The 574,649-nt window shown below is 41.0% G+C and overlaps 3 protein-coding genes across 41 annotated transcripts; 2 read left to right on the top strand and 1 right to left on the bottom strand.

The window, feature by feature from the left end:
- Window positions 1-102,396: 102,396 nt before the first annotated feature.
- On the bottom strand, window positions 102,397-452,426 carry LOC138624711 (receptor-type tyrosine-protein phosphatase delta-like). Of its 39 annotated transcripts, none has more exons than XM_069705103.1 (47): window positions 452,278-452,426; window positions 451,940-452,052; window positions 451,760-451,795; window positions 357,792-357,815; window positions 321,056-321,128; window positions 317,604-317,706; window positions 305,967-306,010; window positions 285,795-285,842; window positions 251,161-251,198; window positions 235,479-235,505; window positions 195,847-196,032; window positions 172,149-172,294; window positions 170,021-170,162; window positions 151,462-151,650; window positions 150,277-150,285; window positions 149,513-149,530; window positions 147,420-147,530; window positions 146,202-146,213; window positions 142,877-143,146; window positions 141,200-141,781; window positions 140,550-140,695; window positions 139,695-139,839; window positions 137,715-138,020; window positions 136,668-136,861; window positions 136,242-136,268; window positions 135,630-135,747; window positions 134,627-135,214; window positions 134,107-134,207; window positions 133,699-133,955; window positions 132,437-132,530; window positions 130,250-130,459; window positions 128,908-129,068; window positions 126,868-126,879; window positions 125,938-126,050; window positions 123,928-123,969; window positions 123,265-123,362; window positions 120,166-120,289; window positions 117,119-117,294; window positions 115,506-115,625; window positions 115,252-115,406; window positions 109,628-109,913; window positions 108,516-108,694; window positions 108,153-108,279; window positions 107,830-107,955; window positions 106,592-106,746; window positions 106,251-106,386; window positions 102,397-105,763 (listed from the first exon to the last, which is right to left on the bottom strand). In XM_069705103.1, the coding sequence occupies exons 10-47, from the start codon at window positions 235,486-235,488 to the stop codon at window positions 105,695-105,697; spliced, it is 5,940 nt and encodes a 1,979-aa protein (XP_069561204.1). In that variant the 5' UTR covers window positions 235,489-235,505; window positions 251,161-251,198; window positions 285,795-285,842; window positions 305,967-306,010; window positions 317,604-317,706; window positions 321,056-321,128; window positions 357,792-357,815; window positions 451,760-451,795; window positions 451,940-452,052; window positions 452,278-452,426; the 3' UTR covers window positions 102,397-105,694. The 39 variants fall into 39 exon arrangements, with proteins under 39 accessions (XP_069561204.1, XP_069561205.1, XP_069561221.1 ...); XM_069705104.1 differs by having other exon boundaries at window positions 134,107-134,204; XM_069705120.1 differs by lacking the exon at window positions 235,479-235,505 and adding an exon at window positions 196,176-196,268.
- Window positions 452,427-549,233: 96,807 nt separating this feature from the next.
- On the top strand, window positions 549,234-553,963 carry LOC138624748 (5,6-dihydroxyindole-2-carboxylic acid oxidase-like). The gene is made up of 7 exons (XM_069705225.1): window positions 549,234-549,825; window positions 550,491-550,813; window positions 552,328-552,532; window positions 552,650-552,817; window positions 552,904-553,083; window positions 553,253-553,399; window positions 553,513-553,963. Exons 1-7 carry the CDS (start codon window positions 549,471-549,473, stop codon window positions 553,698-553,700), a joined length of 1,566 nt encoding a protein of 521 aa, XP_069561326.1. The 5' UTR covers window positions 549,234-549,470; the 3' UTR covers window positions 553,701-553,963.
- A 1,399-nt stretch (window positions 553,964-555,362) lies between these two features.
- Window positions 555,363-559,356, top strand: LOC138624747 (leucine rich adaptor protein 1-like). The gene is made up of 2 exons (XM_069705224.1): window positions 555,363-555,621; window positions 558,246-559,356. The coding sequence occupies exons 1-2, from the start codon at window positions 555,400-555,402 to the stop codon at window positions 558,627-558,629; spliced, it is 606 nt and encodes a 201-aa protein (XP_069561325.1). The 5' UTR covers window positions 555,363-555,399; the 3' UTR covers window positions 558,630-559,356.
- The last annotated feature ends 15,293 nt before the right edge of the window (window positions 559,357-574,649 follow it).

Below are 574,649 nucleotides of genomic sequence, written 5' to 3'. Positions count from 1 at the left end.
AGAGAGAGACAGAGAGACGGAGCTCGAGAACATTCCAAGTGACGCTTCCTGCAAGAACGTTCCAATTCACCAGGCGTACACAAGAGTGCGTTTCACACACCTCTATCAGAGACCTTTATTGGACACGAACCACAGGCTGTACTGTAATTATTTACGGTTCCATTTCATGCGTGTTTAAAACTTGCTGAGACACTAACAATTACCGAAACTATTTTGTCGAAAAATTGCCTGCATTGCCTGCACCCCGACTAAGGAGTAGAATTGGCTGCGATAAGAATTACCAAAGGAAAGTGTTTGACATAATCTAGTGTTGTGTTTGTTTTGCTGTGTGCTCTGGTAAATACATCTCTTAATGTGGCATGGCAGCAAGTAAGTGTCTAAAAGTCCATTTTTACTCGAGTACCTTGTGCCAAGTTGTAAGGTCCAATTTATAAAGAGCAGCTCTGACGCCCACACTCCCCCTGGGCACTGTGTTAGCACTGAAGACAGATCAGTTTAACACAAGAGTCAACAGCAATCTTCCCCACAGTGTCTTTATATGTGATTAAGTTCAAATAAATGTTATTAACTTCGACGTCAAATATTTAAGGTGATTCGTGCAATGAGTTTTCAATTGAATTGGAATTATGGATGACAGAATTAGTTTTTTCAAACATGAGATTATTGTCTTTTATCTTGCAGCTGATTGCTCATGACTACATATACGGTCCATATATTCGGAGGTTAGGGTTTTACTTGAATTTAATCGGAATCATAAGGCTGTAAGTGTAAAAATGTATATCGGATTTCATTTTTTTGTCGTAGCTGGTGGCACGCAACATGCTCACCATAATCCATAAAAAAATTTAAAAAAAAAAAAGTTTGTTTACTGACCAGTCCAAAGTGAATTTGTGATTTTTACAAACTGAGATGTGACGCATTTTGTACTGACACACTGAACTGAACAAATTAGGTATTTCATTTTTCCCCATGTGTGGACACCATTTCAAATAACAAACACTGGCCTTAGTAATAAGTGGCTTTTCATATAGAAATCATATTTGCAACTAGCTTAGCTGACCAGAGACTATCACACAAAACAGACATAAATACCTCATTTCTAGCCCGCAAGTTAATATCTATTCATTAAACTGTTATCTCGACAATGCAGATCTCACAATGTCTAAGATTGACCCGCTATTGAGAACCCAATTGCCTACATTTATGTGAAAATTTGACGTGCTCGGTGGTACCATTGGTTTTGGTCATACACAGCCGGTGGAGAGCCATCTATCCTTCTATCCGTCCTTCGTATCTCTCCATCTTTCTCTGCCCCGTTTTCCCTCCTGGCTCGTAACAGAAATGGATTTTCATGCATCATCTGAGCCGGTGTATTGGAGTTGATGGAGTGAGGAGGATGCCACGGATTTCAGCCACACAGCTCCTGTCCTGTACATTTCTGCCAAATTTCCTCTTCTCCCGTCAGCTCATATTCCTTTTTCTGATGCTTTCTCTGACCTCCTTCTTGTTTGGACAGTTCCCCTCTTATACGAACTGAACTCTGTGTTGTCGCGAGGCGTGCGTTTGCGCAGGCCTGGTACTAAATAGGGCTCTATACTCACAAGGAGCACGTGTGCTTTCAACTTAAAAAGTGAAAAGCTTATGAACAATCAATTTGTTTTACACATATTTATACTGCATGAGTGGTTATGCTTCTTGTGTGCAATTATGATATGAAAACTATAGAAACTATATAAACTGAGATTTTAGTATCTACTAACACTAGCCATGGGTCTTAAAATACCGACAAAGCTTCTTTTTTTTTTTTTTTTAAACAATAAAGCACATTTTTAGAAAATTACAGTTTTAGTTCATTTTATTTTTCCTTATGTCTGCGTGTGTGCGGGCGTTCATGCGTGTGCATATCCTAATGGACACGCATCTGTGTATTTCCGTATATTTCTTTTCAGACTTGCACTTTTTTAGATCGTCCTGTTTGTGCACAGACCAGAGTTATCTGCGCAGCTCCGAGGACGAATCGTTTGAATGACAATGAGGTTGCAGCTCGTTGTCTAAACTCCTGCAGTAGGAACGAAATGTTGTTCAACAACATTTAATTAATCATTGATGCGGGGAAGTTCAAGACTGACATTATTTCTTTCATAAAAAGAGCAACTTTGCTGCAATAGTTGACTTCTACTCGGCGCTAGTTGTTACAGTTGTTGCGCTCTCATTATGAATGCAAAGTTTCTCATTTATGCTTATGAAAAAATACCCAGCAACGTAAGGATTCAGCGCATCACTGGATTCTGCAAGCGAGCCGGTGGTCAGTGTATCTTAATGCAGCTACCGCTGCAAGCTTGAACATTATCCCTTCATTCACGTTTAATATAAACAGTTCCCTGGTACTCAGCCGCCCATATATTACATGCATACAGATTATGGCAGGTTGTCACACTGTGCGACTAAATATCTTTTCCAACTCGCATATATCTATTTTTAGTCGCCTGTGCGAGTGAATTTACTCTCATTGTATAGCCCTGCTACCCTGTAGCGATATAATCTGTTGTGTGGCATATGTATTTGGCAAAGTATACCAAATGTAGAAGAATTTTGTATTACATGCAAAATTCACACATGTATGAAACAACAGACACATTTAGGCATGTCCTTCAAAAGCACATGAAATCCACATTGTTAAAATATTGAACAGCACCAAAACAATGTTATACCTGAACCGCTGACACCTCCACTGCATGTCCACTTGTCAGAAAGGGTCTCTTTATCTTAATGCTATTGATTTTAATTAATTTCTGGTTGGAAGTTTGGTGATATTTTGAAAAGACTTTCTTTTAGTCCGTGTTACTCCATCTGTGAAACACCCCCACTCCCTCTGCGCCATCAGAAAGAATGAGAACTGATATTGTTCCCCTTACCGCAAGTCAGCTTCCCATTTGATTGCTTATCTCTTTTATTAGCTTGATGCTATTACTGGCATGGCTTCTTGGCTTTCATTATCCATTTTTATGCTGCAATATTCTCTTGGAATTGTTATCGGAGGCGAGTTCATCTTGTCGCGTTGTTTATGCGTGATTGATTTGTGGGTTGCTGATCTCGCCCTCCACCCCCAGCTCAGTGCCGGCTTGGCGGGTCGACAAGGTTACTTATTCACAGATGATAGACATCTTTATTAGGAGAAGAGAATGCTTTAAAACCTTAAGCACAGGCATTTATCTGGAGCACGGCATCTTATGGCCCAACACCCGACGTGCCCAAACCTATCCATCACGGGTCGGCCGACGGCCCAAGTTCAGCCTGTTTGCCCTCTCCATCAGCCTGAAGGACAGAGCGAGCCGAAGACGGCACCGAGAGTCTGAGAAGAGCAGCGAGTGTTTGGAATGAGAGGATCTGGCCTGGGGTGGGTCACTACCCACTTTGTGTTGACCACCACCATTACCATTTTTCTGTCCATCAGCATGATCCCTCAGTTTCAGCTTGAGGTCAAAGTTTGCTGGATTCTTGATGGAGAATACGTTTTTTTTTTTTTTTTTTTTTTTTGGGGGGGGGGGGGGGGGGGGCTAAGACATCTTGGAATCATAAAAACATAAATAAAGCCGTTTTCCTCTGGTTTTTTTTTTCTTTTCTTTTCTTCTTGTTTTAATGTATCTCGCAAAAGTAGATGACTTTGAAAATCCTCATTATGGATGCTACTGGAGAAAAAGCCTCGTTTACCCAGCGGCCCAATTTTGAGTCTTTATGAATTTATGCCTATGTAATGAAGTTTTTGCCCAGTAGTGATGGCAAATGTCATTAATGTTTGCAAAAATGATGACTTGGAGTGCTCACATTAAGCCAAAAGTGCAGATGCTACTTGTTTTCTTTAAGACCTATCATTCTCTCCTCCTGCTGTGTGTAATGGCACTTGGCATCAACCCTTGATGACGAAGCGATTTAATTTATCTCTTACTATTTAGTCTTTTCAGATGTTTGGCTCCTCTCTGCAAAGGCTATAGTTATCACAATGGTACTTCTCCAGTCAGACTGAAGTGTACATTCTTACATGCTTTGATCTGTAGTTCATGAAATGGCTTGCTCGGCAAAGACATTGCCTTTCAGGCTCTGTCTCATCCTGGAGCTCGGTAAGCCTGTTGGTATTACAGAAGCCCTATAAAACTCAAACAAACCATAACAAGTTCATGAGTAAGATTCATATTTTTATTGAGGGCAGGTGGCTTACAATTGGGAGTACAATGTTGTGTATGCAGTATTTACTCTGGGCGGGTCTCCTCTTCAATTACTTAGTGGAACTGATGGCTTTTAACCTTATTGAACAAAAAGTGAATCAGTGTAATTTCATTTTCAACAAATGAGGGCTATTCAAGGCCTATTCAAAATTTCAGCATGTAACATGGCAGTTCTCTTAGTCTTTATTGGCCAGCTAAATGGTCTTTTCCCAGAGCGTTAATTATTCATTGATATTAAAGTTTAAATCCACTGGCTCTTGGGTATTGAGTCATATGGCTTTGAAATAAAGGCCATTAACTTTAGATGATATTAGCTTAACTGTTCAGAGATACTGTGTGTCTATGTCTATGTGGTTCTTAAAATGTACAGGGTTTTTTCACACAACGAAAATCAATTTAGAGTGGTTGAAATTATAACATCACAAGACTGGGCTTGGTAACAAACTCGTATCTGATTAAAGAAGTCATTTATTGATCTGGATGTTTGAAAATGCCACAAATATGGAAAATACATCAATCAAATGCTGAAAAAAGAAAAACAAATCCATAATGATGTAATATAAAACACAATTACAAGAGAACATGCATTTAAATTTATTTTTTTATTTTTTTATTTTTTTTAATAATGGCCATCTCTTAAAAAAAAACAAAAAAACAAAACCTACATCTTGGAATATGCTCGTAATATATGGGCTCGAACAATACTAACTTAGATTTGTAACTTCCTGAAGAGAAGACCGTTTGCTGAGCTCGAGATAAACTGCAGTTCTCAAGCATGCTGCTGTTGAAATTCTGTTGTCCCTCTTCAAGCTCCACAAAATGAGAGGAAGTCACTGTTTGGCGAGTTCATGTCTGAAGCGTGTCAGTAAGATGCCAGATTTGGGATTTTTTTTTTTTTTTTTGGCAATTGATTATTCATGCTTGACTGCCAGTTCATATTAGGGCCCCCGATGCCCCTAAGATGATTGCTTACAAGTGCTCAATTGATCTGTGTTTTGAAGTTTAATTACCATTCGTGTCTTTGACATCATAACAGAATGTGAGCTGGTCAAAAACACTCGGCCCGAGTTTATATATGTGAAGATGAGGAAGTGGTCAGTGCACTGGCCACTGCATAACAGCAAGTTATCATCAATCCCACAACCCTCACTCTCCCAGTCCACCTATCAGCCCCTAAAATACAAAGGTAACTTGTCTGTAATGGAAAGGCCTATTAACCCTCGCAGTGAATGTAAAAACCCTTCTGGAACACGCAAATGGAAAAAAAAAAAAAAAAAGCAGCATTTTATACAAATAATCAAACTGATTTGATAGGTTGTGAGGAAGACCTCTCGGTGTTAGTGTCAGGATCCCTCTTTTATAGGCCCTTGAAGATTACCTGTACACAAACAAATTCACAATGATGCCATATTTGACTATTTTTGAGGATTCAACTTAATTTTACTCTGAGAGCTTTTGATGGCCGTAGGAATTTTCATATCCTCCCCCGTAAGAGCTTTTCACTAATCCTGCTGCACCACTGGTTTGGATTGTTCCTTTCAATGTGTAGTTTTCGTTAGCAAATTGACAAACCACCAGCGAATAAAGATGCATGATCACTTCACGGATGATTTTCACCTTATTTTGACAAGTATAAAAACAACCAGCTCCCCTTTCTACCAACCATTGTCTTGGGGTTAAAAGTGTATGTATTGTCAGTCAGTTATTGCAGATGTCCCAACAGTATTAGCATTTGGAAAGTTAGAGATTACGTTAATAAGCTTAAAATGGATACTACTCCAAACAAGGTCACCCAGCTTGAAAAGCCACCTGACCGCTGGGTTCCGCTGTTCTCTCACTACAGTGAGAAATCGTCAATACTGTCAGATCCCTGGAGGACATTCACTTTATTAGATACAGTACGTGGTTCACACGGTGCCCCATGTGAGCACAGTCCAAAGATGGCTCATAAATCTTTGTGGGCTTTGATTAGTGAAAACCATGATTGACTTTTTGGGCTGTGATCGATGAGAGCCCTCACTGCTGATGGTTCAAAATGCCATGCCTTCAGTATTGATAAGCACTCATTGGGTGGAAAAAAAGTCTACTTGTTTGATTGCATGCAGCATCTGCGACTCTCAGGTAATGGAACTGTCATTCTTCCTCCCTGATAAAAATCGTCTTCCCTTTTTCCTCTTACCTTCCTGCCATCTTCTGCCATATTAAAAGGGTTATAAATTCAGCAAGGTGGCAACACCATTACTGAAATAACTTGACTGTTTCTGTTTTTATTACGCCTGCAGACTAAAACAGACAACTGCCTGAATAACCCCAAAAATGATTTATTTATAAGACGGTGGCAAAATCAAGCTACTCATTGGAGTAATCAGACAGGGTTTTTTTTTTGTTTTGTTTTGCTTCCTGGCGTCTTTTTCCAAATTCTCAGTGTTTATATTCGTACGTGGAAGCGAGATTGACGTTCACTTCATCAATTTTGTGTCAGTACGCCGTAATTGCCTGAACAACTGACTTATGGAAGCTAACAGTGTTTCACATATAATGTACTTCATCCTTGCTACAATGAAAGTTATTATGGGGGTGATGTTATCCTGTTGTCTTGATCACTGTACTGCTAATTGTATTGAGGAGTGAGTGGCGTAGGTGGATGACTGCCCTGATTCATTTTTGCTGTTTTTGGAAGGGGTCAGCATGACATGTGACATGACTCATACTGTATTTATGGGTTCCTTCCTACAGTTATTCTATTTCAAGAGCAGCTGGGATGTGTGGGATTTTTTTCAGCAGTTCACTGACAGTGTGCGCGCGTGTCAGAGAGATGGTAAGAAAAAGAAAGGGAATTAGTGAGAGGAGTCTCCAGAGATTCTATTAAGGCTGCTGTGTACTCTGGGATGACTGCCAGGTTTACAGTTGATAAAGAGGAAGACACAGGGAATGATGGAGGGAAAGCGAATGAATATTACAAGCAATAGGGAATAGCATATGGTCATGGAGTCTAACATAAAATCCTCAGTGTCCCAGTGAACTGACAGTGTGAGCTTTTGCTCTCAGATTATCAAGTTTTGTGACAGTATGTCATGCAAGACTCATTTAATCATTTCAACATTCTGCTCTACTTTTACAGTATTTTATATCTCATAATTTTGGAGCATTTAATAACTTGTAAAGGCTGCAAGCTTCTAATTAGTTTTTCACGACTAAATGAGAAAACGCGATTTTTTTATTGAATGCACAGTTTACAAGATTTTTGCAAAATGTTTTGGGTCAAGTAACCAGATTGCTGCTGCCGGTGTTCTCCATGTTCAGGTGGGTGTTAGAGCAGCTTTCATCAATCAGGTTGTTATCTGATTTGGCACCTGGCTTGATCAGTTGGTACAACACGCTGCCGACAACCCTGATAAATAAACCTGGAAGAACTACCCATCCCATCTGCCTCTACATATGTCATCTGATGTAACTCACTGGGATGGGAGCTTACACCTTACTGAGTCAGAATCAGCACATGCTTGGCTGCCAGGTGGCTGTAATACATTCATTCAGAGGCTAATATATGAATGCTTTTATTATTATATGACAATTTAAGATGTTAAACAACTAATGGCCAATGTTGTGTTCAATAAAAGTACTGCACCGGTTGACACGGTTAAAATTCACCTCGTGCAGATGGAAAATATTTATTATTGTTTACTTTAATGTTTTACTATACTTGAAAATATAATGTGGCTGGAAGAGAAGCCTTTCTCCTCAGCCACACAGCTAATGTAGTAATTTTTTTTTATTGAATTGCGCTTTCTGTATTTTAGTATTATATTGGAATTTATATTGTTCTTAATACATTTCTTATTTGAAATGCGTAACATAAAATGTATTTAAGCTCACAATATATTACTGTTGTGTTGTGTTTTCTTCTAAAGCAACAGAAAACATGGAGTCTGTGCCTCCACATAAAGGACACAAGGCCAAAAAGACTTAATTACACTTACAAACACTCCTCACCAGGATTGTAAAGAGCACATGTCCTTTTAACAAGTTGACAACCACAGCACATTGTAAAGACGGTATGAAAGGTAATGTTTAGTCAGGTTAGTTAAAAAAAATTCCCCTCGGGGATTAATAAAGTAAATACCTACCTACCTACCTAGTTTACAGATCTCCTTCTAACGTGGACATGACGTTCTTTATAGGTAGATGCAGATGCTCCTTTTATAATATGTATTGTATATTTTTGTATCTTTATGCACTGCTTTTCAATTATGTCCCTATTTTCCACTTCACCTCAGGGGATGGGGAGGACTCCATTATGTGTCCGCTCACACAAAGAAACTTCCATTTTCCTCCAGACTTCATGCACGTCTTAAGCTATGATGGCCTTCACATCCTTATTTCCTTTCTGTATGGAAAATGGGGATGATAAAAGTGTGGAGGAAATCCTTTCCTTTTTCATTATTTATTTTCACCGTATGTGCTCATTACTTATTATCTACAGTACTGCCGGTTATTATTATATATATTTTTGAATAAACAAGAGATAACTGAAATCCCCCATCTCTTTCTGCAACCTTGGCCCAGACCTGGAGCTTTAGATAATGAATGCAATTAAGGGCTTGCTGCATTAAACCTGCTGGTAAACAGTGGGTTTAGAGCTGCACAATATTAGACTTAGTGTCTGTTTTTAGGGCAAAAAAAAAAAAAAAAGGGGAGATGGAGGATTGTATCCATTAGGGAGAAGACACTTTGACAGAGGAAAGGAAACTGTTTCCACATACAGCAGTAAAGGCAACTTTTAGAATAAGCAACAGTCACTAAGAGCAAGTACTGTATTGGTAATGTAGAGGTATTGGGGACAAAGAATCAATTATGTCTCATTGATTAGAATTGCATGGGAGTGAACTCAGCAGTGATAGCTGATCATTTTGCAGATGCCTATGCAGTACAGTTAATCTACAGTACAATGCTGTGACTAATGTTTTGATCAAATGACTAATTTGTCTCTACGCAACCAAATATTTACTTATTACTAAAACTTTGGCTGCTGTTACCCAAAGAAATGAAGACCCAAGTTACTTCCATCCGAATGTTCAGCAACCATTGGTGTTGCACTTTTTCCTATGATAGGTGCATCCAGAAATCTGACACTTGACAACGCACGTTTTTAATTATATAATAGGGAAGAGCTGTTTTGGAAATGCACAGAACACACACTAACGACCTTTATGCAGGTGAGGACTGGTAAAGCTCATTACTGTAGTTTATGCCCATCTTGGAAAATGTATCATATTAAATGGTGATGTGGACAGTACCCAGATTCAGGCTGAACTGTCAGCGAAAGCCCCTGAAGGTATCTATTCTATCTCCAAAACTCTGCAGCCACCGAATATTCTCCACAAATCTTGTGTTTGACATGCCTCCTGCCTTCTTGACAGCAAATAACTTAACTTGTATGTGAACATTTTCCGAAAAGACAAATAACACAGCAGTTTAAGCCTGAGGCGAGAAAGACCAAGCTAAACCATCACAGTTGGAGTGCAGCAAGAAAGCCAAGTTTGTGTTTTTGAGATTGCAGTGCAGCTTTAGGAAAGTGCGTGATGTCGATATGGCTGACATGTGACTGTAGTGGCACACTGCAAGGCCATTTTTTTTTTTTTTTTTTTTTATCTACCATGGATAGAAAAAGTCCTGTGACATTTTTCTAAGCTGTTTTCATTTTCTAATTTCCTGAGTGTACCAACAAGGTCTCCCGAGAGTGAGTACTTGTCAATCACAGTGTGAAAATATTGTGCTTCTCCAGAGTCCAGCAGTGATGCCATAATGTACTGCCACGCACAACAGATACAGAGTCGTACTTGTTAGTCGGATCAATAGTGGTAATAATTTCTGGGTGTTTTTTTTTTTTTTTTTTTCCCCTTTCTGAAGTCACATTGCTTTTTTTCGCTTTTCTTTTTGACAGCTACTCCAAAAATATTTACACAAAAACATACCCTAGAGTGATATGATTAACAATTTGTGTTTTTATTGGGCTAAACAGACTTGTGTTGCCAAATTCTACTGATAAAGTTCAAGTGTGTTTCTTGCTACTCCACACATACCACCAATGGACTATTCAAACCGAATCTAACAGTTTCAAACTCGAGTTAAAAAAGAGCCGTCCCTGTCTCAAAATGTGCTGATATGTTGTCTCAGTCACAGACATTTGATTTGAAATGCAAGTTAAAAGAACTGCCCCGTATGACACATCGGGAATTAATAATGGGTCAGCACTAGATTACGGCAGTACTCTGAAATCTTTCCCCTCACAAAAATTATAGTGCGGGCTGGTAGCAGTCGGGCCTTATTAAAATAAGAGGTTGTAGCTATGAATTCTGTGTGTCAGAAGGGTGCTGAGAATTGTAACAGCCAAGCTATCCTAAATCATGGCACAGTTGGCTAACTTACTACCTGCTGCTAGCTGTCCTGTGGACACTGATGCAGAGAGAGGATAGATGGGGAAGATTTTACAGGAACTATAATAGTTGTTCAGAATCGTTGGAGGCATAAACTCATCAGTTTATGTCATCAGCAGAAGAGGGAACAATTTCCTTGGAATTTGAAAATATAGAATACCGAAACGGATTTGGTGCACCAAATTTATACATGCCAGAGAGTGCACTTGGCAAATCGTGTCGGACTCGATGGAGAGCAAATTAAAAAAAAAAAAAAAAAAGTATCAGGATTACTGCAGCAGAACCAGAGATGTGTTTTTATTTCACACATTATTCTTCCTCGCCAAATCCTGGCTCCTGCCTTACCCACAATGCAACCGGATGGCTGACAATTTTGAAGTTTGAGGTTTGTTATGGTAGTTGCAGGTAGTGCAGCCTGAGCCACTCGCCTGAAGCGGAGATAAGGACTGCGCTACCGAGGATTCTTTGTAACTCCACACCCACCGATTTTTTTCATTTTCAAATTTCTACTCCAGTCGACGGTGACATCACTCGAGGACATTTATTAGACGGTGTGAAGATCCCTTTGGAACCGCAAAAGGCTTAAAATTGCACACAAATTTAGCTGTAGTCCTCGAGACCTGAAAACCGAGGCGTTTCCCTTTGGTATTTTCTCAATGACCATGTACATAAATTCTGGCATCAGTACGACATATTTTAAAGGGTTTCTACAGATTCCGGCAGTGGATTCTAGTGATCATTTGTTTGTAATATAAAAGAGCTTCTGCGCTCAAAATCACATTTTTTTTAATTCTTTGTCTAGAGAATAATGCTGAGCATTACATTTTAGAAAATCTTGAATATAAATATGGTGCACTAAGATATTGCTAAATTATAAATAAAAGGATCTGAATGCAGATCCACATAAGCCTATTTGCCAAAGGACAGTCTGAGGAAGATCTGCAGGTGGTCTAAATAAAAGCCATATTATTGGCAACCAAAAAAACAATCAAATTAAAGCAAATGACACCTTTTCAGAAAGCCAGCGAGGGGTCTGTCAGCCTGATGGAATCCTCATTTCTATGGACCATTTGGCAGAGAGTTGCACCCCTCTTTTCCTCGTTCTGCCTTAATGGCCACGCTGACAGTGACATGATATTCCACATAATAGGAGCCAAGAGGAGCGAGACGGGGTGCAAAACTTCCATTAACGTGATCAGAACTTGTGTTGCTTCAAGGCCTTGACAGGGTTGCCCATTATCGCCTTGTCTGTTTTCCCCAGTTTAAATGGTGCTAATGCTGTAACTGAGATCCTGTGTTTAAGTGCACAGTGCATTTCGCTGTGAGGTCTGCCTGATCTCGTGCATTAAAAAAGTTTGCGTTCAAACTATGTTAGGATGCAGTCACTAAACTGGTTATAAGACTTGATGAGCACGGTATTACTCTTGAGACCCGATCCCCCATTCGTTGTTTGCGTTTACATTAACATCTCGTGTTTGCTTTAATGCTATTTTTTTATTCATTTAAAGTAGGAAAAGAGTGAGAGGGTTAAGAAGACCCCCAAATCGCGTGTGGGCTTACAGATGATGTTACTTGTATTTCATTTTTAAAATGCACACCGAGACTGCCTATTTCATGCCCATACGTTGTGACACTTGTTTGCATAAAAACATGCACGTTTGTGTGTATCCAAGAGTACTAGATGCTCTGTAAACACCCCGGCTCCTCCCCTCGGCCTCGTTCCGTCGGCGCAACTTCAGCGGGCTAATTATAGCCGTCAATCACTGCTGTCTCCCCACAGTTTTTTTTTTTTACCCAGCAGCCCCTTTGTGCCCTTGCCCGCTGCCGCCCACGCTGCTTAGAGCCAGATTAGCTACAGCCAGGCGCAACGAGTAGAGCTGCATATGAGAGACAGAGTGAAAGGAAGAGAGGGGATTCAAGAGCTGTTGATGCGCTCACTGCCTCCTTCGGAGATGGTTGTCTTACTCCCATTTGGAGCACTGATGATATTCTGTTAAGTTCGACTGCATCACTGTAAGGTACAGAGTGCCTTAACTGTAAAGATACAGACCGAGAAAAAGTTCCGTCAGTGAAAGAATACTTACTTCAACCTGTTTTTGGGCAGCATCTTTCATCAGGCTCGACTTCCCCCCCCCCCCCCCCCCATCGGTTTCACTTACACACGTATTAAGATAAACTTGTTTGTGAAGTTATTACTAAACTAACGTAGGTTATAAAATCACTGTTTATTAATATTGTTTCTCTCTGTCAATGCTGCTAAAATGAATAAATGATTTGCTGTTATTCAAACATTAGATCAAGTATGGTGAAGACCGTAATAGCATAAATCAACATCTATTAAATACCAGGTGATATTAATGAAACGACGTAGCTCATTATAGCTTTCTGTAGGTATGGACTGTACTTGCCAGCTCAAATCCTCTCCCTCTCTCCCCCCCCACTCTGGTTCTTGGCTGGTTATTACATTTTCTACACCTGGGGGGCAGTGTTGTCTTTTCTTGTCTCAAGTCACAACTGCTATTGCAGTGACATACAAGGATGTGGCTGGATTTCATTTCCCTGTCACCACTGACCCTCATTGTTGGGGTGAGGGAAATAGTGACCTCCTCCGCATAAAAAAGAAAAAGAAAAAAAACCTTTTTAGAAACATGTGGGAATGGTATATTAATAGTATTGGTACCTATTAGTTACTCCTGCCACATAGCATGGGTATGATATACTTCCTGAAAGTCGTGCTTATTTTTAAATATTCGTTTTTTGTGTGTTTTTTCATCATTTTCACTCAAAAATTATCCACCCAAACAAAAAAACATAACGAAAACAGATGCTCCAAGACTTGAGAAAACCAGGAGGTTGTGGAAGGAGGACTTTCTGAAAAGTTTGAAGATACAATTACGTTTGTTTGTGTATTCATGTCATTTGAGCAATGGGTCGCTTCAGTCATAACTTGCCCCAGAGAGAGCAAGATGAAGGTCCAAGAACTGTCTCTCCATCTTTAATCATAGCAGCAACCATTATGACTGCTGGAACAGAACTGATCTGAAAACAGCAGCTTGCTATCTGCACCCTGCAGTGGCTCCACTGTGGATACCATTACATGATAAACACCTTTCGCTATCAGAACCCAGCACAGTGCAGTACTGAGTCCAATAAAGTTGGACTCAGAAATAGCAACAGTAAACTTGTTGGGCTGATTCTGTAGCTAACTCAAATGTGGACTGTCAATTTTTTTTTTTTTTTTTTTTTTTTTTGATGAAACACAGATCTAAGCCCAAACTCACATTTCACTCCCTGACTGTAAATACATCAAGTGCATATCATACTCTGTTCCTACTACTTACAATTTGTAAACTTACTCTTGCAACCCAAATAATGGGTGTGCATTTTACTGATAGGAGGACCTTAATGATCAAATGATACACATTTAATGTGGCAACATCGAAAGGTGCCGAGATGTTTGGCTTGAAATGTACCAGGCAATTTCCAAACGTGGTCTCAACCATGACCATGCATATTTCATTATTCCCTGAGAGAAGCTGGCTCTTAAATGGGATTGGCTCTTCAACTTTGCCTACCATTGAGACCATTTTACTATTCCGACTGGTCCAAATCACAGCAGGCAGAAGACCTTGTGCAAATGAATAGAGGCAAATGTCAGTGATGTGTTGCTTACCTGCTGGGCAAACAACCTCCAACATCAGCAATTCTACATGGCTCTACTTGTACCTACTGTGAAATTAACTATGCCTTCACTTTCTATCAGACAAGAAGATGATCCCTGCAGTTCATGTGTTTTCAGCGCAGAAAAGTTGCCAAGGTGTGCAGACAAGCAAACTATTAAATGGGAAACAAGGTTTCTGTCAAACATAATATTCATTCTCTGCTTGATGAACACAACACATCAAAGTCGACTGTCGGGTATTATCAAATCCTTGTATGAATATTGATCCACAGGCACCCTTTAGTCTGTCCTGCCTGCAGCCACATGCATTTTTATTTGCACTCTTTCTGGCCTCCAAATCCTTTTTACGTATTGATGATGTCACCACTTTGCCGATATTTCACGCAGTGACTTCGCAGATTGGCGCGCACTTGTCTAAGGGACATCATCAGGACCGTACCACGAAGGGAGGCTTTTCTTAAAGTGATACTTCCCTCAAAATCTTGCACATGAAATGGTCACTCCTCGTAGAGCTGACCAGGAGACAGAGACCTCAATATCCAAGTCTGAGCTGCAAATAACAGATTTAGTTAATGCGATCTTACCTACAACATATATAAATGATTAATGTAATGCAATTTAATTGTTTTTAAATTACATTAGCTGTTAATATTAATTGTGAATATTTATTCCAACCAATGCTGTTTTTTTTGGGTTTTTTTCCACAAAATTTGAAAGACAGTTGGGACTGCGTGCATAAAATAAACAGCAATTTTAAACATTACATGACGCATGATTTAGTTGCAGTTGATCAAATTTAAGTATTACTACACTGTTCTTTGTTCGTTTCATGTACAAATTACAGCCCAGTATCGGAAAATTGAGGTCTGCCTCAAAAAACAATGAGAAGTGATGATCATTTCTGAAGTGTGACTTTGTAAATTATAGGTGTGCAGTAATGTTTCTGTGTCTTAACTTTTAACAAGATTTATTGTCCTTTTGGATTTTGTTACAGTTGAGTGCGAGTAAAGTCTGTAAATGCTTCATGATGTCTCAAAGTAATGCCCCTGTTAGATTTGATCTCTCCCGGGCAGGCAGGTAGGCAGAAAAGCTGACAGTCAAAAGAGATACCACAGTGCTGTCTCGTTGCCCGGCTTGTGTGGCACATTTACGGGATCTGCTGGCTATTGAAGGAGCCAGGGTTGGGCCCCTGAAGGTGGTTTTACCCATGTGAACAGAAAGATGTTAGGCCTCAGGCCTCAGGCCGTGGACTGTTGCAAAAAAGTGACATTTTTCCGTTTGTTTTTTTCCGTTTTTTTAAATTTTAAATTTTAAATTTTTTTATACATCTCTCTCTTTTCTCTTTGTCTCTGTTTTATTTTTGTTATTTTTTTTTTGTTATTTTTTTTTTGTCTTTGTGTCCCTCTTGCAGGCTCTAGTGAACACAAACAGCTTTTGCCAAGGGATTTGTGGATGTGTATGAATCGAGACTGAGACTTGGGAGCATTGGGCGTGCCTTTTGTTAATAGAATACGCATGGTTGGGTCTCCCTGGGGCTGCTAGTGATGAGAGGAGAATGAAAATGTTAATGTTTGTGGAGCTGTCGTGTGTTCTCAAAGAGCTCTTCAATTTACTTACGTCCGTATCTTACAACAGTCCAGGAGGAAGAATGAATTGCTTCAGAGGTAGAATAGCCACATTTCATCCCACATTTAATTGGTTTAGTGGCAAAAGTCAAGTAATCACTGCAAGTTGTGTTGTGAACTTTCAGGTTTGGCCTAAACTTTTAAAGTCTGGTTATCATTAAGATAACCCTGTAATGGAATCGTAACTATGTACACATATGTATCTGTTCCTCTGTGGAGATGTAAGATGGCAACTTTATTTACTCCAGAGATTGTTGGGCGAGTGTAGGTAGTGCTTTTCTGCAATGCCATTTCACAGTCAGTTACCCACAACTTGAACCTGAGTGGCTTCACTGGAGCAGTTGAGGAATGAGTGCATTTGGAAGGGGCATTTCCACAGTAGTTTCTGAGCAAAGGCAGCATATTTCCAGGTCACCCTATTTCGCCAAGTTATCCATGATGATCAAATTTCCTATCTTTTCTTCACCTCACAAACACGCCTGCATGTGCACACAATGGACTCCCAGGAGTTTGAGGTTAACTTTTTATTTATGAGGTCATAAACTCGATCAAAAGTGGCTCTGGTCGATATGCAAGCAGTGTTGTGTTCCTCAATATTTAGCACTTGTTGTAAATAAACATGTCACATCAGGTAGACATTATTACTCTTGTCCACCATGGTTGGGTCGTGTGGTAAACAGGGTGACCACTGTTCAATGACCATGTCAGGCTGACCAAAACAACAAATCAGCAAGCCGAGTGAGTGACAAGAGGAGACACTTTGATGGCGTTTAATTTGAAGAACGTTTAGATCCATACGATTAACTAGTCCAGAGGCAGAAGCTAACCCCTAAATATCTCTGTATTTTGTAGAGTGGAAGAAATAGACAGATAAACAAAGTACAAACAAAGCGGCAGACTTGTTTAAGAATGTTTTACTCTGAGGTTAGCCGCGTATATCCTTTCCAGTGGGCAAGCTGCTGTCACTGGATCCTCCCTGTGAATAATCCAGGCCCAAATTAGTCAAAATGTCAGGGATTCAACCACAATGCCGATAGTTCAAACCATCATATGAATCATTTTTCCCAATACAAAAATCACAGAAGCAACAAAACGCGTATTTGGAAAAGCACATATCCATCCAACTGATATACTTCTTATACTCCTGTTTTCCAGTTAAGCTTACTTTCCAAAGCTTTAATTTATCCACAGTAGAAAAGAGGTGTTGTGTGGTTTCTCTGACTCTCCTTTCCCTCCAGCAAGTGTCAGAGGGAGTTCATATTGGTGTGGCAGAAATGGGATAAAGTATTTCAGCAAATATCCATCTTGACGGTCCATAGATCAGAGAGGGAGGGAGCCCTTCAATGCGTGTTCACCAGAGTGAGCGGCAGTGTCACAAAGGACGTTTTCCATGCTCCCTCCTCTTTTCACCTCAATTTATTATTGTTGGACAGGTTTTTGTATCAGCAAGTGTCCTGAAATGTAACAGTGTAGGTTTTATAAGCATACTTTGAAGTTGCATTTAGCTTTTTCCCCATAAGCCTTTATTTTGTGTTGAGGATGTTCATTTTGTACTCATTGTTTTACTTGTGAAACAAAAACAAACATTACTGTCCACTACACCAGCCTTGTAGTTGCATTTAAGAATATAGCCATTATTTATGCAACATGGTTGAATGATGTTCACAAAATCTCTAGACAGATTTGCTGCTTTTTAGCAGAGCACCGTGGCAATCTCATTTCTCACTACCAATAGAGACCTCAATCGGTATTAACCTATTTTGATTCCCAAAGCAATTGCCAATAATGTTTTTATTACTGATGTATTTACACTAACTCTACTTTAATGTATAACCCAAAGAAATCTGATCAGTCTTTAACCAGTACAGCACAAGGACCAGTTCACAATCCTTGATCCGTCTACAGTGAACACACCACTTCCTCCTAATTTTTCCAATTCTGTAGGACTTAAGGTTAGCCTCCGAGAATAGGATCTTTTCCGATTTGTTTTTTTTTTATCAGTCATCACCACCAGCAACAGCAGAACCATGGAAGGGGCATAAATACTCTATTTCCAGTCTCTGCCTTGAGTAATTTCAAGAAAAATATTTATTTTTAATGGTCATTTAGTCAGCGTGTGTCTGTGTGCGTGCGGTTTTGTTTTGCAGGAATTTATTCGGTTTATTTTGGCTGTCTACGTGTAACAGATGTTTTCCGTCATGTTAAATGTAAATTAGCATGTGAAGACGTTACCTGAGCTCTAATAACCTTTTAAACATCCAGTAGCAGATTCCCTTGGAAGACCACCGCAGAGATTAGCAGCTGTGGTCTGCTCAATATCATGAGATGTCAAATTTTGATCCAGCAATAACTTTCCTTACATTCGTAGTAAACGCGTTGGTTTTGTTGAAAGAACCCACTCTGAGTCTACAGGCAGTGAAACAGTCCGACCACTGTATGAACTGCCAGATATAGCTGACCTGCTGACTACATACACCACTGCAACTTCCAAACCTCTCGGCTTACTTGCCAAGCAAACCACAAGAACAACTTGACTGCTCTGTAATGACCAGACAGGCTTGTTATTTATCATACATGCAAGCAGTTCCCACGATCAACATCAAACATTCTTAGTTACATGAGTATGTGTGTGGTACATGCTGTAAAGAGTTGGATTTCATTTCTTTCTTGTGTGCGCTTTTGTTCTTTCTGTATTTTGTCAAGTGGTAAAATGTGTCCGTCATTATAGTCTGAGCATTGTTATGACACGAAAGTCCGATACCCATGATGTGTGCTCTTGGTGCTGGTTTTTTTTTTTTTTTTTCTGTTGATCTGGAGATGTTGAATGTTTCCATAGTTGATGACTGAGACAAGGTGGTATCATATAGCCTGGACACTCCAAGTGATCAATATGGGATGGTGCTGTGTGATAACAAATGACTGTCATGGGACATTCATTCAAGAAAATGAAAACCCCTTCTCTAACTCCAAAACAACAGAATTCAATCATTTCTCAGCCCTGGGGGAAAAAAATCCGCAATGTTTAAATGTTAAAGAATGGTAACATTAGAAGGAATTACACAAAGAACCAAACAAAAAGCCTCTCAATGGTCCTTCCAGGAAGTACAATTAACTTTGTTAACTTTGGTTGAAAGCAAACCATGGTGCCCCATATAAAGCAACATTTTTTCCCTACACTGGTCACAGTAAAAATCGCAGTCGGGAGCTTCTTGATTTTCCAGTTGGGTGACAGAGTATTTAGATTATGACTGAAACATACTGAGTTTAGTGCTTTTTATGGATGTTTTGGTCCCTTTTTCTGTCATGAAAATTTGTAGCCAGCCTACAGAGGGCTTCATCACTTTTAGGTGATGAAGTAAATCATCATGCTCCCTCTTCCTTTAGCTTACTCACCAAAGTAAATGTTTTCCTTGTGTAGTTGCACAAACAATAAATCAGCGGTGGTGGGCTGATGTTATTTGCCCTCTCTTTTCTCTCACTCACGCTCTCATATATTCACACAAACACACGCACTTAACAGACACAGACAGAGACAGTAATCATCTTAAACTAATTTTTATGCAACCATTTGTCATCCTGCTGTTGCATCTTGGGAAAATATCAGCCTTACTGGAGGAGGAGGTTACGCAGAATGACTGACCGACAGCTAACAGAGTCACGTAGCAACCTTTTGTAAATGGCCACTTTTCAGAGTCATTAAAGAGGATCCAATAGTCCAGGACTAATAATGGCAGCAAACGTCTCCCCCACGCATCTTTCCGCCTAATCGTCACTGTTTTGCACGGTTTGTTATTGATATCTCAAAGGCTAAGGTATACCTGGCCCAGAATGTTGTTTTCAATAATTATGAAAATTAAAGGTCATCAGCACAGGATCCCCAATACAGATGAGTGTAAATTAAAACTTTAACCTGAATCTTTCTTTTCTTCAGTGAGTAAAGGGCAAACTGTATCTTCGATTTCTGCAGCCGGTTGTGAGTGGAGAATTTCTGACGTATTCTAGGATTGTCCAGTTTTACTCTGCAAACACGTTGAAACTCAGTATATATGTAGCAGCATGCTGTAGGTGTGGTAATGTTGGATAGCCTGTTGGTCAGGTCATCTGTGTCCAGGCCACTGGGTGGATTGTCATAAAGTTTGGTGCAGAGAGGTGTCCGAAAGATGAATCCCAACGACTTTGGTGATCTCCTAACTTTACCACCTGTCATGAGGTGGTGTTTACCAGGACCCAAATGAAGGCTCACAGACTTAGGTATCCGTTCCAAATATACAGTCTTTTATTTCCATAAATAAAAACAAACAAACCAAAAGGTGGCACCTATCGTGTCCACTTGCTTCCAGTCGGGAGGGCAACTCGACCGACAGGGCAGTCGGCAGACCAGCGGACAGGACCGCTGGAAGGAACGGAGTCAATAATCCTCCGAGTTGGGAGGGCAACTCCACCGACTGGTGACTCCGACAGGGAGCGCCGCAGGAGGAACAGGAATGGGACAGACGGGGAACGGGACAGACGGTGAACGGGACAGAGGACGGACGGGTGACTAACAAGATGAACCGACAACCGGAGGAGTGCAGGGGCAAGGTACATATAGTCCGGGGAGGTGATCAGGGAGATGCAGTACACCTGCAGGTGGTGATCAGGGGTGAGTGGCTGCATCTGCTGGGACTGGTGAGGGGTGTGGCCACGGGAGGTGAGAAGAGGAGGACACAGAACAAGCAGACAGGGGACTGAGGGGACACAGGAGGAGAGGGGGTCGGGGGCAAAACAGGAAAACCGGACTCCTGACACCACCATGAGGTGATGATTTTACATGTTGGTGAGCTAACATGGCCATAGACTCGTCATTGTAATTTGATGTTGGCAGACTCTTGGAGCTTTCATGGCCTGGTGGGTGTGTGATGATGCGTTATTGCGTTTTGCCATTTTCATTGTGTTACATTTTTTAAAGATAATTAACAAAGTGAACATACAGTATATGTTTTGCCAGCCCCGCTGAAAACATTTGTCATTGTTTGCTATACGTTTTTAGTGATGGTTTTACCCAGAGTAGTAGATGGAAGACACTCGGGTACTGTAAATGGAAAAATCACGAGTCGACAAACACTTCCATTAACACTGACAAAACATCATCCAACGTAACCGCTTCACTTAAATGGCAGATTTGGTTAGTGCTGCTGTCAGTGCTCTCCAGACAAAGAATAGCTCCTTTGTCCCTGTTCTTAATGCAGTGTCAACATGGTTCTTATTTTTAAATCACCAACTTCTTTACTGATAAGACTGAATAATCTTAAGCAACAGTGAGTGAGTTGAGACTTAACTCGATTTAAATGCAAATGTAATGTTTCCTGTGCAATGAGCTTATTGTATTATGTCAGCATATACTGCCATTGTTTTGTTATTCAGAATAGCAACTGCAATCAATATCAGTACCTTGTGTTCATTTTTATGTCTCTGTGACAGCCGTGGCCGGAGGCATTATGTTTTTCGGTTGTCCGTACAGGCGTCTCATTCTTGTGGAAGCGATATCTCAGTTACACCTGGAGGGAACTTCTTCAAGCTCGATACAAACATTAACTTGGTCCCAAGAATGAACTGATTCGAATTTGGGGGTCAAATGTCAAGGTCACTGTGACCTCACCTCTGTCCCATCTCGCCGTCCCATTCTTATGAACACGATATCTCAGGAGCGCTTTCAGGACATTTCTTAAGATTTATTACAAACATTCACATGGACTCAAGGATGAACTGATTAATTTTTGTTGGTCAAAGGAGTTTCAGTATTTTAATAGTGTGAACAGTAGATTTACATTGGTAATTATATCATAGGTTAATGCATTTTTATTCAGAACCATCCAAGTATTATTGTATTGTCCATTCCTTCAATCCAATATTTAATAATTTACATGTTTTCAGGAAGTACATCTTGGGTAATGATTTTGGTCTGTTAACTTGCCCGATCTTGGTATGTTGTCTTTTATAAGAGACGGTTTACGCGGGCGCTGTTGTAAATGTTTTTAATCCAGCAGCCTGGCAACACAGCCTCATGTTAGCTCTGAAGCAAAGCAATTAAGCTCATTACTGTGTCTGCATTCTGCTTGCCAACATGGAAGCACAGAAAATGCCACAGAGCTGTGTCATTTTATATGGTAATTTTCTCACTTTGTACCAAAGTTAAAATGGAGACTGACAGTATCAGCAAAATGTATCTGCACATTGACCACTTCATGTCTTTTCTGGTAACAGCAATACTTGGCAAAGTTCTGTTACCATAAAGAAACTTCTTTCTCTAGTGGCAGCAAAGACCTTCATTTGTGTGTTTCACGTTGGACATAGAATGTCTATCAGGAAAAAAAATCCAGACAGTATAGCTTTGTGTTACATTAGCACTACAGGCTAACCAGAAACGGAAGGCTAAAGCACCGTAAATGATTTGCCGTTTTTAATCGTGGGATGTTTATCATGCTTGAAGTAAGGATATTAAAGGCAGAAACTGTAAGTTTATGTTATTGTGAAAAAGATCTTCTTTGTGTCCAAATCAACAATAATCTTTGCTCTTTGGAAAAGGAATAACCATATCATGTCTTAAGTTTGTCAGTATATGTCTGGTTGCATCGAAGGTCTATACTTCGTTGAATACTTTATGTAGTTATAGATTTTCAAGGAGGGTGACCACTGAATGTGAAATGTAGTTGATACCCAGGTGACACCACTGGCAACAATAGAGATGTGTATGCATCCAGTTGGGAACTTTACAAATGTTGATCTTTAATCCTGCCACCGTGGCCAGTCCTTCTTGTGACATATTACAAGAATAAAAAGTAATTGGCCATCCACTTTGTGAGAGGTTTTTGAAAGCATCGGGGAGATCGTGCGAGTAAACCAAAGCGTTATTTCACAGCAGAGCTCCATTTCCCCCCAAAACCACTTTGTGAACCCAACCTCCAGAAGCTGTGATTCACTCCTTCCTTGTGCTGTTCCTTTTGGACCTCCAGTCACGGAACAATAAAAATCTCAAACAAAAGCCGGCATGTTTGGTTACAAAATGAAAACAAGAACAGTTTACAGAGATGAATGGTGTTGTTTTCAACAGCAGTGACACATTAGAGGTCTGATTCTCCTTCTGCTAACCAATACTGTAAACAATTGGTACTGATTTGAGAGCTACATTTTGAGATTTATCTTGAGTGTAATATTTTGGGAAACATAGTTGTGAGAGGAAGGGGTAGGCAGAAAGAGGCTAAAATAGTACCGGAGGGTGAGAATGAGGCGCCGAGAGGTGGATGCGCAGACCTGGTCAACAAACCCTTAGTTGCCTCTTCACCTGGCGCAGTGTCAAGATACAGACAGCATGGAGGAGGCAGAGGATGGAGGGGTGGAGGGATAGCAGTCAGAGGAAAGCAAAGGAAGCCCAGGCCAGGCCCTGATAACGGAGAGCTGTCGGGGCTCAGGAGAGGAGTGGGAGACATTAGCCAAATCCGGACGGATCACAAGCCTCTGGATGCAATCCAGTTTTGCGAGGCTGCGATAAGGAGGCTGATTATGTGTCACCCATCAATTCGCCCGCCTCCCGCCGCTGTCTCCCCAGCCATAAATCCACTCATGACAAGCTCTGCTCTTCAGCAATCACCCCTCGCTACTTCCTCCCTCTGCTCACTACTGTCTGCACTATCCTCGCAGTGGTTTGCTGCGGAGAGAAAGTGAAGAAGGGGATTAAGCAACTCTGGAAGTGACTGCAAAGATTGCATTCGAAGTAATGAAGATTTAATTGATAGGTCCTTTCTGAAAGAGTCAATCTTTTTGATAGGCTGGAGTGGAGTTTGTGGATGTCCCAATAACGATGTACTTAAAAGTTGAGCATTTGATAAAATGTCTGAATCTGGAAAATTACTAATCTAATCTATTTTAGATTATGAGGTCAAAAATGAAATCTAACTAGTGTAATCATGGGCAAATCATCTGCAACAAATATCCAGCATATTGGAAAGTATCTTATAGATATATCTTGTGTTTTCCCCCTGAGAACAATAATGGATTGCAAATGCTTTATCAGATGAAATATTATTCCCCCACACTGATTAGACAAATGTCGACAGATCTTGATATAGCTAGTTTTTTTTTGTTTTCAATTTTCACTGGATGTTTTCAATCATATGGATAATGATGTGGGTTCTGCTCGCATTGCCTGCAATTGCATACAACTTCTTGCACAGATATCCGTGCCAACCTAATATTTTTCTTTCACGCGCGCACAAAGTTTTCCTTAAATAGTCACTTCAAAGTGGCATCCGCAAATTACGGCTGGTTAAATGCTTTTAGCACTTATTAATTACATTAGGAAACCAAATTGGGCAGCCGAGGTTTGATTTATTACTCGGCTAACTAGTTTTGTCACTCTGGGAATATGCAGATGGGGGTTGCTGTTAGGATGTTCACCATGAGAAAGATGGAGAGAGACAGCTTGGCCAAACTTGGCCTGACCCCTACACACATCCCCATACTGACCTGCATCTAAAGTAACCGAGTCCTCTCGACCCCTTCAGGGTGACGCGGAACACCTTCTCGAGCTGCATAAGAGCAGAGTGATGAATAACGTATAATTTGGCTCTCATGGGTCAGTTGCTTTAATCCCTCTTCTCTCACAGTTTAACAGGTTTTTCAGTGTCCCTGACCGTGGCATAAAATGCCTGTAATTATTTGCAGAAAATGAGCACAAGAGTTTTATGATTTCAGTTTGTTGTACCATAGATTTGCAGCAAACTCATTGTAATCAAAAGCTAATTAATGTCAAGGACATTTTCAAGCCAACAATGCAGTGAAGACTTTTAATAATAGTATCATGGCTAGTTGTAAAAGCCTATTTCCTCTCATTTAAATGCACAGCACCTGGTTGACAAATTCCTTGAATCACCTAATATTATCTAGGAACTCTGAACATTAAGTGGTGAAGTGTGTTTTAAAATGGTCTCACTTACCTCAAGTACATTCATTAAGCTGCAGAAGCTGAGGTAACTACAACTAAAGATCTTACACATTACAATAAGGGACTAAATGACTGCTAAAAAAATAACGTGTTTTTTGCAGTTTTGGATAAAATATCAGGTTTTCTGACTCAAGGTCTTCCTTTCAGTCAGTAGCTGATTTGATGATTTGGTCCCGTCATCAATCATTTTGTTTGTTCTTGTGGTAGAAGAGCAATTCTGCCCGGAGTTTTTGTTCAACCTGTTGATTGAGATGTTTCACAAAGGGGAGAATGAGTTCTGATCATTTAATCTCTTTACGATAGATTACATTATTTGACAAGCTTGAAAGCATTTGGTTGCAAATTGCAGAAAATACATTGTAAGTAAAGATTTTGTCTCCTTTGTTGCCAAATATTCACTTCCCTGAAAAGAGAAGTGTTATGTTTTGTACTGGCTTCATTGTACAATCTGTGTACGTGCAAGGTAACCAAATAAGAATATTTAACAACAGAGTCTAAGTAGCACAAGCAAAAAAGGCAACCTTGGGGATAGTTATTCTTCTGTGGCAGGCAGGGAACCTAACATGTTTGCAGTACGATATGCAGCCTCCCTCAGTGTATTGAGGGACTACCTCCGGTCTGAAATAAACCATTAGCAGACCCACAACACTATTGTTGGTACCTCACTGTGGTTTAAACCTTCCCAGTCATTGGCTGTTTATTTCTTAGTCTAGTTTGAGCATGAACTTAGGATAAAGGAGTACTACCGAGCAAAGGCCAGCGGATGTCCTCGAGCAGTCACGTTGTTCTTAAAGACCAGAAAAAGCATTATGCAAGTTTTTTTACCATGATCGACCACAATCGAAAGTGAAAAGTCAATAATTTCATGCAAACGCATGTGCAGTTTGCAGAATGATTTATTTGAGCAGTATGCAAAATCATGACCAAATACTTTTTGTGCCTGCGACAAAGTTACATTACTTTATTGGGCCGTATGATGTTTTTAAAGTAGCGCAACCAACATGTTAGGGCACCCTCACAATCTTAATACGTGAACATGCTTCACATATGGAAGTCAGTTTGTCAAGTTATCACTGGTTTTTCCATGCCAGTGGTGCTTGAAAGGTCATTGCACATTTCATGTTATTGAAACCCAAGAAAATCCCCAAAAATCAAACTGATGTGATTTTCCTGTCTGCTGTGTTCATTCAATGACTGTCCCGCTGCTGACCCCTTTTATCCCGGGTTGTGGTTGGTGGTTTAGTTGATATCCAGCCTCAGACAGAACTGCATCAAACATCTGGAATCAGATTATAATTTTCAGCCAAATAGTTTTCTGAAACAGCTTTTTTTGCTTTATTTTGTGCTTAAATTACACTTTGAATTGACAGAGAAATCTCTTGATGGATGTGTGTGCCAGTAGCACTGAAGTCATTGGTGTCCATGTACAATCAAATTAGGTCTGCCGCAATAGATATTTTTGAGTATCAATTAATCTCAATTATTTTCCAATCAGTAAGTTAATTGTTGAGGTTTTAAAATGTTACCAATGAAAAATGAAAATCACAACTTTCCAAAGCCATGGTGCTGTCTTAAAAATAGCTTGTTTTATCCAACCAACAGTCCAAAACCCCAAAGATATCCAAATTTCTATTGCATGCACTTTTCCCCCCCCTCTAGGCTGAAAGCCTTTTATTGGCCTTGTTTTCTGTCACAGAGTGTAGTCATCAACTGGAGTGATGGTAAGTTCACCTGTTTCCGTCCGCTGTCCTGTCCTGCGTCTGTGTGAGCGAGGTACAGCCCCGCCCTTCAGGAAACACCGACAGTACACAGCATAGAAACACGACAGAAATGATCCCAACCTTCATTGATGGAAAAGTGCATGAACGACTGGCACACTGAGCTGAAATGAATCAGGTGCCCTGCAACTAAGTAAATAACAGTAGTTACTGGATGTAATGCCAGTTCTATGAGAACGTGCGTATTCTGTTTCTTTCAGGGTGTGTGTGTGTGTGGGGGGGGGGGGGTCCGTTGATTTCATTTGATAAGCCAGAGTATGGACCATTTCCCATTTGTGTGATTAAAGAAATAATGGATTATTATTATAAGATGTTTAGGTGCATGTTTATCACTGAAAGACAAATACTCATTTTTTTTTTTTCAGCATTACAGTAAACCTTAATGTTTTCAATACACTTTGGATTGGCTTCAATTGAATCTCGTATTTTCTCTCTGAATGGATTCATGCACCCTTTTTCAGATTTGCTCTGATAAATGTCTGTCAAGCTCTGCCAACACTTGTTTCTCTCCTCAAATGCTGCCTTATGCACAGCCCCCAGTCATGGCTGCCCTGTCTAATAACTCTTCCCATGTTTAAGCAAAGCGTGTGCCTAATAGACTGCTCTCAAATCACACATTGGGGGACGCTGGAGTGAGCTGAATGTCACAGAGCATTTATCTCCTCCTTGCCCCCCGACCAACCCATCGAAGCTGGGACCATTATTTAACCTAAGAGAGGTCAAATCCTCCCTGTAAGGCTTGAACAGAGCATGAATTACGCTAAATAGTGTATCCATCCATTACAGTAGTCATTGGCTGCTTTAAAAGCTCTTTGAACACTACCATGCTGCATTGCTTTATGGGTGTCACAGACCAAATGAGATGACGGCGGCTATGCCTGACGGTATGTGACTCCCTCACCTGCCTTGGGAGGGGGTTGAAGGGCAAGAGTAGGGTAGGGGGCTGGGATGCTGCTCGGTCAGCACTCTATGAGGAGAGTAATGAGCCTTAGAGTGAGATCCTCCCCACCCTCCCTCTGCAGTCTGTGCCTCATTTTACATTTGGGAGAGTTTCTTCTGTTCTGCTAATCTCTTCATCTCCACCTCTTTTTTTATTTTTTTTATTTTGACAAGAAGCTTGAAACTGAAAAGATTGCATAACATACACTGTTAAACTTTAGTACGTGGCTTCATCGTGTATGAAACGCATGAGGGTTTTTTATTTTGAAACCAGGGGTTTTAATTTGGAATAGATTTAGGAAGTTGGGGCATTTGACTGACTATTTTTATAACTTGATCACCGTCAGTGACAGACAATTGTATCTACAGGGCTGACCCCGCTGTTGTGGTCCAGCCAAAAAAGATACGTTTTTTTTTTGGGTATTATGAGTGGAGTATAGAGTTCAGTCTAGGAGTTGACGTCACATGGAGCAATGAAGCAGCCCGGAACACTGAAAGGTGTCTCATTGTTCTTTTATCAGCATTAAACTGGATTTCACTGTTAAAAATTCAACAGGCATCTAGCATAATCTATGTTGAACATTCCTTTGCATTTTGGCTCCTCAGTGAAAGAATTATGCTGCAGGCTAGCTTTTGGCAGCCAACTGGACAGCTAAATTTGGATTTACCCAACAATGAGACCAAGATCCACAGCTGTGTGACCATATTGCATAGAAGACATGGCTTATTTTGTATTCCCCCAACCGTCTGCAATGTATAAATAAAGCTCCGGTTTTGTGACATTCAAACAACCGAGAACTTTGTAAAGACAAATGATTTGAATAATAGAGAAACAAACACATTGTTCTTTTTTACATATTGATGTGCAAGGGTGATGATAAGTAATACGTTGAAATTGATGTTCTGCTTTCTGTATTCATTTTCTATTAGCTTAATCTTCCTGAGAGTTGAGGTAATGTGTCAAACTGTTTAGTCAAGACTTTATCTGGGTTGGTTTGATAAAACTTAGCATATTTGCACCTCTAAAGATGATTGGTTATTTTTATGTCTCTCTCTGTGATGTGTCCAATTCAGTTTGGGTTGTTATTATAAGTCATGAGACTATATATATTTTTTTAAATGTTTTTTAGTTGCCACAGTAGCTATTGTAGTTTAAGCTTTGTAAACACAATTGCTACGCCCTTTAGAAAAATCTCTTCTTTATTGGATAAGAAACACTAACTGACCCCTGTGCTGACTTTGTGCCTTTAAGGCGAAGGCGTCTAACCTGTCTGGGTAGGCTGTCACAATGGATTTTGGCTGTGTCCTCTGAAAGCCCAGCTAATGTTTGAAAATGAAACATAGTGCCAAATAACACAGCTGCCACATAATGATCAAACCAGACTATGCCTCTCCAATGCACTCCAATTTGAAACCAGGTCTTTAGAAAATGCTCTTGATCCAGCTTGGCGAAATAGATGTTTTCAAACCTTACATAGAGGCTGATAATTCTGTTTCAAGGAGATGTTTTTGGTTCTTTTCGTGTGATGAATTTTTATGAGTCCTTTGAAAGGATATTATTTCATATATCTTTGTCAGTGACCTATGAAGGTCCAGCTTGACTTAACAATAATCTACGCATGATTTGATTCAATGCAATTAGGAAAAGGTGTGGGTATAGAGGTGTACATGAATCAATAATCTCACTGGGGAAATCAATCATAAATGGTGGCTGAACAGAGGGGAATGTATAGATTTATTGACTGCTTTGCGACAGCACAACTATTCTTTGAATGTGCAGTTAAAGAACCTGGTTGCATGCATTGTATCAACACTAAAAGCTAAATGGAAAAAAAAAGGAATACAAAGCAGACTAAATACTATATTGGCATATGTATGTCAGCTTCCCCAAATGCATTTTTGGTTTTGCATCTGCTAGACAACAACAAGATCTGGCAACCTTCCATCCTGCAAATGGCCCTATTATTTTTGCTTTGCACCCTCCGGTTATTCTGAATAAGCAGAATTTATCTATGTCAAACAGCCTTGTCTGTGCTGTTCCCTATTTTACCCCTTCGCTTGTTGTAGCTCCACCACCACCGCTGCCCACATAAACAGACATCCCAGCCCCACCCGACCCCCAGCGCTTTAAAAACTTTCCTCTGTCTTCCTTGACTTTGCAGTTTTAATTTGTGTTGTATTTGACCTTTACCTCAAGTTTTCTGTTGGTTTTTCTATGTGCATATTTGATAGTATCTGGTTTAAAACAGTTTTGTTGTTCCATAGCAAAAAGCAAGCTTGAAATTTTAAAGCATCTTCAGGAACTATGAGGATATTTACCTCCATCTGGGGCTGTGGATTGTACCTGTACTATCGCTGAGATGTACAGTAATTTAGCTAATAGGGCTATTTGACTTGGCTTACATTTAGAAGCTTTGTGTATTTCTTTGGCTCCTAAAATAACTTTGGATGGTACTCCCTGAATGAGCACAGACTTTGAATTTCAGAGTGGCACTACATTAAACCTTGTATTACTGTGCGTAGTTACCTGCAATAAGTTTATGAAGCATATTTTACTCTCAAAACTCAATACACATTATCTGTTCAAAAATCCATCCATTTTCTAAACCCAATTTCCCCTGAGAATGGTCACGGGGGGGCTGGAACCCATTCAAGCTGGCTTTGAAATTAGGGCAGGGAAGGGTAAATCCTGGACAGGTTGCCAGTCCATCACAGGGCCAACACAGACAGATTACCATTCACACTCACATTCACACCTACGGCCAATTCAGAATCACCAATTAACCTAACAAGCATAAGAAAACCCACGCATGCACCGGGGGAACCGTGCCGCCCCATTGGATGATTCATTTAAACGAATTAAACGCAGCAGATTAGTTATCCGCTAAAAATTGCACAGTGTGCAAATATCTGCATTGTGTGATAGACAGGGTGACTTCCTCTTCATATTGAAATATAGGTGTTTATTAAATATATTTGGAAATGTTCTGCTTTATGTGAGAAGCAAATGAGATTAATAGAATTGTCCTGTTAACTCATCCAATGTTTTGTTGAAGGTTGCTCTGGAAATTTGAAATACTGCAGGTCTGTGGTGGTTCAAAGTGATGTGGTGATGTATGTATTTTGCAGGGATTAGTGTTGCTCAGTCTTTGGAGACAAGACACACGGGTCCTGATCTCTGCTCAGTGATTATGAAAAAGATACCTCAAGTGAAATTTGACACAACATATCACCATCTTTTAAAAACTTTGCAGCAATGTATAAGCACACATTATTTTATAGTGACTATTTTTTAAATCCACCACGACAATGGCTTTATTTTCAATGTACGGCTTAATAGTTCTATCCACAAACAGATCAATGTGTGATTACTAAGTAATCGCAAGGCTTTTATATAATTATACTTTGCCAGTGTGTGCACACCTTTAGTGGAGAACCTCCTTTTCATTTGTTTACCAATGCAGTGCTTGTGACAGTATAAGCAGATCGAAGCTGATGTCTATTCCATAAACTCTATCTGTGTGATGTTCGACTTGAGGTTCTTGTATTTTCAGACAAAAGTATTTTCCTATGTTAGGTTGATGTATAACTGTTATGAAGAAAGGAAAAACCACCCGGTGTGGCCAACCACCAATCAAAACTAATCATGCATGTATGAGTCACTTATTCTTCCTCCCACACAGTTCAGCTGAGGTGAAGACTAGTAAGGTCAGATGACAGTCAAGTCTGTCACTCTCAGACAAAACCACACAAATAAACACAGGATCACTCTCTTTGTTATCCCCTCTTTTTTTTTTTTTTTTAATTTATTTCCCTTTCAGCCCTGTCCAAATGTGCACACAAACACGCAACGAGGAGTTTTTTTTAGGACTGCATCTGACTCGTATCATTGAAAATGTGCACACAGTTTAAACCACACACCCTCCATAGTTTAAAAGGACATTTATTGTTTATTCCTCACTACTGAGGATAAATGTTACATCTTCATAATGTATCCATTAATGTATATTTTAGTGTAAGACGGTGTGGTCTCGCAAAACTTGATAAGCACTTAGTTTATATTACAACAGGGTTGAAACTTAATACCTTAATTTACCTTGGTATTTATGTTTTCAGTAGGTTTGCACAGCCAAATAAAACAAGTGCAGGTTGTATTGCTGCTCAACTTGTAAGTTTAGTTTTGCTGAGCGTAAATATAGAAAACCTCCACTGGAACCCTTTCATACGACATCATCAATAGGTGCTCCAGGTTTTACCTGTGAACATATCTATAATCGATTGACCTATTTTCCTATTTTGTTCCAAAAACAGATTTTGCCAGATAGTTTCTGATAAATCTGCCAATATGTGTAGAACGTGCTATCGTTTAAAAATGACGTGCTCGATTAGTTAATGTTGAATGAGTAAAAGCGAGGACTGCATAGCAGCCATTATGCAGCCTATTTTTGATAACATCTGTTCAGGGACCCTTTGTAGAATTCAGAGAGCACAAAAATCTCAAACCAAACACATACTGCATTGTGATTGTACCTTGGACCCTCTCTTTTAGTCAAAGGGCTATGTGCTGAAGGATTTCGCCTGTCAAAGTCCTACAAGTACCAGGACTAATAATTGATTCAAGGAACTTCTTGCTGAGTCAACACTTGTCTCAGGAACAAACACTTAATTCTCTGCATAGCCTCAATCTAACTCGTACTGAGATGCACAGCGCACTGTTTAGAAATGTTATCAGGCTTTTATTTTAAACATGTGTTTAAGTTTTATATCTTGGGAGGTGTTCAGTCAATAAACATACACAGATACCCATCATGATTTAATCCTTTCTGTAAAGAAATGAACAGGAACAAGGAGTACAATAGACTCTTCACCTCAGATTTGCGTTCATCTTTGGTCAATAATACAGAAAAAAATGTGCTGATAAGATGACTATCATTAAAAAAAAAAAAAAAAAAACTAGAACAAAATTGCCATAACTATTCAGAAATGTCCAGAGCATCTGCACCCAAGGTTTTCATTGTGTTTCCAGATACTTTCAACCAAAGCAAAAACTGCACCCAAACTAAACTTCTGTATCCACAACTGTGAACATCATCCTGTAAAATTGTTAATCATAACTGCATGTCACAGCTGAAGTGGAGTCTGACTCATTTGGTGGAGAGGCCATGATTGTTCCTGTTGTTGGTGAACTCAGTGGTACCACTTGAGGTTCGTGGCATGGGCTACAGATGTAATGAAGACAAAGTACAGTCAATAAAGCCTGCCAGTTAATCAAAATTATTCAGTGGAAGGTATGACTAATTTGCTTATAATCTTTCAGTGTACCGCTTATGTACTTCAGTCTTTGATGAACAAAATGCCCCTCCATCCTCTAAAAAAATTGACAATCATGTTTTTCTAATAAGTTTATTCATAGTTGACTTTTATACACTCCCACAGTGTGACTGTAGGTTCTGGTAATTATTTAAACATCTTGTATATTCTATATTATAGGTTGGCATGCTGGCCAAAGCTTATCCACATAAACCTTACATCTCACCATCTCTTGTTTGCAGTACAAGTACATGTCAAGAGTATTTGTGCATGTTTGTTAAAGTGTGGGTGCTCGGATTGAGCTTTATGACATTGTGAATTTTATTGTTTGCGTGAATGTGAGATTCCCTTGCCATGCATTTACAAGTAAATGGTATATGGGCAACATGTTATTAAAAGTGTGTAGTGTCATTGTCATGTGGCCCCTGCGTTTAAAAGATATGGATATTAAAAACAAAAAAAAGCAGTTAAACCCAGTTTTTGTGGGTGTCACCATGGAACTGCTTAGTATGGTTGTAGGTGCCCGTCTTTTGACAGTGTTACTTTATCAGCATTCTTCTCCATGTATGTTGATATAGACTTAAAATATACTTAATCCATCGCTTTGGCTCCTGTAGCAGAAAATACATTGCACAGTAACCCTTTTTTCTTTTGGAGTCTGAATCAACATACATACCAATTTCAATTACAAATTGCTTTTCAGCCATTACCCTGTTCTGTTTTATGAAAGTGAAAGTAGTTTCACTTACTGTGAAGGTTAATATTTATTTTATGAAATTTAAAGAGGATTTAATATGTTAAAGGATGAAGCCAAATGAACACGTAATATTTCAAACTACAAAGTGATTCGCTTAAGTTAGATAGCTTCATATTTGACTGATAAATGCTTGTTTACCATTAGTTGATGAGTCTTTGGACAAAGGATGTCTCTGAACAGTGCATCTTTTAAATTACACTCCTGTGAGTTCACATTTGGCACTGTAGGCTCACCAAACCCAATACACCGGTCCTCTCAGTTCTGAAGGAATCGTTTAAGGTTGTTTCAGCATAAGTATTCATCTGAGGATTATAGGTGGCCATTAGTTTGTGTATGTGTTTCATGATTGAACACATTACCCTGCAGATGTGTAATATAGATTTAATATACTTTTATCAGTTGTCAGTGATAAATCAGTTATTCATAGTGAGACTCATTATATTTATTCCAATGTTCATTATGGTGTGTGTCACGTCACGAGCACCACTTGAGAGCAAAAAAGAACACTAGCTGTATCCCAAAATTTTAGGTCAAGACTTAGTTTTGATCATAGTAGTATAAACACATACACAAATGACTGTTAAACATACATACTGAAAAGTATGGAATTTACTGTGTGAAAACCCACTTCGTTGCCAGAATATTTAGGCCTGTCTGTCTTCCAAACCACCTTTCCCTGGGTCGACTCCTCCTTCACATTACTTATAGTTCTACTGTAGAATTGATAGCCAATACCACACAGTCTGACCACTTTCCCAGGACTCCACTTCGACTCTGCATGGACGCCAGGCTTTTTAGTGAGCGGGTTAGGGAGACATTTCAATGCCTTTCGGAAAACTGACAATTTGTGACCCTTGGAGTGAACCATGAATGATGTGAGCGTTCCTCACTTTCTCCCTTTTCTCCAACTTTAGCCTCAAATGGTATTACTTGAACTTAGTGGCCACAGATTGGGAGTTCCATATGGCTGCATTTGCCATAATGAATAGGTCTTGTTTACATAGGATTTTTTTTTTTAAATTCTTGAAACAGTTTTTCATTGGTTTCTGGTTGAACCCGGTTGCTCCAGCCTTTGGGCTGTGGTCTTACACTAAATCTGCAAATAGTTCTTAAACATATTTGTCTCTGGCTTTTTGGTTTGGAAGAAGTAGAGTATTCAGAAATATGATTCACCAGGAGATATTACACATACCTCAATAAAACGGTGTAATAAAGGGGTGATGGATTCCTGTCCTTTGGTAGAGCTCAGGACCGTGATTCTTTCACATTATAGCAGTTAGCACAAAAGTACAACATTTATGCAATAAAAATGCATCGTGAAATTTCTCGACAGTCACGCTTGTAACACCACATGTATCAAAAGAACGTACAATTTCAAGGACCCTGGCTGCAGCAGTTTAGAATATAAAAAAAAATATCCTTCTACTAACAAATTGAACTTAAAAAATAAACAGACAACAGCACCAATATATTCCTTTTTTTTCAGCTCGTATGAATGTGCTGAATAGTTGATGTTACTGCAATTGAACATGACAACAATCTGTAGTGACTTTGATAAAAGGTATGTTGTAATATATATATCTATCTAGAAGAAATACGAAACAATCTGTGTGCCTGATTGCAGTTAAACACAATTTTGGCTGAATTCATATGTCTATCCATATCTTCTCAGATTTTTGAGGCTATTCTATTAAAATTGCAAATATTGTGGACTTGTAGACAGTGTGGTAAACACTGTGTGGATTATTAGCTTGAGGAGCCTGTAGCGGCGGCCACCTACATAGGGTGGATTTGAGGCCTATCTTTGGAAGCCACCCTGGAGAATACATTGTTTCTATTTCCCTGAGAGTTAATGATATGCTTATTATATGCAAATTTCCCTCACTGTCTTTAATTGTAGTGTTTGCAAGAGCCCACCTAATGTTCCTCCCCCACTTAACTATAAAAAGCTCCAAATTCAATACACTAAGGATGTCTACCTCCATATGAGTAAACTATTACTTAAAAACTTCAGCGGATGTGGTACTTTGAAAGCCTTTTTCTTCTGGACTGTGTGTTCACTTAATTTTGTGCCTTTGTAATTGCATTCACCTAAGTTGTGTGTCTGTTGGCTCTGCTACTTCTTTTGCTGTACATGTAATTGCATGCTGATCTTTTGTATGTCTTCTGACACATCTGAAATCTATCATCTTCTAAAAGCTGCAAAATGTATTTATCCTGCTGCTCCACAATAAAAGAGTTACATTTAACATCCAGTAGTCCTCAGTGTTAAATCATAACACACTTTGAAGGCATGGTAGCTCAGTGGTCAGGCTAGGAACAAAATTAAAGCAGTCCAGAAGACCTGCTGCTGGTGACTAAATTAGCTGTTGTCTTGAGGGAGTTCATGAATTTCAGATGTGGCAATTTAGTCAATGATTGATAAGCTGACATCTGACAAAATTATTGAGAATTTCGCATTTTTCGCATCTCTATTCTTGAAATATGTGGCAAATGACTCATTCCCTGACCTGTGCTGTACTGCCCGCCCATAGTCTGTCAAAGTACAACTATTTCTGTTGCTAATCACCAGTCTGAAACGGACCTGTTTATCCATTGTTGTTGCCCTTGTTGCTTCCATTCAAAGTCCTGTCAACTGAATCGGTTAAAATAAAGGTGGCTTTTCACTGAAAGCCCACCGACTGGCTGTCATTACACAGCCAAGAAATCATGCATCAGCTCTGCTTGTGAATTTTAAATTAAATTTGATTTACGGAAGGAGTGTAACTGGCAAGAAATTACTTGCAGTAGCTAGCAGTTTTAGTTCAGGTTCATTGCAGGTGCTCGGCGCTTCAAAGGTTTTGCTTTTGTGGTTCAAAACTGTATTTGAAAGTTAGTATATTCTTCAGGCTGAGTTTGGACAGAGTGTGTAAAAACCTGTTCAGAACTTATTTTCCACACCAACATTGCCCTCTCCACTTATGCACTACAATAACACACTATTCACACGATAATAAGACACCATTAATGTAAAGTCCAATCAGCTTTCACTATTGTCACTATAGCTTAATATCTTTACTAATTGAGACAAATATTACGAGATCTAAAGCAATTTACATTATATTGCCACTGAGGATTTGGGGATTTTTCAACCGTCACAGTTAGAAAACGACTCCAACTTTCTGTCATAAACGGCTTGTTTTCATTCAGCATTGTTATGGATGCCAGTGATTTTTTTTGTATCCTATAATTACTGTTTCTATGGAGAAAAAGTTAGAACTTTATTGTTTATGCAGGCCTAGGTAATTGAGATGGATGGTTCGTAGCATGCTATTGTGGTGCATCATTTTTACCACAGTAACCACTATTACCTATAATATACTGCTCGGCTTGGTACATGGAGAAGTTTATATGAACATCATAACAATCATAACAATTCTCTAACCAATGGTCATCATATTGAAATGAGTCATTGGTGACATGTCTGTGAGAAACATGGTGTGTTGCTGTACAGTTACAATCGCATACAAAAGCAACCAGCTGACGGCCGTACAGCTTACACAAATTTAGGTTTTCTGGATGCAAAAGTGATCCCTCATTGGTTGATTACACACCATTTGTAACAGCATGCTGCTTTGAGATGACCTTCTCCTCAGTCCTCTGAACTGATGTTTTAATGATGCATGAAATGTGCAGATTAGCAGTGTTAGTTTTATTTCAGTGCCCTGTGCCAGCCTCAAAATTGGTCATAGGTGCTTCTATGTCATATTTATGAGACTCAAACTGTCTATTCAAAGAGGACCTTTTATACTCTTCACATGGGAACAGGTCAGCAAATGTCAATTCCAGTGATTCATATTTCATGTCAGAATTGAAATGTCTCACCCATCCATCATACCAGACCCCAATAAAGTGTCATGGAAAAAATGTATTTTAGATATCATATCTGTAGGACAATTTTTTTTTTAATTTAGTTGTATCAGTTCTGTGGCATCAATTGTCTGAGGAATTATGTCTCCACACCTGACTTCTAAGTGGTGGTGACAAAAGTGAAAATAATTTTCGCTCATTTACGTAAATTAGAAATTCAACAAAGGAGGTACCTTCAGGCAATATCAACAATTAAAAAGAAAAAAATTAGTTCTCAGTTAAGTCATAAATTACGTTTTCCTTAGAATTCAAATGAGGTGAGCAGTTACTTGGAAGTCGTGTGTGATCATATCTTTAATATTTTGATGGGGCCAAGAGGGTTTATATTGTTATGGTCTCTTGCTCATCAAGAAAAAAAATATTAGCACATTAACATTACTTGTTATGCTATTGCTGTGTTTTGATTAGACTTTTTAATGAGCTTTAACGAGAGCCCTGAGCAAAAGATTTGAAAGGGGGTTTTGAAGTCTGTGATCTTTCTTGCATCCTCCCTAGAAAAGACACTGTTCGGCAATCCTGAAAGGCTTCTATGGGCATTTTGACAAGAAACAGATAACATGTGGCCTGGTTTGATCAGTGTCTAATGTGGGAGGGAAACGCTGTGAGGCCTGTGAGTGGTGTGGGGATGTGCTGTTGTCAGTTTAATTTCACAAAATTGAGGGATGAATGGATGGATGGGTAGATAAAACCAAACCAGACAACTTCTTTTTCATGTTTAATCATTTCAACAACTGTTATCAGTATTAATTGTTATGAATGAGTGAATTCAACAACTCAAATGACTGTAAGGTGTCATGATTGGCAGCTAGATGCAAACGTGACCCTGTGGAAGTGAGAGATGCCTCTGCTGCTGGTGCAGTATTGGCACCTGCTTAATGGATGTGTGGTAAATGACCCTCATTCTACAGTGTTTGTCAGCATTAACGGCGTTCCTCTCTGCTGAGAGTAATGCCACAAAACTGCCTGGGTGACAGCCTGCAGTGATTTGTCGCATTCCAAACACACAGCATCATGACACTCCAATAATGGACCTGTGTGTTTTACTCAACAAATGGCACAATGACTGCCATGATGGAAGAAACTGGCTTCATTTTTATTCAGGCAGGGCTGTCCGGGGCAGTGCAACAGGGCAAGGAAGGTTCATGTCTGCCACCATCAACAAAAGATGGATCCATATTGATGATGAATTAATGGAGAGGAATGGGACACTATTGGAGTGTATGCTGCTGAAGGGCCTTACTCCTCTGAAAAGCTGCCAATACCTGCTCAATAAGACAGAGAGAGGATGCGTGACTGGAAGTTGAGTTATCCGTTAGAGTTTTAGAAGTTCTGTTATAGCCGTAGATGTCCTTGCCATTTAAAAGCTATTTTAAGGACGACCACTGTGGCACAGAATGATAAAGCAATTTTACAGTTATTGCCACACTGATACAGTAAGTGTTGTGAGACACAATAACAGCGAAATGCACACAGGAATAGATAGGCATGGGTTCTGATAGCCGTTTCCATTTTGGATCTTCTCCAGCAAGATAGCTCTGATTTGTTAAGCTCCATCTGTGACCCGTCATATTGTGACCTGTAGCAGTGAAGCAACTAGGCAGATTTAAGTGAATGCAAAGCATCAGCAATTTAATAATCAATAAATGATAAGCCTCGATTAATATTATTTTCACAGCCCCCCAGTGAGGAGTAAACGGAGTTTCACCTCAGCAAAACAAGAAAATGAGTCAGGACAGGGTCGATTTATGTCAGAGTTGTGATAAAATATGTTGTTACAGCTCTACAGCCCCTCAACACAGTCACATGTCTGTAGTTTGTACTTGATTTTTAATTACAGTAGTTTGTATTGGTGCCTTTGTCTCAATTGTCTGGTAAGTGATCCTGTAATCATGATCAAAATGAGAAGTTGTGAAATTAATGTGATTAGTAAAAGTCTTAAGTCTAAACTCTTGAATATCGGAAAAGTTTGTTGCGACTGTATTTTAATTCTGCAACAATTTCCATAAACGGATTCAATAAGGGGTTTGGTAACATTAGGTTTCTGAGAATGGACTTGGAGCAGGATTCAGATTCAACGAAATGCTATCAAACCCCATTCCAGAGTTAAACTGTATCGCCTATATTGCTATACAATAACAATGCACATGCGTTGATGCATGCTCTTTTAGCCCTAGGTTGGTAAGGTTGTTTCAGCAAAACGTTTTGGATGACTTCCCAAGGAAACACATCAGCACTGGCAGTCAGACCAGCAGTCTGGGCACAAACAATTATTAACAAGCTAATCATCGTTTAGTTTGATGACAACTGCTCGACCAAACCAAGTGTGAGCTCTGAAAATGATGTCCCCGCGTCTATAAACCCACTAATCGTCTTGCAGATGGACTCGTAATATATGGCAGGCTGGTGTTTTGTCCTCATGGTGAGCTTAATCAATGAAACGGAGTGGAAACTTTGTCGACATCAGCGGATCTCTGTCAAGTGAGTCCAACTGCGGGCTAGTCAGAAGGACACACAAGCCACCCCTAGTGCCACTCCTGCAGACGTTTCTCCTGTCGTTATGGCAGACATCCTCCTTCGCACATACACCGTTGCTCATGGCAACAGCACAGTCTTTGTAGACTTGGGGCCACAGAAAAAGCAAAGTTATTTAATTAAATAATCACAGTAATGATTAACAGCCTGTGAAATGAACAAGAAAGAGGGTTGAATAGCAAAAGGGAAAGGTGCCTTTCACATGTCTCTCTGCCGTTTGGCCAATTTAGATGATGTCTGAGCGGTTTGAACAGACAAAATACTAAGGCTGAGTTTTTGTGGCTTCAATGAGCGCTTGAACTTAAACATTTCAGAAGGTTGCCGTGGCGAACAAATCCTGTGTCATAGTTGATAAGTGCAGACTTTAAGATGAGGTGACTTGAAGCAATTAAGCTTATTAGCAATCAAATATTTAGATAATACATTTAGCACGGATAAAGAGATCCTGTGTTTTTCAGTCTTGGTTTAAACAACTGTAGACTGTAGGAGCTGCGCTCGGTAAAAGCCTTACGCAAGAGGAGATACCGCTCAAATGATCCATGATGTTATTCAACAGATGTTCAAAGCGTCGTTCATTGCGACAAACTGTTCCGTCGTACGATTTAAATTAAGTGAAAATCTAAGGCTGAAATGACAAAGACTTGGAGGAAGACGTGCAGTGTTTCAGCTTCGTGTTTCCCCTCGCATGGATTTGTTGCGGTAGCGGTGAAACACGCTTGCATGCAACAGTGTCTATTTTCACACTCGCGCAAAAAGTTTTTTTTTTGCTTAACTGACTTTTTCATCCACTTGCTGTTACCTAGCAGCTAGCTGGCTTTCATTCCTTCTCAGTTCTTCAGTCATCCCTTTTCCTTTTTCCAGTATTAACTTGCATTGCTTCACACATCAATGGTCTCCTCGGTTACACTACAATTATTCATATTTGTTTGGATAAATATCCAATGTTATTTGTTCAGCTTTGAAGATGGCTCGTTTTGGTGAAAATTAGGATTGTAGCTCTTTGTCTAGGAAGTTTGAATTTATCAATATCTTTAAATCTTTATTAAAGTTATTTGTGCTTTTCTATCAAATGAGCACATTTTCTGTACTGCTGCTGTGCAACGCTCAAGTGAAGTTGTGGGACTATTGCTCATTCGGTGGATGATGATCCCGAATACACGATCACCGCTGCTTGCATAATTGTTGACTTCTGGTGCTTTTTGTTACAATCATTGCAATACCAGCACAACGTTTCTTATTTATACGGTCCCCATATCTCAATCTCACGCCTGTTGGGGTCAGTAGGTGCCCATAGAAAATGTTTGCCCATGGGCACCTTAAGAGGTTAATCAGGCCATGCTATGAGGTTGCGTTCAAGAGGGAGATTTTGTGATTATTCTTCTTTGACCTGTCCGTTTGTATGATTATTATATCCCTTTGCCTAAAACACCTACAAAAGTCTCCTCAGAGGTTTGTAATGCTTATCTTATCCTGCAAAAACAGACAAAGGTAACATAACATATATGTTATTTGCTGTTTTTCTTGAAGGCAGGCAGGGGATCTCACAGATGGGCTGCAGCAGAATGGCTCTTGGGTATTTGTCAGTTGTTGGAATTAGATGGGACCTATTGCTTTTGGGTGATTTTGACACTACTGATGCTGATTAATGGTGCTTTCCTAAAAGACAGTGGGGGGAAAAAAAGGGGAATTTTCTGCAGGGAAAGCCTGAGTCAACATCTCCTGTGCTCTACTGCCTCATGGCGTGTTGAAACAAATGGTTTAATGCACTATTTCCTTCTCCTTAAAATTCCCAGCAAGGTCACTTTGCCAACTCAAACTACTAAACAGGTTGTATTCTCTTTTCCTACTATTTCTTAAAAACAAAACAAATCCAAAGAAATGAGGTTTGGAGAACTGCAGTAGAGCTCACACTCCCACTGGCCAGTCATTTGTATTTGACAACTCAAGCAAGCAATGTACTCGGAGTACAGACTTTGTAGGAGCAAACATAGTGGTCGCTTGGATGTATAGAAACCAAATGCTTTGCAAGCACCCAGAACATTATGCTTGTGTGCCCTCTGTGCAAGTGAGATAGCACAAGTTTGAAGAAAAAGGGACACCATGAAAGGGTAAGACAGAAGGAAAAGAGTGAATTAAATGAGGTCGTGGAGCAACATATGAACTGCAGCTGAGGAATAAAAGACGAATCAGTCCAGAGAACAAAAGTCAAGTTAACAAGGTGGGAGTAGAGAAAAATGATAAAAACCTAGGACCAATAGAACACATTATCGGCTATTAGAAATATATGTAGTGCTCATTATTACTGGAAGACAGAAGTTTTCTACCACAAGTTAACATTCAGATGTACTCTATGATCAAAATTCAACTTCTAAAATTGTTTATTATACATCTAAGTATTTTCCAATTTTTTTTCTATATCTACTCCCTGTGATGATACAGATGTTAAAGTGGAGAGGTTGTGGTTGCCGGAGAGTGTCCCATTCTTTTGAATAGAGTGATGAGATGTGACATGTTTGCCATGTCATCAAAATGTCAGTAACGGAAACCTATACATTTAGATGAGGCTTTATCTCCTGCCTAAAGACATAAAACTGCATTGGAGTTGTCAGATCTCACAGGCTAAGGGCAGTTAGAGGAAAACAGTGTCGTGCTTGTTTCTACAATGTAAGCCCTTTTATTGATATTTAGCTCTCCTATAGATAAAGATGCAATACTCTCTAATGTAACAATGTTTAATTTACAGGTTAAAAGTTCCCTGTAGTGTTTTGGACTTGTATTAGCGCTATAGAGCTTTTTCTATGCTTCTTCTTGTTTTATTTATCTTGTGCGTGCACACGGGGATACACATGCCTGCACACAGGTGATGCGATACAGTCAGGAATGTCGTGTGCCAAGATGTGCAGCAGCGCACCAACAAAGAGAGGGAAGGGAAAGACTGGCAACAAGTAAACAGTGATAGCAAGTAAACAAAAGGGCATTTAACATGTATTTTATTTCTTTTTTTTTAAAATTGGCTTGGCAAATATTTTATGAGAAAGGAAATACAATCAACCAACCCATTCTCATTTCCGGGGCATCAAATACTGCTGTTATGTCAAAGCCTGCTGGCGTCTCGGAGATACCCACAAGGTGCCCTTTGGCATCTGCGCCGTCGCCACCTGGTTCGAAGAAGGAACAGTGACGGAGTATAAAGAGTGAAAGCCAGGATGCGGATGAGGGTGGGGTGGTTGCATGAATAAAATACGGGACTTTGACCCAGACGACCGTTGTCTGTATTTGACAGAAAGTAAAAATAAACTTTAATTTATGTTGAGTAACTAGTAAACTCACAATGTATTGAACTTGAAGTACATGAAGTATGTAATGTCATGTTTTAACCCGGACTATTATTCCTTAACCTAACCAAACTGTGACTGTTTCACAATTAACCAAAACCATAATCTTTTCCTAAATTCAACCACCTTGTGTGTATCTCTGAGAGACAAGCCGGCTTTGACAAAACGGCATCGTTTGACACGTGGGAATGACAATGGGTTGATTCAACTCGTGTTTTTCAAGGTCAAGGATTCACAAAATGCAATTTGGTTACTCAATAATCCTTCAATAACAAAAAAACTCTACAGGAGACTATTAACATTAGAAAACCTTTGGTTCCAAACTTGAATATGTACCATCGCATTGTTGGACTCGTAAAGACGAAAGAACTTTAAAGATTTTTGAGCTCCTGACAAGACTAATCTTTATCGCAGCCTCACGAGCTCCAATTATAATAGTTTTACCAGTTTACTGGGATGTACTTCCTGTTTATCAGTTCAGTAATGAAAAAGTCCTGTGAACATAAATCTAAACTATAAATAAATGACTTGGTGTGCAGGCACTTAGATTTGTTTCTCCTTACTGGCCCAAAGATATTAATTTCACATTTCAGAGGGCATCGACAATGTCTGCAAGCAAGTCAATCCACTTTAACAAGCTTTGATATCAGTAGACAGAGCTGCATCTGATGTTCTTTAGTGGCTGAAATTAGATTTCTTTGTATGAAGCTATATTAATAAATTGTGCTCTTCTTTCTTTTCCTTTCGTCATTCTTAATTCTTCAAAGTAAATGTTTTGAATTTAAGTTCAGTGGTGTTGAGGTACTGTAGGACGACCACGTAGAGTTGTCAGTGCTCCTTTTTCCTCTTTTGTCCATTCTAGTAATTTGCATTACAAATGCAACACAGTATATCATTTGGGTTCATAGCTCGATGTGCGTGCTACATCATAAATATAGCAATGGACTTAATGATATACAATCTAAATTCCTATCTGTGAATTCTATTCATTCAGACCCTTTGGGTCCCACTCTTAGTCCAACACAAGCCATTCTTTATCCGTGCAGTCAAATTCCCACTAAAATCCCAATAATTCACTGACTGATTAGTCTTCATTATGTCTGTACCATCATCTTCCTTTGTCTTTAATGGCAATTCATATGATTAATTGAATCTATTTTTGTTTTACATCGCAGGTGACATAGTATGACCGCTTATCAGTTTCCCGTCATTAGGTGGCAGGGCTTGACAATGGGGCCGACATGACTTATCGGGATAATATATGGCCTCCGGGTTTTAGGTTCAGAATCCTTCCCCACAGGTAATAAGTCTTCATTTTTACTGCCATGGTCGGTCCGTCAGTCTGGCAGGTCTCCACTCTTAACTGTAACGCAGTCCCGTCGGGCCGCAAGGCTGCTGAAAACCTTACCAATAAGATATCACTGAAAAGTTTCTCCAAAAATGTTAATGTTGAAAAACTTAAATTACAAAATGGCAGCATTGACTAAAGCTGACTACTGATCACGACTACTTATAAGATCTTCTTGACAGTATTTTTTTTTTTTTAATAGACCTTATAAAATATGTAAAAATCCAGTTTTTTTTTTTATTCTCGTGGTTTGGTGACTGCATTTGAAAAATTGCATGCGGCTAAAAAATATGTTTTAAAATAAAAAATGTTAAGGTACATTTCTAATTTAATGTTCTTTTCTCTTTCAAAGAGCAAATCGTTTTCATTGTTGTGAAAACATCTTACGCTATGCAGCCTGTCTTGAAATGGAAATGCTTTTCACTCGTTTAATGCATAGACATGACAGCAGGATCAGACTCGACATCCCCTTTGTACTCCCTCTAACGGTGTAGAAGTTGTCCCCGCAGCTCAAAGACCTCATGACAAGCCTCGTCCAAGCCAAAGTACAAGCTGACTGTGAGATTAGCCAGACATGACATGCCAGGGAAGGTGGGGAAGCTGGTGATAATGCCATCGGCAGCCGTCTGGGTCAGCTTAGTGCCAGAATAGGGGTTGGCAGGGTTGGCGTCCCTTACATTCTGCACAGAGATGCCAGGTACCTGTGGGACAAGTGATGTGTGATCAATGTCACGTCTTCAGTGTTAACATTTGCATTTTAGCAAGGCCTGTCTATTGTCATCCAATATCACAGGGTAATGCATGGCAAAAGGCATCCTCACATTGGCATGGGTCATTGCTTTGCTGTGACAGGTGAAATATGTAAGACGTTTAAATCGTTCAAATTCCCTAAAATGATCTACATAATGTGACGAAATAACAGTTTTCAAGTGAAGGCAGAGACATGTATGTGTTTTGTTACACAGATGTTTACGGAGGTTAGCATGTTAGCCAGCTGGCTCTGGCCCGTCTCGCCCTCGTCCCCCGTGCCTCAACAGGTGATCACAAGTCACTGCAGCATCCAGTGTGCCCTCAGTCCTCCGTGACGTCTTACGATGAATGGAACGGTAAAGACATTGATGGCTCAAAGTCTTTGCAAAATAGAGCAACAAATCGAGTATAAAATTGCCGTTGCTTTCCATCGCTGGAGACCGCTCTTGGCGATTTAAGGGAATGACATTTCCCACCACTTTGTGTGTTGTGTATTTATGCAAGACGTATTATGTCAAAAAAGTCTGTCCTTTTTCCAATAATTCCTCCATGCAAAACCTGCATATGTGACAGTTTGAAGCATCTTGTTGTGTCACAGGTGAAAAATGGAGTGCCGTCTGCACCTCACTCTTGGCAGCTCACATAATGCACTGATGTTTTTCAATTCTTTCATTTGAACATTATATGCCACACAAGATGTGTTTACTGGACTGCAGATAATTCAAATGGATGGTACACGGCATGCCAAAGCTCAAGTGAGCAGGACTTCATTTTGTAAGCCAATTCACCATATCATTCGCCACTATTCTTGCTTTCACGTGTTTTAATATGATGGGTACCTTTCACATGTCTCGGGGACGTAAATAAGGGTATTAGTGGGCCATTTTTTTGTCTCTCTCCTCTTGCTGCAGAGACAATTTCCTTGTCCCTGGATTTTTTTTTTTTTTTAGCCCTTACATCCTTCTTTAGTTATGTAAACTAAGTTATGTCTTTTTTCCTGTAGAAGTTTGAAGAGTGCCTTTTCTAATGCCAAAGGGCACAAGTAACATTACACTGCAGTGTTTCCATGATTCTCTGAGCTATACAAAATCAGATAAATGTGGGAAGTTGTGTTGATACAGGATATTACGAGGGGAGTGAGACATTATTTAGAAAAATCTAATAACCCAAAAAATAAGGGAACATTTGGATTTACGGAAAACATTGTGCAGAGTAAATATTCAGCGTTTAAAATAAATGATTTTTCAGCTGCCTCTATTTTTCTCATCACTGTCACAAGTAGAGCTTGCCCACTTCAAGCTGCTTCCTGGTCAACAGATGCTTCTTGTATCTGTGAAACATGTCTCTTTGAAGGGTGGAGATATGCAGTCCATGAATTACTTTGTACTTATGCGCTCCCTTCACAAAAGTGTATTTCCCCCCTGAGCCTTACCTAAAGATCATAAACGCTGGCCATAACATTATATATTTTTTATACAGACACATACCACATACTTTATGGTTCCCCATGCTAGTCAGTAACCTGTGACAGTAGACTGTGTACATTTTAAGACTCCTAAGTCTTATCTTTCCCTTTTTTTCCCCCCATTCCACCATTGCTTCAAACAGTTTAAGTTTATCTGCTTCAGAGTTAAAGGGTCGTGATACATAATGTTGTGTGCTTCCCAGCTACGGGACTCCAGTCCTCTCTTCCATGTTAAGGCTTAGCCACAAACAGGATACAAGCTCCAGGGTCAGTATTTCAAGAAGCGAGAGCAGAAAACCACACAGGCCATACATTATGCATGAAGATCTCACAGGCTTTCCTGGTGTGAAACAACCAAAAACTGAGCAGAAATTCATTCACAGCTGCAGCAACCTGATCTGCTTTCCTCGAGGTGTGGAGCGAGTTCGGTGGTTGGTTGGGTAATGAGACAGATGGACAACACAGATTGCTGACATTAGCCTGCTCTTGATCTAGATCATGATTCCTCATCAAGCTAATCATTTATCAGAAGAGTCCATCTTGTTTTTTGGAGGGGGTGGAGGACAAGCTGTGCAGCCCTGGCTGCTGCAGCACTTGACCGCATGGAAAAATGGCCTCGTGGAGTGTGTTGAAATGACGAAACATTAGGGGTCTGTCGCAAATGCTGCGTTGACTGAACACATCCCAACATAGTTTGGAGCTCAAAAATGTGGCTTCTCATGAAATGTTTTCCAAATTTTTTGTCGAGACCTTTTCCATGACAGAGAAATGCACTGATGCACTTCCCATGCGATGTGATTCCCAATACACTTTAGAGTCCCAAACCAACATCTGCATTATTCATTTGTTTTTATTGTGGCTTAACAACACCATCTTGTTGAGCAGCCCCTCACAGTTTAGTCCAGGATTACCACACCAAAAGTACCATTTGAAAAGACATTAACCCTAACATAATATGGGCAACACTTCATTCTCCCAATCTTTTAACTGAGGAGAACAAAACTATTCTTTAAAGAGTGAAACCAGTGACTTCTGAATTGGCATGCCTTCACAAACAGTCAGGGACCCAGTATGTCTTTCCTGTACATTCAGTACAGATCTAGTGTATGTAACCATCAGCTTCTCAGAGACTGGTGTTCATTGCCATTTATAAACTTTTCCACCCCAACACACACAAGGTGTAGCTCCACCCTGGCTTGCAGTGTGCAGTGAGGATGTTCACACTGACCTGCTGTAACTAGTTACAGTTGCTAAGCTACAGTACAGTCGTTTGGTTAGATAATTGCTGATTGAGAGAGGAGTCTAAAAAGGTGGCAATTAAGTTTGTTTGCTTTTTTTGGTTTACTAAACTTAATGAATATTTTAAGAGATGAGCTCTCCTGTGAAAACTGTTAGTATGTTTTTTTTATGGTCAGAGACCCACGTATTCCAAAGAGGATGTCATTGAAACAGCTCTTTCTATAACATCCTGAGGAACGATTGTTCCAATCAAGTATTTATCAGTCTTCCTAGAGTTAGAATGGGTTATTTATTGCTATCACCCACAAAAGTGCTTTCAAACTTGGGATGAGCGGTGTCGGAGCATATTTTTTCATACATGACAGAACGATGTTGACAAAGCTTTCTTGAGAAGCTACTGCTGCAAATTTTAGACTTCACATAGCACGGGCATGTATACGGTTTAAGACATCAGTATTCTACAGTGTGCATTTATAGTAAACACTGTGTTATCAAAGTGATTTCAACGGGGCCACATTCTCTGGATACTCACTGCGTCTTTACGGTGTTCATTGAATCTGAACTGAGTACACCAAAGGGGAAAATCTTCATATTTCTTGAAATACACCATCAGGCCTGACATATTGGCCTGCACTGTGCCACCCATCTGTTCACAGCTGGTCTTAGTGGCAGCAGGCACTGCAGACTATAGTCGGTGCCACAGGGGTAGGAGCTGGAGAGGGAGGGAGGGGGAGGGGGTGCTCTAATGAGAGGCATCCACACAACCTCGCCATCTACGGAAATATAACAGAACGGATACCAGTGTTTTCCCTCTGAGTTTCCCTTCTCTTTTCATGACCTAGTGGGAGATGAATGGCTTCATTTTCTTTTGCCCTCGGTTAAAGTGGCATCTTGTCCACTCATTGCCTCTCTCACCAACTGATGTTGGGAGAATAAGGAAAAACGTGCTGCTCACATGCCAGGGATTGCTTTTTATATGTCAACAGAAAGACACATGAGCAAAGCAGGCAACATAAACGCTTGCAGGCAAATTGGATTTGAGTAATGACTCGCCCTGTCAGAGCAGACAGACGTGAAACGAGCACCAGCGACTTCACCAGGCTGCAGCAAACTAAAGGAGAACACAGTAGTCAAAACAAAGCTGGGTTATTTAGCGCGGTATTTGTCTCGAGTTTCTGGCGCCTTGGGGGTAAAATGCCTTTGCAGTCCAGTATGTCGCATGCTGCAATAATATATTACTCACTCGAATGCTGCAATGGCTCTCTGACAACATGAACGTTTACAGCAAATATATTGAGAGGTATTAAGGGAAAAATTAATAACAGTGCCCCAAAACCTCAATATGTACTTCTTCATCAGGTTAAAACATTGTGAACTAAGAATAGTTTTTACTGTTTCTTTTTTGTTTTGTTTTTGTTCAAAGCAATTAATACCTTTTAAAATACATCACTAACAAGTGACACCACCGCAGCCCAGGGGAGAAAGCTGCAGATCCTGCCAGCGGTTGACAAGTGGACAAACAGAATTTAGGATTAAAGAGGCTCTGCAGTCCAATGTCATGCTAAATAGACCGACTTTTATATCATAGGAGAGGGTAAACGAAAAAAAAAAAAGCTATAGCATTAGTTTCAAAGCTTAGTCTTGCTTATGTTACTGTCCTGTTTATGACTACATGGGTGTTTAGGCCAAATGGTACATGTCCCAGACCACTGCGCCTTCACTTAAAATAGCTATTTGTAACAGTATCGGTGTGTAACCATATCAATTTTGTCTGGAGGCTGGTCAAAGTGAATCAGGGAAATATAGGAAATCACCATCTCTAACAGAGGAATATATAGTTCCTGCAGGAATGTGGGTACACAAGAGTTTAAATTACATCACTTAAACACAGCATAAATTAAAAAAAAAAAAAATCAGTGAATGTCACTGACCGATCGTTAGGAATGTAAATGTAACACCGGGGCAATGTAATGATAAAACAATTCTTCTAGGGATCATTAGGAACAATGAGGATGTCATTTTTCCTCGCTGAATATGTATTACTGAAAACAATAGAAACAGTAGATATTACGATATCACTGTTGCAGCGGGAGAGTACAGCAGATATTGTACTCTTTAAATAGGTCTAAGGGCCGCACTCATCTCGTGTGCATGATCTCCTCGTCTTCACTCAAGTCAAGGATCCAGACCTAACCCCCACCTCAACCTCTTCCAGTCAAGTAGGGCTGGTTGAGAGCTGATGAACTGTAGGCCATTTTCATGTAACATACACAAAATAGGGAACCTACTCAGATGCTATCCAGGACTGGGTTATTAAGTGCACTGGCACTCCAGAGAAAGGGATGAAGATGAATTTACACATCAAGGGTGGTGCCATTATATAAGTAATTGTAATTCCAACATGCCGTGGTATGTTTTTGTGGAAATTTTAAATAAGAGCCACCATTTCTCTAACTTAAATTCATATCAGTAATTATTAGAATTTGAGCATGTTATGCTTTATAAACATATTTTACATACTTGAGTACTTCACTCAAAAGGGATCTGGAAATATATTTAATGAGTAAAGGGTGACGACAGAGTCACATTGTACTGAGACACTTTAGACTCAGAATAGACACAGAATTGCAACTACTTGGGAAAGGGCTTCATTTCCATTGGCAGCTCCCTGGAACTTGCCAACACTGATTAGTCATAATCACCTCCAACCACACAAAAGTGAATAAATGGCAAAAGCTCCTTACTTCGTCGCTCCTATTCTGTCTGTAGCAACCAGCCTTCTAATCCAATTACGGTCACACGGTGCTCAAGGAATCTCGCCTGAAATCAGCTTTTGTTGTTTCATCCTTGTGAGAGCTGCATTCACTCAATCAATATTGGTACTAAATATCCAGTGTCCTACAGACTTTGTTGGATGAATCATTTTGTATGATTGTACTCCAATATGGTTACCAGTAATAGACTATATTGTCTTCCTACATTTTAATATCATGTAGGTTTGACATTTGTCATCTAGTGGTGGCACCAACAGTAGAACAGTGAAGCTCTGGTGTTGTGTTTGTGGGTTCTCCTTAAGTTTCTGGAGGGCTCAGCTGTTGCGGTTGAGCGGTGGGGTGAGTGTTTGGGCAGCTATCTGAATGAAAACTGCATGTTCACAAAATTGTGTGCTATTATCATGACAATATCTATTAAAAACTAGGCTTCTCGTGAATGACTGTGGGAGGGTGAGACATTCGCAGTTCAAATCCCATCTGTATCCATGAGCCAGGTACAGAGATGGTAATGGATAAATTTCCCATTTTATATTACCCATACTCTAATCTCTCTCTGTCTTTATCAATATACTTATCCGTTCGTTTTTATAACAAAAAATGGTGGTTATTTGAAATAATCATTTTGAACTAAATTTATATTTTAAATATTTTGAATATGACAAATCTGCAGAATCTGTCATGTTTACAAAGCAAAGTCACTATAAACTAATATCTCACTGGAAAGAAATCTAAAAATGTTAATAAAATAAATAATAGTTTTGAGAGAACAAAACTTAATCTCCCCAAGGGATGAGAGTTGTTTTGAGATGCTGAATGGCAGGTTGATGCTTCATTTGGAATTTGTTTTCACTTTTTGGATGGGTGGATTTGTATGGATAGATCCAGAAACGTTGCCTCTATTTCTATTTCCAACATTTTCACTGGCAGTTAGTGTTTATTAAAGACTCACAAAAGCTGAGATATGAATTTACTCTGGACAAAAGGCTTGAATTATGTAGTCAGCTTGTTTGAAGTATCAAAGTAGTTTAATACATTTGTCGCGACAAATGGAAAGGAGAAGTAACTTTTCTCACTTCGGAATCACCCTTGTCGAAACCATATAAAGTGAGCAAATTGTACATATGGTACAACAGCTTTGCCTCTAGACAAGCTTGGGGATGGGATAAGCTTTTGTTTGGTTTTGATTTAGGCTGACAGGATAAGTTGTATTTCAACATAAGAATCCTCCGTAATATATATTTAGAACCCTACTTATCTTCGAATGTTTTATATCCACCAGGGATGGTGTGCTCTGAATCCGTGGCTTTGTGGTTTGAACAGCCATCTTCTGCAGCATGATGATCATGTGAGACCACAAAAAAGAAAGACTTGAGATGCACTAATCTTAAACTTGAGAAATGCAGTGTGTGAAAAATTACAATAAGATGTCCAGTAGGGACGAGCGAGTACAGCATTATTTGTATCTGTATCCATACTCGGATGGGGCGGGGCTTAATCCAGAAGTGGGCAGGAACTAACCTGAAGTTGTTGTTTAAAGCCTGAAATTGATTGAGGTCGATCAGAAATTGCCTTTAGTTTTTTATTAGAAAACTATTAACAGAACATCCCCAGAATTGAGCTTCAGAGAAAAGTTTTTATCACAAGAGTTAGAGAACTATTTACACAAGTGTTTTTAAAAAAAAAATATATATATATGTATACAAGTTGCTATATTTATTATTATTGTTGACCTGTAGTGAGAAAAATGGCAGGCTAGTCATAATTTTTTTTTTAATAAATATTTTGTCTTAAAAATAGTGTGTGTGTGTGTGTGTGTGTGTGCGTGTGTGTGTGTGTGTCTGTAGATTGTTAGTCTGCTTTTATTACTTTATTAAATAAACAGATGCTGGAAAGCTGGGTGATTTATGCCGACAATCCACATCAAAATATGCATTCAGACTTGTACTATATTCTCACTGAAAGCAGTCAGCTGAGTGAAGATATCTTAACAAGGTAGGAGCGAGCCGAGGGGGGGAAAAAAAAGAACAAAAAATAACCAGCAGGGTGCAGAGCTGTAACTTGTGACTCGTCCGGTAAGAGCAAAGTTCTCCAATTCGGCTGAAGATATTTGATACAAACCCGATCGAAACGAGCCGATGCCAGAAATCTGCCAGAAGAGTTGCGAGTTGTTATTTCCTCTCATGACTGAACAGGCTGACCGAGACGGTCTCAGCAGAGTTGCAGCAGCAGTAGGAGGAGGCGGGCCTCGGTGTGTATCTGGCATCGGTGTGTGTGCATGCAGGTAGTGTTTGTTAGAAAATTGACACAATTACTCGGGCTATACTCGTATTCGTCAAAAGTACATGATCCGTAGCGGATACTCGTTTTACCTACCTTTGTCTCATCCCTAATGTCCAGTACTTTAAACATCATGAAGATAAAAAAAAAAGTTGCCTAAATCAAACAAAGCGAATTTTCCAATTTCACTCTTTCAGTTATTATTAATTTTTTTTTTTTTAGAAAGGTCACCATATACCCTCCTAACCACTCTTGATATTTATCTGTCCCAAAAAAAATAAAAAATAAAATAAAATATATATATATATATATACAACAATTCAACAATATAATCAGTAATCCAGTGGCAGCTTTTTTTTTTTTTAAACTATGATGAAGTAATTTATGGTACATTGTTTTTGAGTATTTTTTTTTGCTGAGTACTGTGACTTGGTAATTAGGTTATTTAATTAATTAATAATTCATCTCATGCACCACTCAAATTTAAAGATAATTGACAAGGTACAGGTTGAAATATCACAGGAAAGATAAGACAGTCCTATACATAGAAATCCCAGCGGAGGCTCCATCCATTTTTAGATCACTCAAGACTGACTTCAGTTGAACGTCAAGGTGCAAGTGCAGATGTTCAGTAATTCCATATCTCGGATTGATTGCCTGCACATGCTGAGGGGAAATAATGTGATTTTCACAAACACGTACACAAATAAACAAAAACATTTAATGGAAGAATAAACTGTAAGTAAAGCCTCTGCTCCTCCTATCTTTCTCCAATGTATTTTTTTTGTTTTTTTTCCGCTAGAGAAAAAAATTCTGTCTGCTCAAACCTGAATGTTAGCTAATTATTTTTGTTATCTTTCACTATGGCTAGAGGCTCTATCAGACTTATATGCATGCAGTACTGATAAGGGCTTATTGGCAGAGAGAAGCGGAGGATTTTTAATCATAAATACGGGCCGCTCTGCTCATCAAAGTACCACTGTCTGTAGTTTGTCTAATCTGGTCTTTGCAAACTCACCCCCACTCCCTATGTCTTACCAACATGACTTTATTTCTTCCCTGCTACCCTCCCTCTGTCACTCTTTTATATTGTGTGTTACTACCTGATGCTTGTAAAATGATTCCCCTGCCTGATTGTAAAGGTAGCTTCCCAAAAATGACAGATGTAATCTGGAATCAGTATGAGTTTATTTCTGTATATTTACGTTTGTGTAGCTGCCATTTAATCACAGCATGCATAGGGAACTCTTTGCTTCATGCCTCACGGACAATTACAACAACATAGTGTTTCATATTTTCTCAAGGGCTTTCGAGATAAACTCTAAAAGTGCTCTCCAGGCTATCTTGTTGTGGTGGGGGTCAGATCAGGCTGGTGTAGTACCACAGCCGTTTGTCAAAACGTGTCTAGGAGCGATTGCTTAAGGTAAACTACAGCTTTACAAAGCAGAACCAAACAGCTGTTCAGCTTTCATTGAACTTGATAGATAATAATACATTTGTACTAATAATCTCAAGTGATGAAGTCAATAAATTAAGTAAATAATCGAACTAACAGGAAGTAGTTGCAGTGTTTGCTGTGGTTTACTGCCCTTTTTAAAGTAATGTTCAAAGGTAATGTTGCAAAAATGTCAATATCCGTAACTGACTTTAATGTTCCTGAACTATATTCCAATTTTATGAAATCCATTTTGAGAAAAAAAAAATATTTTGTTACAGATGACAGTACAAATCTTTAGTTTTCATGTAGTTCAGATAGGAAGAGTGTAACCTAATTGCAAGTTATTGGTAGATGGTTCAATTTACCACGGCTCCCTAAAAACCTCACTCAGAAGATGCCAGTTGGCCGGCTGCTCACGGAGATGCCTCCAGGTCCACTTACTGCAGCGCACGTACAGTTAGTTATATGTGGTCAGAAATTAGTTTAAAAAGAGTGAAATAAAACATCCCTAATGTAAGAAATATCACAAATAATGTACCAAATGACAAGCTAATTGTTTTAATACTTGATTGTATCAAAGCAAAGATGAGACCCAGCCCAACTTCTACAGTCTGCCACCACTGCTTCTGTGCACAAATCCAAAGATCCTTTCTATCGACACTTGTTGGATGATCTGCCATTTCTGCAAAAGGTCTTCCAAAGTTGTCGGTCAGTTTCTGGTAAAAAAAAAAAAGAAAAAAAAAAAGTCATGACCCTGGTTTTGGGTTCGTCCCACAATGTAGGCATCGTGTGTCGCACAACAAAAATAAAGTGCGGCCTTTTTACATTATCATTCAATTAAGGGCGTTTTAAAGACAAACTTGTTGCCACTGTTTTACATAATGTAGCTTAAAAATGCACCTGACAAGCTTTTGTAAGTCATAATTCCTCACAGCAATTTGTGAAAATACAAGCAAAAATATGAAAATGATAATTCCCAAAACTTTTTTTTTAACAGTACGTGTCGAAGATCCGATCCACATATGCGTCAACCGTGATGAGACAAATGACTGACTGATGGGATTTGCAATCATTTCTCCCTCACCTTAATGTAATCAGCTGGAGGTAAGGCTTCCTCTTCTTTTTTTGTTTTTTATTAGAAATGTAGACATTTCCCCTAAGTTTTACAATCTTTACTGGATATTGACTCTAGGTGGAAGAAATTATTTCTCAGTCAAGTCATTAAAAAAAGGACTACAGTATTTCACTTCATTGCTCTTCTTTCCTTTCGTACCATTATAGCTGCTTCCTCTTGTCCCTGGAGGGCAGAGGCATCAAACTTAATCAGCAGTTATATTGAAATATTAGCATAACGTTGCAGGCTACACACAAATGCAGTGTTCAAAGTGTACTCCGTTGGGTTACTTACATACGGTAATTGCGATGGTGTTTTTGTGTTTTATGCAACACATGTATATACATGTACATTTTAGTTAACTGCTTCTTTAGTAAAATAATGCAAAATACAGGATTAATGATGCGGAGACAGAAGAAAGCATCTTTTATGGCCTTCTATCAGTCATTGCTACCCTAATAATTTCTTTGAATTAAAAAAAAAAAGTATTTGGGAATTAGTTTTTAATGGATTTTGCATCACAGGCTAAAAATCAGGGTTGGAAATCAGTTTGAGACGAGCAGCAGAAAAATTGCACATGAACGCAATTGCACATTGGCAAATAGAATTGTGTGAACATGTCAATCTCTACTATTAAATGCTGCAGAATTGGAGACAAATAAGTATGTGACTTTGATTGTTACAGTAATTATTATTATGTACAATTACAATTATAATTACTGTAACAATCAAAGCCACATACTTATTTAATAGATTTGTGAACATGTAGATGTGTGAACATGTCAATCTCTACTATTAAATGCTGCAGAATTAGAGACAAATAAGTATGTGACTTTGATTGTTACAGGAATTATTATTATGTACAATTATAATTACTGTAACAATCAAAGTGACATACTTATTTGGTTCGAGGGGTGCCATGATTTCACCGACTGGTGATCTGCCTTTCGTGGAGACATTTGTGATACAAACTTTGCACACTGTTGTCAGTCTGGTGTAGTATACAGGATAGATGGGGTACTGGTAGCTGATACATCCTGGTGTGAAAGTCTTTCAGTGTGGTTTTGCCTTTTTTCTTTTCTCTCTCTACTGATGCTGACATTAGGCTGAACAGTGCTGAGGATGCAGACACTCTGTCTTGGCTTGTGCATGTGTACAATGTCATTGTTGTCTTGCCAGCTGTCATCACTGTTGTTGACTACAGTTTTTACAGCATGTTGGCTTTTACTGAGAGCGACAGTTCCCGTCTTATTTTACTTGTGGTCTTGACCAGACTTGTCTTGTTGGCAATTGGTATGTTGGTGAGTGAGTGATGTAAAGAAAGTGTCCATGATGACATTCCTCCCTTTTGCCTGTGAAACACAATCTATGAGATGCATTAGCACACAGTCTTTCACCAGTTGATGAATGAGTTGAGGAAATGTATTCGGTGTGTATTTGGTGTCCCAAATTTGATGCCAAATTGGTCTGGCATAACTGTTCATCATCTGTTATGTTACCTCCGAACTTGAGTCATTGTGCGGCTGCACAATTTGTTCCAAGTGATTGTCCTGTCATTTCTCTCTTGTCAAAATGCACAAACGGATTTAAATGTAACTAGTTTGTGTTATTGTCCTTTTGACAGAGAACAGATCAAAGTCTTTGGCCAGTGTCGTCTTATTTCTACCTCCACCACAGTTAGGAAGGCAGCCTCTGCACACACTGTGCACCCAGCAAATGGGGGTACAATTCAGGCCGGTCCTATTTAACTGAACTTGAGTGGGGCTCAGCATGCCAGGCTCTTTCAGATGCACAACTCGGATACACAACCCACACACACATTGTTTTATTTCTTTGCAAGACCTCTGATACCATTCTGTATCACCAAATAAAATCAGTGTTTCATCGTTCAGGTTTCTCAACTGTGACTGGCTACACTAAAACATGACAAATCTCTTTATAAGCTTCCGCTCGGTTTGTGTAATAAAGGCCCCAATAAAAGGGCCTTTATGTTGTCTAGTTTTCCTTAGTATCGTGGTTTTGTATGAACCCTGTACGGTTGAGTGAGGTTTTTACATCCTTCTCTTAATTAGCCGGTTTCAAGTTGTCTCCAGAACTTTGACGTTTTTCAGGGTATAAAAGAGATGAGATTTTAGACAATTTTGATAGGTAACCCCATTCATGTATCCCCCCCCCCCCCCATAACGCAAGCTTTGTTTTTGTTTTGGGTTTTTTCTGCTGCCCCTAACTGCTGTGACTTTCCACGTGTTTTTTATGAAGTACATTGGTTTTGATGCCTCTCGAGGAAAAGCCGTGACACTGACTCGGTCTGCTCTAGTTGACTGGCGGGTGTATTTATATTCTTTGATGTGATACTGGGTTGTGATATTGATATTGTAATATGAGAAATATCGCCATATGGCATAAGACATGTTGTCTTCTGACAGTTCTAGCTGTTCCTTTATTTCCCTGTACACATTTAGTCCTTATATCCATATTACTGATAATATTTATCATAAATGTGATTGTCTAAAGCTTTTGTAAAAATGCCAATAGTCATCCCAACAATATTGTTGCAAAAAAATATGACATTTGAAATGTGATATTTGATTTAGTACATATTGCCCATCCCTAGTGCCTTGGAGTTGGTATAAAATATCCCACGGCAAATATTCCGATATCGAGTAGCTGATATTTCAATAGTAATATTATTCTTCAAAATTAAAGTACTTGAATCATCAAAAAACACATTTTGAGCATGCCAAACAAAGTATTGTCAGAAATTGTTGGGTTTGGGAACCTCCAGTGTTTCTGCATCTCGATGCAAGCATATTAACAACTAGGACATTCGTGATAGTGCATGAACTCCTGCTCACCTTCCTGGTTGTCGCTGAAAACCTATTCATTGGCACTGGGTGCAGATAGAACGGACACACACTCTCACTCACACACACACACTCACACTCACACTCACACACACACACACACACACTCTCTCTCTCTCTCTCTCTCTCTCATGTATGGCTCCCTGGATCCGCTGGAATTGGTAATGACACGATCCATCTCTAACCCATTTCCAATTCAGCTCTGGGAAATGAGATAGGATGGTAATGCAATCTCATTGATCTGAGTTTGCTCTCATGTTTATGGTCCATAAGTGCGGAAGTCATTTCTAATGTTCTTGCCCACATTGGATCTTTTTGCGGGAGGTTTGTTTCAGCTTTAGATTTACACGCAAGCTGAGTACGTGTAGTGTTTTACTCTTTAGATACTAGCTTAACTTGTGGCTAATTAAAAAGACTATATATATATATATATATATACATATGAAACGAGTATGTGAAAATACAAATTGCGTAGTTTTGTCAAGCATAAAAGTTGCTTAGTCACCCATACAATTTCAGTCATGCACTGGTGTTGAGAGACAAAATATGTTGATACACAACAAGAGTTAAACATTTGGTTGCAGTTTCAAGTAAATCTCAAATGACATATTTAGCGGCCCATAGTGGAAGCAGAGCGCTGTGGTGTTGATTTGTCAAAGTCTCTGTTTCTCTTCAAGATGATGCATTTAGAAACAAAACATTTGTCTCCCTTTAATCACTGCAGTGGTTTTTCTGTTCATCTTTGGCCACAATCAACAAGTTCCACGACTGTTTGCTGTGCCAACAAGCAGCAACTCTGTCTGAGAGTGTGCAGACAGACTGATGTCCAAACTTCATTGTCTTCTTCCTCTGTATGTTTGCAGTTGAGAGTTGTTTTTACGTAAGTTGAGACATCATGATCTAAAGCAGAAGTGGCTTTGGCTCAGTTAGCCTTTCCTACGGTATGCTTAATCTGACACAAAATCAGCAACTGCAACTTTTACAAAACCGAGTGCTGCGACAGTGTATCAATTTAGTAGTTTTTAATGAAGTGGAAAGTCAATTAACAGAGACAGCTTTTGGCCTGATTCCCAAACAAAGTGTTCGACGTTTCATTCTTTCCCTCCAGGATTCTAAATGTCATGCATAAATGTATATGTATAGGTAATACGAGTATGGAGTAGAGCAGAAAAAAAAAAAGGTAGACTCCCCATGACCTCCTTCAAAGTCAGCGCCATCGAAAGCTGAGCTGGCCTTTCAGTCATAAAATCATGCGACTGAATGATAAGGAAAGCCCCATTACTTCGGACCACTGTCTTCAAAGAAGCTCGTCTACACACACACACACACGCACACAATGCCCTTACCTTATCTACCTTACCCTCTACCTGCTGCAGTCCAAAACTATTATCCTACAGTTCATTCACTAATCCCAGCAACTCTTTTACATACTGATCCACTTCATATTCTCGGTGAATATGATTGGGCTGACTGCGCAAGACCGCAGCAATATGGCTTCCCATTGCATCACAAAGTATGAAGTGAAGTGTGAAATTAACTGATGAGATGACATGTCAAGATTGTTCCCCGTACACGAGGAGTGACGAGAAGGGTCTGCATCACTCCGTGAGCAGTGTAGACGGTACAGTCGGGAAAAAAAACATGCGTGAAAACAATGTTGATGTAGCTGTATTCCAGCAGTCTCATGGGTTACTGTGGAAATGTATGAATACTGTCTGGTAACCTTTGTCTCATTTGTTGTTGTTTTTTTATGCAATTAATGAAAAATGCCAGTTTGAAGTCAGCTTTATTTTCTATGGTGACGCGGGGAGTTGGAGTAGGTGTGTTTGTATGCAGATTACATTGTTTACCCCACTGTGGCCACCTTTTGGCTGTTAGTTTGGTGATGTTTGGCCGACTATATTATATATGCCTTCCAACCCTGCATTGCAATAACAGCGCAGCACTTTGCAAAGCGACATGGAAACAGCATTACTCCGGAGAGCTGTATTAAACATAACAAAACCTAACATGTTGACAGTTGTTTTGTTATGACAAATCAGTTTCACATTCTGCAGTGTAATTTAAAACAGACAAAATCTGCTGCCAGTGTGTGGCTGCCACTCAAATACACACACGCACACACACACACACACACACACACACACACACACACACACACACACACACGCACGCGCGCGCAGACACAGCACCCGCTGATAAGTACATTCTGTTGGCCTTTTGTGGTTCAAACACATTTGTATACAAAGAGATAAGTATGTTCAAATGGTCTTCTATTGGCAGATTTGTTGGGGGGGAGGGGGGATGTTGGAACATACCCCAGAGATTCAAGGACTGATGAATATGTCTCAAACCCTGCAGGAATGTTCATTTATCAAGAGTGTAGGGAGGAAGTAAATTTGTTGCAGAATACTGTCGTCATCCCACTGGTCACCTAAAGCATTGTTCTGTTATCAGGAGACCGAGCTCTCGGGTCAAACTCCTTTTGGTGTCTTTGACCAAAACATTATGACCGCTGCTGCTTCAGTTCCTCCTCACTGCACACTTTCCGTTCTGTTCCTATGTTTCTCTCTGTGTTCTCTTGCAGTATTTCCTCTCTGAAGGAAATGCTTATGGTCTGTGTATTTTCAAGGCTTTTTTTTTTTTGTAAGCTGCATGCATATGATCTGTGCAAGGGCCATCCCTTGGTTATTTAGTGATGCACATCATTGCATAATCAATGATTTAAATCTAAGCAGCAGTCAAAAATAACCCTTTAAAATCACGATGCCTGCACGACCTCCCATCATTTATTTAGACCTATTTTAATGAAACGGTTAGACATCCAGATCGTTCACATCTCAACAACATTGCCACAGTCTTGTGGAGTGAGTTAACTGTGTGAGCTTATCGATCCTGTTATGTTGAAGAGCTAAAGGTTAATGTGTTGTCTATTGATCTGAAAAAAACCTTTTACTTAACTCCGCAGACACTGCATTCAATAAAGCCCTGCAGGTGCTGTTTGCACCTTTGGCTCATTTTAGCTTTAACTACCTTTTTTTTTTTGGATCCAGCACACGGCTCTGGGTGATGCTCCTTCTGACTTCATACATTACGTCACATTCTTAGATTACATGAAGTGCTGTACGAAGTGCAGAACTGGTGCTACCGTTTTGCTTTTTGTCGCATAAGGCTTTTATATGTGATCATCGATTTTTATTTAATACGAATTTGTGCTTCAAAAAAGTGAATAAAAGACGGCAACCATGAAGCCACAATCTTTAATTAGGTGTCTTCCTTTCCTCCTTTAGTTAATTCCAGTGATGAAGACCTTAACATTAACTACAGTAATTGAATAGTGAGGGTGGAACCTTGCAATGACAAAAGTTGCTTAAAAGATGTTATTTAAGTTCGGATACGTTGGTATTAATGTGGATAGCTCTTATTCCTGTGTGAAACATTAACACCTATGTTTCTTGATGTCATGGGAAGAGCACGAGGCTTCTGTCTTCAGTGAACACTATTCATACTATAAATACACAGCGATGCACTCCTGCGTGTATGGATGAGACCGCTATTGCACTGACCTATGATGCCAAATGTGATCCTTGACTCTCCAAGGCTGCATTTTACATGATTATTTCTTTCAGTGATCCACTGGAGGGTACACAATGTCAATATTTGAATACATTTCTTTGCTGAAATATGACATTGACCAAACCAAAATATCAAGCTGCAGGCTAATCTATAAAATCAGTAAATCCTCTGAATAGATGATGGTGCAAGATGTTAAAACTGTTATCACAGAAAAGTAACTGTCAAGTGTACAACATTCAGATTGAGTTCTCTGTGGACTCCTTTTCCCTATTACAGAAACGAATGGTTTCAATATCTGTGCAATGGTGTGTTAAGAACGAACGGAATATCATTAACAGGAAAAGAGGCTATTAAAACATTTTATTTCTCTGAAGGCTTGGAAGTGAATCCTGCCACTGAGCAGAACTACTTTTGTTTACAGAAGTCGTGCCACATTCACACCCCAACAATTGATCATAATTGAGATTATCATATTAAGTACTTGCAGATATGATTTCATTAAGAAGTGTCTTGGATGAAAGAACAATCTAAATTCTGTTGAATAAGGTTGCTGGGATGCAGGTTTGAGACCAGTCCTCCAACCCAAGTAGTTGTACGCAGTACAGATGCATCGGAACCGATAATTTGTGAACAGTCGCACTGCAAAGCTGTAAGCGGTGGGACAAAGTTTTGTTCATGAAAGCCTTCTGGTTTGCGTTGGTAGGGTGTTTGGTAGTCAGAGTAATATTGACCAATCACATTCAAGCGGGCTTTAGTTGCATGAAGGTAAAACGTATGTGAGAAGGGCAAGAAAAAGGTGTAACGCATTGACTGGAATTGCATTATGCAGAAGCCAACAGATATCGTCTGACAAAGATTTAGCTTTATTTTTCCTTTTTTTTCAGATTTTCCTGCAATCGTATTCAGACATGTATTTGTGAAGATTGGTCGTCCAACTCCATTCTTGCATCTCAATTGTAATGAGCGCTATTATTTTGGGTTGTGGGTAAAATAAACAGGATTGCTACTGTAAAAAAGCCCCACTGAAAAGACTGATATTAATGTTGGCAAAAATGGGAACTGTTTGTTTTGGCAAAAATTCCGAAGGCCAAATGTAAAAACTCTAGTGTAGTGTTTTTATTGGGATACCTCCTCAAGACAAATTATACCTTACCAATTTGATGCCAATTTTATTTGGCAATATAGGCCTATCGAATATATGAGTATCGACATATAAATTGGCTGATATGCGGCGTTATAACAAATTATTTGAATATTATAATACTGTAAAAAGATGCTCATTTGTAGGCCTTAAGTTAATTGGGTGACACCCAGGGTAACCGTGGTAACGGCAAACAGACTGTTGGTACTAGGGACAGAAGATACTAGAAGAGCAACAGGTCTGTTTACAGTGCATCCAAACACTTATGTCATTTTCATAAAGAAGTCAGCCTGTAATTGGCCTCTGCCTGAAAAAAAAAAATGCTCAAATGTTTGATGTGCGATCGCACAAACCGTTATGACAGTTTCCATTCCTTGTAGCTTCTTCACAATTGAAGCCCATGTTTCACCAACCGAGCACCTTTAATGTATTGGCATTACAGCTTTAACGTGACGTGAAGAGAGTGAGCAGTAAACAGCCAGGCTGTTGTCACTGAGATAAAATAATGCTGGATTACATGCATGCCTTGTTTCTTGTTGATCCCTTGTGCATGTGAAGGCAAGAAAATGACAGATCCCATCACCAACACTAACAGCTATACAGAGAAGTAATTATTGATTGTAAATACTTGGCTATTGCTGGAAAAATGTAGACCATCACAGTAATACAATATAAAAAAAAAAAGGGTCTACCAATGGCTAATACGTTTGAAGTTATCATCAAGAGAAGGTTCCGGGGTTTTATTTTGAATTCGGCTGGTAAACACTTTATTTTGACATGAGAAAGAGTATTATTTCTTATAATGAACCTCCATGAAGCATAATTGGTAAAATAATTTTCCTTTTTTTTTTTTTTTTTTTTTTTTTTTTTTTTTTTTTGCTGCATGTGGGAGGGGAATGGTAAACCAGGAGAATCAGTAAACCAGAATACATTATCATCCTGAGTAGGTGGTGAAAACCCCTGTCTCTCATGTTATTATGAGACAGAGAAAAAACACCTGTTGCTGAAATCAGCGAGGCTTGCAATTTAATTTTATCAGCCCACAAACAATCACTCATTAGGTAGCTGGAATGATGATAGAACCCAGTCAGCTGTGAAGCGCTTGTATTCTAGGGCACAACACATAACAAGAGACCTCTTTTTACATGGGGGAGGAACCTGCTCAGCTGAATCCTCTTTGGCAGGGGGACCCTTGTGGCAGCAACACTGGTTATTCACAGCTAATCTCATGGTCTTTAATCTTTTTGATACCTACAGAAAAAAGGAAGGACATATATACTCAACATCAGAATTTCCAAAACGATAAAGTCAGCACTTACTATTTAATCAAACAAACACGCATTTGAAATTAGCTCAGCAGGCCAACTGTTTTGCAGACAGATAATGTATGAGTGTTTGGCGCTCTATTATAATGCAACTCCCACTCCCAGATGGGGATTTGCCTTTGGCTGATTGGCAGATGTTTGACAACTGGGGACCCAAGTTCAAATCTAATATAGTAGAGCTCAACACTGTGAATAACAAAGAGGAGGATTATGTTTTGCAGTGTGGCCCAGTGTGAACGCTTGTTTGCCTACTTTATATATACACTTATATCTAAAAACACAGTTTACACGTGGTTACTCTGCAGCTGATGAGGGTGCAGGGTTTGGTTCCCTTCATCTTATGCCCCCCCCCCACCCACCCACCCACCCACACTTGATTTAATGCTGTTGATGAGTTTACACATGCGACGTGAAGTTACCTCTTCAACTGTCAAAAGAGCTGCTGCTCGGCATGCTGAGCTGATGAATCTTCATTGCTAGCAAAACCACCAACAAACTTTAAAACACAAGGTGTCCGTTGAGGCGGGACTAGGTTATAGAAGGACTGATGACATGAAAAGAAGTAATTTGTTGTTAACTCTTTGAGGGAAGGAGAACTGGTGTTATATTTCAGATGTCATTGAAATTATTGATCAGTACATTCAATATTAAATTAATCCGACCTCCCCCATAGAAATAAATCCCTTCCCAAAGGGACTCGTTCTCTGTTTCAAAGTGTGGCCTGCCTCAGTGTAATATCTTTCGCCACTACTCTCACTCGACATTCACAGAGACAGCTGCACATCCTTTGAATCCACTGAAAACACAAGTGCGCACATACCAGAACGGGGACTGTCAGTTCGCCTTTAGTTACTTGTGACAGCAAAATAAATAAATTAGCTCTCTGTAATCTGAGCAGGGTGACTTACCTGATTCCTCCCTCACACACGCAAACACGCACAGCTTGCCCTGAAAGGAGTCAGCATTAGCTTTTCAATAAAAAAAATGATGTCAGACTGAGCAAACGGTCTGAAAGATTATGAAGTGATTATTTTCCCCAAATATTCTTTGAAGTCGATTTGATCGGATTGTGGCATTCAGCTCAAAAGCTAAACATCGGTTCACAAAATATTTAGATGGAGATGCCGCTTTTCTTTGTTTAATTAAGTGCTAATATCGGTTAATGGTTAACACGAGAATAAAGATGCCCTTACCACAATCATTTTATAGAGTTGGAAATTTTTTTAGACATTTTTAGACATCTTTTTCACCTCCTTTGCAGCTGCAATACAAACACAGTGGAGACCTACAAACATTGCTCCATAGCGCTATTAGGTTACCTTTGAGTGTGTGAATGAATGACTAAATGTATAAATACTTGACAAGGCAAAAGCTGCTGACTACAATTAAAGACCAGGCCTAAAAATATTTTTCCATTTAACACCCGATTTATTTTTTTCCCCAAATAATTTTAACTTTAATCTAAAGAAGATTCAGACTGGCTCTCCACCTTTAAAAGCTTGACCACATCACGTAACAACAGAGTCAGATTTTCTTCTGCTTACCATTACTATTTCATTCCAGTATTTTGCAGTCAACATCAGCATTTTTCGCATGACTACATACATATTTACTGTTCACCTGCACCCCCTCCCCCCCAATAAAGCAAGACAATATTTTATTAGAAGAAAATAAATGTAAGTTGTCTTATTGCCACATTTTCAACACATGAACCTTTAAAGGCAAGAACCTTAATCAAATTCAGTCTATGATGCCAATCACAACGGTCACTGTCTGTCCCCCAAAAATTATTGTATTTTCAATTGTTCCCGCCGATCATCACAAGAGGCAGGCTACAGTGCGGCTGTGTGGCAGTAAATTGAAAGTGTAATTTCTAACAATATGGGGGCCCAGCGGTAGAGATGCGATTGCCTCGTCTATATTTCTGAGAGAATGTGAAATAAAAATGGATGTTCTATTCCAAATAACTAAAATGGGAATAACAATGGGAAAATAACTTTCGCCTGCGGTTCGGAAGGCCTCATTGGGCACACCATTTGGAGAAGAGACACTTAAACCATTTGCTTTCTATTGCCTCACCGTACTTTTGACAGCACATGCTGTCTCATCCTAAAATTAAGTGAATCAGCAAAGGTAGTTTTTATTTGAAAGCATAGGATATACGATATTATGCATTTAATTATGTTTAAAGGAATAGTAGTTATGCTAGAAACTGTTATGTAAACAGTGAGTGGTGCTTCTGTGGTGTAACTACTTCTTTACTGTAACAGATATCTACAAAGCTTTTACTCCTGTGACTCAAAGTTAAATTGCGTCACTTATTTCACCCTGTTGAAAACTACTAACTGCTTTGTAAGCTGGAGCCATTTGTAAGATTTTGCACAAATCTCTGAAAAATAACTCAAATAGTTCTATGTTTACTCAGCATTAATATTATGTAGACCTTCCTCAGATAGATTTTAGTGAATTTTTCAGCACTTTAACATTGCATTCATATGTGAGTGTGGTACTACAAAATGTGAATGCCATTTGCCCAGATTTCCTACCAAAGAATAGGATTTATATAGTTTTTTTTGCAAGATTAATCTGAACATTCTAAAGTCGCTTACAATCCCGAGTGCCTTCTGCAGCCCCTGAATGTGTTTTTTGCTGATTTGTGCACAAATGGCTATTGTCATAATAATGGCTTTCAGATTAATACTTTTCATTTGTTTCCAAGAGTGAGGCTGTGGCTGAGTTAATAAATAGCAGTTTTATTCTCATTTAGATGCCACAAATATTATTGAGAATATTTTTTCCACCTTTTTAAATGCTGCTTTAAAAGTATGCTGTATGGTACCCTTATTTATCCATAGTATGAATAGCTTTTATGTAAGAGTTTTCAAACTGGATTATTTAATACTTCTCATGAGAAGCAGTGGAAGGTGATTGAGTTTGAGCAACTCTTTAAGATACAAAATAATTTCCTGAAACACGCCATTGGCACTTTTTAGTGTAACAGAAGTAACATCCATCTTTACAATTCTCCTTTAACTCTGTGAGATATTTACTTTTGTAACAGCCGATAAAATCTCTTCTGAACACTGACGTGCTTTCTGCAAATGGATATAAAGTACAACTGTTCAAGAATATTGCTTCACAGTACGAAAAATGAAAGGGTCATCGAGTTTAAATGATACATTAGCTGACGTAAGTTGGAGGTGGACAAATCCAATGCAATATGATTCAGTGGTCAGAAAGTGACTAAAACGTTTATTATGAATATTTAAAAGGAACTGTACCACCCAAAGGAAATAATTTACTGTAATATAGAAGTGATGGCTATTGTTAGCTGGCATCCATTGTACCTGATAAGGTTTAGCATACAGTACCATGTTTGAAATCTATGACTGGCAGTATTTCCATACAACAGCGACAGGCCATACATTATAGCATGAAACGAGATAACTGACCCCTGCTGCTGTTGACCACTTCCACGAAGCACCAGCTGATCTTTGACCGCTTTCCATTCAGACAGGAATTCTCCATCCTTTCTCTGTGAGCGTTTCAAAGGTCACACATCACCTCCACATAAGACCACATGTCGACTATGTTCACCCAGAGGTCATACGTTTGTGCTGCTGCCTTTTGCGTTTGAGCGTGGGCAACGTTTGCTGCCAACCACTTTTGTGAAGTATGTATTTTTTTTACTGCCAACCTGTTAAACGCATGCTTTAGTTTTTAGATGCCATTGTCTACTTTAATTTTTGTCCAAATTCAGTATAATTTTTTCATAATGGAGTTCAGAGGGCAGACTGCTTTAATAGTTTTCAGTTATTTAGGTAAACGGAATACAGAATAACTGTTTACACTCTCGTGTTTTAGAAAATGGTTGTTAATAATGGACAGAATACGTGAAAAATTAAAACATTGATAAAAACAAAATTACCCATAGCAGATAGCCCACTCAAAAGACTTGTCAGTGTTGGCACTGAGGTTGCTCCTTCAGTCGGTCAGAATCGATACCTTTCATGACATTAAAGCCCATATTTGCAGGGAAACACCATCAATGGGTACAAAATGTACCGCAGTTGCTGTGTTTCACCCAGGAATATTTTTTGCATCAACAAAAGTATGAAATTATCGTTCTTTCCGCAGCCTCGTATGTTTCTTTAACCGGCATTTCTGTAAGTACCGGTGAGGGACCGAGGAAGCATCTCCAGAATGCATTTGTCAACTTGCCCCTGCATACACTTTTACTGAATCAGCAGGCATGCCGGATCCTGTCTACTTGTATAATGTCTTTTAGCAAATAATAAAAAAAAAAATGACAAAAATCTAAATTTAATTGGTAACAATACAATAGTACTTTCCCATAGACTCTTGCTTCTTTTTTTATGCTACATTATTTCACTACACTGCACAGTCCAAACAGCTCTTTCTTCTGGTGCAATTTGCAACTTTCCTATTATTCTTATTCGAGTTTTGAGGAAGACGGTGTGTGAGAGAGTAGTTGATGAAATTTGTACCTTTGTCACAAGCCACTCTCGACAGTTTTGTTACATTACTGTAGGTATGCGAACATGGGAAATCTAGGAAATCATAGATTAGTGTTGAGAGCAATGATGCATAGATGAGTGGAGAAGCATGATAAATTATGTTTCAGGAAATCGAGCAGGTGTACAATCATTTTCAAGAATCATCCAACAGGAATCATTTCACCATGGCAAAAACCGTAATGTGTTATTTTGAGGTGCTGTTTTTTTTATAGGCAACCAGTTGGGTACATTTTAAAAAATCTTTAAGTGATTTCGTTCAACTGCCAAAACCCAGTCAGTAGATTGAAAAACATTTTGAAGAGTTATAAAGTGCAGTTATTTCCCAGTGCAGTGACCTCTCTCAAAAACACACATCTCAGGGTGTCATTCTCAATTAACATTTGTCCTCCTGAGGCCAAGTTGTCACTCAAGGGAGAAAAAGTTGGTCAAGGAAGAAAATGGCTCTGTCCTTACTTGCCCTCGAGGATAAAAAATGCTGCAGACTGTTTTTTTTTTTCCCTTTTCATAGCAAACATATGCAGTGTTTCCCGCTCCCTGTCCTCTGCCAGATAGCCCTGAGGCTGCCAGAAGCGAAGCCATTGATTATTTAGCTCACAAGATGGACTTTGTGATGTTCTGAGTGAACACATAGCACGGGAAAAGACTATCTGATGGGAAAGATACATGTTTACCTCTTGGGTGCGATCCATTAAATATGGTGCTTTGATGATGTCACCTCAACAGCCTCCACTCTACTCCTCAAGTCAATCACAGTCGTACCGACACGACGGCAAGATACTTTAATTCATGTGCTGGACAGCTACAGTTGAGATAAATTATTGTTTGGTCGAATGAGAAAGCTTTACAATAATGTTTATTAACATTTTGTCATGGGTAAGCACATAGTTGTTATTATATTTGTGCACAATACTGTGAACGCTTGTATTATGAGCCTCTGACAAGCACATAGAGCTTCAATGCATTGCTGCCCGAACACTAGAAACTAGTTATTATTTTGGTGAAAGTATATATTTTTTAGCTTTTTCTGCTTTCAGCCATTACACAAGGAAGACTAATTGATCCCTACAGATGGCAGACAAGGCAATAGGTCATAATGCCCAGACACTTTGCTTTCTCACAACTTGCTATCACTTTCCTCCCAAAGTGCCATCAGCAACAGCTAGGGAAAAACTCGGGACATAATTTGAGGCAATACATCTTGGCAGACGGCTACTTTTGTCATCTTAAGTGGACAAAAGAAGAAAACACCGTGGGCCAGTGGTGAGATGCTGACTGAGAGTAGCACTCTTCGAGCCAATGTGAAAATGTGCACTGAGGAATAAGAGGCTACACATGAAAGCAGTTCACCACTATAGATCGATGATATTCCCTTTTTTGGAGTTGAAATGATGGATGATCTTCTAAATTACACACAGAGCATTGTTTAGGTTCGTTTTTAACATTCCTCCTTAAACCTTTTTGTAACAAATCCGGTGTACATGCGAGACAAACCAAATGCATTTGGTGTGTGAAGTCAGATGAGCAAAAGAAAAAGAACTAAAAGTACAAATTTGTTTAATTGGTACTTTCCTCACTCCAGCTGATAAAATCAGTTGCGTGTTGGCAGTCAGCTGACGTATTATCAACATTTTTTGAGAACTTAATTTCATAGCTTTTCACTGGCTGATAAGGGTTTGAGTTTCAAAGATGACTCTGATGGGATGGGATGATGAGAGAAGAGAGCCAAGGGAACGAGATGCAGAGTCCTCGTTATCACGCAGAAAAATGTAATCGACATGAGTGCAGATGTCAAGTTCCCAACACGTCATTTTGTCTCATCATCTGCATGTGGGGGCATGTCAATCTTGACACAAAAACTGCACAAGAAAGTGAGGGGACGCTTGAGAAGTGTGTCACGTGATACCTGGTTTGTGCTTTCTACATGCTTTGAGCTGTTATTGTTAATAGAGGAGAAATAAATATGTATTTTGCATAAATTGTGCGGCACTGGAGAATTCAAAGGAGCTAATTGATTTGGTTTCTAATGAGCGTTTTGACAAATATGTGTTCTCTTGCACTTTCTACCAAACCTTGCAATGCAATTATAGCTCCCATTACTGTATATAAACGCATTTCCATAGAAACTAAAATCTTTCCATGAAGACATTTGGGACAATACGACTTAAGGCCAACTATAATTGTAGGTTGTGGTTGCTAACTGCTCTGGCACTGCGTGTGATATTTTTATTTGAAATTGCACCTCGGTGTGATGTCTGAGGTAAGAGCTTGGCTTTTTAACTGTCGGAAAAAGAAGCGACATGTTCTTTGAATCCGTTTGCCGATATATAAAAACACAGCAGTAGGAAACATATACTGTATACTTTCACAGACTGTAGAGTTTAAACTGAGACAGTTTTCTTCATTTGAACATCTTAAGGTTGCTTTGTCTCTGTTCGAAGAGAGAAAAGTCAGCTGTTTGCTAACATATTTGTTCCATCAATTCTATAAAGCGGTACAGCCTATGCTCATACTGAAAATGGCATCACCGGTCTGTTGTTGACAGCTGTTAAAATTAACTATTTCTACAATTATTGTGACCTTTAGTGGCTGTATAATTGTGACGGGAGCAATGGTGGAAGTCACGTGAAGAAAAATAGAGTGACGAGGTCACTGTAGGGGGAGGTTCAGGAGTAGTTGGATGGTCCAAACAAAGGACTTTCTCCCTGAAGACTGCTCTTTGTATCCACATTAGCAGCATGACATACCTTATATACATCACGTAAGTTACGTCTTGTACATAAGTTCCACAAATAAGTTACTTTGATTCAAACCATGAACCATTTTTTTAATCCTAACAAAGTGGATACGGTGTATAAACCTAGTGTAACCAAACTGTGACCGTTTCACAATGTTAACCATGTGTTTGTTTGTTACCATGCCTACGAAGGTCTGATGCATCTGTCACTCGTACTCTCCAATGGTAACATTCCCCGTTGTTTCGGTCTGAGAACATGTTGGTCCTAAAGGACGTTCTGAAAACACATTTATTTGGGAGTCAGTGGTAATCAACATATTGGCTGTGTTCCAAATGGCGTCCTTCCCCTCGGACACTTCCAGAAAGTATGCATACCTGTTAAGACTCTTACTCGTATGGTACTTGAAATTCAACAGGGTAGTGTTGTCTCAAATCGAACACTGCCTTTCTGCACTTATTGGAAATAACCATAACATTTGAATGCATTACCTGCCAACATATCTGCCAGCTTTAATTATTTTACCCAGAACTGAACGTGTTTTCGTGCCCCGTTTAATGCACTCAATAAACACATTGATGGCTTCTGTTCAACAGCAGTATGGTGGTAGTTTGTCTAAAATAAATACTTTTGTGCGGTGTTCGGCATAAGCTGCAACTTCCTTAGACGCCTCAATGTGAAAATACTTTAGGTCGGTAGTCCCGCCTCTTTCTCTACGTAGCCAAGATATCGAACGTTGAGTGTGAAAAGTTTCCAGCGTTTCACACTTTCACACCGTTTGAGTGCAGCATCTGGGTACTTGGAGAACACTACATGTTCTTGTTAGTGTGAATGCACTGATGCAATAAAAAAACACTGAGTGTCGATACGTGAGTATGCCATTTGGAACACAGCTATCGTGTTCTTTCTGTATGAATGTGTTGAAATTATAAGTCAATGTTGGGTTTACAGATTGTTATGTGGCCAAACAAATCAATCAATGCAGGTTCACAATGTCAGCATGTTCTTAAATATATTTTGGGTTGCTCTGCATGCATTATACTTCGTAGAGAATATTACAGCAAGTTAGTGCACTGCTAGACAGATGAACTGGCCTAGTGTTTCACGACAACAATATTCCCTTGAACAAAGAAGCCAGTTTAACTTGGACTGTCTGAGAAAGGATGAAGTATGGAATTTGCGTGTTTTTTTTTTTTTTAATACTTTCAAAGAATATTATCAGGACTGCTCTGAAAAGACGCTCAGCTGTTGAAACGTCGACTACAATTCAGAGCAGCAGAGTCCTGTGCTGTTGAACTCAGATAATTCAGTCATAGCTTTCTTCCTCTGTCTCATCCTTTCCCTCCACCATGCACTATTTCTTTCTCCACCCATCTCTCTCCTTCTCACCCTTGCCGTCTCCCCCCTTTCTTTCAGCAAGGCCTTGGAGGGTTCTGCAATTACGTTTGGGGTGCTCAGAAAAGGGGATCGCTCCAGCGAAATAAATCGCTCCATAACAGCTGCGGTGAAATGGCGCTAATTGCTGATTGATTTGAAGCAGAGGCAGCAGATATCTGCAATGCAGAGCCACATCTGCCACACTCTCCTCATCATTCCCCTCTCTGATTATCTATTGTTCAGGCTGTTTACTTTGTAGTGATGAGTGGTAAATGGCAGGTTAAGGAAGCTAAGGGGGCCAGACACCAAATTGGGTCCCTCTCAAAAAGACGGAGTGTAAAATTAGACATAATTAACACACCCCTCAGGCAGATTCTCCAAACCTCATGGAGATAGCAGAGATGCAAATTAGCTGTAAAGATACACACTTTATATACAAAAACAGTGATTAAGCTGCCTTTGGTTTACAGAGGCTACAGCCTGTCTTGATTGAGAGCAAATCAACAGCTGAACAACTAATTTTAGTTTTCAGAACTCTGGATGTTTTGTTGCATTAAGCACCATGCCGACAGAGAAGAAAGAAAACACCACTAAGTTGAAAGTTTTGCCTTTGTAATCACTGAGTGAAAAGCATTACTCCCTTTTCGTTTTCTAGTTGTTGCTTTATTTTAGAGAATGAATTATTTTCTCTGCAAAAAGGTAATGCAGTCCAGTTAGGTGTTGAATGAGCTTTTGACAGCCAGGCTGCATACTAAAGAACTGATTTCACTTGATATTACGTGTGACAAAGTCCCCCAGTTCTGTGCCTGAAACGAAGTGTTTGACATTTATAAGAGCCAGTCGAATTAATGGTGTGCTAGTCACTTCAAACTTCAGGCTCTCTGGGTGTCACTCTGTAGCTTAACAGTTGTTTGTTTACTCCTTTGCTCAAGAAGAACTGTCTTCAAATAATCTATTTAAGTGCTTTCTCATCAAATATATTTGACAACATGGATATGCGTTCTCTCTTCAGACAGAAATTGATACCTTGTACTTGGTCATACAGTGCACAGTATGCACCAATTGTACCTGAATTTGAAGCACATAAAAATAATGTTTTGGTGTGGGGCTCATAATTGTTTGCTTCTTTAGCCTTTTGAGAACTACTATATTTCTAGACCCAATGTATCAAGGCGTATCAGTGTTGCTTTATGTTTGGCCAAATGGAAATGCAAATAATCATACCATGTTATTCGATTTTATTTATATAGCACTAAATCACAGCACAGATTATTTCATGGTACTTAACACATTAAAGTCGTTACAACAGAACTTTACAGCATTATGCAGAGAAACCAAACAATTCCCACATAAACCAGGAGGGAAAAACTCCTCTTTAAGGAAGAAAAACCTCCAACAGAGGGAAGTAGAAACTCCCTCTTAACAGGAAGAAACCTCAGACAGAACCAGGTTCAGAGGAGGGTGGCCATCTGCCTCGACCGGTTGGGGTGAAGGGAGAGCAGAGAGAGAAAAGGACAGCATAGAGATCCAAAACATGATCTGTTGGTGGGGCCGATAATCACAGAGCAGAGACATGCAGCTCCATGTCCGGGACATCTGCAAAAGAAAGAACAGCGAGCGAGGGAACGGTATGGAGAGGCAACAGACAATAAGCAAAAACTGTGGGAGAGAAGAAGAGTGCAATTAATGAGATGCAATGGTGATATATGAGGTTATAGAGAGTGAAATAGTGAGAGGAAACAAGCTCAGTGCATCACATGAAGTCCCCCCAGCAACCTTGGCCTATAACAGCATAACTAAGGGATGGTTCAGGACCACCTGAGCCAGCCTTAACAATAAGCTTTATCAAAAAGGAAAGTTTTAAATCTAACCTTAAAGCTGGAGAGGGTTTCTGCCCCTCCAACCCAAACTGGGAGCTGGTTTCAAAAGAGAGGAGCCTGAAAACTGAAGGCTCGGCCTCCCATTCTACTTTTGGAAACTCTGGGAATCACAAGCAGGCTGAGAGAGAAGATCTCTGTCAAGATGATATGGTTCTATAAGATCTCTGAGATAAGATGGAGCCTGGTCATGAAGAGCTTTGTAAATCAACATGGGAATTTTAAGTTCTATTCTTGATTTAACAGGAAGCTAATGAAGAGAAGCTAAAACAGGAGAAATATTATCTCTTTTGCTAAATCTCGTCAGTACTGTTGCTGCAGGATTTTGGATCAACTGCAGGGTTTTTGGTGAGTAATTTGGACATCCTAACAACAAGGAATTACAATAATCCAGCCTGGAAGTAACACATGCATGAATTAGCTTTTCTGCATCACGCTGAGGAAGGATTTTCCTGATTTTATTAATATTACGGAGATGAAAGAAGGCAGTCCTGGAGACTCGCTTTATATGGTGGCTAAAGGACAAATCCTCATCAAAGATGACTCTAAGGTTCCTCGCAGTGAAGTGATTAGAGAAAGAGGTGATTAGGATCAAGTACAATAACTTCCGTTTTGTCTGAATTTAGAAGCAGGGAAATTGTTGGTCATCCAGGCCTTTATGTCTTTCAGACATTCTTCAAGATTAACTAACAGCAGCAAACAGAAAAGTATTCAATCTTGATTTGAAGCAGCTGAGAGGCTCAGCAGACCTGCAGGTTTCTGGGAGTTTGTTCCAGATATGTAGAGCAGAAAAACTGAACTCTGCTTCACCATGTTTAGTTCTGACTCTGGGGACAGAGAGGAGACCTGTCCCAGACGACCTGAGGGGTCGGGATGGTTCATAATGTAGCATCAGATCACAAATGTATTTTGGCCCTAAACCATTCACTGCTTTGTAAACCAGCAGCAGGATTTTAAAGTCAATTCTTTGTTGGACAGGAAGCCAGTGTAAAGACTTCAGAACTGGATGGATGTGATCCACTTTCTTGGTCTTAGTGAGAACTCGAGATGCAGCGTTCTGAATCAGCTGCAGCTGTCTGATTGACTTTTTAGAGACCTGTGAACACACCGTTACAATAGTCGAGTCTACTGAAGATAAATGCATGGACAAGTGTTTCCAAATCCTGTTGAGACATAAGTCCTCTCATCCTTGATATATTAGTCAGGTGATAGTAGGCTGATTTTGTAATTGTCTTGATATGGCTGTTCAAATTGAGGTCTAAATCCATAACTACACCTAGATTTCTGGCTTGGTTTGTGGTTTTTAACATCAGTGATTGAAGCTGAGCGCTGACTTTCAATCGTTCTTCCTTGGCCCCAAAAACAATTACTTCTGTTTTATCTTTGTTTAATTGAAGAAAATGTTGGCACATCCAGTTGTTGATTTGTTCAATGCATTTACCCAACCCTTGTATGGGATTATAGTCCCCTGGCTATATAGTTATGTAGATGTGTGTGTCGTCTGCATAATTATGATAACACACTTTGTTTCTTTCCACAATCTGAGCTAGTGGAAGCATGTCGATGTTGAACGGAAGAGGCCCCAGAATTGAACCTAGGGGAACACCACATGTCATTTTAGTCCGCTCTGATGTGTAATTAGCTTCAGACACAAAGTATTCTCGGCCCTTCAAGTAGGTTTCAAACCAGTTTAGTGCTGTGCCAGAGAGTCCCACCCAGATTTTTAGTCTGTCTAGTAGTATGCCATGGTCGACCGTGTTGAAAGCAGCACTGAGATCCAGTAATACTAAGACTGAAAAGCAGCACTGAGGTCCAGAAGAACAAGTACAGAGACAAGTCCATAGTCTGAGGCTATTAGAAAATAGTTTGTAACTTTCACCAGCGCTGATGTACTCTAAAGTCTGACTGAAAATCTTCAAACAGACCATCCCTGATGATCACAAAGTTGATTTGCAATAACCTTTTAAAGGATTTTAGAAATATAAACGCCAGGTTGTAAATTGAGTAGGCTTTTTAAGTAAAGGTTTAATTACAGCCACTTAAAAAGCCTGTGGTACATAGCCGGTTGAAAGAGATGGATGGATCTGATCTAATATGGAAGTATTAATTAAAGGGAAGACATCCTTGAGGGGTCTTGTTGGGATGGGATCTAAGAGACGGGTAGATGATTCAGATGAAGGAATAATTGCAATTAAACAGATAATTGTAGTTTTTGTGGGGAAAAAAATGCATTTATTTGTTGTGTTAATAGTGCTGCAAAATATCTATATATCTCAAAGACATGAAAAAAACTTGGCGCAAATAGACCTCAAGATGTCACTCGGAAATAAACTGATACAAGTAGGTGGATACAGCTCTGAATTGTGGTGTTAGTGTCCAATGAATATGCATCATTATTCAGTTCATGTGAATCATAGACATAAAGATGTGGAAATATTGATTTCAAAAAGGGTAACGGGGAAATTAAATCATACTTCACGAGGCATGTACTGTATTTATGATGTGTGCAAAGTTTCACGTCTATACAATTTACTGTCTCGTGTGAAATTAACTGTTGAGAAAAAAATAAACCACACACAAAAGACAGGAACATAGAAATACTGTTTCTGGATCACTGATAGAATAGACATTCTCAAATTGATTTGTCATGTTAAACTTATGAACCACAGAAAGGCAAAGGTGCACCACCAGTAACTACTAATGCTAAACACAGTATTTTCCTCCCTGGCATTAAATAGATGAAAACTTGTGCTTAATAGGTGAGAAAATATTTTTAACTAGATTCAGTTCATCTGAAGTTGATTGGCAAATGCTTTCAGTCTCAAAGTGTTGATTATACATTACCATTTTTATATTGAAATTCCATCATAAAAATGTGTTTTATTAAGTGAGCTCATAATAGAGTGCATTGTGGATCATGGCCCCCCACTGATCAGATTGTCTTTCCACAGCAGGTGGGCTGTCATTTGCTACAAACTCTTGGAATTTACATCATTACACCTCAATTTTGTGATTCATGTTTGTTCGTAGGCAGTGAAATATTTTTGATCCAGAGAATTGGATACTCCTTCCCAAAAAGGTTTTTTTCTTTATTTTATATATTTTTTTAAATGATTGCCATTGTCATCAGCATTTACATTCGCCTCTGCTACGTCTTAGGAAAAGAGGGATTTCTGAGTGCTGTTTTTCTGGTTTGAGTAAATAAGTTTATCTGAGAAGAAAAAAGCAGAGCAACAAAGCAGTTGTGCAAAAAAATGTGTGTTGGCGCTTGTCACTTTGACAGACTGTAGGTATACATCCCACACCAGCTTCAAAAATAACATAATTCCTGCAATCCAGGTAGACAATTAGGTGAAATTATGACAATTATAATAAGTGAAGGGTTTATGTATTGTGGGCATGTTTGTACTTTCAGAAAAAACAACAACTTTTAAGCCAAAATTGCTGTCTCACTCTCCCCACTGGCCTGTCCACTGAGATTATACATACTGTACATAATGTGGGCAACTGGGAAAAATAAGATAATGATGACATTTTATTATGCATATCTTACTGCATTGTTTTCACTCTTACTTTTAAAATGGAAAATAATGGAAAATAATGTAACAATATGTTGGCCCTTGCATGTGGATATTTTTACAACTGGGCAGAGCCAGGCAAGCTATTTCCCCCAATCTTATATTTATTGACCAAAATGCTTTTTATTCCTTCAATTTCAAATCGCATGATTCACCTGCAAGGTTATTTGAATGGGTTTAGGAATCCTTTTTCTTTTTTGGACGGAAATGGTAACTTCCTCAAGTGTCTGCTGGTTGCCTAGCAACATCACGGTAAAAAACACATTACAGCACATATAACCACAAATAGCCTTTTTCTTTTTTTTTTTACACTTAAGTTTTTGTATGGATGAAACAAATAACATACAACCTGTTAATTAGTGAGCTTCAGTGCCATTAGGCAGCTTTTCTGAACTTTTGACAGTCAGGATAACTTTTACCACCTGCTTTCAATGTTTGTGCTAAGCTATGCAAAAAGTCTCCTGGCTGCAGCATAATATTTAATGAAGAGACACATAAATGGTATTGATCCGCTCATCTGGCTCTCAGCTAGCACACAAATGCATACAGTGCCCAGAGTATAGAACTATTCTTTTAAAGTGAGGGAAAATTTTAAAAAATGACAAAAAAAACACCACACGCCAGGTGTTAGATGATCACAAGTCCCTATTAACATAGCCAGTCAGTTATTTTCAATCAACCTTCTTCACAATATCTGAAGTACTTAAGACACAGGTAACGTTGACTAGCAGAGACTTTGTTTCATTGTGCCACCCTGGCACAGACTGATTCATTTTTTCCTTGTTGTCAGAGCAGCCCTGGATCCAAGTTTGATCCCACACAGCTTCTCCCATTACGTAAGTGTGTCCCCACCACTGGCCAAGTCCGAGGACATTGTGGTCAGGCAATAATAGTCCCTCATATAACCAAAGTGCTATGATGTCAACATAATCACATTGTTTGTACAGTAACCACCATTTGGAGAGCTGCACTGTTAGGTTAGTCCTTCCATGTTTATAGGGCTGGCTATGTGAGGAAAATGAAGGATGGCATGCTATATCCTTTATGGTGCCAAAAGTGTCCCGCTGCTCCACATTGAATAGTTTCGCACACGCACACTCAACCTATCATCACTAATGACCTCATGGTGAATTTTCTATGTGTTCCATCTCTCACAAATGGGCTAATTTTAGACCACCCACAAAGTGTACACTCAGGCACCCACAAAACCAAAATGTTCACCAGACATGATGCAATGCAACTGCAGAAGTGAGCGCGAGAAATGTGGGAATTCATTCGCACAATATGCCCAAGGCCCAAGTTTCACCCTTTACAATCTTGAGTCTGACACTCTTATGGCTCACGAGAGGCAGAGGCACTGAGTTGGCTCACCGCTTATGAGAAAAAGACAAACGTCCTGCGGAGAGCATTGAGATTGGAGCTCCTGTGTTCATTACTTTGGTTTATCGGCTCAATAGTCACCCCCTTTCTCCCAGTGCTAAATGTCCCCTTGATTTGCTCTTCTCGTGCCTGCACCTGAAACAATTCATTAAAAATGAATGAGAAGAAAGCAAAATACTGAGGCCCAGATGATGAGAGGAAGCGGTAGGCAGAAAGAGAAGAGAGAAAATGGGTGTAACGCCTGCAGTTTGAATACAAGTAAAGATTATATGCCTTTGAGCTATTGAAATAAGCTTTTCAGATCAAAGATTGGAAAGTGTTCTGTAATGTTGGAGCATTTCTAGACTGTTCAGTGTATCATTGTACATCCATTTGTGTTTTTAATATTTAAAATCATACTTCTATATTATTACCTCAGCCAAGGAAGGTTATGATTTTGATGCGGTTTACTTGTTTGTTTATCAGCAGGATTACAGAAAAACTATCAGCCCTGTATTGCAGCATGGGCCAAGACGGAACCCATTTAGTTTTGGAGTGGATCCAAATCACAGAGTGGATCCATTCATTATTTTTTCATTATCTACGAGACAGGGGATTTGGCCTACTAAATGCAGTAAATGTTAATATCTAGTACATACCACTAAAGTTAAATAGAGACAAAACAAAGGCCATTCTCGAAATACAATGACTCCATATACCAATTCAGATTCGTGGGAACCAGTAATCCTCTGGGATACACATGTACTTGCTCTAACTTCATGCAGTACGCATTAACAGACAGAGGAGAATTCGAACCGGTAAAATTGTAACATCGCCACAATTGTATTAATTAATAAATGAATTATAATAAATGCAATTTATTTTTTAAATGTAGGTATAGATATGGAAACCTAAATACATAAAACCTGCAACTAACAATACTCTTTAATCAAAATGTTAATTGTCTGTAAAAAAACAACAACTTTGCCATCATTGTTATAGTTTTGTAAATATATCCAGAAATTATGAAGCTGCCCCTGTTTGCATTTGAGAGGGGCAGAATGTCATTGTCCAAGACAAAAAAAGGCACATCAGGTCAGATGCACACCCAGGTGGGTTTTCTTTAAGATTTTTTGGGTTGTACACGGTGAATTTGTCCCTCCGGATCAGACTGTCAATGCAATGCAAACCTGACTGAGTTTATCTTTTCCACAGCTGTTTCTATCATTGAATGCCTGCTTTTTTTTTCTGAAAAGAGAACAAATCTCAAGTACATTTTCAGAGATGGGCAATTACAGTTTTCAAGTGACATAATTTCTCCAGTTAGTTCATAACTTCCTTTTCTGTGAAAAGAACCGATACTTAATAGTTCCACAATGAATTTTTGATGCTGACGTACCATTAAGAAATCACTGTGGGTGTTTTGAGAACTTATGGTTACATGCAAGTACTATTCAGCTCTGCTGGGGCATTAAGGTTTACAAGCAGTGTTCCAGAAAGATGACTCATGGAAAAGTTCAAGAAAGAAATGGAACTTTCTCACTTTGAAGTCACCTTGCCATGTTGTTGAGCTTCTGAACTTGATGTAGCAGAAAGTGTTTACTTTTGAAACGGCCAGTTGTTGATTTTTGTGAAATGCTTTCCTTCTAAACGTGCTTTGTCTTGGTTCCCACCGAGAAACCTTGAAAGAAACCACCAAAGTAGTTATTTTAGTGTCATGAGAGCTCCCAATGAAACATTTTCCTTGCTGTTGAACTTTGATCAAACATATGTAAATAGTTAAAGAAAACACATATGGACAGTGGTTATTTCAGTAACACTAAGTCAGCCATAGCCAAACAAAATCCTTTGTCTTTACATGAATAAGCCTGCAATTCCATGTGAGCACAATGCATTTCCAGCTCTATCAGATCTGTTTTTGTTTTGTTTATCTTCCCCCATTTGCATCATTATGAGGGAGAAAAAAAATCTATAGCAGAGTTTGAATAGCTCCGTAATGAGGAGGAGGAATCAATCATCCTTTCAAAGTAGGCCCGCTGCAGCAATGAGAATATAAATTCACACTCATAAATCCCACACTTTTAGGTCCCCACATCCTTCTTAATGTCTCTAGAGTTTACAGCGGCCTTGTGTGGGATCCTCCACCGTAGATGGCCTGGTTGATTTACGGGTAGCTTTTCCCTTCCTATTGGGAGGTAATGCTAGAGATGTCCAGGTTAGCCTTCCCTGTGTGAGCTATAAAAGTGCTGTAATTGCTGTGTTAATTCTGGGCCAAGCACAAAAGGATGTTCTGCCGATCCATCCAACTATCAATCTACCTATCATCTGAACATTTGGTGTTTGGCGTGTCTGGACCGTTATTACATATGCTACATAATTGGGCATAATTAAAAGGAGGCTCAAGTACTGTAATTAATGTCAGTTGTCAAGTGCCAAAAAGAAGGCAGAAGATAATGTCTCCCTGTGGCTTGAACATGAAGACATCTGAAATCAGGAGGCTTCCGACAATCACCTGATCTTTGTCTATGCATAAATGATGCAAATATGAATTGGAATCACTTACAGATCAACACTCAATCTGTTTTTTTTGCCTGTTTCTTTCATATGTATGCATGGCTATTTGTTAAAGGTAGGTAAAAGGGATAATGTATTTATTTGATTCAACATGTTTTTTTTTTTTTATATCAGCTGACCAGTTTTCCAATCATTGCTTAGCAACTGTAAAAGAACATATCAGGCCTCTCTCGCTCTGGTTTTCTCCATGTGCTCCAGCAGTGTGCATGGTGGCTGTAGTAAGAGCAATATTCAGTCTGTACAATAAGTACAGACACTTATTGAGACTCTTGTTGATAGAACTTGTACAAAAAGATCAAATAAATACATAACGACGTTAATGATTCTGCCTATTGGTTAAATACTTTAATGACACTCTCATTTGGTTGTTTTTTGTTTTTTTTAAGAGAAAAAACACCACGACATGTACTGTATATAAATTAACACTCTTGAGTAGCAAACTGCAGCAGCATTATTTTATTTTTTTGACAGTATCTTTATTGTGCAGTAGTTCTCGTGCAGCCGCCTCGTCACTGAATGATTGATCAGCCGCTGCTCGAAGTGAAATGAAACTGTGAAACTGAGTTTCTGAACGACAGTTCAGATTTCAGATGACGCCCTGACAATTTCAGGCTGAATTAATGAGCGTCTGCATAACTATCAGCTGGTTAATGGTTAGTTTTAATTGTTAACCCATGTTGGTATACTTTAGTCAACCCTTTTTGTAGCTGCTCGCTGCTTTCATACTGCAGCACTGACGCATGGACTTCGAGCTGGTCGGAAACTTTCTTCTCTCCGCCTGTATGTGACGGACTTTCTGGCTGTCTCGGCAGATTGTTTACCTTACAGCCCTTACATCCAAATGATTGTTAACTTCGACTGTAGTGAAGAGTAACGGCCCTTTTGTACGTTTACTCTCTCCGCCGCTGCCTGTAGAGGATTCGGCTCTCTGTTTCTGAGTGTCCGCTGCAGCTGCGGACGGAAAGCTGTCCCTCTCCGCTCGCTCCCGACACAGCGTTGTCTTCTCGGACAGATTAATAAATATAAAAAGGCGAAAATGGGTCCCCAACTATACCTGGGTGGCCGTAAATTGACCTGGGCGGGCCGCCCAATCAAAGTATATGTATGGAACACACCGTAGTGGTCATGTAGCATTAGTCAAGACCAAAGAGGTCTTACTTTATAACTAGAGAAATGCATCTTTTTTGGGGGTTACAGTTTATATTCGACATTCAAGACTGGCAAGTCCACTGTGTGGAAGCAAGACAATGATACTGTATCTCATCCTCAAGGCACCACAGGGTGCTGCAAACACCCCGTGGTGCCTTGAGGATGGGCCAAGGGTGCCACAAGATTTATTTCTATTGTGTGCTCTATATTTGTAATAACATTTCATCACATTGAGAAAAAAGGCAACATTTACATTCACCACATTTCATTTCATATTTTCCCTCGTAAATAGCAGACCACATGCTGTTTCTAAATCACGATAGTTAAATATACAGTTAAGCTCCAGCTACAATTGTGCTAGAATGAAAAGCTGTACAGGAATAGCTGTTTTAACTGAAAGGACGGGGTACTTAAGAGAAAGCGAGGTAGTTTGACGTGTCCTCTTTGATTAGGGTTACCCAGAGCTTTGGCATAACAGCATTATCTGTAGCAGACACAACCTTATCTTCAACGGAGTAGCTCTCATGAGTGTTAAAGCCACTGACGTCTACTTTTGCACCGTTTTTAGGAAGGTTTACAGATGGCATGAAATGAAGCTTGCTGCTCAATGATGATCGACCAACACTGGCTTGGTTAAGTAGCATAAATGGTGAAAGCTCGAAAAAACACATATGGTGCCTGTTATTTGTATTCATGGACCTGACCTGCAGGAGGCCAAAGCAAATAGAAAGGCTCAAAACGTGCAGTGCCAGGAATAAGTAGGGAACAAGCAGCAGGAAATCTGTTTAATGTGGAACATGCTTTCAGCACCGTTTCTATTTTTTTTTTTTTTTAACTGTGTTCGATGGGAAACTGCATCAATAATGCAGGGCCAACTGGGATCAAAAGTTTTAAGATTTGCTTTACTTACAATGAAGAATGAAATGATATTATTGATGGACATTTTCCAACAAAGGTCTGCTTCTAATGTAATGTAGGCAATAATATTTTCATATTCCAGGTCAGGCAAGACGAGACCACAAAAAGGAAATCCATATTGAATAACATGTTTAGATTTTTGTTGGAATAACCTTATGGTTCATCTGACCTTTGGTGGGTGGCATTTTAATGTTTTCAGGTGCAGAGAATTAAACAAGAACAAAACAGTCCAGTCAGACGTTACCTCCTTTTAAAACCGATTTTATTGTTCAGTGTATGAAACGTATTGCTTTTCACGGCACAATCACTTCTCTCTGAGGAACAACAGCTATACGCAGGAATATTTGGAGCACACAATAGAGTGATGCTGTGAGTGACCGCTCTCCCACAATAATTTTATTTCCCAGAGCCACCTGCCTTATTCAGTGTGGGAATACAATCCTGGATAGTGCGGTCTACTGTACTCTGAAGCCGCCACAGTAGTAAATCAGGTGACGACCTAATGCAGGATGAGAAGCGGCAACATCATTTTTTTTTTCCCACCATACCACATGGGATCTATTTCCTCTCAACATTAATAATACTCTGGAGCATTAAGGCATGCAGCAAAAGCAGATGTATTCTTCCCCAGGCTGATTCAACTTGTAAGCATTTCCTCTTCCAGACCCCCCTCCCCAGTCCTGAGGCAAAGCATGATTACCCGTTTTTAATGAGATTTTTAATGTGATTTTTTTTTTCTTCTATTCCTGCAAGACAATCCAGCTCTCTGTTATGTACATACAGTGGTTAATGTTTGCAGTCTGATGGGATGCAAAGAGAACTCATGTTGAAGTTGACTTTCTTGCCGTGTGTCTTTCTTCTTGATGATGTAGGCTAGGGTTCGGCTTCCTACCTTTTGTTTTTGCATGTTGTTGATAATCCTCTGGGATAAAGAAAAGGAAGTGCGCAGCCATTTCTTTTGCAGTCCATAACTGCATCAGGACACCTGAGTTTTTTTGTTTGTTTTTCTATTGCTACGTGTTACTCCATACAAATACAATGCCATGATAATTAATTCATGAATATCCAGTCTAAGGGCAAGTGGCATACAATAGTTGTTAACCTGGTGATACTTGAGAAATCTCTGGTCATTTCATTGTGCTCTTTATTATTTTTCTCCTGGCCTCAAGTAAGTTTCCGTGTGGTACTTGCTTCTAAATGAAAAGTACCTATTTTATTATGTATTTATTTTATTAACCAAATTAATTCTGCCAGAATAACTAACAGGCATTTTTACTTGTCATTCAAGATTTATTGTAAACTTACTCATTGGATGTGACCAATGACAAAGATGTATAGGACATGCAAAGATGAAACGTACAGAGTTGATATTCTGAAATATAACTGCATCTTAAAACCTGAGGAGCATGTTTGTGTCATGTGAATCCCTTTGCAGCAGTGTCGGTTGTACTCGGAGGTTCAACTTTCGCAGCTGCGCTTGACCCCACTTTCGCTCCCCTCTTTCTTCCCCAGCCTCCATTCCTCGACAGTGGGGTCATGGTGTATTGTGAAAGCACGTGTCATCCCAAATAATGGTGAGAGACGACAGACCCTTGGCTTCCTGCTCACAGGCTTGCCTTTTATTTGGACAAGACGATGACATCATAGGGCAAAATTCCCAGTTTCCATACTGAATTTATCCTCCCTTTTCAGTTTACCTTTATTTCCCACTGCATAGACAGCAGCTGTTCTCAGTCCATTTTTGAATGAAACCCAGGATTTCCTGTATTTCTTTTTAGACTGATGGTGACCATGTGTTTGGACAATAACCAGAGCCATAAAAGTCAAAGCATTTGGATTTATTTTCTTGAGATTCTTCATCAATCAGCTCTAAACTGGTGAGATAGAGCAGGTGCTAAAAGTACACCACAATAGAATACATCATGCTGTAAGCCTGAATAAACAAAAGTCGGTGTTATGAACACAGACTTCAGTATCACCTCATTCATAAGTTATTTAATATTAATCTAGAAAGAGGAAACTCGGGGTATAATACTGGTGGGTTATACTCACATTCCTTTTTTAATTAGGTATTTTATTAAAACCACTCTGTCACAGCATTTATACTGTTGTTTTCTGGTCTAATTTACACTTATCGAAATTGGCAGGTTTGCCTTTTAAAAATCAGGACAGAACACTTGAGGGAAAAAAAAGGCAAGTAATATGGCATGCGTGTCTCTGAAATATAGATGTAACAATAAGCTATTCTAAAAACATATGGCATTTAAACTGTATAGGCATTTCGCAAGATGCAGGGACATGGTCCTGATGTCTGTGTTCTATGTGATTCCTTCACAAATGATGTATTTCATACAAATTTAACTTAAGATCACATAATATGCAGTCATCTCCAAGAAATGATGAGCCCTTAAATGTCCCCATATTCATTATCCCACAAACAAATTGCTGCCACGACAGAAGACATGAGAGAATACAGTTAGGAAAAAGAGGCAGTAGAGGGGAGGGATGGTGGGGGAAAGATATGAGTAGCAGAAGGAGTGACAAGGCTGCCGAGCTTCACTGGTGCATTGAAGGGGTCACGGAGTGTGTGTCAGTGTTTGTATCATGATACTCAAAGTAAACCTTGGTTACATTTGTCTGTGACTTTGCACAACCCTCTGCTGATGCTGAAGTTACAAGAGAGTGTCTGGACACAGTTTAATTAGTAAATATGTTTTATAGATGGCAGTATTAGAGGAATGTGACTGCATGAGAATGGAAGTACCCTCAGCAAAAAGGACAACCTGGTTTAAGTTCTTGAGGTATTTCCAAAGTTGTTGAAAGTCCGAAGGGAGGAAGGGGTATGACAATGACTGCGATGTATCCTGAGCACAGGTTTGACATGTTGCATAGAGGATGGGTTTCCTTCTACGGAGCTGAGAGACACTGTAGCAAATGAACGGAGAAGCCTCCATTTATTGTCTGTCTAAATTCCACTTGCTGTTTCGACTCCACTATCCTCTATTTCTTACTCGTATTAGAGGCCTACATATGTACATACTATGTTACTAGCTCTAATATTTACAGTGTACAGTAAGCATTGGGGTAGGCACATTATTCTAAAATCTTGCTCAGGAATTTGCAGACGAAAAAAATTGGTTTAGGTGCACAATACTTTTTCAGCCCTGTCCCACTGAACTGGGTTTTTTTTTTCTTCCCGCCACAGAGGATTTCCGGGAGCTGTCACTGTCGCTCTGAGACAGCTCTGAATTTATCTGCAGGCTGTCAGTGGAATTAATACAGATAAGGTAAAAATATGACAAAAGTCTGTAGTCAAAAGGAAGCCCTCTCACTGCCGTGTTATACTAAAGAGTGAGGCGAATAGTGTGGGTGGGGTATATCTCTAATATGTTGCATTTGGAGGCCAGTTATATCTGTGCTGCGTCCAAACTTAATCGGCACCCCGAGCTCTTTGGGCTTTTCCATTTCATATTATAACACGCGCATTGTTCATTTTCCTGCTGTTTTTGTGTTGAAAGTGGACCACCACATGTTTGACTTTTTTTCTGTCTGTTGTTTCCCTGATGTTAACGACTTGAGGCTCTTCAGGGTTTAATGGCTGTAATAAAATGAGTGTCAAGTTAAGCGGCGAAAGCTCTCCACTTCAAATAGCAAAGCCAATGTCTCGTTCCCTGAAATGATTACCCAGGTGTAATTTGTTGGCTAAAATAACAATATAAATAACATAACAACTATCTGAGGCATTTCTTTTTAACAGCTGAGAAAAATGTCTTGAAATATTTACATTTAATTTGAAGTGGGAGTCTTCCTACTGTGATCATCCACTCAAATAATTAGTGGAATATTTGAACATGTATAGCTCACAGCAAAGAGAGCAGACTGTCAACATATCTCCTGAGGGGAGTTTTTGGTGTTTTCTTTTTTTTTTTTTTTTTTTTTTTTTTTTTGCTAAGCACATAATCCAAACATCCCTGCTATGTTGCCTGGTTGTTCCAGATAAACAACATTGTTGTTGTTTATAACCTCAAGCTTTTTGCTCTTGGTATGTACATTACAGTTTATGAATTGACAATATCACTTCCTCTGAAACGATTTGTGTGATCTTTAGAGACCACATAGCTAATTTAATTAATATTTAATTTCAATTAACTCTTTGTTGAAAGAGCTTCTCCCATAAATATAGAGCTACTGTGTCCTGAGCAGTACTGCAGATCTCCAGAGGAGCAGTTTATTTTTTTAAATATGAAATAGTTTCCCTAACTCTAAATGTGACAGATGCCATTGGGTATTCAGTGAAGCTTTTTACAGCACAGCTTTACAAAGTCTGACTCTTCCTGCAAGTACTGTGGGTCCTTCTTTGGATACTTGTGGAAACACTTAACAGACTCATCTGTTCTGGGAGTAACATAATCCAATATCTGGGTGGAACTGCTACTGTAATCTTCACAGTGTTGCACTAAGACATGACATCACTTTCAAGTTCTCTTTGTCAGCAATAATTCACTTTCTAAAAGATTTTCTGATAGTCCTTATTTATCTAGGGGTCCATATTAACATGAGGACTTTCTTTTTTGGCCCAAAATTATATATATATATATATATATACACTTGTAACTTTAATATGTGGCAGGATAGTATCTTTCTGAAGCAAAGCAATGGACACATTTTTCTCAAAGAAGGCATTTCTTAATCCACATTATGTATCTCTCAGCCCTCAGATGGTGTGTTTGGAGGAGGAGGAATTGCCAAAAAAATCTATAAAATCAAATCCTATTAAAGCGCAATAAACAAGAAGACAGTAATCCATCCCACGCGTGCCTCTGCCAACTCTGAGCCCAGCTCTCTCCGTAAGACACAGGCTACAGTTGTACTGAGTATTTACCAGTTGCTCGCCCACTCTTTCTCATCAGTGTAAATTAACAGTAATTTTGGTGTTAACCTACTGCAAAGTGGGCTTGATGCTCTCGGATAGGACTGCTAGACGTGCTGGAGTTTCCGTATGTCGTCGTTGGAGTCTTGTCGGCGTTGCCGTGAGGAAGACCACACAAGCATCTGCTTGTTTTGGTATGCAAGCAGACAAAGAGCAGCAGCATCTGCACTGTATGTTTTATGTTCTGTGCACTGTTGTAACACTGAAGTGATGTGAAGTTTTGAAAGAAAAACAACAGAGTACAAGTTACGGTAGTAAAAGGATCATCTGTCCAATAACTAACAGCCATTTAGTGTCGGGAGCTTTTGTCTCTATCATACTGTAACATTGGGGTTTTTTTTTTTATCCATTGGGCTCAGCTTCTTTGACACTAGTGAGCTGACATGTGGTGCAGAAGGACTCACAGAGGTCTTTACCTTGACGGCAGCACCTTTCAGTCAAATCACTATAGGTGCCAGATCCCTACGGTAGCATTTAAGGCTGACCTCGTCTTCAGGATCAAATGACTCAGCAATATTAAAGTGCAAAGTGGCCCTCCAGTGGGGTAACCCCACAGTGGACACGAGCGGAGCTAGCAATTCCATCTCATGCACATTAAGCTAATTGACTATATCAAGAAAGCCCCATCCTAAATTGATTTACATCATACCTGTCCTGAAGTTATGGTTCATACAAGCTGCGAAGAATTCTTTTGAATGACTGTTTGCTGTGTAGTAATCAAGCATGTGCTGCAAAATGACCGTGACATAATGTCAATACAGTGAAAGCTGCTGTATGTCTTAAAATCGCATGCTTTGGCCAACTCCACACTTTGTGCTGGATCGCTTTGCGGTTTGCCAGAATACCTTTTTCTCCTTATTTTGGTATCGTCTGGCTACACATCTATACAAGCACCGTACTGTGTATTACAGGGCTGGTCTTGAGGTGTCAGATAATTTCATCTGTCATTGTCTCCTAAATGGCTTCTCACAATATCTTGTCTCGACACTTAAATTGTTGTTGCTGACGATGGCGTTCACTCACTTTACGGAATCTGTAGAGCTGCCACGTGAACTCCATTACAGAAGCGTACAGAAATGTACATTTTCTTTCAACACAACTATTCTGCAGGACTGGTACCTTGCTTACTTACACCGAGCAAGAACATGACCAGAAGTGATTGGTAAGATTATTCAACCAAAATTAATCTAATTCAACTTGTCTGGTGTTTCTAATTCAAATAAACCATCTTTGACCAAGCAGAAATAATCACACTCATGTACCAGAGAGCACACAAAATAGACAACAGCCAAATTTGTCAACTGAAAGGCATTAATCACGGAGGCTGAAATTTGCCACCGGCAGATATATGAGCCCATGATGTCCCCCTTCGCCAGGTGATCACTTTCACCGTGTAAAACGTGACAGGCGATAGCTAATTAAAACGAGCTCCTGCTGTTTGAAATTTCAAAATGAGCCATTACTTTGCATGACATAGCAAATACAGTAGCTATGATGGGTGTCAAGTGTTTTTTTTTTTTTTTTCAGAAGTGAAGTAAATATTTACAATATCAGCTGAAAGTAGCTCTGTTTTAAGCTCGTAATAGGATTGCAGCCCCTTTGATGGACGGGCAGTAACAAAGAAGAAAAGGTAATCAGTTTCACACTAAAGATAGATACCACTTGTGGGTTTTTGACTGAATTTAGTTCATCGAGGAAATTGAAAACTAAGTGTAGTGTGAAATTAGGTATTAGTATTTGTTTAAAAAAGAGGGAAACTGCTGTCATGCTGTTCAGCATGCAACTACCTGTTTCTTATTTCTTAAAGTCTTGTTGAGAGCATTAAAGCCTTCGACATAATCTCTGCTGGGTACGCTGTCAATGTGCTGGGTTAGACCTGTCTAAGGAAGTCATTTTGGTTCCCTGCTTTGGTGTGTGTGTTTTTTTATATATATATATATAAAGTGGGTACGGAAAGTATTCAGACCCCTTTAAATTTTTCACTCTTTGTTTCATTGCAGCCATTTGCTAAAATCAAAAAAGTTCATTTTATTTCTCATTAATGTACACTCAGCACCCTATCTTGACAGAAAAAAACAGAAATGTAGAAATTTGTGCAAATTTATTTAAAAAGTAAAACTGAAATATCACATGGTCATAAGTATTCAGACCCTTTGCTCAGTATTGAGTAGAAGCACCCTTTTGAGCTAGTACAGCCATGAGTCTTCTTGGGAATGATGCAACAAGCTTTTCACACCTGGATTTGGGGATCCTCTGCCATTCTTCCTTGCAGATCCTCTCCAGTTCCGTCAGGTTGGATGGTGAACGTTGGTGGACAGCCATTTTCAGGTCTCTCCAGAGATGCTCAATTGGGTTTAGGTCAGGGCTCTGGCTGGGCCAGTCAAGAATGGTCACAGAGTTGTTCCGAAGCCACTCCTTTGTTATTTTAGCTGTGTGCTTCGGGTCATTGTCTTGTTGGAAGGTGAACCTTCGGCCCAGTCTGAGGTCCAGAGCACTCTGGAAGAGGTTTTCTTCCAGGATATCTCTGTACTTGGCCGCATTCATCTTTCCTTCAATTGCAACCGGTCGTCCTGTCCCTGCAGCTGAAAAACACCCCCATAGCATGATGCTGCCACCACCATGTTTCACTGTTGGGATTGTATTGGGCAGGTGATGAGCAGTGCCTGGTTTTCTCCACACATACCGCTTAGAATTAACGCCTAAAAGTTCAATCTTGGTCTCATCAGACCAGAGAATCTTATTTCTCATAGTCTGGGAGTCCTTCATGTGTTTTTTGGCAAACTCTATGCGGGCTTTCATACATCTTGCACTGAGGAGAGGCTTCCGTTGGGCCACTCTGCCATAAAGCCCCGACTGGTGGAGGGCTGCAGTGATAGTTGACTTTGTGGAACTTTCTCCCATCTCCCTACTGCATCTCTGGAGCTCAGCCACAGTGATCTTTGGGTTCTTCTTTACCTCTCTCACCAAGGCTCTTCTCCCACGATTGCTCAGTTTGGCTGGACGGCCAGGTCTAGGAAGAGTTCTGGTCGTCCCAAACTTCTTCCATTTAAGGATTATGGAGGCCACTGTGCTCTTAGGAACCTTGAATGCTGCAGAAATTATTTTGTAACCTTGGCCAGATCTGTGCCTTGCCACAATTCTGTCTCTGAGCTCCTTGGACAGTTCCTTCGACCTCATGATTCTCATTTGCTCTGACATGCACTGTGAGCTGTAAGGTCTTATATAGATAGGTGTGTGCCTTTCCTAATCAAGTCCAATCAGTTTAATTAAACACAGTTGGACTCCAATGAAGGAGTAGAACCATCTCAAGGAGGATCAGAAGAAATGGACAGCATGTGAGTTAAATATGAGCAAAGGGTCTGAATACTTATGACCATGTGATATTTCAGTTTTTCTTTTTTAATAAATTTGCACAAATTTCTACATTTCTGTTTTTTTCTGTCAACACGGGGTGCTGAGTGTACATTAATGAGAAATAAAATGAACTTTTTTGATTTTAGCAAATGGCTGCAATGAAACAAAGAGTGAAAAATTTAAAGGGGTCTGAAGACTTTCCGTACCCACTGTATATATATATATATATACATACAATGAGCAAAGCGTGTTGCTCAGCCAGTGTGGCTTCAGTGTGACGTGTATCCTTTTAGTTTCCCCCTCCTAGGTTCAGCGTTAATTCAAACTTATCACTGTCACACTGACACATTTCAATTACGGTGACAATTACACCAATGGAAACGGGAGAAAAATATGGGAGCTGTACAATTTAACTCACACCACCTTTAATAGAGCGTGTTTATCAGTTTGTTCACAAGTTTGCACATAAATTTAATTAATCAAGAGGTGGCTGTTTTTATTTGTGAATTCTTAATGTAATAGCCCAATGGTGGAAAGTAATTACATCGTCAACAGCTTCCACCTTGCTGTCTCAGCATCACAAATGCGCAAGATAGGAGGTTTTTACAATTAGCATCACCATAGGTTGGTGTCCACACTCACACACATGCATACACAATGCAATGAGGCCTGTAACGATAGCCAAATTCCTCATCATCACTGAGATGAGTGAAGCTTCTGCTATACCCAGACATTAACCCGCATGCATCCACAATTTTCTCAGGCTGACACTTCAATTAGGCTAATCCTGCCTGCATACAAAATGCTGCACTCCTCCTCTGTGAACCAGCGTTGCTGGAGACGTGCCATATTCTTGTGCTTTGCATCACAAGTAGAGGAGCTTTTTCAGTGTTGGAGGGGAGAATCCGGAGTGATCGGTTCCACTTCCAGGCAGAAACACAGAGGAAAGGTGCAGGGAAGCAGAGAGAGAACGGGAAAGTGCCAGGCGGTCGAGGGGGGCCAAAAAAAAAAAAAGACAAACTATCCCCGCTGCGAGTTCCCTGCAATCAAAGATTCCACTGGCACATCACAGATATGGGGGAAGCCAACAGTGCAAGCTGTTGATACAATAAACATCTCAGTAGTCTTCCTCGAGGCATCCACCGTCCTGGTTGGGGGTCGTAAATGTTTCAGTTGCTGTAAGGCACTCTAAAGGACTGTGAGAATAATATAGCCCCAATTACCAAATGAAACCGGACACAACCGGAAAAACTTGAACATTTGATCAACGACCCTGCCACAGAATGATGATGTCATACATCATTGATATTTGTTTCTGCGAGTAAATTGCAGTTGCACTTGATTGCAATTGAAATTCAGCCTTTGAAAATGCGTTGCGTTGAGAGAGACAATACATGTGTTGATCTTGTGGCATTACTGATGATGGCGTGTAATACTACTTTGAAGTTATCGTGGGGATTTTTGTCATTTGACTGGACGACTGCCAGGCACTGCGACACTAATATTAGACCAAACCTTTTGTGACCGATTTGAGTGCTTTATAACATACATGCCGGTAGGTATGGCTGTGATGTTATGAATGCTAACAAGCGATGGCCTGAGAAAATGTCACGGATGGATCAGGAGCAATTGGAGGAAGTCTCACAAATGTGTCCGATTGCGTTAGAGCGACTGCTGCCATCTCTGGGCACGGTCAAGACAGACAGTGGGGAAAGTGAGGGACAGTTTTCAGGAGGAACTAAATTGACTTGTGAACGCAGCTGCTATGCCATCATTCTGAAAGGTTCTACTAAAGATGAAAAAAATAAAATAAAAAGTTGACTCAAGTTGAGGAGTTCTGGTAAAGGAACTTTATTCCACCATCTTCTTGTTTGTACTATGGTGAATGCATGGGATTCAGAAACCCAACAATTACCCACCTGGATTGATTGAGTCATAATGAGGTTTCAGCGTCATGTGATTCTCGGCATGACACAATAATCGCAACCTTATGGTGGGAATCAAAGGCTGAAAACAATCAAGGCAGGGAGGCTGTTTGTGTTTTGTATCACCTGTCACTATACTCACAAGTGACTAAAGCTGTCGGCGCTACATGGACACTCCACCGCCACCTCCCTCTCCTTGTCGTCTCTCCACTGCTGCCTTTCTGCTATCTCTCCTCCCTGAGGCAGTAGACGAGGACATCTAGGCCACCAGTGGGAATACAGTAGTTAATCTCTGCTAGTTAAATGCTCTTGTATGGCCCTGAGCAGTAGCAGTCAAACATCTCCTCGTTTCTACTTTACTTGTTCTTTGGGGAATTTGTTCAGCCCGTTTTTAATGTATTACATGAGGAAATAGAGCGGCTCTTTTTTAAATTAACCGCTTTTAAGCCTGTTTATTATTTCTGCATCAAATATCTTGATTGAAAGTGTTTGTGAGTCTGTTGGTTGTTGTGTTGTGGTTTCAAAAATAACTCGGTGCTTTTCTGTTTAAGGCCTCAGTGGTATCAATGAGAACACTTCTATCATTTTTTCCTTTTTCCTTTGTGTAATCCCATTTTCCATCTGCTACATTGTCACATTTGAACAAACTGGACACACATTTTCATGGCTCTTCGTGTGCCGACCACAAAATCCAGCAGGATTCCTCAACGCTCATTAGCAAGCACTTACTGAGCCACCGCTTTTGATATCACAATGCATTGATCACCCCACACACAAACCGGAGGCTCGAAGATGAAGGCGAAACGAAATGTTTTTTAAACGACAACAATTCCTGTGCTTCAGTAGCTGCAGGTGGAATCCGCCCCTTGCGCATAGAAAATGGATTGTGCCACTGACTGTGCTGAAGGCCGCCGACTCTTGGCCTCAGCCTTCAATACTGAATGTGCTTTCACAACCTCCCTGGTGTTGGGCACAAGAACTCTTCCAAATGTGATAGCAGTTGCAACAAATGAAAGGTTGACTCGTGACAACAGGTGGATTTCGTCTTCTTTTCGTGGTGCTCGGCACTGACAACGAAATGATTGTATTGTGCTTTCATTATGAGGTGAAGCATGCATCTGAAATTTGTTTTGAATCCAAGTTCCAGTATAAAATTCTTTCTTAATTGAATTCTTAATTAGTTTTCATGACATGGGTTTCTACGTCCTCGACTCCATAACAAGTGCCTTTACTGAGCTTCAGTGGTTGAGCATATCACTGTCTGACTCTGTAAACTTCTGTAGGACAGCATGACAGCTTCATGTTATCCCTGATGTAGTTTTATCTCATGTCAAAAGCAAAACTATTGGGAACAAGACATTGGGAAGAAGATGGACAACATGAAAGCCTTGTTGTGTACAAGGAGCCCCCTAAAAGCAGCCTCGCTGTGAGAAAAAAAAAAAGTGCCCTGGAGCAGAACTGTCTTCACTATCAGCTGAAATTATACACACCCTGACAGTGAAATGACTACCAGCTGAGAAAAACATTATTTAATTTCATGACAGCTGATTTTAATGACATTCCCCCACCACAACCTCCAACCCCTCACCCCTCCATGAATTGCTTAAGACCACGTTAAGCTACAGTATTGCATTAAAGTTTGAACTTACACTTCTTCCACATTTTCCCATTATATGCAGGAAGCTAAATTTTCCCATTACTTTGAGTTAGTCACAGCCTCTTTCAGTTAACGGAGCTGCCATACACGGACAAGTTTTATCATCAGGACGTATTATGTAAGATTGACTGCAGGGTGGCATGTGAGGGAAAAAAAAAAAAAAAGGAGCTCCTGCTATCAGCGCCCGTGTCTAAAATGGAAGAATCCTGCACAGGGGTGCCCGCAGGGCTCGAACCATTCAAATGGGCCAAGAGTGCTGATGTGTCCTATTTACCTTGTGGTAATGGATTTGTTTGTGGCTCGAACCCCCGTCCTGTCTCGAAGGAATATTGGGGGCTTAGCTCGATTCACTTTCTGCTGCCCTGGCCATTTATTTTGATTAGGGAATGAAGTCCTCCACAGGGCCATACCCAGAATAATTGACACCGTGTCCTCTGAGGTCACAAAAAAAATACACCCTGAGTACTTATCCCCATGGTGAAGCGGCAGTGTATGAAAAGACTGCAGCTGAGCACCGAACTGAAGGTGTATTATTGCTTTAGGTTGCAACAAAAACCTGTCGGGGAGCTCGTAAATTATATTTTCCCCGTTTTTGTTTTGTTTTGTTTTTCAGGCTCGACAGGATAATTGATGTGTGCTGTGAACTTCCAATTGAGTTCAACTACCCTATATATTCTATATTTTTCCTTTGTTGTCAGTCAGATCTAAAATGGCAGTGTGGATTGAATTTGGATGCATTATATACATTTTGTCATTTACTTCTGGCCCTTTTAAGCTTTAAAAAAAAAAATATATATATATATATATATATATATATATATTGTTTATTCACTTTTTGTTTTGTTTTGTATACACACACACACACACACACACACACACACACACACACACACACACACACACACACACACACACACACACACACACACACACACACACACACACACACACACAAAATGTCAACAGCAAATTCTGAATATCTCCCTCTCAAAAAAACAAGAGTTTTTTGGTCCACATTTGAATGCCTAAACCTTTTCCCCCTCCCTCCCTCCCCGCTCGCTTCCAGAGACATTAGATCCTAAAAGTGCCCTGATGCATGTCCACTCCCACATGAAGCCAACTAGGAATCAGTAGTGCAGGCAGAGAGAGACGGGGAAGCAGATGGCTGGCCTACAGAGGTTCTGATCGTGGGGATATTGGCAAGATGCTGAGCTGGAGAAATTAACCTTCAGAGGTTTATACACTGCGGCAACTGTTGGCTCATGCTGGAATGCTCTCTCACCCCCCCTCACCCTCTCGCACTATCTCTGTCGTTTCTCCAGTCAACCTTTTCGCTGAAGTTGTCTCTATCTCATCCTTCTCCATTTTCCTCATTTATCTCCCTATTTTCTCTGGTCTGATTCGGTTTGTGGGTTAATTTGCACTTCAAAAACAAACAAATGTCTAATCACACTAATGGCGGCATGCTTTTAACAGCCCTTTGTGGCCGTCTTTTTTTTTTTTTTTTTTTTTCTTCTTCCAGTTGCAGTAGTAAGTAAAGGTCAAACCTTCCTTTTGCCTCTGAAGTAGCTCTAATGCGATGTGCACACAAAGTCAATGTAGCGTTGGCAGCAGTGTCGGCTCTTATCTGGGTTCGTCATCGTTGAACTGGGAGGCCGCTCGATTGAGGATCCACATATGGATCATCATCATCCATCTGCTGCAGGGCATGGTGCCTGTCTAGCTGCTGCACAGCAACAGTCTTCCCCATTCTGCCGGCAAAAGGCCCCTGGGTTGTGCTGCTCGCAGACCCGTGGCTGTCTTATTTCATTTGTAGCACACAGTTGCTCCACTTGCTCTGCATTGTGCCTTTAGTCCAGTCAAGCCAAGAATCCAGGAGGTGCAGTGTCTGTTTATTCAGCTGCTTAGCTCTCAAGTTTAATATTAGCTTTGCTAGCAGCCAGCTGTGACAGTGAATTCTGCCCCGAACAAGTACAAACAATCACGGCTTAGGTTTTGCACTTCATATTGTAAACTGATGAAATCGTGATTAAACTGGCTTCAGTTTAACCAGGCTCTTTTCTTCACTGTACCTGGAATTGTGAGGCAAGTGTTTGAAATAGAGTCCCATTTACAGACCACAGTGGAAAGTTGTGTTCTGTTATATTCACTCGGATCATTCTCTTTAGTTATTTTTAGGGTGTGGAAGAAACTATTTTAAAATGACACAACAGTGGAAACCATGCCCTCTCAGGGGTTCTCATGAGTTCTAAAGATGAGACATTAAGGCATTTTACAACATTTGTTGAAAGTACAAATGTGTTTGATGCCAAATCTTCTGAAACGTTGTGAATGGGATAAGACAACAATACAGGAATACCGAAGAGTGGACTCGCACTAGAGCTACCTTCGACTTCATCTTTTAAGGTGAACATTTGGATGTGTTTTGAATTGAATGACTTAATAATTAGCTTTCTAAGATGAAAGTAAAATATTTTGTAAATACATAATTATTTTTGAGGAGAAGAGACAAATCAATACCGCCTAAATATTGTAATACAGGCAGGGTAATTTATTTCCAAGTTGTTGCTCTTCATGAAAAAAGTACAGCAAATAAGTTCTTACCTCACATCGTTTTTCTTCCTCTTCTGTAACTGTCATCAAGACCAGCTTTACATTTACCATCCTTAATGTTTCAAATTGCAATTCAGTGGGCTAAAGATACAGATGGAGAGTTTTACAGTACACAGGAGAACAAATAAACGGAATATGGTGCCAGGTTTATGTTTCTGCACCAAACATGCACCTGCAGCGTTTTATATATACAGTACAATTTGAATATTTGGCCGTTCACAGCAATGTTAATTTAACAAATGGATGCATGTGGAACTTAACTGCAAAGTGCCTTATTGAAAATTTAAGAAGAAATTAGTTACAAAATACTTGAGTTGATGAAGTACTAACAGGTGATTATTTACCAACACAGGAATGGAGCATCAAGAACACAGTGGGTGGTGAATGCAGCGAGTGTCTGACTTCTTGATCAAAGTAAAGTGCTAATGTAATTGAATTGTTTGAACACACAGTTATGTAATTTTTTTCCCCGCTGCAGTATAATTGGGTACAGAAGGTTTACTTCTTATAAAATGGAGAGAATAAAAAGAAATGTCTCATTCTTAAATCCCACTCAGTACAGTTGACAACAAAGCCGAACGGCTCCCGAGTCTTCATTTGGACATGTTTCATCAAATTTAGGATGTTGGAAATGAAGCACTGGGGGACTGAGGCAAGCTGTCGTTGTTAAAAGGGGAGTGGGGGTTGGGGAGGGAATAAATGAGAAATGACTGGTGCACAGTGTTGTGACTGGCTGGTTGGTTTCATAATTCTGCAAAAACTGCTGAGAGACGAAGACGGAACATCTGCTCGACACATCTGAAGCGCAGTCTTCGGTGAAAAATAAAATGTGATGACAGTGGAGCTTCTTTATTTTCTTGTATTCTTGTAAATTGTGAAGCCGACATCTGCACTGACATGATTGCTCGAGAAAATTCCAGAATTCATTTTAGCCAATTTCCATCAAATTGTCAGAAACAAGGTGAAACAATAACTGCTCTTGTCATGCACTGATCTGTGAACATTTTCCTTCATGTCATACGCAATTCTGTATGCATGGTAATATGATACTCCAGCGTTGAGAGCAGCCTGTCTGTTCAAGCTTCCATTTCGGTGTCTGAAGTCTTCGCGGTATCTTGATCTGGGGAATAATGTCCTGAACGTGGGGGTGGAGGAGCTGAAATGGATGGGAATCGTTGCAATTTTGATGTTTCATAACATAGCAAGGCACACCAAACATCACTATGCAACTTATAGCACATACATTATGAAAGCTTTATATTCTATACTTTTATAGAATTGCATGTTCAGTTTGAAGTGGGATTTCCAAAAGCAAAGAGCATCGAACAAATAACACGTCACGCCTGCAGAAATCCATGCTGAACATCATCTCTGCAGTTCCTGCAGCGTATCATTGTTTTTGACACGTAATATCTCCAACAGCATTTTCTGTCTGAGACGAGCACTTGTTGTTTATTACATTCTAGCACCGCTATGATCAGATTATGTGGACTAAGGTTTTACAAAACTTCTTGTTCTTCAGAACTTTCCACGGTAAACTCGAGCTCGCTGCCATACCTGTCGGCATCTGTCATTTGTTATCGTGTGGAAGGAGGTTTTGGAATTGAGTGCATGGGCAGCTTTCTGAATCCCGAGTAACCTCTCCAGGCGAGCAGTTATTGACTTTGTACTTCTGCCGTCAAGTAGTTTAATACTGTTTTAAAACATCATTTTATGTTTGTGCACTTTTCTTGCTTCAGGTCATTGGCACTTAATTGTACATTTGTAGTTTTGATTCATGGGGAAATTAATCCTGTGATGTTACTAAAAACTAATAACAGCAGGACAAGTAGCCTGATTGTGAATATATTCTGTCAGACATAATTAGTCAATTAGCAGTATAAGTACTTAATTGCTTTGACTTGTGTGTAGGTTTTGAAAAGAACAATATACGTCAAGAAGGAAAAAAAAAAAGGTGCAGGTACGTCTTTTTTCTGTAATGGATAAACATGTATATGTAATGTAAGTTACATTTTTGCAAAGATTGTTTTATGGTAAATATTGGCCTGGCTGTAATTTAAACTTTGTGTCCACGAAAGAGGCACAGTTGTAACCACTAAGAACAACTAAATCCTTCTTATTTATTTAGAGCAGCAGTTCCTTTTGTTCCTTTTGTGTTGTAAAGCCTAAAGCTTCTTTATTTTACAAGAGTTTAAACCTTTCATCTGTACATACACATGATTCATGAAGGCACAGTATTACCTGTATTTTGTTGCAGTGCTCAGAATCCAATACACAATCCATTGAATTACACATGTAAATTTGAAGTGTAAATATATGCTTGTATTTGGGCATATCTGTGTTTTAAGAACAAGCTGTAGTTAGGTGTATTGCTTAAAATAAAAGGGCCTCTGTTCTGCCAGATACATGTTAAATGGATGGCCAAAATCATGGCCTCTGTGTATATACATTTGTGGTGTTGATATGGAATCATAATGTTAACCACATCATTTCTCGAATTTTGTTGATTATGATTTATGGATGTTGATGTTTTGGTGGAGGGTTTACTCGTCTTGTTCTTTTGGTATTAGATTAAAGGATACCTAAACAATATATATAATCCAGGAACATACATCAAAAATATTTACAGTGCTGCAACATACAACTGTATTTAAGAGAAATGAAGTGAGGTTTTAATTCTGAGTGATAGTACCGCACCCCACTGTGTCACGAGAGTGAACAAAATCGGAGTAAGAAAAAAACCCACAAAAACAAAGCAGCTTTGAAAACGTTGCACTTCATCTGTCAAAGGTTCCCCTGATGATTCATTGTGGCTGACATCAGTGACAGAAAAAACAGAGCGATGGAAATCTATTCAAATGTGGTGAGGCTCAATTTCCCCTTTCATGAGAGAGCTGTGGATAATATGTTGGACCCAGACCAGTAGGGGGTAAAATAGCTTCATCAGTCTTTTCAAGTCAAAGTGAGGTGGAGGGAAACAAGTGAAACGCCGATGCATAACACTGACATTTTTTAATAGAATTCATTTATAACAAATGGAACTTGTGTCAGCAAAGAACTGATTTTCATACAGACTTCTTTCGCCACCAATGTAACCTAAGTAAGAAAATAAAAAGCACTCCTTTCATTCAGAGAAAGAAACAGTTTACGCTTACAACTAATCAGAGGTAATTGTATGATCTTTTTAACAAGCCATTTTTTTTTACAATTTCATTATTTAATTTTCAGTCTATGCATCCAGACGAGAGATAGATAGAGAGAGCAGAGAACACAACGTTTATTTCTGTTAATGACACTCCAAGCTTGAATGGCAAAGCCACAAGAACAGATGGTTGGGGGACAGATTTTTCTGAAGTCATCTGCTGGAGTAACCATGGCATCGGAATGGATGCTCTTTTTCGCCACAAACTTTTTTTTTTTTTTGTCTTTTTCAAGAGTTGATACCTTTTTTTGTGTTATTTACATACACACAAAGTGAACGCTGAAGGAGATTTTTTTTTTTTATAGATGGGTTCAAGTAATATATTATTGGGTTTAGAATCAATAGGGCAGTGCATAGTACAAAGATAGAGAAAGTGCAAGTCTTCCTACCAGGCCAGCTTTGGCCATTCTGCAATGTTTCACCATGCATATGAAAAATCTATTAAAAAAAAAAAAAAAAAAAAAAAAAAAAAAAGGGGCAAAATAAGATGAGAAAATAAACATGTTCTGAGACGTGAACATAATGTAACATTAGCCACCATGAGGTTAAATAATAGCACTTTTATATCTCAAAATTATGACAAAAGTAATCATTTAAGCAGTTGACAAAAATAAAACACATAGCTGCTTGAGTTAACAAGGGAAAGAAAGCACCTGGAATGCACATCCACAAAGCCATCAGAGAGGGTACGGAGAAGTTAAAGATGCTGCTCAACATAAAGACTGAAACATAACCGAACGAAACCCCGTCTCTTACTGTACTGTCACAAAAAAAGGACATGACACACCGCGTAGCATTGTCAGGATAACAGAACTAATATTTTGTCTGTAGTTAATATTTCTTTACATCTGCTGTCTGTAGAGACGCATATGAAGTCAAAATCTAAGGCATGAAGAAGAAACCCTTCGGTGACGACCTGTGCATTCGGCATCCTTATTGATCAAATTTGTTTTGAAATCTGAGTATGCCGTGTTGAACCATTGTCAAATGTGACCGTAGTTACAATTGGTGAGCTCATTAACTTCATGTCGGGCCTTAAGACTTGTACTGATAGGCTGTTATTTTATCCTGTTTAGTTCTGAGACCAGTATTCTGCAGTCTCTTCCCTGACGGTCTAAAAAAAATGTTAAATATATTTCTTGAAGCTATTTGTCATCTTGACGTTTTTCTGTAGAGGCCAGTGATATATAAACTGTTTTATTCTAATTCACTCAGCCACAATAAGGCCACTGAAAATGAAAAATATGACCTTTGAAATGTTCTTATTTGCATATATAATCTCATCATGTGACAAATGGATACTGAAGGTAAATAAACTATACATTTACATTTACACTAGATGCCTAGATTACTCAAAGGATACATTAATATGTTAAATGAAACATTATAAAAACAGGCATAAATATAAGGCACTCTAAATGCAAAATGAACAAAAAAAAGATGTCATTACCACCTAATGCTTTAAAGAACCACAAGTAAGTGACGTCTTTGTACCTTGCCCTATTGTGTGGAACGGTGAGTGTGACTGTATGACCCCACTGGATTTAATTACAAACCGTATGAGAGCTTGAAAAATGCACCAGTGATGCTTTGACTGGCACCTGACATTCCCACTCCCACACCTCACCCGCGGGGGGAAACGACAATGTCATGAGTGAATAACATATCCACATAAAACCCTATCTAAAAACACACATATTTATTGCACGAGAAAAGATGCACTGAATCAGAATACAGTTTTGTCCTACTGATGTGCATTCCAGTGAAAAATCTATTCATTTCCCCCATAGAACACAACTCTTGATTTGAAGCTTTCATAGACAGTCCATATTTCATATACTTTGTACTCATAAATTATGTATTTTTTTATCAATATATTTAGAATGTTGTATTTATACTTTAATATATATATTTCACATATTTGACAATCTGCACCATATATTTATATATTCATATCTGTATCCAAATCATCAGGTTCTCTCTTATCCTCATTATAACATGGAAGAACTAAGATAATCGGTAGCAGCAACTTCATACTTTGCTCATCCCTGTTGATTCCACAAAGCCCCAGTTTATATGGGAGTAATTAAGTTACCATGTATGTGATCATGGACAAACAAAACTAAAACAAAACAAGAAAAAAGAAAAACAGAAAAATCAAGACCAAAAAATAACCCTTGAACAAAGTTAAGTTTTGGTAGTGTGAATTCTGTTCTGTGCACCAAGTGCAACAAAATGAGGGAAAACCAAAATAAAAAGCAAAGAGATTCTCTGCAAAATAGCACATACGTTAGAACAGTTCTACAGCTTAAAAAAAAAAGAACATTTACGTGAATACGTTTTATCACTTTTTCCTCGTGATAAATTTGTGTAAAAAAAGGAAATTCACACAGTTCAAAAAAAGCACATCAGCTGTATAATAAAGTCCTAAAAAACTAAATCAATAATTTGTATTTCTTTTATAGAGCATTTGAACTCCACCCTCTCCCCAAAATTTAGATGATGAACATTGTGACAGGAAAAGGGGTATTTATTCATTATTACTTTAAGTCTGTCCTGCTCTTGTGGACCAAGCATTATCTTCTTTTGCGATGGTTCTGTGGACTTGATTGTGAAACAGATTTTTTTTTTTTTTTTTTTTTTTTTTTTTTACAATGTGCATTGAGTTCTTTTTCCCCGCAATTCTGTGTGCCTCCAATGCCTCTCGTAATGGTTCATAATCACTGATGCATTTCTGACGATGTCATTACTGTTCATTTACTTTTTTGTTGTGTTGGTTTCATTCAGTTTTATGTGCCCCAAAATGAATCCTTGAAGCAAAAGAAAAGGTAATTCCGTATGATGCTTCAACAGTCAGGATTCCCTCACTTTGTGTCAAGGCAAGGTTCTATTGGGGTTGGGAAATACTTGGTCCTCCGGGAATCATCTTTTTCATTTTTTGACAAGTCATGTCGCACATCCAACACTTAATGAGTTGTTAGCAAGGAGTTAAGGAGTACTTTCTCAAGCAGGAATTTATGGCTCAGAACAGAGGCTCACTGGGATTTCTTTTTCCAAAGGGCCCTCTGCTTTTATCTTCCGATACTGGGTCTTTTACGTTGCATAGTGATCAAAGCTTCCCAAGTACTCCAAGCCAGCTCTGTAGCAGAACTGGTATTGATCCTGCAAACAAAGGAGAGAAGAGTTTAGTCCCCTTTGCCTCTTAATGATGATTTGACCAAATCTTCTGTATCATTTTTTTTGTCCAATGTAGTTTCAATACATAAGCCACCTTAAAGCTGCCTTTTCCATTAAACCAAAACCTTTTTTGTATTTCAAAGACACCAAGTGAAATATTTGTTTTATGCTTGTTACACAAATCCATTTTCAAAACTTTAAAATAATACAAGGTTTTTATGATAGAAAACACTAGTCAGCTGTTCTGAAACACGACCATTCCAGATTGGTTCAGCCACGAAATTAATCATAGTGTTTAACGGCGGCTTGCCCAAGAGGATACTTGAAATCCGACCAGACCTTTAAGGCTATTGGAGTAAACTTTTAAATTAGTAACATGGCAGCTGGTTCAATGCATCGTCTACAGTATGACAAACAGCTATAGAGCAGTATCTCAGTTATGGCTTCTTTGGTGTAGAAGTGACCACCTCACCTCCGTCTGCACCATAGCTGGTCTTTGTGTCCGCAACATTTTCACTGTCTGAAAAATGTCTACTACGCCCTCGTATCTCATTCGTTCCAAGACGATGCTGAGGGTGATGAATACTCCAGTTCTACCAACACCCGCGCTGTGAAACAGAGATCAACAGGGCGAAGAGGTTAAAGTTGGCGCTAGAGAAGCTAGATCATCTTAAAAGCTAAAAACTGTATATCAGTTCAGGTGTATCATTTTCCAATAATAGTGCAACTCAAGACATATTGGCAATTTGTTGTTTCACTTCATACAAGATGCAGTTTACTTGGTTTTGTGGGTTGTGTTGGTTGGTCACTTACCTACAGTGGACCGAGATGGGACCATCTTGGCCAAACTGCTCTTTTGTTTTATGTACTTGGCCAATGAAATCGATGAAACCCTCTCCTGATTTTGGCACTCCTTGTTCAGGCCAGTCTGTGAACTGAAACTGCCTTACTGTCCGTGACTGTCCATCCTGAGAACACAAGACGGGAAGGGAGAACGAATGTACAAACAAAGCATTACTCAGACATCTGGAAAATGGACATTAAGGACTGAAATTAAACTTGGGAACCAGTCTGAGGTAGTTTTCTGACAGTCACACCCTGCCGGTTCACTCCATGACCATCTCCATCACATTAATCCACGTCTTGTTTAGTTTTACATCGCAAGAGTTCATTCTTGAAAACATCCAGCTCAGGCGACAAGTTTGAAGCATACGTGACTTTTTTCTGTTATTAAAGTTGCCTTTCATTTTACCTGAATGTATTTAACGTGAACAGTAAAGATGCTAATTCCTTTGATGTGCTACCCTTGACAGAATGCTTGGAGAATTGACTTTGAGGGTGTGCATTACTTAAGTGATGTTGTATCCCCTCGATAAGGAAAGAAATCCCATTGACGCGACAGTGTAACATGCTCTACAAAGGAGGGAGCCTGCGCCATTTATCTGTGTAAGCCTTTGATGGAATTAAAAACTCTGGCAGCTCAGTGCTGCCGGCACCACATTTGTTTTTTACACATTGACATGTGTCATAATTTCCACAAATTTATACTTATGCTTATGTTACACTTAAGGCCATAGTTTGATATAAACAAACATTTGATACAATGCCAAAATCTGTGAGCTAATGACTACTGCAACAAAAAAAATCTGGTTCATTACAGTCAGTGTTCACCATCCAGCGTGTTCAACCCTGTTCTTCAAATCTCCTTTTTTGTCGGATAAAATCATATGGTTAGGAAATTGCATTATGGGATGCATTAAAACATTAGAATAACCAGTTGTATGGTCAATACCTCACTCCTTTATATTCTAACTGTTTTTGCTCCAGTGGCAAAACGTTAAAGTGCAGTGTGACTTCAGTGTTATGTTTTTATTGGTGACCCCTTGCTGATCCAGTCAGTGTCCTCAGTGACCCATTTGGAGATCACAACCCAGACTTGGAAAAACAACACCACAAGACGAAACTGCGAACAACAATGATTTTAGAGTTGCATTCCCACAATGCCAAGTTTTGATCTTCAAACTTTGTTCTATGAAACGATGTCTGCTTACCCTGGCGTCCGTCACTTTGAACTCTCTCAGGATATACTGGGGCATGTTATACTCGGCCATGGGGTCCACCACAAAGTACTGGTATCTGGCTGACCTCTCTGCTGGCCAGTACTGGTGGCATTTTTCCTGCAGGGAGTGAAAAATAGAATACCACAATGAGCCACAACATTTTCTTCATAGACTAGCTTCATTGTGCTCATTCCCAGAAATGTTGTCTCTCAGTTCATGCTTTATCTGCTGCTAGAAATCTTGTATTCTCAGTTCCTGAACCTATGTATGGTATTACATCTAAGGCTGCCAGAACAAGATAAGTGCACGCATACCCTGCCCATTTCTCTTAGCTTGGTGAGCATAACAACAATAGTAGAGTTGTGCTCCCAGAGCATCCTCCAGAAGTCCTCTGTGGTCTCTGCCAGTGGTCCCTGTGTTGCAATGTAGGCTTTCTGTTGCCTGTGGGGGAAAAAAAAAAATCACAAGATACAAGATGTGATACAAGTAGCATTTGAACTCTACTGTAACTTTAAATATCCAACCATGTATGCAGTGACAAACCAACATATGGCAATGGATCTTGTTTTGTTTAAATTAATTAATCGCCCAGTTGCTGTTCAATTAGTATTTTGAGAGTACTATACTTTTCTAATTTGCTGCAATCCGATTGGTTATGTGAGTATTTTAGCACTCACCTGTACCCATCAATGAAACTGGCATTGATGTAGTCAGAGCCCTCAACTCCTCGAATGGGCTGAAGACACACTCGTGTGGACTCGTATGGCATTATGTTAACAAGGCGGTTCTTGAACTTGTTGCAGGGGAGATTGGCACTGATGAATCGTGATGTATGGGCTTTAGTGTTGGCTAAACGCTGCATGGGAAAAAAGAAAAAAAAGATCTCTGTGAGTGTGCTGCTGCCGGGTAGGAGCACTGACATCCGGGTGTTTCTTTATTTCCTTGGTGACTGACTGTGTTTGACAATAACAGCATGTTGTAGATCTAAGCATTATGAACAATTTCATGTCTTGTGAGGAAGAATCCGAAGCTGCAAATGATAAGCTGCAAAAACATGGTTCATGTAACCATAAAGTTTTGAAATGGCATCAAAGTTAGTATCACAGATTGCCCCTTTTCTTCTTCTAAAAAAATAGCATGATAAGATGAAAAGACAGGGAAATGGATACACAAGCTAGCCTTAAGTGGACATAAGTGGAGTGCAATCTAACCTGTTTATCATCTCTTGGTGGAATCAGCGTCTTTCACACAGCAAGAAAGTAGGTGCGTGACAAGCAAGGCAATACCATGCACACAGAAACACCACAGAGGCTGGGATGGATGAGGCTGGTTTCATTGGAAATGCACAGTATATTGCACAAGTCCTTCTGGCAACTGTTCTGTGGTAGGAGAAACCTGTGTTTGGCGTTTTCATGTAAACCAAGACCCCTGCTACTCAAGGAAGGGGAGCTATGGAAGGGGAAACCAGAAAGGGGGATTTTATCATATGTTGGGTTACATAAGCGAGTGAACTAACTGGGATAGAGAGGAAACCACAGGCCCCTTGCTGTCTAGGAGGACTAATGGGAACTGGAAAAGAGTTTTACTGAGAACGGCTAATCAGTGACATCGTGGCCAAGATGTGACTTGGGACACGGCATGCCAATCGGGTGCTCAATTCTCCATATGGAAAGTTGCTGGTGTAAAGCTTTTTCAGGTGTGGATTGCAATATTTAGAATATTCTGTGGGAACACTGTTTTTTCATATATATATATATATATTTTATTAAGCAAGCTATACATTTTGTACCTTGAACTCAAGTTCCATGCCAGTGACATTCTCGCCACCCTCTATCTGGGTCAGTTTCTGGATGTAGGCGTATAGGTTTCTGGCGGGCACTTCGGTGGTGCCGCAGTTGACGGCCTCCTGGAGCGCGTCATGTATGAAGACATACTGGTCCTCTGTCTGCACCATGTAGTTGCGCTGGGCACGCATTAGTGTTACATGCCCGTAGATATCCACAGTCTTCTCGTGTTTGATACGTTCCAGCATGGCATCAATCACGATGAAGCAACCTGTGCGTCCCACCCCAGCACTGTGGTTACAAACAAGACAAAGCAGAAATAAGGTTATGACGTTATTTTATGGAGAAACTATATAATCTGACATATGCATGAGCTTCATACTATGTTTGGCAAACACACACAATTGATTTGACTGTCTGATCCTCAGAAATGAGGGGCAGTGCAGTGGAAGACGAAGTGGCTTTTCTAAACAAGTGCAGGCGCTTGAAGAAGTTTCTCCTTGCAATGAGGCCAAAAGGTAAACTGTCTGTGCCAAGTTTGTCACTGCAGGATGGACCATTTGGCTCGAAGTGTAATTAAATCTGAAGTGGCACTGTGTGGAGAAGAGGGCTTGGCACTCACAGCCTTGAACGGGCTCAACACTGGCTTTGCAATCTAGTCCTTCCCCTCTGGACCCCACCTGTGCTCTCAAACCGATCAGGGCTAATCACTTACGCAACAGCAACATTTAACCTTTATCTCAGAGTTCTGGAAAGTGCCACTACAGCAAATGTGAACACAATGTGGATACGCAGTTGCAGATTTGAGAGGAACATTTTTTGACAGGTCGGTTAATGTGCCGGTCAACTTCTGAGAAGTGCAGCTGACAACAATTAATACCGCCAGATTAACACAGTGCACCTAAATAGCATGAGAGCTTTAGAAGAGGCACTGAAAGGCAGGTCCTCTTCAATAAGATTCACTCTGGCACATTTTTGCATTAGTGTGTAAAATACACGTATGAGAAAAGCACTCTGGAGAAGAGGGAAAATGTTTTACCGTTTCACTTTGACCTGTCCTTGCAGGCCAGTTTGAGACACACAGTATAAATGTAGCCCCTTTTTGCAGACTGCTGACGATTTAGAAATGCTCCACCCTGCGCATGACACATTTTAATAGCGCATGGCTCAGCACAGAAGATGTTTTCTGATGACAATTTATTTACCGCAGGGCGACAGGGTAGTGTTAAATCTTGTTCGTTAACTCTCCTCCCACCTCCCGCAAAGCTCTGCACTGACAAGACAAGTCCTTGCACTTGGCACTCCAAAGTAAATAGGTTATTCAATTCATTAAGCTGACATGCCTACGAGGTGTGAGCCGTGCTCTCGTGCCTCCTCCTTCTGATGAAGCATTTGTTTTTCATTTGCTCTGAGGAACAGGGAAAGGGTTGAGAAGGAAAACTCAAGAGGGAGTAAAGTTAGTCCCCGAGGGCCAAGTCTGCTTAATGTGCCATGCTGCACTGGAACTGTGCTGCAAATGGAATAAAGACACGTAAGGGAGTCATTGGCTTTAACAAATGATCTGATGATCACTTTCAAAATGGCTGACATTGGCTGAATGAGACTGAACTTTTTCTTCTCTGTTTTGACAAAACTCGTCCCGGCTGTAGGGCAAATCAAAAGTCCATGTGAGTGAAAAGAGAGAATTGGGCTGTGAAAAGAAATACGAAAGTGTCTCAGGGATATTTGGAGAATGAATCACTTCCAGGACTGAGAACACCTCAGCCCTTGGGCGAGGGATACAGCAACTAGAGGAGATTCCTGCCTTTACCCCAGCTGTTTCCAATCTGAAAACATTTTACAGTGCAGACCTGACTATGGGAGAGTGATGACCTGCAAGAGAGCAAGTGACAGAGTGACAGCACAGAGCCAGAGAGACGGAGACAGGGAAAGATGAGGAATGGGGGAGAGACGTGAGGAGAAGGAAGGCAGAATTGTGTTATGCAGCTTGAGATGCTGCCTGCCACGTATTGTGAATGTGTTGTTCTCAAGTTAGTTTTTCTAAAAGACAGAGCTGCAGGAATTTATATTAAACACTTTTCCCCCCCCTAAAAATAAGGAAAGGAAATACTCGGGAACATATTTCTTTATTAACGTGTGTGTGTGTGTGTGTGTGTGTGTGTGTGTGTGTGTGTGTGTGTGTGTGTGTGTGTGTGTGTGTGTGTGTGTGTGTGTGTGTGTGTGTGTGTGTGTGTGTGTGTGTGATGGTGCAGAAAGCTGTCGGTACATTTGGCAGTTGAAGGGGAGCTGGCGGACTGAGTGCACTAATGACCTGACACTGCCTTTTCAGCCAGTCAAAACCAGCTGCTTTGGACGTCGACACACATTAAGTGTCAGACTAATATGCTTTCCAGGAGTTTAGGGAATAAGGGATGGGAGAGAAAGTGCAGTGTAAAATACAGCTGCAATGAGTCCTGTGAAGATAAAGCATGAGCAGCAGTGAAAGCAATTACATATGTATTGTTACAAAATCTACAGCTGTCGGCTAACCTGTCACCATTTCGCTACTCTGCCTATTAAAAACACACACACAAAATGAAACCCGCCAGGATCATGCATTGCTGTTAATGGGGTCGATAATCATTTTAGTCCTTTGCGTGCATGAATACGTTTCAAAATGTGGAAAGTAAATCAGAAATTCATTACCAACTTGGAGATATAGAATCCTGTTCTTTCAGACAGGCTTCAGCTTCAAACTGGGCTTTGTAAGTTTTAGCCACAACTCAGTGGAGAAAGTTGACTGCTGAATCTTTCCCATTGTGACAGGCCAGCAGCAGACTATTTCTCCTTCATGCAACCGTGCCTTGGTGACAGGGAGGCAGAGCTTAGGGCCAGTGCTCCGGAGCGATCCATTTACCTAGCTGTATTGGAATTGTTGCTGTTGTTTGACCCTCTGGAAGATGGTGGTTACTCGGTACAGCTTGAATGAAATGAACGGACCACGTTTGCGTTTTTCCACCAGCGACTCGTTCCCCCGTGTGACCAAACCTCTCGTGGTGTATTAGGTTTTTGATTGTGTGGAAGCCAGTGTTAGAGAGTTATTCCAATCGGGTCGTGTGTGGAGTCAATGCATTGCTACACTAACCCCTGTGAATTCAAAGTTAGAGCTCCATTGAATGTCCGAAGACACCCACGAACAAAGCTGGTTGCAATCAGGTATGGTCTGTTTTACTTTCACCACACCCAGCGGTGCAGTGCAACACCTCATCATGGCTGTACAGACTGCGCAACAGACATGCAGTCACCACTAGTTGGCCAGGCGAGCAAAGTTATTTGCCTGGGTGCAGTTATTCCTTTAGTCAGAACAGTTATATTTGATTCCCATGGCAACTGTTTTTCACAATAAAAAAAAAAGTCCATCGCAGCTTCTCCAACCAAACCTATAGCATTAATCCAGTCCTACATTCACTTGCTTGAAAAAAGGTCAATACACAACTTGTTATTTGTAACCAACGTAAGTGGAGGCAGTTGACTAAATTCCACATTATTTGCTGGCTCCAGTCATAGGGAGAGAAAAAAAAGTGGAAACTGGCCAGGTTGTCAATTGAGACCTCTGAAAGTGTAGGTTGTTCTATCAAAAAGTTTCCTTTCTGAGTCACAGGGAGAAGCCAGTGATCTCCATGACATTTAATCTTGTCCTTTTGACCCCCTCTGCAACCTCACAATGCCTGGATGGACCTTTTTAGATACACGAGAAAAACAGTCCCTGACCTGTGGGTTAGTGAAAACAGCAGGAACAAGGAAAGCAGAAAACATGCAATAATGTCCCTGAAAAATTTCACAACGCGTTACCTTGTGTCAAGCATTTACGTCAGCTGTAGAAAGTACTTTAATGGTTTTTTTTTGATTGAGATTCTTAAATATTCTTGTGGAGGTTGTATTAGCCACCCACTAAACCCATATTAATGATGTTGCATAAGCACGTACTACACAAAATGAGTTCTACTTGTGCAAACATTTCTTACAGCAGAGGTGTACAGCAGAGGTATAATTTATGGACATTTCATGTTTGTTTGTTTTATTTTAAAGTGTGAAAATCTCTGTCTTATGGTGTCTATATGTATTAATATAGATGAAACTACTGGATGGGTAAATCTGAGGATATGGATAATCCATGTTAGATAGGAGACACTGGCAGTGAAGATAAATAAACATGTTACTAATTCATGATTTATGCAGAAGGAAACCATGTATACTTGATTTTATAAAGGTCTACATATTCCCTCCGAAGCTATCATTCATTCTCATACACAAACATATCAGAAGCCCTTGATTGCTTATTTTGATGTCTTTATAGTCTTTGCATGAGGCGTCTTAGCACGTACGTTAATGGTAAGCAGCAGTTTTTGGTGCACCAACTAATCAGGCAACTGCTGCATGCTGTCAATTATGAGCAGTAAAAGTCTTCTTTTTTTTTCTTCCCTTAAGCTTTTATTTAGGTCTCTTGCATGTCCATAAACAGCTTCAGAAAAGTAAAAATCTACACTGATTTCTACAGTGAAACACATTTTTATCTGAACTGTAACTGCTTAACCACAAAACACTCCCAGAATTATTTAAATAAAAAAAAAAAAGTGGCTGTATTTAAAATTGTGGTAAAACGTGATGTTAGGAAATGTCTGATAAAGGATTTGGAGCCTGGACACAGCTGTATCTGATAGGGAGCCAGAGGAATTAAAAACTCCCATCTGCAGAGTGACATTAATTCCTGTATTCTGCTTCATTGCAACAAGTCAGGGTTTTCAATTTGAAGCGATTCGCCAACTAGTGCTAATTAACTTCAGCATGTGGTAGTTCTAATTCTTCAGTAATTCCTCTTCCCTTTTTGTCACTTTCTGACAAAAGTTTATATCTGTTACACTCACTATCGCCGCTTCTTAATTTTTTTTTACTTCCTTTTATTTTTTTTCCTCCTTCTGTCACATTTTCTGTGCAGAGCCTCTGATGACTTCCTGAGTTAAGACAAGCCAGAAGTCTGTGTTACATCTTTGTGCTCTCTGTTGGGAGTCTGGCCGCTGATCTAGCTGAGGGAAGTGAAGTTGGCATGAAAGTTATTTGTTTCAGATGCAATAACCCAAGGGATAAGCCAAGGACTTTGTGGGCTGCTGATGTGCGACATGTTAGTGGTGTAGCAAGGAAGAGGACAGGTCTGCGTGTATCCGTGTGTCACTGTGTGGGAGGAGATGTTTAAGTTTGCTGAGGGCAATGACACTTGTCCTCTTTGTGCCGTGATGTTGAAAACACCTTCTGATTTAAAGTGCTTTCTGTGAAAGCTAGTGGGCTGATTTGTTTGGGCTGTAGTGGACTATAGTTTACTTCTTACCAAATATTCTTCCTTTCACCAATATATGTTCTCCTGGTTCATGTCTAATCTTTTTTTTTTTATACATACACATATATATATATATATATATATATGTATATATATATATATATGATCAGCACACAAATGACTCTGCCACAAATCTCTAAATAACCGTGGATACGTTGTGTTTTGTCATATGTATTCATATATTCATTACAGCAAATGGAGAGAAAAAAATCAATTTCATGCTTCAGGATGTTTTTGTGAAACCATGTTGTTTCTTACCTGCAGTGTACCACCATGGGCCCTGCATCTGGAGGATTGCACGCTTTCACCCGTCTCAGGAAGGCCAGAAACGGAGTGGGGTGCTCCGGCACCCCGTGGTCTGGCCAGGCCGTGAACTGGAACTGCCTCACCTCTCTCTTCTCACTGGAGCCATTCTGATTATGGAGATGGAGAGAGGTTAGTGACCAACAGTTATAGTCTGACTACAGTCATTGTGGGGTTTAAGTAGCTCTTGTATATAACAAAATTCTTACTTTAAAAAGTGCAAATGTCCTGACACAGTATGTGGCCAGCTCTACTGTGTCGAGCAGTGTCACTTGGATTAGACCGTATGTCTCTGTCCCTCTTGTAGGCCAGTATTGGTCACATTTTACCTGCAATAGAGAGAAATATCACATTAGACAAAGTCTCAAGAGCCTTTTTTGAACACGTTCTGCCCTTCTCTGCTTCTCAGTTAATTCTGCAAGTCCACAAAGTCAAATAATGACAAAAGAAATGTTCAAATTCCCCTTATTCCTGCTGACTAGGCTTGATTTTCTAATCAATGAAGTGGTCTGATATATTCGTATAGAGTTGACAGTGCTATTATAAATGTCCTGATATGCTCTGTAATTACAAAGGTAAGCACAGTGTCCAGTCATATTATCGTCTCAACTTTATTGTTATTTGAGTGTACAGCTTTGTTTCCCAGTAAGTGGCCAATAAACCACTGTTCCATTATAGCACTACTGCTCTGCTGACAAAGAGAAATACTTTTTGTGTTTGGGAGGAAATAACTGGGTTCCAATTTAATTGTTTTTCTTTATATTGTTCATTGGCATTGATGTAGTTTCAGGACAATTGGAATACTCTAGTTTCTTAGGCGTCTACCATCCACTAATTCCATTTCCTTAGCAGCTGTTATAACATTGACACAAAGAGCAACGGAGTGTTTGTGACACCAGGAGTAATGAAGTGACTCATTACGGTGTTTACTTGCAAATAGTCGAGCTTTAGCAATGCGAAACATACAAAAACAGCTTGAGTGCTTCCCAGTGAATGATATGACTGATTAATATGAAAGACACGAGCTGTTAGCTGTAACAAAAGCACATTATGCGCTACAAATGTCAAACAATATAATGGCAGATACAGATCAGGGTGGGGCTTGTCTCCTAGGAAACAGCCAAGAGGCATGCTTTTATCACAAAACATCTCGAGTAAAACAGACACCTGGCATCAGGGATCAAATTTAACTAACAAATCATGACAAGAGTTTATTTGCTTTGCAGATTTCATGGCGAAACCTGCGGTTTAGATTGAGTCGGCACCCCTGTTAACACTAGGTAAAGCTTTTAAAGGCATGCAGGTGTGAAGGTCAGCAGCTTACGGAGTACGTGTAAAGTTTTCATGTGCTCGGTCAAATACTGCAAGATGTTTGGGAGAGAGAAATAGTGGCTGTTGAGCACGTCACACTTAAAGGACTAGCAAGTGCATTGTGCAGAGCAATGTGGCTTCAACAGTCTGTCCTTTTATCGCTGATTGTAATCCGGTGCCTTCAGCAGTATGAAGCCAATAAAGTAAGTCCGGCCACTAATCACTGCAACACGACAACAGTGTGTGAGGATGGAGGATATCAGTGGGTAACAGGATGCAGCCTGGCTTCATGTGGAGAATAATGTCGGCACCTCGGGAGGGCCAGAATATAGTATACTGTACAAATTAAACAGGATCACAAAAAAAATAGATAAGGACAAGGAACTTAAAGTGATTGTGTCACTGAGGAGTCTATATTCAAGTTTTTATGTTAAACAAGTATGGGAAAATTGTGTCGTAGGCTTTATAACTAGTTTTAGTTGGTGTCTTTTTGTGTATTTCCATCACTTACCCTTGACCTCTCCTCCAGTTTGGTCATCATGACGACGATAGCACTCCTCTGCTCCCAGATCATCCTCCAGAATTCACCAAATGTCTCTGGGAGAGATCCTTGGGTGGCGATATAGGCATTCTGCTTCCTGTAACCGTCTATGTAGTTGGCATTGATATAGTCGCTTCCAGGGATACCTAAAAAGAGATGAGTTGGAAGATCAATCAAAAATGGTATCTCAAATGAAATGGTTGATTTTGTTTGTCTAACACAACGTGGAAAAGACAGTGAATGTCATACAATAGTGGTATTTAGGGCGTCTGGAGTTGGTTTAAATCTTTATTTTCCCCGCAGTTTGTTAGCGGTAACGACAGATTCCTTCCCACATAGTGTTCAGGTAACACAGTGTGAGCCTATCCTTTGTGTTTCCTAAATTATGTCGGAAAAGCCAATGTTTTCTGTAAGAAATGTAGTATAAAACAGTCCGTTTTGGAAGTGTTACAGTCCAAAAGGATTTGTATTTGTTATCCTCAACACATTTAAATCAACAGGTTTTTTTTTTTTTTTTCCCTCTTCCGTATCTGCAACCGACTTACAGATAAAGCTTGGTCTATCACCTCACATGGAGAAAAACAAACCAACAAAAAAACTAGAAAACACTCCTCCTTTCCTTTGCTTATATTAAATGAAAGGCACAACAGCCTTTTCGAATCCAGGGGAAAGAGACAGAGCTGACAGCTAGTCAATGCTTCAGGACTGGCAGTTTAGGGGCTCCGTGCACACATGGTCGACCAAGATAAGTCTCATCTGCATGGGCGCCACGTCTCAGAGAATCCCCTCACTCCAACTGCTTCCTCTCCCCCTTCTCCCCCAGACTCCCTTTTACTCCCAGGTAACTTATTCAACAGAAAAAAAGGAAAGAAAATGGAATATGAACACATTGAAAAACCCACACATCATTTTTTTTCAACTGTCCCCCCCACCCTCTCATATTGCTGTTGAAGTTGTCCACACAGCCAAGCGGCTGTGCATTTCTGTGATGGACAAGGGGATAAGTACAATTAAGCCCAGTGTGTTTTCAATTTGAAAAGAAGAAGCAAAAAGACACATTACTGTGGTTTAATGAGAATGAGGCAAGTTGTTTAATGCACATTTGCAAATGGGTTTTTGCCTTTATGCTTTCTGTCACTCAGGATTTGTATAAATTCCACCATTTTCTCTGTCAATATAGTTATTAAGAAATAAACATTGCCACAGTGTTGTTCAGCACTCAGTCCTTATCAGAGGAAGGCAAACGAATCGCAAAAGAAATGTAGAAAGCTTTTAGGGTACAATATTGGACTGATTATAATGATGATCACTGTCAGTAGTAGCAGAAGTTACTGGTACTAGCTCGAGTCGTGTCTTCCTTTTGAGATACTGTACATTTCGAGCAGATGACAACAATCCCTCTTTTTCTGATTCCTGCACGGTGCTATTACAGAACAAATTTCAAAAGTTTTCACAGTAGATTTTTTGATAATCTGACAAGATGACCTCATTGTCAGTTTGGAGGCCAGTGACTCAAAATTCAGCAATTTTCTTTTTGTATTGTTGATGAAAGCTCCGACACTAAATATAGATCAGTGGAAAAATGAGAGAGCTCTTGCAAAATGTTCCAAAAATAACCTCGAGTTGATCAAATTTGAAGGAAACTGGATTTTCAGGGATCATGTGAACATAATTTAATAGATTCTAATTGGAATTATAAACTGTACAGTTTTGCCAAATCAAGATTAGACAAAATCTGAGGGATTAACTTTACATACCAGGTTAATCCCGCCAAGTACTTGCTTTCTATGGTCAGGCAACTTGTCAAGAAGTGCTTTGCCAAGTCGTCAGAAGTACAGCAAATTCAATGACAATTAAAGTCCACAAATGTAGTCAACCATCAGGCTGCCTGTTTGCCAGAGATTCTGTTGATCCATGCCCACATCAATAAATTCTGTCTTCAAACTCTGATGTCAAATCCCAAATCCCTTTTTATTCAAAGAACTCAATCAAAGTAAACAATGGACACATTGCTTGCCAAAAGGCTTTGTTTAAGCTGTGGAAGGAAAGGAGGAAGTCCCTCATGTCCCTCTGGCTGAGAACTACTCACTTCTTACAGCACAACGGCTCCAATGTGGTTGTACAGATGCATTTATACGGCCGGCTAATGGAGTTCCATCAACGCTCAAGCTGTCGGCTGCTTCTGGGAGACTGCAAAAAGGGCTTTCTAAGTCTTTATCTATCTGTTTTTGTCACATCATCCATTTACTGCTTTATTTTCCTTTGCCCTCCATGGGAGCAGTTCAATGGAGATGGTTAATTAATAGCTGTGAGTGTATGTGCAGTTGTGTTTCATCCAATAAACTGGTGATGGAGTCAGCCCTTAACTAGCCATTTCAAAATGCCCTTACATTCATTAAAGCTGTAGTGTACAACACATCTTTAATGTACCAAAGAATCTCCCTGGACTGGTTCAAGTACCCTCTGTGCTCTCTTCCAGTGACATTGAAAAAGCACAAATTATGATGCTCAGAGCACTGAAACATCTTGATTTAAGTCCTTTACATATAATCCTGTTAGCCACACAGTATCGCTTTTGTGTGTTGCTGAGTTTTGTCCAGTTAAACCAGGTAGCAAATGGGCAAAAGAGTGTTTGTCTGATATTTGAACAAAAGGTACCCACAAAAAATGGAGTGTAATGTGTATTGCAAACTACATAGTCCTTTCCAATGTACTTGTCAAAGTCAGAGCAATAGATGCTGGTAGAACTCACTTGTGCCTCCTAGTGTTGCTGATTGTTTAGTTAGATTTGAATGCTTAGCTGAGCATGTTACCGGGAGAAGTGTCTTCTATTTTTAAGGCTATTTCTTTCTTCACCTGAGGTATCAAAGGAAATAAGAAGGCTGGCATGCTGTTGGGGGAAAATAATTTAAAAGGATAGTATGTTTGAGCTCCTGAGGCCTCACGGACTCTGTCATACTGGCGATCTGTATAATTGATACAGCCGTTAGGAGGGAAGATGTTGGTGGGCGGCATACCGTCAATAGCAGAGAGTAAGACTCTGGAATGATCGTAGGCAATCACGTTGGCATATCTGTTCTTTGGTTTGTTGACCTCCAGGTTGGAGTGCTCCCAAGTGAACTGCTGGCCAGGGTCAATGGACTGTAAGAGAGAAGTACATTTCTGTTATTACAATGAAATATTTTCCTCCATAGGAACATACAACAACATCATATTTCAATGTATAGTAATTGCCCATAAGGTGTTTGTGCATCTGTATAGAAAGCTTATTGAAATATGCGTTTTACCACAGAGCAACTGAACATGGAAATTTGACCTATTGTATTATACTGGTGTTTAAATGCATCTCTTTAGGAATGTCCTTGAAACTTTAGGTCATACTTGGTTGTGTGCCTTCAAACTGAACCAGGGCTTTGTTTGCCAAGGTTATGAGGAAGGTGGTTTAAAAAAAGTAAAAACTCTGATACATATTGCAGTCTTTTGCGCCTAATGGGTAATTTTTGTCCCAACAGTCTAAACAGTGTTGCAGAAAGCTTATCAAATATTGATAAAATATTACTTAACCTCCAGCCGTTGAGCATCGAAGCATTCTTGCATTAATATAGTTTCCTGACAAGGTCAAATAATCTCAAATATGTTTAAGACTTTCATCAAAAAGCCATCACATGAACTTAAAATCGAACAGAGCTTTGTCATTTAAAACAATGCTTTTCTCAGTGTATGACTGGCTGCTGTATGATGGTACCACGTTTGTATTAATGTAATCCTGCTTTGTTGCTCCCATTACAAACTTAAGAAGTTGCTTTGACACAACACACAGTATTTGCCGGCATAATATAACAACCACTTCAACCACACAAAATGTAGAAACTACGAAAGTAAGTTATGATGATGATGAAGTATTTCATGCTTTTTCCATAAATATACCTGAGCTTATTGAGTGCAAAGTAAGTTATTGTTGTCTGGCTGGATGCTGATTTAGTTATTTGATCATCTAACTAAGATATTTAAGACATGCTGAGCATTGATTTAAGAAGAACCTATTCTGGCTTCTCTGTAGCTTTGAAAAAAAACAGGTGTCAACAGACATTGCAATCTAATTTGATTTTTTTGTTCGCAGATTTGACAACAAAAGTGGGAGAGAACATTTTGCAGGCTCAAATATTGCACTTTTTTGAACTACTGTATGTATGTGGTGTCTTTGGACTAAAGTCCATCATGTTGATGATTCGATTTACAAAAGTATGTACTCAGAATTGGTCACATGGGAGGTGCTTGTGTTCACCAGCTTTGCTCATTTGATTAACATGACCTTATGACACATATAAGAATACCACACTTGAGACTAGTCGAGTTTGCCTCTTAAGCCCACTTTCAGCTTTGTAAAGCAGGGCTTGATAAAAGTCCCTCATCACTCATGAATGAACTATGAAATAAAATATCACAAAGGGAAAATTAAAAGACAAGCAACATATTATTCCACTTGATATGAAGTGAAAAATATTGTACTTGCTTTATTAATTAGTTAATTTCCACTGAAGGCCGTAGAAACCCAAGTGCAACAGAAGACACTGAAAGTTATACCTTTATTTCCCTTTGCTATAATGTAGAAAAATCTGAATATGATCATATTTTTATGAGTTTGTTTTGAGTTTTTTTAATATGAACAATGAATGCATGTCAATTAGTTTTATTATTCACTTTCAGGGCATTTTAATGATGACAAACTTCACATTGCTACCATGAATATGGAAGGACATGTCAAGAGTAATATACGAGTATAAAAGCTCAGAGTGAACACTTTCAGCATTGAGTGCTTTATCTGCAGAAATCACCTAAGCAGCAATATGTGGGAGACGAATCATCGGCTAAACCTAATATTTTATAAAAAAAAATATGTTGAAACAGTGGGCTGCAACATTGCTCATAATAAAAATCTTTATTTCATTGTGCTCGCAAAATTGCTTTCCACTGCTCTCGAGTAAGCACTATGAAATTGGAATTCAATGTACTTAAGCTGCAATAATGATTGGGCAGCTTGGCAGGCACCCATACGGTGACCTCATAGATTTTGGAGTTGTTGCAGGCCCAGCAGAGAGAAATGAGCATAGAAAGGGTGAAGGCTCATATCTCAGACAGAAAGGACCTCTTGCTTGCATGCGTTTTCAGGCTCAACGAGTGCTCTGCAAGTTCATCTACATAGCGATGCTGCTATTCAGGAAACATTTACATTGACCGACTACAACCAACAGGGTTGTTAGACTTTTACATTTAAAGGCTGAATCATAGGATACATAAATCTAACTTTCATCTTTGTTGTGTGATGCATTTTTATTGTGATAGTGGCCATATGTACATTCAAGAGTGAGATTTGCATGCACGGTAACGTTTCAGTGTATCGTAGCCTCTGAAATCTCCTTGTTATCTTGTCGTGCATTCTGTTAACTAAGCAGGAAAGCATTAAGGTTCTAAAGGATAAGCAACGCTAATTATCGTCCTATATAGTGTATAGTTAACTGTATTTGTGTTGTTTGCTGCCTCTTGGGACTGATAGGAGCAGTTTTTTTTGTTGTTGTTTTTTTTCTACTCCTCCTCGCCATACAGATATCAATTGTCAGTCGACATCTTAATTGTCAAACGCAGATTTCATATTTATATCATATCTGTATTCATTTGACAATGCAGGAACAGCGCGGGTGTTGCTAATAACATTAATAATGACCTCTTGGTAGTAGAACTGGAATGTGGCTCATTATTAATGTTATAAATTTCACCTGTGCGTTCAAATTGCTCTTGTGTAGGTATTCTTCACGAATGTAGGTCTCAACCAAGCAAACCAAGTTCACAATGAAATGCTTGAACAGCTGTGTGGTTGGCATGAGTTTGTAAAGCTAGTTTTATGCTTTCAGGCAATTGTAATTTATTGCAACAGTGCAGGATTTGGCCAACGCAACATACTGAAAGTCATCTGATGTTTTGTTTAAAATGTATCTAATTTGATAGTTTATTTGAGTACACGGTGAATGCACTTTTCCTCTCATGCCAAGCATCATGTTGCATTGTTCAGACAACGCTCTCGCTTCATAACCGCTTCCTCAAGATTATCTGACACTCACCTCATATTCCTGTGAGAACTTGAGGTTGTCATTGGCCTTCAGGCGCTCCAGATGATCTGCCAAGTCCATGACAGGGATCGGAGGGTGGCTAGCCATACCTGTCAATCAGACGGTACTGAAGGTCAGTCACCAGACTTGTAAGAGGACGTCACCCAAGCACAAACACCCAGTGAATCATTAGATAAGCAGCATGTGGTTAGAACAGGGGAAATGGAAGAGTGGATCTTGTTAGGCTAGTTTGTTCACTCAAAGCAGTGACCATGCTCATAAAGAGAATATGGACACAGAAGCCAATGAGAGGCCATCGAGCACACTTGCCCCACTGGGACTCTCCCTACCGAGAGAGAAGAACGTTATTCACACGGAATGCTGCAGTGGATAGTTAGCGTGACAGAAATGCGCAGACACGAACAAACATCCCAGAAAACAAACAAACGAAAATACATTCAATGTTAGGCCAGATGTTGACATCTGCTTTGAGTGATGACATGTTTTCAGGCTGTCATTTCAAACTCCGCCTCCTGTGATGACATAGCATTAACAGCAGATGGATTAGATGATGATGGGAATACAAGACTTGGCAGGAAAAAAACAAAAAATGGAAAAGGAGAAAGCTGAAAAATAAACCAAATCATGTCAAATGCATAATCGAGACCAACTAACTTGACAAATGGAGGTTACTGGGGTGACTGGGCGCACCTGAACCTGTGGAGGAAACGGCGGTGGAATTAAATACATAGCAGACGTCTTAGCAATGTGATGACTATTTTCTTCACAAAACAGAAGGCAGAAATTGAAATGTGACAAGAAGTAGCTGAATGATTATGTGTATTCTAAATGGGACATTCATTAGTAACATACAAGTCATCATGCTAGAAGCTTTGCTAAGCCACCATGCTTATTTCATGGAAATAAGAAAGCACACAGGGAAGATAAATCCCACCATCACAAACTTGTTGGGAAATTGTGGTATATCATTTTGCATTGACTCTAACCTCAGAATGCTGACATGGTTATGCAACACTCGCATAGCCTACAGCATAAAGTTTCAGCCCTCAATTCAGTTTGCTTTACTTTGACAATGGAGAATTAACATGTTTGAATATTGATGGTCGTTGAGACTTTCCCAAGACAACTTTTTTGCACATGCTGTCACAATCCAGTCTGTGGCCAAAGACCTGCACCTTAAGAATTCATGTGACGTTTTGACACACCACTTGGGTGACAGTTTTTCTCTACAAGGTTGAGGTGATGTTTCATTTTCGTTTCTGGCACAAGTGGGCATTAGCTAATGGAAGCGGCGCTGTTTTCCCACCCACTCTCACGGCTCTCTGAAAGATGGCAAAGGCTGTTTCTATCGCAGCCCACTCCTCAAAACCCATTTCCACCACAGGGGGACAATGAAAGTACCCTTTGCAACACGCCGTCGCTCAAACATCAAGCATCCTTAAGATGAAAATGTCCATTGAGGGGGTAAAGAGGTGAAAGGAAGGATAGAGAGTAGGGGAGATAGGTGGTCTAATGTAGAATCGCTTCAGGACTTGAGAGAAAGTGGTTGGGTGGCAGGGAAAAAATGTTTGGTCCTTTTTGAGCAGCGAGAGAGCCAAGATACCAGCTCTCAGAAAGGCTGTTAGGGGGGGGTGAAAATGATGGCTTGAGAGGCGAGCGAAATAGTGGAGGGATGGTTGAGATCACTCTGAAGCAAAAGGAAAAATACCCCTTTGCTTGGATGAAACTGTCTGTAATGGTCCTAAAATCATTGAAGAGCTTTCATAAATACGCATAATCTTTTGCAAAAATCAGCCTGCAGGGATAATTCATCCTTCTTGGATATTGGCTGACCTGAAAAATATGGCTTTGATATACAACATTATTGGCAGTCTCTGAACACCTGTCGCAAAGCAGCCGTTGCCAGAGGAACTCAAACAGCAGTTAAGTGTGTCACTCAATCAGGACTGGGGCAAAGATGCACACTGCCTTTCCAGGTGATAAATGGACTGCGAGTCCTGTCTTCCCCCGAGGCGAGAAACAGCCACATGACGGAGCCAAGGCATGACCACTGACCACTCACCTCAGCACTAAAGGTCAGAGTGCATAAACACTAGTGTTTACAGCTTGTCGCTACTTTCTCATTGCTTTCAGCTGGCTTGCATACAGACTGAGACATATAGCCATGATGGTTTTTGTCTCCTTTACCCTTCTGCAGTGCAGCTCCCTGTGACTTCCAGCAGCCACAGTATCAACCATGCAGGACTGTACTGTTCTGATTAAGCATGACACGTATTGATGACCTGGGTAACCCAGGTGCAGAGGAAGATGACAGATGCCGCCAAACTGACAGGATTGCATTTCTGCCTCTTCATTTTCCACTGAGAAGTGTCTCTAGGGAGGCCAGTGTCAGTTCTGACCCTCTGTGCCTTCTCACAGCACCTGTCCACTGTTCACCTGCAAACTGCTTGCTTTTTTCTCAGCAAAGATGACTTTTTAAAGCATGGGGCTATTAGGCAGAGGTTTAAAACGAAGAAGCGATGGGTGATATTAGGCTAATTGTGAGTATGAGCCTTTTTAAAAGCAAGCAATCAGAAGCATTGGCATTCTTTTCCACAATGCACACTCAGTCTTACATTCACAGTGAATAGCACAAACACATTGAGGTTCATTTTGCATACTTACCGGGTGTTTGGAAGTTGAGACGTCGGAGCTCAACAGGATCAGTGGGATGATGAAGTGGCATTTCTTTGCTGTTGGGGAGACTACCTTTTCTAGCTTCAGATTCTGCTCTTTTTCTGTTGAACAAATGGCAGATTTTAATAAATTCTGATCAATATGTATCCGTTTTGTTCTCAAAACTCTTCATTCTTATTGTATAACCTTCAAGTTTGCCTTGTGGTGTCATGAATAATGAAGGGAGGTATGCAATTAAGGAGGTGACAGGACTACAATCTTTTAGAACATAAAGGCTACAGGGGGTCGACTAAATAACGTCTTCACTTCATAGTATAATACCATCCAGTACAATAGCCCGTAGCTATTAAATACTACTTTTCGTGAAACCTAATATTTCCATTTCAGAGATGGTGTCAGATCGGATGTTGATGCAGCTTCATAGTAATTTGGAAGCTGTAGTTTAGGGTGTTGTTTACAGGTCATTGTGACTTTGTATTTACTACAGGGAAATTGTACTGCATTGTATTATGTTGTTGTGGTTTTATTTGTTCCACTACTTTTTTTTAAATTTTAGGATAATGTTTTAAGATTTATATGTGTAGAGTCTGTGGTGTTTTATTATTGTCTTTACATATTTTTCCGAACATACTGAATGAATCACTTCCTAGTTTCATAGATGGAAATGCAATATCAAATAATTTGGTGGTTATGTGGCTTTATGATTTCAAAGTTTATTAGTAGGTCAAAATATCTGTGAATTCTCAACAATTGCCTGCTTTCAGAAACAACATTGCATTGCTCATAGTACCTATCATGTGTTTTAACAGTTCAAATACCATGATTTAACAAATTACATCCACTCTGATCAGTTTCTGTATGTTTACATGTAGAGGGATTTAAAAGGAACGTTTTTTTCTACTTCTTTCTGACTCTTACCTGTCTGGTTTGCTGCTCCATTGGTCAGCAAGAAAAGAAATATCGAGACAACATTAGGGGGTCAGATCGTTGGCTTTATATAATGGAGAATTCCAGAAATGTTTCTTTGGAATAAGTGAATAGCTGCATAACAGACAAACGATACCAATCATATCTCAGTTTTGCTTTGCGTGCGAGATTAGTGATGCTTCACTTCAGAGATCATGCTCAATTATGCAGCCTTGGGGCTCTTTGTTTCAAATACTACAGTTTCCCAGGTGCATCCAAGATTTGTACATTGTATCTCTGCTATTTCAAGCCGTTTCAGCTGATTGCTTCTTGTTCAAGCATAAAAGTCATCTCTTGACTCCTAATTGCTGTGTCTGTCTTTTCCTGCCTACCACTGTTGCATTTATTAGAATCGCAAATTATGCATGTTCAAGATTCATGTATGTGATATTGTAAATGCAAATACCCTGTGGTATCGCAAATTTGAATGGTTGTGTGTAAATTAAGCACATAAAACATTCAAATTTAGGTTTGATACAAAGAAAAGAGACCTGGAACCATTGGTCTGGTAGTAGACATGATCTGTACAATCTGCTCTGATTTATGTTTCTCTACAATTAAGCTGCAAATGCTCAGCCCCATGTCCTTTACTAGAGCTCAACAGAACATGTTTTCTTCTTCTTTTTTTTTTTTGTGAGCATTGTGTCACATAAAAATTGATCTCGACAAGAGAAATGTCTCCTGGCTGTGCACTGAATGTTCCCAAATGTGGCAGTAACACTAGCTTGGTAATCGATGTGTAAATCTGCATGCCACAAATGGAAACCCTGAAGCCCACCGCACATGTAGTCTACGTTCACTTTCAATTCACCTTTGTATTTTTCAAACCAGAATTTGATATAAATGGGTCCCAATGACAATACGTTTTTAGCATGAGCCAGAGTAAAGCCGTACGTATCATCTCCTACATTATACGGATACTATTGATGCATTTCTTTGTCTTCAGTGTTGCTACTGTTACTGATTTTAGCTTGTGCTGACTCTTCACTTACTAATCTCACCTTTCCAAAATTACACCTTAAGGCCGACTGACAAATTCTACTCAGGCCTGGACATTTGATTGAATGAACGTTGCAGAAAATCTAAACGTTGAGACGAGACAAGAAAGCAAAGGATGGAAAAAAAATGTACAGATGTGTGTATGTAAGAAATGCATGAATGTGTCCTGGCAAAACAGAAGGGCAGCATAAGGTCAAAGTCTGGATCGAGAGCCGAGTTCCTCCATGGATTGGGCAGTGGTAAAAGTGGGAGGGGTTGGGGTGGCTGAGAAGCTAGCCCAGGTCCCAAGGCTTTTCTAAAGCTGCACACACATGCAGTGACATGCAGCAGATAGTCAAAGCTCTCCCCTTCTACGCTTGACTGATGAGCGGTGACAGCACGAAGTCCGACTACCACTAAGGGGTTTCAGGCAAAACAGGCCGTTTTGATTCGGTGTGAAAGTGCACTGCAGCAAGTGTTTTCTACTGTGTCAACGTTGTTTTTTTTTTATGGTGTTAGTGCGTGCGGGAGGTATAGGGATGTGTCTGATTAACTTTCAGTCAACGCACGTGTCTGTGCGAAGGATTGTGGGTGCCTGCACTCGATGTCTTGACAGTTTGGGTAGCTGCAAGCTTGGATTTACTCAAACGAGATTTAAAGCGTGTGCGTTTGCCGAGAGAGAGGGTCATGGATAGTCTGAGGATCAATGCGCCCCAGGCTTCAAGTTCAAATCGTACGCTGAGTGTCTGCATTCAAATGTGCTAATTGAATTTGAATTTGAAATTGAAGATTTGTGTGTGGTAGTGTGTTGGTTTCATTACAGCTAAATATGTAATGGCCACACATAAATGTTGAGACGCATTACATGGCAGGAATTTTAAATAAGTAATAATGTGTATGTCGTGCACGTGTTTGCACTCTCCTTTGTGTGGTTAAATGTGAAGTTAGTTCCCTCTGAGGTGCATTCATGTGCATCTGTTCTTTTATGTGTTGACTATAATTGCATGTCCTCACCTCTTGTAAAGGAGGATGGCAATGACGATGCATATGATGAAGACCACAGCTAGCACGGGGCCCACCACCCAAATAAGGCCTTCTTCCTCGTCGATGATTGGCTGGGGATCAAGGTCGGCTGACACAACTGGGTCGGAGTACGGGCTGGTCGCATACATGATCTGAGGCAGGGAGAAGCAAGTCACTGATCAGTTCCCCATCATACATAGGGATGGGCATTTCAGGCAAAAATACTAGTTGATAATTGCTCACAACTATTTGATTTTAAAAAAAATATATATTTCAATGACTCATAACCCTCCGTAGTTATAAAATAGGCACCACTTATTTTTTCCATCATCATTTCTTATTGATGCATTTTGGAGCTCTTTTTTTTTTTCTCCCTTTTTTCATTAATTGATCTCATTTGGGGAAATTATTTTTTCCGATGCATCATATTGTTCTTTTAACATCAACTTATCAAAAACGTTCTTTAAATTGCGTTATATCAACATAGATAACTCTAAAGGATGCTATAGATCCAAAACTCTTTGGGAAATGCAAACATATTTAATGCGTTGCTTGAAGACTTACAGAACAAATGTTAGCGGGGACTTCTGACAATGACAGCGAGGCCAACAATACAAATTAGAAGCCAATTCAAAGTTTTTCCGTGTAATTTCTGCTAAGCTGCAGTTTGACCAGTCCGAATTATCTACAGTATCTCTCCTATGCAGAAGCCTTGATTGAACCATTTCATATTCTAAGTGAAGATAAAAAAATTAAAAAAAATAGTCTTGTGGGAAGAAAATATATGCTTCAGTGGGCAAATTAGAGATTTCCCTCCGTCCGTCATTATCGTTTTTGCTCTACCTGAACTCGAGGTTAGTGGAGAGTGTGAGGCAGCACTATAGACCCTGTAGCTCATCAAATCCATCATCTCGCCCGCAGCTGCCTAATCATGCGGCTTTCTGCTCTCCCGTCCAGACAGACACATGCACACATACACACTGGCTGCAGCGGCGGCGATAAGGTGGACCGCACGTAGGACGCAATTAAAGAGCAGCTCTGTTATCGAGGTTTTCTCGCGATCAGCTAAGGTCTTAAGGGGCTTCGCTCCCTAAAGCAGCAAGGGTCAGCTTCTCGGTCCAGCTGCAGCTTTAAGTATTCACGTCAAAGCCTCACGAGGGCTCAGAGTAACACATCTGACCAGACGCAAACTCCGACCCGCCATCAATATGTCGTGGATTTAACCCTCTCTATCTGTTAACATTTTCAGTTTTTACAACAGGGAACAGGATATCACCAGCAGTGGATATCCCAGAAGCAAGCAAGCTCGAATCTGAAAAAAGAGCTGACTTACATTTTCAGACATCTCCAGAACAGCAAGCACAAAAAAGATGTATTCCTGGCCATTCTGGAGTTGCTTGTTTTCAAAGTCTCCATAGATCTTGCCATCTCCCAGGATGAACTGTTCTGGCAGGTCTTTGAAGGAAGCAGCAATATAAGCTTTGGGTTCTGCCTGCCTCTGGAACCGAAGGCCTCTGCTCGTTCGGTTTATCTCCTTCAGCAGCTACAGTAAGGAGTAAGAAGCAGACAGTTGATAACACACAGGGACACGTTCCAGTCCACACTTAAAAACAAATCCACACAAACCAAATCTGTCCTATCTCGAGTTTTTTTTTTTTTTTTTTCCCCTCTGATTGCCGAGCTGAAACCGCTGATTGCAAAAGGAGGAACATTACAGAAAAGATCAATGACTTATTTCATCTGTTTTTGGACTGCAAAAAATGGTGAGATTAAAAGATTGTGTGGATTTCCAGCATATAAAACAGTTGAGGATTATCCAGCAACTTCAAACAGTAACAAAGAGACTGAATTTATTCAAAAATTACATAGCTCAATTATTTTTTTTTGGTTGATACAATCAGACACATATTTGCTTAAACATGTAGTCACATTTTTTTTGTTCCTAAGTATGAGTGAAAGATGTGCAGAGTGAATTATAAACAATATTAAAAAATGGCTTCAAACCATGTTTTGGCAAGTATTAAAACATATATTCTCAAAATTAAATGTCAAAAATTACCACCCAAAAAAATTCCATTTAAATACTTTTTTCTAATGTCACAGCTATTTTTTTTTTAAAGGAATCTTTACATGATAATAATAAAGTTGTATTATAGTCTCATCGGGAAATTATTGTTAGAGCCAATAGTCACACCTTTTTCTCTCCAAACCATCAATAATAGAATTGATAATAGTTCTAAGAGGCTGAAAGAAACACCCCGCCCCTCATATGGGCTTATGTCAAAGGACTTTAAATTTCTAGTACAGCACTGATGATAACGATGCTAATCAAACGTGACTACTTTCAGTGTCTCAATGCACAAATAATTGTGTGCGCATGCATGTGCGCGCCGCGTGCGGCTGTCATTCACATTAGAGTGTGTGCGTTCTCGTGTGTGCTCTGTTTTGGCTGCGGGGCTGTTGGTGCTGCCCGATAATGTCTTCAATCATCTCTCCTGTCAACACGGCTAAATCTAGCTGCCCTTGGGAAAAGTTGTGAAAAGGTGAGTGCCAATATTGACAAACAAATAAATTCTGACAGAGGGGTGACTTTTGGGCAATCGGTCAAGGCTACAGACACGGGCCTGTAGGCAGGAGCTGTAAAGCCAATGCCAGATGAGACATGGTGTGTTTTCTTTCAGCCTCCGAGACATGTGATATACTGTGATGGTTGTACAATGGAAATATATTAAATCCCACCATTTTAAAATAAACTATAATTCACCAGAGGGTGTTCAAAGTAAGAATCCTTGGAAGAATTTCAAATTGTTGTAACCAGAAAGTAAAAAAAAAAAAAAAATGGTTTAGAAGTTTCCATTTTTCTGTTTTTCTCTGAGAGAAACGACATGAGCTACATTGAATTTGTAAGAGTATTTGCTTCCAGTGAGGGACACTCCATCTGAAGGAATACCCGGAATGTAATCACAGCTTTTAAGTACATAGTGATAAAAGCTCTCATTTGCTTGCACATTTAGTCATGCATGCAATGCACAGAAGCTCCTGAATTATCTCAACTGGCTAAATATAAAAGTTGTCAAGTGTTTTGTGCATCCGCAGTAGCCTAGATTTGCCTAAAATGAGAAGAGACATGCAGGCCTGATGCAGCTCTTCAGGTAATTACCACAGACACAAAGAGGAGGAGGAGGAGGTGGGGATGGGGTTTGAGTTTGCAGTGCACTTGATGGCTACTTCATCTTCTCATTTCCATATGAACAGTGCTCCCTGCAACTATTTGCGTCAATCAGTGAGACTCATCTCCTGTTCCTCTTGCCCGCTCAACTGCCTCAACTTATTTGTTCCTATTTTGAGAACATAAATGTGGTATACTCACAGTTATGTAGGCTCTCTTAAGAAGCTTAGTGCCATCAGCAAATCGTAGAAAAAAATACTTTTTCCCACGAACAATACATTTGAATGTTACATGTTGACTTTCTGGTCCTGTAACCGGAGTCATTATTATCAGATCATCTTCTGAACGTACCTCCTCCAAATTCATCTCATCCGGATTGTCCCAGAGTTTGAAAAACTTGCCAGTGCGCTGCTTCTTCAGAGGTACAACCACCACATAATACCCCCTGGGAAAAAAAAAAGAAAAAAAAGTAAAATACAGCATATTATCACCACCAGTAGACATTGTTTCCCTTCACAAACAAAATCCAATATAACGGCAAGGACAAACACAGCACTGCCTAGTCTCTTTCATGTCTGATTGTATTAGAGATGGTTGTCTGTTGACCAGAATCTTATGAAAGAGACACGGGTATTTAGCAAGTGATCTGAATCTTCATCACTCGATTAGAGCCATTTTCTTCCGTTTTCTGTTTAATTTAAGTGTTTTCAGAGAAGTCTAGCAATGTGGTTGCACCTCACTGAGGCCCCCCAATCGGCTAATTAGGAAACGCCTGTGAACACAAAAAAGAAACAGAATTAGAGGGATTTTCATCCCTTCATCGGGGTGGCAAGAGAGATAACAGACTCCTGCCCCAGTGGGGCTTCCCGGTTGGGCACTGCACTAGCCAGCATTAGCCAGGATGGCAGTGTGGCAAGCTAATGGGAAACTAATTAGCTTAAGCTCTGGCATGGGAGACGGTGGGCCAAGCCCATCCAGCAAGATCAAAAAACCCAAGTTGGGTTTGAAGCTGCGGTCTGCAATCGGATGTGCTCCTTGGCCTTCTGACAACCCTGGGCTTTGTTGAAAGGCTATAAGAGACTTTATAGGGCTTAGAGGAGTGTGCTTAAATGAGTTGGGCTGCTCCAGTGTGTAATGACTGAGGTGAAGTAGATATTACACTGAAATGCAGGGATGAATATAAATGATTGTTTTGGAAGAATTACCCCTGACAAGGTCATCTATCAAGTCAACTTGTTTATTTCCATTCACAAAGCAACAGTGAGACATGATCATCAGAGTGATGTCTGTACCAGTCAAATATCCAACAGGAGATATTTTTTTTATAAAGTCAGATTATATTGTGTTTGATGCAGTTTTCAGTTGCATGAAAGGCAGGACCAGGATTTCAGGGTTTTCAGAGCTGAGTCAGAGATGCCCTTTCCCAGATGGCGTATGGACTTGTGGGTAATTTTGAGACGAGATTAAAGTGAAATACAGACTAATAATTGAACTGGCACAATTGAAGTTGACCCGGGGGCTTCTCAACTCGTGATTCAAATCATCACTGTTCAGGGTGCGGCTGAAATAACAAACTACAAGAAATCACCTCTACTTTTATCATTTCTGCTCACCTCACTCTCTCAGATGTCTGCACTGATGGCAGCGTTACAGTCACCATGCCGTCCGAGTTTGTCTTGCCAATCAGGTAGGGTTTGGTGCGGAGGATGTCTGGGGCTGTCATGGTGGACACGCGATGCTGCAGACCCCCGGCGCTGTTGCCGCGATTGGTCAAGAGGAAGGAATACTGGGTTTCAGGCTGGAGACCTGTGATTAGCTTCTGGGTTAGCTTCCCATCCACCTCAACGCTCTGCCCATTGTCGTAGAGGATCTGCAAGCAAAATTAGTCGACGTTTCACATACGAGTGACGGACTGTATGCGTTCTGATGTATCATAGTTTCCAACAGTGTAAGTTAACTGAATCAGATTTAATTTCAGTATTGTAATCCATATGGACGTGTTTTAGCTTGGCCATTCTCACAGTGAAAGGTTGAGCGGGGTTGTAGGTGTCTGGAATTTCCCAGGTCAGCAACACTGATGTCTTCATGGCAGCTCTCACGTGGAAATTTTTTGCAAACACTGCTAAAAGAAAGGGGGAGCAGGTGATTTAGACACAAAATATCTCTATTTTTATCTACCGCCAATGGTCCCACACCAGCGCTTACCTGATAAAGTCTCCTTCAAAACCAGGCTCAAAGCAGCAATACACTGAACTCAACACTGTCCTCTTACCTTCTTACAAACACCAACTCTTAAAATTAATGACTGACCTTTACTTAACTGACAAGACACAAAGAGACATACATACTTACACCATACGAGTTTCTTAAATCATTCTTAGATTAAAGAGCCTAGGGATAGGGCAATACGTTAATACCAAAGTCTTCTAGTTGAGTCCATACTTTGTCAACAGAGGAAGTTGCTGTGGTTGGAAAGGGCTGAGCTGGGAAAGGTTGGTTTTAAAAGGGAAAAGGCAAAGAGAGTTCAGGGACTGGTCCTACCTTGATCCACAGGCTGTGTCCTGAATTGGACACTTGGGCTATATGGACCAGAGCCCTTGCTGGTGAAGGCACACATTTTAATATCATAAGTGGTATCTGCTCTAAGCCCGTCCAGGATGACTGTTGATTCCGGGGCGGTGATGAAGAGTTCGGAGGGACTGCGTGGGCTGTTGATGTCCTTATACTGCAGAGCGTATTTCACTATTTGGCCGTTTCGCTCTGCCAGCAAAACAGGTTGCCAGCTAACCTGAATGGTGGCGGTGGTGGCACCCTCTGCTGTAATGCTCTGAGGGTAGCCGCTTGGAACATCCTCATTTGTGGTGACTTCTTTGACCGTCTCTTCACCAAAGCCCACCTTGTTGCGCGCTGAAAGGCGGAAAGTGTATGAGGCTCCCTTATGGATCTCTTTGGTTGTGTAGTGGTTCTCTCGCTCGGGAAACTCAATGACAGTCAGCGGATCCACATCTTTGCGGCCAAAGCGAAGGCGATAGCCTTGCAGGGCCCCGTGGGTTACTGCTGGGGGATGCCACTGGAGGAGAGCTGTGCCCATGTTGGTTGTACTGACCATAAGCCGAGGTTTATCAGGAACTAATAGTAGCAATGGAGAAAGGGACAACTTGTTACAAATATGGAGAACCATGTTTCTCAGGCATTCAGTATCAGTTAATCTCCTATCTGTGTGTCTTTTCCTGTGACATAACACTGTCAAAAGAGATGAGAACAAAAGGTGAGCTTGAGTGTCCTTATTTTAGTTTTTTGTCAATCTGTCAGTACATTTTTCATAATTTGTATGTGTTGCGTGTCATGCCCCGTGGTAAGGGAGAATTCACACTTTACACATTCATTGACAGGAGTGAATAGTGCTTGGCATAGTGCATACTGCTTTTTTTCCTTATTAAGTGCAGTTTCCTTGCTTTGCTTGGTGGAAATGCAGTTTCATATAAACAAATATTACATTAGGAGAGAAATAGTGGGGGTTTGTCAGCTGTGATGGTTACGTTACCTGCGCCAGTGGTAGTGATCAGCTTGGGTTTGCTGCGTGCACCATCGCCCTTTGTTGTGTAGGCTGCCACGGTAACTGAATACGTGGTGTCAGCATGCAGCTCTGTGATGATCATTTCCTGTAAAGATGCACGACTTTAGTTTTCAGGACAGTCATTTGCTGATTTTTCAGGAACAGCACAAGCAAGCAGACGGGTAGAAGTGGAATATGATACGAGCATTATCATCACAAACAGACACATTCTCTCAGCATTTACTCTAAAGTGATGCATACACTGGACGAGGATAGTGTGGATAAGATTTAAGTCATAAATAACGTGTATTTTCCTTTTGTATGCGACAACATAACTTGGAAATACTAGCATTTGCAGTTTGGTCAGTTTAATTTGAATTTCCTTTGAGCGAAATGTTAGTAAAAAGTTCCATTTGCAGTTTATAAAGGTAAACTTTGGTACATTGAGAAATAATGCTCAAACAATTAGTGGAAATAAGGCCATGAACTCCTATTGCACCAGGATGTTGAGATGTGCACACCATGCCATTCATGCAGAAGATGAGAGCAGGGGGAAGCAATATTGGGATTTTTTTTTTTTTTTTTAGCTTAGCTACTTACATGTTCAGTTGAATCATCATATTCCCACTGATTATGACATCATAATAGGGAGAGAAAAGATACGAGAAATAAGGCCAGGTACAGACTTAAATCACTGGTGAGAAAAATATATACAAACACAGCTTATCTGCAGCCACCAAATGAATTAGTTTGTTGATGAAAATATTTTATCGTAAAAGTAATAGTAATCATATATATATATGTGTATATAGATAAATATACACCAAGCTTGCATATCCAGTTGAATTGTAATTAATGACACAACGATTACATAGTCACTAAGTTCCATAGGTGATGTTACATTATTAAAGATTCATTATTTTTCAATTCCAGATAAAAGACTTTGCCATAGCCCATGTATAGATGAGGGAGAAAGCGATACTGTGTGTCTGAGGGATGAGGTGGCTGGCTGAGGGGGTGTCGTACCTGGGCATCATCAATCAGGATGTCCTTGATGACTGGCTGTCCTGTGGGCTCCCCATTAACCATCCTGACATAGTGCACCTGGTACCCTCGGATCTGACCGTGCTGCTTGGTGGGCATCGGTGAACGCCAGATCACTTTAATTGATGAGGAGTTGACAGCCTCCACCTCGACTTTACGAGGTGGCCCGCTAGGAACTGGAGGAACACCATGGGATAGAAGAAAAAAGGTCAAAATTATAGAGAACCTCTTCACCCTCTTTTTAAATCTTGCCCAAAGCCGGAGCGCAAAATGCTGCAGTGACCAAAAAAAAATCACAAAAGTGTAGCAAACTGCAACAAGCACTGCATGACATCAATATTCCAACAATGGTAAGGGGAAAAAACAACAGCAAAAACAGGTCTGACAACTGACCTAATCTTGGAACATTAAAAATGGGTAGAGTGGATTTTAAAAACATGGAAAAATGTGTTTTGCCAAAATAGAAAAAATGGAGCCAAAGGGGGCTTCAAGAGTTTCAAATGCTTGAAGCACTACAAGAAGTTTGGCTATGGAGCAAGGAAAAAAAAATGAATAAAAAAATGATTTTATCACATGAGGGAAAAAAAAATGGCCTTCAAAAAATTCTTCCACCTTTTGTTATTCCCACTGTCCAGAACTAAAAAAAGTGAATTACAGAAAAAAATGCTGCCATTCAAAAAGAAAAACTGCAGACAATATGTCAAAGTTGAAAATGACAAAAAAGTGACAGTTGGGACTGGAAGTTGGAGGCCTGCAGCTGAAAATGCCATACCATGTGTTGAAATTGAGCAGCGTAGGGGAAAAAAAAAAATGCCCCAAAAAAGTCACATATGAGTCACAGTTTGTTTGGGGGGAAAAAAGTGTCCAAAATGGGGCATAAAGTATCGAGTTTTAACAGTCCTATTAGAAGCGGGCAGAGGGAGTAGAAAGAAGAGGGATTTGTAGATATAGGCAAAGTTGTTAGTATTTGATGGGGTAGGTTAAGAAGGGTAGATTTGCAGCTGGAGCTTTGTTTTAGTGAACACATACCATCCTCCTCTGTGCGGATGAGCTGTGGCAGGCTCTCCGGTCCTGCTCCGACATCTGTATGAGCAGTGACAGTCACACGATACTCTGTCCATTTTTCCAAATTTTCCAAAAGGTACTTGGAGCTTTCAGGAGGGATGCTGGAGATTTGCCGAGTAGTCGTATCTTCGCCTTCAGTTGCAGCGTAGTGGATGGTGTATTGCGTTATGAATCCATTTTGTAATTCCAGTGGGGGTGGCCGCCAACTTACCCGGATGTTGGTGGAGCTGGGGCTATAGCACTTGACTTCCTGAGGTGGGCCCGAGGGTTCTGGTTGGTGGGTTGGATTTGGAGCAGGTGCAGGTTTTTTGTTGTTGTTGTTGTTGTTGTTTTGTTTGGTGAGGCCATTCATTGAGTTGATTTGATTTTTTCAAAAGGAGTTTCAGTTTTTGTTTTGATCGGGGTGATGATGGTAGAATTGACCAAACAAAGGAAAAAGAAGAGGAAAATAAAATGACACAAAATGAGGAAAAAGCACAAGGACTTATGTGGATAAATAAAAATGTAAATAAGCAAAACATCACAAATAAAGACAAAATGAAAGACAAACATAAATGTGTACACGCTCATGATGAATGGAAGGTGTTGATTGGAAAAAGGACAGCTTCACCATATGTAACCTACCTTTGTCATGAAAAAAATCAATAAAAACAACAAAGAGAAACAAAAATCACATATCCTAAAAGACTATTTCTTAGATCCCTGAATTCTTAAATGAAAACCTAAACCTATTTCTTCTGAAGTCTTTTAAGATAAACCATTTCAAAATAAGTACGTGAGAAATTTGGCAAGCAGTTACCATCAATCCAAAAACATAAAGGTTGATGCTGTAACTAGTTCAAAATAGAAAAATGTTGTATTTGTCACCAACCTTTCCGAAGCCTGTTGGTTTGTGGTAAAAGCCTGATTGTACAACAGAGAACTTCCCAAGGAGACATGACTGATTTATTAGATTCTGATCACATTGGCATGCACTTTTGTCTTGTTATTAACTTCATCATTTACCTCAGAACAAACATCTGGACAGAGTTTGAACTTCTGAGCTTTTATACCCACCTGATCTCTGCCCCTTGTCTTTCAGAGCCCTCAGATTTATGTTAATGTTCAAAGTCTTCTTTTTTTGTTTGTTTTTCTTTTATGAATTGATAGGAAATCTGTGACTGGTAATCAAAATGAGATTGCAATGAATTTAGATTAATCTGATAAAACACAACATAATCCAATTTTTCATGACCTGTTCCATAAATCTGAGGTCTGATGTCCCTAACTACAAGGACAGTACTGGCTTTGAGCTTTCTATGATATTAGAACTCCAAAACTTTCTCGAGTCTAATTTAAATTGAGTATTAATATGACAATTGAATGAAATGGGAAAGTCCCTTTGACATCCAGAGAATTGGTTATTGCAGCTGCAGCGACATAGAAAGCTCAGTCTCAAAACTTTTCTATTCTATTATATTTGGCTGACATGTAATGTCAAGAGACAAGGCTTCCTAAAGGCCAGCCATGCCCTTTCATTTACAAAAAAACACATAGATGTGAGCATCCATATAAATGATTCAAGACTTTATCATTCATTTAAGTCAGGGCTGTTTTTGCACAACAAAGGTGGAGAGTGGTAGTTTCTATAACCTTGTCTCCTGACTTCACAGGAAAGCCCGGATACACTGTCCATGCAACCTTTTCAAAGTGAATACTGCATGGTCAGGTAGACTTCATAACACTTATTTACTATCTTTAATGTTTACATCTTTGCTATTTTCAAATGCATCAAATATTGAAAGAAAAATCTTCTTTGCTTTATCTGTGCTCAGTAGGACCTTCCTGACATTTTTTTGTTTGTTTGTCCCCTTTTGGATTTTGCAGCACATGTGAAATTTGGAATGCATTTGAAAATATGTTCCTTTCCAAATAGTTTAAACCCAGATAAGGAAGAAGACCTACGTGTCTGTGGCGTTTCTGCAGAGATCTCACTGGTGTAAGCTCCAACTCCGTGTTTACTACGGGCCGCCAGCCGAAAAGTATAAGTAGTGAAGGGCTTCAACTCCTTCAGTAGGTACGTTGTTGTTGGCTCAAAGCTGATTCGTTTCTGTGGAGAAAGTTTGTTGTAGTTACCTTTTATATAAAAAGATTGAGTTTGAAAAGTGCAAAGGAATACAGTTTATGAATAAAAACATAGTGTCCTTTCAGGTGTAGAAAAAAGAAGTTGAAGAGAATCAAATTCAATTGTCAGAATTGAAGTGATATTTGTGTTTAATACTTTATTTATAAGGCTTTACATTAATAGACAAGTTATATGTAAAAGTAATACTTCAAAGTTAGCGCCTGACCAAATGTTAAGAATAAAAGCTATTAACCTTCACCATAAAGTATGAACTACTCCTGACTGTTGAAACACCAAAAATAGATTGGTAGAAAAATTGCTGCATTATTCAGTTTTGTTTATAGTTGTTATTTACCATACCTAATATGCTTTTTATATCTTATGAGACACTTATAATGACATAATTGCTATGTATTCAACCCTTAATTAGTAAATCAGCATCAGGTTAATGCATATAAATGACAAACTTGTCGAGAGTAGACCAACATGTCTTCTATCATCCTATTATTTATTTATAGTATTTGCGTGAATATCATAGTTAGACGAAAGCCCTATTATACAACTATATTCAAAGTAATAGCAGTCCTATTACTGCACAATCATATTTTCTTATTGAGGAATTTAGAGCATTTCATTGGTTATTACAGACTTGACACCTGAAGGGTTCACAACCCCAAATATTGTATAATAATTACCTCCTCTTTGTCGTCTCTCTTTCTGTACATAAGTTCATATCCTGTGACTTGGTTTTCTTGTCCAGTCTGTGCCGGGGCAATCCATGACAGTAAAATACTTGTTTCTGATTTGGCCTCTCCTTTGAATTCAGTTGGTTGGGCGGGAACTGCAATCGGAATGGAAAGATGAATTAATTACTCTCCACATTCTGCATGATTCATTCTCATTACAGTCACACTTGCACAGACGCAACTTAGTGGTTGAGTTATTGCAACAGCAGCCGCATTGAATTTCAGACAATGCAGCTGTTTCACCCAAATTAGTAACCCACTAAATAGTAATGCTTACTTAATGCTGAAAAAAAAAAATGGACTTTTCCTAAGTAAACAACCAGGCATTTGGATTTTTTTTGTTCCTAGTTAACTTTATCATATGAAATATTTTTTCCTACTCGAGAGAGCTCATTGAAGAGTTTCTTGACAGCCTAAGGATGTTTGTTTGTTTACTGCTCTGTAACCCACTAATGAGCATCAGTGGCTCAAAAATATGGTTGCAAAAATGCTTGTGACTCTCAAAGTTTAATTGTGGAGGAAAAACATTTCTTGAACTTGTTCAGTTGGTAGTATGATGAACTGTCAGTTTGGTTCTCGTGCAATGTAAGCAAACCCACCTCCCGTCTTTGCGATGATTTGAAGGTCAGGAGAAAGAGGTCCATCGCCTACTGAGGTGTAGGCCAGAACCTTGATGTAGTAGGTCTTATTTGGGATAAGGCCCTGGATGGTGACAAAGTTAGCCCCCCGAACAATCTGCTTCTCCCAGAGGTTGACGTGCTGGGTGGAATCCATGGTGTAGTAGACTCGGTATCCCATGATCTGCCCGTTGGCCTCCTCCGGTTCATCCCACTGGATGACAGCTGTGGTGGCGCTCATCATGTGACCCCGGACTTGCCTCGGTGCTGTGCTGGGTGCCTGCTCAGCTGTCTTGGCCTCAATGCTCTCACTGGGGGGCCCTCGGCCGATGTTGTTTACCGCCACCACACGGAACTCATAATCAGAGTAGGGACTGAGGCCCCCCACACTGTACCTAGTGGTGGCGACGCCATCGATCTCCTTGTACAAGTCCTCTGAGTACTTGGACTTGTGTTGGATAATATAGTAGGAGACTGGTTCGGGATTGCCAGAGTCCCAAGTCAATGTTATGCTGGTGGCTGTGCGCTCTGTCACTACAGGGATGCCAGGAGACTTGGGCAATGCTGTGATGATAGTGATTACATAAATATTAATAGAAATGCAAAATATAGGGTAAACATTACAAAGTTTTACCTCTGCAGAGTAGTTTATTTGTTATTATAAGCCGTAGAGACTTTATTTTGTTGATGGCTGTCTTATATGGATTTCATTCATTTACCAGACCGTTGCACATGATACTGATGATACACAGGATATCTGGAGTCATAGGAGACTCATGTGTTGTGTGAATTATATTAGATGGTGGTGGTGGTGGGCGGTAATCTTAATATTATTTCCCTTTTTGAGTTTACATTTTTGTAAAAATGGTGCTTAAAGGCATCTGTACTCCCATGTTCAGTCTTTAGGAGTGCTGTCGTCATTAATCTTATATTTCCCAGTGTTTATCACTTTAATAATTACACAGGTAAATTTATTGCTTTAATTCCGACACACCATGGCACAAAGCAAAAAAAATATCAAGGCAATAGATTGTCTTTATATGCCATCTGAAGTGTGCTTCTGGGGGAGCCCCGGCCAGACTGTTATATTGTGACTAATATCTCTGTTGTGTCTTAGGAAAACAAAGCTGTGTGTGTGTGTTTGTGAGTCTGTCCCTGGTGTGCACGTGAATATGGCGACACCAATCTGGGATATCTTTCCGGTCCGCTGCAGTGTAGATATGATTACACTCAGATAAGTACCATGTCTACGGAGGACACCAAACAATACTCCCTAGGTTTCACCCTCCTCCTTACATCTTGCGAGCAGAAATGGTGAGCTTGTGGCTCTGTAGCTCCCCAGCTGAGTGTTAAGCACTTCACTATATTCTCAATCTGGCATGTAATGCACTGAGGCTGGTGCCAAGGCTTGTCACAAGCTTTAAGGAATCCTGTACAGATGACTTATCGTGGCAGTGAGAGGTAAATATGTGTCTTCAAAGCACTGCCAGTAGTGTCTGCTCGGATAGTTTACTAATGACAAATACTATCAGCAAACTGAAGCACATGTCTTAACTGCACACAGAATTTGAAACACTTTGAGAAAAGCACTTTCACTGAACTATTCGGAGCTCTAGCCGTGCAGTCTATACGAGTAAGAAGAACCAGAAGCTCCTTTACCTTTCACTGTTATCTGTGCCACAGCCTCTATCACCCCAAGGGTTGACATGGCCACACAGGTGTAGTTGGCCGACTGCCGGACGTCGGTAAGCTCTAAGACGTTCCGTCCAATGGGCATGTCGTCCTCCGGCGTGAGGTCCTCCGCGCCCAGCATCCACTTAACATATGGCATGGGAGAGCCCACTGCCACACATGTGATATTGACACTGCCGCCTGGCATGATCTCATTGTCTGTAGGTGGAATGGAGAATCGCGGTGGCACCCGGCGCACTGAAAAAAGACAGAACATAGTGTGAAAACCAAGTAGACAATGATCTGTGTTCTCCTCAAATGTTGCCCGAAAGAAAAACAATATTTTACGAGAATGTTAATAAAATGTTAAAGATTTAACTGCAGAATTAATCAAAAATGAAATCTGTTTCTCGGTAAATTATTTATGATGGCTTGATAAAGGTTAAGAAAACACATTTTAATCACATTCCATCCAAGACTTGGATGTGGTGAATGGGTTAACACCAACACAAGCACCATGCACAAAATACTGCATCACCATCAGTACAGATATACAGAAGTGCTAGAGAGTCAAAAGCACCCCACAGTTGTATGCAAACAAACAAGTCGTGGGCTGCGCACTTCCAGCTGATGTGAGATAATGTGCCGCATCACATTCTCACATCACACAGAAATAAAGATAATACACTTGAGAAGTCGCACACGCGACACAAAGGACTGGTGTTTTTCTGCGCTTTTTAGGCTCAGTTGCGATACAAACCATAGCTGTCAAATGTATATGCATCTACACTCTGGATCAACTTTGGAGTGAGAACACTCATTTGAAGTAAATACATAAAACTATTGGCATAGTCTCACAAGGCTAAGTGACATTCCTGTATTTCTACTTATGTACAAGTTACAGAAGAAAACAAGATGATTGATAATAAAATATTAACTTTAAAAGTGGCTGTCAACTTTAGAAATGTGCCAAACAGTGCAGAAGATACAAGTGTCTCATACATGCTTTATTTATGCTCCAATGTCAAATATGAAGCCCTTGGCTTATTACATGAAAAACAGGCATGCTGGTGCTTAACATGTTAACGTGGTTCACCACACCACATTATATGAACATTAACTGGTGCTCATTCAAACTATTTTTAATAGGACTGCATGCCTCTAAGTGCAGCTTAAAAGAAAGGGCCGTGAGAGGTCATTCACATTGATAGTTCTAAATTTGTTATAAAATTGTGTCACATGTCAAGGATTTCCAGGAACGCTAACCATCTTATTATATCAAAGAAGACATAATAAACTCCAAGACCAATGCATCTGCAGGGAACAACATTTTTCAACGACTCGGCTTACTTTCATTACTTATTTTACAGTACATGCAATTCCAATTCCAAAAACAACTCTGCACTATATCAAAATGTGCAATTATAGCAATGTTTTTAATCATGTAATTTCAAAATATAATCAAGTGTGATTTTATTTCAAATAATTATGATTAACTACAGCAATGTTGACATGAATCTGTTTTTTGTTTTTTTAAATGCGCATCATTTGACAGCTTCAGTAGTTACACATTCCAAAAAAAATGCTCTCGGGAACAAAAATAAAAGGCTACAATTTCAAAGAAGAAGTTACACTCGTAAGTAAACTTAAATATATAACATCCATAATAGACATGGACGACTTCAAGGCCCTTGGGAGGGGAGCAGTGGTCCATCATGCATACAAGAACAATACATGACTTTGGGAGGCAACCGTATGAGGGAGTCAGGGGGAATATAGGAAGTAACAGGGTCAGAGAGGAGACATGGTATAAATGGAAGGGTTAGTCTGACACTGTTACTCTGCTGTAAATGTGACTCGCATAAGCTAAAGGTCATGGGGGAGTGGGGAAGAGAGGGGGGGCAGAGTGAGGCAGAGAAGAAGACAACAAAAGCTTTGGACAAAGGGTGAATCTATATTAATTCTCCTCAGTTTTTATTGGTGAGGATTTGTTGACAAAAAATATTGAATTAAAGATGATGTGGGTATCTAATGGACGTAGGCGTAAAGGTAACAGACGAACTGTTCGGTACTGTTATGCAACTTGTACGGGAGATTCAAATTAAAAGTAAAGTCAGCGTTACTGCTCATGACATTCAAAATAGATTGCATTTAGCTCTGGTTACATTACTCATTAAATTATTTCGTGAACCTTGAAGAAATCTGTTAAGGAATATGTCACTTTTAAACATCTGAATACTTGCATGTATTACCTGTCAATTGCTCCTCTTTGTACACAGTGTCTGTAATAGTTCCTGTGGGCCTGAACTAGATATTTGTGTAGATATTTGCTATATTTCACTGCAGCATATGCAGGCCCTTCCTGCTGCCTGCGACTAATTCACAAAGCCAATTCTGTTGAGCAGACTGCAGCCCTCCAGAGAGGAAATCTAGGGGAACTGCTTGCATTATTAAATACAACGTTTCTTTCACTCAATATTTAATTAATATCCAATTGGATCACGCTCCCCGCAGACATAATATTATCCTGCTCATTTGAATATCATTACATTTGTCAAGTCTTGTGGATAACGCTCTAAATACATGATTCTTTCATGACTTCCTGTTCAGAATCCTCCTCATCTGAGGAAGTGTATAATCTCTGAGGTCTAGGTTGTTTTTACAGCTTGATGCTTGACTTTACTGCCAGTTACAACAAGAGATGGATTTAGCTTTAACATACATTTATGTATACGGGAAACTTTAGCTGGGAAGAGCATCACAAATGAAGCAGCACTGCATGTAGAGCAGCAGCTATTAATTGCAGGTGTCCACATAAATTAAGGACAATGTTTTTGCTGACATTTTTGTATTGAGAAATGTATTACTGACATTATCTGTCTTTCTTTAAATGTTTTCACCCTATTGACCTGCTTCGCTGTTAGTTATCAGAGGAACTAAGCAGGAACACTGGCAGGGTAAGGGCTGGGAAGAAAGGATGGTTCAAACACTAACAGGTGACCATGCAAATAGACCCATAGACAGATGCAAATATCGTCCCTACCACCCCGCCTCGAAGATGCAAACATGCACCACAGTCAAGCATTCTGGCATGGACCAGGGGCATTCTCAACAATGGGAACATTGAATGTGCGCAAGAGAGAGAAAGGGTAATGACAGATGCAAAAGAAATAAATAAACGGAAAAAAAAAAGAATCATAGGCTATAGTAACCCGTCTCTGTCTTGACTTGAATGTCTGCAAAAAGCGATTCTTTCTGTGGCAAAAATGAACTTCTGTGTTGTGTTGTATTCGAAAAGTAAAAACACACCAACCTTCTCGCAGCTCTGAGGGATGTAGGGAATTTGATGCAGAACAAAATGAAATAAGGAAAGGAGAAAAACAGGGGAAACACAGAGAGTAAAAAGGCCATGTTTTAGGTTTTCAAATGCTACTTAAACAATTCGAAGGACCTTCTGTCTCTGAGGTGCAGGGAGCCCCTTGAATCTCTCCGGCACCCAGGTTACAAAACAAAAGCCTCACGTGGTCTAAACCATGTGTTTAGTTTATAACAATAATCAAAAATTTATCTTTTTTGCTTTACTATGCATGGTTTATCATGTTAGTCTCAAACTTGGTGGTCTTTGATGATTACGTAATCTAACCACAGGAATGTAGAGCGTTGTAAATTTTATATGAAAAATACATAAAAAATGTATTCACATAAAATACCAGCTAGGTATGTAAATATAGTGAATTTAAGACAATATTTGATCCTTAAGGAATAGTGAGGAAGAAAAGTGACATTCAATAAGAACAGTTATAGCACTACGCAAAATATTTTGACTTTAAAAAAGAATGAAAGAAAAGCAGGCTGTGGAAAAAAAGATTTCTGTAAACAAGCTCCTGCTGCTACTCTGCCTGAACTGCATTGTATTTTTGAAGATATATTTAAAAGTTGGCGCAGCAACCCAAAGCTGTGGCTGTTTTATTGTACAGGCTAATTTTACTAATAGACTAGGATAACAAACTACACTATATATTAAAATTATTATATAACAATTTTAACTCTAGATTTTTTTTCTTCCAATTTCATCTTCAGTAACTAAAAGAAATGAAATAAAATGTGACTTTCTAATGTGGTTCAATGGGAGGAAATAGGATCTGTTCACTGCTGGGGAAAGAGTCGGGATTTAAGGAGGTGGGCCTGTCCACCCTCCATCACCTCCAGCAGTCAGGTTTTAAAAGCAATTAGTAGATAAACACAGCAAGCAGTCTAGTCACTAGTATTAGGTTCAGGATAATCAACAAAAACACATACAGTAACAGAGCAGATACTGTAGGTTCATATCAGTGCAGGTAAGTCAAGTGCAAGAAGACAGAAAAAAAAAGGCAAAAAATACAAACTGAATTGAAGCATACTTACAATGGCCTCACGATATGGCCGCTGTAGACTTTATTGGCTAATTTAAAGATTCCTCATGATTTTTAAGAAGTAAGTTAATATAATGTTTGACAAAAGCATGCTGCTGTTGTTCACCCGTGTTTCCTACCTCTGACATATAGATTTGCTGGGGCAGAGTAGCGGGTTCCATCGTTGTTGGTCGCCACACATTCATACTTCCCCTGGTCAGACTCTTCGCTCTGCTCTATCTGGAGGGCTCCTGGTTGGGAATAGCAAACGGGGCAGCAGAGTATGTTTGGTTAAAGTTAGGTTGGCATCAAGCTCGCAAACAAAAAAAACAATGATCTTGTTTGGCCTCATGGAGGCCAACAGCAGCCCCCTCCATTTCTAGTTTAGCTTTGTCCCTTTCAAGCCTCAGTAGTTTGGACAGTCTGAGGAAAGTTGTACGTAACCAATATCGAATTAAATGCTTGATTAAAATACTGCAGTCTTCTATTGGTCACTATGAATGCTAAATTTGATAGTTTATCCCCCAATTATAATCACAGCCTGATCCACTGGCTGAGGTGAAATGGAGACTGTGCAATCCTACTATAGGTGAGAGATAGCTGCAACTGATAATCATGTAAGACATTGAAATATATTGTTTCCCTTAACAGGCCTTAAGTAGCGACAAGGGAAAAGAAAATAACACACTGTCAACCAAATTCAAAAGAAAATTAAAAAACAAAATCGAAAAAGCTAAGTCATCTTCTGTCTCTAATATATTTACCTTGTTGATGACTCTTTAGAGAAAAAGCCTGATTACTTATAGTGTCTAAAAAGACACTCATCCTAGCGCCAATGAAAAAACCCCTGCATAATTTCACTTTGAAGAGTAGGGACAAGCCCGTCAATATACAACATATCACTGGACTGGTCAATATGGGGATGAGTGATACTGCTTCAGGGAAACATGGATCAAACAAAAGAGGTTTACAGTATAAGAAAGCAGCATAACAGGGGAAGACAATTGAAAGAAAGAAATTTCGGTATGAATTTTAGCATATTCAATCACAGATCAGGTGTAATCTTCAGCCTACAGAATAATTTGGGACTTCATCTAGGTGAAGTAACTGTCCAAAAAAATGCAGCTCATACAAAAAATTGAAAAATGCTGCTCATGTATCTGGAAAAAATTTAATTGAAGTATTATAACAGCATATAACCCTCTGTAACAAAAGTTTTGACATGCAAATCTTGGCAAGAAATGTATGTCGACACAACTTACAACCTTCTGACAACCCTTAGCTGAAAAATAAAATGCAATTGTATTAGAAGACAAAATTCAAAATATCGGCCTGAGCCGACAAGAAGATAACCAACCACTGCTTTAGCTTGTGAAAGCTACAAAAGACACCCATAAAAATCCACCAATGGGATCAGCAGTGTGGTGTCACATGACCCAGGGAAAAATGGCTTCATGCATCAACAACTCTCCAGCTCCATGTCACACGGCAAAAATGAGCCAATCAGGTCCTCGCCAGACTCTACAGTTTGCCTTTCCCAAACCCTGAAGAAAAAAAGTCAAAAAGTAAAATAGTCTCCAAACCCAAGAAAAGTAAGAAAAATAGGTGAAAGAGAAAAAAAGCACCGTAGAAACTTTATCAAAAAAGTGGTTGTTTGGGCTTTTTTGTAGAGGTACAGGAGAGGAAAGCAAATAGAAGAAATGGAAAAAAAATAGTTTGCAAAGATAGAAAGAATTCTTTGGGAGGAAAAAAGCAGAGGAGAGGCAATGTTGTCTTCAGCATGCCTGCGTGATTCCACAGCATCTGTGCATTGTTTTAGTGCTGAACAAGAACAGCTAAGGGGGAAAAATGCTTGGTTGTTTTAGTTGGACAAAAAGAGGGACACATGATTCGCTATGGCCAAAAAGAAAACAAAAATGAACGTAAAAATATAGTTTGAAAAATAATTGTCATTGGATATGCTTATTTGAGCCGGGGCAAGCATATCACAACTGAGCTAAACGGGCTCTCGAAACAAGAATAGAAAGGAGTAAATAAAGCATAGACAAAAAGATGAAATACAAATTTAGTCAACGAAACAGGACAAATAAAAAGGAAGGTCCATATGAACGAAATGGGATTTGGTCTTGGTAAACAGGACAAAAATGGAGGTGATTCAAGTGAATGGATGGGTTGACAGCAAGAATGAATTTGTATTACTTTCATTCTGTGAACGTCAGTTCAGCACTCTTACCTCTTATTGGTGTACCACCTGGGTGGATAATATGAATGCAAATAAGATTAGAAAGAAGAAGCATTAGTACGAGTAGATAGAGGCTGGGGGCTTTGGAAGAAGAATCAAATTAGATTTAACAGGGTACGTAAATATAGGTACTACAGGAAAGAGAAAGGAGAGAGAAAGAGAATAAGAACTTTTCTGTACTCTACTGGCAAAGAAAGACAGGATTCATCATAGAAAAATCATAGGTCAGAGAGAAGAACTTGTACATTGATGTACCACGGGGAGGTGCCATTTTGGAAGTGGCAATGGCTTCTGAAGACCATCTACTGAAGGGAAAGACTTTCAGGACTTTGTGTGTGTGAGGTTGAGAGCAAATATATTTAAAAAAGAAAGATAAATAAAAAACAACAACTTGTGATCCCTTCTCTTGACCAGCTCTGGTCATCTCGCTAAAAGTTCTTGAATATTTCCATTCCTAAGGTGCTGGTGTTAAAGGATTAGATAAGTAGGTGGTGGGTCAGTGAGTGAGTAACAAACATGTGAGGATAGGTCATTACCCAGGTCAGTATATGACAACACTAAATTCAATTTATGTGATTATAATCTCCAGCTAAGGTGACACTGTTGGACACCGTGGGGTGAGGGAAGAGTGTGTGCCTCTAGTAGTAGCCCTCAAACTAAACTATCTGTTAGTAAAATGCATGCCATGCATTTTAATAGTTGTTGGAACATGGAAATTAGTGGGGGTGATGTGTGCTTTAGAGCTAAGCACTTACCAAAGGATTCTGTAGATTTAAAAATATAGAGAGAAGAAAAACAGCATAAGAATATGATTATATATTCTTTAAGTAAGTTTAGTTAACAAGGTTTCGTTAATGCTTTATCAACTCTATGTGAATCAAAGTCGCATGTTAGAAATAAGGGTTAATTCTACACAGTTCTGTTGAAAACAAGTCAGCAAGGAAGTAAGGTTAACACGATGATTTAACAATGGACAGCTGTGAAATCTGTGAAGACAGGTGGTCAAACATACAAGACTTAAAATTTAAGTAAGTAGTTATTGTAATGTGTTGTTGTTAGCTGGCACATAAAGCTGCAAGCTAGGGTAACATTTTTAGAAAATAGGATCATTTCTCTTTCGAGATATTGAAATCAAACTTAAGTTACTGAGGCGAATGGGTATATTAGGGTGTGTCACAGGCAAATAAAAACAAAGCTGGCATCTAGACATTAAAGCAGGGACTGTAAAGTCAAAGAATCAAGGGGGGAGAGCTTTATGAAGTTTTACGCACTACTGTGGCTGATTAGCGTTCAGAATTAAATGTTTTTTTGTGAACCTAAAAAAGGTGCTTAAACAAAGAAAATATCTATTCAAAGGAGGTGACTGGTACAGTCTTTAGGAAGGAAAATTTCAACAAATGCACGATAACGCTGATTCATTTGTCTTCCTATTTTAAAATCATGTGCACTCCTTTGCAGATTCTGAATGAAGCCGAATGTTGGAATATTAATTGTTGAAAAAAAGACATAAGAAGTGAAGAAAATGGTTCTTTAAAAAAAAAAAAAAAAAAAAATACTGCACCAATGCAGTGGAAAGGAAATCAACAGAAAACATCAAAAATAATTCTTTGTAAAAAGACACAGCAGTGAGCAATGAGGGCAGAAGTTAGGGCAGAAGCCAGCAAACACAGAGGGGGAACAATCCCAACAGCCCATGACAACACTGGAAGACAAAGGGAGACAAACAGACGACACACACCGGGGTGAACAGAGTAGAGGACAGGAAATAGTAGAAACAATGCCATTTCCTACAAAATTAAAAGCCAAATGAGAAGTTAAATGATGGGAGAAAGAAGAGGATGAAAGAACAGAGGATACAATAGGGGGAGCAGATCAGATAGAAGAAAACAGGAAAGAAGACTCCCTGCTCGGTAATTACGTTTTCAGCAGAGGAAACCTACCTGATCTGAGCTGTTTAATGCGTCCATTGTTGTTGGTGGTGTTGACAGGGAGGAAGTCTTTGAACCAGGAGATGTCTGGGTCGGGGTTGCCGCTGGCAGCACAGAGCATCGTGGCAGTGCGTGTTCGCTCCACCACTTTCAACTGTGGGCCCATGTCTATGGTGGGGAAACCAGGGGGCAGCTGGTCCTCTGGAAACAGGTTAGAGACATTGTGGCAGATGTCAGACTGAGCACATCGGTGGTCTTCATCAAACCCTGTGCTAGTGAGGGGTGTGGGGACCAGTAGAGAGTCAGTCGGAGGAGTGCAGAGCGACAGAATGAGTAAAGACGGAGAGAAAGAATAAGAAAATATAGACAATGTAGAGCTGAGGGTTTCTACTAACTCAACGGAGAAATAATCAATTCTAAAACTGAGACATTAAAACAGACATTTGTACATTTGGTATTGACAAGGACATAAAACGAACGAAAATGTGACAATGGAAAAACACGACAAGTGACGGTATTATTCATTCCTAAATAGTTCATTATTTCGAGAAGCTACAGCCAGCAGCTGGCTATCTTAGCTTAGCATTAACACTGAGAAACAGCTCAATAGTTTGGATTAAACAAACCTGATATCACTTGCTTTGTTGGCCGAGACTTTTGACGACAGCTATATGAGATACAACTCCCCGTTTTGACTCTTTATGCAAAGCTACGCTAAAACTCTCCAGTGATAACTTTATTTATAACAAACAGATCTGACAGCGGTGTTAATCGTATCATCTAATTCTCTACAAGATAGCAAAAACAAAACAAAAAAAAATTGTCAAATTCTGTCTTTAGTGATGGAAAGGAGGGGACAGAGTTGCACCGGCTCAGGAGAGGTGGAGCTGTGATGTTCTTTGATGATGGCAGATGGCTTTGCTGGCTCGTTTGAGCTGTCCCTGCCGGTGTCTCAGCTTTCTGACTGAAGAAGAGCGGGCTACATCTTGCCGCCGTTTGGGATGTGAGAGCAGATAACTCGCGTTGCACTTTGCTCCAAACATGTTCTTTTCGCAAAACAAAGAAAATCAAAGCAGCTCTGTCTGAAGCTCACAGCTTTGAACAGGAAGTATTTTTGGCTTGCAGCAAGGGATGATCTCTGAGAGGCTGCGGATTGGAATATTCCATCCACTATAAGATCCTCCCTCCCACCCCATACGCTAAACGTCTGCCTCTGCGATGTTCGCTAAGTGTTAACCTGCAAAACAAGACCTGCTTGTTCTGAATGCCGACGAGGTTTGTGTGCACCTCGAGTTTTCCTTTCCCTGCTGTGATACGGCTAATTAGTGTCTTCTGTGGCTTTCGTAAACGGCACCTTTTTGGAAACTATTTCTTCATTAAATTTTCATGAGGCGACATCAGTCTGGAAACAGCTTTGAGATGCCGTAGCCTGCACACAGCCAAACGACAATCGTGGCTGCCTTCCAACAATGCTTTTGGGTATCTGGCATGAGAAACCACCTCCATGGATAAATCCTCTCAGAAATAGACTGTATTACAAATGAGTGACTTCAGACTTAACCGCAAAACTTTCCAATGCAACTCTGTGTCCCTGCCTGAACCGATGAGCGATGGGACGGGTTGTTGCATGTTTGAAAATGGACAGCCAAACAACAACGTTATCTTAAAGCTTTTTGAATTGGTTTTATGACTTCTAATCCTATATAATGCATGCGCTACCTTCACAACTGGACATTTTCTTGGCAAGTGCGCGCTGTTAGATATACAAGTTATCTTGGCCCGTGCATCCTTATGGTTAATCGCCGTAATTCCTTCACATGATGTACAATATATGTGTTCTCGTTACCCATTTCAGTGTCCATTAAGGTAATGAGAAAGGCTCTGGCTTTACTCTTGTTAAAAGTTTGTAGGTGTCTGCCATTGTGTTTGCTTGTTGTTGGCACAAAATTGCTGCTCATTAAAATAACAACCACTTAGTGAATTCCCCTCAGTCACAGAGTGCCCATATTGAATTCACATCATAATTAAAGTGGGAAAGTAAAGCTGAAGGATGTGAATAATTTTAGGATAAAACTTTTAGAAATGATTGTGAATTGTGAATGTTGTTTGGCCTGACTGTACTCATATGGGTACATATATAGTGCATCCTCTTGTCTTTGGACGTTCATTTGACTGTCTTCAGGTAGTATTAGCTTCCTGACATTGGTTTTGTAAAAGAGGTAAAAACATTTTTTTTTTTAAATAGGAATACAAATGCAATATTCAATCTGTCCATGTTGGTGAACATAATCAACACAAATGTGAAAAGAATGCCCAGGTAGCAACAGCTATTTATTTTGCACAAGGTACAGTACATAATAGGCCGTCCTCCTCCAAAACAAATACGACCCCATAGGTCTTTGGTGCAAGCAGTTTATTATGACCCACAGCTATGTTTTAAAGTGAAATGTCTTCTAGTGGTCTTATAAATTAATAACCATGCGGTGTCCCGGAGAAGTGAGGCTGTTCAGATGTAATGCACGTTTTTTTCTTGTTAGGAGGATGTGGGTTTGGTGGACGGTGCATGTTTTAATACAGCGACAGACTTGCGTGCAGGAGACTGCTGTTCGCTTCCCGCTTTTAAAAAACCGTGACCACGAAGGTTGCATAACGTTAAGAAAGTAATAAACAACGCTATTAAAGTCATCATTTTAACTCAAGCCATTATCTTATTATCTCACCCCAACTAAGTGGTTTAACCTAACCAGAGGCGTTCATTTAGGAAACAGTCCTGTGGGTTGTAAAATAAGGTAGAAAAAAATGACCTGTATGGTCGTATGGGTTGGTGTACTTGTTAGTACCATAAGCCCGTGCATGCATTCCTGCAGTAGTAACAGAAAAAAAGGCTGGTCGTAACCACTTATCTTATCTAAAAACACTATGTTAACAACTATCAAGGAATGAAAGAAGAGTTGAATTTGAGAAACTGCACTGCTCATTCAAATGGCAAAAGACAGGGAGGAGGAGAAAATGAATTAATTGTACAAGGTAGCTCCTGTCCAAGCTCCCTGCAGCCTGTTCAAGGTCGAACAGACAATTAGTTGATTCTACAGTGAGTCAAAAGTATACCTGATCAAACACAATAGCCAGAAGCAAGCCTCAGAGCATGGATGCGTGTTGAATATAGTAATTGGATGTGACAATCCATGCGAACTAAAAAGCAACTCCTGTGAAATTGCAGTATATTCTTAAACAATGTGCTCAAGAGATCATAATTTAGCTGTCCCTTTTAAGATGTCAGAATTGTTCTTATGCTGCAGGATGTAATGTCCCTGGTTAACCAACTCTAAGTAGAAAAGAAGAGGGTGTGGGGCCACATTTATTTTAAATTGCAAAAAAAAGGTTAGCCTAGATCAGGATCCTGTCACAGTATTTATGCCCAATTCACACAACTGATTGATTAACGTGTCACCATTTTTTTTTTAAACGAGACGGGTCAAGCGAACAAAGGGCACTTTCGCCAAACCCATCTTCCCCCTCCTGTACAATGACAGTGACATGATGCTAGCCCATAATTCCAGTGCAGGCAGCTGATATGACTCCAGGCACGGCGTTTAAAATTAATGATCTGTTACAAAGGTTTTTGGCCTTTTGAATGCATTCTTACTCAGCCCAGAAATGTAATTTACAGCCTCTCTGTGGACTCGTGCTCATCTTAAATGGCCACAACGTCATGACATAAACAGTGAGGTCTCTAAAAAAAAACGTTCCTCACATGGAACTTCAGATTTAGACATAAAAAATAATAAACACAAGTATTTTGATTTTCTCAAGCTGTTTGCAAGTCTCAGCTGTAGACTCATTTATTTCCCTGGGAAGTGAATTACCATTGTGATAGTAAATAAAGGGAGGGGAATTGAACACATTTGGAAGCTTGTGCTGTGATTAACAACGCACGTCAACAGAGCTGCTGCAGCATTTTCCATACGAGGCCAAGAGACCAAAATGAAATCAGATTAATCACTGTTTAATCACACATGCTGTACATTTTGGAGAAGTTGGGTTATTGACAAGGCGTTAAAAGTAAAGATTGAAATAATTAATCAACCAAGAGCCAAGGAGCTAGCAGTTTTTCCCACGTGCTATATTTGCAGTTTCGCTAACAATCATGAGGTGGGTTTTCGAGTTACATAAATTGTCAGCAAGGAGCTGCTTCGTTGCGGCTTTAGGAAGTCTGAGCTGCAGCCTGATAAGAGCGGAGATTGGAAATGTTTGCTGTACTTGTAGTCTGTTGGTTGTTGTATATGTAGGTAGGGGTTCATATGTTATGTGCTGTCTGACCTGAACATACGGCGTGAAGCTACACTGCCCAATATATGAAAGTTAAACCTGAAAGGTGAAATTAAAAGGAAAAAAAAAGGAAAGTTTAAAAAAAAAAAAAAAAATTTTAAATGTTGCTTTGCTTCCTTATTCTACCTCGCTGAGGACTGCAATCTCAAGGACAGTCTAAGACAAGGGCAGTTTCTGCTTTACAGACCCATACTGTATATTCAACAATGGATCTACACACTAAATGAGATGGAAGGGAGAGAAATGCTGAAGTCACCTTCTAAAGAAGTGCTGAGCACTGGTACTTGATATAAAAAGACTCCCAATGACAATTTGCACACATTAGCCACTGCCAGACTATCAGGCTATATGAGTGTGTGGTGCCAAGTATAGGAGGTAAGGACATTGGCTCAAAAAGTACCTCAGTGAGCAGATTTTTGCAGAAGACTTAAGGCCATTGGACATAAACCCACCCCATTAGCAGATTATATCTATTGATCACTCACACAAAATAAGAGCATAAGTGAAATCACATTTTCCTTGTATGACAACAGTGGCCATTCCAGTTTCTAAAATGTCACTTGAGTGCAGCAATAAATTCTGCGCAATTTGTTGTCATACCGCAGCTGCTACCCACATAAACAGACTCTCTGTTCAAAGTAAACCATACACTTGCTGTGGTGTAGCGAGTTGAGTGACAATAGGTGAGGTTAGGTAGTTACTTTATTAATCCCCGAGGGGAAATGCTTATCCTATGTCCTATATCCTCTGTTTTAGGTTTAATTAAATCTGTGTAATGGAGTCTCTGCAGATAAAGGTGTGATTAGTTACTGTTCACAAGTTTGCTTAGTTAGTGCTACACCTTTCATTAGAAAGACAGGGGAGCCAGATAGTAGAACTATCCAGGATAGCCAGGATGTCTGCTTGAGTTGAACTTATGGTCATATGTTGACAGCTGTGCGCCGCTGGGTCCACACATCAAAATGAAAAGCCTGTTTGTTTGTCCTCCTTAGCTCCTACACAGGGTCAGCAGAATCATTAGCCTGCCTTTGCTATTGCTCTTTTTTTTATTTATTTTTTATTAGATGAATGTCAAACTGTACAGAGAACACAGGTTTGAAACAAAGCAATTTCACTGTGAGTTGGTGTTGCTAGATATTGACACTGCGCTAATATTATATGTACTTAAGCTAAAAGCTTTGCAGCTTTAAGTAGAGTAGGTTTGCAGATTATCTACTAAAATTCTTGATTTACGCAGTGGGCTGTGGAGATGTCAAAATGCTATGCAATGTTCTGAAAATAATGACCTTCATCAGGAAGTAACACAAAAACAACATAATGGTCAGGAAATTAAGTGAAATGTGAAGTCCCATTGATTATGTGAGTTATGGGTCCTCTTTTATGACACTGAAATCACATTTGGCTCCAAAAATACCCAATAAAGGAATCCGAAAAGAATGTAAGCCTTTGTTGCACCGGACTTTCCAAGCAAAGCCATAAAAACATAAACCTTTCTGGTCACATTCTGGCTTTAGTTCTGTGGTTGCTGCACAAGGATTGGATTTGGTCCGACCCCTTTCCCCCCCAAGCGGAACAAGACTTTTCACCCCGCGCTTGAGGTTATTCTTCAGGGAAAATCCCTGCAGGCCATAATAAGATATATTTGTTGGACGTATTTGAGTGGATACAATCTCCTCAAAGAGGCTGTCACAGGTCACTTGCTGTGGCAGCATGGTGGAGAAAAGTATGTGTCAAGATGTATTGTTGTTCAGGAATCCCGCTTTAGCTAAAGATGCTGGATTATGGAAGTGTGAGAATTTGGGGCAGATGTCTTCAAGTATGACACTCTTACATTTTACACTCCGTTTTTCTTTGTCCTAGAGATTATTTTTGCCCAGTTTAGGAATCAATCTGATTCTCACTGCCCCTCCCAAGATAAGACTTTAGCCAGCTAAGAAAGCCACAAAACATTACCCGTGTAGTGTGACAGCACTGCTTATTTTTCTCAGCAGCCTGAGCCAAAACCATTTTTTTCCCCTACCACACCGTAGCATATAATTTGAAGTTGAGGGATTCTGATTAAAGCTCTTTCCACGCTGAAAAATAAAAAAAATAAAAAAATAGAAGGAAGATCAGGGAATTTAGCAGCGTTAGGGCCTGATTCACTAAGATCTCAAATAAAGGGTACTAAATTGCGTGTTCCTTCCAAAAGTTGGCAAAGGTTTTTTTTGCACCCGTTTTGCAAGTGATTTACTGAGAGTAATTGCGTCATTGAAATCAGGTGCAAATCGCTGTGTTTAAATGAGGGCTTTGCTTGTGTTAAAGTGATTCCAGCAATGGAAAACCCACGACCGCAAAAGGAAAAGGAAATATGATCCCATTGAAATTAAGAAATATAAATATAACAATAACAAAACGCTATGTAGGAGATTATCAGCAAGAAAGTCAATACTGTAGGAAAAACAAAAAGGTGATAAAAAAAAGCCTTAATAATACAACGTCTACAATAAAAGATCCTCTAAATTCTCCTTTCAGGATTAGTAAATATTATTACAGGTGCTAAATTGTTCTATTTGCATTTCCCCTCCCAGTATTTTGCACCTTCAAACCGAAACCATTAGCTTGCCTAGACTAAAGTAGGACAGTGTTTTATAAACTAGTTAGATGTTATCGATAAGGAATACCAATCCATGCACACAATTTGAATGTATTTACATAATGAGAATTTGAGACTATATTTCAGTCGGAGTCCATCTTTGTGTAAGGATAGCGTCGAGTTTCCTCACGAACATTTGGCGCCTATGGCAAAAAAAATTAGGTTGTTGATTTAGAGCACATTAACACGGAAACAACATCCAGTATAATTTGTTTACAGTTCTCTAAAAATTTGTGGCAAGCCTAGTTAATAGATCCGTTCAGAGACGACCTGAATGCTCTTCAACAAAATGTTCTGTTCGGCTCCTGTTCCACTGACATATTCAATTATTTTTTTTTTTCCTTTGGCATGGGAGAGAGAACTGTTAATTATGCTTTTGTTTTCACACAAACAAAATTACTCAACCAAACCTAAGAGCTCTTGATTAACAAAGGAAGGCAGCAATTCCATTTTGTGCCAATTCTATGACGGCATCTGTTCTATTTTCCTCTTTCCCCTCGCTAATGCTTCACCACTTTCACCCACACCAACGCTGATTTCTTTGCTCTATTTTCAAGGCACACTTTATGCTGTGGTTAAAAGGTGTACTTTTACGATCTGGCACCCAATGACTGACAGCTTCTAAATTTCAGCCCACCTTTATCAGCTACCTGCAGCTTGTTTAAACAATCGCAAACTTGGAGTTTCCTTACTGAACACTCCATCTATCATTCTGCCCAACGATTTTTGCAGGAAACACTTCCCCACATAAATCTTTGATCGTGGGACCATGAGGACATTTTAATATTTCGTGTTGCTTGTGTCCAACTTTTATGGAAAAACTGACATTTGATGTTTACTTTATTTGGTCTTGAAGGCCTTTTAAATATAGTTTCTTATCTTAGTTTATTTCAACTTTATTCTAGTACTCCAAACAGGAAATATGTACACCTGGATCTGGAATAGATGCAACAGTTTTTGTATAATTCTCCCCCACACATGCCCGGGCAATGTCGTCATCTTACAGATGTCCTTGCGCTGCGTGCTTGGAATAGTTGAGTTGCAAGTAAAAGTGATAACCCTTGACGTAAGGCATACAGTAGCATTCATGAGTGGCACGTTTAGCCATTAATTTAGAGGGCAACAAGTCAGACAAACATCCAGCGTAGAAACACTCGTGTATCACTGCTGAGCAAAAATAAAGAAATGATGAATTGAGATGTCTAAATTTTCCCTAAATGCCCTCAGAGAATCTAAAGCCTGTATTTATTTCGTTGATACAGCCCAGTGCTGTTTGGCACATATGTTGTCCGGTCTAAATAAGATTAGGTTTTCCCTGAGAGCTTCCTTTGAGCCAGATCTCCCAAATAAGCCTCCAGGCACCTGCATTGGGCAGATATTGCTTAAGTAATCCAATAATGGAAAACAAAATGCTCAGCACTTCCATCAAGTAAAGCAGACGCTGGTGTGTGGTGGTGGATAATTTTTTTTAATTCACCTTTCTGTGATGCTCTTTTAATGGATCCAAGCTATTGAACTCTGAGTCAACCTCAAAATTGTTTTAAAACATGGCGTGTATCTGGACTGATGTGGTCTTTATGGTTGCACTGACTGGAAAAGACTCCTGCCGAACTCAAATGTGAGAGCACATCCCGATTATATGTCTGGTGCCACGGTCTCTTTATGTTCCAGAGCCTTAAATGAACTGATTTCAGAAAATGTTAAGTGGCAAGGCATGACTGCTCTCCAGTTTAGGTTTACAAATGCATCTGTGCAGGACTCGCAGGTCAGAACTAATCCTCTTGTACCTCGCACAGTGCTGGAAAGTTCATGTTTGCTATTAAATCCCATGATCCATCCATGGAGTGGGTAGTTTTGTATGTAAAAGGTGTACTTTTACGATCTAGCACCTAATGACTGACCGTTTACCGTGTATGTGTCTGTAGGAGCACTGTAGCTGTCGCAGTTGGACATTTACACACTGTCTGGTAAATGTGAGGTTTTAGGTGAAAAAAAACAAAAAAACCTCGCATCCTCACAAGGGCTTTCAGAAAAGCTGTACATCAGAACATACTTTTGCAAATGTGCCCTTCTGTACAGTATTTTGTGCAGTGAAAAAAATAGATCTTTCAGTGCAACAGAAATTTGCAGTAAAAGTTTAGCTAGGCTGAGAAAAATAAACTTCACTTTAGCCTATTAGTTGATTCTACAGGTACAGAGCACACTAATGAATATTACTGTGAATGTGCCACAGTTGGCTCAAACAGCTAATTTCAATTTAGTGTAATAGCATTTTAAGAGGAACATTCCCACTCTGGCACAAAGTGGCATTAACTCTCACAAGCTCTGTACTTCTAAAAGGTAGTTCAGTAATTTGCTGAACAAATACAGTCTCTTTGAGGAAACTGCTAAGGCCCTAGGGCAGACAACGAGGGACCATCGACTATCCACTAAAATTTTATTTTACCGATGTTGCCCAAAGGATTGAAGAAGGAATGGCTTGTGAAATACTCTCCAGTGTCTTCTTTAAAACTCCCGTGATGATGAATGTTTGAACGAAATATCGAAGGGGGAAGGTGAAGGCGCAGAAAGCCCTCCTAACCCGAGGTTCATGGCAGTCTGTCTCGGTGAAAAATAGCATCCTCTCCCCCTTTGCCCTGCACTGATTGTTTCTTCCATAAATCCACTTTGAGATTGTATAATTAATTGAATGCTGCTTATTTGTCATTAAAAATCCTAACCTAATGCCTGAGATTATGAGGAAACCATTGTAAATTCCATCTATTAATCATCGGGCCCCTTTTTTTTTTCCTCAGAAAAACCTTCACAGATGAACAATCTGAGCCGTTCCTCCCTCTGAATGACTTTGGAGAACTAGTTGTAAAACTCTGAATTCAACATCCTCTCGCCAAAGTAAAACACGCAAGAAAACGCCAGGATTTTCTTAATAAACACTTCAAATCCGTTCTCGCGTACAGTTAAGCAAGTACATTTATTTTGTGGAAAACACAATACTTTTTATTCTATAGGGGGGAAAAAAAATAACTTTTCACCATTGATGTCCCACCATACCAGAGAATTATGATGTGTAGTTTTCATGTACCATTACAAAGAGTGTTGACATTGTTGGGATGGTTTAGAATTTGGTTCCCACTACTCCCTTAAAGACAACATTGGAAAGTCTTAAACTGACGTGAGCTCTCGTGAGCCGTTTTGGGATTTTATTTGGAATTTGATAGAAAGTCACGGGGAAATAGATTGGATCAGCCAAGCAGAGGGCATGCAACAGAGATGTACGCCACTTCTGGCAAGGCGCCCCAACCATTCGTAGGCCCCCACGTCATTCATAAACATGACGGATTAGCTGTGATATTCCTCCATTTACAACATAAGCGAAGGGAATGGAAGGAAGAGAATGAAAGCAGAGAGGGAGTGTTAGTGTCGGATGCCCCTCAGGGGTGGTGCTAAAATGGATGGGTAAAGAGGGAGATGAAAAGGAGAGATGAAGCAGGAAGGGCGGAGAGGGGGCCTTTCTCTGTAGGCCTGGCTGGGCAAGCAGCAAGGCAGGCAGGAAGCCAGGCACAAAGCTCCATTTACGCTCAAATGCCCCCCCTCCTCACACACACACACACACACACACACACACACACACACACACACACACACACACACACACACACACTTCTTGCTTTACAGACTTCACGCCGACTCCGCCAGATGTACTGTTCTGAGTAAAGATCACCTGGGGGGGGGACGGTAGAGAGGGAGACTTCAAGACCTGCTCTACCTGCAATCACATCTTTCTTCCACTCCGCCGTTGTCTTTTGTGTTCGCCTTACTTTTACTGACTTCATCCGACTCGTTTCACTTCAGCTGAGACTTTAAAGTTGCTTTATGTTAACGACTCCCTCGATCCGTCTTTGTCTGTCTCCTGCCTTCTCTCCCTTCTGTCCTTCTCCCGCCCTCCTCAGGATTTCACTTTGCATATTCCATTTGCTGGTTGTTACCTTGAGCAATGATTCCATTTACTTCAGAAAACAGTACCCCATTTATTCAGTCGGGGGAAGAAAAAAAAACAAAAAAACTTTTGCTCTTGTCATCTTATCTGCCATCAGCATTTTTTTTTTTCGGTTGTTATTAGTAATATTCATCAGAGAAAGGAGAAAACTATTTGACAATGCTTTCAGCTATTTGCCAAACACAAAGCTGAAATTTATGTCACACGAAGCACCTTAAGAAGCCTCTCTTTTTTCTTTTTTAGCTTTTTTTCCTAACAGTCCATCAACCCTCATTTGATCCTCTTGAGTGCATTAAGCATTCACAAATAAAGAGGACGAGGAAAGGAATGTATTAACGAGCGCACACAACCTTCCCTTTAGGGAGGCCTCCGTTCTCGCCAACGCTCCCGTTACTTTGAAGCATATACCGCCAGACATCTGTTCTGTTTTTATGTTTCAGCCTTGTTCATTGTATATTTACCCTCTTATGGCCCACTCGGGATGACTTTATGTTTGGTATTTCAAAGTTTAATAAAGTATGTGTACGTGTCGACATTTACCATGAAGTCAAATTAAACTGTTTAGGTTGATTCATTTTGTTTTGTCTGTGTAGGGGCGGCTAATAAAGGCCAAGGCCAGAAGCTGGACCCGGCGGGAGGTCAAGAGAGAATCAGCGACTGGGTGAGTCGTCCGACCGGGCAGGAAAACAGACAGAAGGCAGAACTGTGAGACGCTGAGTTGCTTCATTTACCTTCATGTACCTTCATGTACTGTACATTCAGAAGCAGGCGGGTTAGTTTGATCCAACAGGCGTTTCTAATATCTTGGCATGGATTGTCACGAGGCATATCATCTGCGTGGTTACAGAAGTCTGTGTATTCTTTCAGACCTTTTTAAAGGGTACAAACTCGTGCGTGGCGGTGTTCATGCGTTTCTGTTGAGGTGTGTATTGCTTCACCGGCGAAGTGGTATCCCGTCAGCTGTCAGAATGCCGCCACGAAATCCTCTGAACTTTAATCACTTTTAGCAATTTTGTGCATGACAGTGCCAGATATGTTTATGGGTCATGGCTTGGGATTCTTTCGTTTGAACATGGTATCATCAGACTCTGCCGGATACTCGGGGAGACGTGCGGTATGAATGTCTGAGGGAACTGACTTCATACAAGTTCACTTCCTCCTGAGAAAGGAAAAAAAAACCTTGTACCAGCCATTTCAATAATTTATATAGCTAAAAGCTTGCTACAGGAGAGGGGAGTATTGAGATTATCCATGCTTGCTAACATCCTGCAGAGGGGACCTCTTGGCTCTCAGAGCCCTAATGGAAAACGGGGTTATATCAGGCTTTTCAAATTTAGCAGTAAGGCATTCTCTCCCCTAAATGTGACTGTGGGAGACGTTGGGTGTCACAGCAGACGGCTATAGAAATTGCTATATTGCCACGTTTTGAGATTTGACTTAAAAAGCTGATGAAACGTGCAGTTCAGGTTTTGTCCCCCTTTGCTCTGACTTAGTCACTGCACTTATCTTTGTTGTACTGAATTTTGTAATTACGTAAAGACAACTAATAACACCCAAAAATCACTTTTTTCCACGTCCGAAGTTGTTTCGTTGTAATTGGCAAGCGGCCGTTCTCTCTTGAGAGGATTCTCAAGATCATTAGATCCATGAAGAACGACCCTGCAACATCTGCCTCAGCTCGTAGAAAATCACTTTTGATTGCGGCTGAGATCAAAGCTGCTAACATTAGCACCCCTTGGCTACCTGGCTCAGACACTCCTCATTGTATGACCCTGTATTTCCTCTAGTCGATGGAATATCCCTTCGTGAAAATGCGCTGTGTTCTGTCATGCAGTGCGTTGCTACCAGCCGAGCCCTCCCCTGTAGGAAGGTGGCCATTGGGTGACTTGTGTGTTGGATGTAGTCCAGTGCACTCTGTTTGGGGAAGTGATTTTTCTTTCCGATGTGTGCCTGGTAGTACCAGAAGCAGTCGCAGCCACTGTGAAGTGCATGCGGAGGAGTCATTCCTATGTTCCCCAGATGTGTATGGCATTTAACGGAAACATGGCAAAGGGTCCTTATGTTCAGCAGCTCGACCGAGCACATTATGGAAACCAGAAAAAGATGTTCCCAGCTCTATATTCGCTTAATAGGACATAGGTGAGGGGGGAAAAAGTAATAAATCGCAATATTTGCAATATGTTGCCGCAATGCTCAGCATATCCCAAAATGTGTTAAATCACAATGATATCATATCGTGACTCAAGTGTTGGGATAGTGTTGTATCTCGGGGCCTCTAGTAATTTCTACCACCAGATAACAGTATCCTGTTACATCCACAAAGGCAGATAGTAAATTATCTAGCTAAAATTAAATAGATGTCGCTAAAAAAAGAAATCCTGATTGAATATTTGTTCATGATATAACTTTCAGAGGACGTAGCATATGTTATCACGCTGACATGCAGAAATAGGATGGTGTACCTGGTAAACATGATACCTGCATGGTGTGGAGAGGCTTGGCGTTGTCATTGTGATAATGTCAACATGCTGACATCAGCAGTATACCAAATGTGGAAAGCACAGACTGCTTGTGTAGAGTCTTTGTCTTCTTTACTTTTACATAACACATCATGTATCTTATAAGAATTTACTAAATTATATTGACTATATTTACACCTGGAAGTCTTGTATGTGCTCAGATCAAAGATCTCAGAAAGAAACATTTTCAAGTGTTAACCTCATTCTGTCATCACACCTTAGATGTACTTTGATAAGAAACATATACATAAACGTACTGCCTTGTTATACTGCCGGTACTGTGAGGTCACTGCGGAGGACAGTGGCTTCTATAGCAAGCAACTAGAAAAAGAAAATACAGCACATTCCTAATTTGTCTGAATCAATAATTATTAATTTAGTAGGCTGTGTTTACTTTTATTAAAACAAATGCTGGGCCTCAACATGTGCAGAGTTATCTATCATGGTCAGAGTGCAGTCCAAGTCTTTTTGAGGCCCCAGCAGATGTTTTCTCACACACTATGCAGAGCGTAAAGTCTCACATCCATCTTGTCAGCAGCAGCTTTGTTTTAAATCATCCTGCATACTATAGATACTGATTGGCTCTCATGATTAACCACACAGTACATTATATATATATATATATATATATATAGAGCACATATATATATAAAATTATATACTATATATATATAGATATATAATTTTATAATATATAATTTTTTTTCTGAGAAAAGATCAATTTCTGTGAGGACAGTCAACTCCATCTTTTTAATTACGATAATGAATAACTTGTCATTATGTGCTCCATTTTTGTGACGTACGAGCGAGTAAAGTTGGGAATCGAGAGCAGATTAGCATCAAGGCAGTGCTGGCCAAATCCCAAGCAATAACTCTGCCTGCAGATATTTTATGAAACATCGAATGGACATGATGATAACTGATTCTCTGTGAAGGTGGCTGCACTCAGTCACTGCTTGTCCCGGCATGCTGAGGTAAGAGAGAGAAAGGCGGTTTGAGAGAAGAAAGTATGCTGCACATACTTAAATGACGACTTAAAACACCGGTGTCCTCCGAAACAGCAGTGCAAAATAACAGGAAATTTGTATTAATTGTGTAAAAACTTGTATCCCAAGAAGTTAGTTTTATATTTAAAACCCCTCTTGGTGAGTCAGCATGTTTCCCCAGCAGCGTTCTTTGGAGGAAAAATGCAGCTTATTTTTTTTTCTAACAAAATTGAGTGTTCCATGTGGCGGCTCAGGCCTCGCCATCTATACAGCTCCCGCCAGTAAACCAGAGAATTGTACGGAAGCTCCTGGCCCCATCCTCTCCTTTTTTGCAAACCACTGATCACAAACACAGTAATTTTACAATGGTCACTCGCTTCCCCTCCGACTGCAACACTTGGTCAGACAGGCCAGGACAGCTGACACAGCATTTATCTTCCAAAGCAATTTGAAAATGCGGACCGTTTTTTGTTCATCTTGCACTCTGCACTTGTTAGAAGTGGTGCAAGAGCACACAGATGAAAGATGATGAGAATTGAATTAAGGGACATTTTAATCATTGTTATTAGTTAACCCTCAATGTTTTTGTGTTTGTTCTTTTTGCCCCAGTCGGCAGGTCCACGCAGTTAATGTTGACCCGCATCTTAATGTATATCATTTAACTCGATTTGGATTATAAATTAAGCAGCTGGTGCCTTTTATTAGACGTGGAAACCATTTTTCGCGCAACGATGACAAAGAGCCTGAGTGTATACATCGTCTATGAATAATCACTGATCGTGTTGCAGTCCTTTTATTGTATGTGGAAAGATGTGTCTCAGCAACACAGCTTTGACCGTGACGTTGCACCATTCCATACAAATGGAAATGATGCATTCTGTTTTTCCGTCACACGAGAGCGGCTTCCCATTTTCCGCTCCCACTGTCAAGTTGTGCACAGCTGCATAAGTTTACTCGCTTGTGTGTGGGGCACAGGAAATGGCTGTTGACAGAATAATGGGAGTATCAGGATGCAATATAAATCCTTAATCATGCCTGAATCATGAACTGCAGCACTTAAATGCACACGTCATTCTGCCGGAAGGCAGTCGAGACCCCAAAAGGTGTTCTGGCCACATTTTAAGGTTCCTTTGTTCACTCATGGTTAAGAGGTTATCTAACCGTGCGAACATTGATTGTGAGAAGCTCACCATGAGGACACATGTGTATGCAAATATCTTGCAGAGCCGTAGTCATAAATTAGATCAAATACCACTTTACTGAAATCATATTCCGTCCGTGACACCCAAAGTGTGCTTTTTCTTCATTTTTCAAGGCCTTCTTGTCATTCTCAATTCTCAAGCAAATCAAGACGTCTTTAATTCAAAGACACGAATCACGTACAAGTCAGATCATCGCTCACTGATAATCAAAACGGAGGGTGCAAAAAGTGCAACAACAAAGCCCGTAACTCATGGCGTAGCCTGGCAGATTTGACTCGGAACATCATTACATTTCTGGGTTCGCCTTTCATGCAAATCGCTTCTCCAAGCCTGGAAGTTCATTACTAATGCCGATTCCCATCAAGTTGGAGGCCCATCCGAATACTAATACCCCGTGGTACTTTGGATTTGTCACCTCAAGGCCCCTCTCCTCATAACATGGCAATTACAACAATGTGCTTTTCCTTCATGGAATTAGGCATCACCCCCTGTGGCGAGCTTCCCACAACAGATGCTTTGCAGTCGTTTCCACAGACCATTGGAGCCCAAATGAACTAAGCGAACAGTCACTTTCTATGCATTAGGCCTGGTGTAATAGCACTTATCTTTATTTGCTTATTTATTTATCGCTCCAATCCTGCATTTTTGTGCAAGTTTAGTATTTCTCCACTGAAATGGCCAAAGGAGGGGAGGAACACTTTTTGTTTTTTTGTCACAGTGACAGACCAGATTTAAAAATGTGTGGTTGTATTTTTCAAACTGCCATTTATGTCATGTGGAATGATGAGGTACAAACCAGCAGTGTCCTATTTCTTTTTACAGTACAAAGTATTTTTGGGACGAGGAGGCTTTTTGCTCTCTTAAATAATATATAATGCATCAATGACGTAACCTTGTGTTGTCTCTTGTTGGTCGTACAGTTCTGTGCCCTTACAAGGCTGTGTGTCAGCTTCCCGTCAGCTTCCTGAGAGTCGCAGTCATCCTTGTGTTGGAATTGTGTTTTAATATTGTCTACAGCTTGAATTATAAGAGAAAGGAGACTTACGGTTTGTTATCATAATAATCCTCATTGTTCTGACTTCATTTTCATTGCGCTTCCTTTCCTTCGTGAAGCTGCGACCTCTGTTATGACTTCTTATAAGGATTATGCAGTTATATTATATATTGCTAGATTTTTAAAGGGACTACTACCAGTGTGCGTAACGGTATGTAAAACCAGACCTTGCAAATGTAAATGCTCAAACCAGGTGTAGATTGAATACCTGTTGTTTCACAACTCAAATTTGATAGATTAACAAATTGACAAATTAATTGACAAATTTACATTACGAATACTTTGTATCCACAGGTGGCAATGTGGGGGAGCACAACTTTATATTTGTGCCAAAGCAGAGGGAGAAGGAGCTTGCTCCTGTTTTTCCTTTTTTTTTTTTTTGAACGTGATAGGCCTCTACTCACCTTCAATACATTGATGGAAAAGGAGAGTGAGCAGAAGAGCAAAATGGAAATAGTAATAAACATGCTAATGCTAGGCTGGCAAGCCGGGAAGAGCAGCTTCTACCCGTCCCTGAGCCTATCTGTTGGTGTGTGTGTGTGTGTGTGTGTGTGTGTGTGTGTGTGTGTGTGTGTGTGTGTGTGTGTGTGTGTGTGTGTGTGTGTGTGTGTGTGTGTGAGAGAGAGACAGAGACAGAGCGAGAGTGAAAGGGGAGAGGAAACGTGCACAATATTGCATGTGAGTGAGAGCGCGCACACACATACGTACATACACATACTGCACTCCAGAGTAAACAAGAGAGAGCTGCATGTGAACGTGCCACCTTTCTCTTTCAATCGGCCTCTGGAGACAGTGCGAAGGGCCTTTTGTTGGCTCACTGGTGAGATAAGAAGTGGGGGGGGTGGTGGGAGTGGGGGAGAGGGAGCTTCAGAGACTCGCAGAGCCAGCTTTTTTTTTTCTATAGGATGGAAGCACCCCTCTCAATAGGAACTCATTTGCCATGTTGTGTAATTGTGGCACATAATGGAGCACACCTCATTCAAGCCGCCCAAGGCTTTTTTTTTTTTTTTTTTTTTTCTAAAGCCATTTGCTCCATTCACCGCCAAACAAGTCGTGTTTTAGAGAGATATTACGCAGCCTTTTGAGCTCAGGGCCACCACACATTTGCCTTTGAATGGAATGTTATGTGTAAGATAAAAAGATAAAAAAAAAGTTTGCTCAGTGCTTATTATAAAAGAGCCTCTGTCATCCAGCATGATATTTGCCATCTGACTTTTATTCTCACTGCTCTCTGGAAGTAAACAAAGTGGCTGACCTTTCCCACCTGGGTTGTTACACATGTTACAGCAGTGCTGCGTATTAACAACCGCTGGTCACCGGAAGACGCTGACTTTGAGTCAACCTGCCACGAGAATAATTCCATAAACAATATATGCTTGTTAATCCAATGAGAATACGCTGCTTTATTTTCTGCACGGTCAAATGAATATCAAAGCTGAAGTGCAGAGATGAAAAATTAGTGATTTGACAATTATTGCTGAGCTTTTCCATTAAACCACCGCAGGCTAGGAATAGATGGCTATTTGCATAATTTAACTGGCATCTTAATTATTGTGTCAGAAAATCTGTATGCAAATGACTTAAGTCAGTTAGAGACGGAAACTTACTTGGCTAAATGGCTAATGGACTAAATCTTATCAAGTTAGAATACAAAACGTGAGTGCAACCAGAGTCTCATATTGCATTTGACTGTGTAGAACGAGGGTGAGAAACAAAGAAAAGAGGACACGACAGACAGAAAACAGTAAAATGCAAGCTTACCTGTGTTAGTTGGTAGAAAAGGGCGAGTTAGTGGTGCGGGTGTGTGCATATATTTTTTTTCTTTTGGGGATTGTTAAGAAGGACCTACCACGTAAAACAGTGAGTCTGGTGGTAGCGCTCGTCTCTCCAACACTGTTGGAGGCGACGCATTCATATATGGCTTCATCTCTGGGCGTGCGCAATGGCTGAATTCTTAGCACTGAACCAGAGCCGTCATCGAACTCAATCACCTGCAGGTGCGAGAGACAGGATATGTTAAAGGAGATTTTTTGGTTCACAATGGGTGCGGGACCTTTTGCTGAAACCAAACAAACAAACAAACAAACAAAAAAAACCAAGACTGTCGAGGACATTTGTCTAAACAACATTGATGAGGACTGACACAATGTGCTTTCGATGACAGAAACTAAAGCTGCTGCCTCCCTTACATTGAACTCTATTGACTTTGTGTTCATTTGTGAATATTGTTGTTACTGTGCATACTGTTCATGTACAAACACTAACTTCAGGATCTGTATTGGATGGCTTATAGACAATATGTAGGTACTGACAGTATTTGATTTCCAGAAACATAGCTGATTGGTTGTTGTTATGTCGTGTCTTATGTTCAGACGTGCTGTCTTCTGGTAAATGAACTATACCTAAAGTATAATCTAACTCGATGCATTGGCTTGTAAAATATTTGATGTGGCTGACTAACTTTAAGAATGGGGAGGTTATTTTGGTCTGACAATTTTTCGCTTGGATATCGGGGTTGTGGAGTAAATTTTCTGAATGTGTCCCACTCTTAAAGTTAACACTCTATTATCACACGGAGTTGTGTCAATGGGACAGAAACAAGCACGAACAGTTAAAGGTGGCTTGATAAACGGTTACAAACAGTTGTACCATGAGGTGAGATAGTGGTACAAAAGACAGGACCGACTGTTTTGGACGAACGACACATAAAAATGCTCACAAACGGGTGTTTATTGTAGCTTATTCAGCTATTTTTTTTGCATGCTACGTGTTGTATACTCACTGATTTTAGAAAGCCCTGTGTCATAACTCAATGTCTTTTAAGCATAGAGGTAGATTTGAATAAAGATAGGCCTGAGACCCCTTCTCCATACATACTCGCGCACACACACACACACACACACACGCGTACGCAAACACTCGCACACACAAACACACCGAGGCCTACCAACAGTTTCAAAGTTCACAATATATCCGAGCATGTGTTGGTTAAAAATACACTTTAACATTTCATCGGCCAAGCTGCAGCGGTGTCGGCATTCAAGCTGTCAGCGGGTGATGGTAAAAACAGCTTCCTTTCTTAGTCAAACCCGAAGAGCAAATTAGAAAGGAAGTTGTAAGACGTCTAAGAGGAAATGGGTTTTTGTTAGAAGATGAGGCGGCAGTGCGTGATTGAATGAGTGCCGAATGGCGGCAGCCACCAAGCCCTGTGAGGCAATGAAGGGATGGAAGCGGGTGTGTTAGCATTCAGCACAACGTGCGATGCAAACGCGATGAACTCTGATAAGATTAGATTTCTGTGGGCGTGAGACGCAGAGACGAGGTGGGAAGAGGGTTCGGAGCTCCGTTAAGCCGTCGCTGCTGTGTAGTAGCAAGCAAATATGACATCTCGAGCAGCGAGGTGAAGAAAAAAAAAGCGACATCATGATAGTCCCTTGGACTGACACAAAATTTAATAGAAATCTTATCAGCGTTCTACGATGATGTGTTATTTCTCATGGGTTTTGAGCCCAAGTGCAGATTAAAGCTGACCAGGAATCAAAGCTTCAGCCAAAATAAGGAGAGTTGGACATGCATTGGCTAAAGATGCCACAAAGCAAAAGGATATAGGGAAGTGAAAGCGCTACTTTCCCTTTCACTTTGCATGAAGCTGGCAAATGTGGCGTAATGCTAATGTAGGTATCTGGGTCACACCACAAGTTGTTGTTTTTTCATCCATCCAATTGCTCTTTCCTTGTCTTTTATTTGATTCCAAATTTGTCCCCAGATATTTTGTGTACTTGCTCATTAGAACTCATGCATGTTTAAAAGCCTGGCCAGCATGATTATTAGGATCTGCTAATGCGTGGTGGCAAGTCAGGGCGAAAAGCAAGCAAGCGGGGCTTGGCGCGATGGATTATGTGCGAGCAGAGCCAAAAGCAGTGCTGAAGCATTCCAGTTTTGTCGAGCATTTTACATCAGAACAATAGACCTAATACCTCAAATCTCTGGTTGCTGACTTTCTTCCCCTTCTTGTTCCACACAATCTTCGGCCGTGGATCTCCTGTGGCTTGGCAGATGAAGGATGCCACACCTCCCTGCACGCCTGTTTGGTCATTGGGGGTTCTTAAAAACTTTGGTGGTGCTGGAGAGAGACAGGAATAGAATAACAGATAACCAAAAAAAATAGTTAGTGTGCGTGTTAAGCATTGCAGACGGAGCAATTCATCTGTTTTATCAAGCCACACACACTTGAAAGTAACAAAGTTACACATTTAAGCATGTGGCCTGTAAGAGGATTTTCCTTGGAGATCAAGACAAGAGATTATATTGACTTTACTGTGCAAGTGGAAACAGATGATCAGCTGCTGAGATCAGAAGTAAAAGGACAGAGGTGTTGGGAGCAGAATGTACAAAACATATTATCTTGACCCTGGAAGTATTTTCTAAGTAGCTTTACTGAAGGATGACTGGCTGAGATTTAATGGGAAAGTATTTGTTGTAGGAAAGAAAGAAGGGATATAAAGACATTATACTTTGTTTGTCATGTTCTAAAAATGGAAATTTTGGTTTGGGTGTGAGGTATTTATACTGAAAAAGAGCTTGACTTGTGTCAAGACCACCAACTAAGAAAGACAGCGTCTTACTTCTGTGGCCGTAAACATTGTTGTCGTGATAACTGTGATTTTTGTTCTCAATGCAGGTCACAAACAAGATTACAAACCAATTCACTCTTTTTTTTAAAGCCTTTGCCTTGTAACTATGTAGTTGTAGTAACTTGTGATTGAATAACACATTTCCCATGCTGCTAAATGAGGGAAAAAGTTCTGGAAAGGAAGAAAAGAGCTTATCTCGGATCATCATTTGTTTTTCATAAAAAAGTGAAACGTTAATTGTGTCTGCATTGGTTCTTCGTATTTTTTTTCTCACAACGTATGCTGACATTTCCCAAAGTTATTTTTTAGAGAAACATAAGCTTGTCTATCAGTTCACTTGCACACGTCACTAATCTCTACAACAGCACCAACTGGAACGGTGGTGGCGCCCCACGCAAATGAGACATGCACCTGATAAGTGCCTCAAAATGCTCTGATTGTCAGTGTGAGCATTCTGTTGCTCCTAATTGGCCCTTTAATTCAGCACAACAAGTCAAGTGTAAAGAAAATGAGGATAAAAAATGTTAAAAATGTGGGGGAGCTGAGGTGAGAGAATAGCCGAGGGGGGAACAGTGTTTGCTTTGTGTGGACATCTCATGGACGTTTCCATCTCCTCCGGTGGCTTTTCCAGCCCTGTACGCGACTATTTGGCTCTGATTTTCACAACAGTGAGAAGGCTCGCCACTCCGTTCCTACAGTTTGATTTTTAGAATTACGGTGAAACTCTTCCCCAATACAACTCGGGCTTTGTCAGACGTTGTGACAATTCTCTATTTTCTTTCATTTCCAAAAATGTTGTTCTGTTTTTTTTTCCTCCCCCCCAGGACAATCTGCTCCTGTTCACGAGCTGACGTCTCTATTACAATCGCAGAAAAATCAAAACACATGAAAGCGATTAGTAATCAAAGGAACTCGTCTCTCCCTGATGAGATTTTGATTGTGAGATTTACATCCCAGCTTTATCATGATGATCAAGGCTCTTATAATTTCAATAGCAATAATGTCAAAGTGCTAAGTCAGACCCCCGCTCCCAGTATTTGCCTGTGAAGCTTAAGTGCCAGCTTCAGTGGGAGGTGCAGCTCCATCTGTCCCCCCACAGAGCAACTGTTTGCCTTTTATCAATCACTTCAGCGGGCCATTAGGGGCCACACAGCTGCAGTAATGCCAACCATCTGAACCACCTCATCTGTGTGTGTGAGAATGTGTCATTGTGCTTGTTCGCGTGGCTGCCTGTGCGCCGACTGATTTCCCCTCCCAGATTGTACTGCCCGGCGGCGGCGGCGGCGGCGCTCCGGGCGAGGGGACAAATTAACCTGCAGGATTCGCGGGGAGGTGACATAAGATGTGTGGCCAGCAATCAAAAGGGCGAACAGATAAACAGGCAAGCAGCTGGGTTTCCACTGGGCAAATGAGTCTGGGAAATCACCTGATTTCCTCATGACAGGCACAAAGCCTCCACTGCACACAGACATTAACAACCCCCCTCCCCCCGCCTCCCCCCACACACACACACAGAGTTCTCCGAGTCTTTCTCTCATTCACCAGCTGACAGATCCGACAGGTGGGCAGCAGAGTTGAGTGTTGACTGTGTAATTTGTACGTGGCAAAAAGCACTATTATATCTGCATTTGCACCTAATCTCATTCACTTGGCTGGGGTGTGGTGCACGTTGGCATCCAGCCAAGAGGGTGCTGATGGGTAATTGATATGCTATTGGGGCTGTTTTTGCTCCGGGACAATCCATTATGGCTCGATGCGTCTCCCAATGCTGGCTGTAATAGACTTCTACGACATGTACGGGAGATCAGCTCCGGAGGTGAGGGGAGGCGGGCGGTGGTGTGGGGCGGGAGGGGAGTCATCGCACAATGGGGAGTGATTGAGGCGTGACATGGAGGTAATGGTGTTTTCACAGACATGGCCGCTGATATCACCATCATGCCCCCATTTTAGGTCTGCCGCTGACAAACATCCATTTTGGTAGACTCCTCGTATGGCTTCAGGTAGACAGAGGCTGATTGAAACCTCAGTTTTATCCGAACAATGCCACGACTAGAACCTTGACAGCGAATAAAAAGATACGGTCTGTGAACAAACATTGTGCAAACTCATGCACCATAAAGAAGCCTCACCGCGGAGCCCAGATTTTTCAGTGATCGTAACAGAAAATTACAACATCCACTACAGTGAAAAGCCTCCACTAAGAAAGTAGCAAGATTTATTTGCCATTTGTTTGTCTGTAATCATGTTAATTTGAATAAAGATTAATTTAATTAACATGGAATGGCATTGGGAATAGCGTGTGGGCATTGTTTTGAAAATGAGTCTAAATTGAAAGAGGATCCTTTTACCTCAGCTGCTTGTGTGCATCTCATTTGAGACGTCACCATAATCTACATGAATTAATACTGTTTCTCGGCACCTGTTGATTCAGTACGAAGATGTCACCAGCAAACAAATGATAAGTGTAAAATCTGTCACAAGCTGAAAGTTTAGTGACATGGGCCTGTGACTGCCCTCTCCTGTGGTCTTTATGTAGCCTTGCTCATTCGTTGCTACAAGAAAAGAGGAAGCTCTTCAGAGCATCCCACTGCTCCATTTCTCATGGATCAATGCCACGTTAATAATTCGGTGTCTAAGTTAACGGCTTTACTGTTCTTCAGAACATCCATGTCCACAGGGCTGAGGGGGCAGACTCTTTCATGACTTTAAATATCGTTTTTTTCATAAAAATAAATGAAAATTGGAAGCCTTTCACAATGTGGGCTGAAGATGAAAAGTATTAGTTGCTGCTACTGTACACGATCATACGTATACTTTTCTTATGTTTAATTTGTAAAATGCTTACACCATTTAAATAAATTGGTCTGCTCCATCCATCAGGTTGCTTTAGGTAATTATCCTAAAATGTCTTCACTACACTATGGCAGGCACATTGACCTTTTCTCCTCCAGGCTCTGGCTAAACGTTTTTCTCTTCACTCCCATGCAAATGTCAGCATTCATAATATACAACAATTATTCAAATTTTTGACTTACGGAATAGATGTACTATCAGTTAAAAAAAACCATACTAAATATATTATTTTTAATACATTACCAGAGAGATAAAAAGAACATGTTTAAAGTCTGGTAACTGTGTTCGTGGATCTAATTTGAAAAAGAAAACCCAATAATTATTCAAGCATATTTTTGACAAAGGCAGATATGTCTAAAATAAATACCAGTCCAAAACAGCAAGATTAGGGGGAAAGCAGTTGGAAAGAAAAACTCATACCAATGACTTTATTTGGTCAAACTTGGATGTTGAAAAAACGGAAGGCAGCAGTGGAGGCTTTGAACTGAAATAAAAATGGACCAGTTTTTTTTTATTTGTTTTTCCTTCCAGATTAACACTAGAACTAAAAGCCAAATCAGAATATGTTTATTAAGTGAATACTAATTTTTATTTTGGAAAAGCAAATTCAAATCTAAATAGAAACCATCAGTAAAATGTGGGCAGAACAGATCATTAAACCAAATCCTGTACTTTGCACATAGCTGTGCAAATTTGGAATGGCAGTAAATAAAAAGCCTCCACATTAAGCACCTGTTGGAGGGTCAGACTATAAATTGAGTGGAAGGTATAACTGTGAAGACTGGGACCAATGATTTCATATGTTTCTGTCGTCATAGTTTGGTTCAGAGCATCTTGCGGATCTGCATTCATTACGAGCTTGTTTGATATTGGCTTAACTCGTCGCCAAACATTGCATTTAAACGCTTTTCTCAAAGAGACTCGAGTCTGGGTTTCATTCACAATGGCCAGAACTTTTCAAGTCATCGGGATCCCTCCATGGACTTAAGTTTGATCTGCCAAGCCATTAAAGAGCATGAATCAAAGAGTGGAGAGAAGAACATTATTAAAATGACTTTTAGTTGGAACTTCTATTCGGCACAGACACCAGTCCAAGACGACTCGGTTTTCACAATTATACTGACTGACATATTCAATTTAATTTGCATGAAAGGGGCCATTTCCTCTCTGAATCTTTAACTTGCAGGGTGAGGTGGGGTTGTGGAGGGCGATAATTAATCCTAACACATTGGGTGGCAGTCTGCAAATACCGTGCTCCATTTTGGACATACGGGTGGAAGAAAGGAGCATTTAAAGATGCCATTAACCTCATTCGACATCTTTAAGCCGCAGCATATCAGTTCTGTGATATTGATGAATTGTCACAATGGCAGCAAGCGATGCAAATTGGACTGGAAGGGGCTGCTAATGTTGGGCCAGGGTAAAAGTGACGCATGCAGGATATACTGTACACTTTGGACATTTGACATCATATAATCCTTTTAAGTGTTCTGTGAGTCAAACAGCAGCAGTATCTTTATCGTTGTAGTTAAGTCCAGAAAGGTAGAGACAGGTGGGTTTGTTGGTGATTTTAAATGCAGCTGCGTATGTTCACAGCCACTCTATGGATTAATTAACTGCCTATACAGAGTTCAGAAAATCTGACCTCGCATACCAAAAAGAAAACCGGCACGCTAAGAGAGAGATAAACAATGAAAAAGCATTGAACAAAATTAGAGCGAAGATAAACCACACATGCTAATCATTTGAACAAACACAAGCAGAAATTATTTTCTTGGGGCATTACACAGCTCTCTATCTGCAGCATAATGATAAAAAAAAAATGTCTTTTGTAATGCAGAGGAAACAAACTCCACATTGTATGAGCTCACAAAGGGTCTAGGCAGAAAGAAAGAAAAAGAATCGGAGCTTAATTAGAACTGTTGGCTGATTTGCATTGCATGCTCATCGGTAATCTTGCCTTAAATGGAATCTGAAATTCTTATTGCAATTAGTGATTACTTGAAAAGGGATATGGCCCCCGAATGATTGTTAATTACTGGATCAGGAATAGTACATTAATTCACTGCAGAGGTTTTAATGCAGTGAAATGATGGGGACCCACTCTTCCATCAATATTGTGCTGCTTGTCACACATAATGAAGTTCATAATACAAGCCTTCTCCCACACTGCTCCCCCTTCCTAACCGCTTAAATGTGCTCTCTGAGCAAAATTCCAAACAGTCATTATGTAAAACTAATTTAATAGAATATACAAGAATGCAGCTTAATGACACGTTAATATTGAGACTGCTTACAGATAGTAGGGGCTGCAGGTCTATTTTGAGATATGGTCAGGCTCTCTTATTTGGCTCCTAAGCTGCACAGAGTCTACTGTGAATAAATAAATGCATATGATCACTTACAACATGGCTTCAAAGGCAGGAAAACTACAGCAGGCATTATAATACACAAGCTCTCTCGTGGATTCTCTTTGCCAAATATTCAGCCCAGTGACTAAGGTTGCAAAAATCATATTCCAATGGGACTTTCTTAACCCCAGTCAGTGTGTATTACTCATGCTCAGTGGCGCTTTTATGGAAGGCCTGAGCTTCTGGGTATAACTCTGTAGGAGCAAGGGCACTTTTGCACAGACAACAGCAACAGCTTCAAAAAGAATGGCTAATGCTCCTGTCCCACATTCAATGCACTGACAGATTCTCTGACAAGACAGGGGAGGAATAAGGCTCCAGAGGTGCACAGGCGCAACCTATCATGCACATGTGCACACATACACAGACACACACCCTCAAGGGTGTTAGAATATTCTCGCTGAATGGAGGGAGAATTGCAAATGGGAGAAGGACATGAATAAATCGAGGGACGTGGGACAACAGAAAATTGCGGAAGGTTCCATTAAATAAGTATAAATGGTTATTTATGGAACAGTGCTGGGCTTCCTAGCTCGCGTTTCATGTGATGAGATGGAAGTTGAAAGGCTCCCTATTCAATTATCATTGTAGATTCATAAAGGCAAAGACCTTTCAGTTGTGGAATGACAGCTGCATTGGCCATGTCGTCTCTTCTGTGGTCTATTATGATATTTGCAGATGAAAACTTGCGCCCTCTCTACTTCTCTCTCTTACCGTGTTTGTCTCTCTGCCAGACACACACACGAACACTAGCTCCCGCCATCTCCCACGGGACACATTAGCGAGGTAGAGGGATCCAGTTTGTCACTTAATAAAACGGCCCACTCAAACAGATGGCTTTGTTCAAACGGCCCCCAACACTTTAAAAGCTGGAACTGAGTCGCTGCTGTGGCAAATCAGACACATGAAAGCACACCTCCCTTTGCGGTGGAAACCAAACAGAAGGAAACGTATAAATATTGTATTGCACCACTGTCGGTGTGAGAGCGTCCGCCTGTGAAATAAATAAATAAAAAATACATAGGAAAAAGAGTGAAGAAGAGGAGGAGGGAAGTGGAAAACGCCAGACCCTCCTGTTAGAAATTCTGAACATCTGGGCATCGTCTTGTCAAACGGCAATGCAAAATAATACAGTGGCCAAGACTTCATTTCATCTCCGCTCATTCATTATTTGTTCATTTGTGTATGAATACACAAATCCGGGGCCGATTCGTGTGTGGCCATTTGAGGAAAAAAAAAACAGTCAAGCAAGAAGTATGAAATTTGGATTTGTTTGTCTTGTTTGTTTTTCCTCTAACGTCTGGGAAAAAGAAAGAACATAGATAAGTTATTCTAATTGTGCAGGCTTACTCTGTTTGGTAGTCAGCGCACTCTATTTGCAAAAAGTTAATTATCTGATAGGATAGGCAGTGGCAGCGACTAACACAGAAAGCCATTTGTTCATTCTGTTATCCACTAGGCAATGGAACGATTCATTAAATGGCAGTGCTGCAGCAAAATGGCCAATAGTTATCATGTTGAGGCTGCACGGACTTGAAAAGATGGTAAAAATGGCAAAAGTGATAAACAGGCTTTGGCCATGTCAGATTAGTGCCAATGTGTAGATAGTGAGGGAACATGGTTGTGTGCGATTCTGATGCTTCTACTACACACATGATGTAGATTTTACGTGAGATTGACAAGAAAATATCACCATGACTGCATTTGCAGATGACTATCTCCAAAGCTGCCAGCTTTCCACGACATGTAGCACAAATCAAAAGATATAGATGGGAACAGTGGACTGGAAAATCAAATAAGCAACATATTCGACTAGCTGTAACCAAGAGAGAATTAAACTATGCTTGGGCCTGTCCTATTTCTTTATAGCATAAACTTCACATAATTGTCTTTGCCCTCAACCACGGAGCGGAAAAGCTTGCCTCATATTTGTCTCCGCAGGAGCAGAGATGGATTATGTAGCAAATCATTCCGTGGATTCGACATTGTATATTTAAACAGACTCTAATTTTATGGATAAGTAGTGCCAAGCCATTTCCGATGGATGCCAGTTGTCAGGCCATAAGAAGTGACACATTCCCTGCACTGTGTTTTCTCAAGCGCTTACAGACAAACTAGCCCCATGCTCCAGCAATCCTCCAAGATGACAACTGGCTTCCTTTCAGCAGCTTTCAGCCACCCTGTAAATGTTCCGGAGTTCAGCAAACCAGGTTACGCCAAAACCAAGCTTTTTGGTACGAATAAATAGGGCTCTAATACTAATTTCTTCACATCTAACCATCACGTTTTACCCATTTTTGTTTTGTTTTATATTCTAAGGTTAAGGGGGTAAACGTAATAAACAATCTAAAACTATGAAACTACAATTAAAACAATATATATATATTTTTTTTAAACAACCAAAAGGTGCAATGTGCATCACTGCACACTGTTCTCTATAAAGAGCTGACGTCATGGCTATCCTCAGACCAATTTTTTTTTTTTTTTTTTTTACTGGGACAAAGAATATGTAGGGGAGGTACCACAAACAGTCACTGAAGGACCAAAGTGACCTTTCACAGGCCACTAATTTTATGCAGCAGTGAAGGAATAGCATTGCATATAAAAGAGAGGGAGAAAAATGACTATGAGTAATTGAAACGTTTCTGAGGTAAAGATCACCTTTTCCTATCTGAAGCCAACACTTGAGTGTGATCTGTCAGAGTGCAGTGGCATGAAAGCATTCAGGAAATTGTCAGTAACCTTCTGGGGCAAGACACGTTCATTTATGTAGCACATTTCATACACAGGGATATTTAAAGATCTTTACACAGTGAACAGAAGCATACGACCAAAAAAGTAAAAGGAGGAGAAAAATACAATACTTAAAATTGTATAAAAATGTAAATAATTAATGTGTAAATGATGTAAAGTGCAGCTTTGATGTGTGACTAAAAGCAATTGCAAACAGATGCATCGTCAAGCTAGATTTAAAAGTATTGCGTTTATTCTTTGTGTCAGTTGTGAGCAGCGTAGAAGCTAAAAGCATCTAAACCGTGTTCACTGCTAACTATAGGAAGCTTCCGTAGACCAGAACCAGCTGATCTGAGAGGTCTGGAGGGTCATACTGTGTGAGAAGATCTCAGATCCATCATGGACCTGGAATTTGTCCAAATGAACTGAATTTGAATTATTAATCTTAATGTTTCTCTAAATTGAACTTAGTGACATGCACTACTGCAGGATAACAAGTGACTTGTGTATTCGTGGGTTGTTTTTGTCAGCTACACATTATTAATATGTCTCCGACTAGACCACATGCAGTAAATCTAAGTTGAGGTCTTTGAATTCTTAATTGCAAGCCCCTGAAGAAAACCGTTGTGTTTGTTCTTGTGTGTGTGCGCGTGCGTGTGTGCGTGTGTGTGTGTGTGTGTGTGTGTGTGTGTGTGTGTGTGTGTGTGTGTGTGTGTGTGTGTGTGTGTGTGTGTGTGTGTGTGTGTGTGTGTGTGTGTCTCTCTTTGAAGAGCTACAGATGGGAAACAAATGAGGGCGGGTGGTATCAGGGTCAGGATGGTGGATGTTTTTTTTTTTTTTTACTTTGAGGCAAACAGTGCAATGTCACCCCAGGAGCAAAAAAACAAGAAGCCTCAGGGGACATAATTAAAATAATCCAGTGAAATTAAGTGCTTCACAGCATTTTTAAAAGGCTCTTCCTTGATGTGTGAAGATGTGGGGACGTTGAAGCGGAAGATGGGTGGAAGGGTAAAGCGTATGACTGTGTTTCTGTCTGTTTACAGTGGGTGGGTTTTAATAGACACTCTGCTCTTGAGCCCCATTTTTTTTTTTTTTTAGCTGTATTCACATTTGTCATAATCACCAACCTGTTCCATACACATCTGTGCAGTGTACCATAAAATCACACATCTGGTTCCACAATGTTTCACTTTTTTTGAAAATGGCCTAAATTTTTCATTGAAGTCCTGCTTGCATATTGTAATTAATGAAATATAATTGCTTTAACCTTGGAAATATTTGCATCACTGTAGAGATAGTTAAAGTGAAAACAATCAGAGGGGTGAATTACACCACCGGTTGCAATTTGAAAAACAAAGAAAAAAGAGAAACCAAACAAAAGGACGCTAAACACTATTAATGACCTCACGAGGATATTAATTGTAATGAAATGTGATGTGATGAAATACCAAAAAAAAAAAAAAACGCTTTTCATAGGTCATGTGTACTACATCTTTCCACATCTGTTCAATTTAAATCCATTTTCTTGGAGGCTGGGGGAAAAAAAAACAGGTAGATTTCTAAAGCTGAGGACTCTCCTCAGGCTAAAAGGCCGTTGGGGCCCGGAGATGTGGCCTTTGGACTGATGAAGTTGGTTACGCTTCTCTTCTAAGTCCTTTTCACCCTTCGCCAAACTGACCCTCAGTTGACAGAGAGAGAGAGAGAGGGTACACAAAGGCGCCGGCCTCAAGTGCAAATGTTTGCCAGCAGTAATGGGCTTTAGTCCACTGGGCAAGCAAATGTGTGGCCTTTATGTGTGTATTAAGTATATGTACATAAGTATGCGAAGAGAAGTGCTCTACAGACTGTACATTTATTTGTGGGTCGAAACAATGAGCTTGTGAACATACATCAATAAGTTGGAGAAGAGAAATTTCCCTATAAAAGATCTATCTATCTACAATATTTTTTTTTCACACTTATCTGGATTATTCTAAAAGCTCAACTCTGATTGATGGCTGCGGTTATTGGCTTTTAATGTGGCAGTGAAACTGCAAGAGAGAGAGAGAGAGAGAGAGAGAGAGAGAGACTAAAAAGCCAGTGACATTGTCTCAAAATGCCCCCAGGTACTATGATCCTAAGTTATGACTCCATTTGTTTTCTCACATAGATTAAAGGATAACTAGTAAACCTGCACATCGAATGAGTGTGATTGTTAACTTCATGAATATTCGAGGAAATCTAGTGCACTTAAGTACTTCGAGTGAACGCAGTGATGGATTTTCAACCTGAAGAGGTGGTTAGTCACACAGCTGAGCCTATTGCATCAAATAAGTGTCCTTTAAAGGGGCATGATATATCCATCTGAATCATTACATGCGTACAATTCAGATGTAAGATCACATAGGCGATGTAAAGTATCATTTCCATCTATAATTAATAGTTGGTTAAAAACTATATCCATAAATTGCCCAGTCTTCTGCATATGAATTGAACCTGGATATGGCTTGTAAATTAGTTTCCCTGAACACTTGAACATCTAAAAAGTACTGACATCGCTTCAAAATGCATCTCATTGAATCAGATATTGCCACTAATGCAGTTTTATCCACCCATTCATCCACTTATGAGAGGCTTTTTCTTCCCATTCCTCTTTCATGCTCTCTTTTGTCTGTCCATTTTCTATAGTAATCACATTACACTCTGTGTAATGTGGTACATTTCACCATTGAGAAGCCAACTGGGTAGTTAATCCAGCCCAGAGAATGCAGCATTGTATACTTTAGAGAAAGTCCACAATGATCATTGTTTACCCTTAAAGGAGTTCTAAAACCTACATTTGTGTAATGTAGCGTTAAATGGCAGAAGAATTATGTTTATAACCGATTTCTCCTTGGTGTGTTTTTGCAGCAGATATTTTCACTCTGCGGCGTACAAGGCGAGTTGGCTGTCATTAATCATTCCACAGGTGCAGGAGCATTGTCACAACCCATACGTCCCTTTGCCTTTTCAACCAGGGTGGAAAGCAGGAGTAGGGAGGGTGGAGGCTGGTTGGTGGGGAGGGCGGGGGGGGCCGATTCCTAAAAACAATTTCCCTTCCTCTTCTCCTGCGCTGAATTTGTCAGGAGGGGGAACCAAGTCCAGATTAATTAGATTCCATTTTTTGGTCATCTTCGTTTTTTCTCCTTCCATGACTCTCTTCTTTTTCTTTGTTGTGCCTACAGTCCTTACAGCCATCCCAGCGCCATTTATCACGTTGCCATCTCGACAGTGCCTTCCCCCTTCCTTGCTGGGAAGCCATTAGAACATCTCTGCATCGTGGCGGCCAGATTGCATTCCGGTCCCCGCTCGCAACATTTATCATCTTTTGTCCTAACTTTTTATCTGCCCCTGCCCTGTGTGAAGCCCTATCTGCAATGACCACTATAATGAAACACTGGGAGGTGAGACTCAAGTAAATAACCTAATTAAACCTAGCAAACAGGGACAAAGGGAAAAATTGCACAAAAGGCCTTTGTGAGAATGCCAGAGGAGGAACACTCACAGATGGCAGTGAGGAAGTCGAAGCAGCGATGTGGCCCGATGCCCATGCCACCTTCTCATCTCAGTATTTATAGTACTCCTAGTGGTGCTGTTGTTTGTCCAAAGATGTCCTCTTAACGGGATTTACATCCACCCAGTATGACAGTTTATGCTTAATCTGACAAAGCGCTGATTACACACAGAAACAAATAAGGTTTGTAAGACAAGAAATGTTCCCGTAAAACAAGGAAATACTGCATATCCGTGATAAGTCCCAAAGTACTGAGTAATGAGGGCTAAGAGAAAATCTATCCCTCCCTCTCTCTCTCCCTTTTCACTCCTTTCTAATTCTTAGGCAAAAGTCTAGCCAACTCAGATTGGTCTCATTAGGGACAAAATGAAGAATACCGACCGTCATAATTATCAGTGCGCCCCTGCAAACAGTATTGAGTCGATGCAAAAAAAAATGTCAGGGGGGCATTAGTGGGCAATTATTAATCCATATCAAGCTGGGGTGGACAATTTAATTATCACCTAATCAATATTTTCAGATCTTGTACAGATGTAGAGCAGTGACCGAGTGGATAGATCTGCCTTCTGAGAAGAATCTGTGCTGGAGGAGAAAAAAAAAAAAAAAAAAAAGCAATGGATGTGATAGCCGGGAACAGTGGCAAGGCTGCAGTGAACAGGAGCGTACTATAGTCTGCATGCATGACCGAGGCCACTGATGGACACCAGCCCCACTCTACCTGAATACTTTGGAGTTGGCTACAAAAAACAAAAAGAGCAAGATACGTCTCCCCTTGAGAACTGCTCTTTGCTGCCCTTTTCTGGGGACACACGAGCGCCTTGGATGGTCGCCACGCTGACTTTAATATTTGCTCATTAACGGACTCAAACCCATGTTTTTCTCTCGTTCTGATGCTGTTACCACGAGCGACCTTGACCAAAGACAGGGCTGTGTTTGTGTTTATCACAGCCCCGTGCCACTCTAACTCATTTACCAGCAAAAGCTCCAAACACCAATGCATCATCCAGGAGGGATGTACTCATGACATGTGCCTGTGATCATACAAAAAAAAAAAAAAAAAAAAAAGCCATTATTTGTGTATTTTTATTAGTAATTTGCTGTAATATCGTATCATTGCCAGTAATCTTGCTTACTTTCTGTCGGTACTCTCTGTTTTCTCAGTGCAGCACTGAATAATTACTCTCATTGTACCTGAAACAAACTATCTCAAATAATATCAGTCAGGGCTTTGTGCGAGTGATGAAACAAAATGAATGCTGTGTAACAGGCCCTTGTGGATTTCAAAGATGCCACACAATGAGGCATTGCAAAACAAAAGGGGCTGTCTTCTATGCGAGATAGCAGTCGTCTGAGACAAGAATACCCTCTCATGCGTCTGTTTTGCTGTTCTGTTTTGTTTGCTGTTATTGTGACTCTCGTCTCCATCCCTGGATCACTTTAGTCACTACGCAACCAATTGATTACTAAGTAACCTGGACCTTGATTATTTTCTCTGCTTATTGCCTTACTGTTTGCAACAATGGATTATGATTTTAACACAACATTGCATTTTCGGCTCACCTTTTCATTCCCAGCACACATTATAAAGCTCTAGTGTTTTTTTTTTTTTTTCCATTTAATGCTTCAGTTTCCATTTGCTCTAATAATAATACCACAAGTACGACAATAAGCCAGTAGCACCGCAAGTCAAAGTCCTTCTCTTTTTTTCAGCTTTGTTAGAAGTTGGCTAAAGTTATGTTTAAAGGCTAATACCTTCTAAAGATAAAAAGTTGACTCTTTTTTTATTGTGTTTGACAAGAAATTTTTAAATAAGATCAAAATGTGACATTCAATCCAAACTGCAATATCTTTAATCTGTTTACCTTTGACTTTCATTACCAAATTTCAGATCCTTATAAAAAGGGTTGAGATCATTTCATAAGATGCCAGGAACCTAATCATATCAGTAGGATTAAAGTTGTAGGCTCCAAGATTACTTTTTGGAAATTATCTTTGAGCTTTGTAAGAAAAAGACTCGGCAGTGAAGAAACATAAAATAAATCCCTGTAACTCGTATTAGCCTTCTCTTCATTCCTATCACCTCATCTGGTTCGGAGGCCTTTGAAAGTCAATCCACCCATTCTTTCACTTAATCTCCATCGACGCTCTTCCTCCGCCACATTTGGATTTTTCTTTTCAATCTACCTCCTCTTAACCGCTCAGCATCCCACAGTAGTTTGCTATTTCACTTCCGTGGCAGTTAACACTCTGATTGTTGGCAAATCTGACCTCGTCCTCTGATCGATATGTTTCTGCATTTATTTCTGGTGCTTCACTGTGTCTGTTGCTGCTTCATTTGTGTACTCTACAATACAGCATATTGCTGTGGCTGGGACAGGTCAAAGAGGATTTTTCACACCATCTGATCGGTGATGCTCTTTGGCAGAAACAGAGAATGAAAGCATCTTGTTACAGATCTGCCATATTGTCCATCTCTTGCCTCCATTAGGTGTCCAGTATGCGTGTGCTATTTTTACCCAGGCTATGAATCTGTGTACAGCCATGCATAACTGCTACTTCTAGCTAACACACACATACTGTCTGTAGCATGCCTGAATAAAGTACACATAAGAAACTGTATGTGTAGGAGTGTGTGCAGTGAAATGGATGTATTTGGATACGCATGGATTTTAACGCTAAAAGGGGGCTTCACAACGAACTTGGAATAAAACCTGCGTTTAATGCAGACTGAAAGCACTTACAACATGCATTTCATTGCATCATTTACCCAGGACTTACAGTGGTATTTTGCTACCTGTTAGCTGAGTAATGTCTCCTGGGCGTTCCAATTCTCCTCCCACAGGATTTAACATAATTTGGCCAGAGACACAAATAAGGATGTCTCTGCGGGATTTTATAACAAAACTCCAGCCTCTCCTTTTCTGTGGACATCTCTCCTTGAATAACAGCAGTGGAGGGAAAAAGCCCAGCCAATTAGATTGTGCCGTGTAATGACAGGCAACAGATCATGCGGTGTGAAATTTCTGTCTTACCCAGGCAGTGGCAGGAAGGCGAGCGAGGGAATGAAAGGGGATCTCTGCGAGACTCTCTGATCATGTGTTATGTTTCCTCTCTCCGATGGACACAAGGAGGAGAGTGGGAAAAAATGATTTGGAAAGTGTACTTAAAGAAATCCATGTAGGCACAAATCCTGACATCATAGAGTGTGCTCTATGCTCTCTTGTAATAACTCAAGACTGAAGGAGATAAAAGTAAAGCGGGGGTGGGGGGGGGGGAATAAAGGAAAAGTGTGTGAGGACTGAATGAGATTGAATTTAACCAAAGTAAAAGTTTGCGATGAAATGTGTTGGACTGCATGTTTGCCTCCATGTGGCCCTGAAAGATTTGGAGCGAGAAAATAAATAACAGATAAGGTCTTGCCTTTTGAGGCTCACGATTCCACTCTCATCTTGCCTCTTTGTTGTACATTAATTATCCACTCTCAACTTGAAATATCCTTCATCATTACTCAAGTGATGGAGGCGATTGTGGTAATTAATTAGTTGATGAGAGAATGATGAATGACATGAGAGATGGCACCAAGGGAGTATTAACACTAAAGGGAACCAGAGTCTTTATGGATGTTATGATGGATGCTGGCTAAACACCTCATAAATGTCCAGGGACCTTTTACTAATGGTATGAGTATGTATGTATGCATGTATGTATGCATGTATGTATGTGTGTGTGTGTGTGTGTGAGAGTGAGCGAGAATGCATATTCCATATTCCGCTCTGTGACGGGATGGGCACTTAGTGCTGTGCCATTAGAAACAAGGGCTTGGCTCAGTTTCACCCTGAAAAGCCTATGAGTCTGGCTGTGGCGTGAGAGCATTTTCACCTCTCAATGGAGGCTCTCACTCTCATTTGCCATAACTAATATACCACACTAAAGCTGTGTGTCACAATAAATCTCAGCCCCTCAAATGGCATGACTCATTTTGGCGGTGCAGAGAAGAGGGACAGTGTGTAAGTCAGAGTGTGCGTGAATACGTGTGCCAGAGAGTGAGTTAATGAATGAATGAGTGAGCATACAAACAAGAGGGGGAGAGAGGATGGGTGTGGGGGGGGGGTGATAGGAAAGGGTGACAGATGTAGTGTGTGAGACCGTATTGGGTGAGAAAGATGGCTCTCCAAAGACGGACTTTGAGCGCTCACTCCATCACTCTGCAGAATGTAAATCAGCTGTGACAGGAGGAGCTCGGGGCGTAAAGATTCCCAATCCGCGTCAAGTATTGGAGAGTGCTGTAGGTAAGAAGGTGGGGATGTAAGCTTTCTGGCTTGGACTGAGAGATTGCCCCGAGGCGCTCCATGGAGATGAATGGTTTAGACCATTAACCCCACTGCAGAATCCCAACATACCCCACAGGCACACAAATGTGCTGCGCTGAGATCAGTGCAATGTGTCACACTCTTAGGACCCCTGGAGTGAGACCAAAGCTCCGGCCTAGGGCCAGGTGTGAGCCGTGTGAACACGCATGCATGGCCACACACACACACACACACACACACACACACACACACACACACACACACACACACACACACACACACACACACACACACACACACACACACACACACACACACACACACATACAGATGCATTCATCCTGAAGCAGAGAACTTTAAAAGGCTTTTCTAATCGAACAGTTGTGTACTATAAAGGGGAATAAAAACACATTTCTGTTCTCCAAACACACAAATGAGGGCTGTGAGGTTTTGCTTCTCCAACCAAATTGATGCATTCAGCAAAGTCCAGGTGGCTCTTTTATTTAGAACAAAACTACAAATAAATCCTGTCACACTGTACATCTACCTCCTGGATGTTTCAATTTACTTGTTCTGCTCATGATATACAAAACACAGACGAATTGTTTGACTTACCGTATATCATAGTTAAAGCTGTATGCTTAAAGTATATGTCTTAAACCACATAGTGGTAATAACTGCTGAAATTGTAATCATGGGCCTGCTTTGCTGGCGTAAAATCAATTAATGAGCCATGAAAGGTAAAGCAGGCGGAGCAGAGCTTTTGCCAAACGTAGTGCTTTAAATGACCATTTATTTTTGTGATATCTGCATGTAGAAAGTGCTTAATGAGTCAATGAATCCACATATGGGAACAAATCCGTCACTATTACGAGACTGACGTGATGCAAAAAGTCCATGAGACAAACCCCACTAGTGACAGTATATGTGATTGGGAACATAATGTCTAGGATCCATAGACATGGTGCAGTTTTGACTTGCATTTTGTATTTAAAAGAATTGAATGTGAATTGTGTTGGAACTGCAGAGTACAAAAACATCTTAAACCCCGTTTGAGCTGCTATGCTTCTCCTGTCTGTGTAGATTATATGTTCTCCTGCTCTTCATTGTTCACGCTGCAGTGAAACATCATCCGTGCAGTGAGCGCTCGTGTATTTCAGACTTGACTGGCCGAGTAATCCCACGGCTGCAGCTACAGCATCAATCTATTAATTGCACTGTCACTGGGGCAATGTCATGAAACACCTGCATTTTGATGCAGTTCACTGGCGCAGTGTGTGAAGGGTGATCAGATTCAGTGGATACGCCAGCACGGCCAGAATCACGACAAGTGTGAGCCCGGCAGATGCAAAACGGCTGGCAATGGGATCAGCTCACTGGCTGATCCCAGCTTCAGAGACATGCCACAAGGTTGCCTTTGTGTGAGAAAGTGTGTGTACGAGAGCGAGAACGCGTCAACGTTATTTTTTTTTCGGGCACCTTAAATGCTCAAATGACGAAGAAAATCCATAACATTTTACAGTATGACAGACCAAGTCGTTTCATGCAGAGGTATTCAAATATATGGATTCAGAGAGTGGTATTTTGAGAGTTTATTGATTGCCACTAAAATGGATTTACAATTTGGATTACGGCGCTTTTGTTCTGTCAATATTCCCACTCTGAGACATGAATGGTACGGCATGGTTAAATTGCTCCAACATTTTCAAGTCAGGTTTGTCTTGGAGACATAAGTGCACTTAGATATAGCATTAGTGGTTGAGAGCTGGCCTTTAATTACCTTGATCTTGGCCTGTACAACATCTCCATATTGTGTGTGATTATCTGCTTTTCTTGAGTAGGAGGGTCAGGAGTGTGAATTGCTCGGCTTTTGTGTGATTCTGTGTTCTAAGTGCGAGGCAAAATGACTGCGATCCATAGATGAAGCTAATGGCATTCATGGAGTTAATAATGGGCCTGATACAACCTTTAAACATAATTGCACAGCGCATTGTTGACAAGGAGCTGGCAGAGGCATGTGCAGCCAAAGAAAACGATCATGACTTCTTACCCATTTAGTTCAACCTGCGAGCAAGAGGCATCTTGCATGGCACTGATAACATTGTTTTATCTCAGATTCTCAGCCTTGTCACAAGGTCTTCATCCAAACAACGAGATGGTAATTAAGTGTTGGCACTCTTCGCCGAAGGTGTTTTCACCACATCTATTTGAAGTGTGAACACGACGCTTGCTCTCCCCTCGTACATATTGATGCTAGTTTTTTAAGGATGTACTGTACTAAGACACGTTTTGAAATGAACGAGTGGAGCCAACAATGAGATTTCCACTTGAGCAGTGTCCGGCAGAATGATGAACGAGGTGGTATACTCGGGGAATTACAGTGATTTAAAGTTGGATCAAACCCTCCGCGAGTTCCCTTCTCCTCTCGCTTTAACGTCCTTTTATGCAAACATGTAAGGTCTGTGTGTTTATTTGTGGCTAATTCACTTTGTACCAGGCAGAATGTGTGTGTGTGGGGAGGGATGGACGGGGGGGGGGGGGCAGGCTGCAGCTCATACTGTCTGTTTATACGCGTGTGTGTGTGTGTGTGTGTGTGTGTGTGTGTGTGTGTGTGTGTGTGTGTGTGTGTGTGTGTGTGTGTGTGTGTGTGTGCGCCCAGTTTGAATGTTAGCGCTGTGTGGGTATGAGTGTAAAAGGGAATGGAATAGACTCGATTTAAATCAAATTAGCATGCTGGCAAATTAAGCAGAGGGATTTAATTTGAGCTGTTGTAAAAATGCTAATTTCAGTACAGCCCGGAAGCTTATATGCAAATACAACGCTATTTTACAATAATTCATATTAGGCCAGGCATGCATAAAACACACATATTACTGCCTGATCATCTGGGGAATCGAGTATCATTAGCTTTTGGACTTGTAACAAGGTGAACCTGTTTAGTGGGTGTATGTGCACAGGACTTTTCTGTTTGTATGTGTCTCTTTATTGGATTGGATAACATTTTCAAGCTCACGTGACTTTCAGTGTGGCTTTTGGTGTTTGTGCGTGCTTTGGTGTACTCGTCCGTCCCAACAGGCCTGTCCTTGATTCTTTTGTCGTTTTTTTTTTTTTTTTTTTCTTTAAAGTATGTTCTCTGTGATATATAAAACACCATTACATATTGTAGTTATGATCACAGTCCACCCAGATAATACTATAAGTAAAACACTTTAGTATGTAAATAACCCTCCCCCATCTTGCTTCCTTCGCACAGCAATGGCTCAAAAGAAGTGCCACATCAATAGGCGATCCGTTGTTGCTGTCCCATGCGATTCACCTTTGATCGCCGGCTCAAACGGATTGCACATACATTAGATGCCCAGAGTGTTTGGGTGTGCACGGCGCGCCTCCGCATGTACGCCACCCTGTAAATAAGCGCAAGTGAGAGAGATGAAGTTTGGCTGTTAACAGCTTAATGTTTAGAGAGGCTAGAGGAGCCTGTCGATACTCATTTGACGTGTTAAAGGGAATCATGCTGGCTCGCTGGGATTCCCCACGTTATCCACCATCAATGGGAGAAATCAATTAAAACACTATTAGGCTCAGGGTTTGACATGGTCCAACACAGCATGAGCCAAAGTGGGCTAGAAGGAGTGTGTGTGTGTGTGTGTGTGTGTGTGTGTGTGTGTGTGTGTGTGTGTGTGTGTGTGTGTGTGTGTGTGTGTGTGTGTGTGTGTGTGTGTGTGTGTGTGTGTGTGTGTGTGTGTGTGTGTGGAGAATGAGGGGGGGGTGCTGGGGTGTTGGTTTGAATTCACTGAAGATGTAGCTCAGTAACATTTCCCAGACTCCAATCCTCTTAATGCATTAATGAACCTCCAAGTTATTTAATTCTGATGCTCACACCAGAGCTTTTAGCCTGCTTCATCCTTGCCCAGGTGGAGATGTTTAATGCCTCCAGCTCTCCTCTCATCTGCGATGCTTCCTTTTTGCATTACTGTTCAGCAAAAGACAGAGAAATTGTTTGTTGCCTCCCTCGCGCTCTGTCCCCTTGGCTCACCAGGGACAATTATGCCCCCCTTTCAAGCGATTGCCAAGCCCAATTTGCCACACAAATTAAACGGGCTGCATTTGAAGAGCAAAGGGGACAGGGTGAAGGAGAAAACGAGGGAGTGCAACAGAGAGAGAAGGCCAAAGACAAAACAATGACAGAGTGAAAACAAACCAACAGACCAAACAGAGGAAAGATAGCAAGACAATCCTCTAAGATCAATTTTAAATCCACCATGCTCCTCCGGCTAGAACAGGTCTGACTTGGAAACGTTTGCAGAAGGAGCAAATATGGTAGCACTCCCATTAACACATTAACAGAAATTAAAGTTTATTAGGGGTCCTGATTGGCGGTTTTCTTAAAAGGGGGCTGCTGTGTCCGCTGTGCGGGGTGGAGAGTAGGACTGGCTCTGAGGATCGTGCCATCTGTTGAGCAGGCAGACTCAGCCATTTTCTGCTCTTGCGTGTCTCATATCCTCCACCATGTCCACAGCCGGAGGCGAGCTCACACCCAAATGGATCCAGAGCGGTGACAGAGGGCAGTTTTCCCTTTGGAAATGCAGTCGGATTTTGGCTCTGAGGGGTAAACCACATATGAGAGTGCCCGAGAGGCTGGATGTGCATATGCAGAGGCACGGTAGAGGAAATTAAGGAGCTTCTAAATCGCTGGAAGGGGCTATTGCACTTCTTCCAAACAACGAGGGGAGAAGACAAAGACAGGCAGGAAAACAGTCGAAAGAAAAAAAAAAAAAAAAAAAAAAAAAAAAGCCCAAATCAGAAATGAGGAGAAAATTGGCAAGAGAGCGATTAGGAAGAAAAACAATAGAGGGAAGCCGAGAAAGGGAGGAACAAACACGTGCACGAGGGAGATGAGGCAGTGCAGGAACAGAGAAGAGCAAATATAAATCCCGGAGCTAATATGTACCGCCTAAAGTGGTTCTGGCTGTGAGGAGGCACTTTCTCTCACACCTTGGCTGCAGACAGGACACGCACCTCATCCCCGTAACCTCCCGACTCCCACACGCCCCCGTAGTCATTAACAGACAGCCACTGTGGCTGTCTCATGATAAGTTTGTTTTGGCTTTGAAATGATGACCCAGCACAGCTGTTTAAGTAGGGTAAGGGGTAGCAGCAGCTGCTAACAGCCAGACTGCTAAAGGAAGGCAATTAATGGGGGGTCGAAGGGGGATGGTGAGCACCAAGGCTTGGGGGTGTAGGGGGGGGGGCTGCTGACTGCAGTTGTGCAGGTTTCTGTTACATTTGTGCTCAAATGCAACTGTGGAATGTCTGGAAGTTTTACCAAGACAGCTGTCTGAGGGAAGGCTTTGGCAATAGTGTGCATGTGTGTGTGTGTGTTTTTTTCTCTCATCAACTATTGTTATGTAAATTCTCTCTAGACTGTGGAAGATGGGAGTTTGTGAAAAGATAGCTCCTAAAGAGAACGTTTATCGACCGTTAATGCCGTTTTGGGTAGGTCCCATAATTAAATTGTGTCAATAAATCCTGGAGCTGCACATAAAACGGGAGATAAACGGAGAATACATTTCTCCATTTGCCTCTCCCCTGCTGTGAGACATATGTGACGGAAGGCAAAGAAGAAAAAATAAAACACATTTGAACAGATTGCAGGCAACATTTCTCAAGCATAAAGTTGAAAATCTCGCCCATCAATTTCACTCCGCGTGGCTCTGTTGTATATGACCTTGGGTGAATGAGCCCTTCATTCAGAGATATTCAGCTGAACTGAGGGGATTTCAGTCATTTCAAAGGGAGCAATAAAACTTTTATTCATCCCACTGTGAATCCAGAAGCTAATGATTCATGGATCTTAGTGCAAAAAAAAAAAAAAAAAAAAAGAGAAGGTGGGAGAGGGGGGGATCTTTGGTGTAGGACCAGAGCTAAATGAGGTTTGAAAACTGTTGTCACACATCAATGGGCAGGTGTCTGATGTCAAGTAACTCAATTCCAAAGATTTCTCATTGTGAGATTCTTGGCTGAGGATTTCTGGTTTTTACTGCAGAGAAAAAGTAGTTGAATAATAAAGATATGAACACATTTTCATAGTTCGGTGAGGTGAGGTGAAGAGATCTATTGTAGTGAAATATAGTTGTGTGTGTGTGTGTGTGTGTGTGTGTGTGTGTGTGTGTGTGTGTGTGTGTGTGTGTGTGTGTGTGTGTGTGTGTGTGTGTGTGTGTGTGAGAGGGGGTGGGCGGGGACACTATATGAAAATAACATTACTCCTTACCAAAGTGGACTGATACATGATTTTGGAGGGGTTTTTTTTTCTTCTAACTTTACTCGTCATTTTTAAAGATCACTTTTAAACACGTTTTAAGACATGTAAGTAAAACAAAATATATATCATGATCTTTTAAAAAATAAATATATTCTCTCATTGTAAAAATCCAGAAACTGTCTTAGTTTTAAGAATGTAACTGTTAGACACGGTGTCGAATACTTCAACTAGCCCACTGTCAGTGTTTGGGCTGTTAGTGTCTGAAGCCTTCAAGATTTCTAATCACCCTTGTGTAACTTGTTCATCCTCCACATACAAGTGTTCAAATCAAATTTAGGTTGAGCACAGAGGAACATTCCCGCTTTAGGAGATACATTTAAAAGCAGCCTTCAAGTGTAAAACTCTGCAAATACACCATTCTGCACAGTGCAGGTCAAACACCCAAGTAAAGTAACAATGAGCTATATAACACATTGTGTGTGTGTGTGTGTGTGTGTGTGTGTGTGTGTGTGTGTGTGTGTGTGTGTGTGTGTGTGTGTGTGTGTGTGTGTGTGTGTGTGTGTGTGTGTGTGATGGTATTTCTCCCCCATTATTTAATAACCTTATAGAACCTATATAATTCAGTGTTGCATGAGCGTTTCTTATATTCATGACAAACATTTGACAGTGGTCATAGAGACAGTGTTACGCAAGTATGAACTGTGTATCAGACTCGTCATCGTAGGAACCAGCCTGCGTGTTTCATGAAGAAGTTTTATATATTTGATCAAATATTTATTGAAGTTTTGAGTATGTTACGTTCAGTATTTACGTGTCTGATGTTCAGCAAAGATAAGAACAAAAGAAAAGAAACAAAAGCAGTTCCACCCGTACCACCCCTTCCCCAACTCAGCAGGACACAAACACTTGAGGCCCACACGAAAGCCGCCGGTGTACTTACTTTGAGCGTCGGCGAGGTGCAGGAGCAGACCCAGGACAAGCAGCAGCGGCAGCAGCAGCGTGGGTCTGGCTCTGTGCATGGTGGGACAGCTTGGCACCAGCATGCTTTGGCAGCCTCGGTGGCACTGGCTCACAGAGCCCTGTGAGTCAGTCTGGTCTGATTTCTCAGATGCAGGGTATTCACAGCCTATGCAAGGCAAGGAGGGATAGGAAGAGGGAGAAGGAAGGAGGAGGGAGGGAAAAAAGAGAGAGAGAGAGAGAGAGGGACTGAATGAAACAAAGCTGTTTGGCTCCATGGGTTTTATCTATCCCTGCACATTTCTGACATACCCCCACACAGCCTCGGCTGGAGCTGACAGAGGATAGGAAGGGCCTGATGTGCTCACGGGGTATGTTCTGACAGTTCTCTAAATGGAATAGTCACTTCACACAATATGTGTGCACGTGTGCATGAGAGGGAGAGAGAGAGTGAGAGAGAGAGTGAGAGAGAGAGAGAGAGAGAGGGAGAAACCACACAGATGAAAGGGGGAGTTAATATGATTTTGTCTTCACAGCTTTGGTCGCGAGCGCCAATTAAATATGCTGCATAATAAGAGTATGTTTTAAGTCCCCACTCAGATCAGTGTTGATATAAGTTTCACAGAAATGCTTCACTTGCATGGAAGAATAGTCAGGAAATGCACGAAACGTTCATGTAAATGGCGAAAGCTATTTTATATTTCTTCAACCGGGAGGTAAAAAAAAAACCAAAACACGTGGTAACTCTTTTAATTACGTTGGGCTATTCCGTACATATTCAATAAAACAATTCATCTGAAGCACATAATGAAGCTTCTTGCGCCACATTTCCATCCACTGTGGATGCTTTAATAGCTCAAAGTGCCTCGACAAAATGATGGAGTGGCATGGCTTCGGCGCACACACACACACACACACACACACACACACACACACACACACACACACACACACACACACACACACACACACACACACACGTTTTGTCTTTTTTCAAAGTGCTGCACAAACAAGAAGACAGAGTGGCCAGCTGATGCCATTCATGTTTCAGCCTTTTGTCGAAGGGCCACGACCGGCTGTAAAAAAAAAAAAAAAAAAAATCAATGTGATCCAGTGAGCTAGTATTAGTTGCAGACCAGCTCCATCCCTTGTCATCCATTTGCTTAAGCCTGAGGTTGATCCTAAGTGATGGGTGCTTTGCGGTCGTCTCCGGCTCATAACACGGCTCCCAGCTAATCCGAGTGTGCGAGCTTCGGCGACAATACTGCGCTGCTGGTCAGCACGCTGGCTCGCCTGCCCGCGTCGTTCCGGCAGGAAGCCGTCGTCCCCGGCTGCGGCGACCGGGCGGAGCGCACTTTTGTGCACCGCGAGATCACGTACCGCACGCCGCGGCAGATCTCGCGAAGTTTTTGCAATCGTGCGGGGTTTCGCCAAGTGTTTATTCAGGAGGCAGCAACTCCGCATATAAATGCTCTCGCTAGAAATAATATCATATTAGACTGTTTATCTGCAGATTTGACCGCCACCCACGAAAAGAAAAAGAAAAAAAAAAAAAGGAAAAACAAGCACCCCTAAGCCCAATCACGAGGCCCGATGATGACAAAGTACCTCATTTCCCTGTTACCAATCATCCTCTTTCTCGCTCCCGGCTTTCCCTCTTTCATTTCTGTGGGCTGTAAATGGCAGAAAAGACGGGAAGATAGCGCACCTGTCACACTCGATTTGTGTTGGGGGGAGATAGACACGACTACCTGTCTCCGAGCGCCGCGGGGCTCGTAGCGAGCGCAAGAGCGGGGGACGTGTGGCGAAGGGAATCAATTTGAGACAATCTCATCCCCCGCTCACGCCACCACCAACACACACACACACACACACACACACACACACACACACACACACAAATGCGTATGCATATACATACCATCTGAGAACACTAGGCAGAGTTTTCACACGAGTAGTGTTCGTAGCGACGGCGAATTTGATTAGAATCAATTGGACTGAGAAACCCTGAACGGGGATAAAGCAGCGATGTGATCCATACGTGGTGCAGGTACAGCTGTCTGTCTCCTCCGGTTATTGTTTCACGGATCTGCCCCTCCAAATCTAAGTGATAGCCTTTGAGTTAATTAATGAAGTGTGAATTTCCATAATGACATGACATTAGGCGGCACACGAGAAACAGTACTCAGCAGCCCTCCCTTTCTCTATTCACACACGCACACACGCGCACACGCACATGCTGATACAGGCAAACAAAACCATCTGTATGTTGTGTAACCACCAGTGAGACAACCGAGAGGCTGTGCCATGTGAGTAAATACAAGGAGCAGCTAACGTAAGCGCCGCTAAAACGCACCCCTCTAAAGCATAATTCCAAGCAAAAATTAAAGCAATTAGAACTGGTGTTGATTTGCAAGGGTTTTTACATGTAAATTGTGCTGCGGATTCCTTCCCAGCGTTTTAAGGGGGTGATGAGCGAGCCACCTGCCAGACCTGGCAGAAAGGCATTGTTATCCGACGACGGATTCGGCCTAAACGCTGCAGCGATTTTTTGTTGTTGTTGTTGTATGAAAGCTGGTGTCCACATGTATGGGCATGCACGTGAGTTTAAAAGATCCTTTCCGCTTCCGTTAGTCCGCACAAAAAAAAAGATTCCCTCCAAGGCAGCTCCACCTTTGCCCATTTTATCCTCAACATGGCCGTTTAGCATTGCACTCCGCACCTTGACTTTCATACATTTGGTGGCACTGATGCTTCCCATTGAACATTTATTACAATAGAAAGGAAAAAAAAAACAGTCTTGTCTTTCTTCCTGAGCCCCCCGGTGGTATTATTGTGTTCCCATTCAGTAGTGCTTCATTCAAAGGATTTTGCTGCTGATAGCAATCATGCATTATTAAACAAAGCCTGACAACATGCACAATGTTAATTAGAAAAAGGGGGGGGGAGTGTGTGGCAAGAAAAAGAAGGGGGCTGTGAGCTGTCTACTCTCTCTCCTTCCCCTTGATCCTTATCAGAAATGTGAAAGAGAAGGAGGGTGGGATGTTTATATTCTCTATAATGGCTGGTCTCTCTTCTCATTTGAGCGTGCTCGTTTGTTTTTTTTGGTCTATTTAGACAAGCAATATTATTAAGGGTAAAAAAAAAAAAAACTCCACAAAGAATCAGTCATATTCATCTCATATTCCAGCCATACAGCAATAAACTTGTTATGGGAACGAGTGCACTGAGAATAGCTATGAGCTCCCCAAAGCAGCAGGTTCATAACATCAGCTTCGCACCAATTGTGTCTTTCCCTTTCTCCCACATGCTGTAATATTTTTGCCACATCGAATACAAACCAGTGGGAAGTCGATGGTGACTTGAGAATGCTTCTGATTTTTTTCATTCTTAACACGGATTTGAGCGTGGCAGTTCTACCACATTATGCTCATCCTGTACAAGTTGACTAATTTCACTTTGGCCAGCTCCAGGGAATTTTAAAATGGGGTGTTTTTAATTTCAGGCTCATGCACAAACCGAATTGAACTTCAAGGAACTAGAGGAGCGATGGTATGTTATCCTAACAGACCAAAGCAGCCACAAAAATGCCACCAAATCTATTAAGGCCAACCCGTCTGTAATTAGCCTAACACATTCAAGGACAAAGCACGGCAAACTACAGAGGATGTGAACCATGCTGCACCGTGTTAGAAAAAGTAGTATCATGGCCAGCCAGGCACAGCAAATAAGAATTTGCTTCCTTTCATGAGACAGGACTTTCTATTTCCCTCCAGACGAGCAAAGTTAAAGAATGCAATAATTACTCTCCACACCCACACTTTCCAACTCCAGCGATACGCAGGGCTGTGGTAGTGAGTACACGGGGTGGACCGCTGTGTTCGAACTGCAGTGCTCCCTCTGATTCCTGTCGTTGACTTTGACCTGATGCTGAGCGAAAGAGACCCTGCGTCAGAAACTGCTTCTTAACATGAGCTCTTGTTGTGAAGTTCGGGTCAGCGAAGAGGACACAAGGTGGAGAGGAGACGGAGCTGCTGCCGATACAGATTACACCGCCTTATATTTACTTTTGACATAGTACATAATACAGTATTTTCAGACTTAACACCATGATGAAGGCACTGTAGTCCAAATCCTGGGAGTAAAAAAAAATACAAAATCACGAGTTGCGGTTTCAATTGGGAGCATCAAAGTACATGTGGTCATAATTATCTGATATTTTCTAATGTTAAACACTAATGGTCACTTGAACATGTTCTACAGCAAGTTCATAAATGCTGTCCTCTACCCTTCCCTTTTTGAGGGAAATTATAACAATTATTGTAAAAAAAAAAAAAAAAAAGATTACGTAAAGAATTGTATGTAAAACATATTTTTCTCTCTGAAGATGTGGAGAATTCCCTGTTTTTAGATGCCGTAGTTGATGTCAGGGATAGGGGTAGGATTCAGATGCTCACGGGGTCAGCATCATTTATTTAAGTTAGAAGCACTGCGGAGTGGCAGAGCACACGCTCCGATGATATCAGCCCAAAGGTCAAAGGTCATCTAGAACATCACGAGAGCCTCTGCCTGCGCTCGCCCTTCCTCTTCTTTTACAGATGCGTAGGGTAAAACGTGACTGCTTGTGACACTCACGGGGGCCCCTTGGGAGTTTTATTTAAAAGATAGAATTTAGTTCATAAAAGCACATGTGTATACTTCGTATATCTGCAGGCATCCATTTCCTGTTAAAATCCTTGTTTCCTCATCATGGGTTAAGTCGCAATATGTTTTACAGGCCAGCTACAGGACAATCTCTGTCCCAAGTTCTTTCTTTATTGCCACTGTGTAAAGTTTCAGTCGCTCTCTTCACTGGATAAAGACCCTCTGTCATGTGTAGTTCTCTCTTTCCGTTACTTCTCCGCCATGGTTTTTCGCTTCTTCCTATTTCTCCTCTTTTTTCTTTTCTTTTTTTTTTTTCCTCTCCCGCTACTTCGATAGTGTGATTTAAGAGCGAGTGACAAGGCCGTTTCTCACACATCGCTCCAGATCAGCCGGCATGTGTAATAACATCCCTCAAGCTAAGCTAAGCTATGCCCTCAAGTGCAGCCTCCACATGAAAGACCCTGACAACCACACATCTGAGTATAGTTTATTTGCTATACTTACCCCCCCCCCCCCCCCCACACACACACACACACACACACCCCATCCCTCCTTGCCTCCCTCAAACAGGCCTCTCACGGTCATAAAATACCCTTTGGGTGGTGCCGGCGGACTTTCCGTTTGACAAAATCAGGGCTTACAGTTCTGCCTGCACGCCTGACTAATTTTTGACAAGCCGAAGCTACCAGTGCTGCAGCTGACGTCTTTGGTTATATCTTGTTTTCTTACGAATGGTTCACCCAACATGAAACGCACAGCAGGAAACTAATTGGATCTGATGACATTTGTCTGTCTGCATAACTGCTTTAAAAGCACCTGCTGCGGCCGTAGGACAAGGAAGCTATCGCAGTCCCATCTCAATTGTGTGTCCGTGGCAAATTACTAGCAGGAGATTTCAAAGCACTTCCACCTTTTCTGTGGGCAAAACGACGTGGACTTCGAAAATGTCTCGCACAGAAACCTCAACAAAATCAACTTTGTAGATACAGGAAAAAAAAAAAAAAAAACAGTTCAAGAACAAGGTGTTGCAATGGGAAAACTGTTACCTTGTTTGGGTGAAAGTGCAAGGTTGTGTCATTGTGAGAATTGAGCCCACCCAGACTGCCCTTGAGCATACGCTTTAGTGAAACTAAAATGACCACGAACCATCATCTCACAAATACTTCTCCTCCTCCTCCTCATCCTCCTCCTCCCCACTTGTTCTCTGTGCACTCTTTGTGTTTGCAACAGCCTATCCTTGACTTTTCTCTCCACCTGATCTTACCTCGCCACTTTTTCTCTTTCTGTTTCTCTCTCTTCACCCATCTTTCTCTCTCATCTCATTCCTCCCGCCACGTTTCCCAGCAGCTGTTGGGTTCAGATGGATGGTACCCACAGTGCAAGACCCTGACCTGCAGTCTAGTGACTGATTATCCCAGTGCCCTGTTGTGCTGCTCCTTGAACGCATACCGACACACAGTGCACACGCAGGCATAACAAGCACACACGTACAAGGTTATGGAGCTATCGGGTAAGCTTTAGGGACACCGGGGAATTTAGAGGGGGGGGCAAAAAGCCAAAGCAACCTATTTCATCTTTGTCGGCATGTTTGGATCACCTCCTTTGACCTTGTTGACACTGGTAAACACACTTCCTATTGAACGCTAATGGACGCCACTAATGCCTTTTCAATGGGCAGCAGATAAAACCGCTGCAGAATACAATCAGCCTTTTGGTGAGCGACTGAGCTGCGTAAACTATTCAAATGATTGCCAGCTTGTCGGGAGGCCTTCTCTTGTGTTATGTTTGCTTGTCACCGCATGGGCGGTTTCTATAGTACAAGCATGTGCCACTTGGGTCGTGCTTGACCTTGCGCATCAGCATTTAGTATAGGGAAATAACTTCTTATCATGCAAACAGGCTGAATCTTGAGGAGTCTATTGTGTCGGGAGCAGAGAGTGTGGCAGGATGGGGGGGAAAATGAGAAAAATGGTAGACGCAGCAGTAGCAGCCAACCTGGAATGGCTGGGATTAAATTTACGCCGCATGAACAGGGGAGGGCTAAATCATGTTACATATTATGAACCAGAAAAAAAGAACGGGGAGTGAGAGGAGGGCGGAGCAGAGGGCTGGAAATATAATGGATAAGGGGTGCAACGAGCCAGAGGAGGGAGAGCGAGGTGGCGAGAGAAGGGAGAGGAGGACTGGGGAAAGTAATGTGGAAGGGAAGGAGGCAAGTGGGAAGGGAGGGAAAGGAGAGCATGCTGTAAGGTATAGAGCAGGAGAGAGGTGGAGACCGATGGAGGGAAGCAAGGGAATGTGCCTCACTGCCAGCTTTTTTCACACTCCGTCTGTGCCTGCACGTCTGACAGAGGCTGCGCGAGAGAGATGGAAGAAAGGAATGAAGGATAGAGGGAGAAAAAGCAGTCAGTGCTGAAGAGGAGATGATAGCTGCAAGGCCACTCTGGCAGTCTTAAGGTATTGTTTCCTGAAGGGACGGAACTGGAAAGATGACAGTAGGTGAAAAAAAGAAAAGAAAAAAAAAAAAGCCCACAAAAAAAAAAGAAGCAAATAAGACACATGGCACACGTAAACTCTCCTCACCCTCGAACACACATACTCGGGTTCAGGACCGAATCCAAACAAATAGATGCAGCTTAAAATGCACGACTCCTACACTAACATGCTCACAAATGTAGACTCAGGCATTCGTGTGCACAAATAGACACGTACAAGCCGAGCGCAGGCACGCATACCCTTTGCACCACATGCTCCTGGCACTTTGACATCTACCCCCAACACAGCAACGGTCTGTGGGAGGATGAATAATCTCACTTCCGTGAGGCAGAGAAATGAGAGAGAGGAAGGAGGGTGAGAGGGAGGTTGTTCCCAGCCTGAGCTCATGTCGTTTTATGGAAAGTACAGAGCCCTCGAACAGACAAAACAGCATTCCTCTGCCACTCGCCGCCGACATGGCACAAAACATCAGAACAGAGCTCTATTGAAAATAACTGAATAATGCAGCACCGGGAATTGTGTTGCCCCCTAATACATATGGCTCAAGTCAGGAGCAATATGCCTCCTTATCTTTTCAAAACAATTCAACACCAAGGTATATTGTGCGCCAGTGACATTTTATTGGCTTTTGTGCACATGCCAAACCGTTTGGTATGTAAATACGCTACTTAGGCGTACATGAAGGATGTAAGAAGGCGCTTGGGGCATACATGCTACACTCAAAGGGCAGCAACATAATTAAAATGCCAAATGTCTCCCATTATCTAAATGCTATTTTGACTCAATATACCCTGAGCTAAAATGTAACGCCACATTATGGTTGCTATAGTGCACTCAGGCAACGGTGGGTGAATTTCCCTTCAATTAGCCTAGGACGCTGTATGCCATCTTTTACCTAAGGTGGGATGTGTTCATAAGTGAACTTATTACAAGGCCTTAGCATAAATCCATGTTAATTTCTCGGTTCTTGCCCCTCTCTTTCATGGGCATTTCCATGGATATACAAGTGACATTAAAATGCTGAATATTTGACTGTTATTATTATTAATTCTTATTATGTCATTTTATTAATATACATGCTTCGAACAATGCCCATATGCTGTCCTGTCTAAGTGTAGTCTGGGGATTTGCTGAGAAAAAGTTGGTCACATCAGTATCCACAAGGACTGTGGCAGCCATTATTGTTGCCCTGGTCTTTTTGCCGTGACTCAGATTTGATAAGAAACCCGAGTCAACAACTGAAAGAACAGCCGGGCGGCATTAGAACCAGCAGCTTATCAAAGCTTTTTGCATGAAAATTCATCAGTGCCAACACGGAGGGCAACAGGACGAAAAATATTATCACAGATACGAGATGTTTTTGCTGAATACACAGATTGACGTGAAATTGTGTTGTTGCTGCCTTCCCATCTACATCCAGATAAGGCCGGCAGAGGACACACTAGGTGGGGATGAACATCATTTCAGAAAGCTGTTTCAATATCTCAGTGGTCCAAGTATCCTCACAATACTTTCAAGTTTACTAAGCACTTTGATGTGGCTGCTGCTGATTATTAGATTTGAAAAAGCTAAACTTTTATTAGCTCTTGGACGCCCTTGAAAGGTGTTTTAGCCCGGCTAAGCTATTGTTCTCATGAAAAGCTGTGCAGGCTGCTTGTGCAACTCAGTCGAGGGAAAGTAACGGTTCACCCCAAGGCAAAAGCAACAATTCCCTCTTTGTCGTTTCACCGAGACAAATGTTTGCCATTGCAACGTTAGCAACCGAGCAAGTGTAGTTCCCTGTCAGTGATGGTATATTGTAGCACTCGAACAAGACATTTAGAATATCTTTATAGTCATTGCACAAGTACAACGAGATTAGGTTTGCAGCTTCCTTACTAGACATTTTATTATGCTGCCGAAAAATAAATGAATAATTCTTTTCTCCAGCCACAGTTTGAAGATTGTAATTCAAATCAAATGCCACCTTCAAACAAATGTCAGTATACAAAATCAAAAGCGCTCTGTCGGTGCCTGGCATCAAACAAAATGCACAGTTTGACATTTGGGAGTGATTTTCTCTCCCTCTGTCTTTGTTTCACATGAAATTAACTTGGTAATTGTCCGAATAAATGCATTTGAACCCACACCACACAAATAGTCTTTGCAGCTCTCACTCCACATCTAACACCCTCTTAGAAACCTTTGTACAAGCTCCCCCAACCCAATACAATCCACCCCCGAACACTCCCAAACATGATTAAGACACTGTCAAGCCTGACATTGCCATCTCCCAAGCTGTCAGTGGCCCTCATTGGGAGTTGCTGTTGACTGACTGCTTGGATGTGCCTTATCATTAGCAGGGCCGTCTGTGCCACCACGGAGGAGCTTTGATGACAGAAACTAAGGCCCCAGTGCCTGCCCCTCCCATTTTTCCTGCCCAAGTGTCATCTAAATGAGATAGGGCCCAGGAGCTAGGGGATTAGGCACTGCATAATTACCTATTTAAAGACCCTAATTGAGCATTTCATTAAGAGACTGGCACTGAGATTTTGCCAAGGAGGGCACTACAGGGAGAGAGACGTATTTGTCTGAGCATGCATGTGTACGTGTGCGATTGCATGTGTGGGTAGGTGATGATATGAGTATGTGCGCGTGCATATGCCTGTGTTTGCATTTTGGAACTGCAGCAGACTGTAACCTTGAATTTAAGGGTTACCTTGCCAGCAACAAGGTCTCTTGCTCATTTTTTTGTTTACATTGCACTTTGACTGTTTGGCACATGATTGTGCAAGTAAATCCAACAGACATTCACCTTCAGTACAACATAGTTGATTGACAGACATGAGTAAACATAGGAATATCTCATTTCAGAGTCCTGCCCAACCTTTGATAATATATATAATAATGTCAAGTTCGCCTGACCCCCCTCAATGAACTGAAAATATGTGACAACTGCTTGAATCTGATAACATTTTTTTTACAATTAAATCAAAACCAAATATACCAGTTATTCTGTAACTTGCAAATTATTAACTTTCTCGAACCAAAGTGAGTTAGCCGAGACACATTCCTGCTGTCCAACAGGGAGCAATTCCAAATGTACAAGTTTGTCATTCTGCAGTGCTCACATGATATTTAATACAGGTGCTATCACCCTATGTCATTTTCTTGATAAAAAAAAAAAAAAATTGTTACAAGTGATATTTTTATGATTCAAAAAAAAATATTGTTACAAGAGAGAGATGAAGATATTCACCACTTGCTTGAGCCAAACAAGACCTGTTTGGGAGATGTGTGCAGTTGTTGTGCCAACTGAATGCAAATTTGGCTTTGGATGTTCCAACTTCTAATTTGGGGTAACTTTAGCAATGCAAGACAAACAGAGCTACAAACTAAAGGAGGGCTTTTGCGATTACTAGGCTCTGATACACATGACAAAGAATAGACACTACAAAGATGAAATGTTTCCCTTGTCTGTGAAGCTAATTGGATCCAATAGAAGGAACGTTGTGTGTACACGCTGCTGCTCACTGTCCTTTAACCCAATAGCAAAAGACAGTAAGTGAGTTACTGCCATTTACATTGTCAGCTGTCAAACTCACCCGGCCCTTTGGTTTCCAGTGCCATATCTAAAACAGTTTTGTCAGACAAGAGATTAAATAAAAGACAGATGTGTCTCTTGTTTTTATTGCCTTACACAAGCTAGGACACTACATTTCTTTCATTGTGATGTTTACCACTGACATGTTTGATGTAGAGCTTGGATTGTATTAAACATTTTTACTTTACATCTACTTCAAAAATAATTTTCATGAGTGCAGTTTTTAAGGTCTTCAAAGCTATTGTGACAAGAAGTGCCAACAGTACAATGCAGTGAGAATGCTGTTCCTATATGCCCACCTGACATTTTTTTTTTTTTTTTTTTGGGGGATGGCCGCACATCCCTTAGTAATTCTACAACATGACTGTGTAACTCGGCTCATTTAGTCGCATATCCTTAGCGTTGGTGAAAGAGTCTCAATTCAGTTGGTAATTCCAAGCATAATTAGGAGATCTACAATGCTGCTTTGGCCTATGATAGGGGTTAAAATCAACAAACAGAACTGGACTCCAGACCTCACCGGGGACCTCTGATCTTTTGTCATAACAAAGAATTTCTATGGTGACAACCATTAGAGGAGAATGCAGATAGTTTTGTGATGACCAATTTGACACGATTTCCATGACCCAGCAGGCCGTGACTCTTCTTTGCCCCCTCATTGCTGTGTCAGGGATCACTGGGGACGTTGGCAAATCAGCGGCAGTTGCCTTGCGCATGATTGACTCGCTTGCTAAATGACTAGCATCTGAAGTGGCAATGCTAGCTGGGAGCTGTTAAGAGTCTTTGGGGCAGACACCAGCTGCTAACTGAGACAGATAAACTGTCCCTCTCTCTCGGGATTCATGTGTGCTGAAGTCTGGCCACAGACGCCCGGGGCTCTAATGACACTGAAACATCATGAGTCTGTCAGTGCTATTCTAGCACCGGACCTATTATTCCTCTCTGACATGATGGAGGCGGAAAAGGCTCCTACAGTGGCTGGGAAATGAACTCGAATCTTGTACATAGCCAGTGAGAAATCTGTTGCTGATGTGATTTTGCATGATCTGTCTTGAGAATCTGTCCCCTTTCAAATGTCTCAATGCTACGGTAAATACAAACCATTTATTTAACCATCGCAACCTTTGATGTGTCGGATTTGGAAATCGGGGAATGGAGAATGACAGATATACTGACTAGCATCCATGTAATCCTAATAAATGAAGATGTTCAAGCAAATACAAAGGCAGTAGACGCTGTCAGCATATCTGTAACATGAACGTTGGCTTTTAATAATCTTTTTGAGTTGGTATGTGGTGTGCAAGATGCTGCTGCTGCTGTGATGTCTTTAATGTAAGCTCGGGTAGGTGGGTAGGTGAGTTTGTAGGGTGCCTTATCCAAATCTCACTTGAAAAATTGTCGTCCGACTCCCTCTCTCCCTTTGTTGCCTTACAATGAACTTGAACAATGAAACGCGCAATAAGCTTCGGAGACTGAAATATATTCATTTACATAAATGGCAGGTTGGCAATGGGTACACAAGGAAGCAAGACGCATAATCTCCAAGAGAAAACCTCTTTCTGCAAGTGTGTATTCCCTTCCAGCATAAAATTTCGACGGCGTTGTCACTGCTGTGATTGTTGAGCAGAATATAAGCCTATATACTCTACACTCTGAATGCCTTGGATGGAAAATCCAGAGGGAACGAAGACTGTCTCCAGACCAATTCTCTACCTTGTGACTGATTGCTACTGGCTACAGACTTATTTATTATTAATGGAACCACTTTTTATTCAAATGTTGGATGTTGTCAGTGAGTTTTGTAAATCCTTTTTCCCCCCATGATCAGCACGGCATGTTGTGTTTATCCAGTCTTACACATTTATGACCACATTTGGACCCCATATACAAGCCCGAACACCTGAGTGGGGGTGCAGAAAAATGTGAGCAGAGCAGATCTCACACTCATCTATTGCTCACGATTTGAATTTTTCCCACATTAATCGAACACTGTAACAGTAAATATGACATAGTGTAAGAAAGCAGGACTGTTGCATAATTTAACATTTGTGTGTGGTCTTGTGCGCATCCCAAGTGTGGACAAACTACCTACTCAGCTTGTGTGTTCCCCATCTGAAAACGCCCACAGCAGAATATCTTCTCGACCAGGCAGTTTCTATTCCAAAGTCCCTCAGTAGTTCTGGCAGCCCTGCTGGAATCAATCTCAGGGGAGACCCAATGTGGGCCCTATCAGGCCTCATCTTGGCCTTGCGCATTCCCTATCTCCCCATCACTGTTGGGGAGACATCCATCTTGATTTCTGCTGAGTGCCAAAAAGAAGTAGTGGTAGAATCAGATGGAGAGATGGAGAGGAGGGTGCAAGAAGGGTGTTCACCTGATAAGGCGGCTGAGAATCAGAAGAGAAGATCTTCGGGAGCGTGGCCCCAACGTGCTGGAAAGAGGAACTTCATCTTTATCTAATTACCACAGGGCCGTTTTGCCGGGGTAGATAGCGCGAGCGTTTATGCCGGCTGGTTGGTATCTCATGACTTCACAAGCACACGCCTTCTCACGCACAAACTCATGCAGATATGATTAACATTCAAATACACTTCCAGTCACTCACACACACACACACACACACACACACACACACAAGTGCAAGCACACACGCGCACAGAGGGGCTGAGTGCCATAACAGCCCAATGAAATATATTCAGATTAGAAAGGTGTCGCATTACTCTCCAGTCGGATGATAAATACGCGGTTAGCACCATCATTAATCTTGTACCCCTCCCCACCTTCTGCCTCCAGACGCGGTGATGTAAGGGGAGGGGAGCGAGCATACACTGGATGGAGCTAGTGCCTCAGTTAGGGCTGCAGCGGTGTGGCTGGTGCATGCATGGAGCAGCGATACTGTCTCATTCTGCTCGGTTTCACAAGCACACAAGGTCAGGGCAGTCTGACCCTTTGGGCTCGCTTGTAACATCACCGTTTCGAAAGGCAGGTTGTTGAGTCAACCTGAGGTCTCGCTGGCTCTTTATTAGGTAGTCATTGCTGTAAAAAAAAAAAAAAGTAGAAACCGCCTCGTCATTTGTTAGACGTGGGGCCCGTCTCCTCTAAAACTCTCCATATAGTCGCCCTAGCGCTCCTTTCCCATTCACCTTTCTTTTCTTTTGCGCAAGCCCATTCTCTCTTTCTAAGCACATGGCTTCTTGCTGCCGTCCTTGCATCCCAAGGGTTTGCTGACATATTGCCCTGAATGGCATTTCATCGTAAGTGGCCATTGTGTGGCTAATGAGTAGCATGCATAAAACACGAGAGGGCTGAGAAGACAATGACAGACATACACACAGACAGAAACACATGCTGAGGACCAGGGTGGATTCACCACCAGTGGCTTAAGCAGCATATTTCTCCAGTAAATACTGCCTTGTCCCTCAAGGGAGACTTCAGACAGACAGTTCAGACAGTGGAGCGTTGCCCTCAATACAAACACAGCCCTGGGGTGGGGTCAGAGTTCAAGAGCTGAGGAAATTACGTGTGATAAATTGGCACTGGTGCTAGTAGTGTTGTGTATTTGTGAGTAGGGTCATCCTCCCTTCCCCTTCAGTGTTGTGTTTGATGAAGTGTATAGGCTTTGAAAGTGGTGCCTGTATCTCCAGCATGCTGGAAGTCAGAGTTTTAGCAGGATCCTCCCACATATCCTCATTGAAGTGGTGCCACTTGGGAAAAAAATGAGGAGGACCTCTTCACTGGTTTTGGTCCTGAAGTGAAACTGAAATTGTAAATGCTCAATATGGACTGAATCACCAAGAAGCATGATGTTGTTTTATGATCTATAGTAATGCACTGTCAACATACCCTGCTGTACCATAGACTACTTATATCATTATCAGGGTATCAACATCTAAGCAGAACACTCGCACTCTATAAGAAACCACATTAAAGCAGTTAACAGATTAAGTTTAGCTCAGCAAAACTGGAGCAGATGAGTGTATTTATCTCAAGCATACATTTTCAACAGAAAACGCACCCAATCCGATGGTTCGCTGCAAACTGTGTCCCTGAAAAGTGGTTAGACTTTATATGTATGAGATGTTTTGCTGAATCAGAAGTCTTGCAGGAGGAAAGTCAAGCTGAATGGAAATTCACAGCTGATCTTACATTCCAAGGGCAATGTTTCTGGGGGACATTTTCCCTTTGTAGTGACAAACTTTTGCCCTCAGTCCAGCCTGCTGTTGCCAAAAATACTTTGGGCTTAATTTTTGTCCCCTCCGATTATAGCCCTGTTTTCTCCTGTCTGCATTCAGTAATCACCAAGACGGCAACAGGATGGGCCAAGACCTTTGAGCTTAACAACAAGTATACACTGGGACTATTGTGTGAGCGGGGCCAATATAAACTCTAGTGTTTCATTGCAAGATGGCTGATTAGCTCTTAAGGGGGCAGTAAAGAATCCGGTGCCTTGGTTTGGGGCTTCACTCTTGATGCACCAGTAAATTAGGATGATGAAAACAACTCACATGCACTGGTCTATAAAATAATGCTATAATCAAGCACAAATTCCACACAAAAATTGTCACGCTCTCCCAGTTACCTTGCGTTGAGCCAATTGTGTTACCACATTTTTATTGAATCTCTGTCGCCCCCCAATCACTCTGTGCGCCATAAAATGCTGGCAAGTGGATTGGGGCTACTATAATAGTGGCACAATACAGAAATAAACTACTTTTACTGCTGCAAACAAAGTGATGTGACCTGGAAAGGTTGTATTCCTGGGATAATGACTGTATTTTAGAGTCAGGCCTCGGTGTGAACTCTAATTACTTGTCTGGGGCCGCTGAGCTACATTGGTCTCAAACACTTAGTAATCAAGTCCATATTGGCTCCATGTTTATTAAACACAACATGAATGTCTGGAGCTTTCTTTTTTATTGCTGTTGCAATTTTTTTCTTCATACGGGAGAAGTTGCACTGATATTTTAGCTATAATAATCCCGAAGCATATACTTTAAATGTGTGCCCAGCACTTATAACATTATACTTACACTTATAACACTAATAAAATGTCTACTCGATCATGGATATTTTTTAACCATTTTACCTCCAGAAAAATATTTTGACATGAATCACAAAACACTGGGAAGATGATGGACACAAGGGAGATATTCTTAACCAAACTTTACCAACTCCGACAAAGGTTAAGAGATATTTTTAAGAAAATGTCCTTTGACTTTCACGTTTTACATGATTTAATTATCAACACTGTGCAGAACCGGCTTCACAGCTAACTTAATCACTGTGATATTTCTCATAAATATGCAAATACCATACAGACATGTTGATTACTTCGAGAGAAAAAGTGACTTTAGGCAAAGACTTGCCGAAGACCGTCTCTCAAATCTCAAGTCGAGTCTTTTGAGCACCTCATGTGGGTCACTTTTTTTTTCCAGAACGTTTCTGGGTTCCCACAGCAACATGTTTTGCCAAAACACAGCCTGCTTGCTTGTCACAGTAAATTTAATCATACAAAATGCGAGCACTCTGTGCTGCACTCATCACTGCCACTTCTTTTGAGTGGTTTCTTTCCAGTGCGGTTAGAAGTGAAGCAGATGGAGGGGGAGGCACAACAACAGAAAAGTGTCCATGCAATCTTAATGAAAATAATATCATAAAAATAGCACAATGGAGGTCTTGTTATATAGCTTGGAATATCATTTTACACTTAGGTCCTTTGTGTCCCTGCAGACCACCGGTTTACTAGTAAAATAGTCCTCCATAGACTGGAAGGCGACATGAGTTTGTGAGATGGTAGGGACAAATAAAAGGGACGCAAGGCAGGAGAAGGGGAGTTGTAGTGGTATTAAGGCATTGCACGCCCGCTGGCTTGTCCCTTATCCCACTGTGCATTCCAGTGGTGCAGTATGCACAACTTTACAGCCAACAAAAAACTTAGAGTTGGGTGTTCCGTGCACAACTACTATTATCCTTGAAGCAGACTATCTTGATCCGTTTTCGGTCAGCTGTCTTGTCTCACCTCTGTATATGTGCTTGTGTTCCCACAGATCTACGTAGTCTCTGACAGGGAGGCTTAGCTTGTGGCCTCGCAGCTGGGAAATCTGTGCCCCCTACTGCCCTTGCGCTCCTACCACCCACTCTCTCTCCCTCTCGCTGCCCTACCAGGTCGTCCTACTGACGGCTAATAAAAGAAGCGGCCCTTGACTGTGAACAGCTGGGTTTCTGTGATGTCGATTGGCAAGCGGCTTGTTGGGGCTTTTTCTCTGTGAGCAGAATAGTAAAATTCATAAGAATAGAACGAGAATGAGGGTGACAAATTCAGTACATGAAGAGGATTGGGATGAATAGGGGGTGAAAAAAAGAGATAGCGTAAAAGACAGTAAAGTGAAAGAACAGACATACTAGCATTTATTGGTAAGCCAGAGGAAGGGAGTTCAGTGGCTGTCTTGTCCCTGGCTTTTCATGGCCTAACCAGCTAATCAATAGCACAGAGAAATACAATTTCAGCTGGCTCACTGAGCTCTCTGTACAGGAGAAATACTGAGAGTGCCAACTCAGTTTTTTTTTTTCTCTCTCTACACAATGTGACAGCAGTATTTATTTTAATATATTTAGCTTATACACAGGAAGTGATGTATCTCGTGCAGTGGTGAGTGTGCACCTACGCAGGAATCTGAATTGGACTTTAGAGGGAATGCAGTGAGTAGGAGCAGCTGAGTATGTCATTGATATTCACACGACAAAAAAAAAAAAAAAAAAAAAAGCCCTGTTGTTCATATAGCAGTGTTTCCAGAGTGTGGAAAAAAGAAGTTTTTTTTTAAAAAAAAGCATTAAGGGATGAAAATGCTAGCCATAAAAAAAAAAAAAACAGTTCAAATAGCCATCTCATGTCTGTCGGCTGTGAATAAAAACAAACAGAGAGTAGAGGGAACGCAAGAGGCCGAGGATCGTTTTAGATATTGACCCTCGCTTTGAAACCAAATTCTTGTTTATTGTTGGGAACGGCTTTGATGCATCTTGAAGTGCAGAGGCTGCTGGGGATAGATGAGGTCCTCCCCTCTTGGCTTTTGGCATTCCAATCTCAAGAGAGATGTGAGAGTGGCACCGTTACTCTTAAACAAAGACTCCAGTTGGGGACGCGTGTGTGTGTGTGTGTGTGTGTGTGTGTGTGTGTGTGTGTGTGTGTGTGTGTGTGTGTGTGTGTGGTGGGGAGGGGGGGGCTGTGATGTGAGGGAGGCTTTAAATGTTGGCTGTCTTAAATAGCTGCTTATATGACCCGTCATGCCTGACCTCTGCCCTCTCATCACACTGCTGTTCCACATATATCTTTTCTAATTTTGAGCGTGCGTGTGAACAAGTATGTGTGGAGTGGGGAAGTTGGTGAGTATGAAAGACGATTCCAGATGCTCCCAGCTGGCAGTTGCCCAGTGAGGCTAATACACTTCTGCCTGCCTAATTAGAGCGCACACTCACACACGAATGCACAGTCGACCCCTCCTCACCACTCATGTCCCACTGTTTCAATGGCTTTATGGTAGAAAGAACATATGCCCCCCCCCCCCCGTGTTTTATACAGGACACACATGCAGACAGCTAAACAAACAACCAGGGGCTTAATTACCTCATAAGGGAGGCCAGGGGTGAAGGCTGCTGATGAGTCACAGCGAGCGGCATAATGTAAAAGGATGTGCAATGCAACGCGGGGGAAACAAAAAAAAAAAAGCGATGATAGGCTGTAAATGCAATGGATTTGTGGATTTTGATTAAAGTGGTGAGTCAGTAGCAAAAAATTATTCAGCAAAAACGATCTGTGATTGCAAGCAGTGCGGGTGTCTTACCAGCTCTCTTTGTATCTCAGCTGCTTTATGCAAACACAAACTCACAAGACTCCCCTTGACTTGTTACAATATGGGGGTAGGGTGAGGGTTTCTAAACTGGTGGGCTCCATGTGTAAAAATAATAACAAAAAAATAAAAAAAAAATCCTGCTGACCCTTTCTGTAGACTCCTGAACAACAACATTTCGCTCTGGCAATAGGAGCACTTCCTCAGCACAGCGTGTCAGACATTTCAGACATTTCCTGCCAGCCTGTCAACGCTGGCCTGTGTGTGTGAATTTGATTTATTCTTCTCTCTTTTGTCTTTTTGGGACAAATGCATAAAATAGTGATATTTAAAAAGAAAGAAAAAAAACACATCTGCCGGCATGATTCGATTTCAAGTTTTCAAGATTTACATGAATATGTTGAAAAGCCACACACACCCGAGTTTGTGTTATTTCCTTCACTGTTGTAATTGTACAGCATCCATGCTATTACCTTATGTAATAATTGAATTGTGGATATATGTCTGACACAAATCCAGCACTAATAAACACACTGCATTGGCGTATTAGACAAGACAGGATTACAATATAGACATTGGCTGCTTCTACTCAATATTGCACCGAAGCAGGAATCCAAATAAAGCAGTGTTTGTACATCAGTTTGCAAGTCATGCCAGAGCACAAAGCAAGGTCTAAAAGGGTAAATGAAAGCCTCAAAACAACACACACGGAAGCAGTGCCAAATGAGGACATTGAAGGAAGGGGCGGGAGGTTTGGGGCAGTGGAGCAACAGAGAAAGGGATCCCAAGGTCAGTGTTCAGGGGCCAGCTACAGATGAGGGAGGAGAGACTGCATGGACAGATGTCAAAAGTGATAAGCGTCAGGCCTGACAAGCTCCAGCTTGGCTATCGGTTACTACTCTGAGCCTAAGGTCGGGCCGGTGCCAAGACAATGCCAACGCCTCTCTGTGACGATCAGTGCCTCCGGAGGTTGTGCAAAATGGCTGCCGCCATGCCAGTGCATTACTACGAGTCACTGGCTCTGCTTCTTTTTTTTTTCTCCTCTAAGGAAGTGCCATCTGTGAGTGACAGCGGGGCCTCAGACATTTATTTTCAATGCAGTAAACAAAGCTGCCATTTCTGCATTTTGAGGGTCTAGATGCAGGCATATTACCACCAGCAAGGCTGTTTGTTGTCACGAGAGATATTAAACGTGGTGTGATGTATATCCTTTTCCCATCTCCATTTATCTCGTTGAATCCATGCTCTCTTACACGCATCCGTCAAGCAGCAGGACAAAATAAATCCTAATTTTCACATCTGAAAGCAGGCTGGACAAAAATCCAATACGCAGCAGAGTGCTTGGTCTTGCTTTAAGCATAACAGCTGATGAGAAGAGAAAGGGGGGGGGGGCATTGGGAAATAAATCAATATCAGGCCATTTACTATCACATTCTATGGTCATCGATGATCTGTCAAACCATTTATTTCAGAGTCTGAACTGCCGTCCAAAATCATTTTCCAAAGAACTTTCTCTACATCCAAAACAAATAATGAATAACTCACAAATCGATACTGTGTGCTTTATCGAGCTCACATGCTTGATTTGAGTCTGGCGCGTGGCCCAATAGTTTTTCATTTGCCAGATATCCTCTTGTGTCCCTCCTTTGTTCTGCTTTGTATGGGGCTAAATAATAGCAAAAAGGCACAGACCTTAAACTGCGTGTATGCAGCGTGTTTGACGGGAACAACATTAGAAGGACTATATCTTTTCTGAGCATAGCGAAGCTCTATTGCACCCTGCCAGCTCCATTGAGTCATATGTTTTCAGAAAAGACAAACAAGCCCGATTTTAGCAGATGGATTTGACTGTTGAATATATAAAGACTCAACAGTGAGAATCGAAAACATCCGGCACCCTTGATCAGGGCCTCTCAATAGGCCTTGACTTTCTCAATGCAATCGGCGTTGGCAGTGCCACATCGATCTGGGCAACACCCCTGCTGTTATACTGAATGGAGCTGAATAAAATCATCGCAGAAAGACTGAGAGCTCGCCAGGGTAGGGTCAACTGCTTTGACCCCCACCGGGAGGCCAGGCCCCATCTTCCTGAAAAAACACTACGGAATAAATCGGCTGCATCAGCAGGATGCTCACAGAATCGCTAGAAGAGGGGTTCCGCTGCAAGGTTTTGAGTGACAGACAAACTAGCACTTTGTGCAGTATTTGACAGGGACGCATAACCAGCTCTTTGAGGAAGTTTTCTTTCAAAGAGAATTGGTCTCGAGCCAAATCAGTTAGCATGTATTGCAGAATGTGTAAGAAATGTAATGTCGTGAAAGAACTGAAAGATGTGAGACCAAAAAAAAAAAGAAAGGCAGCTTCCTTATTTTATTGAAGAGGGACCTCATGCCTCTTCAAGGCAAAAAGGAACAGAAATGAAGATTTGTTTCATTTCCTGCCTTCCTCTCAGCCAGGTGAAACTGGGGCATTCCTGTCTGCCTAAGTATGAACAAACGACAACGGATCCTCACTGACCCACTCAGCTCCACTGTCTTAGGGTCCCTCTTGGGTCACGGCCTCGGTGTCACATACCGGTGGACGAGAAAGGGATATTGATTACCGATAAACTCATTAAGAACTGAGAGAAGGACTTTCCGCACCGGCACAACAATTTCTTTCTGTCAAAACAAGAGCTTAGCAGTCAGATTGCTTTCACCGATTCAGTTTACTCGTTTGCCCCTTTGAACTCGTTGTTTTGCAAATGAGCTATGGCTCCGTGTCACGTCAACAATTTTAATAGCAGCTGTCCCTGACTAAATATATACCTGCGAGAAAATTAGGTGAACATATGTTATGTAACAAAATGACGGTAATTCTGATAACAGAGATTCTGACTGTGGTTTCTTGCTTTCGAGACACTGGCCATTATTTCATAGAATGAGTAATTGATAACAAAGTCATGTATCAGCTCCTCTTGTGTTGTGCATCTGTTATCCCTGATGTTAGCTGGCAGCCGACCAGCATATCTGTTACTATCCTATCCGCATTTCATGTTTAATTTGAAGTGAAGCTTTCAAGGTTGTGAAATCTGGCACATAACAGTTAACTTTGATTCTCTTGTGTAATCCATTTTCTTTGCTCTTAGTTATTTTCCCCCTTCTAAGATTCTTGAATTGACACCAACCTCCACTAACGCACTTGTTTCAGTTACGGGACCGTTAACATCTTTAACAAGCAAGTTCAAATTGTATTTGCGACCCACGATAGCCATTATTTGTCTTCCTTTGAACCCCCAGTTTAAGGGAATCCTGTTTGCTGAATGTGGGATGCGGGGAATTAAACTTTTCCAGCATATTGATGATAAACTGCCAAGTTGTTGCCCCTTTGCACCTCGTATGACGCCTCTGCTCTTCAGGCACTGGAAATGATGTGCCTGAAGATCGAGATACCAACGGAGGACGTAGACAACTACTGTTATCACAGCTCTGCTATTAATAAGATCGCCTGCTAGCCTGTGTCCCGAGGTTTGCCGGTCTGTGTTATCACGCTTCGGGACAATCTAAAATGAAACAGCGCTGGCAATGTGGTGCGACTGTGACAGGGGGTAAAAACGGAAAGAAATGTGATGGGCCACGGTGTCAGCGTGGTTAATCGAAAATAATGGCCGGCAATTTATAGTTGCCTTTCTGACCAGCAGTGGATGTACTGATGCAGGAGATCGAATTTTAATGTGTATATTCCATCACTTTATACAGGCTACTGATGTTTAGGGCCCCAGCCAAACAGCACATGAATCTATGGATGGAGGTTATCATAGAGCAATAATAAACTGGAAAACACTCAAAAAACAACTCTGCGTTCAAGCGTGTGCGTGTGCGCGCATGCCAGCGCATGTTATGGAATGCTTTACAACATTAGGGTGATTTGACAGTCATCTGATTTCCACCTGCGGCCATTGTAATAAATTAACTGAAAAGGGAAAGGGAGGGTGGGAGCTCATGGGGGATGCAAATGGAGGCCACCTGCTGTGCTGTTGAGACCATGGGGAATAGCAAGACCCATCAGTATTTTTCCTCATTTGACAAGAGTCCATCTAATCCTCCTTCCTCGCTAATTCATCTAACTGCGCTCCCCTGGTGTAAAACACCATGGATCCTGGGGGGGGACGACAATTCCAGATGCTGCACAGTCCCACAGCACTTTGCTTTGCAGCTGGGGGTTTTCCTGTCCTTTAAACTACTAAGCCTTGCAATAAACAGAGGAACCAAAGAATTTGTTAAGAAAAAGAGAACTTCATTACTTTAAAATAGATACTTCCTTTTAGTTTTTTTTTTAGTTTTATGAGAGAAAAAAAAATTGCTTTGCCGTCATATAGATTTAGTTTGTACAAATATGACATTTAATGCAATTGCAAAGCGTATGTCAATGTTTTGCTAACTGGCTAAACCATAATCTGGCAAGTGAGCATCAGTGATGCCCCCTAATAAGTGACTTGGGTTAAACCTGTACTAATTTATCTAAATGGGTCATGACATGCAACATGACATGTATTTATGACCCAGGCGTCAATTGTGGAGGATCCAAGAAAAGGTGTAATAAAGTTAAGGAGGAAACACTCGAGTTCCAAACTTGCAGGAATTGAACTGTGACAATAAAAATAAAAAAAAACGAAACATGAAAAGTGGTCTTTGGAAAAGGAGAGCAGGTGGATGACACTGTTCTGTTAACTCACTACAAGCAGCACTTAATCAAGACATTGCAGAGCCGTTTGCTTTTTGTGGCAACGTTTACCTGGAAGGGCCTTAGGCGGCGGCAGACGAGCGTTGGCTGTTGGGAGATCATCATGACCGTCTCTGGGAACCGGTTACATCGGCCTCAGAGTCTCTGATCGGATTTGATTAGCATCATACACTTCTGTATGAAGTGAGCGCAGCACAGCTTGACTAACCAGCAAAGTGGCTTGCTATGAAAGTTATTCAAAAGAGCTTCAAAACAGCAGGCCTGCATTGAAATACAGAAATTACAGATCAGCTGTGAGTCATGCGCCTCAGTGCTAGTTTTTTTTTATTAAACTCACTCATTAAGCTCAGACTGTATTGTCGCCATCCCCGGCTCGTAGCACAAACCCCAAATAACCACGTATGGGGCATAAGAGGTAGAAATCAGCTGCATACAATTTTCCTTTTAGACCGAGTCACTTTCTGCATTATCTGTCCTGACGTCACAGCTCTTAATGAAGACAGCGCAGCTCACCGCTGACGAGTTCTGCACAGCCAGTCTAAAGATTTTATTTCACTGCTTCCACAGCTCGCCTTATTTCACCATGGCTTAATGAGAGTCGTTTGGAATAATAGGCTTCCATTGAACAGAGGCATCTGCATCCACACAGCTCTAAATGAGTGAGCTAATTTCCAAAGATAATCACCTCTCCTGCTGTGTTTTTATGCAAAGATGCTGTAGATTTTTAGCCTCAGATTTAATGAAGTCAAAAATTGCCTCCAATCCGCCGGTGAGGTTTACAGACGCTGAATGTGTCACTAACATTTTTTCTTTAAATCGTCAAAGAAAAACTGTTATTTTCACAAACATGGCACTTAATTCAGGGATTTATGTCACTATCGAGAAATAATGAGAATACTGTAAAGTCTGCAATGGGATTAACATTTTCCATGGGAAAAATATTAATACTTTGTTTCTATTAACACTTAATTACTTAATATTTGGCAATTTTTTTTTTTTTTTTTTTTTTTTACATAATTATTGAGAGCAGCATCATACCCCGAATGAACCTTTCAGTCTGTTACAGTGTCTATTGGCATCCCTGGGCCAATTTAAATACAAAGTTTCTATTTTACGTACTGCAATTATGCAACACATTTCTAGTTCAAATAAACACCAGGCCAAAAAGTATTATTTCAGGTTGTGAGAATGTCCTTCAAATCTGCTGCTGTATTATGATTGGTGGAAAGCCATCAGATCCATTAGCTCAGCACATAGTCATCAAAACTTTCTAACTGCAAAGAAACCCTCGGCTTTACTGCCCGCTTGAAATACGCCTCAATCTGTGCAACAGAAAAATTTCGACTCGCCCGACTGAAGCACTTCATGCTGCTGTAGAGACATAAAAAGAACTACAAACGCTTTTTACATGTTTCTAAGAGCAAACAAGTGAGATTTCTTAGGATGCCTGGGTAATGAAGTCCGCCGGGACATTCAGAGACACAATTAAAGGATGAAGTGAGCTCTCTTTTTCTCTGTGTCTTCTGTCTCCCGCTTTCTTCCTCTCCAATCCCTTGTTTAGTCCCAGTGTGCGTGTGAGTGTTGTCACTGATGACACAGAAGCTGTGGCGTCATGCAGTCACTGCAGATGGCAGATATGAAAAAAAAAAAAAAAAAGGAACAGGAAGGGAGGAATCGCTTACAAGTCGCGTAGCCCATTTTGACAGAGAGAAAACCCTGGCTTGTCAGAACAAATGGGAAAGGTCACACACTGTGACAATGTAGTAATGTCCCATTCACTGAACTACACTCTCCTTTAGTTAACTTCCCACTCTTACGTCAACGAACTTGTCTTTTTTAAAAAAAAAAAAAAAAAAATGTCGTGCCCTTTTATTCCTGTAAAGGTTGCACTGGAGGCAGCCACAAGCTGAGGGAGACAGAGCTGTTTATCACATTCACTTTGTATTTATGCAGTTGGGTTAGAGAGACGCCGTCAGTGATTTGGCAACATTTACAGTACTTTTCCCCTGGCGGCTCTGTTGGAGTGGCCGTTGCAAAGAATTTATACAATATGAAAGAAACAGCAGCAAGAGGTTAATTCCCCGGTGCAGTGTTATGCAGGCTGGCAATCCAGGCGGAGGAGCAAGACAACAATATGGCGAGCAGCTAACGCGGGACATCCTCCTCACAGCTCTGTGTTTAGCTTATCACAATAGACGGTCGGGACGGTTTCCAAATAACGGCAGAGGGTGGGAAGAAGGGAGAGAGAGCAGAAGGAAGGGGAAGAAGGGATTGCATTGTAATGTGTTTTCATGGCTACCAAATGAACCTTTCTATAGACTGTTACACAAAGAGCCCAGTACGGTAGACCGAACGCACGCACACGCACACACACACACACACGCCCACACACAGTCACAGTCACGCACACACACACACACACACACAGACAGACACTCGCACACAGTCACAGTCACACACACAGACTGACACTCGCACGCGCACTTCTTGGACTGAAACAGCAATGAAAATCAGCAAAGCAAAAAGAAAATCCATTTGCAATATTTGAAGCTTGGGGGAGGAGGAGCGGGAGGGGGGATGGGGGGGTGGTGGACAGCATCAACAGCTACATTGCCATCCGGCTGCCCATTTTTTTCAAACACTTATTAGATGTCTTTCTGAACTAGTAATTCTAAAATAAAATGTGCTGTAATTGACACATTTTTTTGTCCTTGTCTGAACCTGAGGCAAGACATCAAATAAGGATGACGCTTAAGTCTAAATCTCGGTTTCAACTACAGCGACAGCGGTAATGTTTTAGTCTCGATTGTACCGAGTAAATATTAATATTATCCCTACCGACTGCTTTTCCTGCTAATCATATGTGCGCGCGTGTGTGTGTGTGTGTGTGTGCGTGCGTGTGTGTGTGTGTGGTGTGTGCGCGTCCTCTATTTCTGTTGCTTCCCTTGTGAAATCTAGAATGTACTGTACGTAGCCACTCACGGCCCAAGTGTTGTCATCACATCGCACAGACCAGAACTCGCAGCCTTTGCTATCTGGGGACCTGATCTCAGGCGTTATTTGTTGCTTTGCATGATGTAACCTAAGCAGCATATTATGTTAAACTTGAAGCCACTGGAAACAAAAAAAAAAAAAAAAAAAGCGAAGGCCGCACTCGAGCATTCCAATCCCCATGTACAAACTTTCCCTTTCTCCCCGTTAAGCACACAAACAAGGTGGCGTCCGGTTACAGTGACGCTTAAACTCCCCTGGAATGTTTCTTTAGGGTAGATCGACAAGAGAATACATGCGAGGACGAGGTAAGGGTAGGCAGAGGATTGAGTGTGGCGGCTGGGGTCACGGTGCCCTACGCCTGACACGGACTTCCCCGAACAGAATGAGCAACTCGGTGGAAAATCTTTGTATTAGAAGGTCACGGTAACTGTAATTTACTCGACTCTTTTGAAGCTTCATGGGTTTCATCGACGGATGGTGGCATCGTGGCGATTGCAGCTGTAAAACCTGAATGCATCGTGAGGCGTATCACTAAAAAAAAAAAAAAAATACCTCGTTAGGATAATTCATGCCTACCGCAAAGTGGTTGGCGACGTTCTTAAAAGCGCAGACTGTGGCACTTTGGGTGTGACAGTACGACACAACCGATTTCACACGGTGGGCCTCGTGATGACATTTGCGCGCCCTTTCTTCGCGTCGTGGGTGATTTCCCGCTTTGGGAAAAAAAAACCTCAACATAAAATTGCCCTGATGTTGATCTGCGTTGCATGTGTGGTTATGAATAACTCGGGGACTTCACAGGGTTTGGTATGTGCAGCTTATTTATGCTATCTATGGCTCTGAGCTATTTCTAGTGTCTTGAGCGAACTTCATTTGAGAGTAACCCAAGTCTGCTGAACAACTCTGTCTAAAACTGCCTTTCTATGTTTAACTGTTGCTATCGCATCTCCCAGTGGATTTGCGTATGCACAGAGCCAAATATAGTTAATTGCTCAATGGGTTCGCGGGCATGTAAAAGTCGTTGGACGCCGACTCCTTACTTGTCGATTTTGGTGCGCCAGGCCGTTATGCCTTCCCAATGTTTGGATGCTCAACGTTAACAGATAGGACTTTTAAGAAATACACGCTTTTCCCTACCTACGGAAATGTAAACTATAAATACATCGGCGTGGTCACCTGCACCATAGTTTTCTAGCCTGACTAAATATAAACAAGGCCTGTCTGCGCGGTGTTATCTTTTACAGTGTGATGCAACTCTCCGAAACCCCTCTGAAATAGTTCCTAAAATATACATGAAAAGGGAATGGAAAGATATACCCATTTTTTGTTCCTGTGTCGGTCGTTTGAAGACCCAAGCACAACCTTCATCTGTCATCCCTAAAATATCACAATGAGGCAGGAAATAATGGACGGTAGGAAGAAAAAGACAACAAAAAAAAAAAAAATCCTCATGTTGTGGAATGGAGTTGTCAGTATTGTTGGCACCACTGGAGCACATCTGCATGAGCAACATTACTATAAAAAAAAAAAAAAAAAAAAGACAAAATACCAAAAAGTTTCCTTTCAGGTCTTGGCAGGTTGGAAATAGGCAGGACAAGGAAACGCTGCAGCTCACATTAATGCCTCGTACTCACTCATTTCTTTCCCACACAGAGCTCTGTATTCCCCCCGGGCTACCATTTGTTTTGCAAAATGCATGCATGAAATTCTTGAGACCAGCCTCCCCACGAGAGCCTAAATAATAGATTACCAACACAGCATCCAGCCTGCGCTATAACTTCAGCCCCGACTGTCTGGCCTCATTAGTGAGGGAAGTGTAAAAGATAGCCAGCTGCTAGCCCAGGTGACGGCACTCAGCTCTGGCCTTTGGCAGTAGCGGCCCACCCTAAAGAGAATATACGGCGTCTCGCTCTGTGCAATTCATCTTGTAATCCGCCTTAAAGCTGCTAAGCTTCTGTTGAAGCCAAATGAATGGTGACCAATGGCAAGAAAGATGAAGACGGAGGGAGAAGTGGGTGAAAGTTTCGGTGAGAAGCACAGAGAGGGAAGAAAAGGACTTAAAATGTGGTAGATTCATCTGTGCGTGAGGAATGAAAGGTGGTTGGTTTGGGCTGTCTGGGCAGAACCAGAGGTGACCTAAACCATTTTCATCCACTGATTGCCCCCCCCCCCCTTTTTTTTTTTTTTTTCCTTCTTCCCCTCCCTCCATCTTTTTTTTTTTTTTTTTTTTTTTTTACTCTCTGTCTCTCTCGCCCTCTCTCTCCATGTCTGCTTCCAAATGGCAGTCATTATACCGGACATGAAAAGTCATTTTAGTTCCGCCTGGCTTCTTCAAAGCAGCTAGCTATAATTGCAGATTGAGTAGGGAGAGAATGCAGGGGTTATACAGAATTTAAACATGGACTTCTAACCTTGCAGTGATGCAGGAATTTAAATTTGAATTTAAAACCAGGAAGGATAAATGAGGAATATTAAAGAACACATTTTCTCACCGTGTCAATGTGGACAAAATATTCTCCTTTTTTTTTTTTTTTCTTCTTTTACTACATTTCTCACTTTGCGTGCAAGCTATCCAAACTTTTTTTTTTTTTTTTTTAAATCTCCCTGTGGACACGGGGGTGCCAAACATGCGAGTGGACTGGATCCCATTACAACACGTGTCACTTCAAGAGTTATGGCACAAATTGGGGAAACACTTCCAAATTATGAAAAATCCATCCCTTATTAAATGCATTTCTCATTCGTGAAATTGCTGTATGGCAATGTCACTGCACTTTTTAATGGAATTCTCCGCTCTTTGCCAGTTCCAGTAGGAGTCTGGAAAATGCAAATGGACAACAAATACTAATCTTAATACCCTTTGTTCTTAAGCTTCATTTTAGATAAAAGTCATTTTATTTTAGGTTTATTGTATGACAATAATTTCCTATGGTTGTTTCTCCTGCAACAAACGCTGTATGTTTTGTGTATTCTCAGGCTTTCACATTCTTTCCCATCCCTGTGCGTGTATGCACGTACTTAATATGTGCATGTATGCGTGTGTGCGCGCGTGCACGAGTGCGTGTGTGTGTGTCTTACAAATTCAGCCTCGAAACAGTTTACAGTCCCTGAGGGTCATATATATATATATATATGTAGCTCTTTCCCAGTTTACGAGCTCGCCGCCAGTCTGAGCTGAGCACCCCTCCCCTTGCACTTATCTCTTGCACCCTTATATTTGGCACAGCAGGTAGTGTAATTGTTCTTGGAAAGAGCCTATCAACTAAAGCCCCCATTTTTGACTTCTTGTCGCAAAGACCTTTATCATAACACCCTATTTTTGGCCGGCTCCAGGCTCTAACCGCGGAGTGCCTCCGAACAAAAGTGTTTCAGCGAAGTCATTCCCTTTTGGGGGGGGGGGGAGGGGAGGAGGAAGAGGGGGGCAAGTCGGGAGGTGAGTAGACACAGAATATAGACTGGAAAATATGTCTTCTGTACAAGACCCTCGCCGCCGTCCACTCCAGCGTCCCCCATCCGTGAAACGCAACCCCCACTAACTCTCTTGCGAGCAGAAACAAATTCTAAAACTGTCATACTTTAATTGAAATTCCATCACTTGTGTGGCTGCTATTGTGGAATAATTTGATAAAGCTGTGTGACATGAATGCACAGAGCTGCCCGCCACTTCCATTTCTTCTCCCAGCTTTTATTTCCTCATTCCGCCGGTTATTCAAATGAACCTCAGTGGAGTCTGCTCTCAGCCTTTCCAAAAATGTAGATAAGAGAAAATGAGACAATGGGAAGGGCATAAAAAGAAATAATGTTTTGGGTTGCAACACAATCAGAATTAAGTCCTTAAAAATATCACCCTGCTACCATTTCACACCCCACCACCTTCATCCTTGCAATATTTGAAACCGTGAATTACTATGTTTCACGTGCAGTCTTCAGTTTATGGTAATTAGCCCCAATTCTCACAAAGTGTTAATAGTGTCAGATTGTTAGTTGCTGGATGTGGGATGATCCAAAATGGAGGTCAAGGGCAGAATTAGAATCCTCTGCCAGTGCCACTGACCCCGATCCAAATCCATACCAGCATACTCCTACGTCTTCACAACTGGCTACAGGCGTTTGGCATCCATCACATCTCCTGAAACCCAATCTGCAAGCAAAGGACAGCTGCGCTAGAAAAGCGGTCCCCCCCCCCTCACCCTCCCCACCCCCCCCCCCTCCCTGTTTCTGACACATCGGTGCTCCCCCTGTACGCGAAGCCTGGGGGCAGTGCCCCAAGGCGAAGCATTCTGAGCTGAACCATGTTCAAATTGATACTGGGCTTTTGTGTTTTAACACATACAAGTAAATGTATCAAAGGGAGATGCCTGTAGTGAAATCAAGATGAAAGAATGGGGACTTTTTTTTTTTCATTAACTCATTTTGACGAGACTCATTTGAGAGAGAGAGAGAGAGAGAATATAAGAAAGGGCAGACCGAGAAAACAGGAGGAACAAAACTGGAGAATAAGAGTACCCAGGAAAGAACAAGCTCAGCTACAGCCCTGTGCTGTGCTCCCTCCGCTGCCAAATAATATTTACGCCTCAGCTTTCTGCCCTGACAGGGTGATGGACAGTAGAGGTGGTTTTGCCTGGGCGTGAAAATAGGCTTCTTATTATTCCAAGCCAGTGGCAACTTGAATATCAATAAAAAACCGCTAGCGTTTCCCTATGTGTAAAACCAATGCCCCGTAGCGGTGGTTTTTATCAAGCAACCCACCCTTGACGCTAGTTATGCAGTACTAGAGGTTACGGGAGGAAATGCTTGCCAAGTAAATAAGTGAGTGAAGCGATTGAATCGAGGGGGGGGGGGGGGGGGAACACAGCGGGACCGGGGCCAAAGTGAACCAAGGGTAAAGTCATGATCACTTCATTATGCTGCGGTGCGGCTCAGTGTTGTGCGAAATCAAACTGCTTTCTCATTTGTCACAATGCATCAAGCCGGCCTCTGTGAAGTGGGTTTGTTGTCGGCGGGAGGCCCCTGGCGCACAGGCGCACACATCAGTTGATTAACAGGAGGAAACTTAACTCCGCGATATACAAAATACATCCGCCGCATGCACGCACAGTTAAAAGGCACACATACTAACACTGACGTGACACATGGACACGCACCCCCTCCCCTCCTGCCTGCCACCCCCCTCCCCCCCCACACACACACACACACAATATGACATCGACTCGTCAAACTTCTCTCCTGCATTCGCCAGCCACCTACCGTGCCAGCTAGCCGGCCGGCCTGCCAGTCAGTGGGTAGCTGCTAAGGGCCATTGTTGGCACAAAATAAACGAAAATCCACCCACCGGATTACAGAGGGCAGGTAGTGAGGGGGAGGGGAGGGGGGGGGTGATTGCTAACAGACCTATTGGCACTCCATCTCCTCCACTTCCAACACCACGGCGCCTGATAATTGTGGCCTCTGTGTTTACGTATCCATTTTTGTAATGTAAGTGTTGATTTCTCATTCCACACTTGTAATAGAGGCCCTGGCCTTGGAATTCCTGAAGTGGTGCTCACACACACACACACACACACACACACACACACACACACACACACACACACACACACACACACACACACACACACACACACACACACACACACACACAGGCATAGGCACATGTGTGAACACACACACACACACACACACACACACACCCCGATACAGTACACAAACTTTTTTTCTCGCTCTGTTTTTTTTTTTTTTCCAGACTCTTGAAAATAAACCAGTGAGTCAGAGCTACTTGGCTGTGCTTAAACAATGGGACTGTGAGGTGTAGGCACACTTGTTTGAAAGAGGACTTGGTGTTGTGCCAGAGAGGGACACGGATAAGGAAATATTCAAAGCTTCTTCGGTCCATCCAAATGCTTTTACATTAAATGCGTGAGCTTAAATTAAACCAGCTCGACCAGTAGCCATCAGAGAATCACAAGTAAACGTGCGCTGGAAGAGCAATACGAATAAAAGACACTTAAAAAACACTGTTGACTTCTTGAACATTTCTTTCTAAAAAGAAATATATATATATATATATCGCTGTTGTCCCTTCCAGCCACTGTCAGAAATGTGGGATATGATTTCAGACTTTGCTTCAGGCACAAAAAGAAACTGGAGGAAAAGAGTAGATCGGTGGGCACAAAAAAACAGCCAAAGTCCCTTATAGGCACTTTCTAACCCCTTATATCATTTTTCAATTTAATAGCTTGCATGCCATGAACTGTTTGTATTCTCCACACACACACACACACACACACACACACACACACACACACACACACACGTACTACACGCACACACACACACACACACACACACACACACACACACACACACACACACGCACACACACACACACAATTGGTGAATGAGTCACAAAAGCTTGAGCCTTTCCCCTTTCAACTCCTTTACACTATAGTCTGCGTTTACCTTTTCATAATCTACTTTAAGATTTGTTTTCACAAAAGCTACATGGAGGGTTTGAAAACAGCATAAGGCGAAGCACGAGGGTTTGAGTGAAGATGGCCGCGTCGGTGCCGCTTTTCGATGACTGAGACACTTTGTTCCCTTCAGCGACTTTCGATAGCAAGCACTTAAACTGAGCACCATATCCATTTTGCCCCCCCCCCCTCCCCCCCTCCACACCTCTTTTGAGTGCTGCCGTCGCAACAGCAAAATTGGAAATCGAATGTGTGGTGACAGCGTTAATTGCGCTGTGTCAAAATTGGGCGAGTGCTAATTGTTTGAGCTGGGAACTGTAAAACATGTAAGACGGTGGAGGTGCTGGGTGTGCTCTCCCAGAGTGCTTACGGGGCGATAAACCCGGTAATGCTCGAGCAAACGCACGTGCACACTAATTTGCATGTTGAAACACACGCGTGTACACGCAGACATGCACATTTACTGGCCCCTTCAAAACATCTCACTGGCCCTTCTCCACCTTCAATCACTCGCCTTTTCATTTACCTTTTTCCAGACAGCAATATCGCAATGCTATTTTTTTTTTTTTTTTTTTTTCAAAAACTCAGTGCCAAGTCCTTTCATCCATTTTTACATCACAACGCCTCCTAACGTGAATTTGCATTATTTATAACAAGCTGATCATCACATAATCAGTTGTTTTGTGAGCTTCGGAAGTCCCTGTGTTCATTTGGTGATAATATTCTAAAATTGGTTCATACACCCAGACAAAAGTTGTTGTTGTTGTTGTTGTTTTTTTTCGCCAGTTAGAGGGGGGTGTTGGCATGGTATGGTACCTAAAATACCGTCTCTGTGGTTTGCGTCGTCCCTCTCTACTGCATTGTCCTCCCTGGTTGGAGAGAACGAGTCCCCTAGCGGCCCAACTGGCACACTGAGCACAGGTGGTATGCGCTTCTACTGGAAATAGAGCTTCACTTCCACCTGATTGACAGAGCGGTTGCGTGACCGACCGACTCTCTGCCTGTCTGAACTGATATCTCGCTGCTTTTCAAATGTGCGAGCTCTTTAAAGAGCACCGTCAACTTTAAACCTCCACCAAAATATATATTACAAAAAAAAAACCAAAAAAAAAACCGCGGTCTAAAATAAGACGCATACGATGAGGGATCTCTGGAGAGTTGCAGGAATGCACTTTGAACATTCTTCACAATCCACTCGCTGGAAAGGCTTCCACAACTCTAAAAGGATGCACTACATGAACTGTATTTAAGCTTAAAGTGAGCTTAAAATAACGTGCGAACTGGGCTGATGATGTTATTTTTTTTTTTTTTGATAACGTGGCGCTGAGCAAATAGTTACAAGCCCACTCAACGCGCAATATAAAGGTAATGCGTGCGTATTTAAAACAATGTGTGGCGACAAAATGACTGGAAATGAAACAAGATTGTAACCTCCGTCCCCTTCAACACACACCGCAAACCATGACAATAATAATAATTAAAAAAAAAAAACACTACACCTGCGCGTCCACATATAGTTTATGTAAGGTACATATTCACGGTAGTAATTAAAGCAGGTGATGACGGAATTGTATGCAGTTGAGGCGCTATTCGCGTGTTTTATCTATCGGAGGTTGCGCGCATTCCCAATAAACTATGCGTAAAACAACCATCGGCACGTGAATGAAAAGACCGTACCCCCTTAAAACACGCTCACGGACTGTTTGCATTCGGGGAGTAAATCCCGTCACGGTGCCGCTAATGTGTTTGAACCAACTTCACGGGGCTCGACGGACACCTGAAATCACTGCGGCAGCGACTTCAGTTCCGACTGTCACCACCTCCAAACTCCCGGGCTCGTCAAAACAGTCTTACCTTATCACCATTTTGCGGTCAGTTTGAAACGCAGTCTCTCCTCTTCTTCTTTTTTTTTTTTTTTTCCTGTGTTCAGAGAAGTCGAGAGTTTTTTTTTTTTTCTTTTTTTTTTTTTTTTTTTCTTGTTTTCTTTTTACATCCAGTAATGGCAGTCGAGTCCCGGAGAAATCGAATAACGTGAAGGAAAGAAATCCGTCCTCAGGTCTTTTTTCTTTCCCCCCCCCTCCCCAGCTCTTAATGTCGTTCCTTTCCTCGAGTTGTCCGTCACCAACGCATTGACGATTGTCGGGGAGATGGGGGCGGAAAAAAAAAAACACGCACGTGGGGCGTGTAGAATATATTCTCTGGTTTGGGTCTGTCTGTGTTGTGCTCTTTAGATCTTCATTGAACTGAACGTGGCGAGACTGTGGTTGTTTTTGGAGAGTGCTGTGTAGCTGGGACACACAGCTCTCTCTCTCTCTCTCTCTCTCTCTCTCCCGGTATCCCTCTCTCTCTCCCTCACTCACTCACTCACTCTCTCCACTCTCGCTCGCTCGCTCTCTCTCTCTCTCTCTCTCTCTGCCGAGACCCGAGCACGAACTAAGAGTGTGTGTGTGTGTGTGTGTGTGTGGGGGGGGCTGGGGTGACGTCACTCAGCGAGGTCCCACACTGCCAGCTCTCCTGGATCAACCCCCCCCCCCCCCCCAAGTCCAGTGCAGGAATGTGCACTTGGACATGGCTATTTTAGAGGAAGATTTGTGTTGAGGAGAGACATGGGAGCGTGTGTGTGTGTGTGTGTGTGTGTGTGTGTGTGTGTGTGTGTGTGTGTGTGGGTGAGTGTTTAGGTCTGACCCGGTAATTATTTTCAGATGCTAAGCCGTGAGAATATGAATACATGTGTCAGACCATATGTGTGTGTGTGTGTGTGTGTGTGTGTGTGTGTGTGTGTGTGTGTGTGTGTGTGTGTGTGTGTGTGTGTGTGTGTGTGTGTGCGCGCGCGCCAGTGCCAGCTATTCTACAGCTGTAGATGTATTGTCATTTTAGTCATTTAGAGGGGTATTTCATGCACCAGAATTTACACCACATTCTGATACACTACAAATACCACAAAAGCACATAATGTCAAGTCATGTCAAGTTCCTGACATGACTTCAGTGTGCGGAGTATTCAAATCATTCACTGAGGCTTTATAACAGCAGCAATGCCACCACCATAAAATACATAAAACGTAAAAGTCTGGCCCTACAATTTGAAGATTTAGCAACAAAATGTACTTATCTGAAGAAAAAAAAAGGTAATAATAACACATAATACTCTTATCACAGTTAGATTATCGTATGATTGGTTTATTAACATTGATGCAGTGTTATTTAAGCAGTACTTTTATTGCTATAGTAAGTGAGGGTGAAGCTTTTTTTGAGCCACTCTAACTACTTATAGATAGTTCAATCTGTAATAATGCATCTTATTTGATAAATTGTTAATGTTTTGTATACATTTTTAATCTGAAAACTAGTAACTCAAGCTGTCAAGTAAATGTTTTGGGGCAAGAAGTAAATGGCAAAAATAAAGCACAGTACTTGAGGTCATTGACACCACTGACAATAGATGGTAAATACCGTTTTCAAACAAAACATTGCTGAAAAAAAGTGCAGCATAATAATGATAATAAATCATAATATGACAGCTCAAGTTCAGTAGCAGTTGTGCGCATTACTTACATGTGCTTAGTTACTTTGCACCAACAATCCTCATGCAGATGAGAGGCAAAGTGTGGAAACACACAGATTTATAATGGTTCAAGTAATGTCAATACAAACTCCATAAAAAAAAATACAACGCCATCACGCGCAGGAGGGTCACTATAAACTAATCACAAAGAGCCACAGACACACTTAAAGTCCCTGTAGGGATATTATATTGATTCTGTTGTCAGGTTGGACTTAAATGTGCATGCATGTCTATTTGGAAGGAAAATCTTTTTTTTTTTTTTTTTTATCAGAGGCATTACTTCTGTATGTAGGAGCGCTGCCTTCATAGACTGCAGTATGTGCTCCAAGATCAGGCTGTTGAACAGTAACCTCCATAATCCATGTGTAATGATTACACTTTTCATGTAATGATTCCAAGATGTGATTCATTCACAGCCGTGTCACTGAATAGACATCGTGTTGCACAACAATGGGATAATATTGCTCTTGATAACACAGTCAAGTGCACGGTCCTCTGATGTAGGGCTACAGAAAAATACCAGCAACGGCCGGGGGAGACAGATGACTATGACCAATTGTGTTTTGAGAAAAGTTGCTTCTGTGGCAGGAACCCAAACCCTCTGATGAACAACCTCGCCCCGCAGACACGAACATCCTGCATCCAGCAATAGCACTCAGAGAGACGAAGACACAAACTACTGCAGTCAGCAGATCTGTTTTCTTACCTGCACTCAGACATGTCATGTATCTGATTGAGTAACTGTGATGGTGATTTATACCCGCAAATTACACCCAGCTCCATTTTCTAAGGGCAGAATTTGATACAGACTCTGAATGTAGATTCTGAGGCCAAACGAAAGTGGTGGTTTTGTGACAATGAACAATGGAGAAACTTAATGAAATTACTGTGAGGTGAACTATTGCCCTCAACTGCTGGCTATGAGAAAGTATTGTGGGAGTGAGATCGTGGTGGCTCGAGGCGCACGGTACTGTAGACCGCAAATATCTGATTATCAGACTTTCACAAACAGCAATTGCTTGGGAAAAATATTCTTCTTTATCAAGACTTTAGACCAAAGATTTGGAATACTGTTTTGGTTGTGAAGATATGTCGTCCCAAAACATTGAATGTTTTCCTTGATAAACCTCAGTTTGTTAAACAATAATTTTAACCCTTTCGCATAGGACTGTTGGCATTCACCTTCTATGGATGACTGAGAGTTTTTTTTGTTTTTTTTTCTTAGCCCTCGACTATACTCTTGATCTTTAAATATAATCGGATAACACTAGTTGTTAGATTTAGAATTCTGCTCTGCATCTAACCTTGTACTTTCATGTTCTTGGCACCATCTATACGAGTATTACAGCAGCACTTGTTGATAAATGGGGGCAAGGGTAGGATTTATCAAGAGCCTGCCTTGCTGGCCTGTTGTGGCTGAACTTTGTCGCCCAACGTGACATGACAGTCTATAAACCAACTGTCCTTCAATAAGACGGATCCATGAGGAAGTAAACCTGATTGCTGAGCTGTAGAAAATGCATTACAACCTGCTGCAAGTTTACCTATTAATACTCTTGACAGAAGGAGGGCCATTTAAAAAGACTCCCACTTGGAGAAGGTTTTCTTTGTTGTAGGACATTATTATTATGTAAGTCAACAGTGTTTGATGTACTGCCCTGTGCATGTTGACATTCATACGTGCGCGGGGTCATGAAAAATGTAGCACTGATTGACATTTGCTATGCAAATGGCGGTAAGGATTGTAAAGGTTGTACCGTATCAATATGCATTTGGATGAATAATGTAAGCTTATCTTTTGATCTATGTGTTTCCCTGTGTACCTGCCTACACAGGAAGTCATCGGGGATAATTCTGACAATAGAAAACTAATTAGCATTAAATAATTCTCATTATTTCTAAATTGTTTTTTTTTCTTTCTTTCTTTTTTTGTACTTTTGAACAGACAAAAAAACAACGGAGGTGGGCTGACGAATAAATTGAATTCCGTATTAACGCGGAGGTTATTTAGTATTATGAAAAAAGTAATTGTGCTTTTTGCAGCCATTCCAATTTTTAGAACTGGATTGACATGTCTTCGCAACTATTGATGGATTAGGATGAAATGTACACTGGCATTCTTGGTCTCGACATGATGAAATCATTAGCTGTCATGATTCCAACTTTTTGTTCGAGCATCACCTGCAGGTCAGAGTTTCCCCTTGTCCTGTGAAATATCTCCATGTTTTGTGGTTGGATTAGCACCAGCTGGTTTTAATGATGAATCCTGTTGACTTTGGTTATATTCCCATGACTTGTCTAACTGGTCCCACGATGAAGTTGTCATTTTAATTTTGTCTCAACAACTACTGGCTGCATAGCCATGAAATTTGGTGCGCACCTTTATGTCCACCTCAAGGAAGAATTGTGACCATTTTGGTGATCTCCTCATTTCATCTGTTGCCGTCATCGAGTCAAAACGTAATTTTCCCAATAACTTGGTTTATGACTAAATACCTGTATGGATTTAATGACACTACCTTTAGCCTCAGTTGTACTTTGTGTTTGTATTAATCAGCAAGTTATACACTAAACTCAGTTGGTAAATGTAAGCATTATGCCTGCTAAGCATCAGTATGTTCGTACTGTTATTGTGAACATCTTAGCATGCACCAGTTAGCATTGAGCTCCAAGGACTATAACCTCTGAGCCTCAGACAGACATTAGCCTGGCTGTGGACTTTCATTCTGTGCAAAATATACACTGTGAAGTGCTTTTTAACACTGCAAGCTTCGTGTTTGATAGCTTATTTTACCACGGTGCGAGAGTTTGTGGATCTTTTGCACTTGAATGAAACCTTTTCTCTCTACGCCATCTTCACTGGTGGCCTTGAGGACAATGCAAGCCACTGTACTTTAAATAGCCAATTGATTCATTGGTAGGATTTATTTTTACAGGGTGCAGTGTTTGTCTCTTTAGGAGATAAAACTGTACATTGCTTTGTTGTGTATCAGCTTGTGTCTGGTTCAGAAACAGATAGGTTACACAAGTAAAGAAGAAGATGATTGATTTTCTGAGTTTCTGGAAAAGAAGTTTGCCTTTAGTCTGATTAAAGAGGTTCTGAGTAATGCTTGTAATGCTACTGTAGGCTCAGACTTGATTTGGTTGCTCAACCGGTTAGGGTCAGTTCCATTGTAATTAAATCCAATAAGTGCAGTATCAGTGCAACACTTTGGATTTGGGAGGGCTGACAAGCTATTTTAGAGACATTCTTCTCCTCCACAGACAGAATTTTGATTCCAGAAAAGTTGCACTGTACCTCGGATCATGCAGCCTCTTTATAATTCTGCAAACAAAATTGACAATTGCACATTTCATGTTAGACAGACAGACATGAAAGGACAATATCTTTCACTGTCACTCTTCCTATAGCCCGAGGTGCAGGCCTTTTCACTCTTGACAAGTTGCTGGCACTTTACAAATGACTGTCAGTCAAGTCATTACTCGAGTTTCTGTGACCCAAAGACAACACCATGTATAATGTTGTGGAGAAGAGAGACAACTTGTCTGAATCAAACACAAGGCTTGTTGTTTTCAGCTCCTCACGCCCCAGAGTTGATACATTTGTAGTCCCTACCTCCCCCACAAACCCTGATCAAGTAAACCAGTCATCGTAAAATTAATTTCCCCATCAAGCGAGACTCACGCTCTTTGGGATAACAATCTATCTTAAGCGGATAAATCTAATCCAATGTGTTGAGACGGATGGAGATTGACTTGTTTATGGCCGCTGCCCAAGCAGTCAAGAGAAGGAGAGATGGGTGCGGTGGCGGCGGCGAAGAGCAACAAATGCCAAGGTGATATTACACACATCTCCGGGGCACGAAAAATGTAAACCAACACCCAAGCCTAGTCCTTGGCTGAGACACCTAATACTTCTCTCCTTCTTGGAATCTGTCAGACATGATGGATGGCTTAGCATACAGTCATGCTTTCATGAGCAATTAACATTTAGTCAAATTTTGAAGACTTAATAGTCACAGAGTTCATCTCAGACAAAGCATGGTTTAATTGATGTGGTTGAAATGATTGTAAAGTTTGAGAATTAGATTGATTGCCATAATTACCTACATGATAGGAAAGAAGTGGTTAATTTACTGGCCAGATGCCAGACAGCTGTAAAGACAGCTTTGCACAATCCCTGATAACACCTATATAATTTACTTACTGACCTACATAACTTGGAGACACCATTCACACGTCCCCGGGGCAAAACACTCTTTATTAACTCCTGAAACTATATCATTAAATTAACCCCACTTGTGTTTTCAAATTACTCCCCTAGAGAGTTACCTGGAGTTAAGATGATTGTCTGATGACGGAAAGCAAATTTTGTAATATATAATCTATAATCATGCATTAGTTAATAAAAGTATTCATAACTGGAGAGATTTGGTGTCACAATCAGACTGAAACTGGGTTTCAATTTTGAATTATTTCTCAGCAATACTACATAATCACGACTCAATGAGCAACAATACCATTTTAAATTCAGAGGAAACAATTATTTATTGATATTCAAGAAACTCATCTTATCTACTGCATCAGGACTTTGTGGGTGTACTGGATTCTGATCAGATTTGATTGACACTGCAGGGAATATGAACAAACAACTCCACTACTGTCATCACATTTTGATTAAAATGTTGGGTAAATTTTGATAGCACAATAAACATTGCGATATTGATGTTTTTCAATATGGTCCCACCCAATTCAAACCAGCGAGAAAAGCACAGACCAAAAACACAAATCCAGAAATCTGTCAAGATGTGGTCCAATTTTGTAGGACATGAAATCACTCATTGTAAGAAGTGGATTTAGAAAAAGAGTTGTCAGGATCTTCTGCTCGTTTCTCAGTTTTTGAGCAGGAATATTGAAAAACTACTGATTTTTATGAAATTTCCATGAAAAATCCATTACATTTTGAAATGTATATATATCATGGGACGGATCCATGAAATATTTTTCACTTAGATTAAAATTCGGAGATAGGGATGTTATCTTGCCATACATGTGAATCATTAGTGTGTTATGTCACTTTCTGGTGCTATTGCACTGTATCTATTTTCAAATTGCAAAATGCTTCTTATACTCTAATTTCTTGCAAATTTTATACTTAACATACTATTTCAGGTCAGCTAGCTCAGCAAGTTAGCAGTACTTCACTGTCCCCCTCTGTTTCTCCTTCTCTCTCCTGGTCAATATGTCAGCTGTCTAGTTTTTTCCTCTGCCTCCCTTAGCGATAATGGTATTTGTCATAAATGTATTTCACAGAAAACAACCTGTTCGCTGCGTGAGCTGCTCAGGTCCCAGTAGCCAGTTCAGGCCAACCTAACGTCGGGTACACGATAGTTCAGAGACAAAAGCACATTTTTACATCATTCTCATAGTTTTGTAAATATATCTACAAATATATAGTGATGATTGCAGATTTACATATAATGGAAAAGTGGACTAAAAGCCTCTGTGGAGGTCTGCGCTCTCCGAGTGGCCTTCTGATAACTACATTTGGTCCGGCTGACTGCGGCGTTGTGTCACAATACCTACGGCGCTGAAAGCATATAGTCTTCAATTCTGGTGTAAATAATATGTTTTGTCCTGTGTGACTGCCTCAGATCAGATGAGCTGACTACAAACCTATGACTCATGTTTGATTGGTTTTGATTAGCTTTCAAGTGTACGCCACACGGCATCCATGTGGCACGAAAAAGCCACTCTGGTGAGACCACGGAGGCAGACTTGACTACAGATTGTGTTGTTGGGCAACAGAATCTATTTCATGTGTATATTAGTTTTATAATTCATAGTTCAGTGTGTAACAATCTATAATATATTGCTGGCCACAGGGACAAACACATTGACTGTAAGAACAAAATAGGCTGCACTCCTAAGAAGGGCTACTTGAACTCTTATATGACCCCAACAGTTCTGCCTGGCATCGGGCATGTCATGACGAGAGGCACATGCTTACTCGTGTTTTTTTTGGAATTGCTGAGTCATGAGTAGTCAATATCACCTTCTTATGATGTCAAGCAAAATCAGATCGGCGATGAGGCTTGTGGATGGGGCCTCGGCTTGATTTAGTTTAGTGTTGGCATTGGGTGCAATGAGCTGAAACACAATTAGGTCCATTAAGAGATCAACCGGGATGGTGTGAGCAGCCATGGTGTGCAGCAGGCTGCACACAGAGACAAAGAGAGATAAAGGTGGCGAGGGAAAGAGGTTTAGACAGATTGAGTCGACTTCTGCCTGACAGAGTCACTCTGTGGAACCAAGCTCGGGACATATGTCCACTGAAACGGGGCAAATTTCTAAATCTAAATCTGTGTTAAGTTGTGTTAGTGAAAGCATGCACATGCAAAATGTTTGTATTCATGCTTAATTTAACAAGTGCCTCACAAGTTGATATTAATTTTGTGGTCATAGAATTCAGATGGAGAAAGAGGACGAGTCAAGAAAGTGGAAGTAAGCCAGGCAAAGTGGATGAGAGGGGCCTTTTCATCACTCAGTATCGAGTCACATGTTTAGCTGTGGCGGGAACTCCTTATTAAGGAGGGTAAACGTAAGCAGGTAAATCGCAAGAACTCTCCTCTCCTCCATTGGAGGCTAACAGCTGTCACGTACTGATGGATGCATGAGTCGCTCTGTTTTTGAGTTATATTATGTGCTATTTCCATGCGAAGACAAACTATCTCAAAGCAATGAACATGTGCTCTCTGTACTCTGTGCACATACAGTATAAGCACATATATATATATATATATATATATATATATATATATATATATATATATTCTAAGGTAGCACTAAGATCTTTAGTTGATTGAGTCAATCAGGAGAAAATGAATGAACAATTTTGATGATTAACAAATCCTCTAAGTCATTTATCAAGCAAACATGCTGTTTCCCGGTTGTTAAATTGTCTTTCTTTGCTTTGCTTCATTTTGGACTGCAAAAACTTGCTTGAGATTATGCTAAATTTTGACTGTTTCCAATTTTTTTCAATCTAATAAACCAATAAAATGCCTGGCTATAGATAATTACTAGAAATATCATTAGTTGCAGCCCGATGTAGCTGATGGCTTTAAGTCAATGTAAGGCCAAAGAGATGTTTTTTCTTTCAACTTTTTTACATATTTTGCCATCGTGGAAAAGTGGTAGCGAATCATCGCTGCACACTTAGTGTCATACTATTTTGCACGTTACTCCCCAGAAGAGGGCCCTTGATGTGGCAAGCCATCCACAGGAATGGATGGTAGCAGACAGGGTGACGTAAACCAGGAAGAACACTGTTAAGAGTGCTGATGCGACAGTGTTAGGATACTTTTGTTGTAGAGCTCTCCTCCCTTTTTTCTTTCCTTCCTGCTTTTTTTTTTTTTTTTTCCCCTCATGCTTGAATTAAAATAGGTGTGACGGAAGAAAAACCGTGCACTCTTGCTATCTCTGTCTGTTTCCCATCTCCCTGCACTCCCCTTCATTGTCCTTTCATTTATTTAAATCTCCCCTTGTTTAAAAGCCTTTTACCTTCTCCTGCCATCATCTTATCCCAGTTGCTCATTTATTTGCCCTTTCTCTACTTCGCTGTCTACACGCACTGCTTCTGCTCTCTACCTCCCTGACTTTCTTTCCCCAAACTAATACTGACACATACCTCCTTTCTGTCCGTGTCACTCTCTGTCCCTCAGTCTCTCTCTCTTTCTTCTCTTTCTCTTTGAGGGCTTGTGTGCACCGGGCATTTACGAGAAGCATCTCACCATAGCCGATTGATCATGTCCATTGTTTGCGCTGGGTCTTCCATTTTACAGTTCACTGTTCATGAAAAGGAGCGTTTGCCACTCCTATCTGTCACCCCCACCGCCCCAAAATATTCTCTCTCTCTCTCTCTCTCTCTCCCCCCCCCCAACCCTTCCCCCACCCCTCTCTAGCCAGTGATGCCCCACTGACATTTTCACAAGCACGCCTTCATCAATTTCACACCTCCGATGCCCTTCTATGCCAGTGTGGAAGGAAGGAGGAGGAGGTGAATTGATGGGTGAAAGCTGACAAAGCTAGCTTGAATTCAAAGTCTAGGAGTGGCAGAGTAGTACAAAAGTAGGACATGAAGGGTCATCAATATGTGTGTTATCAAAGTCCTTGAAGAAAACAGATATATGGTGTCAAAACAAGTAGTTCAATACAAACATGCCTGTTAGGATCTATGAGTAACACTGTCATGATGTTTGGCCACATTGCCACCGTCTGTATCTCAGCTTACCATTTGCTGCCCCCTGTAGTTGGCATCTTTCTCATTTATTCCACCAAAGATGAGTCATGCATCTTGCACAATAAGTTCAATAATGTAATAAAAGGTGTGATGGAAAAAAAGCCATCCAGAAGGTAAACATCCTCTGCGCTCACTTCCTCCCGTTAGTCTTGGGAAATTAGGCCGTTCTATCATCAGCCAACTGGTGCATTTATGAGCAGCTAAAGTAATTGGCAGCGGTGGCGAAATCTCAGCTGAGGCAAAAGTAGCACATTCACCTGAACACAGCCTTAAGCTAAATGCTCCAATGGAATAACAGAGAGTAGGAGGAGAGTGGAGCAAAAAAATAAAAAATAAAAGACTCGCAAGGTGCCTCATTCACTGGCTCAGGGGTTTATGGGATTGCTCCCAGCTGTCACTCTGTGCAGTGAATCCGCAGCACCGTAATATCTTAATTGTTTCAAATTAAATGCTCGTAAAATGGCAAAGGAAATGAGTTTTTCTCTCTGGCTAATCCAAAGCAGCCCCTTGACTTACATCTGGGCCCGCTTTACGTGAGAGAGGGTTTAAAAGGTGGAATGGCTCCCACATGAGATGGCTATGGATAGGCTGGTGTGGAATTAGTTTGTATAGGCTGTGAACTGCGGGCCTATCACTGTACAAATGTGAGTCACATCGCCACCTTTTTCTTTGTCTCTCTTTTCTTTTCAGTCATTTTCCCCTCCCTTTACATCTTCGTCTTTGCCTTTCATTCCTTCTTTACGTGCGCGCACATGAATTTATGTGCGCGCTTCTGTATGTTTATGTGCAGGTTGTGTGCGCACAGAGGCTTGTCATAATAAACAGTCTAAATATCCTGTGGGTATTCACACATTTAGTCTCCCCCCATCTCCCTCCGGCACTTCTGAGACTCAGCTCATTCCACAGTACACATTCAGATCACTCAACCAGCTAAAGTGTCCTGAATGACATCAGCTTTGCTGTCAAACACACACACACACACACACACACACACACACACACACACACACACACACACACACACACACACACACACACACACACACACACACACACACACACACACACACACACACACACACACACATACGCTCCTGTATGCATGCATGCCTTTACATAATGCACACACGCATGTTGGTATGCATGCAAACACAGAACACAGAAAGCCCTTCCCACCTCAATCACTAAAAATAACTAGTAAATATACTTCACTCATTGCAAATACTACATAGTTTACACACTAAACATGCCTTCTGTGTGAGTGTACAGTGTGACATACATCGCATGGCTATTCTCAACACAATTGCCAGTCTGATCGGATATTAGAATTTCACATTAGCCTCTGTTAACTTGACATCTCCCCTTCCATTCTTGTACAAATACCAGCTCAAAATGAAGCACCTAACAGGCAAATTCAGCAGACAATTATGTGTCATTACATCTGCAAAGTGGTGGGGGCTGGAGGTAACAGTGGCTCGTAGATTACTGTAAAATGAAACACCAGCTGAGAAGGGCTGACATCTCTCTACCAGGAACCAGAGGGGGGAGAAAAAAGCCTGAGTGTTCTATTGCAGTTAACAAAACAATCTCACCTCAAAACCCAAATTATATCAGATGGTCGTTAGCAGAGTTCAACTTGAAAACGTTAAAAAGATCCAATTAGAGTGAACATTACAATTTATATAAAAAGCAAAAGGTAATGTTCAGTATCTCTGGGTTAAAGTTGTCCGGTCCTGAGTGCTGTGTTCTGGACTGTCTGTATTTTCTATTCATTTGTAGAAATTAAAGCAGCACAAATAAATATCTTATATTACAAATCCACAAAGTTAGCCAGTGGCTGTCGAACATCTATAAGTACAATTTGTTGTGTGATGGTGGAGGTCAATACAGAGCTAATAGAGGAGTAGCGCATTTGTATTATTCTGGTGACCAAAAAATATGAATCCAAATTATTGCAAATAATACTCTGCATCTCCTGGATAAATACATTAACAACTAATAAAAACATAAATAATTGGACATTTTTAAGATATTGATGTGAGTTATTGTGTTTACTGTGTTTTATGCTGCCCCCTAGTGGCCAATACATCAGTTAATGCAGCTTTAAGTTACACAAAGACATGAATTTAAGTTTTTGTTGCATATATTCAAAAGATTCATCACACACTTTGACTCATCACAGAGAAAAAGACTCAAAATCTGATGCCTCTAAATGTAACTGAGCCACCGTTAATTGCATCATTTCCACCGGTACTTTTCCTCCAGTGGCAAAATGTCCTCTGTGAAAAAGGAAATCAAACTGATTTGCTGTGCAGATTGTGAACAAAAAAAGTCAGTGGCAGGAGTTCTAAGTTAGTATGTGAGGAAGTTGTCTTGTGTCATAGGATAAATAAACCACAGCACAACCACACAGCGCTGGTATAATGTTTGTGGAAACTGTAAGGACAAATGTGTGAATCCCACAGTCCTTCACTGAATCCAGCCTTTGTTATTATTTTCTGCTATGCTCTACATTACGGTCCATCTTCCACTTCTTACCATCTGTTTTGTTTGCCCACCGTGCGCTGCATTGTTTTTAATGTACCACAGAGTATCCTCAGTCCTTTCCTCTGATGCTTCACATCCCATCTCTCCCCTCTAATCTCTACTCCTGGTTCTTTCATTTCCATCTCTCCCTGCTCTCCCTCCCCTCGTCTCTCCTCCCTTCTCATTCTGCTTTTCAAGCGTCCTTTTCTCTCCCCTCTCATGTCTGTCTCAACCCATCCACTCCTCCGATCTGTATTTTTTGTTTGTTTCCACCTGCACACTACACAACTTCTCTTCCTCTTCTCTGCTCCCTCATGTGCTGTTGGATACTCTCCCAGCATCTCTCTCTCTCTCACACATTTTCTGTTTTTCTCCGTGTCTCTACATTTACCAATGTTATTACCTTCTCTGTCCTGTCTGTGTGATTATCTTGTTACTGTTGCTCCACCAGCAAATTCTCTTGACCCAATCCCTTTTCCCTTATCCTTACATCTTCCCCTTAAAAAAAAACAACAACAACAACAACTCCTGTGTCACTTTGACTTCCTGCTTTGCACTATTTAACCAGCCTTTATTTGTCCTTCTGTTTCATCTCGTTTGCTGTTCCTATGGCTTATGCCAGAATGTGCCCTTTCGCTGCCAGTCTCGCACTTCGCCTCACTCTCTCCTCTTCTCCTCTCTCTGCCATGTTTGTGGCCTTTCGCTCCGTGCACATCTAATGGCTGGGGTGTAATCCACTGGCTAATCTGCCGACAGCCTGTGTGACAAGGCATTAGCTTTGTGTCACTGCCTGCCATGTTGCTTCTCTCTCTGTGTGTGTGTGTGTGTGTGTGTGTGTGTGTGTGTGTGTGTGTGTGTGTGTGTGTGTGTGTGTGTGTGTGTGTGTGTGTGTGTGTGTGTGTGTGTGTGTGTGTGTCAGAGAGAGATAATCAAAAAAAGAGAGAACAGAGAGTGTATGAATGTTAGTGCGTCTGTATGCATACGAGATGTGTTTGTAAAACTTTGCGTATATACTAGCATGTGTGATAGGGTGTGAGTAATGGCTTATGTGTTTGTTGCTTGATGTCTGTTGGATGTTGAAGCGTAAAATCGATACTGTAGCCCCTCAGTTTTTCCCGACCCTTCACCTTTCCCATTTTTTCCGCTATTTATGTCCACCGCTGCTCTTTATTTTTTTATATTCTCGATGGGTGATCGCAGTTTTAATAAGATGCCAGGTCAGAGTGCTAGTGGATGGAGCAGGAGGCAGACTGGGCAAAACAGGCCAAAATAGCCTTGTCAGGGTGCCTCGCTGTTTTGTCAGGCATCCAGCCATGTCAAATAGGGCTCAGTTTGTAACCAAATATTGGATTTTCTATTATTTCCACTATAAAAGCTTGGACATAATTGTATTTCTTTCCGCCAAAGCTTTGTTTTTGCGTTTGGCGTCAAAGCCTGCTGCTCATTCTGCTGCAACTAACAATTTGTTTCCATTATTGATTTATCTGTTGATTATTACTTTGTTTTTGATCATTGGATCAATTGTTTAGTCTATACAAGGTCGAAAAAAATAACTCTTAGAAATACATGCTCAGTTCTCTGAGTCGTTGGTGATGTCTAAAATATTAGCTGTTGTGTCAAAAATATTAAATTCATTGACATAAGAACAGAAAATCAAGACATTTTAGATAGAACCTGTAATTTGACTCAAGCAGATTAATAAGTAGTTGATTGACTAATAATGCAGTCCTAGTTACTGTCTAGAATATGCTTGAGACTGTGCATTAGCATTCAGGCATGATTATATGACAGCATGCTACTCCATAAATGTCCCGTGGCTTTGCATCTTCTGCACAAAAATATTGTTCCTCTCAGACCCGCCGGCCCAGAATTCACCTCGCACTTGCCCACATTTCTCTCATTTTAGCTTCTGTCGCTTTCTTTAGTGGTCCCCCTCCCCTGTCTCCACCTGAGTGATCCTGTTATCACAGCTGACCCTTTGCTAGATCTGTCGACAGCCAAAGAGATTACACCGAAGGCCACGGAACACACTGGGCTCCCCGTTTGAAGAGGGAGGGAGAGATTGCCTGATCCCCTGATGCTGATAAACTGGCCGAGGCTTTGGGGATTCGAGAAGGTCCTGTTGGGAATGGATGGAGTGGTGGGGTGGGGGGCTTTGCTATAGTCGACTTTAAGTCTACTTCTAATCACTGGGCCTTTCAGAGGGGATAAGGGAGAGGAGAAAGGGAGCTTGGTTTGGACTGGAATTAGGCCCTGATGGAGCTGAGGATAAGGTTGTTGTTGGCTTTGATTTGGTCACACAGTTTGCTTGAAAGCTTGTTAGAAACATGTTTGATCATACCTACCGCACATGGAATATGCTATACAGCTTAGGTGAAATACAAAGATAAAAAAATGTATATATAATGTATCCCTACAGGGAATTTTTCATTCACACATCACCAAATCAGCTGTGGAGGTGTGAATGCGTGGAGAGTTGACTTGCATCATGCATAGTGTAACCTCGCTCTTCATGGCTGTTCAGACTTGCTTTGAATGAGTTATATGAGTTTTATATTCCAATACCTCCTGCACTGAAAATGTTCCAGTTAATAAATCATAATCCCTGGGGAACTGTGATTCACTGGCATTCATGTGAATTTCTGGGTATTCCTTGATCCATCCCTATAAACTCCCTGCCTTTGACTGTTGCCACATGGGGGATACTTCTACCATCCAAGTGAGAACATAGAACAATTATTATTGATTCATGCACCATAAAAGCAGAGCGGAGTGAGACAGACTCTTTTGAAACGTGGTTTGCCAAAATCCTGTCAGAGACAGAGGTTTGATGGCTCACTCGTCCGTGGCCTCCGCATCATGTTGTCTTCACCAGCTGTTGTTTGACAGGAAGGGATTCTTCCCGCAGTGTGCAAAGACACAGCTATCAACTTAAAAGACTTGACAGCAACACACTATGGGGCCATTTTTCTACTGTGTTATAATAGTTAGTACTGGTGGAGCATCTGCAAATGGCATAACATAAAACAACAGCAACAAATTATGATGAAGTTTGAGGAGTGCAACCCTGGTGATGTATTTCTCTGTAAAATAGAATAGTATTGCTTCTCGATTTCAGATTGATACGGTAAAATAAAAGTTATCTCACTGCTATATGTATGTTTGTAAAATACACGTAAACCCTTTTTCATAATGTTATAGTGCTTTTGTGTCATTCTATTGCAGTGGAACGAAGACATAGAGAAGTGCAACGACCAATACAGTCCAAGGAGGCAGCGAAAGAAACTGCCTTTTATTGATCTGTCCTAATTACAGGAGTCAATAAAATTTACGGCGCTCAGGCTTGCCAGAAGCCCCTTATATGGCATACTGAGTTGAGCAATCACTTCTAATGGCAAGTGATCTAATGATATTCTGTTCTGCTTGACAAAACCAGGACAGAACAAACATGGAGGGGTATAAAATCCAGTCTGGAGCCAGATTGCCAAACAACGCTGTTGTTGTTGTTGTTGTCGTCATACTCTGTCTGAACAACAATTGATAGCAAACCAAGTTAACCACTACTTGCTATTTTATCTGTGGCTTCCCAAAAGTCACCGCAGTGCTGTAAATATGAACATGACAGCCATTCTTTCGAGTTTTTAATTTTTTTTTTTTTTTTAACCATTTCCACTTGTGTTCATGTCTCTTTCAATCATCATTCAGCTTAAACCATGCTTGCAGACGGCATTACATCCTTGTAAGTGCAGTTTCCACCCTCATCTCTCACAAATCAGCATAGTTGAGACTCAGGGCTATTTGATGACTGCAGTCAGAACCACCGTATGCCTATGTAGACCGTAAAATACAATGTACACTACAATGCATGCTACACGGCTCGTTGGTGCTGATTGTGAGAGCAGGGCCGAGCTCCCAACACTTAGTAGATCATCGTAATTAAAGCATAAATTGGAGGTATTGAGCTGCGTGCAGTTGCCAGCGCTGGTTCCAGGGAGGCATTGATTCATGCATGCACTTGGGAACAATTGCTCTGATATGCATAAAGTGAAATATAGAAGCATTGTAAATAAAATCAATAGCAAACAAGCTGTCTCGTCTTTTCAAACAGTAGAAAGTGAATTACAATCAAGCAAATAATATTAGAGGTATGTATGAGCGAGAATGTGGGAGGGATGCAAGCTTTACCATACATGCAGAATAAGATACAGTACATTTAAGGTACGTGCCTGTGGGGAAATCTCTTGTGACTATTGGCTAAATGTGATGACCTTGTGAGGTATTTGAAGGTATCTGAGGAAAGAGCCGGCAATGGTTGCGCAAAGGTGCGTCAGGCCAGTTTTCATTTTTCTCTTGGCCTCATCCAGCTGTTAGACAGTTGCACAGAAACATACACTGCACCTTTCAAGCTCCAAACATTAGCCAACCGATCCCCAAACTACCTCACATCTAAGTGCTTTGTGCTGTTTCAGTGTTAAGAATCAATAACACCTGCTGACAATGAACACACAAACCAGTATTTGTCATTTGTTCACAAATTTGTAGAGAATCAATGTAAAGGGAAAACGATTTTAGAGGCCATGATAACCCCATGAAAAGACATATTTTGTTTGCATTATCTCTTAGCATTTGATTTTTTTTTTTCTGGAGTGAACATAGATTGGCTGTGTGGAGCTTTATCTCAGTGTGCCATATTTATTAGTTTGAAAGCAGTCCTAATTTACCCCGAATACGAGGAAAATTAGTCCTACTTAAGAGAGTCAACAACAAGAAAGCTTTGTGTACCCAGTGGACTTTGATGTCCATCTGAAATCGGAATCAGCCACAGCCATCGCCTGCCTTCTGATGATGGGTAATGGAAAGGATAAAGGTCCCGAGTAATACCAAAACAACCCTGATGCAATCTTTATTACATGGCATTTATGTTTATACTGAGCCATAATATTCTGATAAATATGCATGAAACACAGGTGTTGTAAACTCTAATTTGATATTATACACTCATTTAGACACCTGCTGGAGTGCATGGCTTGCAATCGTGTCTATTTAGAAAATGTGCTTGTGCAACAGGATTTTTCTACTTTCAAAAACAAATTACTGCTTCTTCATCTTGGCTAGAAGTTTGAATTTAGATCTGCTCATGACGTTAGTCGCAGAACTATAACAAAAAAAATCTGGATATCTTACAAATACAAGCTCAAGGTTCAGTTCCAAACACTCGATTTTTCTTTTCTTTCTTTGTAAAGTTAAAAAAGCGTTATGAATGAACAGAAGCACGAGGGTTGCAATCTGCATAGGTGCCATGTGCGATGATGGCTGAAAATGATATTCCCTAAAATGGCTCTGGGCATTCACCTGAACCCTGCGCTCCACATTTGTGAATTTACATCTCGAAATGAGTTGAAGATTCAAAGCAACAACACTGCACTAACTACACAAACTATAGTTAAGTGTAAAGTGAATTTTGTACCAGAAATGTAGTGATGTACTCGACATTGACCTTCATCCATACCTGTTTAATCCCCATATCTAGGAATGCTGCTAATCGGCATACTGTGGGCAGTGTCTTTCACTACTGCCAGGCTCATTTGGGGAAAGAGGACTAAGAAATGACTGGAAAAAAAAAAAAAACTGAAAGAGGGAGGACACAGAGTTGAGCAGCTACAGATGAGTGCAGGCATGAAGACGGCTGTGGCGGAGGAAAGAGGCTACAGAGAAAGAGTGGGCTGGATGTATCGGGAAAATTGGATAGGGAAACAACAGAGGGAGGGGAAAGGCAGGCAAGAGGAGATAGCAAAGGGAGAGTGGCAGGAGAATGAGAACGGATAGAAAGGAGGGAAATGAAGGAGAGGGGGGAAATTGCAGAAAAGCAAAGGAAGGTGGTGGAGGAATAGCTTTTCCTCCCGGCCGTCTACTCTCTCCTCAAAGAGGCTTTCATCTGCCCTCACATCTTCAGCCTAGGTTGAGAAACCCTCTGAAAACTCCACACATTGACACACGCTGATCATGCCAAAAACTGTCCTTTGACAATAATCGGCAGTCTACCTTTTGGCATCATGCAAAATCTTTTTCATGCATGTACAGGGAACCGCTTAAAAAGGAAAATAGAAAGCCTGAAAGGTTTCCTCTAATTTTAGCCAAAGTGAGCGTCATGAGCCAGCTGAATATCGAAGCCTTTCCAAACATAGCCAAAATGGAATGATTTGTTTTTCTTTTGCTGTGCAGGAAATCAAAGGGGCACTCACACAGGTATCTCAGTACAGACAGAAAAGACAATCATGACCACATAATAGCATCCAAATATGATATATATTTTCTATATTTCCATGTAAGGTCAAATAAACTTTCACTAAATACATTAAGTATACTGGTGCATAGTAATGCGTATGTAAAGATACACACTTACAGACACACAACCTGGATAAATGCTGGGAGCGGAGAGGAGACAAAGGAATTACAGCGAGGCTGACTAACAGAGTATGACATGTCCAAGGCCTATCACTAATTATGCCCCCACTGCTACAAACTGTGCCGTTACTATGATCCACTAGAACAGCAGAAACGGCTCAGCAATTACTGCTGAAACCACCAGTGCTGTGCATGTTAGTCGTGTGAAGGAATCAGGATAAGGAATTTTTGTCTTCATGAAAACACCTTACTTTTGGATATAATTCTTTTAGTTTAAGATCGTGATGGCATTTAAAGGCACTGGAAATGTTTACATTTAAAAAGATATATTGCATGATATTTAGAGGAGATAAAAGAAAGAAAGGTCCCTTCCTGGCAAGAGTTATCCAAACACAGGGTACTTCATGTCACAAGAACTCTGTATCACACATTTTATTACAGCAAAGAAGTGCAACTAATGACATATTACTGTTTATCTGAAACAGTTTAATCAGCTAAAGGAAACAGATAAGCTTCTATCAAGCCAGAAACTCCATAAAACTGCACTGCGTCATCTGAATGGCTCTCAGACCTTCAATTGCTTCTCCTTATTTGGAATGGACTCTCTTGGTTTTTCTGTTGACCCAGCTTTTGCTTGCAGGAGATTCATAGTCATGTTGTGTTTAACTGGGACGTTCACCAGTGGCTGTTAACCGCATTTAGCATCTAAAAATAGGTTTTTATTTGGTTAAATTGGTCTGTGGATTCTTAGTTGTGGAATACAGGAAACCGGTCTGTCTTCCTATCCTACTGTGTGGTTTAAGCCTGGCTGACCGATGAATTGTTGTGTTTTTTTCAAACATAACTTTTTAACATGGTACCCTCTTCATCAGTCGGTATAATTGTCTTGTTGTGATAGTGGTTGTACTTATTTACACACTGTACATTGGTTACAGACTGATTAGGCTGTACTCGGATAAGAATCTTGTCTTTTGCATGGAAGAACAACAGTTTCCTTGTTTCAAAGATGTGCCAATTTTCAGACACTGTCCCCAAAAGTGCTTTCTTTGTGTTGAATCCTCACTTCAACCATGCTCCCATGGATTAAGGTGCAAGATGTAATGCATCATTCTCTGAGTATTTTGTGATCGGCTCATGTTCACTAGATATAAAACCATCGTAAATTACCCACGTATTGACCATAACTAACCGTATAATCTCGTAATCTAATAACAGAAGTGTATTTCTCCCCCAAAATTCTCCACAGTGCACTTATTGAGTATTGTCAGCATGTCGAACCATGCATGCAATGCAAACACAAAAAGATCTGGTTCATTTTGCAAACATACTGCACACACAAACACACAGAAAATGCCCACATAGATTAATGTTGTTATTGAACGACCCACAGGCCCACTTAGATTTCTTGTCCTCTCACAATACACTATTGCATGGGTTACAGAGATGATGGGCAAGGCCTGCCATTTATCTCTGCCAGACTCGGTTCAACAAAAGTTCTTATTGGCTGGGCAGGATTCGTGATTGCTAAAGCGGCACCCCGGTCTCCGAGACCGTGCTAATTAAACAGCGGGGAGAGAAGACCGAGAGGCCTTCACTCTCTAACCTGCAAGTTTCCATTGTGCTGCCACCAGCATTAACACAGTTCGGAGGCTGAGCAGAAATGGAAACCAAGCTTAAAATGCTATGACCCATCTTTGTTGTCGACTTCAGAACGAAATCTGCATCACATATGATTTCAAAAGCTTACCTTTCAGAACTCAAGCAACTTTTCCAACAGTTCAAGAGCTGCAGGGAAGAAACAACAAAATACATGTTAGATTACAGCACACTTGTCCTGCCATAAAAGCTGTTAAGATAAAAAAGTTAGTCACAAAAGTCATTTGTGGGTTAGGGTTTAAGAGGAATTGGTGAAGACAGTGGGTTTTGCTGTTGGGAAATAATTTTGATCACGGCTACAACAACGCAGTGATCTGCTGCCTTGAGCTGAGCACTAATTCAGTACTGCCATTGCTTTTTATAGTGTAAAGGGCAGACATTTATTACCCACTGATTACATTTGGCAGGCATATGTGTCTGACACTTAAGCCCTTGTAATTTTCCAACCCGTTGCAAAACCCCTTCTTCTCCACTGATATTCAATCACTGCTTAAACGTGGTGTGTTTCCCTTGGATTTCATTGGGGCACAAAAGAATTGTTAGAACAAAGGGGATATGGGAGTTAGGGGGGGGGCACTGAGCAGCTTTTTAGTTGAGTACTAATTAAAATGTGGGAGGCGCTCAAAAGGTCAGCGATTGACCAAGAAAAAAAAAAAAAGAAGTGAAATCGGGGCACGTCACTGCTGATTGTGTGCATTAAGGCGCTCAAGGTCTTGTAGATTATTACCCAGCTCACTTTCAAAAGGGGAATCGGGAGAGATGGGAGAGAGAATTAGTTGTCTGACTGATAAACAGCATATCGCCATGCTCTGTTCCCTTCCACCCCTTTATTTTTCCAGCTGGGAGATAAAATTCTGGCTTGGCAGTGGTTGCCAGCACAATTGATTCTGGCAGAGGAATATGACTGCAGAGTATAAGGGCTAAGTATCTGAATAGCTGCTGTCAAAATGCTGAAGCGGAATTTATTCCTAGTTTATATGCAAGCTATATCATGGAGTTACTGAGACTAAATGGCTACAGTTTGATGTACAGTACGCTAATCATGGAGCTGTGCTGGGCATGGGCTTATGGGAGCTACGCCTGGATTCAGTGAACGCAAAAAAGGCATACATTTTTCATTTGCTCGTAAAATGACAAATCCTTTACATTTAGAAAGATAAAATCATTATAAACCGTTGTTGTAATTACCACATACTCAATATTGGTCTATGTGTCAGTTTGTTATGTGGAGAAAAAAAATATGTCATTTTGCAAATCTGATATACTTGAGCTTAAAAGAAATCCATTTTGAATTAATCTCTCTTCAAGATGATGATCAGTCCTATCTTAGAGAAATCTGATGCAAGTATAATTTAGGAGTACGCAAATGAGGGAGCAAAACACAACAGGGAGTTAGGAGAGAGAAAATCGGTAGCCCCGTTGTGTCTGATCCATCCCTGTGCTAGAAAGGTTTTTTTGACCCGTGGGGAATACAGGAAATGATTAATAGGTACACTCCAGCAATCAGCAGGCAATAAGAGGGCCACCTGTCAGAGGTCCTACCGCCCTTTGTAGATTTATGGCTAATAATTGGCCATGAATGTAGCCACGCCGGTACTATCAGAGCCTCACAGAGCCAGTCGGTTGTAGATACAAACAGACGGAAGTCAGTCTGCTGGTTTTCTGCGGAAATTGTGGTGACGTGTGGAAGTGCATGCAAAGATATCCATCTAAAAAAAAAATTCTTGAGCGTGTGAGAGACTGAGAACAGTACAGGGATAACAATGATCCTTCCCTAAAACTAACATAAATAATGGTCCCCGAGCCTGTCTTCATTTTGCACTGTGAAATATATTGTAGTGGCAGACATTGCTGCTCGGCACTCCACAATACACTGTAAGGTTGTATATTTGACAGCACTAATGAGGTAGTTAGTAGAATAATTTGCTGTTCAGTGTGCACTCAGTGCAATTCTTGAACACTCCACAGAGATCTCTGCAGCCTAAGATGTCTAACAAGGCCCATATTTATTCAGCTGCCGTCTGACAACGCCTTGACAGATTCTAGATTATGTCTTAAATATCCCCAAATAATTAAACTAGCACATGTAGCAACTTGGGAAATAGACGTGATGACCTTCTTAAAACACCATCTGTTGCGCAGCACAACCACAGCAAGGCAAGATTAGCCAGTGAGGCTTAAAGCGTCACATTACATGACACCCACAGTGTTCATCTGCACTGTAAATGGCAAAACACAGTTATTCCACATCACTTGATTTTAAATACAATTGTGCATTCGTAGAGATTTCACTCTGAAGCCAGTGGAAACATTAGCTATTGTAATTCATAGAATTGTTAGATGGGCACAAAGGCAACTGTAATTCAGTGAAAAGGAAAATGAGAGCACTGTCATTTGATATTTACATTCGTGTCTGTGGCAGGCAATTAAGCTCGCTAAGGCAGTGATATTATCCTGCTGTATGTACACATAGGCATGGAATATCAAACCTGATGAACAGCGATGATGTGAAGCCTGTCTAAATAACCCTGGTGATGATGGGCCTCAGTGCTCCATTTATTTCAACACTAATGCCACCCCCCTTCACCGTTACCAAATCCCTTCCCAATCACCACTTTTTTTTTTACTGCTTTTACTTCATACTTCCATTTTTTTTTTCTCTCAGGATTTGAGACATTTCTTCTTCTGTACACCTTGGTGTCAGGGTCACTGTCCTCCCAGCTCCACCTCCCTCCCTCCCCAGCCTTTCCTCCCTGATCTGTCTCCCCCCTACCCCCTCTTTCAGAATTCTCTGTCCATTGCCCTCCTGACAGCCACCCATCAACCTGGGTGCAATTTAAAAAGCCCTTCAACAGCTGCCATTCCACAGGGCTGGCTATCAGTCCAGCTGCCAAAGCCCAGACAGGGACTGTGCTTCAGCAAGCAACTTTGAACGTCAGGTTGGTTCCCCCAATTCCAAATGGACTGAAGGTGAAAGACTCTATTTCTCAAAGATTGGCTCAGCTGAAGACAAGGGTGACTGAGGTGGAGTTGAGGCGGCATTGCTACTTCCTTCCTGACATGTTCCTGCCAACATCTGGCATGCAGTGTTGTGGTCTGGAGACAAGTAGTTTTGCTTCCTGTAGGCTGATGAATATGATGTATTATTGGGAAGGAGCAATGAGTTGAATTATATTTGTAAACATTAGGATGGTTTTGGAAAAGAGGAAAAAGCTCTTGGGAGAATTCAGTGAGGGCGGGGAGGGGTGTTTGTGGTTCTGCAGAGATTAATCGCTTGCCTTTGTGTCTGTGTTTGAGCTACAGCACTGTGTGTGTGTGTGTGTGTGTGTGTGTGTGTGTGTGTGTGTGTGTGTGTGTGTGTGTGTGTGTGTGTGTGTGTGTGTGTGTGTGTGTGTGTGTGTGTCTGCCTGCATGCAAACACTGCATACATTGCCTGTCTAGATGTGCACGTTGCCTGAAACAATCAAGTGAAAACATCTCGGGCTAGAGGCTGGCCAACCTGCTGTTGTGCACTTCTCTCCACCATATGTCTTTATCAAAAATATTTGCTGTGCATCGAATGAGGGATGAAATCAATCGTATTGCTGCTGGGTTTTTTCCCCCCGTTATTTTTTCCAGTTGCTCCTTCCTGAAGGTTGCAACAATTGTACTGATACATGCCAGATCAGCCCACATTGTCAAATGTAACAACTGGCCATCGGTGACGTCCACAAACTGACCATCTGGTCTCCAGCGTCCAATAGTCATTTAGGGAAAGAATGGGATGGCTGAAGCCTTTCTCCTGTCTCAATTAGCAACTGGGAGAGATGGATGTGAGAACTGCTGTGCTGTTACGGGCCAGCCAAAGATGTGTGCTGTGTGCCAATTGGGAGATACATTGAGGTGGTCCATAAGCACGAGTGAAGTGAAAATCTTAACTTGAAATGGCTAAACAGATGTACAGGCAGGCCTTCATGTTCTTAACTTTTGCACCTTCTCAGCTAGGCCTTTGGTACATACTCTACACTGCCTGAACATAAAATCAACAGCACAGTGAGGTGGTGTCAACGTAACACAAAAATGCCAGAATAAAGAATTATTTTAACGTTTTCAAAATATACAGTATATGTTTCACATATCCACTTTACATTCTGATGATGGTCAAATGCAAATATTCAACAGTCCTTCAAATAACTGCAGCTGAAGCTGAGGTCTATTAAGCAAAACACAATTTCAGCTGAATTGTGTAAGTGCTGTAAATAGCAGAAGGAGTGAAGCTATTTCCAATTGCTGCTTCTGGACTGGCTAACGCCATTGTGTTGGGGTCTCTTGCTGTCCGCCAAGGCTTTTAGTCCATTGTGTGGCAGCATCACTTTTGCTCGGAGCTGCAAGACCACATGAACAAAAGCTGCAGTTGGCTGGGTCACACTGCAATGTACCTGGGGCATGTATGCATGTTTTGCATGGACCGTGGAGGGTAATCGTTGAGTCCATTAACTGAGAGAGGGCTGCGGCTTCCGAGCCGAAAAAATTGCCGTAAGCGAGCTGACATTATCGGAACGCATCTTCCCTGATCCCGTTCAGCAAAGAAAGTTAATGGACTTGAAGTGGGTCGTCTCGAGTTAAATAGAATCCGCTGCCAACGGAAAGGCTTTGATGTAGCAAAGATTAAGCAATTGTAGTAATTTTATGTTCAAATGTCGAAGACCATCAGCAACGGAGAGCTTCCAATTTAACCTTTTCTTAGTTTATCAGTGACTGGTAACAGCATGTTGTGAAATACAGTTACTGGTTTGCATGCTTTAAATGTAAGGAAAATATATTGATTGATTTTCTTATTGGACGTGAACTGATGCAGCTAGTAATCATTTTATAATAGCGTGATGTCAGTGTGTAAACAGGCCACGCCATCCAAATTGCAGTGACCAGAAAATTCCACTACAAAGCCAGATTTGGAGAAAAAAGGGCAGACTATTTTATCATGGAACGTAAAACTTCTTTCTTTGTGTTTCTAGTATGCAGGTCATGGCTCCTTCTCCTGTTTTGAGGAATAGTTTTGAGTACATAGAGGGCTGAATGTGTCTTTTTTTTTTTCCCCCACATTTCTTTCCAATGCTCTGCTTCTCTGTAGCCAACAAGTGTAGGAGAAGTCATGGATCTCTGCTGGCGTACATCAGTTAATGGTAGAAGTGTCCTTCCTGTGCCCTTCTGTAACAGCCAAGCATCATTAGTGAGAGGGTTAAGAGGGGGGCCAGCCATCCATATGTTTCAATAATTACCTTGCACTTCTGTCAAGGCACATACAGAAAGACTGAGCTTACATCCCTGCACTACAGACAAAATACATTTGGAGAAAAAAGAGTCTTAAATTGATCTAGTTTCCTGTCAAGTCTCCTTTTCTTGCATTTTTTTCCCCCCATAAGAACATTTAATGTAGCTGATGGTGAAAGTTACAAATGCTGATGTTTTATCACAGGGAAGAGGCTGCAGGTCATGCGTCAGTCTCAGTTCCAGAGGCAGTAGTTTCTGCACTGTGAGTGACACATTATTTCTCTATAACCTCCGCCCCTCCCTTCCTAACACTCCCAAATCACAACCCCCCAATCTATTTTCTGCCTGGCTAGTCTCATGAAACTGCATATATTCTGTCAGATTACTCCCATCATATTCCCATACTGTTTAGTTTTGGGGTGTTTGAGGAGCAGATTTGGATGTGAGGAGCAAAACAACACAGAATGTGTGAGCTGATCAGAGGCATGCTGCCCCTCAGAGATTTAACTGTGAACCTTTGTGCTTAAAAAAAATAAATAATAATTCATGGTTTTCTGATCCCGTGATGTGGTGAATATATTTTGGATCATGTGTAAGGTCTCAGTGGCACATTATTACATCTAAATCATATTATGATGGTAATACACACTTCTTGTCATTTAAACACATCTTTACGGTTATATACATGGAGAGTACAAACTCAGTTGAGTATCATTTTAAGGAGATATTTATTCAGGCCTTCCACCCGTATTTATAATTTGCTTTTATGCTTTATTCTGAAAGGTAAACCATCAGTCTCAGTGAACACATGAGCAAATTACAATGACCTTTATTTTAATAATTTGCATGTAACGTGCCATTGGATAAGTGCCACATGGATAAGTGTTTTTCTGTCAGTTTATTATAAAAGAAAATAAATAATATCCCCAAAAGTGCATGCATTATAACCAACTACAAAAAAGACAACAGTGGAAATTACCTTAAAGCCTCTATTCATTCTGAGCATGAGCTGATTGTTGGGAATACAATTGATAAAAAAAAAAAAAAAAAAAAATGCACACGAAGAGAGTGGTGTATAAGTGCAACAAATCAGAACTAACATGGCAAAACTATTTTTAGTTTCAGCCGAGAGGAAATCACCCTGCATCAGGCCACCACCACATTTGAGTCACATGAGCAGGACAAAACAATTATATTCTAATACAGTTTAAAGCAAATTTAATTATTAATTTAGCCACTTATTTGCTAAAAAACAAAACAAAACAAAAAAAACAGCTGTAAATGCAAAATCGGCACATTGTCAATTGATAAAACTGTTAAGGATAATGTTTTAACAAGCAGGGACAATCTGTTAAGGTGTTACGTTGCTCAATAAGTTAACCAACTAAGTTATGTATGGAGTAACAGTTAACCAAAACATTGAAGTTAAGAACCATAAAACAAGAAGAAGAAAACCCCACAAAGCTTAAAAACAATGAAATGCTGTATTGAAAAGGAGCTGCAGAGTTAGTTGAGCATTATTAATGGCTTCATCATCATAGGCAGCGCTTATTACGCACAGTGATTTTACCCATTGTTTATATGCATATGTTGATGAGGTGCAGCTTTATATCATATATAACTTAAAGGGTATTGCCCCAAGTATTACAAAGGAACAACCATATTCATTTCTTCTGTAGTTTTCTATAACTGTACTGTCACATAACTTGCTGCTTCCCTAGTCAAAGACTGAGACACTGACCTTTACACCATCCCATTTTTTAATCTTACACTAAAATAAACTTTAGCTTCCAGTAATGCTGACAATTATGGACCTTTATTCAAAACCCAGTAGAGCAAAAAGGGGGGAAATGGCAAATGCATCAGTTCACATAGTCAGTATTCCCACTCATTGTCTTCGGAGCAGCTACAGTGTTTGAAGGCACATGAGTGCACCGTCCTCAGCCACTGCAGCACCACGTGGCTGCCTCACCGTAGTGGTATTAAAATGAACTACATTAGCTTAATGGCCATTCAATAATCTGAGTTTGAATGAGATTTCTTGCCGCACTGATTAATGCTGATTGATGCATTTACTATCTCTGTGCTGATGACCATTAGGGCAATTTATTGATGTGTTTGGAATTGAAGCTTCATTAAAAGTCAAAAGGAAATAGAGATGACAATTTTTTATCATACAGGGAATATTGTTTTTATTGTTGTGTATTGCACTACTTATTAAATGAAGGAAAATAAATACAACACTATAGAATGCAAAGTGTTGTATCGCTTGGATCTTTTTGATATTGTTATCCAGTTCTTCATCTTCCCAAGGATCTGGTTTCTGTCATGTTCAAATATGGAGTGCAATTTACATCCAATTAATTTCTTATTCACTTAAACCAAGTAGAATATCGGTCCTTGAGAGTTTGCAAAATGTAATCCTCAAACACTGTGAAAGCAGTTTTACATCTATTTACCACACTGCAATGATTTCTTACTCTCCTAATCTTGCCGTCAGAAATATTGTCGTTGGTCATCATCATCATCATCTTCATCATGATGACGCTCCAAATGTGAACAACATTTGCTGTGGCACTCCCCCCAAAAAAGATGACTTTGAAACTGGACATAGGAAGACTACAAGGTACACGGAATACATCTGTTTACTCTAAATGAAGCACACAACTTGTTTGTTGATGCATTCGTTCAATCCCCATCCCATCTACTCTGCCATGAATGAAAATCTCCTAACAGCACGCCCCAAAATAAGTTACTAAGCCATTTGGATCAAGAATCTCCCCAGGCAAATCAGCAATTAGAGCTTAAGCTGCCTTGCAAAATCAATTAGGACTTGTAGTATGTGTCACAGGTACTAGAGGAGCTGGCACCTCTTTAAATGGACCAAGAAGAGAGCTTTAAACGCAAGAGACTGTAATCTTCACCACTTTGTCACCGAATTGCTCTCAAATCTTCCTCATGAGAGGAGTGGCTTCACAATGTAGTTTGAGTTGCTAGAAAGTTTTAAAAAGTTTTGACAGCAGAGAGTTGTACTGCAAAGATAAAAAAAAAAAAGAAGTAAATACTGTTTCCAGCACTGCACGTTTCTGAGTTTTATTAAACTCTTTAAGATTACGTGAAGCCGCTCACTGACGTTATAGCATCTTATATACTGTAACTAAACAACAACAGGAACACTGGCTTATGAATATCTGGCATGTTTTCCTTGGGTTTGTGTGGCAGTTTAAATGTGAGCATTTGTCTGTGGTACTACTGTCATAGCAACAAGTTGTCTAATGTGCTTGTTTGGACTGTGACAAACTTTAAACATGCGATCTCTGACTCTTCGGCCTCTCGGAGGTCGGCAGTAACAAGCTACGAGGACGGTATTTGCAAACAGTTTCCTACATACATGTCTTGCAACATTATCACGCATTTGGAATCCCTTTTATGGCCACTTCATTTTCACATGATTTCTTAGCTGTTTTGTTTTCAGTCTATCTTATTGTAGGGGAATACCTGCCTGTTTGGTAAATGTTAAATGCTAAATGTGCCGCTGTTTTCACCAGCTATTTGCTCACTTTTACAGTTCCTAAAACCAAAACAATAAGCTAAAAGAGGCTCCTTCGAAAAGTTGAGGGGACCTGCAGAGTCGGGTGATGGTTCTCTGTCAGTTTAGCAGCTCTTTTAACATACACATCGTCATTTGACATAATGCTATTATATTACGATTATTGGTGCTGTAAACTCTTGAGATTACTGTATGTATTACTATATTGGGAACAGGTTTTGCCATGCAATGATTTTACTTTGTAAGCACTCAGGCCTGAATCAGACTGAGCCACTTATTTCCCAATGAAAGCTGCTTCTTCAACTTTCACCGTGATAATTAATGAGGGAGACATTTTCAATTATCTGTTTCCTGCCTTTACTTGGCTGTTTGAGAGAACAGCTGTTAGCTTCGAAGGGGTAGGAAGATGGGTGATAGAGAACAAAGAGGGCGGCATCTGGCTCTTTGAAAGATGGCATGTTATTTTTCATCAATATCTTTGTGTGGCATACCACCACCACCACCACAGAGCAGATTTCCTCCACGTGTGTCTAATATAGTTGGACACAACAGTATGTACCAGTATTGGTGAAGTAATGCAGACATGCGGTTAGTTTACTGAACAGTTGGTAGAGAGGCCTATGCCACAGAATTAACTAGAGGTGTTTGATGCTGTTTGATACCCCTACCCTTATAAATCCTGCCATAGAACTACTTACTGTATAACTTTCATAGTACTCTTCCCGTATGTGACAGATGTTAACTTCTTTCTCAATGTGCCACACAGGCAGCTTTCCTGGCATCATTTTACCTCCAGTATGTAGTAACTGTTGGCAAATACGGCCATTCACAACAGCCTTTCAGAGTTGTTTAATGTCTAGCGAAGATTTTCAGTGACAAAATGGGTCATGCAGAGGCATGGGGCCCTTTTCAACATTCACCAAGGTCAGTAGGTCTCTGTTGGCTTATGTCCTATTCAGCTGGGAGCTGCATTTACACTGTGAAACCATGTATCATACTGAGTTAGTCACCAGCTTTAGTTGCCCACTAGTACCATACATCACCCTTGGTTGCACCACGTAGAGTATTTGGAAGGCCATAGTGCGCCTACAGGGGAATCATTAGTTCATATGTAAATATGAGAAACTGATGCAGATTTCACCTTGCCTGCACGGATTGAGAGTGTAATAGTTTAGGAATGACAAACAAGGGTTCCATAGCTCAGACACTCAAAGTGCTTTTGGTTGCTATTGTTATGATCCTGCATGATAAATTGAGGAATGAAAAGCAGTGCCGATGAAGAGATCAGCGTGAAACCTACCACGCGAAGAAACCTAAATAAGACCATTAAAATGAGTACCATGTGTTCTTGACTCAAAATGTAAATAACATTTAGGGAACACACTTTTTTGCATGACAATGTTGCTCATTGTGTCTCAATGCGTTTATTTATGTGTTCCCATTAAAGCCTGGCCCCATTTCCATGTGGTTTTGCATTTGTATAGTTTTTACGAGAGAAGGCATACCCGACTGAGGTAAAATAGTTTCACGCTGAGATCAGTGGAGCGCAAGTAGTTCAGTGAATGCTGTTGTACATTCTCACTTTTGCACATCACAGGAGATGCAACAGCTCATTCTTCCTCACTGGGCCAGACCGAGTCAAAGATGCAAATCGGGGCATTCAAGCATGGAACCCCTGACCTCAGTGGGCAAGTCTGAAATTACAGAACAGCCAGCACTTTCTCCTTTCTCTTAAAAGAAAGTGAAATATGCATTGGCGGATTTTGTTGTTGTTATTTTTTTTTATTTTATTTTTTTTACTCCTTACAGAAAAGAAAAAAAAAAACACTGACTTGAACTTTTTTTGTTTTTTGCATTTTGCTTGTAAGCGTAAAACAAAAATTGATGAGAAACATCACAGAGAGTGACAGATGTAGTATGAATTTCCATGCTGACATTTCAGACAAGATCATATCTGAAACGCTGAAGTCATTCGATTTCTCAATCAGGTCAAACCACAGAAGTTCCTCCCAGCATAAAATAAACACTAGTTCAGATTCTAACTGTAACATTGGTATACAGGTGTGCACACAAAGTGCATACCCATTTCACATCATGGCAGATAGCAACGGCTCCAGGCAGCAACTTTGAGCGTTTGAGGGAAACATGAAAAATATATAGCCGAAAAATTTAGCGTGACAAGCAATACAATGACACACTTCTTTTTGACTGCTCTGCTGTTCTGCCTGCATGTCAGTCTATATTGTTGTCTATGGCAATTACTTGCGGCGACACTGTGCACTTTGTGAATAATGGAAGTGCTTGGTTCATATTTTCTGAGCCATCCAGCATGGTAGTAGGTGGAATATAGTAGAATACAAATCACCCTAAACAGGATATACAAACAATGATTTGATTTGTATATATATATATATATTTGAAATGACCTGAATATCAAAACTGTGAGAGCAGCTCTGCAGGAAATGTTCTCTGAGCAAATCTTATTTGACTCCAAAAGCTAAGAGCAATAAAAATGCTCCATCAACTCTCATAAGCATTTCAAAACAGTCAATAGTGTTCAGAAACAAATGTGTCACACAGCTGGCAACACACTCAGCAGCCCTTGTGTTGGTTTGAGTTTGTGCGGTCCGAGTCGTGAGCCACCCAAGTGGAACGTGCCGAAAAATAATTAGCACAATAACGTGGTGAAAAAGGAAATGCAACTTGAGGAAATCAACTGTTAAGGAACATCTGAGGCCGCAACAAGCTGTGCCTAAGCATATGCTCCTCCGGTGTTTTCAACAATGCTCAGTCTTCAATCCCTGCAGGAGAAAAGCCTCTATTTATAGCGCAAATCCAGTCATTCAACTTTAATGGGTCCTCAAGATGGACTGGCTTTGCTGTTTTCTTTTGTCTCATTTCACAGATCGTAGTGTATAAGCTCCAAAGTATAGTACATTAACTTAACTGTTCAAGTATCATCTTTCCTACAATTTCAATGGATTACATTAAAAGGAAAATGAGAAAAAAGCAAACATTTGGCTGCGTCTGTAAAAGCACTTTATCAGGTTAATTAAAAGCTGGAAACTTCACACGCAAGTCACCCGTAATTGGAAACACAAATGTACCCACAAACGCGACCATACGTCTTTGGCTATTACAGGGAACCTAAGGAAAACGAGGTTCCTTTGACACATTAACCAGTCTCAACAAAATTCCACTTAGTGAACAGTTTTGAAAACATCTGATAGCGGAAAATCCAGCTCCTCTGCGCCGCGTCTTACTGCACCATGTAACCACACAGTATAATGAGTGTAAGATTCCACTTAACTTAATTTTATGTGATCTGGAGTCACATGTTCATGGCTATTTAAAGTGTCAAGACTGCTGTTTTTAGTTATCTTGTGTTAACATCACAAAAATGAACAGGCCAGGCTGTAACGTCAAGATAAAGACACGGGGTATGTATGAAGTGCTGTTCAGTTCAAATTACACTGCTGCCAAAACTGTGATATACTTCAGTCTGTCACCCCAATGAAGTTCATTCAGTGGTGTTTGGAGACATTATGTTGGCCACCACCTCATATAATCAGGAGTCCATAACAGCGAGTTGTAATTATCTGTACCTATACAGTCCTCCCACACAGTCTATTCTGCTGGGGCTTACTGCAGCAGCTCGTCTGAATTGGGGGTATTTATACACGAAATTAAGGTGTAATTAAAATCGGTCTGGTGCTAAAGGGGCTGAAGGTGATTATGCTCATTTGCATAGTGCGCTGATTTATTTTTTTTCAATGCTGCCTCCACAATTCCAACTGGTTCTAACACATTAGACGTCCATCATTTGTAATATTTCAAACAAAACCCAAACTCTGGGTTGATTAGAGAAAGTGTTTGTGTGTGATAACATTTTGCATTCTTAATGTATCTCCAGGGTAAGGCGAAAGGATTGACATGCCACCCATGTTAGTCAGTGCAACAGACTCAGTTCTGAATGTATAACGCTTATTTTTAAGGCACCTTGTACATATTTTTCCTCTTGAAGTGAATTACCACCATGTTTGTTGAGGATACGATGAAAAAAATGTAAGCAATGAAAGATATCTGGTGAGAATCTGATGAGGAATCATTGAAACTGGACCTTCAAAAATAAACATTAGTATTCAGCTCATTTTTCAGAAGCACAACATTATCTAATTTGCGCCATTGAGCTTGTTTTGAAGCAAATGGGGGACTATTATATGGGCTGCAGACCAAGGAGAAACTCATTACTTCTCGCATTATCACTGGAAATGCATGGAGGAAAAACTGAGCTCTGTCTGGTTGCAGGCTAAAGCCTTGGCATCTTGTCCAGGTTGTAAATGTACCCCTCTCGGCTGATACGCCATTGTGTCCAAAGCCATCCCTGATATTTGGTGAAGGGATGTCATGACTGCTCCAGCTGTCACAGGCACAGCTGTTCACTTTCCCCTTGAATGAGCAGAGCTGCCTTCGCCCTGCGGCTTGATGCCATGTGTATGTATGGGTGAGTGTGTGTCCAAGCGCGAGCATGCGGGGATACTGACAAGGTGCACTGGCAACGCAGCTTATTCCAAGATACAGGAATACAAACAGCTGTACACAAGTAAATTGGAAGCTGCGAGGTGGGAGGCTGTATCAGCACATGCTGCCCATCTATGAAACAGAATTATTTATCTCATCCTGATTTCATCGTAGTCAGGAAGGACATGTTTTATGAAGTGATAAACACATGTTGGCTGTTCATGACACTTTTGACGAGCATTGCACGAGCCTCTGCTTCTTGTCCGAAGAAGCTTATCAGGAGAACCTGAGGAAAAAGTGCTGCTGATGTGTGCACTGGCACATGATTGATGCGTCTCCCCTTTGGCCTGGGCAAGCATTTACTTTATCATAACACTGTTCACACCATGACTGTGTACCTCTTGAGGTCTAGGTGTCCAAAGTGCTAAAAGGGCCATATTGATTGCATACTGAAACAGTCAGTTATGATGAATGGAGACTTGCTAAATCAAATTCGGAGATTAATCGGCCAGCGGCGGTGTCATTAGGGCTTTGTGATGGGTGAATTAATATGGTGATTAAATGAGAGGTAGCTACTATGTCACCATGTCAGCTCTGACAAGCTGACCCCGGATCAGCCGGCAATGGAGTAAAAGACACTTCATCATCTCGCACCTATAGAGTGTCTCTGACCTTTGGCATTAACGTTTGTCATCCAGGGTTTTCCTTACACTTGTATGATGGCTCAGTCAGTCAGTCACGTGAACAGAAACAGCTTATACCGGCTTGGCAATTCTTGGTTTCAAATGTAATGTAAAAAAAAAGAATCCCTGCATGAAGTGAGAGGAGGACACTGACATTGTGTTAGCTCCAACATAGCAGAATGTGAAAAGACTATGAACTGGTTTCTGCATCTATATTGGTAGAGCTAATAAAAGTATTCTTAGCTGGCAGGAAAATGCTAATGCTGACAAAATCAATGCACCCCACTGCCAAATCCACAAACACTAGCGAACAGATTTGGCTCATTTTGCAAGCAGGCAATACATATTCGCTCGCACATGTACACACACTCTCACACACAGAGACAAATCTGTGATACACAGTGTCCCTGTGACCCTTATGCTCCATATGGTCAAGAAGAGGGCAGAGAAAATAAGCACACAGCTCTGTGGGTGACTGCAGCTTGGCAGCCAGAAAAGCCCCAAGGTTCGTGGTGTTGAAGCAACATAGCGATGGTTGGTACAACCCTCTTTTCCGTACCAATGCTCCCGTCCTGCTTCATGTACTGGAGTCGAGTGTATAAACATGGCTGAAGACGAGAGTCAGAGCCTAACTGGACCAGATCTGCACCATCGTAAAAAAGGCGAAGCAAACAAAACATACCTAAAACATGGATGTCAAGAGTGTGTGGCTTCAAAGGTACTGTGACCATAAAGTGCAATACATTTTAGAGTTGGTTATTATCGTGTTGTTAGCTAAAGTCTCTCCTCCTTAAAGTTTGTTTCGCCGTTCATCTAATAATAATAATAATAACATCATTAATTAGATATAAGGCCTCAAAAAGCCGTGTGTTTCATTGACAGGCCTGCGGTGTAGTCATGTTTCTGCTGTTGGTGGGCGGGGCGTAGTATCCTTGGGTTTCCAATCGGATTGAGTCAGATCTACCGCTTGATCCTTTCAAGCTCGTCCAAATACGGTCACCTCTCGCAGACCCGAGGCTTTATCATGGCAGCTCACAATTCAGTGGGTGATGTCACTGTTGGTTGCGGCTTGACTGTAACTCAGGCACCTCACCATTCAACAACCACTTATTTTTCCAGAAGATATGTCTGGATCACTCCGGATAACCACAAACCTTGACGTTACTAGTAGGGATTGACCAATATGGCTTTTTCAGGGCCGATACCAATTATTGGTAATCAAGGAGACCGATAAACCGATACTTTAAACCGATATACATTTGCAGTAAAAATAAAAATCTGTGTCCAAATTTTGATTACAAAATTCTAACATAAAAACTTTATTAAAATGACTTTAAATAAACAAATGCCGCCACTATGTAATCACATTATGAAGGTATATTGCAATGTGGGGTATTTATTGTAAAAAGAAAGAAATCCTTTATTGAAGCACCAGCAGAATGTGTGATGCATGATTTTAAAATGGGCTTGGGGTCTGTTCATCGATAGCTTAACTTTAGGATTTTATTGCACTTTCTTTTTACAGTCATGTAACGAATGTAGTTTTTATCAACTCCAGTAATTTTCACCTACGTCCACCTTTTGCTGTGCACTGTGTCTGTGTGCGAGACACCGGCCTGCTCTTCAGGATACAAAGAGAGCGAACAGAAGAGCAGCAGCAGCACAGAAATTAACGCAACTTTCAGTGACAGAAAAAAACGCATGAGCGACTCTCACACTGGGCTGAAATGAAGCGGGAGCACTGGGACTCAGTAAATAACATAATATCTTGTTTTGTTCTGGCCGGGGCAGGAGGTCCCGTTAGCAGGGCTGCTCTCCCCAGACAGTGGTCATGGAAACGCTACGACGTGAGACAAACTTTTATGAAACACGACGTGTGTCATTAAAATCTTTAAAAAGAGAACGTAAACGTGGCATGACTGTGGGGGTTTTGCAACTTCAGCGCAGAGGACTGTTTTTTTTTTTTTTTTAACTTCTGCCGTGTCTACTGTCTTACCTTTGACACACAGCTCCTCTGGGCTGCTGAGGACTTCTCTGCCACTGAAGCGAAGCAAGCTTCTTCTGTCGTAGAGAAGCTCTCAGTTGATTGGCCATTACTCGTGAGGTGTAACCAATCAGATAAAGTTGTTGGAGGGACATTGCTAAAACACCACAGAGTGGTGACTACAGACTGAGAGAGGTGCTGCATCAGAGCCTAAGTAGCGCATTTTTAATTCATTCATTTTTATCGATGATTAAATAAAAAAAAAAATACCCATAATCATAAAACTGCGAAATATCGGCGCCGATTATCGGTCGATCCCGAGTTACTCGTTTTTATTTCAGCTAATCTCAAGAAAACTTTAAGAAAAATAAGGTCATGTTGTTGAGCACGTTTTCAGAAAAGAGTGTATATGAAGCCATGGCTGTTTCCTTTTACTGCCTCTACTATCAGTCCTGCCAGAAGGAACTGCATGACAAAGTGTATATGTGCCAAGTTAATGAACTTTCTGCTCCACATGGGATTCAAACCTCGCTCACTTAAAGTGCACTGATGGACCACACCAAAGAACTTTTCACTGACATCCAACCATTACCGTTACCACCGATGGGAAATGAATGGCTTCCTCTTTGATGGTGAATAACTAAATAGTTGAGGAAATAACTAAATATCCATTACATTTCTGTCAACTCAGTTGGTGTCATATCAACAGACAGCTGGTATACTGTACATGTACCCCTCTTGCCTTATCCAGAGGGTTGATGGTGGGAGCTGAAAGCACTTGCCATTATCAATGGAGGAAAAAAATATGTGCCATTTCCGCTTTTGTTGAAAAGCATGCAGCCGGTAGCAAAAGCTTTTATGTCTTTATGTAATTTGTACCAATGCCCCAGAAACATTTTACAGTATTACCTCTCAGTTTTGCCAGTGGAGACCATACAGTGCACTTATCACAAACTACTTTAGTATATGGGGAGTTGCCCCAACAAAAAGATCATCACTCACAGAACAGAAGCAATGGATGACCTCCAGATGTTCTGGTGTGTGAAATAATGTGATTGTGGTGCAATATTCATAGAGTGTGACTGGCCATTCACATGTGGCCATATCTTCCAAATGGTTTCCTAATTTGAGTGGACAGGTCCACCATTGGGTCACCCACCAGTACAGCCCCGCAATTGAACAGGAATAAAGCTGAAATCAATTTCCTCTGGTCTCTCTTTGGGGCCTTTTCAATGGCCGGGTGTTTGTGCCTGAGGGAGCACTTACTCCACTTCTGCTGACCTCTTTGTCTTTTCCCCTGTGAGCATATTGCTCCCATTGAAATGATAACCGCTTTTCAATCTGTGGTCAAAACAACTGGGCACACTTTTCAAACCCCAATGGCTCTCGCAGCACTTTACCCCAGTTACTGGTTAAATGGATTTTTGGTTAGTTATCAATATGGGCCTGGGCATTGGAATTGTCAGCAATCAACTTAAATCCTGCCTAAGGACATTTTCCTGTGACCTCTCTCCTGGTTGGTTACCTATTTTCTCCTATATGCTGATATGCTTTAGACAGCTGCTCTTATCTTTTTGATCCACATCCGTACATGTAGCATAATAATTTCTGTTCATAGTGAAGCTCTGTCTGGAATGAAGTGTCCAGTCAAGATCCCTTGAAGCCAGACTGGTCATATTTGGAAATTGTACTAAGCTAGTGGATGCCTCAATGTCTTTAACTGTGTGCGAATTTGCTTTTAGTGTGTAACATGGATGGAACAAATGGAAACAAATACAATCCATTTGAAACTTTGTGTCATATGCTATTGTAATTCAATTACTGTACCACCAAGGAGGAATGGAATCTGTTGCAGAAAGGCTCGTTACGACTCACTGCTTTGGGTAATGGTGTTTTCTTTGCTCTGGAAATGAAATATAATATCATTAAATAGAGATATGTAGAATGAAGTGACGACAGATCCATCTTGGGTGCTTGCTCAATCTGTTTGTGGGTGCTGAGTGGCTCCCCAGTGACAGATCCAGCTCATCATTGAAACATCCTGCTCATGGAAATCTGGGGATTTGACTCATCCGACATTTTAGAGATTTATGGTTGTCAATATGTAGAGGTAGGAACAAAGACAGGCAATTAAGTGACGCTTCCTGAATAATGCGGAGCAGTCTAATGATTTGTTGAATGGGCGACTTTTTAAAGGCCACAGATTCACAGATCAGGCTACAAATATTTCCTGGTAATCCATGTGCGTGCAGGTTTACTTGTTAATTTGCACCTGTGCAAGAATAAAATCATCTCAGAAAATGGCTATCAACTGTGACTGAAACCACTGACAAGTAACAGCAAGGATTTTCAGTGTTTGCACTAACCCCAAGATAACATTTGAAATGGTACCACTGCTTTTAGCTCTAGATAGCAGTTAAAGGGGGCTGAGAGGGGTGTGTGTGTGTGTGTGTGGGGGGGGGGGGGGGGGGGGTGTGAAGAGGAGAGGCAGTAAAGAAAAGCTTTGATGTTGTCATGCATGATTGTGCGGAGGCATCCTCAGGCTTGTGTCGAGTGTGTTGATTTAGTGAGTGCTGCAGAAACGAGAATACAGATGGCTACTGGTGCTATTTGGGGCAGGGCTCTGAGAATTAGAAACCTCTCCTAACATCTATTATCTTGGGTGACACTTCTAATACTTCAGACGTGAACATCAGATTTTGTTTCACAAGTATGGCATTATGCCAATTTAATTAATTTACTGTGGGGGTGGCTGAATGTCATGAGGAAAAGGACTATGGAAAGGGACACAGGAGCAATTAAGGGATTTTACAGTACTGACCAAGCCAGCTAACATGTTTTGGCTTCCCTATATTTGCTAGCAAAATTTACATTTTTGTCTTCATTCAGCAAAAGAAACAACCATCCCAAACTCACTCCCTTATGCTGAAGTATATTTGGTTTGATATCTCAGTGTATACACTTTAATCACTAATATGCGACAACTTTAGTCTTTCCACACATATAAAAAAAAGAATCAAAGGAACGTGGGGTGTCACTGAAAAACATCGCAAAACAATGATAGCTTGGCAGGGACGGCTAATTCTGGTGGCACACATGAGGTCTCCAGGTGTTTGGGTCTTGCCTGCTCGATTGCAACAGCAGGGCGTTCCAAATGCCTAACAGGATTCTGCACCTGAGCTTGAGAAGAGGGAGCCAAACAATATGGGGATGCTTTATTTCGAAACATAGTCCATGTATCATGCAAGCAGACACTTAGGGAAAGGTGACAGATGTTTCCCTCAATCAGACCTAGGAAATAAATAAATAACTGCAAAGTGCAACAAATGAGTTGCGTCCACTCCATGTGGTGGACATCTGTGCTACAGACTGCCTCTAGTTGTGGCTTAGGTCCTTTTGTTTTAGTATCACAGAGGAATCGTATTCATAAACATGGAATATCCTGCTTTTGAAATAGGAAAATATGTAGCTTGTGAGATAAAAAGGATTTTTTTTTTTTAACCAAAGCCTATGTGTGTTATGTGCAATTATAAGGCAATTTAACTGCTTTATGTGGTATTAACAAAGACCTACAAGAATAAACAAAGATAATATGAGATTATAACACTGTGACTAGGCTGACTTTGGACCAAGTGGAACTAACTGAAACACGTCGTTGAACCTCCAGAATTTAATTTAATATCCGAAACACTGAAATGTTTCAAGGCCAAGATGTGATATACTGTGATTTAAGACCTTTAAATATTTAAAAGAACCTGCTGTAACAAGGCAGACATGACCTTAGCCGAGTTATCATTTTTAGTAAAAGCCAAAATCAACATGGAGGATTTCATCTACATGTAAATAGTCTGATGAAAGGGGACCAGTATTTTCTGCCTTATTCCCATCTTTTTTCCCCCCCTTGATATGACACAGTAGCAGCAGCCTATTGTACATTTCACTTGCAAGTCATGCACATTTGGCTAAACACAGCTCAGAGGCATAATGTAATCAGGAAAGCCATATTCTTGTCGCACAGAATACCCAATATTTGGGAAAATGGGATTCAGCGCATTCTCATCAAACCCCTGGAATGAAATATGAAACATTTTTATAGCTGTGGTATTTGCTAGAATAATATGCTCGCCAGGTGAATAATCACACTGGCTGGAAATGACAAACCAGTGTGGTGTGCCATAAATAAGATGGGAATGGGACAGAGGAATTATTATTATCCCTTTAGGAGGGCGTTCTGCTGTTACTAGTCTAAAATATAAGGCTAGTGCTTATACATATAAATTTAAACTAAAGCTGTGGGGCACCATGCGGCACAAGGGGCTTTAGATGAATCACAACGGTGATGACATGGATTCCCAAGCAGTTAAGCCTCTGCTTGATGAGTATGATTTACTAAATACAGTGACTGTAGAATACAAATGGCAGCGGCCAGCTGATATAAGATTCTGATGAAGTTAGCTGTAAAATATTTGGTAAATGTATTCTCACAAAACATGTGGCACTCCTTCTACTACCTGTAGCAGCAGTAATAGTAGTGTACATGCTTACAAAAAGACTAAAAACCTACAGCCACAGCAGTGACTCGGTGAGGCTGTGCATCAATTAACATGGCCACAACTACAATACAAACATGCAAATGTTCACTGCAGTTATGATCAGGTTAGGGTGTTCACATGCTCGCATGTGAGAGTTAGTGCTGGACACAGTTTGCACACCAAATTGTTTTGTACAAAGTAGCATTTTGACCGTATGATGGTGCTAGTGGATTTACGGATGTTTGTGATCTTTAATCTTTTCACTTCGCACCAGTTATTACAATTTATCCCGAGGGTGAAACAAATGTTTGAAACAAATCCAATCAATATCATCTCGTGTAGTAGGCAGGATATTTTAGTCTGAACCAAAGTGATGGACCCAACCTTAGAACCAGGTTGCTAGATACCTTACCACAACCGTTACTTTGAGGAAGTAACCTTGACACATTCCTTCCACATAGGTGATGTATCGTGGATTACATTAAATAATTCCTGCCTGCTTATGACATTCATGCAGCTCTCTAAGAATATCCTTTAATAGCCCGTCTGTCAAAACATTATGAAGAATATACATAAACTGGTGACTATGATGTTTATATAGGTTTGCTTTGAACAGTCTGGATGATTATCTGTCATTAAGGTGTTTTTTTATTTTTTGTATTGCTTGTTTATTATTCTGCTCATATAGTACATGTTTCTCCAGTAATTGGAAACTCAGCTTCCCACCCTACCAGTGGTGACGGCAGAACATTTACACCTTACCTTGCAAATCAGATAAGAGCAGATTTAAAAAGATAGTGATCTCATTTCTGACTTTATTCACAGATATCTTCTGACAGTCATGTTTGAGGAGGCCGTGACCTTCAGAGTCACTGCTTTGAAATGGAAAGAAACCAGTGAGCCTGAATTAGTGAACCGCATCCAAAGGTTCAATAATAGACTTCCTCTAGTCTCTTACTTTGTCAAAACGACTGATTGATAGGAAACCTATATCGGTTCAAGTCTTTGAAATGTCACAAAGCTGCAGCTTGAAAGAGGATGGATTATGTCTTCTTTGAAACTTGTGACTCAACACCGCTAAACTGGTGGATGATTTCTGATATATCCTTACAAAAAAAAAAAAAAAAAAAAAAAAAGGGTAGCTCTGTCACACTAAAGAGGTCAAAGAAATCAAGTGAATCCAAAGGAGCAGAAATGCTTTCGGTGGGGTCCATTTCTTAACCGAGATAAAGTGTATCGTTGTCGGAGTAAAAAGAAAAGCCTTGTTTCTCATTTTCCAAAGGTTCCATTCAGCTATGTCGGCCTTATCTTCCATCCACAGCCAACTGTATGGTCCAACACTGCCTTGATACGACAAGTGTAAGATAAACTCGACAGATCAACTTTTTCGATAGTCACCAAGCCCATAAACAACTGGGGCCTCTAATCTGATAATCCACCAATGAAAGATTAGACGTGGGGAGTATTATTGTGTTGTCACTCTTGCTTACAGGGTCACATGGGCTTTAACTGCCAGGGTTAGACATCCCTCGGCAAATCCTAGGAAGGTGTCACATCTCAGCAGGTGAAGTGCGGCGATAAGGCAAACTGGGGCGATATTAAATAGGCAAACTGCAATTATCATAGGTATTAATGAGGAACCCCCCCCCCCCCCAAAAAAAAAAAAAAAAAAGAAAAAGAGAGAAAACTACAGGAAGGTGGCATGGTGGCTTTGTGATTAGAGACACGTTCGGTATCAGAAAGGTCACAGATTTGATCCCAGGAATAGTCAATGTGTGTATAAACAGTGCAACAGCTTTTTGCACTGCGAAGTATTCTCAAGCAATATGTTGAAGTTATACTCGCACAGTTATACTCAGTACAAGTAAAGTTTTCATTGTGAAACACACTGTAGCCTTTCTGGCAGTGCATTTCAAACCTTAATCATAGAAAATGTTTTTTATCAAAATCAGTAATTTGTGCTATGAATGACATTAACACAGTCCACATTGTCTTCCTCTATTCTTTTCACTTGGCAATCCGGCTTCTTTGTACATTTCTGAACTTGACATTAACTATCCAAGCGGCTCCTGCATATGCTCACTGCTATCTCAGAAGGAGAGCTGCAGAGTTGGAGCAATTCAAACATTCTTCAAACTGCAATTTATTTTCCCTGAGTTGTAATTATGGTCTATTAAAATGCAAATGATGTCAATGGCAGAGCAGCGCTAATCACTCAATGTCTGTTTATGGGCAGTACAGCCACATTAGAAAGAAACTCGCACAGTGCAGACTGAGATGAACAGAGATCCTCTATCTGTGAAGGATCCAATAAATTAAAGTCTCAATGGATCGTATGCATTTTCCCAAAGAGTATAAGGATACAGTTACCATGTAACAATATTCAAGTTTAATAAGTTCCACATCATTTCCGCATGTCTGTTAAGAAACAGACATGCAGCACTGCAATCTGTGAACTTTTTATACAGTATAACACAACACAACCCTCTAAGGACTCTTTATTAATAGATGTTTTTGAACACTGCATACATTTGTATGATCTGCCTACAAACCAACATGCAGAATCTATTTTGACAGTTTCAGACTGTATGCAAACTTTTAACTCACAGGCACAAAACATGAGTACATATTATTGTACATAATTGTACATATTGTTATGAAAAAAATATATTGTTCATTGGCTATGGATCCACAATAGTGGCAGAAAGTATTGTAGCACATTTACAGCAATATACATCAGAGTAGTCATATTTATTTAGTCTGCCAGCTGGTTTCTATTTTTGTCATGTCAAACATTGGACTATACATAGGATGACAAGACCGCAATTTTTCAAACATAAATGTAATGCGCATCTTTAAATGCCTATACAAAACCATAACAAAAACTGCAATAGATGCAAAGTTGTACTGTGGTATACTTTCTTCTACTTACCTCAAATTATAAAGTTGATCCTGATAAAAGACTCATCTTCAAGGCTTTCTCCAAGTTACTGTCTTATTTAAATGTTTCACATTTGAACAGCCAACTTAATCTTTGGGCATTATCCACCTGAGCAAAATCAATTTCTCTTTTTATCTTTTTAATGTATTGGATTGTCCCCGGTATAAAAAGAAAAAGACAATAAAAAAAATAAAAAAAAAAAATAAAAAAAGACCTTATTTTCTATACAACTGAAATAGCACATTGAAATGTGCTTTGGTTTCTCAGACGGACATGCTAAATGCTAAAATTGCAGAGCTGAAGTCGGCACATTGGTATCTTTCTGTGTGTTATATTCCTGTTATATTCCTCACAGCATTAGTCCTCTTAGTCCACATGCCATTGGGCCACTGTCCATTGATCTCAGCTAACAGAGGAATTATTAACAAAGGAATATTGATCTATTGAAAAATAACTCATCAAACCTAAACATAAAATCCAGTGAGCTGTTTATCCAACATAAATGTCCTTCTTGTCAGCCTGCTTTCATCAACATGTAAAAACATATTTTATAATAGAAGTACACCTACCTCTCCAATCTATCGAACGTCTGTGCTTATTGTAACTACAATACTGTTTATAAGAGCTTGTGAAATAATTGTCTTATAAAGTGTGTCACATCGATACAAACTAACTTACTGCAACCAAACAAATTAAACTAAATTGATGTGGTCTGACTATAATTTAGATAACATTTAGCATTAAACAACACTCAGAAATGCAACTTGCACAACAATAATATTCCATAGCTATTAAAACTATAACACTTGTAAGCTTTGGGCACTGTGATTTTTTTTTTAAATGCGTTTGTTTGTTTGCTTTTTGATATATATAAAGATAGTTTCGAATAAGATTAATATAAATGAGCATTTTTTTTTTCCCCCTTCGACTCAAGAATTTAAAATTCCTTTTCTTAGACATTTTAATCCTTTTTTTTTTCTTTTTTTTTTCACCTGAGACAGCATGGTATGGAGTCATCGGTGGGTGATTCACATGTACATGATTTTCTGTTGCGTGGAGGTCCTCAGTTAAACATATGAGGTCAATAATGATCTATATGTCAGTGTTTTATTCGTGAGTGCACAGCCACGTGAAGAATATGATCATGCACGTGAAACTATACATGATTTCCTGTTGTAGGTCATGTGAGTGAAAGCTTCACAAGAGCCGCGCTCGTGGAGTAATGAATGTGATGAGCATGAATTACATCTGCGGTGGAAGCGAGCAGGCCACTGCATCTCCTTTCAGTCTGCCGTTTGTGATTTCAGCACCCCGCTCCTCCCGTAGATGATGTTTACACATATGTGCGTTCTGCGCTCCCGTCTTTGCGATGCATTTCATTGAGCCTTGTGGGGATTAAAGCTTATCTATAGTACTGTTAGCCGTGTGCCGTGACAACAACCTCATGTCGCCCTTATCAGAAGGTTATGCTGCTGACGAGACACGGTGTTATTAATAATAATCAAAAAACTCTGAACTATTCACAGGTCTGAAGCCCAACAATGCGGAATTCCCACTGAAATTACAAAATAAATGTACACTGCAGATGTAAAGGGTGTTTTTAACATCAATTACAATTCGATTTATATTCAGAAAGAGGCATCAATTTGATCTGAGAGATACGGTAGGAACATGTTTTGACACATGGAGGAAATGCTGCAAAATAGGAATGTAAAGATAACGCTGCATGCATATCAGGCCAATGAACTGTCACCCTCTGCACTTAACAAATTGAGAACGGGCTGGCTACGATTGCAGAGTGCTTTTGTAATCACTAGTTACAGGATTTGTGAGAATATAAATAGCACTTTCATTAGATCAATACTGTCATCCCTCCTCCGTCACCTCACATTTAGAGCACAAGCTGGAAAATAATGGAGGACTGGTCGGACACACTCTGTAGCATTCTGTTTGTTCATAAGGGGTGGTGTCCCCTAGGGCGCAGTCTCCGGCCTGTTGATAAATTCATCTCTCTGACTGTCCCCGTGGGAGCTCGCCAAAGACTGAGGGACATTGACTTTTCATTAAGGAGATCACTGCATTGGAAATTGAATTTAGTTTGGACTTAAGAACATAACAGAGCTGTTTGCGAGTGAGCCCGAAGGCCGCAGAAGAATTCCAATACACAGATAGCTGATGGGATGTTTTGGTTGACTGACATCGCTCCCCGCTCCCTCCAGTGAAATACATACAGGTGTCGAGAAATTACATGCAAAATTGAGGACTAAGATATTATTATTGGCTAGAGTTGTTTCATACAGAGGACTACTCGATGCAGTTAGACTCGTTTGAAATGATGATGGCAGCCTTTGGCACAATGCTGCATATGAAGTGCACAGTGTAAGAATGTATTAAGAATGGTTGACACATCCATGCAGTCTCTGCTGTATAATAGCATTCGTGTACAGTCTGGCGTGTATGGGTTAACTGCACTTGGCAGGTGCTAGAAGCAGAAATATAGTATTAATGAAGCTTTGAAAAAAAAATGTTTTTTTTTATATCATTGTGCTCGTGATGTGATTCTTAGTGTCACAATTTGGCACTTAAGTGCACTGTGTCAAACCACAGACTCATGTCCTTTGTGGTGGAGAAGTCGACTGCGTGCTGGTGCTCTGTCTTTTTTTTTGTCTCAATGTTACATTTGAAATAATGTCATTAATGTAATTACAGAAATAAATGTTTGGCATTTGCGAATTGATGTAGAATCATTGAAGATAAGAATTGTGATTCTTAGTTGAAATGATTTTTCTTCACTCACCCCTACATAAATAGCATCATAACTGTTCTTCATTCAACAGAATGGGCTTAGTAATCCTATAAAATTGATTTATTTAATAGGCTCATTGCATCTTAACAGTATATTATTGTCCTCTTACAGTTTCACTGCACGGAAGTCCGTGTTATTTATAGATGGAATTTTACTATCTAAATTCACGAGGGTTCAGCCAAATACCAGGGGTCACACTGCAGCACTGTACCTTCCGCCTATGCAAAGCTTTTACACTTGCTGTAAATTTCATCAAGGTGAGCAAAAGTGTTTACCCCATTAATTTATTTCAGCTAAAGCCAGAGCGCTGACCCATAAAATGAGCTAAGATAATACTGACCTTAACATGGTCTTCTGCACATGGAGGTAATTGCTAAGGCTCCAGATCAATCATTATTGACTTGCCAGTTTCCCCCCCCCCCCTTTCCCACCCACTACTGCTTGAGCTGAATGTGTAAAATTGGCTTTAGACGGATGGAGAACATATCCCTGATAGTTTAACCTTTATCTCGCTAACATGTTCACTTATCTGTACAATTATAGATTTTGCCAGTCAAGCTGTTTCCCACCAAATCTGTTGAGTGTTAAAAGACTGGAGAGTACAGCCAGGCTAATTGCGAACTGTGTGTGTGAGTTCAATTCTCTGGCAGAATTAATGTTAATGTGTGTCGGTGCATAAGCATACAGTTAGACTGTATATCAGGCTTGTATCTTCTGGCACATATAACACCAGCAAATGACATAACTGATACTGAACAATGACATTTCAACAACAATTTAGTCAGAAAAAAAAGTATGCAGGCGCACACACGCACGCACGCACGCACGCACGCACGCACGCACGCACGCACACACACACACACACACACACACACACACACTCCCTAATATCACAATCACTGTGTACTCGAAGACATTTGATTTCTCTTTAAGTTTTCAAGGTAGGGCCGCAGACTTAGCAGGCATTTCCATCTTGACTTGATAAATCTCACAATCTTCTTTTCCTTGCCACACTGAAGTAATTTATTTTCTATCTCTCCGAGCTACATTTTCCAGTTAATATTTCTCTTTTTTTTTTTTTTTTTATACAACCTGACAAAGGATGCCACAAGGGATGATAAGGATTCTGAAACCTTTGCTCCCTCGCTCTAGATACAGGATTTACCTTGAGAAATGTTTGGAGAAACAAGACTAAAATAACCCTAAAACAACATCAGTGTGTTCTCTTTTTGGATTCAAGTAAAAGCTATACATTGTCTTCTTTTAATAGACCAGTCAGAACCATTACGTATCACTGTTTGATTTTTTTGTGGGTGACCAGCACTAACCGCTGGGTTACAACCTGCATTGAGTTTCAGATGAAAACAGCTAAACAACAGATAAATGTGTTTTCCCCTCAGGTGAAGATCACCAACGCTGCCTGTCTAGAGAAGCTATTTATAGAGTTTTTAAAACAGCAAATCCTGATTGTGTCACTCAGACCTATTTTCATACCCAAAAGCTAAACATTCATCATTCATATGCGACAAATGTGCTCTGTTTTGATTCGGGATTATGAGGGGCAAATTCAAAGTATTAACATTATTATACAAAAAACCCTTATGATCTCAGTGATTTACAAAGCCTGCTTGTATTTTTTTCTTTCGCAGCCGAACCAAATTACATGTTGGTTGAGTGATGGGTAGCAGTATCCTTCTGGCTATTCAGCTCGCCCTTAATTTGAATTTGATAAGATTTCTTTTTCAGACATTGTTAGGCTAATGTAAATTTTGGAGGGAGAACGAGAGCCTACCGCTGGCTTAACTTTGATGAGGTGTTAATATCTAATATCAAAAGCAGATAAAACCCTTATTAGCCCCAGTGGTCTTGCTAGAGTGGGAACTTATTACATAGAGGAGATGAGATGAAAGCAGATGAAGTAATACGACTGCCGGGGGCTTTGTTACATGTCCTTAAGCTTTCTGACGGGGTCAACTTAATTTTGTGACTTAAATGCTGAGGGTTTACGAATGCAGACAAGCTGACATTGTTTGAGAGATCTAATTCAGACTCTCATATTTCATAGACTGCAACATCTGGGGGATTACAGAGTCTCGAGCCAGAGGCAGTTTGATAATCGGTTGTCATTTTAGGAGTTGTATGCCCTTCCTCAGCTTTGGCGGTTTTCTAAAGGTCTTTGGTTCAATCAAATGTTTGTGAGATTAGTTGGCTGCACTCCTTTCAAGAACTATTTCCATGTGGGCTGGGTTTTAATGTTTGCCTTTAGGCTTTTATGGTAAAACACTCTGAAAGTATGCTGGGAGACTGATAACACTGGACTCTGAAAGTTATTTTGAGAAAAATTGTGCCATGCTTTGCTGTCATTTAATGGGCATCAAGGAATGATACACATTGTAAACCCAAACCAGTTGCGAAATGTGATAGTGACATAAACGCACAGGCTCACCGGGGCCGAATGTGAGATGATCATGAAGATATGTGTTCATTTTTTATGCATATTCTCACTGCAGAGGGTTCTTAGTTTTTAGATACATACTTTTGTTTTTACAGTCCCTTAAGATTATGTTTATTTGAACAGTTTTAAATATAAATGCAGTTTCCCATACAGTACTCTGCCAACATGTAGGAACTGCCTTCTTAAAACTCTCCTGAAAACACAAAGCAGGCACACTGTTTGTTTGCCAGCAATCAATGCTTTGGACCAAGAGGAATGAGCTTTTGACTCGGTGACTGAGGGACGGCATCAATACAGAACGCTCACCCTAAACAAGTCGGAAAACACCTTCAGTTCCTGCACTATGTCCCATTGATTTCTATTCAGCTGAGCGCGGATTCTGCAGCATTTAGACATTTAATTCCCTTTCAAGCAAAGTCATTACACAGCCGAGCATTTAATTAAGCAATCACAGCGGTGCAATCTGAATGATTCAGTGTCTAAATGAGGGCCAAGTTGGCAGTGTCTAAATGTGGGCCAAGTTGGCATTATTGTGCCTTTCCAGTTCCAAACAAAGCCGCTTCTTAAATTTGAAGATTCATGGAAAAATTTAACGTCTGAGAATAACATGCCTTTCTTCAGCATTTGAACAGTTGTACGGCTGTTTAAAGGCCAGACAAACAAAAAAAAACAACATTGTCAACATTTTGGGATTCACAGTCGATAAATCCACATTCTTAATTAAGTGTGTTGAAGGATTTTTTTGAGATGGAAGGAGCCAGGTATTCACGGCTGACCTATTTGCAGCGCAAAAGAAACATAATTTTAGGGCATGGGCACAGATGTGTCTGAGGATGTACTGGGGAGCTGTTCTCACCTCTCCACGCCTCTGTGAACAGGGCGACTGGATGTGCCCTGTGTGTGCTTGGTTTGCCTTTTCCCAAATGAGTTCAGCTGAAGTGACATTGAAATTCATAAAATGTTCAGAATTGGTCGGTCAGCACTGCTTGTTGTGGCTTTCATAATGAACTTTGGACAACTGCAAATGCAAGACTTTCTTCTTTTTTTTTTTATGTTTGCGAATCATTTGAATCATGAAGTTGTTGATTGCCCTGCCACACTGCGTCAGCACTGCTTACCGAGAAACAATTACCCTGAAAATAGGATGACAATATGCGTGTTCTTTGTGATTCATTTAATTGAACAGTGCTATCAAAAAAAAAAAAAAAAAAGGGCGGAACTCCTGCAGTCAATGGAAAATAGTGTGGACAAACAATGTGAATGAGTTTATGGGCTCAAGTTACAAATTGCTTACAAATTTATGTCGCTGGTAAATGGGGGATTAATTTCATGGCAGGTTTGCTGCTGTCGCTGCAAAAACCTTAATCAGTGCAAATGCTTTGGTGTCTGTGGTTGTCACCACCTCCACTGGCCCGTCGGTCTGTGTCCCTCTCCAGCTTCTCTTTGTAGGGGGCATGTGGGCAGGTTGCATGAGCATCTGCAACTGCACCTGTGTAGTTTCTGTGAACAGTATGTTGGTCTCTAAAAGCCATGTGTTCACAGTTTTAGGGTGCTTTGTACAACTGCTACAAGCATATACTGTTCTGAATTTAGCTTTTTCACGGCATTTAGTGTGGTTTTTTTCTTTGGAAGTTTTTGAAATTTTGGGAATCAAGATCGTTTGCTTTCTCGCTTAGACTGAAATGGGAATTTTGACACCATTCTCGTGTCTGTATTGTGAATATGTAGCCAAAGCTAACAGCCAGTTAGCTCTGCTTCGTGCGAAGACTGGAAACAGGGAGAATCTGTACAAAGGTAACAAGACATCACCTGTGAAGCTCATGAATTAACAATGGCTAATAACAAGGATCAGCTGCTACCAATGGAGGCTCCAGGAAGTGATATTCTCATGGCCAAAGGACAATCCAACACGTAAACCCCTGAAAATTGTCACTTATTTTTTTTAAATTTTTGGCACAAACTGCCGCTGTACCAACTATACAGACGTTAGCTGTAAGATAGCTCGCAACAGATGCCGTGTGCTTGCTGCAACTCCATCTTCCTCCTCTCTGTTACTTCCCTCTCATCCCCTATATCATGCATAATCTCTTTATGTTTATTAATCAGATTCATATTTAAATGTTTTCTAATTGTGTGGACACGTCTTTCAGTTCCCGCCTTAATGGGTGGATTTGCGTCTTCTTTACTTTTTATGTAAATCATGCTGTCAATGAAATTAACATTGCATGCTGTCTAAACCTCCAATTCGATTTCAGGTTTTGTTCAGATTAAACAAACCAAAGAAAAAGTATTACATAATGAGTTTTAAAGGTGCTCGAATCTAGATTTAGTTATTTATGTACAGATGCAGATTAGCTGCTTCCCTTTGTTATCAGATTTAATGTTAACTGTGTTACCCGGCTGCTGGCTCCAGCTGTACTGTACAGACAGTTTCAATATCTAGGTCTTGGTAAAGAAATTAATAACTGCATTACATAATATGCCAAACTATTCCTTTAACATTTACATGTTTAAATACTGTTTGGTGTGAAGTATTCTACGGCTCAAAGACCAAAAGCTTATGAATCTTGTGTTTTTATTCCAAACAGAAACCTTGTTTTATAATGACATCTGGTGCATTTGCATACTTAAAAACTATATATTTTTTTTCCCCCCAAACTTGAACTTTGACATTCTCAACTCAGACTACAGATGTTAATCAAAGTCAAAGCTTAATCCAGGCCTGATAAGATGCTCTATTTAGTGGGCTCGTTTTAGCGGGGGGGGGCCTCGATCAGGTGAAATGAAGAGGAACTGATTGCTTGTGGTGATTGTGCTGATTACATTTTAAATTTAAAACTTTCCTCCTAGTACATGGTCCTGAACAGTTTTGCAGACAATGACATAGCAGGCTCAGTAAATGCCAAGGTCCCTGGAATATCGCATATAACGGCAGATGAATAACACACTTTTATTTATACTTTAGCTGCATTAAAGCTACAGAACTTTATATATGGACATTACAAATGTCAAAACAAAAGTCTTTAAAGGATAATTTGTTGTGTGTTGGGAGTAAAAAATATAGTCTATATATTCTATAGTTGTGTGTAGATAGACACTTTCCTACTTGACCAACCCCTTACCCCAGTCATTGGTAAAATGTATAAAATAACACTGAATTATCCCCACCAGATCCAACAGCTGAAAATGCTATGTTATTTTGGCGTTGGGAAAGCATTTTTCAGATGATCCTATTGCAGTATTGTCACAGCAGCATTAATCATCAACATGTTTTCAAAGTTGTATAAAACAATCATGTTTGTAGGAAGGAGAGTTCAGCATTTCTGACCTTCTCTTATTCTGACTGTGGCGAGAATTCACAATGACTGAGTTCCCTGTTGCAATTTGCCCCCTGGTCAAAACATTACGGATGCTTGTGCTACAACTGTCATATAAATGACACGTGAAAATATACGATGAAATTCATTTGCATGAAATATGGCATCGGCTGAAGTATTAGCATATCTGGAGGCTGTGTATGCAGTTGTATCAATGGCCTCTATTGAAGACGGCAGATCATGTCATGTACATACATGAGCTGCGAACTGCAATTTAATCATTTCAATGATTAAAAAAAAAAAAAAAAAGCAAAAAATCAACATGTGTTGGGAGCCAAATCATACTGTGTTTACATATACGCTGGACGTAATGCAGGTCTATTAGGCATTCGGTCCAATCACTATTTGTAAGCATGAATAACTGTGTGCTATAGGAAGATCACAAGAGGACTGAGACTAATCTGTGCTATCAGATCCATGCGAATCCTCCTTAAGTGACAAAAATGGCAGACTCACAAATCATTTTGCAAAATCACATCATGTTCTCTGAACTTTTGCATCCTGGTGGGTTTAATATCATGGCAGAGGTATCAATTTCAATCCGGAAAATCACTCGTGATCTTTTTACTTTTTTTTTCTGTCTTTCCTGTCTTTCTTTTCTCTCTCTGCCTCTTTTTTTTTTTTTAAACATCATTTTGCATCTTTTGCATTTCATTCTTTAAAAATCCATGTTGTCAATGTGACACCAGATTTGGGAAAAGTTAACTGCGAGCAGGAATATTTTTAAATACATTTTCTAAACATTATGGGGCTAAGGCATGGGACATGAAAAACACTGTCACATCCTGGAGGTATTTGCTATTGTCCCATGACTAACTGCTTGAACCATGCTTTATCATGTTTAAATCATTTTAGCCATGTTGTTCGAGAAGAAAATCAATCAGTTCAGTTCTGTGAAGTCAAGAGGGACTGAACATTCAAATGTGGGTAGCATTTTTTGGCAAACTTTAGAAAAAAAAAAGAAAAAGACTTCATGGATAAAACTCTTTCTGAGCTCCTTCTTTACAGTGCTTGTTCAGTTTTGGATGCATGCAACATGGAGTTTGCAAAAAATATGGATTTGCTAAACTCTGATGCCAACAAAACATATCTCTCTTTTCTCTTACTGGCAAAGAGCAAAACATTAAGGGCCTGATTTACTAAAGGTCTGTGTGTGTGTGTGTGTGTGTGTGTGTGTGTGTGTGTGTGTGTGTGTGTGTGTGTGTGTGTGTGTGTGTGTGTGTGTGTGTGTGTGTGTGTGTGTGTGTGTGTGTGTGTGTGTGTGTGTGTGTGTGTGTGTGTAAAAAATCACGTGTCTATTTTAGTGCGACTGAAAGGCACGTATTAATCATATGCGCACATCAGGGGAGATGGCTACTCTAATTGTGGTGAGAAGGAGACGCAGGGAAATCAAAGAATATGCAGAGAACGTGGTTTTACACCTGTGGGAGATGACAGACGGAGAAACTATTCAGACATCTCGTCCGTCCAGCGATGACATTTATTGAAAGGACTGACTGTTAATTTGAGACCAATAACAAGGAGGAGCCACAAAATACCAGCATTAACAAAAAAAAACATCTCACGAGTCAGCATTTTCTTGCCTCCGAGTCATTCCAGCGTACCGCTGCTTGGATATCCCACCCAGTCCCGTTAGTCAGGTATGCTGCCACAGGTCCTGACTGCGATCTCCCTCAGAATTCACAAGTAGCTTCCTAAGGTTCACGAGCACTCGCGAGGCACTGAATGAAAAGTCACCTGCTCATCACAGAAAGAGCTGGACCTGCTTCTCATCCACCGTTCATCTCATCTTTTATTTGCCGCCATTTTAATATAAGCCGTTAGAACGACCGGAATCACTTTAACACAAGCGAATACATTTAAATAGAGCGACTTGCACCTGATATCAAAGAAGCAATTACTTATTTACCTGAAGTAAAACTGGTGCAAAATAAATGTTCAAACTTTTGGAATAATGACACGATTTAGTACCCATTATTTGAAATCTTAATAAATCGGGCCCTAAGACTGCAGAGTTACCTTTGCTGGTAAAAGTGACAGATGACTCAAGCTGCAGGTAAGATTTAGCTGACACTACACAACATAAATTCCAAGAGTAACTTGACTTAATTAAACCCTCATATTAGCAATTTGATGCAAAATCTGTAACGTGTAAACACAAGGAAGTCAGAATGTGAGCTGGATGCTAATTAATGTAACCTGACATTTAGATGCAATATACCTGCGAGTTTACGGCTGCAAGTGTATTTGTGTATGTATCATTTGCAGTGCATAGTTTGTGTGCTTGAAACTGGACCTCTATTTTATTGTAGTTTGAATGTATCATGCAAGTTTTTAATGTTGTGTGAATTTACTGTTCATAGTTTTGTAATAACCGATCCGTGATGTTGCATCTTTAGTTGCATGTGATAGTAAGCAAAAGTTGTTTTTCACAATTTATCAAAATCCGTTGCTTTAAATCAGAGAAAAAAAAAAAGTGATGTCAGCAGGGCTCTTAAATATTCAAAATGTCCATCACATCTTAACTAATTGACAGACATGAGTTATAATATCTAATTTAAAACCATATACTGCTTAAAGATAAACCACATAGAGAAGAGAAAAAAAAATCCTCAGAGAGGCCTACCTTGAGGTCGAAGGTGTGAAAGTCATGGAACATTCTCTCTCCTGAGACCTGCGGCAGAGCGGGGGGGATGAGACGTCAGTCATGATTAGGCCACAGTGCAATTACAGAGCAGCTCCTCTGACAGTGATTGATCAATGAGGAACTCCTTTAATGAAGACAAGGACTCAGGGGCTCCCAGGAGCAAATTGGCAAAAGTAAGAAGTGGGAATAGTGTCCCAGATTGCTGCGGCGCTAAGAGGATCAGCCCGTCTCCAGCAGCACTTTGGTCGTGGCAGACATACAGTATGCAGGTGCATGCCTGATTTCGTACAGTTGGACCAGAAGCCAAGGCTATTAAAAGTTAGATAATGACTTTTCCTTTCATGGAAACATGTTTCTATTATTCAGCCAACATGATGAATTAAAAATCTCGTCAACAATTTCTTTGAATAAGAAAAATCCTGTCAGGACAATAGACACTCAAATAGTAGTTCCAAGAATGCCCCCCATCACCCTCCCCCTCAACATCTATGAATAAGTTTTATATGTTTAATGTTCTCTTCGAAAGCTCGTAACTGACAAGTATTTGACAAGTGGCACTGTGGAGGATTTTTTTTTTTTTTTTTTTTTTTTTATAGAATAGGCCCCCATTTTGTTTTTACATGCATGCATGAAGGTTATGTAATTTGCAGTTCTGTCTGTGATGTCACATGATCAAGAATTGGTGGCAACATGAATATAGAAATGTAGTAATACACCATTAGAGGAAGGAGAGGATTGTCAACAGGCCCACATAGATATAATCAAAGGTTCATGTAAAACATAACTTTGTTGACTCCACAGGGTACATTTAGGTCATAATGCCCAGCATTTTCTATTTACAAACCCTGGAACAATCTACCGATTTGTTCTTTTTTGTAGTTTTCGTTTGTATCAACCAATATGTGTTTGCGTTGCAATGAAATGTTTCCTTCAATGTCAGCTCTGAGTATGCAAAGTTTGAGACTCCTTAGAAGTGTTGATAAATAAGTGGTTCATCGTGATATTTCAAGCAGAAATAAGGACGAATATAGTTTCCAAGTACGGTCAAGGTAAAGGCTACAAAGCAGGAGACATGGAAGTAGCCTCGACTGGACAGAAGGATAGTTTGAATTGTAAAAAAAGGAGCAAGGAAAACTTCAAAATAGATACAAGGTGACTTCAAAGATTAAGGCACAACACTGACTGGTTGCACCATATGTTGCTTTCTGAATGAAAGCGGGCTCCAAGCCACAGTACAGATGAAACAAAATTGGTACGTCACATCAGCTCTGTGTTCACAATAGAAAGATTTAAGCTTTCAAAGAAAAATACACCATCCCACTGTGAAACATGGTGGAGACTCAGTTGCGTGATGGGACTGCTTTGTTGCATCTGGCACAGGGTGCCTTGAATCTGTGCAAGGCACAATGTAATCAGAAGATTATCAAGGCATTCTGGAGTGAAACATACTGCTCAGTGCCAGAGAGATCTGTTTCAGTCTGAGCTCATGGCTCGTCCAACAGGATAATAACCCAAAATGTACATCTGAAAGCACCGAGGAAGAAAACAGTGGACTGTTCTAAAGATGCCTGCTATGAGTTCTGATCTTAATCTAATTGCACAGTTATGGAAAGAGCTGAAACTCACAGTTGGGAGACAGCACCCCTTAAATCTGAGCGAGCTGGAGCTGTTCAATGAGCCAAATGTCCAGCTGAGAAGTTTCAGAGTTTCATTGAGCTACAAAAAGCACTTGATTGCAGTGACTTTGTCAAAACGGTGTGCTACAAAATTTTTGATTAAGCATCCCAATATTTTTTTGCCATTTTAAATTGTTGCGTTATTTGAGATATGTTACTCAGAAAATCTAAAGCATCATATCCATTCTTTTTAATATTGAATTGAGAGTAGTTGATGCTAATTACTGAGAAAAGTCTGAGAAAAGGCTACCAATAATTTTGGCCATGTCTATAGATTGAGGATCAAATTTGGCAAATAGGGGGCAAAACAGTGACAATCACATGCTCATTGCAGAAGATTCAAAAATATAACCGAAAATAATGACTTTTGACAACTCAAATCTGTATCTTAATATGTCTTATTGCAGGGTGAAAGGATTGAGAAATTGCCAATAATAGATTGTAAGGTCATTTTTGTGGTTCGCTTTTTACTGGCTTGGCAACCGCGTATTGGGCACACATGCATGTTTTCAAAAGCTGGTGCTATATGGTGCTTCTTATTCTGTTTCACAAAACAGGCTGAACTCAAGGGCCACTGAAACATGACTTCCTCAGTTGGACTGTCAAGTACAGCCTCATTGTTAAAACACCAGGGAACGAGGAAATCAGGCCCTTAAGGCAAGAGCCTCATATGCCACTGCGTTGAAATTCAGTTTTTTGATTCAGCCCTGTAACATACTCCCTGCAAAAATCTGGACTGCCTTGTAGTCTGACCTGCCATAAGGAGGGACACATTGGCTTTCTGTTCTATTCATGCCATGTACGCAGGTGAGTAGGGCGCTTGCCAAAAACAGCCGGTGCTTCGAGCAAAGCATCTGACTGGTGCTTCAACTTTTTTCTACTCCAAAACTTTACAGTAGACACACAAGGTACACATTCACAAAAGGATGAAGACACCGACATTCACAGGTTCCGTGAAATACAAAAAAGAAAATCCCCCGAATATTTGTTGGTCGAGAAAAAGAAGAGAAGTCTTTACTGATGGCTTGACTGCATGTCTCATAACAGTGAGATTTAAATGGTGTACAGATTGGGATTTTGGAAGTAGGTTTAACTGGAGTTGCTAATTAACAAGCAGAACACACTGTCACATACTGATTATTAATAGGTGCAGGTACATTTCTCATAAAATTTTAGTCAGGCACAATGTGTGTAGGTTACACTATTGAAGGCCAGGTCATCAAATCAATCATCCGTACATTTTAAAGCACATTTTCTAAAATGACCACCCGGACACAAAGGCCCACACATACACAGGTTGGGCAAATCATCTTTTAAGAGGAGAAATTGGTCTTTCTGTGCTGAGGTTGTTGAATTAAGAAAATTAATTACCGGAGGTTTCGATACAAAGGAAGTAACCTGATATAACTATAACTATAAATTATTTTATATTCACCAAAGCACAGACTGTTGTATCTGAGTGATCTCAGGCTCCCAGTGCCGCTGTAAGTTCATACTGTACCCGACTAAGACTAGTTCAAACATGATGGCTTCCACCTGCTATCTCTCTGCGTTCCTTGAACATCAAGATTGCAGAACTCAAAGTAATGAAATTGGGGAAAGGCAAAGGCTTTAGAATGTACTATGTCATGTAGTCCTGTTTTCACTCTTCAGCAGCACAAAATGTATGAGACGAGTTAGCTGGAGCTGAGTTTGAAAAAAAGAATACAAATAAGTTGTCTATCTTTGAAAAAAAAAGTGTGCTCATTAGTCTGGCTCTTTCAGTGACTTAGCCTTTCACTTTGCTCCTCTCTCTGAACACCTTTATTAGTTTTAATAGATTTCATTTTAATTTGTCTTCATGCTGCTTATCTGAGCAACAGCAGCTGTATCCTCATTTTACTGTTTTGTGTTGCACTTTGGTTCCCATAGAAACCAAGTCCAGTCACCCAACATTAGCGAGGGGTACACCACCTCTGTAAGTGTCTTTGAAGTGGACGTATTATAATAGATTCCACTGTATGAGCAGTTTCTGGACATAATTGCAAGTATCAGTACTTAGGCAGTGTGTTATGCAGTAGGGGGATGCCATATTTAGATGTTCTGTATCGAGTGATTTATGTGGACTTGACTACATTTAGCATCATAGAAAAGTGTAGCCGGTAGCACAAGCATGCACGGAAGTAGCAATAGTGCAAATAATGTTAGAGTACCTCTGAATACATGATTTGTCTGGGAATTTGTGTACGCCGCTCTGATATTTTAAATGCCATACATGTACGATCAGAGACCGTTTCATTGCAGTTTTGGTTGGGTGTTTTGTACCCTGAGGTGGCATGCATCAGATGCAGGAGTTCTCCTTAAACAACAGATGCACTGAAAGAAACAGCTGACGACTGAAATAGCTTAAGGTGGTTTGAACTAATACAATGTCTGAACTCTGAACACATTTGTGTACATCAAGGTTCCCTTTACCCAGAGAGACTGAGCATACAGTAGAAAGGACTACACCATCTGCTGTGGATAGTTTTGAAATTTCTTCTGTACATAACTGAACATAAATGCACACATTGCACCACGATTTTCTTTTCCCAAGTCACAAAAACTTGCATAGAATAAGCAAATTTGTTGGAAATATTCATGAATCGGACAGGTTTTGAATGTGCTTTCATACACGCTGAAGTTATGATGCTATCAAATAATTTAAAACTCAAGTGAATATGCAATAGAACTTTTAATACCATTGAATAAGAAGTTCTGAGCTTTGACAGTAACACATTAACCAAATCATATTTTATTGATCACCTCCTTCAAGAAGAAAAATTGCACTCAATAATTTGCATTTTTGGTCAGCAACATGAAAAGTAAGAGAGGGTCAGTTTTGATTTGGTTTATTCCCAACCTAAAAATGTGATCTATTTAGCCCTTACAGCCGACAATGACTTTTTTATTTATTTTTTTATTTCACCCTCTCTCTTTGTCTTTTGACCAATCTATTTGTCTAACTGACTGAGTATGTGGATAATTTAATGGTACCTGTGAAATGGGTCCTCAGGAGCTTCAACAGCTGAAAAGAGCAACCATTTGGCCGGCGGACCTGCTTGCCTCAGCACTTAGAGTTGCACATTTAAATGTGCGGCTTTCACCCGGAATGGTCCACAAGAGGGACGCCTGAAGGGGGTGGCTTGATGCTGAGGTTCCAGGGAATAGCATGGTCATTCATCACATTAATGAGTCATGTCACTTTATTTACAAAAAAGGGAGACTTTTTTTCCCCCTTGGATGGTCCCCACTATCATGATGCGGAATTTTGTTAATGCTGGTTGAAGTTAATCGAGGCAAAGGCAATGTGAGTATCAATTTACAGTAGCCCAGGTTGCCAGCTAAGTCGAGCTGATTACAGCTGGATGTTGCTCGCTTGTTTTTGGACGCCCGAGGTCCATATTTGGCCGGGTTGTGGTGATGCATACATTGGCCCATTTGGTCTCTGAGTCAGCTCTGGTTATTAGCATTTGCGTAAATTCTGGGCCAAAGGTGGGCCATTTATCGCACTCGCAGCATTCGTTTGTGCAACCAGCTGTTCCGGGTTTAGGTCATGGTCGGCAAAAGTTTGGTTTGTGTACGAAATGGCAGTTGATTTTTTTTTGGTTGATTTTTTTTTTTTTTTTTTATGATATTTTTACAATTTCAATCACTGTTGTCAAGGAATTTACCATTTATAGAAATACATTTTCTATTTAGATTCCGTGCATTTAGAAAACCTTTCTTTTCGGGAAGAATAAGAGCAGAAATACAAGTTTGGGTGAGAACTAATCCAATTAATTATGCATTTATTATTATTTAATTTTATTTAAAGAGGTTATGATTAGAGTACACCAGACTGGACACATACTGTACTTAAATAGGACTGGATGACACTGGTTAGGTGATTGTACTTTCTATTGTTGATTGCTCTGTCATCCACTGTATCTGCATTATTTTAACAACAGTTTTTTGGGGGAAAATGACAACAGTCTAATGCATTGATACATATTACATATTCAGATTTAAGCTCATACAAAAGCAGTTGGTGGAAGTTAATGACAGTGCTAGCATCCCATTGGTGAGTTTTAGATCCCATTGTCATCTGTGTACAAATATAAATCAATTATATTGATGATTATATTGTATATAATATATATATAGATATATACTGTACTGTATATACTGTGCATTTTATATTTTATATTTAATATTTTTACTGCTATTTTATTGCTTTCTATTATTCTATTAATATCTATTGCTTCCTGTATGCTGCTGTAGCGAAAAAACTTCCCCTCGGGGATTAATAAAGTAACTACCTAACCTAACCTAACCTATATACTTTGAAAAAGCCTTGGCGTAGTGCTGATGTACAAAGTCAAATCCAAAAGTCCTGCAAGTTCACACCCAGCAATCATCGGCTTCTTTCCATGGTCGGGTTCCTTCATGAAAGCTCGAACACAGACAGGGTAGGGAGATTTAAATAGCTGTGTGAGGATATTGGATATATATGATATTTCTTTGCAGAGGAAATGTGAGATATTACCATTTCAAGGGTGAAAGGATTTAAAGCACGATAAACTGATAAATCTCAGGACAGGGTGAAATAGATGAATCTCAAGTTATTTACCCTTTTTAATTGGAAATGTCTGTCACAGGGCAGCAAGCCGAGTCCTATTCCAAGCCATTATCTGTCTGCCTTGATTATTTGAAGGTATTTTATGGAGAGTGATGTGCTGAGTGTCAAAGGTAGCTATTGAATTTATCCCTGTTGGCTTAAAAATACAAATGCTTCGGAGGAAAATGCTCACAAAAGGTCAACTTGTTAATCGCATCACATTATATGTTTCACAGATTCACGGATGATGACTGACAAGATTTTGCCAGCAGAAAATCCAAATAGTTTAATTTACTTTTAAGCTAAACTCTTTAGTTTGACAACCCCTTGCAGTTCATATGATTAATCTGTCACCAGTTGAGCTTCAAAGTTTTTTCTGACTCGCTAACTACCAAAAGCTGCTATTCCTTAACACGGGATGCAGCTAGTTTTTAATAGACTTAAACAAGCCGTAGTTTCCTCTGAGCAAGCCCTTGGGGTTGACTCATAATTGCTCCCAAGGGTCCTGTCAATAATTTCTACCTGCTCTTGAGCTCTCATTCCTGGGCTGTCATCCTTGCTGCACTGCCTGTCTAGGCCCCTGAGTGACACTACAGCGTCACAGGATGAGCTCTGTTGAAAGATATCTCTGGCTCCAAAGGAGGACACCACTGGGACACTGCCAGCCCGGTTGATGATGTCACACTGTGACAGGGGCAACTACTTAAACTCAGAACTGTTGGATGTGGACTTGCCAGGGACTATGAGTGTTTACGTGGGGTTGTGTGTGAAATGCTCACCAAAATGAGATCCAAATACATATCCAGGGAAAGTGGCAAACATAATATCCTTCACATGAACTGTTTTGCTGTAAGCACAGCCACATTCTTGGACTACACTTTGACTATGTTGTGAATCCTTGCACAAAGAACCGAATGCGTAACAAACAATTCAATGATCTCATCTCTTATTCATGCAGTACTACAACTCTTGACAGCTCCAGCATCTTATTATATGCTGTGAAAAAAAAAAAAAGTAACAGCTAAGTCACTGTAGTCTGCAGTTGTCACCCAAAAATAAAAAGACAATAGCAGACAAAACCCTGATTTAAGCACTATAGCAGTAACACGTTCTCCACCTCTGAGGCAGTCACTGATGTGTTTTGACTGTGGCAGTCGTAAAAGCAACACTTTTGTTTCAGTTATCTACCCATGAAAACGTGGATCTCTTGTGATTGCGCTTTGGCTGCCTGTCCAAAGTCTCTAGCAGCAGCATATAAAGGCTGATTTGCACCATCTGTCAATGGAGGTGACAGGGGCAACTCAAGTGCCAAGGGCCCCTTAAAAAAAAAAAGTACAGCTGCCATAATCTACCTGCTCTTCTGCTTTGTCCTCCGTGGAATATTTCTTGGTTAAATTGGTCTTTTGGTAGCTTTTGAAGGGCAATGGTGATGAAAGCCTGAGACATTGTGTGGCTGCACACTGTCACAGCGGGGATTAGCACTTGTTAGCTGATGTTGTGAGCTGTATGCAGTGACAGGAGGTTGTGGGAAAGGTCTGCTTCACTTAAAGTGTGACTGCATGTAACTGCTGTACTGTGTGGCATAGCTAAATGGGCAGTATTCCAAGACGAATGGTTTATGGTCCAGCTCGTGGTGTGGATGAAGGAATTTGACTTTGGTTGTCTTTTGGCTTGTCCTTTAGCACTGTTTAGTGAAACGTCTCAGCAACTGAATTCCCGTACAATCATTCGTTACCATTGATGTTAACATTTAGCATGCTGCACTCCTGTCATACAAAGAGGCCTCACAGAGATGCCACCATGGCAGTAGATTCTGAATCTTGTTGTATTTAGATTCCTCTGAAGATGACGTTCGGCCCAGTCTAACATCAAAATGTGTAATGGCTTCGTCGGTCCACAGCAACTAATGTGTTAGTTTCACAATAACGGCAAAAAAAAATGTGAAGGTGCCTACAATTAAAACTGAGTTGTGGAAGAGGGGCGGCCATGTGACCGTGTGGAAATGTTGATAAAGTTTGCGTAAGAAGGAGACTGTTGCTGGTTCGATGTATCAAACCCCTGAGATGTGTTCGAGTCCGTAAGAGAAAAATTAAGCCGCAATATATTTTAACAAGGTAAAGTGATTGAAAATGTCGTGAATTATTTAACTTGGATAACATAACTTATCTTACGCGTCAAACTCAATTTAACCCTAACAGTGACATTTTCTGAACCCTGATCACGCGGTTTAAGCGCCTCATCCTAAGGCTGAGAGCTGAGTTTACTGGACAGTTGCGTGAAGTGGACGGCGGTAGAAAAGAAAAAAGCCTAGAAAAGGCTAGGTATCTTAGTCCATGAACCGTTATTGTGAAAACCAAAACATGTTTCGCTGTCGACCAACAGAGCTATGACACATTTTGATGTGAAACTAGGTTGAGCTGTCGCATCGTGGGTTTGTTTAAACGTTTAATTGTCAGTGTCAGAGAAGGGAAGAAAAGGTTCCTAAATTTGAAGATGTACAACCACAATCAGACAAACATTGGTGTGCCGTCTCTCTTTGTAAACTGCTGATGAAGTGAGGGATTCCACTTTGATGGTAATTTGAGCATAGACGTTCTTAGACGAGGATATTTCATGAGGGTTGATTCTGTCCCTTCACATCTCTCTCAGAACCTCCTACTTCCAGAAACTTCCGAACAAAGTTAGTGATCATTGGTGCAATGTGTCATGCTTCTGACGGTTTGATTGTTTCTGTGTTTTCACATTCAGAGGAGCGGAGAGAAAAAGAGAGCTTCATGTGTTGCTCAAGGTCCTTTTAGATACTCCCCATCCCACATCTCCCTGCACAATTAATTTTATCTTTGGGGTATTATCAAGAGGGAGCCTGGCAAAGCAGCATGACAGAAAAACGGTCGAGAACCCCAAGGCCCAGGGTGGGAATTAATCTGTTTGACAAGATCTCTCACAAATGATTTGCTTGGCTTTCTTTCAGTTGGATGTTGCCACTACCCTGCATATCTGAGGAGGTGCAGAATAAGCATGTTTCAAACACAATGCACAGTGAATCAACTCAGAACGTTGAAGTGAGCAGTGACAGGGTGTTGTTGATGTGTTGGAAACACAAAGAAAGGATGTAGGCTTGGCAGGTGTTGGGTGTTACAACAACCTTTGCGTCGTGTCTGTTAAGTGAGCATCGGCATGCGGCTCAGATCAACCATGCAGACATAATAATGAATTCCCATCATGGCCGGCTGACATTGGCGTTATTTTCTAAACACACCAGAATTTAGTCCTAAATCAAGCCACCAAAAATGGTTAGCCTTGTTCCACTCATGCTTTCAAAACAATTGACATCAAGCAGACGTTTGATGCATTATCTGGGACGCAGAAAATTAATCAAAGTAATGATTGAATAATTATCTCAAGTGCAATTAATTAAACATGCCAATGAACTCATCTTGAACAGCTGTCCTAGCTGCACCACTTAATCACTTGTGAGAATTACCTAACACAAATGGAGGACGCCGAGTGCATGCAATAATCTCTGCAAAGTGCATTGTTTACAAACAGTAATTAATATCACACCGTGTATTAGCGGGCTAAGTGACTGCGGTGCACTTCTATAATTGTACCAGAGAGAGTTGGGTTTCTTCCCCACTCTTGCCTCAGACACCTCTTGTTAAGACAAGAGACTGAGTGCTGACATTGTGGGCCAGATTCCAAAAACTCACACAGATTTCAAGTGTTTTTGATTCTGTATTTTATGGGCGCCTTTGATGCAAATAAAACAACAACAACACATCATCCTTCATTGTAAAATCAATGATCGAACCGACAGAATGTGCTGGACAATATTAACATGATAATTTATATTCTACCCGGTTTCTACCCACATACTGTAAAATGGATTTATTTTATGTTTCTCCCTGAAGATGTTAAAACAGTTCCCACTATATTTGTTGGCAAGAGCTGGCCAAAAGTGAGCTCTTTTAGTGTCTCTTGAAGTAAAGGTTGTGATCATGGCAACGTGGTCGTCTGTGGCACTCTACAATGAGGTAATTCCGGGCATCGCGTATACGGCTTTCACGGTCCATGGAGCTCGACAGTCGCAGCCAACTCCAGGAAATGGTCTGTGTGGTTCTGACATATGAGGGGTCTATCTCAGACCGACTGGCGTTTAAGAATGAAGATTGACAATGAACGTTGCCAGGCAGCAGACAGCCTAAAAATGAACTGTAAAAGAACAATCACAAACACTTTGTCTGCGGTCATTTAAGGGTTAATCTTATGGTTTACCGATTGCAATAATACTGTAGATCTGTAGCTTATTTCAGCACAATGGACGACTGTTTTATGACACAGACACACGCTATTATAATATCAGTAATTACATGCACTTATTATAGCTTACATAAAATGGTGCTATTGTCATACGAATATAAAACCATTGTGGGATTCTGAATATAAAAAAGGATAATTAGCATATTCATTCTGATTTTAATGTCTTTCACTGTACTGTACAATTCAGAGAGGAATGTACCGTTGGAGCACAAGTGAGATACTACAGTAATTAAAACAAGCTTTGTGCTAACTGTGACTCCCTGTTTTTTTTTTGTTTTATTTCCTTCTTCTGAACTTCACAAAATTATCATGCATAATGACAACAGAGGAAATGAAATGCCTCAAAAGCAAGGTAAGAGATGATGATTAAATACAGCAGTGGTTGTCTCTTACAGCAATGTGCCAGACAAAGGTAAACTATTAATTTGCATAAAGTTGTGTATTTCACTGTGCACCGACTGTACATGAATTAAAAGGGACCAAATTACTGGCGAGGGATATTACTGCTCTCCTTAGCGTATGAAAAATCAACAACCTGTAAAGGATTATATTGAAATGCTTTAAGTCTGCCTGATAGAAATGTGTAAAACAATTTGATTTAAACAAGGAAATAAAAACTGATTGGTCAGATGAGATTTAAAAAAAAAAAAAAAAAAAAAAAAAAAAAAAAAAAAAAAAAGGGCTAAATATTGATTTTGTGCTATTTGGATACAACCTTTTTAGTGTTCTGTTTGTCTATCGTAGGTTGCTTTCATCAACATTGAAGATGAGTCTTTAAATGTCATAAAAAGCAATGGTCTTGAATTCTGTCTTCAGTGGAACTGTGAACTTGAGTGGTAAAGAAAATCTGCAATGACGCAATGAGATGGGCCTTGATTGTCCTTGTGTTGTTGCAGCCAAAACACCATTGTAGTTTGTATTTAGTTTCTTTGAGCTTTGTTGCTCATTTATCTGTGTCTTTGTGTCCACGTATTCGTGTTACGCAGGGAAGTACTCTTAATATCTTCAAGAAGTACAGATTTAGACTGGGTTAAAAACTAAGTTTAAAGCACAAACTAATGTCGCTGCTTGTCGCAAGCAGAACATCCAGTCACTTTGATCATTTCATTGTTTGTCCCGGCCGAGAGCTTTGTTGGAATCGATTTCCCTCCAGTCTAATTGGTGTCATGCCTGGTTTGGCTAAATAAGCCACACACCATGAAGATACTCTGGCGAACTAAAAGGGCATTGCTGACATTTTCTTAAGAATATAGCGAGCAATTACATCGACAAAAAAAAAGGTTTTGTGTACAAAGCTCTTAGGACAATTTCTAATCATATTACCAAGACTTACTCACTTTGTGAGAAACATCAGTTCTTAAAGAAACACTCCTGTGTTAGGGGATTTTAAGGTTATTGGTTGCACCGTCTACAACGTCAACCATGTTATTTGCTTTCAGTAGCTCTCGCTTTTCCTGTTGGCCATGGTTCGTGTATCATTCAGATCATGAACGACAATAACATTTACTGTTAACACATTCTGCAATATGTCATCTGGCTTTAACGCATGTGTTTTTAGCAGACTTTTACTGTAATTGAAGGGTAATACCATAAAATGGTTTCACCTCTGATCATTCAGTCAGGCTCAGTGAAAGTCTGTAAAACCCCAATTCACTGTCAGCTATCCAGAGGAGCTTAATGTATTTTTGTTAACAGAGAAGTACAAGGTTAAAAGGTTAATATCAGACAGTGACTACAATTCTCCCTGCTACTGTAGTAGCGCATCACCCACCTCACTACCCCCCCTCTCCCTCTCCCTTTCCCTCTCTCTCTCTCTCTCTCTCTTTGTGTCAATTGTGTTATACTCACACAGATGCACACACACGCGCACACACACACACACACACACACACACACACACACGCACACACACACACACACACACTCATGTTACTCTCTCTCCTCCCCTCAGTGTAAAAGTTGCAGCAGAGCCATCCATCCAAACTCATAGACCATGAAATTAGGTTAAGACGTAAGGCTGTGAATGACACAGGTGTGGATACAAATGAGAACATCCGAATGAAGAAGTAGAGATCCAGGACAGCTGATACTGTAGTCGTTATAGCCATTCAGAATTATATTTCACAGCTTCCGCCTTCATTTTATTTAGCCCACTTTTGCTGTTGTGTATTAGTGGTCAGGGCAGGGCATTAGCATACATGCTGGAACGCTGTGTGTAAGGATATTAGGAGCTCTGTCATATTCCAAATCTCATTTCCCATAAAAAAAAAACTTTCAAAATTGCTCAAGCTTGTCTGCACTCTTCTGCACTCTTGTATATATCAGAGCACTTCTATTCCCTTCTTTTTCCTTTTTTGAATACATTTAGATATTCAAATTTTTCAGTCTTGCTCTTTTTAATAAATTCCCTCCATGTACGACTAACATCTAACAAGTGAAAAAGCACAATGGCAATAACTGAAATCCTGTTTTATGACAGTATTAATTTACCAACTGTGGCAAAAAAAATAATTCTGGTTTTAGACAATGCTGCCAAACAAGGAAATCAGAGACCATGCTTTTTGGCTTTTGCATGGTATTTTTTTTTTTTTAGCAACTCTCCACATTGTTATCAATGTTTAAAAAAAGAAAAAAAAAAAAAACATGTTTTATTGTTTTTATCTCTGGCATGAAAATCAGACACCATCTTAACCGTATTTTTTTGCCCTGCTGTATAAGCAACGCAATATTCCCTGGTACTAAAATTGGCAGTCACAGTCTGCTATTGGATTGACAAATAGGAACATGTTTGCTCGGAAGACTTAATTATGACATATGATAAGTTAGGTGATACAGATATTAATTAAACTGATTGTTAAAAGAAAAACAATAATTTATAAGTCTTTATACTGCACAAATAGAGGGATTTTTAATGAATTAATATTTAGAGTGCCAAATGGCTCCAGATTAGGGTTTAATTTATTCGGGCCACAGCACCGATGGTACGGATGCGGATATGATTTTCCCAAGTAGCAGAAGATTTTTCTTGCCTTAAAAATAATCATAATCCTAGTAATACATTTATGCAATGTGTGTTTTTCTATCCATATCTGTATCAGAAGTCAGTGCAAATTGATCATAGTTAGGATATTATGTCAATACATTTAGTTTGAATGTGAGATGATTATGATTAAGATGCCAATAATGAAGGGCATTTTTGGAACAGTTTTGAAATGTTTTATAAAGCACATGTTGTTAGTGAAGCAAAGTAATTCACTTTGATTTGACTGTCCCAAATTTGACTGTTACCTATCATACTAATGGATTCAGAGTACTGCAATAAGAAAGAAGCCATGCAAGAACAATTAGTTAAAGATAATTAAGTAAAGGGAAGTCGATATCAGTGAGCTTTTGGAAGTGATTTAAAACAGTGGTAGTGATTTGGCAAGCCTAAGCTCCATGCACAATCCTTTCCAAAGAGCATTGGTGGCAAGCACCCAATCAATCTCTACTTTGGAACAGCCAGCCAATACTCGATGTATTGTAGAGACATGAAACTCCTCTCTCGAAGTCCATCCCTTTTTATTGTTCTGCTCAAATAATAAAGAAAAAAAGAAGACAAACAATCACAATGCTGTTAAGCCATCAGATTCATCATGAAAGCGCTGTAGACAGGGTCACAGCTTTTGAAAGCAACCACAATGAGAGCTGGTAATATGAGAGCACGATATTGACTATTCCTTTTACTATAATAGGTATTGACCTCTGCATCAGCAAGGATCTGCTGATATCTGCAGTCCTTCAAACCCCACTGAGTTCAAACATGAAAAGTTTCTACTGCAAACACCACAAGTCTACATTGATACAAAAGACTGCTGAGCACTTAAAAGGGAATAAAATGTGTGCAGTGGTGGGTGTGATATCAGCTGAATCGGATTTTGATTGATAGGCTCTTTGGGGGTATGTGGGGTGCATGAAACAGAGAGTCAAAAAAGAATTTGCTAGCTAATGATCCGTTCCGTTCTTGAATTGTGTTTAACCTGGCTATTTAAGATTACCGTGCCAGCGAGAATTAAAGAGTGGAAGTGTGAGTGGAATTGGAATGCCAATCAAGGAAAACAAACCGACAGCACAGGTTTAATTAATTTAATTGGAAGGCAGTGAAATAATTAACTGCACTATAAATGTAGCTCCACCTGCATTTACATACAGTGCAAACAAATATACAATACCGGTATAGTTCTATTCGTAGCCTCAGATCGACAACTAGTATGGAATGAATAAGACTTTGGTGGAGAATCAGCTCATTTAATGTGTCGCCTGTGCTCGCCTGCGTGCACACACATGCACACACTCCGTTATAATACATAAGCACTTGTGGGATGCCAAAGGGTCAAGTGGTTTTCAGTGTGTGCTATGAAAAGTCCTGACGCTTGCTAATATTTCCTGATGTGTTCTTTTTTATTTGAATACCGGGTGCTGACTCAGCGAGCTCCTATTGTCAGAGCTTTCTATTTGAATGTCAACACTATTATTACAGCAGGTGATGCAACAGCAGGTGTCTCTCTGCCTGTCTGTCTCGCATCCTCCGTCTGTCTTTCCATGTCTTTGTGTGTCTCTCTCGGCCTCTCTTGCTTTCCTTCCCTCGGTTTTGTTTAATAGCTATTATTACGTGTCTGCCAAATGGAGTCCATTTGAAACACACTTTTTCTATCCTTTGCAAGCGTCTCTATTTTTCTTGGCTTGACATTCTACCACTCTTTCACACTTACTCTGACTGTAATGGGTGAAACGGAGAGAGTTCCGTGTTGCTCTCTTGCCTCTCTTTCCCCATTGTTTACAGCTGAAACCATCACAGTGTTCGCCTCTGACTAGCTTGGGGAAAATGGACACTTTGACATTTCACACCCTGAAATGTGGCAGCGCTTGGTATTACTAGTAAACACTGTTCATTACTGCCTTGACAGCTGATGGCCAACATTCAACCTTCCCGCACCTGCCTCTGCAAAGACAGCACACAAAAGGGACTTTCTGACTTCAAGATGTTCAGTGCGATCAAAGCTGAGAGGCTGTGCTCTTTTCTATTTTCTTATCCTCCGCTCTTCTGTCTCCTTGTCCTTACTTTCAACCATGTAATCAAGTGCACTTTATTGCTGTCATGTCTGCATAGGTCTGACTATATTTTCAAGTCAGGCTTCATTGATGTCGAGAGACTTGAGACAGCGGGAGGGAGAAAGCATCGGGCTTTTAGAATTGGATGATAGATTACCTTTTAAAACAAAGAGAATAGCTAAATAAATAGTTTATAAGAATTTGAACTGTACTCCGAGTTATAAGTGAGCTCCCTGAGCAGTAGCAAAAAAGGTTAAATCAATTTGTGTGCCACATATGTCACTGGAATATATATCTTCCAATATGAAGTTAGCATCTGGAGTTTTTGTCTACGTTTCCTGTTGAAGCAGCGGAGATGTCAGGATGAGTGATTCATTCTGGGGCTACCTGTGAGACATTTAGATTCCCATTTGAATTCATTGGGATATGTTTCATGAGCTTGTAAAATGAAATAGTGAAACTGTAAAAATGTATTACATTTCTACACATTGAAGTATGCGTCCTACCAAATGATTAAGACTACAGCTTCAATTATGACACAGCTGTAAAAGGCTTCTTCTCATATTATACAGTGAATAAAATTCAGGTCAAGTGCTCATGTACTTCCTTGTTCAAACTGGACCCCTAATTCATTGCTTATTCATTAAGCAATTGCTTTTTCTTTTTTTTTCTCCAGTTTCTTCAGTATGTCATTTTAAGTCAGCACAGATTTGGCATGCACACTTTAATGAATCTGAAGTGGTCTGGATTGCTTAGAGACTATCGCTCCTTCAAGATTTACAAGAGGGAGTAAGGTGATTTCATTTTCTTATAAATTCTAATCTCCCGTCCTCTGTGGTTTGCAGCTGTTTGCTATGCATACAGGAACACAGTAGACTACAACACATGACCCAAGTAAATGAGGATTTAGAGGAGTTTTAGTTAAAAAAAAAAAAAATCCCTTTCCCCTTATGAGACAAAATTTAGAGATTTTACAAAATATGACGGCAGCAGTACATGTGTTAATATGTGAGAACACCTGTTTTCTGATCAAGTTGCTTTAGATATTTGTGAAACCAGTTGTTGTACATTAGAAAAATATATACATCAACATTTAGGTCAGCAAAAGTGCCACAACGTCAGCATAGTACAAAGTGCAAACCAGTGTTGTTGTTTTTTTTGATAGCCAGATTTGAATTTACAATGCATGATCATATTTAATCCATCAAAGAGTAAACCCAATTTTAGGTTTCTGACATATTTGTTCCTCAAATGAGGAAGAACCTTGGTTCAGTCCTCTGAAAAGAAAATGGGAGTAAATCTGCAAAAAAGAAAGATTCCTCTGTAGCAGCTTAAATTGCCAACAAGATAAACAATTAAATATATACAGTGTGAAGTGTGTGTGAATTTTGGAACAACGGCAACTAGTTTATCATTTCTATGGTGGTGATTTTGACAGTGGTTCAGCTCTGGAGTACTCAAATTTAACAACTATAAAGAAGTCAGTTTTGCATTATTACAGGTCTTCTGCAGCATGGAATCTGATATGAATGAGTCTTTGTACATTATATAGACCTGTGATTTACTGCGTGCTGACATCGTTGGCTGGTCTTACACCAGCCCTCACAAAAATATTATTAAATCTGACTTCGATTATCAATATGGACTAAGAACCAAGACACAATATACCAAGTACAGACTCGGTGTATCAGAAAAGAAATGTGTTTTTTGTGTAGGGAATTTGTCCACATTAAGCATATTTCATCTCACAGGTTTTTGTACGTGACATATGAGTCTCATCACTGCAGAGGTATGGAATTCATTTTGGCACAACTAAGCATTTTAATATGACTGTGGCTAATATCATTCATATTGGCAAAATTTCCAGTTGAGCGGTTGAATATTCTCATATCCGGTGGGACTAGGAACGGCACTTTTTCTTCCAAAGATGAACAGCAATATTGCATGTCTTTTGAGTTTATGCAAAGCATCCTCTCCCATTTTCCTCCAACAGCTCTCACTCAGAGCAGCCATGAGAAATATCATTAAATGCCCTGCTAACACGCTACCCCCTCTGCACACACACACACACACACACACACACAAACAAACAAACAAACAAACAAACAAAACCGCCTCTCCCTTCTCTCGACCAATACTCATTTCCCCCCTTCTTTTTCTTCCTGGCTATCACTCAGTGGCAGTGCATGAGGGAAAGAGAGCGCATTGATCTGCCAAAGTGAGCAGCCAGTTCGCGGGGCACGTCTGTGCTGGCATTCTCGTCCCTGAATGGGAATTGCTTATTTCACCTGGCCCTCTTGCCTCTAGCAGACTTGTGGGAAGCCCCACTGGAGAAGGGCGGAGGGAGGGAGGGAGCGCCGGAGTCAGGGCCCTGGTCAGGGCTTGGCAGGCGGCAGATAAGAGTTCCTCATGCTGCTGCTGCATGCGCTCGCTACTGCTGCTCAAGCTCAGCCGCTCTCTCTGTCTCTCACACACTGACATGCACATACACATTGCTTTTCTCCACACGAGGCACTAATAATAACTTTGCCGTTCTGGTGAGTCAGCTTGCTTTCCTCAGGCAAGGATAAAAGTAAAACATGGTGCCTTTATTGAGTCTGAAATCACTAACTGTGGAATTCCCAGAACAGGGCTTTAACTCAGCCTGCATCCCCTTCTCTGCCAAGATGCCTTGTGTCCGCAAGATCTAATATTGTGTCCAAAGCAGGTCCCGATAAACCGATAAACAAGCAAGCAAACCTTTTATCATATTCACATAGACGACATACAGCACAGGAATTATGACGTTTCTGGACAGAATAACTTCATTTCCACGTCAAGATTGACTAGATATTTCAGACTCGACAGTTTGACTTTTCAGAATTAAATTCATATACTTCTATAATTTGCCCTGAAGTAAACACAATAGTTTTCTAGTTTATGTGCATGGTAGTGTCTTGTACAAACAAGACCAGCGGTGGTCGGGTTAATATTAGGTGGGTGGTGAAACTAGAGACTGAGTCCCGGGTATTTTGTTGATAAGTATTAAAAGTAAACATGTTGCCTGTAATGCTCTAAGTTTTCTTAGATATTTGTATATTTGATTAAGATGACAATCTTTCCTTTGCCATAACCAAGTGCTTTAAATGACTAAACATGACCATAAAAAAAGTGAATTTTGCTTAAGTTGCTTTAAGTTGATCGGTTTAACATACTACGTTTTTGTATGGAATGTTTTTGACACAAGTGCTTTTATGTTTAGGACGAACGTTTCATTACTATTTCTCACAGACAAAGTTTCAAACAAATTAAACGCTGTTCACCAACACTTTGGAAAATGTTGAAATTAGTTTGGAGTGCTAAGAATTGAGAACTGGCCTTCATAAATGTCAGCATTGATGGATCATTGTTAAATTCATATAATGACTTTTTAACAGTTATTTAAACTATCTCTGGGTTCTCAGTAGTGATTGTCATTTTTTACAACTAACAGAGTAAAAATTTGATTCACTTCCAGTGTATTAGGGCGAAGAAGGAAACATCACTAAAGCTCAGCAGATGAATACAAATTTCTCTTCATGGCTTGACACCCGAATTAAGTGAAATATAGCTTTTTGGGTTAACCCACATTTAATGAAGTGCAGCCATAATTTGTCATGAGTGCTTTATGGTTTATATTTTGAATACATTAAATCTCACTTTTTTAAAGGTTTTATGCCATTTTGACAAAAATAATCAGTTTCATATCAACTAAATCTGTCAAATCTAACTTAAATATAAGCGAATCCTCCAGCCTTTCAGTATCTGACTCCCCTCTCTGACAGTGATCCCACTCAGCCCCCCCCCTCATCCTTCATATGTCCGAAACACATTCCTTCCAGCCACTTCATTCCCTCACTTCATCCTTCGCATGTTCTCAAATTTATTTCTCTCTATCTCTCTCCCGTGGTCAGCCAAGTTCCCTCCTTCCATCGAGCCTATGTCTCCGCTGCTCTTCTTGCTCAGTGACAGTCTCATCACACTCTATCAATCAGGCTTCTGAGACCTGGGCACAGTGCAGCACAGCATCGCACAGTCCTGGTCTGTTCCCATCAATGCCAGTCAGTCTCCCTCACTCTCTCAGTCACCTTAAAAAGGTTTAGGTTGCCAGATATAGTCTGTTTCCCCCGCGCCGTTGCAGGTCAGGAGATGGGAGGGATTGAGCTGGAGTCGAGATTCAGCTTAACACTTGATTTGATATCCCCTGACATATTCTCCGGCCTGCCACGGCACTCAAAACGGGCAAAAAAGATGGATATTTGGAAACATGATCACCTCCAATCGGAAGAATTAGAAAATACTAAGAAAACATAGCGTGTGATGACCCTTAATGTGTTGCATGGAATTTAAACAAATGGGAAATTATGCATAACAGAGGTCAGAGCATTCTTGTCCTCAACTCATCAGCTATTCTTCTCAGTTTCTTACCTGCCGCAGGCCTCATCCTGTGGTTGACGTCTCAGGAAAGAGAACTGCATAAATGAAAAAGACAGAAAGGAACAGGAGAGGCATGAACAGCTTAATCCACCTGTCTGCGTGGAGTAACAAACTGGCACTTCTCGACATTTATTCCAAACAACAAGGACTGCTTACTAAAAAGTAAAGCGCCGATCAAGTTTAGTGTTGTGTTTTCCATATAAACTCTTATTGTTATACTGTTATTTAATTAGTTAATTTACTCAGCACCATCATGAACAAAATATATAGTGAAGACAGACAGAATACTTGTTTTTCAACCAAATTTCAGATGAAGGAACAGAAAATTGCATGTGCATTCGAGAATGACTTAACCACGTTTATCGATTGACTTTGTGAATTATGAAAACAAGTGTAATTACATTTTCCTTTAAGTAGCACAACAAATTAGGCTTGTGAGTTCTTCTGGAAGCAAAAGAGGGGGAGAAAAAAAAAGCCTTTTTAAGTCTATTTAATGTGCTGCGAAGATTTTCTCAGGCTATTTTCTTGCTAAATGCATTAGCAGATGCTGCTGTGCCCATACAAGCCTGTGGACTAATATTCCTGTAAGTGATTAGCTACTTATTTAACCAACAGGGAGAAATGTGCCTTGGGTGGTTGCAACAAAAATGAGTTGGGGATAAATATTTTATTTATTTATTTTAGCTACACTGGCTGAGCTTTGAGTTGACTCTTTATATTTTAAAACATTATTTTGAATGATTTTTTAAATTTTTTTTCTATTTTGTAAAAGCAAACACGCTAACTTGATATTTAGCGGCATTCAAAGGTCTTCAATTTTACAGTCTTGCCATGCAAATGACCGTAATTATCCAGGTGAGGATATATCTGGTCCCGACAACCTGTCCTCGTCACCAGTGTGTTTTGCTGAGCTCCTTGTTATGTGTTCTCTCTGTACACCCTGTTCATACTAATGAATCTACAAATTAAATTGTAGAACAGAAGAAAATTAGGGCGCCTGACGTTTTTGATGCGGTAAGGAATACTCAATTAGGCTGAATTTGGCCTCCATAATTATTACATTATAGCTAAGATAAGTGTTCAATGGTAACCAATGCTTTGATGGCCTCCATTCTACAACCACGGCAACGGGCGAGCAAATATGAACATGCCAGAACATAAGAGTGAAAGGGTGCGGGGAGGGGGAAAAAAAGGCAAGTGAGAAAGTGACAAGAAAGCTATCGCACGGGAGCCCCTGTCTGCAGAAGCCATATTTCATTACACAGCACCAAAGCTTAGGAGGCAATCAAGCATATTTAGCCATCCTCGTCTTGCCCCCACCCCCAAAGCAATTATTACTCCCCAGTTTTTTACTGTGCTTCGCCATGGGGAAAATGAACCGCAGTACTTATCAGCTCAATGCATACACAAGTGACTGCGGTGGAGGACATGCATATACTCTGTGTGTGTGTGTGTGTGTGTGTGTGTGTGTGTGTGTGTGTGTGTGTGTGTGTGTGTGTGTGTGTGTGTGTGTGTGTGTGTGTGTGTGTGTGTGTGTGTGTGGGAATGGACTCATGCTTGAGTTTACGTTACGGGGAGGCGTTGGAGGAGCGGGGTCGTGGCGAGCTGACCACTAGTGAGCAGTAGGTTACCTTTTTCAATCCCATTAGCTCAGTAACATCAGCACATTTAGGCGCAGCGGGCGGAGCGAGGGGAGATACAGAGATAACCATAAACATGTCACCAAAAATGCACCGTTATTTGCATTCATATTGGGAAGCGCCAAATTGATGCGGGGTCAAACAGGGAAGGTGAGGGTTTATGACCTGTGCATAGCTCTGCCGTCAGCAGCTCTGATCTATCGGACCAGCCAGCCTTGTCAGGCTTTACGCCTGATTGTATTATCATGGCTGACGATCAATGCGAATGAATGATCGTTCATGCGCAAAGGGGAGTAGAATGAATAAAGTGGAATGCAAACAGTACATTCTTTAGTAGTACAGTGAATGGAATAGCATTCCCCGGCCCATCTAGTTAAGTGATGCATTGCATGCTAGTGCAACACAAAACACTTTCTAAATACTTTGACTGTCTTGTTCCTTTATTCTTTTTATTTATTTCCTTTTTGAATGTTACCAAACAGCAAGCGAGTAAAAAAAAAAGCAGAACTAGGAATTAATAAGAATAAAAAAGCATACTTCACTATTCTGGGGGTTTTGAGCAGCTAATGTGCATTCATTTGGGTGGCGCAGCCGCCAACTGCAGCATTAGTCCCCATCTGGGGACTTGTGTTTTGGTGAAAGTGCTTCTCCATTTGTGAGACTCTTCAGTTCTGGGCATCCTCCCCAAGCCCATAACTCAACATCCCTCTATCACTCCCCTGCGACTGGCTGTCATAATCATCGGCATTATGCTACCTCAATGGGCCTGATTTACAAGTCTGGACATGGCACGAGCTCCGCGCCAAGGGGTAAACATGAGGCTTTTTGCTGCCGCCAAGCCTGTTTCTCCCTACTGCATTTAATGGGGAGGAGAGAACGATATTCAAAACAGAAAAAGTAGCTTTTGAGATCTAAATCTGTACATGATTGCAAAACAAGTCTTTAAAATGGTCTCAGATTTTGTTTGAAATACTAAATACAAGCATCATCTTTGAAGTTAAATGTGAATGAAAACATGTTCGAACGCAATAACTTTTCATTCGGGATTTTAGCATTTTGGAGGGGGGTGAAAGGATTAAATAGTAAATTAATACATATGCACATAAGAGGCACATAGTTAAATAATCAGCGTTGTACCCTCGAGTCATTTTGCGTTTCCGGTAGCAGGACAGACACCTTTGTCCAGTCCACCTGACTGAGTTTGATCAAGCCTCGGCCGATGTCAAACTGGAAAGCTACTGAGGACAGTAAATCCGTCTGTATTTTTCTATCATAATCAGCTGATAGCTTGGAGGGCCAAAAGGGAAAAAAGGTGGTATAATAAATTGGCTCATAATACAATTAAAATCAAGCATGACACTCATTCTGTAGCAGTAATAGCCATTATATATATATTTCTTTTAAATTTGACAATCTCACCACTTTGCAGTTCTATTAAAATATTCTATTTAAAAATGTGGCACACAATCTTTTTTTTTATAGGTGATGGGGGTCAGAAATAAATATTGATAATTTGTGTAAGGGCGCTTCTTTTTAAAAACAACATCTCCTCCAGCCCCAAAAATTCCACTCAGTCCCTTAATTTTGCAAACATTAGGAATGTAATTATTTTCTTTCCATATCCAAATTACTCATCTGTAGTTAAAAATTGTAATTAATGTGCACGCTCCATAGAAGAAAATAAATTATTTGTTATCGTACATTTGTGGACTTTGATCATCCTTTCTTTACCTTTAGGCAGCACCTGGCCCTTTCCTTAACCCTCTCAGTCATCCCATAATCTTATATTAGCCCACATTCACCCACATATTGCGTCTGCTAAGTGATAGGCCACATAAATCCATTTTTCTATACACACACACAATAACAGTTGAATGCAGCTCCCAAACCGCTTGCTGATAGCTGCCATTTCTTATCACTCCATTTGAATATAGCTCCGTTATGAAGGCACTTTTGCTTGCTGTCTAAATGGAGGAGACTGAGAGAGAGGTGATGCATTTTTGTTCAAATTACTTAAGCTGCCTGCAAAGCTTTTTGTAGAGTCACACGCTTATGAAAATCCAACATAAAGAGCAGAAAATCTTGACAAAAAACAGTCCCGATGACACCTATCACCTACTTTCCAGTGGATTTTAATGAGTGATGTGTGATCTGTGATTCCTGCTATTTTTTTTTGCACATACAATAAGCTCATGCTGTTAAATACAATCAAGAAGCAAGTTGAGAAATTCATTCTGCTTTTTTCTTCTTTCCATTCTGTAATAACCAAATGATATCCACTTTTTGCAGATTTTGTTTTGCATTCTGTCGCAGGAAACATGCCGGTCCCACTGTTTTCTTTTACCAAATATGTCTGCTTGTCAAGAAACGGCGGGTGTAGTTCTGCCATCTGTGGTTTTAATTTGAAACTTTTTATGAACTAAAAATAAGCTAATTAAGCATCTATATTTTTGTTCTTGTTGAGCTTTAGCATTTGTGAGGAAATGGTCCTGTAGTTAACGATCTAAGCTGAAATAGGCTTTCGGAAAAAAATGTTTTCACTGTCGGTGTTACAATAGCAGGGAGAGCCCATCGGCGGGCAGCGTAATGTTGTGAGACCGTTTGATAGACAACAGCACAGCAGGAGAAAGAGGAGAGGAAGTGGGATTCAGGACTGGAGAGCCAAGAGACACTTTCTCTTTCACTCTCTTGCTCCCAACTGCTCCCAGTGCAAGAGACATGGGCCGCTGCACAGACAGATGGCGAGGAGGTGTGTGTGTGTGTGTGTGTGTGTGTGTGTGTGTGTGTGTGTGTGTGTGTGTGTGTGTGTGTGTGTGTGTGTGTGTGTGTGTGTGTGTGTGTGTGTGTGTGTGTGTGTGTGTGTGTGTGTGTGTGTGTGATGCTGAATGTGTGTAGTGGTGGATGGTGACGCCATTCGGCTTTCTACAAGTGTGAGAGATGGAGCGCGAGAGATATAAGGGGAGAAAATGAAGGAGGGAAAAACACTGCAGAGGTGTGTGTGTGTGTGTGTGTGTGTGTGTGTGTGTGTGTGTGTGTGTGTGTGTGTGTGTGTGTGTGTGTGTGTGTGTGTGTGTGTGTGTGAGAGAGAGAATGGTGATTTCTTCATGAAATCATTGATCCATGTGCTGTTTTTTTTTATATATATTCCACATCCAAATAGCTTGTGTACTTCATTAGAGCAGCAATGAAAGCTCATTTGCGCTGTCACTTTGCATTCACCCGTCATGCTGCACTGAGAAGATGTTGCATGTAAGGGACCTCTCCTGATGATGAAAGGCACACCTACTGGAAAAACTGGGGGGGTGTCGACGATGTGATTCTGTATTGACAGACTGCCATCTGCTGGATTTTATTGTAATTTCAATATATTCTATTTTATCATCACCCTTGTCCTTATATTCAGTTACAGTTACATACAGTATGAATACATGTCATTTTCTTTACTGATTAGGATTTGCTGTAAGTATGCCGGCTGTAAAGCCACACTGACGTGTGTCAAGGTTGAAAGCCAGTCTCTTAACAAGTAATTTACTCCAAATGTTTGTTTCATTTTTCTACTATTTCATTGTACTCTTTAGAAGTCACCCTTGAGTCTCTCCTTCTGAGGTAGAATGAGCATCTATCTTTTATAGAGTTAGAGACTGGAAATAGGTATTTCCGGAAATAAGTGTAACATAATGTAAATATACATTCAATAAGTACAATTTTGAATACTGACGAAATAAATGTTTTTGTATTCCTAGGTTAAGTTAAATTCCGACAACTTTGTACAGTGCGTTTTTATTTTTTTGTCTGGTGAAGAGGAGGAACCCACTTAGTTTGGTGTAAAAATAAATCTTAATCCATTGATAAAAATTGATTATTTATTACATTTTTGCATATAAATGAGGCTGTAGGATAGCAAATCAAAGAGAAGGAAGCCCGTATTTTTAATGATGCCAGTGGCTCAGAGTCACTTAGAGAGATGGAGTCTTGGAAGGCAAATGGTGATGCACAGCACCATCTTGTGGTTATGTCATTTGACTGAAAAATAGTTTGCATACATTTGGTGATTAAGGTTGAAGCCAGGATGATTTCATTGACAGTTCAAACTTATAGTATTCCTTTAAAATGTGGAAACTTGATCAGATGTATATTAGCATTTCTCTTTGATTTCTTTTTGGAGTTGCAGTGGTTTTAATCGAATTGAACATCTGCCTTTACCATGCGGCCCTTTCACAAATGTTTGCTCTGTGGTATGTGATGTAAATTGCATCCGAGCAATAACCAGAGCTGCTTTTGCTGCATTTGTCTGTGTTTTTGTGAATACATTCATATATTGTAGCAGAAAGGGGAGAAAAAAAAAAAAAAAAAAAAAAGAGCCCTTTAACACCCTGATAGGGAAGTGACAAATCAAGTACAACCGTGAGCAGGAGGAGGGGCAATCAACAAACAAAAGGAGAACTCAGGAAGACCGAGAGTGACTGATAGAGGAGCTTTTTCAAAGTGTAATTCTGTTTCTGGATCTCGTTGCTCTAGAAAAGAAAGTTATATATATTTTCAAGTAACCGAGCACTGGGTTATCCCAGAACCGGCTGCAGCGCTTTGACCTTTTTTGGAGACCAAGGCCTTGTGGAGCTGTGTGGATCCCTGGAGCAGGTGGACCGAGCTGAATTTGTTCAACTCTCTCTTGGACCCGTTTGGCTGCAACTGAGGACCTCCCTGGCTTTGGCTGACTGTAAGATGCGTCTCCTTTAAGGAAACGCTCCAGGCTTCTCCCTTTCCTTCCTTACTTGACCACTTCATCTTTAACCCTCATCTTCCTTGGACATTAAACATCAGAGCCATTAGAACCACTTATTTTGATTAGTCTGGGGATAAACCTACTCTACAATATTTCTGCATTCATGTGCTTGAGATCTCACAATGCATTTGAAAAAAACACTGCAGCCATTACCTGTCACACGACTAATGAGCAGTCTGTGTGCGCGCAGTTGATGGTCATGAAATATGCACCAGACTTAAATACCTCATGTATAGTGCCTTGAGACAAATCCACGCATTTCATTAAACGCACGCACACACACTGGCTCGGCTCTTCTGCAGAATTATTCCTCCTTTGCACAGGAAATAAAATGAATTTTCTATGCTTGTTTCCTCATAATCACAATGGCAAGGTAATGTTAAAGGATTAGCAGTTTTATTTCAACAATTTCGGGTAAGCTATAAAATTGAACCTATAACACATCCTTTTGAACATCCCTGCTGATTCAAAGTCACAGAGCACACAACGTCGAATTATGTCCGGTATTTAAGTCAGTAATTAGGAGGTTATCATAAGTTGTCTCTAATCATTTACTTTTTTTTGTATTTTTCTGATCTATTATGGTCAGTACTTCAATCTCTAATCCTGTCTGTTTGTGGCTTAGCAGAGATTCACCCTGGGAAACCGCTGGCTGCTATCTGACATGAAACAGATTTGATCCTTTTTCCAGAGCATATCTGTCTTTTTCAGACAGGCAGTTTTCAAAAGAAATATGTCAGCAGTCTGGGGATTATGCTTTTTTTTTTTTTTTTTTTTGCTAATCACCAAAAGACCCAACCTGCCCGACATTTCTTTGGTTTAACAATGCAGTGCACTGAGCAAAAGTCATGTTCCCATTTACAGCAGATGCTTATTTTGATCTTCTTTTATTCTCATTGTATTAGAAAAATCTGATTGATTAACTATTAACTTCATGCTCTGCTGACTCACGTGATTATCTTTTGCAAATAAAAAGTGATTGAGCAAAAAAAAAAAAAAAAAAATGAATAGGTGGACTAATTTCACAAACTTGTCCTACTGATGTTGAGAAAATAGACTCGTCATCATTCATCTCGATTTGCTGTCTAAGAGTGAGCACAGGAAAATATGCATGTGCCAACATGCATATTTTGCATGTTGGCACAGTTTACTCTGTACGGGGAAAAGCAATCTGTCAAAGCATCCTGGAGTCGAATGTTTAGGTAAACATGTTCTCTCTCAGTCCTGCCTCTTCACCTCTTTCACACAGAGAAAATAACGTCATACCCTGTACTGTATGTGTAGATAAAATCAACTATAAAACTACACTGCTCAAAAAAAATAAAGGGAACACTTAAACAACACAATGTAACTCCAAGTCAATCACACTTCTGGGAAATCAACCTGTCCAGTTAGGAAGCAACGCTGATTGTGAATCAATTTCACCTGCTGTTGTGCAAATGGGACAGACAACAGGTGGAAATGAGAGGCAATTATCAAGACAACCCCTATAAAGGAACGGTTCTGCAGGTGGTGACCACACACACCATTTCTCTGTCCTCGTCCTTTCTGGCTGATTTTTGGTCACTTTTGCATTTTGCCAGCGCCCTCACCACCAGAGGCAGCACGAGGCGGTGTCTGCAACCCACAGAAGTTGCTCAGGTAGTGCAGCTCATCCAGGATGGCACATCAACGCACGCTGTGGCAAGAAGGTTTGCTGTGTCTGTCAGCACAGTGTCAAGAGCACGGAGGACATACCGGGAGACAGGCCCGGTCCACCATGAGACGTGGAGGGGGCCGTAGAAGGACAACAACCCAGCGGCGGGACCGCTATCTGCTCCTCTGTACAAAGAGGAACAGGAGGAGCGCTGCCAGAGCCCTACAAAATGACATTGGCGGTGGGTCAGCGACGGTCTGGGGAGGCATTTCTTCAGAGGGCCGCACAGCCCTCCGTGTGCTAGCCAGAGGTACCCTGACTGCCATTAGGTCCCGGGATGAGATCCTCAGACCCGTTGCAAGACCATATGCTGGTGCAGCGGGCCCCGGGTTCCTTCTGATGTATGACAATGCTCGGCCTCATGTGGCTGGAGTGTGTCAGCAGTTACTGCATGATGAAGGCATCGATGCTACGGACCGGCCTGCCCGTTCCCCAGACCTGAATCCAATCCAGCACATTTGGGACACCGTGTCTCGTTCCGTCCACCGACGCCACGTCGCACCGCAGACTGTCCAGGAGTCGGCTGATGCTTTGATCCAGGTCTGGGAGGAGATCCCTCAGGAGAACATCCGTCGTCTCATCAGGAGCATGCCCAGGCGTTGTAGGGAGTGATACAGGTACGTGGAGGACACACACACACTACTGAGACTCATTTTGACTTGTCTTCAGGAATTTCCACAGAAGTTGGATCAGCCTGTGATCTGATTTTTCCACTTTTATTTTGAGTATGATTCTGAATCCAGACCTCCATGGGATAATGATTTTGATTTCCACTGATCATTCTTATGTTATTTTGTTCTCAAGATTTTCAACTGGAATATTTAATTCATTGAGATCGAGGATGTGTTGTTTAAGTGTTCCCTTTATTTTTTTGAGCAGTGTATATTCCTGGATCCTTTTTAAACACAGGTTTAATGAACTTTGTTGCAGTGTAGGCTAACAAGTGATTCTCACTGTATGATTGTGTTTTTTTTTTTAAGCGAACTGACTATTGCTGAGTCTGCTCCAGTGTAAGTACACGACGTGGGCTGAGAGTGATGGACTCCTGGTATCATTGGTAGTTATTTGTGGCGTGTGTATAACCACAATTCCCCAGCCACAGCTTATTGCAGGGTGAAGCTGAGCGAGATACACTCTGAGACTGGCATGAAGCCACAGGACTTTGTAATAATTCATCGGCCAAAAAGCCCTCCAAGTACTCGCTGTGTAATATTTATATCCAGCTGAATGTATTTCCTCAGCTGCATCACTGAACAGGCTCGGGTCAGGAATGTTCTCCTCTCCGAAAGGGCTCTAGCGTTTCAGACCTTCGTGAAATCTGGGAAACAATACTATGAGTTTCCCCCTGATCACATTCAAGCTGCTTAAAATGAGGCATATGTGCCTCTGGGGCCAATGGCTGTTTTTAAACTTTTTATAATTTGTAAAGTTTTAATACCGACATCTTAAACTGTCTTTCCACCGATCAGGTGTATTAATCTGGCAGTAAAACTAAATTACAGAGATGATAGTTGGATGATTTTAGTATCGCTCGCAACTATAATTGGAGATTTTTTTTTTTAGTAGACTTGGCGGACTTTAAGCCACCCTGTCAGTTTTACAACTTGTGTCTGTCTCTTGCATCTTCTTGTATTCTCGCCTACTCTATCTACAGTACCATGTCCAGTAAACCCTCAGAGGACTTTGGCTCATTTGTTGTTTGTTTTTGATGAGTCATTTCTTCATCTTTGTCTCGTACTGCCATTTTCTTTGTATTGTCTTTGATCGTGTCATTTCATTCCTTCTTTTTCTCCTTGGAGAGGCTTCACATAAAATGTAAATACTTCAAACTGTGATTAAAAAATATTTGTTTTAATGCAGAGGAGGCTTATTGGACTCCTCTGCATTGGAAATGTTTCCTAATGAAAGTGCTTCCTCAAAGATGCAAACTGTTGGAAGATGTGCAAACGTAAAATGGTACAATGCCAACAGTTAATTGTATGCAATGTAGTTGCTGCTTATCTATATCAAATGTTTGACCTTTACAGTACATGCCAGTCAATTATACTTTCTAACTTCAATATTTAATAACACAGGAAATGAGGAGACTGTTATCCCATTGAAGCACTGATTTCATTTTGACGATGCCCTCTATCGGCCATAGTAATTATGACAGGTGCAGAGGAGGTTATGTTAGTAAAAGAGGCAAACATTCTGCACAAGGTGGTGAGGGTGGATACAAGACTTCAGTTACAGGCCTTTATTCAAGATTAACTTTAGCACAGGCGATCCCTGCTCGTTTCCCATTTCAGACAGGTTGTCAGTGTTACCAGTGTTAACCATAACAATTGAATGATGTCTATGTTTCGAGTATGAAATAGTTTGGGTATCATTCTTTTTTTTTTGATGATTTAATATTAATTGTGGCAGTTAGTCTGGCTTTTCTGTTTGACCTCCTGTATTTGTATTACACTGACTGAACCTTCTATGCTGATGACAAACAACGTTGCGCTTTCTTGTAATCGATTTCAAACACTGATACTCATTGAATTTGATCCCATTTAGCATCAGCAATTTTCTCTTTGTCAAATGGAATCCTAAAATGTGTTAAATATAACAATAAGTGTATTAGTTGGACTTCGTCTTTGGCTTAATAGACTGATACCCAAATCGACAAATGTGGTTTCAACTGTAGAAGTTTTTCTCAAATTGAAACTCTTCTTCACTGCCGTTTTCGGCTGCATTTATTGTTTTTAACTTTCAGTTTTAGATGTTGTCCGTTACCTTGCTAGATTTCCATCTTTTCTGGAACAGTGTTTTAAATGCTTTCCATTACATGTGAGAAATTGGAAGAGGTAGTAAAGATGGATCAAAATTAACTCTAATAATGACCAGTCAAATTGTGAAGTGAAAAATTGGACGAGCCAATCAACACATTTAAAGACAATAAACAGCTTGAGATGCGTCATTGAAGGAGCCCGGCTTTGTTTTTAAACATCTGTGAAAATTGTTAAATCCTGATAGATATTAGTGTCATTTATTCATTTAATTTTGAAAATACACTAAATTGGTGGTTTATGTTTGTCTGGTGAGTGACTCAGATGTGTATGGGAAAATAAATGTGTTAAATTAAACATAATTTCACAATAGTTTATGCTTATGTCATTCGCAAAATCAAAATAATGTTCCCATTATACCATTTCCAGGTTAACGTCTCAATTTAAAATGAAAGACTGGTTTGGTGCAGAGACGCTCTGCTCCACCACATTTCTGTGTTTCGTCAGTAAAAACAGTGTTCCTGTTTATTTTGAAAGCAGCTTTTCTCAAATTAACAGCTTAAAATGTTGAGGAAACATCTGCCACTTATTTTGCAATGAAGCTCTTTTTTTTAAAGCATGAATAAGATAAGCTCATAAATGAATTAGCTCCCACAATGGTTAAGCTTAATGTGAAAAACCTTGTCTGAGGCAAACAGCTGCCCTGTGGACTGTGTGGTTTGTTGAATTTGAAAGAGCACTTGTCCAACTCACCAAGAAATGAGGCTTCTCTGTTGGCTCATGCAGGTGCCAACATGCTGCCCGATGCTGCTGTTCTACCTTGCCGACGCCAAACTAAAGCCACCTTTGCCCCCACCTAGGAGAAGAGAAAAGTTAGCAGGATCAGGTATGGTTTAAAGACGCATGTGGAGAGTACAATCTGAAATCCCTGAATTACAGCCATAAGAGTTTCTAGTACTATGTCTATGTAAACCAGCATCAAAACCAACCAGCATCAATGCATTGCTTGCCTGACAGGTGTTGTCCATTCTGTGTATATGCTATAATCCACTCTGTTTGCATGGGCTTCTTGGGCATTGCAGGTATTTATTTAGTGTGGCAGAAATGGAAAAAGCAGGAACAAATATGATCAGTTTGACTTTTTTCTTCTTCCTCTTGTGTGGTATTGAATCCTTGTCGCTCTCATGCACCTTGCATGCTTTTTGCCCACTGTTTTGATACTGCAAAACAATATGACGAAAGACAACTGATAGGGGGCATAACAAGCTGTAAAATATAACTGATCGTTGTCATTCAATAAAACTAAAATATTGTTGTGCTACACTTAGGCTCAAAATAAATACCCAGGGTCAATCTAAAAGACTCCACTTTACATCTCGGTGGCTTCCCCTTCGTGTTATTAGAAAAATAGCCTTGGCTTTTTTCAACTCATGAGGCTGTATTTGCATATAATTAACCTCTTAAAAGACATATTAAAGACGGGCCTAAATCTGACGTGCCTTTGGAATATCTTACTTGCATTTGCATAACGTTTGCCTCCTCTGCAGGCGATAAAGCGGTATTAAGCTGGATTATAATATTTGATTTTGTGGTATGTGTATGTGCGTGTGTGCGTGCAATGACTGTATACATAGTTGTGTACCAGAATGTGTTGGAAACTGGAATGTGTTTTAGCTGTTTTGGCATGCCTCCCTATCGCCAGCAGGGCCAAAGAGAACAGCGAGCTATGCCTGACTGACATGTTACTCGTGTGACCTCATGAAAGTACAAATCCCTTCAAGCGGTATAATAAATCATCACAGCCAGGGCTGGCCCACAACACATGCTTCAATGCGCACACACACACACACACACACACACACACACACACATACAATTCAAGCCATAAAATAATATATCAAATTTAGAAAGTACGGAAACGCCATCATACCCTCAAGTACCCTGACCTTTTGAGGTAGCAGGATGGACCAGTAGTCAGTTAGGTCACATCACGAGGGAATGCCTACTATTAACACCACAGATACCAAACTGAAGTGTCTTTGAGCATGACAATGAACCCCAAACCTACTCTGAAGGAACTCATACCTGACAACTTCCATGTCTTTACCAGAAGACAGAATAGACATGTAATAGACATGTTGGCGTATACTCCAAACAATATAAAGCGCTTATCCATTTTTCAACACGGCAGTAATGGGCTGTGTCAATTTTTCTGTTTACCTGATATAACTTTTTTTTTTTTCTCAGTGCTAATAGGCCACTTCACATTTAATGTAAGCAGTGTTAGGAAGTAGACTTTGGAAGTTTTTTGGGGGGCTGCCAGACTGGTTTCTATTCTAAACCAGGTCACCTGCTACTGCTGTGAATTCTACTTTATATAACACGACTCCATGACAGGCGAAGGGCACCTGTGTACCCATCATGCTGTGTAAGATGCACTCCAACATCATTTTACACGTCTTTAAGCCTTTCGCTCTGAAGAGGAACAGCGAATTCAATTTAAATGTAATGTCTTTAATAGTTCTTGAACAGGACGTTCAAATAGCCTCCAACAGACTCGGTGATACAAAAAAATTCTGCTGTTGTCATTTACAATTCTTCAGGCCCAAAGTTAGTCTCACTCACTTATCTGTACTTAACCATTTTTGCCGTGTCTTTCCACCGAAGCTGCATTTGTCGCTGTCATCTTTAATCAAAGTCACTTTACCACCTGTGCCTCCAACAAATTTTTCACAAATGTTCACAGTAATCACCACAACGCATCACATAGTACATGTGAAATGCTCTGAGTGAAAAGCATCACCTGTTTTGCACACTTAGGAATATAGTTGAGGCTGCCAGTAGGAATAAGAAATGAAAGTGCGGGCCGTGTCTCAATAAGGAGCGACTACATTGGCACCTCCCTGCCCTAATTTGATGTCAACCCACTTTCCCTGCAAGTATATTTTATACGTTCATTGGAAATCCTGTGGACATGTAGAAGAATGTTCTGGTGTATGCTGGCCTCTGCCTAGGGAGCAGTATCTCACAGCAACACAAATGCTCCAATTACAGCTGCACCCACAGGTCCTCTGGGGAAACCACAGTGCTGCTCATTGATCTGAAAAACACCACTGTGATAGAGGGAAACTTCCCTCCACTTCCAAAGGACATTAACTGTACTTTTAATGTGCAAAGTAGAACATTATTATGACAATGACAAGGGGAGTTTTTGAGGCATAATTATTTATGGCACCACAGTGGAGCATTTGTGCTCACGTGAATTTGAGTGCAGATTAAAGTGCTGCTTTATACGTGAATATACAGCATCAGGCAAATATAATTATTCCACTCTGTAACAATATTATTTTGACACAACACGCATTCTGAAGATTCAGTGTGTTTACACTTAGGTCACTTACTATCATCGCTTATTTTTCACACGACTCCTCGTGCTGTCATCCCTGTGTGTGTTGGATGAGTACTCGTACTGGCACAATGCGGTAAAAGCATCTGTCAGTCCTCTGTCTAAATGCTGTGAGAAGTGTGAATGGGTGCGTCATCTAACAACATAGCCTTCATGTGAGAACAGACTTGTTAAAACAGTAGACTGGCAGCAGTAGAGATCCCTGTACTCCAGAGGGCACCATTAGCATGCTTTATGTGTCATTATTCTACACAGAGCAATAATACCAATGTCTTGCAGGTAAATTAAGCATCAGTCCAGTGGAGTCACCAAAAAAACAGCATCACTGAAAGTAATCTGTAAACATGAGTAAAATGGTTGATTTTTTTTTTTTTAAATCTCATTACAGCAGTTTACTGAATAATACTATAACCACAGCTGTTTACTTTTCTACAATATGTGCTAGTTTAAAAAAAAAAAAAAAAATTAAATAGAACTTTTTTGCCAAGCCGAAGAGCTATTTTATGTCAAATAATAACAGTCACACAGTCAAGGAACCAATTTCCTGTGACTGAGCAATAAATCATGTCTAGACATGTTTTCTTTCTATACTTTAATCTAGTCTAACAACATGCAGCTGTTTGACCCTTGATTTGATTTCTATGGGTTGACATTATTATCCTGTTGATATTGTTTGGTGCCTTGACATTTGAACACCAAAAAAAAAAAAAAAAAGGATTTTGGCCACTAGCAATCAATAGAGTAGTACATAGCAATTTCAAGGGACATTTTTTTCAGGGTTACAAAATGTGGATCTTACCTGTTTGGAATGATCAATTGCGATTGCTGCCTCGGACCAGAGCGATGAAAGAACAGAACTCCTCAGAATTTCCCTGGAGGAAGAGAGATGAAGAGGTCAGGATGCGTCATGCTTTAGTTTATTGTATCATTGTCCGTTCACCACTAAACACTTGGATCACTTGCACTGGAGATCGATGCTGAGTTTGCATACACAGTCACACATTGAGATGAAAAGAGACGAGCATGAACTAACGCACACCGTGACCTCTCAGCTTTGCCGTGTTATCATCATAGTCCTATTAGCGTTGTAAACATTCTCCATCTACTTTGAGGAAGTGATTTACCATTATGCATAATGAGCGCTGCTAAAAATAGACCCCTGCATGAACGCTGACAGTTTCTCCACCTTATAGTGAAGACAGCATAGCAGCATGTTTGTTTTTGTCTGCTTGCAAGTAAATCATTTCTGACAGCGACTCTTTCTCCCACACTCTTAGTTGTGTACATGAAAGGATGAATATGAGCCTGACATACGCACACACTGACCCACATAGATGGCCGTGAGAACCATACACTAAACATGTGTGGAATTTTTATGGATTTTGTCGATTGCCGGGTTTATATTCCGGATGGAAAGGAACAGTGCAGCAAAGGAGCCTTAACGGTGTCCAAGAAGCATAAAGGATTTTCCTCATTCTTAAAAACACTCAAACATATTTAGATGGACACAAATATCAACAGTCTTCCATGTTTGCTTCAGTAGGGAAGTAGATCACTAGCCCAAAATTGTCTGACAGTCCGGAAACGTCACAGCGGCACCAATGATTGACAGATCCCCGCCTGTGTTTTGTCCTGCATGGAAATGACGCTGATAACTAGATGTTGGACACCGTGACACGCGCTACATCTTCCATCTACTGTCCCCGTGCAAGATCCTGCGTCTTCAAAGCGCTACAAATGTTCATCTAGCTTGACCTTTTTGCATCTACAATCCTACTTCACCCCCCCTACCCTCTCCCCACACACTACTTTCCTGAAGCACTTCATATGCAAAAATCATGTTAACTTTCGAGATGAAAGTTTCTTTCTCCCTCCCCTTCTTCATTTTCCACCATCTAAAAATGGACTCCTTTCATTATGCGAGCCAACAAAGAGCAGCGTCTGCTCATGCAGCCCATTCCAAGCATACTGATTAATTAGCTTGTATAATTAGCTTAATGATTTAGAGAAACATGGTCATGGCCACCCAAGAAGCTATGCTAATGGACCCTGTCTGCAGCAATTAAAATGCCCATAACTTAACAATGGTGGTTTAAAAGTCCAGATAGCGGCTGTGAAAGAAGTAGGTGGTCCAGTAATAGACATAGTGTTGTGTAAATGAATACCGTTGTACTTATCTCATTGCTAAATTGTGTTGCACGTCGTGTGTTTGTATTGAATAATATTCCTCAGAAGTGCAGACATCGCTGGAACCCTGAGAGCTAATGAAGTGTTCTCCTTTCCTACTATGACCATTCATTTCAATGCCAGCCATTACACTCGGTGCACTTAGACCTCAAATTAGACTTGGAATGTGACGCAAGATGCTGAAAGTGGAAAATCTGCTTTGAGTGTCACTGCGAGCAAATTTATCTTCCGTCTGTCTTATTATGCCATTCTATATAATTTCGGTCTGCCAGTTATGTTAACTCCTTCTCTGTGTGAGCATGCACTGTAACATGCATGAGTTGGGACGTGCAGTTGTGAACTTTACAGTTTCCATGAAATGCAAGTCAAAGCAGACAGTATCTCTGCTCTCTGACAGTAGCATCAGCATTCCTGGCTGCACTTCAGACATAAATCGCCCATTTATGACCTTCCCCTGAACAGTAACCAACAGAGACACCAGTTCGACTCATAAAACCACCCGAATGTTGAGATGAAGGTTAAGATATTACTTATCCATACATGACTTCTAAAACGCCAGTCAAGTGGGAGCAGTTAAGACAAATTTCATCCTTATTTGTTTATTTTTTTTAGTGCTATGATTCAGTGTTTGGAAGATTTCTCCCAGTCATAAATGACTGGTAATGCACTACTCACTTTAGTGCTGACAAAGCAGAGGAATTATGGTGCCATCAAGCTTGTGCAAACAGCACAGGAAATTGACTCGGGTATGGAGGGCTATTTTAATGTTTATAGCAAGACCTCAGCAAAAAAAAAAAAAAAAAAGCAGCTTCAAGCCTGTTGCAAAAACTGGCAATCAGATGCTTTAGAAATGTTAACTAAAACACTGTAGTACTGAATATTAAATATTAGTTAAGGGTAGCACTTCAGGGATTCATTGCATATACTTATGAAGTAAGTCTATGAAAAATGAGTACCTTATTTGAATGGTAATCACATACGTGCTGCCTAATTGCACACACCATGTTTCTGAGCACACTGAGAATGCACGTTTCAGCTATCTTTGGTCTCCGTTCAGCAAATAGTTGGTGAGCTTCTCCGTCTGCAGTTTGTTGTTGGGCGAGAATCCGCCATAGCAATCTTTTTCAGGGGAAAACCAGCAGCCTGAAACACGGTGAATTACAGTGGTGACGGGGAACCCAAACTGTAGAGATTTGTGCCATAAAATGGAAATAATGAGCTGAAAAGTGTGAATATATTTTGTAAAGCTGGGTGTAGTGTCAGGTGCTAATTTGGTGTGGTGACTACAAGGGTCATCTTTAACAGAGTAGTTATTTTACATTGTACATTGCTTGATTAAATGTTTTTATATTTTTGCCATTTTTGGCCGACTAATAAAACATTAGAAATTTAAAAAAAAGAACCTTCAAAACAACACTGAGGCATTAAAAAAAAAAGTGAGACCCCATAACTAATTAAAACAGGACTGAAAAAGTGAAGCTAACAAAGATGGCAAATATCATAATGTCGTCAGTCTAAAACTGACAACTTAACAGCACTGCCGTTTCCAAATTGTTTTTGCATTTCCAGTAGAGTCCATATGCCATGTCCCTGAAAGCCTGTTTAATGAAAACAATGTAAGGCAAATGAGTCATTACGATTCACAGCACTCCCAAACACACTAATTGCCACACAGACTTGATAACGGTCTGTTCGTGTCTGCGTGTGCATGTTGCCAGCAGGTGTGACGCAAATCACTTGTGTGAGCTGAACATCACAGTCCCGAGTTTGACACCATTGTGTCAAAAACTCTGTGCTCAGCTCGTCAGCTCTGGTGCGCTGTGCCCAAACAAGCTGGCTAAAAAAAAAAAAAATTGCATTTGGGAAGTGATCTGCCTTTCACTTCCACATCTCTCTGTGTACCCACAGCTGCCTCTGTGGCATAGGGTAGCATCACTGTCAGACATAGAATTAGTTATAGACTATATCATATGTCTATTCGGAATCGGTGTCATGAAACCCCAAAAAAGATGTGCTGTGGATGAGGGGAGGTTTGATATTTTAGACACATTTGCATAGGTTTGCAGCAGTCAGCCGGCTGTTGGCGGGTATCACATTTGCCATGAGAGCTGTCTCAGTGAGGGATGTTCACATCCAAACTCGAAGGCAGAAATTCGTAAATTCACTTTTACGTAAAAGGTCTGCGCACATTTGGCCCGAAAAATCGACGTGTGTTTGTGCTGTATTGGGAAAACTGGCTACTAGCATCCCTCCTCTTCTCAATGCAAATGCTAATCCTTTAATAAACAAATACGTTCAATCGAGTTCTTCCGCGTTGCTGGGGATTTGCTGTACAATTTAAATGCAAACAGCTTTTTTTTTATTATTATTATTCTTGCTCTCAGGATAAAGAATGTGGACGGCTACTGCTGTGGCGGTGAAGAATAGGTGAGTACAGATACACTATACACTATACATCTTTGTATAGTACCGCTCCCTCGTCTGCAGTCAAAGCCTCCTTATCAGCAGAGTTTTCTATCATGCTGCAAACTTTCCATCAGGCTGAAAGTGCTGGTCCCCAAAGGCTATCATAATCTGCTCAGCATGCATAATGTTAATTGTTCAAATATCTCATCAACACAGCAGGATAAGCATGCCATCAGCGCGAAGAGGGGAGTGAGTGAGATAGTGTGTGTGTGTGGTAGACAGGAAAGTCAGCAGGAGGGGGGGAGGGGGGGGAACGCGATGACACAAAGAGGGTGAGAGATCAGGTGAGATGATGAAACCGAGTATAAAACAGGAAGATGCAACGAGGAAGGACTGGAAGAGGGAAAACACATTAAGGTAAAAGTGGGAGTGTTAGATAAAGAGGCTGAAGGAGGACAGAGGGGTAGCTTCATCTGCCTTTGGCACTCTGAGGAAACTCGACGCCACTATATTCTGTCCCTATTTCCAGTCAGCTTTGGAGAAGATGATAGCATTGATCATCTTCTTAAAAGACCGCTTTTCCTGTCACCGTATCACTTCACATCATTAAGATGACTGGTTGAGTTGCTTTAAAAGGTTTCTCTTATGTCTGGCAAAGGCTGCAAGCTGTTAGATGGCCTTCTACATACTTCCCTACCGTCATCTGGTGAGACTGCTGACAAACCTAAGAAGTGTCCGTCATATTGAGTTCCAGCAAACAGCTCTGTTTTTAGATCAAATTTAATGAAAGGGGAGCAAAGGCAGGAATTGAAATCTACTTAAAGCTGTATTGAATTGTGCCCCATCCGAGGGCAGGCGGCATATTCACATGGACTGAGAATCTTTGTAATTGGAAACACATGTTCATCAATCAAAACCAGGTAATTCCATCGCATTCATTGCCTCTATGGCAGATATTCTATTTCTATTGTCCTGATGCATTACTTCTTTGATTCTTACACCCCCGGGTTTCCCTGAGGAGTTCCCATCTCAAATCTCATGAGTACCGAGAGGAACAATAAAGTAAATAGATTTTGTTCTCCAGATCGCTCACATTTCCTCCACTATAAATCCACTTGTCGCCGCATAAATCTTGGTGAAGTTTGGGCTGCCATGTGCCTCTGCTTATTAGCTGACCAGGGATCAATTTATCACCTTTGAGGACAAAGAATGGAGGCGTCGGGGGATTCTCTCTATCCCTTTGATTTATGGAGTCGGAGAAGAGGCAGGGCGTTTTTGGGTCATGCAAATTCTTCTCAGCCCAAGTGCCTACCCCTCCTACCTCCTCTTTGTGTTGAATTAATTTCTTTGGCAGTGAGAGGAAGAGTGGAATCTGTAAGTAAATCAGCTGGTGGGAATGCAAATGAGAAGGTTAGTGCTTGTTTAAGTAAGGAGTAGCGATGGTGCTGCTTAAATGGAGTGACTGCATATCAACGGGAATCATACGCGTTCAGTGATGGCAGACATTAGGGTTGTTGGACTTGAATGAGTATTCCTAAAACAGACATTAAAACCCACAGTGCAGACCTTTGATTTGCCACAACTGCTCTAATGCAGTTCTCAGCTTGTACCACTAGTCTGTGCTATTGGTCTAGCATATTCTTCCTCTGCACTGGTGACCCATTTTCTTTTTCCTCGGAGGAAGCTGCAGGGATGGAGCTGCCCCACCTCACCTGTGCTAAGTGACTATACCTCGTCTTGGCAAAGAAGATACAGTGACGGGCTGCTGGTCTGCAACTCTCGTTTGTATTTGTCCTCATGTAAATGATGGACCGGGGATGAAGGCTTGTGGAAAAATGTTTGTTCTTATGAAGTAGAATTGACTTTAGTGAGGTTGATGGAGTGTTGCTGGTTTTGCATAGCGGTTACAAGGCAGGTTTGAAACATTGCGTCACGTATTGTTTGGATTCAAGTGTGAATCCAGTGTGATTCAACCTCGTATCATCAGACATTATAAAAAGCAGGGAAAGGCTGATAAAACGCAGTTCGGGTTTGAGGATAAATAATGCACTTTTATGTCGGAGCGTTCGTTCTCTTTTGTGTGTGTTTGTGTGCATTAACCAGCTACATACTGCATTGGATATATAAAATTTTAATTTACAATATCTTCTCTATCGCATGCATTTCTCATTGACCCAAACTCCAACCCTTTTCTCTGTTTTCAATGTGCATCTTAACTACAAGCTGCGCGCAGGTTCCACATTCACAACTCACTCGCCACCGTCTTGGCTCTTGTCCACGCTCATCCCTCCTCATAATAAATGAGCCCGCACTGGCCAACCGATTCCTCCAGCAGCTACCAGTACCGCCACATCTTTGTCATCTCTCCCCTTCCCTTCTGCTTTCACTTCCTCTCCCTTTTTCCTTTTTCTACCTTGCTGAGGCACACGATAGCCTTTTTTCTCGTGGCAGAGAGCATGAGACTCGCCGTTTGCTGAGTGGGCAGCAGGGAGCGGAGGAGGAAAGAAAAGAAATAGAAAAGACTCAGAAGGAGGAGGGAGGAAGTGAGTTATCTAACAGGATTAAAGGAGAACAACGGAATGGAGAGCACTTAAAATACTCATGACATGAGCCCTCTTGCAAAAAGGAGATGAGTAACAATGGCTGAATCACTCTTGAGGTTCTCTATCTCTATACAATATGTTCTCTCTCTCTGTCCTTCTTCCTCTCTGTCTCTATGGCCATCTATGCGTCTCTTTCACTCTCCTTCCGTCTTCCCCTTTCGGCCTCATTTTCACTCACTGGCCGGGGAGTTGGATGGATCTCAGAGAAGTCATGTTAATAATGAGAGAGAGACATAGAGTGGGGGGGGGGGTAATTAACCAATGGAAGAGCTTCCAGCAGCATCTACTCTAAGCCTTCAGTGGCTATTGTTAGATAGAGGGGGAGATCCTCATCATAGAGGTGGTCAGGAGAGAGATAAAAACTGATTGGGGATCTGCCGAGGCAGGATGAGAGATTTTCATTGAAAGAAAAACAAAACATAGCACATAAAGGGATTTTGCAGCAAGGCCAAGCACAGTTCATAGTTACCAATTACTGGCATGCGTGTGTATTGAGTTGTCAACAGCAAATACGAACAAATATCCTTCCACTCAACCCCCACCATATGGGAATCAGAAAGGTGGAACAACATGACAAATTTCCTCTGGGTGGATCGAAACTTCCGGGAAAGAATAGCACTTCAAACGATCGGCGTGCCTCACCAGCTTCGCTGCCCGTCTGACTCGCGAAGATAGCAGCCGCCTGGCAGCTCGGGCCGAAAACACACACACACACGCTCAGACAGACAGACAGACAGACAGACAGACCTGCTCCTTTCCTCACAGGTGTGGGCGCTCAATGGATTTTGCAGAAGTACCCACAAAACCCTCTTCTGCTGAACTCCTCAAACATCCTATCCCTCACCAAAAACACACATGGAGGCATCCCTCATGTTTTGTTAAAGACGACGTGGCATACCTTTTGTCCAAACCTTGACAACTGCCTACATTTGGAGTAGATTTTAATGGAGCCAACTAATGTGTTTATATTTGCTATAAAAGATTCCACTCGGCGCATAATATCTGTGGACGATGTCTCTAGAGTTGCCACTGCCTCTCTTTTTATATCACATAACAAACATGCGATGGCTGTGGGAGAGAATCTCTCTAGCCTTTGTAAATAGGGCACCATTTGAATATTTCACACACGGCTTGTGCTTATTGAGCATTCATTCCTTTTGAATAATTGCCTCTACCAAAATGGGGAGAGGAAAGTAAATACATATAGAAAAATAAAGAAGACCGCCAGTGTGTACGTGTTTGTGTATGCGTGTGCTGCATTCTGTTCTTATTCTCAGCAAGAGGTATCACGTCCTTGATATTTATGTAACGGATTCATTTTAAAGATGGTAAGATCATGGCAGCATGCACAAAATAATAACGACTTGGCCGCTTGGTAAATTGAGAGATTTGGCTTTTGGTGCCGACTCTCCAAAGAAAGGACTTAAGGAACTTTTAGGATTTGAAAGTTGAAAGATAAAGGCTTTGTTACACTGGGGATCTGTGAGTGCCTCAATTTTATTTTATTTTTTTATTTTTTTAGGTCTGTGCCATGACAAGAAGCATTAGGCTGAAAAAAAAAATGATGAAATAATTCAAAGGCATAATCAGTTGTTTGCAATGGCAGTGAAGAGTGAAAGAAAAAGGAGGCGATAGAGAGAAACCTTCACAGATGAAGGAGGGTTAAAATAAAACAACCTTCAGTGACCAGACGGTTTGTGCTGGCACATTTTGAATCCATGCCGACACACTCCTGATGTGTGACAACGCGGGACAGATGGGAAAAGCAGAGGGAGAAGTAAATGTAAAGGCAAAAGAGAGGGAGGTTGGAAGAACAGAGGAACTGTTTGAGGGAAAATGGAGGAAGAAAACATGACGGAGGGCGGAAAACTCGCCACAATCTACACATGCCCTCACAATTCCTTCAAGTGCCCTTTAGCAAGGCACTCCATCTGTTCCATTGAAGCTCCTCCATAGCAAACAGAACAGTGCTGGGCAGCTCCCAGGTGTGAAGTTGTGAATGAGTACGACCCTTTCTCTCCGTGCAACTACTCCCTAAGGCTGTTCCTGTAAATACAAATGTGTTCTTAGTCAACATGTCCCGTCTGATAAAGGATTAAGCCTTAAAGAGAGCAACACAGAGTGAGAACAAGGGAATGGAAGCAGCGGAGTGGAGAACAGCAGTAAAATAAATCACTTCAAAGATGAGGAAATTGAAAGTAACAAATGACAGTAGATAGTTTTAACTTGAGATGCAGAAAGGGACCAGCATTTCCATCAGAGGAGACAGTCAGGTCAAGGACGGCATGCCTTCCATGATTGCAGCTGATCTGAGACCTGTGACGGAGTGAGGCGCATCGCCATGCACTTGGCAATGACTGACAGAATACTAAAGAGCGAGTCTTGTCACTGGGAGGAAAGTGAAGGAAGGCAAAGCGTCGAGAGACAGCGAGAGGGTGGATAGCAGGAATATTAAAGCGTTAGGGTGTAACCTGAAAGTGGTACAGTGAGACTGAAACACAGCCACAGAAGGGGAGGCAGTCGAGAAGAAAAAAGGGAAACGGTGTGAATGGATATTAGGGAGAGTGGCTATTCACCTGGTGTTGATATGGATGAAGGAGGGAGGTGGGGATGGGAGGCGGGGATGGGAGGCGGGGATGGACGGCGGGAGGGGGGGAGGGAGGGAGGTAGCAAGGAGACAGTCTAAAAGTGAGGACAGTGTGCAAAAGAGAGATAGGGGTTCTTACTCTCCTCTGGGAAGCTCTGAAGGAAAAAAAAAAAAGGGAGAGACAGGTGAGATAGAGTGAACGGGAGAGAATGGCGAGGGGAGTGAGGAGAAATGTGGGATGAAAGAAAAGTAGAGAGCAGAGGGGAAAAAAAAAAAATTGGAAGGAGAGCAGAGATAAAAATAGAGAAGGAGACAGAAGGAGAGACATTCCGAACAAGTCCAAACTATCGCGCCTGAACACACTTATCTCCCAAAGTGCAGACAGTACATTATCGCCACTGGCACTAAAAACAGCCTGAATCATCAATAAATGAAATCCGGTGCAGGTAAACACGACGCAATGTTTCAAGCACAGAGGTATCAGCGCTGACAAAGGGGGTGTGATGGTGAGAGGATACGGCTGTGCAGACGATTTCTCATTATCTGCCGTGCGTCAGTTATTAACGCTGTGTCCATTCGAACATCTAATTAATGCAGATAGCCAAATGCCAAACCTGATGAAATACCGTGATGAGGGATTAGCTGGAATAACAAACGCTCTGACCGGCATAACTTTGTCTCCCTGATTAGGCGTCAGAGAGAGGAGGGGAGAAGCTTTTCTGGATCACTTAAGTCTCTCGTCCTCTTTTTTTTTTTTTTTTTCTCTCTCCCTCACTTTCTCCTCCTACCTCCACTTCAGTGTCCTTAATGAAGACTTTTTCCTTCTGCCATGTGCCCCCATTCTCCCAACTTCCCTCCCCTCAGTCGCCGAGTGCTGTCCTAATTCCATTCTGATAGATGGAGAAGGGAAGAGGCTCATTAAAAAATGGCTTTTCTGATTGTGCTGCTGCTATTTTCTCAGTTGTGTGTGTGTGTGCGCGGCGTGTGTTGCGGCGTCTGGTCAAGTAATTTCCAGGTGCTGTTCGGGAAACTGGTTGGGTGGTTCAGCATGTAAAATAAGGGAAATTGTTATTTCCATGTTTGTGCTGCATTGTTTTGCAGCAGCGCTCACCCCTCCATAGACTTTACTTTGTGTTTCATGAAAAGGGAACAGGTGAGAAAACAAGCATGTGGCTGCTTAGGGAAGTAAAATGCCAGATTGGCAGTGGTGGAGATATTGAGACTTGAGCAGGTGAGTGTAAGGCCTTCTCTCACATCTCAACAACAACAGGTGAAGGACATGTCGGGAGGAGATGAACCAAAACATACTTTTCTTAAATACAATACGTTTTTTTTTTTCCCCCCTAAAGGCAAGTGCCCTGCAACAAACTGAACATAACCAAACTAAATGCTCTTTCCACAGTGGAGAACATACTCTTCCCACATTTACCAGGAAGCATTTGCTGTTGAACAAAGAACAGCCTGTTCCGAGATGGCTGGGGTGTTAACACAAGAGTCAGCAGGGACTTTAAGTCAAGTCTGTAGATGAAACAGTGTCTTAATAAATATCAGCAGCAGAAGGATTTGTGCTCTCTCCGTCCAGTAGTCGGATGAGAGCTATACCTCCCTCAAGTGATACTCCAATAGCATAAAGCGGGAAGAAAAGAGTAATCGCTGACCTGGTTCAGTGCTTAACAGCAACTCTGAAGTTCACTGGTTAACATGTTATGTCCTGTATTGTTATTTATTTATTTTTTATCTATACCCAAGCTGTAAAATGCATGATAGTTTTGTCGGGAATGAAGTGTTGGAACCATTTCTCTGGCAAAGTGACATCTTGGTGTGTGGTTGCCGGGCAACCAGCATAGATTACAAAGTAGTTACAGCACATGACTCCCTGTAAACCCACACCTTTTTATTTTTACATTGTGGTTCGTTTGAGATTAAGCCAACCCGATACATTGTGTTACTTGGTGAGTTTTCAAGGGCGCCGGTCAGTGTATTTTTGAACTGTGAAGAGAGCTTCCATTCTTTGTCAAGCTGAGCTAATCAGCTTCAGGCTCTGTCCCCACTGGTGATGCAGAGGCACGACATATGAGGCTTCGATCCCGGGCGAGATAAAAAAAAAAAGCAGTGAATTTCCCAAAATCTCAATGTCAAAAGAAAAACAAAAAGGGTGGGGGAGCTGGGAAACATCAATATGCAAACAATCATTTTGGAAACAAAAACTCCAAAAACACAGGCTGCGAATCATTCATTTGTAATCTGAGATATACTGTGGTTTTAAAGAGATGCAGAAATCAATGAATAGGCCTGACTTTCTCATGTAGAAATGAAGCTTTGTCGTACTGATGTAGAACAAAAAAGCAGGAAAGGACGGAGAACGGAAAAAAATATCAAATGTGGAAATTATACAAAGTAGTGACGTGTAATGCAAGTTGTTAATCACTCCAGCTGAAACCCTGCGGGGGGAAAAATTATATTCTGTCCAACCTTCATCCAGTAGAAACTTGCTACTCAAATGTGTTTTTAAAAGGCTAACACCGACGTCATAATGAAGCTGCATGTTTCTCTAAAAGCATCTGTGTTTTGAAAACCCGTGACAAACACCGTTTCTCCTTTAATTACTGACATTTTGTAATTGCCGATTTGTAGTGCCGCTGTCCATGAACCAAATGACAGGGATAGCTGTAACCAATCCTGACACCGTGACTGGGTTTGGGAAAATGTGAGGAGAGCCCTAATTATTTCTATCATCCATAAAAGACTGAGGTTTAGGTAATTTCCTGTGTTGGTCATCATCAGAATCACTTACAAGTTTGCAAACATTTAGAACTATTTACTGTATCACATTCTCAAATTGTTCTTAATTATTCAGTTAATACTATATAAGTTGTGACATTGGTTAATTGAGATATGCAAACTGCAACATAAATAATTCAGTATTCGCTGTTACATTTAAATTGACCTTATTTAGTCCAAGTCCCAGAAGACGATCTTAGTAGTAATATACTAACACTGTTCAGAGTGATAAACAATGAGCAAGACAATAATTCACTATCTTAGTCAAGAGCACTTCTGTTTGATACAAAGGAGCCTCCAACAAGGAGGTTAACAAATCAATTGTACACGTATCAATCCAAAATAGTGGTATGTAAAATTAAATCCATATTAGAAGCATATACCTGTGAATATAGGCCCAACTATCATCATCAACTGGCCATTACCACTTTCTTGTAAATTGCAAACCAACGAAAGGCATTTAGGTTATCAGAGAAAAAACAGTAGGTGTATAAACAAATTTAAATATCTGAACATCTTGTATGTGCTATGGGACAGTGTGAGGTGCACAGACCGCCATCCCGACACACGGCGACTGAAAAATAAACATGAATGTGGAACGACATGCACAAATTCCCTGAAAGATCACACGGCGACACCTGATAGGCATCACTCCACCATTTTCCTCACACCCGGTAGCTCTTTGATGATATTGGCAGCCGTATAATGGGTGTTACTAAACCCAGCAAATGCTCTGAATGCTTGTGAAATGCAGCTAATATGAGGTCATTCCATTGCAGCACATTGCCTACTGATGCACACTTTTTTTTTTTCATGTTGTGCTGCAATATTTAAAGATAATAATGTCCCCTTCTTTGCTACCTGATAAAATACACCAAATAAATACTACGATAAAGGTACATTTTTCCTTTGTGAGACTGTCATTTGCAGAAATTCTGATTTAAAGGAATGAAAATGAAACTGTAATTTTCATAATTGCCATTAGTTTTTTTTAATAGATTGCACATTTGATCCGCGATATGATAAATGGTTACCATAATTTTCAAAACTCAAATTTGCTCATTGAAATTGACTTCTTTTGTTTTCGGACCACTATTGCAAAACTCAAAGAAATTCCTATGAAAAAACTGAAAATATATAAGCCAGAACTGTTTATATTTTTATTGGACTTTTTACTGAAACACCCAATATAACATTGTTGTTGGGTTTTTTTTATTTTTTTAGATGACATCACTCAATCTTGCGTACAGTCCATCCCATTCCACACCTTATTCACAGCTATAATCTGTATAAATAGCTTTCAGCCCCTGTGTCCTCCCACATGAGACCCAGCACGCATAATACTCTTACACGTAAGGGCTCTGAAGCACAGACGTAATCTCACACATATCACTGTTGGGGACAGACGTCTCTTTATGCAATCAACAGGCCATGAACCTCACGCATCTCTTAAAATATATAAAGACGTGCGACCTACACAGATGCTGCAGTTCCCATGCATGAATGCACAGCCACGGATGTTTAACCAAAAATAATACAGCTGTAATTTATGTATATGAAACAGAACTATGTTACCGCAGTGTAGGTGAGCTGCAGTACACGTGGTTAAGTGAACTATTTCAAATATTCATACGCCAGTTTCAGATGCCTCTGTCATTTTGTTGCTAAAATTACCATCCTTTTGTTATGAAAGTGATTCAATACACCATTTAAATCTGCGCATCAATAAATTAAAGCGAGTCACACGGGAATTGTCTCCTCGCTGTCAGCTTGTCTTATCCAGAGTTTGGTTCACTCGCACGCTCTGAGGATGGCTGTTTCCATCTCTCTTTTTTTTTTTTTTTTTTTTCTGTTCCTCACTGCGCACACAATGCTGCCAATTAGTTAATGGCGGACAGTGAGGCGAGAATCCAACCTTTTTGCTTCGAATTTATTTCCTCACATTTGCAATTCAAAGCTGCAAAGGAAATGGGAAAGCACTTAACAAGCCCAGCGCATATATGATTATGGCCCAGCATGTGACCGTAATGGGCAATGTATTGGAGAAGACTGCTTGCACATATCGAAACGCACACGTGAGCAAATACTTAAAAGCAAATATTCAATTCACCTGCGCTTCGCAGCAAAGCTACTACAGTGTGACTGTGTATATGAGCACAGCAGCAGAAGGCAGCCTATTGCAGGATGTAATTGAATTCAAGTCGACTTTGATGCTTATGTGGAGTTCACGGGGCCAAAACTATTCAGAGGCAGAACATTTATTCTGCTTTACATTTATGCAAACACTCACACAGAGCAAACACATGCGACGTTTGTATTTTGCTTCTGCATTCACTGTAATACTGAAAACTGCTTCATATGAAAACTGTGTGGGGCACGGTGTGGTTTGATAGGGTGACAGGGTGGGTGGAGTTGTGCAGTGATGTAGCACTCTGAATGCATAGAGCTTTGTACTTTATAGCTGATGTCATGCCCATTCCACAGATTTATCGATGACCCTTAATAAAACTGTAACATTTGATAAATTTGCTGAGTGGGAATGATCAGGGTGATAAATAAAGCAACTGGTAGACTACAGCTGTGATGTACACTGTAATTGTAATAGCAGCGGTGCAGGTCTGTGTGGGGATAGGGGGCAAATGGAGCCTGCAGAGTGAGCTGCATGCTTATTGCCTGGACGGGAGCCCTGGTTAACGGCGGTAATGTATTCTCGGGCATCAAAGGCTCAAAGTTGAGAGTTTTAAAGGAGCTCGTCACTATTGATTTTGAACGAAGAGCAGCTTCCCCGGTTCATTATATGAGAACTCTCAGCCCATACTTTAGACAGCGAGGCCATTGCACAAATAACAGGAAGCTCAGGGTGAGCATTCCTTTGTTGTTTAGAACAAAAATGTGTTTCAATCATTTGCTGTTTTGCATTCACTGGCTATAAAGTATAAGCCATGGCTAATGAATACCATCCGAATGACTTGAGCGCCTGGGGCTTTTTCACAATTAATACACATTTTAATTGAGCATAAAGAAATGAGACCATTTGGTGCTAAACAGTAACAACAACAAAAAAAGGAGAAGGATGGGGGCTAAGATGTAATTGCTGTGGTTTTCTCAGGCTCGTCTCAAGGAGAAAGTGTTTTTGTGCTTGTAGCCTTTGAGTCTACAGAATTGTCAAAACAGCTAAAAAAAAATAAAAAATCATGCATTTTCATGCGCTTTGTTCGGGTGCAGTTTGTGCTATGTATGTGGAGTGTCAGATTTAGTTGTGCGAGCATGCAACGGTGGAGTCATTCAGTGTGAAACTGCTTAAAAATGATGCATATTCATTTAGTTATTTTAGGTTGTTTTGGTCCACTTTGTGCAGTGGGAGTATATACAAGTATGAGAAGTATGTAAAAATGTATTAATTATGCGTGAGTTATACCGGCTGCACTGTGTATCAAAACTTTCAGTTAATTCATTCAAACATCAGATGTATCTAAATTGCACAGCAGAACTCCGAATGTGCTTGAACAGATGGCCAATTGTTTATGGCGGACTTGGAGAGTATTAGACAGGAAAAAGTGTAAACATCAGTGTGGGCAATCAATATCTCATTAGGGTGTCTGCTTTAGTTCATGTTTTGTCGCTTTGCATTCTCTACACACTCTTTATCGGATTGGTAACTACAGCCATTCGGTGGGAAGGGCAGAGCACTACACGGCACGAGATACAGGAAAATGGACCTCCACTGATCCCTGCATGCTTTCTGCACACTTGCTCCGAGTCCATCATCCCGTGATATGATCGGCAGTTTGAAAAACATCCAAGCAGCACAAGTTGTTCACACTCCTGAATTTCTGGCAATGCCATCATCCTTTTTTAGCATATTTTTAGACGGAGGGAACCGGGGACAGACGATAGCTTGTGGTGCCGGTACTCTCGGAGATAATGCAGGATGAGCCTGAGGCATAGGAGGGCTGGAAAACTTCTCTTGTCAGTTTAGATAAGAGGAGGGAAATGGGACTGGTTGCTGAGGGACCAGCTAAGTGCTTGTCGCTGTCCCTTTAGTTTACCAACAGCAGGCCACTATAGTGCATCTGGACAGGCAGATGCCCATCCCACAATCAATTGTGTATGGGGTCCATTTCTAAATGGCTTGTCAAAAATCAAGCTTGATGAAAGTAGGTGTAAACTTTGCAACTGAATTGCGATTCAACTGTCACACTTTGGACATTTTATCTGATGGAGGTGGCAGGGTGGAATAGTGGTTCGAGCAAATGTCCATCAAGCAAAATAACCAAATTCAAGCCACTATATCAGCAAGCGTCTGCCCTGCTGAAGTGTCCTTGGCCATAAAATATCATCTTAAATTATCTTCACAAATTGTTCCTATTAAATTCAGTTTACTCATCACAAGCACCACTCAGCCTGTGAACAGTTGTTCAATGTGACGCTGGAGGGAGCTTTCAAAAGTTTGATCTAAAAAAGAAATAATGAACAAAAAAAAAAGTCTGAGGATGTTATTGGGGGTATTTTGGTTGAAGCTTAAGATTCAAAATGGCCATCAGAAATGCAGTGTTACAAACTTGGGGTGCAGATTTAGGAGGAAAGGAGCATCTAGTTAAAGATGATTTCCAGTGGCATTATGGGAAATGTAGGAGCCAGCATTTTGGAGCTTGATCTATATTGAACTGGTAGCTAAAAGCCAGGATAGCAGCTGCTCTTATTTTGATTCTTTATGTGAATCTTTGTTTCATGTTAGTTGTTTCTCAACTACACTGAAGTAAAATACCACATTTTCTGGAGTGGCCCTTAAATACTTTAAACATATTGACAACTCTTGAATGTACTTTCCTTGTTTGGCCCTCAGGAACATCTGATCACACACTAAAATGCATTTCTACTCTCCTATTGTTGATTATTGATTTTCCTCATTGGTCGTTGTTGCGCTGTTGTTTTTAGATATATGTATGAGGGAGTCGCTCAGAGGGATGTCTGTAAAACATCTGTTGTGGAATACTTGAAAGGGAAGCAATGCTCATGTTGGGCCACGCTCGACTGACTCAGCCTTCAAAGACAGTATTTTCAGGCCACTGTGCTTTGCCCTGTGGCAAAGACAAGGCCGGGGTCACTGTTAATATAGATAAAGAACCATCTCTGCTCTAATTACTGCTGCTTGAATCCAGAGTGATTACAGCACATTTCATTATTCAATTTAGCACGTGATCTCATGACATCACTTTCATTTTAACTGCTTTACTAATCTTCCCAGAGGGGACTTTTGTTTTATGATGTAAATGCTTCATGTCATTGCGAAATGATCTGAATGGGTCTCACTAAGAATCCAAAATAGTATTCATTAGGAAATAACTGGCAAAATGGCGCCAGGTGAAATTGTGCTGAATGGTGTTCAACCTTGTGGGACATTTAAAGGCTTCAGAGGAAAAGGAGCTTACTTTCTAACAGACCTGACCCACTATTCTTATCTCTTACTCTCTCTTTGCTGGAGATATTTTTGTTGTTTACGGTGCAGCTTGATTGATAAATAACAGTGTTCACACAGTGCACAAAAATTTCACCCACCTACCTACCGTCGTCGAAAGGTCAGCTGCTATCCAAAATGTGTTTATTGTGAGGGTAATTGCACCAGATTGAACAGTGAAATACCGTCCCCTCCTGTCGGTCCCTTGGAAGATTAGCACCAAGGCCATCAGCGGGATCGATCAATGTGCAGGCTTGTGGCTGCTTGAAGGATGGGAAGGTCAGCAGCTGTGATATTACTCTCGTTGGGAGAGATCTGGTGTCAGAGGCTTTAATTTTCAAGGGGCTAAATAATAGGGTAAAGTTATGGACAAGGAAGGAGTAGACTGACATCAGCGATAAGACAACACAAGAGATTCGGAGCCGGGTGAGTGACTGCCAACGAGACGGACTAAACTCTCTGGGAAACATTTGTCTTCCTTGGATATTTTCATTAAGATTCCCATGCATCCTGAACTAGTGTTTTCGTAATCAGGTGTACATGATCCTCAGCTGCAGCTCAAACAGACCAAGCTTTCCCTTCTCTTCTCTCAATGAAAGATGGGCACATTTTTTGTTTCCTTCGGTGCAGTTTTTAATGCTGTGCACATCCTCTGGCGGACTCAGATCATCAGAGAGAAGGAGCTGACTAATCTCAACCCTTAAATTTATTCATGTTCAATAAAAGCTATTCATCAGCTTAAACCTGCCTGTAAGTTCAAACTAAATTTGAACCACCTGGGAGAAATCTAAATGACTTGAAGGCAGCGGTGTTAAGCAGCCCGGGTGGAAGGAGTGTGAAAAGGGGGGGGGGGGGCAAGAGGGAGGAAAATGTGTCCCAAGTGTGACGCTCTGTGAAGGCAGCAGGTGAGAGAGTGAGTACCTCTGTGCGTGTTGATCAAGGCTTGGCTATTGTCCAGTCACTGCAAACAGTATCACAGGTGACTTGTCTTTGGCAGGCTATGCACATTGATTATTGATTGCTTAGAATGATGGGAGTAGAAGTGTGGGAGGAAACCGAGAAAGCAGAGGAAGAGGATAAATCATGAGAGTTCAGTGAAACGAATCATTAGAGTTTATGATAAACCAGATAGAGCAGGAGCTTAACGATTGTTTTTATGTCAGAATTATACGAGTGCTTATTTATTTTTATTTTTTTTAATTTTTTTTTCAGGATTTTAAATTTAACTTTAACAAGCTGCAGAAAGTTTAGGCCAAAAACTATTGATTTAATTTACAGTAATGAAAAACAGTGGCCAACAAATTTATTCAGCTGGAGCTAATTAACATGAGCAAAAACAGACATATTGGCTGGCTGTAGTTAATATGCTGTCTGTATTCAGGTGTCTCTTTGTTCATGCTCGGTCAAAGTCTCTTAGAAAAGATAACACTGGGCAGTGGGCTGTCTCTTTTTTTTATTTAATTTTTTTTTACAAGAAGTAGTAATATTATTTATGTGAATGATTTCAATAATTATATTGATCAACACAGATTGTTGGCAGGAAGTAGGAAGTAGCTTTACAGTAGTCATTGTGGAAATGAAGGACAGCTGGTGTGCAGAGTATGTTCACATCGTGTATTTTTAATTGTGTAACCTTAAAGTTTTTGTATTGAGACTTTGAGAATTCATTGTTGTGGAGCAGCTCGTCTTGTCAGTCTTTAAAACGAAGGTGAGCGTTAGCGGCTAAAATGCGGAGCTGCCAACAGCAGCTTGAGATGTAATCAGTCTGATATTAAAACGCTGTCAGTCCTGACATACTAGCAGTTTGTCAATATTGATGTAACTGGACAACTCTGCAGATGACCACTTTTGAAGGACATGACTAGATTTTATAAATTATTGAGGAATGTAAAATATAGCACATGTAATACCTAATCACGGTCATGTGTTGTTTTATAATATTCACACTACAAATACAAGCTTGTTCATGAACTGAGAATAATACGCAAGTTAAATAATAGAAACTCTGTCCTATTTAAAATATTTGTAACGGTAATGACAATTAGTTATTCTTTCTCAAAGCATTCAGCCCTGACTAGAACAAAAGAAAGAAATAAAAACTGAAAGATTGAAGGCACGAAGACTCACTCTGGAGCCTGTGCTATGTTTAATGTGCAGTGGACCATGAGACTGCACTCTCCACCTCAGTCACACCCTGCTGTTCTCCTCAGGTAAACACGCAACCCAAACCCAACAGATGAAATGAAAAAAAAACACACACACACACACACAAACAAAGATCTAAAACTACCACCTCTCAGACTGTGCACAGCCAGCGTGGACCTTTTGCACAGGGGAGAAAAGAAACGTGTAAGGAAAGTGCATTTGTTTTTGGTGGTTGATTATTTAATAAGTTCTGCAGTAGGACACCGTTTTTCTGAAGATGTTATTTTTTTGGGGGGGGGGGTGGCAGCTTGCGTTTGAAACATAAGGTTTGTTGAAAGCTTCTCGGAGCTCATCAAACAAGTACAGATTCAAGCGTGATAATTACTTCTGCCATTTGCGGCTTGACCTCAACACCTTCAGCTGCAGAGGGTGAGCCGAGGGGGTCCCTATCTGTTTTTTTCTGTCTCCTCCCACAACTCTCTGCGTTCCTTCTTGCATTGCGGGCGAATGGGACATCGGAAACATCAGTTATTCCAGTAAACAAGTTTGGCCATGTAGAACATTCAATTATACATTAAACATTAATAGCGCGGGTTTATTTCACACATCCATTAGATTGTGCTAAACATGGATACTCAATCTTATTAATAAAGCTTGAGTGACTTGAGTGTGGGTTTTTTTTGTGTGTGTTTTTTCTTTTCAACCAACAATTTAATCAGGGAATAATAACAGTGTGATTGGCTGGCATTTTGTTACAGAGAAGCTTGAAGTCGGCGAATCGCAGTACAAAGAGGCAAACTATGGAACTGGATGAAAGAGGCAAGAAGTGGATAGAATATCGAATATAGTGGATAGTATATTGCAAGACCGACTGGAAGAGGGCGGGTGAAAGAGCAATAAGAACAGCAGAGAACACTCCACCATGAGAATCACCTTTTTAAAGTGAGTGTTGGATGAGGGCTATGGTAGTAAGCCCCATTTCTTTCTGAATAATACACCTCTGAGACTCCGGAGTTAGATCCTCAAAAGCCTCAGAAATACTGTGCAGGGACGCCCAGCGGTAGTGAAGCAGAATTGTGATATTCATGCTTGGAAGTGGACTCGTTGTTTGCATTAACCCTCTGTGTTAACACAGTTAATTAGGGGATAATGACTTTGATTAAAATTCTTAGGCACCGTGCTCACCAATGATGGTATGCATTACTCAGACTTTGTCACAGTGTATCATACTTATAGTGGATGAGAGCCATTAAGTTAAAAAGGCCTTCATAAAAGCATGTAGATCACGGCTTATTTTACTAATTTGACATCGAGTGTGTGCTGTGAGTAATAATAGACATGATTCGAAAGATTAGGGACAAATTTGAAGAGGTTTTCGATTTGAAGTCAAATACAAATTTGCAGAGTTTATTTTGCACTTTAAAGATAAATAAATAACTCTTATTTCGGGATAAAACAAGTTTTGAAATATAAAAAAATACACCAGGCATGCTATGAAAATAATTAGTGCAGTTCTGTTGCATTAATTCAATAGTGGAGTCTCTTACAATAACAATGCTGCAATGTATTTTACGTGAAGAAATACAGATAACATCGACCTTTTTCATGGCATACATGTTGACGTGTCTTTGTATTGAAAGCCCAGCTAGATAAATGATCATTTTAGGTCCATTAAGTGTCCCGCTAAGCAATGACGGTGAACAAAATCTGTGCAAAATCATGACCTCCCTTATGTGGGATGCTTCTCTGACAATGACATGTCAAAATGAGGGCAGAAGTGAGGGCTCTATCTTGCAGCTGCGATAAAGCACACCAAGTGGCATTCTAGTGTCTTTGCTAGCTTTAAACCAATGAAGTTGGTGCTTTTTCATTTTCCAGGTTGTTTAAATAGCAACTGTACTTGCACCCATCTGAGTGCCAGTGTGCGCGTTGGACGCATTGTTGGCGCGTCTTGAGGCGGCGGAAAGAAATTGTGCGATTGATCAAAAAAAACCTAGTGTGAAGTCAGTGCTACTGTATTCCACTGTTATTTTCAAAGAGCATTATTGAAATACTAATATGTGCCTAAATGGGGAGGTGCATAACTCTGCTTGTTACGCACAGGGACATGAAGCAGTGCCCAAACATGCAAATGATTAAAAAGGAAATATTATAATTGTCATATTAAATGTAATATAAATGTAATTCTTTAGGACGTTGGGCTGAAACAAAACAAGTAGTAATTTCCCCAATAAGCAAAATTTCAAATTAAAATTGTTTTTTTGGAGCCTACTAAAACTCCTTGCTATAATGTTTAAGTGCATAAAGTACAGTTAGTACACTATACAACTAAAGATGTAAATGTTTTCTAATATCAGCAGATGTGTTTATATCATATATGTTTGTACACAGAGTACTAATCGGACTTCCTTAAGCTATAAAGATCAAGCACAATTATTATTTTTTTACCTTCAGGTCAAACTGTTTAGTTATGGTATAGATTGTGTTATGATATTCAGTAACCGCAATCGTTGCATTCAAGAATATACTCATTAGCCTTTAAAGCATCGGTTTTATCTCAGGATAATACACTGTTTAGTTTTAGCTGTCTTCACATGTCCTTGTGGCACTTGGTTTGCTTGGAAAGCCACGAGAGCGTAGTTGAACTCGCACCTGTGTTCAAGGCTTCGGTGTGAGCGATGTGCAGATATCACACATATCAGGCATGTCTGGGCATGATGCCCAGCGCTCAGAGAAGAGAGGGGTTCACTTCCTTCTCTTCTCACCAAACAGGTGCTGACTGCAACATAGTCAGCTTCAGTTAGATATACAACTATGTTCGTATCAAAAAACCCAGTACCCTTTTATTTTTTTTTCCAACCGGTCGTTTGATGCTGAATTATGGAAAAGCTTTGGCTGAATATTTTGTTTTTCGTCAGAGGGATAAAGTTTATTTTTTTTTTTTTTTTTTTAGCTGTTAAACATCAAATGGGATGTTTTGTTTTAACAACCAAATGAAAAAAAGTTTCACCCTTTACAGACAAAAACACAAAATTCAGACAAAATAACCCTGGTAATTTACCCAACTGATGTACAATATCAACACAGATTAAAAAAAAAACGTTTGTCCCTCTAAGTAAAGTTAAGAAAACACAGTTGGCAGCAAAGGCAACACATCTGCAAAGGTTCTACACTTTTGTAAGGTGTGAAACAAACTTGAAGAAGTATGTTGAGCAAAGTTTGCGAGAAAGCATTAACAACTCTGAGGATGAAAGCATATGGTATATCTGGAAACTCCAGGTGACGTGAGTGGGGGTAAACAAGAGCTTTACACTTTCGGAAAGGTGTGGAAATCAACATCCTACAGGAGGCATACAAAAACGTCCCTGCTCGGTCCCCCACTCCACCCGGCACTGCATCAGCAACAAGGGGATGCAACGTGCAGAGAGGCAAGAAACTAGCATGTTCTCAAGCTGGAAGGCTGTTAATTGGTGTTCATCACACATTCAGGGGGTGTCATTCGCCTTTCTAAATTTAAAGATATTGCTATTGCTATTCTCGTGGATGTGTTAGAAAAGTGTTTTTCCAACAACAAAAGTGGGAAAAGAAAAGTTGCCTCAGTGTTATGTAATGCTTCTATATGTTCCAGTGTCCCATGAGTCATGTATTATTCAGCATATCACTGGCACCATAAGCGTGTGTTCTCCCTATGGCAAATTTTATTCCGCATGTTGTGTTGTTGACAGCTGTAATAGCTGCTTCTTTTCTCGCTACTGATTTCTGAAATCATCTGGATACAAGGCAAAAGTATAAATGTCAAATTTATCACAGTTTCAAATGACTAGTGTTGTGCAAGGAAGTGAAGATAAGTAGTTTGTTACCGTTACTAATCTACTATATCAAAAGTAATTGCCAAAAACTGTCCAAAAACTAATTTGTTTCTTGATGCAGTACGTTTTAAGTTTCTTTTAAATGTCTCCCTTATTGTTCTTATTAATGCACACATATGTGCTGGCTACCCAGCTTCCTGCCCCAGATTGCAGAGGGTTTCTTGCCTCGTCCACTTTCCGCAGGGCACGGTGGAGGTTTCCTTTGGTTGCTAGCTAACACCTGTTCTTCAGTCAGGGGGACTCAGTCCTTTGCCCCCCCCCCCCACCCCCCGTCACTCTCCCCGTGGCTTCCCAAAGCAAGTGACGCCTGCCACATAGGACTCTCATCACTCCCGTCCGTATCCGCAGGTCTTCCCTGCTGGAGACGATAGTCTGTGGATACCAGCAGGTAGCCCTCGCGAGGTGAGATCCCATAGTGTGGGCTTCGCTCCTGACTCGATGGACCTGTGTCCCCACCTCTTCCACCCACGGCACTGCTCCGAGGGCTTAATCTCAGAGTGAGCGCAGAGGCCAATATGGGGTCCACATCTGGTGACACCCAGTCCATGCCCGCCAAATAGAATCTCTGTGCGCCTTGGGGTACCCAAATCTGCACCCTCCTCCTCATGGGGGCCAGGCAGGAAATTGGGCAAATAGGCTCTAGCTGTCTGCTATTGTTCATCATTATCTATGTCTATATAAGACAAACATAATGAGTAACTAGCCCATCTACAATTCAATAATTTTAATTGCATTATTTAAATGAATCTGTTAAATATATGGTTAGTGCCAATAGTAGTGAAACTACAGTAACATATGACTTATTCTCAACATTGCAAATAACCACAGTGGAGGTGTGTGAGTAGATTCACACACATCTCTTGACAACCTCGGAGCAAGATGTCAAAGCCACATGAGTCCTGTAACCTCTTTTAAGATATTAATGTGGAAATTGAAAAATGGAGAGAACATTTTACAGCACCTCGTAGACAAACATTAAATTCAATGTTGAGAGTTATTGGTTTGGGCTTTTGTTCCTGTCTGTGCCCTTCCAACTTTGCTAATCACTTGTTCTGTGATTCAGTTGTACATGGCTTCACCTTGAGGCAATAGATGCGGCCGTTTGGTGAGACAGAGAAACATTGAGATTTGGTTTTCAACCACTTATTTATGTTGCCTGTGCCTACAAATAAAACCGTGGCACTAAACCAAAGAAGCGATGGTGGGGAGTTGGCTCCCTACAGTAACAGCTGCCCCGTGTCTGAGGCATCACATTAAATTATGTCAGTGGTCTGACACTAATCATGCGTGTGGCTGTCTGCTGGCAGTCCAGTCATCATATCTCTGCCTCCAGCACCACGTCACTTCTATGTATACTGATTGTTCCACAGTTAAAGGCTGATGTCTTTGTTATCACGTAACACTATAAATGCTTTTCATTATTTTGCTTGACAGTAAGTCTGCTAATGCACAGAACAATAAGTCAGATACTAAAGACTGAGGTCAGCCTGTTAACATTAGCCTTGTGACAATGCCACAATACTGATGTTTAGCAGGTGTAATGTTTACCAAGTTCACATTGGTAGTTAAATGTATGGATTAAAATATTGATGCTTATTAAAGTGAGATATTAACATAATCTAAAATGTTCCAGTCCTGTTGTGGCTCTTATAATGCACCACATTTTGGCCGGTTAACTCAGACTTAACATGTTTTAGAATGAGCATTTGTATCTTTTATAGGAAGAGTTGTAAAAATTGTTTTGCAAAAATGTCAAATTCATAGAAAGATTAGAGTGGGAACTTTTTGTGTGCAGGAGTTAGAGATAAGTGAAAATATAATGTTTGATAAGTGACCAGGTAGCTGAAAACTAATCAGTTATTTCCTTGGCCCACCAAATTCAATTAAAATCTAGTCAGTTGATTTTGCGATACAAAAGAACCAACAGATAAGCAGACAAACTGAAAATATACCTACGGAGGCAGATGTAATAAGTTGTATCAGGTAATATATGACATCTATTGCACTGACAGCAGCATGTGAACTCTTTTCAAACCTTGCGTTTTATGTTCTGTGGTATTTCACTGGTTTTATATAAAGACAAATATCTCAAGGATGGAGGGAGAAAATAGTTTAAAAGAAGTTAACCAGTTGACTGCAGATGCTTCCAATGGTGACTTCACTCGTGAGACTGAATAAGAAAGTCCCAAAATTCATTGCAATGATGACGCATAATGTCCAAGCAGTGCTGCAGTCGACGGCACTGAGCAGGGCTCTAAGAGTCTGGGAAAATGGACAGTTGCGTGTCTTGACTGTAAAATGAATCCCTCAGTTCATTTCATACAGCAAGGAAGCAAGTTTGATGAGAAAAAAAAAAAAAAAATAGACCGCCCATGACAACTTTAGAAGAATTTCTTCACAAAGACAAGTATTGATCGAACATTCTTGAGTTTGATAACCAAGCCTCGTCTCTTGGTCTTGGGCAGATACACACATCCACCTCAGTTGTACCCTCTTGAGCTGCAGTGCCCTTACACAAAAGCCACACTTTTATAATAAAGATGAATTGGATTAAGATCAATTTTCTTTTCAGCCTTCAAAGCTGAAAATGCACACAGATGGGAAAACATTTCAAGTATCTCAAAATTCAAATGGCTGAAGACAAAATGGTGGCATAGGCCCCAAAAAAAATTGCTTTAAAGGAAACAATTGACTTTGATGACCAACCATAGCTCAGATATACTGTGGTCATTTTGTATTATGCGACTACAGGCTTCAGCCTTCTTATCTCCCCTATAATGACATGTGCTTTCAATAATCAATTCTAGCCTCAAAATAAACGGTAATCTCCAATAAATTTGAGCAGCTGCTTGCACTGGCTGTGTGAAAGGCCTCCTGCACCACTTTGTTTTGCAGGATCATCTGGATTCTGTCCATTTTCCCTGTTACTCTTTCTTCTGGCAATGTTGCACTTGGTACTAACACAGACCTTCACTTGCAGTCGGGTGTGCAGCCAGGGCTTGTGTGAGCTCAACCCTGACTGTCCCTCACACACCCTGGGGCTTTGTGAAAAATGAGACCATGGAGAAAGAGATAATAACATTGTGGAATGGGAGTGTGTGAATTTGCGGCAGATTTGTGCGCACGGGGGAATCTGTGTGTGCGCATTAGCGCGTGCATGTGTAGCCGGCGTGGAACATAATTGTGTCCTCCCATGTGTAAAAACTATCAATCAGGTTCACTTAATGTTGTGTCATTATGGGTAAATTAAAATTCCACAGTGATCGATAGGGTATTGACTGTCATATTATGTGTGTGCATAATGAATAATCCTTTTTAACTCATTTCAGTCCCAATTTATTCTGGATATTAAGTTTTGTGTTTGTGTGTCCAATGGGAAGCAAAAAGATGGGCACGGTCTCAATGTTTTTGAAAGCACAGCCAGATTACAAAATGGAAATGAGTTCACTGTTCACACCTGAATTAGCATTGTGTGTCGTCAGATAGCCCGATAAGACATTGAATGGTTCCCCTCGGATTGCTTGTCTGTGACTCTGCATGTGCGCTTATTCACACATGCCAGAGCTGCTGAAGGTCTCTTTCTCCAACCAGGGCTGATATTTGTCATGAATCAGTGCAAATGATAGGTGTTATGACAAAATATTGGCAAGAGGGCAGAGCAGAAAAAAACAAAGCAGAAGGAGTCGATGTATTATATTTTTAAAAGACACTTGGACCTTGTGAACACCTTCATAGCAGCAAATGTTAAGGTAAAAGGTTTTGCAGGCTGTATGTATATTAGTTCATTTTAGCAGTTTTACTTTAGTACGCCTCAACAATACTTCTCTAGCATTATGACTATGATTGCAAATCCTAATTTTTAGGCGTTTGCAGGCTTTGCTTTATAATTTCCATTGTGGCAAAATATAATTTAAGTGAGACTGCCATTGACAAGAGTATGATTTCATTTTCAAAACTCCCAGGACCACACAGTTTCCCAAGAGCCTTATTATGATGTGTTTGAAAATCCTTGTGGCTTTACTACAAAGTGCTATTCATTTTTAGAGAGGTATAGACAGGAATTGCAAGTCAAAATGTGGTCCCGAGTGTGAGTGGGGTTTTCTTTGTTTCCAGTGGGGGTGGGGCGTGGGGGGGGGGGTGGACTCTGTGTAATTGTGCACATAACATGGACAAAGTGTGTGAGAGAGAAACTGAGTGAGATAGACAGATAATCTGTACCTGCCGTTCAGTCGGTCCGTTTGCTTGTAAGTGCTTCCTTATTTCTCATTAGGACTTAGAGTGAAAGGAATTAGTGACACTCAATGAAAGCCATGCCTGCTTTAATAATATTGCTGATCCAATTTAACATGACTGGATTATGTTAATATAATCATAATGCACCCAACTCAATTTTGCCTCACTGAAAGTCCGCCCATAAATTACCTGTTCTCGCTCAGTAATTAATATGATTCAGGCAGCGGTGACATGATTCCACCATGCTGGTCACTGATATAGTTTATTGTTTTGTACACAAAATCTTTCTCTGTAATGATTTTGTTCCACTTCATTTCATGTCAAAAGCAATTTAAATGTTTAAACAGTATTGATGATGAAAGAGAGTCTGGTGATTGGATTAGATACTGTACATTTGTGCAAATCTTTGCACTAAAACGGCTAAATGGACATTGCTCTAATCTCTGCATAAGATTGATGGTTTCTGTTATGAATGTGAAAGGTTACTCTCTGTTGAATACAACTGTTCAATATTGTAAGATATCTAATTGTGTGCATGACAGAGCGTGTATGAGTGGAGATCGCAATGTAGGAATCCACTAGGAAATATGAAACAATAGAAAAATTATAGATAGATTGATAGTGATAAAAGAGAAGGGGGGGGGGAATGGATACAAATAGATAACGGACTGTGTTTGTGGTAAAAATCTAGGGGGAGGAATAAAAATGTGGGAAAGATTATTCACCGCCGTTGACAGTGCAGTGTCAGCTTGTTATTCTTGCATACAGTATCTCGGTATCTACATTTTTTTCTTTGCCTGCCATTTTTCAACTGAGGTGATTATCATGTCAAGTCAAAGAGGAGAGTTTGAGAGCAAGAGAATAAAAGAAGTGTGATGTGGTTGTACGGGAACAAGATAGCAAATTGATGATGAGTGTAATGTTGCAGTGACACGTGTAACAGCCTCATTGCATCTCAGAAAACAGCAGATTAATACAACCTGATGATGCCATGATTGACTTTTGCAGCCCCAGTAACATATTTCTATTTAAGCAGAAACTTTTTTTTTATTATTTACAGTGAAATTGCAAATATCAGCAGCACTTTTTTTTGTTTTTTTTTGTTAATGTCCCTTCTGGACAATTTATAACTTGTTTTTGTGTTCTGGTGACATTACTGGTGAGATTACAAGCCTATTTCCTGCAAACACAGAAGTTCAATAACCTACTCATGTGTCTGAATCATGACTATACAGCGGCCACTCTACTGTGCTTACCCCAAAGGGTAACCCTTTAGCAGAGCCTGTGGTTATAAAGGCCCTGAGCAAACACAAACCCTATAGTAATTTCCCTTTTCGGCCTGCAGGAATGTCAGAGCAGGGAAAAAAGAAAAACCCAACAGCCTGGCTCATATTTCCCAGCTGGCTTCAGGGCTTAATCCGTAACAAGGGACAGTTAAGGACACATCCTCTCCTGTATTTACAAACCTGGACTCTCTGTATGTCGGGCCACAAAGGACTAATTAACAAAAGTTTCTATTTTGGTGTTGGTCAAGAAAGCAAGGAGTAGTATTGCACTGGGACAGTGAAGCAGCTTTCTGTGTACATAGAGCTCTGCAGGGTAAATATGGTGAAGCCCCCTATGCTTTGATGCCCCTAACCACGGTGCAGTGGCACTTGCTGTACCGTTAAAGGTAATTAAAATAAAGAAAACAAGCAACACAGTTTTAGGCCCTCAGCCCACAGTCTGTTGTATTTTGTGGAAGATGGTTTAGTTTATATGGAAATACATTCTTTATTCTGAATGATGATGTGGTCATATCATACCATGACTGAACACGACTATACAGCACTTTTATTCATGTCCTTGATCACATTCTTCCTAAATTTCTCTTGTGAAAGAGCAATTTGGCTCTGAAATCACCAGATTAAAGGTTTTAAAGCTTATCTTAATGTAACTCTTGAAGGATTGAATGTGGTAGGAACATTAGTTAATTCTGATGGTCCATTCATTGAGCTCATTTTGACCCCAAGATTTGTACTTTGTTCCTTGACAGATACAAAACAGGGATACAGACTTTTTCAGTCAGGCTACGAGGGTTAGGAATGGATAGATAAGGTAAATAGAAATAAGTTAAAGATAAACTTGAGTTAAGGCTACGGTTAGGTGAGGGAAATCCAAATACAATTTCTCAGAAAATGAGGACCAGTTTTTTTGAATAGTGAATGTGCATTGTCAAATCGGTGAACATGTTCTCTTACTGTGTTTGTGTTTTGTCTATTTGCATATGCATTATGATTTACATGATGGGGTATGCATGATTTTAATAATTTGGGTTTTTGCCGATAGGTATAGACTATCTGCACCACTGAAGTACAATATTAGTTAGACTTCTCTAAACACAGCTGTAAGCACAGATTAAAGCGTTTTTTTTAATGCCAGTAGAGGAGTACTGGTTTGTCTTGCGGTGTTGTATAAAGTGATGTGAGGCCTGCCTGGTGAGAACTCAGGAGTAACAGGGTTCATATAAAGTCCACAGTTTTTGGTGCATGTTCGGTTGAGTTCATTTTGGCGCAAGATCAATGTTTGGTGCACGGTCCGGGCCCCCAAACTGGTTGATCCTGTCATTGTATTGACATTGTATTGTAGTTTGGTTTGTTTTTTAAATTTAGATTGTGAAGACACGCGGTCATAGTAATTCCACCAAATGGGAATCCCCTGCTTCTATCCACAATGAGGAGAGACAAACTGTTTTGTATTTAAAGTGTACTATGATATGCTTCATGACTTTTCAACATATGTTTTTGTATATAATATCCTCCACACACCATATAGCTCACAAAAGCAAATACATTTCCCATCTCTTTGCATCCGTCATAACATTGTTAGTCAAGCCACTGACGATGACATAATCTGCTGGCACGGTAGGCAATGATGTGGATGTAGAAAATATATCTGAGCAGGCTATGAACACAGCCTGTCTGTGCTCAAACTCCCACAAAACATGCCGCTCGATTACAAACATCCAGCCTGTACTCTATATGGCAGTGCCAGAATGGCAGATGGGTTGGCCACCCAACGACCTCTGACATTCAACCTTCAGAGAAGCGAGGCCATGGATTCTGTCCAGTGGTCTTCATCATTCTCAAATGTTCTGCCAAAATGGATGCCCAACGCTTGAGCCAACTTGAGCCAGATGCTGCCTCAAAGGGGACCATATGACTTTCGCTGATATCCCAAAAGAGTTTCTTGGTGGTACAGGAAAATTTTGCCTTGGTACTACAAACTGTTTCAGGCATTAAGAGTAGTAGTATTTTGGGATCATTGCTCCTGTAGGTCCAGTAAAAAAAAGAATTACCTAATCTTAAAGTTGAAAGTTTTAAATGTGCAGCATCACAACCAGGTGCAATGAAAAGGTTTTGTAAGTTGACTGAAAAAAAAAAGTGCTGCTGCAACATAGACATTACATCATGTTTTTCGCACAAATTGTATAGTCAATATGAGATAAAATGATGATGTAGAATGAAGTTGGTTCCTGATTGTTTCACAACCAAGTTTTGTTACGGCTGCACCCTTAATCAGCTGAGTCTATTGTGGCAGTTGTTTGACTGCCATTGTTCATTTAATGACTAAACCCTAAAGACACAATAGAACATTTTATTTTTGAAGAGCAGGCTAATTAACGCTGCTTATTAGAGAAACATAACACGGGAATAACAATAGGAAAGGCAAGGCTGGAGGAGTTTTTGTGGGATGAGTGCTGTGACATATCAGACGTTTTAGACATGAGTTGAAAATTTGCATAAAAAGGGTGTCAAAACTGAAAGCGTGAAAGAAAAAGTACATTTAAAGAGTGCTGGAGGTGATAATTACACAATATTAATTACTTCCTCAAAAACAATGACTCTAAAATAAGGACAAATGTAGTAAGTGTAGAGAAATGGCACTAACTGTGAGGCACAGTGTCACTAGTTAGGCATTTTATTTTACTAAGGGGCGATGGCATTAAAATACGAGGGCATTTATGTCGTGATGAATTTAATCTAGTTTGTTAATGACTTAAATATACCAATATATAACAATTTGTGCATGTCTCGGGGAGGCTTTTTATCATGAGCACTATTGCCATGTACTTCGCCAATCTACATGAGGTGAATATAATTTTTGTAGAGCATCTGATTTGTGTCCAACACCATTCTGTCATGTTGGTCCATGGAAAACTGAGCCACTTGCTCAAGCAAACAAGACTTTGATTGACATTCGGCTTGATGTAGGGATGCAACACATGGAGGATCTGGTAAACATGCTCTTCTTCCAATGTTGGAATAGAGTGCCTTACTGGGTGGTTAGGTTGGGGTGGCAATGGAGGCTGTTTTTAGTGGGAGGGAAAGGAAAAACAACACCCTCTTGACACAGACATGGTTGCTGATATTGCCTTGTGATTTCTCTCCAAATGGATAAAAACATGTTTTATCAAGGCTGGCAATCATGCTTCAGTGTTAAAGTGTCCTTAAGAACACAAACAACCAAAAAAATAAAGTAATAGAAGGAAATAAATATGAACAAACAAGTAGGTAGTTGATAGGGATGGGCGTTATGGTTAAACCTTAGACTGAGCTTCAATTCTTTTATGGCACCAATCAAATTGCTTCGATGTTATCATAAAATGCAAATAATGCCATTCGTATCAAATTTAAATGCATCAGCTACATCCACATGAACACGTTTTCGTTTTATAACACAAAGATGTATCTACATTCATGCAGAAGTAAATGTCATCAGTGTCTGTGAACCACGGTATTTACCATACTTTGGCGGCCCACCAACATGGATAAAATCACTGTTTTGGCTTCGTGAAAGCTTACATTGCAATGCCTTATTTCACTCATCTCAAACTAATTTTGGGTTTCACACGTGTCTGACTTGTATGTGCTGCAGTAACTGAAGGCTTCTCTGTGGGCAGCTGGCAAGTTAGCATCTGCTGAGGCATTTGAGGTGATTAGGGAACATCGGTAAATTTTAGACTCTAGTAATGGCTTCCACGTGAGGTGTTCCAATGACATCAGTACATTTTAGGGTCTAGCAATAGCTTCCATGTTGAGGCCTTCAAGGAACATTGGTAAATTGTAGAATCGCGCAATACTTTCCATGTGAGAAGCTTAGCTACAGAAAACAACCTGCGTTACAGTCCGCCCTCCCCCCCCCCCTCCAAACTGCATGAAAACAAAACATTTGTAACGTACTGCGTTTCTAATTATCTTTTCTTAAAATGGATTTTATAAAAGAGGTGTTGGAGAAAAAGGATCATTCAGGAACCAGTATCGAAATCAAGCCATCATATCAATACCCACTCTTAGTTAAACCTCATCATTGGCGTCATAATTCATAAGTAAGTCAATAATGGCTGTAGGGCTTTGAAAAAAACAGATTAAACGGAAAGCAGAGGATCTCAAATTGGGTGCCCAATACCCGTCAACATACACGCGCACCTTGTCCTGTGAAGTGAGCATCTGATGCTTGGCTTCAGAACCTCTCATTGGAGAGGGGACACCTTAATGTGCCTTCACCATATGCTGTTAGCTACTGATGGATGCAGCTCTCTCCAGCTACTGGAGTAACTTATTGCATTTGCTAGTGACAGTGCCGCTGTTGATAAAGTTAAAGATAAGCCATCTGTTAGTTACAGCAGCCCAACTTCACTCGCAGGAATAAGGCCGTCCAAGTGAACACAAATCTGTGTGGTGCATCTGCCTTAATTACTTTTGCACAATATCCTCAAGGCATCTGTATGTGCTTAGTATGGAAAGTCTCATGTGCAATCATTTGCCATGATGAGCGATTATTACTGTTAAAATATTGAGCGTTGCCTATCAAAAATTAAAGGCAAGAAGGGACACGCTCTGCTGACAGAATGCAATGTAAGCAGTTTTCTCTGAGGCGCTGTAAAAGTGAACATTTGGTGAATCTGTCACTCAAGTCGAAATCCTGTTGAATTTATGCAAAGGCACACTAACAAGCCATCAGTCATATTTCTTATTAACAGCTCATCCAGCTGTTGTTGGGAAAAGTGGGCAAAAAAGACTTCACTGCTCACTATAGAAATCTGCATGGTTGTTCCCGCAATACAGGAATTCCTGGTAGGCCTGTGAACTCAAGACCTTTGCCAAAACGTATATCCTCTCACATTTACCTTTTGATTCAGACATTATCTCGTTAGAAAGGAGGTAAACATTACCAATGCACAAAATAAATCTGTAGAAAATGCACATAATCACAAAAAAATGTTTTTTATTTATTCTCAATATTTTTAACAGTATGTAACATCATTTTTCCAGGGCATGAAAAACCCAGATGGAAACTTGAAAGCGGTCTATTATCCATGAATAGCATTGTTCTTATCCTCCGAGAGATGGGAAAAAAAAAAAACGAAAACCATTTCAGAAGAATCCACTCCGACGTATTACAAAGCTACCGGTGCTTTGGATACTGTCCGGGCTGGCCTTTTGTAATTTCTACCAAGCACAGATCTACTTTTAGACTTCAACAGCATAATGGTATTTGCTTAACTGAGCAGCCAGCAATCACTCTCCTCTCTGCCAGTGTCATATCACTGATCAAGTGTGGCTCAGTTCCTGTCTGAAAGGAGGGCTGCCAGACATAATGCAATAATAACGGGTGCACAGCTTGTCTAAGAGAACCGAGGTCCTATTTCACTGCTGATGATACTGGAATGAACTCTTTGTGCTCTTTCTCTCTCATTCTCCCTCTCTTTACCAGCTCAAAAGCCCTTGAGCTTCCGAGAGCATAATGAGCCTATTGTAATTCCTCGCCTATAGCTTTGCATTGAAGACCGTATGCGGGGGGGGGGGGGGGGGAGACGAAAACACTGAACATTTCTACTCCAAGTAAAAAGACAAGGCTTCAAGGATTATCTGATGCAGAAACATGCTTTTGAGTTATTATTTCGTGACAGGGACAGAAACTACTGCATGTACCAAAATGTCAGGGAGACAAAAGGGACTCTTTACATAGTGAGGTATCTGAAAGATTCCCACACAAGATTCAAATGCTTATCTGTATCTCCCTCCTCGCATCAGCAGCACAGCAGAACCTGGCTGTAAATTGATTGTTTAGTGTTAATTAATATCTACTGAATGCTCCGAAATAGGAATAACATTTGAGTTAAATGGCTAAAGACTTCTCAGCAGCACTCAGTCACTGCATGGCCACTCCTATCATATAATAAACATCTTTATAGTGCCCATTATTTAACGCTTTCACTTTAACAGGTGCCTTTAATTTAATATGACTTGCTGACCTTTAACGAAGGTAAATGCATTAACGAGATGTGATATGTAAAAAATCGAACAGCTTTTAGTCTCGACAAAGAGCACTCCTCTTATCCGACATAGTGGACGTGAACCTGCACCGCTCCCCCACAGATGCCTAGTGTGATGTTTGACAGATTTTTCCCTCTCCAGCTAGGCTCACAGTAAATGTCCATCTGGCAGCTTCCCGTGGGTACTTATTATTCTCAGCTAGCCAGGGGTTTTCTGTTTCCGAGCAGTCAGCCAGCGCTTGCCTCAAAGAGTTGAGAGCCGGACCAGAACTGCTTGCAGATGCTCCACCGAATAGCCAAACTGCGCTGGTGTAGTGGCATGGCACTGAGTTTTCAATTACACAATAAGGTGGCGGTGTCCCAAAGGTGTCCGAGTATGAAAAGTCAAGTGCATTGAGAGAAACTATGTATCTGGGAGAAAACACAGGTCAAGTAAGAGTAAAGTCAAGGTATGCCAGTTTTCTCATTTGTCCATTACACCTGCTCCACCTTGGAGATGAGATGATTGATTTTCCCCGTGTGAACAGATGCTCGGAGCCGTGGGTACCGCTGAAAGGTCCCGCTGTCCTGCTCGGACACCCTGCTATGGTAGATTCATTCATGCAGTTGACCTCTGGCAGCCTGCTGGGTGGCTCTAAAAACAGTCTGACAAAACACAGGATGCTGCATTTGTCTTGGTATTCAGCAGCGAGGGACATTTTCACATATTCCCTCTATATGTCTGCAAACCCTACCGGTCTGCTGTCAGCATTGTTTACTACTGTTAAAATCCACAGTTTGAGTGCACAATCGTTCACTGCAGCTGTTTACAACCACTGTGACAGAAAGAGATTAGTGCCATTTTGATATATGCAAACTGACATGAGTAGGACTGAAGTGAAAATGACATGTACAGGCTAAAAAAGAAGTATGAAGTGAATCCCTCATCAACTGTCTCTCTCTATACTGAAAAATAATATGTGGTATGGAGCCTGTTTTGAAATTGTTTCCCTGCTTGTACACCTGAGGAATTTTCTCATTTCTATTTTATTGCTAACAAATATACAATGTCATAAAACACTCAAAGTGGAACTGGAGTATAATGCTACTTAACTGACGTAAGACATACTTGTTTAGGTAAAGGGTTTTTGGTTGATACCTGCTTTGGAAGGTGTATTCATAAATGTTGAGGCAAATTGCTACAGGATTCAGACTAAAGTGTGTGTGTGTGTGTGTGTGTGTGTGTGTGTGTGTGTGTGTGTGTGTGTGTGTGTGTGTGTGTGTGTGTGTGTGTGTGTGTGTGTGTGTGTGTGTGTGTGTGTGTGTGTGTGTGTGTGTGACAGTGCCCGAAGTGTTCTGAGCCGGTATGAAATTAGGAAAGGTTCCCCTTAAAATGAGTATGAAGTGAAGACAGATGAGGAGGCGCCTGAAACAGTTGTCCACGACGTCAGGAAATCCAAGGTTTTGTCATCATATACGTACACTGTCCACCCTGCCAGGGGTTTAGTGTTGACATGTGGAGTCGGAAACAGCGGAGGGGTTCGCAGCTTAACATACGAGATATTTCTAAACACTCACCGTAGTGTGGAAACAAACACCATCCGCTCTATGCTTGTTTAAGTCAACACTGCCGGCGTATTCTTTGAACAATCTGGGCCATTTGATTCTCATTTGAATAAAATTCAAATTGAAGGCACAGAGCACACAATTCGCTTGCCAGAAAAAGCTACCGTTGTGTATTCTCACGCGCACATGTGGGAAAATGGGATGGGTGAGAATTGCAAAGCATTGCATACCTTACTGAGCAAACAGCAGCATCTTGGTGCCGCTTCGACTCCTCCCCCCCATCTAACTTTTGTCTATCGTTATTAATTCACATCATTCCCTAAAACACACAACAAGTCAAACAGGACTCTCACTCCCGAGAGAAGGACTATTAAAAAAGAAAAAAAAATGGAATGAGTCTTACCTGGTGTGGAATAGATGGTCACATCTGAAGACGGGCCATTGGGAAAAAAGAGGCAGAAGGGAACGAGGGGGGAGAGAGGGGGGGAAGGCAAGAGGGAGAGAAAAAAAGAGATGTCAGCAAATTACAATGTACAGCAAGCTAAACTTCAATGCGGGGTGAGGCTGTCACCAGCTCCCATGAAAAATTATAGTCTCCCAGCATTGTAGAGACTCGGGGTTAAGAATAGTCCCTGTCAAGAGGGGGACATCATTTATTAATCGAGGGACATGAAATGTCTGAGATAGTCTCCCCCGAGGATCCCAAGTTTGCACAACTTGCATTAATATTTGTCAGTGTTTCAAGATTTTGAGGGTGGAGGCAGAAAGGATGTAAGCAGACACCCAATCTATTACCGACAACTTACTGCCTCTTTTATTTTATTTTTGCACCGGTGTAACATAACCACTGAACAAGCAAATGTGCTCACACAAATATACACCAAAGTGTTCCCCTCTCTCCATATGTCTCTGTGGTAATTTAGTTGCCCTCGGATATCTCTCACCCCATGTGCTTGGACTTTTGCTACATTTCCCCAAGCTTGTTAGTTTGACAGCAGACATCCAAGGTTCCAAAGGCATAATAAAATGGTCGTACCACGCTCCCCACAAAGACCTCAGGGTGCCCCGACACAAGCAATGAACTGGTCGGCCAAAAAAAGCAACATTCAGACCCATCTTCAGCGAGTCACTCCTACCTGACATTCTCCAAAGATTTATAGAAAGGGATATTACAAGACTTGGTGCCCCCCTTCCACTTCCCTCTACCAACTCTCTGGCACCCTGGGAATTATATACTGGATTTCCATTACAGCACTTTTTTTTTTATTTCTTCTTATTTCGAAAGTGGTCCCTGTACGATTGTACTCTTCCTAAGTACGGTTTTGCTTTCTTGTAAATGTGTAATAAAACAAGTACATGGAGTGAAGTGAACGTAACTCGGGGGACGGTGAGGGAAACAGTAGACTCGGGACTAATTCTGAGTTGCCATTGCTTACAGTGCAGTCTGGTTGTGTTGCTAAGCAGAATTGGCCTGTAATATGATTTATTACAGATGATGTCTTTCCCCCTGCATTCATTTACATGTTTGGTGTGTGTGTGCAGCAAATCCCAAAGGGGATCAACAATGAGCGAATGTGATTACAATATCTGATTTGCACGTGAGAACTAATCTATTTTCAGGCAGGGGAGAGGTGTGTGGGGGGGGGGGCAGGGTTCAACCTCTGGGACACTCATTACCATTCTGTCTGACACACATTCGCACTCACTGCTACTGTTGTTCTAAACAGAGAGCTCAGCTGAGGACCTTGAAGCTTCATGCCGGTAAAATTGGACCTAGGGGAGGGGATAGCAGGGACTGATGTCAGACTTCAAGAGCCATGAGAGGCACCTGGGGTTTCAATGACAGCATCAGCGTAGTTTGGTAAACAGAAAGCGTGAGAGACCAAGAGACTTGAAGGTACGTTGCTTGAAAGGCAACAATAGAAATGTAAAGGAGACGAGTGGAATGTGGCAAAATTGTAAATGCGATACATTCTGGCAAAGTGTGAATACCTGAGAAGCATGTAAAAAAAATACAACAAACGAAACGTCATCAATCACCACCACGCATGCATACAAAAATAACTCAAAAGTCAACATTTGCTAGAAGGACCTGTGAATTTTTCTCCGACTGAGCAAACCATTCACGGCTAAAAGAAAGTTGAATAACCTGAAATTCTATGCTCTCAACCATGCCATATTTATCTTCATCTAATCACATTTTCTGTTTTTAATAGTAGGACTTTTTTGCAGTGCAGTGGAGATTATTGATTTTCCCTGAGTCCTTTGGTGGAAATTTGGATGCCTGGCCAATCAAAACCAGTGGAGGTAGCGTGGGTCTAAGTGGATTAGACGTGAGGGGATGCTGGAGGGAGAATCCAAGAGGGAGAAACTGAAGCTCTGGTGGCTTCAATAAACCCACTCTGTGAACCAGGAAATAAATGGAAGACAGAGACACTTTTTTCACACTCTCTCACCCTCCTGTTTTAAGCAGATAAGCTGCTTCCAGGGTCTTAGTTATGCTGTGTAGAACCCACAACACGATATGGGAACTTTTGACAAGGCAAAGAAAGGAAGGAAGCTTGAGAAGTCTGTTCCTTATGTTGACTTTTCTCTATTGACAAGAGGGATTTGGGGATGTTTGGAGTGGTCAGTGCTGGGGGGAATTATAAAAAGCCTCTGTGATGTGGCATAGTGAGCATGGCACTGGTCAGACATGGGTTTTAGTGAATGCCTGGACTAATTTTTGTCAAGTTTTGCCTTGACTAGCCATTACTGTAAGGCAGAAATAGCTGTGCCATGATGAGTAACAGGCAACCTCACTACGAACCCCAATAAGTTTTCTTCCACATTTAAAGGGTGTCTTTGTTGCATGTGACGGAAGTGGACAGTTTTATTTGGCACCATATGTCACCATGACATAACTTGTACCTAAATATGTTGAATGATAATGAATGAATGGGATGTTTATGAAGTTTCTAGTTGTTGTTTTTTTTCTGTTTTACAACCTACTCTATATACGGAAAATAAAGTGACCTCTTCAACACAGCACACCATGGCTTTTATACCGATAGTCTCTAGGGATTGGCATTTCAAGCAAAAGTACTATTCAAAATTCACACGGAACTGTTCGATTAATAATGACAGTGCTTATCTGTGGTGGACTTGCATGCTAACTTTACTTGCAGAGTTTGACTGCACCTTCTCTTCATTAATGTTTTGAAGGAGTTCCACTCAGAACTTTGATGGCATAGTCATCTTTGCATGTTTCTGCTGTTTGCACCGTGATGTGTAATCTCTCAGCTCAACACAGTTTTACCTGCAAAGCTCCCGAGACCGGTCGCAATGTGCTCTTCTTCTCCTTATGTTGTTAAATGGCGGCTGGCAGACAGCTTTTAGACGCATTTCCCCCACCTTCTGACGGGAGTAACGAATTACAACAAGGCGCCGGTAAAAACAGAGGAAATAAGGAACAACGATAGTCGGACGTATTAATCGATTTTGTAGTTTATAACAACTATTTGAATATTCAAAAACCATGTCCAATCCCTAAAAGTCACGTCCTGAACAAGTGAACCAGTTGCAAACGTGTCCAGCTGATGAACTTACAGTAGATGACGTTAAAAAGGGAACGTTGGTCTGTACTGAGTGGAATTAACTCTGAATTCTTGCAACCGTTTATTTGAGATGCTGTCAAGATTTTATTTTGTCACGTCGTCATGCAGTTTTGGGCTTTTTGACGATAAAATTCTTGATGTGCAAAGAAAACATGGCAGCAGAGATTACCCTTTGTCCGGGAATTTGGATGAAACTTAAAGAGACATCATTTGCCCTTGGTGGGAAATTTGGGGTGGGGTGCGATATCGTAAGTCTTCCGAGACTTTGCAGTTCTTGGACAAGGACATCAGTTTCCTCGAGGGAGATTCTTTTTGACACAGCCGGTCTTGACTTTCCTCATTCATTACTTAACAGTCATTGCATCACAGCGAGGACAACATTGCATTTTAAGGGAGTCAGTAGAGTTCGTTTCTTTTTTAGCTTGTTTCTTTTTGACAAGCAAACCCCAGCCACGCCTACTCATTCAGTTCAATTAGCCCCTTTGCACTATTTGTTAAATGTGATCTCTACAAACACAACCTGTTATATGATCAGAGTTTCTACTTAATCAGGGCTTTTCCTGCTTTTGAACGAGACAACGTTCATAATTTGCAGGGTTTCTTTCCAGCAATCATAATTCACCATCTTTTGATCTCGCCTTAAATGCCCATAAAGATTATGACTTCCATAACACAAATCACCACCGTAAATCTGAAACGGTCAGATTGTTAATGATTATTTTTGGCTAAATTATTCTTTGCCAGCCACTGGAAATTCTGTCAACCTTCATTGCCCGTATTCTGTTTTAGACTACTCTTACCCACCCCTCCAATCTTCAGCTTCTCGGAGATGGGTGAATTAAAGTGATCAGTGCGGCAGGAAAATGTGCGTGTGAGGTCAGTGCGTTGCTCTTGTCAGAAGGTGGCGGTAATGTGCCCAGAAGTTGTCCGTCAATCACCACTAAACAACATAAGGAGAAGAAGAACACGTTGCTGTCTGACTCCAGGGCTTTGCCAGATAAAACTGTGTGACGCTGTGAGATTGGATGCCACGAGCAAACAGGAGGAACCTGGAAATACGACTACAGCCGTCAGAAACTTCTGCGTAAATAAATGAAGACGAAGGTGCAGTGCAAACTCTGCAGGTAAAGCTTGCATATAAGTTCACCACAACTAAGCACCAACATTAGAATGAAACACCGAGCAGACGGGGGGAGAACATTAGATTTTTAATCAAATAGTTCAGAGCAAATTTCAAATAGCATTTAAGGTTGAAATGCCCATCCCTACTTACTATTGGGTTCAGGCACTCAATCTAGTCATGGCCGTCCTCCTTCTTCTAGATCAACAGTGCACCTTTCAGATTAATTTTGGTTAATCAGTGGGGCAGACGTCTTCTGGAATTGCTATCTCTGTTTTTTTTTCTTGGTAGCACATGGCAACACGTGGATGTACACACACACACACACACACATGCGCACATTCATACACATACACACTGAAAGAGAGAGCAACCACATGAGAGAGAGTTCACTCTCCAAAACGGCTGCAGGACTGAGTAGCCACTAATTGGAAATCAAAAGCAATGGAGCTGGAAGGCAGCCGAGAAGGAACAGCGGAACCTCAAGCGCCTGTTGTCGGTCAATTTAGACCATGACAAAAAAAAAAAAAAAACCTGTTCCTTGTGTCACCATTTAACCTATTCACCAGTGTGGAATGGGAGCAGCTGTTTTTTTACAGTACCACATAATGGGACAAAATGGCTCTGGCTGGCCGAGCTCCAGCTCGCTGCAAAAAGGCCCCGATGCAGAGAGAAAAGGGAGAAGGTGTGAAACAGACATAGCAGTAGAGAGAACACTGCTGCCATGTTATCATTGATACTGAGAGAGCTCACACTCTTCCATCTGAGCTGAAATAAACACGACTTATTTTTTTCCCGTTGCAACAAAGAATTAGAGAAGCCATGACAGAGGCTGCAGATGGCCGGGGCTCACACAGACTGCAGAAAGTATCTCGAAGTTTACACAAGTCAGACAAGAAGCCAGATTGGATCTAAAACTAAGGCTGTTCTTCGAGCAAGAAAAAAAAAAGATATTGCTCACTTGTTTTTAATCTCTCTTCAAGTTGAGGTGTGAAGAAGTACTTTGTGAGTGATAGCTTGATGAGCGCAGTTATAGAAACTCCAAACTTCATCAGGCGGTTGTCAGACGCAGGTCTGTCCGGTTTAAAGGCTGCTCAGGCATGACAGTACGCGAACGAGCTACGCTTATGTTAGCGCTGCAGCAGATGTTCTGTTCCTGTTGCAGCTGTCTCCTGTTTGAAAACTGAATTGCCGTGCTGTGCTCTGTGCATCTCAATCCCCAGATCTTTAATACGATCCACTTATCTACCCTCCCCCACCTCCCCAGGTCAGAGTAGAGTCAAATTAGACAATGACAGAAAAGCTCATAGCTAATTGATTTTGTGTATGAATTAGACACCTTTTCCCAAGCCAATGCTCAATATATTTGTCACAGTGATTGGACAGATCCTCTAAAATATTAAATAGAGATGTTTATGCCCTATTGCCATCTGCTAGGCTAAAGAAAAGTACAACAGAAAAAAATAATTTGATGAAAGAACAGAGGCAAATCAAATGCAGCCTTGGTCCGATGTATGTTCCCAGGGGCCCTGCCCACCCTCTTGTGTTAAAAAAGATGAAGCACTGAGGGGATTTAAGGGACTTTTGCAAATGCAGCTTTTTAAAGAATTCAGCCTAGCAGACCTTGATGACTGATCAGAAGTTGGGAGATCAGAGACCCGTGGGCTCTATGCTGAGTCCCGACCCTGAGTTCAGCTACGTAGAGGTGGGATAAAGACTCTCTTGCCTAGGGAGAAGTAGAGGCTGGGACAGAATAGAAAGGAAGAAAAAGAAATAGAGAGAGCGGCAATAGCCTTGATGCCTCGAACAGCACGGCAGTGGCTTGGCCCTTCATATCAGCAACTTGTGAAGATGGGTGGGGGGGGACCCTACAGGCAGTCGTATGTCGACTGGTGCGATCAAGGCCAGCTAAAATAGCCTGGATTGGAGTTCTTACTTCAGGCTCTGATGTGCGTTGGTGAAGCAAAAACAGAAAGGCTTTAATGATGCCTGACGCTCAACTTTCAACTCACAAATCAGGTTCCTAAACATTGGTCTCTCGGCACAAGAAAACCATTAACGCAGGTCACGAGGACACACCTGACAATTGACTGCATTTCCAATTGAAATTCATCGGGTCCAAGATCACAGTCATCCGTGGCCTCATTGCACAGTAAACACTTACGCTGACTGTCTAAAAAGCTTGTACAAAGGAGATATTTAAATCTCTGACTCAAATAGATAATTAGACGTAATGAGTAAACAATGTGGCAGCGAGATGTGAGCATGCTTATTGCTTTTTTAATTGTGTTTCTCTCTGTACACTGAACTCGTTCTGAGCTCTTGCTCTGGTACCTGTGCGCGTTGGCCCATGTGAGGCCAGGTGCAGTCATTACCACGGGACAGATGGATCAGCAGAAGTGCTACTCGTTTCCCTTGCAAGGCAACACGGTGGCTGCCATATGTAAGCTCATCATTAAAATTGACCTTTGACCCTCCAGCGGGTGCCTGTCATTCTAATGGAGTTCATTAAGAATGTCCACCGGTGTGCAGGATATGATATTTTCCCTCTGTGTTTGTGAATGTTATTGGTTTCTGAGGAAAATAATATTTGTGTGTGTGTGTGTGTGTGTGTGTGTGTGGTGGGAGGGGGAGGGAGGGTTGCGCGAGTGTGACATGTTATGCGTGTTTGCATCCAGTCATGTCTATTTGAGCCTTTATATTTGCGTTCCCATGTCATTGCGCGCATGCGCTTGACTCCGGTGTCAGATGTGTTTAAGTTTGGGAGCTTCTTTTAATATTGCCAATGCAGCTCCTTTGAAAATTCATTAAAGTGCTCCGACCCCTCTGCCATCTGTGCGAGCGAGGGAGAGAGGCGTGAGAGGGAAGCAGCTGGGGAGAGCGGGAAGATGAAAATTCTGACACGGGCAGAAGCATGCGGGCAAGCCCCTGGACACAGAATGAAGAGCCATTGATATGCCAGCTTTGAACTGCTGTTTATTTATTCCTACACCTTATCTAAAGGGTTGGATTCAAAATTAGATTCAGAGATAAAGACTGCCGGCTGGGATAACATTTTGCTCCGGATAAAAATCTGAAAGACAAATGGCAAGCGTTACGTAACCGCGACGCTAATAATGTAAGAAAAAAAAAAAAAAAATCCCTTAGAGGTCTAATTAAAAATGCTACACAGATTGCTTAGTATCAAGCTAAAATGTAATTAACTCCACAATTACAAACAGTACATTACCAGAGAAGAGTGCCGCCCGATTATAGTCATAAATCTCCATTGTTGATGTGAATTGCACAAACAAATAAACACAGCCAAGCCAGATAATCATCATATACAGGGATTTAATGACTTAATGCACGTTTGGAATGTTTATGCCTCCATGTCCAACACTTAGCCTGATTTGAGCTCCAATTAGATTCACCAGGAAAACTCGTTATTCATGTGACTCCCCCATAACTACCGACTCTCACTCCAGTGGAGCACTTGATTAGCATTGTTGCTGGCACACTTCTTCGGACTATCTTTGGCTGCTGTCATCTTCATGGCAGTTACTTCTCACAATAAAGCAATATCAGTTGCGGTGTTTATGCCCTGTAATCACTTTCTCCTGCACCTGATATCCTCTTTATAAACTCAGCGCGCCAACATTATTGCTGTTATAGTCGGAAATATGGAGCGATGTATTATGCATTAACGATCACCTCCCGGCGGGAAGGCGTGCACACTTTGATGCCACGACACACACACACACTCACACTACCACTGATGTCTGTAGGTATGCAGTAAATGCAGGCAAAAAAATAAGCACACACAGACACCCATTCCTCTGCGTTGTCTATTCCTCACATCCGTACACACACACACACACACACACACACACACACACACACACACGTCAACACTTACACACTTCAGCATATGCCTCAAAGCATTTGAGTGTAACACAGGCTGCCTGCACTTTGCCTTGTCTCTCTTTCTCTGACACTAATCAACACCTCTTCTTCTATTAAAAATTCTTCTCCATGCCTTTTGATCTGCTAACTATCTCATTTACATGACTGGCGCTCAGCAAACCGGCCTGGTGTTGGGAAGGTGTGATGAGGTAAGAGGTGGTGTGGGAAGGAGGGGCTGACGGAGGTGAGAGGAAAGGTGGGAGAGGCGAACTAGTTCAGAGGAGAAATTGTCAGTAGAAGGAGCAGCAAAATATCATGCGCATATCAATACGTGTAAATGTGGTTTAAAGACTAAAAATAATGCAGCTACAATGAGAGGAAGATTTATAGTGGGAGGGGGACAGCAGAACCTTTGCATCCTCTTTCCTCCACCTTTTTTTCTTGTCCCTATCCGCCCTCCTCTCTTTCTCCTCTTGGCTGACTTTGTGTAGCGCCGTGGGGCCTCCAGTGAGCCTGAGCCTCTTTGGCAAGAACTGAGACTGGATGGCATTGAAAAGGCTGGAAAGATGCATCCAGACGATGGGTGTACTGTAGTTGGGCAGGAGTGCTGGAACACGGGGTGGGGTGGGGCGGGGTGGGGGCTGAAGACAGAGACGTAATCGGCGAAGGATAGAGAGAGAGAGAGTGTGTGTGTGTGTGTGGGGGGGGTGATAGGGAAGTTGTGGGAACCATTGTAGGTGGTTTCAATCATTCTGATGCCATCTGTTCAACTCCATTTTTCGCACTGACGGTGGATATTTTCCCTGGTGAGGCGAGAGGAGCCTGTGTGCGAGTGTGTGTACGACAGTGGGAGATAGTGAAGGACAGAGGAGTAGAAGCACAGAGCACGACTATTTTTTATCTTTTACATACTGTACAACTCAACTCTGTTACCGTGTGTCCGATTGTACTGTATGTGTGAGGGATGCAGCTAATGATCGTTTTCTGCATTGATTAAGCTGTTGATTATTTATCTGTCGATTATTTTCATGATCAGTCAATTAATGTTCAACTGAAAATAGTCAACAATGCCCACAGTCTGAGTTTAAAGTGACTTCTTCAAATGGCAATTTTTTTTTCCAACAAATAGTGCAAAACTCAATTAAACATCTGCTGTAACCCTACCTCCAATGTTGTGAATGTCAATTCATATTGATATTTAGCAGACTTACAGTTGCTTGTGTGGCTAAAAATGGTCATTTAGTCCTCCTACAGTCAGGAGCAGCGGTGTCATCTCTCTGGCTGGACATTGGTCCTTTCGTCCCCTGGGCATTTAACTCATGTTTCCTCTGTGCTTAAACATGCATGAAGTTATTACAGTGTTTCCCCTCCACCTTCCTGCTCTGTCTCATTTCCGCTCTCACCGAGATCTTTTTCTGCATTTGTCTTTTTATGAGCTCGGCCCAACTTTTCTTCCCCTCTCCGCCACCTCCTCCTCCTCTTTCCCTCTTCATTACCTATTCTGCATCACTAGTTTCCCTTCCTCTTTATACACCTCTGTTTTTCCTTCGTGAATAAAAGCTAGCACTGAAAACTCCTCTTCATGTTACCCTGGTTGCTTATATGAAAATCCAACTCTTTAAGATAAAAGGCTACTGAAAATAATACCAGCATTAGGGTTTCCTATTTCACATCGTTTCAGTTCTGAGGGGTCAGGGAATCTGCGTGATGTGGAATATTGAATATGAAGATGGGTAGAGCCATAGTGTTTTTTCAGCATATTTGCTCAGTAAATGCAGTGTTATTGGATCTACAAGCCTCCCCTGGTTCAGGGAAAAGGCCACCTTCAGCTTACACTGCACCTCGAAAAGAAATTAGGGGGAATAAAAATTCAGCGGAACGTAAAGAAGGAATTGCGCCGAATAAAAGATAGCAACAGTTCAGCACTCAAAAATAATAGGCGGCCGTTGTAGGTATTCATTAAAAACATGAATATATGAATAGTGATATGCCTTTACATATTATATGCTGATATTATTGTATAGATATCGTCAGTTTCTATTTTATGTATCGCCATGTTTAAACAAATCTGAGTACAGCCATGCTAGAAACCCTGCTAAGGATTTAATTAGGAACAATGGACCTTTGAGATAAAGGCTAACACCAGCATGTTAACATGCTGACAATGACAATGCAGGCTCGCTGATATTTACAGAGTTCCTGAAGTAAGTTTTGTGTGCAAACTAATATTTGATAATTCGCACTAAACACTAAGTTGAGACTGAATGACCTGCGTTAGTCATCACAAATCATCCTGAGGACTGTATGAATGTTTGCACCAAATTTCATGACAATACTTTCAATATTTGGCAGGCAATCTTACGCATAACCGCAGACATCATTCTGATGGTGGCACAAGAGGAAAGTCAGGGGATCATAAACATCAATATCTGCACAACATTTTTCAATTAAAGTAAAAAATTAAAATAAAAAACACCCCAATACACATGGTAGATGCTTAGATATCCCGGTTAAAAATTTTGACGGGCTGTTTACACTATGAAATATCAGGGAATTACCAAAATCATGAGGATTATTCCTTTGGGACCATAAATGCTTAAATAAAATGTAATGGTAATTCATCCATTGCCATCACGAGCAATACTGCCATCATGGCTTAAAAGCTACTCAAAGATATGCCTGTCGTAAACAGTAACTACTTCTAACCAAACATTGAGTCAGACCTACCCTTTACTCTCGTGTAGAATGTAGCCAAACAACATCAATAGTACAACACTCCAACCTCCCCAACGTGCTGCACTTTTATCAATCAGGAAGGGAAACAATAAGGCTGCTTAAGGCTCGGAAGGAGTCTGTTGGGACCCAATCCCACCTAATAGTCTAATTAAAGCCATTGATTGCTTATATAAGCACACATGAGCAGTGGACATGTCCCACTAACAACCACCCACAGGACTAGTAATTAGCAAGAATTCTGAGGTGTACTTAACTCGGTCACACTTTCTCTCCCCTCATTTGCTGGGCAGCGGTGTTGTTTGGTCTATCGACGCTCTTTACTCGCATGACCTTTCCGTGTTGTTCCCGTTGTGTTGCATGTAGTTTCACTCTCCTGCAACTTGTCAGTATCACTTCTGAGCATCTGTGTTCAATCAGTGTTCAAATCTCAGTCCGTTTTTGTTTTTTTCAACATTGACGATGCCTCAGATGATTTGGGAGGACAAGCTGCGATGCTTTGCTGAATACCTTTTGTGGGAGCTGTCTGATTTGACGGCCTTTGGCGACATCCATTGTCAAGATCACAAAAAGTCAGACATTTGAACTTGTAAGGTTCTCTTAGGCATGATCTTGCGTCCTGCTGTTTGTGAGTTGTGATTCTTGAACTGACTGAAGGGGAACCATATTTGATGGAGGACAGCACCTGTATTGGAGCAATATACTGTACATCAGATTAGTCTTATTCTAAGATTGGAATTGTATCTTCTAGATTTTATACTAAAGAAACATACACCCTGAAAACAATAGACTTATAACTGATTGCTAATGCTTTCAGAAAATATTAACCAATAGTGTTTGAATACATTTCACATTTGTTTTTTTTATCTGGTTAAAAAGCAAACAGATAATAGTGATTTGCTAGGACCTAGGAGGGAAACGGCACTATCCAGTCATAATCCAGTGACACATGGCATAAAAGTGAGGGGATTTAACCAGTAACTTATCTCCGTGGACAGGAGGGCAGATTTATTTGGATGATGCAGCAAATGGATCCTCCTGCCGGAGTTAAGCGCCAATGATAAGAAAACACAGGTTAAGCCTCTGCAAAACCAATATTAAAAAATGGCGCACATAAAAATTGTGAATTTCATCACAGACGATTAAATTTAGTGACAGAGGTCAAGAAGATTGTTTTGGCACAATGTTGTATGACAGTGCTGTCATGAAAATTCATTGGCGAGGACACAACTGATTTTCACCGCGCTTCGAGTACAAAGTAAAAAGCTGTGTGATTTATAATACCAGGAGAAAAAGAGAAGCAAACTCTATTGTGAAGAAAGAAGAACCAGAAGTTTCTTACACTCTTTCAATAGTTAGAGAGAATTGCAGTAAATTCAAAAGCCACACAAAGTACATTCATTATTATCCTTAAAATACAACACAAGTGTTCATAAAATGGTTCCAAAACTGCACGACACAGTCACAGTGTGTGAATACACACTCAATTAAAGAGGCCACAACCCATTTTCGTCCCTGCTACACAAAAGATCTCGCTGCAGGAAAACATGCTGTACAATGATTTAAACTAATTACGCAGAACTTCCCTGGTAGGAAGTGAGTGATGCCAGCTATGTATCAGACAATGCATCATCTGGCAGCTGCCATTACGTTCAGCTTGCCCATGAACAGGCTGATCAGTGAATGCAGTTTGATTTGACAAAATATGACCGACTGAAGACCAACAGTGGACCTACACAATGCCTAATCACTTGTGTGTACCATGTAAAAGAAAAGAAGGAGGTTTGTATATACTGGCACAGAAAAGACCTGTATTATGACCGAGCTGGGCGCTAAGCTGCGTCCAGGTGTTCGCCTCTTTCCAGGTGGCCGTGTAATACTCTTGCCGACCCAGATCATGGTAATCATGGAGCTGGCAGAGATGGCTCACTGCCGACACCAGTGTAGTGCCTGGGTGACATGCCAAGTTGGCAGCAGTGTGCCTGAAAAACAGGCGGGCACGCAGGCAGAGAGTCTCGAATGCTCCTGGAGTGAAAAGATGGTGGAGAACCTTTTTATTTTCTTCACAGAATTCATGAAAATGGCACAGTCTGGTACAAGGCCTGTCTGATTTCGTGACTCGTCAGTGTTAGGAGTGTTAGTACATCGTGATCTGAGCTCTCGATATAAGTGTTTCATCATTTCAATTCAAAAGCCTCCGCTATGTCTTCGTGGAGCAGTCTGAATGTTGTTTTGTTGTTGGATGTTAGTGTTTCTGTGACCTACAACTCAGCCACCCACAAACATACAATATCCTCTGTCAAAGACTATCAACATACAATATCATGTTCACTCAGTCTTTAACCAAAGATATGATCTGTATTAGCTCATGAAGTCAGAGTTACATGCAGTCCAACTCTGGCCTGTAGAGTCGGGGCACCGTGTGCTCTACAGTGTAAGTAGCTCGGCTGGCAGGCAGCCACAGGCGCGCGCTGTGTTACTGCTTGCCATCCTCTCATTTGACTGCATGGTAATTACAGTCTCAATGTGGTAAGAAAAAGCAGCTTTTGGTAGGAGGATTGAGAGAGAAAGGGGGAAAAAATGTGAGGGTGTGTGGCTTAGCAGCTTAATGGTCATGTCAGATGTATTTAAACAAATGGATTACCACATCTGTACACACTCGGCTGGATCATGCCGGCTCCAAAACACTTACCAGTCTGCAGTGGCAGCGTGAATGAGAAAAAAAAACCCCCAAAAAACATAGAAATCCTGCAAATGGCAGCGCGAAACATAACACTTCTTCATTAGTACACATAAAGGAAATCAGCCCTGTGCCAACCAAATCAATCTGGCTGTCACTCAGCTCTATTGCTACAATATGTACTTCATGTGATCCTATGTAGAATGTCCTGCTCTTAAGAGGGTGTACTCTGAAAATGCCATACATTTAGGTAAAAACAAAGGCCATAAAATCTTAAGCATGAAAGACAAAACCTACATTTGCACCAAACTGACGAATTTATATTTGCAAAGTTAGCTAAGATTTTTTTATGTTGACACCTTTTATTATTATCTCTAACTTGTTTTGAGATTTCATTTTTTTTGTCCTTATGCTTATCAAATCTATCCATGTCAATACATTTACTGAATAAATATGACGTGCTCTGGTGTTTTCTCCTCATGCCATGGCGTCTTCTCAGCTCTGGTTGCTCAAAAGCTGGTGAAATTTGGAAAATGTTGTTTCGAGGAGAGGCCGATAGAAAGTTGAACGTAAATATTGGCCTTATTGGGTGGTTTTTTTTGTTTTTTTTTTATCATTTCTCGATGGTTCTGGGAATCACTAGGAAAGCATTTTTCTACCTGTCCAAACTGATGCAGAGCGGAACAGTTAACCTTGTTAGCCACAGAGTTTAACATGGACTGTGTGCTCATACATTCAGAGTTATTTCCATTTGTGAAGAAATGTGCAAGGTGTTTATCAGCACACCTGACACTTGCCCATGAACCTCACTTGGGCCGTAGGCATGTGTCTCGAGCTTTGTTTGTAGCCTCAAGCAATGTTTGTAAGGACACATTATTACTAGTTGGCTGTCAAAAAATAATCCCATCTCTGCTACTTGGGAAATGTGTGTAACCTCTCAACAGCCTAGCATTTGAGAAGAGCTAAAGGGCCACTTGGAAAAATAGGCTTTTTTTTGTTTGTTTGTTTTTTTTGGGTGAGCTCCTCATGTTGTCCTCATATTTTAGCTGAAGTGAGATCTGCTGTTTGACTGCATGACTTCAAAACTCTTCTTGCACCACTGGATGTTTGAACTCAAGAAGAAATAAAACCCAACTGCATCCCTGAAACAAATATGTGAGCAGAAATTAACTTTACAATTTCATCAGATATTGTTACTTCAGACTGACGTGGTGTGAGCTTTGGGCCATGTTAAAATTCATTATTACATTCCCCTCTAATCATGTCAAATGCTGACGTCTGTACACGATTTGCCGGGTAACTCGCGTTCCTTGCTGTGATTCTAACGGACGTGACTCACTTGTGTTAGCTGCATTAGTGCAAGCTGTTCCTGACTAATCGCCGCATCGTGGAGTGGTCGAGTGCCAATTCCAGTGCACAAGGGATGCTACCCTTTACCCAGAGGAGATAGCCCAATTAAACTGACCAATTGGAATTGAGTGAGCCTGGTCGTCCACCTGTTGTGGAGGTTAGAAAATGCCACTTCTACTCATTGCTCATTCTGGACGATACCAGACCCATTATTCTATCAGTCATTACTAAGCAAAATGTCAGTATCTTATTAGAGAGAGAGAGAGAGACATGGTAAGAGAGATGGATGGAGGAGCGAGGGAGCAAGAGGGGAGGAGAGGGAAAGAGAAGAGAAAGGAGGTATAATTAGAAGCCAGAGTGCAGAATTTCTCACTCGGAAAGAGTTAAGCAAAGATTCGTGCAAGGCGAGGATTAGTGTTGGAGCGTACATGTGACACCAAGGGCTGCCGAGTTCCATGTTTGAGCCTTCGTTTGTTTTTAATGGGTTGATAATGTGCCCAAACCCACATCTTTCTGAGCTTTCTCTACCTTCATCTCGCTTTCTAACTCCCTTGGGCATCCAACTGAAAAGCTGTCAACGTCTCATGAAATATGTTATCCGTGTCCAGATGCATGAACATTAAGAAACATCTCGTAGCGCGGAGTGCAGAGAGCTACTCCTTCCTCCGCTCAGGCTCCCTTTCTTTCCATTTCTTACGTTTATGTTGTTGTTTTTGCTCTTTCATTTGCTCTCGCTTTTTTTTTTTTTTTTGCTCCTCTGTCTGTTTCTCTCGCAGCATTGTACAAATGTTTCTCTTGTCTAAGGAACCGTTCCATATGTTTGCAATCACTCTAGCTCCCTTGCCTGCACAGATCATTTAGCAGGCTCCCTCATACATTTCAATTAGGCCCACCTAGCGCAGCCATAGACATGGGAAAGCAATATTGATTTCATGATATCCTGTGCGTGGGTCGGCCCAAATTAACGCTTGTACTGGGGAATATGATAGATCCATAACAATTCTCTTGTGTTTGTTACCATATGTGTGATATGCCGTAAGATTGTAAGTATACAGAGTAATGTCAACTATTTCACTAATTATAAACCGTGTGAATGCCAGCTATCGGTGTGTTACATTGCTCAGCTCAGCTAAAATGTACCTTTTTGTTTTGGTAGCAAAAGATTTAAAAGATGCTTTCGGGTTTTAAAATGTACCGTTTATTGTCCGCATCCTAAAAGGTACTTATTATTCAGTTATTGCCAGCTTTTAAAGATAGGCTGGATGAAATGTGGTTTCTTGGGGGAGCAGCTACTGCCTGTTGGCTGTCAATCAATCTCTGCCACCTCATCTATTCTCTTGACACTCCGCTGCAGCCCAGAGAGAGCGATCACTCAAAGATTAGCAGACAGGGACGTTACATCAAAGAGCTGATGAGACTCGTGAGAATCGTGGAACACAGTTGTGCACAGTTGAATTTCACATGGTCTTTAACCCGCAGTGGGTACAAGGACTAAAATTTAGAAAGAGAAATGTACGAATTGTTCAGTCAAAATTTTGTTGTTGATATACGCTCCAAAAGTGCAGTGTACATAGAGATACACACTATATACTATAGAGATTCAGTATATACACACATCAAAGGGGAATGCAAGTAAAAACAACACCTTAACCTGACATGATAATGTTTTTGTACTTTTAATTCATATGTAATTTTGAGAGCAGACTTTTACAGTGTTTTTATATTAGGTCATTACTACTGGTACTGAAGTGCAGTTTTAGAGATATTATTAATACGTTCCCAGACAAGACATCTCCTTATTCCTACATAGTATGAAGGAGTATGTGCTTCTCATGTAGTATGTGAGACTGCTGTCACAGGTTAATCCTGGGCCATCACTATTCAGGGAAAGGCTTAAGGGTGCAACTGTAGTCCCCTATACATATGCTCATATATTATATAAACATGCACACGTAATTACATTTAATTCATGAAATGCAAAATGAAGTTCAGTATAATTTTCAGTTCAGCTGCTATCTCTCATGCTCAGTCTCACTTAGTTTCCAACCTATGCCCTCCTTCTCTCTCTTTATCTTTTTAGACTCGTGCTGAGTTGCTCCTGAATGTAATTTAAACTTCAATTACAACATTTTCATCCTTAATAAAAAAAATGCCTCATACCCAAAACCATCTATAGTAGCGAACCCATGGAATTATGAATAGCCATTATTATTAGTAACATGCAGTATATTCTGATTAATATTTATGTCTCCAATATCTAAATACATCCAGCTAGACTAGCCTCGAGGTTTCACCACATAAAAGCCTGCCTTGGCTCCATATACTCACTTTGCATACAGATAATATCAAGCAAAATATCTGAGAATATATTGCTCTGAACTTAAATCTCTAATTTTAATAGTATTTTCCGACAATATATGTATCATTTTAAGAGGACTTCTACTTGATAAACACAGTAGATCCTACATACAGCACAGTAAATACTGTGCTGTATGTTCTTTCAGTGAATCTCCATGTCCACTCTATTACTTAGTAACAGAAATGATCGGTCCATAAAGGTATAATAGGGATAATTTAGAGTAACTCAGCCACATTTGATTCAGTTATGGAGGCCATCTGTGGCTAATGTTGACTAATTGTTCCAGTCAAGTAGATGCCATGGCATTGCCCTCTTATAAAGATACATGTCCAGCCCTGTGGTTTTTCACTACGGGTCGAGTCTATGGGAGGGGGTTGCACACGAAGAGTCTGACATTTCTAGTAATTATCTTTATGAAGATGGGAGGCCTCTCAATTAGAGTGGCGCTTGATTAAAACTAATGGCTCTCCCTCCCGGGCTGGTGGGCTGGCTGACACCGATAGCATCATGTTCCCCTTTAGCTGGCGTGGGACACTGTGTCCTCAAATCAAAACTGTGATTGTCTTTATTATATCAACTGGAAATTGAATTCCTATTCAACGTGAAGACAAGGTGTAAATAAACATTTTTTAAAAAAATGTAAACTGTTAGCAATCCTAAATCTGATGAAATGGCCGCATGGCATGAAAACTAAAGCACCGTTGGTTTGATTGCATCATTTCTTATTAAATTAAGGAAACTATTATCTTTTCCACAGCCATAATTACAAGTAAAAACTCCTATTTTTCCTTCGATCGCAAGATACACTCACTTGGAGGTTGTGTCATGCTTCCCTGCGTAATGACAGTCTTAATGGAAAACAAAACGGTCTATCTGGGGAGTGTGATGGTCAGGCTGGCCATTACAGAGTCACTCAATAGCAGCTGATTGACTCGCTCCCCTGCTCCGTTATAAGCCTGTTAAGCTGCTACTCGGCGTCAGAGCAGTGCTCTGGGCACTGGCAGTATTGCTGGTCCTTGCTGTTACAGGCCACTGGATAAAGTGCTTACCCTGATTTAGTGAACCTAAATAGTTGTGAATGGTGGGGATGTATATTCAATCAGAGAGGAGTTTTGAGAAATCTCGAGGATGGTTACAAAATGAGTACCAGCTCAATCTGCCAATTTAGCAAATTAAAACATTGGAACCTTGGCACTGAGCTCATGTTGGTGACTTTGAAATACTTTTTTATGTTCCCATGTTTAGCCACACAAGTCTAAAAAATGACAGGCCATCTAGTTACCTGTAGAACATCCTCAGTTCTTTGAGGCACAGTACGTTTTTAGCTTTACTTGCGATGCTAAATTGATAGAGCCGTGCAGTTACCACAGATTTTGGATTGCAGATCCATAATTTAAATGCGTATTGAATGGAGGTTTGAGCACTTTGGAAGCTTGCATTTACTGAAGTCCTTGTCCATGGGACCATTGTGAGATGAGTGCTTTGTCACACGGTGCATTATTGTGTTGGAAGTACAGGGTGTGACCATGATGGGGTGGGTGCACCATGTCGGCGACGATACTTAGCTACAGTGCAGCATTACAATGATCCTCAGGGCCGGGTGTGTGCTAAGGGAACACTTTATTGCACTATTATACCAGTATTTACTTCCTTTGACAAAATGCAGAAGGAATCTTTGGATTGATACCAAATTTCAACATGTTTTGGTCGTCATGTTTTCCAGTTGTATTTTACATCTGTTGATCACCTGCACAAAAGTTAGATGTTTGATAAATAGAGAGCGCTCCATTGTGGCACTTTTTTTTTTTTTGCATACTTGTAGATTTACTGTTATCTTAAATGTTTCTGGCCATCGTCTCAGTGAACTGTCTCCTGTGTGTCAGTGACAAGTTGTTTTTCTCCACAAAAGCTGCTGACTAAATTTATTTGATCTTTTTTTTTTTTTCATCCTCTGCAAAATCTAGACAACACAGAATCTGAAAATCCCAGAACAGCAGCTGCTCCTCAAATACTGCCACATTGTCTTTCCACCAATAATTTAATCATATTGAACGTTTATTAGGTGACATATCGTGTTAATGTTAGTGTTCTTTTTAGGCTTTTTACATTGATCAATGGGCTACGTAATTGATTGAACTTGCGACCAGTTTGCCTTAACAAGCACACAGCTAATGAAATGGTTACTGAGGTTTTACACAGTATGCAGAGCATGAAATTATCCAAAAACATATCCTAACACAAGAGCCTGTTCTAATGTGATTTAGTGGAAAGTAATAGCTCTAATGTGCACCCACAAAGATACGAACATATACGCGCACACACAGAGACAAACTGGCACGCATTCTATCATTCCTGTCTCCATTTCCCTGCTCCTTCTACCTCAGGGAATCTGATCACCTCCTGATGTGAGGCTTAGAAACGGTAATGCAATAGACAGTCAACTTATATTTCCCCAGCGAGAAAGCCACGGCTAAAACTTCATACTCTTCAGCGACCACACAGCTGAGGGAGGAGAATGGCTGCAGGACAGTCAAGGAGATGGATGGATGGATACATAGATAAATGGATATATACATGTAGAGATATATATATATATGCCATTCTTCAATATTCCAGGCTGATATTGCGAGCTGATGCCATAGTAGGGTGCTTCAATTCGAGTCGAACAAAGCCGAAGATTGGATGTGAGTGCTTGAAAGAAGAGGTAAGCAATACAATGGACCTAAACGACTGAACTGGCTAATGACACCTAATCATATCAGTGGGAGGAAACACAGCTTGACATAAAATGGTGCATTGCATCAGTCTGGCAAGGAAAGAAGGTAAGACAGAGAGATAAGGAAGGAGAGAGTTGAAGCATTTGAGAATCCATGAAACAGGAAGATAAACAGTGTTGTGTTTACAGGCATAGAGTCAAGCAAACAAGGACACACCGATTCACAAATGAGATTCAGACTAGACAGTCCAGCAGATAACACGAGTGATAGATCATAATTCAGTGTAAAGTTTGTAGATGTTGCAATACCTTCTCATGGCCAATTGGAGGCTAAATTGGTGAGCTGCTTTTCTGAAACAATATTTTGTAAATCTTTTTAAGAAGGCTTATTTTAAACCAATAAAAAACAAAATATGCAGGAAAAAAATGATTAAACAGAAACTTGAAAATCATCCATCTTTATCACTATTATATCTAAATATTTTATTTTGGCAACAGCTTAGATTAGTCCTGGGAACCAAAATAAAAGCTGTTTAATAACATTGTTGATTCGTAATTGTTCAAGGACCAACTTTAATTACAAATTAAAAGTCATTTATTATCTGTTCTCTGCTTTGTAAATGTGAGAATCTGCAGCTTTTTTCTGTTTCAAGGACAAATTAAAGATGTCCTCTTGGCTCTAGGAACTGGGGTGTTTTCTTCTATTGCTGACATTTTGAAGATAATTACAAATGATATTATTAATCACTGTGATTCTTGGTAGTAACTGGAATTTGAATTGTACAGTACATTGCAGAGAACATTGTTAAAACTAATACTTTAGCATGTACCTAAACCCACCTGAGGCGGCAAAGTGGTTCACTTGGTGTAAGCGTCTCTTGGTATGGAGTTTATTTGAAATACCTTTATGCCACTTCATCATTTCAGGACGGACTCAGATTCTACAAAGACGCGCGCGCGCGCACACACACACACACACACACACACACACACACACACACACACACACACACACACACACACACACACACACACACACACACACACACACACACACTCAAACAAGCAGATCATCTCACTCCTACTCACAATAAATGAATTCATAGTGGGGGAGACCTAGCTCAATAAAAGAGCTCAGATTATCTAATGAGACGAATCTGTGTGTGCGTGCGCGCGTGTGTTCACATGAAAGCGTGCGTGTGTGAGGTTCAACAAAGCCTGGTAGTGACAAGGAGAAGAGAGAAATGCCATCTGAGCCAGAAGCGTGGGAGGCAAGGCGTCACATAATACTTGAGGAAATGCATCGGCAACAAAGAGGAAGCAGGTGTAATACACTCATGAATAAATATGCTGAGAGCTGGAATTGATCATTAGTGCTGTCTGGGGCAGGTAAAAAAAACAAACAAGAATGAATAGGGGCCCTGCAATTTGATGACTAGTATCGAAGCACAGAATGATCCTTGAGAGATGCATTCTATTGTCAGTAATGATATTTTGCTAGTTTTTTTTGCCTGTGCCATCTAATGACCACCTTTTCCTGCTCTACTTAAGTACTTTTTTTTTTCCCAAAACATGCTGCACAATAGTCTTTGCTTTACAATATGAATTGTAATTAGATTTTGTGTATTGCTTTGTATATCTCTTATATTCTTTCCATAGCCTTAAATTTGTCGAGTCATATATTATGATGACGTAGTTTGCAAAAAGCAAAACATAAGTGTGTTTTTTTGTTGCTTTTTTTAAGAGTGCACCAAATATACCTTGTTTCTTGCTGTACCAAAACGGAGCTGGACATAAATGCTCCTGGGCTATCGTCTCATGGAGTGCGATGTAAGGCCAGGGAACAAAAGGTTGTCTTCCCTGCCTCTGCCGAGGACTGAAGCAGCACGGTTCTTAATTGGTGGTCTGATCAGATAGGGATCTGTGCTGCGAGACCCACAGCTCCCAGCAACACCGTCATCTGGGAACGCCAGGGCGTTGCTCCTGTCTGTCTTGATTAATGACCTCTCCCTTTGACCCCTCCCATGAGCCCTGACAGGCACCTCGCTGGAGCAGGCGCAAGCACAAACACAAAGTGCATACACTTAGAAAAAAAGAGTGCCGTCACACACGAGCATGCGTGTTTGTATGGAGTTAGGTTTGATGGTTTCCGAAGAAGAAGCAGGGCAGCAGCTCTAATTGAAGGGAGGCCGTCTTTATTGGCCATCGCTGACGGCACGCATGACCACTCCAGTTTACATTCATCATGCTACAACGGCTGCTCAAATGAAATATAGATGAGCTGAAGTGCACCTGTTGTGAAGCATTTGTGGGAAAGTGAAACAAGCGTGCTGCTGCATATTCCCCGTTCAGCCTTATTTTGTTGTTGGTCAGCACCATTTCTGGGTGCTGTTATTTAATCTCAGGTTCAAGTAATAAATCTGACTCCTTCAAGCTGATGCTGTGTATTTGTAGTTTGGGCGCCAGTGAGCACGAGGCAATATACGAATCGGGGGAGTCAGAGAGCTCTCTTGGGGACAATCAAGGGACCTACGATGGAATTTGGGGCGGCACGGTGGTGCAGTGGTTAGCATTGTCGCCTCGCAGCAAAAAAAAAGGTTCTGGGTTCGAATCCGGTCCTGGGCCTTTCTGTGCGGAGTTTGCATGTTCTCCCTGTGCTTGCGTGGGTTCTCTCCGGGTTCTCCGGCTTCCTCCCATCATCCAAAAACATGCACCTCAGGTCAGGTTACCTGGTGCCGCGCTCGTGGCAGCCTGTTGCAGCAGCTCCCCCCTGAGAGCCCCCCTGCTGTAGTGAAGAAATTTCCCCTCGGGGATTAATAAAGTGAAAGAGAAAAAAAAAAAAGAATGCAAAAGCAGTAATTTCGATGCAGGCGTGACGTTGACATTCAGTCCTTTTCCAATCTTCATGGTATCCCCAAAGTCTCCAGGGAAAATTAACGTTTTATTTTATGTTACCTTCATTTATACTGTTGGCTTCATTGTATGATGCACACATTAGTCTACTGTCTTTGTTGTTGTCTGTGCAACTGCATTGTCTGCGTGTAAAGCTGTATGACCATCTGTGTTTCCATGCTGTGTATGTGACAGCCAGCCACAAGGTCACCTGTACCTGTCCACGCATAAGCCAGTATAACAACTGTTTTGATCCGACATGCTGCTTTCTTTTAAGACAACATATGCCTTCCTCTGTTTAATTATGGCAGATGATTGCAATGTTAGTAGAGGTAATAGAGTAGATTGCATTGTTATAGTGGCATCTAATGACATAACGTCACCGTTTGTAAACACAGCAACAAACCCTGGCCAAAGTCTGGATTTGGTTCTTAGTTTAATGCCCCAGAAACGCACACAGTATGTCCTGCAACTTGCAAGGTACGAATTTCAAGACAAATAGAAACTAGACTTAAAATCTTAGTTCAACTGAAGAAAGCATAACAAAAAATATAGATGTTATAATAAGTAGGCACACTCATCAACATTGTGATATAAAAGTAATCAGATGATGTGGAAGCCACATTAACATGCCACACACCTATGAAACACGACCGCCATCAGGGTAAAGGCAGAGAGTCTTCTTCTGTAGCAGTGTACGGCAGCTCCTCCACCTCCTCCCATCTATCCCCTCATTGCTAATTATCCAGAAGATGGATTACATCATGGGATCTAATAGCGAGAAGCACCATTACACAAAAGCACCCCCAAACACACACACACACACACACACACACACACACACACACACACACACACACACACACACACACACACACACACACACACACACACACACACTACTCCCGAGCACTGACAAAATCACTCAGCCGATCTGCCCATTTAGTTCCACATTTGTATTTAGTGAATAGGGAGGAGTCACGCCCTGCGATCACTCAAAGATATGAACAAAGTCAGTCAAGCAATAGAGGATGGACAGTATGTAATTAAACAAAATTAAATCAAATATAATAAGTTAGGCTCATATTATAGGAGTACTGTATGATTTGTATATAAAAAAAAAATCCAACCTTTTAAACTACTACTACAGGTCTCTCTTTAGAGTGAAAGCCCACTCAAACAAGCAGATTAAAATGTGCCCCGGTGTCTTGTTGCTTAGAGAAGTGAAATTGCCAGTGTCTATTGTTGGCACTGCCCCTGTCATCACCACTTCAGTACTGCTCTTCACACTAATCTGGTTATTTGAAAATCACAGAAAACTGCTGGAAAAATGGAGGAGGGTGAAAAGAAGAAGAAGAAAAAAAAAAAACACTTTCCAAAAAGTCTGCGAACGTTGGCAAGTCTTAAAGATTTTTCACCAAAGCCTCAACTCCTGTTGCCATGGCAACCAATAAAGGGTGTGTGTGTGTGTGTGTGTGGGGGGGGGTTTGTAAAAATCTTCATACAAAGACCTGATTTGAAATCATGATGTTGGGGTGGTTAGCACCTCAAAGCGAAAAGGGTCCAGGTTCGATTGGGGTCCTGGGCCTTTTCCCATCCCACCATCCAAAAATTTGCATCACAGGTTAATTGGTGATTCTAAAATAAATGTCCCTTCAGTGTGAATGAAAGCGTGTCTGTCTCTGTGTTGGCCCTGTAATAGACTGGCGACCTGTCCAGGGTGTACCCTGCCTTCGCCCAAAGAGAGCTGGGATGGGCTCCAGCCCCCAGGGACCCTGTTCAGGAAAAAGCACCTTAACACCCCAAGGCCAGAATGACATGCATGACAAGTTGATATAGAGACTTGTTTACCACTTCTGAGGCAAGGCAGAATGTATAATGTATCGTGTTTGCTCGGTGCAGTTGTTAATTCATGCTGTAACTAGCTCCCCCCAAAAAAGTCCTCTTGGAGGAAGGTAGTCATAGCTAAGCTGTCTACCAGGAGTCTGCTCCACTGAAGATACAGCCCGTGTGGGGAAGCACTTGCCGCGTTCAACTCACCGCCTCTTTGCACTTCACCGTATCTCGCATTCTTTCACTCATCTATTATCTGCGAGTTTCTCTCTGTCTTTGTACCCCTACTGTTATTACTCCCCTTCACTGGCTCCCTGTCCTCTCTATCCTGCTAATCCCCTCATCCCTCCCTCTCCTCCCAGATGAGGTGGTCTGGCCCTGGCCTGGCTATTTCATTCCCCTCTAATCTCTGTCCCTCCCCCCTCCCCTGTCACCTGATTTGCACACTTCATGAACTGGAACGTCTCGATTGCTGGTGTTCCCCTCAGCGTTCGCCCAAATGTGCCGTCCCCGAGCTCTCGCGCCACCTTGAACACATCATCAGCCCCGATGACCGTGAAGACAGGAAACATATGCGTGCGCACGTGCAAATAATAATCGCGCTTCTCCTCGCTCGCTCACACCCTTCCTCTCACTCTTTCTGCCTCGCAAAAGAGCGATCACAGGCTCGCTGTCGAAGTTGCCACAAGCGCTCTCTCGCTCACACATGCGTGTTACATCCTGTCAGGGGACTGGATGTAAGTTTGAAGCTTGATGATGATCATCAGAACAGTCAGAGATGTCTACCTATGTGTTGAGGAAACGAAGCTGCCACTGCCTGTTTAGAAAGAATCTTTGGATGAAGACAGACATTTATTCCCACGCCGAACAGCGCTGAGAGGAGCATCGCAGCTAATCATATGGATGTCAGAGTTTCACAATATTCCTTCTTAAGCAGAAGAAATTGACTGACTAAAGTGTTCTACTTTATCACGTACTATCGTCCCTTAAATGTATACCTCCCCAGAATTGTCCTCAGTGCGCAGTCTAACCGGTGACCTCTGGTGCGAATCCACCAGTAAGCCATTCACCAAGGACAACAGTCCCCAACGGGCTTAGTGCAGGACGCCTGCTTGTGTTTTTGTCACAGTGGGGAGGTCTGAGTCATTGTTCACTTAGCCTCAGCCTGTTTTGGCCGGGGAGAGTCGGGGTGATAGGATGCACTGGAGAATGCTGCCTGTCTCATGATCCAAGGGCTGGCCTAATTTGTAATTACCTTCTGCAGTGTTCTGGAAGACTGCAGTTTGCGCTTGTCCAGGATGTGGATTATCTAGTGTACTGAGATGGCAGGGTCATGTACATGCGTGTGCACATGCACGCACGAGCACGTCCGCACTCTCAACACACACTCCGTTAGCAAGACACTGATGAGTTTCCACTACCGAGCACTTGATTGACTGAGGCAGCCATGTTCTTAATTTGATTTTCCTGTCACGGTATTGTTCAATTTTTAATCAAACCTCTGTGTGCTACCTGCATTCCCTACGCAGGATTACATTTAATTGTAATAAATTGAATTTGGAGCTCCGGACCAGTGAAAAGTAAACTTGGATCTCCGCGAAGGTTACCATCTCTGTTGCTCTGAAAAAGCCTTTGAAGTAGACAATTCACTCCGGCATCCAGTGGATGCTGTTATTTTATTTCTTGAAAAGATGATGATTTGAGTTGTGTAGAATAAATTTAATCAACAGTCTATTTAAGCAATATGGCTATTAAGCCGAATAGCCTGGCTAAACTCCATTTTGGAGTCATAAGACACGACCCTTATATGTGTGTGCGCATAAGATAACTGTTATGGAGGAATAAGGCTAGGGATTAAATATGGATGAAGTGGCAGGTCTGTTAAATTGAGTATGAGAAGGAAAAAGAGGAGCTTTTGATTGATTTTTATCTTGCAACCTTTTGATTTTTGGTGTCTAACAAAATAAATGACTGCATTTGAAGAACTTTAAATGTAGGAAACTAAATTCATTCAGAATCCAATGGCATCAAGTTGACACCACGAGCGAAACCATTTACACTGATGTATTTTACATCAAAGGATGAAGACAAAAACCTGCCGTACTCCGCCGGCAGTTGTGATTGAAATCGTGGAGTTGGAGTGAACAAGTCAGAGGAGACCGCCTTGGATGGCAAGATAGTGATGTTTATTGACAGACCTCGATTGAAGAGAGCCAGGGTGACAAATGTAAAGGGCTCGAGCCAATTCATCTCTGAGTTCCTACCCTCCCAGGTCCAGTTAATATTGTCCCCAGAATGTGCTATACTTCCAGTTAAGGAGAGGTGCCAGCCTCATCAATGAAACTTGGTTAACCTTGGAACGGTCGACTGTCTGTTAAGTCGACTGTCTGTTAAGCTGTAACAGGCCTCGCCTGATGGCAACACAGAGTTCAGGAGGACAGAGTGACCTCGTCTTGAGCTTGGGAAACTGTGTGAGACGGTGAGACTGGATTGACAAAGACAGGGAGACCCAATGGTGAATGAAAATTCCTTCAGTGGTGTGGAGAATTTGCCCGGGCATGTTAAAACAAGTACATTCGCAAGGATGGTTAGCCAAGTTTAAAATAGCTATGATACTGCAGTCATCCTGAGCGATAGCAGGAGACTTTCACTTCCTAATTGTGTGCGGTTTTAGATGACCAGTCACCTTGCAGTATAAAGAGGAAGGCACTGGCTTTGCATCCTCCAGTGGCTTTAAACTCAGAGCAAATATTGCCAGAGAGAACAAAATAACAGAGATGGAAAAGAGCATGACTTCCTGGCGGGGTTGACTTCACACATAAGAAGGTGCATGCTGCCTCTCTGGCTCTGACCCACATAGTAGCGGTGGCAGGTCTGACCCACCACTACCAACAATAGACATGTACACTAGATGTGGCCGTGCAGAAAACCTAGGGCGTTTTACCGAGGGGAAGGACTCTGCCAACTGACTGCTCGCTCCCACTGATAGGACTCTGTGACACCAAGTGTGACACAAGTAGCCCAATCGGCTGTGCCTCGGTGGGAGAGCAAGAAAGATCCAGATAGAGGAGGGGTGTGATTAAGGGAGAAATACGAAGGTGTCTAAAACATGGTAACATGTTGAAGTGCTGTTTTCAGGAGCGATTGGGTTGTGATTTGTTTTCGAGTGTCTGTTAACACGGGTAACATTTGAATAATTTACACAATTCTAGTTATCGTCGGGTGTCAACGGGATTTGTTGCCACTGATAGTCACAAAAGTATTCTAAATTGGACATTGAACCAAGTATAATTGAAGGTCTGTTAGTTTGCAGTGCGAGTTCAGGGTACATTAAACCCTGAATCCTCTCTGGGTCAGTTGCATGCAAAACTGGGAGTACTGGGAAATTAGCGTCTGCACCAGTTAGCCAAAAGAAGCCCTTTGATTCACAGCTTCATTAAACTGACTACTTTTCCGTGCAGTCCACTTGAGACATGTTTTGGGACATGGTGCGCTGCGCTCAGTGGCAAAGAGGCCAAGGTTACTTTTCATGTACTGAAAGGAACTAAATCGACCAAAACTGACATCTTTTTTTGCTGTGCATGAAGCATACAAACATTTATTTTTGTTGTGCACCGCATTTATTCACATGTTAATTGGACCGAGCTGATCATTCAGTCATTCCTGTGAACAAGCCTTAATGAATACAAATGTTTGGATCCCTCAGCAACTGCTAATAATACCACTCAAGGGCATAATTCAATTGGATGGCATAATTGGCACTCTGAGAACAGAGACGCAGGGGAGAGGGCTCCCCACGGTCCGTACTGGAATGATAGTGTGACAGAGCTGGCAGCGAGTTGGCCTTTAGCTAAAGCCTGTTGCCAAGATCCTGTCTAAGCCATGTCGACCATGCTGTCACAACACACAGTTAGGTACAACACATTTTTAGAAAGTAAGGGATGTACACTACTAACAACAAAATCGGGAGCGAATCCTGTGCAAGTTAAAAGCAAAACAAAATAATTTTCCCCCACATCGAGACCCTCTGCTTGGCATTAACAATGGCTCATTATGCCAGAGCTAGACATGCAATTATACGATGTAATCTTTTACAGTCTGCACAGCCATGGCATTACGACTAATTCGCAGTAGACAATGTAGGGGTCTGCTTCTATTCAACAACAGTAAAATGATGTCAGCTTGAGCAGTATCCAATCTATTGGCATCCTCCTCTAACCTCACAATTATGTTAAGGTTGCTCGTGCCTCTCAAGAGCACGTGGGGTGACTTTGGACACGGGGAGGTTACAATGAGAGGTAATTGCCAAAATCCACGGCGGAATAGCATGATCTCTCTCTAACGCCGATGGGAGAGAAAAGACAAAGAGCCTTATGAATATTTAAATTGCAATTTTCTTCATTTTCTTCAATTGACCCTTTTTTGGGGGGGTTCTCACAAAAGGGAAACACGGCGAGACAAGGTTGTCAAAACTGCAGCATGTGGTTCGAGGCAGAAACCAGATCAAACTGTCAGACGAAGAAGCAGGGAGTTTCAATTTGTAAACAGCATTAGGTCTTAATTTAAGTTAACACTGACAAATGAAATAAATAAAAAACTCTCTTTTTGTTTTAGTTAATTTTAATCAGCAATCAATCGGCACCAATTATACATTATAATAATTAATGTAAATGCTGTACACACTGATAATTACCAGGAAAGAATATGTTTACTCATACCAGTAAACAACAAGAGTTTGTGAAAAATATTTTTGAACCACAAATTGCATTGCCTTTGGTCAAAAACGAACATGAACAATTGGTTCTTAGATTTTCAAACGAGAATAAACAAATAAAAGTAGAAACTGTGCATTTTAGGAGCTGTGCAATAAAAAAAAAAAAAATGAAAAAAAACTTGCTAAAACCTTTTGGTTTATTTGGCCTGAAGACTTGTGTTTAATTGGGTTATGTAAAGGCTAAAATAAAGCCGATGACTCTTAGATGAACTATTGATCCTGCCGATGTTAATCCATGTTTGTAACACTGTGAAAAATGAAATGTCATGTTAAAAGCATGATCCAAGATTGGGGTTTCATTAACTTTTTGCACTTTCTAATCATTTCATCTCTATCAAGCACTAATTACAGCATGTGAAAGAGAATGTTGGGGCGTAGCTGATAAAGGAAAGGGATTAACTCGAACATACTGAAAGTTGGGAACGTACTGAGGTAACGTACCCGTTGAGACCAACAGAAAACAAACATAGCTCGGGGTGAAACTGTATCCAAACACGCGTGAAACCTTAAAACCAGTAACATCTTCTGTTCATTATTCTGCTTTTCTCAAGACAGTTAAACCGATGGCTCATTAAAATAATTTGAGAGCTCCGCAAAAAAACAAACCAATAAGGCATAAAGATAATGACGCAACTTCAAACCATAAAAAGTAGTAGTTGTTGTTGCCATTTTGACAAAGACATCAAATGTACTAAACTGTACCACTGATAAAATACATCAAGCTAGCCAACCTCGCAGAGATTTGGACAGGCAACACACCAGACAATTCCTTTGGTTTTTTTTTTACACAGCATCTGTTCCGTTTGACCTAACATGAGTCACAAACAGGCGCACCATGACCTGGCGAGGTAAGAAACACCAGCTCTTTGTCTCAATCTCACGGCTGCCATGCTCAGTTACTAACCCAAGGCAATACTGCATGCTACCACCGAGTAATGACCAAGTCAGGGCATTCTGATATGCTTTACCTCTGGCTCCGCAGATCTCGGCTTATTTAGATTGGAGAAACAGGCTCATTTGCAAATGTGTTTGAATCTTTGCGTGCTGCAGAGAGAGCTTCGCCCCGGGCAGCATTTACTGATCGGCAGCCCGAGCAGAATAGATAAAGAAGGTTTCATTCACAAAATCTGAACTCGCGCAGCGGAGAGTGCCTGTACCACTGTGTCATAAACATATTGCCGTGGCCCCTCAACCTGTGTTCAATTCCACGTACGTTCTGCAAAATCCCTTTCCCGCCTTGCATTTCTGTGCGTAAGCCATGAATATAAACCAAGAATAACAGGCTTCATATGAGCGTCTCATAAATGAAACATAGGTTGGAGAAATAAAGTCTATTTGCTTTGCATTTACTCACCCCCCCCCACCACAATCCACCCCCTCATGCCAGGATAACGTGGTATTGTTGTTCACCTTAAGACAATTATTTGCCTTCCACAGCTGTTTTGTGGGAGCATATTGCCAATAATCCTCACAGGTGTAGGGGCCTCCCCGTGCCGTTAACCCAGCGTAGCCGCGCATAATGAAGGACTGCAAATGCTGCAGGTAAAACGGAGATTGTATTCTCCTCTCCGCCCCCATCCCCCTCCCCCTCTCCACCACATTACTGTACCCAAGCGAGATCTGACACCAAAACACCTTCCGCAAGTATCTGATGCCAGTGTCAACGAGCTGTATAAATAATTGCTTTCTTTTTCATCTTACAGTTATGATATCATACTGGAAATGGGTTGTTATTTTCTTTCCCTGCGAGTGGGACAGATGAAGGCTGAATCCGAGCTAAAGGGTCATTATCACAATGACACTCAGGCAAATTCATATTTTCTTTGAAGGTTCTCCACTCTGGTGTGTTTAGTTTCTTCCTTTGTTTTTGTTTTTTTTACCTCAATATTGTTGTTTATACTAGTGCTCCATTTCCATCTCAGCTATCGCAGAGTGAGATCTTGCATTTTAAGTGTGCTGTTTTGATCATGCCAGTGAGCGCATCATTGAGGCATCTCAGCATCTTTGATGTATTGAATACTAATGGTGCACATGTATTTTCCCCCCGCAGGTTTTAACAATCTCGCAGACTTCCAACTGCTATTTCAACATGCCAATGAATCATCTGCCAGAATGCGCACCCGGGGAATACATCTGGGCATTGATGAAGACAACTCGCAAGAGCAATTGTCATTTAGAATGCTGCAGCCGACGCTAAAGATGGACATCATAAGGCTTTTATAATCACTACCTTTAATTAGAGGACAATGGGAAGGTAGCAATTCAAAGGTGTGGCTTTTGCTTAAAGTGCACTTCACCACACAGCTACCCTCTGAGCATGCGGCTATTAATATGGCAAATCAGAAGTAACAACATAATTCATTATGCGATTTTAAATTACAAGAGTGCAGCAGGACTGGAAATGAGGCTGGTGGTTTATAATGCAGGAATCCTTATTGATCCACATTGGTGTGGAGGAAAGGGATCAATAAAGCTGATCCCTCTCAGTCGATCTTGAGAGCTGAGGTGCCAGGTGAAAAATGATCCATTAGAGGGATGTGAAACGGCTTCAGTGGAGTGCATTAACTCACTGTTCAAAGCTTTTCTCCTGTCCAGCTGTATGTGTTTAACCATTTCACTGCTCACTCAGCTTACGAGAAAGACATTCTTTTCGCTTCAAAGCAACTCATTCTGATTATTCTGATTATAATTAATTATAATGATTAACCTTTAATGAATGCCTCCATTTTGGATTGTTTATTACTGTATGAAAGAAATACTGTCTTGCCATGTTTTGTAAGTAATTGTGGCAGTTGTGCACTTGTGATGAGGAAGACACCGAAACCTGAATTAATGAGACAAAGGAGCCTTCCAAATCAATGTGATAAAATGTAAAGGAAAAACAAAACCTTTAGAATCAAACCTAATATGACTGGAGACAGAAAAGCCAACAAACACAATTTAAAGTAGATAAAACAAAAATAAAGTTTCACTAAATCCACTTTTATGTCTAATACTTTTCATCTGCTCATATTTTATATAAAGTCCAAAAAACAATGCAGCCTTCCTGGGCATCGAGCTCAATTGGAAAAAAATCAAATGGAAATCTGCTAGCTCAAAAACAAAAGAAGTTGGAAAAAGTATTTCACGTTTCTACAACTTTAAGTTCAGGAGTAGCTTCAGGGCTAGCAAAACAGAACCAAACAAAACTAGTTCAAAACAAATATTGAACGCTAGATGCTTTCTTCTATGATGCAATCTTTTGTGCAGATTAAAAAAAATGAAATATATATATATGTTAGCGTTTATGGAGAGAAGACAAAGCCTTCTATCTTTGACACGACAGTGTTCTGATATGGTTCCCTCACGTGATCAGATTTGGAAAGAGCCGAAAAAGTGAGCACTCATTCACCTATCTTCTAGCTCCAGCGCAACACATGACTTAACACGCTGCAGCATCTGCACTAGTGTGCAATCTCCTCGTAAGGACATTTCTTGGACATTAATCTGAGATTACAGTCGAAATCTGCAGCAGGACGAGCAGGGATTACTGTCTCCTCCTGTCACTTTTACTTGGCATGAACGGCATATGATCACACCTCGGGTATTATCATCCTTCTTGCCCACTGTACCGCGTCCCTGCATGTGGTACTGATATACAGTCGGTGGTATTTAAGAAGGTGACTGCTATCATGACGACCGGGGATGATACATTACATGTCATTAAACTATTAGTGGGAATATAATTCACTGGATAGCATCGATAACACGTTCAGACTCAGACTTTTGACATGTAAAATGCCTTTTTTATATTGTATTTATAGATCACAGTTACAGTTAAACATTACAGTATTCTAGAGTTTAAATTTGTGAATGCAAATTATGTTTAGCTCATAATGTTTTACCAAGTTTTGTCAATAAAAGCAACATCAAATGTTCCTGAGTTGTCAAGGGAAACAAGCTATCAAATTGTGCCTCGTTCTGATTTTGAATTTCCACAAAAGAGCAGACTGTGTTATTTAACAGCACCAAATCTGACCAAAACAAAACCAAAGATGAATGAAAACAGCCATGCAGGTCCCTAAAAGCATACTTAAGAGCCGATAGCTGGCTCCCTGCACTCACAGATTGGTGGTTTAGAGAGGAGAATGGAAAAACACAAATGTGAAAGTGTGAAAAATTCTTTTGAAATCATAAAGCCAAGACTGAAGGATTAACAAAGGCATGAAGACAAGCCAAAATAAACATCACCACACTTGTTCCGACCAGTTAGATCCATTACATCTCACAACGCTATTCCCTCCATCCCTTCTCACAAAACGTAGAATCTTATCTTTTGAATAAGAATTAAATCCTGTTTGATGAAATGTATTTGTCTTTTCACTGTTGTTTTATAAACTGCTGTTATGCGTTCAATTGTGTGTTCGACAAAGCTTACAAAATACAACATTATTTGAGGTGAATCGTATACGCACATCCGCCTTGGCCAGACGGTGGGGTTTGAATCTTCACTTTAGATAAGAGCTCACCCTGCCTTGACCTGCGGAGATGAAAGCAGTAACACGTCGTACCATCTGATGGGCTGTAGTTTTTTTTTTCCTTTTCATTTCCTAAATGAAATGTAACTGAATCGTTACTAAGAGGTCCCCCACCTTTTACCACCTCTCTTCCACTGGATACCTGGTTTTGTTAAACTTGGTTCATTATTGGGCATTGTTTGTAGATCAAGCGAAGCTTGTGTAAGGCAATGTTTGACAAAGAAAAAGGTGAGAGAGTATTGATTTAACCTGCTATTGAACGTGTGCAAGGTGGGACTGCAGCGTGGCCTACTGCTGCCTCTTGTGTCTGCCCGCTCTGTTTCAGTGCGGCAGTTTCCAGCAAATGCTTTTTAAGAACAGGAAATGGCCTGAAAGACGAGACTAAGACTAACACACTAAGTGAAGGCAGCAGTTAAGTGATTGCAAGTAATAGCAATTGTTTAGTCACTGGGTATAGTAAAGGTTAATGCTATTCCTACCGTATGAGAAGCATTGTTTGTCTGATTGTTCCACTGCAGAATGGCACGGTTTCTGCTCATCCAATGACTTGCGCACTTTGTGCATGAATGCTCAATGATGCTGTGTGCCACTTGAAAAGCTGAATACATTTAATGCATTTAATCTTGGATGTGACAAGAAGGTGTTTTGATTGAGGCAAGTCTTTGGAAATAACAAAAATTGCTCCTGAATTACTGCTGTTGGGTATTTTTAAGTTTCCTCTGAAGTGCAGGAAATCATTAAAAAAAAAAAAAAAAAAAAGTCTGTATGTGGCATTTAGGAACCGCGTGCCGCTTCCTTTCTTCACAACTTTGTCATCAACTTTGTTGATGCATATATTTCAGTTCTATCAACAATGAAAACCTGACGTGAGCCGCTCAAGCTCACTTTGTATAAAAAACTGATGGAGTCTAAACTTTGTAGTCAACAAAAAGAGTGTAAAATGAATGCCATATCATCAGATGTGTCACAGAAATGTTTCTCCTCAGTCAGACGTGAACCGTTTTCTCGCGATATTACATGTGCTTCATGTCAAATATCGGGTAAAAAAAAAAAAAAAAAAAAAAGACAATGCAGAAGAGAAAATCCCACCACAGCTCAACTGATTTTGTTTTTGTGTTTGTTTTCATTCAGGTCATCAATCAGCAGCCACTTTTGCGTCCGATTATATCATCTCCCAGGAAATACTACTACAGTATGTGCATCACCTTGACATCAAGCCTCTGAGCCCGCAGAAGGGCACCCTTTCTTGAAATATATGCTCGTTCCTTAGGAGCCACCCAGCTGTCGGGGAGAAGGGCACTCACTGCATAACTGCATATAAACACAACACAAACTGCCAAGTGTGATAAGAACGGGAAGGAGGCTTCAACACCAATTTCGACAGAAGACAAATGACTGCTGGTGGACTTATCGTTGTTGATTCGTGTAGCTGGAAGAAGCTCTGCTTTTGTTTTTTCCTCCTTCTGTGAGACCGTTATTTATAGATCGTGCGCTCACAGGCTCATTTTAGTTCTTTCCAAAAAGCAGTGTGAGGGATTGAATGTGAAATATTTTAATGTGAATGTCATCAAATGTTAATGCGCAAATGTTCCCAGGTGCAGCCGTGTCAGTACAATACCACGGGTTCGAAAACAGTACATCCCCTTCTTTGCTATTATTCAGAACCTCATTAATGTTTCAAAGTGATGCCAGCTGACAGGAAGACGCTGCTTTTTACGCAAAGAGAACGAACGTACTCCTTGGTTTCCTGCACGTCCAGTCGGTAATACTCAGCCGCTCTGCCTTCTGAGTGCACTTGATGTTTTCACACTAACCTCTGTGTTTTATCTGCTCGGCCTGTCAACACCATGCGGTTTATGCGGTGACGTAGGTACATCGCGAGCGAGCCCTCGAGGCTGCTGTCCTCTCTGCCACTTGAGCTCCCCTTGTTGTCGACTCAGCATGTTGGACAAGCTCCCTGGGTTTGCTCCGCTGCCACAGCTGCCACACTAGGTGGTTAGTACGTATGGGTGTGGGCATGCGTTACGAGGTCAGCGGTTGCCAGAGGCCGGTCGCTTGAGAGACAACAAGGTTCCCGGGGGCCACCTGCTGTGCAGCCCCGTGTGCTGTGTGTGGTCATACGCTATCATTGCTATGAGATGGTGACGGAAAGTACAAAGGGGAAATAGAGCAGCAAAAAAAGAGGCAGTGGTAACCGTTATGTGCAGAAGGTGTTGCATAAATGATGTAATGGTTTTAATTGATCTTTACAGGGTTATGCTGGGGATAACACCAACATAGGGCAATGGGGTGCCTTTTCCCAAGCAGAGTAACACAAGATGTAGAATTGGCAATTTGCTGTAGAACTGGTGCACTGTGATCCCAGCAGCTTCATTTAACAATACCACTCAATGTGTCATTTTCATTGTTTTAACATTTACGAACAAGCCTCATTGCGAAAAGCACCTCTGGTATCGTAATGAACTACAGTAATGAAGTGTGTAAAATTATGCATGCGATTAGAGTTTTGTTGAACAAGCCATTTGAGCACGAGACATAATAGCCCCCAATTTTATGGCTAGATTTACAGGCAGTAATCATCTCAGAGTCCCCTCGCCAAATCTCATTGTGTGACTGGTGTTTGAGAGCGATTATTTTTTGTTAATACTCCTGTAATTAAATGCATGCTTAGACTCCGAGTGATTACAGTTCCTGACGAGTAATTGCTCTGCGGTTCAGATCACTGCAAGAATGATAATCAAATCTCCACAGTTCTGTCCATGTATTCTGAGAGGGCTCTGAAGGGAGAGACAAACAGATGATTGTCCTTAACAACACTGACAGTTTTGACTGTAGACGACTGCCCTTTTAGGGCATTAGCATAAGTGTGTGTGTGTGTGTGTCTTTCTGCTTGTTTTATTTTAAATATCCTTTCGCAATATCTATTTTAGACCAGTTATCAACATTTGTATGACTGATTATGAATACAAACATTTTACTCCTGCTGTCCACACCTCTGAGCAATCGTGGCTCCGAGTGAGAAACAGCCCGGCTGCTTCAGCCTGTCATGTAACACCTTGGGGACACACTGCCCACATATCTGAATGTATGTGCACATACTAATTCAAATTCACACGCAGATTGTCCATATCAAAACACGCTCTGACAGATCGCACTTGCAGAAGCTGCAGTTTAATCCACATTGGACTCGAGAAACAATACAAAAGTAAGCACATCCATAGCTGTTTAGGAAAGCTTGGATGCAAAACACATTGAATGGCTGCCAAAACAGCAACAAAAATCCCGTAGAGACGATCTAAATATGAACACAAAGTGAGTGTGGCTGATTAAACAGTGATCCCTTCGGTAAATCCGAACTGTTTTTTGGCTCTGACATTTTTCAGTAACCTGGAAATAATTGCAACTCTCAGCTGTCAGTTCGACTCTGTCAATGTGCCACTATAAGCAATGGTTTGAGCTGTGTAGAAAAACACCAGGGCAGAGTAACTAGACATCCCCTTGATGGTCCTTGATGTCGCAAAGCTTTATCAGCTCAGCAAGGGCTCAACTGGACATCATGTAAGACAGTAAAGAGGACACCAAGGATATAGTTGTGAGAAAGAAAAAAAAAAAATACACAGACTTTAGAAAACAAAAAATAATGAAAAGTGACATACTTTAATCTTAGCAGCATCAGTTGCAGAGCTGAAATTGTAGAGTATGATCAGATGGAGAGCTGAATAACATAGTAATGAGGTGCTTGTTAGAGGAGCAAAAATTTGCAAACATTGAATTGCAACATGAAATTGTTCAGTTCATTTGCAACAGCATGAAGCAGCAATTAAGACGCGATTCACCGATATGTTTTAAATCAGCCAATCAAATGAGCATATCCCTCACTGACTCCTTCTGGGGTAAAATGGGGACACGTCTACTGCAAAATGATTCAGTATTATTATTTTATTTATCATGACGAGGTTTTGACACAAATAAAGGGGTAGACGATTCTTCAGAATGGGAGTTTAAGGATGTTAAAGGAAACAAAGGTGGTTCACACAGAGGGTTTCTTTAAGCAGGGGGTTTGAAGGTTGTAATGGAAGGAAGTAAATGGCTCTTCAGTCTCAATTGGAGTGGGGAGGGTTTATAGTGCAAGCTTAGTTGAAGCTTCGGAAAGAATGCAATTCTTTTGATCCTTTTCTAACCTGTATCCTCGCAATGCTTCCTCGCAATTCGTTTGAAGGTATATGTAGAAAAGTTTCTTGTCACAAGTTAAATTGAGAGGATCAATAACACTGCACTTCTACAACAAATTATGTTGAGTTTTATTTTGTTGTTGTTTTTTTTTTTTATTGCTGTAAAAATCTTCAAAATGACAAGTTGTGTATTTTAAGAAAATTACGAGCTGGACACTTTCACGGCCGGGAGCAGATACTTCCAATAGTCTTGTTGTCATTGTGAGGTTGCCAGGAAACCAGCACAGATGGATTTTTTAAATCTTTTAACAGAGCCAGGCTAGCTGCGTTCCCCTCTTTACAGTTTTGAAGCTAAGCAAAACATCCCCGGGCCCCGCGGCTTCATATTTAGCAGACAGACATGACAGTAGCAGCTTCTCAGATAAAGAAAGTCAAGGAGCACATTTGCCAAAATGTGGGACTGTTCCTTTACCCTTGCACATGGGACTGCAGTTATCCTTTAAATGTCTCTGTCTCTTAGTCAGGGTGTGGGATTTATAATTTAGGCCAAGCTGACCCTCTTACCAGGACAATTATAGTAAATGCACCCCAGTCCTGCTGCCGATGTGCAGTAGTGCAAGCCTAGTCCAACACTTGGTGAATTTTGACTTTCAATTGCTTAAAAACTGTCTTCCTGCTCTATATTGTCAATCTTGAAGGGCCTGACTTTGGTGAACAAGGCCTCATGTTGTCTCCCATCTTCAGGCATCCCCAGGGCCCAAGCCTCTTCTCTTTGACCTGTTTTTTCTATATATATATATATATATATATATATTCTGTCCCCATCAAGGCTCACTCAGCTGTATCTGCCTTATTTCAGCTCACAGACCCTCTGGGATGCTCTTATTCCTGTTGCTCAGGCTACTTTTGATATTGTTGATACCTCCCCTACACAAAGGTTTGTAGATAAATTTGTACCATTGGCATATAGTAGGAAATTTAATAGCTACTGTATATCTACGCATATAGTGTAAAAGTAGGAATGAGCTATTAAACACTCAGCATTCACCCGGCTGAGCATAATGAAGAGCCAACGTGAAAAACACATTTCCCACACAATAAATAAATGTGATTTAACGTTAAGATAAATCGCCCAGCTCCAGTTTTATGCATTAACATTCTGCACTGCAAAGTACTCCAGTCTGAACATATAAACAGTCCATTTATTTACTGGAAGTCAGATGGAAACTGTCAGCTAAAGGGCTGCATATACAACACAGAATTATTCATATATTAACAAGAGATTTCCATGCCTGTTACTTGTGCTCGGTAGAGGACATGTGCTGCGGGTCCAAAACGTGGCGTGAATACTAAGTATGTTAAGAAATTGCCATTCACCTTAACGTGACTACATAAACCTTTTTTTTTTTTTTTTTTTTTTTTTTTTTTTTTATGTACTGTTTGCCAAGTTAAATTCACGGCGACCGGGTAAAAACCCAGCATAACATAACCTCCAATGAGTTTTATATTTCCACAACTCTATCAACTCTCAGAATGTAAGACAAATAGGACTTTGCGCGACATAATATCTGGAGTGTGAGCAGCAGTAGCAGTGCATCATGATTAAATGCTCGCGTGGGTAGGAGCGAATGATCTCTGCATTTGTCACCAGAAGAGTTTAGCGTCCATCAGAGCTGCCAGCGGAGGTGCGTCTGCCACCGAGTAGGAACAGAACAGGCCAGATTGTGTGGGGAGGGAGGCCCTGGCACGTGACCAGGTGCATCTGAAGCCTCCTCTGATCCTCCAATGTGCTGTTGAGCTGCTCTATTCCCCCGACACAACGCCAAACACCTGCTTGGCCCGATTGTTAGGCTGAATGCTCGGTTATCGGCGAGGACCATCCAAATGGTGAGGCACTCTGATTCAACAGCACGTAGTATCGAGCAGGGGAGATGGCTGATTGATGTCAGTCCGAGAATGTTTTGAGTAGATAGAAAACTTCCTGCGGTCAGTTCAACGCTTTGTTGGACGGAGGTTACTCAGAAAAGAAATGCAGTACCGACCTGAAACACACACATCACAGTTTTTGTGTGTAAGTGCAAATGAACCCGTGTATTCATATGAATCATCACTGTCCATATGTGCATAATCGAAAGTTCATTATCATAGCAAGTAAATTATTCTTTGTCTTACATCGCCGTCTACCGCTAAAAAAAAAAAAACACGAGCATGTGCTATTGAATGGAAAATTGCCTATCTGCTCTGCTTCTGACTGCGCTGACTGTAAATTCAAACACACTTCATGAAGTATTGGCATCTGCCTGGCAAAAAATATTTGTGTGCCTACCTTCTATGGTAACTAATTGGGCTTTAAATTCAAGGGGTGTGGGTCATCATCAAAAGGATGGCGCGGTCAACAACGCGAGTTCCCTGTGATGGAGTAGAAATGCATTTGACTAATGAGAGATTGGGATGGGAGGCATCCGTCAGATGGAGAACTACTGCCCGATTCCCTCTCATCATTCGTAGCAATGGCAAAAAAATTACTGAGGCACAGCAATATGACATTGTAATTGAAGGCATATTTCAGGAGAGAGCAACAATATGTGCTTGGGGAGCTCATCGGTATTTTTTGCCACCATGTTTCAGGGCAGCACAGGGACTATGAATGAGTAATACAGTCTTTATGTCGCGCCTATTGGTAAGTCATTAAATGACAGGTCTCCGGTGTCGGCCACGACGCAAAGTCGTCGGGGCAGCAGGCAGCTTTCAGAGTGGACGATCAGAGCGTTTGGCAGGAAAGTAATTGATGGAATAAAAACAAAAGTGACAGGAGTTGTTTCAGCTCAACGGCGACGGTGAAGGCATGTTAGACAAAGATGTCTGGAGTGGAAGGGGGTTGGGTGAGTAGGAGGGGTGGTGACAGATAAATGAGGCCATCGCTAGCTGAGGGAGGAGGAGGGGAGGAGAGAGTTGCTAGCGAGCTCCCTCGCGATCTGTACCTGCCAAGTCCCTACCCTGAACAGCTGCTAGCAACTCTGAGGATGTGTAGCAGCCCACTCCCCCACCGCATCCATCTTTTACAGCTTCTAATCCAACTGCACCGAGATCTGTTCGAGGTGTTTGATGCAACGTTTTACTTTTACAGAACTGCGTTGTTTTGGCGTCGTCACTCTCGGGCAGCATTCACAAATGAAACACAAAACCTCTTTCATTCAAACGCCCTCCTAATATTATATGTCATGTTAGAGATGATTTGGTAAATTAGCTTGAACTTCTTTCATGATTGCTATTTGGATTGCACATCACGTTGCCTTGTGGTCTCTTCTCCCGCATTTCACACTGCTATCCTGCCATGATGGTGTTTTCACAAACTCGCATCTTCCTCGCCGCAGTAAGAAATAGTCTGACTATTATTATCACGTCTGATTTTAGCTTCAGCACACATGGAGATGTGCAACACTCCCTCACTTGTCATTCCTCTGAAGCACCCTACTCCCATGCCTCCATTCACGAGCTGATGGTCACTTACAAGCTGCCGCCTGCCATTCATATCCGCTCTGTATGAGTTGCACCTGCAGTGGCGGGTTATGTAACAGGCCAGTCAGAGGGCCGCTCGACATGCCCTGCATTTGCAATGATGCAAGGCTGTTGAAGACATTCTGTCATCCAGGCACATGGGTGTTCTCTTATTCATAAACTCAAAAGGGTTTCAATTAGGCATTTGTGGCTGGCCTCCCCGCGGTTTGCATGTTTAAATGGCATTCCTCAGTGGGGAAGACGATGGAGCAGTTCTGTTAAACAGTGGTCAGAGAATAGAAATGATGAAATGTATCTTCATATGGAGTTGTTAGTGTTTTTCCACATCATGGAGCCACTTTTTGTTGTATTTGTGTTGTTTCATATTCCTTGTTGAACTGCAAACAACCTGTAAGCACCATGATGTGAGTCTGTTGCACACGTATAAACAAGTTCACGGTAACTAACTTTAGGATATTTGAGACAGATTTGGACTTTGAAGTGAGGTGCCACCCATTGGGTGCTCTCATTTGAACAGAAGCCAGCTCTATAGTCTGTGAAAATCCACATGAAGGTGCAACGCTAGCCAATTAAAGTACAAAGCAAAAAGAACACTGGCATGAGTGTTAGCCAGATGTGACCACTAAAATAAATACATAAAAGAAAGGGATGGGACAAATCAGCCATATTGCGCTGCTCTTTAACAAAGAGCTGCTGCATTTAGCCCCCAGTTCACTCTATCTCTTGCACCCAGCTCCCGTATAGATCCACGGTGCTTTTCAAGCAGGGCTGTATTAAGTGGGATCAGGTCATCACTCTGGCTCTGATTGCAGAAGAGCTCTGACCTGAATAAAGAGCGCTGACAAGCTCTTTGTTACATGAACGCAAGAAACAATGTTTTTGCCATGATGCGAATGATTTTAATGAGAAAAATGTCAGCTTTGATGACATGTTGCATCCTTCAGGCGGTGCATTTCAATTGAAGAAAATTTGTCAAGTCTGTGACCGGAGGCGTCACAAGCTAGGATTAAACCAAACCAAACTCAAGACTGAAAGAGATGGGTCGGTTGAGCAAAGAAATGGTTCTTAACAAAATTCAGATGGCCATGAATAAGTCGACCTTAATGGCAGAGAAGAAAAGCAGAGAAGTTCGTGACAACTGGAGTCTCTTTATGCTCTCGAAATATAATTTTTTTCTTTAGAAGCCATCCGACTTTTTTGTTTTGTTTTGTTCCTGTGGACGCTCTGAGGGAGAAGCAGTCGACCTTCTTCTTGGCATTTGCTTTGACCTGATTGAACTCTGCAGAAAATTACTACAAATTACAGGTCTAAACCTTAGATTAAAATTAATATAAAATATACTATTTATTAAACCCAATAAATAGTCCATGTCTGGGTGGAAGGTGAACTTTATCCACATAATTTCATCCAGGAAAAACAACTTTTTCATCAGATAATAATGGAGGAATTTGAAGAGTTAACTGATCGGGGTCATTTGTGTTGCAATACACTATTCAGAATGAGCTCATAGCTAGAACATATAAGTCAAATGTGTAAACCGGCACTTACTGATCATTAGCTAAAAGAAAGACAACAGAGACGCAAGAGGCTCAACAAAGGACCGCTCACAACAAGGGAAAGATGATTAGATGGGGTAGCTATAAAGACCTGGGATTTGTTGAAATGTTTTTTTTTTATGTATGAAAGGAACTAATCTCAAAACACACCACCTTCCATCCATCCGTCGCATCGTCTGTGTCACATTGTCATTATTACAGAAGCTCAAGGATGATGTGTAGGAAATTAATGGGGTTTACGGATCGAAAAATGATTGTCAGGCCTTCATGCTTTAATAGCATCCCTGTAGTGTACAATGCACACTGTCATTTTACAGACATGCTTGAGCAGAGTGTCTTAGAGACCTTTATTCATGACTGTAATGTGATAGAACTCTGAACCATCAGTGCATCTGCATTTAAATCTGCCACAAAGAACCCTATATCTGGATCCCGCCATTGATTTGCATAATTGGAGATTGTGGCCGGGTGCTTGTTATTCATTGACATGACATGGCAGAGAGGCAGATGGAGGGATGTACTGAACTGACTGTTCCAGTTTCTGTTGGCCACGGGTGCCTACGTCTTTGCAAAAGGGTTCCTGAGGAAAACAGCAGTTGGCACTAAATGCTAAAGGCATGCCAAATGTAAGCCTCTTTATTTATTTTATTTATCTGCACCCCGAATGTCCCCACCCGCGGGTAAATAGGGTATTATCTTATCTCCATTTCATTTATTTATTTATCGAGGGCTGAATTGTAAATTAACACGCAGGCCAGCATCTAAGAAGCACCAGTCAGAAAAAAAAGCTATGAACAGCACGAAAAAAAAACGAGACGAAATGAGCTCAACTCCACTTTCCCCAGACAAATTTCAGACTTAAAAAAAACAAAAACAAGCCGTGTGTAGTTTACCAGCCAGCAAGCCTCTAAATAACCTGAAGTACACAGAGCACCTGACTGAGATGAGACGGCGCTGACTGACTGACACATCCATCTCCCCTGCTATCTGTCTGACTGAGGGAGGGGGAGCAAACGCGTCCCTCGTGCATGAAGAAGAGAGCACTGCTTATTAGTGAGGGGAGACAGAAAAAGAGGGGTAAGGGTGTGTGTGTGTGTGGGGGGGGGGGGTTAATCTCGTCTCAATTTTGGTTTGATGAAGGACACGGTTTGTCCTCAGGATGAGCAGAAGTCGGCGTGGTGAAGACCTCACAGGTGTACAGTGAAAAAGTGGCGTGACTTCAGATGGTCCGCACATGCAAGTTTACAGTGACACCGAGCAGGGTCATCATCTACTGGCCCCTATATCTTTATGATAACGTGCAAAACCAGTGTTATTTTTAGGACTGGCCATTTTTTGTGAGCTGCATAATGAGCTGAAGCCTATATAAAAGCTTTTCACAACTCGTGTGTCTGTGAAAATGAATATGCGTGGAAGGGGGTCGGGGGAGGGCGATGGTTTTCATTTTTATTTTGGCTTCAGGGAGGTTAGTCTGAATTTATTAGAGGACAAGCAGATAAGGTTGTTTTTTTATTTTGTAGTTATGTATTTATTTTGTCACTCCAGACATGTATTTCATTTCAGCCTTCGCTTACAGTATAGTTACATCATGGATGTTTTATTCTGCCACTTAATGGATCGCCAACAGAACCATGTTGGGCCCATTTCCATCTGGTGTTAATATGTATATCTGTATACGTTATCTGGATAATGACTTGTAATCAATGGGTCTTTGCATTTACACCTGCCATTAAAATGTTTTCTCGTTATCTCGAGCCTGCATTGTGACTCAATCTCAATATGCAAATGAGCTGGAGAGCTTGTCCACTCGCCTTTGCTGCGCTTGCTTCAGCGAGCAGGAGGTGGACTTTGGTGACCTTTCAACTCTACGTAGGGACACAACTAACCACCCGAAAATGTTGTCTGAGTGATCACAGCGGCCTGCATGTATTCACACCTGGCACTTTTTTTTTTTGTCTCTCTCTCTTCCTTGTCCAACAGATGGTGTATCCAGATGCTGGTCACATCTCAACGCCAAGTGAATATCAGGTACAGCTCACCTTTTTTTTTCTTTCTTTTTTTTTTTCTTTTTTTATAATGATGCACTGGGCCACATTATTGTTCCATGTCGATGTTGAGGTTTAAATCAGGGAACAGGATCAGATGAGTGATTTCCTGATTCACTTTTTAATACATTTGTGCGAGTGTGGTGGGGGATAATGCAGTTTATAGTGTAAAGTAGTGTCTATAGTAAAAATAGTAACGCAAAGGAACGTTGTTTTTTTAAGGAGAAATCCAAGACTCAACTTCCCTCCTAATGGTTTCGCACCGTCCCTTAAAGAAATGAATCCACAGTTTGTTTCAGAAGTAGTTAAAATGCCATCTCAGAAGGTGGTTATCATATTATTTATTGAGAAAGGTCCACTTCTCCCGAGTGCATGGATGCTGCGCATTAAAAAAAAAAAAAAAAAATGACACAGCTAAGTGAGCAGTAAATGTCAGTTTGCACTGTAGGCTGAACATTTTATTATTGCATAGCCGTTCTCATGATGGCTCCTGCTAAAAAACTTTTCCCAGTGTGGCAGCAGAGGTGAGACAATGGTATGCGGTCTGACGTATGAATCACAATTCTGGCACGGCCGTTTGGCTGAGAGGGCACTTTATAATTTCAGAACTTGAAGTTGCCACAAACGATTTATATTGCATGTTCTCTCAGCCAACAAACCTCTCAGAGCTACATTCCCTGTAAAATAAGTGCCGGAAAGACATTAAAATCTTTACCTGGACATAGATAAATCATACATTTTCTGCGTCTTGCTGTATACATGGACATAACGTTTTACTGGGAGCCATCCTAAAAGGTGTGTTTATGAACAGATCAATCAATACATCTGACCTATTACCTGCAAGGGCTTGTCATGGGTACTATTTCAGGTTTACAGCCTTTCAGCATGAGAGCTGTATTGATTGCTTGCCTTCAGGAACCCTTCTGGTGTAAGGACAAGGAGCAGGGAGGAGGAAATGGGTCGTCTCCTGTTATTGGAGTCGTGGGGGTTTTAATCTGAGGTTCACCAAAACCACAAGGGCTCTAATGTGTGTCACAATGTACACTGTAAAGTGCCCAATGGGCTTCTTTTTTTCTCTCTTTGTGAATGATGTGATTTGAAATAATTGTGAAAATGAGAACCTGCTCTGCCGTTTTTGATGCCCAGCAATGCAGAGATACTATAGCTCTACAAAGGATAAGCGATACAACACTGTGAGGTTTGAGGTGTTTTGTGTTCTTTAAAACAAAGACTTCGATCAATGGAGTTTGACAGTCAGGGTACAGTGTGACATTCATACACAGAAGTGAAAAAAAAACAACCAAAAAACTCCTTTGTAGTTTGGAATAAAAGATGGCATCCTTACTGTCCATTCTCCTGCTATTTCACAGTGGCTCTGAACATGAAGCTGTGCGCTTCAGAACAAATGTTGTTTTGTCTCACCCTGGGATGCATGCATTTTGATGAAATCAGACCCAGTGTGTCTAAAGCGTCACGGTCAGGCGGATGCCTACCTATCCAGTGAAACACTGAGCAGTTGTGTGCTGTCTGGCTTGGCAAACTATGTTATCTTTCACTTCGCTGATTCCCATGGATGGGCATTTTGTGTTTGAAGATTATTGACTAAAAAACAACAAACAAAGCAGCACAGCAGCAGCGCACTGTTGCACATTAGTATGTTATTTTTAGTGATGCAGTTTACCACTTAAAGTTGCATCACCTGTCTTACTCCAGCGGTAAACTGCTATTTGCAAAAAGAGGAAACTGCTGTGTGTTGCAGTCTTTAGTGAAGCTTCACTAATCGTTCTTCCTGCTATTGGATTTAGTTTAGTGGCAATTGGTTGGGATGCAAAACACAACACAAAATAAAGGACTCAGCAAAACAGAGTGCTTAGAGCACATAGACTCACACCTGGCTGTCAGAGTTTATGGGAGAGAGTAAAGGCCGGGATGATGTACGCAGAGGAAACCTCACATGATGATACTGTATAGCTGCTGAAAATGATGATAGAAGCAATTATGTCAACAATGAAGAAATGAAAGGGGAAAAAAAAACACCCATACCAATCAACAGCATTGCTGTTCCCCTCATCAAAATACAGCCAAATTTGTCATCAATCAATTTCTCTTTGACTCCCAGCGTAGAAACTGTGAGGCAGCGCCAGTGCACTACAGAAATAAACATCACAAACAAGCTCAAAAGAGATTCTTCAAAGGGTCTTTCAAACCAAATGGACAGATGAGGAAAATTAGTCTGACTGACAAGGACGGGGGTGGAAAGGAGGGGGGGAGGGGGGGGCCTTCTCTAAACAAGTGGCACTAAAACATGATTTACATTTGCAAATATTTGCTTTTTCTCTGCAAACCCTTCCATCGGAGACGGCTCGGTGTGTGTTTTTTCTGTCAAAACCAAAACCTCTTACAGTTATGTCTACAATACGAAAGGTTTTCTAGGTATTATTGATGTCAAAAGTGTATCACTGACATGGGACACAACAGTTGTGAGAAACAAGCTCACATCAAGGTCCGTTCGTAATGATTAGTTATTGGGTGCATTTTGTGCCGGTTGATATTTCCACGGTCAACAAAGCACTTATGTTAATTCCCATCTCAACTTTGAAGCACAGATGAGATGTCCTTTAAAAACTAAAAAAGAAGAATACTTAAAAGAAACGTAATATTTATACCTTTGCCATTCTATAATCCCCCCAATAATTACGAAGAGTAACAAATGGAGCTTGTGTTGATATATTTTTGCCAAAAAATATTTATTGAGTGATCAATTCCCCAAAGCCAGCCAAAAAGAGTGTCGTTTTTTTTTATTTTTTTTTTTTACAGTTATTACAAAGGTTAGAATAATACATGGCACTTGTGTTCTTCTTGAGTTATCCATGTCCATGCATCTATTTTATCATGTTAAGGTGATTATAACCTCAATATTTGAATCAAAAGACACGTTGATGCCATAAGCATGTTCACAAAATGACTCCACTTTCAATCTGCTTTTATGTAGTTTTCTATCTTCTTTTTTTTCTCTAAAAAGTAATGTTGTGTTGAGGTTATTTTCTTAAAATGTGCCCACCACTGCAAATAGATTTCCATCACAGTATAATTGTTCAAGCGTATTTTATTTTCTGAATCAAAGAACAGAAAGAAGATTTTAAGCATTTCCTTTCTCTGAGGAACGGAGTCGTACTTGTGAAGTTATGCCTTAAGTGAAAATATTCCAAGTCTGAGCAAGACAACTCCAAACATTTTAATCATGGCTGTAATTGATAGGGAGGACCATCTCTGTGGATTAATGAATCCAAAAGGGGCCCTTTGATGTGAGCAGGACTGTGACATTCAGATTTGTGCTTGACTGAGTCTGAACCAGATAGCTCCTCAGAAATAGCTGACTTTGGCATTGGCTTGCCGTCATCCATCACATTTGATATCAGACTGCAGACAGGTAGATTAATACCCCTGATACAGATTCCGGAGAGATTCTTCAGAGGAAGCAATGTCTTTCCTTCAGGTCAGCTAATTGCTACTGGTTTTTAATCAAATTTAAATGTATAATGATTGACAGCTGCACATCAGTGGTGAAATAACAGTGGATGTCTTTTAAATTGCAAAATACAACTATACTATTCATGTTGTGGCTTTATGGCAAAGAGCGCGTTTAAGGATTGATGTGGTTCTTCTTTTAGTCCCTTTATATTGTGTCGCTGGTCAGGTTCGACTCATTTGTGGTCTGGTTCTTTGGTAGTCTGCGATGCTTTTTATCTCCACCCAGGTGGAAATTATTGGCCTGGCAGTTGTTGTGACATCTCTGTAATGTCTCTGTAATTCGCACCGTATTTAATGAGAAAAGAAATATGCCTACTTAGCTAGAAGGGCACCTGACTTAGTATCCTCTGACAGGCACTAACTAGCACCGCAGTGTCTTATCCAGACCCTTCGGCCTCTCTGTCATCGTGGGGAGCACATGTCGGCGTGGGGATTCACATCAGCGCAATGAAGTTACGGACGCGTTAAGTCTCTGAACTTCCCGGGAACTCTCCGACCATCATCCTGAATTTAACCTATAAACGACTCCTATTCTCTATGTATTTACACATAACTTTATTTAACTGGGATAACATTGTCATTAGATTGCTGATTGTAGTTAAAGTAAGGTGGCGTAATAACAGCAGATGGAAGGGAATGTGAGATTTGCCATTATGCCACGACGCGATATGATGAAATTAGCAGTTGGTCCAAGTAAATGAAAATTGTAGCGATTGCTTGTTGCTCTTGATCTCTTTAATAAGGTTAAGAGAGTAGACTCAAGGATTAGTCCCGATGCAGCTAAAGACAGATGGTAACAGGACACGACCTCAATAACTGCTAAAAGCTGAGGGTGTTCTGACTGCAAAAGAGATCATCGAGCACTGGTGAGGATTGTGCAGCCAGCGGAGAAATAAACATAACTTAATTGACTCAAAAGAAAAGCATTTTATTACACTCCGCTAAAGAGGCACGTGATCTATGCACATGAACAATCCTTTCATCAACAGGTATGCCACAGAGAGATTTGCCAGACTACTGGAGCAGGTCAGAACAAATCCAGTTTGCACGCATTGCTCTTAAGGGGGACTTACATCATTAGCTGGATGAGGCTTCATGGTTTTGGACATGGTGTACCTCAAGGCAGAGTGCATTTTGGCACATTTAAGAGAGCTTGGCAGCATAGCATAGTGTGCAGCCTTTGGGAGAACCACACGCTCCAGACAGCACTGCCTTGAATCTGTTCTGAGATAGACCTGTGCTGCCTTATTGGTGGAGATTTATTTTCAAAGTCAGTCAAGTGTGAAAGAAAGGTGACCTTCACACTCCTACAACACAATCATTCTGAACATGGTGCACATTCACATTCTTACCCAAGTCAGGCAGTACATATATAGTTTACCTCAATGGGGAGCTTTCTCTGCAGTGGTTTTAGCATACATCTTGTTTCGATTGAAATGACTTTATTCTCCCAGAGATAAATCATTCATCCAGTGATTGACCTCTTTGTGGGGCAGTGGTTCTAAAGGGATCCTGTCCTGTCAAAGCTGATTTGTTTCAAATGTCAACATGACCACAAAGGTGCCCTAACTTGAACTCTGCGTGATGAGAGAAGTTAGCAAGAAAGAGGGAAAGATTTAGCACCAGAAATGGAATTTATCAGTTCAGCATAAACTAAATTTATCATCAGCGCATTATCCCCGCACTCTCCTCTATGTGTAGGGGGGAGGGTAAAAAAAAGCCATAGCACTTCTTCGATTAATGACCCTTCCCAAGTGCATCCAAAGGCATAAAAAAATAAATAAATTTAAAAAAAAAAGTTCCCTCCTCTGCATTCCTCTCGTACAAACAAAATCAAAAAAACATCTCATCAGTGATCGATAGTTTGCTCAAATTTGATCGCGACAAATTAATTTTCTTCTGCACAGTTATACAACAGTCAATCTGTAATTACTTTGTGATTGTTGTTTTTTTCAGCTAAAGGATCTGTGCTTTTATGCGCTGAAAGCTTAAACATCAGATATACCTGGTAAATATCCACTGTGGAAAAAGTTGAGAGAGAAATACAGAACAGTGGATTGTATGGTTGAAAGAAAGGCCTGCGAGCAGACCTGATAGATGCACTCATTCATCCATGAAGCCCACCACACTTTGTCAAGTGTCAAATTACGCACCAGCAGAAAAAAAAAATCTATCCTAAGACCCGCAAAAACCTGAATGATCTTTTACTGCGAAGTCAATTTTTTAACATTGTGAAGAATGTGAATTGTCAGCGCGCGAGGTTTTAAATTCATTTGTGATATATCCCAAGATCTATATCATTGGATATCTGGTACAGCGTCTGAGCGATATTAAATATTGAAGGCTGTAACCTGTGAGAAATGGGTGGGTGTTTTTCCACAATCCTGAAGTGATAGTTTTTATTTTAAAACTCGAAAACAGATTTTTTTTTTTTTTTTATATATATATACATATATGTATGTATGTATATATATCCACAAAATGATCAAACTAAAATAAGCTTGTCTAATTGTCGAAAGGGTTACTCTTTTTATTTTCTTGTATTTGAGTTTTGAACTGTTAAGTTGTGGGCCTGCAGAGGGGGAAAAAAAGACAAGGAGAATATGCCTAAGATATCTGTGAAAATGCCAGGAAAGGAAAATCTTTCAGGTCCCAGCAGACTTTTAAAGGCCCTGATGATCCTTCCCAGCTAAACTTGGGATTATTTCCGGAGTTGGCAGTTCATCACACTCGCATGCGGGAGGTGCTGAGGGCAAGAGACTTGTCAGGAAGGCATTCTGCTGCCAATTACTATCAATCGAGAAGAAAATAAGGGCTGCACTGTTGCAATTTTTTCAGGGTGCTTTTTTCCCTACGCAGCTCTGCCCCTCCCGACACATTAGAGCTGCATTGCCCCTTTATCTGAGTGATCAAACCTCTGAGCCATGCTGCTATCTGTGACGCGGTTGTGCCTGATCAAACTACTTTGTGTGAAATTATATCAATTATCACTCATTTGACGTGTGGCAAAAAGATCCGAATCGCAGTATAGTTTGGAGTAAATTTTGAAGTCGGACAAAGGCCTGTGTTATGGAAGCCTCTATATGACATCATCTGTTTGTTTGATGAAATTGTTGAAATAGTGCAAACACTGCATGATATATCATTGTATAATGTGTATGACATTATACCCAGGCTTGTCTGAAGCCTGTTCTTGTAAAGGTCTTAAGTTGAGTTGATTGTATTGGCATTAATACGTTTGTCCATTAAATTAACTATGTTGATTGAATTGTATTTTCCTAATGATCCAGTTAGTGCCACATAATGGAGACATGCAATTACAGAACAATTTTCGTGCCAATTTCAGTGCATTTAAAGTTGCCCTTTAGAGTTTTTGACCACTTGTTTTGCAACGCTGACAACGTGTTTGAGTTTGTGTCACAACTCAGATAACAGAAACACATTATGTGGACTTCACTGTAATAAACACATTGTGTTGGCCCACAATAAAAACTAAATGTGTATTTTGAAAAAGATGTTCAGCTGCTTGACTGCGTTTGTTTGAATAGAACCATATTTTTTACTAAAAAAAATTAAACGACAAACATTTCTTGTGGTATCACTAACAGTAGCACAAAGTTGATTTCATGGTTATTAGTCAAATAAATTATAAGCAATTTTCTGGTAAGGTTAGGTAATGAAACCTGACGTTAGTCTTAATCTTAAATTGTTTGACTAATTCTATCTTAAAAATGTTATAACATTTTATGTAAAATAAATTATAAGCAATTTTCTGGTAAGGTTAGGTAATGAAACCTAAAGTTAGTCTTAATCTTAAATTGTTTGACTAATTCTATCTTAAAAATGTCATAACATTTGATGTATTACTCCCTAACTATTGTCTAAGTTATGGGATAAATTAATTTTGAGTTTCCAGAAATGACTGTAATTATGTAATGAGTGACTCTACCTAACGCTTCACAGATCAGATATGTTTACTGAAGTATCTCCTAAATCCACAGTATGACTATTTTAAGCCATGTTTGAGAGGGCCAGACAGAGTTCAACTGCTTTAGTCTCAAACTAAGCTGAGTCTCTGTGAGGGAAAGCAGCCAATGCTAGTTCACAACATAAGAGCATCCTATTGGAATAATCTCTTCACAGTTTCCACAACCATCATCATAACTGTAGAAATAGACCTACTGTATCTACTGGGCACTGTCAGTTATAGCCCAGAGGTTAGTTTTAAATACGTATTTGGCTGGGCCTCTACTCTAATTTTACTTCTAAACTGAAATGATGCGGGCTGACATGGACACACAATGTGCTGTTCAACCTACTGCTACCCCCTATTAAATGCTGTGCCGATCTTGTTATATTTGCTCGAGACCCAAGAGTGATTGGCTCTGGGGACACCCAAGGTGCATGGCATGCCGAAAAGCAAAGGAATAAACAGCTCCAACTATGGATGGATGCTTCACCCTCGTGTCTCCTGTGTATTCAGTGAAAGCACGCTGCCCAGTTAACAGGGAGGAGGGGGATTTGTCTGTAAAGGGAGTGTTGTGTAGGAGTTGGAAGCATCCTTTTTCTGCAAATGTGCTAAGTATTTTGTGCTTCTGTAATGCTGTTGTAAGTCACGCAAGAAATCATGAAGGCCTATTTCCCGTTACAAGTATCCCAGACAGCCGTATTTATATTTGTGTAGTTCACAACTTGGACTAACTGTTGGCAAAATGTATTGAAATGCAGGTCTTGCAGAAATAAGTCAACATTTTGCCGTGCGTGAGATAAGAAGGTCACGATCCTCCTTTTGTGTCACCAGGAAATGTAGTTGCTTGAGCAAGCGGCCAATTAGCCTAGCTTAGCATAATGATTGAAAACAGGGGGAAGCACTTGTCTGGCTCTAACCGATAACAGAAAGCTCATTGCTCAACAGGGTAATTCTTCTTTGTGTAATATATCCAAAAAACCAAACCCCTGTAAATGCTTTGTGGGGGGAAAAAAAAAAAATATATATATATATATATATATATATATATATATATATAGATATATATATTATTTTGTTATCTTTAGACAGAAGCAGGTTAGTCTTTCCACTGTTTTATTTTCTATGCTAACTGGCTGCTAACCACCGCTACCTATTTGATATTTGTAACTCTCAGCAAGAAAGTGAACAGGCATAAAATGTTAACCTATTATTTATTGATCATTCCTATAGCTACAAATAAGCTATCTAGCTTGAACTGATACCTCACATTACGGCATTTATAGCCCCATAAATATCTAAAAATATTCTATTTCTACAGAAAATTGCAATGATGTGATTTGAGCAGCTTCGTAAGTGGCTTGGTTGTTGTGGATGCTGCTTGCGAGGTTATGCAATCAACTTAAATGTGAAACGATGACAGTGCAGGAAACTATTTGCAACATGAAATGGTAAACAATCTCTTAATAAGTCCAAATGTCCATTATGTAAGTTTGCTTACAAATGCGGCCGTATTCGCCATTTTGACATGCGAATTTTCACATGGGAATCCGACATGCGGCAGAGATTTTTTTTTTTTTTTTTTTTACCTCCAAAGCCTTTTCAATACAGTGACCGTTAATCTTTAAATTCTAAAGTAAACTCTCCAACTCCTACTCAGCTGTTTGAGAAGTGGATTGTTTGATAAGCCATCAAAGCAGCACTCTGTGAAAGCCAGTGTACCAATGACTCTGTAAGTTAATGTGACTGAGCTCCATTGTATCATTTCATCTTTTATATTAAGCTTTTAACAACATCAAATGAAAGGAACAGTGATCACAATAAAAGCAATATATTTTTATCTTGCAGGATCAGCCCGATAAAATCCATCAACCCCTCATTCATCTGTGCATGTACAAAACACATAATCTAACATGAATGCACGATGTCTAGAGGTTTTTTTTGTTTTGTTTTTTTAGTTCAGGCCAGGTATTGGGATGGAAAAGAAGGTCAGACAGAAGAATTTTTTTATGATAAGTGGAAGCTGACAGGTCAGTTGCCCTGAGTGCAGCACCATCTTTCCTATTCTGAACTTATAAAATATTCAGCGCCCTGGAAGACAAAGGGAGTGCTCCAGTGACATTGACCAACACAAGCTGCTCCCTGTGGCTCCACTTGCGAGCTGTGGTGTGCGACTGCACCTATCGCAACCTTCTGAGCTTAATAACTGACCCTCACTGCCACTCCAAAACAGGTCAATCCTATGACAGACCGTGACTGATCCTTCAGTCTTTTGAAAATGAATATTAAGTTATGGATGGCCCCTATGACTGGTGCAATGATGATTCTGGGAGAGGGTGATTTATCGTGTTACACTGCAGGCAAAATATGTATTCCGTTATCCAGTTTTATACTGTAGCGCATGCTAGATCAAAATAAAGACACTGGATCGATGAGAGTACAAATTGCTATAAAGATCGACTGAAATGGATATATCACACGGAGAGCCGTCACGCGATCCGTCAGCACCAGTGAACGGTGTATAATTTGTAGACGTCTTGTTTCTATCAGTTCAATATCACGACTTCCTTTCTCTAATACCCACACTGACAGGAACATATAAAATCTTTCATTGTGTCACATTCTTAAGCGAAGGTGCCATCTGACAGCCTTAAAGCGAAATCCATCGGCGGTGTCACTCAAACGTTACGCATTTTGGGAGGAAAATACAGCTTTAGATTGCTCCTTGAGTTTGGAGCTCATGATGTATGCAGCCAGTGTTTTAGCCCAGACTGTTGATATTCTGAGACAGCTCTGCCGTGGCAAATTGCCCTTGCTGAAAATAAGAAAAGTAGAGCGCTTAAACTGTTTTGTGGCCCAAAAAAAAAAGCCATTGTGTTGCCTCAACAGGAGTCTACAACACACAGCAAAAGAGAAGGAATTGATTTGTCTTTTACTGTAAGTCAACAGTAATTGACTGTGGTTGAGTACTTAAAAGACGTTTCCATCCGCAGAACTCATTAGAGGTAAGGGAATGAGAAGCAGTAGGTTGCCTTTGTGTTTGTATGTGCATTGAATGATCGTACTTAAAGATAAGCGTAGCATTAATGGCAGATGCTTTAAATGCTCCCGTCTAAAACAGATTTGTCTTTGTACACCACATTAACCTCAATTTCAGAGGCTTCAACTTTAGACACATAAATGACTCACTGATCTATTTTTAAGTTTATAAATCTGCTAGAAGTAAACCAAAATATCTGACAATCTCCTACTTTGTATCAGCCTTATTTTTAAAGCCTCCTAAAGCTCAGGTGCTTTCTATTAAATGAAATAAAAGTTAAAATTGCCAAAGCAAATAAACAACAACAAAACCACCCTTAATTTGAGTTGAGTTTCACATCCCAAAAAAGTGTGGTTGTAGTTTGATCAAATTTGATTGACAATGATGGCATGTAAACAAACAACCCCTCAACTATCATTCAATTTTGTTTCAAATGCTAAATTCTGATTGGATAATGGTAGTGCATGACATCACCTTTTTCCAACTTAATTCCACTTCACAAATATAAGAATCCATCATGTGAAATAACCACAAAATGCTCAAACTCTGTTGGAAGTAAGCATTGAAGTGAGAAACAAATTTAAAAAAAAAAAAAAAAAAAAAAAAAATTCAGGGACTGAAAACAATATGATACATGTTAGATGCTGATCTCACAGTTGTTAGTACTGTGATTTGTATATCTCATTTCTTCACAAATTAAATAGAAGAATGTGAAATGAAAGCAGAAGTCATGAACTAAGCAAAGTTTTCAAAGTTAGCACATGACAAATTGGATGCAGCCTCTATATTTCCCTAATTGTGCCTGTTAACTTTTTGTTGTTTCAGCACTCCCATGAAAACTTCTGCAATTAAAAGATCCAAAAAATAGATAGCTCTGATAAGATGTCCTTGGCAGCAACAATGACCATCTTTGATCTTCGCTCGCTGCTCTCTTGGTGGAGCGACTGGAAGTAGCTTGTTAATTCTGCAGCCCTGTGTTTTTCCAGCATTCGGCTGTGTGATTCATCTCTCTGCTCCACAGCTACCCCTCTTGCACTTCTTTTCTCACACGGCGTCTTTTTTCCACGGGCCTGCTCGCGAGCCAGCCGGCCAGCCTACCGATGTTTATCATTAGTTCATTAGGGCACAAAATGGCTGCCGATTCCCTCCACCCATCCATTTCCTGACACTGTTTTAGTCATTGACCAAAGACCACGATGACTTCCTAACCTCCCGATAACACAAGCTTATAACACTGTTATACAATCCTACTTAAATATCGTGTAACGATCATTTTGTTCGTTTCTTGTGATCATTTTTGTTGTGCATATCTTACACTGTTTCTACATTTTGACTGTGACACTATACATGCATAAATTACAGTTTGTAAAAAAAAAAAAAAAATCTTGGTTTTGCTTATTACTTTGAATGCCGGGGCTGAATTGTTGCTCTTGTCAGCAAAGTGATCAAAGAGACGTTTGAAATGAAGAGGCTTTCAGTAAAGGACTCAAATCTCCCAGCGTCTAATTGTGCTGTTTAGAGAAAGCTTCGGAAAGGCTGATGGTGGTATTCATTTTGTTGTTACTCATTCACGAGCAGGATGTATTCTGGCAAAATATTTATGCACTGGGTAACATCATTTGTGCTGTGCCTGTTATGCGGAGATGATATTTGCATTGCTCAATTTGCTCAATCTGCGATAAAATAATGTTTTGTACTCAACTAAGTTAATATTTCTATTTAGCATTACACCGCGTCTTCAAAAATAGGCATCATGTACGAAGTAATCTTTTATTTAATTTATTCAGTTTTCCATAGTAAAACTACAAATCAGTATATCAAAAAATAGTTATGCTTCTGTGCTTCGGGTGAAATAGACAAACAAAACAAAAGTTTCTGTCACAGACACACACAAAAAAAACTTTCCAAGAATTCCTCAGGCCTGTCTGAATGTGAAAGATTCTTTGTTGTTTGAACATGACTTTTACTCTGCTATCATCCTTCGGAGATATTCCTATGTGCTGCTTTGTCTCGGGGCCTGAGTCTTCTGCAGATAAATGCCAGCTGCTAAGAATGCAGGTATAACAAGAAAAGCAGAGCTGGACCTCTCACTCAGGTTCAGACAGAACCAATATCTCTGAGCATTCAACAGGGGAGCTGGCATAAATATAAATGCCGAAGTGGAAATATATTGGAGAGGAGAGGAGAGGAAAGGAGAGGAGAGGAGAGAGGAGAACCGAGCCACTTGAAGGTCTCTCGCTCGCTTTTGCTTGCGCGCCTGTCACCCATCCTCAGCACGTCACAACAAAGTGGAAACCATTCCATATTCGACTCCAATTGTCTTGTGAGTCATTACACTCCGCTCAACATAGGGCCCATTTCAATGCTGACACGGCTTGCTGTCACCACTGAATCGCATTGACATTCACAAAGTCATTCTCCACTGGGACACAGGCCTTTGCGCGTGTGTGTGTGTGTGTGTGTGTGTGTGTGTGTGTGTGTGTGTGTGTGTGTGTGTGTGTGTGCGTGTGTGCGTGTGTGAGAGAAAGACACAGCGTGATTGTGTCAGTTTTGAACATGAGGGATTGGGAATACTCAAAAGGTACCTATTACGGCTCTTTAGTAGTCACTGACTGGAGGCTGTCGAGCACTTGTGCACTTAATTGAACTATTTCCATAGATTTGCAGTGATTTTGCTGGGCATGACCGTTTGCCTGACCTATTGAATGGTGTGAGACTGCAGGCATACTAACCTGTGGGCCCTTTACATGTGGAATGCGAGCAACAATTAATCCATTATGCATGAACTTCCTCCTGGGATGGCAAAAAAGAAACTTGGCCAGAATACCAACACAGCATGCAGTGTCTAACCGACTGTACAGACAACCATTCAGATTGTCTCATCACCTTAAAAAGACGACAAAATCGATGCAAAGGTGGTCCGACACTGATGGATGCTGGGCTGCTGTGCGTTGTAATGAGTCCAAAGCCTTCACAAATATGCCTGGTCATGCAGATGTTATGAGATACCTGTCATTATTATGGGAAGCTGGAGAAACTGCTTCAAAATGTGTTCAGTTTCACTCTGACAACACTTGAAGAGTTTCACTTTATAATGAGATAAAAAAAAAAAACTATGAAAATATTTTTAAGTTTACTTTGTCCTTCTTTGACTAATATTGGCGAAAACATTAATAATGAACCGAAGGCCCCCCCAACAATACTGTAAAGACAGTAGAGCAAACCGTGTTACTGATACATGCAGAAAACGCAGCGCACCATTCAGAGCTACGTGTCTCCAGAGAAGTCGTATGGGTATTTTCTCAAATCTATTGTAAGTTTTTGCATAGTTGCAATAGCACAGGGCGAGACATAAATCCAAATCACTATGCTATTTTTGCAAAGGTAGTGTTGAGCACCATGGGAAATGAGCTTTCACTATTACAAAGATGACTTTTCCCTTTGTGCTGTAACGGTGCTAATGCCTGTAGGTGTATCATGTTCCAGAGGAGCCAAGGGGTATCATTAAAAAGTTGAGAATTATCTATAGATCACAACGAAATTGTCTACAGTTCATTTAGTTCTTCACAGCACATCTGGACATGTTTAACCTATTCCACTGAGCACCGAGTGTAATCCACGGGGTGTCTAAAAATGAACTTCAAAGCGGATGGCTTTTTTTTTTTTTTTTTTTATTAAAGATATCCTTCTAAAATCACACAGAACATTATGAATCAGACAGCCAGTTAGTGCAGGGAGGAAAGTGTAGAGGTGGGATAGCGTGAGGTGAATGTGAGTCACTGGAAGTGGAGAGTTGTCCTGCAGACGGAGGTAACAGAGTTCCATAAATGGATCACAGCGGCCCACAATTATCCACAGCTGTACAAATAAAGAAATAGCTTTCATGTTTAACTCAATTTCAAGTGAAGTCTTTGATTTCAACAATAAATTACAATTAGCCTGGTACTTGTTCCGGAGTATTGCTCTGTTCAACATGCACACTGTTGAAGCATAGAAATCCAGAGGAAGGGAAGACTACTGAGCCAAGAGGAGTTGTTTTCCTCCGAGCTTACGTGTTTAATCTTTGGGTTCCTCTGCTGTAAAGTTCTGTTGTTAGGAGTTTAACGTGTTAAGTGCCATGAAATAACCTATATTGTGATTTGGCGCCATATGAATATAATTGACTTGACTAATTTCCATCAGAACTATTGCTAAGGAAACCCTTTCTGAAATAGTGTTGTTTTTGTCACAGTACCGAACTAGCACGGACGGACACACTGGGGAACGGTTGAAAGGCGAGCTCGGGCTTCTGACGGAGTTTTCTCAGGGAACAAGTTTTCTATATGAGAGAAGGAATTAGAAAGATGCTGGAACTTGTGAAGTCCATTGCCAGGTCAGGTCAGCAGCAGGTGACGCAACATGAGGTTAACAAGGACCCTGAAGAGCTGTTGCTGAAAGTCTTAGTGCTTTCTCAGGGATGAGCTCCCACAAATCATTCAATGCTATACGTTGAATTGAATGCAACAGGGTAACTAAACTTACTTTCACTTCTATTATCCTTCAGTGTGTTACAGTGATTGCATTTGCACATGGGGATCTTGTGTAGTTGTACGGAACTTGACTCATAGCAGCCTTACAATAAATTGGACATCCAGTCTCTCTGCGCTGCAGTTCGTCTTTTTTGCTTCGATTACTTTTGTGTTTGTGTGTGTGCGCATTCAATTTGTAGACAAGCAGGCGGGCAGCGTTCCCAGCAGGGGGCGTGAGGGAGGCTTGGGGAAGGTGGCAGGCGTGGGAGTGGATGAGGGTTGTAGTGCAGAACTACAGAGAAGAATTATTGTTAGCTCTCGCCGTGTCAGCTGTGGCAGTTGAGAGGCCAAAACAGCTGCAGTCTATCCACCCTCCCCATCCTCTCCCTCTTCATCCCTCCTCCCTTCTTCTCCTCCCTCTGCGCTCCCACCCAACATCAAAGGGAGTCTGTGACACGGCTTCGGCTGAGCTGGCCGGTTGGCTGGAGCTGCTGCACATGGGGGCCATCTACGGTTTGATACTCTATGAATATCCCACAGTGAAGCTGGAAAGCCACCAACTTTGTTCTTTTTTTTTTTTTTTTTTTTTTTAGTCTCGTCATCTTCCATCCTGGCTCTCTGTCACACACCAGCATGCCCCCGGTCCCTCTGCCTCTGTTTCTCAGAGATCACGGTGCCGCAGATCGTGTAATAGCCGCTTGCTGCCATCGCTGGCCGTTCTGTCTGAGGAACAGGGATGCGGGCAAAACCTGCTGTGGCAAATGTTGCCCCCGAACTTTCCTCTGATCTGCACTAAAGAGGGCTTGTGAGTGAATGGTTCTGTGACTCAAGATGCCCATCGAATCGACCATGCAACCGCTTTCAGAAGGATTAGTCACCCATGTAATCCTGTACCTGGACACTGTGCGTGTGTTTGCTCTACCAGCAACATGGCAAAAAAAATGTCACCACCCAACTTTGAAGAAGTTGTACTTTGTGTGAAAACGATGTCAAAGGTCTGTCGCTATGTGGTTCACATTGTTCTTGGCTTCCAGCTTCAGGGAACAGAGGTCACTTCAGTGCACTGTGAGAGACACTGTGTTTCTCTGAGGGAGGCGATAGGGCATGCGGCCAGTCAGGCACCTGCTGGGAACATGAGAATGCACCTGGGGTTAGATCCTTGTGTGTGTGTGTGTGTGTGTGTGTGTGTGTGTGTGTGTGTGTGTGTGTGTGTGTGTGTGTGTGTGTGTGTGTGTGTGTGTGTGTGTGTGTGTGTGTGTTATTGTGCGCGGCTGTTTCCATGATATATGGGGTAGAGAAGCTTACTTCAGAGCAGATTGAGAGAGATGTTCAAATTGCTTAAATACAACAACTGGATGACTTATTTTAGTTTTTGGACAGCTGAAGTTTGATATATTAGACGGTGGTACAATTGAAAATGTTAATGTGTGCAGGATTGAGCTTTATCTCGGCTAAAATATGTGAAAATAATACATATCATTATAATGATATTCATCAATATTCATTTGCACCGATTCGGTCTGAATTTTTAACAGGTTAGGACACTTCTGGAAATTGGCTAAGATATAGATTATTTCCTAAGTTAGGAAGATTTCTAACAGGTGTAAAAGTTGGAGCGCATTTTCTACTTTTGAGAGTTCCATAAGTACAGGTCCTGAACTGAATAAAGACATGCTTTTCACCAGCGCCTGCAAGCTGAAAGTCAACCATGGTGCTCATCTCACTTAATGAAGACAACGTGTGCAGGCAGCATTACAAAAGCAGGCAGACCTGTATGAATTTCTTATTCAATAGAGAATCCATGAACAGATTGTACAGAAGTGTAGATCAGCAGAAAGGAGAGCTTTATACTCTCCGTCACTGGACTTTCTTTTTTTCTTTTCTTTTTTTTGCTGTGGGAGACTGTGAGGTTTGGGGATTGGAGAATCTTGCTGTCAAATCTTCTGACACTGCTCGGGATGATCGATGGTGAGGTGTAAGCTTAGCAACTGAAAAGACAGGTACTGTAGGCTAGAAACAGGCTGGAGAAAGAAAGATACGTTCTAGGGACATTGCTCTGCTAAAACGAGACCTTATTCTTCTCCTCAGCAAGCGTCAAAAATGTGTCAGCGAAATGGAGTCGCTCTACCCTTTCATTAATTAAATTTCAACACCTAGATAATTAAGCCACTACTTTAATGAAATCTCTCACGCTCGGAGCTGTGAAGAGGGAAGAGAGACGGCATCTATGCAGCGATAATGAGGAAGAAAATGTTAATCTATAGGCAAAATCTTAACAAGGTGTTAAAATACAAGCTCTTCATTTTCACTTAGGAGGAACATGAAAGGTTCACACAGCTTTTGCAAAGTAAATCCATTACAGAATACATTTCTGCTTTATGCCGTTCAGACTGATCTAACTAGTGTCAAAAATGTCCTTTTCAGCAAAAGCGAGTCAAAATCGTGTGAACCTAATTAATTTCAGCAAGAGGAATTATTCTTCTCTCCAACTGGCTTCTACTGTAACTCCTAATACATGTTGACCAAAATTTGACCAAATTGAGGAAGAAAGTGTCCACATTAGTCATTTCATATGTCAATACACTTTGTAAAGGACTTCAGGTATCAGTACATCCTGACCACCTGTGAGCTAAAGTAGGCATACTTACCATATTAACTTAATTTCTTTTTTCTGGGAAATACTTGGACAAATCATCCTTTACCATTAGCCTTCAGCATTCATGTACCACAGCAGCTGGTGCAGAATCGGTTAATTGTTCTTTACATATTTAATTGAGAATCCAAAATTTGAAAATGAAAAAAAGATTCATTATTTCATTACTCATGTATGAATCCAATATATATTAAAAAAAACAAAAAAACGAATGGCTTCTTTTGGTTGTGCTGACAACTATCACTTGACGACTGTGATAAAACCTTAAAAACTGGAGGATTCCCACATTCTGTGACGTTCCAGTTTCTTTCCCATAAGTCTGTTTTACATTATCACGTAATTATGGAAAACTGTTTCATAGTCTAGATGAGCAATGGAAGTGTGTATTAGGATGTAGTAATTACAACTGTTTAATTACAACCGAAAGTTAAACAACAGCATGTAGCTTACTGTGTAGGTGTACCAGGACAGGAATGGGAACGATTTAGAACTTGCCTTAGGATCCTTGGGCCTTTAAGATTTCTTCACTACCATGATGCCGTGATTAAATTATAGTTCTCAGTACATGCAATGGTACACAGTAAAAAGGAACTCCCAATAGTTAATTTAGCCGACTTCATTTTCCAGAATGTAAATAAATATCAAACGAGGCTTAAGTTGCAGCATAGTCTACTCACTGTATCCATGGCAACATTATACTTCTTGTGGCTTGTAAAAGTGGTTCACACAAGTGAAGACTGTGAACATGACATTTTCAGAAATATTTTTTATGAAAAAAAAAAAAAGAACATTAAATTAGATAGTGCCATCGCAGCAGTCAAGCGTGGTGAAGAATCAAATTTGGTCAGTGGCACATTTTTTTTAATTTAGTATTTTAGACTTGAAACTAGAAATCAAAAGTATCGCAAACAAGCCATTATTTGTTTTCGGAAACAAATAATGAAATAACAAATAGTTTCTCCATTTAAACATTTTTTGATCCTGGATTGAATACGAAAATATAAAGGTTGTGCAGTCATGTTGCATTTGTTAATGCATGGCAAAAAAAAAAACAAGAAAAGGTTGCTCGATCCCATCATACCTTAGTGACTGCTCACCTGCAATTAGCATTAAAAAGAAAGAAAAAGACAATGCATTTTGGGGCTGTACAGATTTTTATATGCCTGCGCATGCAGATCTTCAAAAATCCCTGAGGCTTTCCTATTATTGCTGACTAGAATATACTTGAGCTCTGTTATTACTTACAGTTTAATGTATAATACACTGAGTTGGCCAGACGGGACAGCGTGAGATAGAAAGCATAAAGTGGGGGGAGGGGGTGATGATATATATATATATATATATATAAAACCATGCATATTTTCCTCCTTTCCCCAATTTCGACTGAGCGCTGCCTGCTTGCACCCTCCCTGTCACACGCGTACCTAATCCTAGGAGAGGATTGTCAAGAGTCCTATGCATAATGAAGGTGGATATTTCTCCTCTCATAAGTAGGCCAGGTAATGTGAAGTGTAACAGTGTGTTGCAGTTAGTACACCTTACGCAGCAACACAAATAAAGTGTTGTTTGATATTAAACACAAGCAGGGATGGAGGAATGTAGGAAGCGGTGCATGCAGCAGCGCGAGAGGATTATAGGGTTAGGCTGAGTGCCCATTCAGCACATCGCTGAGTTAAAACTCAGGAGAACTAAAGCGCACAGCAGCGTACGATTGATGATGTCTCTGAACAACGGGTTCCACTCGCTTCGATGAAATGAGTATAGGTCTGCCATATCATAGCTTTGATAACTGTCTTCCTGTGTATATCCTCGCCCCTAATGAAGCCAGAGTGAAAGGGTGAAGAGGTCGTGCGTCAGGGGTGTGGACCTCCAGCCCCAAAGCCTGCATTCATAACGGAAAGAGTCAGGGCAGCGTGAAAGGGAGGTCAAACGGTGGAGACAAAGTCCCTCTAAGAGCGGTACCACTCGGCAAAGTGTGCAAAAGGAATCTCAGGAGTGGCAACGTTGAGAAAGGGATCCGCTCAGAAAATGAGAGACCGCCTGTGACCTGAGCTGTACGCAAGCAGCACACGACGTTTATATTTCAGCAGTAGGGCAAGCCGATCTGAGGAAGCGCATGGGATTGCCGTTGGGAAAAAAAATCTCAAAGTTTGTCCGCAGAGGATGAAGCTACCACCAAATGCATTATATTTATGTCCATGGACAGACCCTACATATATTTCAAGCACTTTCAAACGTATACAGGATGATTTTCAAGTGACAATGTAGGATTTTCAAACAGGCTTTAAGTCAGGGGCGGGCTAACTTTTTGGCTCAGGGGCCACATTGACTTTTAAAATTTGACAGACGGGCCGGGCCAGCACCAGATGCATACGTATCAAACATAAACATTAAAAAAAAAAGGCATGACAGTGTTAACACTTCCATTCACTTTTAGTGGGAACAGTGTTGTTGATCACCCTTCTTTGCCAGTGCATGGAAGTCTGGTGTTAGTTTTGTTGTGTGTTCTCAGAACAGATCTGAGGTGTTCATCACTCAACTGGGATCTGCGAGGTGCTTTGTTGGTGTTCATCACACTAAAAGTCTGTTCACACACGTACGTAGCGCCAAACAACACCAGCATCCTCTGTGACATCTTCTGGATGTTTGGAAATTTGGCTGCGTTTAATGAAGCATAAAACTCATCCAGTTTAAGAGAGTTGAACTTCTCCTTGAAGACGGTGTCCCCTTCAGGGATTCCACGGCCAAAAACTCCTCCGTTATCTCAAAATTGTCATTAATCCCTCTGATAAAAATTAAAAGCTGAGCGGTGTCCTTTATGTCATTACTTTCGTCCAGTGCCAAGGAATATCATGTAAATGACTCCGCTTTTTTGTTTAGCTTGCTAGCTAACTCTTCGTCACTGTCCTGCGTGATGAGCTCATGTTTTCTAACGTGTTCTTGCTCTCAGGACACCAGACACCTGCTGTCTCTACCGCGCACTCTTTGAGAAACTCCCCTTCGGAGAAAGGCTTGAGCCTGCAAACTATCTGCCGACCTCCGAGCGGTCGCCGTCCGTTCCCGCGTTGACTGGTTGTTGGCGCAATGAGCATGCTCGGTGGAAAAGTGACGGCTGATGTTGTATTCCTTTAAAACCGCGACGGTTTCTTGGTAAATAAGACGCACAGCCTTCGACCGGACTTCAGTGAAAAAGTATTTAGTCGTCCGTTCCTTATTAAACACTCGGCGCTCGCTGTCGACTTTTCTTTTCTTTGGCCCGTTCATTGTTGCAGATGTGTTCAGAGCAGCAGCAGAGTAACAACAGCGAGCAGCCCGGCCTCCGCTAAATCAAGTCAACATATCACCTGGTGGACCGCCAGGTATTACAGGACAAGGTCAAATGAACGCAGTCATAATTATGATATGATTTGGGCAATTCTGTACCAATCTTCGGCGGGCCGGATTAAAAAGACCAACGGGCCGGATGTGGCCCGCGGGCCGTAGTTTGCCCACCCCTGCTTTAAGTGATTAAAAGGTCAGTTCAACACTTACTGTGTACAAATATCCAAGCTTTGAAAACCCTTTCTGCTTCTATCTATTGTCAGTACATAATATTGAGTTGTTTGAACATGTCTTGGAAATACTTTTCATATTGTAGCTTTGAGTTCATTAAGTCGTGAAACTTGCACATCAAATGTAGTTGATGAAGTGTATATTGTCTGAGTGGGACTCGGTGGGAAATGGTAGGTTCAGTACCACGGACAGCGACTGAGGCTTGTAACTACTATCGTATAGTTGTGAAAAGAAGCTGGATAACCACAATGGCAGTGGTGATTCTTGGAATAATTAAGAACATAAAGTAATACATTGTTCAATGTAAACAGTTATATGGCTATGTGAGAGTTTCATATTAAGTGTTTTAAGGTGATATCAGCAAGTGTCGACTCAATGCATTTTGCCTCCGGCAATTTGCCGCAACAGCAAAGCATTTCCCTTGAAATAATTAACATCTGTATTCATTCATTTTTTATTTCACTTTTAAATTAATATTTTAATAATCCAGAGTATGATGAGGAGGGTTTATCACCTGCAGAAATTGTTTAGCAACTGTTTTGGGGGGGAAAAAACTTAAAAGAAAATAAGTAAGCTTTGAAGTCAGCAGGTGTTTCACTCCACCGTACAGTGATTGATTGCTTCACGGTTACTGAATATAAACGATACAGATAGGCTAAATAAAATGATTTGATTGCAGCAAAAAAGACAAGTCAGTGAACTCTTATTAGGATAATGGCCCTAAGGAAATCCTTTATTCACTGCACTCTCCTATGAAAATGAGCCAAGAGGACATCAAATGGAACAGACCATTAAGAGGAGCACGCTTTTCATGAAGGAATGCTTGAAAAATGTATGTTTTGTTCTGTCTCTTTTATAATTCAGACCTAGATTAAGTTAATATCCATTTAGTTTTTACTAGATTAAAAATGTGTTTAAAAAAAGCACTATACAATCAGTGGATGTTGACATTTTGTCCATGCCAACAGACATTAGATAAATTGCCATTGTTGTGTCGACAGTTTTAATACAGCTCATTCTCGTTACATCAACTGCACTCACAAATTTCCATTGAACCAGCACATGAGTCAGATGAAGCTCCCGTACTGTATATCCCTGCTGAAACCTCCAGCAGGAAGTCTTCTCGCCCCTTGGCCCACATCAGTGAACTGAAATGTCTGATAATGGCCCTGATCGACTCCTGGGTCATATGAGGACGGAGGAGGCATGAAATAAAAAATAAAAAAACTTGCGTTTAGTCAGCTATGTTGTGCAATGGGGCTCTCGGAGGGGAGTTTCAGGACCCTCGGCAGCACACATTCTCCACCGTATGTTAGTCTGACATTACAATCAACAATAATTAATTACTTAATTATCTTCCCATTTTATCAAATGGCTTCTTTTCCCAAGGGCTGCTTGGTTCCTTGAAAAATCAGCAGTATATATATGTAGCCTATATCAGAATTAGGCTAATTATTATTTTGACCCAGTTTGTCTTTGTTTGCTTTCTCAGTACACTGCGTACAGATTAGACTGCTTCCTTTATGTGTATTCACTGACAAGGCACACTATTTGTGAATGAATCATCTGTGCTGATCAACAATGAATATAAAAATAGCCAGGCATATTAACATCACTGTTACTGCCCTGTGAGGCAGGTGTTCTCAATGACTCAGATTTCACGCTAAAATGCTGGTATGACTGTGTTTTGTTAAAGGCTATTCATTGATTTGAAATCACGATTGGAAATTTAAATCATACATCCAGGCCACGCTGTAGTGACTGAGATGGAGGACTCAGGAGAGGTTTGTCACGTTAAGAGGCCAAGGAAACAACTGGATAATAATTATAGAGCGAGACGGACAAAAGGAAATAAAGAAAAATCAGTGAGGGAAACAAGAATATTGCAAAATATGGAGCAAGTATGTCCGACAAAAGAAGCAGTATTGAGGGGAGGAGGAGGAGAATTAGTATGCAGCGATTGAGGAGGCCCCTTTGAGCCTTTCTCTTCCCTGCAGGAGCCCCATGTCACAACAAGGTAGTGAGCTGTTAATTGTGCCCGAAATAAAGACTCAGGCACAATGATATGCATAAATGCATATATAAAGTAAAAACCTAAGCGCAAGGTCCAATTAACTATGCATGAGTTTTACCATTAATATTCCAAAGGAGCACAATTAGGTGAACAAGTGCCACAATCTATTAGCAGAGAGATTTTTGTTTAGAGTAATGAAATAGTCAGGAACTTAGGGGAATAAACGTGTTTATTTTGGAGGGTTAAATGACACGTATATAACTTAGCATAACACAAAGACTGGAAATGATGAAACCACTGGCATGGTTCTGTCCAAAAGTAACAAACTCAGCCTACCAGCACATATAAAGCTCACTGCATGCTACATCTTCTGTGTTTAGTCTGTACTGACAGGCAGATTTATTTATTTTTCTGGGTATTTCCATTGCAGACAAAATCAAAACAGCTATTAATACATCTGAATAAATCCGACTGCTGTAGCTCCCGCTATGTGCTACATCGGTTGCGAACCATTATTTACTGCCCAGTGGCTGACGCAAACTGAAAATGCACCAATTTGTTATTTGGTTAATTAAGCTGTCTTTCAAGTGTGAAGCACGTCTCTGATTAAAATTCTGAGTGGAGATGACCCAGAGGTGAAGAGACCCAACGCATCTGTATTGAGATAAGACGAGATTCAGACAAGCAGATGAGGATTTATTCAGTGTGAAGTGCATGGGGAAAAAGTGGCCATGACAAAAGCTATGTAGCGCATTCCTTCGGCTGTCTGCCAGGGATTTGTTTTCATCAATGGAGGGAAACTAACTCTGTGTGGTATTGGCCTTAATAGCAAGCAAACAAAGAAATATATGTTTGAAATCAGATAACCGCTAAACATTGACTCTTTATTTCTCTTTATTTTTCTGGACTGCACAAAATAAAAGAGTCCTCTAATCAAAGAAAGGAAGCTCCCTTCAATTCAGTTGTATTGTGCTTTGTTTAAATTGAAAATTAACGGTAATGTTTCTGGTTGGCACTGAGTTCCTACAAAAAAAATCTTTCTTGGCTGTGATTGCAGTCTGGGAACCCTGTTCACATTAATGTTCGCTGTTAATGACCAATCATCAGCCGGTGACAGCACTTAAATACAATTACGTTGAATTTGAGGGTTCTTTTTTATTTTATTTTATTTTTAAATGTAGTTGCAGCTTGATAGTTTTGGTCAATTTTGGCGCATATAATGGTCGGTGCCGATTGGTTAAAGGCTGCTCCAGTAGTTTCAAACGTCGAATGCCACTACCGGAAACGATTTGTGAATTTGGGTCTGAGAACTAATAGTTGTGGCCCAATGTATCACAAAACCTTTCCAGGAAAGCCAAGTTGGCTGACTACTGTATGAAAACAAGATGTGCTGTACGGTTAGACTGTGTTGCTAGCCAAACCTCATTTGTTGAGGTACCATGACAACCTGGGAAAAGGGAAGATCTCTCGTGTTTGAATGTGGCCCACGAGGAGGTGAGAGAGGGTTATACAATTGCTGGATAATTAGCATTTGGGTTTGAGATCTAATTGGGGTCTTGGAAGTGTGAGCTCTTCAGGTAACAGTGCTACCGAAGTTTTCGCTGATGAGTGGTGACTGACAAGCAGAGTCAAAGAAGAGGGCTGGCAGGCAGGTGACTTCTCTTTTTAAATTATTGATTTCAATCTGTGATTATTATACAAATGATTTACCTCACTTTGTGTCAATGGGTCCTGAAATACATTTTTAAAACATATATCTTAGCTTTTTATTGTAAAATCAGGTCAGAGTGAAAAATGTAATTATTTGTGCACACCGGTAAATAATCTGAGCACAAATTATACGTTATTTGAGGATTGGTACTTAATTCCCTCAAAGTAATACAGTACTCGTGTTTTATATTATTTAATACTAATATTTGAAATGAGTGATTTTATTTTCTGATGTATGTTGTAAGTCTCCCATTAACACTATAACTGACCAGACAGCAACTTGAGGGAATATTTGTTAATTTTATATTTTTGAATATTTCATAAGCACTAATTGTTAGATTATAGGAAAAAAAAAAAAAAAAAAGGTATTTTATGGGTACAAGTTGTTCATTCATCATTACAAATTACTAATAGATGCACACAAATGATAGAAAACATGTACCCCTTTCAAATACAGGGCCCCGTAGTACGCTGGCTCCGGTCAGGAAAAAACTGCCAAATCAAAATCCTTGATTCAAATACCCTGACTACAAGGGAAACGGACAATAGAGATGCAATAAAAAATAAAAAAAAATTATGATATCAATGCTCAGGGCCAAAGAAGCTCATAAAGAGAGCAGTGACTTAAAATGTGGCCCACTGCGGGTTTTTTTTCTGAAGTAATGACAGCTGTAATATAGCTGATGAAACCGGGACCCCATGGGCTGGAATTCAGAAGGAGAAGGCATAAAAGCCTTGCCACTGGCTTTTCTCACAATGCAATAACCTAAAATGCCACCGAAATCAGGTAGGTTTTATATTCATAGTTTCTACAGGAAGGGCCACACAAACTCAAACCGCACCGTCATTACCTACCACCAGTACCATCATTCACTGTTTGATTTTTGTCTTGTTTGAACAATACGTCATAGCCACATGCATCCATCCGATTTTCCTGCCATGAAAACCGATTAAGGAAAGCCAGTCACAGGGTGTAGCGGTGAGGGAAGGCAGAGAGGATTGTCTACTATCCCACACATGGCAGCCCAGCCACTACACTGAATTAGACGTGGAATGAGATGTTTTGTTGGTGTTATTATGCTCACATTACGCGGATTGCTAGATCTTCCCCACTGGGCCCAGTGGGCTTAGAGGCTGAGAGAGGAGGGGAGGGGGAGAGAAAGGAGACGGAGGCAAGAAAACCTGCCAAAAAACAGCTGCCTGGCAAAATGACAGATTCTCTGGGTTTATTTAGGGAGGGGAAGGAATAGGATTGGGTATGGAGATGGAAGAAAATTGGAATAATCAGGTCCTAATGTGCTGGGGCTTGCAAACATTTTTGGCCCTATTACGTTGAATGAAATAAAAATAAAAAAGCAAAAACAAAATGTCAGGCTTCTCACTACTTCTCCCTAAAACATTAAGATGATTAAGCCTCTTCAGTGGTGGGAAAAAAAACAATGGCACTTGAAATAAGCTGTGGCAGTTGAGCCATGGTCTTGGAATATTAATTGCAGCTCGAGCAGCCGGGTTTTCAGTTTTGTGGGCACACAGCTGTGAAGCTTTTTATTATTTTTCTTCTCCATTTCCTTTCTCGGCTGTTTGTTGTCTGCGCCTGATTAATTCTGGTCTTCTTACTACTGAATTAGTTCTAAAAAGGCAGCTTTGTTTTAATAGCTATAATAAGCACAAATGCAAATATTCTCCAGAGATGATACTGATATAATTGAACTACTTGTTTTTTTCCATATTTATTAACCAACTAAAGGTCTGATTGGCTTGCTCACTAAACTGGGGTTAATGTAAACCACATAGGCGGCAGTGTGTTTGGAGCATGTCTCCATGATGTGAAAGACACACAACACTGACTGGCACAGAGGTGATGTCTTACATAATGAACTTGATTCAATACAGCATCCCTCATGTCACTCAATATTTAATCAACGCAGACTTTAAATAATGACTTTGTCATGCAGCACAGAAACAGCAACTGGGATTTGAGCTCAGTAGGGACAATCACATTGAGTAATATTCCTTCCGCCCAGTGACTTTGCCGGAAATGGTACCCTGTCTAGGTGAGACTGGTTATGAGTCCGATTACTCCTGAGCAATCGCGTCCAACGCAATAACCTCTGCATTTATAATAGGGTGTTTACAGAAAAAAAGGCCAGACAATTATTTTTTTTATGATTATACCGCGGTGGATGTGAATGATAATCGCCATTCAAGGTGAAAAAGGTGGGGTTGTTTTTTTTTTTGTTAAATGGAATCTAAAGACTGTCACTGAGCAGTCACTTCTCGGTGAAAACACTTACACCTGTGACGTACATACAAAAACCCACCCTCCTCTCTTTTGGCTTTAGCGCTTGAAAACACTTACGTCTGCCCCTGATAGTTTAAAAAAAAAAAAAAAGGCCTGTAGAAGTTGAGTGCGGCTGTGCAGTTCAATGCCAACGGCTGACAAATGCGTTGTGAGGGAGGCAGGCGGTGGCTGGCTGGCACTGGGTCTTTTAATTGGAAGCCGTGAAGGAGTGCTCGTAACTTACCTGAGATTCCAATCGACAAAGGGATCCTTTAGTGGGGGGGGGGCAGGCGTCCGGATGCCCCGATCGATGACTGCCATCTTTTACACCACAGGAGGGCAGGGCCCACAGTGACCAAGACCGTGACAACAAAATTATAGCTATTTGAACGAAAATAGAGTAATGGGGGGGGGGGCATGTTGAGATGGAGACCAGGGAGAGAGGCCCCTCCTGGAAAAATCAATGCTAATGACTAGTGAGTGCCGGCACACACACACTTCTACACACCCAAGTGCACACACTTGTATACTTAAACGCAAAGGACACATTATGCAATTTACCCGTAACCTGTGGGGGCACAGATCCACACACACACACACACACACACACACACACACACACCTAGATGATTTCATCCTTCTCATGCACGCACAAGCACCTAGAGCCATTTTAGGCCGGTTGTTGCATCAGCAGTGTAAATGACTGACATCCAATTAAAACACTGTTAAGGAAGCTGTAGTGATTACTGTCTCTGGAGCTCATCGATTGTGGATGGGCGCAGCTGTCTCATTACGCTGCTAACTACCTTGGCTTATTTTTATTCATCTATTTCTTTATTTATCTCTCCCTCCTACACTCACCATCGCTAACGGTGTGGCATTGACCTTTTCAGCACCCCCTGCCACTCTTGACTTATGTCTCTCTAACTCTCACTCTATGGTGGGAGCTTGAGGACGGAACGTGAAGAAGGTTGGTTGGTTGGTAAAGTGCGTCGCCGTGCTGATGTATTCGGAGGAGATAGATTAGATAGCTGATGTATGCACGTGTTGCTTTCTCAGCAAACTCTCCGGGAGTGGAAAAAAAAAGGCAGAGCGGAATGACGTCAGGAGAAATAAAAGAGACGGGAGAAAAGAACTTATTTGGCACTTTGTCCCATATGGACAAAAATACAGACGGAGAGAATAGAAAATCTGACTTCCTTCAAGCATTCATAAATTTAATGAGAAGCTCCCGAAAAAATGAACTTGCAGAAAGATTGCCAGCAGGTGGTATACAGAATCTGCAGAGCTACAAAGAAAGTCTTTAATCTTTAGGAGTCTCTAAAACTCCACCATAACATCATCATTAATGTTGAAGTACAGGTACGCACAGTCCGACTTTAAAATTAACTAGACCTGGTACAGTCAGTATTCAAAAGTAAAAGTAAGTGTGTGTGTGTGTGTGTGTGTGTCCGTGTCCCTTTCTTTCTCTCTGTCCTCTTCCTCCCCACTGCTCTTTATACAAGCGCTGGCCCAATTTCTCTGCAAACAATTGGACGGAATCAGCTGTCTTTTGCAAAGCTCTGCTTGTTTCGACCTCGGCGCAGGAAGCTCTCCAGAGCCCTTCGCACTGGTAATGAAGTACATGCAGTACTCACGTGCTAAACACCTGTACTCCATTATGCACGTAGCAGGCAGAAGCCATAAACAGATTTTCAGGTTTGGTATGACTACAGTGATGCGTGCTGCATTGAAATCATGCAGGTGCAAAACCAGCAGATGTGCAAATGCACTTGCAATGCCTTTTTTTTTTTTTTTTTTTTTTTTTTTTTTTTAATCAACAAGCTCAGAAGCAGCAGTTCCACTACTAGTTTGCAGTAGTAGCATTAATTAAAGCATGTAAATGCACCCAAATATATTCCAATGGGAAAAAAAATTCCCAAATATGTTCATATTGTACTACAACGTTGCAGTAAAGCTGCCGCCTAAATAAATGCACAATTCTCACTGACTTATAACTCTGTGCACATAATTTCTCATTGACAGGAATGTATCCTAAAACATAAATCAAGGTCAAAATTAGACCTCATTATAGAATAATATTCAATAATATTTAAGATGCTGTGCTGCAGCACTGCACACAAACTATTTTACTTATCTTTTCTTAATCTGCCAGTCTTGATTCATAATTTGCTCTTTTTGAGGTCAATAAACATGAAAGGTGCCAGTTGCACTCTCCCAGATTTCAAGGTGACGTCTTCACCTTGCTGGTTTTGTCCAACTAACAGTCCAAAACCAAAATATATTCAGTTTACTTTCACTCACAAGCGAGAAGAAGGACTGGTTTGCATTTTTCCATAAAATGATTACTTAAATGAAGATGATAGTTTCCAGTGAATTATTTGCCAATGCAATATCAGCTCTACTGTACAGCACTAACAGCACAGCGCCTTGTGATTGGCCTGGACCATTAGGAAACTGTCTGCTGCTTTTAAAGGCGATGACGGGAGCTGAAGGGATGGGCCATTATTAAACCCACTCAAACTCCACCTGTTGAGAGCGTATGCCTCATGCTACATATTTATTCATTAACTCCGATACATGCAGTGCCTCTCCGCTGCAGTTTAGTCGTTGTTGTTTATTTTACATGAAATAATGGGACATTCAGGAGCCTATACACTGTGAAGACCATATTATAGTCTTTTATTATCACAACTATAATTCCAAATAAATTCTGTTTAAATTCAGCATGTGCAGGAGGAGGCAAACATAAAAAAATGGCTGGATGCAACTGTATGGAGCTGAAGGCTCTGCGGCAGTGATTTTCCTTGCTGTTTTTTATATTGATAAAATGTATGACCTGTAGGCCCAGAAGAGCATGTGAATAATACACAAAAATATGAAAATATTCAATATTTATGAGCGTCTGTATACATGCATTTTGTCACACGGCAATTACAGTTTGATGTCCGGGGTGTATAGCACCTTGTCAATCTGCTGCTGATCAAAGAGCAAAGAGACGAGACCCCAACTGTCAATCATTGGACTAGACTAACGGCATTAAAGCTATTTTTCAAGTGTTATCACATATCCAACAGCAATGATGATATCACAGTCATTTTCTAAGGCCTTAGATGATGGCTCCAGTTAATGACAATCCCCATTCTCCAAAAATATATGTGTTAATTAAAAGTTTTCATTGCGACAACTTTCCTTTGTTTGATATCTACAGAGTTTTGCCTTCCTTTCTCCTTTTTGGGTCATGAAACATAACCAGTCCATGAAATATCAAGGCACTGCAATTCAACTGAAAATATGAAAAAAAAAAAAAAAAGTCCAAATTGAAGAATCAAGATCACAACAGCACCAATAGTGTGGTTGGACACTCCGTTTTGGTGACACCTGAATAATTCATACCCACAGAAATATATTCCTTCCTCTTTCTTGTCTTGTCTTTGTTCCATATTATTTGCGGCTCACTCATCTTCCATCTTCCGTCTTTCTTTTGTTCTTAATTTGCCTACCTCCCTCCACCTTCTCTTCACGTCTATCTGCGCAAGCCCAGGAACACGGCGGCTGACTTCGACACAACCGCGATTAGTCAGACACAAGCACATGATTATAATGCAGCAGGAAGCGCACACTTGCACAACCCCTCATTTCAGCATTAGCGCTCGTCACACTCAGAACTCAGATTTGGCATTCTTGGCGTAACTGAATGAATATTTTTAAAATTCGCTGGCAGTCTGTCAAATGAGGGAATGAAAGCGTTTTAGCCCTTGTTATAAGCTTGTTGCAGAGAATGTACGCAGAGGAAAACAAAGAATGCATATGCAATTAGAGGGAAGGAGTGTCTGAATGGCTTTGTGTGGGAGAATGCAGCGGCAGCCTGAGGCATTAACACCGACATTGTCATTGTCAGGTTCATATTGATCTGTAAGCCGGCCCTGTGTAACTGAACCGGCAGTGGGATCTAGTGACATGCTTTTCCTCTGTCGGAAGGTGTGACTGTAGGCTATTTGTCTTGGGTCGGCAAAACGCAGAGCTGCAGGGTTACAGGTCTGAGCAGTCGCTCGCGCTCGCTCCGTGAGGAACCTCTCTCAAAGTAATGCCATGTGCAAACTCAAAAGTCATTCAGTGCATTTTTGAATACGCTGAATGTCTGATGCTGACTCAATTATATTGATGAAAGATTGAAAGATCGAGCCCTCAAATGAGATATAAATAATGTATAAAAACCTTGATTTTGGGTCATTTCTTTTGTTTTTAATACATTCTCTGCTGTATTGATGTTCCAATTTAATTATTTACACGTATAGCTAAACCAGTGGTTCTTATCCTTTCATCTGGCTTCAAGCCTAATTATCTTCACATATCTATTAAATTAATAGACATTCACAAAGCCACGAATTGAGCTCTGGAAGTATAAATGAACATAGTAACTAATATCAGTTACTAATGATGTGCCGAGTTGGCCGCCTTTCTGTCAGTTATTTACTAATGATGCAATCTACTCGTACGTTATGTTACAAATACACGTCTCAAAAATGCAGGAAATTGCATTCACTTATTAGAAGTCAGCTGTATATGCCACCAACTTTTTTTTTTTTTTTTTTTTTTTTTTTTTAAATCCCAGCCGCTGGCTTTGTTGTTGCTGTTAGCTGGCAGCAGCTGTAAAAAAACCTCCCAACCTCAGCAGCTTAGCTGTTTCTCCTTCCAGCTGTTTTTTTCTCTCCTCTTCTGTTTTACTTGATTGATAATTTAAAGGGGAACGACTGTTTTTTTGTGATCACACTTGATGCAGTCCAAAACGTCTCTTTCACAGTATTCTGCCAGGAGTCCTCTAAAAAATAACATAAATTATTGATTTATAATGGCTAAGTTGGCAAAAGTGAAGTGATAATGGTTGAATGGTTGTCCGTATAGTAGACGATCACAAAGCTGTAAGTATGTTTTATTATTGCTAGATTAGATACAGTAACAGGACTTTCCATTGTTTCACTACTTTACTTTAAGAGACATGGAAAAGATGGTCATAGTTATACTTTGACTGAAAAAAACAGACCAATGACTGCACTGTAAAAAAAAATTAAAAAAATAAAAATCTTTAATTAATCTGCACATGTGGGAATGAGCTCAATTCTATTGTTAGAATTTAAAAGTTAAAATGGTGACCATATAAATTGTTCTTCTTGCTCTCCTCATGCACTACCATCCTGCTACAGTTGGTCAAAGTTCATACATAAAGTATACACTTTTGTAAGGTTTTTAAGGTAGCAGTTTCACCCTTCTGTTGTCCACTGACGCCAAAGGCCACATGGCAGGTTTGACTCATAGAATATCACCCTTTACTTCACACAGACAGCAGCAGGACTATTGAAAATAAAGCCGGTTTAATTTATATCACGGTGGCATTAACGCAAATGAGTATATTAGTTTCACACTGTCACTGGGAATAAGTGGCAACATTGATCTCTTGTCATCATGCTCATAATAGATTTTTTTTTCTCCCCCTCTGAATAAGTTATTGTGCGTCTTTCCCCCTGAGTACCTATGAGAGAGTTGCTTTCACATTTTAATCTCGCGTCATTAAAAACAAGGCAAATGTGCTTTTCTGCACCGTCCATGCCAATCACAACTACGCTGCTTGTTTGCATGTTTTTTGTTTTTTTTGTTGGTCGAAAATTTGTATGCCATGCCAGCTTTCAGTTATTGTTGGGATCTTTAAATAGTCCTTCCTCACAGAGACTTATCTCGAGAAAACGATTTTTCGAAATAAGTAGGATAAGATCAAATTGAAACTCAAATCCCTTAATAAGACAATGCAATTTTGTTATATGTACTGTCTCAGCCTCAGACCTTCGAACCCGACGCTCCGCCTGGAAATTTCTGCGAATTGCTGATATTAAAACTGAGTTGGAAATCCAAATGATTAAATGACCTAAAAAAAATCTATGAGCCATGGATTACAATGGACCATGTGCCTGGTGGGTAGATTATTGCTTTGATGTTATTACATTCATCAGTTCCCATGATTTTTATGCGTATATTTTTTGATTTAAGTATGTTGTAAATTGTTGATACAATCTATCACTGATATCAATACAGCCCCAGCAGACAATGATACATTCATGTGTTTTTTGACATTTTGTATGTGAAGGCAGCGAATTAAAACATATTTAAATGTCCAGACATCGTTCAAATCATAATTTAATAACATCACCCTGCAGCTCAACAAAAGAATCGATGGGAAGACGATCAGGAATTTAGCAAAATAAAATGCATTGTTACTGATTGAGCTTCAATATCTTATAGATTATGTCTTTGTGCGGAAACATTCCTGCCCCCTATTACCTCTCTAGCACACACACTCAGTGTATTCTCTATGAATAATCGTTTTATGAACATCACCATCAATGCAGCTATCCACTTAGCCCAGTCCTTGATTACAGAGTCTATTTGACAGACTGTAGAGGACACTGAGAGTTTTGGCATTACCCAGGGGACATACTTGGCCCTTCCAGTAAAAAGAGGCCACTAATGGAAGCGGAGGCCTTCGTCTCCACTCCACAATTTTATGCAGGCAATCCAGGCATTTATGGTAATCATAAAGCAGGGCCAAATGGATGGCAGAGGCAGCTCTAAGCGCAGAAAAACACAGAGTGACGCAGTCTTGTTGACAGCTGCAAGTGCTGCCACCTCCCTGTAAATTCAGTTACAGCAGGTGTCTGCGCAATGCAAGACAACATTTTGCCAAGACCCCAAAAGGGGACCTCCTCCACCCCCACATCTCTCCTGCTAACTCACTCTTTCTCACTGTCTCTCAATGTTTATGAACTTCTGGGGTCAGTTCATAAAAAAATTCACCGGGGTAAGTAGGAAGCTGATTGTTGAATGTTGGATGATTTTTTTTTTTTTTTTCCCCCACTTACTCCATGACACCACCCGTTCATCACGTCTTTGAGCAAACGCCTTGCTTGAGATGGAGCAGAGGTGAAGCATGAGGGACGGGGAAGTGCCGCTGGTGAATCGTGACAACACTTTGTTAATATGCGAGTTTAAATGTGGATAATCGTGTTGCTGTGTGGAGATGCTCCACCAAGATTGTGGCACAGCCTGGAGCTGAATGCTAATTTATTTTCTCATCTTCCTTGGCTTGAAAGTGGTAATAGCTGGTAGCGCACACTGGCCTGCCAAAAACCACAAGTAGCTGCAAGCAGTTGTTATCGCTTTGCCACTGTGGGTGATGGACGTAAAATGGAAAAATCCCTCCCCCACCATAAACAAATATGTATATTGCAGACATGAAATCGTTGTTTCCTGGGCACAGCCAAGGATGTAGATTTTCCACTCTGTGACTGTTATGAATTGCCTTTTCCAAGTGCAGATCCCTGGAATGCACACAACACATTAACCTCTCTCAATGTCCAAAAAAAAAAAGCAAGAGGAAATGCTTTCAGTGTGTGGGAGAAAATTTGCAACCCTTAATGACTCATTTAAGAAGATAATATTCAATTACAAGGATAAAAAATGTTTTTTTAAAAATCACTTTAGGTCAGGATTAGATAAAAGACTGAAGTGATGATTTTACAGTGCAGGGAGCATTAAGAGAAATTACACTCTGATACAGTAATCTGATGTAATGCAATATAAAAACTGAGAGGGAGGACAAAGAGCAGCCACAGTCTAGACATCCCTGTGGGTAGTCACTTGGTGGAGGGAAAAGTTACACTCCACATGGCCTCTTGTCCTTTCAGGCTGACTGAAACTACTAAACAGATTCGTAGACAGTTTAAGGCTAAACATTTGTGGATAGATTATACATTTGTGATCAGTGCACTCACAAGCTGATGGAAAAATAGAGTTATGACAGAAAACAAGAGCAAAAAAAATGGGACATATTAAAGTAGAAATTACTTTCCAGCCAATCCGCACCAATTGCACTGCTTTTATTCGATCAGAGTTACAGACCTCTTGGAGATGAACAGGATTATGAGAGCAAGGCTTCATTTTGCCATGCACAACAGACTGACAAGGGCAATAATGATGTGGTTTGTTACAGCCAACTCTTATCAGCTGAATTTAATCTCAGTCCACTGGAATTACATTCAGAGACCAATTCAAATATAGTGTTAGACAATGTAATCCATATCCATAGCCTTGAAAATCCCTCGGTGCATTAATTCATCCCATACAGTCCACAAGATTAATAGCAGGCCGGGGCAAGATGTGATAAAGTGAGCAGAATACATTGTCCCACCGGCCACCAGCACAGAGGCTAATTTGTATGGTTCTCAATAGGAGCGCACAGTGGTCATTGTTAAGACTGCTCAAATTTCATAGGCGGTAGTGCTATGATTATCTTGAGGAGCGAGTGTATTCACTGGTATAAAGCAGGTTAGGGCATTAAATCTTGTCGGCACTTGAAGTGGAGAGACTGAAGGATTGTTTCAGTGCTGAGGGCAGCAACAGTAAATCTCTGCGAAGCACTGACTGAAATACACCTGTGTAGGATTGTAACAGAGTTTGTCATAGAGTTCACTTACATGATTAGCCAGATTCTGTCTTAGCATGGTTTTATGAAATTGTGTCTTTGGAAGGTACTGGACCATGTGAAGAAGTACCACCGCTGGCCCACATGCATAGTAAGGTTGGCACCAGTCTCTGTGAAAATATAATCTGATTTTTCATAAATGTTCTGCTTCTCTAAACTAATGCAGGTCCTGTTGTCCAAACGGTTCTCAGTGAAAGTGTGTTACATTTTGTATTAACTTTATATTTATATGTTAATTCTGATTTGTTAGATCTTGAATTTTGTTAAACCTCAGTACTGCATTGTAAAACATGTCAGTGTAGTTACAACTTACGATAACCAATACTACTCATGTATGTGCAGTTAAAAAAAATAGGATGGTACATTCAGTTGCCAGTTAGTTTTGCTTTGCATAATAAATACAAAATGGGGAAAAAGTTGAAATAGGTAACAGATTCTGCCAGTCAACACCTCCAAAGCTCACTAATCACCAAGAGCTTACAGTTTCCACTACTTGCCTGAACTCAGTGCATCCATCCAAGAAATAGTCACCCTCGAAATCCCCTGGACAAACAAAGCTTGTTGTTTCTTTACTGTGGTGTTTCGATGGATTTAACAAACGAGGACAGGCTAATTGCTGAACTTTCGAGGCACTGGTAGTCAAATTTTGTTTCAACTTTTGCACCACTTCCACTCTTTATGCTTAGCTAAGCTAACAGGCTGCTGGCTAAAGCTTCGCGTTTGACATACAGACGCCAGAGTGGCATTGATCTTCTCATCTTTAACATTTTGGATGATTCTTTTTTTTTTTTTTTTTTTTTTTTTTTAAAAGGAAGAAGATCGTGAGAAAACAAAGAATTCCACGACCGTTTGTAAGTTACTTTGCAAAGTACAGCGTGACACCTTTATTATAAGTTTCCAATAACTTGACTCGCTGGACTCACAGTTTCTGTTCGGGCTTGTACAAGGGGTTATTGCCTCTGGCATAACTACTAGATGTAACACACCCCCACATCACGCTGACGGAACACAGAGTGGCTCAGCGAAAGTCCACATCACAGACAGAGAGCGAGTCGAAACACAGTGCTCCTCAAATTTTCTGGTTAACAAGGAAAGTAGCTTTAGACCGTAATGCTCATAAGTGGCGTGCCTTTGAAAGCAAGTTACTGTGCGTTTGTGTGAGACTGCATTTGAACATATGTTCCTCTGGGTCACATCGGAGATCTCTCGCATTTAACCCCGTGCCCTTTCCCTACTTAATGGACTTCCTTGAGACATAGCCTCTTGCTCACACACACGTCTATCGCTTTCTTTCTCTTTGACGCTGAAGGTTTCGCAAACCCTCTGCCGGCTCACACACACTTCGCCATTTCTGCCCATTTTCTGCAATAACGAAGTTCGGACTGGAGGACATTCCTGAAACACTGTTGTTCAATCACGTTTTATCAGTGAGGTTTATGATAGATGGTGCATAGTGTATCCCATTAGAAAGTGGGAATGTGAGTCATCATTGTGCTGTGCATGCATGTGCAAATGGGATGGTTGCAGCGATGTATTATACTGACAGGGAAAGGAAAGATAAGACAGTATTTTCACACAGGAAGTGAATGATTGGGCCTACAATAGAGGTATGGAAGAAAAACTGCTATATGTGTTCATAAGTATCATTTTCTAAGGCCCTTCGAGGTTCACTGCCAACAGTATGTTTTGAAATGCAATGAGCATGTTTTGCATTAAAGCCTAAATGAGCACCAGTTCTTGTGTTTCAGCCTTACAAAACAAGCCAAAATGAGTCTGAAATATCATTTACAAAGGCATGAAAGAGTATTTATATATAGGTTTCCCATTCAGCCACTCAGCACTAAGATAAACAGAAAACATCCCCTTCAGGAGAAGTAGCAGATGAACTGTTTGTGAGGTAGTTCAAAGGCAAAAAAAACAATCCCACATTCAGACCACGGTACATCGTAGAAGGGAAAATGCATTCAAGTTGGAGCAGAAAAGAAAGAAAAAAGATCTGCTGTAAAGCCATAAAATACAATTCATCTTGTCGCGGTCCCTGCAAGGAGCGTGTAATCGCAATGACACACTGGTGTAATCCATTTAAAACACTTTGGCTCAGGCCTAGGCTGCTTTGACTTCCTCTGCAGGCTTGTGCCATCATCTTCATTTCAGATACGTTTCACTGACTGCCTGCTATTAGCGTAAATGTGTAAGCTGCCTTGTCGTCCACCTGCTCGGGCTGCCAGGCAAGCATCTTGTCCCAGATGCATTACATGACTGGCACGAGCATCAGAAAAAAGAAAAAAAAAACCTTCCAAAAGATAATAACCCGCTCTTCTCAGGCAGAGGTGAAGTGCAAGCCTATTCGCTTGTCCACAGACATGTAATCTGTCTCGAGAGGTGCTCTCTCTTCTGGCGCCTCCGAGCTTTGACTTTCTGAAGCAGGGTGGACCCACCCAACCTGACTAGGCAATGAGCTGAGAGCAATGGTGTCACAAGAGCGCTGAATCTCATTGAGAGTTGCTTGAGCAAACATTATCTCACACTGAACCGTTGCAGCGGTGTCTGGGGGGGAGGCGCCGGTGAGTTATTACACAGCGAGTTTTAATCTTACAAGAGGAAATACACTGCTGCCATTTAATGTAAGGCGACCAGAGGGCAACCTGGGTCCTTTCTGCACGGGCTCCTCCGTGCAGGATCGAGGCTAATTGAACTAATTACGCACTCAAAGGGACAAAATTAAACTGCGGATGATTTATACTCACCTATAAACTTTGCCCAGGACGGCTGCTCACCACTAGTGTGTTTATGCATCGATGGTTTAATTAGGACTGTTTGTTAATGGGCTTTGAGAGGTCTGGAGTATTGGTTAAAAATAGTCAGGGTCAAGAAGGATAAGAGGAATAACAAACAGTGGTTTCACTACAGCAGTGTTCCTCATTAAGAACCTTTAGTAGACCTCTTAAAAGGCAGTATATCACTGACTTACTGACAGTGCTTCAGTTAATGATTATTTTCATTGACAATTACTCTGAATCGATAACCTTTGATAGGTCATCAAAAATCAACAATATTTGTACTCATGTGAATGTCCATTAGTACAGTGTACGTTGTTTGAAATGCATTAAGGGCAGATTTTTCAAAGAGTTTCAAATTCCTTGTTCTTCACAGATAAGAGTACAAAACAAACATATGAAATTTACAGTCGTGTATAAAAGTCAAATTTGAAAAATACATATTGGACATTTTGGCACGACAAATGATTTTAATGGTTTAGAAAATTCAATTCATCAATTCATCAAACCAACACTATTTGTGGCCTTGTGCAGAAGAAAAAAGCTTAGCATGGGGTGCTAATTAGGCAGCTCAATGCACTGAAGTGAACCACTGTCAACCAATTCTAATTGAACAAAACTGAATTAGATGAGAGAACCCGTGCATGAAGAGATGTGCAGCTGCTGGACTATCTTCACACCTATTACAACACGGAGGTAATTGTGTCAGGCTGTGGTGGCCACCAGAGAGCTTCTTTTTTTTTTTTTTTTTTTTTCATTTTTTGAATGAAAATGTCAGGTGAAAAAAAATAACCTTCCAACCACTAGTGAGTCAAAACTTACATTGTCTTTGGAACCAAATCGCACTTTTACCTCAGCCGCTATGGAAAGTACAGATAGCCCATTTAGTAGTCAGGTAGGCTATAATGTTCCAGATCTGCTCAAATATTCGAACTTATCTCACAAGCTATGCTGAAAACTCTTTCTCTCTCTGAGGATATTGCATTCCCCAAGTCAACAGTTCAATCTCACCTTACTCACCCACCTCTCTCCGAGCAGCAGATGCCATCATTTTTCTTGCCGCTACCTCTTTCTCCTCACCCACCTTCATTCTACACCCACTAGATGGATCAGCTCTCCCTCAATCCATGCTTCCTGTGCGCCTCCTCAGACGGGGAGATTGATTTGTCTACAGGATGCCTCTGACCTTTGATATGATCCAATAAGGGACGCACAGCCCTAACCGAATTAGACAATCAAAGGGGAGGCACATTAGGAGCGATATGAGGGTGTTTTCCTTTCGCTCATAGCATACCTCTGCTTTTTCTATGATGGTTAAATCCACTGTCCATCTCCTGCCAGCCTCGATCAGACACCCAGGGGAAAATAAAAGATGTGCTGTCAAATTGCACTTTGCCTAAAGGCTCTTTGGGCCAAATTTAATTTGCACCTTCCATCGATTTTCTCCTTACTCCCAATTCAGTTGATCCTAATGTCATCTATGGTGTATTTCTGTTCCATGCAGGAATAGATGGATACCTTGCTCTGGACTGCTGCATGTCAGAAGACAGTGTATGCAATATGTCTTCCTTGTAGTGTCAGGGGAATGAAATGATTGAGAAACTGCCCTTTCCTTTGTGTGTGTGTGCAAGTCAATACACTGACTTGACTTGACTTCATCCTCCAGTTTGCTTTCAGAGTTGATGTGTAAATACTGTAACTTTAACAAACAGAGAAATGTATTTATTTATGCATTCGTCCACTTTTTTCACTGCAGAGTTTGCTGATTAAAACAACAGACTTGGATACCTTCTGTTTAGAAATTCAAACCATACACACTTTTACTTTCACAAAGGGATTCTGGGCTTCATCTTATCAGTAGCTGGTTGCTATTATGTTGCAATGAGCCTAAGTTGGACTGACACCTTTGGGTGGTCCAGGTTAAAAATCAAAAAGCTCTGTCACCTCTAATCACTGTTTAGCAGTCTCTCTCTGTGCATGATTGTGGTGACAGTACTTGTTATGCCTTTTTGCGCACTTGATTTCTGCAGGAGCAACTTACAGAAAGAAGCTATGAATTGAGATGTTTAAAACGGGTAGGAAGCATGTAAGGTCTATTTATAACGCCTGAATAATGAATGATAGATAATTAAGATACTCAATATGCTGGAGTGTAGCTATGATGTGAATCACATCATTAGAAACACTGCATCATGATGTGGAAACAGACAAAATACTGATGAAAACACATAAATCGTATCATCCAAAAAGACAGCGCCTCAGCCTCTACCTGTTTTGACATTTTAAGAACCACTAGGGTGTCGGGGCTGAGTGAATCTCCATGACGGCGTACCTAAAAAAACAAAAAAAGTTGACAAGGCAGACAGAAGAAAGGATAGGTTTTGACAGATCCCAGCCTTCTTTCATTGGAACATATGAGAGAGGAAAACAAAGGGAGGAAGAGGAGGATAAGGGAAGGCTGTGGCTTCAAAGTGGGCTACGGTGCTGCAGAGCCAGCAAATGGTGTGAAAGCACATATATCAACTTGCATGGATACACATGAGACCTGGTATCACAAGCCACGACACATAACCAGGCTTGTGTATGAACAGAGAGAGGGTGCTTGTGTGTGAAGGGAGGATGAAGCGTTGGGGGTAGCACGAAGAGATGCAATTCCCCCACCACCACCTCCTTCGGGCAAGTCAGTACTCCTCGGTACCATTTGTTTGTCATCTTAACCTGGCAGAGAGCTCAGGAAGCCTGGGTCTTACATAAGCCGTACCCAGCATGGATCTGTGCTAGGGAACTGATCCCTACCAAAACCCTCATTGTTATTCTCTCATGATGCCGAGGGATCTGCCGAGCACCCACAGCCAAACCTACAGCAGGGCTGAGTGGGAGGTGGGGGTGGTGTGTTTACATGTGTGCTCTGTCAGGGGACTGAGCTAACTGTACACACAGGATTATAGATGAAACACAACTTTCAAAGCTCGTGCTGTTAAAATGTCCACTGTTGTGTCCGCACACAATCGTCTTTTTTTGGTTTTCAGTCTCAAATCCTCTGCTGCTATGCTTTTGTCTTTCCCATGTCAATTTCCTCTATTGCAAATGTATTCATAAAAAGCTACACGGGCCACAAAAAAAAGCAAGCACTGGATTCTTGTTCATTAATCCTCCCAGGTCTGTTACATTGCAGACTCTATGCGATCATAATCATTTAAAAGACTCCACGAGACAGGTCTTCTTTGTCAAATCGAATTTCTACTCTGTAGAATAACTCCCCTATCACTGAGTGCTAGATATTCATCAAGGGAAAAGGGGAAAAAGATTTCAAAATGTACAATATAATAGAATCTAGCACACTTCCAGGGATGTCCACATCTTCCTATGTGTAGAGATTACACTCTGCAGCCTCAGAGCAGCGGAGCCTGTCAGGGATTTGATTTAAATGTCCAAGGTGTAGAGCCTGATCAAAAAGTGTCCGCTTTCAGTCTGATCAAAGACAATGAGGCCTCTGGGTCCTGTGAAATCCATGCTGCGCATATTTACAGTACAGAGCTCAGCTCCACTCAATAAAATATGCATAAAGCATCAATTGCCTTATCTCCTTCAATCATCTCCAGCAGTTATGCAAATAATGTTGAGATCCACGTATAGATTTTAAATGTCAATTCGGTCACGTTTGGAAGCAGAAATTATTCAATCACTATATTTCCTGTGGCCCTGCATATACTTTTTACTTACACTGAGACTATACTGCAGCTGCTTGTAAAATACTATTAATAAATGATATGCCGTGGATACAAGCCTCACTGATCCTACCAAGTTTGACTACTGCACATTCAATATGAAGATTTATTTTTCAATCTCGGGGGACCCGTTTTTTTTTTCTCCATAAAACCAAATAAAGGCTTTTCTGAAACTAAACCTTGTCTGAAAACAAGTTTTAAAGCTGCATTATAGCCTAACAGTCCAACTTGTTTCCTCTTTTCCTTTCAGCAAAACTACAATGCGGATGCCCATCATGGCGTGGAGAGGAAATGTTGTTCACCGCGACCTCCAAGTGACTGCTGGAATGGGTTTAAGGTAGGAATATAAAAACGTAATAGTGTGAATCTATGGCTGCTGGGGCAACTTCTACATTTACAGCTAAAACTAAAAGTAAGGCTTCATCCAAAATATTCTCTGGAAGCAGCATTTCTGCCAGCCTTTCTTTTTTTTTTCTCATTACTGACCTGAAAGGACAGGAAGAGAAAAAAGCTTTGCATGTGTTAAAAAAATAAAAAAAAATAAAAAAGAGAGAGAGAGAGAGATGGGAATGTGTCTGGAATTATAAGCACACCTGAGAAGAACACAGAGAAAATGAATGTTATCTTGAGGTCAGAGGCAGCTCATCTGACACGGAGTACAACAAACCGCCACTCGAGTTCACTTTCCTCTTCTGGTACTTTCTTTTTTTGTTGTTTTTTTGTTCCAACTGCTTTGATTCGCTCTAGCCTATCCCACGGTGGAAGTCCCTCGGATAACAACCGAGGAGGTCTAATTGATTTCTCTTGTTCATGTCAGTTAGAGGCAGCGGTATCGAACTGTGCAGAGTACCCTGGCTCCAGCTTGCCTGCATTATTCCTCTCCGTTTTCTTCTTTGCCTCCCTATAGCCCTGCAGACTATAATGCTAATACTCCAACATACCATTGCCCATATGAAATCTCACAAGGTGCCAGATAGCAGAGGAATGCCAGGGCAATTGCATGTGTGGAGATAAAATACCCACATCATAGTGCTGTACACGTGGCTTACAAAAAAGGTCAGGTTGTAAGATTACACTGGCATTTGCTCTTTTGAAGGCACACCAAGTCATTATCTAAGCTAGCACATATTGCATCAAAAGAACTAAGAGCAAGATATACTAACAAGAAATGGGTGAAGGTGATATCATGAATGCCCACACAGTCTACTCCAATAGAAAGCAGCTCTGCAGCACCTTTGCAGCCATGATTTGTCCGATTACGTGCTTTTAATGTACCTTCGTAGACATGTTTAAATCCCACGATCAGCATTGTTGTAGTGGATTGTTTGATAATGTACAGATGTTGCTGATACTGTTTTCGCCCTATACTGTATATAGTTATTAGTTCAGGCAGGGATTCTGTCTCACGGCAGCACATCTATAAAATTCTCCTCTTGTCTTTGTCTTTTGTCGGCATCCATCAGATTTGTGAGTTCCTGTCATGTCAATGCAGAGAGACAGAAATGTTCTCTTTTTTCCATTCGAACTTTAACGGCACAAAACAGACACAGATTTTCTTTAGGCAATAACAACACAGTCGACGGTCAGGCAGGGAAGGGAAAGCTCCACCGCATCGTTTGCTGCTGAGATATAATATATACTAACATTTCTAGTCGTGCATCGTTGAGCCTGGGTTACAAGTACTGCTGGAGAAATTAGGTAACAGCAAATAACAAGAGTGCTGTGAGTGAACAGCTCTCTGTTGCAAGGTTAAGACAGCCAAGGACAAATCAAAGCCCAGCACTAATACAATGAACCGTGTCTCACTGACACGACTTCAGACTTCATCCATGCCAATGTACACAACACCCAGCTAACTGTTCCTGCATGGTAGATCAGATGTGCTATCTGCACATATTGTGCTCTGTATTCACTGCCTGTTTTTTGTTTGTTTTTTTCAAAGGGATAAAATAACATAGGATAATGTTTCTTTTAAAAAGTAGAAGTGTCACTATTAACCAATGATATGCATCTTTTCTCGCTTTAATACTCTCAGGTGTTTGACTTGTCACAGCCTTACTTGCTCTGTCATAGTATAATCAGCAGCTTATGGTGGCTAATGTTAACTGATAGCATGCTTAAACCAGATTTTGCGGACAACAGTGAGTCACCTGACTGACTTTGACTGTCTGGTTTTTTTTGGCATTTTTTTCATGCTATGTTCGTGCGTTCGAGTAAGGGGACAAAGTTCAGATTCAGGTTAGTGGAAACAGTCTCACTTCAAATTAAAAAAAAATAATTAATTAAAAAAAATCCTTGCACAGCAAGGTGCATGCACTGGTCAAGGGGCACCTTTGGAAACCTTCAGCAGTGACTGCAGATGTCCTTTTGGAAGAAATAGAAGAAGAAAACTCAACTATTTATCCCCCATTCAGACCCTGAAAACTAATTTAATTGGCTAATTCAACATTTTTGTTGACCTGTTTCAATATACAGTCGAAATACCGATTTACTTTGATTATACTCTAACCCAGAAAACGTGAAAATTGACTGTCATCCGATGAGACTTGACATGTTGATACGTAGCTACCTATTAGGTGACAAAAAGTACATTTTAGCTGCATTACTTGTGCGTGTTCTGTAGTGAGTCCTGACAATATTTTTCTTTTTTTTTTATGATCACTTGATATTTACTTCAGTGTCAGTATTACACTTTTTTTTTTTTTAACTAGAATGTGACCAGAGTAAAAAGAATGTGTTAAACAAAAAAAGTATCTTAATTAGACAACATGAGCAGTCTGCATTGCAACCTTCCTACTGTACCACATACATCAGGCTTAATAGCACTGATGTCTGCTGCAGTAGGCAAAAGTTGTTGTTTAACAACTTAATGAGTGTCTGATTTATGACTGGAGCCATGTGCCTGATAAATAAACATTACAGGTGAGAGGGTTTTTATCTCATGGAGCATTTTCTAATCAACAGCTCAGAAAAATACATTATACTTAAGTTTGTGCGTGTGTGTGTGTGTGTGTGTGTGTGTGTGTGTGTGTGTGTGTGTGTGTGTGTGTGTGTGTGTGTGTGTGTGTGTGTGTGTGTGCGCGTGTGGGGCTGCTAGAGTCAATTCAGCTCATCATTCATGGCTTGCTGTATACAGTGTGTGCATGAAATGGCTGATTATTTTGCATTTGCATCTATCAAATTCTGAATCTCCAACATTTCGTTTCTGTATTGAAACATCATCCAGAAGCACAAAATGACAACACACACACTGACATTTGATGAATATTCCCTCCGATACACGTGTGCTGTTCTTATTTTCAGACACGTGACTAACCACATCTGAGGTTATGTGACGTGCGTGTTTACGCACATCTATTTGGGGATGGATTTGTGTTGTCCCCCCACTGTCTTAGACTCAGAATGAGGTGTGCCTCGTGGCACGCAGCCGGGGGAGTCGTTAAATTTAGCGGCGTCAGAACATGCAGTTTCACAGAGGCTGTGTCTCACTCACGCCCTGTGAGTGAGCGGCTCACTGCAAGAGATGAGAAACTTTGGCAGCTAATGCATCAGCTAGCACAAAATGAAGCCTGCCTCATCCAAGAGCATTAAGATGTGGATAAATAAATAAAACATTGCCACCATGAGAGGAGAGGCAATGTGACAGCGGGATATTTTTTTTTTTTTTTTTTTCCTGCTTTCATGTTGGCAGGCACAGACATTTTATTTTGGGATGAATCAAAATTTCCTGAAAACGCCTGCGCCAGGTGTATCTAATTATCTGACAGCGCATCCTCATTATAAAACGGCCCCTGGGATTCGGATACTCGGCTTGCCGAGCTTTGGACCGCAATCAAGGTGTTCTTCACAGTATAAACACATGGATAATATATCCACTACTTTTTTTTTTTATATATGTGCCGTTTCCACCTTTGGTTGCTGTGAACGGGGCAATATTTGCTCTCTTCTAATTCAGTGCACACCTGTTTTCTTTGGAAAACAATATGTGAATAGAATATCGTGACTGTAATTTCAACTGTATACAACGTGCGACATCTAACAAACTACACTGTAAACACAGTCTAAAAAAAATCTGCAATGTAGAGGGAAAAAAAACTACATTTATTAGCAGCAGTTATGACGTCCCCTTGCCATCTCATCCATGCCTCGATTGTGTCACCCGGATGAAGTTTATTGACCGTGATTACAGCTTACTCCTGATTCTTTCCATGGAGATGTAGCAGGCGAAAGAAAAGTAAGTGTGGCATCAACACGGTCACTGTTAAGCAGCCGATGTCAAGGCATAATTAATGAGAGAAAAGGATTTGCAGAAACGCAACTCTCTGACCGGCCATGCTGGCTGTGGCTCTTGGGGGTCACAGTGGAGGAGCTTGTGCAACTGTGAGCAAGCAGACCTGTCTTCCCGGCTTACGACTTCTAGCAGCAGCTCAAATCCCATCCAGCAGTGATTGATGTGGGCCTGGCGAGTAGTTTTGGGAGTATCACTCAAAGGGAAGACGAAGGAAAATTGCCGAATGTTGCCAGTTTATAAAATGGGAGTGATGACGGCGGAGGGACATTCTTACCTGGGACTAATCCTTGAAAGCTTTGCGGCAAATTGCCTGACAGCAAATGATTCAAATCCACTTGTGTGCTCGAAACTGTCCCCACACTGGGACACCTGACCTGAACCCCTGCTGTAGTTCAACATTTCCAACATTTCGTCATGTTGAAATTTGTTGGGCGAGCAGTATCACTTCAAAGAGAGAGCGTGTGTACCTCTGCTGGTGTTCCAGTTGGATTTGTTTATTTTCACGTTAGTACTGGCAATGTCACATTCATGTATTTATTGTTTATCATGAATTCACGTTCAGTTTTTTACGCCACGGTCACAGTGTTGCTCTGTTAATCAGTGCGTTTACATTTCAAGCTCAGATAGAGATAGATAGATAGGATAGATGGAATCATGCCAAATAAACTCATCCGAATCAAATCTCTACCCCAGAGCGAGTAAGCAAAGCTAAATCAAGCCTTAATTAGAGCCCGAAGGGAAGACCTCTGTAACGCTGACCACAAATCAGAAAACAGCTTAGTATGAAGCCAAATGTTCTGCATAAATACAAACTGTGTTATTAACCCTCACGGGGGTCTTTCACTGTAGGTATTAAATCCCAAGTGCCCTCATGTCACAGTCTCCTGTCCTGTGCACTTCCCCATTTAGTTCTTTTTGAAATGCAACAGTAGCCTATATCTTGCACTGCCTCCTGACTGGCAGACCGTAATGCTATTTGCGCTCCTCGATGGTCATGCTCACTTAGCCTTCTGTCACTCCACACTAGCCAGGGAAGACACATCTCTCTGGCTGTGTGAGCTGTCCGTGCCCTCATTTGCGATTGCTTCTCCTCGGCTTGCTACAAAACACAGAGGAACTCAAACTTTTCAGTTCATTATCTTGCCTCTTAGTGGCTTCCCAGTTGCTTTTTTCCCCCCCTCTTTCTCGGGCTGCAAAGTATGACTGCAAATCACAGGTAATTGGCTTTTTGTGAATAACTTGTCAGTAGTAGTCCGGCAAATACTCTTCAACACAGAAAAGGGGTTGTATATATTATGGAACAGCCAAATATAGCAGGCTGTGGAGGGAGAAAAACATGGGCATGTGCTGACATTACTGCGCATGATCCGCTGTCAATCACCAGTCAAATATGTCATCAAAGCATGTCGGATAACAGCAGCAAAATGGGTAAACTGGGTGAGTCACAGCCCACCCACCGTCTCCAACACCTAAGTCAGGAGCCTTTGGGCACGCACAAACGCGCGCGCGCGCGCGCACGCACACACATATAGGCTACATTCAAAGATAAACCATCCAATCCGCCACAGTCACCAGAACCAAACATTTGACTAAACTTTCTCAGCACGTCCCACAACTAACACGCAGCATGTCCCACAATATGCGGACTGTCGTCGCGTGCTTGTGCATCCTGTGTGCGTCTGAACGAGGGGCAGACCATCGGTCGGGGCAAAGATGGCTCTGGCTTTTTGAGCACCGTGTGTGTTATAAATGGTGACGATAAAAAAAAATAACAAATAAAAAAAAAAAAAAAATCTGTAAATATCTCGGCACCATCTGGAATATAACAGCCAGCAGCAGACCGGTGCACATTGTGCGCTCCATTATCCATAACGCAGCTCCAAGACATGCAAAAATATGCACCCGGGGCTGATCGCGGCACGACACACAACTTGGAGTGGACACAAAAATCGACACTTAATTCCACACATGGAAAACATGACGAGCTGCTCTCAGCTGCAATTCACGGCATTAGAAGATGCAGAAAAAGTACTACTTACTATATACCCAGGCGGTAGAATGCAAAGCCCCGGTAACTGTAATTAAAATAGAAGAATGGGGGGGGGGGGGGGGAAATGAAGGACGCGCTTGTTTATTTTTTTTTTTTCATCAAAAAAAAATAAACTCATCGTGGCCACAGCTGTATGCATTTTAAATCATGAAGCTTTCCATCCACTCACCGGGGCTGTCCGAGTAAATTCCTTAGGAAATTCCAGAGGAGTCCCTTCTTTCTTCCCTCAAAGTCAGAAAACAGCAATGCTTTTCTTATTCCAAAAACAGGCCCCTGGTTGAACTGAAAGAGAGAAGAGACCAAAAGAGCCACAACAAATTCCATTAGAACCGGGAATCCCCACCACCACCACCACCACCACCACCACTACCCAAAAAAAAAAAAAAAAAAAAAAAAAAGTGTTGACATAACATCTGTGAAGAGCAGCAAACAAAACCACAAAAAAAAAAACCACCAAAAAAAAAAAAAGGCAACTCGTAATAAATTGGCGGAATGGACAGATGGTACCTGCTCTCTTTATCACTGTCGGGAAAGACAATGAGAGCGGCAATAAGACGGGCAGAAAACTGAGAGAGCTGAGCTTTTCTTAGGAAACGCAGCCCCGGCGCGCTGTCAGATTCTACCAGCTCACACACACTCGCGTACACACGCACTCGCACACACTTCACAGCTCCCGGCGACGGCGGGAGAGGGAGAGGGAGAGGAGAGGAGAGAGCTGGGATGCTGCGCTCAGAGCTGCGCTTCACGGTGTAGCCGCTTGATGGCCAGCTAGAGGAACAGCTGACACTGGGATATTTGCCACATTTAACAGCCACGTTGTCCTTTTGAATCGGGTGCTAAAGCTGACACGTCTGTGGTATTATTGTAAACAGTCTTAATGTTAAGATCATCTGAACTAACACTGAAATTGCTTCTGTGATTATTTGTTGTTGGCTGTGGCTGACATATCGGACATTCACAGCTACAGAATGGCAGCTCAGTTATAGCTGTTGGCACAGTGATATGTAACTAATTGCATTTATTGGAGTGCCTTAATAAGTCTAAGTAGAAATTTGAGGTAGCTACTTTTTTTTCCTACTGCAGTGGTTTTAGTCCACCATATTACAGATTGAGAGTTCACACATACCATATGATTTAATAAACGTGTTGTACTGTTAAACTGTTGTAGATTAAACTACCCAACAGTATGTTGAATATTTATCTCTCATATTTCAATTGCATTTTGCTAATAATATTCACCTACTAAAATGGCATTTTAGGTTCTAGACCTTTACTTTTATCTGTGTTTTTATTGTGGAGTTGCAACTTTTAATTAAATAAGCAGCGTGTAGGATTTAGTGACCTCTAGTGGTGACCAGATTTAACACCCCTGGCTTCATCCTCAGCTTCCAGAGTGTGTAAGATAATTTACCGTGGCCACAAAAATGTGAAAGATCCTCTCTGGAGAAGAGGACCCGCTCCCTGTATAGCTATGAAAGGCTCATCCCAAGGTAATGAAAACCCAATGATAATTTAGGTGATTAATTAGATGACTAATTTAAACACATTTATATATAGAATTTTCCATTTATGCCAATTGATCCCCCTAAATCATATTCGCTGAAGCCCTTTAAGTGAAGTCTTTATTTAATTTTTGTCTCCAACACTAAAATTATGAAACAGCAGCTTACATTCACAGGAATTGTTTGTTCTAGGTTACACTATAAATCCTGGAGAAGTGTTGGTACACATTGGTGATTTTATTAGACTCAGGGTCAGGACAAGCACATGTGTAACTCATGATATGGATGATTTATCACTTCCACCGAGTGTCTCATACCAGTGAGTACTATGTGCTGGCTCAACTAATATCAATGCAGCTTTTTATTATTGTTATTAGTTCAAATCAAACATCTCTTCTGGTCTCTAGCCGGTTTCCCCATCAGCTATAGGATATTATAATGCCTGTATTGCGATAATGATGCAAAGTTTTGTGGCTTCATAGCTCTAGATTGTATTTTCTCGATTAGTGCTTCTGTTTCAGTTTGCACTGCTGTATTGTGAGTTTGATGTCATATAGTTCAACTATGGTTTGACATAACTGAAGTCTTATAATAAAAAGTGGGGCTCTGGCTGTGGAGTTCCTCTGAGGTGAAACTTCAAGGCAGGAGGATTTTTTTTTTTTTCACAGAAGACATTTTCACAAGTGTCAGTGTGGAAAGTACAGGTGTAAGTAATGAAATTAAGTCTGGCTGCTTCACTCTCAGGGTCCTGGTACACTGGCTCACTGTCACGGAACACTTGTAGAACACAGTCATTGTAAATGTTCTGCACTTATATGGAGCCTTTTCATCTTTGAGTTAAAGCACTTTACAATTTGCCTCAGATTCACTCATGCACACCCATTCACAGAGCAGCCATGTAAGGTGCTGACCTGCCATCAGGTGAGCACCATCAGTTCAGTTTCTTGTCCGAGGACACTTAGGCATGTTTACTGGACGGGGCCGGGAGTGAACCGCCTACTTCATTAGTTGGCAACCCGCTGTACTATCTGAGCCCTGACATTTGTTTAGGTTGATTGGTAACACCTGTGCCTTTCCTGCTACCACATGGCGTTTAGTGTGACATTTTTTGGGGGGGGGATTATGGGATGCATTGTCTAAAAAATGTCCCCTCGGGGATTAATAAAGTAAATTCCTACCGACCTACCTACCTATCTTGATTTGAAGTGCAGTCATTTTGCTTAAATTTCGCTACTCATGGCACACAAATATATTTTTTATAAATAATTATATCTTCCGTTCAAAATGCAAAATTCGATGAAATGCAGCAACACATGCCGAAGACAAATGTCTCAACTGGGGCAATAAAGTGTATCGTATCATATCGTCGGAATCGGACCATCGAAATTTCTAATGTCATATGTATTACAAAGTCTCTAGTCAACATATGAGGCTCTAGATTACACTGATTGGAGGATTATGCAGCCGCCGTAGTTTGTAAAGAGGTTTTGATACCTTTTGTTTTGCCATGAAAAAGAGTCAGCGATGGAACTCACTTGTAACTGTTAATCCTGCAAGTTGACTGCAACTATACAATTGTCTCTGACTAAGCATTACTACGAGTCTGAGTGTTTGATACTCAAAACAAATGTGCTTGGTTGAGTATCATTTAAAGATGATAAACATCACTCACTGTTGATAGAGTCCACCAGGGGTTAGTGTGACAAACAAAATGATGTGCATAATGTAGATAACATAATGTGGAAAACACAAATACACATTTAGAGATGTTCAGTGTGGAAAATAAATAAATAACAAAGTTTAAGTTAGTGACATTTTTGACAATACAAAAGGCAGTACATTCTGCTGTACCATGCTGTGATTTTGAAATAAAAAAAAGATTCAGCATTCTTAAAATTGTGATGAGCAAAAAGAAAATGTAAGATATAACATAAATAAAAGATTATAATTTTTTTGGGGGGTACTGGACCAGTTTCTTTGAGTGTAGCTGCAGTGTAAAAGTAGTGGACGGTTTTTAAAGTGTCTTACTCTTTTCTTTTTGTGTGTTGTATGGAATAAGACGTGATGCGATGAGTCAACGTTGTTGCTTGGAAAATGTTCAGTATTCCAGGAGGGATCTTTTCCAGGACAGTATAATGATATGCTCGTTATTATACAGACAGACGTTGCTTCTTCATCAAGTGGGCCTCGCCACTTATCCTGTAGCCTTCAGAGTCAAGAGTATGGACCATGAGCTGCTTATTGAGGCTCAATAAAAGGTGTAAAATTGGCATACTAATTGGCCGACAGGTTTGTTTTTTAAACCGCCGCTGAGAGAGTCCATCCTCAAAGAGGGAACCGACTGGTCTCTGCAAGTGAGTGCACTTAAGTTTGTGTGCATTTCTTAAAGGTTGCCATTTGGCTAGTTGTAATTCAGGCTAAAGAAAGCGTACTGATGGCTGTGCATGAGAATACATTTTGAATGTTTTCAAAGAAATAGATGTGATGTATTTGTGGTAATGCACTACGATACAGGCATGTGATAAGATTCCATAGAGACATCTGGCATACTTGGCATTATTTTCCAAAGCTTTCTAGTAGCTGGTAGTACCGAGGTGCTTAACTAAGTCCTTTCCTGTTTCTAAATCAAAATGAAGATGACTGCTCACTGGTTGCCTGGAAAGAAAACAAAGTCAGTGGACAGACACGTTTTAACTTTGCAGCTTAATTTGTGTTCAACAAAACCTACAGTTAAAAAGTAACTTTGGGTCCAAACTGGCGGCAGAAAATACCAGAAATCCTTTGATTTAGCACAACACAGATATATATGTTATGATACAATACAGCATTCTGCCTATTACTGTAAGAATATAGGATAATGCAATGAGCATGGGCTCAATGCACAGTGATGTGGTTGTGTTTGGGAAGGGTGTGCAAATCCTGAAGTTTTTTTTTTTTTTTAACTGCAGGCAGATAGATGTGGATCAGCTCAGGAGAGAAGCTGCAGAAATTCCAGGAAGTCCAGGTGGCGAATGACCTGTAGTGACTTTGAGATGGCAGTTTAGTGACAAGAACGCTTCGGAGGTGTGTGGGGTCAGCACCAACCTTGCCAGCTCATCTTTGATTGATGGCAGCTTACAGCCAGCACTTTCTTCAACTCTGACGTCTTACATACTTTGCATCTGGCAGGAAGTTGGTAACCTATATACACGCATTCAATTTAAAAATTTAGAATATTTATCCTACTGTGGAGAAATGCATTTTTAATTAGGAGCTGAAATCCTCAAACGTGGTCCTCACATACACTCTGTAGATGTCTTTGGGGTCCGTCGGTTTGAAGCACTTCCACCATTTTAAGGGTTTCTGCATTTCTTGAAATAAGCGCAATGCCCTGTCAGAAAAATAAAGATGCGGATATGGCTGAAATGGATTCAAAGCAGGGCCCCTCTCAGACTCTTGCAGGTTTTGATAACCACTGACCATTCTGTTTTTCCTCTTTGAAAACATAAGGATATCAGAGAGCTGTTAAAGGTTAGTGTTAGGTCTACATACCAGCTTGAGTCCATACTCGATCTGTTTGCTCGTTAGGGCGAGTTTGTGTCTGCAATAACAATTTAAAAAAAAAGTGCCATTTTAAGACTGTGAAGTATTACTTTAAAATAACTTTAGAATTAAAACATTATGTCTCTGCCTTGCCTCATCTCTCTCACACTGCTCTGCAGTACAATAATTATGTCTGGAGGAGATGTGCTGTTCCTTACATCCTTTGCATTTATACTGTTAGTTCCTATATGGGTTTGTGGAAGCTCTTATATTCCTGATGTTGAGAATATAGAAGCAGACCAAGCAAATCCACGTTAATCAGCTTAATTTATTCCTGTAAATCTTATCAAGCGTAGAATAAGCTTACACTATTTTTCCTATAAACTATTTTTCGTGGGTTTAACACAAGTTTGGCTTGTTAACGTGAGACTTGTATCACTTGCCACTGTGTCAGGTCATCCACTGGCTCAAGGTGGTTAATGTAACCTTTGTATCTGCCGTCCAAGGTTGTGCTCTCCATGTGGGAGAGCTGCATTACAAAAGGGCTCTTGACCTTTTGTGGATGTGTCGTGACTCAAGAATATTTCATGACCTGAGCTTCCCAAGAGCTCTGGCGTCACTTGTTGGTTGACTATTGAATGATTTTTATACTTTTTACGAATTTAAGAGAGTGGGCGTCATTGAGGGCAGATACAAAATATGTAGATGTTCCACACATCAGACCAGACTAATATACTTTGTACCCAAGGAGTATATTCAACATTTGTCATTGTGGAAGTATGTATGTATTATGGACAAATTTGTTAAGATTTGTGCACCTTTTTGTACACATTTCAATGTACAATAGGTTTCAGTCATTGTAATCAGTGTGATATTCTGTAATTTACTTGTGCATTTGAATACATCTATAACTAAAAGCAAAGTGACTCCGAAGGCCTGATATTGAAACACTTGTGAAACCCACACAGGATGAACAAATGGGATTCCACTATTTAGCTGTATTTTGACTTGGTATTGGATTGAGATATATAGCTGGTATTCTGCCAAGTATGCAGTATAAATAAAAGTTGAGTGGGTGAAGCTATGCTCTGTGCTTTGTATCTGATATTTGCTTTGGTTCACAGAAGTAAGGTGATATTTATGAGTCATAGCATTATTCTGGGAGACAGGAATTATTTGGAACGTTCAGTTGCTCATACCCGTTTCAAAAGGCGCAGAATCATGACCCCACAGCTCTTTAGAGCCTCTTGTGATCACTGTTGGATTATAGGACAAAGCAGATTTGCATGTTTTTCTTCTACTATGAATTAATTTGGCCATTTACAGCATGCCACATTTCAGTGTAGTGGGCTTAGATTTATTCTGAACACTTTTGAATATTGGTCAATGTAAAATACAACAATGTGAGAAGAATGGGTGGATGTTCAGTAGAAAGGATGGAGAGAGGAGAGGAGAGACAAGGGAGAGTACGACCTCTGTGATACTATCATTAGCTCTCTTTAGATTAGAGAGCTAACCTCACGCTGGCCTCGCCTGAAGAAAGAACGATGAGAGAAACGGAGATATCAGTTGGCCACGCGCCATGCTAAAGCAACAGTACACATCTCGCCATGTTGTTCTCTTTTTTCCCAAACATGTTCATTCTCACAAAATATTTCACACTGACAAGTGAGTTTGTGGTGCAAGCACCAATGTGAACTCGCCTGTCACAAATGATTATATTGGACTGAAGTCCCCCCTGTCCTCGGAGATCACGTCTCCCAAGCTTAAGTTGAAAGAGATGGAGAACAGTGACAAATCATTCAAAAGCCCCTAAGCTTGAACATCCGCTTCATGGTGGCCTAATCTAAGCTTTTCAGCCTCCAAGTCAACCATATTGTAGTAACAGCTTCGATAGACAATCTGTAACTTTAAGTCATGCACTGCTGTCTCAGGGCTGAGGTTGCATGTGCAGGTAATCACGCTGGTGTGGGGGATTGTGAATATTTCTCAGATGTTATCATGACCTCTATGGCAAGTGAAGTAATGTCTGCTTAAAGCTGTAGTTTTGCTTTGTTTAGGTAAATAAATAATAACAATTGATACAGGTTTAAAAATTGAGCGCCCGGGGCAATCCTTTTCAGACGCCGCCATTAATTCTTTGTCAAGCTTCGGAGGTTCTCGGCATAATAAAAGTCAGACCCAAAAGGATCCTGAAGGAATGAGTCAGGACTTTGATTGATTCTAATTGGATGGGATTTTAGAGCCAGTCGTCTTAAAATTCCTAATGGATCCCTGACAAACTTATTTCTCGAGGACACTACACTGCAGTCAGAATATTCATAGCCGACATAGTAAGAGTAATGATGAACCGAGTGATATTGACATCCTAAAGACATTGTCAGTTAAATAGAAAATGAAACAAAGTTTTGTTGGGGGACTGCATATATCTGCACCAATTAGATAACTGGGTTGCTGTCACATAGTGGAGGAAGTCCCCACTCCAGAATCTCCTTCTGTCTCTTTGACTCATTAAAGGCTACTTGATGCACTTTTGGAGAACGTGCTTCCTCTTGTACGAGCTCACAGTTGAGAAGGGACTGACAAGGGAAAAAGTGTTTTCCAGCCCAGTTATTTTCTCATTCATTTGCACATTCAAAAGTCACAGTTGACCAAGCATTGTTAACAGTGGCTTAATGAGATGGGATTACTCATATGGCTTGCCAGAAAATGTTTACATGCTATGTCATCTGAGCCAAGCTGCACTGTGAAAGGAATTCCCAAACACTGACACAATCCCGCCGCCTCTTAACGTTTAAACAGTGCCATTATTTTTTTTGTGGTTTAGTTTATGTAATTTATGTGCATTAAATAACCAACAAGCCTCCCACTCTAGTAGGAGTCTAAAAACTACTTCATCCATTTGTCCATTGACAACGTTCATATATACTCGACAGCAAATCAGGATGAGCAAATGTTATACAGGATAATCCTATGGAACACTGAAACACAATGTCCACACCCTGAATTTTCTTTAGTGACAGAACCCAAGAATATAGATAATCACACACAGTTGTGATTAACACGTTCCTTTTGCCATGGCTGCCAATGTGGATCTGGACCAGCTCTGCCACTTCTGTGTTGACAATGCAAACTCCAAAATTGGCTTCTCGGACCAGCCAAACTGCACTGGTTTCGAAGCTCCCTAAGCCCACACTGCAATGCATCCTCAAATTTATTTTTCCTGGTCTAGACAAACTGCGGCAGTTTACCCTTCGGAAAATGTTAGGAACTGAAGATGGCGCCGTGTCCTCGATATCCACTGAGGTGGATGTATCTTAAAGGGGAGCCCCAACTCCACAAGAGACATCTATTTGGATGGCAACGTGGCTGTCCTCTTCCATTTTGGCTATACTAGCTGTTGTGGGAGTAGAAACACTCCCATAGTCAGGGGAATGCTGTAGCATGCTTCTTAACAAAATCTTGGCCAGTTCAAATGATCAACCACCAAGCTCTGTCCTCCAACAGATGCCAGAAAGCACTTCTGTGTCAAGAGAATGAGTTGTGTTTTTAGAATGAGTAAGAAAAATAACATTTTTAAAGGTGGAATTACAACTGTGGCCCATGGCAAGGCATAACGGTGTCCGGTGTCCAAAATGTATGAGTAGGCATGACTCTCAGAAAATTAAAGAGAAGTTGTTATAGAGACAAAGGCAGCCCGTCTGAAGAATGAAGCATTTTGGTAATCAAAAGGAGAGAGACTCCAGTGCCTTTCACTAGCTTGTGCTCTCCCTTCTGGCTCATCACATGCCACTCGAAGCCGGCGATGCCAAGCTGGCTGGCTACTGTAGCTTGCCTGTCTCAACCATTAGGGTCCAAAGGGTTGCGTGGTTAACTTGCTGAGTCACAGGGATACCTCTGGCCTGTGATGGAGAAAGCATGACTCCATACAGTACTGGCTGACCCAGTATGTGCGACACCCAGATGGCAGTCTCAGCAATGTGACTGACCGCATGACTCGACACTCTCAACACTCCCCCAACAGATGAAACGCCCAGCATGAGGCAGCTACATAACTTCATTATTATGATGCCAGTAATCAACACAGTGGTTCTGGTATATTAGGCTGCCTGTAGTATGTCTGTACAGTTTTGCATGATGACTAAATTGTTTGTGATATGTTAGTTGGCAGGGCATCGTGCAAGTATCTTGAATGCAGGGGACAACCTTAATGAAGATGTTGGTGCATTCACTGAGCCGTGGTCTAATGCAGGATTTGGACTGACTCTAAATCAAAATAACTCTGCCCACTCAATTATTTAAATCCCACAAGCACAACGAGAGAAGCCAAAAGGTGTCACAACACAAAGTGTCTTGGCAAGAAAAAAGTCAACTTTTACAGCATTGCAGTGCAACATCACATACGCTGTATGCCCAATTTCAATTGGATTGCTCTTATAACATTCACTCATTCAAAACATCATATTAGATTACTTTGTAACTACCTCCTTCTCGTGTTGACATTACATTACATTACATTACATTTCGCTGACGCTTTTATCCAAAGTGACTTACAATAAGTGCATTTTAACCATGAGGGTACAAAACCCAGAACAACAAGAATCAAGAAAATACAATTTCTTCAAGTGCTAAAAGTAAGTGCCATGTTAAGCGCTACTAAAGTTCTCCTATTCAAGGTAAAGTCGGAAGAGGCGTGTGTTTTTAGTTTGCGGCGGAAGATGTACAGAGTTTCCGCTGTCCTGATATCGTTGGGGAGCTCATTCTACCATTTAGGAGCCTGGACAGCAAACAGTCGTGATTTAGTAGAGTGTTTAGCTCGCAGTGAGGGAGCAACAAGCCGATTGGTAGATGCAGAGCGGAGGGAGCAGGCTGGGATGTAAGGTTTGACCATGTCCTGGATGTAGACTGGACCCGATCTGTTTGTAGCACAGTACGCAAGTACCAATGTTTTGAAATGGATGCGGGCAGCTACTGGTAACCAGTGAAGGGAGTGGAGTAGTGGGAGTGCCATCAAGAGTTTGCCTCTGTACTTCGCAGAGTTTAAGATGACCCAGATTGACTGTTATCATACTATTGAAGTGGCGGTTATCATCACACATCTGTCCCAAATATATGGGTTGTTTGGAGCCTACCTAACCTCCTGGTCCGTTCAGGAAGCTGTTGTCTACAACGCACCCAAACTATTTGGTTAGGTTTTACAAGAGAACACGTTTCGGTTTAAAATAAGTATGTTGCTCATGTAAATTACGTGACATTCGTTTCGAAAGTTAAATACTTTGATATATGTTTCCACACAGGACATGACCAGCGAACAACAGGGTGAAAGTCCTGTGTTTGAACCATCCAACTCCGTCCCACCTCCTTCCTTTTCTGACTTTATCAATCTATGTACTTCGTCACTTGACTTCCTCCTTTGCTCCCATAATTACTATTGCCATTAGAGGTCGCAGTAAATGTAACCCTCTGGACAACTAAAACAAATGAATGGTAAAAGCCTCCTGAACCTACTGGTCGGTTTGGTTGGCCCCTTTCAACCCATGTATTTGGGATAGAAGTCAGATGATAACCACTTATTAAGTGGTCTGATATCAGTCAACTTGCACGTTAACATTTTCACACTTGTAACTGTAAGTATGGACCAACACAGTGCTGATTTTTGGTTTCACTGCCCACTTACAGTTCTGCACTTGAATGTATTGGATATGCTGCACTGAAGGATGAAGAACCCTCCCTCCCAATAGAACCCTCCCATTGGTGCTGTCAATATAGACCCCAAGTTGCATTATATACCATTGTTATTGCTGTGACTCTATTCTTTAAATCATGTTCTCCAAAACTTGTCTAAAAAAAATTACCTCTAGTTTTAATTCAGGTAAAAACCAAATGCAGACATCCATGCACACAAAGTGGAGATAAAAGGCTGTTTACCTGTCAATTCCTCAGTAGAAACATGATGGATGACATGAGCAGCATTCTTTGAAATGCTGATGGTCATGTTAATAGCTGATGGAGGATTGCAATGGGGAGAATAGTGATGAGGGCAAAAATGTACACTGACAGCCACTATTTATGGCTCATTCATTTGATGGCATACATTACATAAAAGACTTACATTCTGCTTAACAAGTGACTACGACGGAATAAACAGCAAATGACTTGTAGTTTCCAAATGACTTGTAGTTTCCAAATGACATTCCATGAAGATAATTCCCCATCCATTATCTGTCCACTTAGTCTAAAAATATCTAAGGACTTAAATGCAAAAATGCGTAGAAGTCCAAATCCCTTCTGCTCTGTGTTCAGTGAATATAAAATGAGCACCTGTGAAGCTTAAGCTGCATCAGGAATCCTCCTTTACTTACAGAAGCGCACAGTAATTATCAGACCGTCACTTGTCAGTCAGCTGTGGTTATGCAAATGAGGTCATTGGCTGCATCAGCCCAGTGTAGTCATTTTTTTCCCCTTCCTACCACTTTTATTGAGAAAAGATGGCAATTTAGTTTTTCCTCCACTCAGCCTCATGCTTAAAGTGTTTGAGAGTGATAAGGACATCTGCATATTGAATCTTTTCCAACCTTTTTTCTCCTCAGAGAAACTGCCAGTTATCAGGCAGCTCACCTGTTGAGATCAGTTAAAACGTGTTTTACAGCCATTTCCATTTTTTTTTTTTTTACTCTTCCCAGAGTATCGCAGCTGTAAAGCCTGAGATGCTGTTTTAAATAGCTAAAGTTAATTCCGACCCAAAGGAGAGCGTTTTAAGAGAAGATCTCAATTACTGATCAATAATTAACTATCACTGCAAGAAGACAGTCACCAGAGAGAGGGCCAGTTGAGTTAAAAGCACACGGCCAATGCTTTAAAAATTGCATTGGGCATGGTTTGGTGAGTCTACAGACATAATCAAAACTATCACAATTCACGAGACAGATGAACTAGAGTGGGGTAACAATTAGTTGGCTCTGATAGAAATGGAATATTTGAGCTTCATTTCTTGCAACGTTGGGCAGAATTGTTGTGACAGAAGTATGTCTTCTCAAATAATAATAGTGTGGTTTTGGGTCTGATAGTAGCCTGAACCATCTTCCTAAAACGGATGTTTCCACTCGTACCAGAAGATTTGGTACCGCAAGTCATAATTGTGTTTTGGGTGTTGTTTTCACTTTTTACTTACCCAGTCCATTTGCAAAAAGTCATGATGTTTCAGTGCTCACAGTTGATGAGACACAACAAATGCAGCTCCGTTCACATCATTGACATTATGGATTGACTAGATAAGAGCATCAGTGCGTGGCCCCTTGAGGAGAGTAAAGGAGCACTTTACTGTATCAGTAATGTTGTTTCTTGCCATTTTGGATCACCTTCATATTGAAAGATGTTTGAAGGCATTAATATTATACATTTGCTTGATATTGAAATAAGCCAATGAATGTACTCTGCTGTGAGGACATACCAACAACTGTTACATATGTGATTTACTTATAGCAAACTCATCTTTTTATCTGGTAACATTCAGACTAGTAATTTCATTAAGCCTCTGTCATATATACAAGAAACTATTTTGGTCCTCGGCTCACCCTCAATACTGTATCGACTCAACAAAGTACAAAGGACACATATTTCAGTACAATTAAAAGACCGATGCGCACAATCTGGCGGCTATTTGTAAAATACCAATTTGTTTTCCTAATAAGGCTTCTTAAAGGCTTTAAGAATGAAAAGAGACTGTTCTTTCATAAGCACTGTGTATAATAGAAAAGCTCAATCACTTCATGAGACTGCCCATTCAAAACCCCGGCTTGCCTAGATGATATGAATGTCCATAGCTTCCAGATATATTATTATTCACACACAGTCTGGTTAAATGTTTATCATTAGACCAAACCATATGACATGTAAAGTGGAGTATGAGGGAGAGATGATTATATTTGGTCTGATGCAGTTTCCAGATGACAGTTCAGGAGAAGAGACTTACAATGTACTGACCGACACACACACACACACACACACACACACACACACACACACACACACACACACACACACACACACACACACACACACACACACACACACACACACACACACACACAAATGCTGGATGTACCCCCCTCACTTCTCTTTGCCTCACCTCATTACTGAACACGAGTGACCTCCCTGCTATCGATATTGTAGCATATCTAGTATGCTCCCTTCAAAGCTCAAGGTTTGTCCAGTGCACCAATTAGCTTCACCCTTGGGCCTTCACTCCCTTAAGCTTTGGAGCCACTGTCCCGCTCATATTAGATATACCCATGCTATTCAGCTCAGCAAACCTTCCCTGCTCTTTTCCCTCAGCCAAAGCAAGACATTTATAGTTTCACACCAAAAGTTACTCTTTGAACCCCAGATGCAAAGTAAAATCAAAGGATTGACAAACTAGATTATAGATATTGCTTTATATTTTTACTGCAAAAAACCCTCAGATCTCGGCTATCACATCCACTGAAGTGTGTGTTATAAAGTTAACATGAAGCCAATAGCCTTGAATCTCACCTACCCCCGCAAACTCCTTGAATAAACATCAGAAATGCTCTTGTGTGATCGGAGTGTGAGAAGTGTGGCTCTTTTCGATGCAACATACAAGTTAAGGGAAATTAGTTTGAAGGACTTCTTGCTGTGGATCTGTAGAGGGAGACCCACAGGAGTAGCGTTGCATGTCTTGCCTGGAGTCTGTAAAACTGGCTGCCACTGACCAAAATCTGTGCACGTCTTCTGTCGTGAACTAGAGCACATAGATCCAAAAACGAAGGCAAGCTCTGCTCCTTTCAAAACTACTGAAGCAGCTGCTCAGCATGACATCTCTCCATTACTGATGGCTGATATCTCCTAGTGGTGGCTGCATAAATCCAACATGAGTGCTGAACTGTCTCCGGATCTCTTCAGCGCAATCACTCTCACACCACTGACCCAAAGTTCTTCGGCAGATCTCGATTTGATGGACTGCATCCTGCCACATCTTTGAGAATCTCTCAGCACATCCACAGTCCATAACGGAGCACTGACATTTCAACCTGGCACAGTGCCCAGCTGCATCAATTCATCCATGTGATTCACAGCTGTTAACTCGCATACAGCGTACTTTGCTACGTGGCTGTCAGTTTCCATGGTGTGGACGCAACCAGAGTCAGGTAGATGTTGCAGGGCTGCAGCGTGAGGCTGAGCGAGTTGCCTGGCACAACCTCGAACGTGGCAAACTGTTGACCAGATACGCACACAAATATGACCTTTTGACAGATACTTCAGTGCTGTGACTTAGATATAACATCTGCACAATCTGTCGACAACAGGCTGAATATGCTACTCAAGTAGTCAGCACAGCCTTAAGGCCAAAATCACAGAACATTCCCAAAGTGAACCACTCAGCTGGTCATTCTTGCATGAGCAGAGTAATGTAGCTGACGTGGCTATCTTTGCAGTGTAGAGCATAATAATTCAATATTTAACATAAAGTAAAACCAAATAACATCTGCTGTCCTGTTTGTTGTCCAATTTCCAAAAGCTTCTAATCTTCTCGATGAAGAGCTTTGAACAAATGCACTTGTGTGTGTGAGTGCAACAATAAAACTGAGATAATGTGCATCTGTCCCGTCCAGTTAAAGAAGATGCCAGACAAACTAGTGTCATCAGAGCGACATATGCCACAGAGGTTGGCCACCACAGCCAGAGGCTCTCTTATTAATTGCCTGTCAGATGTGGTTCTCAGGTGTGGCCATGGCAGATGGCCTACGAGCGAACTGAAGTGGCTGCTGGGCCCACTGTGTGGCACCTCTCAGTTACACAGAGATTGTGCCTGGCTGTTTAAATGTGCATCTGGATGCACCAAAACTGTTGATCATCATAATGAAGATATCTGGTTTAAAATGTCTGTTTTTGTTGTGTCATACTTTAAATTTGCTTCTAACAGACATGCTGTAATATACTGTATATTGATGCACATCTGACCTCTTTGAGCCGCAATATTTCCTGGCAATGTGTTGATGGGGAGTGTCATCAAATCCTGTGAAAGGTCGCAATGTGCTGATAATGCCTGTTGGAGGGTACAGATAGTTTCAAAGGAAAGACAGTGAAACACAATACATAATTGAATCTGTATATCAATAAAAATGCACAGTTTTTAGGGCTGAATAATTCAGAAGCTTTTGCACAGATCGACTGAAAATATAGAACAGATTCCAGTAACAGAGTCATTTAAATAGTTGATTTTAGATGTCAAGTTGACGTTCGAGAAGTCGCAGTTAATTACTGATTTTAATGTGTAACACGACACAGCGTGAGGAAGCATTTCAGCAGGTTTGTCTCACTTTACTTTCTTTTTTTAATACGTTTTTTTTCAAAGAGAATGTTATTATTCTCAATTATATTTAAATACTATAGAAATAAAATAAACATTGTGTAAAACATCAAAGGAACCTTATTGGAGAGCTGAGGGTAAAAATCAGCCCAAAGTGGTGCACCATTAGATGAGACATTTAACATTTGCACCTTTTAAAGAGGTGAAATCAATTTCACATTCGTGTTGTTATTTCAAATAAATGACGGAGTTAGACCAGAAATGGCCAGTGCTGCAGTGTTAGGTCATTGAATTGTCTGATAGAAAAAAGCTTGGATTCACACAGTTTAGTGTCTCACTCATGGGGAGTGCGAGGGTTCACTTTAATAATACCAGTTTATTGCTTTTAGTAATGCATTTCATTATTGCGAGAGGGTATGATAGAAAAACCAGAGGCTGAAGCATTTACCAATTGTTTTGGACGTCAGTCACATGACTAAAGGCAAACAATCATGAAATTGGCTGAAATGCATTTTCTGTAGAAATTAAGTCTGCGGTCTTTCGTCGGGTTTGAAGGGTTTGCGGTCAAATAAAGTGCAATGACACACTTGTGTTATTTCTGAATCACAAAAAAACACTATTCTATAACAGGCTCATTATGTTTTATTCATCATTGAGAGATTCAAGTGGCAGAACTTAAGGCCAATTAGTTCAGGAAGGAATATAAAGGTGTATTCAATCATTTATTTCAGAAACATCAATATGAATCTGATGAAGCTCTTGGTTATAGTCATATTATCTTTTTTTTTTTTTTGTCTTCCATTACTGATTTTTCAAACCCAGAAATGAGCATGATAAAACAATCATTGGAGAGTAAAATGGACTTTACTGGAGGTCAGATAGATGCAAGTGACTACTTATTTACTTGACTAATGATAGCTGATCTGCATTGTTATAATTGTAACCTCAACTATTGTGTGGTTTTATAAGGAAGTAGTACATTATGTCATTGCTATCTCGTGTTTTTTTTAGCATTTGATTCCATGATGTCTTCATTTCTCTCCTGTATTATTTCAACACTGTAACAGACTTGGATGGATTTCTCCTGCGGTACAAAGGAACTCTCCACCCCCAACCCATCTCCCTGTGTTCTCTGCTTTGTCTTGAATCAGAGCATGACGGCAAGAAAAAATATCCATCTGTCTCACACATGACAAGACAGTGAAAAAGATCCTTTCATGCTTCCCTGTCAAAATAACCTGAGGCGTCTGAAATTATATGTTACAGATATTACGGGGATTAAGGTTATTACTTAGTGATACTCCAGAAATGGTTTCACATAAAGCCGTAGCATCAGCTGTAGGCAAATCAGTGGAAAGAAAAGCCACGTAATAAATGATGCATTTCATGAGCGACATGGAGCATCGTGTTTCACTGTCCCTCCAAAAATGCAGGAGTGAATCGCCCTTTAGAAAACAGGGCAGAAGAAGAAAAAGCAGCTATCTTAATGCGGTCACAGTTCTGGCCTTCAATTCATGAGACATTCAACTGCGGTGGACACGTAGTATATTGTCTGTACTTAGCTACACACAGGTAACATTTTCTCTCAGCACAAGTCCCGGCACAGATGTACCACACCGCAAAAAACCTCATCATGACTGATATTGACATCGATTCCCTATAACTTTCCTCTCACACGAGTCGAACCATTGAGCCCCCAATAAGTACCACCAGATTGACCACCCATGAATATAATTTATATTTCAACATCTTCCATGAAAACAGAGGCTCTGTTTACTTGTGTCAAGCAATGAAGCATCTCCTAGTGTACTAAAGTGTACAAAGCAGAATGCAGTGCTGCTGCATGGAATGAAAAGGGAAAGTGTTTGTGTGAGTCTGGTTAAAATGCCTCACCCCCGCAGCCACATTTGATATATATATATATATATATATATATTTTTTTTTTTTTTCTGTCAACATCCCAGGTAATAGATCTTGTGTTTTCCTGCCTTTGTTCACTCTCCCTCCACCGCTCTTCAAAGGGAGTGATTTCTCCCCATGTTTAATATCTGATGATATTGGTCTGAGTGTTGGCGAAAAACTCTCGAGCAATATCTTTTCCAGCCTGCCCTCCACCCCCGTCCAAAATTCAATAACATCCCACTAAGTTGGATCTTTGAAGTGACTATTTCAACCAACGGAGACTTGAGGAAAAAAGAAAAAGTTGCATGATGCGAAAGGTATTATGCAGTTTCCTCCATAAGCAATTATATCAGAGAAATGTGTCACATATCATGTCAGGAGATCAAGCATTGATCTCATCTCTCGCCTTCTTGCTACAACTTGTCAAACTGTTGATGTTTAGAGTTTATTCTTGCTTGTTCTTCGGAGCAGTGTTTTTATTTGTTTATTTTACTTTTCAAACCCATTTGCCATTTTTCATTTGAATATCAAAATGAAAAAGCAATATATTGTTATGCACATATAGTTCATTATTCAAGGTTGTGTTTTGTTCCTGGGACTTTACTGTGCCACAAGCAGTGATGGGCTGAGGCATAGGAAATTAAATCACCCCCCCCCCAATTCTCTCACTACCCTTACTTGTTCTCTCTCTCTGTGTGTGTGTGTGTCTCTCTCTCTTTCTCTTGCCAAACATTTACTCTGCTGGGCACACTTTCTGAAGTGTGAACTGAATTATAGATTTCTAATTTCATCTAAACTTGAGGCCAGTAGGCCTTTGGTGAATAGCATGGATATTTTATCACAAATGAAAAAGTAAATAAAAATACAATAGCCAAGGGGCCCCGTGGAAAACCATACTTTTCGGAGAGGATAAATGAAGGGAATTTTGACAGGAACAAAGTTTCAGTCATTTCCTCTGGGTTCAGCCCAAAAATAATATAAGCAGGAAGCTGGCACACTTGGTTCTGATGTACAAACATCAGGTCATAGCTTAGAACCTGTTCCCAGAGGCTTTAACTATTCTGTGCTTCACTACAAACGTACACCGCACAGCAAAGGGGAAACACTGTTAAGTTTTCTGTCCAGCAAGAGACCAGTTGTAGCTAGGGAGAAGCTGTTGCATGCCTAATTACCTTACCTGCTATCCCATTGGGAGGTCAGCTTAAGGTAGTTCAGTGGCAGCCAATCAAGCAGTTTCTATGTTTTACACAAGCTTGCGGCCTATGGGGAGAAGGCTCGAACATTTCCATGCTGAGTAGCAGTGTTTATGGATTGTTTTACTCATTTCTTTGCCTACTGAGAACACTCTATGGGTTGTTTGCTAGCCTATGTCACACTACCAGCCTTAATTAGAGCAGCGCAGGAAAACAAGGCATTAGCATACAAATATTTGTAGATGATATGGTTGCGTGTGCATAATGATGATTCCAAAGGGGCTTTGGAGTGAGACGGAAACGAGGGATGCACAAAAGATGCTGGGTGGAGAATGAGAGAGAGAGGAAAAAGATGAAGAGATGACAGAAATGACCAAAAAAAGACTGGAGAGAAAGAGCGGAAAGACTGTCAGTAGCAGAAGCAGGTGTAGGATCAGCCTAATAAATGGAACAATTTGCATCTAATTCCTGATTGTGCTGCATCTGTAAACATTTGAATTCAATAAATACACTGCTCGTTTGCAGGAAGTTATCAAAGCATTGTCGAGAAATAGAGATTTTAACAAGGAAAGACAGCAGCGGTTACTTGTCCGGTGTTAAATATGATCAGCTTGTAACGTGCGAGTTTATAGCAGGAGTTACTTTGTAATCAATTGTTGGGATTCATTTGGTGTAGCCATTCTCACTGTTATGCCAGTTTGTCATCCAAACCCAGTGCCAAAGTCTTTACAGACATGCAGACTGTTTGCATGAAGGTGCTGGACAATTGAGATGTTGGTCTCGTGTCTGAATAAGCACCCAAGTCACTTTTGCGTTAAAGCCACATCAGCAACAGCTCAAACCCAGTACTTTTTTTTCCGGCATCACCTTTAACACACAAGTAGGAAATGAACGTAAAGTCTACAGCAGCGCACGTTTTCCGTGAATACGCTCGTAAATTTGATTCCCCACGCTCTAAGAAAATCAAGTTATTGCAACGACGTAAAATCAGCAGTGTCTTCCATCACGTCATCAAGCTTTTCAACTCTCTGCTGCTTTCCAGCTGTAAAACGTCATTCCTCTCACACAGCAGGTGTCAAATATCGCACAAGCACAAACTTCTTTCCTCGAGCATGTCCAGTCATGTCTGAATAAAGCCTTAGGGAATATTAAAGTAAAAGTCCCCAATGTTTGAATGGAAAAACAAATTCAATCACTTTACCACATGAATGAAGCCAGCATTGAAACATATTCCATGTCTGAAAAGGGCTTTGGACGATTATGCTTGATGGGTAGAGTATCTGAGCTAATGAAGCTGAGGGAAAGATTGTGGTCATGGCAAATACATTCCGGTTGTGTTATAATTAGGCTCAGGCCACTTAACACTTGGTTATAATAAAAGTCAGATTGTGGTTGTGGTAAGTAAATTATGACCGAGGTGTTTACATTAAGTTTACATTACTTTCCAGCACTGGCACAGAATCACGGCATGCACAGAAACGCCCGATCTGACTCTTATCAGACTATCCAATAAGGAGCCATCATCACTCTTCTGTAACAAATACATGGGCTTGTAGGGGCCTGCTAAACCTACTGGGGAAATTGCACCGACGCGTAAGCTAGACGGTTACAGTGAATGCAACCTAGTGGCAGTCATAATTATGCTGTGAGCAAAAAAAAAAAGAAGGCAGGTGACGTAGGGCGATAAAGTCTGCACAAGGAAGCAGGTTGGAGTTGGTTGGATTGATCAAGCACAAGACTCTTTCACTCAGGAGACCGCTGTCCGTGTCCCTCGTCAACACACAAGTTAACGTCGACTTGTTTGAAGTTACGTATGCAAGTTAACGTGTAAGGACTTTTTCACATCAGCCTAAGTTCAGCTTCTAGCAGTCTCCAGAAAGGATCCCTTTCTGCACTGTGTACAAGCAGGAGGAAATTCAAATAGTTTTTGTAGCCCGTAGAAGTGAGATGCCGACGTGGTGATTAAAGCGCGAAAAAGTGCATCGCAGAGGGAACTGCATTCCATGATGCTACAAACAACAGATAAAGCACACAAGCTGCGACCGCGCAGTAATTTACTGCAGCTGCTATCAGTGAAGAAAACCATCTCTATCATTCTCTTTGTGCGATTGTTGAATGGTGGTGCAAGCTGATTACACGAGATAGATAGAAGTTGTTTCTCTTTTATTCTGAAAGGCAGACATCAAAACCTTATGTGCATGGTTGATGTTTTCAACAGATTAGCCACTTCTTTCTATCAAGGTGTATTTTTAGAGGTGTTTGAAATACTTGGCTGTGACATCGCGCTGTCTACATTTTGACTGGACACCTAATTGCTGGTTTGATTTGTTTATTTTTAACACTATAATGCCTTACAGTTACTCTTTCTTTGGGTGTCTGTTCTCCTTTGGCTTGCGATTTTTGCCTTTTCCCAGTTTTTTTATTTTTATTTACTGGAGTCTATAAGTGGGTGGATGGCACCAAGCTCTAATTCTTAAATTCTTAATGTGAGAGTCCCAGTGGAAGTGTCACGGGTGCCATTTTTTGCAAGTCAATCCTCCATTGTTGACAACTTGTCGCGAATACCTCATCAAGTTAATTTATATTCAAAGCTTGCTTTTCCTGTGCATGTTTTAGTTTATTCTTGCAGTTTAAATATCTTTATTGTGTACTTTAAACTGTTATCACCCTATAACATTTATATGGGAACAATGTTAGCAAATAGTTGCGTAGCACGTCCAGCAGACAGAGATAAACATTCACATGTATTAGAAGGCACGTGCGTGTCCACCTGAATATGTGGCTACTGCAAGTGCTGGAGACCTTTCCTCCTCCTTTCCTCATTTTATTATATTTTATTATTTCAAACAAATATTGAAAAATTGGATTTTAAATACACTTTCTCTACTTCCCCACAGACCACATACAGGTCATGTTCTCAATTCATTACATTGAATGTGATGTCCAGATAGATACGATTGGCATGTGTAGATGAACAACTCCGTATTTTCACGAGGACACATCAATCCGAGATCATTGAAAGCTGGGTTATACAAGTATATTTAAAAGCATCCCTACGTGCTTTGATTGGCCTTCATACACTGTACAGTATGTATATATCCTGCTGTCACCCTCCACGTTTTATTCCCTTCATCTTCATCCATGCTCCATTTTCAACAACTCCCCGATCGAGGCCCTTTTGTCCACTTGACGATGAAATATAATTGCATAATGAAAAGTGCCCTCAGGCTACAGATTACTGTTGCCGCTTACTTGTGTTACACATCATTTTATCAGCCATTGCTTTCTTTGCAAGTCCCAGTTGAGCTGCTGTTCAGTCGCCCTCGGAGGGGGTTGGGCGTTCAGGGACCAGAGTATCTCACGCAGCAACAAGGTGAACAGAAAAGGTTTAGTAAGATGTTAGCCAAGGTGAAAGGAGTTCACTGGTGCAGCAATGCAGCAAAGTTGCATGATAATGAGCTTAGTTCCTCTTTTACTCCCTTGAGAATTAAAGAAAAGTATAATTTGTATAAGGACAAAAAAATATATATTTTCAGGGTCATTTTGCCCTCAAAGGCCACAGAGTCAGACAAAAATAACTGTAACAATAATGTCCTCTCACAATATTATTAATGTCTTTTATATGGTACTTTTTTTTTTTTTAGAGGTGCATGTGAATTTGAGTAATTTCTAGCCAAATACTTTCTTTTAGAGCTGACTCACGTAAATACCAAGAGCTCACTGTTGTGACGCCTTTCATGGAGGACGTCCACCTACCATTTAGCAGGATTAATACCTCGGGGAATGGTGAAAGCTAGACGGCTGCCTGCCCCTGTTCTAAATCAACGTATGAATGCATCTATTTTCATGCTTCCCCATATTATTGATTAACGAATCCAATCGGAAGCTAGGCGTTCCTTTCCCTTGGCTCGCTGCATACCATAACTTAATAGATCCCTTTGGGAATATTATGCACTGAACTGTGAGACAAAATGTCAGGCTGTGATTGGCCCTGTGAAGGCCTGCGTCAATGAGAGGACCATCGGTGCTTGGGTGTGTTTCCTTGCGTGTTGAAAGAAAGTGAGAGGTGGAAAGAGAGGGGACACGATTAGGGAGGAAAAGTAAGACAAAGAAGAGGAGATTTAAGAGATCGAGGAGACAAAACCTCGCTGAGCATCGAAGAGCTGAGCCAAGTGCGATAAGCTGGGATGTTTTCAGACATTGCTGTTCTGCCATTTGAATTTTGGCCCCACTTTGTCAACTGTTTATTCTGACACTCTCCTGGCCTCGTTAGAGGGACTTCTCTTTTGCTCAAGTTTTACAAAACTAAAACATTTTGGAAAAAGGCATATAGGAAAAATGTGAATGCGTTGCTCCTTTGTTTACATGAGCTGAAGGTAACGAAGGCTACATATGTGATTTTTTTTTTTAACTTCTATTTTTCTGCAGGTTTTCTATTACTGCTGCTTCTGGTAGATGTTTACAGATATTGACTTCGACATTATCGCAAAAATGCACGTGCACTCCTGAAGTGCAAAACACATACATACAAAAAGAAAATGCAAAAACCTGTGGTTCTGAGGTGCAAAACACAAATACAAAAAGAAAAAAAACCACACAACCACAAAAATGAGCAGCCTTGTAGTGCAAATCACAAATACAAAAAGAAAAAACACTGCAACAAAAACTTACAGTCATGGGGCCTGTTTCACAAAACCTAAATAAGGGATTATGCCGTGATTTTCCAGGTATCCCCACTTAATTAATCCTTGGCTCGGTTTCACGAAAGCAGTGGCACATAAATTACTATGGAGATTTATTCTGTGAAACTTGCCTGGTTCAGACCAGACTAGCAGCCAGGCTTAATTAATCTTGGTGCCTTGCAGTCACGTGTTTACTTTGATCTGATCTGATCTTAGTTATTCCTTGTCAAAGGGAAGTTTCACTATAAAAAAAAACACAATAAAAGAAGTTTACCTTTATGAAGACTACTGTTTATTTTATTAATTGAGGTTTGATTCGTATTTTATTCCACCCCTTGAGATGATTAGAAATAGACAATAAAGTTGCACAGGAGTTTTAAATGGAGTCATGAAGGCAATAAAATATTAAAACACGAGTGTTTCTCCCTTTACAATCGCGTGCCCTGGATGATGTCATCGATGATAAAACGCAAACAGGCTTTCTGATGGAAAAAGGTGTTTCGGGACAGGTCTGCCCCCTCGGCTTTTATTAATGACTGCCTGCATGAGCGTTCCCAAGATTCAGCACCGCAGAGCACGGAGCCCTGACCGTGCCACACCGGGCTAAAAAAAAAATTCTCCATGCAGCAGGAGATGCTGAAAATCTAAGCAAAGCCGCAAATTTGTCGTTCCGTTAGAAGGGTATATTTGGCATTGAAATAATAGTCTCACATTTTCCCACAGAAGTATGTGCAATATTAGGAAGGAATTTTACTAAATCTCAGGGACAATGAATTACAGATTTGGTGTGTATGTGCATGTGTGCACATAGAGACAGAGAGAGAGAGAGAAGAGAGGGGTAGCTGTAATCTTCATGGTGAATATATAAGTAGCATTAACTTCCTCTGCTCACTTTTAAGGCCTTAAGGTGTACAACTGATAATTAGAGCCATTAACTCCTTGAATTATAGAATTATGACAGTTTTAGTTCAAATATGTGGTCGGTAAATGTTTATTTTTAGGAAACTACGCATTCAGTCAGTCCACTATTGTTTGCCACACTTTTTGAAGCTCTTTAATTATACCACTAGTGTTCCCTTTATTTACATAATTTGTCCTTTTCCTCTTTATATGCTTCCATTAAGAGCTGTTTATCACTGGGATTTAAGTATAAGGCACGCCCCTTTTCCATTTCCCCATCGGTGAATCTGTGATCTACCTCGTGGTCTTTTGAACGCAGCTGTCAATGCGCATTTATCCGGATTAACTAAATCTGGCTGGAACTAGCCGCACCTGATCAGCCAGGCTTTGCAATTGCGAAACAGATGAAGCCAGGATGCACTGACTGAGCTCGGTCAAGCCTGGCTTTTCTCATAATTCTGTTTTTGTGAAACAGGCCCCTGAAGTAAAAAGCGCAAATACAAAAAGAAAAAACACAACAACAAAAATGTACGGTCCCGAAGTGCCAATCACGAACACTAAAAGAAAAAAACACAACAACATTAAGGAGCAGTCCTGAAATGCAACTTGCAGCCCAAACATAACAGAAATAGCGTCATCAGCTGGTCCGTCAACTTTAGCTCCGTTTCCAAAGGATTTCAGGCAGCAGCACCGAGATGGGAAAGCGGGTGGTATGCCCACTCCTTCACCACCAATAGATGTGCCGAAAGCAAATATTAAAGCTGGCCGTAGTTAACGGAGTTAATGTTAGCCTGGCCACCATAGCCAGTCGGACCAATCAATAACAGAAATTCAGTCACCAAAAAGGCTAAAACTTCTCTTGATTTTGGCACGTTTCATTTATGTGGCTGTTTCCTTTTTGGTTTTGTGTTTTGCATCTCAGGACCACAGGCTTTTGCGGAGTTTTAGCGTTTTCTTTTTGCATGGATGTGTTTTGCAATTCGGGACTGCTAATTTTTGTTGTTGCGTTTTCTTTTTGCACCTCAGTGCCACCGTACATAAGACACCATGTATGACATGACATGACATCATATCATATCATATCATGTCACGTCATAGATGATGGTTATTATGTTTCAAGACAGGAGACACATTCAAACAAGCTAATCTTTAGCAGTTTTTATTTCTAAAACTGACCCTGAACGCTCCTTTGAAAGTATGATATAATTATTGCCATGCTGGGAATTCAGTGATTCTCTGTAGCTTTGTGGAGAGATAAGTGAAGCCATGATTCCTCTTCAGGTTATAATGAATCTTTCTGCCTCACTCATAATACTAAAACTGTCCTGGTAGATGTGTGCGCTGTACATCAAAGGCCAAGTTGTCAGAGTCGTGCATACAGTTGACACACACTAGAATTGGAGGAATTATACAAAGAGCGAACACTTTGTGATGATTTCAAAAGGAAATCGCTTGTGACTTTGGACAAAATGGACAGTTAAAGTGAATATGACTTTTTTTTTATGTTCAATCATTATGATCCTCACGGGCAGTAAATGGCCTAAGTTCCCATTTCTTGTCTTTTCAGATAATTGAAATGTTTTTGGTATTTGTTTGATCATAAATAAAAAGTGTATAATCTTGGACTGTTATGTTTTTCAACCGAGTAAACTTTTGACACCCTGAGTTAATAGATGAGCAATGCCTCTCTTGAATTTGTAATAAATCCTTGAACTAGAAATACAAATATTTATTTCTTTAGTCAAAAAAGTTGCAGTGTAAGTAAGATGCCCAACCAATAATGTCAAAATTGATGTTTGAACAATCCTAACTCATTGTCCATTCTGTCCAAAATTCCATTGAATCACACTTTGGATTGTTCCTGCTTTTTTTTTGGTGCCTCAATAAATTATTGCACCTTAAAGAAGTAATGAATATAGGGATACAAGCAGAAAATGATATTTTCATCCTCTCCTATTCGGGATGTCAGTGGCAGTTGGGCACATCGAGAAGCCAATATGTCCTTTTTCCCTTGCAGACCTCCCCAGCTGTCGTAAGTCTACCCGAGGGTCACCCCCCAGAAGGACACATCTGGATAACATCTGAATTGGAAACGGGCCAGGAAGGAATCCTTACTCAGTGCCAGAACCTTCTCAATTAGCTCTTCTCACTGTTGAGGAGAGAGGCCCGGACACAGAAGTCAGTCTAAATCTTCGAGCGTATACCTCATCTTGACCATTTGTGTCAGCCTTTTGAATTTTTTTGGTCACCTTCCAAATCATAAGCATGATGAGATGTTTAAAGTGCTAATTGCATCTTTTATTTTCCTTCAACTTTGATGACACCAATTTCGAGTTCTTACCGAAAAGCCTGGCTATGAATATGTCCCCTCTCTAACCCATCAAATGATTCTTCAGAACCTCTTCCTGGCTATGTCTTCTGTCCTGTCCGCTTCTGTATCCCAAAATCGTGACAAAGAAAAATGAATAAAAGCCAGTCAATGTTGAACTACTTAAAGGCAGAAGCCATTACAATCCGATCATGACGAATGACAATTATTTTCATTGATGATTTGTTAAGTCTGTCATCTAGTAGGAAATTTACAGTGTTGATTTATCAGTGTTCTTTCTAAATAGTCCTTTTACTTTTGTTTAATTGGTTGGAATTGACTGCACATACTTTATCAATAACAAAGGATATGTTGTCCTGATGCGTTTTTTTTTAGTTTTTTTTTTAAGACAGCTTGACTTCACACTTTTTATGATTTGCCGTAAAAGAAGGTCTGAGAGCGCCTTGTAGCTACAGTTAACTTGGCATCAAGCTGCTTCTTATCTGTGGCTCCACTCAGTCAGTGTGTCTCGGTTCTAGAGGTGAAAGACAGAGGGCTATGGATCTCTCAGACTGCTGTGCTAATTAAAGGTATCAGTCACGAGAGATGCACGTCAGTTTATAAGATGAAGACGCAGACAGAGGCCTCATTTGTCACCGCCCAGATTTATATCCAATAAGAATTCAATTGCTTGGCATAAATGCATGATATGATGTATGGTGTGTGTGTGTGTGTGTGTGTGTGTGTGTGTGTGTGTGTGTGTGTGTGTGTGTGTGTGTGTGTGTGTGTGTGTGTGTGTGTGTGTGTGTGTGTGTTCGGAGGGAAGACGGGTAGAGGAGAGGAGTCTCAAAGAGAGAGCCGAGTGGTGAAACACAGCAGTATCTCTTCTCGTTTTTTTTTTTTTTTATCACACACACAAACGCATACGTCAAGTACTTAAACCGTCCTGTAATACCGTGCAACACACTTACTCTGTCCACAGAAACGAGCACTCGACCACAGTGTCGGCTTACGCTGAGACGAGCTGGAGAAGACTGGGCCATGAGAAAGCGCCCCACCATTGTCAGACGTACTGGTGAAAATGTGCTGCATTAACAAGCAAAGCAGAAGAGTCAGCGTCTCTTCCCACTGCTTACGTGCACAGGCCTGCGGTTTGCAGACCGCAGAGCAAAATACGTACTATCGACTTTAAAAACACGCAACATCTGCTCGTGTCAGTTGCATTTTTGTCTCCGTATCCAGCGAGGCCAATTGATCAAACAACACGCTGTGTTTCTGTTGTGTTGTCCATAGTTGTTATTGTCTCGGACAGAGAATCAAGCACATTATTTGCGCGATTGAAACAAAGTTTTTTTTTTTATTATTTGTATTTTTATTTTTGTGAAACACCTGCTGTTGCTTCATGTCAGGATGGATGTGTGTGCCCTCGCATGTTCCACTGAGTTGAGGTTCCTGATGGCTTGGGTAAACAGCTGTTATTTTCTGTGTCTGCGAGCATCACAGGGGTATCTGCTTAATAGCCATCTGAGGAGGTGATGACAGATTAGACTGCGTGGGTTGTGCTGCTGGATATTTGCTGCTACCTCTTGGGCTCCGTGACCTCATCCCACTTCCTCACCATGTCTTAACCTTGTGTGTCTTTTGCATCCTTTAAACTCTTTTTGCTCACTCCATCTGGTTTTTTTTCTTTTCAACAATTTACTCAACCTTCCCTCCCCCTTGTTTTCCTCTATATTTCATTTGATTTCATTTTCCATTTGATGTTTGTCATTTTCTAGTACTTTATACATTTAATAGCAAGCAGTTGGCCGTGTTGCTTTTCATGTACATCTTGACTCTGAATACAGTTTATTCACAGCTAAATAAAATATCACATATTCATACTTTTATGTATATTTATGAAATTCCCAAATGAAAAGAAATGATGATGCTTTATTATTTGGGTGTCATATAATTGATGTTACTGCTTCAAATGTAACATGGTTTGTTGTCCCAGAAACAAGTCGTAGGTGCAGTAAGGCAGAATTTTATCGAGGATTTAATATATCAACTACAGTACTAGATTTATGTCCCTTACATTTTGTGCTGGCTTTTGTGGATTTTGACCTGGTTTACATTTGTGCTTCTGTGTGAAACATCTGGACACATGCTGGATGGACAGATTTTCAACGTTCTTGAGGGCATTAAATCAAATGTCTTTATGATCCTCTGGCTTTTCCTCTAGCATCACCAGCAGGTCAAAGTTTTCACTCACTCAGGGAAATATTTTGATGTCATCTCGCAGGTGGAATAATGGAAAAGATTTGTTCTCGATATTGGTTCCCAGAGGATGAATCCTGATGACGTTGTTGGTCCCCTGACTTTGCCTCTCGTGCCACCATGAGTCTCACTGTATACGTTTTGTTCAGAATGAAATGTTTGGTTTGACTGACATTAAATGTGACACAGCGGATCGAGGGTCCTCTATTGTGATTTGTCAGCCCTATTGTTAGCGTTGTTCAATTGCAGTTCGTGGTTATGTTGGACTGCATTCTTGAAATTATTTTCTATACCTGCAGTACATAACTGTCTTTTTCTCTGCAGCTCTGCCAGTGTTCACTCCTCTAGGGGTTTGTATCCAAACATTTCTTTAAATTGTCAGTTAGGTGTTTTGTGACTTGATATATTTAACTTTGCATAATTTGTGAGCTATTATCGATTATCTGTCTATTATTTTCTATGTTTGGTTTCTCAGGGTGTTGAATAAAAGGACTGTCTTTACATGATTTTAAAAAGTATAGCTGGAAATACGCTCCTGAAACAAACACCGAACAAACTGGCAGTTTTACTAGCTGCTCATTTTGTCCTTGTGGACTTGATGCAATCAGGAGAGAAATCCTCAGGAAACCTTTTTACTGTTTGTCACCTGCTGTCATATATTCAAACGGTGGGTGTTGATTTCTCCATGGCGTCCGCGGTTTGGTTAAAGGATGGGTTCAGAATTTGTCAAGCCATCGCAATAAACATGCTCATATATTTATTATTGCTGGTAAACATTCATGCTATTTTTTCCAGCTCGTCATAAAGAGATTCCTAGTTTCAGCAGTCTGAATCTGGACAACAAGTTCATCGTTGTAGTAGAAGAGTGCCTCTGTGATTCCCTGCATTGTGTTTTTCTACTGGACAGAACAGAATACTCTATTTACTGCAACAAAAAAAAAGTCATAGTTTACCGGTCTGTGGTAAACAGTGCTGTGTGAGAAGCTGATGTGGCGCTGGTAAGAGCTCACTAAACTGAGGTGCTACTTAATCAACATTGGACTGCACCATGTGGGAGGAAATGTCTTATAAATGGCCCAAGGACAGAACTATCTCTTGCATGATTGGATGTCATCATTATGAGTCGAAGACAAGAAAAATGAATCCCAGGCACATTGTCAGACTAATGGATCAAACTTTTTGCAGCAGTGGTGATTTCAGCTTTTTCTCCTCAAACTGGCAGACTGGCACCTTAAATTGGGGTTCCTCCTCACAACGCTTCTCTCCCAACTTGGTCCCCTTGTCTCATCCGTTTGACTTCTGATGCACAAGTCATCCACGTTAATGGGCAATAACAGCGCCCTCATTTTGAGTGCTACCCTGGACAGAAGGGGTGTTTGTTAAATTTTCCTTTTTATCTTTTCTCCTGGTTTGTTTTGAATCTTTTCTGACAGGTTGGGATTTTAAGTGCTACAAAGTGAGGCAAAAGATCTTACTATTTCATGACTATTCAGATTCACTTGATGGCCTAGGGGTACGTCTGCCTACATTTCTCTTGCAGCATGTAAATGTGGTTGGAGATCTCTGCCAAACCTCAGAATGGACCCAGACACAGCATTGGACTGCACCACTAGCAGAAACACACAGATAGAAATATTGCACCACCACCAGTGCAGTTTGAGAATATTCTTGTCTTCACAGAGGTACTATATGTATTTCAGTGGTGAATACTGTAGTGGGGTTTTGATGTGAGGCAAGTAGGAGGAAACTTGTGTGTTCAGCTTGTGGCTATTTTTAACAGCAGCTCCCTGCAAGCATAAAGTTAGATGGAAGCCTGCACTCTCTCCCTCTACCTTACTATTGCTGTTCTGGAGTATCTAGCCGGCACACATATAAAAGGCAAACACATTAGGAGAGAACCTGTCTGTAAATTCATCTCGATTAACAAAAAAACAAATCAATTATTGTCAAATGACAATTTTGGTTTTTACTCAGACTCTTTACTCGGCATCTTTGTAATCCTTCTCCAACATCATCTGAGAGAGGCTTTGTTGTAAAAATTGGGTCGTTCATCTAAAGTGCTTCCCAGTTTGCGTCATTGACAATGGACATAGGTCCTCACTCGGCCACGAACTGGGAATGTTGTGGTTCATAACTGGACCTTTAAAAATTGTAGTTCTCCTGAAAATCTTGTTTTTTGAGACCAAATTTTCATGTAACCATTCAACATTTTCGAATATTGTTGGCTATATATTGTGTAATTTCCCGATCTTGTTATCTTTTTCCAGATGTGTTTGTGTTCCATGTTCTATACATGGCCCAAAGCTGAGGGATGGGGTGAGATCAAATGGCAGGTGTACGAGATATGCAGTGAAGTATGACCATATTTATCCAGTTGATTTTTGATGTTTATGGTCGAAACGTGACTTTGTACGTTGCATTGGTTGAGGTTGAAGAGAGCGCCAGTAACAACTTTCCCTTTTAGAGTTGCTTTTCAGTAAACTTTGCCTCAAGGCACTTTCAATATGCGGAACCAGCTCTAATGGCCATTTTCCACTGCATGATAGTGACTCAGTTCGCTTCTACTGGTTTCTTTTGGTTTTCCATCCAACAAAAGTTGTGAATAGTCCCTGTTCCTGCTACTATTTTTGGTATCAAGCAAACTGAGCCAATTCTAAAGCAATGTCATGAAAACACTGCAGACTACTGACTGGTCAAAGAAAATTGTCACTCCAATTATCACTGCATGACTGTCACAGGATATCCTGCACTTACTCTCCGTTCTTAAATAGCCAAGCGACTACAGCGGCTACACTTTTCCTTTTGTTAACTGGACTACTTGATTAATGACAACCCACACATGGTGGTGAGGAGGTGCAGACATTCTGTTGTTTAGCTGCCAACATATCCTCCATTGTCTCTGTCTGTGTTGTGTCGAAGGCGGCATCACAGTAGTTTCATGTTGCATCTCTATGATGATCAGCTACACTGCGTGTGGAAAATTAAATCTAGAAACATATATACTACCAAAAGCAAGTAGATTCAGGTAGAGTCGTAGTGCCGTAGATGAAAAGGGACATGAAATGGGACCAATTATTCCTGCATTGTTCCATTTAACAAGCTGTCAGACTTGTGATGAAACCCTGCTGACAGAAAAGCAGTGATCTACTGACTGTCAGTGATGACAGTTTTCATATCTGTTTATTCCACACTATATACAAACACATAACTGGAAACATGTTGTCACGGTTGATTTCTGCATTTACGATGTAGTTTTCTTTTTATGTGAAAATAAGATTTGAGACATGACATACTGAGAAACTAACCCAGTGTATGAAGAGATCTGTCAGTGCGTTTGGAAGTATTGATGCCTGTGTGATGAATGCTGTAAGCCAGTAATCAAATCCTGGCTGGTTTGGCATTTCTGATTCCCGGGTCAGCATTTAAACTGTCTCGCTGTCTTTGGTTATAAAATTGGATTAGCTTTATTGTTGCAGTGTGACCTCTTTTACTGGCTCCTTTTGACCTTAAGCTCTCAACAGTTAGTGTTGTACACCGTGCAACCCCGTAAATCTGTCTCTGTTTTGTTGGCACACTGTCATTCGTCCAGTGATATCAGGAAAATGATAATGTATGGGAAGTGAAAACACTTAATTTGCGTCTGGGTTAAAGGTTGTCCTTATGAATCTTTGTGTGTAATTTGTATTTTATGGAAAATGTGACTTGTGTACACTCTGCTGCCATTGTTGCTTCTTCATGGTTCTGTTTGCAAGGTGTTTCTGATATTCTGTCTGTTCCCATTTATATCAGTGATGACACACTTAATCATTGAATATTCAAAAGGAACTGCAGAAGAAGTGAAAACGTGTTTGTGGAGTGAGACACTGATGAAGGCTGATTGAGTCATTGCTCACACCAGACCTGGCTCTGTGAACTCACACAAGCCTGCATCTGTTATGTGAGTTTTTGAGCTCTACGTACAGAAACAACTCTAGTTACTGCTCGAGATAGCTCTACATTTGTGTGAAATGTCACTAATATGTCTGAAAAGTGACCAGATCTGATAACAAAATGTTTAGGTTAGTGGTGGTCATGCAAATAGAAAAGTCATTCAGTGGAGTTTTCTCTCTCTATCAAAAACAGTATTATTTTGATATTTTAATCAAACTGGGACACAATAGATCTTCTGTAGGAAGTACGTTATTTCTGTTTTGCTGATTCAAGTTAGACTCAATAGGTAAATAGAAGTCTTGTGTCTGGCCATCCACTATTCATGTTTCCTCCTCCGTCTGAGGTACTATCAAAACAACCTCAGCCTGGTAAGCCTGTGAATTATTCACATGTCTATGGCATTTAGTTTGTTCTCCCATGGCAAAGGAATCTCAAACACACACATCCACACAGATTTCGTATTTCAAAATTTTTAGAGCAAGGAAATAGAATGCCATCTCCATAATTAATTCAGGTTTTAACATTTCTTTTTTTACACGTCATTTTTGTATAGTTGCTCGTATTGACGTCACACCTCTGCCTTATTCTAAATGCATGTCTGTTATATAACTAAAATTACACCATCTCAGGATGGGTATCTTAAAAGATTTATCTGTTCTTCTATGGTGTGCTGAAAGCCTTATTTATTCTCCTCAGTTATTCAGAGTCCCACTGGATCAGGTAAGGCAGGATTAAAAAGGGCAGAGACTTGATTAAGATCCAGGAGGAATTAATAATCAGAGGTTTCTGGGAAATTCAGAACATTGTGTTTTGATTCCATTCCCTCTTTTTCTTGAGAAAAGATATACTTTCTTTGTTGCTCATATGGAGTCATATATTGGACTGCATGTGCACCACTTTTTTGAGACCCACGTTCAGCAGTAATTGAGAGCAAATTAATTTCAATATTTCTATAACAGTCTACTGGAGACCATCCAAGATTTCATAGGATTTTCAGAGGCTCTGACAACTTCTATCACTCCTGAACTGATTGATCAATCGTATGTAGGTGCTACATAGATTAACCAACTTTTACAAATTTCAGATATTGTGTCAAATCCTGTAAGAAATTGCAGAATTGTTGCACAAAGTTGGTTACGGCACAGACTTTTTCAGTACTTGAGAGATCTGCATGCAGGAGAAATGTAGTGAGAGCCGGTCTTCTTTATCAGGTTTTACCTCCTGAGTGACAGAGGTTACGAAGAGGCTAGACTTGATGTGTTATACCCCGACCATATGATACACAGACACTTTCTCTGAATAGGTCACCACGTGTCATTTGGCTTGACAACATTTCCTCTAAACATGGTGAAACATGGCCGGGTCAATATTTGACTTTGGCATCGCTGAAGGATGGGATTTGAATTCGATAATATTATTGATGTTTAAATGGCAGTTAACGGAGTGCTCTACTCAGCAGGCAAGCGTTCGGACTGAAACTTGATTTTTCTCTCAAAGGGAGTGTACTTCAGTTGTATTAGCAGGAATAGATTGTATGGTTATCATCTGCATTCAGAGACCAGTATGTCTCTTGTATTAATAAAAGTTGGGTCCTCTTGCTGCCTTTAAACATGTCTGGATTCTCTTGTATCCACTGTGATTATTTGTTTTAGGTTTGGTTTGACATACTGTACGTTATACCAAGCCAGTTGAATGCCTTTAAGATGTCTCACCAAAACTAGAAGTATATTTCTGCTCTATTTCTTTATTAAGTATTCTGATTATACCAAATATAGTCGAGTACACACCCTTCCATCCAGCACAGCCAGTACAATTAAGGACTTAGTGTGGCTGTTACAGGCTAACAATAAATAATTTCACCCAGCAAAATGGTTTGGTGGGTGATTAGCTTGCATTAATACACAAGAAACGACAAAGTTATTCCGTGTCCTCCAAGAAATATATGAAAGAAAAATGCATAATGGAAATAATTAAACCCTAAATGAAATGCTTCTGTGAAATATAAAAAAGATTGCTGGTCCTGCTAATCCCACTGAGAATCAACAGCCCGGTCTGCAGCTCATTGCTTTCGATGTCCAATGTGTCCACTTGCACAAGTTGTTGGCATGGAGTAAACAAGTGTCAAGTAATGGGAAACATACATCTGGCAAACTGCAGACAGCCAGGTGATTTCCTCAGGGGACGTTGAACCAAATTAGAGCTATAACTCCATTATAACTTCTGTATTAAGACACTTTGTTTTTCTAGCAATTCCTAGAGCCCTCCTTGTGGCGTGGCTTGTAGCAAGCCTCCATAAATAGTCAGTCCTCCACTTAGACTCAGACTGAAATAACTAAACGACCACTAGATCCTGCCGTGATACTGTGCGCACAGAGATTTGTGGTCCCCAGAGGCTCAATTGTACTGACTGTAGGTCCTGTGACATTTCTTCATGTTTTTTTTTTTTTTTATTATTAAAATGTCTCAATAACTCATGGATGGATTGCTGTAAAATTTGGTACAGAGATTCATGGTTCCCAGCCAATGAATACCAATGAATGTCGGTGATGCTATGACTTTTTGTATGGCGCCATCAATGAGTAATTTTTCTCTACATCTTATACTTGAAATGACCTAACATTTTTTTTTATAAGAATTGATATTTTCTGAGCATGAAGCCAGATGACTTGAGTGATGCCTTGACTCTTTTAGAGTCATCATGGTGATTGTTGGTGAAATGTGAAAGTTATCAGATCGATTGACATTTGAAGACACTTTGATTTTCCCCTCTTGCTAAATTGTTAAACCTTTAGTGATCTCTTGACTTTTTTTTGCTTGTGCCATCATCATTTCATATATTTGTGTCTCATAATTTATAAACAAATGTCTACAAAACTAAACTAGCTTCAAACCAAAGTGTTCTGTATTAGCATGCTTAACTAATATAGATAATATAATACCTTTTTGGGGGGGATTAGCACTTTTTCTACAAAATGGTTTAGGGGAGAAAAAAAAAACATGATAAAACTGAAGGCAAAAGGGAAAGAAAAAAAAGACGAGAACATCAAAATACTGCAGATTAAAAAGTTATTGTAGGATAGAATATGAAAGTTACGGGAGTAAAAGAAAAAAGCTGTAAGAAACATTTAGCAAATATATACGCTCAATGAAATGAAAGAATGTTTCAAGAAGGGACATCAAAATGTTGGCAGTCGAGCACATATTATACCCGCTTAGCATCAGCATGTTTCCCGAGACACTGCCAGTTCAGGTTTGTAAAGACTTATGAACATAAGTGTAGAAAAATGACCTATTTATACTCGCTTAATTACAATCCTGCTGTGATTTTGGAAAAGTACAGAGAACCACTTTATTCTGCACAATAGCAGGTAGGGTTTATAATGAGATCAATGCATTATTAAGAAAATGGAACCACAGGAAACATTTTAATGTAATATAAAGGCGGTGTATCTATCTGTACACGTAATAGATTGCACATGAAGATGTATTCCACTTAATCATGTGATGGGACAGGAAACTGCAGCTTTCCCATCTTGTTCTGCGTCACCCTGAACACCATTGAATTCTGCCTGTTCATTTCTACACAGCGAATACACACTGCTCTGCGCTGACTGCAGGTTTGGTGTTTCCTATGAGGCCTCAACGTGGTGGTTTCTACTGAAATAAAGATAGGATGCCATGCTGGAAGTCAAACACAACAATTTCACTGATAGTGGGGAGCTGGTGAAGCATTATGAGACGCTACACATTCTGAAAGGGAGGATATGACCCACAAATGGTCTGGTTACCTTGCAAAATGGTTTTCTCCACTGGGTGCCACTCACCCATAAAAACACCGTCTCCCCTCCATGTGTCAATACACCCGCTGTTGACAGGTGAAATGAGTAGTGGTAGCTGCACCTTGTCAAGTCTGCTGTGATAACTGGGACATCAGACTTAAATTCAAACCGTTAGAAAGAGACTGCTCCTTTCCCCGGATGAATGATTTTTTTTTTTCTTTTTCTTTTTCTGTACAACCACTATGCGTTCCGTCAAACGGCCCATTATTTGCAGAACAATCTTAGGTAAAACCGACAATTGTTCACCTTGAGGGTGCATGCATAAGAAGAGCAGTGAGAAGATGAGAATGGCAATTATGCCTGTTTTTGGGTGCAAAAGTGCGTTTTCATTACCGTGGGAGAAAAAGATGAGAGAAGATCAGCCACAAAGGGTAGAAAGAGTTTTCTGGCTTATGACAATGAAGTGCTACTTGAAAAGGAAACGTTTTCACCAGCTGGATCATAATCATATATTTTTAAGCTTCAAATTGATTGGTTTTTGTTTGTTTATATGACCTAGAAAGGTCACAGATCCATTGAAGTAGGGAAAGATGATTAAGCATCTACGGTATGTATGTTATAAATATCTATAAACATTACTGGGTTTAATTTTAAACTCTTGAATCAAGTTTAAGAATGGCATTTGAGATCACAGCAGTGTTTTCTCATCAAGGTGAAACGTGCTGCACTATCATGTGAACCAACATCAACTTTGCAGAGAACAAATAGCAGTGCAGCCGGGTGAAGTTGTAGGTTGAAGTCCTAAGCCTTCCAAAACGAGCTGTCATCCAGTAATCAAACAAGAGCCCGGATCGATCGTGGCGGAGATCAACATGTCAACAACAATGTTGTCGGATACCGACCACTAGTTCAACATCGCAATTGACTGGTGCTGCCCTCAGGTTGTCAAGATTGGGTGATGAGTGGGTGTGAGGAAAACAAGCGGTTGTTTGAGGACTAACGTAACCTAAAAGAATGCAGCCTAAGCACAATCAAAAAGTGTATGCGCAGCTATGAAACAACAACAATTTGTCCTCACTCTTGCTCTGCAGGGAGATGACATTTGCCTTCTTTTCACAAACTAGGACCATAAGCATTTATTCGGACCGTTCTCCTCTCCAGCTCCAGATATCATAAAGAGCGCAGGGAAAAATCTGGTGGTGCTAATTATACTAAAATGTTTATGAGTGAGCAGTGAATTCTAAGCAGACCATCTCTTCTCCTGATTTGATCCTGTTTGATATTGATTTAACCATCATGCGGCATCTGCAGGTGCATCACACACACTCGCTCCCCCAGCTCTGCAGATAAACAGACATCACAGCCCTGCAGCATTTTTCAAAAACATGCTATTTTTGTCCCATTGGGCTTTAAGTGGTAGACAGACAGTCCAGGACCAAATAATCACTCGCAGCGCATGGCATGGAAACTGGCCCCTTCCGATGTCACTGATCCGCAGATGTGTGGCATCACTCGGGGTCGTTATATCCCACAGGAAAGTTAATCTCTCACCAATTAGTTCCAGCCCAGGAGGTACCACCGAGCGCTGTGCTATGAAATGGTGGTATCCTTTGGGAACCCTCTTCCCACCGCTCGCTCCCACCTTTTTTTTTTTCTTTCCACAGATCAACTTCTACACAATGAAGCTCAGCTTTGCTTCCCCCCCCCACACACACACACACACACACACACACTCAGACACAGTCTCATACTCGCAGTCTCTATCCCTCTCAGGATTTCTGTATTGATCTAGCTATAATTCTATTTTAGCTCTGCAATTATGTCTGGTGATATTACCAAAGGGTGTTACATGACTCCTCTAATTGGCGTGTCAATATGGCGTCAGGGTATGATTTGAGCTCCCAGTTAAGTGCATCGGATGTATTTTTTTAATTTTCCAAATGATGATTTCTTCTTGGTCTTGTTAGGTGGAGGATGCTCTCATCCTTTTTTTTAAATGACCAGCTATGAGGCTCATTAGTATCAATAAGTATGTTCTTTGACGTCAACATTTCCAGACTGCGCTCAATCCTTAAGTGCATCTTGTTTCATTTCATTGTATTTCATCGCAGTTATAGCTCTAATTTACATTTAAAATGGGAAGTTTAGATGCTTTAAATTAGAAGCAGTGTGGCGCAGCTATCAGGTTTCCATGTCAATTTGATTTGGCAATATTCTTTATTTACTTTTCCTATTTTCTCCTTGGTCTCCCATCCTGCTTTCACTTTTCCTCTCTCTTTATTTTGCTCTCTAGTTTATCCCACCCGATTTCATTTCATCATTACCGGATTTCTCACTCCCAGCCGCTGTTCCCTGCATCACCCTCTCCACTTTTCTCTCGACAACTATTTTCACACGTCTGTGTGACATGACCGGGGGGCTTGTAAACGGGGATTGTGACAGATGCAGATGAGTGTGTGACACCGAGTAGTTAAGGACTGCTCTCTTACCCATTGCCTTCCGACATGCAGGTGTGTCGTGCAATTGGCATTGATATTAGCGTGTGGCTGCTTTTTGACATGCTGGCATGTACCCGTGAGTCCTTTTTTGAGTTTTATTGGGTATGAAATACCTCAGTATTCAGGTGCACCCACATGTCTAATAAAGATGTGTTCAGGGTCAGTGCTACCTGTCAAATATTTTAGATAATTTTTTGCTAAAGCCTGCTAAGGAGAGAGGAGAAATAGGTATGACAGATTGTGACTCACAGCAGCTGCTCTGTTGCTTCTTGAACTGATTGTGTAAATTGTATGTTTTCATGTGACTCAATCTCTGTCAGCTGGCAAATGATGTGTGGTCTGACTATGGTTGTGAGGGTTGGAGCATATTTGTTAACCAGTCATCCCCTCACACAATCTCTAATAAGGCATCATTACTTAGAATTATTATATCAGTCACTTGAGTGACATTACAGATGGCAATGTAGGTACATTTGTCCACCCTCGTGGTCCGAAGACAGAAATAATAACTATAGAATCAACAAGTATTGGATGGATTAACATAAAATTGTGTTCAGTCATTCCTTGTCCTCAGAGGATGATGTTTATTGACTTGGATGATCCACTGTTTTGTTTTTTGTTTTTTTATATATCTTGCATCACCATAAGTTTGACATTTTTGATTTTGAGTGAAATGTCAATCCTAAACATATTACCATGTAATTTGGTAGAGATGTCCAAGGTCTCCAGAGGGTTAGTTCTTTGGTAATCCCCTGATTTTTTTTTTTTTTTTTTCCCAAACAGGTCAATATTTTGTCAACTAGTGTCATATTATCTCAACATCTACTTCATAGATTGGCACAAAACAAAAACGTTGTACTGACATTAATGCTTCCCAGACAGTTTAATCACTGGTAATTGCCTGACTTTTTTCTCGAGCGTTTGTGGTTTTCACTAATAAGAGGTTTTAACTACCACGAAGTGTATTGTCATGGGATTTGGTGGAGACATTCATATTCCCCTCTGGATAAACTGTCGCGGTGATCCCAGCTTTTCATCTCACGGCAACATCTAACTTAAAAATTATATTTTTTTTTGGTTAATGATCAAATAAATGCTTATTACCACTCTTCGTGTACTTTGTGCTCAGTGAGAATGAGCAGATATTAGGATCCCACAATCATGAAGAAAGATCCCCAACGTGGTAAACACAGCAACAATGCTAACCATCAACATCTTAGCATTGTTACTGTGAGCAATGCAACCACATGTTGAGCTCAAAGCACCACAGCGCCTAATCACAGCCTCAGAGTGACAATACACTGGCCCCTATTTGAGTCCAGATTTTATGTTATGAACGTGAATATCCTTTAGTACAATACCAGATACAATTAACAAATAGGTTTTATGTTAGGTTACGTTACAAAAACAGTTGCATTTCAAACAGTTACATAATGAGTACATAATGTAATGCTGTGCCAGTTACAGATGATCATTGTTGTTGCCAACAATGAAACGGCTTTGTGGAATAAACTTTGTGAATACTAACTGACCACTGGACTGTAAAATAACGTGCCACTGACTGTGTGCTCACTTCATGGATTTCATGAGACTGTGTTGTCCTTTTTCAACATCATTTTCTCAGTGGAGGCAAAATAGCCCCAGCAAATTGAACAGTTAGTGCTTACAGAAGTAAGTCCATATACTTAGCCTCGAAACAAATGTTTGATGTATGGGCCTAAAAATATAGACCGTATTCGTTTCCCAACTCACTTCTGGGGTCATGGCTGATGGCTGCTTTGGCTGTAAGGACATTCAACTTCAATTTGGGGCCCCTCTGGACACAGAGATGTGCTTATATAGAGAATTGCTCATGCTCCACTGGAGAGTCTGGCTGTCTTTGTCAGCCAAGCTTCCTCATGGCAGATTTGTCTGCTCACTTATTGTGTCTAATTCTTTTTGCTGGCTAAGGAGCTGCTCGGCCCGCACTGAGACCCCCTAAAGAGACAGGTTTAGCAGGTTTCCCCCAAGACCCGATGATGATGGTATAGACATGTAAAAACAGCGAGAGAGTGCAAGTGAGATACGATCTTGTTATATCATTACAGAGTGGAAGTGAGGTAACGTGTCTTACATAAACAAGATTCTTGCAGTCAAATGTCGCTGTCATAACTTGTCTTGTGCTAACATCACCGCAACAGTCAGATTGTCATAAATATGGCATTAGTATCTGTGGCAATTTTTAGCAACAACAGGCATTGGGGAAGGAGCATTGCCCTAATATACTGCAGTGTAAGACAAAAAAAAGTTTCTAGGCATATATGGATATTACTTTTGAAAATGTTTAACTCCCTGTCATACAGGAGTTAACTCTCATGGCAGAAATTTAAAAATAACACTTTCTCACTAATAACTTCCCTCCTCCTGCTGACTCTCACACATTCTCACACTCAGGATTTGTTCTTTTGTGAACCCATAATACTTAAATATCACACATAGGGATTTATGAATAACTCTGGAAGAAATTATCAGTAACATTATTATTATTAAAAATCAAATGTACCATAGTGTGATCAAAGTAAAGCTTTTGGAAAATATAGTTTAGCTTAGATTAAATAGGTTTTCATATAATAAAGATGCATATTTAATGTACCATTAATTAACAGCAACTGATGTCAGTAAGTTCAAAAGTTGATGGTGTAAATTTGGAGTGCAGTGAATGTAACACACCCAACTCAAGCCACAGAAAATTAATCTGTTAAAATCAGCCCCCTTAACTTCTGCGACCCGCTTCTCTTTATGTGTGTGAACTCTATTTCAACCTCGTCCTCAGGAGAGTTCTGCTGTAATTGAAATAGGGATAGTGTCCCCCAGCCCGCTGCCGTCACCTCATCCTCGATATACAAATGGATTGTTAAATGAACAGGCAGCAAATGTTTGAGTTGATTTTTGTCACCCACAATCTGTCAGGGTGAACATTCATCAGCGGGCATATTGATTTAGCAATATGGGCGAGATTGGCTACGAGTTAGGAAGCAGTACATCAAAGCACAAATCAAGAGTTCAGAACACCCAGGAACGGGTTGTGCCCGACTGAATCATGACTGGAAATGCGAGGTTCTGTTCGAAATACTGTGAGACTTTTCCCGCTCGGCGTGAACAAATATTAGAGGGGATAGACGGAAAAAAAATAACTGAAACTCTCCTTCAAAAGTGACCATTTCAATCATCACTTGTATGATGTTGAATACCAAGTGGCAGCATTAGTCATTCAGAGAACAATCAAGCCTCCTACTTTTTTCAGAGCAACATGAGACACTTGCAGAGCTCCTATGAGGCCAGCTCATCTGTACCCAAACCACATGTGCTTTGGTCAAAAACTGCTAAATTAATTAAAATGTCAAGGGAAGCAGTCTGGAAAATTATAGTAAGTTGACATTTCTACTAATGCTATGTGAGTGAGCATGACTGTAATTTTAGAGTCGTGACTGCACTTCATGGGAACTGTTTTTAGTTACCTTTTTTTTTTAAAAGATACAAACCGGCAGGTTTACAAGTGCATTGGGTAGGTCACTGATTGTCCACTTATGGTCATAAGATTGATTGAAATCATTTTGGAGGACCGACTTTTTCATTCACAGCCGATGAAGTAGAATTATAAAAACTCCTCTTGTTTGTTGTCAAGCAGTGCAAGAATAATTAACTTTTGCATTATAATTCGGTGTCTGCATCTACTTGTACTCATGGGCTCTACATGAGAATACCATTTTCTGGTCCTAATTGGGTCGATTTGCCTTTGAACCTGTCACTGTGCTGCAGGCAGCACCTTCTTTGGATATATTCAAATCAAAGTAGACATCTACAAAGAGCAGGCACACACCTACGCAGTGAACGCATACACAAACACACTCATGCACAGAGAATATACAGAAATTCATACGTTTGCACACACACACACACACACACACACACACACACACACACACACACACACACACACACACACACACACACACACACACACACACACACCGAGCACTCATCTGAGGAGTTTGACTTTAGCAGATTGTCAGCCTTTGCAGACAGAGACACATCAACATCACAGGACCCCCCCCCCCACCCATGACAGGCGTCTCCATGGCACCCCTCAGATCACTGTGGCGCCACGGCGGCAGCTCCTTACATTTCAATCTCCCCTCGCTTCTTCCCCCACAGCTCAAACACCAGGGTCTGGAAATATGTTTCAGAACAGAGCAGGGCTTTGCCTACAGACACACACACACACACACACACACACACACACACACACACACACACACACACACACACACACACACACACACACACACACACACACACACACACACACACACCTGCACAGTGCTTGCTTTAAAACTTTGAGAAAAAGAGAACGTCAACATTCTCCATCCGCGCAGTGTTGAAATGGGACGCAGTCAGGATAGGGGTACATGTCAGATCAATATGAGCCACGTAGATTACTTCATACTGAGTCCGTCGAATCGCAGCACATCCTGCTGACGGGAAAAACCTCATTGTCTATGTTCTCTATTTCCTTTTATTTATGCAGTTGTCACAATCTCAATAGTATAATGATAAAATTGCATAAATGTCAAGATAGTAAAGGAAGAATGCTTTCTGTTCTACAGAAGTACTGTCAAAAGGTATAAAAGGTTGTTTGACCAAATCTCCTAAATGGCCGCAGGTATGATAAGTGTGAGTGATGGGTCCAATCCCAACCTCAGACACTTTGATGCTTGTTTCTGATATCTCCAAAACGGCTCAGGGCTGTCCAACTGTGGAATTGGCAAGGATGTGAGGTCTCTTCAGAAAGACCTTTTGAGGCTTTAAAGCACCCTTCGAAACGGTCGTAAAGTGCATTGAATAAGTCGTTTAAAGGAAATTGACGTGTAAATAGCGTGCTAGCCAATTTAATTATTTTATTTGATGCAGAAAATTTAGTACAATTACTAACAGACATCAGACGCAAGAAATGGTTGTCTCTTAACGTGAGCATGAAGGACCCTGACTTGACTTCACGATCCACAGAAATTCTTCTGATGTCACAAACTGCTGTTTCTGTCTTGCCATTAACATTTCATGGCCTCACACCATCTTGCGCGGTAGAGGTCAGCCATACTGATTACACTATTACACGAGAAAACATTTTTTGTTTTAAAGTGGAGGAAAAAGATGACATGTTTTTGACTGCAGCTGTTTGTTGATTGGTCATTACTTTTGCCGGTGGATCAGGTCTCATTATCTCTTGCTCAAGTCTGACTGTGCTGAAGATCCTTTCAGATTCTTTTTTAAAACATCAATGTATGCACATTATTTTTAGGGAGGTTTTTCCTGTTCCAGATCATGTCCAAATCTCTGGACCTGTTGAAGCCTTTTACTGTAACTTTAATGTGGATACTAAGACTACATATGTGAGCCTTCAAAACTTTCAACAAAAAAAAAGAAAGAAATCAGTAAAACAAGACAGCTGATGCCACATTCAATTGCATTCATTTTATTGCAATACCTAACAGCATGTAGTTGAAAAACTAAAATCAGGATTCAATATGATGGAGGAAAAAAAGGGATACCTCTATCTTAGGTTGTCAAAATTGGAAAGTTATGATTTATTATTCTGGTACAGGAAAATCATGTAAAACTGTATAAAAGATTAAACACACTCGATGTAGAAAATAAATCTCTGGATTAGCTGCTGGAAGCTTGCTACTACCATAAAGTAATCCCCGGCATCAGCACCTGTTATGTTATTCATTATTCATAGGCTACTCTGTAATTAAGGGAATTAATCCCTGTAGAGGATATATTTTTTTCTATTAATTACTGGACTGAAAAAACATCTGAAAAGTCACATTTTAATTGTAAATATTTATCTTAACATTAGTCAAATTACCAACACATTATATATATATATATATATATATATATATATATATATATATATATATATATATATATATATATATATATATATATATATATATATATATATATATATATATATATATATATATATATATATATATATATATATATATATATATATATATATATATATATATATATATATATATTAGGTCAAATATCAGCATATACAGAACATACAAGCAGTATGTATTTTCTTATGTAATCATGATTATCTATCTCTGACTACCTCAAATCATTTTAAATTATTTTTTTCATATCAGAAATAAAACCATAAATAAAAGACACACATGACAAAAGAGAAAATAAATATAGAGCAAGCAGGCGGCTCAAACAATATATGATGGATTTAGTTTCATTGCAGCGCAGTAAACATGTAGCACCACCCCCGGCTCTCCCGAGGTTTAAAAACACGTTATCGATTTTACTGTGGCTGTTCCATGCAGTACGCCAGTAGCAGATTTCTGAGGGCACTGACGAGTGAAGGCCATCAACATGGTGGGAATGAGCCCAACTAGGAAGCACACACACACACACACACACACACACACACACACACACACACACACACACACACACACACACACACACACACACACACACACACACACACACACACACCTTCCCTCTGGAGGAACTCGGGTCATGTTGTGACCTTGAACAGACCACTGCATTCACACTCGCCTCGGTGAATATCATATGTTTGTGTTCATTTAGTTTGAAACAGTTTGCAGGCACCAGATGATGAATGCTTTCGTGGTTTCCAAATGTTGACTCTTCCCGAATATTTCTACGGTCATACATTAGAGCACACTTCCAACAGGGAGATAAATAATGATGCCGCAGCAGAACAGAATCTCTGTACACCCTACTCACTAGGTTTTAATCATTCTTGGCTGTGAAAGTGCAGCTCTTTCTTTCTGTGGATTTGGTTGCTATAAATACAAGTTGAATGTATTAGTTTGTTCAAGGCTTGGTGACACTGGTGGATATTCAGTTTTACCGAACATTAATTTTATTACCCCATGTTGGCTTTCAGATAGTAGGTCATTTTCTTTGTACAAATAAGGCCACTTATTTTCTTTATTCTAGGACAATATGCAGTCAAAATTTGAGGCATGCTGTTAAATATATACATTATCTAAAACTTTGTTAAGAGGTACTTATGCGGAATGCATTTTCACCCACTTAGCTCGTGTGTGTGTGTGTGTGTGTGTGTGTGTGTGTGTGTGTGTGTGTGTGTGTGTGTGTGTGTGTGTGTGTGTGTGTGTGTGTGTGTGTGTGTGTGTGTGTGTGTGTTTACACAGCTCATAATGCCACTGAGCTGTCCCTCGGAGTAATTAGGAGCTTACCCCATGATCCACTAAGGCAGCACAGGGGATTGGCTCAGCTCAATACCTCTAGGGCTCCATCTCTACGTGAGCAAACAAGGGGCCAAAACATTGTGTGTTGCACAATGGACAATCAATTTCTTCATATTATTCTCCCTAATCACATTCATAATCATCTCCTATGAATGAAACTGTTGAGTTGCAGCAGACGGCAGTTGAATTTGTGGATCTATTAAGCCAGTGATGATTTGCAGTAGGTGAAAGGAAATTGAGGAAGAAGCTCAAGGAAATAATAGTGTGAGTGAACGACCGAGGCTGCTCCACTCTCGATTCACAGCTCCGAAGGCCGGACTGGCTCTCACACTGAGATCTGACTGGGCTGCATGGCACGAGTCTTTGCATCTATTTTTTGCCAACTACTCTTCCAAGCCACAAACCATGAGAGAGATTCAATGAACCCATTCAAACTGAGTGGTACTGTTCATTCTTCGGCATGCTCTCTGCAACGCACAGTCACTCGCAGTCACTTTGTTTCAATGAGGGCCTGCCACATGCCCAGTCGCTGAAACAAACAGAGACTCACTCATTTGCTCTGTCATTTCTTTTCACTTTCCTATGAGATGGCTTCCTTGGATCCTCAATGTGCCATAAGGGTACAGTCCATCAGACAAATGGCTGCCTTGATAGCCGTCTTTACCGAAAAGGGAGTGACCAAGATAAGGCAACATCTCTGCCACGTGTTCTTGGATTTTGCTCGGTTTTCCGACAGTTTCGTGATTCTTTTCAGTTGTAGCGTAGCAGCGTTGACCTGATATTGGCCCCGCAAATCGGGTGCTGATATGGTTTTTTTAGGCTACTTTCACAGCTCCTGCTGGAATTGGGTTCCGCTGTCCGATGTGGTTATTCTCACTCCAAGGGACTGATCATTTTGTCCAATGAGGAGCAGATTGGAATTTTGGTTGTGCTGGTTGTCACTGTCCCCACTCGGGGCCAAAATCTTTGCATGTCTCGCTCTGTGTTTTCACATTTTCATCGTGCCCTGAGGTAGCTTGCATTTTTCTAAGTGCTACAAGTAAGGATTTGGCCCTAGTAAATACCCCACTGGGAGCTGGCATGCCATATGTATCCCAAAGGATCCACGATGCTTCTTGAGGCCTTTTTTTTTATTCAGAAAGCAGCCAGAGTTGAGAGTTTTAGGTCGGACAGCTTGTGGTATTACATTAGTGTAGTCAAGCATGGTTAGCCTGTCACTTCCATCAAGGAACAGTAACTTTTTGCTTTGTTTCGTGTGTCCCGATGTAAAAGCCTTGTGTTGTGTCTATTTAGGGCTGCGATCTTTTGACTTTGCCTCTTTAGGTCTACAAGACGATGACATTTTTGCTAAAACAACTGCAGTTACAAAAGTGACGATCCAGTTTCAATTGGGAAAAAAATGTTCTTGTTTTAGAGAGAATCTCTTAAAATACATAATATTTTAATCAACAGGAGTCTGAAATCAAAGTCAGTGATTGTTGGTTTATAAACAATGTCACAGAGACGGATGGTTCTTTAAATTTATCCAGTTTTCGGCATTATTTATGTCATTCTCTCATTATGACGAACAAAGAGCAAAGCGAGAAGACGCTCATGGCTACAGATTGATTTGTGTGTGTATAGACAACACTTACATCCAAACTGTCCCCTGGGCTCACACCAATTTGAAACAGGCAAGGTTATTCATAAAGAGATAGATGTTGCTTTTTGTTTCGGCTGTCATTTGACAATCCATCTTAATGCATGATAATACTTGGCTGTTGGGTTTTTCCGTGTGCCAGGCTCCACACGGCTGCTTCCAGTTTGTCTGTTACAGAAGGCTGATGATAAAGACAAATTACTGGTCATAGATGGCTTACTGTACTTCCCAGTGGCCAGGGAGGTGAAAAGAGGCCATGGTATTTCAAAACACGAAGAGACGATCAGATTCTTAAATGTGAGGTTATTGAAGGAAAGCTAAATCGAGGTTAAGGGTTTAAGCATTTGTAATTTTGTTACGCCATTGATTGCACATATTTGATTTTTGAGCACTAAAGCGAAAGAATTTATGAGGGACGACCTAATAGTACGTTTATTGCTTTTCCATTCTGAGGCAATGCTTTTCTTCTTCCACCATTTAGCAGGGACAATATACAAGACACTAATGGAAAAGGCAAAGGATAGCATGTTAAATGTCTCGCACCTTATCAACATTGGGTGTGGCTGGTATATGGTGAGGTATAACAATGTGTTCGCCTTGATGCCAAATCAATACCCTGACATGTCCAACGGAACACGCCCTGACCGTAATGTCCTCTTAATTAAATGTGATGCAGAATCTGCTGAAATTGCAGTTGTGCTCGGTTTGATGCCGCTTTACTCAGCCAATGGAAATATTGATATCTATCTATACCATGTCACAGTATACAGAACATCTCTGTGTGGTGTGTGACTTTTATCAGACCTTCTGACAAGGACATGGTTGTAAAAGAGGCTGATGTGTTTGCTACACCAGTATAAATGCTAGATAGATGAATAGAAACGATCTTTTATTGCTTGCTTTCTTATTATAATTCGCTCAGACACAGATCATTTTGCTGTGTGCTGCCATTAAAGCTACTCTGTAATCTATAGATTTATTTTCAGTCCTGCCTGTGACAGATTTTTACACTAGTGTGAAAATGGCAGGCATTTTGAAACACTCGTTTCCCTGTATTGTCACAGTTTTGGTAGTGAAGCGGGCAAATCTGCTGATGTTATACGTAAAGTTGGGCATTTTTTTTCCAGCTGCCCTGCTAATGAGTAACACATTAGTGGAGGCTTGTAAAACATGCATTGTCATATCAGGCCGACGCATCCTTGTAACTCTCTATGTATCGTCAAGCACAAAATCTGCCTTTAGCCAGAGGACAGGAAGACTTTGGGGTATTATTCTGTCTGACTGTCGTGTTCACTGCTCCAGAAATGCAGAATTAGGCATGCTCAAATAGAACTAATTCAATAACGGAATGCTCCCTAAAAGCAAAATTTGCAACACAGTGACGTATGTGGATAATTGTTTGACATGACTAATTGTTAAGCCAATATTAATGAGCGTGGACGCTGAAGGCTCTGGATTATGATCCTGCACACTGCTCAGCATGGCTTTAATAGCATGTTCCAACCACCAAAAATTGGTTTTAGAGCAGTATGAATAATCTTTTGCTTTTTAATGATCATTTTGAATTGGATTTTGTGGATGTGAGCATCAGCCACAATGGTGGTTTTCCCCTCTTTTGCCTTCGCATCTTACCTTATGGCTGCCCTTAATGTCCGTGCCTATAACCCTTCAAACTGCCTTGTTGTCTGAGCGGGACCATCATCCACCCACCCTCCTGATCTCATTTGTCTTTTACGATCTGCACTCGTACATGTCAGGTCATCAGCCTGTTTGTCCTCCCCCCCCCCTCTATTGTTAGGCTGAGATAAGCCCAACCGCCTGCTGTGGTGCAGAATAAATGCAATCCCATTTGGGGTTTAGCACATGAGCGAATGGAGTAAATGGAGATTGGAGGGAAGATGTTGCTGTAAATAGTCATCTAATTAAGCAAAAAATTGATTTCTTCTCAATGTGTTGGTGTTATTAAGCTCAGAAAAGTCGGTGTGTGTTGTTTATGTGATCAGACAGTATTATCACAGTGGAGAGCCTTTCATAAAAGAGCGTTAATTATTCAGAAGTTTACGCCGTGATTCTGACAGTCCTTCATGTAACAATGCTTTGTGATGTGTCAGGTTCAGATGGGTTTTGTTTTTTGGGGGGGGGTTGTATTCCCTGTATTGTGTAACCGCTTTTGAAAAATACTTTTGGACCTGCTGTAAAAAAAAAAATGAAGTGGAGGTTTTATGTGGGCCAAGGACAAAGACTTGTATTCTCAAATACCGCAAAAACAAAAGGTTAATAATAAGTAATAAAGCTTAATTTGCCAATGTTATCAGTGATATACCTGATGTACTATATACTAAATATAACCATGGATATTATTTCTTGCATACAAAACAAACAGTAATATTGAAGTAGCCTTGAATCATCAGCGTGATGCTCTTGTGCTTGTCCAAAATTTGAGATTTTGTGTGTTAATAGTGTCAGTAAAACACTCAAAAGTGAATATTTTACGCCTCATCCAGTCCGTGTAAATACTCTTTCACTACTGCATCCATTGTCAACCAGGTCACAACACAAACCAGTCAAAACAAACCTTACTTTTACCATTTACTTGATACAGCGATGGCTTACAGTGAAGGATGGAGAAATTGACCCCCAAGGATAGTTGCTCAATGTCAAGGTCACTGGTGAGTTGTCAGAGCTTCAAGGAAAAATCCATTACTGAGGCAAGGGAAAGGTGTAATATTTGTCATTCTCAAATGAGCAGCAGCTATTTCTTGCCCATTGGTCAGGTTCGCACCCTTTGGGAGTTTCACTTGACCATGGCAACTGTTATGGCTTTATGGTTTAAGGAAAACCACAAACGAGTCTCCATCTTGGATTTCCTGTTTTGCATGTGACATATATGCCTGTAGACCAAATAGAGGTGGCTTTTTACCCAATGGTGAATATGAAAATGAAACATCACTTACATTTTAGTTAATGAAGAAGATTTTGACAACAGTACTAAATGAAAGAGTACTACTACAAATTGGGCTGAATTTGGCTCGAAATGTCCACTTTTGACCTCAAAAAAGTCAAATAACAGTTTATGTGATCACAAAACCACATCATACACGAGCCTTTTTGAATAGAATCCCTTGGATGTGGTTATTAATGCATTGCAACCGAGAGCAGCCTGCTGATGCACACGTCGTTAAATTTTTTATTGAGCACTAAAAGCTTAGAAGTGAAAGAATCCTACAAAACCACCAACCAACTCAAAAACAAGTATTTCTTTCTAATCGTGCTGAAACAAGTAAAACTGGTACACAACCTCACCCAGTAGACTTTATTAATTGCTTTTGAAGTTGACTCTTTAATACTACTGTAGGTTAAATTCCCTGTTAAAATGCCGATTATGTGTGAAAGGGACCACATAATAATACAAAATTCCACTGTCAAGCCGAGATTATCTCAAAATAAAGCTAGAAGGATTTAGTGAAGAGTCCGTGACCCTTTTTATCGCAGTCTTATTGTGCAAAGAGATGAAATGATTGCGCAAGAGAGACATTTAAAACTGGGTTACACTGACAGTTCCCTCTGAGAACTGCTTTGACGAAGATTCAAAATTTAATCTGTTTATATTTAGCTGCTTCATGATTGAATAATGCATCCCTCTTACATGCAAAAACAACTGCAGGGTGTCAGCGATAATGAAAAATGGATACATTCAACATAGTTCCACAAAAAAAAAAAAAGTTCACTTTTGCATTTCTCCTCTGCAAACTCTGCCAACCAAATCCATCATTAACGGCATTAAATCCATAAGACATCAACCAACCTGCGGAGGAACGAAGGGAAAAGCCAGCGGAATAGCTTGCGATTAATTCCATCAGTGGCTAAATCCGTTTGTAAAGATTTATGGATTTGTAATTAGCATAAACACAAAGGAGATCGATAACAATGACATTATCTCTGCTGAACTAATCGGTTTATTCACACATCACAACGAGGCGGAGTAAATCTTTTGTTTAAAGATGTATCATCCCTGCACTGTATTTGGGTGTTAAGATACTTTGACAACAAAGTGTGACAATGGCAAGAGCCCATACAGATTTGGGATTATTGTATCCTGTTAATCTTATGTAGAATCAAGGAAGTGGCCGATATCAATCCAAAGTGAAATTTATTTGAAAATGGAGGACATTGCTTCATGTCAACAGGTCATATGCTTGAGTAAAAATGTACGCCATACAATAAGAGATCCAGTCATTCTGCAGAATTCTCCGGTGATCTTACTCAAAGCAAACCTCCCCAACAGATCAAACCGATCTAAAATAGTGCACTGATTGTGTCACATTCAGGCTACCCGAGATAGGGAGGAATTCCTGTGCCATCTTGTGGATTGCACCACTGTGCGAGGAGTGCTTTAGAGAGAATCTTTGCACCATCTCTTGATTGACACTGTGTCATCTCGCTGTCAGGCAGATAAATGGAGCTCAAGGGTCGGATTCCCTGACGGCTCCGAGCTTGAGGAGAAATGCCAGGAAGCCAGCAGGCACTTGTGTTTTTAATAGAAACCAGTTCAAAAAAAAAAAAAAAAGATCTGTCATTTCCTCATTCACTGTTGGTGACTTCTAGAGGCCATTAAGAGCAACTTCTCCCTCCCGTGTGCTACCACAAACCTATCCGAAGCATCCACTAAGCCGGTGCACCTGCTTTCAGATCGTTTTTCATTTTAAGAAATGACTTGCAAATGTTATGCAAGAGCATCTGTCTGCATTTACATATCACAGTGTGCATGTGTGTACGCACATGTAGATGCATGTAGCGCGCGAGGGACCAGAGAAACGATGTTTGCGGAATGTTGATTAACAAGTTTACCATGCTGAAGTTGTTTCACCCACATTTCATGTATTTGTTTAAACTATATGATGAGGAACCCAAATGAGCTATGTAGCAGGTGTGTGTGTGTGTGTGTGTGTGTGTGTGTGTGTGTGTGTGTGTGTGTGTGTGTGTGTGTGTGTGTGTGTGTGTGTGTGGGTGTGAGGTTGTGAAAGACAAAGTGAGAGAAAGGGTGCATGATAAAAAAAAAATGAGGTGATCGTGAAGTACAGTATGTGCAGGTACAGTATTTCATCCTGAGATGAGCCACTCCATCTCCTCCTCTGCTCAATAACAGCCTATTTCAACACATAATTTGTGGAATCAAGTCTTGGACATGAATAATGTTTCATTTATGATCACAACAGCCGTCGGTGTTTGAGCAAGAAACGCATCCGTTGGAGAGTTTGTCGGAGAGCTGATGTAAAGAGAACAATATGTCTTGGCTGAATTGTGTTTGCAACATGGTTATTTGGATGTCCTGTGATTGCGTGACGCGTTGTGTCAACTGGCGGGAACGTACTGTAGTTTTGGTGTAGCACCAGGCTGCGGCTCAGTGGTGCCTCAACTATTTGAACCCCTTAAATGCATACCTTGGAATGTTGTTGTTGTTGTTGACTTGGGACTTGTGCATTTTTGCAATTACGTCCGCAGCTCCATGCTATTCCTCAAACTATTTGTTTAGTGTCAATAATAATAAAAGCACTCCATAGATTAAAAAAATAAATAAATAACCGCTCCACATCATCATAGCAAACTATGTACCCAGACTGTAACCAGTAACATTATGAACATCCCATAGAGGTGTTGTTCAACTAATGCTAAACTACAAGAAAACAGTTATCAACTCACCTGTTCACGTTGCGAAGGTAAACTTCTTATCTAAGATGAAACCAATGTGACAAAAGTCTGTTGAAAGATGTGACGTATTTTAGGTTTACTTGGTCACAGCTGTTTGAAGCTATAGTCCTTTTTGTTGATACAAGAAAAATGAGTTATTCTTTGTTTTAACTGGTCTGAGCAGCCGATTCTGTCCATATATTGTAAATAAAAGTGGATGTAGCTTATGAGTCTGAAAAGTCAAGCCAATGCGGAAAGTGTCTTCAAGTGGAACACCACTGAGGGTTGCCAGGGGGTGTTGCTACAAAGCCTCTGGCTCCGTAGACTCTCATTGAAATTCTCTCATAAAATAGGCGATAAAGTTCATCAGATTTGGAGATTTGGAGTCATTTGCTAAATTCACTCCCTCTGATCAGTGTTTTGAAAATAATTCCATCATTAATTAGATATTAGGCCTCAAAGATGCGGTATTTGGAACGTGTCTGGTTTGATTGACAGGCCTGTGGGGCAGTCAGGTTTCCACTATTGCTGGGCGGGGCCTGGTGTACTCAGGTTGCCAGTCAGATTAAGTCAGATTCATCCCTCACTCCTCCACAGCTTGCCCAAATACGATCTCTTCTGGCTCCAAAAAAAAAGACGGTGATCGCCAAAATGCCGAACTTGAGACTTTACGCTTGGCTGCAGTTCGGTTTCGTCTTATTTAATCTAATGTTAATTCAATTCATCTCTAAAATTCCCTATTTACTTGGTTTTTTTTTTGTGTGTGTGATTATGGACCATGATTTGTGTCCAATAATACATTAAGAATTGAGGAAACTGCTCAGAATTGGCACGTACAGTTGTTACGCAAATCTCATTGATCTGTAGATGGCTACTCGGAGAACATTCTGGTGATACCGCCAAGCTGTTTGTATTTTGATTGCACTGAAATGTATCTTTAGAATTTAGAAACTGAAAACCACTCAAATGTATTTTAAACTCTGCAGATCTTGCAGTTAGATAATCCCTCCAGTCAATTTGCACCGCAGCCTCTTGCAAGCGTGTGCAAAAATGATTTCAAACAAAGCACAATCCACTTCTTCCTCCATGATGGTTCTTCCTCGACTTGTTGGAAGGGGATGACTTACAGAGGAGCTGTGGCGGCCGGCCATGAACTTGGCTGCGTTTGCTGACTCAGTAAAGGACATTAGCATACAGCTGCCATTAGCCAGGCTGCAGCTGCTGTGAGTGCCTTCCTTAGTTTGCTAAAAGGAAGAGATAGTATGTTGCGCTAACTGGTGTGTGTGTGAGTGTGTGTGTGTGTGTGTGTGTGACAGAGGGTTCATAAGGCGTACACTAACAGTCCACAGAGATTTTAGTGGATGCTTCCCACTTTCCAGGTGACTGATGGTGTTATGAAACACAAATTGCAATTCCTTAAGCACGGTCCTTTGCATAACTTACATAATATAAGGCGTAGAGAAAATATGAATCCATTTAGTTAAATATGTCCTGCCTCGTGTACACATTTCTACATTATCATAAACTCACAGACTTTTAGGAAATACGGTCTCAACAAATCGCGTTTCCTTTAACAGCTCCGAATTAATTTGTGCTTGTTCCCAAACCCCACCCCGAGAAAGCCATCTTTTTATGTCTGGTTGAAACTGAATCACAGTCCGTCAGAGTTGAGGTGATGTTGCAGGCAGATTGCTTATCTGTCAGGATCACAGCGGACACAAACAGGTTGCTGATGCTGCTGCTTAAACCTGTCTCAGTCAGGCCTAGATCATCAAATCTGGCCCTGTCTCCCATGATATATTGACAGCATTGCATTTGTCTTCCCCTTCCCCTACCAAGCTGAATTCCTCACCAATCCTGTGCCTGGTTATCAGACCATCATAAAGAATGTATGACAGGACCTTAGAGCAGTGAGGGATGGTTTCAGTGAAGCCGGTCGGTAGGGCCGGTGAAGATGGAATAACGCAGGATGGGGCGGCAGATGGCAGCTTGACTTACAGCCTTGATTCCTTTCACAATCACCTTGAAGCCTCACACCTTGGACACTGTTTGAGAATTTGTTAAACTGTGTGATCTGGTGCTTTATAAAGTCTAAGGAGGAAGGCCAGTCAAGTTCAGCTTCAATATAACACCCACACTGCTCAGGTTTGCCAAGGCAAGTTTCTTTGTATGGCACATTTCAGCAACAAGGCATCCCATAATTGCTTTACATAAAACATAAAAGGCACCGAGACAAAATGTTAAAGCAACTGGTGGAAAATTAAAAGAAAATACATTTTAAGTAAATGTTGTTCAGGGAATCTTTGTGTTTGAACTCATTCAAGTTTAAATGAGACTCGTTTTTGCCGCCTCTCAAGAACACATTTAAGATCTCAAATAAAGGTTACTAAATTGCGTGTTTATTCCAAAAGTTGACATATTTATTTTGCACCCGTTTTGCGAAGAGCAATTTGATATCAGGTGCAAAGTGCTCTATTTAAATGAGGGTTTGCGTGGCTCCTCCTTGTTGTTGGCTGTCAATCATCATTTAGTTCATTCAATAACTTTGAAATGTCACCACCGGACAAATGATATGTCCGAATCATTTTTACCTCTGTCACCTCAAAAGTGTTTCCACGGGTGTAAAACCACGTTCTCTGCGTATCCTTTGGTTTTCCTGCGTCTCCTTCTCACCACTATAAGAGCAGCCGTCTCTCCCGATGTGCGCATCTACTAAAATAGACACGCAATCACAGCATGTGGTGTCTAGTTTGCACGTGATTTTACACACACAAACGTCTAGTAAATCAGGACCATTGAATTTAAATGTTCTAAAAACACTTTTATGGGAAGTTGATATTTATTTTTTTGTTGTTGTTGTTTATGTCCATTTAGTTTTGTCGAAGAGACAGATAGGTTACACAGCTTAGCCATTTACCAGAGAAGTTGAATTCCCTGGAAGCCTTGATTGGTCATGGTTGGAAAACCCCAAACTCCAAGTCCTCTTCACAAATTGTGATCTCCAGAGATAAACTTGGACCTAGATCAATACAATTGGCAGGATAGTGACGTCAAATCTAATTAAGATTGTCTATGTGGCACAATGGTACCAATCTGTGCTGGGTGGGCCCAATGTCAGCATGGGCTACCGCAAGGTTATTTTTCTTCCATTGTTTGAGGCTTAGAGACACCTCCAGAGAGATCCCTACAGCCAAGACACTATTATCTGGCAAAGGTTTGGGACAATCACACTGTCCTTCTCTCATTTCTTGTAAAGGTCCCTCTTCAATTAATCTCGGAGCCAGATCTTTTTATGCTCTCCTGTACGGACCCAATGAAAAGAGACTTTTTCAAAAGAAGCTTGTGAACAGTTTGGCTTTCTGCGCTGAAAGAGAACAAAGAGGGATTATGTCATATGGAGTAAACTGGGGAGGAGAGGATGTAGCTGGCTGACTCTGATGCTGTCTTGATAATGCTGTGTTGTTACCTGTGACGGAAAGTGTTGTGCTCGAATTCACAAAGCGATCTTTGCATTTCAGTCCAATTTTTGAATCCCTTCAGCTGCAATCAATCGTCCATATCGCTCCAATGTGCAGATTACATACGAAGGGAAATGTTATTTTCATTGGCCTTTCTCTGCAAATCTCTCAGCAGGTCTGCTCTTGTTTAATTTGCAGAATAAGATTGCAGATATACTTTATCTTCTGCCCTGCAACTCTAAAGTGCCCCGTGGCATGATTGACTTTGAGCTATTACAGTAGTTCACTCATATATATGACCTAATTGTTACCTAATCGTTCATTGGTTTTCCGGTCTGTTCTGTAGCAACGCATCATTATGTTCTGTAGAGTCTGTGATTCTGAGTTGTTCAGGAGCTGCTCATTAATAATCCATTAATTATCAGGTCAGTGTTGATTCAGTCCTCACTCCTGTAACATATTTCTATATACAGTATTCTAGTTTTGTACAACATACACTTGTTTAGGTTTATCCATTGCATGAGTTGGTCATGATAACTTTGTCTTTACCAATTTAAATGATGAGAAAAAATGTAAGTCAGATGGGACAAGAAACATGAGAAAAAAAAACGTTATTTTACAGATTTATACAAACTACCAGTTTAGTGAACTTACTGGGGAAACAAAAAGTCAAAATACAAAATCATCAGCAAACCTGTCGATTATGAGCATCCATCATTTACAGAGGTGGGTAGACTTCCTACTTCAGCGTTAACTCGCCATATTTGGCATAGTTATTGATTTCCATGCAACATTTCATGTGCTCTCACTTTTGCGTCCTATAAGAGTAATGTAGATCATCTCCGCATACTGTTGGTATATCAGATAAATTGGAGCAATTATCACAATAAGTACAGTATCATCATAATCATCAGACACTTCTTGAAAACTTGACCCAAGTTCAAATAAACCAGTAATATCCTGTGAGTTAAAGGTACCCTGTGGAGCTGTTGACCACTTGTAGCATTATGGAGAACTGTTGTTTTCAGTGAGTCCTCATTCTGTCTGTATAGTGCATGCATATGAAGAGGTATATTCAAGCTGGCCACATGATAGAAAATTCTGTGTTCTTGTTTTCATGCTATTCCACTAATCAACAGTTGGCGGCAGTAATGCCTTAAAAGGCGCAGAAATGTTGTCAGCGCAGGCCTGAAGAAGAATACTGCGAGCACGTAAGCATGGAGGTAAAGTATGACTTTTCTAAGAATAAGCTTTGAAAATGTTTTACGAGGAAGGAAATGCGTTCGACACGTTTGTTCGACATCGAGGATACAAACTGAATGTAACTTTAGTCACAGTGACGATAACAAGCAACTTTAAAAACCTCAGAAAAGCAAACTTATCCGAGGTAGACATTTCCCGTTGCAGTTTAAGACAACTTTAATTGCGAATCGGAAATAGTTCATTAATCTCACCCATGTAAATTGAAACACTACAATTCCAAGATTGTTGTTTTGTATGTTGGCAACAATTGTTTTATTTGCCCAAGCTCAACCATTAACAAACCCTGCAGCTGCCTTTTATAATTTGTGTTTCTTCCACAAATTTTATCAGACTGTCTTGTAATAATGCTTCTGCCTGCTTCGTCGCTTTTCATTACAAAAAGGAATTTTATGAATAACACTTCAATTCATAGGCAGACAATGTTGTTCCATGCAAAAAGAGACCGACCATTTACAAATCAGCAACCTGCAGCGCCATGGAGACGAGACAAAGAGAAACTCAATTGGAATCTTTATTAACTTCAAATTTCAAATTTCCCCTAAAAAGGCTCCAGTTCAAGAAGCTGATAAAAACAAATCCAACAAATTGCATTGTGTTCATTAGTTAGAAATAACAAATGTTCTCTCCTTAACCAACCTTGCTTACATGTAATCAGTTCAATATAACCTTGAAAAATGCAAACCGGGCAGTTGTGTTGGGTTGGTTAATTCATTTCTGAATTGCCGTGCCTGCCTGCATGTGGAACACAGTAAGATTAATTCTGTGAATTTATGTATTTCGGAAAAGTGCAAAGATAAATGTTTATGTGGATAAAGCAGCCAAGATATAATGTTGCCCTTCGGCCTGAGCGGTGTATGGTGGTACACACACACACACACACACACACACACACACACACACACACACAAACAAAGTTGTTTTAAAGTCAAATGGATTGTAATAGGAACCCAAGATGCACTCTGTTCCTTACTCCGAGGATTAGGTAATGTGTAGAACAAAAGAGATATGAATAATTTATTGGCCATTGCATGCATTGCGGTCATACACATACAAGTGTTAGTTTAAAAATTCAGTGTGTGAACTCCAAACATGTTCGCAAAGAGATTAAAAATAGACCGTTTTAGGGTTATTAAATTGTCTGCAAAAGTCTACTTGGACTTTATATTGAATACTCAAATTGTCCAAGTGTCCTTTCTCAAAATATTTTAGATTCTCCTCGGAATCAAATCATCTGCAGCTCGCATTTTCATCATCAACTCTCTATTAATAATTAGAAAATCCATTCTTTGTGACGTTTTTCATCACAGCACTCCAGAAAAAAAATGTGGTCCACACTTGAAGTTGCTCGTGGTTGCTGAGCAATGAAAAATTCAGGTGTTTCATATGATTAATATTTTCAGTTGATTTGACAAAAACACTTTTGCTGGGTGGAGAAAAGCTCCATTATGATATGACTGTAGCGCCGTGGGCCACATTCAGACTTTTCTTTTTCTTCTTTTTTTTTTCCTTGAAAAAGCACTGTAATGGGGACTTCATCTTTTTTCTTTTGGGGCTATTCTATAAAAAGGTGCCAGTGTCTGAGGTCCCAGTGGTACCTATTACGGCAACCTAGTAGTCATTAATCACGGACGAGTAAGCATTTCAACGCAGTGTCCGCCCAGAGTTTCCAATAGCCATTCATTAACAGTTTCCACCGCCACCTCTTTTCTTAGCATCTGCCTCCTCCTCTCCATCGCTCCCACCTGGACTCTATGGAGTTGGTCCTTTTCTTGCTGACATACCTGCTTTTCATTTCCTGTGTTATGTAGAAACAGTAGAATAGGGTGTAGTCGCCTTTCTATATACTTCAGGAAAAATGTTAAACCAACCTTTGCAAAAGTTTTGCACTTTTTCTGTTCCTTATTAAAGTTGTTGTTTCTCAGAAAAGCCTCTTCCTGTTACACACAATACAGTGTGTCTACGTAAACAGCATTGTCTCCTGGAAACTGACAACCCTCTGTCTTTAATTGCATTCATCTATCTTGGGTTGCAAACAGGTCTATATGCAGCAGTGATGTAGGCGTAGAAATGTTTTTATCAAAGGCGTTATAATTTTTTTGAAGCTGTCATATGGCACCACTATGAAAACAACCAAACTTCTCAAGCAGCTTGGTAGTTACTTTGGTACGATAAGAAGGTACCGCTTCCTCCCATCTGTAAAAACATTTCTGTTCATATCGTGCGTGCTGCTGGTTCGTGTGACATGGGAAGATAATCTGTCAAACATCATGCAATAGAGTGGCCAGTGGGGAAATTATACACATTATTAATGGTCTCCATGATCTCTCAGGGGTTTTCCATTATAATTATTGACTTTTTCCCCTTCTTGTCTTGTGTTTTTTACATTAAATTAGAGCGGGGTCAGCATCTGGGAAAGTAGCTGCAAAACAGAAAACTAAAGCATGAATAGCTGTGTGGTTGGCAAGGCTTTGGTGTCACAGAAAGTAAGACCCTAAACGAGTATATTTAGTTGTTTTTATTAGGATTTGTGCAAATATAGTTTAAAGCATTTCCCACAAATGATAATTAACTCTAAAAGGACCTTCAAACTGCCTCCTTTGAGTACAAATTGTTCTCATAAACAAACCAAACTGGGCCATTAAAAAAAAAAAAAAAAAAAAAAATGTGGAAGAAGTCTCTCAAATTAAGAGCAGTTTGCTTCAACAGAAAGGAGCAGCCAGCATTTTAAAGGATCTTTGTACATATTTTTCTCTGACTTTGAGTAGAAATAATTTTTAGATTTTACGTTTAAATCTCCAAAACTCATTACCAAGTTGGATATACGTGGCACCAACACTATTTTCTCCTTTCCCTTCCTGTGAAATAGGACATCAGGCATGTTGACAATGGCCAAAAACCTGACAACATACACCTGAGTGATTTGGCTTTCTGCAATGATTGATTAGTCGGAGCTCTCGGCCTCTTCATTGATATGCAACAGAGACGGGAGGAACTTTCTTCTCAAGATAATTTGGCTACAATTACAGTGAACTTCCCACCTCTGCAGCACCTTACTTAATAGTAATCACCTGAAGAGGGATAACCCAAAGTGCTGATCAGCAGATAAGCCGGGAGATCCCTCCTCCTCAGCTTACCTAGTGTCGTATAGGACATTAACCCTGAGAGTTAGATTTCCCCTGGCAGCAGCCTAAACAAAATGATTGCTAATCATTTGTCGTCTGCTCCCTGGAAGACTGTGAGTATAAGTCTGCATCGATTAAATGGCAAGAAAGAGAGAATGAGATAGAGCAGCCTTGGTAGCCTGACTAATGCTGATGACGGGGTGGGGGGAATGTGACAGCAGAAATCGGCCAATATAAGGTCATCTGAGGATGAGACTACATGCATTAAAGTGCTAAACGTGTGGGTTCGGCTTTCGGGGAAGGCAAATTCCAGCGTTTTGCCACTTTTTGTCGTTTATATCAGTTGGATTCCAAATGTATGCTTAACTTAATGTTTTCTTAATATATTATGTGCTAATAACATTAAAAAGTACAACTCGTATAAAGACAAAGTTATTTTTTTGAACTTGAGAGTTTCTGAACGATGAACAAATCAAAGGTAAACACCCCTGTGGCCACATAAAGAATGGCAGAGCCATTACTCATATCCTGGAACAAAATGAATAGGCCAAAGTCTACCATACTGTGGGTGCATGAGTAATGCAGGGTCTTGGCTGCTGGTATGTTTCAGAACAGAAGCTAACAGCACTTGCCAATTCCACGATAAATATCAGATAGTCTGGCAGTACATTTTGGAAATTGAGCTCCATGATGGAGAGGAAATTGCCATCAGGCTGATGCATTGTTAAAGACAAGCAGGAACAGCTGGTGGCCTTTTCCAAGATTATCCAGCTCTTGATGTTTTTTGGACTTCTTGCTGGTGGTAAGATTTTGTACCCTCCTCTATTCCTCTCCACAGTAAATCTCCTCTCCTTGGTTTATTACTGCATTTTATCCCCATGGAGGCTTTAAACTCCGACAGAGGATGCAAAACTTGAGAAAATTTGGACAAGGAGTCGAGGAGTCGGCGTTCATGTAGAATCTTAACTACAGCTCCATTAACTCCCAGTAATGATGCATGCCATCCATCTGTTTGCCTGTTGGTGCTTTTTGAGATGGCACTCTGTTGCATGCCGCGTGCCCTCTCTCATTCTGGGCAGGATTCGAAGCCTCGCAATTGCAAGGGAAAGAGCAAAAATGTTGAAGGAGCATCTGAGCTGTTGTGAACAAAATGGTCCGTGTTGTCAGGGCTCACAGTTTATGTGTGGGAGAAAGGGAGAGTAAAAGAGAGTGTGAAAGCCCACTGTACCTTTGTGGTTTTTGGTGCTGTGAAATGTATTTGTCTGCAGCCCCTTTCGGAGGGCTCACGAAGCAGTTTGACAACTGAAGACGTGTTTTCTTGATGTGAGAATCAGCTTCTGTGATACGCAGGAAAACTTCTATTTTTTGCCCCCAAATGTTGTTTATGGGAAGCAAGTGTCAAAAAAGTACTTCAGTCTCCAAAGCGAATCTGATAAAAGTAACACTGTGCAAAGTGCATGCTCTTATTTTCGATCACTCAGCGCTGTATGAGAATTCAAAATTTGCTTGTGTGATTCTGGGAGTCAACTTTCCACTTTGAAGTGTGAGAGTGCAAAATGTATGCAACTCTCAACACAAGAAAGCAGATGGATTTCTCAGCTGAATATGCCTATTATTAAATTATATCGGCACACTGAGTTGCGAGGTGTTCAGCCTAATTACTATTCTTTTGAAAAATACTGGTGTTATTCTGGTATCATACAAAATGGAGGATGATGTCAAGAATAAATTTGTTTCCTAAACTCAATGCGGAATAATACATAATGCATGCCAGCAAAACTTTGTGAGACTGTGTATATTCCTTCAATTATGACATTGAACTGGTGGTACTAAATTGAAACATTCACAATGAGCACTTTTGCTTAAAGGGGAAATAAAAATCTCTTCAGACCGATATACTCTCTATTGAAACTTGACTGATGGTGTTTCCATGTCCCGTTTTCAATACTATTATCCTCTGTAATGAAGGTCCCCTGAGAAACTGAGCGGTGTGACTGACCCTCTTGTACAACCACAGAACCTCATCAGATACAGCCTATACTCTATGGTTTTGTTCTGCATACCTGTGCAGCAATTTGTGCTTCCTCTATCTTCCGAGCGAGTGCCCCAAATACAGTTTACCCTGCTAAGATAAGGGCTGGATAATACGTTTCTCGTGTCAGTTCCCGGAATTACCTGACTCTCCTATTTGTCTCTGACTCTGGTTCTGGATTTTCTGGATGGTGCTGAGTATCTCTCACGATATAATGAATCACCAGTGGTAGTACACTATCAACCATGCCCACACTTATCGGGATGTTTAGCCTAATGTAGACAAAGGGACTTACATTTTGCCCTTATGATGCCACGCGGTTAATAAGTGCATGTGCGGTAAAGACAAGGACTATTTAATCAAGGATTCCCTTGCCGTGTCAAGATAGCTGGTTTCCTCGTAAGGCAAGGGGATTGTTTTGGAACAAAAGAGTGAAGGATGTACATTTTCTGCTGGCATTGCATCAGTTATCTTTCCATTTTCTTCAGACCTGTTGTTCATAAATAATTGTGTAAGTAAGTACTGTAGACAAATCAACCCACCCCCTGACCCAACGCCCTAGAAATCAGCTTCAGCTAACCTGAGGTAACATACATCACATGTTGTCGTTGCGTTATTGGAACATCCTGGAGTGTGTCAGAGCTGCTTTCTAATGACTGCGTTTGATGTGTAACTTGTCACTCCACCATCCACGGTCTAAACCAGAAGACACTGGAAACTAGATGAGACAGAAAACATGGAGAGACTCCAAACTGCTTTTCAAGCATCGCTTCAAATCCCTGGAAGACTTTGATTGGAAAGATTAGGCAGCAAACTCCCGGTCCATATGAGAGCTGAAAATAACGGGTGCCAGGAGGCAAGAGAGACACCACATCAGGGACCAATTTATATCATGACACTGTCAAGATGGCACCTCCGTGGTGTTACATCTGGAGGTGACTTGCACTGAACATTCAAAACTTATGTGCACGTATATTTGAATGTTATCAAGTTTAATCTGTACTGATCTCAGAAAGCAATAAGTCCTGGGAACATGCAAATCACTCTGTGAATACATTTTTTTTTTAAAGCGAATAAGCTCTTTGCCATTTATTAAGTTGATAACTTCTTTTAAATAACGAAAAGAACAAAAGCACACAGTGGTTATAGTATGTCTAAATAGCTTGACAACACTGAGCTCAAAGAGCATATTAATCAGATCGCGCTCTGAAATTTGTGATTATTTAATACCTGACGAACAAGCAGTACTTCATTTACACATTAACAAATCTGCTTCTGAATGTCAAATCAATCCATATGATGAAACTATCATTAAATGAGAAGAAAATGCTGATACCGTCGTACCTTTTTTCAGAACATCAAGCCTCCTTTTGAGGCTTTCCTGCTCTGTTCTTGATTCAACAGCCGATTTAACATTCGACCCAGTTTCTGCGCGGTTCTCTACTGGGACGCAACCCAGAAGTGTCATACAGAAGAACCAGAATAATAAGGCCCCCACACTCTGGAAATGAAGTGAACGATGCTCTTGTTTATGCTCTGCAGATTAACATACAAGCGCAAGGCGTTTCTGTTAGGGTGATCTGCTTTTTGTTAGAAGCACGTATAGTCATCAGCTTGCATTATTGCAATCAATGTGGATGGAAAAAGAGTCACAGAGAAACAGACATGATAAGTACAGCGTAATCCAATATGCGCTCATCTCATTTTGAAAGCTAATTATTCACACCCTGCTCCTTGGATCATAGTTTGAAATGGAAATGACAGACAACAATTGTATGCGACCCTTCGGAATGTAATATAATTAGTTTTGCCACCCCATGTAATCGCACAAGGCTTGGAGTGTCAATAGTTAATCTGCAAACTGGATCATAAACAACCTGATTACATTTTTTAACTTACTTTCAAAGACCTAGTAACAGTCTGCCAGACAGTCTCGCAGGGAATTTAATGTTTTTACTGAAGTTAGTGAAGTACATATTGTCTCTGAGGTGATCTCCAACTGGCACAAATACCACCAGATTAATATTAGGAATTCTGATATTGACTGTGTAGTCTTAAGTATGTATTTAAATTATAAAAAAAAAATCAAGAAATCTAAACATGTTGCACTGTCCTGTCCTGATGTTGTGGTAGCGACCGCAGAACGATACTCTACTGTACAGCAGCATTACATCGCGTTATTTGTGTGGAAGCGTAACTTCTTTTTAATTTAACTCCTAATTGTTTAGGTTGGTTTGGTCAAGTTTGAGATTTTAGGGCCAAAAGCTGCACATTTCAACGACATACCGATTACTTACAGCTAAATATTTCAACCGTTTCACTTATACATTTTGCTACTTCAACAATGTTTACTTTTTTTTTTTTTTTTTAAACCGTGTTTACTTTAATCTAACTTTTCAACTGTCAATCTAATAATTTAAACATCTCCAATGTTTATCAATGGTTTATTTTTATTTTTTTTTAGCTATTTTAGCCACTTGTCCAGGATTTTTTGCCTTGATGCAATATTTCTGTTTCAGTTGATCAATAACTTTAAACTATTTAAAGACACCAATAACTACTTATTTCAAACATGAGCCCAATACTTACATGAATGTGTACTTGCTCAAACTTAATAACACAAGCATTTGTTATGGCTCACTTGGGTACTGTATTTTCATAGTAGCGAACTAATACGATCAGAACATTGATACAATTGTAATAATAAATACTTTTTCTCAGACAATGGAAACGTACGGTAAATACACTGTCATGCAACGCTTACCGCAGTCATCTAATTGGCAGCGGTCTGCTCTCTCCAAGTGCCATTCTAGTTAGTTCACTGTTATTATGCATCCTGATGTGCATACAGTGTACTGAAGCAAGTGATTCCTTTCAATGCGTGTTGTAATGTTTTAATCATGCCTCTAGTGCTCTCGTTCTGGTGAGATATTTGCTGTGGCTGAAAACAAAAAGTCAAAAAAATATGTTTTTGGCTCATCAAAACTGACATTTCTGTCAATGATGTGGTGAGAAAAGACATGTTTACCCAACCTCCATTTAGAATGAAGTAAAAAGTGCAAAGTAAATGATGGATATAAGATTCAGGCATGACTCCAAACAAGCGTCGCTGTTATCTGGGGCAGCTTGCTGTAAATTACCCCGCCTCAGTGGTTGTTTTGTGCATCTGTGAGAGCGCTCCTCTCTCTAATCTTGTTTCCGCTATCCACTCTCCAAAGTGTTACAGCCATAATTAGCCTAGATTAATGAGGAGGCCACTTGAAAATGAAACATATGAATAATAAAGGTGTTGTTATACAAACACCGTTTCATCTTTCATTGTAATCTCATGCAGAACTCATGGGACAGTAAAAAAAAAAAAAGCATGTTATCAGATTTATTAAGGCCACGCTGACTATTTGCACCCATTAATATTGATGAAATGGAGCACCAGATTTTTTTTTTTTTTTTTTTTTTTTTTTGGCTTGTCTTCTTATATAATAAACTAAAATCTATATTCATTGATAACATTTAAGACCCTTCATAAATCAATGAAGTATTTTTATGAGCAGGACTTGGAAAGAAAAGAAAAAACATCCACACCATGCGTCCACGTCCAACATTGCTCCTTTATCTCTGCCTGATTGACAGTATGAATTGCACTCACACTGGTCAGAATTCATTGCGACTGCCCGCTTTCTACCATCCTCAACGCTTACAGATAATTAAACCCACGGGAAAAGAGTGGGCGTCTTCTGAGAGATAGCCGTGGCTAAGGAGAATAACTGTGAGTAACTCTATGAAACGATCATAGTGCAAACATTGGCTCCTCTTCACTCAGACACCCCTTCATACGCACTGTGTATATGAGCAGTGCATACGTGAGGGCGACTTTACTTTTACTTTTCTCCTTAATGTCGGAGTAAGTACCACCAGAATTAATAAAACCCATTATTAGACATAAAAAATATACCCAGTCATTGATCTGTTAAAGTCTTTAGATATTCTGTTTGCACCGTTTTTTGTTTTTTAAACACTGACTACGAACTTTGCGGCAGACCGATAAATGAAATATTCAGTATTTTGCTGAGGCTCGTGTGGAGTATTACCATTGAGTTGCTGCTGATAAGAAACATACCCCAAAAATGCGATGAATGAGTAGCAGTCGTCTCTGATGTCAGAATGAAAGAGCCCATGTATTTACCTCATTTCTACATCTCGAGATAGCTTCCTTGATGGGCCAATGTTGCAGAAATTACTTCTGAAAATGGCTGCAGGAAAAGAGAATTTCATGTCTTTGTGTGTGTGTGTGTGTGTGTGTGTGTGTGTGTGTGTGTGTGTGTGTGTGTGTGTGTGTGTGTGTGTGTGTGTGTGTGTGTGTGTGTGTGTGTGTGTGTGTGTGTGTGTGTGTGCGCTGTGTGCACGTGTGTTTTGTTTTCTCCCTGCGAAGGTTTCCTAAAATGAGAAGCCCCATCGTTCAGCTCCCCCTCTGTGCAAAAAAAAAAAAAAAAAAAAAAACGTTGCTTTGTACCATGTTAAATTTAGCATGACAGGATGAAAGTTAATTTCCACATAAAACAATTGTGCTGATCTCTGATTTTGGAGCAACAAAACACAGAGCTCTGTGAGACCAGTGAAAAGTGGAGAGAAAGTGGAACAAACTTTTCCTCAGAATCCAGGCCAATGCTTTACCCCCTTTGCCAAGTGCTTTTTTTTTTATTAATTTATTTTTATTTTTGTTGCTTTAAAAAAAAAAAAAAAAAAAAATACCAGTGATGTTCTATGATTAGGTCTTTGTTTGAAGTAAGCAGAAGCCCACACACAAATACTTTTCTCTTAATTGGGGTTTTTAAAAGATGAGAGTGGGCAGGAAGACGGAGAGAAGAAAGCTAAATTTGATCTCCAGCAAAAGGCGGAGAGAGCACGTCTTCAAGCCACTCAACATCTGACTCGCTGGAGATCAAGTTTAGCTCGCTTTAGAACTCGTATCTTTATGAGCGTGTGATGCTTTACAGTGTGGCGCGTCCTCGAAGAATAAGTAAAACCCCCTTCAGGAGATATAGTAGATAGTTGACTAGCAGGCATTAACAAAGGCACTTCATGTGTTTGGCAGCACGGGTCCTCATGGCCTTGGCAATTCACAACCAGGCCTGTTTGATCTATAGAGAGCACACCGTGGATGTCAGCTCCGGGACCGGTTATTTCCCCGGGGAACAAGCCAGTGGGGACAGCAGAATCCACGAGGCTAAAAATATATTTGTGAGTGGCCATTACAGGTATAAAGTCAGATGTGAAAAGCGGAAAGGCTTTGAAATGCTAAATTCGTGTCTGCACTCTGCATGTCACTGATACTGCTCTCAAAACGGATGATTGTCATCCTCTGCGATTTGCTCCATTTCACTTGCATATACATGTATTTGCACAATTTGATGTGTCCGTTACATGAATAGATGGAGGAGGCCTAATTATCTCTACTTGCAGCACAGAGAAAATTGCACCATGATTGATGACATAGTTCGTGTACTACAGTATCATAAAGGCAACGGGACTGTTATCGGCGAACGATACGATAAGTATCATCGCCGACTGGAATCAGGCAAAGACATAATATTACCGAATAGCTTTAGCATTGTGTGCAATTCTCAAGCTAAAGTGGAATACATCTGCATTAATGCGCTGTACTCTGTTTTTTTTTTTTTTCTTTTTTTTTTTTATCTACCTTTCCTTCGGCCAAATTGCCTATCATTTGTAACCCTGCACGTAAGAAAAAAAAAAAGTTAAACAGATGCTTCTCCTTATCAGCAGCCCGTTCAAATTCTTTCTGTGTTCCACCTCCTCTTGATTAAGAGTAGCCCCGGACACAAAAGAGCAAACACGCTTATCGGACAGGGATCAGGGAAGAAAAATAACCCTCGCCGTGAAGGCACCTCTCCGCCCGCTTTTCCGCGACTCGCTCAGCATGCGGAGGAAGGGGACGAGCGGTCGAGGAGGACACGTGCGGGGATGAGGAACAACTTGTCAAGATGGTGGATGATAAACACAGAGCTCCATGTGGGTGGAGGAACTAAGTGAGACCGCTTGCCCCTTGGGTGGCTTTACCCACATTCGGGACAAATGCGACGCGCGTCGCATTGACATTCATCATTCAGACCTTTTTGGCAAAGTTTTACCTCACATCAGTCACAGTTTGTGAAGGATGCGGTCTGCAAGGGCACCGACACCAGAGCTTTAAAGAGCCAAAGTATACAAAATGATTACGATAACTGCCTCGGTGCAAGCTCCTCTTTACCTATTGTCTTCAAAATAGGTCTCTGTGAAACTGAACGCACGTAAGCTGCTATAAAAAAATTAAAAAATAAAAAAAAAATCCAGAAGGACTTTAAAGATCTTGGCAGGAAGACCGTGGCTGCCTGCATTCTTCACAGTCTTTCAGTAAACTTTAAAGGGTGAGGCGAGGTAGCATAAATGACACTGGCAAGATGCGATGTGATTTCACGGATCTAAGAATAAACCAAACTGTTGCCTCACCACGCTCGCGAGTATAAGTTGTGTTGGATTTTTGCTAATGAAGTGTTGGGGCCAGAAATCGTGCAGGATGTCACCACATCGCATCTATCTTCTTCCTTCAGGTTTTCTAGTTCTACCCACTTTGCTCAAATTAAATCGAAGTCATGAATTTAAGATCTAAAAATTCAACCACGATGAGGTGGTTGGGACACTTTGGGACTCCAAGCATCAGAATGACATTCTGAATGATGAAACAAAATCATGACTTAAAAATGTCCAACCGTAGACACTGAAGCACTTTGTGTATTACATACAGGTTGGGACAATGGCTGACACAAGTCAAGCCCACATAATAAAGAATTAATGAACTATTTTCCAGGGCGATGGATATGATGCCATGTTTAACAATCTGTCAGGCGAGCTCCCGACAGCCACTTGGTCGGGGTGATAGATTTCAAAGCGGGATGAGACATCAATCACTGTCCCGTGGTGATTGGTTGTTTGTGTGTGCGGTAGTGGCCCTCCATCTCAGGCAAGGCGAAGGTTGGCTGATTGCTCTTTCTGCCTCCCCACATTCATTGTATCTACCTGACACCATGTTATACACCCAGTGCTGAGCGTGGAAATGCTTATTTACACTTGGCTGGGCCAAGCCTCCACATATGCAATATCATTTGGGTGTCTTGAAGCTGAATTGGCTGGTTTGCTGGTGTGAGCAGAGTAGGTTTAGTCGTCGTGTTATTGCCTCCCCGGCTACTTTTGTCCATTTATTCGGCGATGGCTTAGATGGAGGAGTGTTGGTTGTTTGTTTTGCTGGCCTGCTTGTCTTCCGGCCCGGCTGCTACGATAGCTGACTGACAAGTGGTTAAGATGTCTCTTTGTGCTTATCAAAAAGTTGGCACATAAGGGTGAAAAGCTTTGCTCTCTATCTGCTTTGAAGCTGCAGCACAATTCTGGTTTTGGAGCCACAACAACAGCAGAAAGCACACATGCAGTTACAATAGTGTATAAAAAATACACTCTGCAATGACATTTGTGTGATCAAAACCTCCAATACCTATCGTCGAGATGCAATGATAATATTGTGTCTCAACACTTTTATAAATGTCCTTTTCCTGTGTTGTGTTTCGTGCATCATTTTATTATAACTAAAAAACATTATGTCTGCAATGTTTATCTCTGTTCTGCTTATCCTCTTGTGTTATTATCATCTTTGCGGGAGTTCTTTTTCAACTGTATTTAGGAACTTTAGTGCTGGCCATCTAATCAAATCGTATTATTGTTTGGTATTTGTTTCAAGTTTTGTGGCACGTCTACTCCATAAAAGACTGGTAAACACGGTTAAAGCCGCACCGTTAATGTGTTGTCAAAGCCGCCGAACAGCGAGGCATGTTTACTGACTCAGTTTATTTTGTCAAATGAGAAGATGTCTTTTTTCTTCGTATCGCAGCACTGTATGTTTTTGTCCTGACGGAAATTAAGAGATGAGAACTGACGACAGGAGATGACACCTTGAGCAGACTTATTAAAGGAGCATGCTGGTTTTTGCATTCTTGATGCAGGCCCTTTGTCCTGTGGTGCAAGTATCATTAGCTGTTGAAATAATTTAAATACACCTCGGCTTTTTTTGGGGGGGGGGGGGGGGGGGGAGTAATCTCAGCACGTGGCGTGGATTTATTCCATGTTTCTAAAATGCTGGAGTAAGAGATTGCCTCTTCAGAGAGGTCGACAGTTGAGTGCAATGCTAAATGGCAGCTGCTGGCTGCTGGTAAACCCAGTTATTGAAATCTCCCAGTTCAACTTTAAACACACCATGTTGCAGTTTTAAGTTTTAACCCAAAGTTCTGCATTCAAGTCTCCAGTATTCAGGGATGTGAAGCATCTCCTCCATCAACTCTGTGAAGCTAACCTTAGTTTAAGAAAATACAGTACTTTAAAATGGAGACTTTATAGCCGAGCGGCTATGTGCAAATGTCAGCTGTGAGTCTCGGGTTCGATTCCCGGCCAACCAGATCTTTACTGCAGGTCATTCCCTTCCTCTCTTTCCCCCAATTTCTGGTCTGTTTCCAATAAATAAAGGCAAAAAAAAAAAAAACAGATGGGCAGCATAATTTAAAAACAGGTGAAAGATGAAGACAGACGAGGAGTTCCAAGCGTACTTGTCCAGATTTGATCCCTTCTGGCATATCAATGCACATCCTCTTTGTCCTTCATGTATTAAATCGCTCTGGACTTTACATTTGTGCCTCATATTTTACATATATGCGTCAACAGCTGAAGGTTTTAATGTGTGGCTATAGGGAATGGTAAGAAATAATAGAAAGGGAATAAATATACACGCATTAAGTTTAGAAAATGAGCTTAAGCGTGTCGGTCCACGAGAGTGTTGTGGTGTTTTAGTTTGAAAGATGGTCACGTGCGCCAGATCGCATTCTTTTGACACATTTTACTGCCATTTTCACAGCATTTTTAATGCCATTATTTGCATAATCACATATTAATAGAGTTGCCCTAAACACCCTTAAGCTAAATTAGTCGCCACTCATCTTGCCTGACCTGGTAGTCATGTCCCATCTCTGTTTTAACATGAAGCAGTAAAGACAAAAAAAATAACATCCATATGAGCTATCAGACAACCTACGTTATAATTGAATCTAAAACACAATATATTCATGAGAATAAATATTTATTTAGCAATGTTGCTTGTGTGTTTGAAACGGGTGATAATTTGCACGAGGCAAAAGTCTTTCAGCCTTTGTCCCGGAATATCTCTGACATTGGATCCTACTGGTATGGTGTATTGATATTGGTATAGTCTTAACTGTAACGCCTCCTCCAGATGGCCCTCCTCAATTGAGCTATTCTTTTCCAGCATCCAGAAGAAGCAACGTGGGTGCTCAGACTCTTGGCAGTTACGTATATTTGAAGTGTGTTGCTGCACCCTTCACAGAATTAGTCATAGGGGTGCGAGCATTATTGGAGTCGAATTAGAACCCTGCTGCGTCTGAAAGCACATGAATAATTGAGGAATTTTTAATCGCAAACAAAGAGGAGAGGTCAAATTAACCCCTGACTGACCTCTTATGCGATGAGACACATGTGAGATGCACCGGTATGGGTGTGTTTTCTTTGCTTTCTTGCCCTCAACCTAACACCCCTATTTGTCATGATCAACAATTATCATGTTATTCATTATGATCCAAGGGGCACCAGCACACACACAAAAAAAAATGGCAGAAAAGACACCTATTAATACAATTTTGACTGAAGTATATGAAGGACTTGTGTGAAAATCAATAGCTCACGAGATATTAACTCAATACTTTTGGCATATCTGACATATGAGTGGCACCTTTATGGTGCCCGGGAGACCACCAGGCCTCGCATCCCTCCTCAGCAGCCCAGCCGCAGTCCACAGAGGGTTAAGTGGAAATGAAGAGCTAATATCCCCCCCCGGGTGGCGAGCTGTCTAGCTACGCTCAGCATGACTGACGACATGACCAATACATTCATTTCAGTTTTCCTATTGTTCACAGTATTGATGATCCACAAGGATGACATCACTATGTGGTACCTGCCTGATTAGAATGCCCTTTCATTCTTCCAGGGGTCAATGATAATAACCAGATTAGCTGATTGCTGTCTGGGTCAACCTTTTAGTGCCATACTGTATGATTCAAACTGAAGCGGTGCCCTGATTATGTTTAAAATGTTTCTCTTTGTTTGACACTTACATGTTGTACACACAAACTATGGAACTCTCAAGTGCACTCGATTAAATCATAATTTCTTAAATTTATAAATGGGCCAATGAATAAAGAGACAATTTAACCTATTATCAAAAGTCCAAATGCCAATTGATTATTATTGCTCTATTTTCGTCAGGTTTAACATTCTCTCTTTTTTTCAATTTAGACAGTTTCATATTCTTTGTTTGACAGCGGCATTATCACCACAACAGCCTCCTCAGTTCTCAGCCAATCACGTGCTTCCTGTCAACAACTGCCAACAGATTCAGCCACTTGCCTCCTGTCAACTAAATCATCACAATAGTGCCACAGTCAAGTCATACATGTCAAACAGAAGCATCATCAAAATAAAGAATAAATAAATAAATATGATCTCCACTAAAACTGTTATTATGACAATAAGAAAAATTAATATAATTTCAAAATGATGGCTTTTTTTTCTTTTAATTCTTGTGTTTTCCCAATCTATTGGTCCAAAAATAATTTAAACAATGTATTAATGTGTTATTTAAAAAAAAAAAAAAAATAAAGTATTTAGTATTGAGCCCTTTGGGACACCATACTTGAGCCCGCTGGTATTTTTTTTTTTTTAACAGTAATGCTGAGAATGTAGCCGTAGAGAGTTTTAAATGAATATCTACAATTTGAGTATTCAGGACAAGCTACTGACTTTGGACTTTATCAAACTGACTCATCAAATATTTTTGAAGATGTCATCTAACAGACATAAAAATTCCTTTTATATGAAACATCTTGAATCTGAAGCTTTTTAGTATCAGATGACATAGATAGATATCCATTAATGCAATGAATGTGAGCGGAGATCAAGTGCATATTATACAATTAATCCCAATCGCGATCATTATCCGTATCGTAGCGGAAGCGTGTGATGATTATATTTCAGAGTGGCACACATCTTTTTGACGTTTCCAAAGCAACCACAACTTTCATCTTGTGAACTATCACCTTTCAGGTTGCCTCATTATATGCCCTGATCTTTTATGCAGGCGGGTAAAAACAGAAGCCTTGCGATGCTTTGATCTGTGGCACAAAAGCTCCCCAAGAACTGACAGTGTTTTAAGATGGAAACAGCGTTTGCTCGACCACGTTGGATTCAAATATCGTTTGATATTTTGATGCATTATTGACCATGAAACAAAAAGAAAATATTGACCTCATCAAATATTGAAGGGGGGGACACAGAAAAGTGTGTAGAGCAACAAGGCTGGCTGACATGTTGTCCTTTCATATGTGAAGAGATTTCATCCAGGTCAGGGGGGGGGGGCCCAATTGGGGAAACGCATTCACACTTGCAGGTGGAGATACACTGCCACTCTCTTATTCAGTGTTAAAACAAAATATATAATTTTATTAAATTAAATAATTTGTTCAAAGACATCAATAGCTGTAGGAGGCTTCCTTTTTATGTGTGGTTTGCTGATATTTGCTCCCTCTTCATCTCGGTTGTTCAGACTGCCGTTTGAACAGTTAAACATCAACTCAAAAGTGTCCTCAGTTTGGGAATTACAAACTCCTAAGTGACTTCAAAAGCACTCCCTCAGTTTGTACCAACAAAGAACAGAATGTGATGATTCATCCGCCTCTCTCTTTTTGTTTTCTCGTTTTCTCTTTGGAGACATTTCGGTGACGCTAAAACAGACCCCCGCCCCCCTCTCTCTCTCTATGTTGCCCGTATGGCAATCAGAACATGCTGCAGACCAGGCCATTTTACAGAAACACACATTTATTTAACAGGCATACTTCAATATTTACTCCACGTTTGCGACCAGCTTCCTCCTAATTGCCCCCATTCTTTCCTTCAACTTGTATTAGCTTGACTCAACAAAGGTCACACAGGTGTTGATAATCAAGGCCGGTATTAAATATGTAGTGCTCAATTAACACTTTGATTTTTATTGGCTATCACCTGGGAATACAAATAACTGGTAATGTCAAGGAAATCAGGGCCCCTACAAAATTAGTCGTCGGGTTCAAATGGATGCAGCTGCACATTTGGCTTCTCCAGATAAGTTTGCAGTGGTATCGTACGAGTCGAATCGCGAGGCCACTACGGGGCATGAGAGAATTTTGGTTGCAAATGACTTCATTTCATTTTGCCCAGCAGATCTCACTGACGACATTATCTAATTAATCCCTTCTTCAAAGCAACAAATTAAATCCTCTATTGAACTTTGAACAAACTTTTTTTTTTTTTTTTGTACACCCCACACGTGACCACCCAGACAGTGAATCTCATGACCTGCAGCTGGGAGTGCCAGGGTTTCATGACACAAATAGCTTGGTCACGCTTTAATTTAGAAAAATATCGAAAGTAATGCAAGAAGAAGCACTTGTCGCCATGAAGTAAAAGGTTCACGAATTATGATGTAATCCTAATGATACATCCTTTAAACATAATGTTTGCTGTATCGTAGAATCTAGAATATCAACAGCATAGTGCTCCAGATTCAGAAGTACGCTCAGAGTCTATTTAATTGTTTACCCTCTTTCTTCTCCATTTTTTTTTTTTTTTTTTTTTTATGCATGCAAAAGAAAAGGAGCAGTTGTACTCCCCAGGATATATACTGAGAGAGCTTGGGTCTAAACAGAACTGTATTAAACTGGATGGTGAACCTCGTTTTTCTGCTTTGATGTGATTCAAAGATTTTTGAAAGGAGGTGAAGATTTTAAAACTTTTACAAACAGTGATTTGGCTTTTATGATGTGAAGAAGTTTCACCTGTGTGGGTGTTTCGGTACTGAAATACACTGTTTAATTATTTTTTTTATGTTATGTAGGACAATAGAGCAATTGAGGCTGGAGATCAGGAGAGGCAATGTTGGCTGCTCTTTATTTTCCACGCCACAGAGGGGTATAACTTCCTCCTCATCTGCAAATTAAAAAAGAATGACCTGAGAAGCTGCCTCTGTTGTAATGGAAATGTGGTCTGACATCAGCAGTGCATTTAGCAGAGGGATCTGTTTTGGCCAAGCACAGGGAACACTGAAGTACACTGAGGCTGAACTGGAACCGAGTTTGCTTTTAGTGTCTCTTTTTGAAAAATACGATGTGACTGACACGAATTGTCTTTGTGGCTCTTCGAATCCACCCCTCTTTAATTTGCTTTACAGTTTAAAAGCAACGTTTTAATGGCATCGTTATGTAATATGGTGACTCAAATGGAAAATCCACCCTAGAAATCTCGATTTGAACACGAATGCAGATTTTTTTCCCGTCTGCGCGACGCGACAGACACGGCTGAGGTGCAACTTTGCAGATGTTCAGTTGATAGTGAATCAAAAAGAAAAAGCACGGCTTTGTGAAGACAAAAAAAAAAAAAATGTGGAGGTGTGTTTGTGATAATAGTGTGTTGGATCTATCGCGATTAAAGTTGCTTTGACTGACTGAGAAGTTGGTGATCACAGTGAATTGTTTTTTTCACAGTCCTTTAAACTACTCGCAGCCATGAGTCCATTTCATCTCTAAAACTCAGCTATCAACATAAACTGGCTGTGCCGCACTTGTGCTCACTTCTTCAGTCTTCGCTGTGATTTTAGTCTGGAAACTGGCTTTAACGTTCACTCTGACGCTGAAGGGTGCACCAATCACCGACCAGTGCCGGTGGCGATGACGTTGAAGCGTTGTTTTTTTTTTGTTGTTTTTTAAATGGCCCGCAGCTGTGTTCAACCAGGTTCTATTTTATTTCGATTTTTTTTTTAAATATTTTTTGGGGATCATTGGTCATCATTCTTTAAAGAAACCATCACAAGCCTCCTTGTCACCAATGATCCCCCAAAAAATGTGAAAATAAAATAGAACTTGGTTGAACACAGCTGCAGGTCATTTTGACCCAAGGACAACACGAGGGTTAAATATAGTTGCAGCGGTGGTGGAGTTTCACCACACATGGTGGTCAGTACTGATTGGACAAAGGCTGCTCGTACAGTTTCAAGATCTATGCCCAGTAGGACGGAATGACCTGTATTAATACAGTAAATTTGCATCTGCTGACACCATGCAACCAACAACAGGCTTACGATAAGATCATTACTGTGGCTTTGATCACTGGCACTTTGTGGACGGCATCTACCGCCCGAGGTGTCAAACAGCATTTAGCCGAGTCAAAGATTGTTGATCCAAGACAGTCAACATAAATCAGAAAAAGGTAGAAAAAGGCAAACTGAATTGGGAGCTAATTTGCAAAGAAATATACGATGATCCTTTTGCTCAACAGTTGACTGCATCCCTCCTTTGATGGCACATGAAACAGAGTGAAAATATTGGATTAAACACCACTCATTCATGTGATATTTCTGGAACTCGAGCAGGAGGGAAATCAATGGCTGACAATCCTATCCTCAATACCTAGCGTAAAAATGCTATTGAGCGAGGTGCTCAGCGCCCCGGCTGTTCCAGTGGAGCTGCGACGTGTCCAACATGAGAGCAGTGTGGTTGAATCAGGCCCCTCCTAAGTGCAAATATGTGTAACTGTGTGACCTTGTGATGCTAAAACGAGCTTTCATGCTCTGATTGATGCATTTTTCAAGAAAAGGTTTTTTCTTTTTTGCAGATCAGGATACTTTATAAATATTTCACGATAAGGTGAGATGAAAAAATGTACGACAAAACCCACATTCTCACAGGAATAAAGACATCTTCCCCTTTACATTAAAGATAGAGCCGTCAATATTCACAAACCGATCCCGACGTGAATTCACTGGTAAAGGCAATTAATAAATAATCAAGTATATCATATACTACTGCTGTTTAGCATCCATCAACACTCATGAGAGTGTTTTTAAAGAATCCAACCGCAGTTACTGATCGCTTCGAGCGAAGACAGGCATTGAAGGCTCTCTGTCCTGGCCCGACCGAACCTTAATATTAATGCTCCTCTCGCTCACCCCAAACACTCCCTTTTTCTTTTTTAATACTGTCTGGCTTTTTGAAGATAACTGCACCTTAAAAGGACGGAGCGTATCTATCAATTCACATCAAAGGCGGATGTCCGAGACGTTGGAATACCTTGTCTGTCAATAACTGGTGGAAATTCTGAAATTTCTGATCACCATTATCTGCTGTGTCTTTGTTCCGTTCGGCAAATGTGCCTGGAATGCTTCAAAGGCATGTTAATCAAGCCGTGTGTGAAGATGCCAGGAGACCAATTACACTTGTGAGCCACACTTCAGCTTTCTCATTTCCTTCGAATCCTACTGCTCAAACATGGTTGTAGCCCAGATTTCTGTTTCCATTCCGATGAAATAGCTGACCTTGACAAATGGCAGAATGCAGAGAGGAATTGGGAACATGGACACAGCATGCGAGTACTTCAACTTCTCTGCAGATCGTGTGCAAAGCAGCAGCATCCGCTGTATGAGCCGCGTTGGTCAGTATTTTTTTTATGAACGGAAGACAGAGCTGCTTTCGTGCTCAGGGCTCGCAAGAATGCGGCTGCAGATTGAATTTGCGGGAAACGGTGAAGGTGATTTTGAGGCTATTTGCCATGTTTTCAGTCTTTTAACCTGGACTTGATAACACTTTATAGCCGTACTTCAAGGTGCAGGTACATGATTCTGCCTCTAACTTTGAACGGGAAGCGTTTTACTCAACTTTCCCGATTACCCGAGGTCACTCTAATCATCAAGCACTGTAACTTCATTGTCTAAGATGGTGATTCAAAAAGCCAGTCTACCTTAAGAGGAGGATTTAGCAGAGAACAGATGTGGGGTTCAACAATGATCTCTCCATCCCTCCAGCTCGTTCTCATGTTGCTGTAGGGTGGACTGGAGAACAGAGGGATCTGTCACCGGTGGAAGCTCCATCCCAGTTGGCCTGAAGAAGCCACACATCATCCTAATCATCGTTCGTCCATCCATCCATCTGCCGCAAGATTGATGCCCCCCCTCCCCCCCCTCCTCCCAGATGTCGTGAAAAGCCCCGGCATGTCCCGCGGACCCGCCTGCCCAGCAAGGGCCTGTCTCTGCTCGCCTTGGCATGGCGCTGCCTTCACACCAGGACAAACTTGATTTGACCAGAGGGAGGCTCTCGTGATTGATGATTCCTCTACGTATCTTCAGCCACAGCAATCTGGCCTGGCTCGACTGCTGTGCTGTTTGTGTGTGTGTGTGTGCGTGTGTGTGTGTGCGTGCGCGCGCGTGGATATTCATGTCTGGCTTTGACAGTGAGTGAAAGAGGGATATGTATCTTTATATGAGCATAGTTAGGACAGAGAGGTGAGAGCATGCGTCTATGTACATCCGGAAGCCGCCGTGGCAGCTCCAGTCTTCCGCTTGTTGTTTGCGGTTCAACATTTCCCGAGCATGTGACAAGCTGAGCCGGCTCCATCCGGGCTTTTTTTTTTTTTCTTAAAGAAAGCTCTAAATGTCAACGGGTTCCCCTCACATCCACAGGTTTCCTCAGCTGTGGCAGTAATCAGTGCCGAGAAGTGCCGTCCATGCCTCGGCGTGCGAGCGAGCCAGACGCTTTCCACGCTGCTTCGTCTTCTTCGACTTCCATTTTGTATTTTTATTTTTCTTCTTAAATGTCATCTCTCATCGCGTTCATCTTCCATGGTCGTTCCTCAGGCTAACAAACATCCAGGCATTAGTCTTCTGTCGTTATTGCAGTGCAGTGCGGATCCATTGCTGCTCTTTGTTGTGAGGCGCAGGATTGCTAGTGGATAGCAGATAGATGCTCCTTCTGGTGACATGCAGGCGTGGACAAAATAATGGAAATACCTCATTCAATAAAAAAAAAAGTCTTGAAGTAATTTTAAATACAGAGTGAGAAAGAGTAGATCATATGCGCGGGTTTGTTAATGAGCAACTTTGTCAACCTACACAGGTTGTAGGAGTAATCTGTGCTTTACTTCAGTATGCGAGCTTTCAAAGCAGCATCAGTCCAGTTTCTGTGGCCACGTAGTAGATGCACCAGTTATTAATAAAAAAAATAAAAAAAATTATGTAACATGTCAAAGGGAAGCAGCCAGGAAAATCATGACAACAAATGCCCCAGATGCAGGCACTGCATCAACAAAGAGGGACAGCGGTCAAAAGTTGAAACTAAGTAACCCAAGGGGATCTGATGGAAAAATGCAGTATAGATTTGGGTTGACAAATCAAGTTAATTGGCATGCAACCTTCTTTGAACAATATCTGTTTCAGTGTTTCCAAAGGATTTTTTGTTTTGTTTTGTTTTGTTTGTTTTTAATATAAACTCCCCTCCTCACAGCAATGCTCCGGTTGTGCTCTGTGCACGGCTCTCCACGCAGAGACCTAAAGCAGAGCGCACACAGGCAGCGGCACACAAACACACGCCAACCTTAATGACATAAATGGCATGTAATGGTGATGATATGGAGCTGGAGGGAAAAATAAATCACTGATGTAATGTTTCCGGTGAGGGCGTGCTTCCTGCTGCAGGGGGGGAAGCCAATGCGAGGGGCTCCATCTACTGTTTGCTTCTGTGAACTCCACACTGTGCGACTTGATACCGCTCCGGCTGACTCACTTCACCCCTCCGTGTCCGTAAAATGAGGAGAGGGCAGCCGCACTCGGCAGTGAGGCTGAGGCAATGTAATTTATGCCTGTGAATTATGGATATACCAAGCAAGTGAAGGCCAATATATGTTTTATACCACGCTTCCCCACCATTTATTTTGGTTGGGGTTATGACTTAATAGCCTGCAGTTCTATTGATGATGGACTTCCTGATTTATCCAGTCAAGTCGGGCAAGACGATCAATTAAGGCGCCCTGTCAGGACAGACATGCTGAATGTACTGTCACCTGTTGTTTATGACTGACTGACTGCGCTCCTGCAAGTCAGCATCCTGCATTTATTCAGCTCCGCTGTGATTACTCTCGAGGATGAGGCAGTAAAACAATGTGCATTATCCCGCCGCAATTTGTGCATCCACCAAACTAGCAGTATCTTCTTTCCACCTTCATTAGAAGATTGACTTTTTTTTTTTTTTTTTTTTTATCTGATAATCAGAATTACAATAAATGCAAACTGGGAAGCAACTCCATACATCGCATTGTTTTATAACCTCACTTTATAACCTCATAAAAGTCAGGAACATATAATTTCTCACAGATAGACTGAGATGTATATACTATCCATTCCCCTGGAAGCCATCGGCAGCAATTTCCTTCCTCTTTCATCATTCTAAATGCGCCTAAATGGTTTGGGTGGTGTGGTGGGGTTGAGCAGCAATAACCGCAACTTTGTGTCAGGAGGGGAATTTGGAATCTTTGATGCTTTCCCTGGCACGAAATGTATTTACAAATACCTTTGTGGAAACCAATAAAAGGTTTAATATTTAATTAGGCCTAAGGGCATCTCACAATAAACGGGCACATTTCTGATCAATGCTTTGACGGAGGAGTCTTCCTTTACTGTCAGTGTGCGTGAGGAGGAGGAAGAGGAGGAGAAGGAGAAAGGCCGGCGTCCTCCTTTTAAATGTTACTACTTACTGACAGGCTGCACTTTGCAGAGATCAGTTAATCACCGAGCGTTTGCAATTCACCTCCAGGAGGGCTGGTTCGGCCAGCGAGGGCCACCGGGTCCACGTTTGTATGTGTTCATTTGTGAATTTGAAGCTCTCTGACTTTAGATGATTACCGTGAATGCCGAATGGCGAATGATGATGAAAAATGCATTCAGGCTCTCTTCGTGCCAACGCTGATGAAACTTTCATGATCCCCCGTGGGGAGACCGGGCATGTCGTAGTGAGACCGGTGTCATAGTTGTGAGACTAGATTGTATAATCAAGGTTTTTAACACACCATAGTTGAGTGTTGGTTTGGACAGAACCCTTTTTGTTTGACTTTTTCTTTTTTGAAGTAACAAATACCACAAAGGTCAGAGTGCCAGCCTGCTGTTAACTCCTAAAATCATTACTTTTTGTCTTCATGTCGATAGTTTGCTTTCATACCGCTTCATCGAAACAAAACAAATCAAAACCAGATATTTTTCAGTTCATTTTTCTGTCAGCCAAAGTATCTACAGAAAAGGGCAATTTTGTTCAATTCATGTTTGTTTTTTTCCCCACATAAAAAGGTTTTGAACAAGCTTCGGTATCCTGAAGTGGTGTGTCTTTGAGTCCCACTTAGCCTTTCACCCTGTGTATACTGTATGTTACAAATCTTTTCATCCAGGCAGCTTCAGTATCGGAGAGCTACAGCACATTTATTTGTTACAGAACATTGTTTGGACCAGTGATGATGTTACTAATGATCCCTCTTTCTCTTTGTATTCAATTTACAAATGATACTTGAACCATCAAATCATAATGGAGGCTTCATCGCTGCGGTTGTGAGTACTGCTGACTGTAAATCTCTCCACGTCACAGCATGGTTTTCAAAAGGATGTGGCCTTAATTAAGAGCTTTTACGTTATGACGATGGCTTTGCAAATGACCCTGGATTTTGCAAATGTTTCTGCAGAGTCGCCACTTTCTATTCTGAGGGAACATTTTGAGGCACATACTAATTTGGCGGTGACATGATGTCAAAACACAGCAGCTAGCATCAGACGAGCATTGCTGAGTAAACCTCATTGTTGTGCAAATTAGCACACCTGCTCTGTGATGCCGAGGCCTTCAATGTAGTGCTATGAAAACACACAAGGCTTAACAACAGCTGACAAAGTTTGGTGACAGCTGCCACCGAGTTAACACGCTTCAGTCTGCCTCGGCTGCCGCAAGAAAAAAAATTTCTGTGAAACTTTCCGAGGGAATGCAAAAAAAAAACAACCAAAAAAATCATGTCATTTGTGTTCCCTGTGGCAGGATGAAACCTCTTCTGCTTTAGTTTTAATCGGAGAGATCCAGCCTGTGCTCTAAAGCCACATAACAATGAGGCAAAATGTGCGCTCTGCTTTGGAGACTTTTTGTTACGCTGCCACTGAACTCTCGTCAGAAAGCGTCGATACCTCAGAGACGAGGCACAAAACATATAAATGCCCAATTATAGTTGCTTCAAAGAGGGAAGCATTTAAAAATTAATAATGGGGGTGCATTACATAATTCATGAAAGTTATGTAAGCGGCCCGAATCTGAAGAACAGACGTGGTATTGTCTCTTACTCAAATGGCAGGGGGTGTGACTGCATGTCCTTTTTTTGGGAGGGGGGGAGGGGGGGGTCCTCATGCCCACTTGCATATGTTACGTGTTTGCTTGCCTCCTTGTGCTTTTAAACATACACATGTATGTTTGTTGTGTAATTGTTGCTCATGAAAGGAAAATCGACTGAGGACAAGAAGTTGTCAAAGGCAGTGAAGAGTTTCTTTCAAAGATCCAGTGGTGTCAATGTGCGTTCAGTCTGTTGACCTGCTTTGTTCTGTCTCTGTGTTGCCTCAATTCAGCATCAAGGCTGCTCTGTCTGATGTATGAATGGCTAAGGCACTGTGCAGTATTTCCCTCAGAACCATAATATAGAACTAGAGGATCCCAAGGCTTGATGTATTATCAGGTCCTGCATGCTGCTTTTGTGTTTTGCACTCAGGTTTTTTTTCACCGAGTTGTTTCAGTCTTCCACTAATAATATAAATGTAGTTGTTTCTCTCAAATATTCTAATCAAAAACAAAAATAACGATTTATTCAGATTTGTCTTTGCGGTTTCCGACATGAAAAGAACCAGGAGAATCGTTTGGTGTTTTAGAAAAGGCTATGGGATACGATAAAATTGCAGACAGCTGTTACTGGAGGAATTGTCTACTCGAGATAAATTGCTCACCGGAATAAAACCTGAAAATCTGAACTCAAATTGCCTTGTATCCTAGGGCAGGGTTGTTTTTTTTCCCCCAACTACCTTGACTGCATTCTAGGCCACGTCTCAGGTTGTTTGATACTCTTGCAAGTAATTGAATTAATCAAGAGCAAAGACTCGTTCAAATCACACTCCATGAATTCTGAACAATTCATAATGGGACGTGAACAGATGGGTTAGTTGGGTTTTTGGATTCGATGCGAGTTCATGAACCTACTCGCTGTTCAGAACTTGCCGTACTAATGTGCTCCATCGTTGTAGCTACGGTCATACCCAGCGGACGGGTTCCAACCAAAGCAATGAGTTGGGAAAATGAGCAGGATCATGGTGCGCTGTACTCGTCATGGTAGCAGCATATTTACATAGCCTATGGCCACAAAGATTAAAACAGAAATGTTCCGAGTCTGTTACTTTCCCCTGACAGAGAAACTGAATCTTAAATCTATAATTAAACTTGGAGCTTTGTTGGAGCTTTCTGGTGTTCTAAGAAAAGCTCCACAAAGGAAATAATGACAGATGTATGCGTTATGTAGATCCTTAATTAGCAGGAATCCCAGTCGATGCATGTTTCCATTTACTGTCTAACGGCTGACATTCTTTCCTTTTTACACTTTTTGATCACTCTGAACGTTTAATGTAATTAATCAGTGTGAGGTTTTTTTTCGTGTCAGTCTTCGTTTCTGGGTTTTTATTACAACTCTTTGTGAGTTCCCCTTCGGTTCATTAATATTTCACTGGGTTACCTCCAAGTTGTGTGTCTGTGTCTGTGTGTGTTGCTGCTTGAACTTCAGTCATTTTTAAAGAGCCCTTAACTCCTCTCAGAAAGCTGCATTTAACTTATGAGCACATTCGCTTTGACCGAGTAGGAAGAAAAAAAAAAAGACACTTTAAAAGACTTTACAGACAGCTCAGGTCCAGCCCAAATCCATCCAGTGACAGTACTTAAGCTCCTGTCTACCTAGAAAGGTAAGAAACCAACTTGATCTTTTGACTAAGGATTACAGAACAGATGGAAAAAAGAAAACTGATGGATCGTGCTCTACTTATTGGGGTACTTTTCACTGCGCTGCGATACAACTGCTAATCAGTGAATATAAAAACCCAGAGAGAAAGTTATGCTTTTAAGAATAATACTTGGATCTTATTTCCATACGAATAGTGTGGGGCAGCATTAATATCTTATCTCTAACTTTTGAATACATGTCTGATCGTGTCAGTTACCAAGTTCCTTCTTCGCAGACGTGATAACAATGTCAAAGATGTCAGGAATTAGTTGTGTAATGAGACCCAGGTTGAAAAAAGACAAAGTTATGCTTCAAGTAAGAGTTGAAATTAAAAAAAATATACTGCATGCCATTTGGATGCCATCTGGTTACCACTTAAAAGTTACACACAACTTATTTTTGAGACATTTGACACTGATTCCATTTCATTCATTCTTAATATTGTGAATCTTTTTTTTTTTATCCAGCATCATCTGAGTGAGCAATGACATGTTGGATTTTATGGGACCATATTTCACTTAAGAGGGCACTCCAGCGATTTAGTCGCGTGCTTGCGTCGCTATGCTGTTCTTTTCTCTTTCTGACCTCCCTTTACCTCAACCTTTCGAGGCCGATGACCGCCCTCAGCCTGGTTCTGTCTGAGGTTTTACCTACTGTTAAAAGGGAGTTTTTCCTTTCTGCTGTCGGAGGATTTTCTTCCTGTTAAAGGGGCGTTTCTCCTCCCAGGTGTTCCTCATGTTGGAATTGTTGATTTGTTTGGTTCCTTTGTACAATGCAGTAAAGTTCTGTTGTAAGGACTTTACTATGTTAAGAAATAACTATTGTCTGGATTTGGCACTGTATAAATAGAATTGAATTGAATTGCTTCCGTATTGTTGGGGACCACACTCGGACAGATTAAATACACAAATGGAGAACATCAAAGCAGCAGATGCTGAAATATTGAGAATTTTAGTGCTTTGAAAATCCTACATTTTTCAGAACACAATTGCATAGTTCCATTATTTGTGTAATTTCATTTGTGTTTTTCAGCTGAACCTTTCTGACTGGCTTTCAATTTCAACAACACCAGCTTGCAACACAAGCTGAGACAATTGTTTTTTTCAAACTTTGGAAAGCACCCTCCAGAGCCACAGTCGGCATGATACCAGTTTTAACAGGATGACTAGTCCATGTCTTTACTGATAAACTGAACTTGTCAAATCAGTGGAGCGAAACTCCTAAAACATTTCCCCAAATATGACCAATTTCTACCCTGTAATAACCTTTACATATATATATTTTTTTACCATATGATAGAATTTGTGAGAAGTTGTTGCTGTAGCAGCTCACAATTTGACCCTTAACCATTCCCGTACTGCTGCTGTAAATTAAGCTGGAGCCACATTCATTATAGTGTGCTGATGAATTTCAGTTTTTTTCAAAGCACATAAAATTGACAGAAAAATAAAAGTGGTTAACCGAGGCCCTAGTGATGCGACATCATTTTGTTTTGTTGTGCTGCTGTTTGAAATGATTCAGTGCTATAACTGCAGAAGAGCAGCCAGTAGAATGAAAGAAAAGCGCACCTGTCCTGAATCTCAAAGTGCTCCATCTTGTTGTGCCCTTGTTTTTTCATGCTGTGCCAGCATATTAAGTAATGTAGCTTCTATTCATGCTACAGCCAGGTTGTTATGCATGAGTTGCCACTAAAGCCACACACTGTCTATTATTGCCTTGGATCCGTTGTAGTTGGTCTTGATATATTGGTTTTGGCCCCACTGGTGGAGTGTAAGTGGGCTTGCCTTTCGTTGTCCTTCAGTCTGCCACAACTCGAAGTCATTTATGTCATCTCACTGGCAGAAATTTATTTGTCCTGGTATTGTGTTCAAAGCTTTCAAAGTGTGTTTTGGTGGGGAGGGGGGGGGGGGGGCAAACACAATCGGGGTCTCCCCGGTGCACTCCTCAGCAAATCCCTCACGGTTTCCTGAAACATCCGAGAATCCCCTTCCTCCTCAAGAGACCGACTGAGATTCCAATTATGAAGAAATATGTACAGGAGATAGGCGACTGTCACAGGCCCCATGGAAATTTCATTTTAATTAATCTCGGTCAGAAATTGGCAGCTCTGGCATCCCGACACTCATCAGAGCTCCCTGGAGTAGATCCAATTTTCTGTCTCAATGGGCATTAAATTAGCAAGAACATTTCAACCTTCGTCACCCCTGCACGCATAACAAATGAAATACATTTGGCTACACGACATAATGGAGTGCTAATAAATGACTCACCACCCGAGCGAGCTACGGAGAGATTGTGGCAGGTGAATCGTGTTCGCCGGCACATCATCACGTCTGGGAGTGTTAAAGAGAGAAGAAATGTGCAGGAGGGCAGATTTGGCACGTGCAGACAGTTTTGCTTCCTGTGTGACTTTTGTTCGATGATCATTCCCTGGATGGTGATGAGTATACTGGAACGTAGAAACAACATTGAAGTCCAGAAAGGATGGACCATACCAGTCTTGATTGACCATATTTTGCTCTTAATGACCATGAGGTTTATTTACATTGTCTCATTGAAAAATAGCCTTGCCCGGCTCATCACCTTTTGAAACTGAAATTTGACAAGGGTTGATTTGATGAAAAATGGCCCACGCTGCTGTGATATCATTATCGCGGGGAAACTTTGTGTTTCTTTAGTGTTTGGATTGTTGTCAGAGTTTCCGTCAAAACCAAAGACACGCTGCCGCAACAGCGAGTCTGTATTCAGAAGTTCTGCTGAATTCATTTCTTTCAGGAAAACTCTCTCACACACTCATTAAAGGGAGTTTATGCAGTGTGAGCGCGGATTAGCATGTTGCTAATACATTTCGGGTGAGTTTGAGAAAAGTTGGTAGCGGTGACAAAAACTTTTGGCATCCCACATGTGACACGGCACAAAGGGAATTTTACATTTTCATAGAGATGTACAAACCTCCACTATGACTGTAATAAGCTGAAAAATGGGTCTAGAGCTCATTTTGGATCTATTGTATTGTTCATGCATGCCTTACCCTGACAGGCAATGTGCTTCCATCTCCGTAAAGCTCATGCCACATCAGTGCCTGTCTCTCATCCACCCACAGACTGAGGTGAATTGCTCTATACTCCGAATAACTATATACCACCTACTGTACATTATAGGAAATATCTCTGTTTTGTCAAGCAGAAAAGTCTGAAGTGGTCTTTCAAAGAATATTCTCCATACATTGCCAGCGTATCCGTAGCCGTTTGTCCAAAAGGGGTCAAGTAGAAACCAGAAATACAAAAATCCTGCGCCAAGGCCTTAGATCTTCTGTCTCTCCTCCAATCCCAGGCCTTAGATCTTCTGTCGCTCCTCCATTCCCTTGGTTCATGGTGACTGTGAGCTTTAGCTGCCTGCCTCAAAAAAGCAACATGTGAGGGGACACCTAATGAGGCCGAGCAGTTGAAGGGAAAAATGGAACAAGGGGATGACAGTGTGTTGCACAGCTCAATACAGGAGTGGAGGAAAGTATTGGCTGTTTGATAAAAGGAAGCCGCCGGCAGGAATGATGAGAGGCTGTTGGGCGGTATGGCGAATGAAATGTCGGCTGTTATGTAATGGATTGTAACAATTTCGATGATTACAAAGGAAGGAAGGGATTGTTTTACTATTTACCAGTTTGATATGTCTCCACATAATTGATTATAATTGCGTAACTTGTCAGCTTCTATACTATGATCAAGAATCATTGCTTATTTACCGACACATGTAGTTTAGATTTTTTTTTGTTTTGTTTTGTTTTTAGTTTTGATAAAAATGTCATAAAATGCAACATCCAAATTCCTGTTTGCATTGCTAGGCAACATCTATCTAAGCAGGAAGGGATTCACCAGCTTTAAAATCTAAACAAGCAGATCATGCAGCAGTCTGGCTGTCTCTATATCCCTTTTACTGCTATTTACGACTTCTCTTTGTCTCTTTATTGTTTGTGTGGATTCGCGACTTCTAACTTCACTGGCGCTGACGTAGCTCCGCCGACACAACGATCGACAAGTCCAGTCGGACACGTCGATCCAAAATCTCTGACTTGAGGTGAATTTGCAGGAGACGCTGTCACTTCATCTGCGCCTTTCATGTGTCGCCATCAATTTAAGCCGCAAAAATAACCATACCCGTCAATCGGTACAAACAAATATGGTCGTATAATCTCTGCAGTTTTTTTTTTATATGTATATATTTATGGGAGAAAACTTGTGCATCAGATGTGACCACTGAAAATTACAAAATCTCATAACTATCCCTCCTCAGCATTGTTATTTCGAAAAAGTGTTTCTCCAGTAACGATGAACCGGCTCTTAGCCTTCATCCCTGTCATCAGCTTCTTCTATCCAGCATTTTAATTGGCTGAGGCTGGCGCAACCCTCCAACCCAGCTGTGTTCCAGCCACAACCCGGAGCAAGACTCCAGTGTTCTTCACTAATTACTGCTGCTGTCTCCGATGATCTGTGACATAGTCAACTCCCACAGAATTACCCTCACCTCTCCCATTTACAGTACCTGTCAATAACCTCCCTCATTTTCACACATCAGTAAGAAATGAGTGAAGTAGAGCAAAGGATTGACCAAAAAATGATGCCCTTTCAAGAGGTTCCTGCAAGACTAATGACTGTTAAAAAGCAATTAAGTGGTAGCAGCAGTCTGTGCAGTAGATCTCTGTATTTTATTGCCAACGCCCGGTCACAGCACCTCTGCTGTTTAAATTATTGCTATGTAAATCACCTGAAGTGCTTTGGTATTGGAAAGCAGCAGATTTAAGATGCTGGTGCATGTGCTAAGTAGACAGTATCCCGATATTCGCGGAGGCCTCCATTTGAGGGAATAACTCCTGCTATTCATCAGCGTGTCAGTCTACCTCGAGCTGGCACTACATTCTGAGAAGTTCGCTGGCGGAACAAATTAAGTTCTCTCTGACTCGCACATAAAATGCCTATTCTGTATTTCTGCAAAACTGATGTGAAATATAGCGCCTAAAAGTTCTGAACAAGCTCGTAGTGGAGGCACTCTTACTTTACCTGCGTCTCTTCGTTCTGTCACGCAAAGACCTTTGCGTTCTTTCACTGTCCCAGTGTAAAACCTTCAGGTGGATGCGTGAGCTATAAAATAATAACTGTAAAGGTTTCCCTTGTATTGAAAACTTAAGGTTGTGCGATATTTTAAGAATAATGAGTTAAGGGCTTTCAAAAAGACGATGTTCTATAGAAGTGCAATTCCTTATGAGGAAGGTGGTTTATAGTTCAAACTATGGCTGAAAATGTGCTTTTCTGTGTCTACAATGTACAGCATGTGTACAGCGGATGGAGCCCCACCCAGAGCTGCTGGAAACACAGATTGGATGCTTGTCTCAGTAGAAATCTTTACATGAGATGTCACTGTCCTCTGCTGGTTTTTGTACTGTATTACACCCACGGTGTGGAGATCCAATTTGGGCCAAAAGAAAATGCTTGTTTGTTAATGGTTTAACTAAGTGTAATTAAACTATACAGTCATTGTGTCCCACCAACTATTACCATGCCACCGAGCACAAGTAATTTGTGTTGGAATTCAAGCTTGTGACTGTTAATGTGCTTATCACAGCAAACTCCATTGAGGGGATTAATTGTTTAATTGTAAAAAAAAAAAAAAAAAAAAAGTCTCTGTTGCCCGCAGCACGTCGGTATTTCGCAATATTAATGCATTCCCTTATTCCCCAGCTTATCTGTATTCCTGCACCAGATATGGTGAGAAGCTTAATGGAGTTTTTTTTGGTTTTTTTTTCCCAATTGAAGGATCTAAATTGATTTAGTTTTGCAATTATATACACAACACATGATGTGCATGCAGTTTTTATTTATTTTATAAAAAGAGGAACAGCATAAACAACAACAGTAAAACATACGCAGTCTGAACATTTGCAAACAACACACCAATATAGTGACATTTTTTTTTTAAATTATTAAATTAAATGATAATTAGAAAATAAAATGGAATAAATTCATGAATAAATACTAATTCAATTACATTTAAAAAAATATTAAATAAAATGGAAAAAAAAAAATCCCAGAATTTAACTTAGTCCATCAGACCATGCATTGTATTGTATCTTGTGTTCAAAAAAAAAAAATTGTAAAAGACATTCCAAATTTGTATGTGGACGCAGTTTAAGAAATGAAACAACAAGTATGCAGTGAACACATGCGAGGAGATAAGAATCCACCTCGTGCATTCCACGGTACCTCCCCGGGCCTTCGATCATGAGACGGAAACACAGCACAGAACTCCCTCCGCCCCCCGGCTCCATGAAGCGGTCAACTGTATTCCCAGCATAAGGTGCGCTCATTCACGATCAACTCGTTCATTTGAGCTCATTTGGAATACACATCAGCAGCCCGACTTTTCTCAACCTCAACCTCCTCATCGTCGATATTTACCACACAACGCGTTTCGTTTTAAAGCGCTCGCAAAGTGCCATATTCATGTGGAATAACACCACAGAGCTCGACTGACTCAATTTGACTTCCCGCCTTGCCCGACCAAACGCCTCACTAATTCACGGCGTGCCATGCCAACGCTACGCTGATGTGATAAATCAGAACGGGAGTAGTTTGTCTTGGACATTAAAACCTTCTGTTGTAGCGGTCAAGTGAATGGAACACTCAGTTTGATTTACACACTATTTTGTTTGTCTCTTTGTTGGGCGTGCGAGCAGTTTTGTGGCTCTGTCGCTTCCTGTTGGCCTCTTTGTCTATTTGAATTGGGTTAACTGCCTTGGCGTTTCCTCGGCCGGGCCCACGTTTTGACTTCCTCAGCGTTTCAAACATTTACTACGTGGATTTTATACGAATATTTACAGTCGTCAAGAGTTCCAGCTTCACCACGAGGGTTGGCATTCGCCGTTTTGAGGGAAATGCCTTGACAACTATGAAATGATTGCCATTCGCTAAATGCGGTAAACTCGTCAGGATGATCGTGAATTACTTCGGTGATCCTCTGCCTTTTCATCTTGGCATCAGCAACTCTGACAGTCCAGCTTATAAAATGCTTTGATTTGTGGCCAAACGCCCGCCAAACGGGTGACACTCCCGTCAGCCTCAGCTGTTCTGTGAAGCGCTAATTACCAAACATGAGCAAATTAACATGCTAAACTGAGCTGGTAATCAGGGTAAATTGTATGCTTAACATTAATGTGTCAGCATTGTGACTGTGATGGTGTTAACGCGCTGGTGTTACCGCGTAGCTCCGAGCACTGCCGCGTCTAAGTATAGCAGCGGAGCCGCCAGCGTGGCTGTTGTCTCTTGTTGCTGCAGCCACGGACGCCCGAGGCTGCAACAGAGGTGTTACACATGGGACGTCTTTGAGACAGTTTCCAAACTGTTTTAATTTTCCCGTCGTTTACAGAGAAGGAGAGGAACACGAGGAACGGAGGGATGACGTGAAACAAGTGGCACGAAGGCGCGCCGTGGTGAGAAAGTGGAGGGTGACGAGCGGCTGCCGGCGTCGTCCGAGAGGGGGGCGAGGAGGCGAGGAGGCGAGGAGGCGGGCAGTCGTACGAACCGCTCCCGTGGAGCTCCCTCCTAATGACTCCCACTGTGCCGGGGTTTTTTTTCACCGAAGGCGAGGATTACCATTAAACCCAAGTCACATCTTCTCACATGATCCTCCGTCCCGCCCGAGGTTCATTCACACACAAGCGCAGATGTGAGCGCGAGGATGAAAGGGAGGTCGGGCCGAGCAGCGGTCACGGGACTGGCGGGGCAGAAATGGACACGTGTGGAACCCACAGCTGATCGGCGTAGCGGATCTCCGAACAAAGATCAGCCAATAATGGGTTGCGCTTTGTGTGTGCGCTTGTATGTTTGGATCTCGGTGTGTTCATATCCATTTCAGATCATCGTGACATGACCCTCGACCTTTCCGTTCCACTGTTTACTCTGTTGACTCAAGCAAATCCAGTCCTGTAACTGTGTCTAATTGGCATACATTTCACACAAAAAAATAACTGGCTTTTACAAATTAAGTTGATTGACAAATTGGCAATAAAGGAATTGGGTTTTTTTAAATGTAGTTTCAAATTTTTCTGGCCCAAAGTGAACAGCACAAGAGTTTGGCAGAGAAATGTTGAAAACAAAAGCTTCTTTATAGACTCGAACAAAAGACAGTCAGCCGATCGCTGGCTCCGTCTGTCCTGAAACCTGACCTTAAAACACAGCAGTGCATTTTCGGACCAATAGCGCGATGAATTATTAAATACCCAGGTCTCTTTTATGACAATAAATCATAGAAAATTAATTTAGGGCCAGTGTAAGACTCTAAGGTCAAAATAATTTCTAATTATAATTATTAGAGTATTCATCTTGACATTTAAGAAATGGAGAGGGTGGAGGCTCCGGAGAAATGATGTTTGAAATGGTCCGAACAACCTTGCCACGTTACCAGTCGCCCTAAAAGTTCCCAAAAGGTGAACATGGGAACTACATATACATAAGGACCACGGCTGCCTTTTCAAACGTACTACATGAGAATGAGCTTCGTGCTAGCTTTGTGTAATCCTCCCGGTCATGCCCCAATTCTGAAACAAAACATCCCCCCAGGAATTATGATGGCCAACGTGAAGCACATGTGACTGGGTTAAGAGTCTTTGCCTTTTGGTGTGTGCAATCCCACTGGAAAAAAGTTTCCCTACTTGATGCATTCTTATGATATTAATATATGTGCGTGAGGAGAACATTTAAATGGTGAATTACTGAACACGCAGTATTTATACTATAGACATTAATGATTTTTTTTTTCTGAGAATAAAGTTAACTTGTTACTTTTAGAGCAAACGGCACCAAACATCAATCCTTTCACTGGTAAATTCCTCAATATTGTTTTCGTGATGAGACGAGTGTTAATGTACCCAACTTAAGTAAAAGTATAAGTGCAACAATAGAAAAGTACTTAATTACTTAATTAAGTAAAAGTCCTGCATTCTAAACCTGACCTAAATATTATCAGCTGAATTTACTCAAAGTCTGAAAAATATGTGACCGATACTATTGTGTATTATTAGATTGTTAATACTGATATGTAAGTAGGATTTTGCTATTTATGTAAAGCTATTACTTTATAAAGTTGAGTCCAGTGGTTTCCAACCGCGGGTCACAAAATGAATCGGACGAGTTATTTGAGGATTAAGAGGGTTACAAACACAAACTCGAGCTTCACCAATTTGTAAATATTCGTCTTCTTTCTTCACTACAATTTGCGTGTTGAAATATTTGATACTTTCACCTCTTTGGGCTTCAAAAGCTTTTGAATTCAAAACTGTCTGAGAAGCTTAGAGGGAAAATTACTCTGCTGGGAACATGAAAAACTCTCCCACATCTGAAATGCAGCGGTTGGATGAAATATTCAGATGCTTTACTTATATTTTCAAGTAAAAGTTCTGCATGAAAAATTCTACTGAAGTAAACTCAGTACCAGCAGGAAGTGTAGTTCAAGTATTAAAGTTAAAGTTGTGGTTTGGTCCCTCTGACTGACATATGATTATATATGACATGAGTACATTATTGATACCGAAGCATCAGTGTGTACGGAGCATGTTCCTGTTGTAGCTGGGGCAATTAGAGCTGGTTTTGATTTAAAAAAAATTAAAAAAAAAAATTAAAACAGGAACAGCAGATAAATATGAGGGTTTGTGAAATGATTACTGAGAGGGGAAAGACAAAATAATTAAGTTCTGACACGCAAATCTTTTTTATTTTTGAAGTTTTTTTCTCATATTACATTTTTGAGATATTAGATCATTTGAGCATTTATTGAAATGAAACCATGTGAGAAGTTTAGAGGTAAAAGTCACCGTTTGGTGGAGCTGTTAGCAACTCATAGAAGTCTGAAATGCGACCCCAGTTATTTTACTTTATAAGATATCGGACGACAGACAGGTTGGAAACCGCTGGTTTCATCCGTAACAATACGTTGTGTTTTAAAAGCTTGTTATGTTATCCATTGTTTCAAATTTTGAACTGGCAAGTAACTGCAGTTGTCAAATAAATGGCATGAGGTTTGAAGGACAATATTCCCCTCTGAAAAGTAATGGAGTACTACCAAATGAAAATACTCAAGTAGAGTACAAGTAACTCAAATTTGTGCTTCAGTACAGTGCTTGAGTAAATGTACATCGTGACTTTCCACCACTGCTGAAACGTGACAAGGAGTGTCTCTCAAGTAGAAGCATACATTAACCTGATTTTTTTTTTTTTTTTTTTTTCTGCCTCTCCTGAAGGATCTTCCCATCACCATCACTAGATGTGTGAATTTTCAAAGCATCTGCTGCTAATTAGTGGGTGTTGATGCCCCGGAGGACAGCTGATATACATGCTCTAGTTGTTGCTGAATTATATCTGACAATTAACAGCTATCCTGTAACCTCTCTGCAACCCAGGGTAAAGCCTGCTGTGACTTATGGGACGGATGTAATGCTTTGGGCGTTTTTGATCGCGCCCTAGATTCCAAGTCCTAAGAGTTATCTATCGCTGGAGGCTTCGTCGACATAAACAGATCATCTTTTTTTTCTTTGTGTCGCTTGTATCGTCGGCTCATTTCGAAGTAATAAAAGATTTTTTTTTTGTTTCCAACTGAGCTCCTTCACCCGCAACTCAGTGAAGGACTGATTGGAGGGAGACGTCAAAGGAACGTTGCGCAGGCAGTCCCTAGAAAAGGTGAAGCAAGATGTGTTCCAAGCATTAAAAATGAACCGCTTTCACGCGAAATTCACTTTTGCGTCCCATCCGAATTATTATTCTAATTATCTCATATCTCCAACCAAACAACAAACTTCCCTGCTTCACGCATACTGCCTTCAAAAATCTCCAGCCTCCTTATTCCCAATCTCTCCGGCGTGGCAGTGGCCGTCACACACCCAGCACTCATACTACACACACACACACACACACACACACACACTTCACATTACTGCCACCTGGTTGGAGACGAAAGGGCTTTACAGCAGAAAAGGGCTTGCGTTGGTTCCTTTCCCCGTGCCACAAACAAACCTTCTGTGTGGAATCATGAGCTGAAACAAAGACTAACTAACTTTGTCTGCTGCGGGGCAAACATAAAGACGAAGGTGCAGCTCAAATGCAGTCTGGCGCATTTAAAGTAGGCCATGTTTATTCGGAAAAGAGTGAAACAAAATACCAAAAGTGCACAGCTGTTTATTTCCACTGAAAGCGTTTGAATGAAGCGTGAAAGTTTATTGCACATCAAATGCGTGGAAATATCACCCGTTGCCCGTTGATTCACTTTCACGTTTGAAACATGAAATGGGAATAATAAAAAAAATAATTGCACACAGACTTATTTTTGTGGAATAAATGTGTGGATTAATTCCATGCCTCACGTGCTCTTGGCTTTTGGGTTTTCGAAAGAATGAGGTGGAGGGAGAGAGAGAGAGAGAGAGAGAGAGAGAGAGAGAGAGAGAGACAAACACAGAGAGAGAGAGAGAGAGTCAAATGACCCGAAATACCCGAACTTTAATAAGCACATGAACCTCAGGTATTTCAAGATTAGATCCTGGCATTTTTGTTTGTGTGTGTGTGTGTGTGTGTGTGTGTGTGTGTGTGTGTGTGTGTGTGTGTGTGTGTGTGTGTGTGTGAGAGAGAGAGAGAGAGGGAGAGAGAGAGTGAGGGGGGAGGGTTTTTTTTTTTACCACTCTGGGAAACGTTTTTGGTTATTTCATGTTGAGTAATTAAAAATCCACAAACATCTCCTTCTGTGCCAAAGGCTACATGTGTGTGTGTGTGGGGGGGGGGGGGACCTATTACTTCACAGCAAATTAATTTTCAGACACAGCTCATAAAAGCGCGCTGAAACGTTGCAGTACGTGTACGTGGGTGAGCGAGCTCATTCATCATAATTTGTGTTTTCAGATTTTGTAATTGGACTTTCTTCCATTCGCGTTGCATTCATGTCTCATACCAAATCCAGGGAATTTTGAGAAGAATAACACCACGCATGACCGGATCACGCTCCCTTCTTTCCCTCCATCCCCAGAGGAAATATTATGTTATGTGATGGCATCACGCGGGAATCAGAAAATCCGGGTAGTCATGCGCTAATCCGGTATTTAAGGTCGACGGTTCAGTGGTTTGGGTGGAAATAGAAGCAGGGGCCTGCATGGGCGCATGGAAGGGGGGGGTCTGCTCTCACTCATTTGGCAGGGAAAGTCATTGCTGTTGCGTTGAAGTGATGCACGCTTATTTTTTGGATAAAGGGTTAGTTGAAGTGCAGCCTATATTTTCAAGTTAATATCCAGTCGGTGAAACTGACTCGAAATCAGCCGCAGCCGTGCGTAAAGGTTGGAAACACCTTCGGATAATGTGGCGGTGCTGTTTTTTGGTGCTCGTGTGCGCGGCGGTCGTTGGCGCTCAGTTCCCCAGGGTGTGTGTGACACCGGAGGGAATCAGGAGTGGAGAGTGCTGTCCGTCACCCTCTGGACTGAATAACGACCCGTGTGGCGTCAGCGTGGGGCGCGGACAGTGTTCTCCCATCTTGGTTGACGACCGCCCGCACGGGCCTCAGTACCCGCACGACGGACGGGACGATCGGGAGCGATGGCCCGACCGTTACTTCAATCGCACCTGTCGATGTAATGGGAACTATGACGGTTATAGCTGCGGCCGCTGCAAGCACGGAATGACTGGACCCAACTGCGACCGGCCAGTCAGTGTTGGTAAGTGCGCTTCCTTCGGGAAGACATCTGATCAGTGACGTGCGATACGGTAGATAGATTTATAGATATATAGATTTAGACTCCAACAGAACCGCGAAGTAGTTAGATTTGGAGTTCGGTGATTGTTCAGTGGCACTTCAGCACCCCTTTAGTCTAAGAATTGATGGATTTTGGCTATTGTGTTGATCTGCTCCGATCTGATAGGCGAGGCTGTAGTTCAAGTCGGAGTGGTTTGCACACTAGTCTGGAAGGCTGGTGGCTCGACCCCCAGCTCCCCCCTGTCCACATGCCTCAGCGTCCCCGAGCAAGACACTGAACCCTAAAATTGCCATCGGTGTGTTGTAAATCGCTTTGGATGAATGCGTCAGCTGAATGATAACGATGAAGACGGGTTTGACAACATTTATTCAAATTAGAGCCCCATGAAACAAACTGAAAGTATCCAGAAACTTTTTTTTTTAGAATGAATTCAATTACATAATCAGACAATGAAAACTGTCTAAAAAAAAAAAAAATCAAATCTGCCTGTTACACATATGTTCTTGACATTTTTTTGTTTTGCAGTCATTAAAAAATTGATCCCCAAATTAACGCATGACTGATTGAGTTAATCCGGTTTCCCCTTCTGCTGTAACCCCCCCCCACCCCCTCCTCCCACCCCCCAGTGAGGAGAAACGTGATGCGGCTCAGCCCGGAAGAGAAGCGTGCGTTTGTGAACGCACTGGACCGGGCCAAGCGCACGGTGCACCCCGACCTGGTGATCGCCACGCGGCACTATGCGAACATCTTCGGGCCCGACGGGAACACCATGCAGTTCGAAAACGTCACCATCTACAATTACTTCGTGTGGACCCACTATTACTCCGTGAGCAAGACGTTCCTGGGCCCGGGGCAGACCAGCTTCGGGGGAGTGGACTTCTCGCACGAGGGCCCCGGTTTCGTCACTTGGCACAGGTACCACCTGCTGCAGCTGGAGCGCGACATGCAGGTGGGACAGTCTACGCAGAGAATATTAGAGCAGTAGTGACGCATGCAAAATTCTGTCAAATAATTCCAACGTTGATGTTTTAACTAAAGAAACCATATGAATGGATTGTGTTTCCGGTTGCCTGAGTGTGTGTGTGTGTGTGTGTGTGTGTGTGCGCGCTATGCATCTGATTGTTTGTAATTCACCGGCACGTCACCGACGAGTAGCCCGCCCGTTCGATGAGCCCGCTTGGTTCTTTTGGCGTCACGCGTCTCCCCGCAACTAAACTGGCGAGGAAAATCACCACGTTGATGACGCAACGAGCGAGCGAGCGAGCGCGTAAAACGGGACTCGAACCGCGTGACGCGCTGCGATTTTTGATCAGCGCACGCCGTCCGTTCGGAGAAACCGAGAGTGTTGGAAAGAGCGCCGCCGGTGAGAGGAGTTATTCGAGTGCGCCGCTCACCGCGGTGATGTGTGGAGACTGTTAATGATCCCTTCCAGCGGAGAGCTCGTTTAAGTATTCAATCCATCCGGTGGGTCACGATGAAGTACAGAAAATGAGGAGTCGCTGTGTTGGATGTAAAACCTCGACAGCGCAGAGAAACTCCATCCAGTGAAAGTTTTGGCTTTAATTGTGTTCCCTAATTAGCCAGTTTTATTTTTATATATATATATATATATATATATCTGGTATACTGGCACTCTGAGGTAGACCTCATTTTTGAACTAAGGTGACTAAAACGTGCCTCGGCTCCATGTCCTGCTGCATTTAAATCATATCGGGTCTGGATTTTAATAGTGTGGCGGATTAGTTTGTTCTGTTGAGAAAAATGACGGGCTTTATATAAAATATGGGCTCACTCTTTTTAAGATAACTTAGTGGCTGGTTTCATATCGGAAAAAAAAATGTAGTTTCAGGATGAGATTTGGTCCATTTTCTTCCTGTTTTAAAACAGGATTAAAGTAGAGTTAACTCACAGGTTTATATTCCATTGATCTTAATGAATATTTGAATTCCTATAAATCCCGTATTGACACATTTACCTATTATTATTACATTTACCTGCATGTCTTATCTGAAATAATGCTGTGCACTGAAGGCGGTTGAAATAAGTTGCGACAAAGCAAGGGTGAACATTACCCTTTAACTTCTCTCCAAAACGTTTGACCATTTCCAAATCCATCGTGACGTCACGCCACCACGCGCGCTCTGTTTCAGTCTTCGTGTAGATATTTTACACATTAAGTCATTATCATCCCTCAAATTGTTTTTTACAAAAGCTTTATGGGACATTTCTTTATTGACTGTGAATTGATCTTGTTCAGACGGCCCTTCAAAACAAATCGGCGTGTGAAGATAACTCATTTATTCTGTGTGTTATGACACTACGATATGATACCAATGAGATTTTCTGGACAGTTTGACGTAGTGGGATTACGTTAGTCAGCAGCACAATAAAGTCTCCGGTAAACCCTCTGATTCTGCGCTTCTGTTTTCTAACCTTTGATTTATTTTTCCATCCGACAACCAGGAAATGCTGCAGGACTTCTCCTTCGCCCTGCCATACTGGAACTTTGCCATCGGCGGAAACACGTGCGACATCTGCACAGATGACCTGATGGGAGCCAGGAGCAGGTTTGAGATGAATTCCCTGAGTCCAAACTCCATCTTTTCCCAGTGGAGGGTCGTCTGTGAGGGCGTGCAGGACTACGACACACTGGGAACCATCTGCAACAGTAATGCGACTGTTCTTTTAACCACGGCAGACAGACATGTGATGTTACGTGGATTCTTTTTCATTCTTTGAGTACAGAGAAAATGTTTGCGTGACGTCTTCCTCCTGCACCCTCCAGGCACTGAGAGTTCTCCCATCAGGAGAAACCCAGCAGGAAATGTCAACAGGCCGATGGTCCAGCGTCTGCCCGAGCCCAAGGACATATCGGACTGCCTGCAGGTTAACGCCTTTGACACGCCGCCCTACTACTCCACCTCCTCCCAAAGCTTCAGGAACACCGTTGAAGGCGAGCGACTACAAAGATGTTTTCTTTGTCTTTTTTTATATTACCATGCAGTGTTTTCTCATACCCCTTTCATGCTGTTTCGGCAGGCTACAGCGCCCCCCAGGGGAACTATGACCCAGTCGTGAGGAGCCTCCACAACCTGGCTCACTTGTTCCTAAACGGGACCGGAGGACAGACTCACCTGTCCCCCAACGACCCCATCTTTGTCCTGCTCCACACCTTCACTGACGCTATATTTGACGAATGGCTGAGGAGACACAGACCAGGTGTTTTAGCAACAAAATCTGCTTTGAAAACCACATGTCCTTGTCGTTTTTCACCGCAATCGCTGCATTTGTTTTATATATATATATATATATATATATATATATATTTTTACTGCTTTGTTATCACCGTGACGAGCTTTGAAGATAACTTTACAGTATTTCCTCACAGATTCGGCTGTGTATCCTGAAGAAAATGCCCCCATCGGTCACAACAGGGCGTACCACATGGTGCCCTTCTGGCCTCCCATGAGAAACTCTGACATGTTTGTGGCGGCCCGTGAAAATCTGGGTTATTCTTACGAAGTTGACTGGCCAGGTACAAAACCTTTTTTTTTTTTTTTTTTTTTTTTTGGAGATAACTTCTAGCACCGTCCCGTTCAACAGATGCAGACGACGAAGGTAATAATCATCCACTTTCTCCCCTTCCAGGTCAACCTTTCACTCTGACTGAAATCATAACCATGGCAATCGTCGCCGCCCTCGTGGTCGTCGCGATCATTTTCGCCGCCACCACGTGCTTCGTGCGCGCCAGGTCCTACCAGATGGAGGGCCACCAGCCTCTGCTCGGGGATCAGTACCAGCGGTACGACGATGAAAAAAGCCAATCTGTGGTCTAAAATCGCTGCTCGAACAAAAGCCTCCACCCACGTGCCGCTTCTTTTTACTTTCACAATGACACACCGCTACGCAGTTTGAATCTGTTCTCGTGAAAAAAAAAAAAAAAAAAATCAAAATCATCTTTTTGCTGTCCCCCGTGTCAGAAACGGATGCCGTTTCTTCATAGATAACGCAGATGTCGACACTTCCCTCTTATCGAAGAATTTTTGTCGCAAAAAAAGTTACTTCCGGAAACCTGTGAGAGCGCGGCTTTGCAAAGATTGCAACGATCCAACGTTTTGCCGGCAGAAATGTGTTCAAAAAAAAATCAAGCGAACATGAATAAACAGAATGTCAGATCTGCACGTCGGTATCGGCAGCAATTTATTCTGTAGTTCGGTGTTTGATATTTCACTTAAAAGGTGCTCCGCTGTAAAGAACGTAGAAGTGAAGCTAAACGTTGTGTAACTTTTTTGAACCCACACATGCCAAGATCATTTTTTTTTTTTTTGAAAAACGGGAAAATGTGCAACCTCTCCCACGTGCCGAGGCTGTAACAATCCCTGTGCTCGTCAGACTTCCTCGTTTAGGTGAGTTTAGTTGCACAACGTAATACAAGTGAGGTGCCAGACACTTAACTGTTAGAGAATACGTGATCATGCCCATGTAAGGGAGCGATGATGCTCACAAGGGGGTGCAGTCGTTCAATTTCTGAAACTCGGGCAAGACAAGTACAGCACTGGGTTTTTTTTTTTTTTTTTTTTTTTAATGATGAATAAACTGATCCGCATGACCTGATATGTTGCTAATGAATAAATAGATTATGGAAAAAAAAAAAAAAAAAGAATAAAAAAAAAACAGGAGGGTGATGATTCAGAAGAAATGTAGCTCTTTGTGTGTGTGTGTGTGTGTGTGTTTTTTTTTTTAAAGTAAATTATAAATTCAACAAAAATAGTTGAAGTGGTCATGAATGATGTTCTGTTTTTACATTTATATGCAATGCAGTCGAATCTGAGAGCTTGTCAAATTATGCTATTGATTAAATGTTCTTCATGTTATGGATTTGCCTGACTTCACACACATGTATTACAGTGACAGCGATGAACACACGTGCGTTTATGAACATCGAATATACACTCGCGTCCATCATTTGATTGTCTTTAAAAAAAATATTAAAAAATCACTCATAATAAACGAGCTAACATTTGCAGTAGGCATTTGCTCTATTCCCTGGCGCACCGTTTTTTGTTTGTTTGTTGTTTTTTTTTACACCCCCGGTGTCGCCTCACCTGTCGGGTGTCCTGTTTCAGAGGACGCGCCCGGATGGGAGGGTTGTCCTTTAAAAAAAAAAAAAAAAAAAAAAACCTGTCCTGCTACTGGTCACCAGCTTTTAATGGGAGGTCTGTCGGTGCTGCAGCGGATCCAGTGCTGAAGAGTGTTCGGGCTTCACGCGCACTCTTGTGAGCCGGGTGAAAGAAACAACAACAACAACAACAACAACAACAAAAAAGAAGTTGCAATGAGCGCGAGCGCTGCGACTTTCTTCGCTACTTCGAGTCCTCTTTGGAAATAGTTCGCGCGCGTCTCCGAGACCTTTTGGGAGGATATATTCGTGGGGTCTGTAAACCCCCCCCCCCCCCCCCCCTCCCTCCCAAAAAAAAAAAAAAAAAAAACCCCACATCCTCACTGAAAACGCCTGAAGCTTCTGACAAGTCCGCAATGGACGAGAAGAGCAGCGTCGCGCCCGAGTTGAGGGACATAGAGACGAAGTTGGGTCGGAAGGTTCCGGAGAGTCTGTTTCGGTCTCTCGCCGGCGGAAGACAGAGCGACAAACACGACAAGTCGGCGGCGGCGCCGCAATTGGCGAACGGCGAACGCGTTGCCAATTCCGCCGACCTGAAAAGGCTGGAGAGCAAAATGCAATTCCTGAAACAAGAGATGGTGAGTGTCTTTTTTTTTTTTTTTCTTTCTCCGTAACATTTGAACGGACACGTCCGGGAATTCTATCACAGTTGAAATACTACTCCACGCTGTTTATATTGTGTGCCGATGCTACGGAGCTCAGGGACAGTAAATAGACGCCGTATTGCTTTATGTTCGAGTCCTGAATTTAAAGTTGCCAACTTGTAATTTCACGCAAAGTCAGGCGATTTTTTTTTTTTTTTATTTTGTTTTACCTTTACCCAAGCTACTTATGTCCAAATGAATGAGAGAGAGAGAGAGAGAGAGAGAGAGAGAGAGAAAAAAAACTACACAAAAACCGGCAAACCCCTCCCTCGTATAGGTTCGCGACAGGTAAAGAACTATTTGCGTGTGTTTTTTTGTTTTGTTTTGTTTGTTTTTCCTACTGTGTACACTGTAAACCTGCCCGGGCACCCAGGGGAAAAAAAAAAAAAAAAATGCTGCATGGAAAACCGGTCCGCGTATCAACATGTGGCTGTTGGAGGCGAAATCCCAGTTTGGAGTGTCGTGCGTAAAAGTCTTTTTTTTTTTTTTTAAAGCACCGTTGAAGCGGGTCAGCAGGTGAGAGCCATTCACACTCAGCACTGAGTAAAGAACCTTTGTTGTTGTTGTTGAACCCTAGGCACCTCAGGAAACAACCCCCCCCCCCCCCCCCCCCCCCAACACTGGAGGCGATCTACTCCAATTGCGCCAGTTTAATTATCCTCCCATGATTACACGGTTCTATGTCAAGGAGTTACTTTTCAAATCTCATTCACGTCAGACCGAAGCTTTGTTCGTGTTCTAGGGTTACAGTATACCCCCCCCCCACCCCCCATTTTACACAAGTAAGGTCATGAAAGGTATTAGGATTCCTGAGCAGATGGTCAAGTTGGCTGAGTTTTGCGGGCTGAAGAAGGGCCGGCAAACCGACCCCGGAGAACGGGTGCGTTGATTGGATTGGATTAGATTTATTCAGCTGTGAAGGACAATATAGGACCTGGCACTGGCTGATTTTCTCCTCTTACATTGAACAGCCTTTAATTGACAGATTTACAAACAACAACAACCAAAAAAAATCATCCTGTAATTCTCCTCATATAAGAAGAAGAAGAAAAAAAAAGGATTTACACAAAAACAATAGAGTGCGACGTCACCAGTGGTCTCTTAACTTTTTAGGCGGCTCTATGGCAAATTCGGGCCGTCAGTATTTGTCCTGTTTTTGTGGCTCTCCTCACAGCTTAACCACTAATCCAAGCAGACCGCTCTGTTTCAGTGTGCACAGGTCCGGTGGAACAATGTGTTTGCGTTTTCTTTTCCATTATTTGAGAGGCTGAAATAATCTACACCTCATCAAAGGAGAAAATCAATTAATTTAGAAAGATCTGTCTTTTTTTTGTTTTTGTTTCTTCCTAAAAAAAAAAAAGAAGTACGTTGCGGTTGTTTGCCATTCGACGCGGACACAATAATTCGGCACCGATTGTTTCTGAAAAAAAAAAAAACCCATTATTGACACAGATGCATCGATTCCAGTGTAACTCCAGCTGCTAGATTTCTACTGGTGTATGAAACGGGTGGTTATAATCACAACTCAAAACACGCTGGCGGAAATATGAACCAAACGTTGCAAATTTACTCGTCTGCCTCGGCGGGTTTTGACTGTGGCGGGATGTTCCAGCTGCCCATTTACAATTTTTCATTCGGACTCGGTGTTTGTCACGCAGTAGAAACGGGGGGGGGGGGGGGGAATCCCTTCAAATGGCTCCGCGGGCTCGCCGCTCGCGTCCGCATTCAATGGCGTGGTTTGTCATGGCAGGGAGTTCAATCAATGGCCGTACTGTGTTAAGTGGGCCTAACGTTCATTATCCCGTCTCCTCGTCCGCTGCACGAGCCCAAGTCCTTTTTTTTTTTTTTTTTCCCTCTCCGGTGCCTCATACTTCCAGCGTGATACAACAACGGCTGCTGGTCTAAACAAAGCGGCGCACGGTGCTCTCGCCGTCAGACGAAATAAGATTAGTGAAAGTTGGAAAAGGGAAAAAAAAAAACAAATCTCACCGCGGTCGATCCCAACTGTTTTCCAAGGTCGAGAATCAGCTGTGAACTTTGATGCCGACGTTGGAAGTGATAGTAGTGTTGGCTCGGCATAATTTGAAGGCGTACCGTTTCGCGTCATAACTGCGGCGAATGAACAGTTTGAGATTTAGGGAAATGCAAACGTTTTTGTTTTTTTAGCTTTCTTGCCAAGAGTTAGATAAGAAGAGCAATTGTACTTTAGCATCTGTCTGTTAAATAGAAGTTCACGCCATAACAGTCCACAAAAGCACACATTTTCATCTTCACACCTTTTAAAAGGATTCGCCTAAAGAGCAGCAACGCGTAACCGAGTCAGCTTTGCGTTGGTCGGTGCATCAAATTTGCTTTTGACTGAGACGAGCAAGCTTCGTCCTTTCGTTTCCCATCTTTACGCCAAGTTCAGCCAACTAGGCGCTTGTTGCGTGGTCACGGGACAGGTACGGGGGCGGTTTCAAAACGTCAAACGACATGTGCAAACTTATCCCTTTGAATAACGGATCTTCTTTAAGCGCAATGACCTGACTGGGTTGTCTTTTCCTCCCGCCGCACAGGCGAACCTGCGAGCCATCGACGTGAAGCTGATGCAGCAGCTCATGTCGATCAACGAGGGCATCGAGTCCGTCCGTTGGATGATCGAGGACAAAGGAGGCGTGGCCAGCCAAGAGGGCAGCCCGACGGGCAGCTTGTACAGCCTGTCGGACAGCCAGGACGGCGCCTCGCTGCGAGGCAGCCTCGGCAGTCTGAACGGCGGCAACAGCGACGGCCTGGACGGCCTGTCTGTGGGCAGCTACCTGGACACCCTGGCGGAAGACCTCCCGGACGACCCCTCCCCGACGGGCCTCGACCGCTTCGCGGATAAAGCTGACGGCGACGCCTTCGGCAACTCGCCTCTGAAGCTCAGGGTGGAGTCCGACGAATACTACTGCTTCGGATGACGACGAGAAGCTGAACGCGGCGGTTACGGAGACGTTTTGCCAAGAAAGATTTGCGTCCCGAGTGCTCTTCACTTTAACACAGGCCCGCCGGTCCATTTTATTTTTTATTTTTTTTAACCACGTGCAAAAATTTTTTCTCAGATTGTAGGAACGGCAAAGCCCGACCGCACATTATGCCGTACCTTGAAACCCATTTCCTTCTGTTGTGGAGTTGACGTGCCTCCTTAAACCGTTGCTACTTGGCGTCGCACCCGATGCCGGTGAAAACACATTAACAATAATGTCTCGATGAGGTCACCGTGCAGGTTCATTCAGTCCACAAAGGTACTCTACGATTCAGAATGATATTTATTGTTATCTAATAACTCGGCGGTTTCATCCTTCACACTTTTTTTTTTTTTTTAGCCTAAAAGTATTAAAGAAAGGGTGAACGAAAGTAGCGACGTCAGCCGAACAGCAAATGTTCCCCTGAAAAACTCCACTTGGATTTGGGTCGGTTACAATCGTCGGAGCCGAGCAACGGGCGAGATTAGGATTCAGCGAGACGTTTGGAAAATTGGGACATTTCATGCCGAGCGATTCAAGGGGTTAAACCGTTTCGAGCGGCAGCACGATTAGTTTAAGTGTCACGGCAAGTGCAGTTTGCGTTCATGGCAAATTCTGCACATTCGAAGCACAGACTGAAAACCAAAGCAATTTGATTGTCTCGTGGATAATTTGGGCCCGAGGCAGAGCCGCGTTCGCACCAGACGGGAGATCTATCGACGGCGGACATATGTGAAACACGTGTTTGCTTTTGTGGGCACATTTGAATTCTCTCCTGTTAAAACGGTTGAACGAGCCATGCTGTGCATCACTGTACATAAATGTGTTATTTTTGGCTTTGAACTTTTTTTTTTTTTTTTTTTTTTTTTTGATTTGTTTGACATTTGTATTTTATGATGCCCGCTTTAAAAAAAAAAAAAAAAAAAAAAAACTTTTTTTAATTTTTTTTATTGATTGCTGATAACTTTGTCGTGGAAATTAAATAATATATTGTGATTTTCTCACTCGCATTGTTTTACCGTTTTTAATGCCAAGAAGCACTGACGAAGTCTGAACTGTTGAGCAATCGTTCATTTTTAGAAACAAACCTCGTTATGAATCTCAACGAGATGGAAAGTGACCACGTGTTGCTTTCTTTCTTTCTTTTCTTTTTTTTTTTTACAAAATGTAACTTGAAAATAATCTATTTATAATGCAGTCAGACTTCGTGGTGCCCCGTGTAGGGAAAATTACCCTTGTTAAGTCACTGCGTCATGTTCCTCGGTCAAAACAGGAAGATGATTCTAAATCTGTCAAATCGCTGCTCGTTTTGTGCCTTTCTAAAACTCCCCTTTGGCTTTATATTCCGCACGGCATAACTAACTCACGAGTATCTGTCATCTCGAGCGGGATGATTGGACCGTGCCGTTTTGAAAACGACCGACCCAAATGAAAACGAGACGCGATTGGAATTGAAACGCCGACCGCGCGGAATACGCGACGGGTCTCTTATGCTGTCCTCATTTGCGATGCGTCCCCGCCAGCTTCTTATCTTCCACGTGATAATTGAAGTTCCAGACAGAGTGTACAGGGAAAGTCATTACAGGAAAGATGAGAACCTTGGGTCTCTTTGGCTTGCAAATGACTTAGTGGCCACGGGCCGCAGGACTTCAGCAGTTCTTAGACTGTGAGCTGACATCAGGATTTTGGCTTTGGAAACACTGCCTTGTTGGATTAGTCTTCGGTTATTCACACAGTCTGCGGAGCCGTGTCATGTCAGGGCCTCATCTTATTTGGAAATAGCATTCGCGAAGCCGCGGACGAAGAATTTTTTTTTTTTTTTTTTTTTTTTTGTGGGCGACGCGTCTGAAAGTCCTCTTGTGCGATATGGAACGAGCAAGAACGAGATTGGACACCAGAGACGCTTTTCGGTGTCACATTCGGTCCAGACAGAAGAAATCACTTCATCCGGACACATTAAGCACACTTGTAACTTTGTCTCACTCCGATTGCAAAGCAGCTTTATTTGGTTTTCTGCGGCCATCCCTTATCTCTACCTCCCAGAGCCTTTGGAAAGCTGAAGCTCCCTGTCAAAACTGAACCGGGCCGCGAAACCGAAGGGGCCCCGAGAACAGCAGCACGACTTCCTTGTCAGCAATTCGCTTAAAAACACACACACGCGCAAAAAAAAAAAAAAAAAGTTCACTCGACTAATTTCATGTCCGAACACATCCGACTGCGAAATATCCAACTGATCGCTGATATCAACTTCAGGGAAACTGTTGAGACTAGAACCAGTGGCCTTGAAATAATTGGACATACAGAACAGGTTCTTTGAGTTTAAGTTGCGATAAGTCAAGAGTCAAAATTCCTGAGCGCTACATGGTACACTACACATGAACAGGAGTTGCCTTTTGGGCCTGTTCCTGCTCTTATTAGTGTACATTTCCTCCGTGAAAAGGCAGAACCAGACAAGTTCTGTCTTTTCACATTTTTGTTTTGTTTTTGCGCCCGCTGCAAACGTGTGCGCCTCGTTTCAAGATAAAAGCTTAAGTAAATATGACCGTATTGTTGCTCTCGCAAAGTAAAAGGAGACCGGCCGTCGGTTTGCTTTACAGCCGAGTAAAGTGACTCCCGAGTTTGTCAAATCCTCCCGTCGGCAATTCTAGTCGTCCTGATGCGAGGGTGAATGACACCCGGGCTTCGCGGGAAGCAAACAAAAAGGAAAATCAGCTTCCGTCCGCCCCCCCGCCTCCCCGAGTTGGGGAGCGGAGTACAAAACAATGATTTATTCATTCCCTTAAGTTAGTCCTCGGTTACCTCACTTGAGCACAAATAATTACGCCGCTGTACAGTCAAAGCAGCGGCTTCCAGCAGGGATCCATTAACAAATTAGACACTGGGGTTGGACCCGTGCCACCAGATGAAGGGAAACCAATACCGCCTGGTATCTGGGGAAACCGTCACCACGCGACCGAATGAGGATACGGGATACGGGGTGACTGGAGCGGCGTGCAGAGGGAGATCGAAAGAGCCAGAGACAAAGTGGACGCCTCAGACGGGAAGCTGCGGCGTCCAGGGTGACCACGCGCAACTGTCAAGTTCCTTTATCCTGGTTTAATTAGCTTTTCTCTTCGCGGACGTGCGGTTTGTTTCACAGTTCGGTTGCAACTTTAAACAGGCCGGAGAACTCTATAAAAAGCCACTCTTTAATTTGAAAGAGTAACGGAAGGAATTAGAATGGATGTTTGCGACGGCTGCGCGTGACATGCAGTCAAACGCTCAGACGGATACGGCACGTTTGGTCCTCTTGAGCGCCCCGGCACGTTCCCGGGCGCGAGGAGCCCCGCGATGGGAGGCTACGAAGCCGTGGAAAACTTAATAAGGCCCGTTCGGTTGCACGGATATCTCGGATATCTTGTTTCGTCTCGGAAAAATACTCAATGAACGTCAAGGTTAGCCACAGCCCCGATGTCCCTCGCATGAGGTTTTCTGCCCGGCTGACGAGGTCGGGCACATTTAAGTACAGACCGAATTTCTCATTTGGATCATCACACGAGTGGAAATCACAGTCGACCCCGCTCGTATGTCAGGAAAACATCCGTGTCGGGGAGATAACGTCTAATGGGAGCTCTGTTTGGCTTTCTGCCGAGCTGCGAGTCTCTTACAAAAGGCCTCGTGAAACTTTAGCTCCTCTCGGGAACCGCCGCGTTCGGCCGCAGCAGAAATCACTTTAAAACCGTCTCCGTCAGCGCAAATATTAGACGTTAACGACGGCTGAGAGCTGGAGAGTGACCCTCCGGAAGCTTTCTGTAAACATCTCGTGGAAAAACATTTGAGAAACCCCGATACAGAAAGTGGACGGCTTGAGAATTTACCATCCAGACTGGTCGGGCTGCATCCCACTCATAATTTGTAGGGTATTTTTTAATCACCATAAAACATGCAGTGCTTTATTATTTATCAGATATAATTACAGTGATAAAAGATTGCAAATCAACCCGTGAGACTTCATCTGGACCATTTTTGTCGGGTGTTCAGGAACCTCACGGGATGAAACAAATTACCTCCAAGTCACCATCGTCATTATTGTTTGACTGGCAAAACGAACACTGTTTTTAGTGTTTCAGTTCCACACTTTAACTTAAATAATGATCAAATATGTCCCACTCATTATAAACTGAATAGCCTAAATACTTCGAACTGTAGTGCACATATCCCTGCGTGTAGCCTACGCATATAAAAATAAGATAAAGTCACCCAAACATTTGCAATGGATTTCAAGTTTTAAAATTGTCCTGTCATGCTTAATTAAGCTTGTGCTGCTACACTGTTTGCATAGTTTATTAGTTTTGGTTGAATGGCCACCCGTTATAAAGAACAGGAGGGGGGGGGGCCCACACAGGAAAATTAGGCCTTGAGGAATTAAAATCATATTTTGGCATTTAACAAGCTTCACAACGCAGAGCTGCTCATTCGGTTACGCTATAATTCAGATGCAATCAGTTGCTGATCGTGCAATAACATTTCTCTTTCCGGCATAAACTGGTGGAACAACTAAAAGGCTCCACTGTAACCGCTGTTAATGTCGACACCTGTCTCAGCTATTGTGGTTTTTTTTTTTCCTGGGAATGAGTTTCTTTTTCAGGCTCTTTGTGCTCCGAGATTGACAATTAGTCATCGCCAGTCATGACTAACCTTTGCCCTGAAGACGACATTTGACTTCGCAGAGAAGAAAGCATGAACTTATTCGTACCGTGAATCGTGAAGATTAATGTCACTAAAGTCAGCAAACTCAATCGTTCACCAGTTCTTATCGGGTTTGATCAGTTCTGACTCTCGACGCGTATTCCTCTTTTCTTTTGTCATTTTAATTGTATTTCTTCTTGCCTTTAGAGTTTGCGAGCCTGTTTCTTTTAGAACGTCGGTGTTTTCTCCGTTCCAGCCTTGTGTCTTGTCGCCCAGGGTTTACCCTCCCGTGTGTCGGGTTGCCCCGTGACACCCCTGACCGCCTCGGGTGCGTTTCCGGACACGGGTGCCTGTTCCTGACCGCACCGCCGCGGTCCGAGCTGTTGAGCCAGTTGAGATTAAACTGCAGGCTACATAAACTGTGAACCTTCAGCCGGCGGAGAGCGGAGAACAAAACAAAACCTCTATCCTGTTTGATCCCCCTCCTTCTTTTTTTTTCACTCTCTTTTCTCTTTCTATCCGGGCCAGGAAGCCTTTCCATGACTATATTAGGAATCAAAGAGACCTCTACAGAAGGCACTGACCTTGTCAGAGCTTTTGAACTTTTGCTTTGCTCTTTGACAGCCAAGTTGGGAGTCATAGAGGAGAAAGAAAAGAAAAAAAAAAATCGGTTTTGCTTTGAAGTTTTCAGAAGTTGTGGCATTTCAATGTGCGTGTTTATGTCGACCGTACTCCAAACTTGTCTTTGAGAAAACTTTGCCAGTGCACCTTCGTGGTTGCGCGGACCGGGGCAATTATGCTGTCAAAAATGGACGCAGACTATTAAGATATTCCCACGTTCATCTTCTCCTCGCTGATTTCAAACAAAAAAAAAGAAGCTCCGGCAGCAGTAGGCCAAGAGGTCACTAATCTTTTCGAGTGTTTCCTGGCAACGGGGTGACCCTTCGCCGTTAAAGGAGCAGAGCTGGCGCTAAACTCGAGGCTGGCAGACATGCTTTACCCCGGACGTGTCCCTGCGGAGGGCTGCTTTGTAATTCCCTGGAAACTCGTTCAAGTCAAATGAGGGCAGTTTGGGGTCAGCGGGAAAATCGTTATAATTGATTGACCCACCGAGTTTGGGAAACCTCGACCCGATGACTTAACGGCGAAGACGTTTGGACACCGGCCGTCTGAGTGAACTAGTAGCTCGTGTTGTCGTTCTTATGCCTCGAGGCGTTTTCAGGATGGCGTTACTTTGTCGTCTCAGCGGGTGCATTTGTCCAGGTTTCAATTCAAAAGACAAAATGAAATGAATCTATAGTGTTTGACTGGCCGTAGGAAAAAGAATAGCTGACGTAGATTGTTTTTTGTTGTTGTTGTTGTTGTTGTCGTCTACTCCCGAGTGTTTTTCTTCTGTATTTTCTTGGGTCATAAAGAATTCTGCTGAGGACTTTCACAATTCACTTTACTGTTGGCTCCAGCTTATCAGTCAGAGCTCTGCAGCCTCCTCTTTCAGTCGGTTATTTTCTGCCCTGATAGGTTATTTTTTGGGTTTTTTTTTTTCTCCACGTGATCTATGATCATTTCTGCACACGTTATCCCAGAGTATCACATCGTTCTTGTCATTGTGGGCTCTCTTTTTCCGAACCGTTTCTGTCTGCGCTCCCTCATAATCTGTCATCCTTCGTGCAAAAAGAGACGTGATGTGATCCTCTTGGGAAAGAACTAATCCCCCCCCCTGTGACTGTCCTGCAAGGGCACCCCCCCCACCCCCCACGGTCCTCTCATGGCACTCCAGCAGTCACTGCTATTATATAAAGTCCTGTTATGAAATTAGCTATTAAAATAACAGATTTTGTCGCGCTCATTTCAATCATGTTGTTACATTTTTCTGTGATTACAAGCCCAGAAATGTTACATAATGCTTTTGTGCCTTATCAAGACACATTCTCAGCTGTCATCCACTTTTTGTATCACTGCAATCCCACTTCCATCTTCATATCAGTCGATTTCTTTTTTTTCTCCCCCCCCCCAGGTCTTCTAGATGTCAGCAGCCCTGGTTTACAAATCCAGACCGACGCACACAAAGCAGTTAGTGTCTGGTTTTTTTCTGCCTCTTGTGCGGTTGGAGGGGCCATCCGAGTTCAAACCTCAAAACTTGCCACTGAAGCCCTCCTCTGCTTCTGAAAACCGCTGTAACAGGACCTTGAAGATTTCACTCAAGTGCTTTGATTTAAGAGGTAGAGGACCTCTAATATCCGGGGGTGGGTGGGTGGGGGGGGTGGAGATTAGGACGCAGAACTGGCAAGGTTTCCTTGGCACCCTCTTAAAGCCCCCTCATTCAAATCTAGAGCTTCAATGAAAACACCAGATCATTTCTTACTTGAGTAGGATTTGGATGGTCCCCGCCGCAGAGGTGTAACTCTGCAAGGTTTAAATTACCTGAACGTTTGCATGCAAGAGAGATGTTGATGTGGAGTTGATTTGGAGTGTACAGTTGAAGAAACCACCTGGACAGCGTTCCCTCGCTGTGACCCATGCACGACGTGTTAATACAAACTACAGTAGCTACTTGTCGGATTGTTACTACAGGAGGCAGAGGAATAACTGAAAATCAAATACAAAGATCCGCGAGGAAGTCGCGTGACCTAAAGCCCCGCCCGGCCCGCGCGTCTCAAATCAGAAGCTATCGGAATGAGTTTCTTTTGGACTTTATTTTTGAATGTTGTCGAGGCTACCGCCAGTGAGGTGGAATGAATATTCCGCATTTTTCTCGCTTCTCCGTCCACCAAACCTTCAACAGTGGGAAACCCACACTGCTGAAATAACACCGCGCTTTTGTCTCGACTTGTCTCCGATTACTCCAGCGTTCGGGCTCCCAGCCCCCACGTACATACCCCGTGGGGATAGCCACCTGTCCCGGCTGACTCCTGGGATGCCTCCCCGGCCCAACAGACAGCTCTTTGTGCCGGGGTGGGGTGTGTGTGAGTGTGTGTGTGTGTGTGTGTGTGTGTGTTGGGGAGGGGGGGATAAAGCTTCTTAGCAGGCCGTTACTGATAGGACTCGGGAGACTTCTGCTGTCAACGAGGGGTTACAGGCGTGTTTCACCGTGACACGGTTCAACGACTGTCTTTTATTCAGTCGTTACTGCTGCTCATATTTTTTTTTTTTTTTTTATATATAACCCAGCTTCGGCTTGGTTTTGTATTTGTGAAGGTTGTCAAGTGTAGGATTAGGTCGTACCCGTATCGTCAATAGCGCAGCGCAGGCCGGCCGGCCGGCCGGCCCGAAACACGCTTTCAAACACGCGGCGCGGCGACGCCACTGACAGCTGACCTCACAGTGTTCGGGCCGCCGGCAGTTTGCGTTAATGATTTGCCTCTGTGCCGGATCATTGCAGGAATCACTGGTGCGCTGCTATCTGACAGCTTGTCTGCTTATGCAGATAGATGGCTGGATGCTCACACAGGCGAGGATGTTGCACTATTGCTGAGAGGCTAATGAAGACAAATGATGGCGTAGGTTGCTGATAGGTTAAAAAAAAAAAAAAAAATGCTGAAGGAGCAAAGCAGATTTCTTGGCCTTTAAACCTTTAAACCCGTTCAGTTATAAATGATTCTGCTGATGATGTTTCAGGAACACTTCCACATATAGTTACACCCACGGAGAACGTCACCGCGACAGGAAGCCGGGGATTATTTACTCAAGACATCGAGCAGAAATCGTGCGACACGGTGGCCGGCACCAGTTTCCTGCGGTGAAATATTCAAAAATGTTCACTTCCCAGCTTGTGATAGCCCTCAGCTTGGGATAGCGAATCTATCACAAATTGTGTGGCAACGTGTTCTCGTGCACCGCGGTGGTAACTCTTTTCGTTTTTTGATGGAGAAGGGTGTTATGGAGAAGGGTGTTACTCCAAATGACAGCAGACAGTCGGGAAACAAATCCACTCAGCGAAACATGCGCTTCCAGGAGACACGAGCCGTTTTTGGTCCTAAAACGTTCAGCGCGACAGGAATCAGGCCGGCGGTCCGAGGAAAAAGAAAGCGGGCTGACGAAAATTCATCCGCGGCTGATGTCGTAATACGTCGCAGCGACTGGTCCGTTTTGAATGCTGATTTAACTAAAGCTAAATGGTATTGAAATACAGAAGAGGCTCGTCCCCGGCCGAGTTTGTATTTACATGAAGTAGGGTGTGCTTTACAGATTGTGATCACGCCACGTCAGAGACACAAGTCGTTACGAAGGAATGCTGAGACTCCGCAGCCAAGTGGTTTGTGTTCCGCGGGGATCCGATCCGTCTCGTTCATTTGGCTTTTCTTTTTTCCTTTCTGCAGTCTCCCCGGAAGTCGGATTTCGTTTGCAACATTCTTTGAAAGTCAAATCGCGCTCGGCGGTACTTTCATAACCCCCGAGGTCCTGATGCGTTCTGGGGAAATCAGGAAGCCGTCGAGTCATGTGACGGCGTCCCTTAATGATGCGTGATATGTTTGTGGAGCCCCGCAGCCATGTCTGTTGGCAGCTCTCTCTCTCCTTGTGTCTGTCAACAAACAGACATTTGCTGACTTTATTACTTTCCCAACAACATTGACCGGGCCAATGTCTGTGTTTGTCCTAAAAGTCATTAAGTAGGCCCCCCCCACCCACCCACCCACCCACCCTAGGGCGAGGCGGCGATTTAGCCAAAATGGATCTTGATTTTTATGACAGTTAACAGTGACGAATGGTAACTCCTCTGATATTTGATTTACCTATAGGAGTTTAGATCAGAAATATCAAGAGGAGCATAAATCGCTCCGGCTGAATGCAAACAACATGTTCGTGCAGGTCGGATGGAAATGTTTTTTTTCTTGAGTGCCCTCCGGCTTCGGTGAGCTGATTTCCACGCAGGCCGCTGACGCGCTCTTTTGTGCATTTTCTGAGGCGATGTGCTGAATGAATCCGCTCCTGAACGAACAACCGTTGGCGCCTCACGAGTAGCTGCGGGGCCGTTCTTGTTGAGGACAGGTGTGCGCATTCAAAGAGACGGTGCATCCACATGCAGCGGATCTGCAAATGAATGGAATTTTTTTTTTTTGGGGGGGGGGGGGGGGAATCTCAAGTCAGACTCGAGCACGTGCTCGTATCTTTAGAGGACACGCGACGCCGTCGCCCCGTCGCATTTCTTTCTCCGTGGCCGGTGTGGCGGTCAGACGGTCGCGGTGGCGCGAACTTTCGTCTGCCGTCTTTGCCCGACTTTAACGATGACCGGAGGACGCGGTTACGACCTGTTTAAAGCTCCGAATGAACTGAGGAAGTAAAAGCAGCAGAACTGTTTGGCATCTGTGATCTCCAGGGGAAAAAAAAAAAAAAAAAAAGTGCAGCGTCAGCAAATGCTTTGAACAGCACAAGGCCGACACGGGGATACCGTCACCTCGCCAGGGACGCGCGGACACGTTTTATGGCACCGGTGAGGCCCGCGTTCAGCCCGCGGTGGTCTTTCAGAGCCGAGCGGAAGTCCTCGCCGCCTCGCCCCGCGGGGCCGTCCTCATAAATCAAGCGGCGGAAGGTGGATTTTAAGTGCGGCGGCGCCGCAGACGCTGCCACCGCAGTTTGGGAAAGGCCGCGGGGCAGCTTCACTTACGACGGCTCTCGGACGAGAAGGAAGAGACGTTGTTGAAAGTCGCCTTTTTGGAATCTGAGCTTCGCGTCCGACCGTTTTATAGCTCGTGCAGCAACGCATTCAAAAGCATGGAATTTGTTCTTGCGCGTTTGCTTCACTGTCAGATCCAGGCCTTTTTTTTTTTTTAATTGTTTGTTATCGTCAGAGAATTTCTCCAACTTGCCCGCGTTGCGCATCGTCAGCGTGGCTGGACATCGGTGTAAACGTCGCGAATGAACCCCGTTGGCCCCGAAGCGATTAACTGCTCGATAACTCCGCAAAGGCCGAGTTTTACGACTTCATCAAGTCTTTATTGCAGTGTAACAACAAGTGTACGTTAAGGAGAGACGGTAGCCGTTTGGTGCGAGTAACGACTTGGTAACACGCCAGATCAAAGCCGGCAGAAATCTCTCGGGGACAACAGGTTTCATTGCAATTGTAACCCGGTGTTAAATAGGGGTTGTAACTCTGCCACAGATAACAAGGGCTCTAAAAACGTCATCCTCGGGACGAGAAGGGGAGATCAACGTGAATCGGGCAAGTCAAAGCCCGGGCAAGTGGCACTTTCAGAAAAAAAGGGATGTTTATAGTGTGTCATTTAATCTGACATTAGTTTTAATATAATGGCGCTGGCAGGTTTTGCTGAGCAAAGATTGAACGATTTTTTTTTTTTTCGAGCAGCGGTGAGAGCCGGAGGCGTAAACGGGCTTTCATCACCGGCTCCTTTGTCCACGATGCCTTCAAATCAATAGGATGCCTTTATTTTTATTTTTTAAGCCGGCCGCGTGGACCGATGGCAGTTAATAATGTGACCCATTAACAAATGGTGAACGAGCACATTCCGGTGTGTTTGCCAGAACCTTTAATATGTTACAGCGGTATGTTTTTGAGCAATGGAAGTGTGGCTCTAACCCAAACCCACGGTGACATGAATATAGGATGCGTTGCCATAACATGTCGTGCCCGCGCTCCAAATCTGGTGACCCCCTTGACCTTCAAATACTTTTGTCAAACGACCAAATACTCCACAAAGCTAATTACCGTCAGCCTCGGTTGTACCGTCTGTAACGCTCATGAGCACATTCAGCACTCGAGCACACTAAACCGAGGCTGCGTTCAGTTCGACTTGGGCGGAGCGGTGCCGGAACCGGTCCAACCAAACAAATCCAGATACAGGAGGTCATTCCAGATACAGGAGATCATTCCAGATACTAGAGATCATTCCTGATACAGGAGATCATTCCAGATACAGGAGATCATTCCTGATACTAGAGATCATTCCTGATACAGGAGATCATTCCAGATACAGGAGATCATTCCTGATACAGGAGATCATTCCTGCCCACTGCCATAAGACTGTGCAATAACTCACCTCTGGCAAAATCCATCACACAACAACACTGTTGTCTGTGTTACTTGTTTGTTTAAATATAATATATATATATATATATATATACTGTACTGTATATACTGTGCATTTTTATATTTAATAGTTTTTTTTACTGTTATTTTATTGCTTTCCTGTATCTATAAATGCTACTTACCTTCCTACCTACCTGTCTCTTCATCAAATTGGAGGTACGTGGCTGTCTGCGCGGTACCCACGCATTACACCCTCAGATGGGGAACTTCATGTCGAGTGGACTCCGCCAGACTATTTCTTACTTAAGGACGCGAAAGGTGTAATTTTGGCGTGGGAGGTAATATGTCTAGAGGCTGTTAAGTCCTGTTTTGGGTTTGTTTTTTTGCAGTTAAAAACAAGTTATTACTGTTTCCCCCCCCCCATAGTTACAGGATCTCTATACTTTCCATTTCTCTGTCTGTTCTCCCATCACCCCCGACCGGTCGAGGCAGATGGCCGCCCTCCTCTGAGCCTGGTTCTGTCGGAGGTTTCTTCCTGTTAACGGAGAGGTTTTTTTTTTTCTTCGCTCTGTTGGAGTTTTTTTTTGTTTTTTTCCCCTCATAGCTTATGTGGGAATTGTTGAATTGTTGAATTGTTGAATTGTTGAATTGTTGAATTGTTGGGTTTCTCTGCATAAATTCTGCTGCGGGGGACTTTAACGTGTCGAGTGACAGAAAATCGAATCGCGTCGCCTCCGTCCATCAATGATCTCTTCCCACTTCCCGCTGTGGAGGCTCTCGGGCAGCTGAGGCCTGCGACGGCTGGCTCGGGCCGACGGTGAGGTTCGCCCCGGCCGGTGCCGAACCGGTTCCACGGCAACTGCGCTGGAACGAGGCAGAGCCCGACGGGCGTCCATTTTCAATCCGCACTGTGCTTTGTGTGTTTTCTGCGTCCTTCCTCGAGGTCGGGGTAAACACGGGTGACTGTTTCACCCTCGGCTCTGCAAACATTTCCCAGCGTCTGAGTCACCAAATTACTCACCGCTCGTAACGTGGCGATTACACACCCGGCCTTATCGGACCTCGGCCGCGGCGACGCAATTCGAGGCCTCTAACTGAGACGCAACCATTACCGGCAGAACTACGCAAGAGGTGCGTTCGAGGTGAGCGGTGGCGCAGCAGCTTCCCCGTCGGACGAGAGACACCGTCTCGTTTGCTGTGTCGTTATGGGGCCGAGCCGAGTCGGCTGTTTCTACTACTAACACGCAATAAGGGGCAGTGAGGGGTTCCACGCCGAACATTAAACACCGGTGTTTGGCGTTTCCTCTTTGAACATGCGCTCTGTTGTCCTTGTAAACACGATCCTCCGCCCTCACGATCCACTTTGAGCAAAACGCTCTTACAAAAAAAAAAAAAAAAAAAAAAAAAAAACCCCAGCTGAAATCCGATCCCGCATGATGTCATGTGGTTGACGCCCACGTTGGTCTGAACAGTCAGGGAACGTGAGACCGTGTGCCGAGCTGTCGCTCTCCTTGTAATGAGGAAAACCTCACTGTAAATCACCATGACATCCAGCTTCCTGCTCGCAAAGTAGGAGTTTGGCGTAATTTGGGGTTACGGCAAGGACAGAAAGTATGCGTTTGTTTGTGTCTCGACTGTTTACTCAAGAGAATCGTCAGCCTTTAAATATAAAGAGGATAGTTATATATCCTTTTTTTTGTTTGCTCTGGAAACTCGACGCCAGAGCGAGATGTGTAAAAACGGGAAGAAAAAAAAAGAAAGAATAGAAACGCCACATAAGCAGGGCCGCGCGGTCGTTGTTGTTTGTTTTGTTTTTTTCTTTCTTCCCCATTCATCTTCCCAGCAGCTTTGTCCTCACGCTGGGTAAGAGTTGTCGTTTTTTTTTTGTTTTTGTTTTGTTTAGCGGTCTTGGGTAATATTTGGCTTCGGTGGCGGTTGCCATTAATCATTGCTTTCAATAAAGTTTAATGGCGCGGGTTGATCTCAATCTGGCGGAAACGAGACGCAGGCCGACGGAGCCGCTTCCTCGCATTCCTATCCTTATTAGTCTGCTCATTACACCGATTTGCAATATCCAAAATGTTCATTGAGATAAACGTTCTTGGCGTCTCGTCGTATTTGTCCGGAGCGGACGGATTCCGCCGTCACCGGGGAGCCGCCGCCCCGATGTTGTCTCGACAGTGACACCATTGTGTTTGAGAGGAAGGGCTGTTAAAGAGCGACGGGGCGCGCGGGGGGGGGGGGGGCTGACTGAAAAGAATGCCGAGGGCTGCGCGCTCCCGCCATGCGCTAATCTTTCTGACATGTAGGTAAAGACCGGAGGGAACGGAGTCCGCCGTGCGGGAAGGAGGTCGAACGCGACCTCGGAAAGGTTTTCAGAACATCTGATCTCGCATTTGAGAGAGGCCCGTGCAGGCGAGCCTCCCCCCCCCCCCCTCCTCCACCCCCCTCCCGTGTAAAACCAAGCAGCGTCTCCTGAACCCCCCCGGAGGCAGGCTGGGTAACCTCGAAAACCCGCGGGGGAGGGAGGGGGGGGCTGTTAAAACAACAGGTGCTTGGAAGGGAGTGGGGAGGGAGGGGGGCGGCCTCAGCTGTCGAGTGGAGGGCAACAGCTAGATTGTAGTTCGGCTCGTAGCAGCTGCAGGTAACAGCTTTGGGTCCTGACCTGGGTGGGGGTGGGATGGTTGGGGGGGGGGGGCGTGAAGGAGTCACCCAACAGTTGAGCTCATGTACTTCCACAATAAAAGACCTCCAGTGCTCTCCTCCAAACAGCCCGGTGAAACTGAACAAGCCCCCCCCCCCCCCCCCAGTCCTCATTAGGCCGAGGACTTGCGGCTGAGGAGCAGCTGCGCTCGTCAGCGCGCAGACAAGACGGGACGGCGTATTTTAACGGAGAGCTGCGTCTCTCCGTCCGGCCTTTATTGAGTCTCCAGTGACAACAGATCCCAATTTACCTCCGGTCTGTAAATCTTTGTCGGCGTACGTTTCATTTAAACTCGCTTCAGCTCCCGACTCGGATCCAGTCGCCTTTCATTTAAATTGTGACCTGCGGTGACAGTAAATTGCTTTTTTTTGTTGTTGTTGTTGTTTTTTTTTTATATATATATCTCCCGGAGAGAAAATTGATCTGGCTGATGTATGGCAGATGTGACGGTATACAGTACAATAACCAGAGCCTTCAGTTACACTTCTAGTAGTGCATTTGGAGAGTTGGCCTGAATTGCACATCCGCTATTATCTATTTAATAACGTGATGGATTTCAGTTTGCTTGTTGTCTTTGATGATTTAATGATGGCCTGTTTTTTTTTTTTGTTGTCATAATTGTGTAAATAGAGGAGGCTGAAACAGGAGTGGTTTTTTTTTTTTAGGCGCATGTGGAACATTAAAGTACAAGACGATGCAAATGAGATCACTAACTGAATCCAAAGGTCACTTTTTTTTATTTAATTCAGTGTGGATGAATTCAATACCGTCACTTGGACAGCACTAGGAACACATTTCAGGTGAGGAGACGAGAGAACCGAGACATTTTGTTTTCTGAGACTAGACCACACGACACGTGCTCAGAACGACACACCGGATGACTTCGTTGCGTGTCAACAAAAAGGTCAAAGGTGGCCCGGGTCGTTCGCGCGCCGTCCGCGGGACGAGTCAAACGGTCGGAACCGCTCGTCCACGCGGACCTAAATAGCGTTTCATTTACTTCTCTGCGCGCTTACATGAAATAAAGATGAATTAATACTTTAAAAAAAAAGTCCAAATACTGTGGCATAATACCTTAATATATCAGCTTTAGCAGCACTATTTTTCAGTGAAGAGGTCACACACACACACGCGCACACACACACGCACACACACACACACGCACGCACGCACGCACGCACACACACACGCGCATTCAAACCACACTTTAAGGATTTCACATCTTTTCCTTCAGAGAAGTTTTAACACGCTGACTGTGCATTTACACAATCCGACTCCTACAAGAACAGTGACTTCATGATAAGTTGATTAACATCAGTTAGAGCAGCATCAGCCTTCCAGGACGAATCAAAGTGTGATTAACCGCCGACCCGCGGTGCACGGCAACAGACAAATAATGCCGTTTTCAGCTAATGCGGCCTTTGGCTAAATCCCGCTTATCTCCTAATTACCTCGAGGTGCGTTGTAATGCTGTTTTTATGCTCCGAATATAGTGGTCTACCTCGGACTGGAAAAGAAAAGAAAAGAAAGAAAAAAAAAATAGGCCACTCCTCTGTGGAAATATGCACTGTTGTCAAATCAATTTTTCTCAACGCAGACAAAAATGCAAGCCGCTGCATCC

This window comes from Brachyistius frenatus, unplaced genomic scaffold (assembly GCF_029030835.1).
Source record: "Brachyistius frenatus isolate BFR_SWC_R1_liver_20210118 unplaced genomic scaffold, ASM2903083v1 Contig_54, whole genome shotgun sequence".
NCBI lineage: Eukaryota > Metazoa > Chordata > Actinopteri > Embiotocidae > Brachyistius > Brachyistius frenatus.
This window is presented reverse-complemented; position numbering and strand designations above follow the sequence as displayed.

Bases quoted from the DNA above. Each gene is read 5' to 3' on its own strand.
- LOC138624711 (XM_069705103.1), bottom strand. The intron at 109,914-115,251 runs GTAAGAAACAAC...TTGTAACCACAG, and splicing joins CCCATGGTGGTACACTGCAG to TGCTGGGGTGGGACGCACAG. The intron at 108,695-109,627 runs GTACAAAATGTA...TTTCCCATGCAG, and splicing joins GCATGGAACTTGAGTTCAAG to CGTTTAGCCAACACTAAAGC.
- LOC138624748 (XM_069705225.1), top strand. From the start codon at position 549,471: ATGTGGCGGTGCTGTTTTTTGGTGCTCGTGTGCGCGGCGGTCGTTGGC. The intron at 552,818-552,903 runs GCGAGCGACTAC...CTGTTTCGGCAG, and splicing joins CTTCAGGAACACCGTTGAAG to GCTACAGCGCCCCCCAGGGG. The intron at 553,400-553,512 runs GTACAAAACCTT...CTCCCCTTCCAG, and splicing joins TTACGAAGTTGACTGGCCAG to GTCAACCTTTCACTCTGACT.
- LOC138624747 (XM_069705224.1), top strand. From the start codon at position 555,400: ATGGACGAGAAGAGCAGCGTCGCGCCCGAGTTGAGGGACATAGAGACG. The intron at 555,622-558,245 runs GTGAGTGTCTTT...CCCGCCGCACAG, and splicing joins AATTCCTGAAACAAGAGATG to GCGAACCTGCGAGCCATCGA.